Raw genomic sequence first — 436985 nt, forward strand, 5'->3', positions numbered from 1 at the left:
TTCCATGCTACATTGACAACTGCATTAGTGCTGCTTTCTGCACCCATGCTGAGCTTGCCAATTTCTTCAACTTTGCTTCCAACTTCCATACTGCCCTTAAATTTACTTGGTCCATTTCTGACACCTCTCTCCCTTTTCTGAATCTATTTCCATCTCAGTAGACAGACTAACTGCTGATATCTTTTAACAAACCTACTGAGTCTCACAGTTACCTTGACTATACCTCTTCCTAACCTGTCACTCGTAAAAAATGCTATTCCCTTCTGTCAGTTCCTCCAACTCTGCCATATTTGTTCTCAGGAGAGGGTTTCCATTCTAGAACATCTGAAATATCCTCCTTTTCCAAAGAACAGGATTTCCCTTCCACCACCAATGATACTGCCCTCACCTTCTTCTTTTCCATTTCCTTCACTCCTGTCCCCACCCCATCTTCCCACTGCCTTAACAGGGATAGGGTTCCTTTTGTCCTTACTTACCACCCCACGAACCTCCATATCCAGCACATCATTCTCTGTAACTTCCACCATCTCCAGAGAGATCCTATAACAAAATGCACCTTTCCCTCCCCCACCCTACTCTCCGTTTTCCATTGAGATTATGCAAACCCTTGTCCATCTGTCCCTCCCCACTGATCTCACCCCTGGTACTTATCTCTACAAATAGAACACCTGCCCCTAAACCTCCTTCCTCACCACCAGAGCCCCAGTCTTTTCAGGTGAGGCAGTATTTCACCTGTGAGTCCGTCAGTGTCATCTACCGTATCCAAGGCTCCTGGTGCAGCTTCCTCTACATCGGTAAGACCCAACATAGATTGGATGATCACTTCATTGTGTACCTTCACAGCAAAGGGCAGGATTTCCTGATGGTCACCCATTTCAATTCAACTTCCTGTTCTCAATCCGACACATCTCGCCGTGGTTCTCTACTGCCACGAGACCATATTTAGGATGAAGAAGTAACACCTCACATTCTTGTCTGGGTAGCCTTCAGTCTGATAGCACCAACATCAATTTCTGTAACTTCCAGTAACTTCTCCCCCCTTCTCTTTTTCAATTCCTCATTTAGGTTCCCCTCTCACCCATTCTTCTACTCGCCTGCCAATCTCCTCTCTCTGGTGCCCCTCCTCATTCCAAGGTCCTCTGTCCTCTCCTATTAGATTCCTCCTCCTCCTTCATTCCTTTACCTCTTCCACCATCACTTCCCAGCTTCTTACTTATTCCACCTCACCTTGTCTCACCTACCATATGCTTATATTCCTCCCCCCCCCCCGCCATTTTCTTATTCTGCCTTCTGCCCCTTTCCTTTTCTAGTCCTGGTGAAGGATCTCAGCCCCAAGTGGTTACTGCTTATTCCCCTCCATAGATGATTTGTATGATAATATAGTAAACTGGCAAGTTTGCGATCAGACCAGGATTGTTAGTGGAAGGCAGTAAAAGCTTACAGCAGGATCTGAACCAGTTGGAAAAATGGGCTGAAAATGGCAAATGGAATTTAACGTAGCCACGTGTGAGGTTTTACATTTTGGGAGAACGAACCAGGGAAGGACATATTCAGTGATCAGCAGGGCATTGAGGAGAAAGGTAGAACAGAAGGGTTTGGGAATACAGATCAATAATTCCTTGAAATTGGCATCCAACCAGGTCAATAGGGTTGAAAAAGCACTTTTGGCACATTGACCTTCATAAATCAAAGATTTCTTACTTTTCAGGTTCTGATTAAATTTTTTTTTGTTTCTTCACCAGTTCTGCATAATCTGTTCAGCATCCCTGGGGCTGTCTTTTCCATTTCAGATTTCCAGTATTTGCATTTTCCTGTTTTTCAATTCCATTTCCCTTCCTCTTTATTTGCTGTAGTTACATATTATCTGTGTTTCTTGAATGAGAACACCCTGAATACTAACATTTAATAATCTTATACCACTTAAATGGCAGTTTTTTTTATTCCATATATTTTCCCACCTTGAACCCCTACTGTAATCTTTTCTCTCACAACCTGCTAAAAATCCTTTACAGACCTTTTGTATTCTCTTGACAACTTAATCTCCCACTTACTTTCATGCCTTCTACACATAGCATAACTAACTGTAATGATCTTCCCAGTAAATTGACTGAGACTAGCATTCTTATTTAAAACTGGATATTAAAGAGAAAGTGAGATCTGGAAAAATTCAAGAGGTTAGTCAGCATCTGTAAAGGTTAGTCAGTAAAAGAAAACAAATAACACTTCAGGTAAGATTGTTTTATCTCTCAGTTAGAATTGTGAAGAGCTTCACTTTCTGTGCTTCCTAACATGCTGAGTTCTATTTTCATTTCAGAGTAACATCTGCAGATTTCCAGTGTTAAATCATCTCTTAAATGTATTTTCTACTTTTACTTTCTTTCGTTTGGAACAATTATTACATTCAGCTTTTGTGGTTGGGTTGTTAATTTCTCAAAAATACATTCAAGTGGCCAAAAATTGATCTACTTAACCAAAAAAATTTTTCTCCAAATTTTAATATATAAATAGCAAAAAAGGTTCCTCACTTAAAGACCCAAATGAAAAGAACAAATCCACAGTTTTGTCCATAAAACAAGAACAATGCTTTTATAAAAATACCAGTAGCAAAGCAAAGTGATCATACCAGTCAGCCTACAACTGGTAATGTCAACTAGGTAAATTCATTCACTTAAAAAAAATGTTTATTCTAACAGATTAGATCACAAAGAAATATTAAAACTCATTTGTCTTGTTAAAAAAGATGGCACATTTATTGCTACATAAATGTTATATATACATATTGTGGTTTCTATTTTTGCTGACAGAAATCTTTTACTTCTTGCTGTTGTGTAGAAAGGTTCATCAACAATACCTTAAATTTGACACGGGTACAAATCTGCATCAACCAACAATGGAAACTGGAGAACAAGATGTGAAGCAACTTATCTCAGACATTTAGCTTGTACAATACTCCATAGGTACTACACAGTTTAGCTAGAACCTACTATGTTCTTAGGATGCTATTTTATTTTCTGATATTAACGGACAGGTTATGGTAAATAACCCTACACTTCTGCTACCTAATATAGTAAAATAAAGTAAGAAACTTTTTTTTACTGAAAACTTTTGATTTCAAAAATCTAGAAAGAGTAATATTTAGAATTCAAGAAATTTTCTTACAAGATTATTGTATAAAAGACTAGCTACAGTGAAAAATAAGCCAAATGTTTCTTTTTTTTTCCTTTATGAAGCAAAGCTTCTGGGCATAATGCATCTATTATAGCCAACGGGAAAGAAAGCTTAGAACCAGGCTTGGAAGAAAAGGCCAGAACGTGGCACATGATCACTTTAGCATGTTTTAAGCAACTGTTAGCTCATAAACAACGAACTGAACAAGGCCACAAATACAGAAAAGTAGGTGTTAATTGATTTTGAATTAGTCAACATGAATCAATTCAAATAGCAAAATCATACAAAATTTGCCAGAAGAAAATCATTCTCGGCAAATCCTTTGAAAGCAAGTGTTTGGCATTCCTATTAGCCCACCGTGGCAACTTATACAAATTTTGCCCTTTGGTTGCCTTAGTGTCTGGAACCAAGGAATGCATTTGTTCATTCTGTTGAACCATTTGCCAACATTCAGATAACAGTGAGTAACCTTGTCAGATAGTTTCTCTTCTATATTCCTTTTGAATGGAAGACAGTTTACATGGAAGCTAAGAAATTTGAATCCACACAAAAAAATGGAGACCAACCAAGAGGAAACACAAATAAATTTTAAGTGGTTTAAAACAACTCAAATGAGTTTGTCATGATGGTTTCAAAGGTCAGGGCAGTTGCATTTCTGGCTGCATCAGTCTCTGGATCTCTGTCCACTGACTAGCCATGCAGATAAGGAGATATCAAAAACAAAGTATGGTCTCAGAAAGCTGGTGACCGTTGCTCTTTTTCCCTCCAGATTTTTCATTAAGCTGACAGTACTACTTTGTTCATTGTCAATACTACTGGCCCTGCTGAACCAAGTATTTTATCAGCTCTCATTGCTGTTAGAGCCTGAAACCTTTGTTTTGCATCGGTGTTTAATTACAACAAACACTTTCACATATACTAACTGTAGTATTAAATGCTTGAAAAACAAAGCAATTCTAAAATTAGAACTTTTCTAATTTACACTTCACGTTACAAGCTTTACTATGAAGCCTAGAAGCTTAAAAGTTTGTATAATTACAAATTAAACGGATAAGAATGGGTATTTATTTGAAAGTATGAAGGAAGCTAACCTTAAGCTTAAGCGATGCTATGATCAGACCTGCCCTTTTTTTTTAATAAAAACACATTCTGCTATTATAGCAAACTGATCATGACACAGGCATTGAACATAATTTAGGAAAAAAATTGTGACCATAACTGTTCAAATAACCAGAGAACAAAAAAAAACACACTAACAAGGAATTTTCTGATACATGTTATATGCTATTTGTGTGGCCAAGGAATGGAGAAGACAATGAAGACTTCCCTCTTTTTTTTAAGACACTAATAGGTTCTGGGAATGCTGGGGGTTAGAGGTCATTCCTGCTTTGTTCTCTGTATGTGAACAGCTTTAACAGATACTAGCATCAGCCCAGCTGAAAATGAAAAAAAAAAATCAGATTTTAACATTTCCCTTTCAAAGTAGACCTTATAGTTCAGTAGCAATAAATAATTTTTGTTTTAAATGTATTTCATCAACCAACAAGTTTAGGCACAAGGCAACTTCCATAAAAATTGGGATAATTGCAATAGTCTCTGATTGTGTGGAAACAATACTGCTTGCAACAGATTGATATGTAGATTCAGATTCAGGTCAAATAACTTTTCAGTGGGCTGAACGTGATGCCATTTTGATCAAGAGATTCTTTCTGGGTCTCTGCTTCAAGTGCATTAAGATTTCCAACTGTGGCTTTATGAAAGAAAGTTGGTTGGCTGGGTCCTTGCATGGAAAGATAACTAATTTGTTATTTTACAAAACTGATCCAGACTTTTGACCTGCAAGGAAAAAAAATAGAAGGATTTAGACCCATGAAAAATGACATTGCTTATGACATAAACACTGAGTTAAGCCACTGAAGTATGCTCAATTTACATCACACACTTTAAAGAGGTATCTTAGAATTGTTGAAAGTAAGCAATGCACAAAACTTTGTAACTATCCTTCATATTAAAACTGTTCAAAGATGTTCAATGCTTTTTCCAGTTGATATAGCTAAAATTTTGACTGGAGTTGCACATATATTTTCATTCACTAGTTCCTTCAGAATTTGTTCATTAAAAGTAAACACATATAGCTTAGTTAAATGCATATACATTTCCACACAAAAACATTACAAAGTTCATAAACTAAAGTGCCAATGTTCTACATTCTACTGTAAATTCAATATTCTTCAGTTATTTCCATTTAATTTACCCCAATTTTCTGCAAGAATACTTTTATAGCCACGATATTTTCCCATCATAACACAGGGAATTGCACTCCCCCAACTCCATCTTTCTCTAACTGATTCAAACAACTGTAGCACTGCCACAGATTGTTCACCAAACAGCTCAATGCAAATCATTTACACTTCAACAATGGCCGTATGTTGATAACTAAACTTCATTGGGTTTCACATGGCACGTGGCTTCATAATTTCCACATGTTCAGAGAACACCAAAGGTGTTACATACAGTGCCTTAAAAAAGGTATTCAGGGCCCCCAACTATTTTTACATTTTACTGACAAGAGAAAATCTGCAGATGTTGGAAATCTAAGCAACATCCACAAAACTCAGCAGGCCAGGCAGAATCTATGGGAAAAAGTACAGTTGACACTTTGGGCTGAAACCCTTCAGCAGGACTGGAAAAAAAAGCTGAGGGGTAGATTTAAAAGGTGGGGGGGGGAGGGGAGAGAGAAACACCAGGTGATAGATGAAACCTGGAGGGAGAGGGATGAAGTAAAGAGCTGGGAAGTTGATTGGTTGGGAGACAGAAGCCATGGAGTGGCTTCAAATGAAAAAAATTGATGTCCTTGAGTAGCCCAGAGTCCTCAAATTAACCTGATCAAACATCTCTGGCAAGACCTCAAGATTGCTGTCCACTGCTGCTCCCCAGCTAACCTGGCGCAGCTTGTGCAATTTTGCAAGCAGAAATGGGCAAATCTTGCTCCACCATGTTGTGCAAAGCAGACTTATAGAGACTTATCCAAAAAGATTACTGGCTTAATAGGTGGTTCAATTACGCAGTGAGCGAAGGGGGGGGGGGAATACTTCTGAACTGCTGCTATTTCAGTTTTTGAATTTTTAGTTTTTCATGCTTTACAATTTTCCCTGTTTTTTTTGGGGCTCTTTAGGCACCGATTAGTCTTGTGAGATCATGGATTTGCGCCTTGGAAGGTTTCCAGGGCGTAGGCCTGGGCAAGGTTGTATGGAAGACTAGCAGTTGCCCATGCTGCAAGGCTCTCCTCTCCATGCCACCGATGTTGTCCAAGGGAAGGCACTAGGGCCGATACAGCTTGGCACCGGTGTCGTCGCAGAGCAATGTGTGGTTAAGTGCCTTGCTCAAGGACACAACAGGCTGCCTCAGCTGAGGCTCAAACTAGCAACCTTCAGATCACTAGACCGACACTTTAACCACCTGGCCATGGGCCAAAAAAGGAGCATGTTATTCATAAATAAAAATTCTCAGTTGTATTGATCAAAATCCCTGGTTGCAATACTCCTTTATGTAAACAAAGGGTTGAGGGCTGAATACTTTTACAAAGCACTGTATGTAAGTTGTTTTCAGGTAAACTGAATCTCATTTTTAAAAATTACAAAAGCTTGTAAGACTAGGGTCTAAAAGAGATCTGAATATTTCTGGAGATATACTTATCGAATCTTTCAGAGGATTGCAGATACATTAACAAATAACCACTGTTACAGTTATAGGAGGTTGAAATTTAATTATTTAGTGAATGGATACTCTCAGAGCTAAGTAATGGTCACATTTGCTAAGTTCAGCATTGTAACTGCACAACTTGCTAAGCGAGCATTTACATATTTCTGTACCTCACTACTACTATAAGAATTAATGAATGCAAAGGCTACAATGATGAAAGTTGCAGTCCTTGGCTACTCCTAAATTTGTTCAGCGTACCGCATGCTATAATTTACCATAAAATTAAAAGCTCTGCCACTGTACCTTTAGTAATGCAACAAATGTTTTCATTAATGTCTGCAAACATTTTAAGCCATAAACACTGGATTGCACTGTAGTTATAATATTTTATACCATATTCCAAATGTCTTATTCACTTGACATAAGCTTCAGAACACAATGAGAGCTTCAGTAGTTTCAATACTTTTCCTTATTATGCAATTAACCAGTTGCGTAACTTTGTTATTAATAAAAAGTTATTACAAAATAGCATAAAAATTGTTTCAGTGGTTATATGAGCAACACACACAAAATGCTTGAGGAGCTCAGCAGACCAGGCAGCATCTATGGAAAATAAAAAGTACAGTTGATGTTTTGGGCTGAAACGTTGATTGTGCTTTTTTCCCCCATAGATGCTGTCTGGTCTGCTGAGTTCCTCCAGCATTTTGTGTGTGTTGCTTGGATTTCCAGCGTCTGCAGATTTTCTCTTGTTTGCGTTCAGTGGTCATACGTTAGCTTGAAAGATTTGTTGGGAGGGATACCTGGCAGTTTACATATGACCCATAGGGTTGGTAGTGTCGCTGAGTCCAGAGTGAACTGCAGGATGTGCTGCTGGTGCCTCTGCCGATGCGGCAGATGCTTTCTCCTCTTCTCTCCTTTTAAGGCAGGCTGCTTTTGGGTTCAAGTTTCTCTCTGGAGGTATAAAAGAATAAACACATTCTGACTAAATAAATATCAAATAATAAATGCAAGTAATTCCGTTGTTTTACAACAATGATGAATAAAAATCGAAGTGCACAGCGTGCAACAAATACTGAACATCTGATGCACTGTATCTGTCAAATGACTCATTTTGCTGGCAAATATTCTTAAATCTGGGTAAAAAGCCAGTAGGTTCTGACCAAAGAAAATGTGGGCCTCCTTTCCCAGATCCCCTAGTTAGTTTCTGTAAAATGAATTGGAAATGTGGAACAGAGTAAGTCACTGAGCCTCTCAAGCCACCTCCAGCATTCAGAGATACCTTGGCTGATCTTTCACCACGTGCTCACCTTTTATTAGATACTGAAAAACAGTACATTACATACACTTCTTTGAAGTTTAGTCACTGTGGTAATGTAAGAAATGTAACAGTAATAGATTATGATCATATAATCTACTTTAGTGGCATTTTATTTTGCCTAGAAAAAATATTTTTAAGGTATGACCTTGTTTGAAATAAAATCCAAGAGAGTAATTTTTTACATCCATCTGTGAGGGCAAGTGGGATTTTGTTTGGATGTCTCAGCCGGAAGGCAGCTTCTTTAATAAGTGTATCAACCCCTTGTCCCTGCATGAATTATCTGCACAGGATTCGTCAAATCACTGATTGTGACTTGAACTGTCAAGTCCTCTATCTAAAAAGGTTAAGGAGTGTGAAATTTAAAGAAAAGGTTAATAATATTAAGGATCCAGGATAAAAAGATGCTGCAAAAGGAAATTAACAGTGGTGGGGACAAATAGGTCAGGAATAAACCTCATGGCCCCAGAGAAGCTGAAGCAGAATTTAGTTCAGAACACTGATAGTACATCATTCTTGGGCACTGACTGAGTTTGACAAATTTGATATCTCAAATGGATGTTAGAACAAGAAAAATATATTTGCATTTCTAACAGAAGTATCAATAATGGATATAAATACTTATTTATTGGAGAAGATATTACTGCATGAACAACATGTAGAGAATTGGTGGATGCTGGAGTTGTGGAATAATTGGGAGAAGATGCATTAATTTAAATATCAATGCAATTATAAACATAAGGAATTCTGATCAGTATTGTTGCTATTCCTCCAGATTCTAGATGAGCCCAATGTATGGGCAAGTTCCTTACCCAGAAAACAGTCTGTGTCACTATTTCCTGTAATACAAAGCTATATCATTACATTAAAGAAACACGAGCTGAAAAACACTAGATTTTACATTTATTTATAAATGTAAAACTTGTAAGAGCGGATTTTATCTTGGGCAGTTACTTGTGAATTCTGTAAGGGTGACTTTTTGTTACCCAATCAGCAATAATGTTTGTGGGGGCGGGGGGGGGGGGTGCAAGAAGGGTGCCACTATCATTCAGGATATAGATTGGCAGGAATCATGTATCCCCTATCTGCTTCCTCAAATGCATCTTCTAAATATTAGGAAGGCTGACAATCTGCCCTAACCTGTTTCAAACATGCAAACATCCAAAGGTTAAGTTCAAGTTTGATTATCATTCAACCATACACAAAGATAGCAAATGAAACAGCATTCCTCCAGATTTAAGGTGCAAAATACATTACCAACAGCACATAGCACATATATGGTTATGATTTTGGAAAAAACAATACAGACTCAAATAAAAAATAATATAGGCCAAGTCCCTGAGTGGCATGACTGTAGATTTATGACAGGTTGTCCTGGTCTAGCTTGTTCTTCCACCAAACGCACTCTGGAGGGCAGCACTGAGTGAACACAGGAAAGCAACACCAATGGGAGGGGCCAACCTCCAACCCAGTATGGATTCCAGCATGCCCCACAGAGGCTCTCCCACACCACCTCAGTGTCTCCCTCTGGTTGGCTGCCACAGGCAACCCATGGTGTGGGCCTAGTCCTCGCCTCAACTGAGATCAACGCAGCTCCCCCGTCGTCAGTCTCGCCAATGTACCAAGTGAACCAGGCTTGCAGTATACTACATTACCGATGTCCAACAAGGTCTTGCATTCCCAATAAAAATGTCCAAGACAATCACTAGCTCCATTTGTTGGATTGCGCATCGTCTCAGAACAATGGTACATAAGAAGTTCAGGCAACACCACAACAACGGTATCCAATAAGTCCAGCTCCATCACTATTGAGCAACTTGCTGATGGGATAGTCCTGCAGTACTTGACGTTCTTAGTTTCCAGCAGTGATTTGCTATCGTACAAAAGATGTACATGACGAACAAATTAACAAGTTTGATTGGACCCGGAATGGCCACTGTCTCCAAGCGCGCCGCCATCTACCTATAAATAAATAGGTAGAAGGTCACTGCTGGAAGGTAATTGGGTGTGGAAATCTGTACAAGGGAATTCAAACTCCACTTATTTTGGGAATAATTTAGTTGTCCATGACTGCAGACAGAGGAGCTGTTGGGCAACTCTGAACATTCAACTTTAAACAACGAGCTCTCAGATTTTGCTGATAGTTAGTGTCCATTATTAGTGAAAGTTAGTAGTCAAACTAAGGCCTACTGACCTCGAACTTGCTGCTCCAAGTTAAGGATGACGGTAACTGCCTGATGAAGAATAAGTAGTTTGGTTTGGGGTTTTTCACTTTTCAAGTGAAGTTGACACATTCGTCCAAGCTCTTTAAATGCTTCATTGATGTCTCTCACACGAAGGCGTTCTCTGGCATTGTTTGCCATTCTCCTATCACGCTCTCTTTCTGCTTTTTGCTCAGGATTAAGGTCCTCATCTTCATGATGACTGTAAGCAAACAATGAAGTTGTAGTAAATGCCAATTATACAAGACATTCAAATGAAACCAGAATCAACACCCACTGCTGTTATAAGGTAATTAAGCATATTATAGACTCACCTTGACCTCCCTCTAGATTGCATCTTGAGATCTTTTTTACATCCTTCATCATCTGACCTCTTGTCCTCAGATGAGAAGGAATCATTTGTGTTCTCATCTTTATCTTCTGTTTTGACTTCTGCAGGACCCAAGACAGTAGACTGACTTTGTAAACTTGATAGTCCTGCAGAAAAATGCATATACCCTGAGGTAAAAATACTTTCTAATAATAAATTACAAGTTATTTGGGGTGTTATGTAGTTCATAGGTAGTAAAACAACAGCATTTTGAATTATGTTTCCATAAAAAGTACCTCTGTAGTTATCCTGTGCCTGGTTATTTATTTCTGCACTTGAAGGGGGGACTGTATTGGGGAGGATCGGATGGTTGCTATGAAGACTGACAGATTCATCCCGATGAGAACCGACCTACAAAAGATGACAGGTTTTTCTACTTTTGCTTGATTAAACTATCATCCAGTTAAAGCTTAAAAATATCAACAAGAGGATCAACACTCTGCTGCTTTGATACAAAATAGTTTAATAAATGTATATAGATATCTACAATTGCTGAACTATTTTATTTTAGCCAATTTCATATAATTATTTGGGAACACTGAAGGACAGTTGAGATTGTGCATAAGTATATTTCTGTGGCTTCTCTAGTTCATATTAAACATGCCTGTAATCACATAAAAAGACAATATGAACATGTTATACAAATGTTTTCTTCAACTTAATTTTCTTTATTTTTTTTCTCCACGCTAAACTCCAACCTCCACACTATTCCCTTCAGTCTAGCCTACAGACTCGAAACATGTTCAATATGTGCAATAGAGACGGGAAAGTCTGAACAGTGTGAAAAAGACTCTACTCTGGCCAAAACAAATAAAATTGAACATTCAAGTACAAATATCGTCTAAAAGTGGCATTTCATATTGGGTTCAAAATTAGAAGCTCTGTGCACTTAGACTACAGGTGTCATGGCCTACTAATCATGGCTTAAATGAATGTGCTTAATCTTTTCACACTGCAATAGTTGTCCTGCATAAAGCAACACATGAATACTTTCCTGAAATGCATTACAACAGGAATCATATTTCACACAAAAGAGAGTATACACTCTCCTTTAAGAAGATGAAGATAATTCAACTGTTTTCAACTCAAGGCTAATAACTTTACACTCATGAAAGAGATGATGGATGCAAGGAGGATAAAAACTGGGTGTGATATCTCTCAGAATGGCAGACAAGGTTCACGGAGCTGAATAGATGAGATTAGCTCAATTTGTCCCATGTACATTGAAACATCAAAATGTACAGTGAAATCAAATCAAATCAAATCAAATCAGTGAGGATTGTACCGGGCAGCCTGTAAGTGTTGCCATGCTTCTGGCGACAACGCAGCATACTTACAACTCAATAACCCTAAATGTATGCTTTTGAAACGTGTGAGGAAACTGTTGCACCTGGAGGAAGCCTACACAGTCATGGGGAGATGGTATAAACTTCTTACAGGCAGCTGCAGGAACTGTACCCCATTGGACAATTGCTGGTGCTGTAAAGTGAAGTGCGAACTGCTATGTTACTATGCCACCTGCACTGTTTTAAATCTAATCCTATTCTTATATAGGATGTACCTATACACCATAAAGAATGCAGGGGATTTATGCCAGAACCAATGCCAATTGGGTAGCTACCATCAGGGCAGTAGAAGAAAGTGAAACAAATCATTGTTTATATAATTATATCAAGGATGCATTGGGACCAACTTTTTTAAACCAACATTTATATGCTTAATTAACATTTCACAGACAACAAAAGCAAAAGCTAGTAAAAGTCATCCTTGAGGGAGAAAAAAAATGAATAACCAATCATTCAGTAGTTGATGTGCTGGAGTGAAGTGTAAGCTAAAGTGTTTCACACTCTTAACAACAGTCTGCAAGACCAAGAGCTATAATCAGACTGATAATGTTCCACATTAAAAAATTTAGATGATTTCTTTAAGCAGGTTTAATAAAGTATGAATTGCACAACAAACCATGTTGCATTCCTTGTGGGAAATTATTTAAGACCAACCATGCAGGAAATTATTTAAGATCAACCAGATGAAGATTGTGCGCTCAAGAGTACAGTTGTAAAATAGGCTTCTGATGAATTAATTATACACAAATGCAATGGAACCAGGTATGTATAGAAAATTGAACAAAGTATTTGGGGAAAACCAAATAAAACTGAGAAGAGTTCCATTCCAGAAAAGTTAAAACTTTTGTCTAATAACGCTCTAGAATCCAGGGATCCAGAAGGGATTCTTGCACATCACTGATAGAATCATAAAATCTCTTGATCTAATTTTAAAACATCAGACAAATTGCTTGCAGAGTGCAGGAATAATATTTTTTATAATGTTGATTCTATCCAAATAGCAAAAAGAAAATAAATAGCATTCACAACTATTTAGGAGTTGTTGATGGTCTAACAAACATAAATGATGGATAAATTACAAGTTAAAACAAAAAAATCATGATTGGAGTCCAATGAAAATGGATAATTAAGCAATATAAATCCGTTAATGTCAAGCACCACAATGTATATTTTACCTTAGACAAACCATCCAATCAAGTATTTCTCTTTTAATTGAAAACATAACCATGAGACAGGGCCTAGATGACTGAGAGACAATCTTTCAAACTGTCATATACAACGTGTCTCAGTCTCAGAGAAATTCATTCTCTCCAGAACAACAAACAAAAAGTGCTGGAGGAGCTCAGCAGGTCGGGCAGCATCTATGAAGAGGGATAAACAGTTGACATTTCGGGATAAGACACTTCATCAGGATTGGAAAGGAAAGGGGAAGAAGCCATGGTAAGAAGTTGGGGGGGAGGGGAGGAGTACAATCTGGTAAGTAATAAGTGAAGCCAGATAAGGAAGAAGTTAATTGAGTGGGGGAGGGGAGATAAAGCAAGAAGCTGGGAGGTGATAAGTGGAAAAGGGCTGACTATCTAATAGGAGAAGATAGTAGACCATGGGAGAAAGGGAACAAGGAGAGGCACCAGAGGGAGACAATGGGCTGATGAGACAAGAGGGGAGCCAGAGGACAGCTTCTTCGAGCTCATCTGTGGAACAATTTAATTTCTTCCCTTTAATGCCTCACTTTTCCTTTTCAAGGTGGATGGGGTTCTGTTGGAGTCCATGATCTACAGAACCACCAGATCCTGGAGCTTACCAACTGGCCGTTTTTTGATATCCCCAGGATGCAGCCTGGAAGATACACCCCTTCAGGGTAAGGCCCTGCAGACGAACCAATTCCATGCCAGTGTCGCTGACTGAGGCATTGCAGGAGAAACAGAACATTGTGAACAGCGGATCGGTTGTCAGAGGTCTCTGTACTTCGGCGATTGCTTTCTCTCTCTCTCTCACACAACGGTGGGGAAGAGTTTGCTGCCGATTCTCAAGTCACAGAACTCGGAATAAAAGTAATGCAGCAGACTGCAACATTGTAATCAGTGAGAAGTTTTGTTTTGTTGGGTCTCCACTGTTCCTGTGGAAAAGGGGCGACACATCTATGTCCCTTGCTAGGGAGAGAGAGCCTGTGGCATGTCAAATTGTTGGGTGAACAATTGTACCACAGATCATGGTCTCTCTTTGGGGGCTTTGTTATTGCTTGCTTAGCGGGTGGTGGACGTTGATGCTTCCTGCTGAAATAAGTGGGGGAGGGTTAATGCTTTGTTGCTACTTGTGCATGGGAGGTGGAGAGGGGTCTTTGGGGTTCCAACATTTTACTGTCATTCATCCTTTGGGGTTCTCTTCGGTTTTTGTGGATGTCTGCGAAGAGTAAGAATTCCAGGTTGTATACTATATACATTCTCTGATATTAAAGGGAATGAACCATTGAATGGAAATGGAAAAAGAGAAAAGAGAAAAGAGAGAAGAGGGGAGAAATTACTGGAAGTTAGTGATGTCAATGTTCATGCTGTCAGGTTGGAGGCAACACAGACGGAATATGAGGAGTCGCTCCTCCAACTTGAGAGTGGCCTCATCGTGGCAGTACACAATGAGGAGGCCCATAGACCAACATGTCGGAATGTTAATGGAAAGCAGAATTAGAATGGGTGGCCACTGGGAAAGTCTGCTTTTTGTGGTGGCATGAGCAAAGGTGCTCTATGAGGGGTCCCTCAATCTACACTGGGTCTCAATGATGTAGAGGAGGCTGCACAGGGACCACCAGATTCAGTAGACAACCCTGACAGACTTACAGGAAGTTGAAAAGAGAACAGTCACTTCAAAGGTATGAAAGAGGAGGGGAAGGTGAACCTGGCATGGAATTTTGTTGAAGGTAGTGGAAATTGTTAAGGATGTCACAGAATGTCAAAGCTAATGGGTTGAAAGCAAGGACCAGGGAACCCCTATTTTCTGTGTAGGAAGAGAGACAGCAGAAAGAAAGACATGGCAGAGGCACAGTGTGGAAAATATAATTACTGGAGAAATTACAACAGTAACAGAGGAACAGTAGAATGAATGGAGTTTTTATTACAAATTCTTCGAGTTGGATAGTTCTATCTCAGATAGGAGGAAAACACTAAATGTTTTGTTGCATAACAGATCTGTCTATAGAAATTTAAAGTCACAAATCAGAACTCCACAACATAAAAAAGGTATTTGGATTATTAGGTATTTTAAATAGAATTATGCACATTAGAAAGCATTTTTAATACAAAATATCTCTTTACAAACACTTGGATTTTGAACATCCCTCAGTCCTTGTCAATGCAATCACCCAGGGTGAAAAGAAATTTAATGCTTTTGATTACTATCGTCATACTATGTAGAATACACTGTTCCCTCCAACCCCATCAAGTCTCCAGTAATAAAGCACATTCCACTACTTTTAGAATATGCAATCTATTCCCTAAATCCTTAAAGTTAAAAATGTACCAATGTAAACAAAGATTTTAATTTCCAAATGTATGGGCAATATTGGAGGGATTATCATGCTTTGAATCTGTGGATTGGGCCATATTCAAAGATTAATCTTCGGATCCGAATGAATATGTCACAGTTGTCACGACTTCATCAAGACCAGTGTGGATGAGTGTGTGCCTTTGAGATCATATTGGATATACCCAAACCAAAAGCCTTCGATGAACCATGAGACTCACAGTCTACTGAGGGCTAAATTTATGGCGTTCAATACCAGTGATCAAAAACTCTACAAGAACCTTAGGTACAACCTACAAAAGGCAATCTTAAACGTGAAATGAAATTCTGTGTGAAGTTGGAGATGGAATTGGATACATGTCAACAATGGCTATTCTGCTTCACTACCAGATGAGTTCTACACTTTTTATGCATGCTTTGAAAGGATGAATAAAACTACATCTATGCGAATCCCTGCAGCATCTGGTGACCCTGTGATCTCTATCTCAAAGGTTGATGGCAGAACATCTTTAAAGAGGGTGAACCCTCAAAGGTATCAGACTCCAATGGTGTATCTCATAGGGAGTGAAAGTCTATGTTAACCAACTGGCAGGAGAGTTCAAGGCAATCTTCAAACTCTCACTGCTGCAATCAAAAGTTCCCATCTGCTTCAGAAGGACATCAATTATACCGGCAACAACAGCCTTGCACTCAATGTCAGTAGACCAAGGAATTGGTTGTGGACTTCAAGAAGGGGAAGTCAAGGGGGCACATACTAGTCCTCACTGAGGGGTCAGCAGTAGAAAGCTTGAACAGTTTCAAGTTCCTAGGTGTCAATGTCTCTGAAGACTTAACTTGGGCCTAACATATTGATGCAATAATGAAGAAGTCACCCTGTGATGACATTTCATTAGGAATTTGATGAGATTTGTTTTGTCATTAAAGGCTAGAAAATTTCTGCAGATGTACTGTGGAGACCATTCTAACTAGTTGTATCACACCGTAAGCAGGAGCCATTGCACATGATTGGAAAAATCTGTGAACTCAACCAGCTCCATTAAAGGCACTAGCATCGAGGAGATCTTTAAAAGGCAATGCCTCGAAAAGTCCGCATCCCTTATTAAGGACTCCCTCCATCCAAGACATTGTCTCGTTTTATTACTACCATCAGAGAGGAGGTACAAGAGCTTAAGGACACACATTCAACATTTTAGGAACATTTTCTTCCCCACTGCTATCAAATTTCTGAACAGATATTGAAGCCATCAACATTACCTCACTATTTTTGCTCTTTTTGCCCTATTTATTTAATGTATATATATATTTCTTATTGTAATTTATTGTAAATTGTGTTGCACTACTGCACCGCAAAACAAAAAAAAATTACATTTGTCATTGATAAACCTAATTCTGATTCATTAAAAAGGGCATAATATTTTGGAAAAATTAGGAAAGCAAAATATCAATAGCGATAGAATTTTTTTAAACAATACACCATACAGTGTGCTCTGTGCAATTCATTATTGATTATTGAAGGGTTACTGAACTTGGAATAGTAAAATGAACTTCCTCTCCTTAAAGATCCGCTTGCTCCTGCTGGATGCAGGAAACATATTGTACTTTCACAAATTGGTGTGCTGTCTCAAAACAACAAATTTCACAACATATTAGTCAGTGATAATAAAACCAATTCTAATTTTTATATACAAATTCAGGAGATGTCATTAGATGGTTGAGTTAGAAATATTCTGCCAACTTACACTTATATTACACTTGCTGTGACCTACATTACATTTCAAAAGTGATGACACTTTAAAAAGGATGCCAATGTCCTTAAACAGTAATTTGGGATGGAGGTACAAATATATGTCTTTCTCCCTTCCCAGCTTCCCAGTGTCACTCAAAAGCTAGAAGCCCCTGATAGATTCCAAACATCTTTTCTGTAGGTAAAATCAGATATATTGAAATTACAGAGATTCAGTTATTTTTGCATATTACACTGGTCAAAAAATATTTACTTCCTGTAAACCTTTGGGTGTACAGGTGTCCCCCGCTTTTCGAACGTTCGCTTTACGAAACCTCACTGTTACGAAAGACCTACATTAGTTACCTGTTTTTGCTTTCAGAAGGTGTTTTCACTGTTACGAGAAAAAGCAGCGTGCGGAGAAAATCAGCGCGCGATAAAAGGCAGCGCGCACCCTGAGCAGCCGCTCTCCCCCGGATTTGGAATGGCATTGCTTAAACACGTGCCTGTGAGCAGCCGTTTGCAAGATGAGTTCTAAGGTATTGGAAGAGCTCGTAAGGGTGTTACACTTAGCGTAAAACTAGACATAATTAAGCATTTCGATCGTGGTGAACGAAGTAAGGACCAAGTGAGTTTGGCTTGTGGAAGCTGACCAACATGTTGTTGAAGAGGTTTTGGCATCCGATGACCAAGAACTGATAGATGAAGAGCTGATGCAATTGGAAGAGGCAAGGATAACAATTGAAACTGAATACAGTAGCAAATGGACCGAAAGTGAAGTCGTCCAGGAACTGAACGTGAAGCAACTGCGTGAGATTTTCACTGCAGCGATAAAGTACAACTTAAATTTTGAAAGGGTACATAGGTTTAGGGAATATTTGCAGGATGGTTTGAGCCCTTACAAAGAACTGTATGATAGAAAAATGTGCGAGGCTCAGCAGTCAAGCAAGCCTTCCGCATCAGCCACAGCAGACGACGAACCTCGACCTTTGACATCGAGGCAGGCAGTCATAGGAGAAGATGAGCTGCCTGCTCTAATGGAAACAGACAATGAGATGACACCCCACTGCCCCACCACCCAGCGATTCACGGAGAATGCAGCGGTAGCCGGGAGGCACACAGCACATCTTAAAGAAGAAAGCCGAAGTAAACATGCTAATTAATTAGGTGCTGCCCGACACGTAATTAATTAGCATGTTTATTTCAGCTTTACTTAAAGATGTGCTGTGTGCCTCCCGGCTACCGCTGTACCCCTGCATGCTTCGCGGTTTGGTATCTATCGGCGGCCTGGAGGGTGGGGGCCACTGCACCACCCAACCTGCAACAACTCAGTCTAACATACCATCATCATTGTGCTCGGCGCTGAACCAATTCCGGTAAGTGATACTACACTGTACATACATTATTTCTACTTTATATAGGCTGTGTATTTTTACGTGTTATTTGGTATGATTTGGCAGCTTTATAGCTTAAAGGTTACTGGAGAGCACTTGCGCCGCGTTTTTGCCAACAGCGCTTGCGTGAGATTTTCTGCCGACGGCGCTTGCGCGAGATTTTCACTACGGAGAACAGTGCAGTAATGATTGTGGAAAAGTAGTTATACTTTATATAGGCTGTGTATTTATCATATCATTCCTGTTTTTACTATATGTTACTGTTATTTTAGGTTTTATGTGTTATTTGGCATGATTTGGTAGGTTATTTTTGGGTCTGCGAACGCTCACAAATTTTTCCCATATAAATAAACGGTAATTGCTTCTTCGCTTTACGACATTTTGGCTTACGAACCGTTTCATAGGAACGCTCTACCTTTGGATGGCAGGGGAAACCTGTATCTTAATTCACAATTCAGGTCAATTAAAATGTTGCCCACGATGTAAACTGAAATATTTTCTATCTTATCCAGGCTTGCCTGGGCATGCTTAGGCAGGGCGGATGCTGCATGGCAGGACAGGTTACAGAAAGGCTATAAATTCCTGTGAAGGATTTTGATATTTGAGACAGATGTTTCCCAGACTAACTGATGCCAAGATTAAGGAGAGCATATTTGCTGATCCACAAATCAAACAGGTCATCAATAACAGGCAATTTGAAGAACTTATCGTGGGACCAGAGAAAATCACATGGAAGGCATTCAATGATGTTGAAAATTTTCTTGACAACTACAGAGCATCGAACTCCGTGCAATTGGTTCACAACATGCTTCAAGCATACAAAACCATGATGTGCACCATATCATTAACAACTCATTTTCTGCGTTCTCATTTAGATTTCTTCCCTGCAAATCTGGTGCTATAAGTGACGAGCATGGTGGAAGGTTTCACCAGGACATTGCGGTCATGGCGAAATGGTATCAGGGCAACTAGAATCCATCAATCCCTATTGATTATCATTGAACACTTAAGCGAGAAGCTTCAGACACTGAGTACAGACGAAAGTCATCAAGACATTTTTAGCTCAGTTGAATTAATGCAAAGCGTCAGCACCATTATGCATTTAAACCCATTATATTCAATAAAAGTCAATTTCTTGTTTCTCCAAACTTCTACATGATACAAGTAATCTGAAATTATATTTGCGTTCATCTTCTAGCGGTCTATCATAAGCAAACGAAAAAAATTCTGAGGAAGCAACATTTTTGAAAAAAATTGTTGTCTAATGTTATCAACCGATTCTACTTTTGACTGAGGAAGCCTATTGTGACAATGTATTTTTCAAGATATATTCAGGTTTTATACATAAATGATACTTATAAGTAAAAATGACATCAGGCTCTCAGTGTCAGAACAAGATGAGCACTGTTACCTACAATTTTCAATCAATATATGAGGTTAATTCACCATCCATAATCCAATAAAAAGGCAATTATGTTCTAATCCTAGATAGCAGCTCAGAAAATTGGCAACACAGTGGACTTATTAAGGCATGTAAGCAGCACAGATTCAATTTGCTCAATCCCAATGAATCACATAATCCTTATTTCTGTATGAATTCTCTTTCCAACCCACAAATGTAAACGTGAGGTAACCTGGTCTCATAGGGACTTCAAACTCAATTAGTGGTTATTGTTAATGGTAGCAGGAGGCTCTAGGTTGAAGATTTATTAAATTAATTTCCTTTTTTTTGACCTATACTTTCCTTTAATATGAAAATTTGATTAAGATTTAATTTTGCGCATAATTGCTTATTTTGCCATGGCTTGAGAACTTCCCTTCATGGTGTACTTTAAGGTTAAATTAATTTAAAGGTCATCTTTATGCTTCAACATAACAGAATCATGGTTATATTGTTGATTTCTATATGGCTGAAACTTTAAAAATCTTGTTTACATAAGCAAGTCTTAATAGTTTTCTTTGCAGAAGAGAGCCAAATATTAACTTCCTGTCCAACATTTAAAATTATCCTCCTTGAAGTCATTCTTCGATGACTCATCTTTCTTCTTTTTATAACACAGTCTGCTCACTGATACTTTCGACTATTCTGGGTGATAATTACGCCTTGAAAGTAACACACACAAAATGCTGGAGGAACTCAGCAAGTCAGAAGACTTGTGCCAATACCTCTCTTTTGGAATGGAAAGGAAGGGGAAAACCTATCAACTTTCACAGCTACCTTGACAATATCTCTTCCCACCCTGTCTCATGTAAAAATGCTCATTGCTTTACTCCATTCTTTTGTCTCCACTGCATTTGTTCCCAGGATGTGGCTTTCCTATCCAGGACATTAGAGATGTTTTCCTTCTTCAAAGAAAGGGGTTTCCCTTCCTCCATCATTGATGCCGCCCTCACCTACATCTCCTCTATTTCTTGGGCATCCACACTCACCCCATCTTCCCTCAACCATTGTAAGGATAGTGTTGCTCTTGTCCTAACTAACCACTCCACGGGCCTCTGCATCCAACATATCATTCTCCGCAGCTTCCATACCTTCAACAGGATCCTGTTGCCAAACACATCTCTACCTTCCATCCACTCTCTGCTTTCTGCAGGAATCATGCCCTCCATGATTCCCTTGTACATTCATCTCTCCCCACTAATCTCCCTTCTGGCACTTTTCTCTGCAAACAGCAGAAATGCTAACCCTGCCATTCACTTCCTCCCTTAACTCCATTCAGGCCCCCTAACAGTTCTTCCAGTGTTTCATCTATTGTATCTGGTGGTCCCAATGCAGCCTTCTCACAATGCTAAGACTCGATGTTATTTGGGGGACCACTTTGTCAAGCAGCTCCACTCCATTTTCCAAAAGTGAAATTTCCCGGGGGCCAAACATTTTGATTCCTATCTTTGTTCCTGTTTCGACATGTCAGTCCACGGCCTCCTCTTTTGCCAGGACGAGCCTACTCTCAGGGTGGAGGAGCAACATCTCATATTCTATCTGTGACCTCCAACCTGATTTCTCCTTCCAGTAATTGTTTCCTTTTCCTCTTCTCTTCACCTGCCTATCAGTTCTCCCTGGTGTCCCTCCTCTTCCCAGGCCCACTCTTCTCTCCTATCGGATTTGTTTCTCCCCAGCTCTTTACCTTTCCCATCTATCTGGCTTTACCTATCACTTTTTAATCTGTCCTTCTCCCCCCTCCTTCCAACTTTTAATTTAGCATCCTCCCCTTTCCTTTCCAGTCCCAATGAAGGGTCTTGGCCCGAAACATCAACTGTTTATTCATCTCCATAGATGCTGCCTGACTTGCTGAGTTCCTCCAGCATCTTATGTTTTGCCTTGGGTTTCCAGCATCTCGTGACCATGGAAGTAATTATGGCTAAAATATCATCACTAAATCAATTCCTCAGTACAAGTTGTATCCTGTGATATAATTACACCCTTTTCTGTATTTGAATTGTGAGTTGATCACAAATGAAAGCAGGAAAGAGTAGTCTAGACAATGTAAACACATCTTGAATCAGTATACAAATGAAAAGCATTGTATTTCTAAACAATTGTTCTATTTTTTGCATATTTTAACTTCTAAGCTGCCCATCAGGGTAAAATGAGAGGAGCCAATGACTGCTTTTGCCCCTCAGCATCTCCAGCTGAACTGATGTGAAAAATGACACCTTCACACAAAATCTTTATCTTCAATTTCTATTAACTGATCAATTTGCAATCAACACTACAAGAATATTTTCATCAACATGGAATGTACAAGATCTGAAATAAATAAATGAAGTATTATAAATATTAATACATTTAAATGGATTTTAGAATGAAAAGTAAGGTATAAAAACTAATTTCCCTTCACATTTCCACACCGACATGCTTGGCCTCCAGCTTCTCCACCAATGTGTGTCCCAACACAAACTAGGATAATACCTCATACTTTCCTCCTCCAATGAATAGTAGCAACATTGAATTTTCCAACTTCAGTTACCCCTTCAGCTCGTGTTCTTTGCCTCTCCCCTCTCTCCAATCTACTTCTGGTCTTCCCATCTTTGTTTCCTTCCCCTTCACCCAGTTTTGTCACCTCTACCCTTTAAAGTGCATGAAACTATAGAACTTAACTTTGTCACAAACAACATTGAGTTACATCAAGATGGAGATACTAGAGACTGCAAATGCTGGAATTTGGAGCAACACACATGATACTAGGGGTGCAGGTGAGGAACCAAATGCACAGGGAAATGGGTCGAGACCCTTCATCTGTATTTTGGTCCAGATGAAGGGTCTCAAGTGCAAACATTAACTGTCTATTTCAATTAAGGTGTTATACTTAAATGCATGCAGCATAAGGAATAAGATGGATGATCTTGTCGTACAGCTACAGATTGGCAGGTATGATACTGTGGCCATCACTGAGACGTGGCTAATGGATGCATGTCTCTGGGAGCTGAACGTCCAAGGATACACGGTGTATCGAAAGGATAGGAAGGTAGGCAGAGGGGGAGGCGTGGCTTTATTGGTAAGAAATGATATTAAATCATTAGAAAGAGGTGATATAGGATCGGAAGGTGCAGAATCTTTATAGGTTGAGCTAAGAGTTTGCAAGGGTAAAAGGACCCCGATGGCAGTTATTTATAGGCCTCCAAACAGCTGCAGGGATGTGGACTACAAATTACAACAGGAAATAGAAAAGGCTTGTCAGAAGGGCAGTGTTATGATAACCGTGGGGGATTTTAACATGCGAGTGGATTGGGAAAATCAGGTCGGCACTGGATCTCAAGAGAGAGAATTTGTAGAATGTTTGCAAGATGGCTTTTTAGAACAGCTTGTTGTTGAGCCCACTAGAGGATCGGCTGTACTGGATTGGGTATTGTGTAATGAACCGGAAGTGATTAGAGAGATTGAGGTGAAGGAACCCTTAGGAGACAGTGATCATAACATGATTGAGTTCACTGTGACACTTGAAAAAGTGAAGCCGAAATCTGATGTGTCGGTATTTCAGTGGAGTAAAGGAAATTACAGTGGCATGAGAGAGGAACTGGCCAAAGTTGACTGGAAAGGGACACTGGCGGGAAAGACAGCAAAGCAGCAGTGGCTGGAGTTTATGCGAGAAGTGAGGAAGGTGCAAGACAAGCATATTCCAGAAAAGAAGAAATTTTCGAATGGAAAAGGGATGCAACCGTGGTTGACAAGAGAAGTCATAGCCAAAGTTAAAGCAAAGGAGAGGGCATACAAGGAAGCAAAAATTAGTGGGAAGACAGAGGATTGGGAAGTTTTTAAAACCTTACAAAAGGAAACTAAGAAGGTCATTACGAGGGAAAAGATTAACTATGAAAGGAAGCTAGCAAATACTATCAAAGAGGATACTAAAAGCTTTTTCAAGTATATAAAGAGTAAGAGACAGGTGAGAGTAGATATAGGACCGATAGAAAATGATGCTGGAGAAATTGCAATGGGAGATAAGGAGATGGCACAGGAACTGAACGAGTACTTTGCATCAGTCTTCACTGAGGAAGACATCGGCAGTATACCAGACACTCAAGGGTGGCAGGGAAGAGAAGTGTGCGCAGTCACAATTACGACAGAGAAAGTACTCAGGAAGCTGAATAGTCTAACGGTAGATAAATCTCCCGGACCAGATGGAATGCACCCGCGTGTTCTGAAGGAAGTAGCTGTGGAGATTGCGGAGGCATTAGCGATGATCTTTCAAAAGTCGATAGATTCTGGCATGGTTCCGGAGGACTGGAAGATTGCAAATGTCACTCTACTATTTAAAAAGGGGGCAAGGAAGCAAAAAGGAAATTATAGACCTGTTAGCTTGACATCGGTGGTTGGGAAATTGTTGGAGTCGATCGTCAAGGATGAGGTTACAGAGTACCTGGAGGCATATGACAAGATAGGCAGAACTCAGCATGGATTCCTTAAAGGAAAATCCTGCTTGACAAACCTATTACAATTTTTGAAGAAATTACCAGTAGGCTAGGCAAGGGAGATGCAGTGGATGGCGTACATTTGGATTTTCAGAAGGCCTTTGACAAGGTGCCACACATGAGGCTACTTAACAAGATAAGAGCCCATGGAAATACAGGAAAGTTACATACTTGGATAGAGTGTTGGCTGATTGGCAGGAAACAGAGAGTGGGAATAAAGGGATCCTAATCTGGTTGGCTGCCAGTTACCTGTGGTGTTCCACATGGGTCCGTGTTGGGGCCGCTTCTTTTTACATTGTACATCAACGATTTGGATTATGGAATAGATTGCTTTGTGGCTAAGTTTGCTGACGATACGAAGATAGGTGGAGGGGCCGGTAGTGCTGAGGAAACGAAGAGTCTGCAGAGAGACTTGGATAGATTGGAAGAATGGGCAAAGAAGTGGCAAATGAAATACAATGTTGGAAAGTGTAAGGTTATGCACTTTAAGAAATAAACGGGTAGACTATTATTTAAATAAGGAAAGAATTCAAAGTTCCGAGATGCAACAGGACTTGGGAGTCCTCGTACAGGATACCCTTAAGGTTAACCTCCAGGTTGAGTCGGTGGTGAAGGCGGCGAATGCAATGTTGGCATTCATTTCTAGAGGAATGGAGTATAGGAGCAGAGATGTGATGCTGAGGCTCTATAAGGCGCTGGTGAGACCTCACTTAGAGCACTGTGGGCAGTTTTGGTCTCCTTATTTAAGAAAGGATGTGCTGATGCTGGAGAGGGTACAGAGAAGATTCACTAGAATGATTCCAGGAATGAGAGGGTTAACATATGAGGAATGTTTGTCCGCTCTTGGACTGCATTCCTTGGAGTTTAGAAGAATGAGGGGAGGCCTCATGGAAGCATTTTGAATGTTGAAAGGCATGGACAGAGTGGATGTGGCAAAGTTGTTTCCCATGATGGGAGAGTCTAATACGAGAGGGCATGACTTAAGGATTGAAGGGCGCCCATTCAGAACAGAAATGCGAAGCAATTTTTTTAGTCAGAGGGTGGTGAAGCTATGGAATTTGTTACCACAGGCAGCAGTGGAGGCCAAGTCATTGGGTGTATTTAAGGCAGAGATTGATAGGTATCTGAGTAGCCAGGGCATCAAAGGTTATGCTGAGAAGAGGGGAAGTGGGGCTAAATGGGAGAATGGATCAGCTCATGATAAAATGGTGGAGCAGACTCAATGGGCCGAATGGCCGACTTCTGCTCCTTTGTCTTATGGTCTTTTCCTCTGCAATGTTGCCAGACCCGAGTCCCACCAGCATCTTGTTTGTAGCTAGAGTTACATCAAATTTGGTGGGGCGGTGGAAGAAGCCTATTGCCAATATCAAACATTTTAACTTTTCAAGTGCAACCATCTTGTAAATCACCTTGTTAGTCTTGTTAGTCCTGACGAAGGGTCTCGGCCTGAAACGTCGACTGCACCTCTTCCTACAGATGCTGCCTGGCCTGCTGCGTTCACCAGCAACTTTGATGTGTGTTGTAAATCACCAATTTTTTTTTTAACAGAATATACACAGCAAAATCAAAACTTTATTTAAATAGTCTACCTCAGTCACCCAATATAACTTTTCAATATTTTTTAATGACAATGACAGGGTAGCATTTCTGAGAGGCTGAATCTAATACTAGAAGAATGTATGCACAAATGGGCAAACATGTAGTCTCAGCTGTAGGCCAAAAGAGGAAACATTTGGAAAAAATAAAAAATAAAAGTAAATGCATACGTACTATACATATACAGTATTTATTTTCAGGGGACCTTTATAATTTACTGCAAATTGTTCAGCGAGCCTCATAAATAAATTACATTTTCTGCTATGTAGAACTCTCAGTTTATCAGATAGGGAAATTTCTGTTCATGATATTTAAGGTTTTAATTGACCAGGGAAGTCAGTAATAATGCATCATAAAAGAGATGTTTGCAGTCTAATTGAAACCTCTCTTCCAGGAATGTACTAAACATGATGAACTGGAATAAAAAGATTCCTGTGCTGCCTAATTAGAGCTAAATCATCTTGAAGCTTCAACAAAGTGTGTGGTTTTATGGATCTTAAAAGTAGCAGAGAGAGGTAGAGAGATTTACATAGGATTTCTAGAGCTGAAGGCTTTGATAGCTGAAGAGATAATTGCCTCAAAGCTGATAACTGCTTCAAAAGGCTAGGTTTGAAAATGGATAAATATACCAGGCAGCACAGACAGAATGGAGCAAGTGTCCACTGAGCCTGAAACAAGTCTGAGCATTTTTAAAATATATATTTACTTATATATGCACTAATGTGGGTTAGAACATGGGGAACTAGAACCTTCACCAAGAAGTGATAAAGGCAAAGATGATCTCAGGCAAGGGCAAGACAGACACTATTATGGAGATAGATTACATAACACCAAAGATATCTGGTAGTTTACTTCCTGAATTCCAATATAAAATCATGGCTAGTCTGAATCAAGCAAGGAATTTACTTCTTAGGAAGTCTGGAGATGATGGCATTGGTCTTTTGTGAGATTGATGGTAATTTCTGTTCAACCTGTAAGATAGCAGATGTCATACAAGCATTCTGACAACTTACACTTTATTTGGTACATCTGCTCGTTAATGCAAATATTTAATCAGCCAATTATGTGGCATAAAAGCATACAGACACAGTTAAGAGGTTCAGTTGTTGTTCAGAATGGGGAAGAAATGTGATCTAAGTGACTCTGGAATGATAGTTGGTGTCAGATGAGGTGGGTTGAGTATTTCATAAACTGCTGGTTTCCTGGGATTTTCATGCACAACAGTCTCTATAGTTTACAGTAAATAGTTTGAAAAACAAAACACCTCCAGTTTTGTGGGTGAAACCACTTTGTTGATGAGAAGGGTCACAGGGAAATGGCTAGACAGGCTCAAGCTAACAGGAAGCTGACAGTCACTCAACCACGTGTTATAAGTGGTGTGCAGAACAGCATCTCTGAACGCAGAGTATGTTGAACCTTGAAATGAATGGGCTACAGCAGCAGAAGACCATGAACATACACCCAATCGCTACTTTATTAGGTACAGGAAGTGTACAGGGTATGTAGAGTTTATGGTCATCAGCAACTGACAAAACAAAAGAAAAATAACCCACACACAAAATACTGGTAAAACGCAGCTGGCCAGGCAGCATCTATAGGAAGAAGTACAGTTGATGTTTCCGGCCAAGTCCCTTCGTCAGGACGAATGCTGCCTGGCCTGCTGCGTTCCACCAGCATTTTGTGTGTGTTGCTTGAATTTCCAGCATCTGCAGATTTCCTCATGTTTGCAAAAAATAATCCATGCAACTATAAACAAATTATACTCAAAGAATTAAGAAAACACAAAGACCAACTATTTTGTATCCATTTCAATGAGCAAAAGTTAATTTCCAGCCACTCTTCACCACCACAGTTTCAACACAAGATGGCGCTTCAGTGTAATTCTCATTAAGTCACGGTTATACATTACCTGGCATACAGTAGGTTAAAACTCTTGTTATCTATTTAGAAACCTCAATGGTTTCACATTTTGGCTCACAGGTAATACTTCCCACACTACCCTGAAACTCCCAATCCCGATGCAGGGCCTTGATCTGAAAAAGCTTACTATCCCCTTTGCTTCCCACCAATTTGCTTTGCTCTAGGTTGCAGTTTCTGTGTCCCCTGAAACTCACCAGGTCCAAGATTTCCACACTTCCTTTAACTTTACAGGGTACATCATCAGACATCCCAACCTGCAAAAACCCATTTCAGGGAGGTAGCACCATCAATTTGCGGGAGACTTCCGGGAGAGGTGGGATGTCTGCAATAGAGTAGCTCCTTAGCAGCTGGCCAGCTAGTTTAAATAACGTTAGCTCTGCGAATGAACAAATGACACCTGCTCTCGCTCTCTCTTGCACGCTCTCTCACGCTTGGTCTCAAAAAAATCAATTTCCGGGACATTGTATATAATTTGCGGGCATCAGGGAGCCACTATTAATTTGTGGGAGACTCCCAGAACTTCCGGGAGAGGTGGGATGTCTGCATCACAATACTGTGTAAAATACAAAAATTAATAGGAGTAACATCCAATAGGCAGGAAAATCCAACAACCCACAGAGTCCCACAGGTGGCAGTTTATCAAAGTTTTATTCTGATGCAATTACTTCCTTTCATTTGAAATGCATCTTTAAATGTTCAAATTACGTAAAATGTAGTTGCTTCTCAGTGTTTGTAAAAAAAAGAAATATCCTTAAACTACAAAAAGTTCCCCATCTCATCAGGGTGGAGGAGCTGTGAACTATAAGGCACAGGTTTAAGATGTGAGGGGAGAACTTTAAAGGGGGATCTGAGGGGCAAGTTCTTTTTCACTGGGTGGTGGTGGTGGTTAACACAAACAAACTGCCAAGAGGTAACGTTGGAGACAGATACAATTACAATTGTTAAAAGGCATATGGACATACACTTGAACAGGAAAGGAGTAGAGGGATACTGGTCTAATGCAAAAATAATTTGCATAGATAATCATTATGGCTAACACAAGAACTTTTCATTTGTTGGTTGGATGGCTTTATGCTAAAAAGCACAGAAATTCTTCAACTATAACAAGTTATACAACACCAAATATTAGTGAGCCCTTCTGTACCCATTTCACTGATTTGACAAAATCAGGAAACAAGGACTAGTAACTATATAAATAATACTTTCAAAATAGTGCATGACAATCAATAAGCATGAAAGTCCAACAAAACATTGCTAATTAAAAATGAAGCAAACCCTTTACTATGTTAATAGGGAATCATGTTTAACAAATCTATTCAATATCTTGACAATGTAACCAGAAAATATAAGGAAGAACCAGTGGATGTGGTTATATCAAGACTTTTGAAGAGATCTTACAAAAAAGTTAAATGCATAAAATCAAAGCACATGATGCAGTAGTATACTGACATACGTGCATGCAACGAGAGCTGTATAACTCATTTCCTTCTACCTTAGGCCACGAACTTATCAATCACCCCTGCTGTGGACCACTTCTACAAAGAAGGGATCCGTATGCTCCACAACTGATGGACTAAGTGTGTAAGTGTAGGAAAACTAAATGTGCTAGGTTTTCTAAAATTGACTCCTTCTACCCTAGGCCACGAACTTATCAATCACCCCTCATAGACTGATACTTCATTGTCAAGCATGGAATATCAGGAATAAACAGGTCTTTTATTGAGTGGCAGGCAGTAAAAATGGGGTGCCGCAGAGATCAGTGTTTAAGCCCCAGAGAGTTATAAGACAGATCAATTATTTGGATGATAGAAGGAAATATAACATTTTTATAAATGCAGATAACAGAAAACTAAGAGAAGGTTGCAAAAATTTTCCAATGTGATTTAGTCCAGTTGGAAAATGCATGGTTCTAAACAGAAAAATATTATTTGAATGATTATAGATTTGGGAAAGGGAAGGTGCAATGAAGATGTCCTTGAACACCAGCTGCTGGAAGCAAGCATTCAGATTAAAGTACAGGAGCAAGGATACATTGCTTGCAGCTGTACAAGGCTTTGGTGGGACAACATCTCAAGTGTGTGCAGTTTTGATCTTATATGAGGAAAGGGTTTGTGCAATGGAAGGAGTTCAAAGGTCTGCGAGACTAATTCCTGGGAGTGATGTATGAGAAGCAATTGAATCAATGAGACCTATATTTACTTGAGTTTAGAAGAACGAGGAGGATCTATGGAAAACCATAACGTTTTAAAAAGGAGTAGTCAGCCTAGATGCAGGGAGGATGATCTAGATAACTATACAGAATTAGAGGTCACAGTCTCTGGATAACAGACTTCTATTCAGAATTGAGATCAGAAGAAATTTCTTTAGAGAGCTGTTGAATTTTCTACCACAGAAGGCCATGGAGGTCCAGTCATCGTACATATTTAAGGCAGAGGTAGGGATGGAAGTTTAGAATCGCCCATAATCATACTGAACAGAGTAGCTGGCCTCTTATCTTGTGTTTCTATTTTCAAATCAGCTGCAGTATTAGAGAATTTTTGAAATAATCACACTTCTACAAAGTAGGAAATCACAAAAATTAGACAAAAGGGAAGATTCCATAATCATGACAACTAAAACAAATATGAGCATACCTACAACAGATTTGAATTAATATTTACTATAATGAATTCAGGTAGTTGGAATTGCATATAGTCAATGTTTTCCAGGATCAGTTGCTCTGGAGGAAGACAGATGTTCAATTTTATTTGAACCATCTTATTTTGCAACTTGCAAGGGTTCTTATTAGAACGTTGTTCGAACTACAGGTTCAGTACCCCGTATCCGAAATGCTTGGGGCCAGAAACGTTTTGGATTTTTTCCAGATTTTGTAATATATAAGGAGATAGCTTGAGATTGCCATCGCTTCCGACTCTGAATTTCTTTGCTGCCAGTAGCAGATTTTGTCTTACACTTGTTAAAATAAAACATATTCCCATACCATCAATATAATGAAAACATAATGAGCGCAGGGTAACAGAACGATCCAGGTATTCCCTAACCGGAAATCTTGGATGAATTATGAGGTCACGTCCCTTTTAAAGGCTAGAGCTGTGGCTTTTAGGTCCGGGGATACCAGTCGCTACACGGAATCCAGGCGTGAACTCCGGAAAGCCATTAAGGGCGCCAAGAGGCAATATCGAGCCAAGTTGGAAGCCCAGGCTAACTAGAGGGGTCTAAATGAGATCACCAGGCGCAAAGAAAAGGCTGGGAATATCAATAACTGTGGCGCTTCTCTTCCTGACGAACTTAATGTATTCTACACAAGATTTGAACAGAAGAGGAGCGTCCTGCTCCCTCCAGATGAATCGGACCTGGTGGCATCGAGGTTCATCGTCACTGAGGAGGACATTAGAAGGGCCTTCCTGAAGATGAATCCAAGGAAGGTGATGGGCCCACAGGCAGGAATGACCTCCTATGACGCTCTGTGTTGCATCTCGGTGGAATGAGTCTCTGGCTGAATGTACTCCTGTGCCCAACCAGTACATTATGTGGTGGATGGGAGACATTGTCCAAGATGGCATGCAACTTGGACAGCATCCTCTTTTCAGACACCACCGTCAGAGAGTCCAGTTCCATCCCCACAACATCACTGACCTTACGGATGAGTTTATTGATTCTGTTGGTGTCTGCCACCCTCAGCTTGCTGCCCCAGCACACAACAGCAAACGTGATCGCATTGGCCACCACAGACTCGTAGAACACCCTCAGCATTGTCCGGCAGATGTTAAAGGACTTCAGTCTCCTCAGGAAATAGAGACGGCTCTGACCCTTCTTGTAGACAGCCTCAGTGTTCTTTGACCAGTCCAGTTTATTGTCAATTCGTATCCCCAGGTATTTGTAATCCTCCACCATGTCCACACTGACCTCCTGGATGGAAACAGGGGTCACCGGTACCTTAGCTCTCCTCAGGTCTACCACCAGCTCCTTAGTCTTTTTCACATTAAGCTGCAGACAATTCTGCTCACACCATGTGACAAAGTTTCCTACCGTAGCCCTGTACTCAGCCTCATCTCCCTTGCTGATGTATCCAACTATGGCAAAGTCATCAGAAAACTTCTGAAGATGACAAGACTCTGTGCAGTAGTTGAAGTCTGAGTGTAAATGGTGAAGAGAAAGGGAGATAATTAATCTACGAAGGGAAATGGATAGCTCAGTGAATGCTTAAGATTGGTCATGAAGGAACAGACTATAATATAAGCAATTGAGTTCCATTCACAAGTAGTATTCACTATTTTGAGGAAGCATTTTGCAATTCTGTACTTGGAGTCTGTACACTGCAAGGTTACACACTTCCACAATGTCAGGAATTCTGAGAACATTGATTTCCTGAACTTCTGGTAATGCACCCCTCCCCCCCCCTTCCTCATCCCCTTTTCTCTCTCCTACCTCATCTCTTTGCTTGTCCATCACCTCCCTCAGGTGCTCCTCCCACTTTTTCTTTCTTCCATTGCTTTCTGTCCTCTCGTCAGATTCCCCCTTCTCCAGCCCTGTATCTCTTTACCAATCAGCTTCCCAGCTCTTTACTTCACTCCTCACCCCTCCCAGTTTCACCTATCATCTTGCATTTCTTCCTTCCCTCCCTCTAACTCTGACTCATCTTTTTTTCTCCTGTCCTGCTGAAGGGTCTCGGCCTGAAACATTGACTGTACACTTTTCTACAGATGTTACCTGGCCTGCTGAGTTCCTCCAGCATTTTGTGTGTGTTGCTGAGACTTCAGTTGCCCTACTTGTTACAAGACTAATCATATCTTGCTATTCTTCAATGCTTTATAAATTAAATTCTCACAATTCATTATTCAGTAGTAATCTTAACTGAATGTATTGTTAAATCTGAGCTAATTCACTAACCTGTTACTTAACCTGAACTTAACCTGTTCTTTAACAAATTTGACATTGTGACCCCTGCCCAACTCCACATGAACCAACTGTTATCAGCCCCCAACCAACACATATTCTACTCTCCCCTCCTACCCCTCCTCACAGTCCCCCACCTTGCTCTCATGACTATACCCCTCCCCCACACAAAACCACCACGGTGGGCTTCATGACTGAACAGGTGAGAAGACAGCTGAAACATCTCAACCCAAGCAAGGCTGCAGGACCGGATGGTGTCAGTACCAGGGTGCTCAAAACCTGTGCCCCTCAGCTATGTGGAGTACTTTGCCATGTATTCAACCTGAGCCTGAGGCTCCGGAGGGTTCCTGTACTGTGGAAGATGTCCTGCCTCATCCCTGTGCCAAAGACGCCGCGCCCCAGCGGCCTCAATGACTACAGACCGGTGGCATTGACCTCCCACATCATGAAGACCCTGGAGAGACTTGTTCTGGAGCTGCTCCGGCCTATGGTCAGGCCACGCTTAGATCCCCTCCAGTTCGCCTACCAGCCCCGACTAGGAGTTGAGGATGCCATCGTCTACCTGCTGAACCATGTCTACGCCCACCTGGACAAGCAGCAAGCACTGTGAGGGTCATGTTTTTTGACTTCTTCAGTGCGTTCAACACCATCCACCCTGCTCTGCTGGGGGAGAAGCTGACAGCGATGCAGGTGGATGCTTCCCTGGTATCATGGATTCTTGATTACCTCACTGGCAGACCACAGTACGTGTGCTTGCAACACTGTGTGTCCGACAGAGTGATCAGCAGCACTGGGGCTCCACAGGGGACTGTCTTGTCTCCCCTTCTCTTCACCATTTACACCTCGGACTTCAACTACTGCACAGAGTCTTGTCATCTTCAGAAGTTTTCGGATGACTCTGCCATAGTTGGATGCATCAGCAAATGAGACGAGGCTGAGTACTGGGCTACGGTAGGAAACATGGTGTGAGCAGAATTATCTGCAGCTTAATGTGAAAAAGACTAAGGAGCTGGTGGTAGACCTGAGGAGAGCTAAAGCACCGGTGACCCCTGTTTCCATCCAGGGGGTCAGTGTGGACATGATGGAGGATTACAAATACCTGGGGATACGAATTGACAATAAACTGGACTGGTCAAAGAACACTGAGGCTGTCTACAAGAAGGGTCAGAGCCGACTCTATTTCCTGAGGAGACTGAGGTCCTTTAACATCTGCCAGATGATGCTGAGGAAGTTCTACGAGTCTGTGGTGGCCAGTGCTATCATGTTTGTTGTTGAGTGCTGGGGTAGCAAGCTGAGGGTGGCAGACACCAACAGGATCAACAAACTCATCCGTAAGGCCAGTGATGTTGTGGGGATGGAACTGGACTCTCTCACGGTGGTGTCTGAAAAGAGGATGCTGTCCAAGTTGCATGCCATCTTTGTCAATGTTTCCTATCCACTACATAATGTACTGGGTGGGCACAGGAGTACATTCAGCCAGAGACTCATTCCACCGAGATACAGCACAGAGCGTCATAGAAAGTCATTCCTGCCTGTGGCCATCAAACTTTACAATTCCTCCCTTGGAGGGTCAGACACCCTGAGCCAATAGGTTGGTCCTGGACTTATTTCATAATTTACTGGCATGATTTACATATTATTATTTAACTATTATGGTTCTATTACTACTTATGGTGCAACTGTAACAAAAACCAATTTCCCCCGGGATCAATAAAGTATGACTATGACTACTATGACTAATCACTTTCTGTTTTAATGCCAGAGGCTGCAGAAGGCTGTAGGCTCAGCCAGCTCCATCACAGGCACAACCCTCTCTATTACTGAGCACATCTTCAAGAGGCGGTACAGCAAGAAGGCGGTGTTCATCTCTAAAGACCCTCGCCATCAGAGACGTGCCCTCTTCTCACTGCTATAATCAGGGAGATGGTATCGGGGCCTGTAGACTCAACACTCAATGATTCAGAAACAGCTTCTTCCCTCTGTCAGATTTCTGAACAGTCCAGGAACCCATGAACACTAACTCATCCTTATTTTATTGTACAATTTACTTTGTAATTTATACTAATTTTATGTCTATACACTGTACTGCTACCATAAAACAACGAAGTTCATGTCATACAAGATTAGAATCAGGTTTATCATCTCCAGCATGTGTCATATAAACCATATAACAATTACAGGACGGAAACAGGCCATCTCGGCCCTTCTAGTCCGTGCCGAACTCTTACTCTAACCTAGTCCCACCGACCTGCACTCAGCCCATAACATACATGGAATTTGTTAACTTAGTGGCAGCAGTACAATGTAATACATGATAAAATAGAAAGAAGAGAAAAATAAGTATGATCAATTAAAGTATATATGTATATTGAACATATTAAAAATAGTACAAAAGTAGAAATAATGTATTATAAAAGTGAGATATATTCATAAGGAATCATATGGTAGAGGGTAAGAGGCTGTTCCTGAATCACTGAGTGATGGTAATAGTAAACGTGATTCTGAAAATGCACCTGCTAGAGGTTAGTACTTGGTAATCAGCAGAGGACCCAAGACCATAACCAGGAATGTAGAATAGAACTATAAACAAAACATTTTGCATCTTTGAAATAGGTATGTTTCTCTTTTGCACACATTTTTCCTTTTAAAGCAAACTTTCAAAATACTTCAAATATTTCTTTGGAACTTTTGTGTCTAGACATTCTAAAAGTTTGGGAAACAATCAAGTACCACTGAAAACCTATTTCCCCACACCTGGCTCTGATAGACTCTCAAAGAACACTTCACAATGTGCTTGCTCAGAAAGAAGATTCTTCAGAGACAAGACAATGGGTCACGAAATTTGTGCTTGTTGCAGATCTCAAATAGAGCTCTCCACAACACAGGATCTCTGTGGCAGGTACAACCCTCTTCATCAGACATCAATTCAATGTGAACCCAGATGCCCAGAAGGCATAATAAATTAAGTACATATATAAGTGAATTGACATTCAAAATAAATAGCAAACAGTTAAGGCTTTCACTTAACAATAAATTCATGTGGGAACTCAATCACCAAAGCAGTGGGAAAAGAAGCCAGGATAGCATATTCTCCAAAGACATCATTAAGTATACTGTCCTCAAGCTGGGTGAATTTATAGACTGTTGAGTAAAAACATAGTTTTGATCAATTTTCAAAAAATCTTCACACATGTAATGGAACATAAACATACAATTAAAGTGGATAAATTAAACATGAAAAAATAACATTTTAGAAGGCTATAAACAGCTGTATGTTGGTGAGGTTGCATCTGGAATATTGTGTGAAAAAAGCTAAAGAAGTGCAGAAAGGATTCACAAGGATGTTGCCAAGACTGGAGGGCTTGCATTATGAAGAGAGACTGGATCAACTGATTTCCCTAGTGTTGAGGTATGACCCTACAGAGATCTATAGTATCAAGAGGGGCACAGATCGATTATCACAGTCTTAGGGTAGGGGAGCCTAAGACTAGAAGGCATAGGCTTAAAGATGGAGGAGGAGAAGGTGGTAAGATTCAAAGGGGATCCAAGAGGCAAGCTGTTTTTACACAGAGGATGGTGGGTATATGAAACAAGCCGCCAGAGGAAGTGGGAAAGGTGGGTACAATTACAATGTTTTTTTAAAAATATAATTTTTATTGAGTTTTCAAAAATACATGAAAAGATAGTATCTATCCTCCCCCCTCCCCTTAACCCTCCCCCCCCATATAAAGTCCTACCTAAAAAGAAAAGAAGAAAAAAGAGAGCCGCCTGCGTATTGGAAAGTTTCCACATGCTCCATGGAATTCAAAATAAAATTGGTATACTTATTCGTTACTTTCCCCAAGGGACCAAGATCTTTATCGAAGCACTTAAATATGCCATCCTATCTTTTGTAAATAAGGGCGCCAAATATTCAAAAATGTTACATATTTATCTCTTAAATTATAAGTAATTTATTTTTTGTGGTGTAATATATAATTGGTGTAAAAAGTTATATTATACTAATCTAAGTCAAACATCTATTGTGTTTGTCATATTGTCAAGGCACAGTCTTGACCAATTTGTTTCATCAATATTAATATTCAGATCTGTTTCCCATTCTTCTTTTGACTTAAAAATTGCTACTCCCCGCTACAACAACACTACCCACCCAATCTCTCTTTAATTTCTGATGTTCTGTTTCTGTTAAATGCGTTTCCTGTAAAAAGGCTGAATCTATCTTCATTTTCTTAATATGTGTTAAGATTCTTTTTCTTTTCACTAGTCCATCAAGCCCATTAACATTAAAACTCAAAAAATTCAATAAATTAGTCATTATTTTTACCAAAGTTACTCCAATCTAAAACATTACTTAACTTCTGAACTCTCATAGTTCCTTGGGGAATCTCTTTGAACTTCACCATGTTGCTATGCGTTCCCCCCCTCCCAATCATCCAGGCAAAAAGAAAAAAAAAAGAGATAGATGAGATATAAAAAAAAGAAAAAACAAAATACCCCCCCACTAATGTTGTGAATGAAAGGATACACAGCACTACCCCCCTCCATTTTGCGGGTCGTGGCTAGAGCCACGCTTGCACACATGATTAGCGTAGCAATTGATCAGTGCTTCTTCCAGCTCCACCGCAACAAAAAAAAATTATATATATAAAAAAATTAATGTTACTATTTCCAACCAGTATTCCTCAAATTTTAACCTTACTTCCCCTCCCTCATATAATTAGTAATATATTTATATATTCATCCGCCTTCAAAAATCCAACAAGTCCATTCTTTGACCCAGTCTTCTTCTTCAATCCATCTCGCTCCCCTGGTTTTGTTCTTGTACCTGGTGAATAATCAGAGAGTCTTGCACAAACTGCTCCACTTTCCGGTAATCATCAAAAAATCTTTTTTCTCCACCAGTCAAAAAAATCTTCAAGGTTGCAAGGTAACGCAATATAAAATGATAACCGTGATCCCATAGGATTTTTTTCACTGGATTAAATTTCTTCCTTCTCTTCAAAAGTTCATAACTTATGTCAGGATAGAAAAAAATTTTGTTCCCTTGAATCATCAATGGCCCTTTTCTATTCTTGGCAGCTTGGGCAGCTGCCTGTAGAATCCTTTCCTTGTCCTGAAATCTTAAGAATTTTATTAAAATTGTTCGTGGATATTGGTCATCTTGAGGTTTTGGTCTTAGAGCTCTATGTGCCTGCTCAATTTCAATTAATCGGCCCTCCTCTTTCATTTGCAAAACTTCCGGGATCCATCTTTGAAAAAATTTTATTGGATTTCCTCCCTCCATACCTTCTTTAAGACCAACAATTTTAATATTATTACGTCTACTAAAATTTTCCAACATGTCCACTTTCTCCAAGAGTCGATTTCTTTCCGTGTTCCAGACAAGCAAATCATTTTCTGTTTTTTCCACTCTATCATTAATATGCTCCATTTTTCTTTCCATCTCCTGAAGCTTCTTATCCATTTTATCCTGTCTTTTCATAGCTTTACTATAGCACATCTTCACGTCTCTAAGCTCTGCTCTTACTTTTCTTACTTCAGCCGTTAATTGCAATAAAGCCTCTCTTATGTCTCCATCATCTCCTTTAGTTCCAATCCCTTCCAGTTCTTCCTCCTCTTCTTCATCTGTATTCTCCGCGGTATCCGATTCTGACTCTGAGTCACTTTCAGTTGCAGTGGCTGTCGGTTCTTGTAGTTTGAGTTGTATCGATTTGCGCATGCGTTCTTCTTTGCGCATGCGCATTTCCGGCACCTTCTTCCGAGAGACCGCTACCGCCGCCATTGCTCCCTGTTCTCCGGCAGAGATAGAACGCATCTCCTCCAAAAGAGATCTAACCTGAGTCCGAGGCTCCATCACTGCAGTAGGCCCTTTTTTCTTCCCATCTCGCGGCGGCTTCGCAACAACAGACTTCTTCTGTTGCGGTTTAGGAGGCATATCGTAAAGTAGTCTTGCAAAGTTATAAATAGTTCTCGGAAAGTATTTATTAACTTTGTTTTGTTTAAACGGTACTTTGCTAATATTTTACGGGAGAGCTGGATTTACACATCTCAATCCCACGCTATCACGTGATGCCCCCCCCAATTACAATGTTTAAAAGACATCTGAAGAGGTGTGTACAGGAAATGTTTAGAACAGGGCTTCCCAATTTTTTATGCCATGGACTCCTACCATTATCCGTGGGGTCCGTGAACCTCAGGTGGGGATCTCCTGGTTTAGAGGGATATGGGCAAATCCAGATGAAGGGATTAACTGACGAAGGCACAGACAAGCTGTACTAATAGTCCTGTTTCCCTGCTGTAAACTTCTGCATTTGGTAATACTCACAAGGAAATTACAATATGTACAGGTAAATACTAGTTTTTAGACCCAGTTTTGCTTAGCAGTAATTATGTGAAAACATAACATTAAACTGAAGGTGAGCAACTACTTAACATCATTGTATTTCTGATAATATTCTGTCTCTGAAATGTAAATCTAGTGTTACTCCTTACAAAGAAGCTAAGATTAGGAAACTTAGGAAATTAAGGGTTTGAGCAAGAAAAGGAAATGTATGCCAGGAAAATTGTTATTAACTGAGTTATTTGAGGTTTATAATGGATATAAAGAAATCTTATAAAAACAGGAGGGCAAAAAGGGGACATGAAATGACCCAAGGAAACAGAAATAAAGAGAACTGCAAAATTTTCATAAATATCTTGCAAGGGAAATCTTGCTAGGAAAAGAGTACGTCCCTTTAGGGACCAAAATGAAAGTCTTTGTATGGAGCCAGCGATTTCTGTGGTATCCTTAATATATGTCATGTCTGTATTCATCAGGGAGGAGGATGGGGCAGATGGAGAGGAAGGGGAAGTGTACACTGACAGTTCAGAACATGTGCCTGGTGAAAAAGGTACTAGAGATGTTCAAGCATATAAAGATAAGACAAATCCCTAGGACCTGATGAAATCTCATAATGTTATAGGGAGGAAATTGCTGGGGCTCCAGCAGGTATTTTTGCATCTGTTTTTAGCCACAAATGAGGAATCAGAAGACTGGATGAGAGCTAATGTCGTTTCTGTATTCAGGAAAGGTGGTAGGTATAAGCCAAAAAACTATAAGCTTGTGAGTCTTACACCAATAGTAGGAAAACGAGTGGAAAAGAATTCTAAGGGATAGGAGTTATAATCATTTGAGGTTATTAAGAAAATTGATAAAGGCAAGGTAGCTGGTATACACAGGCTTCAGCACGGCTTTCAACAAGGTGCTGGACAGTAGGATGGCCTAGAATATTAGGGGACAAAAGATCTGAGGCGTCGGCAAATAGGGTCCAAAACTGGCCTGCTGATAGGACTCGGGTTGCAGCAGAAGAGAGTTATTCTGCCTGACTACAAGACCATAACTGTAGGGATTAATGCACGGAATACTGTTACTCGTATATATAACTTGGGTGAAAATGTCTGTGGTCTGATTAACAAGTCTGTGACAATATGAGGATTGGAGGAGTTAGAGAAAGTGAAGATAATTGCCCAAAGATAGAGGGACAGATCAGTTGTAAATTTGGGTGCAACAGTGGCAGATGGAACATAATCCAGACAAGTTTTGGGTCATCTAATACTGGCCAGATATGTACAGTAAAAAGCAGGGACAGTAGATGCATCAATGTACATAGGGACCCAAGAGTCAAGTTCATAGCTCCCTGAAAATAATGATACAGGTGGATATGGTAGTGAAGAAAGCAATTAGCTTGATCTTTTCATAGACAAGAGTTTTGAGTATAAGAGTTGAGATAACATGTTGCAGCTGAACAAAACAATAGTCAAGTCAAACTTAGAATATTGTGCAATTCTGACCATACACCAGAGAAAGATGTAGTAGTGCTAGAGTGCGTGCAGAAAACATTCGCCAGAATGTTATCAGGAACAGGGGCTTTAGTTACAAGGAGAGACCAGATAGCCTCTCGAAAGTGTCTGAAACTGAAGGTGACATTATAGAAATTTATGAAATTTTAAGGGGCATAGGTAGGAGAGATAATTAGTCTTTTTCCAAGGGAAGGGGAGATAAAACTAGAGGGACTGGATTTAAAGATGGTCTGAGGGGAAGGTTTATTCCTCAGAGGGTGATGAGTATATGGAACAAGCTGCCAGAGGACATGATAGAGGCTGGTATAATCAGTTTTTAAAAGGTTTCTGGACAGGTACATGGATACAAAAGGAATTAAGGGATAAGAGGCAAATGCAGGGAAATAGGCTTGGCATAAACAGGCACATCAGTTGACTTGGAGGAATAGTGCTGAAGGGCCTGTTTCTGTGCTCTGCAAACCTGTGACATTTCACTTCACATTTTCCTTCAGTTATGATGGGTTACTTAAAACGACATGAGCCATTTAATCTGACTATGAGATTCAGAGTATAAATTGACCATTAAATGTTATTATTTTAGATTCACATTGCTTCAAATGCCTTTCTGCAAATTTTTAATACTGATCTAAACATCCCAAATTGAGGGGAAGGAAGGGACAGGAAATTGGTGGCTAAAAATGAAGTAAATGAGTTTTTATATACTTTTCAAGCATAAACAAATAAATGATCGATAAACACTGGGAAAAATTTATATTATTCCCCATTTCTTAATTGTATGCATTTATACACATAAATATCCCAAATGTCCTTACATCATTTTTTTCATAATTTATATTTGTACTGAGAAAATAAAACTGAAGGTTTAGGTACAACTAAACATTACTACAACCAAGTTACTGCTGCATTAATGTTAAATACTGCCTGAAAATCTAAGTTTGCTTTTGGGGCATTTCATATTATGTATCTTCCAAAAAAAAACCTTCATACAAAACCTTGCCAACTCTTCATAAATGGAGATATATTTGGAATCAATCTGTCCTGACACCAGAAAACAAAACAAGGAAAAATATATCTCGGCTTGAAGTTTGCCAATTGAGGTTTTTTTTGGCCTTTGAAGTTTTAGACCAAAATTTAGAAATACAAAATAGAAAGTTGACATTCAGCCAGATATGTGTTTCTCAAGGATCTCAAGCTCTTTGATGTTGACTGCTTTAGAATAAATTGTTGCCAAATGTAGGAATGAGACTGGAAACAGTTCTGATGAAATCAACTTTTTATAGCAATGAATCCAACTGCGTTGTAAAAGGGTGAGACTTCATAACTTGGTGAAAAGGGTGAAAAATAACTAATGGAACATATTTTCAACATTTTTCTTCCATGAGGTTCAACTGCTGTGAACTTCCAATAGTTCCCCAAAAGAATCTGCACCCAGGATATCAGCTGTGGAAGAGATTAGAAAAACACAGCCAACAGACTGCAAATGGCTGACCACTCATTCTGAAAGTGAGTCACAGATATAGGTGGGGCAAGGACTTGTACAGCTGGGGTGGGGAAAACTTAGTAGAAATAGGAGGAGGAGAGGAGTCTGCTGATATAAAGGCCTCCTTTCTCCAAAACAATGTAATGAAAAGGTCCTACTAAGGTTTCCAGCAGCAAAGTTCACTGGCAAGAGAGACAGGTAATGGAAAAGGGCTAGGAAGCAAATGGGTCAGAGTTTGCCATATGGTATCACCAATTTTATCCCCTTTTGATGAAATTAATTTTGTTGAATAATTGTCAATACTTGTTTTAAGAGACAACAAAGGAATCTGATGACTGAAATTTATCAATAGTTCCCACATTTTGAAGACAAGATGGTTTTGATTAATTGATTCTATTCAGGGACAAATTTATGAATTGTTTGCTTCAGAAGATTATTTCCACTACAGCTGTGTTCAAATTTCTTTTCAATAAAAAGCTCAATTGCATAACCACAAATTAAACATTACATTCCATTAGCTCTCATCTATGCTCATGTCCTCTTGGCTACTGCAAACTTTCAAAGTGATTTCCTCCGCTTCTGCAAGGCAGATCATTTTGCCCGCCTTATCCATTTGATCCATAACATTTTGAAGAAAACCAATGTGCCAGTTGTTATACATCTGGAAAAATTATGAGCATGAACTGAAAATTCTCTATGGGAGTCTGTTTTCCCCCATATACTAAATTTCACAAGGCAGTTATTTCTCCAACAAAAACAAATTGCAGGTGTAGTTTGTCACCAGCATGCCATTCACTAGGACTAGATACTTCACAAGGCATTATCTTTTTCCACACAAACCAATCAAAGAACACAATTTTCTGCTAGAATTTCTGGTTTAACCAAAAGCACAGTTGCAAATAAATATTTGAAGTTGTATCAGCACTTCAACTACATTACAGGATTGATAAAGGTACCTATATGAGAAGGACTGCTGTAGTTCAAGGTGATACATCAACATATTCCTGAGGACAAATAGGAGTGAGCAATAAGCTGTCAACAATGCTCATATTGTTAAAAAGTGGGCAAGTACATTTCTGAAAGCTCTGCAGATACAAATTGTGTTACTTCATTTTCCACATCTTAGACCATAAGATAGGAGCAGCCTTAGCCCATTCAGCCCTTCAAATCTGCTCCACCATTCCATCAATGGCTGATTTATTGTCCTACTCAACCCCTTTCTCCTACCGTAACTTTTGGCACCTTGACTAATCAAGAACCTATCAACCATTGCTTTAAACATACCCAATGACTCGCCCTCCACAGCCATCTGAGGCAATGAATTCCACAAATTTACCACCCTCTGGCCAAAGAAATTCTTCCTCATCTCTGTTCTAAATGGACATCCCACTATTCTGAGGCAGTGTCACCTGTCCAGCTCTTCACTCCATCCCTCCCCCTCCTGTCTTCTCCTATCATTTTGGATCTGCCCTTCCCCCTCCCACTCCCACTTTCCAATCTCTTACTAGCTCTTCCTTCAGTTAGTCTTGACGAAGGGTCTCAGCCTGAAACATTGACTGTATCTCTTCCTAGAGATGCTGCCTGGCCTGCTGCGTTCACCAGCAACTTTGATATGTGTTGCTTGAATTTCCAGCATCTGCAGAATTCCTGTTGTTTGCACCATACTCCAAACATGTTCTGATCAATGCTTCATAAAGCCTCAGTCTTGCTTTTATATTCTTGTCCTCTCAATCAGAGTAGGTCTTAATTATGCATTATGCTGTTGGGCAGAGTATGAGCTATCACAACTGTACTAATAATATCTGCAACATGAAACATCTTTATCCAGCAAATTATTTAAACAGCAAATGGCAAAACAAATGAAACGAGGTAATTTTTCACATTGTTCTCACAGATATTTGCTGGTGATTAACCATAAGCTGTTTTCTCACTAAATCTGGCAAATCAGTGATCTTTCAGAAAATATCAAGCAGGTGGCTGCTCAAGAACATAAACCACTAATAAATAACATTGATTCTCTGCAATGATTTCACCACACAGAATTAATCTTGTTTAATTAAAAACTCAAAAGTTTTATGATTCTTTGATTCATATGTGAATTTCTTTTAGTAAAAAGTAGAAAAAGATAAAATTAATTTGGAATGACAGCTTTAAGTTACCTATATCCTCAGTCAAAAAGCCTGCAGTCCTGTTGGGCACTGCTGGCACTGACCTCTGAATGGAAGCTTGAAACTTCCAAGCAAGTGTGCAGAAAGGCACATTTCATTAACTTCTACATAGTTGACTATTAACCTGCAATGCTGGATGTGGAGTCCAACAGTAAAGCATAGGCCTTCACTTTCTCAGGCTAGACTTGGAGCAGGCTCAGTAGCTCCATTTATTCAATGAGAAAGCTCTGGGGGATTTTAAATGCATTTGTTTTGCTCTGCATTTGTAATTTTTAAGTTTAAAAATAATTTATACATTTCATAGCCAGTTTAGCACGAAGACATAGTCCAACCATTTTTGGTTTAGGTTTGTGTGACAAAAATAAAACAATGGCTCTAGGAGTAATTTCTTTGAGGATTACTAATTGTATTTTTCTGCCACAAATAAATTTAACTTGTGCTAATACAAAATTACCATTGATGCTTGTCGACTAGATGTTACCAGTGCAGATGCTCCAAAGTTTGAATTCAGTCCTCCAATTGGCCCATTTTGTGATGGTCCCAGTAAACTATGCATGTCACCATGGCCACCAGACATACTAGTTGAAGGCCCAACAGCGTGGTTTCTGAGAACGTGGATGGCATCATCTAATCTGTCTAGACGATCCTCCATCCGAGTTTGCTGTCAAGAAACAAGATATTAAATGAAGACATCTGCTAAGGCATCAACTCTGATAAGGTAAACTCAGAGCTGGTGGTTTAATAGGTATGTCATGAATAAAGAATGAAAGAAATAACAACAAAACAAATGGTTTCAACAGCAGCCACAGGCATTTGGAATATGTTTCAAATTATAAATAGGATATCTGGGGAAAGGAAAATTTCAAAAAAGTGCACATTAAAGGCAATTTTGAAAAAGCAATTTGATCAGTTGTAATTTTCTCAACACAAGAAAGAAATATTGAGATGGTATTTCTGTTCCTTGACATGCTTCTTTCTTGGATATGTATCTTCAAATAAATCAAAATGGTTAAAACAGAAAGTATGGATCTAAGCCAGAAGAAAAATATTGTTCGGCATATTGTTGTAATTCATGCAGATGGTCTACAGGTCTAGAACAGTAAACCAGGAAATGCACCACTGAAAGAGAAGTAGTACCTCACAGACATCCTTTAAGAAAGACATTGCATCTTGCAAATGCTCATGAAGTTGCTGTTCAACCCGGTTTTTCTGGTAAAGCCAAGACATAACAGAAAGCAAAATGCATTAATACTAATACCACAAAAGCAAAGCAAACCCAATAACTCAAGTGAATTAATGCTGAAGTTACAATATGATTGGAAAAGAGGAGAAATTTAATGGGTAATATTGATCTCTCCTGATGTTCAAAATACAAAGGAAACTTTCATCCCCTATTTTTGTGCAACACACACAAAATGCTGGAGAATTCAACATTCGACATCTATGGTGGGAAACGAACAGTCAGCATTTCGGACCAAGACCAAGATCTGGACTGGAAAGAGGGAAGGGGTCAGAATAGAAGGGGTGGGAAAGAGGGAAGTGTATGATCTGGCAAGTAATAGGTGAATCCTGGTGAGAGGGAGCAGATAAGAAGGAAGGTGGGAAGGGTGGCGGGTGCAAAGAGAAGTAAATGGTGTGACAAACCAGGAGGTGATTGATGGAAGAGATAAAGGACTGAAGAAGAAAGAATCTGATGGGACAGGAGGGCAGATCACTGGAAAAAGAGGTGGTGGTGGGGAAAAAAAAGAGGGAAGGAGATGCAAGTGATGCACAGGTCTCAAGAGTGAGGCAGAGAAAAGAGAAGTGGTAAGGAGCCAGAGGGATAAAGGAAAATGGGGGGGTGGGGAGAGAAGGTAGGTAGACTGAGAGGAGCAGTCATCAGCAGTTAGGTATCATTGTTGATCTCATCAGGTCTGAGACTACCGAGAAAGATTACCAAGTGTTCTCCTCCAACTTGTCCAACAAGCAGTCGAGAACTGTGGATATACATGTCAGTCTGGGAATGGAAAGGTAATTAAAATGGCTGGCCAACAGAAGATTCTAGATGTTACAGTGCTCAACGAAATGATCCCCTGGTCTCACCGATGTAGAAGAGGCTGCACAGGATACAAAACTCGACCCTGCATGTTTGCCCTCACTCAATCCAACCTCCCTTCCCCTGAAATAAGTGGGATAGGTTCCCTTTGTCCCCACCAGCTGGTGCACCTCACACTCCCCCTGTCCTTTTATTCTAGCCTCTGCCTTTTTTCTTTTCTGTTCAGATAAAGGGTATCACCTGAAAAATCGATTGTTCATTTTCCTTCATAGATGCTGCCTGACATATTGAGTTCCTCCAGTACTTTGTGGGTCAGATTTCCAGAATTTGTAGTCTCTCGAGGCCCCTATTTCAATATTGCAAATCCCAATGCAGAAACGAAGAGCAGCTTCAAATTTGGTTTTCACTAATAATTACTTTGAATTTTATTTGCTCATTGCTTGAATAAAATCTCTCACAACCAAAGAGTAATATCCTAATATTCTAGTTAGCTTGCAATAGTCTTGTAATAAAATGGTGTTGTTTAACATGGGGATAGCAATTGATAACAATTAACTAAATAAAGTTAAAAACTGAAGATTTCAGTGCTCACCATGCTTCCCCAAAATCCCCATTAAGCAATAGAGAATACTCAAGAACCACATTCCTGTTAAAATTAGGTCATGGTGTTACAATGAAAATTCTTTCCTGCCATGTTCCTAAAATATTCTTCTTCTGAATTATGACAGAAAGAAAGTGAACCTCTTAAGATGGATCTAAACTTCAAGGCACACTGTACTCAAAAATTATCATAATTGTATTAATAACTCAGAAGACTTTCCAGTGATTCAGATGATAGTGAGGAAAAATGTTAGGCTTAGACCTTCATGCTGAAAGTTAGTTAACACTGGAATAAATAGGTTGTGGTCACTTACAGTGCCTATAAAAAGCATTCACCCTCCCCCACCCCCCCGGAGGATTTCATATTTTATTGTTTTACAACATTGAATCACAGTGCATTTAATTTAGCTTTTTTTAAAAACTCTGATCAACAGAAAAAGACTCTTTCATATCAAAGTGAAAACAAATTTCCACAAATGGGCCAAAATTTACAATTATTAACATAAAATAATTGACTGCATAATTACTCACATCCTTCAAGTCAGTATTTAGTTAAAGCATCTTTGGCAGCAATTACAGCCTTGAGTCTGTGTGGATAGGTCTCTTTCAGCTTTGCACATCTGGGTACTGCAATTTTTTCCCATTCTTCTTTATAAAACTGCTCAAGCTCTGTCAGATTACAGGGGGATTGTGAGTGAACAGCCTTTTCAAGTCCAGCCACAAATTCTCAACTGGACTGAGATCTGGACTTTGACTTGGCCACTCCAGGATATTAACTTTGTTGCAGTTGTTAAGACATTCCTGTGTAGCTTTGGCTTTATGCTTGAGGTCACAGTCTTGCTGAAAAACATTTCTTCTCCCAAGTTACAGTTCTCTTGCAGACTGCATCAAGTTTTCCTTCCGGATTTCCCTGTATTTTGCTGCATTCTTTTTACCCTACAGCTTCACAAGCCTTCCAGGGCCTGATGCAGTGAAGCAACCCCAGAGTGATGCAGCCACCACCATGCTTCATGGTAGGGATGGTGTGTTTATGATGATGTGCGGTGTTTGGCTTATGCCAAACGTAGCATTTAGTCTTGTCTTGTCCGTACTGCATCAACCGCCGCTGCTGGGTTATAAGCGTGCAGGAGTAACGTGTGGTTAAGTGCCTTGCTCAAGGATACAAGGTGTAATTTTACCACAATCAATTGAAACACCTTGACTACTAACAGGTAATTGCCACTTAACTAATTATGTGACTTCTAAAACCAATTGGCTGCACTAGTGATGATTTGGTGTGTCATGTTAAAGGGAGTGAATACTTATACAATCAATTATTTTATATTTGTAATTAATTTAGAACACTTTGTAGAGATCTACTTTCACTTTGAGACGAAAGAGACTTTTTCAGTTGATCAGTGTCAAAAAAGCCAAATTAAATCCACTGTGATTCAATGTTGTAAAATAATAAAACATGAAAACTTCCAAGGAGGGGGTGAATTACTTTTTACAGGCAATGTAGGTGTTTCTGTCAAAGAAAAATGCAGTTTCTGGAGGCATCTAGTGTATCTAAAATTAGGTCTAAAAGGAATCAACCAAAGTAGTTAGTGTCTGACTTTTATAAACTAAACTTAATTTAAGCTCCTTCTTGCATATAGAAGGCTCAAAGCACAAAAGACATTCACTCTGCTCATCTCTGTGAAATGTCTAAATATCTCATTCCCTTGCTCCTTCTCTCAAGTGCTGCAAGTTTTACGAGTATATTAATTTCTCTTATGCAAGTACATACTGAATATTTCCACTACCCATTTAATCTATGAATTCTATCAGTAATTTACTGTGTCAATTAATTCATCTTATCTCTCCCATTCTTCCTTGTCAATTGATATAAATTTGTGACCCTTTCTAATCAATCTGTCTGCCAGTGAAAATTGTTTCCTGGCTCCATGTATGCTAACAAAATCTTTTATAGTGAATATACCTAACTTTCTCTATAACTATATCAAGTTCCCTAACTTCTGCACAAGTGAAGCTCTTCATTCCTGAAATCTTTGCAATAAATCTCCTTTCCACCTGCTCAAGATATTTGACTTCCATCTTGCAGTGGGGTGCCAAGATCTGAACAGTATCGTGGCTGAGGTTCTTTGTAAAGGCTTGGCATGACTTTTTTTCTTTTAACTCTTTTCTTCTGCATCTAAAGCCCATATTCCAATATACCCGAAGAACAACTTTATCAAAATGTTCTGTGGCATATGAACACAATTAGGGACATGTTCTGGTTTTAAACATTCTACTTTACCTCACCCAACCTCCCCTTAGAGGGTGGGAACTGGTGGGAAGCTAAACAATGACACCAAGGTACATTATCATAAGAGGGAAAAAAAGTTTATAAAACACTATAATGAAGTTTGTGTCAATTTTGTTATTGTAGGTTGTTATAGCATTTAAAAAGAACAATTTTAAGTAACTATTAAGAATTTTACTTTGTCTGTTTTCCAATTTGTACAGAAACTTCGCAGCCACTCAACGACTATTCTTAATATAACAATGTGGTCTTCACAGGCTGAACCAGCAGATAATTGTCCTTAACATTATGCTGAACTACCTTCTTACCCTGTTGCAGTCCTTGAGGTGTGGGTATACCGACAATGCTATAAAAGAGGGAGATACACGATTTTGAGCCAAGAATGGTGAAGGAACAGCGATATATTTCCAAGTCAGGCTGGTGTGAAGTTTGGGGTGAACCAGGAGGCGATGGGTTTGGTAGGTACTGCCTACGGAATCTTGGCAAGTTGCTGCAGTGCATCCCGTAGATGATACAAAATTACTGCAACTGTATATTAGAGGTGGAGTGAGTGGATGGTAGTTATGGAGTGCCGATCAAATGGATTTCCAGATCCTGTATAGTGGTGTCAAGCTTCTTGATTACAATTGATCACCAGGTCACATTTTCCAGAAGTTCTTAAAAGAAAACCTGAACATTTCTGTTATGCATATGCTTATTTGTGAACAAAGTGCATTTTCTTAGTGAGTTTGCTGAAAGTGTGCTTCAAATTGGTTCGTCAGAAGATACTTTACAAACTGCACGTTTATTTGTATAGTTTCCTTCAGTTACAAGCTGGTCACATGACATTTCAGCAGACCTTTATCCTCTATACGGGCAACATTTCTTCCACTGACTAGCAACAATTTAAAACATATTTCTTCCATTCCTTTAAACATGACAATCTTGCATAGTGTTTCACTTGCTCCTGTGGGTGTTTCTCTCCATTTTAATATATAGCTCCTCTATGCTCATGGGATGCATTGTAGCCATGCAATTTAGAAAAAATGTTGGATAACCATGCAGAGTTGGCATAGAACCCCCTCTAACCAGGTATCTCAGTATAGCAGCTATCAGTGTTCATTAATTAAATGATAAAGGATCAAAGAATTGCTCAATTTCATAATTTTCCTTTTAACATAAATTTCCGTAAACCCTCTACATAATCCTGAATTATTCAGCTATTGAAGGTAATGAGCTTTAAGCTGGGTTTCCTATTACGAGATCACATGGATAACATTTCAAAAACCTGAAGCAATTTATGAATGTAGTTTACTTCACTTCATACTGTCACTATAGACAGATGGTAATGGGCAAATGAGAATATCACCAGTTGTCATTGCCTGTACTACAACTTTTGCCATATCTAATTATAATTGTCAACAAGGTTTTAATATTGCATCATTTACTGTCTTCCTCCTCTGCCTCAGCTGATACACAGCATCACCGTTGACACATGAAAACATCAAGGAATTATGCATATTGCCTTAACTTTTTCCACCATACTAAATAGTATTCAAACTTTTCTAACTGATGTTCTCTGGACAAAAGAAAATCTAAAAACATATCACTTTCTTTGATAGACTAGATCATCTGATGTTGTGCAAAGCTGAATTATTTTAAATTTTTATTTTGTTTCTGCATTGGAGTCAGAGCACTCTACGATACCTACTCTTATAGGTAAATATCAAGCTGTGAAACTGTCACTTGGGTGAAAAGAAGTAGATATTCATTTACAAATATGAATTAATAAATAGAAATAGCACAATATATGATTTTAAATATTTGTTAAAGAATTATTACTGTGCATTATCCCTAGAGCTAATCCAAAAACTTTTTAATAGGGCTTCTTCTAAAAAAAATTCTGCAACAGTGATCCCTAAGGTTTCCTTCATGTCTCAAAAGGAAAAGCATCAAAGCTGATAGGTCATATAAACTTAACTTCTGGCTGTGTCAGATATGCAAGAGGGCAAAATAATATACTGAAATTTCAACCCAAGAAAAATATCCTTAATTATTCAGATATTGAAAGTAATTAGCTTTAGCTGATACGAGGAATTCTGCAGATGCTGGAAATTCAAGCAACACACATCAAAGTTGCTAGTGAACGCAGTAGGCCAGGCAGCATCTCTAGGAAGAGGTACAGTCGACGTTTCGGGCCGAGACCCTTCGTCAGGACTAACTGAAGGAAGAGCTAGTAAGAGATTTGAAAGTGGGAGGGAGAGGGGGAGATCCAAAATGATAGGAGAAGTCAGGAGGGGGAGGGATGGAGCCAAGAACTGGACATCTCCCCCATTTCACGCACATCTGCTCTCACTCCATCCTCCCGCCACCTCACTAGGAATAGGGTTCCCCTAGTTCTCACCTACCACCCCAACAGCCTCCGGATCCAACATATTATTTTCCGTAACTTCCGCCACCTCCAACGGGATCCCACCACTAAGCACATCTTTCCCTCCCCCCCTCTGCTTTCCGCAGGGATCACTCCCTACGCGACTCCCTTGTCCATTCGTCCCCCCCATCCCTCCCCACTGATCTCCCTCCTGGCACTTATCCTTGTAAGCGGAACAAGTGCTACACGTGCCCTTACACTTCCTCCCTTACCACCATTCAGGGCCCCAGACAGTCCTTCCAGGTGAGGCGACACTTCACCTGTGAGTCGGCTGGGGTGATATACTGCATCCGGTGCTCGCGATGCGGCCTTCTATATATTGGCGAGACCCAACGCAGACTGGGAGACCGCTTTGCTAAACACCTACGCTCTGTCCGCCAGAGAAAGCAGGATCTCCCAGTGGCCACACATTTTAATTCCACATCCCATTCCCACTCTGATATGTCTATCCACGGCCTCCTCTACTGTAAAGATGAAGCCACACTCAGGTTGGAGGAACAACACCTTATATTCCGTCTGGGTAGCCTCCAACCTGGTGGCATGAACACTGACTTCTCTAACTTCCGCTAATGCCCCACCTCCCCTTCGTACCCCATCTGTTACTTATTTTTATACACACATTCTTTCTCTCACTCTCCTTTTTCTCCCTCTGTCCCTCTGACTATACCTCTTGACCATCCTCTGGGTTTCCCCCCTCCCCCTTTTCCTTCTCCCTGGGCCTCCTGTCCCATGATCCTCTCATATCCCTTTTGCCAATCACCTGTCCAGCTCTTGGCTCCATCCCTCCCCCTCCTGTCTTCTTCTATCATTTTGGATCTCCCCCTCCCCCTCCCACTTTCAAATCTCTTACTAGCTCTTCCTTCAGTTAGTCCTGACGAAGGGTCTCGGCCCGAAACGTCGACTGTACCTCTTCCTAGAGATGCTGCCTGGCCTGCTGCGTTCACCAGCAACTTTGATGTGTGTCGCTTTAGCTGAGTTTCCTATTACAAGACCATTTAGATACAATGTGATAGTCAGGGCAAGAATAGGATGACAATATAGATGAACGAGTGGCTGAGGGGCAGGATTTCAGATTTCCGGGTCATTGGGATCTCTTCTGGGGAAATAGCTAAATGGCTATTCTAAAGGGAGGACAAGACAACCATGCAAATGCAATGTCAGCATTCATTTCAAAAGGACTAGAATATGGAGCAAAGATGTACTGCTGAGTCTTTATAAGGCATTGGTCAGACTGCACTATTGTGAGCAGTTCTGGCCACCTTATTAATGTGGCATTGGGGAGGGTCCAGAGGATGTTCACGAGAATGGTTCTGCGAATAAAAGGGTGAGTGTATGAGGCGCATTTGATGGTTCTGGGGCTGTATTTCTGGAGTTCAGAAGAATGGGGGGGGGGATCTCTTGGAGTACTGTGCTCAATTCTGGTCGCCTCACTTTAGGAAGGACATGGAAACCATAGAAAGGGTGCAGAGGAGATTTACAAGGATGTTGCCTGGATTGGGGAGCATGCCTCTGTCCCAGGATACTGACGGACTTTTATCGCTGTACCGTTGAGAGCACACACACCAAGTGCCTCTCAGTGTGGGTATGGCAATTGTCCCGTATCAGACCGCAAAGCACTCCAGCGTGGTGAACACTGCCCAGCAGCTTATCGGCACCCAATTGCCCACCATTGAGAACATCTACCATAAACGCTGCCTGGGCAGGGCGAAAAGCATTGTCAAGGATGCATCTCACCCTAACCATGGACTTTTTACTCCCCTCCTATCCGGTAGGCGCCACAGGAGCCTCCGCTCCCACGCCAGCAGGCACAGGAAGAGCTTCTTCCCTGAGGCTGTGACCCTGCTGAACCTCACATCACAGCGCTAAGCAGTATTGCACCCATATTGTACTGTGTCAGTATTTTTATATTTGTGTGCTGTAGCACTTAAATTTTATTTGTAGTTAATAACACTATTCTTTGCATTTCTGGAAAGATGCTAACTGCATTTCATTGGCTTTGTAGCTGTACTCGGCACAATGACAATAAAGTTGAATCTAATCTAATGAGAACAGGTTGAGTGAACTTGGCTTTTTCTCCTTGGATGAGGTGACTTGATAGAGGTGTAGAAGATAATGAGAGGCATTGATTGTGTGGATAGTCAGAGGCTCTTCCCCAGGTCTGAAATGGTTAGCATGAGAGGGCATAGTTTTAAGGTTCTTGGAAGTAGGTACAGAGGAGATGTCAGGGGTAAGTTGTTGTTTTTTTTTACGCAGAGGGTGGTGAGTGCGTAGAATGGGCTGCAGCCGGCGGCGGCAGAGGCCGAAACAATAGGGTCTTTTAAGAGACTCCTGGATGGCTACATGGAGCTTAGAAGAATAGAGGGCTATGGGTAAAGCCTAGATAGTTCTAAGGCAGAGACATGTCCGGCACAGCTTTGTGGGCTGTAGAGCCTGTACTGTGCTGTATGTTTTTTATGTTTCTATGGATAACATTTCCAAACACCTGAGGCAATTTATGAATGTAGTTTACTTTATTTCATACTGTCACTATAGGAAGATGGTAATGGGCAAGTGAGAATATCACTAGTTTCACATTTCCTTTCTCTGCTAACAAAATGTTTAAAAAAAACCTCCAAAAGAAATAATAACAAACTTAAATTCATATTTTCTGACCAGAGAAATGCAAAATGTATACATTAGAAATTTGCTTCATTTAAATGTTTAGGTGAGGAGATTTGGCCTGGGATTTGAATTTGGTGAACATGAGGGGAAACAGCAGAGCTGGATGAACATATGGTTACAATCTTAGTAATAGGGTAGAAGTTGAAAGACAAATGCATAGCGCTTGAAGATAATAAAACAAAAAAAAAGCTGCTGGTTATTTAACATAAGGTTTTAGCAAAGCAAAGAGGTGGAGCTTGATGTGGTTCAATGTCTGTGTTTCCAAATTTAGGGAGTTAAGGTGAAAGGGTCGATTTTGCTGGAATAAAGGAAACTAAAATGGTGGAATTATGCAAATCTGATATTATAAGAGGTGTCAAGGAATGGAAGATCAAAGACAATTTGAAGTTTGGAAAAAAAATGCATACTTGTATGTAAAGGATTTGAGGAAGTATATTTTTCAGGAATTGACCTAAGCATAAAATTAATATGCTATGGTGATGACATTTTACAAAATTACATTTTGTTCTGTTTGTTATTTTCAAGGAAATTTATCATTAGAACATAAAAGAATCGGCACACAATTGTGCCCATCTGATTTTCAGAAATTTATCAGGATAAGGAAATCAAAATCTTGTTATGCTTACACAATCAAGTTTAAAAGTCAATCTCGTGATTAACAAAACTGAGCTATCTATCCAGACAACCTGCCAATTATGGCAAAGAAATTAATCCTCCAAACTACCCTGCAATAGCTGATGGAGAGAAATCAAAAAGCGAAAGTATGAAAACAAAATCAAGGACAAATAGCATAAAAGGAAAGAGTGGCAGAACAAAATGGGGGCAAGCAGCCATAGAAAAATGTCAGGGAAAGCACAGCATCAGAGACAGTTGAGAACAAGAGGAAACATGCTTCCATAGGTAGAAAGGGAGTGAACAAGAAAGCAGAAACTGAAGCAAAAATAAAACCTCTGAAGGAACTCAGAGCAGACAGCAATTGTGGATACAAAGGGTTGACTGGCATTTTAAGATGAGACCCTGCATTTCAACCCGAGTTGCTGGCTTTCCTCTGCATGCACAAATGCTGCCAGACTTGTTGAGTCCCTCCAGCAGTTTTTTTGCTCCAGATTCCAGCATCATTAGTCTCTCATATCTCTGAAAAAGACTGGATTTCTTCATTCAACACGCCAAAGCCTTTCCACCTTGTCAACAGACATTACCCAAAACGTCAAAGATAAGAGCCAAAATTGGTTCAAGAACAGCATACCCAGAGCTTGAGTAAATCTATAGTTACCAGTTCCCCGAAGACAAACATGGCTGCGAGTTGTTTGATTCAAATAAGAATGGAGGATGTGATATATTAAGGAGTCACATTTCTTTGGAATATATAGTATAGAGCAAAAGAAAAATGCAGGAAAGAAAAGGAGATCTCAAATGATGGCCAGGAAAAATTACCAAAGCCACTTGCTGCCAGAAAGCTCAAATCTTAACTGATTCATCAGGGCTGCTGGAAGTTTTTAATTCCAACTTAGATTTCATTTTTTTTAAATTTAGGAATGAGACCAAAGGACACAATTCTAATGAATGTTAGGTAACATTAACTTACAATTATATGATTAGATTTCACAATTCCCTTTCCTGTGGGGATTGACAAATAATTAAAAAAACAACTATCTTCTCTAAATTCCCATCAGGCCGTTTAATGGAGTGGAAGCTAAAAGATTACTCAGTAAAATACATTTATCAGTTCCAGAATTTCCAAACTAAATTTACAGTACAATACAGCCAAACATTTTAGAATATCTGGTCTGCCTCACCAGTGAGTGAAGAGAGTTTTCATAACTAGGAGATGATGGAGCTCCGCCTGGTCTTGACCACTGGTTAGCACCTGTGTAAATTAAGATCCAAAGTAAGCCATTTAATTAATCTGCAATTGGTTACAAGCAGTTTTCAGTTTAACAAACAGTAAGAAAGGCCATGTGTGAGCTATGAAAACAAAATCAGCTCATATCAAGGCAGTTTTGAAGAATGAAACTGCAAATCTAAAAAAGTACAAATTTAAATTCAATACACTAAATGTCCATTGTTGGAAGGTACTACCTATGTTTGTAAATAGAATAAATTCACTACTTTATACAAATAAAACTACTAATAGGAACAAGCAGTAGTAAATCAAGACAACTTTTCTGAGAGGCTTCTTCAGTTCTAATCCATGGTGGGTAGTTTTCCGCCTTATAAGGTGAGTTGTTTAAAGATACAGCAATTACATGAGGGTCGTTAAAAGTCATAGAGGTAATGAGAGTGTCATCAGTCCAACCTTTGCACGAATGGAGGTGTGAACTGTTGTGGAGACACTGGGGTAGAGATGTTAGGACTGCATTGCAAGTAGCTGATAAGTGGTGTGTACCCACCCCCTCTGTTCAGAGATGGGTTTTCCACTTTGACAAAGATAGCTTCTTTAACCCAGTGGTCCCCAACCACCAGGCCGCAAAGCATGTGCTACTGGGCCACGAGGAAACAATATGATTTGGCGATATGAGGCAGCTGTACCTTTTCTCATTCCCTGTCACGCCCACTGTTGAACTTGAACGCACGTGAGGTCATTACGTGTGCGTCATCCATGTCAGCGCGGGAAGATGATCAACTCCTCGAGCTTGCAAATGACGGCGGGCTGAAAAGTATGTTTGACATAATATCTCTGCCAGCATTCTGGATCAAAGTCAAGGCTAAATATCCTGAGGTAGCCATGAAAGCACTGAAAACGTTGCTTCCATTTCCAACATATCTCTGCAAAGCAGGGTTTTCTGCAATGAATGCAACGAAAACTAAATTGCAGAATAGACTGGACATAAGGAACCCCTTTGAGTATCACTGTCTCCCATCACCCCTTGATGGGACTGTCTTGTTGCAGGAAAAGAAGCTCAGGGCTCCCACTGATTCAGTGATATTGGGTGTGTTGCAATGATTTTATATGTTCATACGAGGAAAATATGTGCTGTGTGTTTAATATCCAAACGTTACTTAAAATGTTATGATGCTATTGACTTATAAGTAACTTATAATTGACTTACCACTATATTCATGCAAGGAAAATATGTGCTGTGTTTAATATTAAATTTGTTAGATAAACCCTTTTAGAAATGAAATTGAGTGTATTAGCCACTTATAAGTGACTTATAGTTGACTTACCACCTATACTCCGGTCGTGATTAACAGCCCTCCCCCCCCCAGGGGTTGCCAACTGTCCCGTATACACAAAATAATCTGCAAATGCTGTTGTCAAAGGAACATTCACAATGCGCTGGAGGAACTCAGCAGGTCAGTCAGCATCAGTTGAAAAGATTAGTCGACGTTTCAGGCCGAAACCCTTCGTCAGGACTGAAGGAAGAACTTTGGGGAGGGTTTGAAGAATGCTGGTAGTTGATACTGTTCCGTATTAGCCAGGACATCCCGTATATTGGGCTAAATTGGTTTGTCCCATACGGGACTGCCCTTGTCCTGTATTTCCGCCGCTAAGGTAGAGCGTTCCTATGAAACCTTTTGTGCTGAAATAGCGTAAAGCGAAGAAGCAATTACCATTAACTTACATGATAAAAATTTTTGAGCGTTCCCAGACCCAAAAAATAACCTACCAAATCATACCAAATAACACATAAAACCTAAAATAACATTAACATATAGTAAAAGCAGGAATATGATAAATACACAGCCTATATAAAGTAGAAATGATGTATGTACAGTGTAGTTTCACTGAACAGAATCACCAAAAACGATTTGTAGGGAAGAAAATTTGGCACATACACGCATGCACACACAGGTACCTACGCAAGGCTTCATGGTCATGGCAGTCTTTCTCGGGGTAAACATAAGTGTCCTGTATTTGACAGCTACTCCTGTCCATTGGCAACTCTACCCACCCCCCCCCCACCCCCAGTTGGCAGGTCTGCAAGAATATTGTCCATATTAAACCAGTCCGCGGTGCAAAAAAGGTTGGGGACCCCTGCTTTAACTCCTCTTTCAAACCACCTGCCCTCCCTGTCCAAATGTGCACATTGTTATCATCAAAGAATGTCCCTTCTCCTTTAGGTGTAGATACACAGCCGAATCTTGACCTGAGGTGTTAGCCCTCCTATGCTGGGCCATCCGTTTCTGAAGTGGTTCTCTTGTGTCAATGATATACAGATCTGTGCATTCTCATTGCACTGGATAGAATATACAATATTATTCTGTTTATATTTAGGTATAGAATCCTTGGGGTGGATGAGTTTCTGTCTGAGTGTGTTTGTAGGTTTAAAAAACACAGGGTTTCAGTGTTTGTTGAAAATCATTCTGAGTTTCTCTGAAACTCCACCTCTGATTTGGGCAGATATTTACGTGCCGGGTGGCACCTAATCAATTAGCTTGTTTATTTCAGCTTTTTCTTAAAGATGTGCTGGGTGCATTCCGGCTACCGCTGCATTCTTCATGGCCCGGAGGTTGGGGACCACTGAATTATAAGTCACTTATCAGTCAATAGCATCATAACATTTTATGTAACATTTGGATATTAAACACAGCGCACATTTTCCTCGTATGAACATATAAAATCATTGCAACACACCAATATCGCTGAATCAGTGGGAGCCCTGGGCTTGTTTTCCTGCACAAGACGGTAAGACGGTCCTATCGAGGGGTGATGGGAGACAGCGATACTCGAAGAGGATTCCTTATGTCCAGTCTATTCCACAATTTAGTTTTTGTTGCATTCATTGCAGAAAACTCCACTTCGCAGCGATATGATGTTGGAAGTGGAAGCAACGTTTTCAGTGCTTTCGTGGCTTTCTCAGGATATTCAGCCTTGACTTTGATCCAGAATGCCGGCAGAGGTGTTATGTTAAACATACTTTTCAGCCCACCGTCATCTGCAAGCTTGAGGAGTTGATCGGTTTCCCACGCTGACATGGAAGATACACCTGAAACATTCACAAATGGGTCACAGACCCATTCCTTTGCATGTCTTGGGTCACTGATGACCTCGCATGCGTTAAAGTTCAACAGTGGGCGTGACAGGGTATGAGGAAAGGTGCAGCTGACTCATATCATCTCATATCACCAAATCATATCGTTTCCTCGCGGCCCAGTAGCATATGCTTTGCGGCCCGGTACCGGTCCGCGGCCCGGTGGTTGGGGACCACTGTTCTATCCAATGCAATGAGAATGCACAGATCTGTATATCAGCATGATAAAACAACCACTTCACAAATGGATAGTCCAACATAGGAGGGCTAACACCTAGGTCAAGACACGGCAGTATATCTACACCTAAAGGACAAGGGACAGTCCTTTGATGGTAACAATGTGCACATTTGAAAAGGGAGGACAGGTGATTTGAAAGAGGGGTTAAAGAAGCTATCTTTGTTAAAATGGAAAACCCATCCCTGTACAGAGGGGGTGGGTACAACACCACTTATCAGCTACTTACAATGTAGTCCTAACATCTTTACCCCAGTGTCTCCACAACAGTTCACACCTCCATTCATGCAAAGGTAAGTCTAATAACCCTCTCATTACCTCTATGACTCTTAATGACCGTCATGTGATTGCTATTACCTTTAAACAACTTCACAAACCAGAAATCTACCCACCATGGATTAGAACTGAAGAAACCTCTCAGATGGGTGGTGAAACAACTTCTAGACAACACAGCAAGTCCAATTGCCTTGATTTACTACTGCTTGATATGCAATGACCTGGATGACTGAGAACCTTACTAAGAGGAACCTGAAACGCCACCATAACATTTGGAAAATAAAGCACAATGGATGTTGTAAATCTCCAAAATTGAAAACACTGCAACTATCCAGCAAGTCAGAGAGCTTCTGTGAGAAGCAGAGATAACAATTCAGGCTCTTGGGTTTCTTCTCTGTGGATGTTGCCAGTTCTAAAACATTGTTTCAGAATTTTCTGTTTTAATTCTATAAAAATTACTTTAGACCATAAGACATAAGAGAAGAATTATGCCACTCAGCCCAACACGTCTGATTTATTACCCTCTTAACTCCATTCTTCTGTCTTCTCCCCATAACCATTGACATCCTGACTATCAACATTTGCTTTAAATATACTCAATGACTTGGCCTCCACAGCCATCTGTAGTGATGAATTCCACTGATTTGTCATCCTCTGACTAAAGAAACTCCTTCTCATTTCTGTTCTAAATGGTTATCCCTTTATTCTGAGGCTGTGCCCTCTGATCCTAGACTCACCCACTCTAGGAAGTATCTTCTTCACACCCACTCTGTCTAGGCCTTTCAATATTCGATTGGTTTCAATGAGATCACACTCATTCTTCTTAACTCCCGCTAGAACAGGCCCAGAACCATTAAATGATCTTCATATATTAACCTTTTCATTCCTAGAAATATTCTCGTGAACCTCCTCTGGATCCTCTTCAATGCCAGTACATCTTTTCTTAGATAAGCAGTCCAAAACTGCTAACAATACTCCAAGTGCGGTCAGACCAATACCTTATAAAACATTAGCATCACATCCTTGCTCTTATATTCTCGTCTCCTCAAAATGAATGCTAACATGCATTTCCCATCCTTACCACTGAATCAACCTGCAAATTTACATTGAGGGAAACCTGCACAAGGACTCCCAAGTCCCTTTGCATCCATGATTTTGGAAATTTCTCCCTGTTTAGAAAATAGTCTGGTCTGTACTCCTTCTACCAAAGTGCATGACCACATACTTCCCTACACAATATTCCATCCTTGGAAGTTTTTTTGGAAGACGTTTATGTCACTTCTTTGCCTATTCTCCCAATCTGTCCTAGTCCTTCTGCAGGCTCTCTACTTCTTCAATACTACCTGCCCCTCCACCTATCTTAGTATTGTCTGAAAACTTGACCACAAAGTCATCAATTCCATCATCCAAATTGTTGACATTAAAAGAAGCGGTTCTAACACTGATCCCTACTGAACACCACTTGTCACCAGCAGCCAACCAGCATAGGTACAATTTAGTCCCACTCTTTACCTCCTGCAAGTCAGCCAATCTTCTATTCATGACAGTATCTTTCCTGTAATACCACGGGCTCTTAACTTGTTAAGCAGCCTTATGTGCAGCACCTTGTCAAACAAAGGCCTTCTGAAAATCTGGCTGTTATTTCCTCAAAAAATTCCAAAAGATTTGTCAGGCAAGATTTCCATGCTGACTTCAGCCTACTTTTCACACACCTCCAAGTACCCTGAAATCTCATCCTTCATATTAGACTCCAAAATCTTCCCAACACTGAAGTCAGGCTAACTGGCCAATAATTTCGTTTCTTCTGCCTCCAACCCCCAACCCCCCCCCAGAATGGAGTGACATTTGGAACTACTGTCGAATCTAGTGATTCTTGAAAAGTCATTACCAATGCCTCCACAATCTCATCAGCTTTCCAAGCACCTTCTTCTTAGTAATAGTAACAGCATTCACTTCTGCCCCCTGATACTCTTGAATTTCTGGCATACTGTTAGTGCCTTCTGCAGTGAAGACTGATGCAAACTACTTAATCAGTTCATCCGCCATTTCCTTAACCCCCATTTCTACCACTCCAGCATCATTTTCCAGCAGTCAATATCCACTCTTGTCTCTCATTTACTCTCTTATATATCTGAAATAAATGTTTGGTATCCTCTTATAATTTTGGCTAGTTAGCCTTCATATTTATTTTTTCTCTGCTTATGGATTTTTTAGTTGCCTTTTATTGGTTTTTGAACGATTCCCAATCCTCTAACTTCTCATTAATTTTGGCTACATAATATTCCCCGTCTTTTACTTTTATGTTGCACCTGACTTCCCTTGTCAACCATGGTTGCCTTTAGAATACTTTTTCCATCTTTGGGATGTATTATCCTGGGCCTTCCAAAATGCTCCCAGAAACTCCAGCTGTTGCTGTTCCATCATGATCACTGCTAATGTCCACTTCAAACAACTCCGGCCAGTTCCTCCCTCATGCCTCTATAATTCTCTTTACTCCACTGTAATACAGTTACATCTTACTTTAGCTTCTCCCTCTCAAACTACAGGATGAATTCTATCACATTATAATCAGTGTTCCCCAAGGGTATCTTTACCTTAAGATCCCTCAACCAGTGGGCTCACCCACAAGCTGCTCTAGAAAAGCATCTTAGAAACATAGAAAACCTACAGCACCATACAGGCCCTTCAGCCCACAAAGCTGTGCCGAACATGTCCTTACCTTAGAAATTACCTAGGGTTACTATAGCCCTCCATTTTCTGAGCTCCATGTACCTGTCCAGGAGTCTCTTAAAAGACTCTATCGTATCCGCCTCCACCACTGTCGCCGGCAGTCCATTCCACGCACTCACCACTCTCTGCGTAAAAAACTTACCCCTAACATCTCCTCTGTACCTACTTCCAAGCACCTTAAAACCGTGCCCCCTCATGATAGCCATTTCAGCCCTGGGAAAAAGCCTCTGACTATCCACACAATCAATGCCTCTCATCATCTTATACACCTCTATCAGGTCACCTCTCATCCTCCGTCGCTCCAAGGAAAAAAGGCCAAGTTCACTCAACCTATTCTCATAAGGCATGCTCCCAATCCACACAACATCCTTGTAAATCTCCTCTACACCCTTTCTATGGTTTCCACATCCTTCCTGTAGTGAGGCGACCAGAACTGAGCACAATACTTCAAGTGGGGTCTGACCAGGGCCCTATATAGCTGTAACGTTACTTCTTGGCTCCTAAACTCAATCCCACGATGGATGAAAAGCAAATACACCGTATGCTCTCTTAAGCCTGGTTTATACTTCTGCATGAACTGGACGCAGTTACCTACGCAAGTGACTTACGCGTCTTGGGAGCATTTATACTTGTGCGTTGGTGTGTCTGCGCCGCTCTGCAATTCGCGCACGTCACGCATGCGCACTCGCCTGCCGCGCAAGGCTTCATGGTCATGGTAGTCTTTCTCAGGGTAAACAAGACGCTAGCGTCTTTTTTCGTAAAAGCGAAATGTGTCCTCCATAATTTTGGAGGTCTGTAAAGCTTTATGGAAAGCATTGCAGCCAGAGTTCTATCCCTGCCCTTCAGTCGCCCAATGGGAAGCTATTGCAGCGTGGGATGAAATGCAATGCTACCAAGTGGACCAATCACAGCTGTTGTGTTCTGCATTGCCGCGACACGTGGCTACATTTTGGGAGAGGTGCGCGTTGCAGCAACGCAGGCTCTCACGTAGGGTTCCGCGTCGGCTTTGCATAGGGTTTGCGGCGACGCATTGACTCAGAAGTATAAACCGGCTTTAACCACAGAGTCAACCTGCGCAGCAGCTTTGAGTGTCCTATGGACTCGGACCCCAAGATCCCTCTGATCCTCCACACTGCCAAGAGTCTTACCATTAATACTATATTCTGCCATCATATTTGACCAAGCAAAATGAACCACCTCATTTATCCGCATTTAAGTCCAACTGCCACTTCTCAGCCCAGTTTTGCGTCCTATCAATGTCCCACTGTAACCTCTGCCAGCCCTCCACACTATCCACAACACCCCCAACCTTTGTGTCATCAGCAAATTCAGTAAACCATCCCTCCACTTCCTCATCCAGGTCATTTATAAAAATCACGAAGAGTAGGGGTCCCAGAACAGATCCCTGAGGCACACCACTGGTCACCGACCTCCATGCAGAATATGACCTGTCTACAACCACTCTTTGACTTCTGTGGGCTAGCCAGTTCTGGATCCACAAATCAATGTCCCCTTGGATCCCATGCCTCCTTACTTTCTCAAAAAGCCTTGCATGGGGTACCTTGCCAAATGCCTTGCTGAAATCCATATATACATCTACATCTACCGCTCTACCTTCATCAATCAGGCTCGTAAGACACGACCTGCCTTCGACAAAGTCATGCTGACTATTCCTAATCATATTATGCCTCTCCTAATGTTCATAAATCCTGCCTCTCAGGATTTTCTCCATCAATTTACCAACCACTGAAGTAAGCCTCACTGGTCTATAATTTCCTGGGCTATCTCTACACCCTTTCTTGAAAAAGGGAACAACATCCACAACCCTCCAATCCTCCGGAACCTCTCCCGTCCCCATTGATGATACAAGGATCATCGTCAGAGGCTCAGCAATCTCCTCCCTCGCCTCCCACAGTAGCCTGGGGTACATCTCATCCGGTCCCGGCGACTTATCCAACTTGACGCTTTCCAAAAGCTCCAGTACATCCTCTTTCTTAATATCTACATGCTCAAGCTTTTCAGTCCGTTGTAAGTCATCCCTACAATCGCCAAGATCCTTTTCCGTAGTGAATACTGAAGCAAAGTACTCATTAAGTACCTCCGCTATTTCTTCCAGTTCCATACACACTTTTCCACTGTCACCCTTGATTAGTCCTATTCTCTCACATCTTATCCTCTTGCTCTTCACATACTTGTAGAACGCCTTGGGGTTTTCCTTAATCCCATGGCCATCTCACAGCGCCTTCTGGTTCTCCTAATTTCTTTCTTTCTTTTCAAATCTTTTTATTGTGTGTGTGTGTATATGAATGAAAAATAACATGAGTACATCGAAGTAACAACACTTACAATGCCTCAAAAAAAACCATCATCTTAAAGATTGAAAACAAAATTTTGTGATAACAAAAAAAACCTACTAAGCAGGAAAGTGAGAAAAAAAAGAGAACCCATTAGGTGTACAACCCCGGAGCCATGCGTCATACAAAAAGCTTCTAAAAATAAACATCAAACCGCCAGCAAGAAAAGAAAATATACTAAAAGAGTTTACAATTAGATCGTGGAAAAATTATATCAATTAACTCAAATGATAATAACGAGCAAATAAGCCCCATCTTTTCTCAAAATCAAATAAAGGTTCAAAGGTTCGACTTCTAATTTTCTCCAAACTAAGACATAGCATCACTTGAGAGAGCCATTGTGACAAAGTGGGAGCTGATGTGTCCTTCCACTTCAACAAAATGGCCCTCTTAGCTATCAATGTAACAAATGCAATAACATGTTGGTCAGACACAGAAATACCATGAATATTTTGAGGAACTATTCCAAAAAGCACAGTTAATTTATTAGGTTGTAAATTAATTTTAAGTGCTTTAGAAATTGTTGAGAAAACCGACTTCCAGAACTGTTCCAATATAGAACAAGACCAAAACATATGTGTCAGTGTAGCTATCTCAGTTTTACATCTATCACAATGACTATCAACATTAGGAAAAATTTTAGAAAGTCCCTCCTTTGTCAAATGACAACGATGTACAATTTTAAATTGAATCAATGAATGGCTAGGGCAAATTGAAGAAGAGTTAACCAACTTCAATATCCGCATCCAATCCTCCGTCATAAAAGTCAAATTTTATGATTTATAATTTATTATTACAATGGGATAAGCATCCTTTGTCTAAGATTAAATAGGATTGGGAAAAGAAACTTAATTTGACTTTTCTGATGGAGGATTGGATGCGGATATTGAAGTTGGTTAATTTCTTTCTTAAGATCCTTCCTGCCAGCCTTATAATCTTCCAGATCTCTATCATTACCTACTTTTTTGAACCTTTCGTAAGCTCTTTTCTTCTTGATTAGATTTACAGCAGCCTTTGTACACCACGGTTCCGATATCCTACCATTCTTTCCCTGTCTCATTGGAATGTACCTATGCAGAACTCCATGTAAATATCCCCTGAACATTTGCCACATTTCTTCCATACATTTTCTGGAGAACATCTGTTACCAATTTATGCTTCCAAGTTCCTGCCTGATAGCCTCATATTTCCCCTTACTCCAATTAAATGCTTTCCTAACCCTCTCCAATGTTATGGTGAAGGAGATAGAATTGTGACCACTATCGCCAAAATGCTCTGCCACTGAGAGATCTGACACCTGACCGGTTTATTTCCCAATACCAGGTCAAGTAACTTCCACCTACAGAGACTCAGTAGACAATCCCTCCACGTCTTCCTCCTTCCCTGCAGCCGTGACACTATCTTTGGTCAACAGTGCCACGCCCCCACCTCTTTTGTCTCTCTCCCTGTCCTTTCTGAAATAACTAAAGCCTGGCACTCGAAGTAACCATTCCAGCCCCTGAACCATCCAAGTCTCTGTAATGGCCACATCATCATAGCTCCAAGTACTGATCCACACCCTAAGCTCATCTGCTTTGTTCATAATACTTCTTGCATTAAAATAAACACATCTCAAACCGTTAGTCTGAGCGCGTCCCTTCTCTATCACCTGCCTATCCTCCCTCTTGCAGTCTCCAAGCTTTCTCTATTTGTGAGCCAACCACCTCTTCCTCCATCTCTTCAGTTTGGTTCCCAACCCCCAACAATTCTAGTTTAAACTCTCTCCAATAGCCTTAGCAAACCTCCCCACCAGGATATTAGTCCCCCTGGGTTTCAAGTGCAACCCATCTTTTTTTGTACAGGTCACTTATGCCCCAAAAGTGGTCCCAATGATCCAGAAATCTGAATCCCTGCCCCCTGCTCCAATCCGTCAGCCACGCATTTATCCTCCACCTCACTCTATTCCTATGCTCACCGTCACATGGCACAGGCAGTAATCCCAAGACTACCTTTGTGGCCCTGCTTCTCAACTCCCTTCCCAACTCCCTGTCGTCTGCTTTCAGGATCTGCTCCCTTTTCCTGCCTATGTTGTTGGTACCAATGTGTACCACGACCTTCTTCCAACTTTGGGATATTGAGGACGCGATCAGAAACATCCCGGACCCTGGCACCTGGGAGGTAAGCTACCATCCGTGCTTCTTTCCTGCATCCACAGAATCACCTGTATGACCCCCTAGCTATAGAGTCTCCTATCACTGCTGCCATCCTCTTTCTTTCCCTACCCTTCTGAGCCACAGGGCCAGACTCTGTGCCAGAGGCGCAGCCACGGTTGCTTCTCTCAGGTAAGCCATCCACCCCCTACCCCCAACAGTACTCAAGCAGGAGTACTTATTGTCAAGGGGTACAGCCACTGGGGTACTCTCTATTATCTGACTCTTGCCCTTCCCTCTCCTGTTACCCACTTATCTGTCTCCCGAGGCCCCAGTGTGACTGCTATAGCTCCTCTCTATCACCTCCTCACTCTCCCTGACCAGACGAAGGTCATCAAGCTGCATCTCCAGTTCCCTAATGTGGTCCCTAAGGAGCTGCAGCTTGATGCACCTGGCAAAGGTGTGGCCGTCTGGGAGGCTGGGAGTTTCCCGGACTTCCCACATCTGACACCGAGCACAGAACACTGGCCTCTTGTAGGCATTCTACAAATTCCCTCTTGGGATCCAACACCAACCTGATTTTCCTAATATACCTGCATATTGAAATCCCCCTGAACTATTATAACATTGCCCTTATTACATGCTTTTACTATTTCCCATTGAAATCTATATCCAACATCCTAACAACTCCCATCAGAGTCTTTTTAACCTTGCAGTTTCTTAACTCTACCCACAAGGATCTGACATCTTCCAATCCTCTGCCACCTCTTTCTAAGGATATGATTTCATCTTTTACCAACAGTGCCACCCCACTGCCCTCTGCCTACCTTCTGTCCTTTTGATACAAGGGGTATCCTTGGATATTAAGCTCCCAACTTCAGCCACGTGTCAGTAATGCCAACATCATGCATGTCCATCTCTAACTGCGCTAATAGATCATCTACCCTATTCTGTATACTGCCTGCATTTAAATATAACACCTTCAGCACTGTATTCACCACCCTTTTTGATTTTGCCCCACGTTAACACTTCACCTCATCCCACTGACTTTAATTTTTTCCTGTCCATCCTCACACAGTCTCACTACACATTGCATTTTAAATACAAAGTGCTTAAATGGCAAAAACGAGCAAACAACACATAGAATATCAAACATTAACCCAGGAGTATTAAGTCCAGGAGCATTCAGTACTGCTAATCGGCTGTAGCCCACAGAACCAGTCAAGCCGCTCAAAAACAGCAAAAAAAAGAGAAACACGTGCAACATGAACTTCAAAGTCCCGCAAAACGAGTCCACAGCCACAAGCCTCACTGATCAATCTTTGCAACGTGGAACCCAAGACCCCTGCATTTTCGCCGGAAAGCAGCTAGCGAGATGGAGAGGAAGGCTGGTTAAATATAAGCAAATGGGAGTCAAACACCCTCCACTTTTGTCTTCATCAAGTTCAACCTTGCTCAATGCTTCAGAGAGCAGCAATGGAGTCGATCACAGGCTCACTCCTCGTCTCCAGGCCACTAAGCCATACACTTGGTTCCCAACCTCACCAAACTCCCACAGAGACAAAAAAGTGCCAGATCTCTCAAATGGCCCAAAAATGCACCATCAAAATGTAAATTACACGTTCTAATCATACTCGGCATAGTAGCAAAATCATATCTGAAATGTTGTAAAAGTAGTGAAAGAAGTAGTTTTGTGAACTGTTCGTCGATTATTGGCATTGGTCACAATCACTGGCAACATCTTGAACATCAAAGACGCAATAACAGAAAAGTGCTGCAAAAAGGCCAGTAACATCATGAAGGATCCCACCCACCCTGTGTCACACTTGCATCAGGAGGAGGCTACATAGCATTCACATCAGCACTACCAGATTCGAAAAGTTATTTTCCCCAAGCAATAAGGTTGATTTACACTTCCACTTACTAATCCACCCCTCCACACTCCCAAGAACCACTGCTTTATCATTTCCTGTCAGTCACTTTATGTACATACACCCCTGTGTCTAGCATCACTTTGTGGACAAAATATCCAAGTATATAAGCTACATACCATCTTATGTACTTATATCTATTGTGTTTTCTATTATTATTGTGTTGTTTTTTTTTTTCCTGTGCTACATTGGATCCAGAGTAACAATTATTACACCTCCTTTACACTTATGTACTGGAAATGACATTAAATAATTTTGAATCTTATTATGTTCACAAATTGACAAAGATGTAGTTCAGTGGATTAATACTCCTGCTGCTAAATAGGCTCCAAAGGGAAAATAAATATTTATATCCTATTATACTACTTCTGTAGATTCTCTTTTCCTAACCAAATGTAACTGACAAAAAGATTTCAATCTTAGTATCAATAAACACTCAAATGTTCCCAGCAGGATCCTTATTTTCAAATAAAAAAAAACTTTAGAGATAAAGCAACTGCTATTAATGTGACTTATTTGTGGTTCAACATTTATTGGATAGTTTTCACAGTTGAATAGTCCACTGATTTACTTCAGGGTGTGGGCAATGCCAAAATTGTTTGCACATTCATAATTGCCTTGAGAAAGTAAGCTGCCTTTCTGAAAAGCTCTCTTAAAGATATTCACACATTCTTGGGGAATAAGACTATAAGATATAGAAGAAGTAGGCCATTCAGCCCATTGAGTCTGCTCCACCATTCCATCATGGGCTGATCCAATTCTTCCGGTCATTCCCACTCCCCATACCCTTTAGTGCCCTGGCTAATCACGAATCTATCTCTGCCTTAAATGCACCCAATGACTTGGCCTCCACAACTGCTCATGGCAACAAATTCCACAGATTTACCACCTCTTGACTAAACTAATTTCTCTGCATCTCTGTTCTAAATGGACGTCCTTCAATGCTGAAGACGTACCCTCTTGTCCTAGGCTCCCCTACCATGGGAAGTAACTTTGCTACATCTAATCTGTTCAGGCCTTTTAACATTCAAATGTTTCTATGAGATCCGCCCTCACCTTCCTGAACTGAAGGGAATACAGCCCAAGAGCTGCCAGATGTTCCTCATACGGTAACCCTTTCATTCCTGAAATCATTCTCGTGAATCTTCTCTGAACCCTCTCCAATGTCAGTATATCCTTTCTAAAATAAGGAGACCAAAACTGCACACAATACTCCAAATGTGGTCTCACAAGTGCCTTATAGAGCCTCAACGTCACATCCCTGCACTTATATTCTACACCTCTAGAAATGAATGCCAACATTACATTTGCCTTCTTCACCACTGATTCAACTGGGAGGTTAACCTTTAGGATATCCTGCACAAGGACTCCCAAGTCCCTTTATCTCTGCATTTTGAATTCTCTCCCCATCTAAATAATAGTCTGCCTGTTTATTTCTTCCACCAAAGTGCATGACCACACACTTTCCATTCATTCCACAGTCCAAATCATTGACATACATCACAAAAAGCAGCAGTCCCAACACCAATCCCTGTGGAACTCCACTAGTAACTGGCAGCCAGCCAGAATAGGATCCCTTTATTCCCACTCTCTGTTTTCTGACGATCAGCAAATGCTCCACCCATACTAGTAACTTTCCTGTAATTCCATGGGCTCTTATCTTGCTAAGCAGACTCATGGGCAACACCCTGTCAAAGGCATTCTGAAAATCCAAGTACACCACAACTACTGCATCTCCTTTGTCTACCCTGCTTGCAATTTCCTCAAAAAATTGCAGTAGGTTAGTCAGGCAGGATTTTCCTTTCAGGAAACCATGCTGACTTTGGCCTCTCTTGTTATGTGCTTCCAGGTACTCCATAATCTCATCCCTAACAATCGATTCCAACAACTTCCCAACCACTGATGTCAGGCTAACAGGTCAATAGTTTCCCTTCTGCTGTCTCCCACACTTCTTAAATATCAGAGTAACATTTGCAATTTTCCAGTCATCCGGTACAATGCCAGAATCTATCGATTCTTGAAAGATTATCATCAATGCCTCTGCAGTCTCCCCAGCTACTTCCTTCAGAACCCAAGGGTGCATTCCATTAGATCCAGGAGATTTATCCACTCTCAGACCATTAAGCTTCCTGAGTACTTTCTCAGTCGTAACTTTCAGTGCATATGCTTCACTTCCCTGACACTCTTGAATGTCCGGTATACTGCAGATGTCTTTTCCACTGTGAAGGCTGACGCAAAATACGCATTCAATTCCTCTGGCATCTCTGAGTCTCTCGTTACAATATCTCCAGAATCATTTTCTATTGGTTCTGTATCTACTCTCAGCTCTCTTTTACCCTTTATATACCTAAAAAACCTTTTAGTACCTTCCTTGATATTAGTCGCCAGCTTCCTTCCATAATTCATCTTTTCCTTCCTAACAACCTTCTGGGTTTCCTTCTGAAAGTTTCTAAAAGCTTCCCAATCCTGTATCTTCCCACTAGCTTTGGCTTCCTTCTATGCCCTCTCTTTTGCTTTTACTTTGGCTCTGACTTCACTTGTCAGCCACAGTAGTAGTGTCCTTCTTCTATTCGAAGATTTCTTCTTATTTGGAATATATCTGTCTTGCACTTCCCTCATTTTTCACAGAAATTCAGCCATTGCTGCTCTGCTATCCTTCCTGCTAATGTCTCTTTCCAGTCATCCTTGGCTAGTTCCCCTCTCATGCCATTGTAATTTCCTTTATTCCACTGAAATACTGACACATTGGAATTTAGTTTCTCCTTCTCAAATTTCAAAGTGAACATGCCATATTGTGATCACTGTTCCCCAAGGGTTCCTTAACCTTAAAGCTCTATTATCACCTCTGGATCGTTGCACAACACCCAATCCAGCACAGCTGATCCCCTAGTGGGCTCAACAAGAAGCTGTTCTAAAAAGCCATCTGTAAGACATTCTACAAATTCTCTCTCAAGGTCTAGTACTGGCCTGGTTTTCCCAATTCACTTCATGTTAAAATCCAAACAATTATCATGACATGGCCCTTCTGACACACCTTTTCAATCTCCACAATTTCCTTGGCTGCTGTTTGGAGGCCTGTATACAACTGCCATTAGGATCCTTTTGCCCTTGCCATTTATTAACTTAACCCAAAGATACTCTACACTTTCCAATCCTATGTCATCCCTTTCTAATGATTTAATATTATTTTTTTTATACACAGGGCCACACCACCCCCTCTGCCTACTAACCTATCTCTCGGATACACCGTATATCCTTGGACATTCAGCTCCCAATGGCAGCCATCCTTTAGCCAAGTTTCAGAATGGTCACAACATCACACTTGCCAATCAGTAGTTGAATTTCAAGATCGTCCATTTTATTTCTTATGCTGCGTGCATTCAAATATAACACTTTCAGTCCAGTATTTGTTGCTTTCTGTTTTAACTGCACCATGCCTCTATTGCCCTGTAACTCATTCCACTGGCTGTGATTATGTCTCATCTCCTGCCTGTCCTTTCTTTCATCTCTGTTGCATGCTATCTTTAATTTATTTGTTTTCCCCTTCCTCAGCCCTATCACTCCAGTTCCCACCCCGCTACCAAATTAGTTTAAACCCTCCATAACAGCTCTATTACATCTGCCTGCTGGGATATTGGACCCCTTTGGGTTCAGGTGTAACCTGTCCATTTTGTACAAGTCATACCTCCCCCAGAAGAGGCCCCAGTGATCCAGGATTTACACTCACAAAGCAATAATGGACAGCCAGATGAACAAGAGGAACCTGGAGCTCTCAATGTTCCCATTAGCCTCATCTTTCTCAGTGGCAGATTCACAATCATGGAACGTGCTGTCAAAGTGACCCTGGTGAATAAAGGTGCATTTTGCAAATGGTACAAGTCAGGTTTATTGTTGTCATATGCACAAGTGCAATGACGTTTACTTACAAGTTTACTTGCAACAGCATTACAGGCAGCACACACAAAATGCTGGAGGAACTCAGCAGGGCAGGCAGCATCTATGGAAAAGAGTACAGCCAACATTTCAGGCTCAGACCCTTCAGCAGGACTGAAGAAATAAAGCTGAGGAGTAGATTTAAAAGGTGGGTGGAGGGGAGAGAGAAACACAAGGCGATAGGGGGAGGAATGAAGTAAAGAGCTGGAAAGTTTAGTGGTGAAAGAGATACAGGGCTGGAGAAGGGGAGAGTCTGATAGAATAGGACAGAAGGCCATGGAAGAAAGAAAAGGGGGAGGGAGCACCAGAGGGAGGCAATGGGCAGGCAAGGAGATGAGGTGAGAGAGGGAAAAGAGGATGGGGAATGGTGAAGGGGGGGAGGGGGACATTACCATAAGTTCGAGAAATCAATGTCCATGCCATCAGGTTGGAGGCTGGGGCATCATTATGACAGTGGAAGAGGCATGGATAGAGATATTGGAGTGGGAAGTGGAATTAAAATGGATGGCCACTGGGAGATCCCACTTTTTCGGGCAGATGTAGCATAGGTGCTCAGCAAAGCGGTCTCCCAATCTATGTTGGGTCTCACCGATATACAGGAGGCCACACCAGGAGCACTGGATGTAGTATATGACTCCTTCTACCAGTCTCCCTCTTCTCCAGCCCTGTATTTCTTTCACCAATCAACTTCCCAGCTCTTTACTTCATCCATTCCCCTTCAGGTTTCACCTATCACCCTGTGTTTCTCTCTCCCCTCCACCCACCTTTTAAATCTACTCCTCAGCTTTTTTCCTTCAGTCCTGCCGAAGGGGCTTGGCCAAAACATCACCTTTACTCTTTTTCACAGATGCTGCCTGGCTTGCAGAGTTCCTCCAACATTTTGGGTGTTGCTTGGATTTCCAGCTCTTGTTTGTGATAGCATTATAGACACATACAATTCGAGACAACATCCACAAGAGAAAGATAAATTACACAAAGTTATAGAAGCAAATATAAGAGACTTCTTGGGAATCAAAGTTGGTGGTGAAAACATCAATAATTTCAGATATGCAGATGACACTGTGTTAATTGCAAGTACAGAGGAAGAACTACAAAACTTAGTTGATATAATTGTTGAAGAAAGTGCAAAAATGGGTCTATCTATCAATTGCAAGAAGACAGAATGTATGGTGATATCCAAAAAGACGGAGAATCCTATCTGCAGGTTGAGAATAAATGGGGAAGACCTGAAACAAGTACAGAACTTTGCTACTTAGGAAGTTGGGTGACATCAGATGGCAGGTGTGACTTGGACATCAAAAGAAGAATAGGAATGGCAAAAGACACCTTTACAAGAATGAAGAGTATACTGACCAATACTATACTAGGCATGACAATCCACCAATCCACCTCAGAGTACTGAAATGTTACATTTATCCAGTTATGTTATATGGCTTAGAATGTTGGACAATATCTAGTAACATGAGGAAACAAATTGTAGCAGCAGAGATGTGGTTTTTGAGGAGGATGCAAAGAATATCATGGACGAAACGAATATCTAACAAGGATGTCATGAACAGAGCAAACACAAAAATTGAAATAATGTATGAGATCATGAAAAGGCAACGTAACTTTATTGGACATGTGATTAGGAAAGAGGAGTTAGAATGCATAGTAATTATGAGAAAGATTGAAAGGAAGAAAGCAAGAGGAAGACAAAGACAAATGATGATGGAGACAGCAGCCAGAGAACTGGAAAAGAATTGATCCACTTGACCCGAAACAGGAGTGTGTGGGCCATGGCAGTCAAAGCTCGAAGTAGGCATAGCACCTGATGATGATGATGATGATAATGAAAGAAGGAAGAAAAAGAAGTCCATTATAATGCAAAACGGTCAAAGTGTTATTATACTAAGGTAGTACAAGTTAGTCTAAGAACCAAATAGTAGCTGTTCTTAAACCTGGTGTGGGACTTCAGGTTTTTTTTTTAAAACCTCCGCCCATTTCCTGTGCAAAGATGATATGGCCTGGATAATGGGGATCTTTGATGATAGAAGCTGCCTTCTTGATGTACTTTTGATAGTGGGGAGGAATGCACACGTGATGTATTGGACTGAGCCCTCCACTCTGCAGCTTAACTTCCTGCACATTCAAAATGCCATACCACACCATGTGGCCCCAGACAGTGTATTTTCAATGGTACATCTGTACAAGTTTGCTGGAGTTATTTGGTGAAATGCTTAACCTCCTTAACCTTCAAGAGACCCAGATCTTAAAGCCTGGTGGTAAGTACACATTCTGGTCATAGTGCAACAAAGATCAGTGTGGGAGGAGGGGCTACGGGAAGGGGAATGAGTATAGCAGTAGGCAGAACACCAATCCAGTAGGTTATCTTGTTCTCGATGGTGTTGAAACTTGAGTTGTTGGATCTGTGCTACTCCAGGGAAGTGGAAAGTAAAACATATGACTTCTTGTGTTGGACGGGTTTTCAGAAATGACAGGGAGAACTGTTTGCCCAAAATACACAGCTCTGCACTGGTCAGATACCGGGTGGCACTGGTAAGATGACATTTATAATATTGAGAACAATTTTGGGCCCCCATGTCCAAGGAAAGATGTGCTGACTCTGGGCAGGGTTTAGAAGAGTAATTCCAGGTATGAAAGATTTAATATATGAGGATTATTTAATTGCTTTGCTTGTACTCAATGGAAGTTTAAAGTTCAAAGTAAATTTATTATCAAAGTAGATATGTGTCACCATATACAACCCTGAGATTTATTTTCTTGCAGGCAATCACAATAAATACAAGAAACACAATAGAATGAATGAAAGGTCATACTCAACAACAAATGTGCAAAAAAAAAGTGCAAATCCAAGAAAAAGAAAAAATAAATAGATAAGCAAGCAAGCAATAAATATTGAGAACATGAGATGAAGAGTCCTTGAAAGTGAGTCCAGTTCTGTGATGAGGTGAGTGAAATTGAGTGAAGTTATCCTCTCTGGTTCAAGAACCTGACGGTTGAGGGATAATAACTGTTTCTGAACCTGGTGGTGCAGGTTTTGAGGCTCCTGTACCTTTTTCCTAATGACAACAGTGAGATCAGAGCATGGCCTGAATGGTGGGGGTCCCTGATGACGAATGCTGCTTTCCTGTGACAATGCTCTGTGCAGATGCACTCCATGATGGTGAGGGTTTTATGATGGACTAGGCTGTATCCACTACTTTTTGTAGGCTTTTTTGTACAAGGGCATTGTTGTTTCCATACCAGACCATGATGTAACCAGTTAATTTACTCTCCATCACACGTCTATAGAAGTCTGTCAAAATTTTAAAGGACATGTTGAATCTTCCCAAACTTCTAAGAAAGTAGAGGTACTGTCGTACTTCCTTTGTAACAGCACTTACGTTCTGGACTTACAACAGATCCTCTGAAATGATAATACCAAAGAATTTAAAGTTGCTGACTCTCTGTACTTCTGATCCCCCAATGATCATCCCCCAATAATCATGTCCTTAGTCTTCCTGACATCGAGTAAGAGGTTATTGTTGTGGGACCACTCAGCCAGATTTTCAGTCTTCTTTCTATATGCTGATTCACCAATAATACTGCTGTTGTCAGGAAGTTTAACTATGGCATTGAAGCATTGGAGAATTGTGTGCTGAGGGAAATCGTGGAGATGTTGTTGTTGCCAATCCAAACTAACTGTGGTCTGCAAGTGAGGAAATTGAGGATCCAGTTGCACAAGGTGTTTTTTAAGGCCTTGGACTTGAAGCTTATTGAGAGGTTGAAAGGATGAACCAGAATCTTACTGAAACCTATCAAATACTGGAAGGCCTGAATAGAGTGGACATGGAGAGGACGTTTCCATTAGCAGGGAAGTTTAGAATCCAAAGGCAGAGTCTCAAAATAAAGGGACATCTCTTATAAACCAATGCAGAAGGTAACGAATCTGGGTAACTTGTTGTCACAGAGGGAGTTTGAAGCCAAGTTATGGAAGAGCAGATTCAATGAGCTGAATTCTGCTCTGACAGCTTATACTTGCCATTTTGACTGCAGTAGGTAGATGGCATGTCCAATTCAGTTTCTAGTCCAGACCCATTCCCCAGACTGGAATTCTCAGCAACATTAATGCTGTTGAATATTGCATGACAGTGGTTAAATTCTTTCTGTTTAGGTTATTGTTAAGAAGTTTTGAGTATTTCTAATCACTTTTAGAGCCTCTGACAGTAGTTTAGAGCTTGCTGAATACAGCTTTACTTTCCGAGCTGTGAATGGAATGGAATATAGGGAATTCATCAAACACCTTCACTCTTGTCCTTGTATATGCAGAATTAATTAGAATTAGAAATACTTTATTAATCCCGAGGGAAATTTGGTTTCGTTACAGCCGCACCAACCAAGAATAGAGCGTAAATATAGCAATACAAAAACCACAACAATCAAACAACAAAATGCAAACTATGCCAGATGGAAAATAAGTCCAGGACCAGTCTATTGGCTCAGGGTGTCTGACCCTCCCCGGGAGGAGCTGCACGTTCGATGGCCACAGGCAGGAACGACCTCCCATGCCGCCAGTGTTGTATCACGGTGGAATGTGGCCGAAGTCCAACGGTAGAAAGTTCAATATCCGGTCTGCAAACACGTTCTTCGATCGTAATATCCCCGGATTGCACCATCTGTAGTTAACCAGAACAGTAAGCACGAAACTCCTTTACGCTTACCGCTCTCAATGCACTTCCGGTCAGCCGGAATGGTACTACCCACTGAACTCCTCTTCTCCTAAAGAGGAGGTAGATTATTAAAGCAGCTGAATATGGTTAGGCCTAACTTATTGCCCCAAGTTCCTCTGCAGCAATGTCCAGAAGTTTGTTCTCAGAATAACACAAACTCTTCCTGTGTGTCAGAGATGACACCAATTCCTGGAGTGTTTATTTGATTACAATTTCTTCAATTTCACAGGACCACCTGATGACACACAGTCAAATGTGATATTTGCAAATGTCACATTCAACTCTGGAATTCAGTTCTTTTGCCCATGTTTCCACCAAGATCATGTAATCTGGAACTGGCTATTCCTAAAGGAACCCAAACTGAGCATTATGGAGCAGATTCTACAGGTCACAGTGGCAATGTAAATGAAATCTTCCATTACTTTGCTTATGATTAAGAGTTAAATATTAGGAGGGTAAGTGATTCGTTTTGATTTGTCCTACTTTTTCTGTAAGACATACCTCTATATGTCTTTCATATTGCCAATATTGTAACTGTTCTGTAACAGATCAGCTGAAACTGATCAACTCTAAGATCATCAGAGGCCTGGTGTCAGGCAAATAACCTCTTAAGGTCAAAGGACATAGTTATTGACTTCAAGAGAAGTTGCAACACTCAAGCTCCCCTTTACATCGGCGGCACAGTAGTAAACTGATCAACATCTCCACTCACCAACTCCACCGCTACTTTACTATTTCCTGTCAGTCACCTTATGTACAGTCTAGCATCACTTTATAGACATACAATCGATCTATCTATATAAACTATCTTATGTATTTATATTTATTGTGTGTTTTTATTACTGTGTTCTTTATCTTTTGCTTTTTTTGATGCTGCACTGGATCCAGAATACAATTATTTTATTCTCCTTACACTTGTGCACAGAAAACAACATTAAACAATCTTGAATCTTCAAAGAACAGTTCTGGAGTGCACCTGATCCACTAGCTTTTGTTGTATCCAGTCCTTTTGCATTACAAAATAAATTGAGGTGGTTGAAAGTTGTCTTTAATGATAGTGCAAAACTCAGGAGGTGGTTAAATATCAAACAACAGGAATTTTGCAGATGCTGGAAATTCAAGCAACACACATCAAAGTTGCTGGTGAACGCAGCAGGCCAGGCAGCATCTCTAGGAAGAGGTACAGTCGACATTTCAGGCTGAGACCCTTCATCAGGACTAACTGAAGGAAGAGTTAGTAAGAGATTTGAAAGTGGGAGGGGGAGGGGGAGATCCAAAATGATAGGAGAAGTCAGGAGGGGGAGGGATGGAGCCAAGAGCTGGACAGGTGATAGGCAAAGGGGATATGAGAGGATCATGGGACAGGAGGCCCAGGGAGAAAGACAAGCCGGGGGGGAACCCAGAGGATGGGCAAGGGGTATAGTCAGAGGGACAGAGGGAGAAAGAGGGAAAAAAGGAGAGTGAGAGAAAGAATGTGTGTATAAAAATAAATAATGGATGGGGTACGAGGGGGAGGTGGGGCATTAGCAGAAGTTAGAGAAGTCAATGTTCATGCCACCAGGTTGGAGGCTACCCAGACGGAATATAAGGTGTTGTTCCTCCAACCTGAGTGTGGCTTCATCTTTACAGTAGAGGAGGCCGTGGATAGACATGTCAGAATGGAAATGGGATGTGGAATTAAAATGTGTGGCCACTGGGAGATCCTGCTTTCTCTGGTGGACAGAGCGTAGGTGTTCAGCAAAGCGGTCTCCCAGTCTGCGTCAGGTCTCGCCAATATATAGAAGGCCACATCGGGAGCACCGGACGCAGTATATCACCCCAGTCGACTCACAGGTGAAGTGTCGCCTCACCTGGAAGGACTGTCTGGGGCCCTAAATGGTGGTAAGGGAGGAAGTATAAGGGCATGTGTAGCACTTGTTCCGCTTACAAGGATAAGTGCCAGGAGGGAGATCAGTGGGGAGGGATGGGGGGGGGACGAATGGACAAGGTAGTCGCGTAGGGAACCATCCCTGCGGAAAGCAGAGAGAGGGGGGAGGGAAAGATGTGCTCAGTGGTGCGATCCCCTTGGAGGTGGCGGAAGTTACGGAGAATAATATGTTGGACCCGGAGGCTGGTGGGGTGATAGGTGAGGACCAGGGGAATCCTATTCCTAGTGGGGTGGCGGGAGGATGGTGGAGGAAGGGAAGCCCCTTTCTTTAAAAAAGGAGGACATCTCCCTCGTCCTGGAATGAAAAGCCTCATCCTGAGAGCAGATGCGGCAGAGACGGAGGAATTGCGAGAAGGGGATGGCATTTTTGCAAGAGACAGGGTGAGAAGAGGAATAGCCCAGATAACTGTGAGAGTCAGTAGGCTTATAATAGACATCAGTGGATAAGCTGTCTCCAGAGATAGAGACAGAAAGATCTAGAAAGGGGAGGGAGGTGTCGGAAATGGACCAGGTAAACTTGAGGAGAGGGTGAAAGTTGGAGGCAAGGTTAATGAAGTCAACGAGCTCAGCATGCCTGCAGGAAGCAGCGCCAATGCAGTCATCGATGTAGCGAAGGAAAAGTGGGGGACAGATATCAGAATAGGCTTGGAACATAGATTGTTCCACAAAGCCAACAAAAAGGCAGGCATAGCTAGGACCCATACGGGTGCCCATAGCTACACCTTTAGTTTGGAGGAAGTGGGAGGAGCCAAAGGAGAAATTATTAAGAGTAAGGACTAATTCCGCTAGACGGAGCAGAGTGGTGGTAGAGGGGAACTGATTACGTCTGGAATCCAAAAAGAAGCAGAGAGCTTTGAGACCTTCCTGATGGGGGATGGAAGTATATAGGGACTGGACATCCATGGTGAAAATAAAGCGGTGGGGGCCAGGGAACTTAAAATCATTGAAAAGTTTAAGAGCGTGAGAAGTGTCACGAACATAGGTAGGAAGGGATTGAACAAGGGGGGATAAAACCGTGTTGAGGTATGCAGAAACGAGTTCGGTGGGGCAGGAGCAAGCTGAGATAATAGGTCTGCCAGGATTAAGTATGTCTTTGTTGCGGATGCTTCATTCTCATGTTGGTACTTGCATACTGGGTTCTAGCAACATTGAGGCTGGGGATATTCTGGGCACATTCTCCTCCATCTAGTTGTTTCAATGCACCTTGACATTCATATCTGAATGTGGCCGGATGGCACAGTTTTGATCTGATCCTGCAGCTACAGGATTGCATAACTCAACTCACGCATGCTGCTTTTGACATTTACCACACATGTAGTCCCATGTTATTTTTCCCACTTTGTTGTGGCTGATGTGACTCTTGGCATACCCTTTCCACACACTACGCTAACCAAGGGTTAGGTTATTGGGTTGATTGTATGACGGAGCACATCAAAGACTGTGATAGAGTTCTGCTGCAGGCCCACATTGGCTAAGATGTTCCATTTTGAGCCAAAATCTCTGTTGGAGTCAGAGCTCAATCAATACCAAACATTTTTTTTGAAGGAAGTGCATTCATGAAACACATCTTTAATTCAATTACAGATGTAATGAAATTTGCCCTGCCGTTTTTTCCATTTTTACTTGGAAACAATGACATGAATATTTATGCAATTGTTTTGTTCTTTATCCATAACCTGGCCTTTTCTATCATGCTTTCTCCAAATCATTTTGGCTAAGGGACTCACATTCTATTCAAAGTTGGAAGTAAATTTATTATCAAAGTATAGACTACATGCAACCCTGAGATTCATCTCCTTGCAGACAACCGTAAAACAAAGAAACACAACAGAATCCACAAAAAACACACAAGAAACACTGACAATCATTCAATGTGCAAAAGAACAAATCATTTAAGTACTAAAAAAATAAACAAATAATACATAGAACATGAACTGCGAAGTTCTCAAAAGTGCATCCACAACTGTGGAGTCAGCTCAGCACTCAAATCTGGTCCAGGAGTCCAATGGCTGCAGGGCAACAACTACTTCTGAACCTGGGGGCATAAGCCCCAAAACTCCAGCATCTCCCACCTGACTGTAGTAGCAAGAAGAGAGGAAGCTAGGTCAAACCCAGGCAGATGTTACCGGCTCAGGTGGGGAATCTTAGCTGACAGAGAAGTGAGCTGGACACCTTTTCTATTTCACTCTCTGCCTCAATGCTTTAACCTTTTAAATCTGGCTCGGTGCTTAAATTGGCTAAACATCAACTTGTTTTCCACTCTCGGGCTTTGATGCCACAATCTGGCCTGAATTCTGCTCCAGCGATGGCTATACCTACATTGTCAATAGTCCAGTTTGCCAATTCCTTCAGGAGATTGTAAGAACGCTAGATCATTCAGATGGCTCAAAAGTAAATTCCTTAAAGGGAAATTACAGGCTGCAGATTGCAGTGATCATAGTTCAGAAGTAGTATATTTAGTAGAATAGCTAGCAGTTTTTGAGCTGCCTGCAAAACGTCACCATATATCACCAACACCATCTTGAGAACTTTGACAGAGGGGAAAGTGTGAAGGCATTGAAGGCAGTCTATCAATTTATAAGTGAATTAGATCGAGATGGGGCAGTGGCCGAAATACCTTTCATAAGGAATCTTTGAGTAAATGAGGGAAGACACCTCAGTGAGAACTTGTGGTAGTAAGGTTAAGTAAGCAAACCAACAATTAGTGGTTCAAAGAATTCAGAACAAATGAAAAATGTGCAAATCTCAAAGCAGGAGCAAATATGAATGGAGGAAACAGATAAAAGCATGGCTCTAATGTTTATGCTGGCCAATGAAATGTTTAAGGTTACTGGTTGCCTGCCCACGAGGACAGCACTTAACTGGAAATGATATCCTTCACTCAGCTTATAAATGAAGCCCAGCCCCAGCATAACACAGGATTTCCCCGGCCAAAACTGAGAGGCCCTGGTGTGTGTTAAGCTTTCTGTCTAATAAAGAGATTTAATATACAAAACTACCTCTGATACTCATACATTCAAAAGAACTTAAATGAAAATTTAAAAATGCAATTAAAATAATTAAAAATTACAATGCCTTGTAAAACTATTCAGCCCCATCATTTTTACATAAATGAGTATTACAATCAGGGATTTTGATCAATTTAATCGTAAGTCACCTGCTTTTCCCCCCCACAGTAGACCCAAAAAAGGGGGGAAAATTATAAAGCATGAAAAACTAAAAATTCAAAAACTGAAATGTCAGCAGTTTAAAAATATTGCTTCCCCTTTGCTCAGCACTTAGATGAACCACCACTCACAGCTATTACAGCAAGTAGTCTTTTTGGATAAGTCTTTATAAGTTTGCTTTGCACTATGATGGAGCAAAATTTGCCCATTCCTCCTTGCAAAATTGATCAATCTGTGCCACCTTAGTTGGGGAGCAGAAGTGGACAGCAATCTTGAGATCTTGCCAGAGATGTTTGATCAAGTTAAGGTCAGAGCTGACGGGCCACTTAAGAACATCAATTTACTTCTTTGAAGCCACTCCATGGTTGCTCTTGCAGTGTGCTTTGGGTCATTGTCCTGCTGAAAGATGAACTTCCTGTCCACTTTAAGCTTTCGGGCAGAGGCTAGCATGTTTTTATCCAGGATCTCACCATATTTAGCAGCATTCATCTTCCCATCAAACCTGACTAGATTTCCAGTTCATACTGCTGAAAAGCATCCTCATAGCATGATGCTACCTCCGCCATACTTTACAGTAGGGATAGTGTTGCTTAGTTGCTGCACAGTATTAGATTTATGCTACATGTACTGATTAGAGTTGAGGCCAAAATGTTCCACTTTAGTCTAATCCAAATACAAGACCTTCTACCACATCTTTACAGTATCTTCTAAGTGACGCTTTGCAAAGACTTTATGGGCAAGGTTAGGTTTTGTTCTAGCCAAGGCTTCTTCTTTATCACTTCTCCAACACTTGTTTAGCAAATTGTTCACTGGTTTTGGAATTTTTCTTTTGATTTGACATGATGCACAATGTTTTGTAAATTAGCTCAAAAATCCTACCTCAATATATTTTAAATTTAGAAATCGAGACAGAATATAAATTGTTAAAATAGTTGTGGGGGCTGAATACTTTTCACTAAACATTTTAAGACACTGGTAAACTACTGATACTATTGAGTATGTAGTGCCTCAATAATTAAACTCCTAGATTAGAAGTCAGGGGTCTTTTTCAAGTGTTACTACAGAAGCCGTGGAATTTAAATCAAAATCAGTGAGCTAGAATTTAACAAAAATCATTACAAGACAGGTATAAAAATTATCTGTATCACGAATGTCTTTCAGGGAAGAAATCTGTGATCCTTACCCAGTTTGGCATGCACATGACAGCAACCCCATCAATGTGGTTCATTCTAGCAGCACTCTGCCATTCCGCATTATCAAAGCACAAATTCTGACATAAAATTGCTCCAGCCTAGCTGAACTTGTAAAGCCCTCCTCATAAGTATCTGGGGACTAGTGTCTGCATTGGTAGAATTTTAGCACATTCCAGTGAAGCAACATTCTGATGTTGTTGCAATCACAAAATCACACTTTACATACAAGCATTAGACTTCTCCATCACAATCCCTAGGCCTGCCCTGTTTCCAGCAGCATGGGTGACCCACAGTGGGGGCAGCAGGGTGGAGAAGTACTGATCAGACCCTCAGAACTCTATGACAGCAGGTCAAACATGAAGGCTACCACCTCCTGATTGTTATCTACTGTATTTTCGCATCCTCCTTCAGCTGCTCAATCAGTGCTCCCCTACACTGAAGAACTTTTAAGTTCTTGAGGAGCAGTGAATCATGACCAGCATCAGAAATACTCAACACTACAATGTGTAACCTAATTACTCACAATAGCACTCATTCACACTAGTTCAATGAGTGCAGAGAGATGGACTGTATGTAACGTTGGTCAAGCCAAAAAATGCCAACAATGCAGAACCACAACACAGGACATTAATGCGAAACAATCAGCGTGCATGATCTTGTAAACAGATCAAATCAAGACTCTGCAGTCCTGCCAATATTGAGACATAAACTGTTATGGACAGAAAGTGATAGCTTCAAGAACATTCTAATCCTCAAATGACCATGTGACTGCTAAAAAGACGAATGCACTTTTAGCAATGCTGAACAGATGATCCCTCTCAAATTGTGCTCAAGGTCCTCACTATCACAGAAGTCAGCCTATTCAATTCATTTCACATAGTGTCAAAGTGCAGATGAGGAGACTAGATATAGCAAAAGTAATGGGACTAGACAACATCCCAGCAACAATAATGAAGATCTACACTCTAACTAGCTACTCCTCTATTCCACTATAGCTGAACACTAGCATCTACCCTGGAAATTTGCTTAGGTACAACTTGATCACAAAAGATGCATTTAATTCTGGTTAATCTATGGCAGAGTGATCGCTCTCAATCAGTGGCAGACTGGTAGGGATGATAGCAAAAGTACTACTTCACCAAGAACTTACTGATGCCCATTTTAGGCTTTAACAATTTTGCACCAGTTCGCCTCAGTCTTGATAGAAAAAAATAATCCAAAAAGTTGAGTTCAGAGATGTGGTGATGTCAAGCCAGTGTTTGAATTGACATTATGAAGCCTGGGTAAAGCTGAAATCTATGAGTATCAAGGGCAAGTACTCCAATAGCGAGAGTCATACCTTGCCCACAGAAGTTAATTGTGGGTATTGGAGGTCAATGATTATAGCTCCAGGACATCACTGCATGAGCTCCAGATTCAAAAATAATCACCTCAATTATAAAAGATGCATTATGTTCTACTTGTGCTTCTGTATCAAGTCTCTTCTCCCAAAATGAAGTGAATAGGAATGCTGGTTTTGTGTGCTTTTCAGTAGGCACACTTACTAACCTAATCACTGGGATATACATACTTTCTGCTCTACACTCAATGCAATGTCCAGCACAGAATACAAGTGTCCTAAGATCACAATCAGACGAAAAGCTTGGAACGTACTCAAGTTGTCAGATAAAAGTCAGTAATTCTGACTTATACTGATGTTACTAGATAGTTCTGACCTTCCACTCAATTGAATGCAAACTGCCTTTGTAACTGAAATAACCGAGTCCTAATGTAGCAAAGATGTCAGAACTAACACCAAAAGGGTGGCTCATCATAGGTTCTGCATAGTTAACTCCTAGCCTAATGCCTCCAAGATCATGAGTCATCTTTTTATTGTCACCAAGTCTCCATTCCACCTAGTTTGAATGCTGCTAAAGTCATAGTTGAGTTGATTGACATATGCACAAGTATATGTACTGTTTGCACAGGATCAATGAACAAATTACTTGCAGCAGCATCATCAGATAATTGGATAATTTTATTGAACAATAACCAGCGGGCTTGCCTATGTGACAGCAGCATCTCTTATCACAAAATATTGAACAGAAGACTTTAAGGAAGCTATGAAGGATACTTGAATGACTTAACTTTTCTGCTGGCTTCTGGTGGATGAAACTTGCATCTATATTTATTATATAGCCTATAAGCACACGCAGAACTAGTCTGCATTCAGCTTCATTTGGGTTTTCTAAAGTTATAAAAATAGCCAAATCTTACCAGGTAAAGGCGATGGTGATCCAACAGGTGTCGATGGATTTGATGGGAAACTACTACTGGTATGATCAGGAGAATAAATCTGCACAAAAACAAAACAGACAAACTTAAGTGCTGAAATTTTCCTTCATTTCTGTTGCTATTCTGAAACAATGATTGGAATAATTATGTCCATCACCCTTGTTAGCATGACTTCTAAGCAGCTAAAATACTCATGACATACAGACACTTTAATATTCTAAAACCTCTTTTCTAATGGGTCATTACCCAATGCATCAATATTGAGCATTTTAGCCTTTCCAATTCTGTTCTCCTTTTAAGGAATACCTTGCACCAAAATCCTAAATTTAACTGGGCACTTAGCACCAGTTCCTCTGTAGACCTTGAAAAATAAATCAAAGCAAATACATGAAATATATCAACGTTCTGACATAGTAAGAATTTATACACTTAGGTTTATAAACATTGTGCTCAAGGTGGATACGATCAAACATATTGCACAAAGCAAACACTGACTATTATTGGTGAGCATGAAATAGAATATTTCTACCACAGAAGATATACCAAGTTTTCCAAAGATGTGCAACTTGCATGTGGGAGTGATAACAGTAAAGGCATGCTGCAGCCATGCAACCTCTCAAGGTCAAAGACTTGGGGAGGAAGAAACTAAGGTTGCAAAAAATTATTTTCTATAGTTGGAATATATAGCTAAAGAAAATATTACATTATTTAATAGCAATATAATTTATTATTTATGTTACTCAATTATCACATACATTCACTGCTACATGTGTGTAGGTGCAGAGAACTACCCAAGCTAAAATTGTCTTCAAAGTCATACGCATAGGCACTTTGATTAAATATCCCTGCCTACTCTGTCCTTCAGATTTTATTCCAGAAGATGTTTATTTGATCAAAAGTAGGACTACAAAAAAAGAGACAACAGCAAAGAGAAAAAAAAACGCTGTTTAATTTTAAAAGGTATTTACTCATAATTGTACTATAAAAAGCAATTTGATATTTTGCCACACTGCATTTCTACATATGGACTAATAACACACTGCAAACCACAATGCTCAACATTACTCAATGAGGTTTCAGGCAAGGGCCTCAGAAATTGAGGAGAAATATTCTTCAAAGTCATTAGCTCAAAAATCACATTATATATGCTGCATTTTACTTATCTTGGTGAACTTCCTACAATTTTTTTCATTTTAAAATGATGAGCAGCAAAGTATTTTTTGGAAAAATCTATACACTCCACATGAAGCTCAGTATCTTCTACAGCTGCATTTACAAAAGTGTTTTAAGCTGCCTCAAATGACTGCTGCAGAACCCTCACCTAGACTGCCTTGACCAAGTAGTATGGGAGTCCGAGATGAATGGAGATCAGACAATACTGCATGGATATTCTACAAACCTAAAGAATAGATGCTGGATGGAAAGAGCACAGGAAGTCCAGCAACTCAGATTCCGAATGACTGTCAAATCAATATGCAGCTGTTTATCTTGCTGAGAACCAAGAATGGAAAAGAGTTAAGGATAGAGAGGGAGTCAGCATCTATTCAGAGAGCATCCTGAGCAAATTCTCAACCAGAAGTCTTTGACAGAGTGCCCTCAACTCCATCTAACATTAAACTATCCAGTGCAGAGTTCTTAACTTGTCAGTTATATGTGAATGACAAGACTTTCTTGCCAATTGAGAAACGACAAGGCCTCTGGAGCACATACCCTTCCCAAATTCTAAGATTTGGTGGAGAGAAACTAGAGTCATCAATTTCCAAACTCACCTCTGAAGTTGAAGCAAAAGTGACTTCACATGCCTCATGTTTGCTAATCATGACCATCTTCAATAAAAAGGCAACCATGGTAAGTTCAGAGGGATTTCTCTCCTGTCTTCCATAGGGGAAGTCACAAGATCATCTGCAATCATCTCCTCCCAATGACACAAGGGCAGTGTACATGGCCTTTTTTGATTTCACCAGCCTTTGAGGACTGTGCATATTTTCTGCCTCAGAATAATGCCCCCATTTTATGTCAAATCACGATCACTTGCAAGCTACAAGCTTAACCAACCAGACAACACAGGTCTGAACTCAATGGCGCACAAAATGGTGTCAAGCAAGTTGTGACATTGCCCCAATACTTTTCCCAGTATTTCTCACTGTAAAGCTGCCAGCACCTTCAATGTGGTTATTGTTATGGTAATCTACAGGCTTTGAGAAACTTCTAAACCTATCTTGCTTCCATTCCAAAACCAAGGCTACACCACTCTCTGTCATTGAGCTTCAGTATGAAGACAATACTTATTGAAATGTACGTGGGTAGGTTGAGCACAGAGTTGTCAACTCACTCTCTGAGTCTTGCAAAATAAAGCAAAGGTCACCTACAAGCCCACACTGTACAACACCACTCCCTCGTAAACATGGCCCTCTTTCAATCTCAGCAGCCACTTTTCAATAAAGACAGACATTAACAAAGAAAGTCACCTTTACCACTATATCTGAAAAAAAATCTATATGCAACCCAATTGTTCTCCTATATTAAAAGAAGTGGAAACTTCAAAAATAACCTTAAATTAAAGGCACCCTTTAGAAGTTGAAGAAAATAATCTTCATCCAAATCTACCACTTCAGCAAACAAATAAAAATCAGTAACAATTCTGTCACTAAATTCCAAAATGTTGCTGCGCAATGGGAAAGAATAACAATTACATCCATGCAAAGGTTTTACCGTTTACATCTAATGAATCTCTCTCAGACTAATATACAGAATACATTTAGTTTTAACATAATGAAACTAATTTTATGAAATGTACAATTTAATTCGATTATTATTAAATCGGGTTAATGAACAAAGAACATGGTACCTAGTGTATCAGGGCCATTAAACATAATTAGGAGTAAAAGCAGATTATTTGGACCTTTGAGCCTGTTCTCCCATTCAACAAGACCACATGAAAAATCCTACCCCTGCGTCATTTTCTGCCCTGTCCTTATGTCCCCTGATTAACTTCATTTCTAGAGATCTATCAATCGCTGTTATGAAAGCAAACAATGAATTTAATTTAGATAAGTGTGGTATGTTGCATCTGGGTGGGGAGGGGTGAAGGGGGGACCTAGGCAGGACCTTCAAAGTGCATAATTGAGCCCTGGGCAGTATTGTAATACAGAAGGACTTTGGAGTACAAGTAAATGGTTCACTGAAAGTGGAGTCAGAGGTAGTCAGGGTGGCAAAGGAGGCTTTTGGCACGATGGCCTTCATAAGTCAGGGCATTGAGTATAAAAAGTAGGAGTTCATGACGGTTGTCTAGGATGCTGGTGAGGCCACACATTGAGTATTGTGTCCATTACTGGTGGGCGTGCTATAGGAAGGATGATATTAAACTAAAAAGAATGCAATAAAGATTTACAAGGATATTATCAGGGCTTGAGGGGCTGAGTTATAGGGACAGGATGGACAGAAGCTGAGAGGTGATTGTATAGAAATGTATAAAATCATGAAGGGCAATGCACTCATGATTTTTCCCCCAGGACTGGGGAATGAAAGCCTGGAGGGGATAAGTTTAAGGTGAGAATTGAAAAGATTTAATAGGAACTTGAGGTGCAACATTTTAGGAAGTGGTTGAGACCGATACAATAGAAATTTTTAGAAGACAGTTGGATAGATCATTGACTGGAAATATTATTGGCAAACAGGAGTAACTTGGATGGGACATTTTAGTTGGTATCAACCAGTTGGGCCAAAGGGCCTGTGTCCATGTTGTATAGCTATCTATGACTGAATCTCTACAGCCCTCCGGGGTATAGGATTCCAATCCCACCATCCACGCAAAAGTCAAATTTCTCCCCATTTCAATCCTACTCCTTATATGAACATAAACTCTTATAGAATTTTCACAGTTACGGAACAGGAAAGTTTTTTTAAGAATCTAACAATTTTAATTAAGCACTGAATGTTGAAATAAAACAGATGTTCTTGAATGATTCAGTCAACATTGTGGGCAAAACTTGAAAGAAATATTGCTTGGCAAAAAGTTCAGGAAAATACATGAGAAATGGCACATATTTAAAACTTGGGTTTGACTATTATCTACAGAATTTTGACCGCATTCCAAAAATGTCTTACACAAGCCATTTTTAGGTTAAACAAAGAAATTGTGGTTCTTGCTTAATGTTGATTATAAAAATATTCTATGGACAATCAAGGGTTCGTCTTCAATGCAAAGCATTCAGACATAGAAATAGAAAATCCTGGCTACATTCAGGTCACTCCATCCTTGGGAAGATGAACAAAGCTACTGTGATTACCTTATCAATCAGAATTGAGAAAAGTGAGAAACAAAACTTTTGAGAGCGACCAGCAGGGTTGGAGAAAGAGACAGAGAAAACAAAAGGGAAGCTCTGTGATAGGTAAGAGACCAAGGAAGGGTGAATAATTAAGGTGGTTGTGTTGGCTAAAAAGGGTGGTAGAGGCTTGTGAATAATAAACAGTGTGTGAGAGAAGAGCAGGTAGATATCAAGTGCAATCTAAAATTACCAGGAGAAACAAGATTCTATAGTTGCTTGAATCTGGAACAATGAACAATCTGCTGAAAGAGCTCAGTGGGTCAAGCAGCATATTGATGCAGGGTTTTGAAATGACATGGCAACAATTACTTTCATCAAGAGATGTTGCTCAACCTGCTGAGTTCTTCCAGCAGACTGTTGCCTATATTACCAGGAAAGGGAAACTACACAGTGGCCACATGTACTAACAAGTCTGGAATGGCTCATTACCTGAGAAGGTTGAATTCAATGTTGAGACAAGAAGGTTGTGTCATGTCAAGTTGGAAGATGAGGTGCTGCTTCACGAACATGCATTGAACAAGTGGTAAAAGGTCAAGTCCAAAATCCTAGGTTTAAAGGGGATGGTGCCATGCATAGCGGTTAATGTGGATTGACATGCAATCATAGTGTCCTGGAGAGAATGACCTCTCTGGCATGGAAGGGGAATCCAAACCTTGCTCTACTTGAGGAGAGAAGAGGTGGGAGGGGGTAATGGTGAGAACTGGTGGTAGAAATAGTTCAGGTATAGGTGTAAGTCTCATCAACTATGGTTAAAGATGATAGCCTGAGTAAAACACTACCCTCATTTTTTTCTGGAGATCTTTTCTCCACAGCTTTCAAACCTAGTTGCATCAAAAGGCACAACACACTTTGACATCCTTCATAAAAATCCATAAGCATTATTGCAATGGGAGACCCATCTTTTCAGTCTATTCCCACAGAACTTATTTCTTTCTATCTTGACTTTATTCCTGAGTATAGGCTCAAGGATGCCTTCCCGCAACTGGACAGGGCCTTGGTGACACTTCTAGAGTTATTGCGTAGTTTTGATCTCCACTTCTGAGAAAAGGTAGTTTTCAGTTTTCCTGTCCCCAAAAAACGAGCCTCGATATCAGGGGTTCCAACCTGGGGTCCATGGCATTAAAAAAAAAAGTTGGGAAGCGCTGCTCTATGTTAATACTTAAATCCAGCTCTCTATACCATCACACTCCTTGTGTACTTGGCTGGAATTGTTCTTGCACTGAATAACCTCAACTTGAACTCTACCCATTGGTCAAGAAATAGCAACCCTCCGGTCCCAAGCTACATTCTGCACTTTCTCTATAATTTTTAACACTTTACTCAGCATTGTTATTGTTTTCCCTTGTACTACTTCAATGCACTCTTGTGATGAAAAGATCTTTTCCCACAAGTTTTTCACTGTAGCTGGGTATATTTTACAATAATAACCCAATTTACCAATAATCTTCTAAGATACCTGCAATATTCCTTGTTTCAATCCTGATCAGTTCCCCTTCAATCACCTTGTTTTTCATGTAGATTGATCACTGTATCACTGCTGAATCCTGCTCTCATTCGAAATTCAAAAGGTTCACCATTTCTGTCCCCACTTCATCCTGCTCTCACTTTGATGTGGTTTATTCTCTGACATTTCCCCCCATTTCTCAGGTAAGAGGACCACCACACAGTATTATCCAAGACCACAGGCAACACCTTGAATACATTTCTTATACCCCACTTCCTGTAAGGATTCCATTGCATTATTCCAGCTATTAGGCACCTCTCGCATTCTTTCTGTCTGTGGCATTTCCCACATTGGTGCTTTTCCTTTTTCCTTACTTCATCAGGGTTCTCAACTACATCTCCACTGTTTCCTGCAGTTCTGATCTTAACCAGCTCAGAACAAGGATGAGATGTTCTCTCATTCTTCGAAACTTTAAAGATAGCTGTAATAACTATTCATTCTCTTCTCATTCAGCAAACCTACCAGCCCTGGAACCAGTTTAATGAAACATTCACCACAATCTTTTTATGGTTAGAACATCCTCTGTTATTTAAGGAAACCAAAATGCTGTAACTTTATTGTGGTCGCACCAAGGCTCTACACAATTGCAATAAGACATGTTTACTCCAGTAATCAAACTCCCACCTGATGAAGATCATCATATCATTTACCATCCTTTATCTCTAGCTTCACCAGTCCTTCAGTGACTTGTATACAAGAGCAGCCATGTTCCTTACAGCATTAAGGTACACAATCTCACATCAATTAAAAAAATGCTCTCCTCTTCTGCATTAAATTTGGTGAACTCACATTTGTTAACATTTGCACTCAAAACATTCATAGCCACTTAATTCAATATGTCATGACCCTTTAAGGTTGCTTTGCATCTTTGTCCATACACACACCTTCAGCTATGGATGATGGATGAAGTGGAAATGGGCAGACTTAATGACTGCACAGATACATGATCCAAAGTATTGTATATCACACTGTAAAAAATGCACGAAGATTGCACAATCTGATTCTGTTTTGGACAGCGACATAGAAAGGGGGTGAAATAAGAATGTTTAAAGAACGAGGTTTACAACAGGGACCAGAGACTGTAACTTTATTTTTGCTGATATTTACATGCGTAAAGGTAATCACCATAGGCAAGGAACATGTTGTGCTTTTGGATGCTGCTGTTATTGGAGGGACAAGCATATAGAAGGGTAACAGGGATGAGGATACATCCTGAGTAATAATGTGAGAAGACACTGCTGGTGATGTGCACAGCAATTACTTTAAAATAAAATCAATATATCATTGTACATAAACAACAGGAATTCTGCAGATGCTGGAAATTCAAGCAACACACATCAAAGTTGCTGGTGAACGCAGCAGGCCAGGCAGCATCTCTAGGAAGAGGTACAGTCGACGTTTCAGGCCGAGACCCTTCGTCAGGACTAACTGAAGGAAGAGTGAGTAAGGGATTTGAAAGTTGGAGGGGGAGGGGGAGATCCAAAATGATAGGAGAAGACAGGAGGGGGAGGGATGGAGCCAAGAGCTGGACAGGTGATTGGCAAAAGGGGATATGAGAGGATCGTGGGACAGGAGGTCCGGGAAGAAAGACAAGGGGGAGGGGACCCAGAGGATGGGCAAGAGGTATATTCAGAGGGACAGAGGGAGAAAAAGGAGAGTGAGAGAAAGAATGTGTGCATAAAAATAAGTAACAAATGGGGTACGAGGGGGAGGTGGGGCCTAGTGGAAGTTAGAGAAGTCGATGTTCATGCCATCAGGTTGGAGGCTACCCAGACGGAATATAAGGTGTTGTTCCTCCAACCTGAGTGTGGCTTCATCTTTACAGTAGAGGAGGTCGTGGATAGACATGTCAGAATGGGAATGGGATGTGGAATTAAAATGTGTGGCCACTGGGAGATCCTGCTTTCTCTGGCAGACAGAGCGTAGATGTTCAGCAAAGCGGTCTCCCAGTCTGCGTCGGGTCTCGCCAATATATAAAAGGCCACATCGGGAGCACCGGACGCAGTATATCACCCCAGTCGACTCACAGGTGAAGTGTTGCCTCACCTGGAAGGACTGTTTGGGGCCCTGAATGGTGGTAAGGGAGGAAGTGTAAGGGCATGTGTAGCACTTGTTCCGCTTACACGGATAAGTGCCAGGAGGGAGATCAGTGGGGAGGGATGGGGGGGACGAGTGGACAAGGGAGTTGTGTAGGGAGCGATCCCTGCGGAATGCGGGGGGGGGGAGGGAAAGATGTGCTTAGTGGTGGGATCCCGTTGGAGGTGGCGGAAGTTACGGAGAATAATATGTTGGACCCGGAGGCTGGTGGGGTGGTAGGTGAGGACCAGGGGAACCCTATTCCTAGTGGGGTGGTGGGAGGATGGAGTGAGAGCAGATGTACGTGAAATGGGGGAGATACGTTTAAGAGCCGAGTTGATAGTGGAGGAAGGGAAGCCCCTTTCTTTAAAAACTGAAGACATCTCCCTCGTCCTAGAATGAAAAGCCTCATCCTGAGAGCAGATACGGCGGAGACGGAGGAATTGCGAGGAGGGGATGGCGTTTTTGCAAGAGACAGGGTGAGCAGAGGAATAGTCCAGATAGCTGTGAGAGTCAGTAGGCTTATAGTAGACATCAGTGGATAAGCTGTCTCCAGAGACAGAGAGATCTAGAAAGGGGAGAGAGGTGTCGGAAATGGACCAGGTAAACTTGAGGGCAGGGTGAAAGTTGGAGGCAAACTTAATAAAGTCAACGAGTTCTGCATGCATGCAGGAAGCAGCGCCAATGCAGTCATCGATGTAGCGAAGGAAAAGTGGATGACAGATACCAGAATAGGCACGGAACATAGATTGTTCCACAAACCCAACAAAAAGGCAGGCATAGCTAGGACCCATACGGGTGTCCATAGCTACACCTTTAGTTTGGAGGAAGTGGGAGGAGCCAAAGGAGAAATTATTAAGAATAAGGACTAATTCCGCCAGCTCCTGGCACTTATCCGTGTAAGCGGAATAAGTGCTACACATGCCCTTACACTTCCTCCCTTACCACCATTCAGGGCCCCAAACAATCCTTCCAGGTGAGGCAACACTTCACCTGTGAGTCGACTGGGGTGATATACTGCGTCCGGTGCTCCCGATGTGGCCTTCTATATATTGGTGAGACCCGACGCAGACTGGGAGACCGCTTTGCTGAACATCTACGCTCTGTCTGCCAGAGAAAGCAGGATCTCCCAGTGGCCACACATTTTAATTCCACATCCCATTCCCATTCTGACATGTCTATCCACGGCCTCCTCTACTGTAAAGATGAAGCCACACTCAGGTTGGAGGAACAACACCTTATATTCCGTCGGTGTAGCCTCCAACCTGATGGCATGAACATCGACTTCTCTAACTTCCGCTAGGCCCCACCTCCCCCTCGTACCCCATCTGTTACTTATTTTTATGCACACATTCTTTCTCTCACTCTCCTTTTTCTCCCTCTGTCCCTCTGAATATACCTCTTGCCCATCCTCTGGGTCCCCCCCCCCCCCGTCTTTCTTCCTGGACCTCCTGTCCCATGATCCTCTCGTATCCCTTTTTGCCAATCACCTGTCCAGCTCTTGGCTCCATCCCTCCCCCTCCTGTCTTCTCCTATCATTTTGGATCTCCCCCTCCCCCTCCAACTTTCAAATCCCTTACTCACTCTTCCTTCAGTTAGTCCTGACAAAGGGTCTCGGCCTGAAACGTCGACTGCACCTCTTCCTAGAGATGCTGCCTGGCCTGCTGCGTTCACCAGCAACTTTGATGTGTGTTGCTAGAAGTATACCAGTTTTTAGCTTGTTAGTTGTTTTAATTGGCTGCATATGTTATTAACAAATTATAATACAAGATGTGGATTTTTACTAATGCCTGATCTTAAACTGAAATTGCTACATCAATATCCTTATGGAATAAAGCATCATTATATTAATATTTGCTTCTACAGGAAGATTATGGAATATATATGCAATTGCAACACATCCTTGAATATATACAAAAGCATGAATTTAAAATTCTCAGCATTGTCTATTTTACAAGAAACATCTGGCAGTAAGTCATAGGCAGTAACCTGATCTTTGTATTCAAATAGCATTTCTGTGCAACTATCATGATGACTTAAAATGTTGAATATATCATTCCGTCAAATTACTTCTAAATTACTGGAACAGTGTTAGAAAATGAATCATGGCCAAATAGAGCTAAAAAAATTACCCTTGCACTCAAAGTTCAGAAACTTCAGTTTTATTGTTTACACCAAGTTTATTTTTTCTCCATATAATAGGGCCTTATTTCTCATGTGCAAAGTGTACTAAGAAGGGGAATACTAATAAATAAATAAAAGGGTAATTCAGCCTAAGAAAGTTTGTCCCATTGATGCCATATTTGTGTAGTTATAGCTTTATCTTAGCTGCTCCAGTCTCTTATTTTTTTTACACAAATTCAAATCAGTGAGATGTTAATCAACATCAGTTATTATGTTTTTGTAAAGCACCCCCCCCACCATGCTTCTGAGAGTGTGTGCGTTTTCTTTGTTTCTATCTTACAGTATCATTTCGCATCTCTGCACTTCTTCCACTGCTAGATGAAAACAAGTCACATCCAGCAATATAAGGATATCAGTACCAGAATTTGAAGCAACAAGTACACAGAAGTTATCTTTCAAAGGAGGTTAGATAGTGATAATATTATATTATATTCCAAAGCAGTAAAGTCAGACAGCTGAAAGTTTTACCATCAAATGTTCCAGGTACAGTTGCAAGAAAATGTTTGCAAATCCTTTGCAATTACCTGGTTTTCTGCTAAATGTGGTCCTAGTCATAGTCATGGTCATACTTTATCGATCCCGGAGGAAACTGGTTTTCATTACAGTTGCACCATAAGTAATAAATAGTAATAGAACCATAAATAGCTACATAGTAATATGTAAATTATGCCAGCAAATTATGAACTAAGTCCAGGACCAGCCTATTGGCTCAGGGTATCTGACCCTCCAAGGGAGGAGTTGTAAAGTTTGATGGCCACAGGCAGGAATGACTTCCTATGACGCTCTGTGTCGCATCTCGGTGGAATGAGTCTCTGGCTGAATGTACTCCTGTGCCCACCCAGTACATTATGTAGTGGATGGGAGACATTGACCAAGATGGCATGCAACTTGGACAGCATCCTCTTTTCAGACACCACCGTCAGAGAGTCCAGTTCCATCCCCACAACATCACTGGCCTTACGAATGAGTTTGTTGATTCTGTTGGCATCTGCTACCCTCAGCCTGCTGCCCAAGCACACAACAGCAAACATGATAGCGCTGGCCACCACAGACTCGTAGAACATCCTCAGCCTCATCCGGCAGATGTTAAAGGACCTCAGTCTCCTCAGGAAATAGAGACGGCTCTGACCCTTCTTGTAGACAGCCTCAGTGTTCTTTGACCAGTCCAGTTTATTGTCAATTCGTATCCCCAGGTATTTGTAATCCTCCACCATGGTCACACTGACCCCCCTCGATGGAAACGGGGGTCACCGGTACCCTAGCTCTCCTCAGGTCTACCACCAGCTCCTTAGTCTTTTTCACATTAAGCTGCAGATAATTCTGCTCATACCATGTGACAAAGTTTCCTACTGTAGCCCTGTACTCAGCCTCATCTCCCTTGCTGATGCATCCAACTATGGCAGAGTCATCAGAAAACTTCTGAAGATGACAAGACTCTGTGCAGTAGTTGAACTCCGAGGTGTAAATGGTGAAGAGAAAGGGAGACAAGACAGTCCCCTGTGGAGCCCCAGTGCTGCTGATCACTCTGTCGGACACACAGTGTTGCAAGCACACGTACTGTGGTCTGCCAGTCAGGTAATCAAGAATCCATGATACCAGGAAAGCATCCACCTGCATCGCTGTCAGCTTCTCCCTCAGCAGAGCAGGGCGGATGGTATTGAACACACGGGATGTCTGATCATCATCTAAGTCAGAATAATAGGCAAACAAAATCTGCCTAAACTAATAACACACAAAACAATTGTACTTTTCACATCTTTATTAAACACATTGTTTAATCATTCACAGTCCAGGCTGGGGAAAAAATATGTAAGCCCTTGTATTTAATAACTGATAGAACCTCGTTTAGCAGCAATAATCTCCATCGATCATTCCCTGTAGCTGCTGATCAGACTTGCACAACAGTGGGGAGGAATTTTAGACCATTGTTTCACTTCATCAATATTTCTGGAATACCTTACATGAACAGCCCTTTTCAGGTCACGCCACAGCATCCCAATTGAGTCAAGGTCTGGACTCTGACTTCGCCATTCCAAAACACGAATGTTCATCTTTTTAAAGCATGCTGCTGCTGTTGATTTATTTTTGTCTTTTGGATTATTATCTTGTTGCATCATCTAACTTCTATTAAGCTTCAGGTGACAAACTGCTACCTTGACATTCTCCTGTAAAATGTCTTGATACAATTTTGAATTCATTGTTCCCTCAACAATTGCAAACTGTCCTGACCCTGAGGTATCAAAGCAGCCCCAAATCAAGATGCTCCTTCTACCATGCTTCACAGTTGGGATGAGATTTTGGTGTTGTTGTGCAGTGCCTTTTTTCTTCCAAACATAGCGGTGTGTATTTCTGCCAAAAAGTCCAATTTTTGTTTCATCTATCAACAGAACATTGTCCCAGAGGTGTTCTAGAACATCCAGATGGTCTTTTGCAAACTTGAAATGTGCAGCTATGTTTTATTTGGTGAGCAGTGGTTTCCTCCATGGTATCCTTCCATGTACACCATTCTTGTTCAGTATTTTTCTCATAGTGGACACATGAACAGAGACTTTAACAAGTTCTAGAGATTTCTGGGGGTCTTTTGCTGTTACCCTTGGGTTCTTTTTCATCTCCTTCAGCACTGCGTGTTGTGCTCTTGGTGTGATCTTTGTAGGATAGCCACTCCTAATGAGAGTAGCAACAGGACTGAATTTCCTCTGTTTGTAGACAATTTCTCTTTCTGTTGACTGATGAATGATCAGTCTTTAGAAATGCTTTTGAAGTCTTTTCCAGCTTCATGAATCTCATCGATTTTTCTTCTAAGGTATTTTGAACGTTGATCGAAGCATAATGTACATAAACAAGATGAGACGAAAGTTCTTCAGCAAAGCAGGCCCTGTCAGTAACCCAACTTCATGTGTCTTTTGTATACGGCACAGCACCTCTACAACCCACACCGCCAATTTCATCTCATTGATTGGAACATCTGACTCCAAATAGCTTTTGTAGAAGGCATTACTCCAGAGGTTCACATACTTTTTTGAACCTAGACTGTGACTGTTTAAATGGTGCACTTAGTATTGACAAGTAATAGTATACAGTGGTGCTAGAAAATTGGTGAACACTGTAGAATCTTCTCTATTTCTGCATAAATATGATCTAAAATGTGATCAGATCTTCACGCAAGTCCTAAAACTATATAAAGAGAATCTAATTAAATAATACAAAATATTATATTTCTTCATTGATTTATATATTGAGGGAAATTATCCAATATTACATGTATTTATCGGTGAAAGTATTCCCCTTTACATGTATTTGGTGCCTCATGGCCTGGAGAGCTTGCAATCGTTGACAGAACAATGAATTCAAAATTGTATCAAAAAATTTTACAAGAGAATGTCAGAGTAGCAGTCCATCATTTGAAGCTTAATACAAATTGGATAATGCAACAAGATAATGATCCGAAAAATGGTTTAAATAGAGGAAAATTTGTGTTTTGAATGGCCGAGTCAAAGTCCTGACCTTAGTCCTACAGAAATGTTGTGGAAGGACCTGAAGTAAGCAGCTCATGCAAGCAATCCCACCAACATCCCAGAGTGGAAGCAGTTTTGTAAGGAAGAATGGCCTAAAATTCCTCCAATCTGATGTGCATGACTGATGAACAGTTATCAGAAACATTTGGTTGAAGTTATTGTTGTACCGGGGGTGGTGGGGGGGGGGGGGTCAGGGGGAGGTGGGTCACACCAGTCACTGAAAGCAAACGTTCACATTCTTTTTCCAACAAATGCGTGTAATATTGAATCACTTTGGATCAATATATTGGAACCAGGTTAGGTCCTCAAAGATATTAACCACCAGGAATTTGAAATTGCTCACTCTCTCCACCTCTGATCCCTCCACGAGGACTGCTATGTGTTCCTTCATCTCTCCCTTTCTGAAGTCCACAATCAACTTTTAATCTTACTAACACTGAGAGCAAAGTTGTTGCTGCGATACTACTCAATTATCTCACTCCTGTATGCCCTTTCGTCACCATCTGAGATTCTGCCAACAATGGTTATATCATCAGCAAATTATAGACGCATTTGAGCTGTGCCTAACCGCACAGCCATCAGTGTACAGAGAATAGAAAAGTGGGCTAAGCACACATCCCTGAGGTGCACCAGTGTTGATAGTCAGTAAGGTGGAGATATTATTTCCAATCCACATAGATTGTGGTCTTACAGTTAGGAAGTCAAGGATCCGGTTGCAGAGGGAGTTAGAGAGGCTCAAGTTCTGTAAACTTTCAATCAGGACTGTAAGAATGATGATGTTTAACACTGAGTTGTAGTCAATAACCAGCATCCTGACATAAGTAGTTGTGTAGTCCAGATGATCCTGGAGAGCGAATGAGATTGCATCTGCTGTAGACCTATTGTGGTGATGGGCAAATTGGGGAGGGAAGAGTTGATTTTAGCCATGACCAACCTCTCATAGTACATTACCGTAGATGTGAATGCTACTGGACAATAGTTATTAGGCATCTCCTCTTGGGCACTGGGTGCCCTTTTGAAGCAGATAGGAACATCTGACATAGCAATGGAAGACTGAAAGTGTCATTGAACATCCCCGCCAGATGGCTGGAACAAAGCCTTACCAGATACTCCATCGGCATTGGAGGCTGGCATTGGTAACTGCAACTCCAAAACGTTAAAAAATAATTGAAAGGCAGCCTGAAATGCCAGTCTAGCATTGTTCTTTTTATTTAAGCAAGGTGAACACATATCACATGGTAGTGTCATGACATGCACGAATTTTTACATGTATACATGATTTAAATAAAGAATGCTTATTCAAAAATATATTTACAATATCTCAAATATTACTAAGTATTAAATACACAACACCACTTAGCTATAAACTCCAGCTCAATATAGAATGCATATCAACTTATATACATAATATCTGTATATAATACGTCATCGTGGCCATCTCTCCAGGTCGAGGATGATGGTCTTCGTTCCGTTGATCTATTTATGGGCTCTCAAGTGGCTTATGAGTCCAATCTTGGCTTTGAAAGTTCGTCCGCATTCAGGACAGGTAGTTCCAGATGGCAGATCGGGCTTTCGTTGTTGCTGCCTCTCTTTCCATTTTCTTCTCTTTTCTTCTAATTCTGCACATCAGTTGGCTTCGAAAGTTGCTGTTCCTTCTCAGATGATGGTTTGCCAGAGTTTCCTGTCCTTGGCATTGGTTTCCCAATTATACTACAAGTACCTTGGGTCAAGAATGATGAGTTCGGAGAAGGACATAAAGATACGGAAGGCGCTGGCGTGGAGGACTATGAATGACATGAAGGAAATCTGGAAGTCGAACCTGACCAGAGGGTTTAAAAAGAGGATTTTCATAGCAGTCATAGAGTCCATTCTCACATACGGATGCGAGACGAGGACACTCACCAAGACGATGCGAAAGTCTCTAGATGGTTGCTATACACAAGTGCTCCGGATGGCTCTTGACATGAGTTGGCAACAGCATATGACGAATGTCGAGCTCTGTAACAACCTACTGATGCTCACCACTAAAATCAAGGCGAGAAGACTGGAACGAGAGGGGCACTGTCTACGCCACCCCGAGTTACCTGCCAGACTAGACATCATATGGGAGCCCAAGCACGGGAGGATGAACCCTGGGTGCCCTCCCAAGACTATGGTCAACACGCTCCGAGAAGACAGCAGCGCGGCTAATGTGGATGAACTGAACACACTGATGAGGGTGAGTGAGAAGTGGAGAGTCCGTTATTGTGCCCGACGCCGGCCCTTAGGCCTGAGTCAACTTAGTAGTAGTAGTAGTAGTAGTAGTAGTAGTAGTCGTCGTCCCAATTGTTGATGTCAATGTTACATTTCTTCATGTTCGCTTTTAGGACGTCTTTGAATCTCTTCTGTTGCCTGCCTCTTTTATGTTTGCCTTCCTTAAGCTGGGAGTAAAAGATTTGTTTTGGCAGACGTTCGTCTTTCATCTGAACAACATGACCGCTCCATCTTAGTTGGTTCTTGATGATGTAGGCTTCAATGCTTGTTGTTTTTGCTTCATTTAGCATGCTGACGTTGGTTCTTCTATCTTCCCAGCTGATATTTAAGATGTTTCGAGGATAGCATTGATGGAACTTTTCAAGTGCCTTCAGATGTCGACGGTATGTTGTCCAGGTTTCTGATGCATACAGGAGCGTTGGGATCACCACTGCTTTGTACACTAACATTTTGGTGTCTGTTCGGATGTCACAATCATGAAAGACTCTTGTTCAGAGATGGCCAAAAGCTGTTCCAGTGCATTTAAGACCATGTTGGATCTCGTCATTAAGGTTGACATTGGAGGAGAGGTGACTTCCAAGATATGGAAAGTGGTCCATGTTTCCAGGGTTGTTTCGCCAAGTTGAATTAATGGTTCTATCCGTTTTGTCTCAGTTGGTAGACCATCAGAGTCTTCTTGGAATTGATGGTAAGTCCAAGTTTCATGTATGCACGGTTGAAGGCAGTTAGAATCTGTTGTAGGGGGTTATATATAATACAAATACTATACAAACATCCAGACAACAGTAGATTTTAAATTGTGCCATTCAGGCCTAAAGATTTAGTTGCTAAAGAGAATTTCTTACTCTTGTTAGATAACGTCTTTCCTGACAAGAAGGATCACCCAGCTTGGCAGGTGAGACTTGTGGCTGTGGAAAAATCTCAGCTTCTGCAGCCACCATTGTGGTGGCTGAGGAGTTGACTCAGACTGCAGGGGGTGGCTCTGACAGCTCTGGACACCTTTCTTCTCCTTTTCTTGACTTTCTCTTTATAGCTATGTTGTTCTCATTATTTTTCTTTCTCACATTCCTTCTCTTTCACACCTTTTTACTCACTCACATTCCTTCTCTCTTTCACACCTACTTACTCACTCACATTCTCTTCCCTTTTCAACTTCTCATGTCTTTCTTTTTCCCACCTTCCTTTTTCTTCTTTCTAAGATGTGCATCTTGATCTTGGGAAGGTGCATTTAGTTCACTGTAGTAATTTGGATTCTCTTATTAATCCTTCTATTCCTTCCAATACGATCTGATCTCTCCTCTTGGTTTCCTCATCCATAATCTCTTTTGATGAAGCCAATGTTTTCGAATCTGCACTGACCCCTTTCTTTTTGCCCTTCCAATCATTCAGCTGGGCATCGGTCTTTGCATCTACTTTTAAAAGCCACTTCTTCTAAGCAGCATGGTACTTCATCAGTTCAATAGGCATCCCAACCAGAGGCAAAGAGGTTGACACCAACACCTGTTTGTCCTCTGTAGGGCAACAGTTCATGGTGCAAGCATTGAGACAGTTGTGGCATCATCCAGTACCTTTCTCAATTTGCTTGCAGTTGACTCTATTGCAGAGGATGTGGCATGCAAATTGTGGATGGATCTCCAAGTTGTAGTTGTCTCAGCCTACCACAACCCCACAATGGTGGTCCTCCTGTTTTTACTGCGTACATGCCCAATGTGACTTGTTGGTTGTTGTCTTTCACTGCCGCGAATGTTATTCCCATGAGTCATCTTTCTCCAGTATAAGTTCTTAGTTAGATATCTGCAGGCTTCAGTTTAGTATCTCTGAAATGTCGTAACAGCCAAGCCAGTGCCCAATTCAACTTAATTAATTTGCCACTGGTGTAAGCCATTTTGATGGTCTATTGTTAGTTTTCACATAGTAAATCACAAGGCTACCCACTCCTGTGTTACTCTCATCACTAGCATAATTTTCATCAACAGCATACAGATTAGTGCTTTTTAAAACTGCAACTTGACTTCTTATATTTTTCTTTTGCCTGTGCAGTCCATTTACTTTTGTCTACCTGATGTGTTCTTTGTATGCGTCCTACTTTGTTGCATTTTCTGCAAGCTTCGTCTTTAAATCAGCACTGGTCTATTGTATGTGAACCTCTGCCACAATAGTAACACAGTGTGATTGGCCAGGCCAGTTTTTGTTTAGATGTTGCAATTTTGTTCATGCTCACTTTCTTTACTGACTGCAACTCAATTGCATTTCTGTCTGCTGTTTCCATTGATTCCACAATAATTTCAACTGCTCTTTTAAATGCAAGTTATGCTTCAGTTAGAAGCTGTTTTTAAATGGTTTCTTGTAAGATTCTACAAATTAAGCGATCTTTTAGTGCATCAAGCACAACGCTGAACTGGCAATGCTCAAAAAACCTCTTCAATTCAGTCACATATGCTGAAATGGATTTGATTTTCAAGTTGAAACTGAAATGGATTTTGTTTTGATTTTGTTTTTGAAACCTAAAGTGTTCTGCAATCAACAATGGTTTTGGTTTTAAATGTTCCTGCATTACTTTCACGATATCAGCAAATCTCATTTTGGCTGGCTTGGTTAGCGTAGTTAAACACCTAAGCAAACTGTATGCTTTTAAATCAATGCACTCAGCAAAATTGGTACTTGTTTCTCATTGGCTATTTCATTTGCTTTAACATACCATTCAACTGTTGAATATACAATATCCAGTATTCTGTCGCTTAATCAAACACACTAATGTTTCCGATGTAAACAGCCTTCTTTTTTTCATTATTATCACCTGGTGTTCACTGTTTATAAACTCATGAATTCCTGTTTTCTGCCTTTTTTTTTTAAAACTCGATCGCCTTTCCCTTGTGAAGAAAACATGTTGCTCTAAAGGAATAAAAGTGCTGCGCTTTATTTTAGCTTGACCATTTCTCGCTGCACCTTCTTCTATTTCAAACGTCTCACTGTATTTTTTCTTTTTGAAAACCTTGAACATCTTGCTCTCCAACATGTCACTGCACTTCAACAGGTAGGAAATTGTCTTAAGTTTGTTTTCAAAATACCTCGTTACTATTGTTATGTTTTGTAAACTCCAAAACATACAACTAATTTAAAAGAAAATGCAGAATGCAAGTCTAACTTCATCTTCTACTTTAAGCGAGGTGAGCATGTATCACATGGTAGTGTCATGACATATGCAATTCATGTATTTTTAGATATAATCTGTGGTGAATTATTTAAATGAAAAAAAACGTTAATTAAACAATATACAGAGCCTATAAAAAGTATTCACCCCCCTTGGAAGTTTTCATATTTTATTGTTTTACAACATTGAATCACAGTGGCTTTTTCTGACATTGATCAACAGAAAAAGACTTTCATATCAAAGTGCAAACAGGTCTCTACAAAGTGATCTCAATTAATTACAAATATAAAACACAAAATAATTGAGTGCATAAGTATTCACCTCCTTCAAGTCAGTATTTTAGTAGATTCACCTTTGGCAGCAATTACAGATTTGATTCTTTAGGGCAGGCCTTTGGCCTCTTTCAGCTTTGCACATCAGGATACTGTAAATTTTCCCCACTCTCCTTTACAAAACTGCTCCAGCTCTGCTAGATTGCATGGGAATCATGAATGAACAGCCCTTTTCAAGTCCAGCCACAAATTCTCAATTGGATTGAGGTCTGGACTCTGACTTGGCCAATCCAGGACATTAACTTTGTTGTTTTTAAGCCATTTCTGTGTAGCTTTGGCTTTATGCTTGGGGTCATAGTCTTGCTGGAAAACAAATCTCTGAAGTCGCAGTTCTCTTGCAGACCTCAGGTTTTCCTCCAGGATTTCCCTGTATTTTGCTGCATTTATCTTAATCTCAACATTCACAAAACTTCCAGGGCCTGCTGCAGTGGAAGCATCCCCACAGCATGATGCAGCCACTACCATGCTTCATGGGTGAGATGGTGTGTTTTTGATGATGTGCCGTGTTTGGTCTATGCCAAACATAGCAAATAATCTGATGGCCAAAAAGCTCAATTTTGGTTTCATCAGTCCATAGAACGTTCTTCCAGCTGACCAGAGTCTACCACCTGGCTTCTGGCAAACTTGAACCAAGATTTAATGTAAGTTTTTTTTCCCCCCAACAGTGGCTTTCTCTTTGCTACTCTCCCATAAAACTGCAAATGATGAACCGCGCAGGCAACAGTTGTGGTATGCGTAGCCTCTCCCATCTCTGCCACTGAAGCTTATAACTTCTCCAGAGTTGTCATAGGTCTCTTGCTGGCCTCCTTTAATAGTCCCTTCCTTGCACGGTCACTCAACTTTTAGGGACGACCCACTCTAACCAGATTTACAGCTGTGCCATGTTCTTTCCACTTCTTGATGATTGACTTAACTGTAGTCCAAGGGATATTCAGTGACTTGGAGATTTTCTTGTATCCATGTCCTGAAGTGCTTTTCAATAACCTTTTTGTGGAGTTTCTTAGAGAGTTATTTTGTCTTTGTGGTGTAGTTTTTGCCTGGAAACTGACTCACCAGCAGTTGGACCTTCCAGATACAAGTGCATTTTTACTACAATCAATTGAAACACCTTGACTGCACACAGGAGATCTTCACTTAACTAATTAAGTGACTTCTAAAACCAACTGGATGATTTGGTTGGTCATATTAAAGGGGAGTGAATACTTATACAATTAATTATTTTTTCTTTTATATTTGTAATTAATTTAGATCACTTTGTACAGATCTGTTTTCACTTTGACATGAAAAAGTTTTTTTTGTTGATCAGTGTCAAAAAAAAACAAAATAAATCCACTGTTATAAAACATGAAAACTTCCAAGGAGGGCAAATAGTTTTTATAGACACTATTTACAATAATACTGGATATTAAATGCTGTGACGACCAAGATGGAGGTCAAATCGTTCGGATAGAGATGGCGCTCAGTACTTGGTGTTGAAGAGTTGATCAGAGCTCGAAGTTTTCGGACGACTCAGGGTCGGACCGTGGTTGGGTATGGGAGGGAGAGTTTTTCTTCCTTCTTCCGTCTGCGTGAGATGTGGGACATTTGAGAGACTTTGAACTTTTTACTGTGCTCATGGACTTCTTCATCAAGTTATGGTATTGTTGCACTGTTGTAACTATATGTTATAATTATGTGGTTTTGTTAGTTTTTTTCAGTCTTGGTCTGTCCTGTGTTTTGTGATATCACACCAGAGGAAATATTGTATCATTTCTTAATGCATGTATTACTAAATCACAATAAAAGAGGACTGCATGTCTTCATAATCTAAAATAATCTAAAAATACACAACAGTAACCACCCTGTAATGTTTGTGACTACCCACCCAGAAATTTACAAATCTATCTGTGAGTAAACTGTAAAGTTGCATCATGGCAGAAGGCCAACACTGTAAACTGGCTTTCTCTTGATTGTAGGCTATTGATTTTTCACACAGAAAAAGGCCTTTAGTGTGCATTTACTTAGTACCCATTTACACTAACCCTAATCCTATTTTCTTCTACCCAGATTGCTATCCACAGTGCCAGATCATATCACTCCCCTTCACGCTACAGGCAATTTACAGTAGCTAATTAACCTACTAATAATGCACATCACTGGGATGTGGCAGGAAGCCATAGCACCTGGATAAAATCCACACAGTCACAAAGAGAATGAGTTAAAATTCATACGTACAGCACCAGAGGTTGGGATTGTACTCTAGTCACTGGACATGTGAGGCAGCAGTAGAACTACCCTACCAATTTTCTCTCTCTATAATCACTCTAAAGTATTTTTGAAGAATTGTAGAACACAAAATGAATAGGCTCCATTTTTTTTCCATCTGACAACATGACTGAAATACTTAAGCTGCTCATATTGTCCTTTATTTGATGCTTTGGTTTACAGAATTAGTAATAAAATAAGTATTTAAACCAGGGGTTCCTATCCTGGGATTCACGGACCCCTTGGTTAATGGTAAGGGTCCACGGTATAAAAAAAGGTTGGGAACCCCTGATTTAAACAATCCTCTAAATCATTCTAAAATATTATAAACAGGACTAGTTTTTGCAATATAAAATGGAATCAGTTTTGTTTTACTCCTAGACACTGAACAGATTTGACTCAGTTGGTAATTCAAAACAGATGCTTTCTTTTTTTTTCAAAAAATTTGTGTTACAAATTTAATGTTGAAACAATTGTAAGTCAGGAAAAACAGATGGACTGAAACAAGGGATTTATAGTATGCAGAGTGTGGTATGTACTGATAGAGCAGATGGAATACATCAGCATCAGCTACGACAGGAATGATTTATGGAATAACCTGGTTGCTCTTGCCAAGCAACATGGGATGACAGAATTGTGTTACTGTAGCAACCAAAGTCCACCTACTAAGTTCTAACTTTCCGTTCTGCTCTTTCCACTGAATGAATTTTTTTTTAAATTTTCAAGTTATTCATTCAATAATTTGATGCACAGATCACAAAATCACTTTTGGAACACTTTTAGAACAAATTACTTTAACAATTCAGATTCTTTCAAGTGCAGTTGAGTACATACTGTATACATATACATAACAAGGTGAGGGGAAACCCAAACTGGTAAGGCATATTTCCTGCACACTACCCTTTCAACTCTGTTCCAAAAGAATTCAGAATGAAGTCACTACTCAGTGACAACCAATATTCACCAGCAACTAATAGGAGATAGTTTCAACTCTAAACAATTAAACACCAATACAAAGCTGTCATCTCTTGAAAGGGTAAAGAACAACTACTAATGAAAGTCGAGGGTCAAACTTGTGTGGTAGGTAAAGGATATCACAAAGGACTGAAGCAAAGTTACTAGTACCAAGTTGCTCTTAGGAAGATGAAGTTTGAAAAAGCTTTATTTAGGCTGGCAACTCAAACTATGCAAGATTACCTCTGAGAGAAATACGCAGATCTCAATTGTTCATAAAAACGGCAGCATTTATAAATATAGATTTACATTTTGTTTTGCTTTACACTCAAAGCTTAAATTCATGCATCCTTTATTGTTGCAACAGTTCAAACGTTTTATCCATATACATTATATCTGACCTGAAAAATCTTGGGAGTTTAAAATTTTACATCAACATTTTAAATAAAGTAGCAAAAAAAAATCTCACCATGAAATGAGAAAGTTCTTTTTGGTTAACTGTAATACAGCTCAAAATGAAATTAAGACAAATGAAGAGAGCTATTAGTAACTTAGAGGTAGTGATTTGTGATATACAGGTTTGAAAGAGCATTGTGAAATTCAAATCAGAATGTTAATTTACTGTAATAAAAATTTCTACCCTATCTAATGATTAAGTATCATTGCCAAATGGTACGGCCATGAAATGACAAATATCAGAACTTATCAATGATAATAAATCTAATTCTATTCAAAAACTGATGATGAACACTTATGAGACAAGACAGCAACATTTTCTGACATTATTTGTATCAGTTTATAAAATACTTGTTGCCACCTCTACGCTCTACAAGATCACAAACTAGACTCTGAACAATAAGCAACTGGAAGAGGAGGAAATGTTAACTAATCCCCAAAATTCATTCAGCAGTTTTTCCAACATTACTTATGCTAGGCCAGCACAGAAGGCAACACTTAATTTAGAAGCACTGTGGAAAATTCTTTATCATGCAATTGTGAATTGCTATTAAACAGCATCAGAATATCGATTGTTTTAAAAATGCTTAATCTTCAGTATTATCAACTGTTAAACCTTAAAAAAATTATTTTCCACTGGTTTTGCCCAAAAGTGCAAAATGTTCATTTCGTAGTCAACAGGTAAAAAGCGAATGAGAACATGTGTGTAAAGCAGCTGAGGCAATACTGAAACCAAGCCACTAGTCATACCTATCAGAAAAATGCTCCTCTGGTGTTTTTGTAGGGAGCAGGGTCCAAAAGGACCCCGAGATATACTCCAGTCAAAGGAAATAGTTGGAACACGATGGATAAGCTCAATCATCACTAAACCTCACTCTAGATCAAACTGCACATGAGGAAACAATCAGAACTGTTGGCTTCATGAGTCTGCGAACTCAGGGCCCAACAGTGAGGAGACGACACTCAGGAAAGAGATTAAATGATAGCCATTACCCCAGCAAAGAGTCAATGCCTTTAGAACAGGAGTTCCCAACCTTTTTTATGCCATTGACCAATACCATTAAGTAAGAGGTCTGTGTCCTTGCTTAAGGAGGAACAGAAAGTTAGCAGGAAGAGACAGGTTGATCAACTATAGAAAATAAAATCAAGTATCAAAATTTTAAAATCTCCAGCATTTGCCAAATTTTAAACAAGAAACAAAAATTTAAAATTTTAGAAGTTGGCACCATCAAATGCTTACACACCATTATTTTTTGGTCTAAAAATTTGAATTACTATGCACTATAATGAATGGTACCACCAAACTTCATTATTCTACTGTGACAAAGCATTTGCCTAAAGATCTAGTCATTTATTCCCCAAATATAATTTTACCTGTCTCTATTTCCAATGGACCTGTTTTAACTTTTACTCTTCATTTTATGTAATTATAGATGTTCTATGGATATTTGATTCCCTATTTTTGCTTGATTCCATCCTTATAATTTATTGTTCCTCAATCAATTTAGATGCCTGAACCTATACCTCATCTCATTAGTTAAAGTTCAAAGTAAATTTATTATCAAGGTACAAATACAGTAGTGCTAAAAGTTTGTGAACCCTGTAGAATTTTCTCTATTTCTGCATAAATATGACATAAAATTTGATCAGAAATTCACAGAAGTCCTAAAACTAAAGAGAACCCAATTAATAAATAACACAAAAACATAATACTTGTTCAATTATTTGAGAAAAATCATCCAATATTAGATTATGAAGACACGCGGTCCTCTTTTATTGTCATTTAGTAATGCATGCATTAAGAAATGATATAATGTTTCCTCCTGTGTGGTATCACAAAACACAGGACAGGCCAAGACTGAAAAAAATGACAAAACCACATAATTATAACATATAGTTACAACAGTGCAACAATACCATAACTTGATGAAGAAGTCCATGAACACAGCAAAAGTTCAAAGTCTCTCAAATGTCCCACATCTCACACAGAAGAAAGAAAAACTCTCCCTGCCCTGCCTGACCACAATCCGTCTCTGAGTTATCCGAAAATTTCGAGCCTCCAAATTAGCTCTCCAACACCGAGTACTGAACAATTCGACCTCAATCTCGGTCGCCAACAGCAGGCAAGGCCGCTGATTTTGAGGCCTACCCGCCAGAAGATTCCCAACCACGCAGTAACGACAGTAGCGAACGAGCGTTTCAGAAATTTTTCCAGATGTTCCTTTGTGCTTTCACATCCCTCTCCATCAAATCAGAATTGTCCACGGCCCCTATTTAACGGATACGATATCATTTTTCACCGGATGGCTGTGCACGCGCAGCACACTGCTCTCTCTCCTCCCGCCGAAGACATGAATTACATGTATTTTTTGGAAAAAATGTGAAATTCTGGGATAATGCCTTCCCAAACCAAAAGCCGTGGATGAACCAGGAAGTATGTTGTCTGCTGAAGGCCAGATCTGTAGCATTCAAGTCTGGCAATCCAGGTCTGAACCATAAAACTAGGTATGATTGGCGGAGGGCTATTTCAAGGGCGAAGAGACAACTTCGAACGAGGTTGGAAGTGATATCAGAGGCATGACAACTCTGGCAGGGTCTGCAAGACATTACTTCCTACAAAGTGAAACCCAATAGTATGAGTGGTAGCAATGCTTCACTACCAGATGAATTCAACACCTTCTATGCATGCTTTGAAAGGAAGAACACAACTACAGCTGTGAAGATCCCAGCTGCACCTGATGACCCTATGATTTCCAACTCAGAGGCCAATGTTAGACTGTCTTTAAAGAGAGTGAACCCTCACAAGGCAGAAGGGCCCGATGGTATACCTGGTAAGGCTCTGAAAACCTGTGCCAATCAACTAGCGGGAAGTATTCAAGGACATTTTCAACCTCTCACTGCTACAGGTAGAAGTTCTCACTTGCTTCAAAAAGGCAACAATTATACCAGTGCCTAAGAAGAATAATGTGGGTTGCCTTAATGACTATCGCCCGGTAGCAATCGCATTGACAGTGATGAAATGCTTTGAGACACTGGTTATAACTAGACTGAACTCCTGCCTCAGTAAGGACCTGGACCCATTGCAATTTACCTATCGCCACAACAGGTCAATAGCAGACGCAATCCCAATGGCTCTCCACACTGCTTTAGACCACCTAGACAACACAGACACCTACATCAGGATGCTGTTCATCGACTATAGCTCAGCATTTAATACTATCATTCCTACAATCCTGATTGAGAAGTTACAGAACCTGGGCCTCTGTACCTCCCTCTGCAATTGGATCCTTGACTTCCTAACCGGAAGACCACAGTCCGTGTGGATTGGTGATAACATATCCTCTTCACTGATGATCAACACTGGCGCACCTCAGGGGGTGTGTGCTTAGCCCACCGCTCTACTCTGTATACACGACTGTGTGGCTAAGCACTGCTCAAATACCCTCTACAAATTTGCTGACCATACAATCATTGTTGGTAGAACCTCAGGTGGTGACGAGAGGGTGTACAGGAGTGAGATATGCCAACTAGAATGGTGCCACAGCAACAACCAGGCAATCAATGTCAGTAAAACGAAACAGCTGATTGTGGACTTCAGGGTAAGACGAAGGAGCACATACCAATCCACTTAGAGGGATCAGAAGTGGAGAGAGTGAGCAGCTTCAAGTTCCTGGGCGTCAAGATCTCTGAGCATCTAACCTGGTCCCAACATATCGATGCAGTTATAAAGAAGGCAAGACAGCGGTTATACTTTATTAGGAGTTTGAAGACATTTGGCATGTCAGTAGTGTAGCTGTACCATGGAGAGCATTCTGACAGGCTACATGGAGGGACTACTGCACAGGACCAAAAAAAGCTGCAGAAAGTTGTAAATCTAGTCAGCTCCATCTTGGACACTAGCCTACAAAGTACCCAGGACATCATTAGGGAGCAGTGTCTCAGAAAGGCAGCGTCCATTATTAAAGATCTCCAGCACCCAGGGCATGCCCTTTTCTCATTGTTTTAATCAGGTGGGAGATACAGAAGCCTGAAGGCACACACTCAGCGATTCAGGAACAGTTTCTTCCCCTCCGCCATCTGATTCCTAAGTGGACATTGAAGCTTTCGACACTACCTCACTTTTTAAAAAAATATACAGTATTTCTGTTTTTACACATTTTTAAAAATCTATTCAATATATGTAATTGATTTACTTGTTTACTTATTATGTTTTATTTTATTTATTATTATTATTTTCTCTCTCTGCTAGATTATGTATTGCATTGAACTGCTGCTGCTAAGTTAACAAATTTCATGTCACATGCCGGTGATGATAAACCTGATTCTGATTCTACAAAAGCTATTTGGAGTCAGGTGTTCCAATCAATGAAATGAGATTGGAGGTGCAGGTTGTAGAGGTGCCCTGCCTCATATATAAAAAAAAAGCCACACAAAGTCAGGTTACTGACAGAGCCTGTTCTTCTCAAGAAAGATCTGTTTATGTGCACCATGCCTTGATCAAAACAACATTCAGAGGACCTTAGAAGAATTGTAAAGATACATGAAGCTGGAAAAGTCTACGAAAGTATTTCTAAAGACCTGAGTGTTCATCAGTACACAGTAACAAAATTGCCTACAAATGGAGAAAATGCATTACTGTTACTACTCTCCCCAGGAGCGGGCATCCTGCAAAGATCACACCAACAGCACAATGTGCAATGCTGAAGGAAGTGAAAAAGAACCCATGGGTAACAGCAAAAAGCCTGCAGAAGTCTCTAGAACTTGCTAAAGTCTCTGTTCATGTGTCCACTACAAGAAAAACACTGAACAAGAATGGCTGTCATGGAAGGACACCACAGAGAAAACCCACTACTCTCCAAAAAAACATTGCTGCATGTTTCAAGTTTGCAAAAGACCACCTGGATGTTCTAGAATGCTTCTGGGACAATGTTCTGTGAACAGATGAGTCAAAAGCTGAACTTTTTGGCAGAAATGCACACCACTAGTTTGGAAGAAAAACAGGCACTGCACACCAAAACTTCATCCCAACTGTGAAGCATGGCAGAAGAAGCATTGTAGTTTGGGGCTGCTTTGTTGTTTCAGGGCCTGGATGGCTTGCAATTGTTGAGGGAACAATGAACTCAAATTGTATTTAGACACTATACAAGAGAATGTTAGGGTAGCAGTCCATCACCTGAAGCTTAATAGAAGTTGCATAATACAACAAGACAATGATCTGAAAGACAAGAGTAAATCAACAACAGAAAGGTTTAAAAAGAAAACTTGTGTTTTGGAATGACCGAGTCAAAGTCCTGACTATAATCCTATAGAAATGTTGTGGAAGGACCTGAAGCAAGCAGCTCATGCAAGCAAGCCAGCCCATCAACATCCCAGAGTTGAAATAGTTCTGTAAGAAAGAATGGCCTAAAACAGTGGTCCCCAACCACCGGGCCGCAAGGCATGTGCTACCGGGCCGCGAGGAAACAATATGAGTCAACTGCACCTTTCCTCATTCCCTGTCACGCACTGTTCAACTTGAACATAGGGTTGCTAACTGTCCCGTATTTGCCGGGACATCGCGTATATTGGGCTAAATTGGTTTGTCCTATACGAGACTGCCCTTGTCCCGTATTTCCCCCACTAAGGCAAAGCGTTGCTATGAAACCTTTTGTTCCGAAATGGGTGAAGCAAAGAAACAATTACCATTAATTCATATGGGAAAAATTTTTGAGCGTTCCCAGACCCAAAAAAAACCTACCAAGTCATACCAAACAACACATAAAACCGAAAATAACACTAACATATAGTAAAAGCAGGAATGATATGATAAATACACAGCCTATATAAAGTAGAAATAACGTATGCACAGTATAGTTGGGAAGAAGACGGCAGAACTGATTTGTGGGAAAAAAAAAAATCGGCATGTACTCACATGCGCATGTCACGCATGTGCACACAGGTGCCCGCTCAAGACTTCATGGTCATGTTAGTCTTTCCTGGGGTAAAGTGTCCTGGGATTTGATTGCTACTTTTGTCCTTTATTTGGGAGTGAGAAAGTTGGCAACCCTAACTGTAAAAGATATGTTCAGGTGAGTTTAACCCTATTAACCCTACTTGAACACCACCCCCCACCCCACCCCCAGACGGCTGGTCCACAAGAATATTGTCAATACTAAACCGGTCCGTGGTGCAAAAAAGGTTGGGGACCCCTGGCCTAAAATTCCTCCAAGCCAATGTGCAGGACTGATCAACAGTTACTGAAAACAGCTGGTTGAAGTTATTGTTGTGCAAGGAGGTCACACCAGTTACTGAAGGCAAAGGTTCACACACTTTTTCCTACAAGTACATGTAATATTGGATCATTTTTCTCAATAAATAAATGAACAAGTATAATATTTTTGTGCTATTTATTTAATTGGGTTCCCTTTATTTAGTTTTAGGACTTAAGTGAAGATCTGATCATATTTTAGGTTATATTTATGCAGAAATAGAGAACATACTGCAGGGTTCACTAACTTTCTAGCACCACCGTAGGTCACCATGAGATTCGTTTTCTTGCTGCCATACTCAGTAAATCCAAGAACCATAAGAGAATCAATGAAAGACAACACCCAACAGGACACAGAATATGCAAAAAACAACAAACTGTGGAAATACAAAGAGAAAGAAATAATAATAATAAATATTGAGAACATGAAATCAAAGAGTCCTTGAAAGTGAGCCACAAACAAGAGAACTGCAGGTGCTGGAAATCCAAGCAACACACACAAAATGCTGGAGGAATTCAGCAGGACAGGCAGCATCTATGGAAAAAAGTACAATTGACATTCTGGGCTGAGATCCTTTTGGCACTTGAAAGTAAGTCCATGGGCTATGGAAACAGTCCAGTGATGGGGTAAGTGAAGGTCTCCCTTTGGTTCAAGAGCCTGATAGTTGTGAGTTAATAACTGTTCCTGAATCTGGTGGTGGAAGTCCTAAGGCTCTGGGTCTTCTTCCTGATGGCAGCACGAGAAGAGAGCATGACCTGGGTGGTGGGTGTCCCTGATGATCGATCCTGCTTTCCTGTAAGAACACTCTGTATAGACATGCTCAATGGTGGAAAGGCTCTTTTCCTGTGATGGATGAGGCTGTATTTCCATACCAGACTATGATACACCCAGTCAATATACTCACCACCACATATCTATAGAAGTGGGTCAAAGTTTTAGATGCCACACTGAATCTTCACAGACTTTTAAAGTAGTAGAGGCAATGCTATGCTTTCTTCATACACTCTGAGCCCAGGACAGGTCCTCTGAAATGATAACACCAAGGAGTTTAAAGCTGCTGAACCTCTCAATCTTTGATTCCCCCAATGAGACCTGGGTCGTGGACTTCCTCCTATAGTCAATAATCAGCTCCTTGGTCTTGTTAACGTTGAGTGAGAGGTTGTTGTGGCACCACTTAGTCAGATTTTCAATCTCCGTTCTACATGCTGCTTCGTCACCACCTTTGATTTGACTGACAGTGGTGTCATCAGCAAACATATATGGCACTGAAGCTATGCTTAATGACACGTTCATAATTGTAAAGCAAATAGAGCGGGGGCTAAAGACACAGCCTTGTGATTAGCCACAAGTTGAGCACGTTTTGTTCCATTATCCTTCAATGGAATGCAATTTTGTTGAGAATCACGATTTCTTCAAAGTTTCCCATTGTTCATACTTCATAAATTTGATTTTCTAATATTACAGAAACCTGCTTCTCATGACAAGGTTTAAAAACATTTAAATATAAAACTACAATTTAAGTCATTCTTGAACATAATATTTGACATTGCTTCACTTTTAAAATTCTTTCCAAGACCACATCCCTGCACAACTCCACAACTGCCTTACAAGCACTCAAAGGAGCCTTCATATTCGAACAGATTTAATTTTTATTAATTCATTAATGAATTTTATTAATTTGTAGTCGTCAGCTATTGAGCCACAAGTTCCAGAACTTCTATGCTCAAGCCCTCCATCCTTTAAAACATTTTCCTCTCAGATCTCCACAAAACTTTAACTGATTAATAAAATTACTGTGATACACCTTGAGAGATTTTTAAAAACTATGCTGAAGACAGAATAAGTACAAATGATTACTCTTCTAGACATAAAGCTTTAGAGCATGAAAACGGGTCTATTGGCCCAGTTCGTCCGAGCAGACCAGGTTGTCTACTTGGGCAAGGTCCCATTTTCTCATGTTTGACCCACGTCCCTCTAAAAACTTTCTATTCATGCGTCTGTTTAAATATTTTCAAAATGTTGTATTTGTAACTAACTCTACCATGTCCTCTGGCAGCACATTTCATATAACTACCACCATCTATGTAGAAAAAGTTGCCATCCAGATCCCTTTCAGATCTTTCTCCTCTTACCTTAATCCTATGTCCTCTAGCTTTTGATTCCTCTATCCTGGGAAAAAGACAGTGACCATTCACCTTAACTATGCTTTATAAACCTTTATTTCGACATCCCACAGCTTCCTAAGCTCCAAGGGGGAAAATGCCAGCCTATCTAGCATCTACTGAAGCTTCCAGTCCCAGTAATTTAATGAATCCTTTCTGCATTCCTTCTATCTCAAAGACATCCTTGCTATGCCAAGGTGACCAGAACTGCACTCAATATTCCGAATGTGGTCTCTCCAAAGCTTGTACAGCCACAACATGATAATCCAGTTTAATACCCTGACCCACTGAAGACAAATGTGCTGAACACCACCATCTACCTATGTCTCCACTTTCAAGGAACTGTTACCTGCAACTCCAGCTCCCTCTGTTATACATCACTTTAAATCCTACTATTTATTGTGCAAGTCTGCACTGGTCTTACCAAAGTGCAACATCTCACACTAATCTGACTTAAATTCCAATTGCTATTTTCTGGCCCACTTCTTATGTTGGTCCAGATCACCCTTTAAATTAGATAACCTTCTTTACTGTTCACTACACTACCTATTCTCTTTTTGACCACAAAAATACTAATCAAATTAACATTATTGTCATCCAACCAGTAATATAGATGTCAAAACCACAGCAGACGCAGTATCAATCCCTGTAGCAAAACAAGGATCCGCAATCTGAAAAACCCTCCTCTATCAACTTCTGCCTCCTTCCACCAAGCTAGTGCTGTATCTAATTGGCTAGCTCATCCTGGATTCCACGTGATCTAATTTTCCAGACGAGTCTACAATGCAAGACCTTCCCAGCAGCCTGTCTAAAGTCCACATAGTCCATGTCCACTGCCCTGTCTTGACAATCCTCTTGGTCACCTGTTCAAAAAGAGACTCCATTACATTCCTCTTCATCTAAAATGTTATTTCCCATCAAGAGTAGCTTGCCTTCCACCAGTCAAGGTAGAACATTGTGGAACTCCTCAATACTGTTGGTGCAAAGGAGAAGTAGTGCAACACTTAAAAGATAAATTCATGAATGAAATCTCAGCACTGGTAAACATCTGGTGCCTACTTTGTATGGAAAGGCCTTGTGATTTGTCAACAGTCCCTCAAATGAGCTCCATTCAATTCACACTAGTTTAAGGAGAGATACAAGGGAAGGTAATCATTCCAACTTGACTTTCAGCAGAAATCACTGAATCTTGTATAATGGTTTCACTGACACTTTGCTCCTATTTTCTTGCTATAGAACATTAAAAGCTTAACTATGACCATTCAAGAAATTGTATCCAGGAGTCAAATCTTGCATTCAATAGAAATAATATTTCAAAATGAAAATCCAGCTCCATTGAAGTAGTAACATAATAAAAAAAAGATATCATTTGCAACGATTCAGTCAATAATTTATCAGACTATGTAGTAGAAAATTGCCCTATCATATTCTCAATAAGCTATACTCAGACATAATTTTTAATAACTCAATCTCCCATAAAGTTGTTCACAGATGCAGTAAGCACCTAGGGAGTCAAATCGAAAACTAAATACCTTAGTTACCAGTGACACAACAGATATGACACGCATATCCACTACTTCTGAATACTAAAATATCAACAAATTATCCATTCATACTTAATTCCTTTCTGAAATGCCAATCTACCTCCCTTTAGTCTCCGATAACTTTCAAAATGTCACTCTTCATTCTTTATTTTTATATATCTTATTTACAGATGCAGCGAGGAACAGACCCTTCGAGCCACACCACCCAGCAATCCCAAATTTAAACTTAGCCTAATCACGGGACAATTTACAATAACCAATTAACCTACTAACCAGTACATCTTTGGACTGTGGGAGGAAACTGGAGCATCTGGAAAAAATCCATGCATTTCCACAGAGGATACATATAAGACTCCTTACAGATGATGTTGGAATTGAACTCCAAACTCTGACCCCACCCAGAGTTAAAATAGTGTTATGTTAAGCACTACGCTACTGAGGCACAGTAATTCCTTCAGAATTTCAAACCTTAGAACATAATCAAACAGAAAGTCTTCCCAAACAGAAAATTCTGCCTTTAGCATTCCAATAACTAGCTTAATGGATTATTGACAGCTTAATGTTTAAACATGTAGGTACACCAGTTTAAATACCAGAAAGAAAAAAGAGAAAATGTGCAGATCTGGAAATCCAAGCAACAGACAAAATGCTGGAGGAACTCAACAGGACAGGCAGCAGCTATCGAAAAGAGTACAGTCGACGTTTCGGGAAGAGACCTTCTCGGCTCAAAACCTCGACTGTACTCTTTTCCATAGATGTTGCCTGGCCTGCTGAGTTCCTCCAGTATTTTGTGTGTAAATACCTGAAGGAATTTATTATACCTGATTTGAAAAAGTTACTTCTTTGAACAAAACTCATGCTCTGGAAAACACTGCAACTTGTTTATATTGCAATGCAACTTTTTAAAGTGAAATTGCTGATCTAGTGCAAATATGAAATAAAATACAAAACCATAACAACACATAGGCTATTGCTACATTGGAAATGTTAGTTAACCCTTTGAGTACTGAATGCCCCTTGCAGCTTTCAAAATGTGTGCATTTTCCATCATTCTTGCAAATGCGGTTCTCTTTAAAATGATCTAATTTAAATGCAGAAATAATACTGTTCTCAAAGGGTTAAATTAGCTCACATTGGGGTGTCGAGGAATGTTCTTGGAGGTAAGTATTTTGGTTAAAAAATCAAGCACGAGGATTCTTTGGTTGCCTGTGAAATTACACTAGTCAAAGTTTCATTTTAACTAGTTTGGGTAAATGTAAGTGTTTTTTTTAAATATGCTAAAAGGTTTGATTCAGTACTCACAGATGCCAAAGCTTTTCCAAGTGCATCACCTGTCTGTGCACCCCCAGCTGCATTTCCTCTGTTCCCTATACACAATATAATTGGAGCATAAAACACTTTGATTATTCAAAAGATCAACATTTGTTTTTGCACTTGAATGAAAATTTTGTTCCATGTATCTTCATATTTATTGCACAATATGAAATTTATTTCTTAATATTAAGGAACAAAATTGCACTTTTGCAGTTGCAAATAAAGCAACATATTTTTTTTTAATCAATCAGCTGCTTACTAATTTCCACTTGGGCAGGGAAGTCAACATTTTCTTATAACATACCCAAAAGGTTTTCTGATCCATTGACTGGTGGTGTGTGTGAGGCTGCAACATAATGGGAGCTGGTACTTCCTCGATGGAAGCTAGACATTGGGGGAAGACTGGGGTTGATGTCTGTAGGTGATACTGAATGTGGAGGATAGTTCTATAAAAATAAAAACACCAAATAACAACCCTGGATAAGAACAATCACGTAATTACAGTAGAATCTGCTTAATAGCCATCCTATTTCAGACAGAAGACTCCTGATAAGCCACACCAAATCTGAAAGAAACTGCTTATTTTACAACACAAGAATATGTTCATAAAACAACTTTTTTAAAAAAACTAAAATATACCTGATGAGATACATTACTGAACCATGTTAAAGATACACATTCGAAGTAAAATTAAAACTGCACTAATCCCTCAGGTAATCAGTGAGTCTTGACTAATAAGCAACAAATCTATAACATAACAAAGATAGATAAGAATAGATACTTGAACTTTGCAACTGTTAGTACAAACATCTCAAAATGATCAAACCAAAAAGCATTTAAAGAAACTATGATCAACTTAAGGACCTCCTCACAATACAACGTGTTAACCAAATGAAGGGAACGCCTAGGATTGAAGAGAAAGGCAAGCAACAAATATTTTGAAGCAATCAAAAATTGTCCAATGCTATTAAATGATATCATGCTACAGTATATGAATTTATCCCCTAATATCTTTCTATGTATGGCACAATCAGGATTACCATAGTGGTACTCTTTTAGTGAAAACACCCAACACAATTAATACCAGATCAGGTTTCCTCATACCTTCTGCCCATGCCTCCACCAAATGTACCCAACTAATTATTTTGATAAACTGTGAAGAACTGGACTTTAAATATTATTTAAATATAGAAGAGTATTCTTACAATATCTGTTCAATACAACATTAAAAGGATGATACAATATGCACTTCAAAAGTTTATACTAGTTGTTTAAAATACACGTGAATATTTAATATATCTTAAAAGGCAACTCAAAAAGTATGAAGTATTTTCTTGAATTAGAAACTTCTAAGTGAACTAAAATAGTGACACCTAAATACTATTAATATTTTCACTACTGAATCAAAAATGGCCTTCATTGTTATCAGATTTTGACTGCGAATGATAATATTATTAAACATACTACCCTTATTGTTTCATCCCTGAGAGCTCCAGATACAGTTTGGCTTCATTAGGTAAGAAATATGAGGGTACAGAGAAACAAAAGAGAAGTAGGTGCAACTTAAATGAAAATACCCAAGAATTACAAATACCAGTATGGAGCTAACATGTTCATGAGTCAGAAAAAAATATTATCAGTGCAAACTTCACGATTCTATATCTTTATACACTAATCTTGTGAAATTCAGTTTCTTATGAATATAAATGCAACCTTTCTGTTTATAAAGGCTTATTTTGATAAGTCTATAAACCATGTTTCAGAGACACAACTATGTTTGAATTAGCCATTCCACCGTTAATTTGTCCCAAATAACTAAAGACAATTTGATAATACATTTTAATGAAGCTGATGCACTTTAAAAGTTGTATGCATCTCTGACAAATTAAGGTTATAACCCAAGTCAAAACAAAACCTTCGCCATTCTGAAACTTAGAATGAGGGCAAATTTCTGTAGCTATTTTCCTATAATTTAGATTTTGAACCATTTCTTTTATTGTTAACAATCAAACTCTTTTCAAATGAAAAACATTAAAAGAATATTAATATCAATCCAGAATTATAGGCGATTGCTTTGCTTTTCTGGAATTTTCAAATACTGCTTTAATTCACAAATAGCCTAAGGAAACCCATAATTATACATTTCTAGATAGCAATATTTTATTCTGATATCTGGTTGTTGAAATTAACATAATTCATACAACTTCCAGCCAAGTTCACTCAATAGAATTAAAAAACTAGCTTTCCTCAATTAACCTACAACTCCTCCCAGTATCCTGATCCAATGCATATTAAAAATTCTTGATCTCAGTGAAATCCCTTTCCTAACTTCTCATTCCCCTTATTCCAAAACATGACATATTGAGTTGACATCCCTGCTCTGAAATCACTCGCTACAGGATGAAGTTTCTCCATTTAACCACTCAAGTTCTTCAATCATCTTGGGTACCTTAAAGAGATTATCCTTAAAATCCTCTGTATTTAAAATAAAATGTAGGCCTTGAGTCTGCGACCTGTCATTTTTTGTTTTTGTATCTGCCTTCAGCTTCTCCCCTTAATTCTAAGTTATTCAATCCGCCAAGCATAAAAGCAGATAGTAGAATTCTGTGTTTACTTTTATTCAAGAGCTATTTAATTACTGAAATATTAAAATGGTTATAAAGACCTGCTTACATGTCTATACAAAGATCACTATATTTCATAAATAACAATTTTCAGCAGATATTCAAAACAAACCATCATTTGACATTCTCTAAACAACTTAACAAGTTTTATTAATTGACAAGTTGAAATTATCCTTACCAAGCGATCATGTGTATGGAGACTGTTGTAACTACTAGATTGAGAGACATGCGAAGAACTTCCCAACATCCCTCCATAACTTGGCTGGTGCATCCCATTTGAAGAATTCCAAAGATCAGAAGAATTGTGATTTCCTTCTGATGTGAAAAAAGAATTACTTATTAAAAAGAGAAAATAAAAAATACAGAATTTTCTTAACAGAAATTGTTACGCAAATTCAAGACCTTCAATGACAATGGGATTATAAGCAGGATGGCCATAATTCTCAGCTGATTAAATAAAATTCATTCCAGATAAATGCCAACAATAAAAATAGGCAAGTCATATGGAATGACAATGACATAATAAATGGAAATTATACAGATTCAGACAGGATTTACCCACACACATATCCCAAATTAAGGGTGCTGAATAGCTCTCTACTCAATGCACCTTTTCTCTCCAAGTTCAACAATTGTAAAGGTATAACTTACCTTGCATAAAGAATGTACTGGCAAACATACTGCTGGGTGGTTTAGGTGATGGGTAACTGGGAGACTCCCTGTTGAAATCATCTGAGCTAGGAGAAGGTGCATAAACCTGGAGGCAGAAATATCAAATTAATACAAAACTGATTTTGAACTTGGAGCAGTTTTGATATTCCAAATGTGTATCAATGATCAGAACAAAAGCCATAAAATAAAATATATTGGGATGTAGTCAGCAGTTCTAAACTCAGCTACCGAAACTGCAAGCTTTGACTTCCATGCAAGTATTGCTGAATACAGAAATCTAAGATTGATGAATGACAGGCAGCACATTTATCACCAAGCTCCATGTGGAGTTTAACAAATAGACCTCAGAATAACAGCAGGGAAATTATTTGCCTGATCATACACCAAACATACCTGGTATATGAATGGTAATGACTGATTTCAGTGATGATTCCTGGTTTTGGAGGTAAAGAGGAAAGAACAAATTTTTTTCACTATTTTACTTTAGTATTTTCAGTTGTTTGTATCTGATCTTTATTTAAAGCAAATTAATTAATTTTATTATGGTTTTTATTGATAGAGACCTTGAGACCATGAAAGTCCTTGAGAGCTTTGACATAATGCAAAGCCTTTTCTCCAGCTTTGCCTTCTGTCAAACTGTCTGAATAGCTCCAGAGGCAAGGCTACTTGGCTGCAGCTAGATAGGGACAAAAGCAAGAAACTCTGGGTAGTAGGTCAAACCCAGCAAAATCCAAAGACAAAAAATATATATATTTGGAAAGAACAGAACATCAATTATTGTTTTTAAAATCACTTCAGAAATAAATTTATTTATTGTGAAAAGCCTAGTTCTATTAACATATGAAAAGATGAGCGTGTTGTATGTTCGCATACAAATACTTCTGTGCTTTCACTTCAAAGTAATACACGCCTTAAAGATGTTCCTAAGTTTTAAAACCAAGCTATTTTTTAAAAAAAAGCTGTTGCTTAAAGAAAAATTGCATTAATCATTTAAATGATTAAGAGAATGGGAGATAAACAAACCTTTTCTTTAAAATAACTGAACAATTTCAACTGCCTAATAATCAAATACAACATTGGAGAAAATGAAAACTTACACTTCCTATCAAATGAATACTTTTGAGCTACAGAATCCAAATGCTTGGTGCTAACCAGAAAATAAACCATGCAATACTACACCTTAACCTGGATCAAAAAGAGATCTTTTTGTCTTGTAACACCTCTACTACATTAGCTTGAAATACTTTGTGTATTACATCAACGTAGCATAAACAAACAACATATGTCCAGCCTATTAGTAAATCTATCAATGTCAACAGTAAACCAAAGGGGGAAAAGACAACCACTGCTTTGATTAAAGGGAGGAAACACTGGAAAAGTTAATGTCTTAACTGCTGTAGACGTATGTTTTTCATCAGAGGTCACCTCCCAAGTTCTGACCACTTTTAAAGATCAACAAAAAGGAAAATGAGACTTTAATCTGGTTCCACGGTACCTTTACTAAATTATATTTCAAATTTTCTTTCTTTGATGCTACATTTACCAAACAAAATCTTAATATAAATAACTCACACTGAACAAGTTTTATACACATTAAGTATTCTTGGCATTAAATAAGAATACTAGTTTGTGAGGATCATCTGTTCTTTTTCACTATATTTTGCCTGTTGGAAACATACATACCTTTTTGCTCTTACTAACAGAAATAACTTGAGTTATGAAATGGTGCTTATGCCAGCCTCGATTCCAGGATCAAAAGCCTTGTGCACCAAACCTCATTGATGTGGTCTCAATAATTTCATTAACTCCAGATGGAGAGTCAATAATCAGCCAATGCCACAGAAGGACTGAGTTTCTCCAAGTTATAATCAGAACAGATCTCAAATTAAAAACAGCTCAAGTTATCCAATCTCCTCCAGCTCATTGCCAATTAAGCTTTTAACCAGCTAAAAGTTTCATCTCATATCACTAAACAGAGAGTAAGAAGCTATACAAAAAAGTTTGTAGAAAATGTTGCATAATTATACTCACAGATAAACACCATTCTATTAGCTCTAGAGTTTAACTAGTATGTACTTAATCCATACAGATCAGGAGAACCCCAGGATTAATGCCTAGCCAGCAATGTAAAGATGATGTCATCTGGGGTGGAAACAGAATCACTAAAATTAAATAAGGGAGGACAATAAAAGTAGTTGGAGAGAACCCACTTTCCTCGTAGAATTAAACATGCTAGCCAGGTTTATCCGCAATGATTTCTTAAATCCAATGTTCATTGGCATTCCATGCCAAGATATTGTATATTAATGGAAAATGCCGCAGGGCAACTTGTGCCTTGGAAAAAACACTCCCCAATAAAATTTAATAATTTTGAGAAAAACTGGCCAAGAAAACCATTTTATTAAGCAAGCTCAGCTCATAAGTGATTGATCAGCAACAAAATTATTCAGACATTCATTATGAAACAGAACTGCAATTTCCAAAACCTTTTCATGGAGTTGATCTTTAATTCATGCACTTACCAACTAGAACAAATCAAGCAGATGAGCACGTCATTCTTTGAATGCATTGTACATAATTTTCAACAGTATACAATGGCATGCAAAAGTTTGGGCACCCCGGTCAAAATTTCTGTTACTGTGAATAGCTAAGCGAGTAAAAGATGAACTGATTTCCAAAGGGAATAAAGTTAAAGATGACACATTTCTTTAATATTTTAAGCAAAAAAAACTTTTTTATTGCCATCTTTTACAGTTTCAAAATAACAAACAAGGAGAAGAGCCAGAAGCAAAAGTTTGGGCACTCTGCATGGCAGTACTTAGTAACACTCCCTTTGGCAAGTATCACAGCTTGTAAATGCTTTCTGTAGACAGCTAAGAGTCTTTCAGTTCTTGTTTGGGGGATTTTCATTCATTCTTCCTTGCAAAAGGCTTCTAGTTCTGTGAGATTCTTGGGCCGTCTTGCATGCACTGCTCTTTTGAGGTCTACCCACAGATTCTCGATGATGTTTAGGTCAGGGGACTATGAGGGCCATGGTAAAACCTTCAGCTTGCGCTTCTTGAGGTAGTCCATTGTGGATTTTGAGGTGTGTTTAGGATCATTATCCTGTTGTAGAAGCCATCTTCTTTTCATCTTCAGCTTTTTTACAGATGGTGTGATGTTTGCTTCCAGAATTTGCTGGTATTTAATTGAATTCATTCTTTCCTCTACCAGTAAATGTTCCCTGTGCCACTGGCTGCAACACAAGCCCAAAGCATGATCGATCCACCCCCGTGCTTAACAGTTGGAGAGGGGTTCTTTTCATGAAATTCTGCACCCTTTTTTCTCCAAACACACCTTTGCTCATTGAGGCCAAAAAGTTCTATTCAAAAAGTTCAAAGGAACATCTAAACAAGCCTGCTGCATTTTGGAAACAAGTCCTGTGGATTGATAAAGTTAAAATAGAACTTTTTGGCCGCAATGAGCAAAGGTATATTTGGAGAAAAAAGGGTGCAGCCATTTTCCATTTTTGTTATTTTGAAACTATAAAAGATAGCAATAAAAAAGTTTTTTTGCTTAAAATATTAAAGAAATGTGTCATCCCTAACTTCATGCCTTTTGAAAATCAGTTCATCTTTTACTCACTTAGCTATTCACAGTAACAGAAATTTTGACCAGGGGTGCCCAAACTTCTGCGTGCCACTGCAGATCAGATCAGTATCACACCTGATCTGTTTCCTTGTTCCTTTGATGTGCTGATAGAAATGAACATAACTTTCATGCTGAAACATCAATAAAGTATTTGGTGGACAATACGCCTTTCTGACTGAGAGTGAAGCTTAAGTGAACTTCTGTACAATTCAGAGTTGAAGGAAAAAACCAATGAAACCGATCTTAACGGACACACATACCCAAGTAATGATTTCTTTAGTAAAAGAGATTAACTCAAAGCAGAAATGCATTTACTTATGACAAATAACACTTAAAATCTTGGGATAATTCTAAACTAAACCAGCAAAACAAAACCTACTTTTAAGGAACGACTAAGTTGCAACATATATTCATATAAGTTGTGCTTCAAATACAATTTATAGCCACAAATAGCCCTTAAATAATTAAAGCTCCTTAACCCAAGCTTCTAGAAAAGTGATCAGATCTCTTTTTTAAGTCTCATACATTGACCTCACCTCTCAGCAACATACACTGCCAATAAAAAGTATTCTTCCTGCCCCCCCCAGAGGTTTTCAGGTTTTATTGTTTTACAACATTGAACCACAGTGGATTTAATTTGGCTTTAATTTAAACTGATCAACTGAAAAAGACTCTTTTGTGTCAAAGTGAAAACAGATCTTTACAAAGTGATCTAAATTAATTACAAACATAAAGCACAATAACTGATTGCTTAAGTATTTACCTCCTTCCAATACGACACACCAAAGCATCGCTGGTGCAGCCAATTGGTTTTACAAGTCACATAATTAGTTGAGTGAAGATCACCTGTGTGTAGTCAGGATATTTCAATTGATTGTAGTAAAAATACATTTGTATTTGGAAGGTCCAACTGCTAGTGAGTCAGTATCCTAGCAAAAACTACACTGTGAAGACAAAAGAACACTCCAAGCAACTCTGTGAAAAGGTTATTGAAAAGCACAAGTCAGGAGATGGAGACAAGAAAATCTCCAAGTCACTGAATATCCCTTGGACTACAGTTAAGTCAATCATCAAGGAATGGAAAGAATATGGCACAGCTGTAAATCTGCCTAGAGCAGGCTGTCCTCAAAAACTGAGTGACCGTGCAAGAACGGAACTAGTGAAGGAAGCCACCAAGAGACCTATGACATCAATGGAGTTACAAGCTTCAGTGGCTGAGATAGGAAGAGACTGCGCGTACAACAAATGTTGCAGGGTGCTCTCGTGAAATCTCGGCTAGTTTGCCTGAAGCCATGTAGGAGACTCTGAAGTCAGCTAGAAGTAGGTTCTATGGTCTGATGAAACCAAAATTGAGCTTTTTGGCCATCAGACTAAATGCTATGTTTGGCGTAAGCCATACACCGCACACCATCAAAAACGCACTATCCCTACCATGAAACACGGTGGTTGCTGCATCATGCTGTGAGGATGCTTCACTGCAACAGGCCCTGGAAGGCTTGTGAAGGTAGAGGGTAAAATGAATGCAGCAAAATACAGAGAAATCCTGGAGAAAAACCTGATGCAGTCTGCAAGACAACTGCAACTTGGGAGAAGATTTGTTTTCCAGCACGAAAGTGAACCCAAGCATAAAGCTAAAGCTACACAAGAATGGTTTTTAAAAAAAAAACAACAAAGTTAATATCCTGTAGTAGCCAAGTCAAAGCCCAGACCTCAATCCAATTGAGAATTTGTGGCTGAACTTGAAAAGAGCTGTTCACTCATGATCACCATGCAATCTGACAGAGCTTGAGCAGTTTTGTAAAGAAGAATGGGGAAAAATTGCAGAGTCCAGATGGTGCAAAGCTGATAGAGACCTATCCACATGGACTCAAGGCTGTAATTGCTGCTGAAGATACATCTACTAATTACTGACTTGAAGAGGGTGAATACTTATGCAATCAATTATTGTTTTATTTTTGTAATTAACTGTGATCACTTTGTAGAGATCTGTTTTCACTTTGACACAAAAAGTCTCTTTTTCTGATCAGTATCAAAAAAGGCCAAACTTAATCCACCGTGATTCAATGTTGTAAAACAATAAAACATGAAAACTTCCAAGGGGAGTGAATACTTTTTATAGAGACTGTACACTGAAGTCCTAATCCACAAGCAAAATAGCTTACACTTTATCAAACCTCTAAATACCAGTGTCAAAATCACCCAGGCCCCTTATAAGACGTTTTTACTCAATGTGCAGATACTAAAATCACTCCCTTACGAATTTTAAAACAAAAGTGAGTTGGGAGAAGAGAAAGGATCAATCCATTTCATTGATTACAATGTCACACAATGCAGAACAAGTTACTATATGGATTATACATCTCTACAATGTAACAAAAACAGAAATATTTTGGCAAGGCATTCTAACCCCCTACTCAAGTATGAGAAAGGATAATATGCTTACTGCAGCAAATGTTCAGATGTTTAGCTAAAAATAGAATAACCAACAGAGAGGAGGGGGAAAAAAACAGGTTCTTCCCATTTTATGCACCCCTGACTTACTGATGCGCAGAACAGCACAGATGATTGAGAAGCCTCCAGTCTAACAGCATGTTGCAAAATTATTTACCTGAACACTCAACATTCTGCTTTAACTTCAAACCAGCCATCTAAAATATTTTGATCAGCAATTCTGTTTGGATTTTCTCCCTTTATCATTGAGCCTTTACAATAAATATAAAAACAAAGAGCTCCATGTGTATTTGTGTATTTTAATTGCCAAAAATGGCTTAACTACAGCTAAGCAAATGCTCATAAAATTGCATAATTTCTCAGTCAAGCAAAAGTACAATTTGCATGTTATTACTGCTAACAATCTGAAGTAGAAAGGAAATGTGAAAAGATAGCCCAGATGGTCCAAGTTGACCAAGATGCACATCCAAACTAGTTCTGTTTGCCAGCATTTAGCCCATAAACTTCTGAACTGTCCAAATTTCTGGAACAATGATGCACATCTGTGCAGATTGGTAATAATATCTCCTCCTTGCTGACAATCAACATTAGTGCACCTCAGGGATATGTGCTTAGCCCACTGCTCTGCTCTCTCTATACCCATGACTGTGTGGCTAGGCACAGCTCAAATGCCATCTGTAAAGTTGCTGAATCTCAGATGCAGATGAGAGGCTGTACAGGAGCAAGGTATAGAAGCTAGTTGAGTGGGGTTGCAGCAACAACTTTGCACTCAATGTCAATAGACCAATGAGCTGATTGTAGACTTCAGAAAGGGTAAGACAGGGGAACACAAACCAATCCTGATAGAGGAATCAAAAATGGAGAGAGTGAGCAATTTCAAGTTCCTGGGTGAAAAGATCTATGAAGATCTAACCTGGACCCAACGTATCAATGCAGCTATAAAGAAGACAAGACAGTGTCTATACTTCATTTGTGAAGATTTGATTTGTCAGCTAAAACACTCAAAAACTTACAGATGTACACTATAAATGTACTGTAGAGAGCATTCTGACAGCCTGAATCAGTGTCTGGTAATGGAGGGGCTACTGTATAGGATCCTAAGAAGCTACAGAAAGTTATAAAATTAGTCAGCTCCATCTTGGGTACTAACTACCCTCCACAGTATCCAAGACATCTTCAAGGAGCGGTGCCTCAGAAAGGCAGCATCCATTATTAAGGACCCCATCACCCAGGACATGCCCTCTTCCCATTGTTAACATCAGGTAGGAAGTACAAAAGCCTGGAGGTACAGAAGCCTGAAGGCACACAAACAGTGATTCAGAAACAGCTTTTTCCCCTCTGCTATCCAATTCCTAAATAGACATTGAACCCATGAACATTACCTCACTTTTATTATTTCTGTTTTTGCACTCTTTTTAATTTAACTATTTAATATACATGCACATGTGTGCGCACACATGACATATATGCACACACACATCCATATCTCTCTCTCTCTCTCTCTATATATATATAGACACACACACACACACACACACACACACACACACACACACACACACACACACACACACACACAGATATATTTTATTCCATTCTGTATTACCACATATTGCATTGGACGGCTGCCGCTAAGTCAACAAATTTCACAACATATGCCGGTGATATTAAACCTGATTCTGATATATAATCTACATGCCAGAACTGGCTCATGACATGTTTGTCTGGCCTATTTCAGTGCGCAAAAAAACTTCAAAACAATGGTTTTTTGCCATATGCAACCTTTCCTGGATGGAAATGGTTAAAAGCACCATCGTCACAGGCGAATGTTCTCAAACCAGTCCCAATCAGCAAGAAGCACTGACATCTGATTAAGCTATGCCCCAAGGCAGAACCGTTAGTTAGAAATTGCGTGTTGCTGATTTAACTGACGTTCAAAGCATCAAAAATCTAAAAGGTAATCACAATCTGGAAACATAAATTATTAAATTATTTTAAGTTTTAAGTTTTAAAAATAATGTGCACTGAAGAACAATTAAATATATTTATTAACTCTGGTAATCCAGGGAATGTAAATGACCTGAAACTTAGCTTCCCAAGAACTGTTGAGGCTATTGGATTCCTCATCAACTTTACCATTCAATATCATGGCTGATCTGTACTCCAAGTATCTCTTTGCTTCGGTTCTAAATCCCTCTATTCTCTTTCTATGCATTTTACACAATGAAATTAATTTAATTCATTCATTCTTTGGGTGTGGGTATTGCTAAAAAAAAGTCAGCACTGAGTAAGGCAAGGATTGCCAGGATTCAGACTTAGCAACAATGGAATGGCAATGTAGCTCCAAGTTGATGTGTGTAGCTGGGATGAGAACCAGATTCCAATTCATATGCTATGCAGGACTCATGATAAAAGTTGCAGGTTTGGAAGATACTCTCACAATCACCTGGATGAGTAACTGCAGCAAATTTTGGTGGAGAAAAAATAATCCATAGAGTGGTAAATGTCTTGCCAAATCAAGGTGGCTATATTTTCCTGGATGATGGTAAGCATTGAGTGTTCTGGAACTGCACTCAGCTGGGAAAGTGCAGATCATTCCTTATGCTCCCAACTTCATCTTGTGAAGTGTAAAAGTCTTAAGGTATCAAGGGGCCAGTGATTCAATTTTAGATACCTGGCCTCTGACCTACCTCGTAGCAACATGTGTAGATATTTATGCTTCTAGTCAATAAGTGATTCCTCCAGCCCCACCACCATGCTGTTCATGGTGAGGGATTCAGGCACTGGTAGTGCCAGTGAATATAAATAATGGATCATTTGACACTTTGTTATTTCTGTGCACTTTTGTGACTTCAATTCACAACTGAGTATCTTTTAGGTCTTGCTGCGTGCAGGTATTGATTGCTCCCTTTTATGAGGAGTTCTGATTAAAATGAGCTCAGGCAAAACTGTGGGTTCTCAATGAGCACAACGAACAAACAAATAGATCTTGTTGTCCATTTAAAATACCAATCAGTTTTGCATTTCAAATAGGTGGCTGGGGAAAACATCAAAAACACTTCCACTGATAGTTCTCATGCTTCAAAGATTCTGTGCTTGCTTTAAGCATTGCATTTTAAGCATTAAAAGTTACATTCAACTAATTCTTGGCAAAGTACTCAATGTGCAGTATTAAATGCAGGGATCAAGTTCTTTTAGCTTTCCATCCAATCTATACTTCCATATCTCATTAATTTTCTCATCTCTACCAAGCAATTCTTACAAGTTCTTAAGACTAACAATGCAATACTAATTGTGCAAGGTATGGAAAACTATTTCAGTACAGACTTAAGCCAACTGAATACAAATTTCCCAATCTGAACAAAATGTCGCCTCTCTCATGTTCATATGAAATCAAATCCAGCTTCAAGACAACTTTAAATCACTGGTCAATGGAGAACAAACAAGAGAAAAGTTAATGTAAAATACGAGAGGTGATTAATAAGTTTGTGGCCTAAGGTAGGAGTCAATTTTAGAAAACCTAGCACATTTATTTTTCAACATAGTCCCCCACTCCCTCATTTACACACTTAGTCCAGCAGTTGTGGGACATATGGATCTTGGACCTTCAGAAAGTGCCCACAGCAGGGGTGATTGATAAGTTCGTGGCCCAAAGTAGAAGGAGATGAGTTATTAACTTCAAATTTTCTGCATAATCACTCAAAGAGTTAAACTGCATGTACATGTAACGAGAGCTGTATAACTCATCTCCTTCTACCTTAGGTTACAAACTATCAATCACCCCTGCTGTGGGCACTTTCTGGAGGTCTAAGATCCGTATGCTCCATGACCACTGGACTAGGTGTGTAAATGTAGGAAGGGACTATGTTGAAAAATGAATGTGCTGGGTTTTCTGAAATTGAATCCGTCTACCTTAGGCCACGAACTTATCAATCACCCCTCGCACTAACTGCATTTCCTTCAATTGGTATAACCAGTACAGCTTAACAAGTTTTTAAATATCACAAACAAACATGGAACTGTTTGAGTAAATTGGTTTATATTGTCACGTGTACTGAGGTACAATTAAAAAGCTTTTCTTCATTCAGATCAAATCATTACACAGTGAATTGAGGGATGTTGTCCCCCTGATGGTTCTAGTCCAGGGGCTTTGGGGAAACAACGTAAAAACAAATCCACCCTCCGTGTGGTGCATTGTTTGTGATGGGTAAAGGACAAGGCAGACACAGGCGATCCAAGTTGCAATATATTTACAATATTTACAGATATTTATAGAAATGATCCAGGGCAACCAAATCAAAGGGAGTAATCCAAAAGCCGAAATCCACAATAAGAAGACCCACGTCAGAACACAAAGACTACAACCTTGTTTATATGGAAACTAGCATGATTCTTTAACGGTCAATTCTCCCCAATAGCTCTCTCTCCCTCTTTCTTGATGCCGGCTTTTTTCAACTTGCCCTCTCCAAATCCCGGGTGGAGCAGTCTTGACAAGGGGGTGGATCCAGCAGCACTCTAAATGGAGATTGACAGCAGCTCTGCTGACCTGAAACAAGGGGAGCTGGATGGAGAGAAAGAACAGAAAACAAAAACACAGGTGCACACATATGTAACAAAGGAAGACGAGGCAGACTACCAGAATGAAGAATCAAGTGCAACAGTTACAGGGGCAGTGCAGATAGACTGTACAGAGCATTCTGACAGGCTGCATCAGTGTCTGGTATGGGGGAGGGGGTGCAGACTACTGCACAGGATCGAAAGAAGCTACAGAAAGTTGTAAAATTAGTCACCTCCCTCTTGGGTACCATCCTCAGCAGTATCCAAGACATCTTCAAGGAGCGGTGCCTCAGAAAGGCAGCATCCATTATTAAGGGCCCCATCACCCGGACATGCCCTCTTCCCATTATTAACATCAGGTAGGAATCAGAATCAGATTTATTATCATCGGCATGTGATGTGAAATTGGTTAACTTATCAGCAGTTCAATGCAATACATAATCTAGCAGAGAGAAAAATAATAAGTAAAATAAAACAATAATAAATAAACATGTGAAACAATTACATATATTTAAAAGATTTTTTTTAATGTGCAAAAACAGAAATACTGTATACAGGTGTCCCCTGCTTTTCGAACGTTTGTTTACGAAACCTCACTGTTACGAAAGACCTACATTAGTACCCTGTTTTTGCTTTCAGAAGGTGTTTTCACTGTTATGAAAAAAAAGCAGTGCACAGGGAAAATCAGCGCGCGATAAAAGGCAGCGCGCGCCCCGAGTAGCCGCTCTCCCCCGGATTCGGAACGGCATTGCTTAAACACGTGCCTGTGAGCAGCCGTTTGCAAGATGAGTTCTAAGGTATTGGAAAAGCCTAAAAGAGCTCATAAGGGTGTTACACAGCGTAAAACTAGACATAATTAAGCGTTTCGATCGTGGTGAACAAAGCAAGGACAAAGTGAGTTTGGCTTGTGGAAGCTGACGAAGATGATGTTGAAGAGGTTTTGGCATCCCATGACCAAGAACCGACAGATGAAGAGCTGATGCAATTGGAAGAAGAAAGGATAACAATTGAAACCGAATGCATTAGCGAACTGAACGTGAAGCAACTGTGTGAGATTTTCACTGCAATGATAAAGTACGACTTTAATTTTGAAAGGGTACGTAGGTTTAGGGGATATTTTCAGGATGGTTTGAGTCCTTACAAAGAACTGTATAATAGAAAAATGCGCGAGGCTCAGCAATCAAGCAAGCCTTCCACATCAGCCACAGCAGATGACGAACCTCGACTTTCGACATCGAGGCTGGCAGTCATAGAAGGAGATGAGCTGCCTGCTCTAATGGAAACAGACGACGAAATGACACCCCAGTGTCCCATCACCCCGCGATTCGCGGAGAATGCAGCGGTAGCCGGGAGGCACACAGCACATCTTTAAGAAAAAAGCCAAAATAAACATGCTAATTAATTAGGTGCCGCCCGACACGTAATTGTTGGCCCAGATCAGAGACGATGCAATCAGAAGTTGGCACTGAATAAATGGTAATTGCTTCTTCGCTTCACAACATTTCGGCTTACGAACCGTTTCATAGGAACGTTCTACCTTCAGATGGCGGGGGAAACCTGTATTAAAAAAGTGAGGTAATGTCCAAAACTTCAGTGTCCATTTAGGAATCAGATGGCAGAGGGGAAGAAGCTGTTCCTGAATCACTGAGTGTGTGCCTTCAGGCTTCTATACCTCCTACCTGATGGTAACAGTGAGAAAAGGGCATGCCCTGGGTGCTGGAGGTTCTTAATTTAATGGATGCTGCCTTTCTGAGACACCGCTCCCTAAAGGTGCCCTGGGTACTTTGTAGACTAGTGCCCAAGATGGAACTGACTAGATTAACAACCTTCTGCCACTTCTTTTGGTCCTGCACAGTCACCCCTCCATACCAGACAGTGATGCAGCCAGTCAGAATGCTCTCCTCGGAACAACCATAGAAGTTTTTGAGTGTAATTGCTAACATGCTAAATCTCTTCAAACTCCTAATAAAGTATAGCTGCTGTCTTGCCTGCTGTCTTGCCTTCTTTATAACTACATCAATATGTTGGGACCAGGTAAGATCCTCAGAGATCTTGACACCCAGGAACTTGAAGCTGCTCACTCTCTCCACTTCTGATCCCTCAAAGAGGATTGGGATATGCTCCTTCGTCTTACCCTTCCTGAAGTCCACAATCAGCTCTTTCGTCTTACTGACGTTGAGTGCCAGATTGTTGCTGCGGCACCACTCCACTAGTTGGCATATCCCACTCCTGTACGCCCTCTCATCACCACTTGAGATTCTACCAACAATGGCTGTATCGTCAGCAAATTTATAGATGGTATTTGAGCTATGCCTAGTCACACAGTCATGTGTATATACAGAGTAGAGCAGTGGGCTAAGCACGCACCCCTGAAGTGCGCCAGTGTTGATAGGCACATATTTAGCAATTCAGGAACACCTTCTTCCCCTCTGTCATACAATTCCTAAATGGACATTGAATGCTACCTCATATTTTACAATATATATTATTTGTTTTGCACTATTTTTAATTTATTCAAAAAAATATATATACTCACTGTCATTTATTTATTAAATCTTTCTATAATATCAAGTATTGCATTGAACTGCTTCTAAGTTAACAAATTTCCTGACACATGCTGGCGATGATAAACCCGATTCTGATTAGAAATAATTCGATGATCAGATAACTGCTTCCTACTTTACTACCACCTTTCATATTTTTCCAGATGTTCTTATCACATAGACAGCCAGCTTGCCCATCAAATGTATGCTGACTCAGAAAGCAATCCCATTTCCACATTAATTTTTCTTGTACCTATTCTTTCCACATTCCCATCAATTCTATCATTCATCTATATACGAGGGGTAACTTACAGTGACCAATTAACAGCAGTCCACAGATATATAGCATGTGGTAGGAAATTGGATCACTAGAAGAAAATTAATTTGATTATAGAGAGAACATTCAAACTTCATAACAGCCATATCAGAAGCCAGGATTGAATCCAAGCTGAGGCTGTGAGGCAGCAGATCCCCTGGGTTTACCCAAATCAATAAGAAAGCAAGATTATGGACCAATATTTAAAAATTTTCCAACCATTTAACTTTTCTAACCTAAAATTGATATTCAAGAATATAATTATGTGTAATTTCGCAGCAAGTTTAAGCATTTAAATCATATTGACTTGAACTAACCATCTAGGAGGAAAAAGGTTTTCTCAGAATAACAGAAAAATACGTCGTAAAATGAGATTTTTGTTGCATTTAGATGGGATAATTATAGTTTAGGAGAGATAAATAAATATTTTAATTAGACTTTCTGCAAATCTGTACCTCCATATGGCAACCCCAATATGCTAAACGCACACCACTAAATCATAGTTCTTTGTATCTGTGCTAGGTGATCCATCATCTAGTACTGCTATGACCCCAGTCTTTACTGCCTGGTAGCAATTTTACTCAAATACAAAGTCAATTATCTCCTACTTTGTAAATGTCATGGTGGTGGGTCATTATCATTTACTTAAAACCTGAACAAAATGCATAACAGAGCCTGAAATGGCATTCAGATGACCCAACTTCAAACCCTGCACCTGTGTTGACTATCATGTAAACAAACTGAGTGATTTTCACGCTGTTTTTACTCAAGTTAAAACAAGATGTTGCAACTTCAAACACTTTGTAGGAAAACGACATCATATGTGCATCCTTTTAAACAGCATTTATAGGGATATCCTTTGCTCTCATTTGTAGGGATATCCTTTGACTTCATTGTCCCAGCTGAAGGAAGCTAGCGCAAGCAAGTGATAATCCTATGAAAAGCTTCTATCTATAGGGAGATATTCAAAATTGCACCAAAACAATTGTTAATGAGTCAGGATCAATCACTATCAAATCAACCACAATCTAATCCTTCTAATCAAACTATAGTCTCTGTTGTTTCTCTTAACAAGAACAACAGTAAGTTGCCATAATAAAAGAAACCAGACTGCACCAGCATTAAACATTTGACATCAAAACAAGAACCCTATCTGCTACATAGAAATAGATTAATTTATAGCACATCAATTTACTACTGTTTCTCCAATGTATAATGATAGCATTACAGAACACACAGAATTATTTATTTTCTAAAACTGAAAATGCAAGTAGTACAAGTAGGCGAAAGCTCTGTCATTTTAAATGAATAACTACTAATTACTAAACTTTAAATTGCAAACTCAATCCCTGCAGGATTACCCTAGTTTCCGAAAGTTATTTCCCATGCTTATTGGTGCCACATTTTATAAAAACAAAGCATGTTACAGCTTTTTAGTTCAATGTCCTGTAATTAATTATTTGGAATTCACATAGGACTTTCAGTGCACTATCGTCTGCAAATGATTCTGGCATAATTTATAATCTATTTACTCATTGTGCAAGCTCATAAAGATCACCTTTGACCTACAACAGACACATGCTATCAATTTTCTTTGGATACCCCTCAACAATATTCGATCTCACTTTCTCTTATAAGCTGGAAATACTTAGAAGATCAAAGCCATGCTTTACTGCTTCAAGAGCAAAGCGCACATTTTAATGGAACAATAACACAAAACACAAAATTATATTAACTTTCCAAGTCTGCTTACAAACCCCAAGAATACACATCACATAAGAACAACTGTAATAAAACATGACTCCACAACTTCCCACAATCACAAAATCTAAGTCACGCTAGACAGCTTTGCACTGGTTTATTAAATCTATTTTAGTTCTCCACATATTTTGTAAAGAATGTTTTCAATTTATGGCAAAAGTAGGCAGAGTTGTGTTTAAGAACTAAATTCACAATTAGATTTTAAACCAAGTTCAGCAGCAGAGATCCAAAAATTGTTTGTGATAACTTGTTTTCTCATCCACCTGATCCACAGCAACAAAACCCTGATTGGTCACCTCCTACTCATTCTGGAGCATGATGCATTGTGTAAGGTGTAAAGCTGTGTGCAAAGTCACGAATTTCAAAGAGAATATCAGTGACGTGACTGAAAATTAGATTTAACTCCCTGTAGGGTCAAGAATGCTCTTTGATTAGAAGCAGATGGAACAATATGAAAGCCAGCTCCTGGACCTCAGTTTTAAACAGGAAATTCAGAGCCAACCAACTGGCTGTTTCTAATTGTTCCCAGAGATTCATATTGTGTTTCTAAATGAACAAATCTCTTGTGTTAAGAAGTCCTTAAGCTTTCATTTATATTCAATATACATGCACAATTAAAATGACAATCGCAAGTTTTAAGAACATTCACGTTCAAATGTTCTGTGATCAAAATGGATTGTAGAAAGGATGAGTTTTGCAGGTACACTTTAATACAATTTTCATAACACATTGAAATCTCAGTATATAAAGTCACATTGAACTCTGTTTGAAATAACTGTCCACTTTAAGAAACTAAAACACAAACATCAACTTTCTACATTAGAATAAGATATTGCTCATGGATCTGTGCTGCTACTTATTAATCAATCAATTACATTATCCAATTACAACATATTGCATAAAGGAAAGTCACACTTACCGACTTCCTATTGTAGTAATACATAAGTGAATTACTACCCATACCAGGCACTGTATAAGCACAATACATGTTGCTGGCTACAATCTGGTGTGGAGAAATCAGCAACTGTGCACTTCACAGTGCAACACATTCAGCTACACAATTTCAGCCAGGCTAATTCCTTAATCTTTCCACACATGGATCTACTCAGAAAGAACTTATGCAAAGTAGGCTGAACCATTCAATGCAACAGCCAGGGGTGGAAAGTAGAGCTGTATTGGCTACATTCCATGTTTAGTACTTCAACCGGACACAGCGTACAGACACAGAGGAACATTAAAATACTGCTAGGGAGGAACAGGAAAGGCAAGCAATGTCTAGAAACTGTAACATAACTATACTTTGTAATCTTTATTTTAGACATTAACTTTAATTAATGCAATAGCAACTATTTTTAATAAATCAAAATTTAATGTTTCAGTAAATTAGTAGCCTTTTATGCACCACTGGTAACAATATTATCTGCCTCTACCAAACATGTAAATTAACATGAACAAAATCTTTCACATGGGAGAAAAGACTGACCACTGCAAATCCATAATTCACAATAACAGGAATCTACTCAAATAAAGCTAAACTCCCTATCCTCATTATAACATGGGCTCCAACAGCCAAGCATTTGGTACTTGATAATGAAATTTATGTTATAATGTAAGTCTGGTTACTTTATATTAAGAGATAAAGATGCATCACAACATTTTAATAACAAGCCAATGCTTTAAAAATCTAAAGGTGGAAAACAAATGACGTAATTTTCCTTGCAACTACTTTTTTGCTTTTGTATTGCTGTATAAAGAAAATGACATGGGAGATGCCTCCAAAAAATAAGAGAAAAATGCACCCGACAAGAAAAAAAACTAATTCATTAACACAAACAAACATGCAGAGTCTGCATTCTGGTTAGAGAAACTCAGCAGCAGCTGCAAAAGAACAATATACGTCAGGCTAATAAAATGCAAGACTAAATGACGTGCAACTTCCTCCTGAGACCATGAGGGCCTATTTTGGTCCTGTGAGGCCAGTGGAAAAGCTTTGATTTACAATTAACAATTCCATTCAGTGAAGCTCCTTATGAACATTTTGTCTTTTCTGATAGAATGATATGTTAAAAAGAGCTTTCAATCTCCCAGAATCTCTCGAGATTAGTATTTCATTAGATAAAACCTTTCTCTAAAATCTTTATTCTGAATTTTAAAGTTAAAAATGACATTTTAATAGATTATTAAGATCTATTAATATGTAGGGTTTGAACTACATTATGAAAATAAAAACCCTCTAAAGAACTAAAGACGGTGATATTACTTCTCAGAATATTCTGGTATGTCTATTATTTTATGCAGAAGCTTCTTAATTAAACAAAAACTCTTTACTCAACAATAGCAAGACAATCGATTTAACTATTTACAAACAACAGAAAATCTGCAGATGCTGGAAATCCAAGCAACACACACAAAATGCTAGAGAAATTCAGCAGGCCAAGCAGCATCTATGGAAAAGATTACAGTCGATGTTTAGGGCCGACACCTTTCAGCAGAACTGAAGAAAAACAGGGTTTCCCACCACCTTTTAAATCTACTCATTTTCTTTCCCTCCAGCCTGCTGAAGGGTCTCGGCTCAAAACGCTGACTGTACCCTTTTCCACAGATGCTGCCTGGCCGATTTAACTATTTATCTGATTAGCATCATGCAATGTTAATCCGAGATTCTATCTGGCAAATAAACCAGCTGAACACATCAATGCTTTTAAAACATGATTACCACTAGATATGGGACTAATAGGAATGATTACTTGGAGCCACACAAAAAGTAACCTGGAAGGTCATGACATTATACTAGCTAAGTATACACATCAGTCATGAGCAAAACCATTCTTTTTTTTTTGTTTTACAAATTTTGACTTATATGGGGAAATTGCAAACTGCTACATGACAGCTAACTTCTAAAAAGCTGACCATCCAGCCCACAGTATCCATCTCATCCACTTCAGTGGAACCTCTCAATTAACTACATGAAACTGCCCAAGCTGGCTAGAAAGATGTGATTAATCTGGGATGGATTCAAAAGTGAAAAGATGTACTTGAAGTGACAAAATTCATTTCCTTTTACAAAACTATGTATTCGAATAGAGAAATATTTTTTCAGATATTTGGGTTTTGAAGAGTAAAACATATTTTACGGATTTAATCAAACATTCTAAACTCCTTTTAAATATGGCGATTACTGAAGCAAATTGATGGTATTTCTAAGCTACGTCATTTTTAAGCACAAAAATACATGCATGACCTTTGCGGGAGAACAGCATTCTTTTGTATGTCTTTAATCAAAATGCCCTTAAGACAAAATATTCATATTTACTATTCAGTGCACTTTCAAATGCAAGTCAGAGATAATTTAAAAAGATCTTAACTGCAAATAGCAGAAATGTTATTCATGAAGAATCGTGGGACACACAAGGAAAACTACATATATGCCCCAATAAACATTAGTAATTAGTAAGTGGCAGCAGTGATAAAACCATTTATTATGCACTTACATTTCAGAAATATACATCTAATAATTTTGAAAATGATAGGAAAATAACCTGAATTATGATTTTTCTCCTATTCAATGTCAAATTAAAATTTAGCATCATATATACTTTCAATTTCCACCAACTATTCTTGACTTTGATCTTTGTTTTCAGCAGAACAACAGGAATCATTCTTAAAATATGCCAGAAGTTCATTCTTAGAAGTCCTTCCTCAAGTTTACTTAACTTTAAAATTCTCAATTTAACTCAATTTAATAATAATTCTTTGACTTTGGATAACTCACTATGCAAACTGGCTTCCTCTCCTTGCCATCTTTTTTCTCTTTTCACTTTTTTTTACAGGTTTCCCCCACTATCCGAAGATAGAGCATTCCTATGAAACCGTTCGCAAGCCAAAATGGCGTAAAGCGAAGAAGCAATTACAATTAATTTATATGGGAAAAATTTTTGAGTGTTCCCCAACCCAAAGAAAACCTACCAAATCATACCAAATAGCACATAAAACATAAAATAACACTAACATATAGTAAAAGCAGGAATGATATGAAGTAGCCTATATAAAGTAGAAATTATGTATGTACAGTGTAGTTTCACTTAACAGAATCGGGAAGATGTAGCCAAAACCGATTTGTAGAAAAAAAATTCGGCACGTACACGCATGCGCACACACCTGCCCGTGCAAGGTTTCACGGTCATGGTAGTCTTTCTCGGGGTAAAAACAAGTTTAAAGCGGGCGTCTTTTTTCGTAAAAGGGAAAATCCTCTGTTAGCGAAAACAGGTACTAATGTAGGTCTTTTGTAAAAGTGAAGTGGCGTAAAGCGAACGTTCGTAAAGCAGGGGACACCTGTATATATAGTCTGACCTGTTGGGCATGTCTCAACTGACCAGACTGAACAACAGCATATAAACTATGAATCATTACTCAAAAAATTTAATCTGATCATAACTGCCCTAACTGACACATTGTTTCAATTCTTAGAGATACCCCCTTTGTTCCACTCATCACACCCTCTCCCAAGTTTTCTACTAACTTGTTTTTCTCTTTCCAAGTTAGGATGAAGGGTAGTGGACATGAAATATTAACTGTATCCTTTTCCACAGACATTGCCATGTTTTTTTTTCAGATTTCCAGTCTCTTTATATTTTCATTATTAGTGGGTTTGCTCTTTATTTCTACACTCTAAAACTTTTTGAAGCAAGCACCAGTGCTTCTTAACAAAAAGAAAAAATGCTGGGGTACTCAAATCAGGAAGTATCTGTGGAAGGGGAAAAAAGTTTGCATTTCGGGTCTAGAACTGAAGTTACAAATATTTATATAGCATTCCAGATAGATTTAGTTGGTTACTAGAAGAAATGTAACCATAAAATATCCTTGAAGCTAACATACAAATTTTCAAATTACCAATGTACATTCAGCAAGAGACATGGGATTTCTGGATAGACCATCTTCTGTTTAACTCCAGCATTTTCCTTGAAGTCAACCACTATAAAGCCAATGACTGGCAGATAAATATCAAAATCCAGTTGATGGGATTACTATTTAATCACATTATGACGAAGGCAGAATTTAGGGATTTAACACAAAAAGGCAAGAGAATTCCTGCACCAGTAATTTGTTTATTCAGCCTAACATTTAAAACCAGAACAAAATGAAATATGAATCATAAATAATCTCAGTTATTGTAAATTAAATCCACTGTGCAGAACTATCATTACACCATTCTAGTATGAATAAATCTGTTTAAAAATACAATTTTATTAAAACTAAAGTGAGCAAAATATTTTTGAACATCATGGTCCAGCTACATATCTACTGCCACCTAGTGCTCCTATATTATAAAGCATTGCAAATTGTTAGAGATTTGGCAACTGTCCTGCTTAAAAGCCAGTCTTAAAAACTGAGCATCCTCTGAGGCCTGACTTACAAAGTATTTCCAATGTTTTCTGAGTTAGTAAAACAAAATTATAATGGTTTATCCATGTTATTTAGAGATTGAAATCTGCAATCTTACTCAGACAATAACATACAGTAAAATAGCCAGCCCAAGGATTAACTAAACCTCAATCAAGCCAGTATATTTAATACAACCAAAAAAAAATTAATTTATCATTGGAGGTTCCAATTAGATAGCCAAATAAAATAACATAATCCTTCACTGAGAAGGACATAGGACCCACTATTCAATAGACAATGGTGCAGAAGCAGGCCATTCGGCCCGTCGAGCCAGCACCACCATTCACTGTGATCATGGTTGATCATCCACAATCAGTACCCCATTCCTGCCTTCTCCCCATATCCCTTGACTCCAGTATCTTTAAGAGTTCTATCTAACTCTTCCTTGAAAGCATCCAGAGAATTGGCCTCCCCTGCCTTCTGAGGCAGAGCATTCCACAGATCCACAACTCTCTGAGTGAAAAAGTTTTTCCTCAATTCCGTTCTAAATGGCTTACCCCTTATTCTTAAACTGTGGCCTCTGGTTCTGGGCTCCCCCAACATTGGGAACATGTTTCCTGCCTCTAGCGTGTCCAATCCCTTAATAATCTTATATGTTTCAATCAGATCCCCTCTCATCCTTCTAAATTCCAATGTATACAAGCCCAGTTGCTCCAATCTTTCAACATATGACAGTCCCGCCATCCCGGGAATTAACCTCGTGAACCTACGCTGCACTCCCTCAATAGCAAGAATGTCCTTCCTCAAATTTGGAGACCAAAACTGCACACAATACTCCAGGTGTGGTCTCACTAGGGCCCTGTACAACTGCAGAAGGACCTCTTTGCTCCTATATTCAACTCCCCTTGTTATGAAGGCCAACATGCCATTAGCTTTCTTCACTGCCTGCTGTACCTGTGTGCTTACTTTCAGTGACTGATGAACAAGGACACTTAGACCTCGTTGTACTTCCCCTTTTTCTAACTTGACACCATTCAGATCTGCCTTCCTGTTCTTGCCACCAAAGTGGGTAGCCTCACATTTACCCACATTAAACTGCATCTGCCATGCATCCGCCCACTCATCCAAGCTGTCCAAGTCACCCTGCATTCTCATAACATTCTCCTCACATTTCACACTGTCACTCAGCTTTGTATCATCTGCAAATTTGTTAATGTTACTTTTAATCCCTTCATCTAAATCATTAATGTATATTGTAAATAGCTGCAGTCCCAGCACCAAGCCTTGCGGTACCCCACCAGTCACTGCCTGCCATTCTGAAAGGGACCCGTTAATCCCTACTTTTTGTTTCCTATCTACCAAACCAATTTTCTATCCATGTCAGTACCCTACCACCAATACCATGTGCTCCAATTTTGCCCACTAATCTCCTATGTGGCACCTTATCAAAGGCTTTCTGAAAGTCCAGGTACACTGCATCCACTGGCTCTCCCTTGTCCATTTTCAGTTACAGCCTCAAAAAATTCCAGAAGATTATTCAAGCATGATCTCCCCTTCATAAATCCATGCTGACTTGGACCGATCCTGTTACTGCTATCCAAATGTGCCACTATTTCATCTTTTATAATTGACTCCAGCATCATCCCCACCACTGATGTCAGGCTAACTGGTCTATAATTCCCTGTTTTCTCTCTCCCTCCTTTCTTAAAAAATTTCCCAACCACACTGCTATTAAAAGCCAAAAATCTTTGCACAAACCCAAAAGAGGACTAAAGTAATCCAATTAAATCTTAGTGTTTACACTTTAACATTCAATTCAAGCAGCTCCAAATCATCTCCGGTAATATTTTAAATAGTCATTATCTGCAGAAGAGTCCAGCAGACATCACCACACGAAAACAGATTACAACAATTGGTAGTATAAAGACAGCAATTTCAAGTGTTGTGCATCAACACATACACTGATTAAATCAGAGCTCTGAACTATGATGCATGTAAGAATCAATAGTACACAGCTGTGCAATTCTAAGTAGGTAGTAAGCTAGTACAAACTTCTGATTTCCAGCAAATGGCACTTTCAATAAAAGATTGTGACATATTTTAATGTAATCTTAAGTAAACAAGTAAACCACCCAGGCTACAGGAGCCTCAGGATCCACACCACCAGATTCAGGAACAGTTATTTCCACCCAGCCATCAGACTCTTGAAGCAGAAGGGATAACTTCACTCGTCCCACTACAAAGCTGTTCCCACAACCTACAGACCTATTTTCCAAGACTCTTCATCTAATTTATTGCTTATTTATTGATTTATTATTTCTTCTTTTGTATTTGCACCGTTTGCTGTCTTTTGTACATTGGCTGTTTGTCCATCTTGTTGGGTGTGGGCTTCCATTGATTTTATTCTGTTCCTTGGATTTACTATCCATGCACACAAGAAAATGAATCTCATGTACTTTGATAATAATTTTATTTATTTATTTATTGAGATATAGCGCGGAATAGGCCCTTTCACCCCTTCAAGGCGCATCGCTCAGCAATCCCCTGATTTAATCATAGCCTAATCACGGAACAATTTACAATAACCATTTAACCTACAGAATGGTACATATTTGGACAATGGGAGGAAACTGGAGCACCTAGAGGACGTACAAACTCCTTACAGGCAGCGGCAGGAGATGAACCTGGATCATTGGTAAAGCCCTGCGCTAACCACTACATAATCCTAAATTTACTTTCAGCTTTGAATGTTGAAAAGATAAACAGTTTGAATCTAAATAATAAATGACATAACTTTCAACCTTCAATGACAGATTTGCTGCCCTACACACCCCTGTATCATTGGAAATTACAAAATCTGAAAACTAACCACGAAGTGTAAGCGTTATTTACCCAGATTTCAACAAGGGAGAATAGCCTTGAAGTCTGTCATTGATTACTACGTTTTTATCCATTATCACTGAAACAGATCAATCACTCTCATGTACTTGAGGCACAACATTATTTCAAATTACAACACAAGCCCTCCGTAAGATTCAATAGAGCAGAATTGTTGAGTTATCTGTAGAAATCAATTTGTGCTGGAAATCAAGCCAACTCTGTTGACTCCAAACAAATTTTCTTCATACACTATCTTGACTAAAACAGAAATGTCAACTTCTGAAAATACTACATCTGTCAGGCACCAACTTTTAAATATAACTTCAGTGCGCAGTAACAAATGCCATAAAAAATTACAGCTCAAACTCCAGGGAATTTTTGTTACTGACTTGAGAGAACCTTAAGATAACAAAATAAAGTTGCACAAGGTTTTGCATTTTCATTCAACTAGTATACTCAGTTTCATCAACAAATCCAGAATTATGTTCACATTTCCCTTTAAGAGCTTTGCAGTCCATTATAACACCGAACTATAATAAATAAAATGTAAATTACTATCAATTTTTAGGTAATGTGAATTTTCCTTGCCTGGGGAATAATGATTGGAAGCTCTGCATTTGTTCTGTTTATCAAGTAGCTATTCAGCCTCTAGTGGGCCAAGTGCTTATGCAAGCATGCCACTTAAGAGACTCTGCAGCTGTACTCACGACTTCCAGGTAGGCTGCAGGTTTTATGAACAGCTGCCCCACAGCTACACTAACTACTGTAGCCCCATCTGGAATGAAGGACAAAGACATTTCCAGGTTCAAAATGTGTGCTTTTGCAAGAAACCTTGCAAAAAATGTCAAGGCAGAATGAAAATATCTTCATCTTATCCATTTATTACAAGCCATGCAACTAGTCCATTCACTATATACCAAGTTATGACTCAACCAAGTGCACCTGCGTCCATGTGTTAAGTGAAGTGTTGACAGATAAAAACTGTATCACCATTTGCACAACAAAGAGATGAATCCTGCTAGACAGCATCATTTTCTCTCAGTGTTAGCAATAACTAAGCTTTCCTTGGCACTAGCAGGTTTTTACTTCACAGGATTATAAACAGTCATTTACAATTTTGTTGTTTAAAAGAATAAAGCACATCTAATGCTACAGAACACCCTGAAAACATTAGATTATCAGAGGTATTAATGATTTTTACCAAAACCTACCAACCTTTATTCATCAAAGCATTTTATTCTCAAAGGATAAATTTCAGTGCAATGAGGGTTCAACAAACGCGTTGCTTGAAAGCCTTTCTGATGTAAGCCTGAAGTTAGGAAAGGCTTAATGAAGCTTTAAAATCCACCAGGGCTTCACAATGAACATCTGACTTGGTGATTTATGCATATTAATAACCCCAGCCTACTGAGGCAATCTGAGTTGTACATGTCCTTGGAATCTTAATGTCTTCAGCTCCACTGGGATTATTACAAATGTAAATTTTTAAGATTCAAAGCTATTAATCTCTGTCTGTCTCCTGTTCAGCAACATAATGACTAATTAAACATCAAAAGACCTGTACAGACAATCTTCTTTGACAGCTTCAGTCCTGGTTTCTCTCCCACGAGGGATTCAAATGGCTGGGACATGGGGGTTAGATTGTACAAATAAGCCACATATCATCATTACTAAATCTGGCAACTAGACACTTGCCATCAATAAGCATTGCAAGTTATTTCAGGTACTATCTTTTGTTGCCATGATCACAGCATAACATTGACAAAAACGTTTAATTTAAAGTACAACCACAATAGCTCACAGGTGCATCACCAAAAAACTATACTCACAGATGAAGGCAAACCAGGAGGCACCTTTCTTACTTTCTTTGTTTGAGAAGGATCTGTGCAGAAAGAAACATGAAATAATGAAAATATGATAAATCCAGTTTCATGACAATCATGCCATTCTATTCATATATAGCATTCATCACAGCTTCAGTACAAAATGTTATAGCCAATAACTTATTTTTCACAACTTCATCAATAAAAGAACCTTGGATCTTGAAGATGAGTACAAGACACAGCAATTGATAGCAAGCAAAATTTTTTGTTTAAGTATTTAGCAGCTTATAACTGAGCTAACACAAGTTAGTTGCTTTGCCTCAAGGTAGAAGAAAGCACATTCATGCCCATTCTGTAATCAGGGGAGGTCTCATGGCATCTAAGGTTTTTCACCCAGCAGGCAAATTGAGAGAGGATATGAGGGAGGGGGGTTGGGGGAGGCAGGAGGGGGCGGGGGAGACGAGAGAGATGGGTAGTGGGGGAAGGAGTGAGAGGGAGGGACGCGGAGGAGCTAGAGAGGGTGGTGGGGCGCACGAGGGGTGCAGGGAAGGTCGCAGGAGAGGGGGAGGGGTGCGGGAGAGGGGGGATTGCAGGAGAGTTGGGGGGGGGATCGCAGGGGAATGGAAGAAAGGATTTACAAGATAAGTCAACGTGGACAACATAATGTACTATTAGATCCAATCACTGTCTGAGACTCGGGTTCAATCGTGTTCTTAGGTGCTATCTTTGTGAAGTTTGTGTCTTTTCTCTGTGTCCACTTCAGTTTTCTCTCACATCCCAAATCAGAGGATTGGTGGGTTAACTAGACACCTTAAACTGCCCCAGTGTGTTTTTGAGTAGTAGAACAAGGTGGAAGTTGTTGTTATTGTGGGGTAACTAAACAATGGGATTAGTTTATGAAAACTGCACTTTTGTTGAGTTTTTGGCACCAATAATATAAGAATTAGCAATACCTTTAAAGCAAAAGGTAAAGTGACCTGAAGTCTGGAAAAAGTCCCTGGGAATTGGGTGATGAAAATCAAACATGGTAGTTGATTTGATTGAGTGATTTTGCAAAAAAAAATACACCAAAAGGGATCATCCACCCAAAGTATGTACGAAGGAACTTGAATGACAAGAGGAGGTGTACACCATTTCCTGCCCAAAGATCGCTCGTTAATGTCTATTCCCACTAACATTTTACAGCTCATTTTTCTGAGCTCACTTTCAGCTGTCCCTTTGTCCTTCTTTTAAGCTGCATTGGAGTTTCACTGAGATGTTCCCTATTGCCTTCAAGAGTCCCCATTCCATCCCCCAATGCAAATCATGGAAGATAGGTTTGTGGGTGGGGTGAAGAAGAGAGTTGGAAATCATTGAAATAGATAATTGTAATGAGACTGAAAAGAAGAATTAGGTACCTTAATGGCAGGTAAATAGAAGAGGCCAGGGAGGTCCATCCTTTTCTAAATATATCCAATAACAAAGCCAGATACACATTTCCATTTGCTAAATGCTTGACAATAACCTTTCACACAACTTGAATGTCAATATCTGATCCTAACAAGACAGCTAGATTCCTTAACTCCAATCCAAATGTTAATTGATGATCCTTAACCCAAAAGTGACACTGTGGCCCAGTGGTTCATAATGGGTCTCAACTGTTACCTTTCACCCATCATTCAAAGGAACTGCCTGTGATTCCACCAAATTAGAGTCATTTTTGCCCCAAAGAATGAATTCTGAATTGGATGACCACAAACCAGCTCATGAATGAAAGGGAGGGAGGCAGGAAAAAATCAGAATTGAAGAAGAAAAAAAAAATCACATGATTAAAACAGAAATGGTGAGAGAAGCATGCAACTACTAGAACGGGTGAAGCTGCCATTTAGTAGCCTCAGCAGGAGAAAATCTATGAAAGATTGAATTCTATAATCCACAGAGAGAAAAATTGTTATTCTATATACCCTCTTTCACTCTGGTTCTGACCTAGTTTAAGTTTCATTTTCTAAGATACTGAATGGGCTCACAGACTGACTGTAAACACAAACCAAGAGGAGGTGTGTCATGAAGAGGTCTTCTGCGTGGATTTGTAGCAGTGAAAGGGTAGTACACTGTTCCAGGTTTTCCTGAAGATGGCAAAGATGCAGGGCTGCCTATTCCAACATCTGATCGAAGAATACTGGACTGCAAAACAATGCAACAACAGTCACTTATTTCCACTCTGCTGCAATGTTCAATATTGTCCATTACATCACAAAACTCAAAGCAACAACATTTGATTTTCAATCTGATTTACCTCAATTTTCTTGCAATAAACTGAAAAAAATTTAATTGTCTTGAGATGCATAAATCTTAGCATTAACTTCAGTTATACAAAAAATTGCAGATTCATTTGTAAAGAACAAAAATGATTTATTGATAATATTGTTTTTTTTTACATTTTCACCTGTCAGTTACCACATGATCATAAAAATTTAGCAGGTATCAAACAGTTTTCCCAATTTAAAGAAGTGATGCAACAGTTAATCAAGATCAATTGTGTGGCACCAAATAAGAGGAAGCTTGTTATACTTCCAAAAGGACTAGCTGTAAATTGTATTTGAACAAGAAAATGAATTAGATCTTTCATGAGATAATACATATTTTGAGGTCTAAAGTTATACACTACATCAGAAATCTGTACTCAACATTGGAAATCTACTTTTCAAAAGGTGATGGAAATTCTTATCACTTGTAATTAGAAAATCACCTGGATAATTATAATAGATTTTACTTTTGTTTCAAAAATTCATTTTGCACAGATGTAGCCTATCAGTAACCTTGCTTTAAACTATACACAACAGGGAAACTGCTTTTCAGTGTTGTACTGATTTAGAAAGTAAACATTATCTGGCTATTATTTGTTAATAATCTCAATTATTACAATTATACAAAAACAAGATCCATCGAAGAAATATCATTACGTTTAGAAAAATGTGCTTCATGGTACTTTTATTCATCTACACTACTATTCATAATAAATTCTCACTTAAAAGTAGTATAAGTTACAACATTTCACTTTTTAAATTGTTTCCTATTTTCTGCATGCTGATTACAGTTAAAAATCAATAGTTAAATCCATGGCTTTGTGAAATCAATAAATATTGATCATATCTCCTTTGGGAGCTTTAAGCATTCAGCAAGATAATCTGCTTGATGAAAAATGCAGTAGTATTTCAGTGTTGCAGGCCCAAGCCATCTGCCCTAAACCTGTGAAACGGAGGCTACAATATGTATTTCAATAAAGAAGTCAGACCTCTTCATATCCTTCAACATTCAAATATTCAATGATTTGAATATTAAATGATTTTCATCTATTCCTTTTAGGTAATTTACAAAATTAAAATTTATTTTTTAGTGTGTGATTCTTAAAAACATCTGAACATACACTTAAAACAAGCATCTCTAAAAAGAGTATAAAATATAATCAAACTACAGCAGATTTGGTGATGGTTAGCTTTTTAAAATATTCATTTAGTTCCAAGTAATAAGGCCATACAAGGAAAGCAGTTTCATAAAAGCTCTTTTAAAATCTTAGAAATGAGATCAACAGCAACAGAGACTCTGATTATGACACTCTCCTGATACTCTACTGGACAAGATTCTATTAATCCTTTCGACTACCTTGCAAAGCTTCAAGTATTGGCTGATGTGCAAGCTATTAATTGCTTTATTGAGGCTTGAAAGAAAGAAAAATTGATAAATATCTGATTCTACATTATTGGCAACAAAAATACTTAAAATCTTTACTGAATGACAAAAACATCTGCAAAATCACAATGCTTCAAGGCAATCTCTTCAAATTTTAATTATCATCTTTGACGCTAAAAGGCCTTGCAGACTTGAGGAGATAATGACAGTCATCCATCAACTGCATCTTGCCACAGTAATCAGGCTAATCTAGCTTAGTGGAGAAACAGATAGCAAGCAACTCAGAGTACAAAATAACAGAATGCTGCAATACAATAAACAGATGTAAAGTTTAGTGATGTTTAAGTCTAACATTGTTTTCATCTACTGATGTAAATCAAGAACAATGAACCTGATCAAGTACAATGAATTGGCTTCCCATCCAGCCTCCATCACTGCATTCATCTTCAGTTTCTGTGTCTGCACACTGCCAGCACAAGTAGCCTTCAACTCTGCCACTGCACTCACCAACATTCTTCGGGATTCAATGGCATTGCCAACATTCATCAGACATGTGAAGTTTCATAATTTCACTATTTTGATAAATTTAACTATTTTATTTGGAAAAAACGCAAATGCATTAAATTTAAATTTTATAAGTACACAAAGCAGTTGCAAACTGTGAAAATGTCTTTGACAAGAGCAAACAGACAAAAACGATAAATGTCCTGCTGAGATGGGGCACTAGATTTCACCACTTAAAACTTGGTGGCCACAATATTCAGCTCACTCCTGCCTTTGGGATATGGAATAGGAGCATCACACTGTAGCTGCAAGAGGCTGAAAGATGAGAAAGACACCAAGTTTGCTCCACTGGATGGCCTACTGAACATGACTCCAGCTATTGCTAAAACGAAAAGAAAACCAAGCATGGAATCTGGATAGCACATTATGTAAACCATTTGTAAAGTCAGAGGTATAGAGCACAGAAATATGGTCCATCATCTCACTGAGTCCATGCTGATATTTTAAGCCCATCTACATCAGTCCCATTTGTCTATATTAGATTCCTATCCTTCTACGCGTCGCCCATTTGTGCACCTATCCAGATATTTCTTAAATGTAGCAATTGCACCTGATTTCACCACCACCTCTGCCAGCAAGTTCCAAATATTAACCATCCTCTGCATAAAAACTTTCTCCTTAAATTCCATTTACAATACCTTTCTCTAACCTAAACCTATGCCATCATGTTTTGATACTTCTACCTTGCAGAAAAAGATTCCGGCTATCTACCTTATCAACTTCCCTTTTTTCTGTGAGGGAAGGTAAGCTCAACTTGTACCACCTCTGCTCAGAACTGAAGTCCTCCAAATATGGCAACACCCTGGTGACTTTCTTCTGCATTCTCTCCCTCAAAGACATCTTTGCATTAGTATGGCAACCATAACTGTGCACAATACTGCAAGTGCAGTCGAACCAGTGGTTTCTAAAGTTCCTTACAATGTAACTGCAGGTATTTCAGATACCCTTTTCCCTTCACATTATTGTTAACTATATTAAAATCTGAGACTAATTAATTTATTTAGCAATACAGCGTGGAATAAACTCTTCCAACACTTCAAGCATCCCCACAATGCCAATTAACCCTGACCTAATCATGGGATAATTTACAATGACCAATTAACCTACTCAGTGTATCTTTGGGTTGTGGGAGGTAACTGGAGGACCCAGAGAAAACCCACACATTCCATAGGGAGGACTTACAAAGACTCCTTACAGAAAGGTGCCGGAATTGAACTCTAAACTCCGCAACACCCTGAGCTGTAATAGCGTTGTGCTAACTGCTAGGCTACAATGGCACCCTAGTAAACAAGCTAGCACTAACTGACATCTGTGGCAGAAAAAATGAAACTTTTATTACCCTTTACATATACTTTAGAAGAGCTTCCTAACTTCATTCTTTAAAGGCTTGGTTCTAATTTTTTTAATTATTCCCCAAGTCCTGGATCTTCAAACAGTGGAACATCTTTCATTCATCCCTTAATGTCTTGAGGGTTTTGACCAAAATTTATTATTACTAGAGTGTTCTAATTTCTGATCTAAGTCAAGATTTTGTATAACTACAACATAATTACAACCCACCTGCATTTTAATCTCGATCTCAATGGCAGCATGAAAAGACAAAGGTTGATGACTTCACATATGCCTACATTTAAATTAACCAGCCACTTAATCTTTTAATATCTTAGTAATTTCATTGTCCCAACCACACTGTTTACAGTATCAGTTCTCTATTTAGAACTTCGCTCATTTGGATTCTAGACCATCAAAGTCATTAACAGAACAAACTGAGGCACAACCTCGATCCATGCAGTTTACCCTGTATAGTACATTTTGTCAATATATCCTGATCATAATAAACTCCTTAAAAGATCAATAGTTTGCTTTGAATTCCATGAGTTTCAGCTTTAGTTAGCAGTCTCCTATAAGGGGTTTTACCAATTGCCCTCAACATCTACCAAGGCAACAAGTTTTTGTGCTTTTTCTCAACTAAGTGAATTTTTTAAACAATTCCTAAAGGTTTTTTTTCCAGCGGAGTGACTCATGGCAAAATTAATCACACTGTTCCTAGTTATTGATTCCAACAACAGATGTTAGGCCATTTACCAGATAACTAACAGGTTTTATCTCTTCAGCTGTAAATTTCCAGTGTAAAGAAAGGAAACTTGCTAAGAAAGGTTTGGAGTACACTTAAAGCTTCAACAATGTCAAATCTTTCTTTTGAAGAGCACAGTTAATATTAATTACCTTGACATATCTAGCATGCCATCCTTTTTGATTAATATAAACACACAAAATAATTTTCCAATTTTTCTGCCATTTATTTTCAACTTTGGCCTAAATTGAAATTACCATTATCAATTTTTAAGTGAGTCACACAGTTCCTACTATTCTTTTTCTAGATCCAATTATAAAAATGATGTTGACTTTGCCATCTCTTTATTTCTATTCATCCTTCCGTTTGCCACCTCTTGTACTTTGTTTCACTGAGTTACCAGGATCTATGCTTGTGTGTGCACTTTTCCTTTAGTTTCACATTGCTCACAGTGCAAAGATTAAGTTAAAATCTGTGCCATTACCAAATTGAAAATGTAAATCTTTATTCTTCCTAAATTTGGTTTAGAATATAGGCATCACTGGGTAGGTCATCACTAATTATCCTTCAGGTAGTAGAAAAGTCAGCTTCTTGAATCACTCCAGTTCATATGGCAAATATATTCTCATAGTTTTGTTGGGCAGCTCCAGTAAGAGAACAACATCGATGTTGATGATCATTGCCTGCATTTGTGTGGCACCAATGTTAAATGTATTTGTCAGTCTGTGCCTGAATTTTGTACGTCTAGCTTTGTGGAAGTGTGGATTGCTTCATCAACTAGGGTTCTAAATGGAACTGAATATGAGAAAATCCCAACCTTATAAGAGAAAGGGCATTAATAATGCAGCTCTAGAGAGTTATGCCTAATTCACATCCCTGTAGAATCACTACAATCATGTTCCAAGGCTAGAACAATCAGACTCCAACAAGCAGAATCACGTCTTTTAGGCCAAAATACAATCAATAAAGAAAGCTGGAATGTGGATCTGAGTAATCCCAGAAAAACTCAATCATCAGTGAGCTGGATAAATGCACCATTGTAACTTTAAAATACTATCAATACATCTTCAATGACTTTGATTATGATGACTGAATAGATTTAAAGGGCAATAATTAGCTGGATTGCATTAACCTGCTCTGTATGGATCAAAATATATTTAGCAAGTCTCCACACTGTTGCCAAGTCTATAACTTTACGATAACAGCTTGATGAAAGCAGAACTTGTTGAAGAGCACAAACCTTCAGCATTACAGCAGGAACATCATCGGGTCCCACTGCCTTTGCTCTTGTGTTAAAAAGTGAACTCTACAGAAAAGGAGTCTATGGCCCAAATTAGATGGTATAATTGCTCCCAGTAAAACAAAAGCTGGTAAAATTCAAAACCATTTATTTATATTTTTATATTTCATATTTTGAGATACAGCATGGTCCCTTCTAGCTAAATGACACCCGTTGTCCAGATACAGCCAAGGAACCAATTAACCCACACCTCATTAGAATGTGGACAGACTCCAGAGCACCTGGAGGAAACCCATGCAGCCAGGGGGAGAATGTACAAAATCCTTATAGACAACGTTGGAAACGAAGTCCAAACTCTGGTTCCCCAAGATGTAATAGTGTTGGGCAAACTGCTATGCTACTGTGGCACCCTACCAGCTAATTTGATTTCACAGGGGATGGTTTTACCCTAGGTCATTACAAGTAAAGCCCTGCCCACCACTGAGCACATCCACAAGGAGCACTGTTACAGGAAACACAGAACATAGAATAGTACAGCACAGTACAGGCCCTTTGGCCCACAATGTTGTGCTGACCCTCAAACCCTGCCTCCCATATAAGCCCCCACCTTAAATTCCTCCATATACCTGTCTAGTAGTCTCTTAAACTTCACTAATGTATCTGCCTCCACCACTGACTCAGGCAGTGCATTCCACACACCAACCATTCTCTGGGTAAAAAACCTTCCTCTAATATCCCCCTTGAACTTCCCACCCCTTACTTTAAAGCCATGTCCTCTTGTATTGAGCAGTGGTGCCCTGGGGAAGAGGCGCTGGCTATCCACTCTATCTATTCCTCTTATTATCTTGTACACCTCTATCATGTCTCCTCTCATCCTCCTTCTCTCCAAAGAGTAAAGCTCCAGTTCCCTTAATCTCTGATCATAATCCATACTCTCTAAACCAGGCAGCATTCTGGTAAATTTCCTCTGTACCCTTTCCAATCCTTCCACATCCTTCTTATAGTGAGGCGACCAGAACTGGACACAGTACTCCAAGTGTGGCCTAACCAGAGTTTTATAGAGTTGCATCATTACATCGCGACTCTTAAACTCTATCCCCCGACTTATGAAAGCTAACACCCCATAAGCTTTCTTAACTACCCTATCCACCTGTGAGGCAACTTTCAGGGATCTGTGGACATGTACCCCCAGATCCCTCTGCTCCTCCACACTACCAAGTATCCTGCCATTTACTTTGTACTCTGCCTTGGAGTTTGTCCTTCCAAAGTGCACCACCTCACACTTCTCTGGGTTGAACTCCATCTGCCATTTCTCAGCCCACTTCTGCATCCTAACAATGTCCCTCTGCAATCTTTGACAATCCTCTACACTATCTACAACACCACCAACCTTTGTGCCGTCTGCAAACTTGCCAACCCACCCTTCTACCCCCACATCCAGGTCGTTAATAAAAATCATGAAAAGTAGAGGTCCCAGAACAGATACTTGTGGGACACCACTAGTCACAATCCTCCAGCCTGAATGTACTCCCTCCACCACGACCCTCTGCCTTCTGCAGGCAAGCCAATTCCGAATCCACCTGGCCAAACTTCCCTGGATCCCATGCCTTCTGACTTTCTGAATAAGCCTACCATGTGGAACCTTGTCAAATGCTTTACTAAAATCCATATAGATCACATCCACTGCACTACCCTCACCGATACATCTGGTCACCACCTCAAAGAACTCTATCAGGCTTGTTAGACACAATCTGCCCTTCACAAAGCCATGCTGACTGTCCCTGATCAGACCATGATTCTCTAAATGCCTATAGACCCTATCTCTAAGAATCTTTTCCAACAGCTTTCCCACCACAGACGTACGGCTCACTGGTCTATAATTACATAAACTATCCCTACTACCTTTTTTGAACAAGGGGACAACATTCGCCTCCCTCCAATCCTCTGGTACCATTCCCGTGGACAACGAGGACATAAAGATCCTAGTCAGAGGCTCAGTAATCTCTTCCCTTGACTTATGGAGCAGCCTGGGGGATATTCCCTCAGGCCCCAGGGACTTATCCGTCCTAATGTATTTTAACAACTCCAACACCTCCTCTCCCTTAATATCAACATGCTCCAGAACATCAACCTCACTCATATTGTCCTCACCATCATCAAGTTCCCTCTCATTGGTGAATACCGAAGGGAAGTATTCATTGAGGACCTCACTCACTTCCACAGCCTCCATGCACATCTTCCCACCTTTATCTCTAATCGGTCCTACCTTCACTCCTGTCATCCTTTTTTTTCTTCACAATAATTGAAGAATGTCTTGGGGTTGTCCTTTACCCTACTCGCCAAGGCCTTCTCATGCCCCCTTCTTGCTCTTCTCAGCCCCTTCTTAAGCTCCTTTCTTGCTTCCCTATATTCCTCAATAGACCCATCTGATCCTTGCTTCCTAAACCTCATGTATGCTGCCTTCTTCCACCTGACTAGATTTTCCACCTCACTTGTCACCCATGGTTCCTTCACCCTACCATTCTTTATCTTCCTCACCGGGACAAATTTATCCCTAACTTCCTGCAAGAGATCTCTAAACATCGACCACATGTCCATAGTACATTTCCCTGCAAAAACATCATCCCAATTCACACCCACAAGTTCTAGCTTTATAGCCTCATAATTTGCCCTTCCCCAATTAAAAATTTTCCTGTCCTCTCTGATTCTGTCCTTTTCCATGATAATACTAAAGGCCAGGGAGCAGTGGTCACTGTTCCCCAGATGCTCACCCACTGAGAGATCTGTGACCTGACCCGGTTCATTACCTAGTACTAGATCTAGTATGGCATTCCCCCTAGTCGGCCTGTCCACATACTGTGTCAGGAATCCGTCCTGGACACACCTAACAAACTCTGCCCCATCTGAACCCTTGGAACTAGCCAGGTGCCAATCAATATTAGGGAAGTTAAAGTCACCCATGATAACAACACAGTTATTTTTGCACCTTTCCAAAATCTGCCTCCCAATCTGCTCTTCTGCATCTCTGCTGCTACCAGGGGGCCTATAGAATACCCCCAGTAGAGTAACTGCTCCCTTCCTGTTCCTGACTTCCACCGATACTGACTCAAAAGAGGATCCTGCTACATTACCCACCCTTTCTGTAGCTGCAGTAGTATCCCTGACCAGTAATACCACCTCTCCTCCCCTTTTTCCACCCTCTCTATCCTTTTTAAAGCACTGAAATCCAAGAATATTTAGAATCCATTCCTGCCCTGGCGCCAGCCAAGTCTCTGTAATGGCCACGGCATCATAATTCCATGTATGTATCCAAGCTCTCAGTTCGTCACCTTTGTTCCTGATGCTTCTTGCATTGAGGTACACGCACTTCAGCCCTTCTACCTTACTGTCTTTACACCATTTATTCTGCTTCTCTTTCCTCAAAGCCTCTCTGTATGTTAGATCTAGCTTTACTCCATGCACTTCTTTCACTGCTCTATAGCTCTGGGTCCCATCCCCCTTGCAAATTAGTTTAAACCCTCCCGAACCATGCTAGCAAACCTACCTGCAAGGGTATTGCTCCCCCTCGCGTTCAGGTGCAACCCATCCAATCTGTGCAGGTCCCACCTTCCCCAGAAGAGATCCCAATGATCCAAAAATCTAAAACCCTGCCCCCTGCACCAACTCCTCAGCCACTCATTCAACTGTCATCTTCTCCAATTCTTACTATCACTGTCACCTAGCACTAACAGCAATCCTGAGAACGCCACCCTTGAGGTCCTGTTCTTCAGCCTTCTGCCTAGTTCCCGAAACTCACACTTCAGGACCTCATCCCTCTTCCTGCCTATGTCTTTGGTCCCTACATGTATCACAACTGCTGGTTGTTTTTCCTCTCGTACCAGGATGTCATGCACCCGGTCAGAGACATCCCGGACCCTGGCACCCAGGAGGCAACAAACCATGCGGGTGTCCTTCTCACGTCCACAAAATCTCCTGTCTGCTCCCCTGACTATAGAGTCTCCAATGACTACAGTTCTCCTCTTCTCCGTCCCACCCTTCTGCACCACAGGGTCAGACTCAGTGCCGAAGGCCCTGCCACCGTGGTTCACACGTGGTCGGTTGTCCCCGCCAATAGTATCCAGGATGGTAAACTTATTATTCAGGGGAATAGCTACAAGGGTGCTCTGCACTACCTGTCTGTTCACCTTCGCTTTCCCCCCTCTGACTGTCACCCAACGACCTGCTTCTGACAGCCTAGGTGTGACTACCTCCCTGTAGCTCTCATCTATGACTGCCTCATTCTCCCTTATGAGTCAAAGGTCATCCAGCTGCTGCTCCAGATTCCTTACACGGTCTTCCAGATCGCCCAGCCGTATGCATTTCTGGCAGATGTGACTCTGCGGGAGAGGGGAGTTCCCCAAGACTGCCACATCTCACATGAGAGGCACATCACCGTCTAAGGAGACATTGTAAAGACTAACTGCGAGCAAGCTTGTCCTCCGCCTCTTCTCGTCGAAGCCTCTCAAGTCAAAGCCTCAAAGCTCTACTCCTTCACTGGCCCACTCACTCACTGGCCGCTTTCCATTCAGCATTCATCATGAGGAACCCCCACCACTTATAGGCCATGCTCTCTTCTCAATGCTGCCATCAGGAAGGTGGTACAGGAGCCTCAGGACCCACACTACCAGGTTCAGGAACAGTTATTACCCGTCAACCATCAGGCTCTTGAACCAAAAGTGATAATTTCACTCAACTTCAGTCGCCCCATCACTGAACTGCTCCCACAACTTAAGGAATCACTTTCAAGTACTCTTCACCTCATGTTCTTGATTTTTACTGGTTACTTATTGATAATTATTTGTTCCTTTTTGTATTTGCACAGCTTGTTGTCTTTTACACATTGGTTGCTTGCCCATCCTGTTGTGTGTGATCTTTCATTGATTCTATTGTGTTTCCTGGATTTACTGAGCATGGTCGCAAGAACATAAATCTCAGGTTGTTTATGGTTACATACATACAGTTTGCTAATACATTTACTTTGAACTGTGTTGAATTATCCTCAGAAACTATGGTTCAATTGCAAGGTTTGCTATTCTAGTTTATGGAAATAATCAGAAAAAGACATGAGGTATCAGTCTGTAGCAGAGAAAATCTACCTGCCACTCAACATTAATGCCATTGGTCCATAAGACTGATTAACAGTACCATCCTGATCTGAGAAGCTGATAGAAACAAACACTTGACTTAAGTTTCAAAATCAGTGTATAAAAGCTACTCACCCTTCTGCATAATGAAACACAATATACGTATGCTTGGCAGCCCTAGCCATTACTTTCCCTCCTCCCTGATCACCATCTGTGTTTCTCATGAGCCCCTACCTTACTAGCCCACAGCAGTCCAGACACCATTGGTACAACGAATGAAGACATAGCTTCCTGTGGCATATAGATGCTCCTCCCCTGAAAACAATAAAACACCATTCCCAGCTATGCCAGCTGAAAAAAATGCAGTGATTTTTTTTAAATGACAAGTTTTCAGACACAGGCAGCTCTCGGCTGATAGCAGACCTGTCTTTACACATATTCTCCCACAAATTTTCTAATAATTTTACAAGATAGGAACGTAGGTAACAGGTGTGCAAAAACTTCCAAGTTTATAGCACAAGGATAGCAGCTGGTTAATTCTTAAGAAGTGTTACATGAAACTTTCCCACAGTACTGTAATCAAAATTACATCATTGCCTTTGGAAATTGACATGACAATCTTTTCTATTGACACATCATATAAATGAAAGAACAATGGTGCCTCAGGAATCTGTGGAAATTCGGCACGTCATTAAAAAACTTGACAAATTTCTATGGATGTATGGTGGAAAGTGTATTGACTGTCTGCTTTATGGCCTGGTATGGGAACACCAATGCTTTTGAGTGGAAAATCCTACAAAACATAGTGGATTCAGCCCAATACATCACGGGAAAAATCCTCCCAAACATTGAGCAGATCTGCATGAAACATTGTCATAGAAAAGCAGCATCCATTATCAAAGATCCTCACCATCCAGACGATGCTTTTTCTCACGGCTGCAATCAGGTAGAAGGTACAAGTGCCTCAGGACTCACACCCCACCAGGTTCAAGAACAGGTACTACCCCTCAACCATCAGGCTCTTGAACAAAAGGGAATAACTATACCCGTTCTATTTCTGGTATTCCCACAACTGGTGGTCTCACTTTAAGGACTTTTTATCTTGTTATTTTATGTTCTCATTATTTGTTGCTATTTATTTGTATCTGCATTTGCAGTTTGTTGTTCATTCATTCTGTTTACAGTTACTGTTCTATAGATTTGCTAAAGTATTCTTGCAGGAAAAAGAATGCCAGGGCTGTATGTGGTGACCTGTATGTACTCTGATAATAAATTTTACTTTGAACATTGAACTTTTTAAGATACTTTATCAAACAATGCAACATGCATTGATACTTTAAGGCCATTGAAAATAGCCATTGAATGTGGGACATTTTTGCTGCAACATTGTGACTGCACAGAGGAAAACAATAAATAAAATTCATGTTAATTGGCTCATTGAAATTGTTCATGTCTAACTTACAGCAAAATTGGTTTAATAATAACAACGAGTTTTTCTCATACAATGTACTTCAAAGTGCTTTACAATGTAATAATCTGCAAATATAAAAATAAATGACAAAATGATGTTAGTTGAATGCAAGGTTAACTAAGTTTTGAGCTAGCGCTCAAATGAATCAGCATCCCTTATAGTTTTAAGGTATTGAGCTCCATACTTTAGGAACATAGTTTTAAAAAAAGCTGACTTGCCAATTTTCTTTTGAGGGAGATTGTGGATTTTGAGATTTTGAGGAAGTTTAAGAGACCAGCTGAAGAAGACCTGAGAGCTTGAGTGGGATTACAAGAACAAAAGTGATTCTGTGATGTACACAAGTCCCAGCCAACTGAGAGCTTTAAAAAAAAAGTAAGAGCGCTTTAAACCCAGTTCTAAAAGATACAGGCAGCCAATGCAGAGGAGTAAGGATGGGACTGATAAGCTCCTTCATCCTGACTCTAGGTAAAAGTCTAGCAACGGCATCTGAATGAATTCCAGTTTGTCAGTAGATTGCTCTGGAAGGCCAGTAAAAACTGCATTGCAGTAATTTAGTTTATTCTATAACAGCAGCAATCTCTTTTTTAAGGTCAACAAGACCAAGGAGCTGATTATTGACTTCAGGGGGAGGAAACCAGAGGTTCATGAGCCAGGTTTCATCATAGGATCAAAGAAGGAGAGGGCGAGCAACTTCAATTCCTTAGTGTTATCATTTCAGAGGACCTATCTTGGGCCCAGCACACAAGTGCAATGATGAAGAAAGCATGGCAGTGCATCTATTTCCTTAGACGTCTGAGAAGATTTGGCATGACATCTAAAAATCTGACAAACTTTTATAGATGTGTGGTATACTGACTGGATCCATCCCAGCTCGGTATGGAAACACCAATGCCCTTGAGCAGAAAATCTTACAAAAAGTAGGGGATACAGCCCAGTCCATCAAAGGTAAAGACATCCCACCGTTAAGTACATCTACACCAAGCATTGTTGCAGAAAAACAGCACCCATTATCAGGGACCCCCACCACCTAGTCACGTCCTCTTCTTGCTGTTGCCATCAGGAAGGTGGCACAGAAGCCTCAGGATTCACAGGAAGGTGGTTATCCGCACAGTCACCATGTAAACAAGACTGCAAAATCAGGCAAAAGGTGATCCTTTTAAAACTCTTTTCCTTTGATTTCTAGGATGGGGTCACAATTTTAAAAAATACAAGATTTAAAAAATTTCAAGGTAGGAAGATTAGAAATATTAAAGTTTACTCTTGTGACTTTTAAAATAGACTATGATTTTTAATTTGCAACTTGTTTAACCTTTGAATGGTTAGCTGCTATAGCTGCAGTTAACGATATATATAGTTGTATCCTGTACAAGTTTCCTTGTGTCCAACTGGGTAACTATAAATGACCAGATAATTATAAATGTTAGTTTACTATTCAGAAAATATCTTGAGATTTTTAAATTCCTTACTGAAAATTTACTGTGGTTTGTTCATTGTAAAAATCCAGGAACAATTCTGTGTGAGCAAATTATTTTATTTCTGCAGTAAGTGACTTTGCAAATTATTTCCCAACTGGTGAATCATTTCTGAACTGTAAGCATTTACATGGGTAAACTAAACTACAAACATGTTAAAAGTTTGTGAATAAAAAAGAAAGCTCAACTTTAAAACCTGGTTGGACACAAGGAAAATGGAGGGAGTGTACTATGTTTAAGAAAAGAGTAAATATCCATAAATCACGCTAAAATTTATTGTGGCACAGGTTGAGTAAAGGAGTAGATGATGCTAAAATCTTAGTTCAAGAGGAATTCTGTTGCTGTTTATTTATTTTGAAATACAGTGCAGGTCAAGCCCTTCCAGCCCATTCAATCCTAGCCTAATCACAGGACAATTTATAACAACCAATTTATAATGACTAACTGAAACATCTTTGGACTATGGGAGGGAACTGGATCAACCAGAGGAAACCCATGCATTCACGGGGAGTATGTAGAAACTCCTTACAGAGGAAGCCAGAAATGAACTACAAATTCCTATGCCCAGAGCTGTAATAGTGTCACTTTAACCACTATGCTACCATTGTCCAACTAGTTTTAGGAAAGTAATATGAACAAGTGGAAAAGGATGTAGTGACTAATCTTCCATTGTCTTCTTGGGCAAAGAATATCAAAGATTTGCAAACCTTCAAGTGAAGAAATTTCCTTTACTCTCAGTTCTGCCCTGGACATCTCAAGCAGAGAAAAAATAATCTTTGCATTTCCCATCAAGCCCCTGAAAAATTTTGTATGTTTCAATGAGTTCACCATTTCATTCTTATACACTGCAGTGTACAAGCCAACTTATGTAATCTCACTGCACAACAAACCCAACACAAGAGCCAATTTAGTGAGCTTGAATTGCACTCTCTGTATTGCAAACATATCCTTTCTTAAGTACAGAAATCAGACCCTGGATCTCAACAGGTCCCTGTACAATTCTAATAACAGACCTTTATGTTTGTACTCAAATCCTCTTTTGCAATAAAGGTCAACATACCATTTGCTTTCAAAATTGATTGTCATATACATTTTTATTTCGAAAGATTCATGTGAAAGAATACCCAGAACAATCTGAAATCCAGTAGCTTTAAAACTATTTTTTAAAAATCCACTCTTTACAGCTTTTTCTTCCAAGTCTTGGGTGGCACACCACTGGGTTCAGCAGTAGCTGTTGCCTGCAGCCATCAGGCTTTTGGTCAGGCTTTACTCGCCTCAGTTCTGAACGTACTTCGCAGCTGTGGAAGCACTTTTGGGGACTCTGCAGTTCATGTTACTTGTGTTTATGTTTACTTTTTTTTTACTATTTGTAAAATTTGATCAAGCATTTCAGTGCTGAATTAACTCCGCGGTTGTTGCCTGCAACCACGGGCATAGCGCTGAACTGATTCTGTGGCTGTGGCCTGCAGCCATTGTGCTCCTGGACCAGCTTCACTCACCTCAGCGGCTCTGTGGCTGTCGACTCACTTTTGGGGACACTGTGGTTAATGTTATTTGTTTACTTTTTGTTTGGATGATTTGTTCTCACCCCCACCCCACACACATTGGGTGTTTGATGGTCTTGTGTGATGGTCTTTTCTTTAAAGGGGTTCTACTATGTTTCTTTTTTTTTGTGGCTGCCTTCAAGAAGATGTCTCACGGTTGTACACTATATACATACCTTGATAGTAAGTATACTTTGACCTTTGAAGTAGATAACCTTGCAATTTCCCACTACTTCCATCTGCCATGACCTCACCCATTCACAGTGACTGCTACATCCACATTATGCCTCTCTATACTCTCCTCATAAAACACAATGCTCCAACTTCATGTCATCGGCAAACGAGGAAAATTATACTTGGTAGCCACATCTAAATTATCATAGTAATTATAACAGCTGGGGTTCCCTATCGGCAATACCAGCAACACCTCCCTAATCACGAACTCCCAACTCACATTGATCTATTTATGACCGTTTACTATTCCTTAACCAAACAGTATATTAACCCAAATTTCATGTTAATTTTGGTGAAGATCTCACATTGTCTTACAAAAATATCCAACATAAAATATCTACTAGCTCCCTAGCAGTCATTCTGCTGGGAAACTAACTTCAAAAACAATCAAACATAGTCGCCCTTCAATGAAGTTGTGTTGACTTTGCTCAATCCCATTATTATTTTCCACATATCCTGTTACCATTTCTTTAATAATAACATTCCAGAATTGTTCTCATTACTAATGGCAATTTGCCTGGTTTATACTTGTTTTTGCTCTCTCCCTCCTTTATTAAGTATCAGAATTATATTTGGTACCGATGCATTTTAGAATCTATCATCAATGCATCCACCCACTATCTCTGCAAAAACATTGTAATGCAGGTCATCAGGCCACGGGAGCAGGGGAGGGGGGAGGTGAAAAAAAAATCAGGAAACCTTGAAAGGGGAACAAAATTAACAAATGGCACATGCTCTGACCATCATCCTCCAACCCTCCCTGCCACAGCTGCTGATCTGATGGACCACAAGACGCCACATATATTACTGTTATTTCAAAAATGCATCAATTAATATATAATTTATAACCAGTGGCGAGCAAACCATTGAAAGAAAATTCTGAATTTTACTGTAAAGAGTGAAACTGATTTATTTCAATCTGAAACCAGCTTCTTGGATTGAAAGTACACAATGGCAACTGTATACGGGAAACTATTTTTTAAAGATTAAGAAACAATGACCAACATCTGAGAAAATACACAGTTAAAAAATAAAGTTGCTTTAAATGCAGAATTTTTTTAAAAAATCAGGACAAGCTGTCCAGCATGGCCCAATTAGTGCTAAATCAACAAGACTTATTGCATCAAAATAGCAATGGCCCTGATTTAAGAGGAAAATATTAGTATTCAGAAATAGAGGCTTTACGACAATGATAAGAGGAAGCTGAATACAGGTACACTCACAAAAATATAAAATAGCAAAAATATCTCCATATTTAAAAAAGGAGAAGATTAACTAATGGGAAACCTGTACATAGTGAAAGGGAAGATATTTCACAGGTAATTAAATAAGCATTTTTGTTTCTGTCTTCACAGAGGACAAAAAAAAGACTCCTTGAAAATAGCAGAGGACAGTAGTGAGTTCAGGTAGGTGATGAAACAGAACTAAAGGTGGAAGATTAACATGATTGAAAGGCAATAAGACCCCATCTTTCAAAATTCAACAGCTTTGAAGACTGCAAATGTAACATCATTATTTTAAAAATGAGAGACAGCTGTGGATAAGAATTCTGGAATTCTTATTACAGAAGGGGTGATAGGGCACTTAGAAGATAATAATATAACAGGGCGATGTCAGGACGGACTTCTGACAAGAAAATTATGCTTCACAAATCACTTGTATTGTGCTGCGGTTATAACTAGCAGAACAGACAAAGAGAAAACACTAGAAGTGACATAAGCCTTCATTCAGAATGGTGCCACACAGGGGAATATAAAACATAATACTGGTGAGGATTGAGCACTGGCCAATGAAAAAAAAACTAAATTAAAAAATGTCACTTTCAAGGTGGGAGTCTGAGCAATAGGTTGCTATAGGAATTGATGCTGGGCACTAACAATCTACATCAAAGATTTGTGTGAAGAGATGAAATTTAACATTTCTAAGTTTGATAGCCATATAAAGCTGTCTGGCTGTAAGAACAGCAAGGTCAGGAGAAATAACAGTTCAAATAAACAAGAGAGAACACGGAGATGGAACGTAATGTATAAAAATGCCAGCTGTGATAGAAAAAGTAGTTATTCGTTAAATGATGAAGGAGAAGAACCTATGGGTCTTTATACATTAATTCACAAAAGTTATCATGTTGGTACAGCAAACTATTAGAAAGGAAAGCAGTATGCTGACATAAGCTCAGCAACATTTCTCTAATTATATAGGACCCTGATGAAACCACACCTGACATGCTGTGCAGATCTGCCCTTCACACATAAGGAAGGATACTTCTGTCAGAGAGGGGGAAAAGGAAATTCATCAGATTGAATCCTGGGATTGAGGGGTGCCATCGAACCTTTGAAGCAGATTGAGTCACAGTCTTAACCTAAGGGGCCAGCCATCACAGACATAATTAAAGAAATGTCTGCAACCAAATGGCAAGGAATCTTTAGAATTCTTTATTTAAGAGAACTGAGAATATGCAAGAAAGATCAATATGACTATGGAAGTTTTGAGAATCAGAGATATGCAATTAGGACAGGAAGATAGCACTAAAGCATCAACTAAAGCATCAAGTTTTCTTACTTTTTTAACTTACATTATTTTTTGTATTTTTTTTTCCACAGTAACACGTTGAAGCTGCACCCTCTCTAACATGCTGGTGGGGAGAGTTTTATTTGGGTTTTTAGCGCTGGAAATAGTTACATTCGGACACGTCTCATCAGCAGGGCAGCAGTATGGTCGCATTGTTTATTCCAGGCACCAGCTGATTGCGCTCAGCCAGCCAGTTTAGCGAACAGAGCGGCAGACACCCTGGCTGAAATCTGGAGGAAAGCACACAGAGGATGCAAAGGGGGATCACAAAGGCGAGGAAAGAGGACCAGGTCGAGACAACAGAGACTTATGGAGAAGAGGAGTTCGGTGGGTAATAAAATGGATGAGTTGACGGCGCTAGCCAGGAGTCAGAGAACATTTCAGGAGTGCAGTGTTATGTGTTTTACTGAAACGGGGCTGTATGAGGAAACATCCAACCAAAACTTTTCCATGGAGGGCTTCCAGACCGTTCGGGCTGACCGGAAGTGCACTGAGAGCGGTAAGCGTAAAGGAGTTGGGGGCTTGCTGTTCTGGTTAACAATGGATGGTGCAATCCTGGTCATATTATGATCGAGGAACGTGTTTGTAGACCGTATATTGAACTTTTTGCTGTTGGACTCCAGCCATATTCCACCAAGATACAACACTGGGTATCATGGGAGGTTGTTCCTGCCTGTGGCCATCGAACTTTGAAGCTCCTCCCGTGGAGGGTCAGACACCCTGAGCCAATAGGCTGGCTGGACTTATTTCCATCTGGCATAGTTTGCATATTGTTGTTTGATTGTTTGTGGTTTTTGTATTGCTATATTTATGCTCTATTCTTGGTTGGTGCAGCTGTAACGAAACCCAATTTCCCTCGGGATCAATAAAGTACATCTATCTATCAACCATAATCTTGAACAATCGAGCAGGCATACAAGGCTATGCACTTATAATTCTTATATTCTTCTATGATTACAAGAAAAGTTGATAAGGGAATTGTACTTATGATGGTCAAAGTGGTTTCCAGTAAAGTGTATGACAGAACCCTACACAGAAGACTGATGGGGAAATGAAAGTACTGTTGATTAAAAGTTGGTCAGGACATTCTAGGCTGTAAGATGATTCCAATGATGACATATGACCTAAAATAGAAAATGAAAATCTACCTGTAGAAGGGAGTGCTCATACATTTCGGTTGGGCATAAAACACTTGGCCATACACCATAAATGGCTGATATTAGCAAATGCAGAGTAACCATGGGATCAGAGGCAATGCAATCTGCACTGATCTGGGCCAACAATTACGTGCCGGGCAGCACCTAATTAATTAGCTTGTTTATTTCAGCTTTTTTCTTAAAGATGTACTGTGTGCCTCCCAGCTACCGCTGCATGCTTCGCAGATTGGTATCGGTCGCTGCCCGGAGGGTGGGGGCCACTGCACCACCTGAACCTCCGACGACTCAGCCCAACACACCATCATCAGTGTGCTCCGCACTTTCCCAATTCCGGTAAGTGATACTACACTGTACATACATTATTTCTACTTTATATCGGCTCTGTATTTTTACATGTTATTTGGTATGATTTGGCAGCTTCATAGCTTAAAGGTTACTGGAGAGCGCTTGCGCCGTGTTTTTGCCGACGATGCTTGCGTGAGATCTTTGCTACGGAGAACAGTGCAGGCAATGATTGTGGAAAAGTATTTCTACTTTATATAAGCTGTGTATTTATCATATCATTCCTGCTTTTACTATATGTTACTGTTATTTTAGGTTTTATGTGTTATTTGGCATGATTTAGTAGGTTATTTTTGGGTCTGTGAACACTCACAAATTTTTCCCATATAAATAAGCGGTAATTGCTTCTTCACTTTACGACATTCCGGCTTACGAACCGTTTGATAGCAACGCTCTACCTTCGGATGGCGGGGGAAACCTGTATGAGCAAAGTAACAGATACAAAGAGACAGATAGTCTGAAAACGTGTGCATATTAATGCTGCAAGTACTATGGGTAGAGGCGATGAACTTAATAGCATGGGTCGGTACGTGGAACTATGATGTTGTAGCCATGCAGAGACTATTCTACTACAGACTCTACCCCCAGGAGCCAACAGGGCATTGAGGAATAAATATACGGCAGATTAAAGAAAAGGTGCAGAAATAATGGGGTTTAAACTGGGACCTTTTTAGTGCAAGAGGTTTAGATGGAGCAGAGTTTGCTAAGTGCATCCAGGAAGGTACTTTTATTATGTAAATTACATAGATAGTTCAACAGAAGAGGGGCTGTACTGCCGTGGTGTTGGGTAGTGAGCCTGGCCAGGTGACTGGCCTTTCAATGGGGAGCAGTTAGGGAACAGCGCTTACAGCTCCTTGAACTTAAAGGTAGTGATAGATAAGGGTAAGTATGCACCTGATGAGAGAATATCAAATTACAGGCCAAATTACAAGCATTCAGCAGAAACTAGGGAGAGTTAACTGGGCAAGTCCACATCCAACTAGTGGAGAGTGTTCAAAGACTAATTGTACAGAGTATATGACAGATATGTTCCAGTCAGAAGGAAGGACAAGCATGACAAGGTAAGAGAACCTTGAATGTCAAGGGAGGCGATTAATTTAGTCAAGACGAAAAAGAAAAAGTACATAAAGCTTAGGAAGCTAGAATCAAACAGAGACCTTGAGGATTATAAAGCAGTCAGAAAAGAACTCAAGAAGGGAATTAGGAAATCCAAGAGGAGCCATGAGAAGTCCTTGGCAAGTAGGATTAAAGAAAATCCAGGGCATTCTGCACATCTATAAAGAGCAAGAGAATAACTAGAGAGAGGATAGGAACATTCAAGGATAAAAGGGGGAATATTTGCTTGCATACAGAGACTGAGGGCAAGGTCCTCAATGAGCATTCTGCATCAGTACTTACTAAGGTGAAGGGCATGGAGAATAGAGAGATCGATGCCATTTTATAGTAAAGGAGGAGATAGTGTTCAGTTTCTTAAAGATCATTAAGGTAGTTAAGCCCCCAGAAGCCTGATGAGATATACCTCAGGCTATAGAGAAAGGCAAGAGATTGCTGGGGTCTTGTGTCCTCTCTAGCTACAAGTGAGGTCCTGAAGGGCTGGTGATTAGCTAATGTTTTATTGTTCAAGAAGTGAACCAGAAACAATCCCTTAAACTATGCACCAGTGAGTCTCCAGCAATGGTAGGAAGTTATTGGAGAGAATTCTTAGGGAAAGAATTTATGAGTATTTGGAAAACCATCACCTAACTAGGGACAGCCAGCATGGTTTTGTGTAGGGTAAGTCATTTCTTACCAACTTGATTGGGTTTTTTGACAAGATAACAAGAGTGATTGACAAAGGATGTCTACATGGACTTTAATACAGCATTTGACGAGGACTTTCCTGCGAGGCTCATCCAGAAGGTTAAGATGCATGGGATCAATGGTAAATTGTCCATTTGGATTCAGAATTGACCAACCTAATAGAAGACAGAAGGCAACGGTCTACGGGACATTCCAGCTGGAGGTCTGTGATTAGTGGCGTCCGCAGGGATCCGTACTGGGATCTCTGCTGTTTGTGATGTATATAAATGACTTGTATGAAAATGTAGATAAGTGGGTTAGTATGTCTACATACGATACAAAGATTGGTGGTGCTGTGTAGCGTTTAGATGACTGCCAAACGATACAGCGAGATATAGGCCAGTTGCACATATGGGTGGAGAAAGGCAGATGGAGTTTAACCCGACCGAATGTGAAGTGCTGCACCATTGTAGGTCAAATCTAGAAAGACAGTACACTATTAAGGGCAAGACTCTTAAGAAGGCATATGGCATGCTTGCCTTTAATAGTAGAGGCATTAAAGTCAAAAGTGAAGAAGTTATATTGCAGATTTATAAAACTCTAGGCCGCCTCTGGAGTATAGCACTCAGACCTATTCACAGGATTATAGGAAGGATGTTGTGAATTTGCAGAAGGCACAATAATGATCTAGCAGGATGCTGCCTTGATTAGGGGGCATGTGCTATAACTAGAGGTTGGACAAACCTGGATTGTTTCTTCTGGAGCGGCAGAAGCTGAGGGGATATCTGATGGAGGTTTATAAGACTATGAGAGGCACAGTTAGAGTAAACAATATCTTTTTGCTCGGGTTGAAAGGTCTAATACGAAAGGGCAAGCATTTCATTTCAGGTGACTGGACTGGGGGTCATTTCAAAGGAGATGTGAAAGACAAGTTGTTTTGTTTAAACAAAGAGTGATGAGTATCTGGAATGCACTGCCTGGGGTGGTTGTAGAAGCAGATACATTAGTGACTTTTAAGAGACGTTTAGATAGGTACATGAACGTGAAGAAAATACAAGGATAAAGATATTGTGTAGACAAAGGGGATTAGTTAAATTGGGCATTTGATTACTAATTTATTTAGTTCAGCACAACATTGTATGAAAGAACTGTTCCTGTGCTGTACAGTTCTGTGTTCTATGTTCTAAGATAAGACGGATTTAAAAAAGTCGTTGAACAGTTTATGGCATTCTTGCCTTTTTCAGCTAAGGCACAGAATACAAGAACAAGGACATCATACCAGAAAAACAGAAGACACTTGTAAGGCTACAGCTAGACTGCCAGGTACAGTTTTGGCCGTCACAATACCCAAAGAGGATTCTAAAAAGATATACAAATATGACATAAGTTCAGAAGGATTAGAGGGATTCAGGAAAACAATATTTCACTTAAAAAAAACACTATTTGAAAGCACAGAAACAATAATCACATTTTAAACATTAGCTCCTGAAGAGCTGTAACCCTCAAAACTACTGACTTCCTTTTCCATGTTTACATCTCCAATATTTAACAATCTTAACCACAACATCAGCATCATTTGGACTCTTCTCTTTTTAGTACTGATGGCTACAGAAAATTCACTTACAACCTGCCTACATCATGTGCCTCCGAACATAACTTCCAAAAACCTTTATGCCACCACACACTCAACATCCTCCGAATTATCAGCCATTCCCTATTGATGCAACATGTCAAAGGTTTCAGTTCAGTTCTCTGCATTAAATTCTGTACTTTTTGTCCATAATAAACACTACTCTTTCTTTTATTAAGCTGGTGTACTTAACATCTGAGAGTTTTATTTTGATTTTGCCTATCATGATATTTTCATACCTTCTCCTTCACAATTTCTGTTTTAATTTCATGTATTTATAACTGTGAGGCTAAGTACAGCTCCAAGTACAGCTAAGTTATTGGCTTATTGGCTGAACCAAAGGTGACGACAAATCGGCATTTAGGAGGGAGATTGGTGAATAGTGCCACAACAACTTCAGCAAAACCAAAGAGCTGAAAATAAATAAGAGGACAAAACTATGAGTCCATGGCAACCACACCTGTGAGAAGTGCATCCAGCTGCAGCTTCTAACACTCCGCGTTAAAGGAGTTGGAACTAGAATTGGATGAACTCTGAATCATTCAGGAGGCTGAGGGGGGGGTGATAGGTAGGACATATAGAGAGGAAGTTACACCCAAAGTGCAGGATGCAGGAAACTGGGTGACAGTCAGGAAGGGAAAGGGGTTAAACGGCCAGCGTAGAGTACCCCTGTGGCCATCCCCCTCAACAATAAGTATACCACTTTGGATACCATTGGGAGTCGGGGGGGGGCGGGGGGGGGGTGGAATAAGATAGCAAAGGAAAGTCACAGCAACCAGGTCTGCAGCACTGAGCTTGGCTCTGTGACTCAGAAAGGAAGGGACAAGATGGTGATAGGGGATTCATTAGTTAGAAAAGAAAGGAGGTTTGTGGACAAGAACAAGATTCCCAGACTGTATTTTGCCTCTCAGGTGCCAGGTTTTTAGCATTCTTAAGTAGAGATCATGGACCATGTAGGTACCAATAACATAGGTCGGAAGAGTGATGAGGATCTGCAAATTGACTTCAGGGAGGTAGGTGTAAAAGCTAAAGGGCAGAACCTCCGGGGTTGTGATATCAGGATTGCTAACTAGCCCATTTGCGAGGCCAGATATAGGAAGATTATATAGTTTAACACGTGGCTAAGAAATTCATGTTGGATGGAGGGCATAAGATTTTTGAATCATGGGGCCTTCCATAGAAGGTGGGACCTGTACAGAAGATACGGTTTGCACCTGAACTGGACTAACATCTTAACAGAAAAGCTTGCTAGTGCTGCGTGGGGTGGGGTTTAAACGAGAGTTGCAAAGGATGGGAACCAGAGTGCCAGAATAGATGGTGGAAAGGGTATGGAGACAGATGTTAAGACCTCGAAGTCTAGAATCAAAAGATTGAGCACGGTACGACTGATGTCTTTAGTTATGTATATTTCAATGCAAGAAGTATTGCAGGAAAGGAGGAAAGGAAGATGAGCTCAGGGCATGGAGGGATTACTAATCAGAGAAAATGTCACAGCAGTGCTCAGTCAGGATAGGCCAGACAACTCGTGAGGTGTTATGGGTGGAACTGAGGAATAAGAAAGGCATGATCACATTAATAAGGCTATATTAAAGACCATCCAGTGGGACTTAGAGGAACAAATTTGTAGAGAGATTGCAGACTGTTGCAAGAAACATAAGGTTGTTATGGTAGGCGATTTTAACTTTCCACATATTGACTGGAACTCCTGTACTGGAGACAGACTAGACAGGATAGAGTTTGGCAAATGTGTTCAAGAAAGTTTCCTTAATCAGTACATTGAAGTCCCAATGAGAGAGTGTACGATACTTGACCTACAATTCGGGAATGATAAAAGAAAGGTGACAGAAGTTTGTGTATGGGAACACTTTGCATCTAGTGATCATAATGCCATTAGTTTCAAAGCAGATATGGGAAAAGATAGGTCTGGTCCACAGGTTGAGATTCTAAATTGGAGAAAGCTCAATTTTGATGGTATCAGAACGGATCTGGCAAGTGTGGATTGGGCAGGCTGTTTTCTGGCAAAAGTGTACCTGGTAAGTGGGAAGCCTTCAAAAGCGAAATGTCGAGAGCTTGTACGTGCCTGTCAGAATAAAAGGTAAAGGTTTAGGAAACCTTTGTTTTTAAGAGATATTAGGGCCCAGGTTAAGAATAAAAAAGAGGTGCACAGCAAGTAGGAACAAATGAGGTGCTTATGGAGCATAAGAAATGCAAAAAAACACTAAAAAAAAAAATCAGGAAGGCTAAAAGTAGCCAGAGTTGTCCTAGCAGACAAGATGAAGGAGAATTGTAAGGGATTCTACAAATATGTTAAGAGCAAAAAGGATTACAAGAGACAAAATTGAAAGATCAGAATGGTAATCTATGCGTGGAGCCAAAAGAGATGGGGGAGATCTTAAATTAATTCTTTGCGTCTGTATTTACTCAGGAGACAGGCACAGAGTCTATAGAAGTGAGGCAAAGCAGCATTGACTTCACAGACCCTATACAGGTGACAGAGGTGGCGTTTGTGTCTTAGAGTGGATAAGTTCCCAGAGCCCGTTAGGGTGTTCCTTCAGATCCTGTGGGAGACAAGTGTAGAAATTGCAGGGGCCCTAGCAGAGATATTTAAATCGTTAGCGACAGGTGAAGTACCAGAGGATTGAAAGCCAGCTAATGTTGTTCCCCTGTTTAAGAAAGGCTCTAAAAATAAACCAGCAAATAATAGGCCTGACATCAGTAGTGGGAAAGTTGTTAAGGGACCGGATATACAAGTATTTGGATAGACCTGGACCGTTTAAGGATAATCAGCATGGCTTCTTGTGTGGCAAGTCGTGTCTAACCATTATAGAGTTTTTCATGGAAGTTACCAAGAAAGTTGATGAAGGCAAGGCAGTGGATGTTGTCTACATGGACTTTAGCAAGGCATCTGACTAGGTCCCACATGAGAGGTTGGTCAAGAAGGTTCAGTCACTCAGCGTTCAAGATGAAGTAGAAAAATGAATTAGATATTGGCTCTGTGGGTGAAGCCAAAGACTGTTAGTAGATGGTTGCCTCCTTGACTAGAGGCCTGTGACTAGTGGAGTGTCAGGTCCATTGTTGTCATCAATATATATGATAGTGGTTAACTGAATCGGCAAATTTGCAGATGACACCAAGATCGGGAGTGTAGTGGACAGCGAGGAAGACTATTAGAGCTGGCAGCGGGATCTGGGAAAATGGCAGATGGAATTTAATGCAGACAAGTATAAGGTGTTGCACTTCAGTTGGCCCAACCAGGGTAGGTCTTACACAGTGAACAGTAAGGCACTCAGGAGCGCTGTAGGTCCATAAATTCATTGAAAGTGGCAGCACAGACAGATATGTTCATAAAGAAAGCTTTTGGTACACTGAGCTTCATAAATCAAAGAAATGAGTACAGGAGATGGGATGTTATGTTGAAGTTGTATAAGACGTTGCTGAGGTCTAACCTGGAATATTGTGTGCAGTTTTTGTCACCTACATACAGGAAAGGTGTAAATAAGATTGAAAGAAAGTGCAGAGAAAATTTACATAGATGTTGCTGTGACTGAGTTATAAGGAAAGACTGAATAGGTTAGGACTTTACTCCTTGGAACGCAGAAGACAGAGGGGAGATTTGAAGAAGATACACAAAATCATGAAGGGATAAATAGAGTAAATGCAAGCAAAGTTTTCCCATTGAGGTTGAGTAGAATTACAACTACAGATCATGGGTTAAGGGTGAAAGATGAAAAGTTTAAGGAGAACATGAGGGGAAACTTCTTCACTCAGAGGGTCACGAGTGTGTGCAACTAGCTGCCAACGCAAATGGTGCATGCGTGATGTGAGATCAATTTCAAAGTTTAAGAGAAGTTTGGATAGGTACATGGATGGTAGTGTTATGGAGAGCTCTGGTCCCAGTGAAGGTCAATGGAAGCAGGCAGTTTAAATGGTTTGGCAAGACTAGATGGGCCAAAGGGCCTGCTTCTATGCTGTGCTTTTCTCTGACTCCATGAGTCAGTCTTCATTACAGATTCAAAGGTGGAAAGAGTCGGTAACCTTAAGTTCCTGGGTGTTATCATTTCAGAGGATCTGTCCTGGAACCAGCACACAGTGCCATTTCAAAGGCGGCATGGCAACACCTCTAATTTGCATAGATTTGACGTGTCATCTAAAACTCTGACAAACTTTTATAGATGCACTATGGAGACTATCCTAACTGGTTGCATCATGGTCTGATATTGAAACACCAATGCCCAAAAACAGAAAACCCTATAAAAAGTGGTGGATACAGCCCAGTCTGTCACAGGAAGAGTCCTCCCCACTGTAGAGTACATTTACAAGTTCTGCCATGAGAAAGTAGAATCCATCATCAAGGACTCCATCAATTCATGCCATGCTCTCTTCTCCTTGCTGCCATAGGGAAAGAGACACAGGAGTCTTTAGTCCCACACCACCAGCTTCGGGAACAGTTATTTTCCTTCAACTAACAGGCTTCTGAACCAGCATGGATAACTTCACTCAGCTCAACACAAAACTAATTCCACAACCTATGGACTCACTTTCAAGGATTCTACAATTCATGTTCTCTGTATTATTCATTTATTTATTCTGTGTTTGCAGTTTGTTTTCTTATAAACATTAGTTATTTGGCAATCTTTGTAGTTTTTCATTGATTCTATTGTATTTCTTTGTTCTACTGCAAATGCCTGCAAGAAAATGAATCTCAAGGTAGTAAATTTATGAAAATAAATTTACTTTGAACCTTGCACTTTCACTTTGATACTCTTCTAGTATTAGTGTATTAAACTCTCCATGTCTGATTTATGCTTTCCTTTTTTTGCCCTATCCAAACACGTTGTCATCTGGGGCTCTTTATTTGTGAGTGCCGCTCTTTTTCTTTGTGGAGCATATTTACTTAGAACGCCGTGAATCTCCTTTTTAAATATGCCATTACTCTGAGACCAAGTTACCTTCTAGTAGCTGTTTCCAGTCCACTTTTGTGACATCACTTCTCAGTCTAGTAAAACTGGCCTTGCCCTAATTCATTGTTCTCCTGGCAATAAAAGATATACATGGCAACATGGAGTCCACAAATTAATACAAATGACATTCCTCTCCTTGACAAAATGAAGGAATTCTAAAAGTGCAAGTGTTCCACTATGATACTCCAAACAGGGCAGATATAGATTTTATTTATATTATCGTTTATATTTATGCATTTGCAAGATTTTATTAGCCAGATAATTATAGAAATAGCCAAGTAAAGAAAGTCACTACAATTTAAATCAGAGTATAGAAGCTGTAAGTTACAGTTCTGAATATACAACTCTAACAATCAGAAACTTTGATATGTATTATCAGAAATGATTAAATACATACTTTCAAAAACTTCGAGACAAATTTTCTAAATAAAAATAATGCTGACAGTGAAGTTGAAGATTGATAAATCACCAAATTCCTATATGATGGCTCTCATGGGTATAGGAAGGACAGAAATGATAAAATATACAAAAATAAAATCAAAACATAATTTCACATGCAGTTGTGATATTTAACTAAATAAGGACAAAACATTAACAGGGCATTCTTCAGAATTACATGCAGAGTGCTTCCAAAAAGTATTGTCAATACACTTTAGGAAATAATGAAGAGCATAAACTTACTTGACATACTGGTAGGCCTGGATCTCGACTGTAAGGCGGAAGGGATCCTCTCTCTGAAACTTTTCCTAGAAACAAATAGAAGTCAATTAGTATACAAGATCATCTTGTGCTGCAAATTAGAGGAGAGACACAAACATCTTTTAGATGCTCAGAATGGCACATCACTGATTAATAACGCTAAACTAAATGATGGCACTCAAAGAGATTGGGCAACTTCATACCACTGAGAAATTTAGCATACAAGTACTGTTAGCAATAAGGTAACTGAAATAGTGGCCCACCTGACAAGGGGATAGAGTATTAGAAAAAGGAAGTTTTGCTGCAATTCCTTACATCTTTGACAAGATCGTACTAGGAGTATACACAATTTTTTATCAGCTTTGGGGTAAGATATACGTATCTTAGAAATAACAAAATTAAGATTCACCGAATTTATTCTTGAGTTGAAAGAGTTGACTTCTGAAGAAACAAGTAAATGGATCTATACTGTTGTATTTTAGAAGAACAAGAGGTGGTATGTAAAGCTTGTACACTGGATGAAATCCACATAGGATATTTAGCTGGGATCAAGGCATTAAAAACGCATGTAGCCTTACAAAACCAAATATTTAATGATCGTTCCTACAAAAATAACACTGAGGAATAACTAGAATGGTAACAAACTTTTTTTAGATTTTGGGGAGAAAAGTCTGGAAGAGAGGCACGTCATAAAAAAGGTACAGCCTATTTTTATTTCTTTATTTGAAGATTTGAACTTATCACAAAAGATTAAGGACTATTAGAACATGAATGCTTAATAGAAGTGGTTTCTACAAATGTGAAGTGCACTATAAGGTTGCAAAGTACATACCAACAAACCTATAAATTCAAAGGTGCAGTTCCTCAAAGTTAAATCAGCTTTTACAGACTATGCAAACACACATACACACAGGTACATAAGGTACAGAGTTTTAAAAAGTTTAAATTTGTGAACTTTTAGCTGTTTAAAATCTATAAACCCTTATTGCTAAGTAATTTACCAGATACTTTTGCCATGTTCTCCATTATAAACATTCCACTGCCTGAGTCACTTTTCCATATATGGACCAGTTTTCAATATTTTGAACATCTGTTGCTGTAAAAAGGTACCCAGTGATTTAAAAAAAATAGCCACAATGGTTTGAACCTAGAATAGAGATAGAATTTGTTCGTAGCAGGAGCTAAAGAAACTAAAGCAATGGGTAAAGATGGCAATGTACAGTATTTAAGGTCTTGGAACAGGAAGCTGGAAGGTTCTAACTGCAAAAACCAGAGGCGGGGTAAAGGTCGAAGAATTTTTCTTTCCTCCAGAAATAATGCTATTTTTTTATATATGGAAGGGTGAATCATAGAAATTTCCATTCCAGGAGTTGCCATTCAACCCAGGGCCAGCCAAAAGAAATCTTAGCTCAGCTGTTCAAAATATAGAGACTGCTAAAGGATAGAAAAAGGAAAGACGGAAGGAATGATTATAAACATGGGCTGGTAACATACTTCTTTGCTTTTCTATTTCATAGAAACATAGCTGAAAAAATATCACCAATATTTCATACCTTTCTCCCCTCTCATTTTCTCATTATGAATGCAAGAAACAGTTATGACACAATAGATAGATAGACATACTTTATTGATCCCGAGGGAAATTGGGGATATATATATATATATATATATATATATATATATAAAATTTCCTGCAAAATCTGAAATAAGTTTCAAAAATTCTCTAGCAAAGCAATCTGGCTTAAGAGCTGCAAAGCACAAAAACAAACTAAATCAACAGATTACATAAGTTGAAACAGTCCCAATAACTAAAATCAAAAACTTTTCTGTAAGCTTTGTACAAAGTGACACATATCTTTTAAGAACACTACCTTAGCCAGTCAATATGCAAGAAACCCAAGTATAAGCAAATAGTTCCAATTCAAAATTGAAAAGCAAAGGAATATAGAATTCAAGTTAATGTTACGAAAAACCAAATTCATAATACTATTGCTCTGAAACAACAATTTTTCTAGATCAACTGTTTCTAGATCTGAATTATTTATATTCCCCTAATAGAATCAATTAAAACAATGTTTGTTCCAGATACAGTGATGGACTATTCAAATAAAATGGTCACTATAAATTACTACCCAGTCCAAGTAAATGACAAAAGAACCAAACAGCATTTGACAGGCATGAGAGAATAAGTCACATGGTTACACAGGACAATGGAACAGGAACAGAATCTGCTGGAGCAGGCATGCAATTGAAGAACTGAATGGCTTTTTCCAGGCCATATTATGCTTTTGTACTTTAATATCATCACTGTATTTTGATACATTTTCCCATACTTACCTACTTTTTAATTCTATTCCTCTAGAAATAAACATTAGCATCTGCTTTGCTTTTTCAAATGTAATATCCTTATCAGATTGTGGGCATAACTATTACTAACTGGTGTAACTATGTATTGGGAGCCCCTCATCCCTCCAAAACTGCCATCTTTCCAAGTATGAATGACCTTTCTATTCTAACAAAATGTACTACCCTATATTTATCAGTATTCACTTTCATTTGCTAATCACTTGTCCTTTTGCCCAAATTTATTTTTGCCTTCTTTTATTCTCACCCTAATTATTACCAACATATTTTGAACATTTTAGATTAGATTAAGATTCAACATTTGAGTCCAAATTGTTGATCCTTGCATTGTTGATCCACTCTCTTTTCCTATCAGATTCCTCCTTCTCCAGCCCTTTACCATTCCCACCTACCTGGCTTCACCTATCACTTTCTATCTTGTCCTCCTTCCACTCGCCCCACCATTTTTATTCTTGCACGTTCCCCTTTCCTTTTCTGATTAAGGGTCTTAGCCCAAAAGATCAGCTGTTTATTCATTTCCATAGATGCTGCCTGACTTGCTGAGTTCCTCTAGTAGTGTGTGTGTGTGTGTGTGTGTGTGTGTGTGTGTGTGTGTGTGTGTGTGTGTGTGTGTGTGTGTGTGTGTGTGTTGTTCTGGATTTCTAGCATCAGCAGAATTACTTATGCTTATGATGCTTGAAGCAATCTGCTAAATTTCCTTCTTCCAATGTCCATAGATATTCCTCACTCCTACTCTATCTGAGTTACCCAGCAACCATTCTGTTATCTGTGACTTGACTCAATATTCTATAACTTTAATCACATGAAAATTAGAATACCTTACTGAAGGCTTTGTGAAAATCAAGAAAAAACACCTCATATTCCCTGTCTAGGTAGCGTCCAACCTGATGGCATGAACATCAATTTCTCCAACTTTCAGTTATTTTCCCCTCCCCCTTCTTCAATACCCTACTCTGGCCTTACCTCTTCACCTCATCTGCCTATCACCTCCCCTTTGTGCCCTTCTTCTTTCCTTTTCTCCCATGGTCTACTCTCCTTTCCTATTAGATTCTTCCTTCCCTAGTCCTTTACCTTTTCCACCTATAACCTCCCAATTTCTTACTTCATCCCCCCTCCTCCACTATCTTCTGGCTTGTCCTCCTTCCCCTCCCACATTCTGGCATCTTCATCCTTGCTTTCAGTCTCAATACAGGGTCTTGACCTGGAACATCGATTGTTTATTCATTTCCCTAGATGCTGCCTGACCTGCTGAGTTCCTCCAAAATTTTGTATTGCTCTAGAAAAATATTTACTGCTTTCCCAGCATCTTTAATCTCACCTCCTCATAAAAGTCAACAGTGTTTTTCATTCGAATCTATGCTAACAATTTCTTATATTTTGTTTGCAAATAGACTTCTTTACTTTAATAAGAATTCTGGCATTTGTCCTACCACTAATGTAACACTAATTAGTTAATAATTCACTGGACCTACCACAACTTAAATACAAAAATCTGCTACTCTTCTGGGACCATTCCTTTCTTCTAACAATTTTTAAAATCTGCACAATAATGCTTCTATCTCTTTGATAGATTCTTTTAAAATGTGTGGATGCAATCCATCTGGACTGTGAGAGATCTATCCTCCGAATTTGATTAGCTTATTTAATATACTCCCCTTGTCTATTTTAAATGCTCAGAGAAGCATTTCAGGAAGTCTCATGAGTCCTTAGTCTGCTTGTCTTTAAGTAGAATAGATTTTTCCTGCACTTCCTGCTGAGTCTATTATGTATCTCAGGAGTTCTAAAACCTTATTCACTTTAACTACCTCTGCCTCCAGTACACAATTAACAAATGGGGCAAATGAAATCTCCTTAGCTTTAGAAAAAAAAAGAAGCACTTCCTTAATTTTTCTGCAATTTCTTCATCTGCCTCTTTCCTACAATTGGGAAATCCACATACTAAGCTTGATTGTGAGAATGACCCTTCATCATCTTTTATTGCTATCCACATGATTTTACTTTTACGTTCCTCATTATTCCTTATAAATGCAGTCTTGCCTCCCAGAAACCACAACCCATTGATATAGATTTATCGTCAATAAGACTAGAATTATTTAATCAAAGTCTTGATTATATTTCACAACTTTTCAAATAGGTTATAATTTTCTATGTCTTAAACCTTAGTATTGTTCGTTTTCTGTACTAACGTTTAAAACATAGGAAATCACCTTACAGTATTTGGCTCCTCCCAGTGCATGACTGGCTCCAGCTTCCCTACTCTGCTTAAGCACTGATGGGAATGACTGAAAGTCACATCGATGGGTTTGCTAGATGATGACCAATTCCAAACCAACTCTGTAACAAAGTAGAAAATGGTCAGTCTCTTGAACTCCAAAGTAACTCAAAAAAATTGTTCAGAAAAGTATTGTACATGCAACTTTAGTTGCCTTAACTTCAAATAAACATAGCAGCTTAGCGTCCAGGCCAGATCACCCCTAGGAAACTAGATTACAGCTTGTTGCAAAAATTCCCATCCTGACTGGAAGCTTGAATGCCATGTCTGGCACAGCCTGCCAAGTTTTGCCAGATCATACTTAATGTATATAGCACATGTAAATTTCTGTGATGACATAAAAGCCATCTTCCTGGTGGTTCCCAAAGCAAGAAATACAAGTAATGCATTATTAATAACACTTTTTCTGTTATTAAAAAAATATGGTAAATGATCATCGCAAACACTGAAGAGGCAAGAAAAGGCGAGGCTAACTCGAGGGTCAAGGAATGCGGGTGTGACATAAAGGAGCAAGGTCAAGGCATGTACAAGGAGGATTGGTCAAAGCAAGGTCAAGACACAGGTGAGGCAGAATCGGACACACAAAGCAGAGGAATTACAAAGCCTGTCCACCTAAACCAAGAGTGAGATCTGATCGATCTAAGCACTGGGCCAATTTGTAAAGGTCGGTTTCAGGCCAGAATGTGGTGGCAGGGACCATTCCCAGAGCACATCGAAGTAACAGGGCCCACATCTTAGAGCGAGGAATGACCCGATATTTCGGTGATTGAAATGCCAGGTCGGACAGATCGAAAAAGGCAGGGTATCGAGACCAAAGGCAAAGGTTGGGCCAGTTCTGCTGCTGCTCTGCAATGTTGTCCACTCTTGGCACTGAGACTGAGGCTGTGGGCCTGCTCCAGCTGCTCCTGGTTTCATGTCTACGACTCTTTTTTGTTCTGAATGCCATTGCTTGCTTTTATTGTTTATACATTTATGTTATTTTTCTCTCTCTGCGCATTGGGTGATTGTTGGTCTTTTTTTTTTAATGGGTTCTTTTCGGTTTCTTGTTTTGTGGCTACCTATAAGGAGATTAATCTCAAAGTTGTATAATATATACATACTTTGATAATAAATGTACTGTGAACTTTTCTAGGAACTTTTGTCATCAGTATATACCATAAAGCACATGTTCAAAACCACCCAACCTCAATGCCAGTACATATATAGCAGGAAGCTGTGCCAAACAATTTCTCATTTGCCTGCCTTGGTCCATCCACAAAGATGTTACAGCCAAGAAACTTCACCAGCACCTTCATAACTTTAGGAGGATGAAGAAATTTGGCACGTCCCTGTTGACTTGTCAATTTTTATTGATGCACTACAAAAAGCATCCTATCTGGACACATCACAGCTTGGTATGGTAACTGCTCTGCAATATACAAGAAAATGAAAAGGGTTATAGACACAGCTCAGCAGCCTCTCCATGAAGTATAGTGCCCTATACTTCTTGCTTCCTCAGTAAACCAGCTAGCATAATCAAAGACTCCAACCATCCTGGATATTCTCTCTTCTCCAATCTCCCATCAGGCAGAAGATACAAAAGCCTTGAAGTATGTAACACTAGGCTCAAGGGCTACTGTTATTTGACAACTGATTGGTTCCATACTAAGGAAATTAGACCCTTGACCTCACAAACTACCTTATATTCTTGCGCCTTATTATCTACCTGCACTGCACTTTCTCTGTAGCTGTTGGACTTTATTCTGTACAATGTTATTGCAGCTTTTAAAAACTGCCATCAAAAGCAAACCACATAAGTGATAGGCAATGATTATGAGGGATTCCAGTTGAGATTTGGCAGTGGGGCAGCTGTGGATAACCAAGTACTGTGCTAATGCAACAAATATCAGGAGTAACACATACAAGATGTTGGAACTCAGCAGGTCAGACAGCATCTATAGAATGAAAATGCACAGAGACCCTACATTAGAACTGGAAAGGAAGGGAGAAGAAGTCAGAATAAGTTGTGGAGAGTACAAACTAGAAGGCAATAAGTGAAGCCAGGTGAGTGGGGGAGGGGGATGAATTAAAAAGCTGGGAGTTGATAAGTGGGAAATGGCTGAAGAAGGAATCTAGGAGAGTAGAGTAGACCAAGGGAGAAACAGAAGGAAGAAGGGCACAAGGGGGAGGTGATAGGCAGGTCTGGAGAAGAGAAGTGGTAAAAGGAAAGCCAGATTGGGGAATGGAAGAAGAGGGAAAGGGGAGGGCAAAATATTACTGGAAGTTAGAGAAATCGATGTTCATGCCATCAGTTTAGAGGCTACCCAGACAGAAAATGAGGTGTTGCTCCTCCAACCTGAGAGTGACCACATCATGGCAGCATCAGAGGCTATGTACAGACATGTTGGAATAGGAATGGGGATTGGGATTAAAATGGTTGGCCACCGGGAAATCCTGTTTATTTTGTGGATAGAGTAAAGATGCTCATCACAGCAATCCCCCAGTCTACATTGGGTCTCACCAAAGTAGAGGAGGCCCACATCAGGAGCACTAGATACAATAAACCAGGGGTCCCCAACCCTTTTTGTACCGCGGACCAGTTTAATATTGACATTATTCTTGCAGACAGGCCGACTTGGGTGGGGGGAGGGTGTTCAAGTAGGGTTGCCAACTTTCTCACTCCCAAATAAAGGACAAAAGTAGCAGTCAAATATGGGACACTTGTGTTTACCCTGAAAAAGACTACCATGACCATGAAGCCTTGCGCGGGCACCTGTGTGCACATGTGTGACATGCGCGGGCACCTGTGTGCGCATGTGTGACATGCGCATACATGACGTGCTCATGTGTGTACGTGCCGATTTTTTTTTCTACAAATCGGTTTTGGCTTAATCTTCCCGATTCTGTTAAGTGAAACTACACTGTACATACATTATTTCTACTTTATATAGGCTGTGTATTTATCGTATCATTCCTGCTTTTACTATATGCTAGTGTTATTTTAGGTTTTATGTGTTATTTGGTATGATTTGGTAGGTTATTTCAAGTTCAACAGCGTGTGACAGGGAATGAGGAAAGGTGAAGCTGACTCATATTGTTTCATATCGCCAAATCATATCATTTCCTCGTGGCCTGGTAAGCACATGCTTTGCGGCCAGGTGGTTGGGGACTGCAATAAACAACCCCAACAGATTCGCAGGTGAAGTATTGCTTCACCTGAAAGGACTGTTTGGGGTCCTGATTAAAGGCATGTGAGGAGGTGAATGAGCAGGTGTAGCACTTCATCTGCTTGCAGGGATAAGTGCCAGGAGGGAGATTAGTGGGACAAATGGACAAGGGAATTACAGAGGGTGTGAACCCTAGGGAAAACAGAGAGTTGGGGTGAGGTAAAGGTGTGTTTGGTAGTGGGATCCCATCAAAGATGGCAGAAACTGTGGAGAATATTGAGACTGATAAATTAAAAGAAATTAGTATAGTTTGAAAACTGAATTGAATTGACTTTATTGAATTCAAAATTCAGCAGAGTACACTTAAAGGCGGCAAGAAAAGCGTCAAATGTCAAAAGGGCAGAGTTTAGGCAAAAGCAAGCAGTAAGGGACAGAGTTTAAAAGTAATAGGGAACCAATATCTTGAATTAGCTTCATTATTATGACACATGTTATTCTATGGCAACAATACAGTTCAACCAAAGTTAGAAATCAAAAGAAGGGTGTTGAAAGAACTGAGTACCATCAGCAAACTGGTGGAACTTGCTGGTGTTTTCAAATAACACAGCCAAGGGTCACATCAGTGAGAAATAGCAAGGGGTTAAGGTCATATCCATAAGATAACGTAAATAGATTCCAGATGCTTGCTCACAGAAAGAAAACAAATCAGGAGGGTAAGCCAAACTATTAAATGAATTCCTTTCAATGAGGCCTGGAATAGGTCACTTCCTTTCCCTTTAACTAAACAGAGTGCAATGTAATTCATTGAAACCAAAAGCATTGGTTTAAAATACAGGTTGAAGGAGGTTATTTTAGTTGCACAACCACAATGAAGAATCTGCTATTCAAAGCAATGCAGATCAGAACAAAAATTACTTTACCAAAACTTCAGTTAGTTTAAGCAAAGAACCAAATTTTAATGTTCCCCATTTTTGGTTCAAAAGCTAAAACAGATAAGTATTTTCAAATTTCTCATATGGAACAAGATTTACTATCAAGGTAGGCATTAACTATTTGTGTTGTGTCAAGTTGAACTGATATAGCACCTTTTGATTAGTTGTCAACAGGCAAGTCACAAATGGGAAATTAATCTTAAAAAAGCATAGTCTTTATGAAAAGGTATAACCATTCTTCCTTGAAAATTGGAAGACTATATGCAACTATATGACTGCAAGTGAAATTTGTGATGCAGTTTAAGAGTTTGTAAAATGCAAAGTAAATTTGGATGCTTATCGGATGTCAGTATAATTTTGGAAGAATGCAAAACATTTTATCTATTGCGCTGTCTCACAGCATATTTCCTCCCAAAGGATACTCATTAATTTGGAACCCAGAAATTACTCCAAAATACCGCCACAACCCTTGGATAAGGTCATTTCCCTTCAACAACTGAAAAATCATTATGTTTTTTAGCAAATTCTTGAGTGATATTGTGTTCTATTTCTGCATGTATTGAGTACATATACCAGATGGAGATTCTAAACTTTTAAGTCAAATTTCTTCAAATGGCACTTACATTCAGCATTTACAGTATGACTGGCTTCGTGGAACGTGTTTCTTGAAATGGCAATGCTTCTTGATTTTCATATTTAGGAAAACTCTGTTCCTAACCTTTGCACTGTTTGAATAGTCTTTTTAAACCAGAGATATACGACATTAAAAGAACTCTATCCTCCAACCAAGGAACTGAGATTTTTAAAATTTAACTTGAACACAGCACTCAAAAGTTTAAAAGTTCAAGTACTATCAAAGTACTTATATATTACCATATAGTACTTGAGGTTCATTTTCTTGCATACATTTACAGGGAAAAGTACAACAGAGTTCACAAAAAAAAAACACAAAAACACTTTTTCAAACAACCAATGTGCAAAAGACAAACTCTGCCAATGTAATGGATATTGACTGTCCAGGGCCCAGGGGGCTTTTTTGTCAATCTCAGCTTTCTAACACAGCAGCTGACACTTCTAGGAAATCAAAGAGTTGCTTTTATGTTAAACTTCTAACCAACATTCCTTGCTCGGTTTCTTATTGTAAACAAGAACCAGTCTTCAGCTCTAAATGTAAATTGCAAGCAATAATCAGTCTGAAGCTAAGGCCATGTCCACACTAGAGCAGATAATTTTGAAAACGCTGGTTTCGTATAAAAATGACAGGCATCCACAATAGGTGTTTTTGAAAATACCTTTGTCCACATTAAAACGGATATTTGGGCAAATCTCCTCCTACTGGGCATGCGCAGGACACACAGAAAACCAGTGAAGAGGAAACGGTACACCTGGTGCGTGTTTGTCCAGTTACAGACTAGAAAAACTTCAAAGGAAATTGCCAAACGAAAGGCTTAGTGCGCATTTGTCCAGAAACATTTCCTACAGCCATAGTCTCTTCACCGATGAAAGGGACAACAGCTACAACAAAATGCAATATGGCTTGTTACTGGGCAAAAGTGAAACTTGCTGTTACCTCATTTGTTTGCCTTTACTTTTGCCATGCCTTTGTGTATTATCTCGCTGTATTTAACATGTGCAATAAAACGAGTTACTTGGCAAAAGTGACAATTGCATATATTGAACAGTTGCACAAGCAGTACATTAATAAAGCACCTTGTTAAATGTATACAACATGTCTGCATCAGTGTTATCTTGTATTTCCAAACAATGTTACATTAAGGCTGTTACACATCTATTGTCAGATATTGTTGTGGTGTTGGAGGTTGTGTTCAAGAAAATAATGAAATGCCGCACTGCCGCCACCATTTATTCCAGCACATCATGACAACAGTTTTTAAAATAGCCGGTTACCTCATACACACTACGCTGGATATTAGGCGTTTTCAGATTTATTCACTCTGGAGAGCATTTCTGAACAGCTCCATTTTCGGGGGAGGAAAACGCCGTTTCATTGTGGACGGAGGATCAAAACGAAGAGAAAAAGCTTCTGTTACGGATTTATCCGGTCTAGTTTGGACGTAGCCTAAAAGGACAGCTTTGCAAACAAACTGCACAATGTATACAGCATGGGGCTCACCGCTTAAGAGATGATGTGCAAGACAATGGGGTGATGTTAATTGGGCCTGTATCAAACCAAACAACACTAAGTTATTTAGGTCAAGGAAACTTGTAGACCAGACCAAGACTATTACTTAGCACATCAAAGAGTGGATCTTATCAATAGTTGGAAGATTCATATACTCAGAGAGTCAGCACTCACAGCATTAGTTTTGCTACCAATTCCCATGGGTATCTTGACAATACAGTTGGCCCTCCTTATCCGCGAGGGATTGGTTCCGGGACCCCTAACGGATACCAAAAAACACGGATGCTAAAGCCCCTTATTCAACCTGTCTAAATGTGGTGGACCTTAGGACCCAGCGGAACCCCGGACCTTATTTAACTTGTCTCAGTACAGTGGCCATTCGGACCCGGTGGCAGAGCTCTGAATTCGCAGTGTTTCTGTTCACAAAAATAATCACAACCACGATTTTAAATAAAGTGGAAATAATAAAGCAATCGGAAAGAGGTGAAACACGATCAGTCATTGGAAAAGTGTTAGGCTACAGTTGGTCAACGATTGGAACAATTTTAAAGGATAAAGTGAGAAAGGCCCTGCCCTAATGAAAGCTACAATTATTACTAAGCAACGCAGTAGTTTAATTATTGGGTTTTGGGGTTTTGAGTTTTTGATCCTCCACATCAACCCGGCACGGATGGAGAGCACGCTCAGGAGCGGTCTGTCGTTGGATCGAACTCAGGAATTTCCGTTCCCGAGCCCGGCGCTGAAACATACATTTCTTAAGTGTTTTATATGCATAGAAAGGTAAAATATATACTATATACTAAGACAAATATTTGATTAACTGATGCTAAATAATACCGGATATACCTGTTCCAACTTAGTTAGTAAGAGAACTTCCTTTTTTTAATCCCGATGCACGATAACCTATGCACATCCTCCCGTATATATTAAATCATCTCTAGATAATTTATAATACTTAATACAATGTAAATGCCTTGTAAAATAGTTGTTATACTACATTGTTTAGGGAATAATGACAAGAAAAAAAGTCTGTATGTGTTCGAACAACAAATGCTGGAAGAGCACTTCCGGGTTTTCTCAAATCGCGGTTGGGTGAATTCGCGCATACGGAACTTGTGGATAAGGAGGGCTGACTGTACCTCTCCCCACCCTATCTCTTGTAATGTCTTTTTTCTCAGTCCCTTTGTCTCCACCACATCTGTTCCCAAGATGCAGCCTTTCCAGGATATCAGAGATGTCCTCCTCCTCCAAAGAACAGGGTTTCCTTCTTCCACCATTGATGCTACCCTCACCTGCATCTTCTTCATTTCCCAAACATCTGCACTCACACCATCTTCCCGCTGCCTTAACAGTGATAAGAGTTCCTCTTGTCCTCACCGACCACCCCAGTCTTTTAGATTAGATTAGATTAGGAGGACACACAGTCCTCTTTTATTGTCATTTAGTAATGCATGCATTAAGAAATGATACAATATTCCTCCGGTGTGATATCACAAAACACAGGACAGACCAAGACTGAAAAAACTAACAAAATCACATAATTATAACATATAGTTACAACAGTGCAACAATACCATAACTTGATGAAGAACAGTCCATGGCACAGTAAAAGAGTTCAAAGTTTCTCGAAAGTCCCACATCTCACACAGACAGGAGAAGGAAGAAAACTCTTCCTGCCATGCCCGACCACAGTCCGACTCTGAATCGTCCGAAAACTTCGAGCCTCCGATCAGCCCTCCGACACCGAGTACCAAGCACCATCTCTATCCGAATGATTCAACCTCAATCTCTGTCGCCAGCAGCAGGCAAAGCCGGGGATTTTGAGGCCTTCCCTCCGGAAGATTCTCGACCGTGCAGTAACAGCAGCAGCAGACCGGCGTTTCAGAAATTTCTCCAGATGTTCCTCTGTGCTTTCACATCTGTCTCCATCAAATCAGACTTGTCCAACACATTTGATTCCAACACATTATTCTTTGCAGCTTCTGCCATCTCCAAAGGGATCCTACCAGCAAACCTATCTTTACTCTCGACCCCCACCCCCCGCCAACCTCTGTTTTCTGGAGGACCACTCCCTCAGCATTTCTCTTGTCCATTTGTCCCTACCCACTAATCTCCTCCCAGCATTTACCCCTGCAACTGGCCAAAGTGCTAAACCTGCCCATTCACCACCTCCATTCAGGGCCCCAAATAGTCCTTCCAGGTGAGACAACACTTCACCTGTGAATCTACTGGGGCCATCTATTGTATCAATGCCCCCAATGCAGCTGCCTCTACATTGGTGAGACTTGACATAAATTGGGGGACTGCTTTGAAAAGCACCTCCACTTCATCCACCAAAAACAGAACTTCACAGTGGTAAAACATTTTAATTCCTCTTCCCATTCCAGTCCCAAGGACTCCTCTTGTGCCACAATGAGGCCACCCTCAGGTGGAGGAGCAATACCTGAAATTCTTTCTGGGTAGCCTCCAACCTGAAAGCATGAATATCGATTTCTCTCTCTAGTAAAGAAAATTTTCCCTCCACCCTCTTCTCCTACTCACCACTCAGGCCTCTTGCCTCAGCATGGTTTCCTCAAGGGAAAATCTTGCCTGACAGATCTGTTGGAATTCTTTTGAAGAAATAACAAGCAGGATAAACGAAGGAGAATCCGTTGATGTGGTGTACTTGGATTTTCAGAAGGCCTTTGACAAGATGCCACATGAGATTGCCTAACAAGCTATGAGACCATGGTATTACAGGAAAGATTCTAGCATGGATAAAGCAGTGGCTGATTGACAGGAAGCAAAGAGCCCACATGGGGTCTGTGTTGAACCCATTCTTTTTACATTATATGTAAATGATTTGGATGATGGAATTGATGGTGTTGTTGCAAGTTTGCAGATGTTACAAAGATAGGTGGAGGGGCAGGTAGTTTTGAGGAAGTAAGAGGCTACAGAAGGGCTTAGATTTGAGGTGCAAAGGGACTTGGAAGCGCTTGTGCACGATTCCCTAAAGGTTAATTTCCAGGTTAAGTCTCTGGTCAGGAAGGCAAATGCAATGTTTGCATTCATTTCAAGAGAACGAGCATTTAAAAGCAGGGATGTAATGTTGAAACTTTAATAAAGCACTGGTGAGGCCTCACATGAAGTATTGTGAACAGGTTTGGGCCCCTTCTCTTGGACAGGATGTGCTGAAACTTAAGCAGGTTCAAAGGAGGTTCACAAAAATGATTCCATGATTGAATGGCTTGCCATACAAAGAGCATTTGATGGCTCTGGGCCTGTATTCACCAGGATTCAGAAGAATGAGGGGGTGACCTCATTGAAACTTATGAAATGGTGAAAGGCCTTGCTACGGTGGATGTGGACAGGATGTTTCCCATGGTGGGACACACTAAGACCAGAGGACACAACCTCAGAATAGAGGGGTGTTCTTTTAGAACAGAGATGAAGAGGAATTTCTTTAGCCAGAGAGTGGTGAATCTGTGGAATTCCTTGCCATAGGCAGCTGAGGAGCCAAGTCTTTATGTATATTGAAGGCAGAGGTTGATAGATTCTTGATCGGTCGCGCAGAAGGGATATGGTGAGAAGGCAGGAAGTTGGGGTTGAGAGGAAAATTGGAGAGAAAAGTGAAATGGCGGAGTAGACTCAATGTGTCAAATGACCTAATTCTACTCCTATATCCTATGGTCTTGCCTCTTCGCACCATCCTATCACTTCCCATTGGGTCCACCCCTCCCCCCTCCTTCTTCTATGGTTCGCTATCCTCTTCTATGAGATTCCTTCCTCTAGAGCCCTTTACCTTTCCTACCCACCTGGCTTCACCCATCACCGTCTAGCTATCCTCCTTCCCCTTCCCCAACCTTTTTATTCTGGTGTCCAATTCTACCTGTTTTGGAAATCCTTTGAGAAATTATAATTTGGAAATTTTTTAAAAGATATAAATCCTCCGTGAATTTTAAATGTGTTTAAAAATTGTTATCTATATTTAAACATGTATCACTAAAAATAAATGAACTTGGTTTAAACTACATTGCTAGCTGGAAGATTTCCTCCTTGGTGGGGGGGGCGGGCCCTCAAATATTGAGTATTGGCAGCTAAATTTACCATAGAGGCAGTGAGGCTACAGTATAACCTCCTCCATTAAGTGAGGGTACCTGTAGCTATCTGAATCAGATAGGACTAAGATCTTTGTTTGAGTTGAGAGCCCAATACCATTATACAAATAACAAAATAATACTGAGAACATGAATTGTAAGGATCTCTTGAAGGTGCATGTGCATGCCGTAGAATCAGTTCAGAATAATAGTGATTGAAATTATCCATGCCAGTTCAGGAGTCTGATGGTTATAGGCAAAAACTTCCTAAACCTGGTGGTGTGAGACTTAAGACTTCTGTAACTCCTGCCGGATTATAGAGGCAAGAAGAGGCCATGACCTGGATTGGAAGCGGGGGGGGGGGGGGGGGTTAGAGATTGTCTGAGGAGATACAAGAAAGGGTGAGGGTGAGCAGAAGTTTGATTGAAGAAGTTATGGTTTAAGGAAGGTCTTAAGAGGAGGTAACAGCAATGCAGATGCAGAGACGGTCAACAACACAAAGCCAGCACTCAGACAAGTTGCAAGAGTTAAGAGATTTTGAAGGGACATGGAGGTCAATTGGGATAAAAACACGGAGAGATTTGATTACAAAAACTGGAATTTGAAAACATTTAATCTGGGAGCTAGTCCAAGTGACTAAGGAAAAAGGCCAAAGGGTACTAGCATCCAAAATTCTAATTTAGGAAGAAAACCTAAAGTATAAAGTATAACTACAGCCATAAAGAATAACTTCAAAAAATAGAAAATAATACACCCATATAATGTATTGCTAGTTCAAATGAAAATTCTTTTTTTGTGAATTCGTTATACAAGTCTGCTCAGTAAGTACAATACTCCAGTGGGAAGGATGCAGTGTTCAAGTACTGCTTTCAGAAAATCCTTCATCTGTTAAAATGTAAAAGTCCCTGCTGCACGACACAGGTTGGCATACAACCGATGTTACTACCAGAAGCAGCAAACTAAAGCTCCAATCCTGCCACTATTGTGCAAAATCTTTAGGTTACATCTAATTATTTAAGAAATCAGGTGAAATGAAAACTACTGCAATTTGAACAGGTTACACAACAAATCAAAATACATTTGAACTGTGGCAAGTGCATCATTCCTGTACAATTACAATTGGACCGTGAAGTATTCTTGTCTAATGAGCAGATAAAACCACAACTCTGCAAACTCTACAACCCAAAGGTAGCCAAAATGCTATAATAACATTGTCAACTAACTGATAAATATATTACCTGACAAATAGTTTTGTTGCAGAGTGGAAGCACATAATGCCATAAATGCTGCATTAACAGTTTATCGTAGCACAAGGCAAAAAGGCAGAGAAAAAACACCCAAAAAACCAAACAGATTAGTTTAATTCACATAGTGGTTCACAGAAATTTGCAAATAGGTCTAAAATCCATTTTAAAATAATTTAAGGCCCAACCCAAATATCTCAGAGTAATGAACAAAGCCCAGTCTATCATGAAAACCAGCTTCACTTCCAAGTGCCTTGGGAAAGGAACCAACATAACCAAGGACCCATCCCACCTGCCATTCTCTCTTCTCCCCCTTCCATCAGGTAAAAAGTACAAAAGCTCAAGAGCAGGGACAAACAGGCTTAAGGACAACTTCAATCCCACTGTTATCAGACTCTTGTGAACAGACCCTTCATAAATTAGGGATGAATTTTTAAAGTTGAGAAACAACATCTGTTGTGGCCTTACACTTTATTTATCTATCTGCACTGCACACTGTGAAACTGACTTGGATTCAGTGCTTGTTTGAACCCTATATATCAGAATTTGGGTTCTATACAACTTAATAGCTTTTATTCGAGACAACATTAATATGCCATAATTGGTTCTAGGTGTTCTGAAGAATAAAAGAGAAGAGAGAGTGAGCAAGGCATCTTGCTCCGAATTTCATCCAGCATCAAGTCCACCTTGGCAACACCCCTACGGCAGTCAAGTATCCTACTGGGTTACAAAAACAGCCAAAATAGCCAAATGTCCAGAGCTTAGCATTTAATAAAGAGCACAAACAGGTTGATTAGCCAAGCAGTCTATGCTTATGGATCCACTGCAGTGTTTTGATTACCACTATCCCTGGCCTGACAATCAATTCAATCTTTTATTGTTGTCTTAATGCTTCCTGATCTTCCCCTGAAAGTAAGTCACCTCCATATTCTAACAAATTTGAATAAAGTTTCAACTGAATTCTCAAACTGATTTATTATTATCGTAGAAAAGTGACAGATAAAAAACTGAATTGAATTGAATTGACTTTATTACTTGCATCCTTCATATACATGAGGAGTAAAACTCTTTACATTACATCTCCATCTAAATGTGCAATGTGCAATTTATAGTAATTTATAATAAATATTTTTTTCCTCCAAAAATACTTTATCCAGAGTTATTTAAATATAAGGAAAAAAACATTCGTTGACTATGAGTCCTTATTCAATAAAATTATTTACAATAAAATTATGCGTTGACTCTCTGTTCATATACAAATGAAAGATGTTTACAATAAACCATTCATTTACTCTCAACCCTTGGTCAAGAGTTAAGACTTATTAACAATAAAATTATCAACAATACAGGCAGGCGTTGGCTCTAACTTTTTCCAAATTAACAATTCCACCCACTCCTGGGGCACCATGTTGATTACCTGTCCACACCGCTGATGAGGATTAGTCTCCTCCCCACCCAACCCCTCACACTCCCATGGGTGATGAACCTTAAGCTGTGGTCCTTCCCCAACGGGCCTTCGCGGTGGCCACACCAAGCTTGAGTGCATCCCTCAGCACGTACTCCTGCAGGCGAGAGTGAGCCAGTCGGCAGCATTCAGTCACAGACATCTCCATGTGCTGGCAGACCAAAGCGTGTCTTTCACCGAATTGATGATCTGCCAGCAGCATCGGATGTTTGTCTCCGTGTGCGTCCCTGGGAACAGCCCGTAGATCACGGAGTCCTCATAGAAATACAGTTGCATCAGCGTGAATTAAGCATTCTGATGGTCTGATGGAAGAAGCCATCCCAGAGCTGTTGGTCCTGGCTTTTATACTGTGGTACCAGTTCCCGGATGGCAGCAGCTGGAACAGTTTGTGGTTGGGATAACTCAGGTCCCCACTGATCCCTCGGGCCCTTTTTACACATCTGTCTTTGGAAAAGTCCTGAATAGTGGGAAGTTCACATCTACAGATGCACTGGGCTGTCCGCACCTCTCTGCAGAGTCCTGCGATTGAAGGTAGTATAGTTTCCATACCAGGCAGTGATGCAGCCAGTCAGGATGCTCTCAACTGTGCTCCTATATAAAGTTCTTAGGATTTGTGGGCCCGTACCAAACTTCTTCAACCATCTGAGGTGAAAGAGGCGCTGTTGTGCTTTCTTCACCACACAGCCAGTATGTACAGACCACACGAGATCCTCGGTGATGTTTATGCTAAGGAACTTGAAGCTGTTCACCATCTCAAACTCAGATCCACTGATGTCAACCTGTCTCCATTACTAGTTGTAGTCCACAACTAGTTCCTTTGTTTTTGCGACATTGAGGGAGAGGTTGTTTTCTTGACACCACTGTCACGGTGATGACTTCTTCTCTGTAGGCTGCCTCATTATTATTTGAGATTAGGCCAATCAGTGTAGTGTCAGCAGCAAACTTAATTAGCAGATTGGAGTTATGTGTGGTGACACAGTCATGGGTATACAGAGAGTAAAGGAGGGGGCTTAGTACACAGCCCTGAGGAGCTCCTGTGTTGAGGGTCAGAGGTGACAGAGCCCACTCTTACCACCTCCTGGCAATCTGACAGGAAGTCCAGGATCCAGCTACATAAGGCAAGGTGAAGGCGAAGGTCTCTGAGCTTCTTGTCGAGTCTGGAGGGAATTATGGTATTGAATGCTGAACATTAGACCAAGAACATCATTCTTACTTAAGCACAACTATTCTCCAGGTGTGTAAGGACAGTGTGTAGAGCTGTAGCTATTGCATCATCTGTCGATCAGTTGTGTCAGTAGGCAAACTGTAAGGGGTCAGTGTGGGTGGTAGCATGCTGCAGATATAGTCCTTGATCAGCCTTGCAAAGCATTTGCTTATTATTGAGGTGACTGCAATAAGATGCCAGTCATTCAGACATGTTACCTTGGTCTTTGTAGGTACCAGAACAATGGTGGATGTTTTGAAGCAGGAGGGCACTCTACACTGGGAGAGGAAGAGATTAAAAATGTCTGTAAACACACCTGCCAGTTGTGCTGCGCTCATCCTGAGTACTTCCCCTAGGATGCCGTCCAGTCCCATAGCCTTGCAACTGTCCACTCGTTGGAAACACCTGCATACTTCGGCCTCAGAGATGACCAAGCTGCAGGTCACATCAGCTGCAGGTCTCCTCAGGGGCTCAGTGTTGGCAACATCAAATCTAGTGTAAGAATTATTTTAAAACCGTAAACACGAGGAATTCTGCAGATGCTGGAAATTCAAGCAACACACATCAGAGTTGCTGGTGAACGCAGCAAGTGGGTAGCAAAGAAAGTGGGAGGGGGAGGGGGAGATCCAAAATGATAGAAGAAGACAGGAGGGGAAGGGATGGAGCCAAGAGCTGGACAGTTGATTGGCAAAAGGGATATGAGCGGATCCCCTTTCAAATCTCTTACTAGCTCTTCTTTCAGTTAGTACTGACGAAGGGTCTCGGCCTGAAACGTTGACTGTACCTCTTCCTAGAGATGCTACCTGGCCTGCTGCGTCCTCTAGCAACTTTGATGTGTGTTTGTTGTAAAAATGATTTAGCTCGTCTGGGAGAGAGGCAGCGATGTTGGAAACTCCACTGTGTTTAGCTTTGAAGTCTGCAATGGCGTGCAGACTTTGCCATAAGCTGCGTGTGTTGTAGGTGGAAAGTTGTGTTTGAATCTTGTCCCTGTATTGTTGTTTTGCTGCCTTGATGACTTTGCGCAGATCATAGCTGTATTTCTTGAGCTCCTGCTGATTACCAGCAGCAAAAGCCCTGTGTCCTGCAGTAAGTGCTGCTCGCACAGAACTGTTGATCCAGGGTTTCTGGTTTCGATAGACCCCGGCTAATTCCTGGGGGACCAATATCCTTGATGCACTTCCAGATGAAACTCATGACCCCATCCGTGCACTCAGAGACATGCTCATCATGGAAGACATTCCAGTCGACATCATCAAAGCAGTCCTGTAGCATGGAGGCCGACTAGTCAGACCAACAGTGGACAATTTTAACTATGGCCACCTCCTATTTCAGCTTCTGCCTGTACTTTGGCAGCAGCAAGATAGAGGACTAATCCGATTTTCCAAATGGGGGACGATGGAGAGCTTTATAAGTGTTGCGGAAGGGAGAGTAGCAGTGGTCGAGTATGCTATCTCCCGTGTACTCACCTGGATGTGATGACAAAACTTCGGAGAGACTTTAGTCAGCGGCGCTCTATTAACGTTGCTGGCCACAATGTAGGCAGCCTCCGGGTGTGCAGTCTCCAAGGTGCTGATAGTCTCTTACAGTTTCTTGAGAGCCAGGTCAGTATCAGCCTGCAGCAGAATATACACAGCTATGATGATAACAGCCGTGAACTCCCTAGGCAGCCAGAAAGGTCTACAACCAGGTACTCCAGATCTAGGAAACAGAAGGTTTTGAGGGCACGCACATTCCGGGGGACACACCAGGCATTATCGACAATGAGGATACCACACCTCCTTTACTCTTCCCAGAGAGGTTTTTTGGCCTGTGCGCCTGGAACAGGGAGAACCCAGAGGGCTCGATGACATGATTCCGGTATCTCATCGTCAGCTAGGTCTCCACAAATCTCCTCTGATAGGAGATTTGGGCTTTCAGTTCACACAGTTTATTGTCCAGGGACTGAACATTAGCCAGCAGTATGCTAGGGAGCATCTGCCAATTAGCATGCTGTTTCAACCTCACCAGGACACCAGCCCTTCTCCCTTGCCTCCAACGCCTCTTCTGAGATAGCAGCAATGTAGTGGGTGAGCCTCCCATTGATTGCACAAGCAGTGGTTCCCAGTGTAGAAAAGGCGGCACATCGTGGATAAATGCCATTTTCCCGATGTTCAGAGGTGTCAGTCTATCATATCGAATGTGACTATCAGCTACTTGAAGAAATGCAAAGGAAATCACAGAAATTAAAAGTATACTGTAAAGCTGGAATGGAACTTGCAACACGGCCGCTGTACACAGCGCCATCTTGGAAGATTATTTTCCAAGATGGCATCTTGGAAAATTACTCTGGTATAAGTAACTGGAAGTCAAAAATCGGACACTACTTGAGTGGCAAATTGGAAAAAGGTTGCATAAGTTGCATAAAAGAGACATGCAATATATCTGATCTACAATTTTCCTATTATTCCTGAAAATATTCCAAGCCTACTTCTATCTATAGTGAAGCACATTTTGCCAAAAGTCACAGCTGTTGGACGAGTCAGCCCTCTATTCCATGCCAAATTACTTATTCAGCCATGAACAATAAGAAAGCAGAACAGGGGAAAATAACAAGTATAATGTACAGCATTAACAATAAAGTAAAAGATCCCCACTGAGATCAGTGACAAAACAAGTTTTTGACAACAATCACTACTTCAACCTAACCTTCAGCTGATCACCTGTAAACCACCCCTCCAAATGATTCTGGATAACAATGACAATCAAAGCTCACTATGCATGCAATTATCTTGATTTTAATTTTAAATTGCTAATATTACCTTATATTAGCATTCTTAGTAAACTCTGCAAAAAACAGGACCAGGCAATATGCAAAATTAGAATGTATGTGATTGTTTTGTAAATTACATAATGCTCATTTTTCCTGAAATTCCAAATGTTCTAGTGTCACTAGCAGCTTGATTGCATAGATAAGGATGCAGACAATTACAAAAAAAATCTTTGTGCAACATCTCAGGCACACTGTGCACAGAACATTATATACATGAAATAATAGGTTGACGCTTTGAGCACAAAACCAAATACAGTGGTTTCTACTTCCGGTTAACTGGGCCATTGGTTAACCACAGCAGCTGTTTGTTTGGGACAACAGTTAAAGAACAAAAACTAAATTGAGAAGATAGCCAGGATTTCCTTCATTTATTTGGGACATTGCCCCAATTAAGTGGCATAGAGGTCTGTTGTCAAATAATTTCTAACTAGCGTCAGTTGCATGCACTTCCATGGCCATTAGACACTACACTGTGCTTCAAGCAGTTTTTAAAATAGCGTCTATTACATGTTTTTAAGCATTCAGACTTGGAGATGCCCAAAACAGTCAGGAGTGAAAATGAAACAATTTCACTACTTCAGCAAGTTAGGAACTGAGGAATTTGAAGGTATCAACAATCATCTTGAATGTTACAATGAAAGTGAAGAGTTGGAGGATGCAATCATCGAAAGCATTACATGAAGACAGTCCATTATTTGCTTTAGGTGTCTGCACTGATTTCATTCATTTGCAGTAAATCAAAAGAACAAGGTAAGTTCATACCTCCGTCAATAACTACTTAGGTAACTAATACACAGTTTTATAGTACTGTAGAGGTATTGGCAATGTTCTAATTTGTTCTGTATTCATTTAAATACATAAGTTGTTACCCAGTTAAATGGTGATTTGTTTTTTTTTATTACTATTTTAACTATTTCCATGAAACTTTGGCAAATTGGGGCAGCCACCTAATTGGGCTACAACGCACTGGTCGCAATGTGCTCCATTTAACCAGAATCCACTGTATTTACATAAGACAACATAAGAATGTACATAAAAAAGTATATTCTCAAGGATCACCAGTAAAAACATATCATTCTAAGATCCTATGAGAATCGAGGAATACTAAATGGATTACTAATTTAAACAGCCAACAAAGACACTGAGCTGAACAGCCTCCTGCTACATTTTACCTTGCTGATACAAAAAAGAATGAGAAGTCCTGTTAAAATTCAAGGATTGAGTACTGTTTCTCCAGGTGATGCCCAGGATGCGATGAAGGCACCTTAAATGGAAGGTGTTGAGTCTTCCCCTCTTGCTTATCATTTATTGTTCAGGTCTCGCTGCTGTACAGCAATGTGCTACTGACACACAAGCATTGTACATTGCCATCTTTCTTTTTTTGACTCAGAGTCTGGAGTTCACCCAGATTTGTGTGGTGAGGCAGGAAAGAGTTGGTGCACCCTTCCTGATGCGCTTGTTGACTTCTGCATCCAAGGAGAAGCTGTGAATGATGATGGGCCTCTGGTATGTGAACTGATGAACAACATCTAGTTTGTAGTCATTAATGGTAATGATGGGTGCTGCCTGTACATCTTGTCCCAAGACATTTGTCTTTTTCAAGCTGATCAGACAGACCAAATTCCTTACAGGCCTAGAAGTGATCCATTAAGCTCTGGAGATGTTGCTAAACTGTGAGTTAGATGGCTGCATCATCAGCAAACAGTATGTCTCTGATCATAGCCTTGTGCACTTTGGTTTTGGCTCTTAAGCAGGTGAGATTAAAAGGCCTGCCATCTGATCTGTTGTGGATCTGACCTCTGTTGCAGTGCCAAATGCGTGCCTCAAGATTATTCTAGAGGACACACAGCCTTGCTTAAGGTCACTGCTTATGGTGAAAGGGCTCTGAAGAACTGTTGTACTGTAGAGTCCTCTCCATATTGTTGTGGAAAGATCTGATCATGCTCCGTAGTCTTGGCAGCCAGCCTATCTTTCAGAGGATCTGAAGGAGCCCATCTCTGCTGACCAAGTCAAATGCCTTGGTGAGATCAATAAATGCAATATAGAGGGACTTCGTTTGTTCTCTGCTCTTCTCCTGGAATTGGCAGAGAGAGAAAATCATGTCCATAGTTGACCTTCTTTTACAGAAGCCACTCTGTGAATCTGTGTAGACACATTCAGCCCAACTTCTGTGAATGGACCAATAAGACTCAGACTAAGACTTTGCCAACAACATTGAAGAGGGGGATATCCCTGTTACAGTCACTTCTCTTACCTTCATTTTTGTAGACGGTAAAAATCTTGGGTCTCTCATATCCGGTGGTGCAGTTCCTTCCTGCTAGCACTAACAAAGGATTTCATGCAGTGGGTGTAGTAGGGCAGTCATGTCGTGCTTGATCAGGTCTGGGCAAATCCTATCATTGCCTGGTGCATTTCCTGAGACCAAGCTGCCAATGGCCTTGCTGAGCTGTTCTAGGGTTGGCTTTGCATTCAATTCTTCCGTTGTTGGCATGCACTCATGCGCATCCAGGGCTGAGGTTGTGTTAGTGTTCACTCTGGAGTGGAGGTCAAAGTAATGTTCTATCCATCTCTCCATCTGTTTGCCCATCTGTGATTTCTTCCCTATTAAGGGAATTGAGGGGAACAATTTTGCTCTGAGAGGAGGGGAGGGCCTTCTTAATGCCATCATACATACCCCTGATAACGCCTGTCAGTGCGGCAGTCTGGTTGTCTTCACTGAGCTGCATCCAGTACTTGCTGGTACAGCACCTGGCAGTTTGCTGAACTTTACTTCTACCAGCCCTAAGGATCTGTAGCTTCTGAGAGTTGACAAATGCTCATACTCAACTGGAGCAGCTTGTTTGGCTTCAATGACAAGGGTCATCTTATTGGATTTGGCTTCAAACCAGTCATTTGTTTTCAATGTCCTCTTCCCAAAAGCAGCTTAGGCTATGCTGTATATGGTACTCCACAGAAGCTCTCATTTCTCTGTGACAGAGTCTGCAAGTTACTAGGTTCTCAGTTTTATCGAAGGACTTAGCAAACTGCTCCAGCAGGCCTGGGTAAGACATGTCGCTGACATCAATGTGAGGGTTTCCTTCTTGTTTAGCACAATGGAATTTCATTAACTGCATTTTGATCTTGCAACACACCAGCGAGTAGTTTATGTTGCAGTCTGTACCATGGTAGGAATGTGTGAAAAGCACACTGAGGAAAGAGCACCTGACCAGGATCAACTCCAGCTGGTGCAAGGGTGTCTCCAGTAAACCTTGTGTTGAAACTTGGTCTGGAAGTACAAGTTGGTGATACATAGATCATGATAGGTACAAAACTCCAGCAATCGCTGTCTATTCTCATTCACCTTGCCCATGCCAAAGTGACGCAAGCAGGAGGGCCACGAGTTGTGATCTGCACCCACTCTCACAGTGACATCACCCAGAACAAGATGGTCCTTGCTGGAAGTATTCCTGACGGTGGCTGCAAGATTCTCATAAAACTCATCCTTTGTCACAGATGTCAAGCACAACGTGGGAACATACACACTGACAAGTGTAACTGGACTTTCAGTGGGGTTGAGGCAAAGAGTAATAAGTCACCCAGATCCAACATTTACCTATTAAATGCTCCCAAAGACATGTACCTCAAATAGCCTCTGTCCAGTGATTAGGTTAGAGTTAATCGGGTTTGTCGGACGTGGCTGGGATGGTGCAGTTCGCAGGAACAGAAAGGCCTACTCCAGCCATATCACTAAATAAATAAAATCCCTTACACTTTACCATAACACACAATTAAGGTAACCTTTAATGAATATCCAACTGAAAAATTGCGTCACGTGAAACAGATGGCACTGGTTTTCTTGCCAAATATCATCTAATACCATCAGAAATTCAATGAGTACCACTGGCATTTAGTTTGTGTAACGTGAGGCAGTACTCTTCTGCTCTCAAAATTGCTATAACCATTCTGCTTGTTCAAGAGCCAACTTTGGATTATTATTTCATTTAAACATGTGAAGCAACTGACTTTAAAAGACAAATCACTTGAAACATTTCAATGGCATTGGTATTATCTCAAACAGCATGTCACAACTGAGTCATATTGCTCATGGATAAGACAAAACTAGCCTGACAATGTTTCCCGCTATTCAGCAACTGTCAAAAAATGCCATTTGTTAAAGAAAATAAACCATGTTCAGCTGGCAGGTTAGTATTGACCAAACGAAACAAAAGAAATGACCAAGGATCAATAAGAACAAAATGGTAAAAGTCTCCATAAATAAATAAATTTTAGTTTCTGAGAGTACAAGCACAACATTTACTTCAGGTTTTGAGTTCAATTACACAACTGATTTGTACAAAACTCTGCTTACACAAATTGCACCATTGCCTACACTATCTTACTGGGGAAAAAACACATTTACCTCTGCCCAGCATTCAGTATTTTACACAAGTAGTACTTCAATTCCAAATTCATTCTCACCCTGAACCTACTCCTCCTCCATCTTGCCTGCATTCTATTCTGTTGACCACGTCATCCACTTCCAACATTTCTCCTGTGTAACACAGCTGGGCAAACACACATCTTCATTTTTCCATCTTTTTATGGTCAAGGTATCTGCTCTTACTCCCTCTTAACTGGAGTTCCCAACTATTGGAGCCCCCATTTCTCATGCCTGCTGTCCTCATCGTCATAGGAAATCATTCCTGCCTGTGGCCATCAAACTTTACTCCCTTGGAGGGTCAGACACTCTGAGCCAATAGGCTGGTTCTGGACTTATTTCCTGGCATAATTTACATATTACTATTTAATTATTTATGGTGCAACTGTAACGAAAACCAATTTCCCTCGGGATCAATAAAGTATGACTATGACTATCCAAAAGCACAGAAAATTCCACATGCAGATAAAGTTCAGCCCAACTTGCGCCTTGCAATTAAAAGTCTCAAATTTGAATAGTTATAAAAAAGTACGGCACACAAACAAGGTACTTTGGTCCATCTAGTCCATGCCAAAACCACTTAATCTACCTTCTCCCATTGACCTGCACTGGGACCATAGCTCTCCATACCCCTACCATCCACGTACCTATCCAAGCTTTTCTTAAACATTGAAATCAAGCTCACATGCACCACTTGTGCTGGCAGCTCGTTCCACACTCTCGTGACCCTCTACATAAAGAAGTTTCCCCTCATGTTCCCCTTAAACATTTCACCTTTCTCCCTTAACCCATGACTTCAATGAGTAGAAAAAGCTTGCTTGCATTTACCCAATTAATAACCCTCACAAGTTTGTATAACTCTACCAAACTTCCTCTTAGTCTTCCATGTTCCAAGGAATAAAGTCCTAACCTATTCAATCTTTCCTTATACCTTAGGTTCTCCAGACCTGGCAACATCCTTGTAAATATTCTCTGCACCTTTTCAATCTTTCTTACATCCTTCCTGTAGGTAGGTGACCAAAACGGCACACAATACTCCAAATTAAGCCTCAGCAATGTCTTATACAACTTCGACATAACATCCCATCTCCTGACTCAATACATGGATCTAGAAAGGACAATATGCCAAAAGCTTTCTTTATGACCCTGTCTACCTGTGCCACCACTTTCAACTTCTGGGCCTGTACTCCCTGATCCCTTGGTTTTACCGTTCACTGTGTGACCTACCCTGGTTGGTCCTACCGAAGTGCAACACCTCACATTTGTCTGCATTAAATACCGTCTGCCATTTTTCCACCCATTTTCCCAGCTGGTCCAGATCCCGCTGCAAGTTCTGATAACCTTCCTTGCTATCCACGATGCTCCTGATCTTGGTATCATCTGTAAATTTGCTGATCCAGTAAACCACTATCATCCAGATCACTGACATAGATGACGAACAGCAACAGACCCAGCATCGATCCCTGCAGCACTCCACCAGTCACAGGCCTCCAGTCAGAGAGGCAACCATCTACTGCCACTCTCTGGCTTCTCCCACAGAGCCAATGTAACACCCTGGGAAAGGTTTCACTGCTAACGTTTTGGTCTTTCTGTTGAAGCAAAGTTTAGGTCACCGTAGAGATAACAGGTGCTTTCGAATGTAAGCAGTGTTTTTTTTTTGTTCACCGGCAGATGAAGAGAGAAAACACTGGAGAGAACCGGTCATAGGATACAACCCAGCAGGGGACAGTGATTCAGTGGACCCAGGCATCGGAATCAACTGAGGATTGGTGAATATGAATTTTGGGTAGGATTGAGCTCCAACTTGAGCTCCAACTTGTGCACCAACTTGTGCACATTTGATTGTTTAATTATGATGGACCCTTTTTGTTTTTCTTTGTTTTCCTTACTAGCCCTTTAGTTAAGATTCATAAATATAATTCCTTTAATCGTATGCAGTGTGCTGTCAGTTGTTTTTTGGCAATGAGTTGCCACAGGGTAACAGTTTACACCCAGGGGTTTGGGGTGGGAGAGCCATTTCAATCTTAGGTGTTCCACGGGACTGGAGTGTGTATTCCCTAGATTTACGCAGCCAAGGAAACCAGCAGGGTTTCCAATTTACTACGTCATCTTGAATGCTGAGTGACTGAACCTTCTTGACCAGCCTCCCATGCGGGACCTTGACAAATGCTGTACTAAAGTCTGGGTAGACAACATCCACTGCCTTTGCCTTCACCCAGTTTCCTGATAACTTTCTCAAAAAAACTCTCTAAGGTTGATTAGACATGACCTACTACACATGAAGCCATGCTGACTATCCTTAATCAGTCCATGTTTATCCAAATACTTATATATCTGGTCCCTTAGAATATCTTCCAATAACTTTGTCACAACTGATGGCAGAATCACCAGCCTATCATTTCCTGGTTTATGTTTAGAACCTTTCTTAAGCAGCTATATACTACTTTATGAGTAGAAATTTCATCCAACTAAGTATCAGGAAGACCAGCTCTAGGTCTTGTCACTAATCATGGTCATCTGTCTACACTGTAGGAGCTTGACTCTCGCGTTTCAGTTGTAGAGGAATGTCCATGTCATCACCATGCTCCCAATCACAACCTCCATAAGATTTTTTTTTTAAAAAGCTCAAATCTTTTACCAAAGCATTCTTCCACGACTTGATCTGCACACATTTCAATATTTTCCTAAATGATGTCCCAACTTTTGGAAAAAATTCCACCTTAGCCAACATTATGCATATATCAACTTATAATATGCTGTTCAAGTACCACAGTTTACAACCCTGCATCAATTTCTAAATATTTTTAGTTCCCTCCTCTCCCTACATCTCTAAATCCATCTTTGTGGACATCAATACATCTTGTGAAAGATAATCAGCCCGATTACATAACAGTTCCCCTCTCTAAGGATGATAAATATTTCTAGTGTCTGCACCATCTCGTCTATTCAGATGTCAGTAACCATCTGCTGGACACCAAGCTTTGGAATTCTCTCCTCTAACCTTTCCAACCATCCAGCTTTCTGGTTAGAATCACGTAATACAAAGTATAACAGGAATCAGTGTTGGGCCCTCATATTTTACAAGGTATAATAAACATTTTGATGACAATGGAATGGTTGCTAAACCTGTTGATAATACAGAAGATATATAGAAAAGTAATTTGTCAAGCTTCAAGGAGACTGCAATAAACAGAGGTTCAGTAGGTAAAGATCTAGCAAATGGAAGCAGAAAATATTAGCGTGTCCATTTTGACAGAAAAATAAAGGAAGCAAACAGTGTGTGATTGCAGAGCTATTGAGATAGAGAATGATCTTTAAATTTATGTATAGTTTTAGTCCTCTCACGTACAACATTGGCCTCATTGCCTAAAAAAAGATAAAACAACATTGAAAGTGGTATAAAGGGGATTCAGCAGGCAAATCCCTGGAATAAGAGGATTGTCCTATCAACAGTCTGAAATTATGTAGCTATAATACTAGGGCCAACAGATTCAAAAGAGTTACTTACCCCAAACAGTAAAGCTGATCAACACCTCCACTAACTTATCCAGCAGCACACGCCAACCACTACTACTCTATTATTTCCTGTCAGTCACCTTATGTACAGACACTCCTGTGCCTAGCGTCACTTTACCAACATAAAATCAATGTAAATAAGATATATTACGTATTTATATTTATTGTGTTTAATTATTATTATTGCATTCTTTATCTTTTGTGGGTTTTTTGTGCCGCAACAGCTCCAGAGTAGCAATTATTTTGTTCTCCTTTAGACTTGTGTACAGGAATTGACATTAAACAATCTTTAATCTTGAATTTTGAATCTAACACCTGGAAATATAGGTCATTGTATGACATAAGGATACAAAGCATGAAAGGGATGGAGTTTGGTAGAATGAGATGGCAATCATTTGAAATATCTAATATCATGACAGATCTTCATAGGATAAAAATACAAGATATTTTCTTTTGTAGGAGAACCTTGAAATCATTGCAATGTTTAAAAAGGGCTGCACATTAAAGAAAGATTAAAATGTCTTGTCTCAGAGGACTACAAGTTTTGGGATCCATCTCAAATGGCAGCAGAACTAGATACTTTGAATATTTTTAGGGTAGAGGTAGGTAGGTACTTGATATAAGGGAGTGAAGGGTTACCTACCATAGGCAGATGGGAATATAGAGTTGAGATTAAGATCAAAACAGTCATGACCTTGTTAAATGATAGAGTAAGCTTACTCCTGCTCTTAATTCATATACTGACTCTATTACCCAGCTTATTGTCTGCCTTTAATCTGGTTATATTGTTAATATCTTAGAAGTGTTATATTAAATGCAAGTGTAGTTACTATGTCTAAAACTTCTACTGAACCTCTTATGCTCATCTTTCTAAAATATGCCAAATATACGTATAGTTTGTCATTAGAAAATGCTAACAAAAAATCTCATTTATGAAACAGAAGCTGACACTCAAGATGAAGTCAGAAAACTAAGGTAGCAAATCTTTATCACAACCTAGATCCAAGTGGTCTTAACAAAGGATGAATTGTAATAGATTATCATGCAAAAGCAAGTTATCCATAAGGTTAAATGCCTCAGTAGATGATCATTTTGAGATTAACAATTATGTAATTACATTAAATATTTTTAAACTACAAAGTCATTCTGCACTTTACAAACATTAAATTTTATTGATCCAACTTAATCACATGAAATCAGAGGTCCAAAATGCAGCAGACAAGTATGTTTTAAAAAGCAGATGAAGTTTTCACCTTACACTGTGAACAAACTTAACACACTACATTAAGTTAGAGGGGGGAAAAGGAAATCCAGTTCTAAAAATCTACATACATTACCCAGTATCCAACCATAATGAATTATAGTGAAGCTAGAGGCAAAATTGTATCCACACATGACGATCCATTATCTGTGTCAAGTTAATGTTCCATGTTGTGCCATATGGCATGGGTATATATTCAACAAAGAAAATTCCTCAAACTTGTAACAATCAGCACTCGCAATTTCCAAAAAAGAAACGAACAGCTTTGTTTTATATGTTTTCTTAATATTTGTGGCAATAGGAGGAAATAGGATAGGAAACTGTGAGCGTAATGCAAGAGGGAAATGGGTAAAATGCAGATATAGTGAACTTTTGATGAACAAATTTCTGAGCAAACCAGACTCAGCTATAACAGGTCAATGCAAAACAATGCCAGAATTGTTTGCAGCAAAATATTGGAGATGCAACTTGTAAAATGTAGTAATATTTAACAGGCAACTACACTGGCTAAAATAATAGCTATGCAAAGAACATCATTTTCCAGTGAGTGGGTTCATGTATTTAAAAGTTGCATGCAACACATTACGCATATTAAATATACCCCAAGAGGTTTATACAATTATCTGGTGGGGGTCCGGAGATTCACAAGCAACCCTTAAGTAGCAGAAGTGAATTTCTAAGCATTCATAACAAACTATGTCTACCATGTATACAATTTTAATTAATAACATAAGATCAATTTACATGCAAACCAATTGCATAATCCCGATTAACCATCTAAACAGAAATAAGATGGCTGATGAATTGCAATTTTCTAATTAAAATATTAATATCAATATCTCAGTAATTCAAAAAAATTATATCCATTATGTGCGGGTCAAAGATAGAATTAAGAACTCCCAGAAGCCTATTGTACCCGACAGTAGACCTCACATCAAGCACATCTAGAGCCTACAACTCGAGCAGAACTGCATTTCAGCCCCCGCAGTGACAATAAAATGCTGAGAAAACACACTATCGAATCCTGAACTCAGCATCAATTTCTGTTAATTACAGCCTTGTCAGCAACGTGATTATTCAAACTGCTCATGCAAATGTTAATGAGTCCTTATTTGCATATTTATTTTTTCCCTTTGTTGAAATGTCATTGATTATTACATTCTACGATGATGAATGCTACTGCTGATGCACTCTGATATGTAATTAGTCATTAGGTGGAATGAATAGATCAATTATGAGAAAGGTCTGGGATTAAGCAATATCAAACAAGAAATACAGATAGAAAGCTCAGTTTTTTTAAATGATAGGAAATCCTTAAGGGAGGAGGAAAAGTCAGAAGAATGTTTCATGTATCTTCTCTCCATAAAAGTGCTTATTTCAAGGAAGTACTTTTTAAATAAAATTGTACTATAGCACATAAGCATTTAAAATACAACTTCAATGATCATAAGATTTTAGATGTAGATTTAGATAAGCATTTAAAATTCAACTTCAATGATCTCTTAGATCACAAGATTTTAGATGCAAATTTAGATTTTTTTTTCCTCATCTTCATTCCAAGATGGCAAACTTACTTTTCCATACTGACAATGAAAAATAATGCAAGCTTAGGTGCTTTCAATCCTTCATTTGAGGGAAAGAATCATTTAGCCTTTAGATCCCACTCACTGTTACTAACCTCCAGCCAACACAAGCTATTCACTGACAACGTAAAAAGATTACTGCAGACCAGATGGGAACATTCCACATGACCAAACCAATCAATCACCTCCATGGGGCGCAGGTGCAACACAGCCGTGCAGCAACACACCATTTCACAGTCTATCGGGCACAAACACATGGTCACCAATCAATGGCACCCTGAGGACCTCAGAAAGGGGGAGGGCTTCTCGAGTCTTACTGGTCCATGCCTGATGACTTCATAATCACACATCATTTCACTCACTGGAGGATACAAAACATCAAACTAATAACCTTCTACTGGAAATGGTCATGTTGTGTATATTAATAAATGCACTGATGATAGTCGGGAACTCTCTTCTTCTGTATAACATATCCACAACACAAACTTAAAACAGTTTATACACACTTTACTTCAGGAAGGATATTGTAGTCTTATTTAGACCAAATAAAACCTTGACAAAACAAACCTGTATCTAAAACAAGCTGTCAATGGAATAAGACATATGCAAACAAAACTTCAAACTTCAACTGTATTAATGCACACAAGCTACTTTATTGCAGAGAAACAATAAAAAAATACTGAACACAGCAAACAGGGAATAAAAATAGAATGAACCTATTGTGAATTTAGCTACTGATGGAAATTATTGAAAATATGGATTTGGTTATGCTTTTGTGTAGAGATTTCCATTTGCGACAGACTCCAGGACATTTGTTTACATTATGGTCCTGTTATTATTGACCAGGTTTTGCCAGCACCTGCACACAGAAGTATTCGCATCCTCAGCTCAAATCCCTGTTAAGTTTTAGGATTTTGAAGCTTAGCCAATATTGCCAAGCTTACTCCCCAGAAAGAACAGGAATGTGTTTGTATTGCTTTCCACTTGCACTGGGGAGTCCGCTCGTAAAGAAACTATGAACACATTCACATGCAGTGATGAATAGGAAGTTCATAGTTACAAAGAAAAGCACATCGAACTGTAAACAATTTGTGTTTTCGGTTGATTCTGGTTTCTAAAGTGTTGATGCTGTTTCTAAATGTTTCAGAATATTTGAACCAATCTAAGTGCACTTTTTTTTAGAAATCATTACAAAGTTGTGAGAGAAAGCAGTTCAGACATTGTGCCAACTATAAGGGAATCTTACTCAGCTAACCTCAGATTCAGACTTATTTATCACATGTACATTGAAACATACAGTACAATTGTCACGTTGGAAACGGACCCAAATGCAAGTCACAGATACTGAAGTACTAGGAACAGGACGAGGATGCGGGACCTGGGCTAGGACATGGACAAGAAACAGGGAAACCAGACAAGGAACTATGAACTAGGAGCTTGGCTTGGGCTCCGAGCCAGAAACTGGACAAGGACCCAGAACCTGGGTCTTGCCTCGGGCTCGGGCCCCAGAACCAGGCAAGGACATGACATGACTGCAGGACTGGAGGCTGGGGTCTTGAGGCTTGAGGCTTGGAGAGAGGTTTGGGGACGGTCTTGGGTCTTGAGTCTGCAGGCTGGGGTCTTGGGTCTTGGAATGTGGAGGCTGATAACTCGGAGGCTGGAGCTCGGGGACAGACTGGGAACTGTACTTCAACATGGAGCCAGGACTTATCCTTAGAAAAGCCGGGGCTCATCTTTAACACGACTCCAACATGAGACAGGACAGTACATAGACACAGAGCCAGGACTAATGCTTAGACAAGCCAGGACTCAACTTCATCTCCACACCAAGGTGGGACAGGACCATCCGTCAGGTAACGGCAGAACAGCCGGACTTACCAAACAGAGGCAAAAACAAGACAGGTCCCTCTGCAGGGCAACGGCAGAACGGCCTGACTTACCCCACGGAGGCGAGGACAAGACAAGGCAGATCTCCCGCAGGGCAATGGCAGAACGGCCTGACTTACCCCACGGAGGCGAGGACAAGAAGAGACAAACACCAAAGAACGACAGACAGTTCCATCTCTGTACTGGCGATTGAACAAGACAGTGGTGCAGGCGAGGTATCCAGGCAGAGAGTCAGGCGAGGAGGGAAAAGACAGCGGGGGGAACAGGACAGGCCAGCAGGGAATCCCTGGTTTGCAAAGGTATTTATGTCTCAGCCCCAAAGCCAGAATCATGTGCCCACAACAGAAACTGGGGAAAACCAGAAACCTTGGAATAAGGAACCATGGACTGGACCGTGAACCGGAATACGGACTCCACGGACCGGACCATGACAAAAATGTGGTGTTTGTATTAACAGCCAATGCACTCAAGGGTATGCTGGGGGCAGCCCGAAAGTGTCACCACATCTCAAGCACCAATACAGTATGCCCACAATATTCAGAACAACTATGAGCAACAGTTACAGCAACAAAATAAGACAACTACAACAAAACAAATCCTTTTTCACTCTTCCAGCCAATCACACACAACAGACATGCCTCCAAATCCAAGACAGGCTGCCTCCACGCCTCCGGCCCTTGGCCTCAAATTCTTGGACATCAGGACTCTGACCTCCAGACATACTGACCCATGGGGCTTTGACCCTTGGGCCTTCAGGACTCACCAGTCCCAGGTTAAACCCTCGTGCCTTGGCCCCAGAACTTGCCAATTCATAGGTTTGACCCTAGGGCCATGGCACCAGGACTCGCTAAAAAAGGGTTTGATTCTTGGGTCTCGGCCTCAAGACTCACCAACCACGAGCTTGACCTTCAGGCCTCAACTTCCAGACATGCATGGATCTCTGACCCTGATAACTGGGGGGGGGGGCCTTCACCAGTCCCCATGAGTCCTGCCCAAATAGACCTTCAACCCTGACTGACTCAAAATTCCCCATATTGTTTCTGAAACCATGCCTAGGAACCTAAAGAACAATGAAGTGTGAGACACAACATCAATAGACATCTTACCTTACAGAAGTAGTGCATACCTACGCAGTTCACTGTTCAACTACTTTTTAAGATGAGGGGTTCTGCTTCATCAACTTTAAGCCACCCTCAATCAAATTTTTGTTTTCTAGCCTCACATCTCCCTTCTAACCCTTCAATTACTTTAAACCTATACACCGGCTCAATGAAAAAGATGCTTCTTGTTTCACACTAACAAGGCCCGTCCATTTAAAATAGTACAACTGTCTTCCCCTCATCTTCTTCTGTTTCAAAAAAAGAATCATTTCAGCCTCTCCAGTCTTTTCGCAAAGCTTCAATCTTCCAGTCCCGGCATTCAGTACCCTCTAAACTGTAATGTGGAGACCAGAGGTGCAGTACTTAAAGTCTAACTATAGTCTAATTGGTTTGCATACAATTCTACTATTACTTCTCTATTCTTACATTTTACAATAAACACTTTACTGACTTGTCATGCTACGTTTAAGTGGAATTACACTCCAAGGTCCCTTTATTCCTCCACACCAGCGGTCCCCAACCACTGGGCCGCAAGGAAACGATATGAGTCAGCTGCACCTTTCCTCATTCCCTGTCATGCACTATTGAACTTGAACATAAGCTTGCCAACTGTCCCGTATTTGCCGGGACATCCCGTATATCGGGCTAAATTGGTTTGTCCCATACGTGGCCACCCTTGTCCCATATTTCCCCTGCTAAGCTAGAGCGTTCTTATGAAACCTTTTGTGCCGGAATGGCGTAAAACGAAGAAGCAATTACCATTAATTTATATGGGAAAAATTTTTGAGCGTTCCCAGGCCCAAAAAATAACCTACCAATAACACATAAAACCTAAAATAACTCTAACAGTAAATAACTCTATAGTAAAAGCAGGAATGATATGATAAATACACAGCCTACATAAAGTAGAAATAATGCATGTACAGTGTAGTCGGGAAGATTAAGCCAAAAGCAATTTGTGGGGGGGGGGGGGGGGAATCAGCATGTACGTGCATGCACAAGTCACATATGCGCACATCACGCATGCGCACACAGGTGCCCATACAAGGCTTCATGGTCATGGTAGTCTTTCTCCGAGTAAACACAAGTGTCCCGTCAACACATACAAAAAATGCTGGTGAACGCAGCGGGCCAGGCAGCATCTATAGGAAGAGGTACAGTCGACGTTTCAGGCCGGGACCCTTCGTCAGGATTTGACTGCTACTTTTGTCCCTTATTTGGGAGTGAGGAAGTTGGCAACCCTAACTATAAAAGACATGCTGAGGTGAGTTTAACCCTACTTGAACAACCACCCCCCCCCCACCCGAACCAGTTGGCCGGTCCACAAGAATATTGTCAATATTAAACCGGTCCGTGGTGCAAAAAATGTTGGGAACCCCTGCTCCACACTACTCAATGGCTTCTCATTTATGTATTCACTTACCTTATTTCACATCCCCAAGTGCAATATTTCACACTTTTCTGGATTAAGTTCCTTTTGCCACTTTTCTATCTCAGTGACTACACCATCCAAAATCTCTACAAGTGGGATATGAAAAGTTGTAGACAATGGGTCTCTCACGGAAATCTAATGTTTTGGGTCTCAAAAATTTCAAATAAAAGATGTTCAAAAAATTTGCACACTGCAGAGAAAATGTTGAACTTTGCACCACTGATGAACTGAAGATGGCTTGAAACATGATTTTCAGAATCAGTAGGTTTATATGAAAAATGGAACTTATGGCATTCCCAACCTCATCAAAAGATTTAAAAAGTACATTTCCTAAACAGTAATCTTCTAATATCAAGTTGACTTAAGTATCAAGCGCACCACTGGGAGTTTCAAATACCATGGTGCTACAAACCAGAACGTTGCCACGTGCTAGAAGCAAATCCTCCCTTCAGCTCTGGCTTTGCCTAGATCTATTCAAAGTTAGCATAAACACAAGTCTTACATCTTGTATTGAGCCTGTTACTGCACAAGTACATCTCCAGAGCAACTGTTCCATGTAAATCTCAACATCCCAACTTTGCTTAATTCACTGACAAGCTGCTGTTTCTGCTGGAGGAGGAAACTCAGTAACAATGCCATGCCAAAATTTTGACTTGAAAATTTTCGATTTACAACAAAAACACTTCAAAAAAAAGTTAAGATAGCTGAGGATCCAATAATCCCTTTAATAATATGCTCATTGTTGCTGTACAAATGCAAATACACTGGAGTGTGAAGTGATGCATTTTGGAAAGTCAAAGCAGCACCGGGCTTCAGGGAGTGCTATGGAACAGAAAGACCTGGGAGTACAAGTGCAGAATTCATTGAAAGTTGCATCACAGACAGGGTGGTTGAAAAGGGCATTTAGCACACTGGCCTTCATCAGTCAGGGCACTAAGTAAAGGAGCTGAGACATTACATTGCAGTTGTACAAGTCACTGGTGAGACTGCACTTGTAGTATAGTGTAAGGTTTGATCACTGTCATAGGAAGAATGTGTTAAAATTTGAAAGAGTGCAGGAAAGATTTACGAGAATGTTGTCATGACTGAGTGAAAAGGCTAGGCTAATTGGCCAGGCTAGTTCCTTCTACAGGAATGTAGGAGAATGAGGGGTGACTTTCTACAAGTGTTTAAAATTATAAGAGCCATAGGTAAGGTGGATGGGGCAACAGTCGTTTCCCCAGGTTAGGTTAGTCCAAAACTAGGGAGCACAAGTTTAGGGAGTGAAGGGAAAGATTTAAAAGGGACCTGAGGGGCAATTTCTTCCCCCACAGAGGGTAGTGAGTCATATGGAACAACCTACTAGAGGAATGAGACAGGTACAAAGATTCATTTAAAAAAAACACCTGGACAGGTACATGAAGAGTGAGGCTTTGGGGAATATGTGCTTAATGCAGGAAACTGGGACTAGCTGGGTGAGCACTATGGTTAGCCGAAGAGCCTATATCTCAAGTACAAGTTTATTGTCACTTGAGTGCACATATATACAACCAAACGAAACAACAATCCTCCAGACCAGGGTCTACCCACACAACATATCACACACAGCACATAAATCAAAATATTATACAGTAAGTTAACAGAATATAATTCCAAAATGCATGCGTAGTAAAGTACAGCATAGGTAAACAGTACAGTAAACGGCTCACTGTTTAATGATGAGATCTCGGCTGTGGCAGGATATGCATTACCCAGTCTGGTAGTCCTAGTTCTGAGGCTTCCGTATCTCCTTCCTGTCAGTAGTGTGTCAAAGAGATCATGGGATGGACAGTACAGATCTTCGACAATGCTTTAGGCTGTTCATCTACAACACTCCTGGTTAAGTGTCATAAGTAGGAGGCAGGGAGACCCCAATGACCCACTCAGCAGTTTTCACTGTCCTCTGTAGAGTCTTGTGTTCTGATGCCTTGCAGCTCCCGTACCACAGTATTACAGACAGATAGGGCAGTCTTGATGGTGCTCCTGTACAAAGTTGTTAGAATGGGGACTGGGAGTCTTGCACACCTCAATCTCCACAGAAAGTGTAGACTCTGCTGTGCATCCTTGACTAGTGAGCCGCAGTTGTAGGTCCAGGTTAGATCATCTGTTATCTGTGCTGTATTGTTCTGAGACTCTGAATTAAAGAGTGTGTTAAAATGTATATTGCACAAGCAAAGGACCAATACACTTTGTTATCATTTAACAGGCTCCAACCATTACTTTTAGAATCAAAACAAAATATCCATGCTGATTCAGGAGAATCCCTGTCCTAAAGTTGTTTGAAGTGGTGAGAAAGGCACTCAAAAACTTTTCTCAGACTGAAGAGGAAACTAAGCACAAGCAGCAAAGGAATTTAGAGTAATCAAAACAAATCAGTCACCTTAGCCTTATCAATCTCCATTGCCCCAAAGGCAGAATCTACAAATCCCGCATAGGACTCTTCGCTTATTTCAAAACTCATGAATCTGCAGTCAGGTCATCATCACTGACAGCTACCTCAAGTGCCTATGATGGTGATGGGTACATACACACAACAATGAAATTGTTTGTTCAAAATTTGCAAAATGTGAATTCTTCATTACATCTACTAATGCTCATTTTAAGCACTATTCATGATATTGTGGCGACCCACTTTCTAGCACACATGAACCGGCTCACAACAGCGTGCGCAGGCAGAGGGCCAGCCCCAAAAAGGGCGCCAGGCCATCTTCACCAGCGGGGGAAAACCCTGCGTGCGGAAAGGGTCTGGGAATATGCATTCCCCACAGTAGTCCCGCCCAGGGAGGGCAGGAACGGGAAGGCTTTAAAGCAGGCCACGAAGTTTGAATAAATCTCTTTCATCGCAACTCCAACTCACCAACTCCGTGTGGTTATTCTAGCGCTGTGTGTAGCACACCGCTACATTTGGTGACCCCAACGGCCCAAACGATATTTGGGCCAGAGGTGACCGACGCCGCATCTGTTCACGCAGTTTCGTTACAACTGCCAAGCGTTTGGCCACTGAGATCCCGCCTGTGGTTGGAACAGGCAGAAGCACAATTCCACATTCGGCAGATAACCTCGGAGTCCACTCGTTACTACTACGTGCTGAGCTCCCTTGACCAAGAGACTGCTGCACAAGTTGAGGAGTTTATACAGTCGCCCCCGGAGAACAGCAAATACACAGCATTCAAAGCCCTGCTCATAAGGACTTTTGGACTATCACGGTGCGAACGAGCACGCCGCTTAATGCACCTGGATGGTTTGGGAGACAGGCCGCCATTGGCATTAATGAACGAAATGCTGGCCCTGGCTGAAGGACACAAACCCTGCCTCATGTTTGAGCAGGCGTTCCTAGAGCAACTGCCCGAGGACATACGCCTGCTGCTGTCCGACACAGATTTCAGCGACCCCCGGGAGGTGGCAGCCTGAGCAGATGTGTTGTGGAATACCAAGAAGGAGAGAGGGGCGTCCGTCGCACAGATCACCAAGCCGCGTGCCCAACGACAGACCAGACCAGGCCCGGCAGCAGAGCCCAACGAACAATGGTGCTTCTACCACCAGCGGTGGGGCACAGAGGCCCACCGCTGTAGACCACCCTGCAAATTCCCGGGAAACGCCAAGGCCCAGCCACCACCGATCACTACGGCGGCTGGCCATCAGGACAGCCTCCTGTATGTCTGGGACAAGCAGTCGGGACGCCGATTTTTGGTCGACACCAGAGCACCGCAACAGAGAACCCGGACCCACCCTGAGGGCCGCAAATGGCAACACAATACAAACCTACGGCAGCCGCACGGTGCGGCTACAGTTCAGCTCCAGCCGGTTCATGTGGGACTTCACACTGGCCGCCGTGGCCCAACCACTCCTGGGGGCGGATTTTCTGCGAGCCCACAGTCTGCTGGTCGACCTGCAAGGGAAGCGACTAGTCCACGCCAAGACTTTTCAAACGTTCTCCCTGGGTGAAGCGAAGTTGCCAGCCCCACACCTGGACTCCATCACGCTGTCCAGCGATGAATTCACCAGGGTCCTGGTGGATTTCCCAACAGTACTGACACCGCAGTTCACGGCAGCCATGCCCAGACACAGAGTACAGCACCACATCCCGACCCAGGGACCACCCCTCCACGCCCATGCTCGAAGGCTTCCCCCAGAAAAGCTCCGACTGGCGAAGGAGGAGTTCAAGAAGATGGAGGAATTGGAGATCATACGACGGTCCGACAGCCCATGGGCCTTCCCCCTGCACATGGTGCCCAGGGCAATGGGGGGCTGAAGACCATGCGGTGACTACCGCAGACTGAACGAGGCTACAACGCCAGACCGCTACCCTGTGCCGCACATTCAAGACTTTGCAGCAAACTTAAACGGCGCAAGGGTTTTTTCCAAGGTGGACTTCGTCCGGGGATACCATCAAATCCCGGTACATCCGGACGACATCCCCAAAACAGCACTCATCACCCCGTTCGGACTTTTCGAATTCCTCCAAATGCCGTTCAGTCTAAAGAATGCCGCACAGACTTTCCAGCAGTTAATAGACACGGTGGGACGCAACCTGCACTTTGCATCCATCTATTTGGACGACATCCTCATAGCCAGCACTAGTCGGCAGGAGTATCTGTCCCACCTCCGCCAGCTCTACTCCCGCCTGAGCGAATTCGGCCTTACAATCAACTCAGCCAAATGCCAGTTCGGACTCGACACCATCGACTTCCTGGGCGACAGGATTACTAAAGACGGGGCAACCCCACTGCCGGCCAAGGTAGACGCAGTCCGCAACTTCCCCCGACCAAACACAATCAAAGGCCTGCAGGAATTTATGGGTATGGTGAATTTTTACCACCGTTTCCTCCCCTCAGCAGTCCGAACCATGCGCCCCCTGTTCACTCTAATGTCGGGTAAGGGCAAGGACATTACCTGGGACGAAGAGGCCGCAGCCGCTTTCGTTAAAACCAAAGAAGCCTTAGCAAACGCCGCGATGCTAGTGCACCCCAGAAAGGACTTTCCTACTGCCCTCACTGTGGACGCATCCAACACAGCAGTCGGTGGAGTGCTGGAACAACTCATCAAGGGCCGCTGGCAACCCCTGGCATTCTTCAGCAAACACCTACGACCACCTGAACTCAAGTACAGTGCTTTCGACCGGGAGCTATTGGCACTATACCTGGCAATCCGGCATTTCAGGTACTTCTTAGAAGGTAGGCCCTTCACCATGTTCACAGACCACAAACCGCTTACCTTTGCATTCATGAAGGTGTCCGACCCCTGGTCATCCCGCCAGCAGCGACATCTGTCCTACATCTCCGAGTACACGACAGACATCCGGCATGTCTCTGGAAAGGACAACGTCGTGGCGGACGCACTATCCAGACCTACCATACAGGCCCTGTCCCAGGGGGTGGACTATGCAGTGCTGGCAGAGGCACAGCAGACAGACACTGAGATCCCCAGTTACAGGACTGCAGTCTCCGGTTTGCAGCTCCAAGACCTCCCCGTAGGTCCAGGTGAGAGGACCCTACCATGTGACATAGCTACCGGCCAACCCCGCCCTGTCGTCCCAGCAGCCTGGCGCCGGCGGGTTTTCGAATCCATTCACAACTTAGCGTACCCCTCCGTCAGGACAACCGCCTGGCTGGTCTCCAACAGATTTGTGTGGCATGGGCTTCGTAAACAGGTCAGTGAATGGGCCAAAACGTGCATGCAGTGCCAAATGGCCAAGGTGCAGCAGCACACCAAAGCTCCGCCACAGCAGTTCGAACCCACCCGCCGGAGGTTCGACCACATTCATGTGGATATCGTGGGACCCCTGCCAGTGTCACGAGGAGCACGGTACCTCCTAACTATGATAGACCACTTCACCAGATGGCCAGAAGCAGTCCCCGCTCACCACCTCCGAGTCCTGCGCCCGAGCACTGATCGCAACCTGAGTAGCCCGCTTCGGGGTACCGGCCCACATTACCTCCGACAGAGGAGCCCAGTTCACCTCCAGCCTATGGCCAGCCTTTTAGGATCGCAGCTACACCACACAACTGCCTACCACCCACAGTCAAAGGGACTAGTGGAGCGTTTCCACCGGCACCTGAAGTCGACTCTCATGGCCCGCCTGGAGGGGCCTAACTGGGTGGACGAACTTCCCTGGGTCCTGCTCAGAATCCGCACGACGCCCAAAGAGGATCTGCACACCTCGTCGGCCGAGTTGGTGTACAGCGCACCCCTGGTCGTCCCAGGAGAGTTCATACCAGCCACAAGGGGGCAAGAGGAAGAACCCACAGCAGTCCTGGACAGACTACGTGAGAGGCTCGGTAACCTGGCCCCCATACCCACTTCACAGCACGGACAGAGCCCGACCTGCGTACCCAAAGACCTGCAGAGCTGTAAGTTTTTTTTTGTACGACGGGGCGGACACCGGGCACAGCTACAGTGGCCCTACGAGGGACCGTTTAAGGTTATCAGGAACAACGGGTCCACGTTCATGCTGGACATTGGGGGGAGAGAGGAGGTTTTCACGGTGGACCAACTCAAACCGGCCCATGTGGACTTGGCACAGCCGGTCCAGGCTCAGGCACCGCGGCACAGGGGCAGACCTCCCAAACAGAGGCCGATCCAGACTGTGGACATTGGGGGAGGTATCGCTGGTTCTGGGGGGGGTTATGTGGCGACCCACTTTCTAGCACACACGAACCGGCTCACAACAGCGTGCACAGGCAGAGGGCCGGCCCCAAAAAGGGCGCCAGGCCATCTTCACCAGCAGGGGGAAAACCCCGCGCGCGGAAAGGGTCTGGGAATATGCATTCCCCACAGTAGTTACGGGAAGGCTTTAAAGCAGGCCGCGAATTTTGAATAAATCTCCTTCATCGCAACTCCAACTCACCGACTCCGTGTGGTTATTCTAGCGCTGTGTGTAGCACACCGCTACAATATCATTACTGGGCTATGAAACCCTGCAAGCCTTGACTGCCATTGAATTAGAATACAATCTGAATTCTTTTATATCCATTTCTGTAAATGCTATGCAATAATACAACAACAGATAATTACTTTAAAAAACACAGAACCTTTTATGTGAACTCATGCTAGAAGTAAGACCCAGCTGAGGAAACATGGGAATAATTTTTGTATTTACCAGAAATTTGATTTCCAAGCATCATACAAAACTCTTTTAAAAATTCATACTAATCTCACATTAAATAAATAAAAATACAAAGTGTGGTTTTAAATTACACCTTTAAACATATCTGAATATTACACATTTTTTTCAAAATTAATTTCAAGCATGCACTCAATTATTTTTAACTGCAAATGCCAACATTAAAAATGAGAGAAAAAGCTCTGCTCACTGCAATCCTCAATGGTTGATCACTTATCCTGAGCCAAACCCTAGCTCTAGACTTTGAATGCCAAATGCGTTCTTTTTCCAAAGATCTCCATGTCAGGATACAATCTTCTGTGTACTACATCCAAACTACATCCTTCCTTAAATATGCAAAATTGGTGTGGTTACATTCACGATTTTCAGAGCAATACCCTAATATTACTTCACTGGATTGCACCCCATGTCTTTCTCTGTTTAAGGATTTAATTGCCTTTCTGAAATGCTAAGGGATGCAGCTTCAAAAAGTACAGTGGATTCTGGCTTATTGGGACACACTGGGACCAGTGCATTTTGGCCCAATTCAGCAGCTGTCCCAATTAGCCAAAGGTTCATGGAAGTAGTTTAGAAAATATAAGAAAACAAATTACCATTTAATTGAGTAATAAAGATCACTTCTCAACTCTTTGGCTGAGATTTTTAAAAACTTTTTAATTGAGTAATAAATTATGTATTTAAATGAAATATAGAATAAATCTGAAGACTACCAATACTACTACAGGTATATGGAGGAATTTAAGGTAAGGGTTATATGGGAGGCAGGGTTTAAGGGTCGGCACAACATTGTGGGCCAAAGGGCCTGTACTGTGCTGTACTGTTCTATGTACTACAGTACTCTCAAACTGTGTATTAGTTCCAAATGGTTATTGACGGAGGAATTCATCCAGTGCATGCTCCCCTCTTCTTTTGATTGACTGTAAATGAATAAAATCAGCACAGACACCTAATGCAGATAGGTGTCCTGGCGTCTTGGCAAGGGTCTGAATTTTTTTTTAGACAAAATGAAAAACAGAATATCAAAAATCACTGCCTTTTTAAAATCGGCGTCCATCGGCCCAAATGGATAACATAACACAAGCACAAGCAAGTGACGCTATTTAAAATCTGTTCACTCTAAGCATGGTGTAGTGTCTAAAGGCCACAAGTATATGCGACTGACGTTAATTAGAAACTGTTCAGCAACAGTTTCCTGTCCCAGTTACATGGCAGAGTGCCCCAAATAGACAAAGGGAATCTTGGCTATTTCCTCCATTAGTTTTTGTTCTTTAAGATTTGTCTCAAATAAGCAGCTGCCTCGATTAAGCAATGGCCCAACTAACTGGTATCCACTGTATATGTGACAAACAATGCACATTCTATTTTGCATGCTGGTAAGTGCAAGTTGGGGTGCTGTTCCATATGACTGTTCAAAGCATAAACCTGATGTTAAAGTACAGTATGATAAAGTAGTGGTAATGCATGGTTCAAATTTAAAGTTACAAACTTAAAGGGGAGATTGACAGTGAGACTGTTACCTGGCACTTGTTATCCTAAAATTCACCAGGTAAAAGTTGGAAGAAGTGATACAACTAATTGAAGCAACACAGGAACAAAATTCTGGTAATAACCAAAATCTGGACTGATTAAACCTTATCACGGTTAACACTTGACAAAGTTATTGAGCAAAAGAGGGCATGGTTCTTCATGGAAACCAAGTCTGCCATTTGATGATTAAAGTATTAACAGGATGGTTACCGGTGTTCTTAGCAACTTCACACAAAGAAAACAATGTTCAGGGATTTGGGGCAGGAGAATGAACTAAAACAGGGAAAATGCATGCACTAGAACTTGAGCTGTACCTAAAGCTGAACTGTGTCCTAGGACAGTTCATATGTGATTTGCTTGCTAAATAATGCTTTATCATTAAATTCAAGCATTAATGTTCATTGTAGTGTTAATTGCTAACATTAAGTGCAATTGACTGATTTGCTCCAAATATACTTACATAAAAATTTCATGAAGTATTGCCTGAAAATATGTATGCTAAGGATAACGAACCACATTTTCAATTACAAGATTTAGCAAAATCTCCCGCATTTACAACAATTTTCTTTTTTATCTGTTTATATTTGACCATAGATAGTTGATGTTTAGCCATTGCTGAAGCAAAATTAGAGCTGAATCAAAGTAGCAGGGTCAGGGCCTGAGAGCGAGAAATGTCTGGCTGATTTAAGCACAGGGACAGATTGAAAAGATTGGGTACATTCTGAATCCAGGTGGTGCGGCCTGGACCCAAAGTTCAGCCATTTCTGGAGCTGACTTGGGGCCGAATCGAAGAGCAGGGCCTGGTCCAAGAGTGAGGAATGAACCGATGTTTGGTCAATTTAACCGCTGGGTCAAATTGAAAAGGTCAGCACATCAGGGTCAGAGGCGAGGGACAGACTGGTGTTTAGCTTGCTGCTCCACAAGGTTTACTCGTCTCTGCGCTGAACTGATGCTATGGCCAATGTTCCCTCTAATCTTGAGCTGAGTAACTTTTTGCTCTTAACAACATGTGGTCAGTTTTACAGAAAGAGGTATTCATTTGAACAGCTAGTGAAACACTGTGAGTAAGAACTTTGGTCTCCTCTGGGTTTAATTGTTTTCCCTCTCGTTCTTCTGCACTCTCACAAAACATACATAGCAGGCCTGTAGTGGGTAATGAAGGATTTTCTCACTGGAGCTTTTGCACACCATCCATATGTGATTTGTTTGCTAAATGACACTTTAAAAAGTCAAGTTTCCAAATATCACTCCACTTCTTCCCACTTGCAACTTCTCCAGCAACTTTTGCATCACAACAATACACACAAGTAACACCAGTTTCGGTACTGTACATAAATAGTTCTTGTAGTTGCACATTCCTGACCTCATGAGTTTTCAGTGTCGCTATTTCTACTGTTTCATTAAGCCATTCACTTTAAATGAACTAGCAATTCTTATGCGCTTCATGCCTTTTGCTTCTTTGAATTAATAATTTCTTCAATAAAAACAGTATAAGTAAGCCAGTTCTAAAGTCTGCAGACAAATCATCACAAACTCTACGTTGTCAACATGGCCACATCAGAAACCGAGAAAGAAAATGCGATAGTGTACAATCATGAAATATACTTAATATGCCAATGAGATAGAGGGTGACAACACTCTGTGTGCAGTTTAAATTCCTTTGTGCACTAGTAGGAAAAGGTATGTACGTGTGCACATCTTAAGAGGAAATATTGGCTGCAGCTTTCATGAACTTTAGTTCTGAGTGTTATTTGTTTAATTTTGTTTGTATGATTTGTTCTTTTTTTCATACGCTGGGTGTTTGATGGTCTTTTTTTTTTGTAATGGGCTGTATTGGGTTCTGTGGCCACCTATATAAAGACAAATCTCAAGGTTGTATACAGTACACTTATTGTAATAAATGCACTTTGAATTTTGAAACTTGCAATGATTTAACTACAAAGATTTGAAAGTCTGTACAATTAATCTGCTACTATATAAAGTAGGTCAGCCTTTAAGCACAGGAAAACTACACTACCTCAGAATAGAAGCACACATAAGTATATATTCTGACAGACTCAATCTCAAAGATTTGCTGAACAATGTGTAGTTTTGCAACTGACATAAGCCTTCACTCCAATTCAACCTTCTCAGAACATTTAAGGAATCATTTTCTCACTCTAGATTCTTTTCTGCAAGGCACAATTTGCTGCAGAAATAAAAACATAGGATTTTCTAAAGTACTTTACAGTAAAAGAAGATTTAAAGTGCAGTCTTTGTTCAAATGAAATAAATGCAGCAGCAAGATTTCACCTGCAGCTTTAAGTTGTCCTCGGGTCATATTGGCCAAACTTCTCCACTTCAGTACAGTTCTACATTACATTTTTCATCATTTCAGGAGAGGAAGGAGACATGACATCAGTTCAAGATTTGATCAAGTATCAACCCTTCTAAAAGCAGCACCCTCTCCCACTGAAGTGCAGCATAAAAAAACCAGCAAACTTATTAATGTCCACAGTGCTCCAAATATTACAATGAGATTTGCTACAGTTCATTTCTTGTCCTGCAATATTTAATGATAGGAATGCAAACCTAAAATTTTGGAAATAATCAAGTCAGGCATCATTGGTAAAAAGAGAAATAGGTCCAATATCTTTCATCAAAATTGCAAGTTCTCTTTATACAGATGGTGTGTGACCTGCTGGGTACGTCCGTCATCTTCTGTTTTTATTTCCGACTTCCAGATGCTCCAATTTTTTTTAACTTTTGTTTACTTCAGGATAGGATTTCTTTACAGTTAAAAAGAGCTGAAAAAATATTTCCACAAAGCTGCATCAGTACAGAATGACCAGGTGCATGTATTATTGCAACTACACCAAATAAACAAGGTAATGATGATTAATTCGAAAGAGGTCTATATTCTCTGCAGATAAATAATCTCCAATGGAGATAATCCAATGGAGCAAGCTTCCATTAAACACAGTTCAATATTTTCCATTGGTGTTTAATAATATTCTTGAAATTCATTACTTATTTTACTGGACCAGTTCAATATCTGGGGAATATCTTATCTAGATCTTCTGGGGTGAGGTTGATGTGGGAGTGGAACAACCCAACAGCCAATGGCCTTTTCATATAAAACTTTAACAAAAAATGTTGAATACACTACTCGCTGCATGTGGTGGTGGTAGAATTGGTTGAAACAGGGCCGCAACGTGAACGCTTCTACCTTGGCCCCCGATAAAAGAACAGTAGCCAGCAAGAAAGAACAACTCCATCAAACATCAGATGAGAGGCACCCTCTACATGGTCACACACCTACACCCAGCCGCCTGAAGTCAAGGAAGAGCTTCATGAACAGTGTTGTTCCATTATAATCAGCCCCATCTGAAGCCCGCATCGCCTTGTGGAAAGACCAGTTCGCCAGTCTCAAACAACCCCCAACGATGGAAATTCCACCGGATGAAAGCCTTCCCCCAGGAGCTAATTGCAACTGGGCAACCTAGAAGTGCCTTAACAGACTTAGGACTGGTGTAGGTCATTCAAAGGTGTCACTAAGCAAATGGAGATATACAACCAGCCCGACAACTTGTGAATGTGGAACTGAGCCACAATCTATGCAACATCTCCTGCAATGCCCATCACTAGAGGAACCCTGTACTGCTGCAGATCTTGCTGAATTCAACAACAAGGCGCAAAAATGTGTCCAGTTCTGGCTGGGCCATGTATAGACTGTCCGTGGACACGATAAGAAGATGACTTTTAACAATAAGCATCTCAGGGATCTATGGTGACAAGTTAAGATTTATTTACTATTAAAACAAACTTCCTTCCAAAAAGCCTTTTTTTATCTTCACAACTATACATAGTGTGTCACTTCACCCAGGGCTGCTTGTTGGCTATTTTCTGTATTCTTACAACCACATTGTACACCATTGTGCCCACTTACTGTTCTTATTTAATTACAAATTTCAGAAGGATCCAGGTACTCTAATGCACGAATCACAGGAAGTTCAAAGGCAGACCCAATAAGCAGTTACGGTGGCACATGACATTTTTGTCTTTATTATCAAGAGTATTAGAGTTTTTTAAAAAAATAGGAATGGTGGTATTACAATTGCATAGGGTGTTGGTGAGACCTCACCTGGAATACCGTGTAAAGTTTTGGTCCCTTTACCGAAACATAGTAATATTAGAACCAGTACAAAGGAGATTCACCTGGTTAATTCCAGAGATAAAAAGGGTTGTCTACCAATAGATATTAAATAGTTTGGGCCTATATTCCTTGGAGTTTACAAGTTTATAAGTACGATAGGTGACCTTATTCCAACATATAAGATTCTAAGGGAGCTTGACAAGATAGATGTTGGGATGTTTTTAAACAAGTAGGGGAGTCTTGAGCAAGGAGACATAACTATGAGGGCTGGTCATTTAAAAAAAGGAGGGACATAGAAATTTCTTCTCTCAGAGGGTGGTGAACAGAGCATGATAGAAGCTGTATCATTATAAGTATTTGAAGGGCAGGTGGATAAATATTTGATAGATCAGGGAATAGATGGGTATGCAGAAATGACACAGAAGAGGAGCTGAAGCCAGCATAGGTCAGCCACGGTCATTTCAAGTGGCAGGGCAGGTTTAAATGGACTGATGCTTCTATTTTCATGTGTTCTTGTGAATTCTCAATGGATTCAGCAGGCAGCTTCCTTATCAAACTACACACTACCTAGAAATCGGCATATGATGATGTGACTAGACCTCATGAGTGCCAATTATGATAGTTCTCAGTTTACAAGTGAACAGCATAAAAATTACATTTATTTAGCTTCTCTTTCACAATGAGCTTCTCAACACCAGGTAATAAAATTAATAACTTTCAATTAAATCGATTTATAAAAGCAATTATAATGGTTATTTTACATACTGCATGATCCCACAAACAAATGATTGAGCAATTATTTTCTTGAAGGAAGCCAGCAGCAGTGCCTGCATGGAAGTTTTGTCCATGGCTGTATGCGTGGATCCTATGGGATGTCCACTCAACGCAAGCTGCTCTCTGCAGATCAGCTCATTACTTGTATTATTATCATTCCATTTACCAAGTGACACTTAACCTGAAAAGGATTTACCTCAATAACTTTCAATGAGAATAGAACCACACTTTGCACTGAACTGAGCACTAGCCTTAATTACACAAACAACTGCACATTGTTTTAATTATGTCAATGAAATTGCAACATTGAAAACATTAAAGTTGAAATAATGAAACATTTAAAACATCAGAAGTTAACTAGAGGCACAAAAACATTTGAGAAATCAAAATGTTAAATGAAAGCAAAATAAGTTAACCACCTACTCCTCTGACTAGTAATTTCCAGGCCAAGGATGAATCGCAAATGAATTCACTGGTGTCTTAAGTCTTCCTTCAGATCCTGAGGCAAATACCCATGTGGAGCACAACGGTAGAACATAGTAACAGCTGCATTGTCATCTGTCACTCAGCAAGTGCAGGACTTCCATTCAAAACATGGCTCTTTATCCAACCCACTACATCATCACCAAAATGGCATTCTGGAATTCATCCATGGGAAAAAGCTATCGGCACACGTGAATGAAAAGCGCTGGATTTTTAACATGAATTTTCTTTCAGGAATCAAAATAGCCCATAAGCCACGGAACCTTGATTTACAAAATTAATAGTGCATAGCACTCATTTACAACAAAGTGCTTTTCTTTATACATTCATTTTAGAAGCTGCAACTGCTTCATCTAAGTCCGAATAAAAGTGGTGCACAGAAACTCAACCATCTCAAAATTTTTATATGTCTTAACTTATCAAAAACACAGGTTCCTTATACATTTTCAGTCTCTACGGGTACGAGCATTGCCATCAACAATTGTTTTTATTGGCCTATCTGGTTACTGGTTTTACAACACGTTCTTTCCCCGTTCTGTGAAAATTGATGTCGGAGAAAATTATGGCACTAGCAAAAAAAGGTTGGCAGTCTTGAAATTTACTGGGTCTTGCAACTTCACGAGATGAATTAAACCAGACACAAGGGACAAAGAGATTGTCAGATCTTTTGCACACAATAATACCAAAGACTTTATTCAAACCAAAAATATGCTCATAGTTTTCATGCAAGACTTTAATTTTCCATATTGTTTTGACTTTGATGCAAAGTTGAGAAGACTAGGCAGAGATGTGATGAATAATAAATTACTCCAAGCTAAGTAAGAATCATCCAATGTCCATAATTTTATAGATGGAATGATCTGAATGATCTACTACTTCAAACTTCGAGAATTAAATTCCCGGTTTCCATGTTGCAAGTTTCAGTTTGAACGGTTCTAAATGTAGTAAATTGGGTCACAAGTTTTACACAAGAAGTTTAAAACTGCTAACTACAAGAGGGTCAAGAATACAAACTGCAGCTGACATTCATTCCAGCTCAAGATGCTTGTAGAGCTATGATTAATATTCAGGAGAATATCTGAGAATAGGGGAGAAATATATAGAGCGAATTATGTACAGTAGAGTATCAGATATACTGGTAATTTGAAAATTTTGAATTCAAGTTTGTCTAGATTATGAGATACTGTTCTTCAAGCTTACATTTAACTTCATAGAAAAAGGTTACAGAGTGATGAGATGAAGAATCAAATTAGAAACACAAGCCCATGTCACATTTATAAATTTAACTGAAGTGTCCCATACCCACTTTGGTTCTGATCTTCCTAACACAGACCACACAGATACTTCCTGAAAGGAGCAGTAAAACAAAATTTCCATTTTTATCACTTTACATTGACCTTACAAAGCACACACTCTTCTGGGCAACAATATTTCAGATTTATTGTAATATGCACAAGGGTTCGATAAAATTCCTTGATTGGTTTCTATTTCAATATATTTTGATAATTGTGTATTCCTTTAACACTGATCTGATTTTCTAATTGTAAAAAATTTAGACTACACTAGGTAGCATAATGTACTTCCTTTAGAAATCCTTAAGCTCAAATTGAAATGGTAATTAAAGAAATTAGTAATGAAACATTAAAATGCTGTGTTCAAGTTGAAAAAGAATTTACATTACCAAATTAGCATTTTTTAAAATAACTGGAGCCACACTGGAGCTGAGAAATATGAAAAGGAAAGCAATAAATAAAACTCAAATAAATGCATTTCCAAGGACATTAAATTGCAAATTCAAACAAACATCTCCTGCTAATAGAACTTTATGGATAAAATATAACAAGGCATCATTCCATCCATGATGCACCTGTATGTGTTCACTGCACTCTTGTAAAAAACCTGTCATTGATTGCTCCAGGACAAAAAAAAAATGACATACCAACTCTATCCTGCTGAATACCCTGACAAGCATATTCCCCCAAAATTTCACTGTTCTCCCTCTCATTGCTCACTTACATTTTGCTTTATCTCTAAGTCATCCCATCATTTGCCAACTTTTCACTTCAGTTCCTAGAAACTCACAAAATTGCTATAGAGTACTTGTCACTTGTCTTCTGCGTGTACTACATAAATTAACCATCACAAAATGAAAATAATACAATTTCTAGAATTTCTACAGTTTAAAGCCTTAAATGTTATTTTTTTCACTAGAAGATGCTTAATATTGTTAAATTTAGCAAGCAATTTTAAAATATGTAACATTGGAATACTAGTGTAAATAGCATTGAAGTATCAACTCTTTACCTACTGAAATCTCTTTGCTACAACCAGAAGGTCACAGCTGCTTCAAAAGGGCAACAATTACATCAGTGCCCAAGCAGAGCAGGGTGAGCTTCCTTAATGACTATCGTCCGTGGCACTTACATCTACGGTCCATCACCTGAAGCATAATAGAAGTTGGATGATGCAACAAGACAATGATCTGAAACACAAGATTAATGTTTTACAATGCCCTAGTCAAAGTCCAGACCTTAATACATGAACAGGGATGTTCATGCAAGGTATCCCAGAAATATTGATGAACTGAACCAGTTTTGTATGGAGGAATGGTCTAAAATTCCTCCCTGGATCAGCAGCTACAATGTATTGAAAGGACAGGCAGGTAGGCAGTGGGGTGGCGTGACTGTTGGTTGAAAAAAAATTAAATCAAACACTTAAAAAGCGATGACATAGGAGCAGAAGAGCAGAAGATGTATAATTCTTGTGGGTAGAATTAAGAAACTGCAAGGGTAAAAAGAGCCAGATGGGAGTGATATATAGGCCTCCGAATAGTGGCCAGGATGTGAGATACAAATTATTATGGAAAACAGAAAAGGCATGTCAAAAGAGCAATGCTATGATAGTCATGGGGGATTTCAATATGCAGATAGTTTGGGAAAATCAAGTCCATGCTGGAATCGAAGAGAGAGAAAATTTGTAGAATGCCTATGAGATGGCTTTTTAGAGCAGCTTGTGGTTGAGCCCATGAGGGTAAAGGCTATTCTGGATTGGGTGCTGTATAATGAACCAGATTTAATTAGGGAGCTTAAGGTAAAGGAACCCCTTAGGAGCCGGTGATCAGAATATGATAGAATTCATCTTGCAAATTGAGCAAATTGAAGCTAAAGTCAGCCACAAGAGTATTACAGAGGAATAAAGGGAATTACAGAGGCATGAGAGAGAGGAAGTTGCCAAAGTTGATTGGAAGGGGACATTAGCAGGATGACAGCAGAATATCAATGTCTGTTTCTGCCATCATTCCTGCTATTGTGTGGAAGCAATTCAGAAGGTGCAGGATAGATACATCCCAAAGAAGAAATAGTATTTTAAAGGCAGGGATGACACAACCATGGCTAACAAGATAAATAAAATGCAGCATTAAAGCAAAAGAGGGGTCATATAATACAGCAAAAACTAGTGGGAAAAAAGGATTGAGAAGCTTTAAAAACCAACAGAAGGCAACTAAAAAATTCATAAGGAGGGAAAAGATGAAATATGAAGATAAGCTAGCCAATAATAAGAGATATCAGAAGTTTTATTGGATTAGATATTTAAAAAAAAGAGGTGAGATTAGATATCGGACCACTGGAAAATGACTCTGTAAAGATAGTAATGGAGGACTAGGAAATGGTAGATGAAGTGAATTAGTATTTTGCATCAGTCTTCACTGTGGAAGATACTAGCCATATGCTCAAAGGGCAGATATGAATGCAGCTGCTATTACTAAGAAAAAGGCATTTGGAACCTGAAATGTCTGAAGGTAGATGGACTATACCAGCACTAGATTCTGGCATGCTTCCGAAGGACTGGAAAATTGCAAATGTCACTCCACTCTTCAAGAATGGAAGGAGGCAAAAGAAAGGACTGACCTCAGTGATTGGGATGATATCAGAATCAATTGTTCAGGATGAGGTCTCAGGGTACTTGATGGCACGTGATAAAATAGACCAAAGTCAGCATTGTTTGGTTAAGGAAAAACCTTGCCTAACAAATATGCTCTAATTCTTTGAAGAAATAACAAGCTGGATAGACTAAGGAGAATCGGTGGATGTTATGTACTTGGATTTCCAGAAAGTTTTGACAAGGCGCCACACATAAGTTTGTTTAACAAGACAAGAACCCAATGTATTAAAGGAAAGATACTAGCATCAATAGAAGATTAGCTGATTGGCAAAGAATGGAAATAAAGGGAGATTTTTCTGATAGCCTGCTGGTGACTAGTAGTGTACCACAGAGGTACGTGTTGGGACCGCCACTTTTTTTATGTTATACATCAATGATGGATGATGGATTTGATGGCTTGATGGCCAAGTTTGCGGATCATACAAAGATAGGTGAAGGGGCAGGTAGTGTTGAGGAAGCAGGGAGGCTGCAGAAGGACTTAGGCAAATTAGGAGAATGGGGAAAGAAGTGGCAGATGGAATATAGTGTCGGGAAGTGTATAGTCATGCACTTTGGTAGAAAGAATAAAACCAGAGCTGCAAAGGCCTTGTCAGTCCTTGTACAGGATTCCCTAAAGGTTAGGTTGCAGTTTGAGTCAGTGGTGAGGAAGACAAATGCTATGTTAGCATTCATTTCAAGAAGACTAGAATATAAAAACAAGAATGTGATGCTGAGGCTTTATAAGGCACTGATGAGGCCTCCCTTGGTGTATTGTGAGCAGTTTTGGGCCCTTTACCTAAGAACGACTGAAGAGGGTTCAGAGAGGGCTCGACAATAATTCTGGAAATTATAAGGTTATCATATGAGGAGCATTTGATGGTTCTGGACCTGTAATTGCTGGAATTTAAAAGAACGGGGAGTCCTCCAAAACCTATCCAGCATTGAAAGGCCTAGAAAGAGTGGATGTGGAGAAGATGTCTCCTATAGTGGGGAGAGCCTAGCACAAGATGGCACATCCTCAGAATAGAGAGAAGTCCATTTAGAACAGAGATGGGGAGGAATTTCCCTTGCCACAAGGTAGTGAATCTGTGGAATTTCTTGCCACAAAAGGCTGTGGAGTCTAGGTCATCGGGTGTATTTAAGGTGGAGGTTGATAAATTTCTGAATAGTCATGAAAGGTTACAGGGAAAGGCAGGAGAATAGGGTTGAGAGAGAAAATGGATCAGTCATGATGAAGTGGCACAGCAGGCTTGATGGGCCAGATAACCTAATTCTGCTATGTGTTAATTCTTAGATTTTGACAAAAATGAAATAAAGGTTTCAAAAAGAATCAAAGGGATCACAGGAATTCGTAGATCAGACAACACTTGAAGCAAGAAGAACCAAGTTAATTTTTAATAATTTTTAAAAAGCATTTGGACAGGGAAGGCAGATAGGGATATGGGCCTAATGCAGGCATACAGAATTAATGCAAATGAACATCCAAGGCAACATAGATGAATAGGCCAAATGGGCCTTCTTCTGCGCTGTGCAATTCTACGAATCCATTCCAGGCCTAGTACCTCACATCTTAAGTACTATGATTGCATGGGAGGGGACTGAGGGGGAAGGGCTCAGTAATTAATGAGTGGGAAAAGAGCAGACACGTGTGTCAGAGAGAAATAGATAAATGTATGCAGGAAAGAATGAAGACAAAAGGCAAACAAGAGAAGACAAAGCCTGGGAAGCATGTGTGACCTATACTACCTGACTGGTCCTGCACCTAACTGAACAACGACAATCAGTGCTCCTGTCACAGCTGTTAACTGGGAGGAAAAGCAAACTCTCTAGGGACTTCCAAACCGACCAGCCACCTGCTGCAATGATTATATGCAGGACATGAACTTGATGCTGAACTTTGATAAGCCTCAAGGCCCAATTAGAACACTAGACAGAAAATATAGACTATTTTTCTTCTTATACGAGCAACCAAATAAATCTGTGACAGATTTCATTTCAAATACACAAAAAAACACTGGACAATAAAAGCCCACCACACTTTGTTATCAATAAATGACTGGATAATTCAATTTCCAGGAAAACCATTATGCTTCATCAAAAGAAAATGAAAAACAGATGAATATAATTTCTCACTGTGAGCAAGATTCGTTTGTGCTATGCTTCAAAACACTGCTAAATTTTATCCAATTTACAGCATTATACCAGATGAATACCACAGAATCAGCATGGATTTGGCAAGGTTCAAGACAATATTACTTTAATACTATATTTATTTATTTATTTTACAGAGTTTGACAAAAGTGAAACATAAGTGTCTCATCCGTTCAATAAAACTGCCCAACACCCGAAAGACTAAAAAAGTATCAACTTCATTTCATGATTAATTCACACATTGCTACACTATATTTGCATCATGTACAGCTAGGTTATTTCTGCATCTTACTCGATGCCACAGCTGAGAACTTTCAAAAAGCATTTACTGAAACTTGAGTATTTCATTATTTTGGAAAGCAGTTTCATTAACAATTAAATAGCAGAATGGCTACCCAGTGCTCACATTTACAATCCCACGTTGGTTAGAACAGGGGTCCCCAACCTTTTTCGCACTGCAGACCGGTTTCATATTGACAATATTCTTGTGGACCGGCCGACCGGGGGCAATGACCATGAAGCCTTGCGTGGGCACCAGTGCGCATGCGTGATCTGCACATGCGTGTACGTGCCGATTTTTTTCTACAAATAGTTTTTGGCGATTCTGTTCGGGGGGTGGGTGTTAATCACGAACGCAGTATAGGTGATAAGTGGCTAATATACCCAATTTCGTTTCTAAAAGGGTTTATCTAACAAATTTAATATTAAACACATAGCACATATTTTCCTCGTATGAGTATAGTGATAAGTCAATTATCAGGGGAGCTTGAAGTAAGTGTTGAAGGAACTTCCAGCAGAAGTGGTAGAGGCAAGTTCGGTATTATCATTTAAAAGAAAAATTGGATAGGTATATAGACAGGAAAGGAATGGAGGGTTATGGGCTGAGTACAGGTCGGTGGGACTAGGTGAGAGTAGTGTTTGACACGGACTAGAAGGGCAGAGATCGCCTATTTCCGTGCTGTAATTGTTATATGGTTATATAAGTAAGTCAATAGAATCATAACATCTTAAGTAACGTCTGGATATTAAACACACAGCACATATTTTCCCCATATGAACATACAAAAATCATGGCAACACACCAATATCGCTGAATCAGTGGGCGCCCTGGGCTTGTTTTCCTGCAACAAGACGGTCCTATCGAGGGGTGATGGGAGACAGCGATACTCGAACGGGGTTTCTTATGTCCAGTCTATTCCGCAATTTAGTTTTCGTTGCATTCATTGCAGAGATATGTTGGAAATGGAAGCAACGTTTTCAGTGCTTTCGTGGCTATCTCAGGATATTTAGCCTTGACTTTGATCCAGAATGCCAGCAGAGATGTTATTTCAAATATACTTTTCAGCCCACCAACATTTGCAAGCTCGAGGAGTTGCTCTCCTTCCCACGCTGACATAGATGACGCGGGCGTAATGACCTCGCGTGCGTTCAAGTTCAACAGTGGGCGTTACAGGGAATGAGGAAAGGTGCAGCTGACTCATATTGCCAAATCATATCGTTTCTTTGCGGCCCGGCACCAGTCCGCGGCCCAGTGGTTGGGGACCGCTGGGTTAGAAGAATGGTTGATACAATGTTCTTGAATGCCATTTTTCACTTTGTTCACTGTGCCAGCCTACAGCAAAGTACAAAAGATTTAGAAAATATACAAAAATTGAAATTGCCCCATTTATAAAAGATACATGTTGATTTGAGAATGGGGACAGTTTGAAAACAAGTTGTTTTCTAAACAAGAGACATTCTGCAGATGCTGGAAATCCAAAGCAACACACACATTGCTACACTGGAGAAACTCAGCAGGTCAGGCAGCATCTATGGAAGTGAATAAACAGTCAATGTTTGGGGCTGAGACCCTTCTTCTGGACAGTTATTTTCTGGTCTGGTTGAGTCAATTCAAAAGTTAAGTTAACCATAATTTTACAACTATTACTAAATAATAAATGAATAACACAGAAAGATAGACAAGTTATTTACAATATATCTTTCAAAATTACACTAACCTATGAACTGAAGCAGCATTTAGTTTAAGAACTGATGGTGTAATGAAAGTAACAACAGAATGATGTTGATTTTACATTAACAGACAAGACTACGGTTTCTCAGACTTGTTTGGATATCAAGATCCAGCTGATTTTCTATTCTCAATATTGCTCACTTTCCTGCCCAAGTCCTTTAAGTAGCAAATATTGTCAAATATTCTCAACTATCATCCAAACCCATCTTATATTCACAGCTCACTGAGTGAAGATATTATTCATTATCCTCATCCTGAGGAGTCACCTTCTTGGTCTGCTTTCTAGTCCTAGAAACTTCAGCTACAGGAAACAGCCTCTTACCACCAACATCCCTGTTGTGGTGGCGGGAGGATGGGGTGAGGGCCGAAGGAAAATGGTGGAGATGCGGGTGAGGGCATCATTGATGACGGCAGAAGGGAAACCACGAAATGCCATTCCCTATTCCCAGTTCTTCCCTCTCCGCCGCATCAGGAAATGGTGGAGATGCAGGTGAGGGCATCATTGATGAACGGCAGAAGGGAAACCACAAAATGCCATTCCCTATTCCCAGTTTCTCCCTCTCCGCTGCATCTGCTCCCAGGATGAGGCTTTCCGTTCCAGGACATCTCAAATGTCCTCCTTCTGTAAGGATCGTCGTTTCCCTTCTGCCGTTATCAATGATGCCCTTACCCGTATCTCCTCCATTTCCCACACTTCGGCCCTCACCCCATCCTCCCACCACCACAAAAGGGACAGAGTTCCCCTTGTCCTCACCTACCACCTGTTACATACCCCGTAACTGGGTTGCCAAACCAGCAGAAATGGAAAACTCGTTGGAGTCTGGATTACTAGGAACTAATAAAGTTTTATTAAAGAAACAAATAATAGTGCTCTAATCGTAAGGATATAAATGTAACAGGTTAGCAATGATAATACACACCTATACACAGAACTAGGGTAATAGAAATCAACCAAGCTCTATCGCAGTCTAGGGGTAAAATGATCAGTCTTACAGTGACGCAGAGTTCATTTCAGCTTAGTGCAGTTCGCAGTAATCGTTGTCGTACCGTTGGAGAGAGAGAGGATGCAATTTGGTTCAGGCAGACCTTTGATGTCTTCACAGTTGGTTTCGGGCAGACCCTTTTTGATGTCTTCTAACCCGCTGTGGTCACCAACTGTGACCCTTCCATTCCGGATACGATTGTTCTTCCGCGGTGAACCCGGCACCCAGGCAAGGGCGGACACAGACACTAGGTTCCCACCGATCGTACCTTTACACCCTGTGAGCCTATGGTCGGTTCCTGTCAACCGGACCTCCAAACTCCCACCACTTGTGGAGGCACACCGCTCTTTCCAGGGTCTCATTGCCTCGTGGTCTCGTGGTGTCACGTGCCTTAGCGAACCTGCTCTTTTTATCCCCCTGCTGGGGTATCACCTGTCCATCAAACTTCAAACAGTTCAGGTTCAAAGCAACCCAACTGTCAATATTCTGAATTGTGTTTCTTTTCCGTTAATCCCTCTCTCCTCTCTTATTAGCATTTTGAATGTTTCTCCATTGTCTCTCTTATCTCTTGCATTAGCATTAATCGTCCAATAGCTTGGTTTGGCGTCACACCCCTACCCTTCAAAGGATTTTTACCGGGGTAAAAATCATGGGCATGAATGCACATTGTTAGATACAAACTAATATACAGGGTCATCAGCTATTCGGCTAATACAGAGAACCTTAAGTTTCAACACCTTGACAGACAGTCAGCAATCACATTGCCCGTTCCTTTTATATGTTTTATTTTAATATCAAATTCCTGTAAGACCAGGCTCCAACTTAGTAACCTTTTGTTTTTATCCTTCATAGTGGCCAAAAACACTAATCAGTGTAAATTATCAGTGGTTTCCGTGCCGGACAAATGTAAACCTCAAAATGCTGTAATGCTAGTTGCCAATAATTCCTTCTCCACAGTGGAATAATTTCTCTAATGGACATTAAATTTCTTAGAAAAATAAGCCACTGGGTGGTCAATCTCCTCTTTGTCTATCTGCAACAAGCTGCTTCGTCGCTTGCATCTGTTGCTAGGGAGAAGAGTTTTGAGAAGTCAGGCGCATTCAGCACAGGATGGTGACACAGAATCGCTTTCAGACTCTCGAAGGTCTGTTGACAAAGGTCGTCCCACACAAACTTCACATTCTTTGGCAAGAGCTTAGTAAGAGGGAGGGTAATATCCACAAAGTTTTTGCAAAACTTCCCGTAGTACCCCACCATCCCCAAGAACCTTCTCAGGGCTCTCTTGTCTGTCGGGATGAGGACTTCAGAGATAACCTGCACCTTAGCCTGCATCGGTGCCAGCTGCCCCTGTCCTACCACAAATCCCAGGTAAGTGACCTTCGCGTGGCCGAGTTCACTTTTTGCGAGGTTCACTGTCAGGCTGGCTTCAGACAGCCATTTAAACAGTTCCTCTACCGCCACAATGTGCTCCTCCCATGTGTCACTCCAGACCACTAAATTGTCAATAGTGTTCTTTAGCCCTTTTGTCACTGAATTAATCATCCGATAGGGGTGTTGCTTACTAGGCTGACCTGATGTGACAACAACATCATGTACCATCCCTTTGCATCGCCTCGGGACATCCGGACACACGTCTGCCTGCCGGTTAATTAGCTTTATCAGCAGTTCGCTCTGTTCGGGGGTTAAGTGAGAGGCCTTATCAGCAAAATTGGCCAAAACAAGAGTTCTCCAATCTGGTCGGCATCATACTTATCTTTTCAAGATGGGTTTTCCCCTTATCAGGTGGCACCCTAGCCTCATTGATTTTCGTGATAACACCGATTAGGTCTGCTTTCTTATCGTGGTAAGCTGTTAACATATTAATAGGCTCTAACTGTGTCAGCTCACATCTACAATACTCAATAATATCCTTCCTCATGCTCAGCCAGTAAAACTCTTTCATAATTCTATCGACTGTCTTCCTCACCCCAAAATGTCCACTGAGGGGTATTTTGTGGGCCAGGTTAAAAATCTCGTCCTTATAAATTTTCGGCACTACCACCTGGTGCACCACCCCCCATTCCTGATCTGCGGGCACGGTACTTGGTCTCCATTTCCTCATTAGTACTCCCTCCTTCACATAATAGCCCACTGGCTCCCTTTTTAATTCTGCTTTGGAGAGAGCTGTCCCCATCAAAACCATCAGCTCCTAGTCTCGTTCCTGTACCTGTATAAATTCCTTCCTTGCTAATGATAAATCTACCTCAACTCCCTCACTTCCTTCCGCTCCACTATGCTCCTTCTTCTCACTTTCTAACCCCTCCTGGTACAAGGCTGGTAAAAACATCTCAGCTAAATCTACATTCGCTTCGGCAGCCTTTCTGGACATGCGCCGAGTCACTGCGCAAACATTACCGAGTAAGACCTCCACGTCTTCCATCGGTAGTTCGGGCCTCACCCCTATCGTGACCGGTCCGGAGACCAAGTCGCTTTTTAGGTGTATCTGGTGCAAAGGTACTGCTTCAGTCCCTTTCCCAATGCCTTTTATCACACTAACCTCCCAAGTCTCGGTCTCTGAACTAAAGTCTAACACACTACTTAAGATCGATGACTGACAAGCCCCAGTGTCTCTCCAGATCCGTACAGGTACTGGGTTTGACACCTCCTTCACTGACACCAATCCGGCCGAAATAAACTTCTCGCGCCCTTCCTGAACTCTATCAGACCTCTTCTCCCCTAGTGGTTTGTTTGTCTGCTTAATACAGCCAGTCGGAGTCGTTGTTTTTCCTTTCCCCGTCTCCTTCTTTGGGGCAAAGCACCCAGACACTAAGTGACCGGCTTTCCCACAATTATAGCATACGACCCCAGGAGACTTCCTACCAGACTGCTTCCTGTCTTCCTTATCCTCCTCACTAGTCCCCAGCTTACTTTCTGGCTTTTCCAGCGGACTCTCTCCGCCCTCTCGACTACTCTCCTGGAAGTTTTTACTTGGGGTAAATTTTGCTTTGCGTGCTAACACGTACTCATCCGCTAACTTAGCAGTTGCAGCTAAGGCTTCTGCCTCTTTCTCATCTAGATAGGGCCTCATACCTTCAGGGACACAACCTCTAAATTGCTCAATCAGTATTAGCTGTAGCAGTCTGTCATAATCCCCATTGACCCCTTTCGAGGTGCACCAACGCTCACAATACATCTGCATCTCACGGGCAAATTCTAAATACCTGCGGCTCCACTGCTTCCTCACATTCTGGAACCTCTGCCGGTATGCCTCCGAGACCAACTCATAAATCCTGAGTATCGCCTCTTTCACCACATCATACCTCTGGGCATCTTCTGCGGACAATGCCGAGTAAGCTTGCTGAGCTTTCCCTTTAAGTACGCTCTGAAGCAAAACAGCCCACTTATCCCTCGGCCAGTCCTGACTTGCAGCAACTTTTTCAAAATGTAGAAAGTACCGATCAACATCGGCCTCCTCAAATGGGGGAACCAGCCTAATCTCCTGAGTCTCCCTGAACCCTCCACCTTGGTTCGGCATGGGGCCCTGTGCTAGCGTCATCCTTAACTTCTCCAGCTTAAATTCCCTGTCCTTCTGCTTCTCTCTCTCTTCTCGTTCTAACTGCCTGTCTCTCTCTTCTTGTTCCAGCTGCTTTACCCGGAACTCGTGCTCCAGTCTCAATTTTTCCATCTGCAGCTGCACTGCTTCTCCACCAGGTTTGCTCATAGATACCACCTCCAGCTCCCCTTGGGGAAACACACCTTTAGATACATAATGCTCAACGATAGCGCTATGCATCTCCGCTCTCCTCATTGTCGGCTTCCCCTTTAAAAGATTCAACCGTTTGGCAACAGGCGCCAATTCTGATTTCCTGGTATCTTCCAATGCCTCCGAGGTTGGGGCCTTTAGAAATTCCTCAATTTCCATTTGTGCTGTTTACTCTTTCTTTCTTTCGGGAATTTTAACCCAATCAATTTACCCAGTCTCAAATTTGGCATTCAAAATCCCGGACGAGATCCCCATTTATGTTACGTACCCCGTAACTGGGTTGCCAAACCAGCAGAAATGGAACAGTCGTTGGAGTCTGGATTACTAGGAACTAATAAAGTTTTATTAAAGCAAAAATAATAGTACTCTAATCGTAAGGATGTAAATGTAACAGGTTAGCAATGATAATACACACCTATACACAGAACGAGGGTAATAGGAATCAACCAAGCTCTATCGCAGTCTAGGGGTAAAATGATCAGTCTTACAGTGACGCAGAGTTCATTTCAGCTTAGTGCAGTTCGCAGTAATCGCTGGTGTACCGTGGAGGGGAGAGGGGGGAGGGGGGAGGGGGGAGGGGGGAGGGGGGAGGGGGGAGGGGGGAGGGGGAGGGGGAGGGGGGAGGGGGGAGGGGGAGAGGGAAGAGGGGAGAGGGGGAATGCAACTTGGTTCAGGCAGACTTTTGATGTCTTCGCGGTTGGTTTCGGGCAGACCCTTTTTGATGCCTTCTAACCCACTGTGGTCACCAACTGTGACCCTTCCATTCCGGATACGATCGTTCTTCCGTGGTGAACCCGGCACCCAGGCAAGGGCGGACACACACAATAGGTTCCCACCGATCGTACCTTTACACCCTGTGAGCCTATGGTCGGTTCCTGCCAACCGGACCTCCAAACTCCCACCACTTGTGGAGGCACACCACTCTTTCCAGGGTCTCGTTGCCTCGTGGTCTCGTGGTGTCATGTGCCTTAGCGAACCTGCTCTTTTTATCCCCCTGCTGGGGTATCACCTGTCCATCAAACTTCAAACAGTTCAGGTTCAAAGCAACCCAACTGTCAATATTCTGAATGGTGTTTCTTTTCCGTTAATCCCTCTTTCCTCTCTTATTAGCATTTTGAATGTTTCTCCATCGTCTCTCTTATCTCTCTCATTAGCATCAATCGTCTGATACCTTGGTTTGGTGTCACACACCCCACCAGCCTCCAGATCCAGCATATTATCCTCCGCAACTTCCGCCACCTTCAACAGGACCCCACCACTAAGCACATCCTTCCCTCTTTGCTTTCCACAGGGATCGTTCCCTCCACAACTCCCTGGTCCCTCCCCACGGATCTCCCATCCAGCACTTAACCCTGCAAGCATAAATGCTACACATCCTCTCTCACCACCATTAAGGGCCCCAAACAGTCCCTCCAGGTGAGGCAACACTTCACTTGTGAGTCTGTTGGGGTCATCTATTGCATACGGTGCGGCCTCTTCTACAGCGGTGAAACCCGACGCAGACTGGGGGACTGCTTCGTCGAGCACCTCCACTCCGTCCGCCATAACGGACAGGATCACCCAGTGGCCACCCACTTCAACTCTGCTTCCCATTCCCTTTCAGATATGTCCATACACGGCCTCTTCTACTGCCATGATGAGGCTAAACTCAGGTTGGAGGAGCAACACCTCATATACCGTCTAGGTAGTCTCCAGCCCCTTGGTATGTACATAGAATTCTCCAACTTCTGGTAATTCCCTCCCCCTTCCTTCCCCTATCCCTATTTCACTCTGCCCCCTCCCCCAGTTGCCTATCACCTCCCTCATGGTTCCAGCTCCTTCTACTACTCATTGGGTTTTCCCCTATTCCATCTTCACCTTTCCTGCGTATCACTTCCCTGCTTCCACTCCCCCATCCCTTTATCTTTCCCCTTACTGGTTTTTCACCTGGAACCTACCAGCCTTCTCCTTCCCACCTTCCCCCCACCTTCTTTATAGGGCCTCTGCCCCTTCTCTCTTCAGTCCTGACAAAGGGTTCCAGCCAAAACGTTGACTGATCGTTTCCACAGATGCTGCCCAACCTGCGGAGTTCCTCCAGGGTGTTGTGAATGTTTCTTGAAGATATGTTGGGTGCGTCCCAGCTACCACTGCACCACTGCATGCTTTGCGGCCCGGTATCGTTCCGCGGCCCAGAGTTTGCAGACCACTGAATTAGAGGATCATCTGATTTGAATAAACAAGTCCTCTCAGTCTAAAATTAGTCTAAAAAAATCTACTCTGCAACAAAATACACCCTTACTTTAAAATGGAGTTTTTTTAAAAAAACACTACAGTGTACTAAATAGTCAAATTCCCAATGAAGGGAAAACAAGCCATTACTTTTCAAACTACAGAACAGCTTTCCATGTCAGGTGTTTAAAGATATCCATTGGCTTCTGAATTTAAAATAAATTTTCTACTCAATCTCACTATTGTCCACAGTATATTCCTTTATTTTAATTTATTTTATGAAATGTGGCACCTCAAATTGTACACTTTACACTGAATTTACTATAATATTACCTGGATTTCAGCACCTAAGTTACAGAGAAAGGTTGAACAAGTTGGGTCTTTATTCTTTGGAGCGTAGAAGGCTGAGGGGGGGACTTAATAGAGGTAGTTAAAATTATGAGGGGGATAGATAGAGTTAACATGGATAGGCTTTCTCCATTGAGAGTAGGGGAGATTCAAACAAGAGGACATGAGCTGAGAGTTAGGGGGCAAAAGTTTAGGGATAACATGAGATGGAACTTCTTTATTCAGAGAGTGGTAGCTGTGTGGAACGAGCTTTCAGCAGAAGTGGTAGAGGCAGGTTCGATATTGTCATTGAAAGTAAAATTGGATAGTTATGTGGACAGGAAAAGAATGGAGGGTTATGGGCTGAGTGCAGGTTGGTGGGACTAGATGGGAGTTAAACTTCTGCGTCAAATCGACGCCACAGGTACGGCGTCGCCGCGAATCCTACGCAGCGCCTACGCGGATCCCTATGCCGTAGCCTGACGAGCACCTCTTCCAAAATGTAACTACGCGTCGCAGCAACGCAGACTGCAACAGCTGTAATTGGTCTGCTTGGTAGCATCGCATTTCCTGCTATGCTGCAATAGCTTGCCACTGGGCGACTGAAGGGCAGGGAAGGAACTCTGGCTGCAATGCTTTCTATAAAGCTTTACAGACCTCCGAAATTATGGAGGACACATCTTACTTTTACCAAAAAAGACGCTCGCTTTAACCTTGTTTACCCCAAGAAAGACTACCATGACCATGGAGTCTTGCACTGGCAGGTGTGTGCACATGCGCGACGTGCCCGAATTGCAGAGCGACGCGGACACACTAACGCACAAGTATAAACGCTCACAATGGCGTTGGCCACTTGCGTAGGTTACAGAGTCCATTTGGCGCAAGTATAAATCAGCCTTTAGCGTTCGGCAAGGACTAGAAGAGCCGAGATGGCCTGTTTCTGTGCTGTAATTGTTATATGGTTATATAGAATGTATTCATACTGTTGTTGAGTTAACTATTCACACCTAGCAACAATAAAGAACGAATGAATGATACTTGAGACATGCAGGTGTGGAACTGAGAGGGGATCGTGGCACTGATGCATTTTCTTACCTTTATTTTATCTCGGGAGAAGCTCCAGACTTAGGAAATGTCAGAAAAACATTGAGTTTATACAACATATTTTGTAGATCACACTGTATGCAAGAAGTGAAGGACTGACTTCTGCACAAAAATGTTGTCATGCTTCATGGTATTATTAAACGTACACTCATACAACCACGTGCAAATATTCCATCACACTCATGACTTGCACTTTCTACCTTTAGAAAGGCTATGAAAATTCAAGAGACACACATCAAAGTTGCTGGTGAACGCAGCAGGCCATTCAGCATCTCTAGGAGGAGGTACGGTCGACGTTTCAGGCCGAGACCCTTCGTCAGGACTAAATGAAGGAAGAGTTAGTAAGAGATTTGGAAGTGGGAGGGGGAGATCCAAAATGATAGGAGAAGACAGGAGGGGGAGGGATGGAGCCAAGAGCTGGACAGATGATTGGCAAAAGGGATATGAGAGGATCATGGGACAGGAGGCCCAGGGAGAAGGAAAAGGGGGAGGGGGGAAACCCAGAGGATGGGCAAGGGGTATAGTCAGAGGGAGAAAAAGGAGAGAGAAAGAAAAAAAATGTGTATAAAAATAAGTAACAGATGGGGTACGAGGGGGAGGTGGGGCATTAGCGGAAGTTAGAGAAGTCAATGTTCATGCCATCAGGTTAGAGGAATATAAGGTGTTGTTCCTCCAACCTGAGTGTGGCTTCATCTTAAGATGGCCATCTATCCACGGCCTCCTCTACTGTAATGTCTATCCACGGCCTCCTCCACTGTAATGTCTATCTACGGCCTCCTCTACTGTAAAGCAGGATCTCCCAGTGGCCACACAGTTCAATTCCACATCCCATTCTGACATGTCTATCCACGGCCTCCTCTACTGTAAAGGGGCTTCCCTTCCTCCACTATCAACTCTGCTCTCAAACGCATCTCCCCCATTTCATGCCACGCACATCTGCTCTTACTCCATCCTCCCGCCACCCCACTAGGAATAGGGTTCCCCTGGTCCTCACCTACCACCCCACCAGCCTCCAGGTCCAACATATTATTCTCTGTAACTTCCACCACCTCCAACGGGATCCCACCACTAAGCACATCTTTCCCTCCCCGCCCCCCCCCCCCCGCTTTCCGCAGGGATCACTCCCTATGCGACTCCCTTGTTCATTCGTCCCCCCCCATCCCTCCCCACTGATCTCCCTCCTGGCACTTATCCTTGTAAGCGGAACAAGTGCTACACATGCCCTTACACTTCCTCCCTTACCACCATTCAGGGCCCCAGACGGTCCTTCCAGGTGAGGCGACACTTCACCTGTGAGTCGGCTGGGGTGATAGACTGCGGCCGGTGCTCCCGATGTGGCCTTCTATATATTGGCGAGACCTGACACAGACTGGGAGATCGTTTTGCTGAACACCTACGCTCTGTCTGCCAGAGAAAGCAGGATCGCCCAGTGGCCACACATTTTAATTCCACATCCCATTCCCATTCTGACATGTCTATCCACGGCCTCCTCTACTGTAAAGATGCAGCCACACTCAGGTTGGAGGAACAACACCTTATATTCCCTCTGGGCAGCCTCCAACCTGATGGCATGAACACTGACTTCTCTAACTTCTAACTAATGCCCCACCTCCCCCTCGTACCCCATCTATTATTTATTTTTATACACACATTCTTTCTCTCCTTTTTCTCCCTCTGTCCCCCTTGCCCATCCTCTGGGTTCCCCCCCGCCTCCTTTTCCTTCTCCCTGGGCCTCCTGTCCCATGATCCTCTCATATCCCTTTTGCCAATCACCTGTCCAGCTCTTGGCTCCATCCCTCCCCCTCCTGTCTTCTATCATTTTGGATCTCCCCCTCCCCCTCAAATCTCTTACTAGCTCTTCCTTCAGTTAGTCCTGACGAAGGGTCTCGGCCCAAAACATTGACTGTACCTCCTCCTAGAGATGCTGCCTGGCCTGCTGCATTCACCAGCAACTTTGATGTGTGTTGCTTGAATTTCCAGCATCTGCAGAATTCCTCGTTTGCGTTTGAAAATTCAAGGGAGTCATTTGCCATAGGATACACAGTCTTCAATCTGGTCCAGTAATCAAAGTATGCATAAAACTGGTCAAATCTCTATTCAGTGGTTATAGCAGAGGATATTGATGGGGTGTACTAGGCCACATTAATGCTGTTGAAAATCAAGGGTAGCAAATTAGAACCTCGAAGCCAATCAGCTCATTTGGGTAACAATTTTCACCTGCCACTTTCATAATTCTTGTTCTTTGGAAGAGATCCCATGAAGACTTTTACAGCAGACTTCCGCAATTTGCTTTGCATTACTGACCTATTAAAGTAATGAATTTAAAATGTATGTATTCAAAATTCAAATTAAATTATCAAAGTACATATATGTAACCATATACTACCCCAAGAAATTTCATGAGGGCAGTCACAGTAAATAAAAGAAACACAACAGAATCAATGAAAGACTGCCCCAACACGACAGACAACGTACAAAAGACAACAAACCATGCAAATACAAAAAGAAAAAGAAAATAGTAATTTTCTGAAGAAATTCTGCCAGAGCTCAATAATAAAAATGTAACAAAGGCAATAAACACTTTCGCTATACCATATAAAAGTATTCTTTTGGCATAATGTCTTGGTCTGAAATCAATCTGGAAAATTTACAAAGAAAAATAAGAACTGAAATGACAAATTTTAGAAAACACTATGTACAGTTGGCCCTCCTTATCCGCGAGGGATTGGATCCGGGGCCCCTCGCAGAGACCAAAAAACGCGGATGCTCAAGTCCCTTATTCAACCTGTCTCAATGCAGTGGACCTTAGGACCCAGCTGAACCCCGGACCTTATTTAACCTCTCTCAGTGCGGTGGGCATTAGGACCCGGTGGCGGAGCTCTGAATCCGCAGTGTTTCTGTTCACGAAAATAATCATGATTGCGATTTAAAATAAAGTGGAAATGATAAAGCAATCAGAAAGAGGTGAAACACCATCAGGTCACTGGAAAAGCATTAGGCTACAGTCGGTTAACGATCGGAACTATTTTAAAGGATAAAATGAGAAAGGCCCTGCTCGATTAAAGCAACAATTATTACGTAGCAACACAGTGGTTTAATTACTGTGTTTTGGGGTTTTGGGTTTTTGATCCTACACATCAGCCCGGCAGGGATGGACAGCGCGTTCGGGAGCGGTCTGTCACTGGATCCAACTCGGGAATGATCTGTCACTGGATCGAACTCAGGAACTTCCGCTCCTGAGCCCAGCACTGAAACATACGTTTCTTAAGTATTTTATATGCATAGAAAGGTAAAATATATACTATATACTAAGACAAACGTTTGACTAACTGACGCTAAATAATATCGGATGTACCTGTTCTGACTTACTTAGTAAGAGAACTTCCGGTTTTTTTTCCGATCTCAATCCACGATAACCTACGCACATCCTTCTGTATACTTTAAATATCTCTAGATTACTTATAATACCTAATACAATGTAAATGCTATGTAAAATAGTTGTAATACTGCGTTGTTTAGGGAATAATGACAAGAAAAAAGTCTGTACATGTTCGAACAAGAAGTGCTGGAAGAGCACTTCTGGGTTTTCTCGATTCACGGTCAGTTGAATTCGCGGAACTCGCAGATAAGGAGGGCCGACTGTACACTCAAACACACTTACATTATCACACAACCTAGGACAGGAGGAGGAAGAGGAATAACAGACAAAAAATTTACAATAGAGTCAGATAAAATTCCAAAGGATATATTTTCATTAACAAAAACAGGATTCAGCACTCCACACGGGCATATGCAATTTTGATAAGTACACATCACTAAACTTAATTGGAAGCCAGAAAAATTAATAATTTATCACTATAGGAGAAAAGTTAACCATTGAAGAGCATGACCCTCCATGGAATACGTTCCCATGATCTCAGCAGACTCTATGTCAATAAAGAAGCAAACATCTAGCTCAGAGATGGAGATTTCTTCCCAGAAACAATGGAGTTCCTTATGGCAGTGCAGGGCAAGGTGGTAACAAAAATATATAAAAATACATAATAAAAACAACCAATTTAAGACAATAAAAACAAAAAATGCCAAGAGAAACCAGAAACAATCCAACCCGTTACAGGATCCTGCATTAGTTTAATTCAATCTGATTACTTACACAGGCATAATCAAGTGTCAAACATCACTCATCAAAATCTTGCTTTAAAATACATACTCGTAAAAGACACCATGCCTCACTATAAATATAAGCCTGACTCAGTTGTAGAGTCATAGTTCTACAAATATTATGATCCAATCCATAATAACCATGCATATATCCTTTACAGGACAAACAAGAACAACTTATTTTATAGACATAGCCATTTCAAACACACATAACATACACAGAAATCAATAAGTGAAAAACACCAGAAATATGCTGAATTCGAAGGGGAAATTGAAAGATTATGGAAGATGAAAAGGTCCCAATAAATAATATCGACAACTGGTAATATCCCAAAGTCACTACACAACAGTATTAAACAATTAGCCTACACAACAAAATATATTTATGTACATCTCCAAAAAGCCACAATACTAAACACCACTAGAATAGTCTGAAAATTCCCAGCAATTGAGAAATTAGTATGCTTGACTATGCCCACACAGGTTTTACAAGCTTGAGCTAAGAATAAAAAATATAATATTAATAATTATTATATTACTACAGTATTTAGGAAAAAAACTTCACACAATAGACATTAAACTGGACCTTTGAACCTTGGAACAATACCATACTGTGCAGAATTAACAGCAGTGCAGCACAATGGCTCCAAAAGAGAGGGCATTCATTAATAGAAACTCAAAGCTAAGTAATGAAATGAGAACACAGAAATGGCAGAAGAAACCAAGAATCACTTAAACAAAATTGAAACCTTAAAATCAAAAAACAGCCCACCTAATGGAGTATAAAATGGATAACCTGAGCAAGAAAGTTAATAGAAAAGCTAAGGTCCACACAAGATAAAACTGACCTAACAAAAGCATTATAGAATTTATAGATACACTAAAATAAAAGCTTGGCCAGACTAAATAGATACATAGAAATGCGCCAGACAAAGAAAACAGAATTATCAGTTTAGAAACAATGAAAAAGATTTATAGAGGACACTGAAACTAAATTCGACTCACCAAAATATTACCAACCCCAGCAAACAGAAATAATGAACTTTTTGTCTAATATCTGGTCATACAGGGCAACACACAATCAAGAAGCAAGTTGGATTACGGAGGAAATAGATTGCACTCACAAATGAAGACATGCAAACACCTGAAGTTACAATGGATATTCTAAAACCAGTTATAAAAAGTATCCACAACTGGTAAAACACTGGTATTAAAATATTATTGCTATAAAAAAATTACTTGCCTTTATCCGTACCTATTAATACACAATTTTCTTAAAAATCCTGAAAAGTGCCCGAATTTTTGACAGAAGGTAAAACATATCCCTTACTCAGGGACAAAATCACAAATGACCCATCAAAATATCATCCTAATACTTGTTTACAAGCCATAAAATTTTAACATCATGCACCTTGCAAATAATCACCACTCACTACAATAACCATAATATACTTACAAAAGAGCAGAAAGGATGCATTAAGGGTATGAAATGATATCAAGAACAACAGATAATAGATGCTGTAATTCTAAATCAAGCCCAGCAGAAAAGCAGAAATCTTTCATTTTGAAAGCATCTGATTGCCATATTATACTCACCCCATTTCTTAACAACCAAAAAACAACCATTTCAAAATATAGCAAAGCATTTTCCAGGGTGACTCTCAACGCCCACTGATTTTGTCTACTTTAAACCCGCTCTCTAATTTACTGAATCAGACAAAAATAGGGCATCAATTCAGAAACAACCAAACAAATTATGCCTTGACACACCACCTATACAAGGACAAATTGAAATTATAAATTCCTTGATCAGTAAAGCTAAAGCAATTAATTCAAATAGTAGAACTATTCTCTAAAGATATGAATATCAGCTTTGGACTAGATAAATGCAGAACATTAAACATAAAGAAAGGTGCAATAGAGCTAGAATAAAAAAAACGAGCAGCAGAATAACAATACAAATGATGGATGAATATGAAACATAAGTATCTGGGATATCAACAAGCAAAGAAAATAGATCACAGTGCGATAAAGGGAATACTGACAGAGTTTACCTCAAGGTTTTTAAGAAAATCTGCTAAACAGAGTTCAATAGTAAAAATATAAAGGCAATTAACACTCTTGCTATACTCATATTAACACATTCTTCTGGCATAATATCTTGGTCCAAAAACATTCTGAAAAATTTACAAAGAAAATTAAGAAGTGAAGACAAATTTTAGAAAACACTATGTACACCCAAACACACTTAGATTAACACTACCTAGGATAGGAGGAGGAAGAGGAATAAAAGAGCAACAAATTCAAGACGATAAATGCAGAAAATGCCACGAAAAACCAGAAACAAAGCAACACATTACAACATCCTGAATTAAGTTAACTCAGTCTGATTACTTACACAGGCACAAACAAGTGACAAACACCATTCACCAAAATCTTACTTCAAAATACAAATTCATAAAAGACACCATACCTTACTATAAATACAAGCCTGATCTAGTTTTGGGAGTCAAGAGTCCAACAAATTATATTACAACCAATCCATTATTACAGATAGAACAATCCATAATAACCATGTGGATACACAGTCGGCCCTCTGTACCTGCAGGACCCTGCGGATACCAAAATTTGCAGATGCTCAAGTCCCTTATATAAAAGCCTAAGAGAGCTCGTAAGGGTGTTACGAAAAGCAAAAATAGCATTCAGTGTTTGTTTTGCAGCGAGCCGTTATAGAGGCAGCACACACCCCGAGCATGCTTTATCTCGATTTATTTTGTGCATCCTTTACCAAGGTGTGTCCTAAGGTATCAGAAAAGCCTAAGAGAGCTCATAAGGGTATAACACTTAGCGTAAAACTGGACATAATTAAGCGTTTCAATCGTGGTGAACGAAATAAAGACATTGTGCGTGTATTGAACTTGCCTGCATCCACCATTCCTACTATTTACACGCAGAGAGAAAGAATCTTGAAAGCTGCCGAGTAATCTGCTAGTAGCGTATCATTCCTGCTTTTACTATATGTTAGTGTTATTATAGGTTTTGTGTGTTATTTGGTATGATTTCGTAGGTTATTTTTTGGGTCTGGGAACTCTCAAAAATTTTTCCCATATAAATTAATGGTATTTGCTTCTTCGCTTTACACCATTTCGGCTTACAAAAGGTTTCATAGGAACACTTTATTTTCGGATAGCGGGGGATACTTGTATAGTATTTTCGATCTGCGGTTGGTTAATTGCTTTTTAGGAGCCATTTTTTCACAGAAACAAAGGGTGCACACAAGTAGCGACTGAACAAGACACGAGGCGAGCAATGCTCAAACAACGAGTGCTGGAGACAGAACTTCCGGGTTTTCCCGATCCGCAGTTGGTTGAATCCGCAGATGTGAAACCCGCGGATACAGAGGGCCCACTGTACTATTACAGGATAAACAAGCAGGAACAACTTACTTAAAAGATTATAGGCAATCCAAACACATATAACATACATCAATCAGTAAGTGCAAAACAACAGAAATATGTTGAATTACAAGAGGAAACTGAAAGACTATGGAACATGAACAAGATATACATTGTCCCAATAGTAATATCCAGATTAGTATCATACCAAAGCCATTACACAAGAGCATTAACCAGTTAGGCCTACACAGCAATATTTATGTAAACCACCAAAAAGCCACAATACTAAATACCACTAGAATTGTGTCTGAAAGTTCCTTGCAATTGAGAAGTTAGCGTGCTTGGATATGCCTGACCTCAGGTTTTACCAGCTTGAGCTGAGAATAAAAGATTGATAGATATAGGTAGACAGATAGATGATTGATAGATAAGTAGATAAGCAATAAATATCAAGAACATGAGAAGAAAAATCCTTGAAAGTGAGTCACTGAACTTGAGGGAACAGTTCAGCGACGGGGGCAAGTGAAGTTATTCCCTTTGGTTCAAGGCTGATGGGGTAATAACTATGAAAGATGGTGGAAGTCCCAAGTGATAAATGCTGCTTTCCTGCAACAGCGCAATGCGTAGATGCATTCAATTGTGGTGATGGATTTGCCCTTAATGGAATGGACCATATCCACTACTTTTTGTAGGATTTTCCATTCAAAGCATTGTTGTTTCTATACCAGGCTATGATTCAACCAGTCCATATACACTCCACCACATATCTATAGAAGTTTGAGATGACATGCCAAATCTTCCCAAACTTCTAAGGAAGTAGAGGCACTGCTGTGCTTTCTTCATAATGGTACTTGTGTGCTGGACCCAGAACAGATCCTCTGAAGTGATAACACTGAGGAGTTGCTGACCCTCTCCACCTCTGATCACTCAATAAAAACTGGCTCATGGACCTCTGGTTTCCTCCTCCTGAGGTCAATGCTAACCGTGAGTGCAAGGCTGTTGTTGTTGTGGCACCACTAAGCCCAATTTTTTAATATCCCTTGTATATACTGATTCATTACCACCTTCTAATAGGCCAATGACAGTGGTGTTATCGGCCAACTTAAATATGGCATCGGAGGTGTGCTTAGCCTCACAATCACAAGTATAAAGCGAGTAGAGCAGGGGCTTAAGCACACAGCCTTGTGGGGCACTACTGATGATGGAGTTTGTGTAGATGAAAAAGCAGCTTGCAGATTAGAATGCAAGATGTAAAATATCTGAATTTTAACAGATTGAGAATGAAATCTTAGCAGACCATCAGTATCCTTTTCAACTCAACTGAATGTAGTGTCCCCCATTTTGCTGAGCTCTCCTGAAATGCTGAATATTGCAAGCAATTTAAAATATCATGCAAATGGCTTCAACGATAAGAATTCAGATTAAAGATTGATTTACCTTCATTCCTTAAAATCAGAAATGAATGTTCACCATCCAATTCACAGCCACAAAGGGCAGCACAATGATGTGGCTAGTACAGCTGCTGCCTCACAGCATCAGAGACCTGGGCTCAATCCTGATCATGAGTATTATTGATAATGAGTTTTTACATTCCCTCCCACATCCCAAAGAGGTACTGTATGGTATGTCAACTGGCCTCTGACATTTGACCCTATGTGTATGTGAGGGGTAGAATCTGGATAGAGCTAATGAGAATGTGGGGAGAATTAAAATGGGATTATCATAAGATTATTATAAATGAGTGCTTGATTTTTGATACAGACTTGGAGGTTAAGGGTCTGCTTAGGTACCATACCAATTGAAGACTGCAGAGACTTTTGCATATACAAAATAATCTGCAGGACCGGATGGTGTCAGTACCAGGGTGCTCAAAGCCTGTGCCCCTCAGCTATGTGGAGTACTTCGCCATATCTTCAACCTGAGCTTGAGGCTCCGGAGGGTTCCTGTGCTGTGGAAGACGTCCTACTTCATCCCTGTGCCGGAGATGCCGCGCTCCAGCAGCCTCAATGACTACAGACCGGTGGCATTGACCTCCCACATCATGAAGACCCTGGAGAGACTTGTTCTGGAGCTGCTCCGGCCTATGGTCAGGCCACACTTAGATCCCCTCTAGTTCACCTACCAGCCCCAATTAGGAGTTGAGGATGCCATCGTCGACCTGCTGAACCGTGTTTATGCCCACCTGGACAAGCCAGCGAGCACGGTGAGGCTCATTTTTTTTTTGACTTCTCCAGTGCGTTCAACACCATTCGCCCTGCTCTGCTGGGGGGAGAAGCTGACAGCGATGCAGGTGGATGCTTCCCTGGTATAATGGATTCTTGATTACCTGACTAGCAGACTACAGTACGTGTGTTTGCAACCCTGTGTGTCCGACAGAGTGATCAGCAGCACTAGGGCTCCACAGGGGACTGTCTTGTCTCCCTTTCTCTTCACCATTTACACCTTGGATTTCAACTACTGCGCAGAGTCTTGTCATCTTCAGAAGTTTTCTGATGACTCTGCCATAGTTGGATGCATCAGCAAGGGAGATAAGGCTGAGTACAAGGCTACGGCAGGAAACCCTGTCACATGGTGTGAGCAGAATTATCTGCAGCTTAATTTGAAAAAAACTAAGGAACTGGTGGTAGACCTGAGGAGAGCTAAGGCACCGGTGACCCCTGTTTCCATCCAGGGGGTCAGTGTGGACATGGCGGAGGATTACAAATACCTGGGGATACGAATTGACAATAAACTGGACTGGTCAAAGAACACTGAGGCTGTTTACAAGAAGGGTCAGAGCCATCTCTATTTCCTGAGGAGACTGAGGTCCTTTAACATCTGCCGGACGATGCTGAGGATGTTCTACGAGTCTGCGGTGGCCAGAGTGATCATGTTTGCTGTTGTGTGCTGGGGCAGCAGGCTGAGGGTAGCAGACACCAACAGAATTAACAAACTCATTCGTAAGGCCAGTGATGTTGTGGGGATGGAACTGGACTCTCTGACGGTGGTGTCTGAAAAGAGGATGCTGTCCAAGTTGCATGCCATCTTGGACAATGTCTCCCATCCACTACATAATGTACTGGTTGGGCACAGGAGTACATTCAGCCAGAGACTCATTTCACCGAGATGCAACACAAGAACGTTATAGGAAGACATTCCTGCCTGTGGCCATTAAACTTTACAACTCTTCCCTTGGAAGGTCAGACACCCTGAGCCAACAGGCTAGTCCTGGACTTATTTCCTGGCATAATTTACATATTACTATTTAACTATTTATGGTTTTATTACTATTTAATTATTTATGGTGCAACTATAACAAAAACCAATTTCCCCCGGGATCAATAAAGTATGACTATATTCTATGGTAGCAAGCCAGCTAAGGTTGCACTGTTAACATTTACTGTATAATTTGAATTTTAGATACTCGGATCTTGGGTACAATCAGTGAAACTACTGAAATGTTTTGTGGGATGGTTACCTAGTATGTTTCTAACACTTCTATATTGGAACATAGAACAGTACAACACGGTAAGGGAGCAGAGTGTTCCAGGCACCTCTAACATCTCATCCAAACTTTCCTCTATTCACTGCCACTTTGGAAAAAAGGTACTGGCTGTCCGCTCTATATCTCTCATAATACCTCTCTATCAAATCATCTCACGGCCTCCTTCACTTCAGAGAAAAGTCCCAGCTCAGTCAACCTTTCTTCATAAGACATGTTCTCTAATCCATACAGCATACTGGTATGGGGGAGCACTGTAGTGTAGTGGTTATCACAATGCTTTACACTACCAGCAACACTGGCTCAGTTCCCACCGCTGCTTGTAATGAATTTGTAAATTCTCTCCTTGACTGTGTGGGTTTACTCCAGGTGCTCCAGTTTCCTCCCATAATCCGGTTGGTAGGTTAATTGGTCATTGTAAATTGTCCTGTGATTAGATGAGGATTAAAAATCAGAGGGTTGCTGGCAGCACAGCTCAAAGGGCCAGAAGGGCCTATTCCAGTAGGTCTGTAGATAGATAGGTAGATCTGAAGGTCTGTAGGTCAGTAGGTAAGTAAATAAGTAAATTAATCAATCTCTTCATCTTCTCTAAAACTTCCACATTCTTGCTATAATGAAGTGACCAGAACTGAACTTTTTTTTGGAGTTTAAACTACAGCGATCAAAAAAAATGGGGGCATAAAAAGATGCAACTTCACACAGGTCCATGATTGAAGGTTTAAAAAAGCAGTGTTTCGCAGAAGTTTTCATTCGCAGAATGGGATTCTCTAGCAAGGGTGAATAAAAATACAGTACCTATATTCAGCCCCTTGGAAGTTTTCATGTTTTATTGTTTTACAACATTGAATCACAATGGATTTATTTTGGCTTTTTTTTTTAAAAACACTTATCAACAGTGTAAAAATGAAAACAAATTGGTCTAAATTTATTACAATTATTAAACACAAAATAATTGATTGCATAATTATTCACCTCCTTCAAATAAGTATTTAGTTAAAGCATCTTTGGCAGCAAGTCTGTGCAGATAGGTCTCTATCAGCTTTGCACATCAGGACACTGAAATTTTTCCCCATTCTTCTTTACAAATCTGCTCAAGCTCTGTCAGATTGCATGGGGATCATGAGTGAACAGCCCTTTACAAGTCCAGCCACAAATTCTCAATTGGATTGAGATCTGGACTCTGACTTGGCCACTCCAGGATATTAACTTTGTTATTTTTAAGTCATTCCTGTGTAGCTTTGGCTTTATGCTTGGAGTCATTGTCTTGCAGCAAAGCAAATCTTCTCTTGTCACAGTTTTCTCTAGGATTTCCCTGTATTTCCCCCTGAATTTTTTCTCCCCTCTTTGCCACTCTCCCATAAAGGTGCGACTGGTGAAGCAGCCAGGTAACAGTTCTATGTGCAGTCTCTCCCATCTCAGACTCTGAAACTTGTAACTCCTCCACTGATGTCATAGGTCTCTTGATGGCCTCCTCCTCGCACAGTCACTCAGTTTTTGAGGACAGCCTACTCTAGGCAGATTTACAGTTGTGCCATATGTTTTCCATTTCTTGGTGACTGACTTACTATACTCCAAGGGATATTCGGTGACTTGGAAATTTTCTTGTATCCACCTCCTGATTTGTGTTTTTCAATAACCTTTTCACAGAGTTGTTTGGAATGTTCTTTTGTCTTCATGGTGTAGTTTTTGCCTGGAAACTGACTCACCAGCAGTTGGGCCTTCCAGACACAGGTGTATTTTCACTGCAATCAATTGAAACACCTTGACTACACACAGGTGATCTCCATTTGACTTATTATGTGACTTCTAAAACCAATTAGCTGCACCAGTGATGATTTAGTGTGTCATATTAAAGGAGGTAAATACCTATACAATCAATTATTTTGTGTTTTATGTTTGTAATTAATTTAGGTCTGCTTTCACTTTGACACAAGGGTCTTTTTCTACTGATCACTGTCAAAAAAAAGCCAAATTAAATCCACTGTGATTCAATGTTGTAAAACAATAAAGCAGGAAAACTTCCAAAGGAGGTGACTACCTTTTATAGGCACTGTAAGGCAGGAACAAGTATAGCAGCCATTGTGCGAGGGGATCAGTATTAAGGCTGATTTATATTTGTGCATCAAATGTACGTTGTATGGTGTAGCTGCATACCCTATGCTGAACTCTACACCGAACCCTACGCCGTAGTTTAACGTGCACCTCTCCCAAAATGTAACTATGCATCGCAGACTGCAACAACTGTGATTGGTCCACTTGGTAGCATTGCATTTCCTTCTACGCTGCAATACCTTGCCATTGGGCAACTGAAGGACAAGGAAGGGACTCTGGCTGCAATACTTTCCATAAAGCTTTACAGAACTCCGAAATTATGGAGGACCCTGTGCTTGATGCCAGTTTGTAGCTAGCTGCTACAGCCTACTGACTTCCACCTAAAGCTAAAACTCGAATGGTGATTGTCAGTCTCTGAGTATACTGTGCGTACACTGATGCGAAATTAATGGTTGGAGACGATGAACCAAATCGTCAAATCTACCTGCCGACATCCGAAAATATTTGAAATGCATTTCCTCATCCAGGTCTCTCAGTGGCCAGACAAGCACAGAAAATTCACCCTCCTTCAGTTTCAGTTGCCGTTGTTTGAAGTTTGAGTTTCTCCGTGTTGAGTTTCTTTTTTTTTTTTGGTGTGTGCCTGCGTGCATGCGAGTCTGTGCGTGTGTGTGCGCGTCCATGATGTCTTTTTCATGGCTTTTCTTTTTAACAAGGCGCGGAGCGAGAGAGGAGACTATGTGGCACGCCACTCCTCACACAGACATTTTTGCAGTATTTTTACAAGGTCGAGTTGTGATCTCGACACTCAACACGGCACAGATGGAAAGTGTACTCGGGGGTGGACCCAACTAGTTTCGAACCCAGGAACCTCCGCTCCTGGGTCCAGCGCCGATGTCATTGCACCACCAGCTAGCCCCTCATGTTGAGTTTCAACACGAAGAAACTCACAGTGGCAAAGAAACCCCACTGCCAACTAGCGTTTTGGCAGTGAATTGCAGAGCGATGCAGACACACCAATGCACAAGTATAAATGCTCACAACAGCTTAGCCCACTGTGTAGGCTATGGCATAAGCTAGTACGCACAAGTATAAATCAGCCTTTAGAGTGGGGAGGCTTCATCGGGTTTGGGCAAGCCGATTTATGTGGCAGGTTGTTTCTTAATCTTCTTTATTCTTCATTCCTCATCTGTTGAGGCAGTTAGTGCAGTGAAAATAGCTCCAAGGGTTTGTATTGTGTTGGCTGTGTGAGATATGGGAATTCTGAGAGACCTTTAGCCTCCCAGATAACCACATCTGCACCAGGTGCACTGAGCTGCAACTCCTCAGAGAACATGTTAAGGAACTAGAGCTGCAGCTCGATGACCTTCAGCATGCACAGAAGACTGAGGAAGTGACAGATAGGAGCTAGAGGAAGGAAGTGACCTTAGATGGCAGAAGTCAGGTAACTGAGTGATTGTTAGAAGAAAAGGAAATGGGCAGCCAGTACAAGAGTACCTCTGTGGCAGTCACCCTCAATAATAAGATACCATTTTGGAGGGGGATGACCTAACGGGAGGAGCCACAGCAACTGGGTCTCTAGCACTGTGTTTGGTGCTGTGGCTCAGAAAAGATGAGGGGGTGAAGAGGACTGTAGTAGTGATAGACTCCACAGTTAGAGGAATACAGCCAAGACTCTGTGGATGCGATAGAGACACCCAGATGGTATGCTGCCTCCCAGGTGCAAGGGTCAGGAATGACTCGGATTAGGTCCACAGCATTCGAGTGGGGGAGAGTGAGCAGCCAGAATTCTGAGTACATATTGGCATCAATGAGATAGATAAGAAAGGAGAGAAGGTCCTGAAGAAAAATTTCAGGGAGCTAGGGAGCTAGATGAAAAGCAGGACCTCCAGGGTAGTAATCTCTGGATTGCTGCTTGTGACATGCACTATTGAGAGAAAGAATAGGAGTATTTGGCAGACAAATGTGTGGTACAGGGGACAGGGTTTCAGATTTCTGGATCATTAGGATCTCTCCTGGGGAAGGTATGACCTATACAAAAGGGGTGGGTTACACCTGAACTCAAGGGGGACAGATATCCTTACAGGCAGGTTTGCTAGAGCTGTTTGGGAGGGTTTAAGCTAATTTGGCAGGGGGATGAAAACTGAGCTCAGGATTGGGCAGTTGGTTTATAAACAGAAGCAGTGAGTAGTGAGACTGCCATGAAAGACAGGTTGACACTAAAGCAAAACTGCAGTCAAAGGAATGAGCTGCAATGTAAAAGAGGGACAAAAAAAAACTGTGGATTTCAATATGCAAGTAGATTGGGAAAATCAGGTTGGTCCTAGATCTCAACAGGGGGAATTTGTAGTTTCTGACACCATGTTATATTTGTTCTCAAAAAAGGCAAACTTGGCGTGGGTTTACTTTAGAACATTTTATTACTGAACTGTTGCTCAACACTGTGCACATGCCACCAGCTCACCACTGTAGCTTCCAGTTCTGGATGAACCACTGGGAACGGAAGTTCTTTATTATACACACATAAAAACAATCTTCCCCCTGGAAAGACAAACAATACTTTGTCCTCAAACCTGCAAGGAACAATAATCTTTTCTAACAAAGACATCTACATTTCGTAGCCAGTCTCGGCCCACTTTTACTGGAACGTTTCCTCCATTGTAGCCTGTCACTTTTATTTTCACTGGGTAAATCTTGCTCTATACTGAGAATCTTTTACTCCTCTATGGATAACAGATTCACCTAGGCTCCGGTGTCAAGCGTGAATCGAAATACTATCTCATTCACAGTCACTAGAATGACCCATTCTATTTTAACAGCACCAGCAGTCTGTAGAGACTCCACTAAGACTTCCTCTATTTCCTCATCAACCACATGCACCTTTCTCTTAGTAGTTCCAGCTCTGCAGGACTTTGCAAGATGATTCCTTGTCGCACAATAATTGCAGGTCTTTCCATAAGCAGCACATATTTTTAGAACGTGACTACCTCCACATTTGCTATTTCATACTTCCTCTTTGTTTTGTTGATGCTTTGGAAAATGCCTCTCACCTTGCTGGCCAGCTTCGCTCCATGACTTGCTGCTAGCACCCTTCATACTCACAGTCATGTATGGTATTCATTAACTCTCCGTGTTCAGGCTGCATGCCATCTTCTGACACCATGTTTGTTCTTAATAAAGACAACCTTGGCATGGGTTTACATCATAACATTTTATTATTGAACTGCTGCTCGACCATGTATGTGCCACAGCTCACCATCGTAGTTTCTGGTTCTGGGTGAACTGCTTCCATTGCCCACACAGAACTGAAGTTCTTTATGATGCACACATAATAACACACCTACAAGATAACTTTTTGGAGGAGATTGTGGTTGATCTCACTAGGGGATCAGCTATTCTGAAAAGGGTGTTGTGCAATGAAATGGAATTGATTAGAGAGCTAAAGGTAAAGGAACCCTTAGGGACCAGTGATCCTAATATGACAGAGTTCACCCTGCAATTTTAGAGAGTGAAGCTAACGCAGATGTATCAGTGTTACATTGGAGAAGAAGAAATTACAGAGGCATGAGAGAGGAGCTGGCCAAAGTTGATTGGAAGGGGACTCTAGCAAGGATGACAGCCGAGCAGCAATGGCTGGAGTTTCTAGGAGCAATTCAAAAGGCACAGTATAGATACATCCCAAAGTAGTAGTATTCTGAAGGCAGGAAGACATAACCATGGCTAACAAGGGAAGTCAAAGCCAACATAAAAGTCAAGAGAGCATATATAATAGAGTAAAGATGGAATACAGTGGAATACAGTGTCAGGAAATGTATGGTCATGGTAGAATAGCGTAGACTATTTTCTAAATGGAAAAAAAGTGCAAATCGACTTTGGAGTCCTCTTCAAAAATCTGAGGAGCAAAGGGACTTGGGAGTCTCCTTGCACAATTCCGTAAAGGTTCATTTGTAGGTTGAGCTGGTGACAAGGAAGGCAAGCACAACGTTAGCATTCACTGAGAGGACCAGAATATAAAAGCAAGGATGTAATATTGAGGTTTATAAGGCACTGGTGACACCTCACTTGGAGTACTATGAGCAGGTTTAGGTCCCTCATCTGAGAAAGCATGTGCTCTCATTGGAGAGAGTTCAATAGGGGTTCACGAAAATGATTCTGGGATTGAAAGGTTTATCATATGAGGAACATTTGATGGCCCTGGGCCTGTACTCACTGGATTCCAGAAGGATGGGGCAGGGGGGGATCTCATTGAAACCTATTAAATGTTGAAAGGCCTCAATAAAAGTGGATGTGGAGAGGATGTTTTCTATGGTGGGGAACTCTGGGACCAGGGGACAGAGGTTACTGGGTACATTTAAGACAAAGGTGGACTGATTCCTGATTAGCCAAGGCATGAAGGGTTATGGACAGAAGGCTGGAGATTGGGGCTGAGAGGGAAATGAATCAGTTATGATGAAATGGCCCAATTCTGCTTCTATATCTAATGGCGTGTTCCAATACTCCAACTGGGGGACAACCAGAGATTTATAGAGCTGCAACATTACCCTGTGGCTCTTGAAATCAATCCCCCAGTGAATTAAGGCTAACACACCATATAACTTCTTCACAGTCTCAAGAACATGGCTATTTTAAGGGATCTGTCGATCTGAACCCCAAGATCCGTCTGTTCCTCCACGCTGCTGAGAATTTTGTCACTAACCATGTACTCTGGCTTCAAGTTCAATCTTCCAAAGTGCATCACTTCATACTTTTCCCAAACTGAACTCCATCAGCCACTTTGCCACCCAACACTGCATCCCCTTTACATCCTGTTCAAACCTATGACAAACTTCAACAATATTCACAACCCACCAAACTGTATCATCTACAAAGTAACTAACCCACCCTTCTACTTCCTCATCCAAATCATTTATAAAAATCAGAAAGAGTAGGAGACCCTGGCCAAGCATCACAAGTCACAGAGCTCCAGGCAGAATATGCTTCATCTACTACTACCCTTTGCCTTCTGTGGGCAACCTAATTATGAATTCATGCAGCTAAGTTTCCATGGATCCCTTGCCTCTGGGTGTTACAGACTGCAAAGACTGAACATGGAGAAGCGGATGGAATTTCTAAGAAATATAGGATGGTAGCATGAGAGGACATGAGGTCCTGGACACTTTTTTGTAAACAAATTATCTGAAGAATCATGATGGCTTTATGTTAAGTAGTAGGAAGTCACCAATGGAACTGGTATGAAATAACTGATGTAGTACATAAATTTTAATCAAATGAATTCCTGCATCTTGAACAGAAGTAGAAGGGGTACTTCAGTGTCATTTAGTCATATAAAAATTGCACAATCACCGTACAATTCCACTTAAATGCAAATTCTAACTTTTGCAGTAGGAAAATGGAAAATGTAATTGGCGCACTATGTAATGGGTGGGCACTCTCGTCAGTATAGACTGGTTGTGCCAAAGAGCCTTCATCTGTGCTATATGACTTTGTCTGAATGAAACAGGAAACAGTTTTTTGTCCAGTTTCAATAGCATTGAGAAGTCAGTACAAAATATATCCCTTATGAAAATTGCCAAAACTTTTTTTAGGGATAAAAGTGCGCAGGTTGCAAGGATAAATTGGGGGGGGGGGGGTCGTAATAGTCAATAAATTGTCCTAATACAAATTCTGGAATCCTGTAAAAAGTATTGATTGAGGAACAAATGAATAAAGTCAACCACTTAGTTTCTTTAAAATCTTTTTACCTCATCTACATTCTTGCCTGTCCCCCATTTCCAAACTTCCATTTTTGGTCGTGACCACACACACAACCCACCCTTTCATTCCAAGTCCATGTTACCTATTAGGCCATTAGAGCAGAGCCGTTTTTTGTTGAAAAGTCAGATTGATTATCTGAGACACCTGAGAGCCACACATGCAATCACAAGATACCAAGTAGATGTCATTTGACATTACTGCAAGAGACGATCAAGCAAAATGTTAGGTTACCAACTTCCTGTTTCCCAACAGGTATACTGGTAAAACAAACTCTACGAAGAGATATTTGGGGAAGCGATTGATAGATATCATTATTTGAAACCTGAGGACAACAGAACTATTTCAGTGGTGCTTGCAATACTAAGGGAGACTAACCAAAAAAAGCATTGATGAGAAATAGTAACCAAAACTGCTACCAGCTTCACAGTGCAGGCTACTTTTCACAGAAGATAGTTAGCAGGCATTTCAAGGCACTCCAAACTAAATAGATTTGGGTTTGACAGATCAGCTCTTTCTTGTTTTCAGAGGAACTTTTTTTTCAGATCATGGTAGAAGTCAAATCAGCAAACTAAGCGACATTTTAAAAGATTTCAATTTCTGAAATATGTACATACAACTTGCAAAATAGATCCCACCCTTTAGATGCAGTATTTTCCCCCAAATATGAACAATCAATTCCTTTCCACGTCTGCCTTCTCCACTTCTCAACCACCAATTCTCCACTCCTTAGTTTTCAGAATCATCTTTACAAAAGACAAACAAAAATCCAAACAGTGTCTGAAAGCAAGATAAATCGGGCAAAAAATAGTTGACAATGATTTTTAAGCATAAAAGAGATTAAATTACAAAGATACAACTTGTACAAAGTACCTACGGTCTTCCTTAATGGTAAAGTAATTGATTTCAGTTGCCTTGAATTAGCAGGTGATCTCAACCTGCGTTAATACTGCATCACAGGGCTGTCCTCATGGGATTAAGAGCAGCACAAATACTTTCTCAGCATTCACATGATTTAACAAAGGAACCAATTCAGCAAGAGTTGAAAATCAACAGCTATAAGCAATAGATACCTCGGGATTTGGATTAGTGATTTATGCAATGCTACATTTACAGCATATATCTTATATAGACGCTTATGCCTGGAATATCAAGAAATGCAAAACTACAGCAATGATCATCAGTTTTGTTTTAAATAAATGGTTGAACATAAAAATCAGTTTAAAAAAAAGGGAGATCTGACCATAGTAGGTTACAAAGCATAGCCAAAGTTGTCTAACAAAATACAGCTTTCGCTATTACCTTTATACCTTACAGAAGGAGCACACCTCGTTAGTGCACTATTAGCTAAAAAGCATTTACTAGTCACAATCTGAGGTGACAGATTGCAATCAGTAATTGCTGATTAAGCTCCAATAAGGGAACATACAAGGTAACCAGTTTTGATGCTCTTTCCTCAGTTCACTGATTTGTTTTCCTTACCTCAAGTTGTCAACTACTGATCTCAATATTGTTACATTTTTTTTTAAAAAAACAGACCCAGTCTCAAGGGAATGGATGCCAGCAAAACAATATGCAGATACAATGAAACACAAAGTTTGCCCTTAAAAATATAGCAGGGTATGTTAATTCACAAATATTCAATTCTAGAATTGAAATTAACAAAAATTTGAGGTGTAAACAATTTCAATTACTGATAAATAACTTTTTCAATTTGCTAACTCATTGAACACAAATTCCCAAGACACTCACTGCTGTTTCAACATCAATCACATCAGCACCACTATACTACAATAAGTATACTGCCACCAGCAGGGGGCAGAATGCCCAAATAATCTTGGGTTTACCCCCCCCATGCCTCTCTTCACTGAAGCTTCAAAGTTGGCCAACTTCGATTCCCACTGTACACAAAGGAGCCACTTAGGGATGCACAGAGGCAGTCAACATTAATTGAATTCACTATTAATGACTGGCAAAAAACTGATACCTAGACTGTTTTAGGCAAATTAACCTTTAAGAAATAAATTGTTTAAACTTAGCAATTGTGTAACTAGGGGGATAATTTTTGCATAAAGATCTGCTACTTGCATTCTGTAACAGAATATTTTAGTTCAGTGACTGAGTAGATCCGAGCATGAACTTTACACAATATATACAGATTTTTAGGGATACATTTTCAGTGCCTATCATCTTCTTTACCCAAGTACCACCTGTTTATCAAGGGTCAGTAGGAAGCCCCAAAACAAGCTGGCACAAATATGATGCCTGAACCATCTGCTAGGTGGTGTGCAAGTATGACTTGGCAAATACTCAATCATTCTCCCCTTTGTGGTAAAATACCTCTCCTGCACTGGCAGCTACTTTAATTTAAACTTATTTTAAACCTGTTCTTCTGCCAGAGCAACATTTTTCCCCAGATGTACCTTTACAAATGGATTTTCACATTTCCCTAACTCTTACCCCAGTCAAAATCCATTCAAAATGTTATTAGCCACACCTAATGGCATTATCAATCAACCCTTGTGGCTCATTAATCAATTACTATCTAGAAGGACCCATGTCTTAAATTTAGTGTCATTAAATCCTGGTCTGACAGCTAAAATGTAAATTCCTACAGTTGGCAGGCAGTCCTAAAGCTCATAGCAACAAAAGTGATAATTCTTCTACCTTCAAGTGCAACTCAAATACTCATCTTTCAGGTATCAAGCTTCAATTTGATTGAATACCTCATGTTTGTTGCAAGGGCCTCCCTTTCTCCCTCTTCTGAAATGTTGCTTCAGTATCAAAGCACACTCCACATGTCATCCTCTCACTTTGCAGATTAATGCACAATACTCAAACTATTAAATATAGACCATAAGACAAAGGAGCGGAAGTCAGCCATTCAGCCCATCGAGTCTGCTCCACCATTTTATCATGAGCTGATTCATTCTCCCATTTAGTCCCAACTCCCCCCCCACCCCCCATCTTCTCACCATAACCTTTGATGCCTTGGCCACTCAATCTCTGCCTTAAATACACCCAATGACTTGGCCTCCACTGCCACCCGTGGCAACAAATTCCATAGATTCACCACCCTCTGGCTAAAAAAATTTCTTCATATCTGTTCTGAATGGGCGCCCTCCAATCCTTACATATGATGCATGCTTCAGTAACAAAAAACTTACTGTGCTGTTTTGCAAAATACTATCTAGTTGTGAAGTTCAAGTCTAAAATCATATGCTAGTTAAAAGTGGAACACTATGGTGTTCTCAAATTTAACATTTCAGCTCATTACAGCCATGATGGCATTCCCCAGATCATCTATGCTCAGGAGCCACATTTGCATCATATCAGAATGAGTTCCAGATAATGCAAGTTAAATCAAAGAGAAACCTTTGCACAGAAATTGGACAAAAATAATTTAGCAAATAGATATCTTCACATTACCACAGATTCTAAAGCACACTTCTTTGGTTTGGAGTGGAAAGAAGAAATTACTTGAAAAAGGCAAGACAAATTATAGCAAATTAATACGAATAGCAAATTCTGATGGTTCAATTTCTCAGAAGTGCACTGAAGTTCAATCTGTCTCAATTGTAAATTATTCTGTGTTTCAGCATTGCTCCTCACTCTAAGCTATAGGAATTCAAATTAGGATCCATGACAAGACGTTCTATAGACTTTAGTAACTAAAGGTCAAACACATCCCACTTGCATTGAAAGCAGCATGTCACTTTCATTTGACAGTGCAGGTAAGAAATCCTGCACAAATAGTTCCTTTGTAACTAAATACTTGGGATACTAACACCATGGAAACTAGCTCAAACCGAAATAACTTAAGACAGCTTTTCATATTTCAGACTAGATACAACTTCCTCCAAATCCACATAAACCAGTGACCTTGCATCTGTTATAATTTCTACATAAAATTCATTACCCTTAAATACAAAGCTCTGTGGATATGTTATCCTAGACTAGATTCCATCATTCAAAGATACTGGAGAGCACTTCAACAAAAGAATTTTCCTTTTTTTCTCCTCTTACATTCCAACTCCCCCCAAAAGATGAGTTATTGGGGAAGGACAATAATAAATATTAAGTAATTGAATCTTGAAGAATATTTTGTACAATGAGTGATTTGGTCAAGTTACTGTAAATCTACTCACGTCTTGTTAAAACTGAACACAGTCCAAAGGAATTTGATGTGAGGATGCCCTGGGATTAGTTTCACATTTTATGGTATTTTTCTGCCAAGGTTATCAGATGGAAGTGGCACATTTGCTCTCAATGGAATTGAAAGTAGGAATGCTAGCGGTTATACTTCATTAGAAGTTTGAGGAGATCTGTTATGTCATCAAATAATCTAGCAAAATTTTACAAATGTACCATGAAAACCACTTTGACTTGTTGTAACACTGGCTGGTCTGAAGGTTCCAGTGCACAGGATCAAAAAAAAAAGCTGCAGAGGGTTGTACTCAGCCAGCTCCATCAGGGCCACAAGTCTCCCCTGCCATCGAGGATATCTTCAAAAGGGTGTGCCTCAAGAAAGTGTCATGCATCGTTAAGGAGCCTCACCATCCAAGACATGTCTCTTCTCATTACTACCATATGACAGGAGGTACAGGAGCTGCTTCTTCCCCTCTACCACCAGATTTCTGAATGGTCCATGAACACTACCTCATTAAAGTACAATTTTATATACATTTCTCATTGTAACTTGGCATTTTTTATGTATTTCAGTGTACTGCTGCCTCAAGACAACATTTCACAACATATGCCAGTAATAATAAACCTGATTGATTCTGATGAGATCCAAGATTCTTCAGATTTCACTGCAATAAAACTTGAGTAGTAAAATTCAATCAAGTTTTAAAATAAATGAATTTTAGACTCTAACTCGCAAGTATATTAGATCAGGACTGCATTAATCCTCTTCCTAGCAGAACAACAAACCTATATAGAAACAGTCCCACTTAAATTTTCAACTTTAATTACATGGGGTTGTTGTACTGAACTTCCAAAAATATTAAAATAATTTTTAATGGATCTTTAATTTTATCTTTACAAATTAACTGATTTTATATATAAAACATGATTTTCACGTTCCCTGACCAGAGACAACTGACAGAAGAGGGAACGCACTTGATAGGGTAGCGAAAAAATTCATGAGTTTGAAAAAAAAGATTGGAAAATGCTTGAAGAAGAACTGGCAGCACTATAGAAAAGGAGTGAGGAAGTAGGACTTGCCTAACTTTATCAAAGTACTGGTACAGGAAATATGTTAAGCTTTATTTAATGTTAATTTTTTTTCAAAATATTCAGTAGGGGGCAGCACGACAGCATAGCGGTACAATCTCTTAATAGCACCAGCAATCACCGATAGGGGTTCAATTCCCACTGCTACCAATACAGTTTGTATGTTCTTCCCATTAACAAGTAGTTTTCCTCCAAGTGCTCCAGTATGCTCCCACATTCCAAAGACGTACAAGGTTAGGATTATTAAGTTGTCGTTGTGCTGTGTGGTGTTGGTATCTGCAAATTGTCCTCAGCACAGTCCTCACTGATTTGACACAATTGATTCTTTTCACTGCATGCTCAATGTACATGACAAAAAATAGCCATTCTTTACCCTTGTTCTTTTTAATTGAAGTATGATTACAAGATAGAACTCTCAGCAAGAGTACATAGGTTTTAAGAATTTTTTTAAAGAATGTTTCAAATACATTGAGCACATGTCGCATCACCAACCCTTCAGATGCACTGCACCTTGACTTCATATGAACATAACTAGAAGGCATTAACCACTTGGCTCTTGGTCAAAACTATTTAATAATGTCATGGCTAATAATGTACTCAGTAGCACTTCCCTACACTAAACTCTCAATTCCACTGACATCTAAAAATTTATCAACTGGTCATGAACATAGTGAGTGGCCCTCCAAAGTTCTTCTGGATAATGAATTCCAAAGAGCCAATTGTTTTAGATGAAGAAATTTTTTCCATCTTTTTTTAATTCATTCAAGGGATGTGCGCTTCGCAGGCTGAGCCAGCACTTAAATGCCCATCCCCAATTGTCCTTGAGAAGGTAGTGGTGAACTGCCGCCTTGAAATGCTGCAGTCTGAAGTGTGTGCATATCCATAATACTGTAAAAGGAGGGAGAGTTCCAAAATTCTGATTCAGCAGTGAAGAAACCATGATAGCGACTTACAAATCAAGAACGTGTTTCACTTGTAAAACGTTTTCCACATGTAGGACTTAGAAGATGTCATCTCAAGTCTTGGGGAGCTGCTGCAGCACATCCCATTGATAGTACAAACTGCTCCAACTACAGCAGTAGAATAAGTGAATGGTTGTGGGTGGGTTACCTATTGAACAGGCTACTATGTCCTGAATGATGTTGAGCTCCTTGAATTTTGTTGAAGTTCCATTCACCCAGACAAGTGGAAATGCTTTGGGAAGCAGGTAGCAAGTTATTTGCCACTGTCTTCCTAGCCTCTGATCTACTCTTGCAGCCACACTATTAATGGTTACTCAATTCAGCTTCTGGTCAGAGGCATCCTCAGGACATTGATAGGGCTGGATCAGAAATAGTAATGGAGAAGAGGCTGGATTTTTTTCTTCTTGTTGGTTGTTGTCCTTGCCTGGCACTTGTAAGACATGAATATTATAAGCCCAAGTCTGGATATTGTCCAGATCTTGTTGCATTTGGACATTTCATCATCTGAGTCATTGAAAAAAGTGCTGAATATTGTGTAAGCAACAATCATACCTACTTCTGGCCCAACAACTAAAGGAAGGTTATTTATGAAGCAGCTGAAGATGGTTAAGGGTAGAACATCAGAGATGTGTTCAGAGATGTCCTGTGGTTAAGATGGACAACACTAGAAACATGAATAAAAATGTACAGATAGAAGATCATTTACCTCCTTTCTCTATCCCTGTTGGCCCGAACTCAGCTGTTGAACTAATCACAATTTCCAACTGTAATAGTCTGGAGTACTGCGCAGACACAGGAGAAGCCTTCCTGCACACATCTGGCGAAGAGCTATAAAAACCCTGCCTCTATAAAAGAGAGGTACTGTCTAGCAGAGTTGTCATCAGAGTGGTCCGAGTCAGAGTGGTAAGGTTTTGGCTCAAAGGGGCTTCGTCAAGAACAGGCAGAGGCAAGGTAAGTAGTTAAGATGATTCCTTTCCTTTTTAATTTAACTCTTCAGAGAATTGGGGAGATGTCTACAGAGCCAGTGTTCCATTCTAGGTCCCAGATGTAGAATTTCCGGAAGACTACTAGCCTCAATTGCCACACCTCTACCATGTGCATCGAGTTGCAGCTCTTTAGACAGTGTTAAAGGAACTAGAGCTGCAGCTCGATGCTCTTTGGCTTGTTAAGGAAAGTGAAGAAGTAATTGATAGGAGCTACAGGGAGGTAGTCATTCCAAGGCTACAGGAGACACATAAATGGGTGACCGTCAGATAGTGGACAGTACCATTGTGGGCCGTCCACCTTAACAATAAGTACTCTATATCGAGTACTTTGCCGGGGGCGGGGGGGGTAGGCAAGCATTATCTACTTGGGGGAAGTAATAGCAGCTGTGCCTGGCACTGAATCTGGCCCTGTGACTCAGAAGGGTAGGACAATATGAATGAGGTTGATGTTCTGGAGCATGCTGATAGTAAAGGAGAGGAGGTGTTGGGAGTTGTTAAACTACATTAGGACGGATAAGTCCCCAGGGCCTGACGGAATATTCCCCAGGCTGCTCCATAAGTCGAGGAAAGAGATTGCTGAGCCTCTGACTAGGATCTTTATGTCCTCGTTGTCCACGGGAATGGTACCGGAGGATTGGAGGGAGGCGAATGTTGTCCTCTTGTTCAAAAAAGGTAGTAGGAATAGTCCAGGTGATTATAGGCCAGTGAGCTTTACGTCTGTGGTGGAAAGCTGTTGGAAAGGATTCTTAGAGATGGGATCTATGGGCATTTAGAGAATCATGGTCTGATCAGGGACAGTCAGCATAGCTTTGTGAAGGGCAGATTGTGTCTAGCAAGCCTGATAGAGTTCTTTGAGGTGGTGACCAGGCATATAGGTGAGGGTAGTGCAGTGGATGTGATCTATATGGATTTTAGTAAGGCATTTGACAAGGTTCCACATGGTAGGCTTATTCAGAAAGTCAGAAGGCATGGGATCCAGGGAAGTTTGGCCAGGTGGATTCGGAATTGGCTTGCCTGCAGAAGGCAGAGGGTCGTGGTGGAGGGAGTACATTCGGATTGGAGGATTGTGACTAGTGGTGTCCCACAAGGATCAGTTCTGGGACCTCTACTTTTCATGATTTTTATTAACGACCTGGATATGGAGGTAGAAGGGTGGGTTGGCAAGCACGCAGACGACACAAAGGTTGGTGGCACTGTGGATAGTGTCAAAGGATATGTTGGCATTGGAAAGAGTCCAGTGAAGCTCACAAGGATGATTCCATGAATGAAGCGGTTAACATAAGAGAAGTGTTTGGCAGCTTTGGGCCTGTACTCACTGGAATTTAGAAGAAAGCAGGATATCTCATTGAATGCCAACATATCCTTTTCTGAGATATTGGGCCCAGAACTGTTGACAATACTTCAAGTGCAGCCTGACCAGTGTCTTATAAAGCCCCAGCATTATCTCCTTGCTTTTATATTCTATTCCTCTTGAAATAAATGCCAACATTTGTATTTGCCACCTTTACCACAGACTCAACCTGTAAATTAACCTTCTGGGAGTCTTGCACGAGAACGCCCAAGTCTTGCTGAAACTCTGATGTTTGAAACTTCTCCCCCTTTAGGTAATAGTCTGCACCGTTGTTCCTTTTATAGAAATGTATGATAATACATTTCTAAAGACTGTATTCCATCTGCCACTTCTTTACCCTTTCTTCCAATTTGTCAAAGTCCTGCTGCAATCGTATTGTTTCCTCAGCGCTACCTACCCCTCTTTGTATGATCTGCAAACTTTGCCACAAAGCCATCAGTTCTATTATCCAAATCATTGGGAAACAATGTGAAAAGCAGCAGCCCCAATGCTGACCCCTGATTAGTCACTGGAAGCCAACCAGAAAAGACCTCCTTTATTCCCATTCACTGCTTCCTGTCTGTCAGCCATTCATTCCTCTGTCCATGCCAATATGTTTCCTGTAATGCCATAGGATTTTATCTTGTTAAGCAGCCTGATGTGTGGCACCTTATCAAATGCCTTGTGAAAATTCATGCCTCTGTAATTCTCTCTCATGCCTCTGTAACTCCCTGTAATCCACTGCAATATTGATACACGTGGCTTGTGCTTCTGTCTCATTGTAGTATGAATTCAATTATATTATGATCATTGTCTCCCAAGGGTTCCTTTACATTAAGCTCCCTAATAAGATCTGGGTTATTACACAACATGCAATCAAAGATGGCCTTTCCTTGAGTAGGCTCAGCACAAGCTGCTCTAAAAAGCCATCTCGTAGGCACTCAACAAATTCCCTCTCCTGCAATCCAACACCACCAGTCCCCCATTACAATTGTGGCATTACTCTTATTACATGCCTTTTCCAGCTCCCTTTGCAATCTCAAACACACATCTTGGCTACCAATGAAGTAAGACTCACTGGTCTATAATTTCCTGGGCTATCTCTATTCCCATTCTTGAATCCGCAACCCTCCAATCCTCTGGAACCTCCCCCATCCCCATTGATAATGCAAAGATCATTGCCAGAGGCTCCACAATCTCCTCGATCACCTCCCACAGTAGCCTGGGGTACATTCCGTCCGGTCCCAGTGACTTATCCAACTTGATACTTTCCAAAAGCTCCAGCACATCCTCTGTCTTAATATCTACATGCTCAAACTTTTCAATCTGCTATAAGTCATCCCTATAATCGCCAAGATCCTTTTCCATAGTGAATACTGAAGCAAAGTATTCATTAAGTACCTCTGCTACCTCCTCCAGTTCCATACACACTTTTCCACTGTCACACTTGATTGGTCCTATTCTCTCATGTCTTCTCTTGCTCTTCACATACTTGTAGAATGCCTTGGGGTTTTCCTTAATCCTGCTCGCCAAGACACTCTCATGGCCCTTTCTGGTTCTCCTAATTTCATTCTTAAACTCCTTCCTGCTAGCCTTATCTATATTCTACTAAAACTCTCATGCTCTGTCTGTTTGTGACCTCCAATTAGTGCAAACGGTGCATTACAGCAGCACTTTTGTTTGGCTGAGTCGAATTAAAATGCGCTAACTTACTGAATGCAGGCAAAGTTCAGGGTTATATATTCATATAAAATTGCTCATTCACCAAAAATCAACAGACTGGCTTTCACCCGAGACCCAATCGGCCATCGTGGAAATCGGGACGCGACAGCCCGACGCATGCACACGGCCAGCCTCAGCAGCGACACCTACCAGAGCAAAAGGGCAGAGCAGCTCTATTTCAAGGGGTCACATTCTGCTGATCACCATCAGCATGTACAGAATTGGGACAGATCTAACTGCCACCCATCAATAAGAGATAATTAAATCTTATTGTAATGAGGTACTTCGAGACACCCATAAAACCCTTTGCTGCAGTCAAAGGACAGCAGTGACTATATCACGTCCAATTAGGAGAGCACCAACCACATCATCAAGAATAATCAGCATCCTTTGGTGTTACTATTTCGTATCTGCTAACCAGCATTAGGGTAAAAAAAATGGTCAGCCTAATTATGCCGCGTGAAAAGGGAAGGGGGACATTATGGTCAAGAGATAATGCCAAACGTCGACGGGAAGCGACAAGGAGAGGGAAAGAACAAGAATCGGATGAGGCCAGGGCCGCAAGACTCCAGGATCAAACAGTCAGGACAAAAAAAGATGAGCAAAGAAGAGACAGAGGAGAAGAGGCATGCACATCTCAAGGATCAGAGACAAACAACAAACAGCAGAAGGGCTGAAGAGACAGTGGGGTGAAAGGGCTGCACGTCTCCAGAATGATAATGAGAGCCACAAGGGTGCAGATAAGCCAAAAGTGTACCTCGTTAAATGAGGAGCAGCTAGATTTGCTTTGCTACGTGTCATTCTTCTTTAATAAACTGAGGTTTTCTACTTCAATTTCCAAAGCAAAGCGATACCAATAGCATTCAGGAAAATTTAATATTCATTCTGCTCGTATCAGACTGCACTACCCTTCTCTCAAAGGGTGTACCAACGGGTCACCCCGTTGTCTAGTAAACTTCTAGATCTCTTTCATTACCTAGTTTTTTTCCAAGTCTCTGTAATGGCCACAGCAGAGCTCCAAGTACTTATCCAAGCTCTAAGCTCATCCATTTTGTTAATGATGCTTCTTGCATTAAAATAGACACATCTCAAAAGTGTAACGGGTTGAGTGGAATCCAGGATCAGTCATGATGGAACTGCAGAGCAGACTCAATGGGCTAAATGGCCTAATTCTATTTCTATGTCTATGGTCTAATGGACAATGAATCAGTAATCACTTAATCTGGAGCAGAACTGCAAATAGTGAACAGCAGCATCTGACTGGTTGCATACATGCAACTCACACCTACTGCTGCTATTTATTCTGTGAGCAATGCATGTTTACAATGAGGGAGATCAGAAAGAAAGAAGGAATTTATTCAAGTGATTGGTCTAAATTGGGATGTTCTCCGGAATACAACTTCCGTTCACAGCCTCGATTTTACACTGACATATTTTCCAGCACATCCATAATGAAAAGGAACAGACTTTTACAACAATAGATAACCCAGTGGATCCATCATTACAACATTTGGCTTTTACTCAGACACAATTTGAGTATGTGTCACAAATGAGCATTTAACTTGTATAACCTTACAAAGACTTTAGAAAGTAAGAGTTGTAGTCACTAGATTATTATCCCAGTTTCAGGGAGAGGTTGATACAATGAATAGGATGATTTATTCCATTGCTAATTAATTTCATTCAGCCAAAGATCAAATGTGTAAATTTAATAGAAAGCTTAGTATACTGGTGACTGGTGGGAAAGGGGAGCCATTTGGAGGGTTAGGGAAGTGGGAAGAGAGGGGAGCTGTATGGAACACTGCAGAACTGAATGAAAATTTTAATCAAAGAGACCTGGACAATTTTGATTTGGCAATGTAGTAAAGACTTACTAAAATACAAAAAAAAATCACAGAAACAACAAAATCTAAGCTTTACTATAAATACAGAATAAAATGAATATAATATAGGCCAGTTTAAAGACCAATAAAAAATTTGACTAACATACAAAGGTACAGTTACATCAAGGCTGTTCAGTACACAATGCTGTGCCAACATTTTAACCTAATCCAAAATCAATTTAACCTTTTCTTCCTGTGAAATCTTCCATTTTTCTTTCATCCATAAGAGTCGATTAAAGGTCCCTAATATATTTATTTATTGAGATGCAGCACAGAATAGACCCTTCAAGCCATGCCACCCAGTAATCCCCCAATTTACAATAATCAATTAACCTACCTGTCTTTGGACTGTGGGAGGAAACCAAAGCACCCGGAGGAAACCCAGTAACGGGGAGAACATACAAACTCCTTACAGGCGGAGGCAAAAATTGAACCCAGGCCGTCTATACTGTAAAGAGTGGTGCCAACAACACTAAAGTGCCACCGATCATCACCCCAGGGTGATATCTGCCCCATCACCACCCCAGCATTCCTAAATTGCTCAACCTTTCTTTATGAAGTATGTACTCTAATCTAGGCACTGTTTGGGTAAATCTACCCTGCATCTTCTCCAAAGCTTCCACATCCTTCCGATATCAGGGGACCTGAAATGAACACAATATTGGTCTCAACAGTTTTATGGAGCTGCAACATTACCTCACAACGCTTGAACTCAATACCCCGACTAATGAAGGACAACATATCATGCACTTTCTTGAACACACTATCAACTTGTACGGTAACTTTGAGGGATCACAAGATCCCTCTGGATCTCCATACTAAGGATCCTGCCATTCACCTTGTACTCTGCCTTCAAGTTTGACCTCCAAAGTTTATCAGTTCACACTTTGCCAGATTGAAACCATGTCATCTTCAGCCTAGTTTCACATACTGCCAATGTCCCGCTGTAATATATGACACCTTCTACACGATCCACAACACCACCAACCTTCAGGTCATCTGTAATCTGAATAACTCCCCTTTCCATTTTATTATCCAAGTCATAAAATTCAAAGGACACAGACTCCAGAACAGAACTGCGGAACACCATAGTCATGGACATCCAGGCAGAATATGCTCCATCTACTATTACCCTCTGCCTTCTGTGGGCAATTTAATTCCAAATCCATAGAGCTAAGTTTCACTGGATCCCATGCCTCCTGACTTTCTGAATAAGCCTACCAGCGGCAACCTAGCTGAACACCTTGCTAAAATTCATATATGACATCCACTGCTCTACCTTCAATTTATTTTGACACTTTCTCGAAAAACTCCATCAGGCACCTGTCCCTCACAAAGCCATGCTAATCAGACTATGCTTCTCCAATTCCTCATAAATCCTGTCTCTAAGAATCCTTTCCAGTAGCTTGTCCACTACTGATGCAACACTCACTGGTCTACAATTCGCAGGATTATCCCTACTACCTTTATTGAATAGAGGAATAACATTTGTCATCCTCCAGTCTTCTGTACTACTCCTGTAGCCAGCCAGGACGCAAAGATTATGGCCAACGGAACAGCAACCTAATCCTTCATTTCTTGTAGTAACCTAGGGTACATCCTGTCCGGCCCTAGGGACTTCTCTATCTTAGCATTTTCAAAAGTTCCAAAACATCTTCATTCTTAACATCAACATATTCCAGCACATGAGCCTGTTTAACACTGCCCTCACATCAGTCAAGGTACTTCTTATTGGTGAACAGTGAAGCTAAATATTTTTCAAGGATCTCCCCTACCTCCTCCAACTAAAAGCACATTTGCTCTTTTATCCCTGTTTGGTCGTATCCTCACTCAACTCGTCCTCTTGTTCTTCATGCATGTATACAATAACTTGAGGTTTTCCTTAATCTTACTTACCATGGCCTTCAGTTCCCTTTTAGCTCTACATTCTTAAGAGCTTTCTGACTAATTCTAAAGAGCTTTGCCTGAATTTTGCTTCCTAATCCATAAGTATCCTTCCTTCTTCCTCTTGTCTAGGATCATAAGGCATAGGAGCACAATTAGGCCAAATGGTCCCTCAAGTTTGTTCCACCAGTTTATCAAGGTGATTTATTATTCCTCTCAACTCCATTCTCCAGCATTCTCTCCATAACCTTTTTATGCCCTGACTAATTAAGAACTTCCACTTTAAATATACTCAATGATTTGGTATCAACAGCTGACCCCGGTAATGAATTCCACAGATTCACCACCCTCAGACTAAAGAAATTCCTCATCTTTGTTCGAAATGGATGTCTCTCTATTCTGAGGCTCTGCCTTCTGGTCATAAACTCGCCCACAAAAGGAAATGTCCTCTCCACATCCACTCTATCTAGGCCTTTCAATATTTGACAGGTTTCAATGAGATACTCCGCTTTTTCTAAACTCCACTGAATACAGGCCCAGAGACATTAAACACTTCTCATATGGTAACACTTCCACTTCCAGAATCATTCTTGTGAACCTCTTCTGGAACTTCTCCAATGTCAGCACATCTTTTCTTAGATAAGGGGCCCAGAACTGCTCACAGTACTCCAAGTGCAGTATGAAAAATGCCTTATAAAGCCTCAGCATCACATTCTTGCACTTGCATTCTAATCCTCTCGAAATGAATGCTAATATTGCATTTGCCTTCCTTACCACCAATTCAACCTGCAAGTTAACCTTTAGGGGACTGCCTGCACTTCAGATGTTTGAATTTTCTCCCCATTTAGAAACTAGACGACGCCTTTGTTCCTTCTACCACAGTCTATGAACTACTATTTCCCTACACCATCTGCTACTTCTTTCCCCACACCATCTGATACTTCTTCTAACAAGTTCTTCCACAGACTACCTGCTTCTTCAACACTACCTGCCCTCCTATCTTCATATCATCTGCAAATCTGGCCACAAAACCATCAATGCTGTCATCCAAATCATTTACATACAACATGACAGGAATTGGTCCCAATACTAACCCCAGTGCAACACTACTAATCATTGGCAGTCAACCAGAAAAAGCCCCTTTATTCTAACTCTTTCCCTTCTGCCAGCCAATCTATCCATGCCAGTGTCTTTCCATTCATACCACGGGCTCTAATCTTGTTCAGCAGCATCATGTACAGTAGCTTGTCGAAGGCCTGATGAACATCCAAGTAAACAACAACGACTCTTCTTTGTCTATCCTACCTGTTACTTCCTCAACAAATTTCAACAGATTTGTCAAGCAAGATTTCATCAAGGAAACCAAGCTGATTTTGGCCTATTTAATCATGTGCCTCCAAGTACTCTGAAACCTCATCCTTAACAATGGACTCCAACATCTTCCCAACCACTGAAGTCAGGCTAACTGGCCTATAATTTCCTCTCTGTCTCCCTCCTTTCTTAACAGAGAGGAATGACATTTGCAATTTTCCAGTACTCCACAACCGCTCCAGAAATATCTTGAAATATCATTACGAATGCCTCCACAAATCTCCTTAGTAGTAGCAACTACACTCACTTCTGCCACCTGACATGCTCAAATTTCTGGCACACTGGTGGTGTCCTGCATAGTGAAGACTGATACAAAATACTTACTAATTTTATCTGTCATTTCTTTGTCCCCCCCCCCCCCCCCACCATTACTAAATCTCCAGGGTCATTTTCTAGTAGTCAATATCCACTCTCACCTCTCTTGTTCTTTTTATATCTGTAAAAAAAAAATTCTGAAATCCTCTTTTCTATTATTGGCTAGCTTACCTTCACATTTCAGCTTTTCTCGCCTTTTTTTTTTTTGAGTTGCCTGTCAGTTTTTAAAGTATACCAAACCTCTAACTTCCCACTAATTTTTGCTCAATTATGTATTGCCTCACTTTTCCTTTTATACTGTTTTTGACTTCCTTTGCCAGACACAGCTGCTTCATTGTTCCCTTAGAACACGTCTTCATCTTTGGGACGTATCTATCTTTTGCGTTCCAAATTGCTCCCAGAAACTCCAACCATTGCTGTTCTACCATCATTCCTGCTTGTGTCCCCTTCCAATCAACTTTGGCCAGCTTCTCTTTCATACCTCTGTAATTCCCTTTACTCCACTGTATACTGATAAATCTGACTTTATCTTCTCCCCCTCAAATTGCAGGATGAATTCTATCATATTATGATCACTACCTCCCAGGAGTTCCTTTACCTTAAGCTCCCTAATCAAATCTGGTTCATTACACAACATCCAATCCACAATTACCTTTCCCCTAGTCAGCTCAACCACAAAAAGCCATCTTGAAGGCATTCTACAAATATCCTCTTGGGATCCAGCACCAACATAATTTTCCCCAATCTACCTGCATACTGTCGTAACCTTGCCCTTACATTACATGCCTTTGCTATCTCCCATTGTAACTTATATTCCACATCCTGGCTACTGTTTGGAGACCTGTATACAATTCCCATCAGTGTTTTTTAACCCTTGCAGTTTCTTTACTCTACCCGCATGGATTTTACATCTTCTAATGACACCTCTAACGATTTCATTTCATTTTTTTAGAAAATGAAAAGAGCCACCCCACCCCCTTTGAGTACCTGCCTGTCCTTTTGATACGTGCATCTTTGGGTGTTAAGTTTCCAACTACGATCTTCTTTCAGTTACAACTCAGTTATGCCCATAACATCATACCTGCCAGTCTCTAACTGCGCTACATGATTTTTGTCCATATACTGCATACATTCATAACACTTTCAGTCCTGTATTGATCAACCTTTTCAATTTTGCCCCATGATACATTTCAATTCATTTCACTGACATCAATTTTGCCCTATCATCAATTTGTCCTTCCTCAGTCTCACTACACGCTGCATCTACTTGTATACCAAATGTTCTATCCCCAGCCCTATCACTCCAGTTCTCATCCACTTGCTAAACTAGTTTAAATCCTCTCCACCTTCTTTAGCAAACAAGGATATTGGTGCCCCTCAGGTTCAGGTGTAACCTGTCCTTTCCCCAATAATCTAGAAAACAAATCCTGACCCCTGCACCAAATGACTCCTACCCTGCAAGATGTCACTTACTCACCACTTCTCTCATCAACCATGGTTCCTTCATCCTACCATCCCTTTCCCTGCCTCAGTGGGACAAACTTATACAGAACACCATGCAAGTGCTTCATAAAAAACCTCCACATTTCCATTGTACATTTTCCTTAGAGCATCTGTTCCCAATTTACTCCCAAATTCCTGCCTAATTAGCACACCCCCACTTAAATATTTTCTCATACCATCTGCTCCCATCCATGTCCAAGGATATTTAAGAGAATCTTTTGCCCAGAACTTAGGAAAATAATGTGATTATTTTTTTTTTTTAAATCGTGTGTTTCTTGGTCCCAATAGTAAACCCAACATTGTGCAGTTACAATGATCACTTGACTAATATCAGTTCAGACAAGGGATGACAAATGGCTATTCAAGAACAGAGGTTTATGAGATTACAAGAGTCTGCTTTCTAAGAAATGCTACTTACCCATCAGGCTGGAGTTCACGAATGGTGTTGGTGACAATCCTTCATGGGATCCTAATCTACTATCATTCAAATGTTCACTGTAATGAGGACTGTCGGCAAATGCCTAGAGAAAAAGAACAGTATTTATGTAGGCATACTAATTCCAACATAATTGAAAAACAAAACCAACAAATGTTATGCATAAAATGATATTCAGTTATTTTGTATCACTGCTTTCTCTTTTTTTTTAAAAATGAAATCTTGTGTATTGTCTCTAGGAATGTTCTGCCAATATAGCTGAAGAGTATTACAATATTTTTGCAAATTAAACTAAGATACGCACAAAATCTTTGTTGAATATTTTCTTGCAACAGAGTACCTGCCTGAATACAATTAAGCCATGTTAAGCTATATCTTTCAATCAGCCACAGTAAAACTTTGCAAAGATACCACAAAGGTAGCTTACACGAGGAAATCTGCAGATGCTGGAATTTCAAGCAACACACACAACAGTCGCTGGTGAACGCAGCAGATCAGGCAGCATCTCCAGGAAGAGGTACAGTCAACATTTCGGGCCAAGACCCTTCGTCACGGATGAGAACTGGGATCAGAGGGATCGGGGGGAGGGGGAGGGAGGCTAGTGGTGTCAGTGGAGAGTGGAAGGTTGGGGTGAGAGGAAGATGGAGCCTCTGAGGGCCCAGCAGTAGCTGATGGAATGTGAGGGAGACGGGGTTGCAGAGTAGTGGTGGGGGAAGGGGAGACGGGAATCACAATAGCAGCACATGAAGACCCGGCCTGGAGTTCAAGGTTGGAGTCGCAGTTGGTGGTTGCGCAATCGCTTTGAAGGTGTCCGTGGTCGTTGCTGGAGTCCGGGTTTTGAATATCCCCTGGGGTGTTGGAGCCAGCAAGATCAATGGCAGGAGCCGCAATCTGAAGTTCATGCCTGCTAGCGTTGGGGCCAGCAGGCTCTGGCGTCTGCAGATGTAAGATCTTGCGATCCTTGCCTAACATGCCAAAGGCAAAAAAAACGGCGATTGCAGGCATGGATCCAACGGAGAATGAAATAACAAGCAGGTCCATTACAGACGGCGAAGGTGTCCCGGAAGTGTGGAAGGGTCTGGGATAGGGACGCCAACTATGTTCCCTCTAAGCTGTGCTCGTGTGTGCACGCACACATATTTTCAACCAGCACACAAAGGAAATTAATGTGCGCACAGAAGGCTAGTTATCTAAAATAACGTAGTAATGAATAATTATACTTATTGAAAATAATCTTTTAGCTAAATGTTTCTGGTAGCTAATTAGTCGGTTTTTCAAATACCACAATGCACGTCACCGATTGATTCACTTCATTTTGCATGAGGCAAAATTAACAAGATAAGAAAGCAGTATATGGGAGACAATGTTTCGTGGAGTGACAAAGTTAAAGTTTTGCTAAGCCAACAACGTGAAGAAAACGTCACAGTAGATACAAGTTCGCTGTTGACTTTTATAAATAGTCTTTGTGTTCATTTAGAAGAAAAGTTTCCTGAAGATGAGGTACAAGAATGGTCAGCTTTTGATTTCTCCGCAATTGCAGGTTGTGACTTCACATTTGGCGGTGAACAAGTTAATGCCTTATGTCTAAAAGATCATAATTTTCTAGCTGAAAATACTGTAATAGTTAGACAGTTTAATGATTTCAAATTTTCCATGCAAGAAAAAATTAAATCCAAACTGATTTCAAACTTTGCTCAAATGGTGGCATTTGTACTTCAAAATGAACAGTTTTGCAACTTTGTCCAGTTGATGGACATTGGGGGAAACTTTCTTGCGTCTAGTGCGGACTGTGAGCGAGGTTTTAGCCTAATGAATCAATTCAAAAACAAGCTGAGAAACCGTTTAGGTGAATGTCATTTGGATATGTTAATGAGAATCGAAAGCTATCAATTGGATGGAAGTGCTATTAGTCTAGATAGAGTTTACAAAGAATGGGTAAATGCCAAAGACAGAAGAGAGAAAAAAAATAACTGAGTGACTCAAATATGTATGTTATTTTGTTATTTTGTGCAGTTTTATGTCAAATATTTTGTAAACCTACATAAACTGTGCCACGTGTGCATTCAGTGTGCGCATACTTTTGTCACAGGAAAAAATACTGCACAACATAAGATTTTTGCGCACACTGACTACTAAAAATTAGAGAGAACATTGGATGCCAAGTACCTCCTCATGGCGGAGAGGGTCACCTTCAGAGCTTGACGGGAGAAGCGACGAGCCAATAAAATGTGAGTACCTGGGATCCTCAGAAGGTCCAAATTGAGAGGCTCGAAAACAAATCCTAAAGCCAACTGGAGTAAGTTGGCAGCGGAGACACACTCCAAGAAAGCATATATGGCTGTGATAGCGAGTCTGAGTCAAAATGTGGTTGAAAAGTTGAAGAGCCGAAGAAATTACAGATGGGGAGCAGTGAGAGATGGTTTCACTGAACTCCCGAAGAGAAGATTTAAACTCCTTCAGTGTAGGCATCACCAGAAGAGGCTTCGCAGTAGTGGATTTAAAAATGCAAACACGAGGAAATCTGCAGATACTGGAATTTCAAGCAACATGCATAAAAGTTGGGTGAACGCAGCAGGCCAGGCAGCATCTCTAGGAAGCGGTACAGTCGACGTTTCGGGCCGAGACTCTTCGTCAGTACTCTTCGTAGACCTCTTCCTAGAGATGCTGCCTGGCCTGCTGTGTTCACCAGCAACTTTTACAAAGGTAGCTTACTTTGAATCAGAATTTGTAACTAACTCAAATTTCTAACATCTTTAATCAGAATGAAAGATGAGAACATAAAATAGCTTTAACGTAGTGTCAAAGCCACCTCATCAAGTAGACAGGATAAATCAAACGGGATTTCCAGCTCATTCCCCACCACTGCGAAAGCAAACACATCAAATCAACAGATCAATTGCTTGAAAGATTTTGATGTAACATGGTGGAAGGTTTTGGCATACCAAAAGTGAGGAGAACCTGAGAAATAAAAAGACTTGGAATTTTGCCACATGCTGACTCACAGCCATGAAGACAATGGATCTACAGAATTGTGCAAAAGTCTTATAACCATATAACAATTACAGCATGGAAACAGGCCATCTCAGCCCTTCTTGTCCGTGCTGAACTCTTACTCTCACCTAGTCCCACCGACCTGCACTCAGCCCATAACCCTCCATTCCTTTCCTGTCCATATAGCTATCCAATTTTACTTTAAATGACAATATCGAACTTGCCTCTACCACTTCTGCTGGAAGCTCGTTCCACACAGCTACTCTGAGTAAAGAAGTTCCGTCTCATATTATCCTTAAACTTTTGTCTTAGGTACATATACTGTATATAGTTCGGGTGCCTAAGACTTTTGCACAGTACTGCAGGTTCATACTAGACTATACTACAGAAAACATTGATTTTAAACTACAATCCAGCCAGGCTGTCAGTAAGAAATTGCTGATGATGAACAGTAGCCTTACCATTGGAGAGTGGAAAAGGAAACATATGCTCTAGCAGCTGGATAGTAATGACTACTGGAATAAACTTCGAGTTGGTCACACTGTTACTTTGCTCAAAAAATTGAAAGGAGACAAGTTGGAATTCTACATGTGTCAAGGTTGCTTTTATAATCAGTCATGCCTAGTTTATAGACAAGAGGAAAACAAAGTTCTCATCTGGACAAATTTACTGTTTACATATAACATTAAAATTAGTAGAAATGGGGATTCATTTCATGAATATTTCAGTATCTGTAGGCCCTGCAACTTAAATGAATGCAAAGAATGGAAATGCAGGTAGTTTCCACAATACTAATGAAAACTAACAAAAGCTTTCAAATTTAAAATGGTTTTAAAAACTTCAGCAACTTTTTTTTTAATTAACATACACAAAACTTGCTTTGGTCCTTACCTGCTATCCTTGAATCCCTAATGCACCTTGTAATCAGTCAGGTCATGGATACAGAACTCACAGGTGGAAGTTACAAGCTTGCTCAGTAGCTTGTCTCACCAGAAATTCTGCTGCTGGAATCCCTAGAGCTTTTACACTAGGAAATTTAATTTCTAAACCCATGGTTCCTCTGATTTAAAGAGGGGGGGGCCTTTGTAGTGCTTCAGGAAAGTTAGGCATAGTAAGATATGCTTTAGTAGGACACGGAACGACCGCTCTCCGTTGAACATCGACAACTCCTCCATAGAGATCGTTAAGAGCACCAAATTTCTTGGTGTTCACCTGGGGGAGAATCTCACCTGGTCCCTCAACACCAGCTCCATAGCCAAGAAAACCCAGCAGCATCTCTACTTTTTGAGAAGGCTGACCCACCCAGCCAACAGACTTTTCATCCCTCTTCCCTCCAGGAGACGGTTCAGGAGCTTGAAGACTCATACAGCCAGATTTGGGAACAGCTTCTTTCCAACTGTGATAAGACTGCTGAACGGATCCTGACCCAGATCTGGGCCGTACCCTCCAAATATCCGGACCTGCCTCTCGGTTTTTTTTGCACTACCTTACTTCCCATTTTTCTATTTTCTATTTATGATTTATAATTTAAATTTTTAATATTTACTAATTTTAACTATTTTTAATATTTGTAATCCAGGGAGTGTGAAGCGCAGAATCAAATATCACTGTGATGATTGTACGTTCTAGTACCAATTGTTTGGCGACAATAAAGTATAAAAAGTCCATCTCCCACCCCCCCATCCTCACCACATTCTACAGAGGTTGTATTGAGAGCATCCTGAGCAGCTGCAGCACTGCCTGGTTCGGAAATTGCACCATCACGGATCGTAAGACCCTGCGGCGGATAGTGAGGTCAGCTGAGAAGATCATCAGGGTCTCTCTTCCCCCCATTACAGACATGGGAACAGCTTCTTTCCAACTGTGATAAGACTGCTGAACGGATCCTGACCCGGATCTGGGCTATACCCTCCAAATATCCGGACCTGCCTCTCGGTTTTTTTGCACTACCTTACTTTCCATTTTTCTATTTTCAATTTATGATTTATAATTTAAATTTTTAACATTTACTAATTTTTACTATTTTAATATTTAATATTTGTAATCCAGGGAGCAGGAAGCGCAGAATCAAATATCGCTGTGATGATTGTATGTTCTAGTATCAATTGTTTGGTGACAATAAAGTATAAAGTATTTACACCACATGCTGCATCCGTAAAGCAAACAGCATTACGAAGGACCCCAAGCACCCCTCATACAAACTCTTCATCCTCCTGCCATCTGGCAAAAGGCAGCGAAGCACTCTGGCTCTCATGACCAGACTAAGTAACAGTTCCTTCCCACAAGCTATCAGACTCCTCAATACCCAGAGCCTGGACTGACACCAACCTATTGCCCTCTACTGTGCCTATTGTCTTGCTTATTAATTATTGTAATACCTGCACTGTTTTGTGCACTTTATGCAGTTCTGGGTAGGTCTGTAGTCTAGTGTAGTTTTTGTGTTGTTTTACGTAGTTCAGTGTAGCTTTTGTATTGTTTCATGTCACCATGGTCCTGAAAAACATTGTCTCATTTTTACCATGTACTGTACCAGCAGTTCTGGTCGAAATGACAATAAAAAGTGACTTGACTTGAATTAGTATTGTACCCCGTTATTAGATTTTCAAGACATCATTAACTTTTACTTTCAGTAAAAATCTCAAAGTTACATTGACTGTTCTATTTATTATAAATTACTATGATTGCATATTTTGACAGACGTAAAGATTTTTACTCCTCGTATGTGAAGGACACAAGAAATAAAGTCAATTCAATTCAAAGCTGTTGAGCCTTTCAAAGCTGAGTAAATTGAGGGCAAGATTTTGTGAATTATTGAGGAAATTCTAGTTAAGGCTTTCTTCATTTAAGGTATTACCACAACTCACCACCAGCATCCAAGGACTTCCTTCTTGGGCCATCTGCACTCAAACCAGGTACATATGGGCACGTGGTGAACACAAGTGGCTACTTTGGAATACAGGCATGCGTTGCTTAACGCCCACAATATGTTCTGTGAAATCGGACGTTATGTGATTTGGACGTTGTGCAAACACCATATTATATACTTAGCAAACCTTTATGGAGTGCTGTAGTGTACCTGTATTGACTAAATCCTGTTATTAGCAATTTCTCCATATTTGATATAGGTCCCTCTCGCATTTTTGTGAGCCTTGTAGTTTTCAGTGAAGCCAATCCTTTAACAGCTTCGAGAATGTTTTCTTTGTTTTTCAGGATCGTCATGATTTTCGAGTGTGACATGCCTAAATCCCGAGCAATAGCAGGTTTTCCACCTTCATATTGTTTAATAACCTTTTGTTTCACTTCCAAATCAATACTTTTCCTTTGCCTCTTGCTACTGCTATCACTAGGAGTGGTTTTGCTGCGTTTGGAAGCCATGATGCACTTTACGGTAATGTTTTCGAAAGAAAATTAACCGGAGATAACTCCACTACACTCGAGACATGGGATACATGAGATTGGTTACATACACTAAGTCATGTTCTCCGATCGGGACTACGGACATATATGCGATCAGACGTTGTCCAAATGGACATTAAGCAGCGCACACTTGTTTATACCAGCACCAGCAAGATCTGATCAGGTGAGGTACCATTCCGTCATAAAAGAAAAATGGAGTGGACTCAGGTTAATTGGGCCATCAGTTAATCGGGACAGCTGCTTTTTGGGACACGATGCTGTTTAATCACTATGCAAGATCAGTTCATTCCAAAGAGGAAGAAAGACCCTAAGGGGAGTAAGGGGAGGCCGTGGCTGACAAGAGAAGTAATGGACAGTATAAAAATAAAAGAGAGGTATAAAATAGCAAAGCCGAGTGGGAAGCCGGAGGATTGGGGAACTTTTAAAGAGCAACAGAAGGTAACTAAAAAGGCAATACGTGGAGAGAAAATGAGGTACGAAGGTAAACTAGCCAAGAATATAAAGGAGGACAGTAAAAGCTTCTTTAGGTATGTGAAAAGGAAAAAAAATTGTTAGGACCAAAATTGGGCCCTTAAAGACAGAAGCAGGTGAATTCATTATGGGGAACAAGGAAATGGCAGACAAGTTGAACAGGTACTTTGAATCTGTCTTCACTAGGGAAGACACAAACAATCTCCCAGATGTAATAGTGGCCAAAGGACCTAGGGTAATGGATGAATTGAAGGAAATTTATATTAGGCGAGAAATGGTGTTGGATAGGCTGTTGGGTCTGAAGGCTGATAAGTCCCCGGGACCTGTTGGTCTGCATCCCAGGGTACTTAAGGAGGTGACTTTAGAAATCGTGGACGCATGGTAATCATTTTCCAATGTTCTATAGATTCAGGATCAGTTCCTGTGGATTGGAGGGTGGCTAATGTTGTCCCTCTCTTCAAGAAGGGAGGGAAAGAGAAAACAGGGAATTATAGACCGGTTAGCCTGACGTCGGTGGTGGGAAAGATGCTGGAGTCAATTATAAAAGATGAAATTACGACACATCTGGATAGTAGTAACAGGATTGGTCCGAGTCAGCATGGATTTACGAAAGGGAAATCGTGCTTGACTAATCTTCTGGAATTTTTTGAGAATGTAACTATGAAAATGTACAAGGGAGAGCCAGTGGATGCAGTGTACCTGGACTTTCAGAAAGCCTTTGATAAAGTCCCACATAAGAGATTAGTAAGGAAAATTAGGGCACATCGTATTGGGGGCAGAGTACTGACATGGATTGAAAATTGGCTGGCTGACAGAAAACAAAGAGTAGCAATTAACGGGTCCCTTTCGGAATGGCAGGCGGTGACCAGTGGGGTACCGCAGGGTTCAGTGCTGGGACCGCAGCTGTTTACAATATATATTAATGATTTAGATGAGGGAATTAAAAGTAACATTAGCAAGTTTGCCGATGACACAAAGCTGGGTGGCAGTGTGAAATGTGAGGAGGATGTTATGAGAACGCAGGGTGACTTGGACAGGCTGGGTGAGTGGGCAGATGCAGTTTAATGTGGATAAATGTGAGGTTATCCACTTTGGTGGTAAGAACGGGAAGGCAGATTATTATCTAAATGGAGTCAAGTTAGGAAAAGGGGAAGCACAATAAGATCTAGGTGTTCTTGTACATCAGTCACTGAAAGCAAGCATGCAAGTACAGCAGGCAGTGAAGAAAGCTAATGGCATGCTGGCCTTCATAACAAGGGGAATTGAGAATAAGAGCAAAGAGGTCCTTCTGCAGCTGTACAGGGCCCTGGTGAGACCACACCTGGAGTACTGTGTGAAGTTTTGGTCTCCAAATTTGAGGAAGGACATTCTTTCTATTGAAGGAGTACAGCGTAGGTTCACAAGGTTAATTCCCGGGATGGCGGGACTATCATATGTCAAAAGATTGGAGCGACTGGGCTTGTATACTCTGGAATTTAGAAGGCTGAGAGGGGATCTTATTGAAACATATAAGATTATTAAGGGATTGGACACGCTGGAGGCAGAAAGCATGTTCCCACTGATGGGTGAGTCCAGAAGCAGAGGCCACAGTTTAAGTATTAGGGGTAGGCCATTTAGAACAGAGTTGAGGAAAAACTTTTTCACCCAGAGAGTGGTAGATATATGGAATGCTCTGCCCCAGAATGCTGTGGAGGCCAAGTCTCTGGATGCTTTCAAAAAAGAGATGGATAAAGCTCTTAAAGATAGCGGAATCAAAGGTTATAGGGATAAGGCAGGAACTGGATACTGATTGTGGATGATCAGCCACGATCACAGTGAATGGCGGTGCTGGCTTGAAGGGTCAAATGGCCTACTCCTGCACCTATTGTCAATTGTCTATTGGCTAATTGGGGCAGGATACACTTATCAAATATTTTCTAGCGTCAGTCACCTGTATGTCGTGTGACATTAGACACCTCCAACATGAATTAGTCATAGTCATACTTTATTGATCCCGGGGGAAATTGGTTTTCGTCAGTTATACCATAAATAATTAAATAGTAATATGTAAATTATGCCAGGAAATAAGTCCAGGACCAGTCTATTGGTTCAGGGTGTCTGACCCTCCAAGGGAGGAGTTGTAAAGTTTGATGGCCACAGGCAGGAGTGACTTCCTATGACACTCTGTGTTGCATCTCAGTGGAATGAGTCTCTGGCTGAATGTACTCCTGTGCCCAACCAGTACATTATGTAGTGGATGGGAGACATTGTCCAAGATGGCATGCAACTTGGACAGCATCCTCTTTTCAGACACCACCGTCAGAGAGTCCAGTTCCATCCCCACAACATCACTGGCCTTACGAATGAGTTTGTTGATTCTGTTGGTGTCTGCTACCCTCAGCCTGCTGCCCAAGCACACAACAGCAAACATGATCGCACTGGCCACCACAGACTCGCAGAACATCCTCAGCATCGTCCAGCAGATGTTAGAGGACCTCAGTCTCCTCAGGAAATAGAGACGGCTCTGACCCTTCTTGTAGACAGCCTCAGTGTTCTTTGACCAGTCCAGTTTATTGTCAATTCGTATCCCCAGGTATTTGTAATCCTCCACCATGTCCATACTGACCCCCTGGATGGAAACAGGGGTCACCGGTGCTTTAGCTCTCCTCAGGTCTACCACCAGCTCCTTAGTCTTTTTCACATTAAGCTGCAGATAATTCTGCTCACACCATGTGACACAGTTTCCTACCGTAGCCCTGTACTCAGCCTCATCTCCCTTGCTGATGCATCCAACTATGGCAGAGTCATCAGAAAACTTCTGAAGATGACAAGTCTCTGCGCAGTAGTTGAAGTCCGAGGTGTAAATGCTGAAGAGAAAGGAAGACAAGACAGTCCCCTGTGGAGCCCCACTGCTGCTGATCACTCTGTCGGACACACAGTGTTGCAAGCACACGTACTGTGGTCTGCCAGTCAGGTAATCAAGAGTCCATGACACCAGAAAAGCATCCACCTGCATCGCTGTCAGCTTCTCCCCCAGCAGAGCAGGGCGGATGGTGTTGAACGCACTGGAGAAGTCAAAAAACATGACTCTGACAGTGCTCGCTGGCTTGTCCAGGTGGGCATAGACACGGTTCAACAGGTAGACGATGGCATCCTCAACTCCTAGTCGGGGCTGGTAGGCGAACTGGAGAGGATCTAAGTGTGGCTTAACCATAGGCCAGAGCAGCTCCAGAACAAGTCTCTCCAGGGTCTTCATGATGTGGGAGGTCAATGCCACTGGTCTGTAGTCATTGAGGCCGCTGGGGCACGGCGTCTTCGGCACAGGGATGAGGCAGGACGTCTTCCACAGCACAGGAACCCTCCAGAGCCTCAAGTTCAGGTTGAAGACATGGCGAAGTACTCCACATAGCTGAGGGCTACTCTGATGGGGATTCTCAGTGGGCAGACAGCGCTTGTACAGAGGAGCAGACAAAGATAATAACCTTACAGCAGAGCAGAGAAAATAGCGCAGGACTGAAGATGGAGAGAAAAGCAGGGAAGACATGGGAGAGTGCAAGAAATAGAGCTAGCTGGGGAGGGCAGTTAAGATTTTGGATATAACAGCAACCATTCAATATTTGCAAGTTTAGTGTTGCTGATGGTAATGTTTTATTTGCTCCTTTCAAAAGATTATTTTCCCTCTAATTCACTAAGATGTGATGAGTGCAAGAAAAACTATTAAAGCTCACATGGTGACAGATTCTTAATTGGTCAGGGCACAAAGGGACACGGGGAGAAGGCAGGAGATAAGGGCTGAGAAAAATTGGATCAGCCATGATGAAATGGCAGAGACAGTTCACCTTCTGGACATTACACCATGCTTAGAGCAAAGAATTTTTGAAATAGCATGATTTGCGTGTTTGCGTGAAAAAAAGCAGTGATTTTTGTCACTAATAGCTGGCAAGAAATAAGCAGCAAGACAAATTGGAACTGTTTTGCTCACTATGGTTTCAATCATGCAGGCTCGGAGATATCAGAAACAGCCGGGAGTGAAAAAGAAACAATTTCACTACCTTAAGTTAGGAACCATGAAGAATATGAAGGTATCGACAATCATCTTGAATATTACAATAAACATGAAGATTTGGAGAATGCCATCGTCAAAAACACTGCTTGAAGACAGTTCACTACCTGCACTAGGTGACCAGCTGTTTGTGCTGGTTTTGTTCATTTACAGTCAATCAAAAGAGCGCATCAGCCTTCACTGATGAACTCCTCCATTGATATCTATTGGGAACTAATACAGTTTTGTAGTACTCTAGTAGTTTTGGCAGTGTTCTAATTTATTCTGTATTTGATTTAAATACATAATTTATTTCTCAGTTTGTCTTTTTTTAAATACCTTTTTAACTATTTCCATGAAACTTCAGCTCATTGAGGCAGACACTTAATTCCGCCAAAATGCACTGGCCCCAGTATGTCCCAATTAACCAGAAGCCACTGTATTTGATATGTTAGGAAAATACTGACTATTATTTCACACTAAATGTCACATGATCAAGGGTATGAAAATGTTACTAAATACATTTTACAATTTATGGGATAGCCTTGATAACCGCCCAAAATAAACCTAGACTTGATATAACCAGTGTTGGCAGAATGGAGGACAGTAATTTTCATCATGTGCTGGCTTATCTGTTCAGAAATAAATTCTGAAAATGAAAGGAGTCATTTTATTGAGTGAGAAGGGAGACAGTGTTTTGCCAATCTTATCAAAACAAATTCAAGGCAAATCATTTTTTTAAATTCTGCCCAACCAATTCTAGATATGGACTAAAATCCACCAATTTATAGACAACATACAAATCAAAGGAGGTGGTAGCAAGAAGTCAAGTGTCATCAATTTAAAATCACCATTATTTTTGATATTATTTCTAATGGGCAGAGTGCAGATGAAAAAGAAACTAATGTATTTGCAAACACGAGGAATTCTGCAGATGCTAGAAATACAAGCAACACACATCAAAGTTGCTGGTGAACGCAGAAGGCCAGGCAGCATCTCTAGGAAGAGGTAGTCGACGTTTTGGGCCGAGACCCTTCGTCAGGACTAACTGAAAGAAGAGCTAGTAAGAGATTTAAAAGGGGGAGAGGGAGATCGAAAGTGATAGGAGAAGACAGGAGGGGGAGGGATGGAGCCAAGAGCTGGACAGTTGATTGGCAAAAGGGATATGAGAGGATCATGGGACAGGAGGCCCAGGGAGAAAGAAAAGGGGAAGGGGGGAACAAAACCCAGAGGATGGGGGGGAGGGGGAGGGGAAAGGGGGAATATAAATAAATAACAGATGGGGTACGAGGGGGAGGTGGGGCATTAGCAGAAGTTAGAGAAATCAATGTTCATGCCATCAGGTTGGAGGCTACCCAGACGGAATATAAGGTGTTGTTCCTCCAACCTGAGTGCGGCTTCACCTTGATAGTAGAGGAGGCCATGGATAGACATATCAGAATGAGAATGGGACATGGAATTAAAATGTGTGGCCACTGGGAGATTCTGCTTTTTCTGGCGGACAGAACATAGGTGTTCAGCGAAACGATCTCCCAGTCTACGTCAGGTCTCGTCAATATATAGAAGGCCACACTGATTGATATTATCTCTTCGAATTATGACATTGCAGATACAAACAGAGATATGGGAGAAGTTTAACCCAGATGAATGTGAGGTGTTGCACCTCAGTAGGGCAAATGCTAGGAAACAGTTCACTGTTACTGACAAGATCCTTAACAGTGTTGTTGGGCTGAGACATGTTAGGATCCAAGTTCATAGCTCCTTGAAAGTGGTTAAGAAGGCTTACGAATGCTTGTTTTTAGTAGTCATGGTATTTGAGTTCAAAAGTCAGGAGGTTATGCTGCAGTTTTATAAAGCTCTGTTAGGCCACACCTGGAGAACTGCATACAGTTCTGGTCACCCATTATAGGAAGGATGTTGAGGCTTTGGAGAGGGTGCAGAGGTTTACCAGGATGTTGCCTGGTTTAGAGGGCATGTGCTATCACAAGAGGCTGGATAAACTTGGGATTGTTGGCTCTGGAATGTCAGAGGCTGAGGGGAAATCGAATAGAGCTTTACAAGATTATGAGAGGAAAAGATAGAGTGGACAGGGTACACCTGTTTCCCAGGGTTGAAATGTCTAAAACCAGAGGGCATGTATTGAATGTGACAGGGAGTAGGTTCAAGAGGGATGTGAGGGGCAAGCTTTTTTCTTTACTCAGAGTCATGGATGCCTGGAATGCACTGTGTGGTATGGTGGTAGAGGCAAATACACTGGAGGCTTTTAAGAAATGTTTGGATAGGGACATGGATATAAGGAAGTTGGAGGGATACAGACATGGCGTAGATAGGAGGGATTCATGTTTGGGAGTTTTTGACTTGAATGACCTGTTCTTGTGCTGTACTGTTCTATGTTCTACATTTGCTTTAAAAAAAAAAGGAGCCACCTTCATGGGAAGGTTAACAGTACAGCTTCAGGAGAGGACAGATGCCTTCTGCAATACAATTCTCTCCAGATCTGTTTTACTGATTCCAACTTCAGATGATAATAGAATGAACACAAAGAGAAACCACAACAAAATAATTCCACTTCCCATTCCAATATGCCAGTCCATGGCCTCCTCTACTGTCACAATGAGGCCACACTCAGGTTGGAGGAGCAACAGCTTGTATTCTGTCTGGGTAGCCTCCAAACTGCTAGCACAAATACCAATTTCTCAAATTTCTGTTAATTCCTCCCCCAGCATTTTCCATTTCCTCTCTCACCCCATCTCCTTACCTGCTATCACTTTCCTCTGGTGCTCCTTCCCCTTTTCTTTTTTCCATGACCTTTCATCCTCCCCTTCAGCCTGCATCTCTTTCACTAACTTCCCAGTTCTTTACTTCCTCCATCACCTTATGTTTCTTCATCCCCTCCCCCACCTTCTTACTTTGACTCAACTTTTTCTCTCCAGTCCCAATGAGTGGTCTCAGCCCAAAATGTGTCACCTGTACTCTTTCCATAGGTGCTGCCTAGCCTGCTGAGTTCCTCCAGCATTTTGCGTGTGTTGCTTTGGATCTCCAGCATCTGCATATTTTCTCGTTTGAAAATAAAATGTGCGCATGGTAGAATTTACAGAATACAGTACAAGAACCACAGGCTGGCACATAGGGCTTCTTTTGGCTAACAAAAAAGGTTCAGGACAACTTCTCCAGCCTAAAACCCAAAATCTTCTGGGACTATTAGATCAGCAGTCACTGAGCATTCATCATTCCCAAACTGGAGGCTAACTTTCAAGGCAGCAAGGGTAGGGCAAAAACAGGCTACATGATCTATGCTATGTGTTATCAGATCAACCAAAGTGCTAGTGACTGCTGGGTAAAATGACTGTTAAATCACTGCTTATGGATGCATGTCACAGCTTCTTCAGCTGCACTGCCTTAAAGTTATCTTCTTAGAATCATAACTCCCAGGTGACTTTTTGCTTCAGTTTAACTACTTCAGAATCAATGATACACGTGATAGACAAAATATTCTGTGACATGCACAGTTCAGTCAGGCTACAGCTGTGTCCTCTGGTACCTCACTAATGCTCCCATGGCCTGAAACTAATAGCCGACAACCAAGATTAACATCATATGGCTGTTTCTATATCAAAATGAAAATAAGACCAAAAGCAAGAGCAAAAAGAATTGATTTCCTGCAAGGCAATTCATCAATTGCTTCATAGTTTATAAATGACTAAATGCTCATCATGAGGCTCGAGATTTAAAACCTCAGTATATTTTGGTTACATGTTTGCCTTTACTAGTTGAGGAATTGCATTCAAAAGTTGAGAAGCTACAGTGTTATAAAACTCTAGTCAGGCCGCATCTAGAGTATTGCATTCAATTATGTTCGCTCCCACCCCCATTACAAGGAAGATGTGGAGGTTTTGAAGAGGATGCATTAAAGGTTTACCATGCTACTAGCTGAGTAAGGAGAGGTTGGACAGACTTGAGTTGTTTTCTCTGGAGCAGTGGAGGCCAAGGGGAGATCTGACAGAGGTTTATAGGATTAAGAGAGGCGTAGGCAGAGTACACAGCCAGTATCTTTTTCCCAGGGTTAAAGTGTCTAATGCCAGAGCACATGCATACATTTAAGGAGGAGGGGTGGGGGAGGGGCGTTAAATTCAAATAAGATATGTTGGTCAAGTTAATAAAAACAGTGGTGGAAAGCACTGCCGGGGTGGTAAAGGAGACAAATACAATAGAAGTATGATACAATACAATACAGCAAATACAAAAGAGGCTCTTAGGTTGTACAGATACAGTATGGACATTAAGTAGAAGGGATCAGTTTAGTTTGGCATTTGATTACTAACTTAATTAGTTCAGAAAAACATTGTGAGTCAAGTGGCTCGTTCCTGTGTTGTAGTATTCTAGGGTTCTATTATCTAACATGTGCCTCTTCAGCCTAAAGATTTTTAATAGAAAAGTCAAAATAAGAATATAATGTCATTTATATAAATGCTCTCATTACATCCAATGTCGTTTGCTCCAAAGATCATGCATGCCTAGCTTTTGGTAATTCTATTTTTAAATCTGTCCAAACATCTTTGGTAACTTGACAAACCTGAAGCATCTTTAAGAAGGGACAGGTCACATTGAAAGCTGACAATCACACAGAAAAAGTTATTTGCCTACATTTAGTAATAAAAAGGGAAGTGTACAGACAAACTTGGTTTTAACATGCAAAATGTAATGCTCCATGCTAGCTTTTAAAACTTCAGAAATAATTCCCACCCCCCCAAAAAAACAGGAATAGGAAACAAGAATATTGCTATATGGGCCTTAAAAATAAATTTATTAACAAAAACACAGACATGAAGAATATACATTTGGAGAAAAAAAATTGCCAAAACAGGCTTTTTTTCTCCCCAACAGTATTAAATAGTTGTCAACTCAAACAAAATATAATAACAAAAACAGAAAGGGATGTAGCCACAGTGATTAACCTCCAAAATTTCAGCACGAATAAACAATCACAAACCTCTGGAAATAGAACAAAGATTTTCAATTCAGAGTCCATAAATTTCTCTTCATTTTAGTACTAAACAACCAATCCCTTACTCTGAAATTGTCTCACTGTCATGACTCTGCAGTGCTAGGAAACAGAACCCATGTCAGTCTTGTTAAGAATCTTGTTTTAATACCATGAGATCATTTCTCATCATTCCAAACTCCAGCAAGAATAGACCACATTTTCCTCTCATGAAAATCTAGATTCAATAAGGCAACAATTCTGCCCTTCCAAATTTACAATTTGTGTGGATAAGAAATTATATGAACTGACAAACATCAGGTTCCCTCTCCAACTTTACATCCCTCCTCATTTGGTTTTCCATTCTTGCCTATCTGAGCTAGAGTTACAACAGTGAGAACCAATGAGGAAAAAGGCTCAAAAGCAAGAAAGCATAGTTCTCTCCCACATGATGCACATATTTGCATTATCTAGATCATGAGACTCCATGCTGATCTCCTTCCCCAATCTTAAATTGCACATGCTTGTATGGGTTACAGTAAATAGTTAAAGACTAGACTTTTAGGAACAACCTCAATCATGACAAGTATTCTGAGAAATACAAAGGGTAAGGGATTTGTTTTCACATTCCTTAAAAAGTGAACTTAGCAATAACAAGTACAGATAAATTTTTAAGCTTAACAAGTTCGATCAATTGATTTTTAACATCACCGGAATTCAATAGATATACCAGAAAATGGAAGTTATTTAAATACAACTCTATAAAATTACATACAGTAAAAGTAATTGATTTGATTCCAACACTGGATTGCATGTTATAAGAAAAAATGTTCAAATTGAAGCCAACTTACCCTTGAAGATTCATATGGTGGACTTGGCTGGTCAGATGATCCCCAGGAACTTGTACCTGTTCGCTCTTCCATTACTATCAAAAGAAAATAATGTTAGTTAGAAATGTGCTCAAATGTATTAGTATTCCTTCAGGGTTTACTGAATTATTTTCTTCAAAATTTTATTTTAGATTTAATTGCAATAGAAGTCCTCAATTGTTTTCTAAATACTGATAAACAGATAGTATCCTGCCAAATTTCTCCTTTGGAGATTCTTAGAATGAAAGATTGTACTCCAATAATTTTGAACTTCATTCCAGTTTTTAATAAATGTGCTTCCAGCACAAAGAAGTCGCACAATTTTCCATTTTGAACCAGCACCAACCAACTTTAAGAAACTTCAAAAGCAAAGTGTGTTCCCTCAACTCTTCTCTAATGACATACTTCAACTCCAAACTCAAAATTATCACTTCACTAGGATTTTTCATCCCCAAATCTCCAAATAGATCGTCTATATACACCTAAGTTGATACAGAAGATTCATCAGCTTGGATCAGATACAAATCAAGATCTCAGAATTGAAACAGTCCTCTGAAGAATTACACCATCCACTGCACTGACACAAGTTACAAAATTTCACTACAAAATCCCTTTACTATTAAATGTTAAAGAGCAAAATTTTATTCTGCAGTGAACAAACGGAAGCCCCACATTAAAAAAAGCTGCTTTTGTAAGTTTAACATTTTTTTTTGTGTGCAAGGTTGTTTCAGCTTTCCACAACTTGACAAATCGTGCCTTCCACATCAATCAGGCTTTCCACATGGAAAACTTAAGAGTATATCACTATATAACATTTCTATCCATCACTATTTTCCTTCCCTCAGCTTGTAATTTTAATATGTAACAAAGTAGCAAAATATTCAAAAGCACCTTGAAAGTGTATTATCAAACAACCCTGAGACATTGGTTAAATGTAAATGATCATGTGGGCAGAGGCCAGAACTGCAGTCCAAGAGTGGATATTATAAAAATGGGACAGAACTCTAGAGAAATTTGAAAGCAAAAATATGATTTTTGGAAGTGTGGCTTTGCTCAACTAGGACTTGGCACCAGCCAACTTTACTTTGTACACAAAGTTAGCCAGTGCCATGACAGTTTTACAAAGGAAGCATGAGGGAGGCAATTGGTCAAGTCCAGGAGGGAATAAGGTCAAAATGAGAGCTTCAATCACGTAAGCAGATCAAGTCAGGTGATGTTACTAATCAAGAAGTGGGCTACTTTAACGACATTGCAGATGTGCACGTCTTAATGAAATGTGACAAGTCTAGTTCAGTTACAGACAGGTTTCAGAAGAGGTACAGTGGCTTGAAAAATACTGATGTTTATGATGGGATCTGAAGACTGACTGGGGACTTTCAATGCTTAATTGGAGGTCATATTATGTATCAAATGATTGACAAGCAGTGGATGTTTTGTCAACATATATATGGAAATGACACTTTTTAAGATTTTGCCAAGACCAAATTTACCTAACAGTGGTGCTTCAAGGATAGATACTGGAGAAACAGCAGGAATAATGATGCAGGAATGGTAGAAGCAGCAACTACAGATAACACATTCTTAACTATTTAGCAGTAGTTAGAATGTCATCAAGTGCTCTGATTCAACTAGGCAATAGTGGAATGGGTCCAGCAGGGGAGGACACTTTCAAGCACAAAAACTAAAGACAGATTGAGTACAAAGAAATACCTGTCAAATTTGGGAAGTATTGGTGAATTTTCAATCATGTGACAGGGCAAATTGTTGAATACAAGAGGACTGATGATAGATTTGACTCTTCTTGATTCGCTTCACAGTAGGTGAATCAAGAAGAGTCAGATCTCGAAACATCCTGATGTCGTCTCAGCCAGAAGTGCAGTCAATGCTTGTCATGCGGAACTTAGAAGGAGCAAAACAGAAGAGCTAAGAGACAAGTTCAAGACAGCAAAGAAGAATCTCTTTGCCACTTACGACCGACTGAAGGAAGAGGAACTAGCTGAGAGGATTAGAGAGGTAGAAGCTGCTAATGAAGACATGTAGCATGGAGAAGCATGGCGCATAGTCAATGAGATCAGTAGACAGAAGAAGTCCCCATTAGGTCAAATAAGTGGTAAAACAGCAGAGGACCATGTCCTGACATGGTTTACCCACTTTAAGAACCTGCTGGGAAGCCCTCCAATGATCACGGAAGAAGAAGAGGATATACCCATGGTACTAACGCAAGTCGACATCGATGATGGCCCATTCACCATTGAGGAACTGAAGGAGGCCAAATATGCACTCAAACAGGGCAGGAGCGCTGGACCAGACGGGATACCACTAGATGTCCTGAAGAACTGCGACCTAGACAACATCTTGCAGGACATATGTAATATGACACTGATGAAAGGCAACAAACCAGAACAGTGGTCACTCTCAAACATTATCCCAGTCTCCAAGTCTGGATCCCTCACAAAGACAGATAACTACTGCGGTACCTGCTAAGATGCAGGTCAAGCTAAGTTATACAATCGGATGATCTTGAACAGGATTCGCACCGCCATTGACCCTAAGCTAAGATTCAATCAGAATGGTTTTCGGCAAAAGCGCACAACAGTAATGCAAATACTTGCTCTCCGTAGGATCATCGAGGAAGTCAAGAAGAACAAACTACCAGCCACGCTTGCTTACATCGATTTTCGCAAAGCTTTTGACTCCATACACCGAGGTAAAATGCTGAAGATCCTGAAAGCTTACGGAGTGCCAGACCATCTACTGAGAGCAAGAGAGTCCAGCTATACCAAAACCATGGCGAAAGTTGTATCACCAGACGGAGAAATAGCAGTGTTTGAGCTCCTAGCTGATGCACTGCAAGGAGACACTCTGGCACCCTACATCTTTATAATCGTCCTTGATTACGCTCTGCATCAAGCTACCAAAGATCATGGCAAGCTTGGTTTTACCATAAAACCAGGGTGAACCAAAAGGGTCAGACCAGTTACGCTCACAGATCTCGATTTTGCAGATGACATAGTCCTGCTCTCTGACCAGATGGAGGAAGCACAGCAGCTACTGACGAAAGGGGAAATAGAATGCAATAAAGTTCGACTTCACCTAAACGCTAAAAAGACAGAGTACATGGCGTTTAACTGTGATGAAGGTACTCTCAAGACCATAGAGAATGATACCATTAAGAAAGTCTTTGACTACAAGTACCTCGGGTCAAAAATGATGAGTTCGGAGAAGGACATAAAGATACGGAAGGCACAGGCGTGGAGGGCTATGAACGACATGAAGGAAATCTGGGTCGAACCTGACTAGAGGACTTAAAAAGAGGATTTTCATAGCAGTCATAGAGTCCACTCTCACATACGGATGCAAGACGTGGACACTCACCAAGACGATGTCAAAGTCTCCAGATGGTTGCTATACACAAATGCTCCAGATGGCTCTTGATGGGAGTTGGCAACAGCACACGACAAATGTTGAGCTCCTTAACAAGCTACGGATGCTCTCCACTAAAATCGAGGCGAGAAGACTGCAACTAGCGGGGCACTGTCTACACCACCCCAAGCTATCTGCCAGCCTAATCATCATATGGGAGCCCAAGCACGGGAGGATGAACCCTGGGCACCCTCGCAAGACTATGGTCAACACGCTCCGAGAAGACAGCGGCGTGGCTCATGTAGATGAACTGAACACACTGATGAGGGAGAGGGAGAAGTGGAGAGTCCATCATCGAGCCCGACGCCAACCCCCTAGGCTTTAGTCGAAGTAGTAGTAGTAGTAGTAGTAGTAGTAGTAGTAGATGATAGATTTGAAAAGGTTGAGAGGAGAGGAAACTAAGAATGTCAGCTAACATAAGGAAGCTACATTGGCAGAAGTTCAATGAAAATAGGTCGGCAGAGGCACATCTTATTAAAAAGATGCTCTCAGGACAGATTTAGGAAAGAAACTACAATAATTATGAGTGACTATAAAAAATAATCCTGCATTATTTTGCAAATACAGAAATTACATGCAGCACTTCCATACCAGCCTTTTGCAAATCATGCACTAGGATACTGCCCCCCACCCCCAAGTTCTATACATCTCAAGAGCTCTCATCTATCACTTAGATTATATATTTTGCCTTACTCACAGACAATTTCACATTTTCCCCACATTGTATTTCATTTGCCAGATCTTTGCCCTTTTTTTAAACTCTGTGGTCTTGTATGTGCTCTTCACAACTCTCTGCATGTTGTGGAAAACCTTCAGATACTGCAGATCAGTTAACTTTTCCAGTGATAAAGGCAAACAAAATTCATTTTGCACAAACAACAACCTGCATTCAGAATGGGATTTATTTCTTTGAATCACATTACGAAAAGAAGTTTTATCCTACTATAACATTTGGCCATCTATTTGCAGCACCTCCCCAAATGTCAACTTCAAACATTTTTCACCTCTTCTTCCATTATTTGCAACTATGTATTTCCATGTATTAAATATACACAGAGCACAAACGTGAACATACTGTTGGTCTATGATAATCAGGTAATTTACAGTACATCTATATTTCACTCATCTTTTTCCTGAAGAAATCTTCAAATTCCAACTTTTAACTATTGTATGTCTTTCACAGCATGTCCAATCAATTAATAATTCAGTTTAAGATGAAAAGCCACACATGAACATTTATTTTCCAAGCAATGTCAAAACAAAAGGTGCAGGCTTGCCATCTGTCTAAACTGATCTAATGATAGGTTTTAACCAGTAAAACTAGATTTCTGATATAGCAATAACAGGTGTGTTTATGCTTCTCCAGCGCTGCCCAAGTTCCTAACTTTGTTTCAACTGTAATGATATAGTACAGATTCTTTCTTAAACCAAATAACATGATGCATTTTTCAAAATCAAATTCTAACTCACATGAAGATGTAATGCTGAAATAGTTTTGAGTTTCAGCAAATTACGAATTGTATCTTCACTCAGACTGGTTTATTTCTTCAACCTCTTCAATTATTATAGCATTTCTATCTTTGACATGTGAACAATCCATTTCCTAAAATTTAATCCTGTAGTCCAAGGCAAATGTCTTCCAATAAAAATACAATTCTGCTTTACAAAAAAATCCTGTCTTTCAAGAAATACCCTTTAATGTTCAAATTTGCCTTGCACAAAAATTTCTCTTATTTTTTTCTTTTATTTCCATTCTCAATCATGATACATTCTCTGCCAAAGAAATTTGCAGGGACAAATATGCTTTCTCAAATTCCAAAAGGCAAGTCAATCAAGAACATGAGATTCTGCAGAAGCTGGAAATTCAGAGTAACATCCACAAAATGCTGGAGGAATTCTGGTCAGGCATCATCTGATGAGAGGAATAAACAATCAATATTTCAAACTGCGACCTTTAATCACGATTGGAGAGGAAGGGGGGTAAAGCTAGAATAAGGTGGTGGTGGTGGTTGGGGGGGGGGGGAGGGCGGGGAGAGAAGGATTACAAGCTGGAAAGTGGAAGGTAAAGCCAGGTGAGAGGGAAGGAAATAGTGAGAAGCTGCGAGGTGATAGGTAGAAAAGGAAAGAGCTAGAGAAAAAAATAATTTAATAAGAGTGGACCATGGAAGTAAGGGAAGAGGAAGGGGCCCCAGAAGGAGGCGATAGGCAGGTAAGACGCGAATGGGTACAGGGGATCCAAAATGGGAAATGGAAAAAGAGGGGGGGGAATAAATTACCAGTTTATATTAATCAGTGCTCAAGCCATCAGGTTGAAGGTGACCCAGATGGAGAGGTGTTATTCTTCCAAACTGAGAGTGGCCCTGTTGTGGCAGTAGAGGAGGCCATGAATTGACATGCTAAATGGGAATGGGTGTCGGAATTATGCTCGACAAGAATACGTTTGGTCAGAAGTTGATCTACAATGCAGATTCAATTTCCCTTTGCCAAATATATCATTGCAAAGTCAATTTGACCCTTATACATGGCTTCTTTTACTTTAAATATAACTACTCATCAGTTAACAGTTGGTTTAGCCAAAGTTAAACAAACAAAAATTTTATTGATCAGCATCTAAATGACATCTGAAGGGAGGAATTTCTAAACTGGTAAGTGCAAACATGCAGTAGACTCTCCACTTCAAAATTTGAACCAAAAGATTTAACAAAGAGGCACACAAATAAGCACCATTAGAGTGATAATGTTCATGGAAGAGGAAGTGGGAAGAGAAAATACTATTAGCTCTTACTGGATGGTCCATTGCGCATTTTGTCACAGAAAATACATCTCAGCCTTGTCCAACACAGAAGTAATGCCTCCATAGCAGCTGTTATGAGGATCACAATACCAGACACTACTGAAAAAGAAACTTGTCTGATTGCTTTCAGAGACAGGCTCACAAATCTTTGAACTTCTTTATTTAGCTAGACATCACAAGACACTGAATGAGCAATACCCTTTAATGTTCAAATTTGCCTTGAACAACAATTTCTCTAACTTCTGGTAATTTTCCTCCTCTCCATCTCCTTAATTGCTTATCACCTCCACCTGTTGCTCCTCCTCCTACCCTTTCTCTCATGGTTCACTCTCTTCTCCTATCAGATTCCTTCTTTAGACCTTTACCTCTTCCACCCATCACATCCCAGCTTCTCACTTCATCCAACCTCCCCCATCTATCCGGCTTCACCCATCACCTTCTAACTTTTACCCCTTCCTCTCTCCCCACCTTATTTTGGCTTCTTCCCTCTTACTTTCCAGTCATGATGAAGAGCCTGGACAAAAAACATTCACTGTATTCTTTTCCATAGATGCTAACTGAGCTGTTGAGTTACTCCAGAATTTTGTATGTTTTGCTCTGGATTTCCAACATCTGTGGAATCTCATGCATGCTAACTTCACACAAGGGGGTGGAAAGGTATTTGGTATAAACCTCCAGAGAAAGTGGTTGAGGCAGGTATAATAACAACTTTTCGAAGACATTTGGGACAGGTACATGGATAGGAAAATTTAGAGGAATAGAGGCCAAAATGGGACTAGCTTACATGACCATCTTGGTCAGCATCAAGTTGGGTTGAAGGGCTAACTTCCATGCCACATTACCCTTCAACCATATAATTCAGCATATAGAAAGAAACATGATTAGCCTTAATAACAGATTTATTATACCCACTATTTAAAAGTCAACTTCTGAGATTTCAACACTTAGGAAGTAGCAAGTTACTTGGCATAGCAAATCCCCAGAAACAAAATATTACAATCAATTAATGAGTTCATTTCTTTTCTTTGCAAGGGACCAGTGTTGTTTAGTGAAACACAGATCTAGATTTACTTTAAATGGTGATTCAGGAACTTAAGTACAGAAACCAAAACCTCAAACTCATTGGACCTACTGAAGACAAATATGATAAGTGCAAATTCAGAATACAACTTGAGCTTAGAGTTTGTCTTATTGAGACTTGTTTGCCCCCAACATTCTTGACCAAAGAATTTAAAGAAACAAATACATAAATAAGCAGTTGAGTTATAAGAAAATTGTAGTAGTGAATAAATAAGGAGTAAAAGAATAAGGAAGCAGATGCATAAATAAATCAAGAGTGAAATCCAGTTACTTTTGGCTGATAATTTTTTATGGTTTCTGTTATGATTCAACTATTTTATATGACTTGACAATAAATCACTCACTCAGATGTCAAAATCCATCAAAACAAAAACTGTAATTAGCATTGCCTCAAAAATATTTGCTAAAAGTTTGCCTTCAAAATAAAATGGACCAATATAAATCTTTAGATATATTCAAAGGCTGTGCCGAAAAAGCTAACATTTTGGTTGACAAGCTTAGACATTAAGTAATCAATATTAAAAATCAAGTTAATTTCCAACAAAATTACTGCTACAATACAGGTCCACAATCCCTTATCCGAAATCCTTGGGGCCAGTTGCATTTCGGAATTCAGAATTTTTTGGATTTCAGACCTCCCCCCCCCCCCCATACCAAAAAATACGTATGCTCAAGTCCCTTATTTAACCTGTCTCAGTGCGGTGGACTTTAGGACCTGGTGGCGCACCAAACCTACGCACATCCTCTCGTATACTTTAAATCATCTCTAGATTACTTATAATACCTAATACAATGTAAATGCTATGTAAATAGTTGTTATACTGTATTGTTTAGGGAATAATGACAAGAAAAAATTTTTATTTCCAACAAAAACATTCAATAAAACATAAAAATATATAGCTTCAAACGAACCGAATCAAACACATGGTAAATGACTTACAGGTTTACCCCGCCATCCAAAGGTAGAGCATTCCTATGAAATGGCTCATAAGCCGGAATGTCGTAAAGCGAAGAAGCAGTTACTATTTACTTATATGGGAAAATTTTGTGAGCGTTCGCAGACCCAAAAATAACCTACCAAGTAATGCCAAATAACACATAAAACCTAAAATAACAGTAACATATAGTAAAAGCAGGAATGACATGATAAATACACAACCAATATAAAGTAGAAATACTTTTCTACAATCATTGCCGCACTGTCCACCGTAGCAAAAATCTCACGCAAGCGCTCTTGGCAGAAATACTCTCTCCAGTAACCTTTAAGCTATGAAGCTGCCAAATCATGCCAATATAGGTTTCCCCCGCTATCCGAAGGTAAAGCGTTCCTATGAAACAGTTCATAAGCCGAAATGTCATAAAGTGAATAAGCAATTACCATTTATTAATATGGGGAAAATCTGAGCGTTCCCAGACTCAAAAAAACCTACAAAATCATGCCAAATAACACATAAAGCCTAACAGTAACATATAGTAAAAGCAAGAAGGGTATGATAAATACACAGCCTATATAGAGCAGAAATACTTTTCTGCAACACTGTCTAGCGCAGCGAAAATCTCGCGGAAGCGCTTTCGGCACAAACACTCTCTCCAGTAACTTTTAAGCTATGAAGCTGCCAAATCATACCAAATAACACATAAAAATACACAGCCTATGTAAAGTAGAAATAATGTATGTACAGTGTAGTATCACTTACCGCAATCGGGAAGACTCCAATAAATTGCAGTTTCGTCACAGTTAAACACTTGCTTATACGAGTAACCACGTGGCGCAATCGGCAATCGCCTCTGATCTGGGCTGACATTTACATGCTGGGCAGCACCTAATTAATTAGCTTATTTCGGCTTTTTTCTTAAAGATGTGCTGGGTGCGTCTCGACTACTGCTGCACCACTGCATCCTTCGCAGCCTGGTATCAGTCGGCAGCCTGGAGGTTGGGAACCACTGCTTAAACTACGAAGCTGCCCTCACCTCAGAAACCGATCAAACCACCCATGACTACCTTTAAATTCCACTTTTGCAACACTTTCATCATCATCGGCCAGTGCTTTCTGTTTCAGCTTATTAAAATAAGACTGACTGATTTCTCCTTAAGTATAAGAAACACCACACTTTGTACACCCATTAATCCACTCAAGCAATAGACTTTCCATTTTATCCATTATTGGATGCCGACTAAGAGAGACCACTTTGCTACAAGCAGAACCAACAGTAACATCAGCAGCTTTCAAAATTCTTTCTCTCTGCGTATAAATAGTGCGAATGGTGGACACAGGCAAGTTCAACGCGTGGACAATGTCCTTACTTCGTTTACCATGATCGAAACGCTTAATTATGTCTAGTTTTACGCTAACACCCTTACGAGCTCTTTTAGGCTTTTCCGTTACCTTAGAACTCATCCTGCTAACAGATGCACAAAATAAAATCCAGATAAAACACGTGTTTAAGCAATGCCAGCTAGAATGCAGTTCCAGGGGAGGAGCCTGGCTGTTCAGGCACGCGCTGTCTTTTCTCGTACCAGTGAAAACACCTTCTGTTAGCGAAAACGGGTAACTAATGTAGGTCTTTCGTAACAGAGAGGTGTCGTAAAGCGAACGTTCAGAAAACAGGGGCCACCTATAACACATAAAAATACACAGCCTATAGAAGGTAGAAATAATGCATTACAATGTAGTATCACTTACCGGAATCGGGAAGACAGTGCCGAGCACACTGATGATGGTGTGTTAGGCTGAGTCGTCGGAGGTTGGGGTGGTGGGACACTGGGGTGTCTCTCATCGTCGTCTGTTTCCATCAGGGCAGGCAGGTCATCTTCTTCTATATCTGCCTGCCTCGATGTCAAAGGTCGAGATTCATCGTCTGCTGTGGCTGATGTGGAAGGCTTGAAAAACGACAGTATGCTTGACTGCTTAGCCTCGCGCATTTTTCTATCATACAGTTCTTTGCAAGCACAAAAACCATCCTGCAAATATGCCTTAATCCTACGTACCCTTTCAAAATTAAAGTCGTACTTTTCGGCAATCATTGCAGCAAAAATCTCACGCAGTTGCTTAATGTTCAGTTCCTGGATGACTTCACTTTCGTTCCGTTCGCTACTGCATTTGATTTTGATTGTTATCCTTTCCTCTTTCAATTGCATCAGCTCTTCATCTATCAGTTCTTGGTCATGGGATGCCAAAACCTCTTCAACATCATCTTCGTCAACTTCCACAAGCCAAACTCACTTTGTCCTTACTTTGTTCACCACGATCGAAACGCTTAATTATGTCTAGTTTTACGCTAAGTGTAACACCTTTACGAGCTCTTTTAGGCTTTTCCAATACCTTAGAACTCATCTTGCTAACGGCTGCTCACAGGCACGTGTTTAAGCAATGCTGGCTAGAATGCAGTTCCGGGTGAGGAGCTTGGCTGCTCGGGGCGCGCGTTGCCTTTTTTTTGTAACAGTGAAAACACCTTCTGTTAGCAAAAACAGGTAACTAATGTAGGTCTTTCATATAGAGCAAGGTTTTGTAAAGCGAACGTACAAAGGGGGGGGGGGGAGACACACCTGTATTGGAATAAATGTAGAAAGTCAATGTCACTATAAAACTTCATTAACTTGTCTGTTTATTTAAATCATATGCAGTGGTAGTTCCGACACTATTTTCTTCAGTAAGACGTCGCACAGACACACCAATATCAAGCTTCTGCAATAACTCCACTTTTTGCGTTATTGATAATGATAGATGCTTCCTTCTCTTTTTCTCATAGTTACCTATAGGGGTATCTGCAGTTCTTTTTGACATTTTCACAGTGAAATTAAACACAAAGTCAACAGTGAACGCAAAATATCAGTGAACAGCAAATGCACGTGTAACCAGTACGAGCGCTGAGCCACAACTGATGTCTGGCAGACTCTGCTAGTGCTGCCACGTCACACCTGAGTGACGTCAGCTGTTGGCGATAAAAACTTCGGTTTTCGGAGCTTTTTGGATTTCAGAATTTCAGATAAAGGAATGTGCACCTGTAATACTCACATTTGCACTTCAAAACTAATGTCACAAACCATAAAGGTAAAACAAAATTTTAAAATGCTGGAAGTGCTCAGGTCAGGAAGCATCTGCAAAAAATCAAACTAAAATGTTGAAAATTATATGTCCACAAATGCTGTTTAATCTGCCGAGTGTTTCCAGTGTTTTGTTTTCATGTCACTAATTAGGATGCATATAATTACCCCAGATTCCTACAAATAAGGTCTTTACCATCTGAAGAAACCCTACCACCTCCAACCCCAAACTGTGAGGTTTACAAGACCTGCTTGAACATTCGCCCAAATCCCCTTAAGGCCAGAAGCCTGGTCGTCAGAGCTATATAGCAATACAGCAAACAAAAGTGCCCTTCTCTCCAAAATACCCATCTAATCTAGTCTCAATAGCCATGTTTACCCCATGTACCTGCATCCACCTCTTCCTGACAGCTCATTTGATATGCGCATGCAACTTGCTCCATGCACCTACCACTCTGTTAAAAAAAAACTACTTGACATGCTTCACCTCCCTTTGCTGATCAAGATGGTGTCAGTGACCAACAGCAACATTCTGCAGACACCTGACAAAAACACTTCTCCTCCTTTAAAATATGCTTTTACTACTAAACTGCATGCAACTGAAGCCTGTATTTTACAGTTTGATGATGTGTGTGTAGGCTGACTGAGTGATCTGGCACTTTTACTGTCCCCGGGGGAATGCAGTTCATTCACAATGAGAATGGAGGGTATAGTCCAATGGCAGACCATGAACCCATGATAGAGCAAGATTGAAATTTATGAGGATGAGAGTGGATCGTGAGGAGGTGGTTAATGCCATCTGCCTCGTCTGACTGCTCTCCCTCTTGCTCGCTGCTGCCAGAGGAAGGTGTAGGAGTCTCAGGCCTTTGACAAGGTTTGATGGCACAACTGATGGCTGCAAAATCATTTTTAGAGAATTCTGTGGTTCATGCAACATGTGTTTCTGGTTGCTCTTTTTTTAAGAATTGTCACTTTACACAATTTTGATCAGAGCGCTTCAGTGCAGACTAGCACAGCGGCCAGCAGTCAACAAACAACACAGCACCAAACTGAACATTCCTAGACCATCTCAAGGACTCTGCCGTTTGATGTTTAATATTCTGTGTGTTATTCATTCATTTTCACAGTTTACTGCAATTTGTTCTGTGTGTGTTGGCTGCTTGATGTTTTCTTTAAACAACTTCACAGGTCACATGATGTCATGCTATTGACCAGGGGCTTCCCTGAATAACTCCTACAAAAACTACTTTACAACTTGCTTATAAGGCTCTCATATAACCTCAATGAAAGCAATGGTTAAAAGGAAAAATCATGGAAATCCTACTGGCGCTATTGCTGCCGGCCCAGCACTCCCGGAAGCATCTGGAGTTGAGGGACGCGGGACCAATGTTGATGAGGCCTGCTCGTCGGATGGTTCCTCTGAGCCTGCGGAAGGTCCGAGGACGGCAGCGGCGCGGCGGTGGGTCAGGTGGTGGACTCGCGGTCGCAATTCTTGACTTGGCTGATGCAGTCCAGACTTTAACCGGTAGGATGGACAAAATCCAGAGTCATTTAGACCTTATCATGCACGAATCTAAGGAAATGAAGCAGACCTTGGAATCTTTAAATTTGCGAGCTCAGGATTTAGAAAATAAATACGAAGGATGTTGTGAATAGATTACAAAGCCTGGAAAAAGAAAAAGATTCCTGGAGGACTGAGAAAGTAAAAATAATGGATGAACAGGACTCCCTTTCCCTAGCAAAAGAAATAATATCAGAATAGTGGGTTTAAAAGAGGGATTGGAAGGAAGAGACGCAGTAACTTTCTTTCAAGAATGGATCCCCAAAGTTCTGGGGAAAAAAGATTTTGACAAAGAATTAATTATAGAAAGAGCCCACAGGACTTTAATCCCCCTATCACCTCCAGAGCAAAGGCCGCGCTCTATATTTATATGCTTTTTGAAGTATCAAGATAAACAGAAAGTATTACAAGCTGCTGCAATAGAGGCCAGAGAGATAAATGGGGGAAGACATTCTTCTTTCCATATATTAGTGTGGCCTTGTTAAGAAAAAGGAAAGACTTTGACTTAAGGAGGTTATTAAAGAATAAAGGTCTTCAATATTCTTTATTATATCCAGCAAAGCTGAGAATTATTGTCCGATGGAGGGAGGAAAATATTATTTTTTTTTTACTAACCTCCATGAGGCAATAAACTTTATTCAAAGAATATCTGAGACATCGTGATTCAGAATATTCTTCTGAAACAAGAGGCCTAGAAAGCTGTATCTTGGACAAAATATGAAGAAAATTATTTGATTTTCTTTATTATTATAGATTAATTATAACATTATAATCTTGAATCAAATCTATATGATTATGGATGAAGACTATTATGATTTAAAATATTGATTATGGATGGTCTTTTTGAATTATACTACTTAGGAACTATATAGTCCATCTAATTTTGTTATAACTAGTATGAATAGTTTTGATTATATAGATATTATCTTTTGATATGTTTAACTTTTGGTATGCTGTAAATGTATTAAGTTACAGTATTTAGGGTTATATTTAGTAAGTTTCTTTGAATTCTATTCTTTATTCAGCTGTATTGCTATATTAATGATATTTACTTTCAATATTATAGATTATGTTAGATATTTAGTAATAACGAGTGTGGAATATAATTTATTTTTACAGATATTTAATTATGGAGTTATTGGGGGAGTGGATAATTTTTTTGTCTCCTTTTTAAAAAAAAGATTAATTATGTTATATATTAAAGAATGTCCATCTTTAGTGCGATGTTTATCAGACCCCACAGTAAGAGGGGTTAAGGTGCCGTGGACTTGGAACACCAGTTGGGAGGGTTTTTCTCCCTTTTTTCTTTTTTTTTAATATTTTCTTTCCTTTCCTTTTTGGTTCCCTTTCTATTTTCTATACTCTATTGAGAATGGCACCAAATACAGGTGTCCCCCGCTTTTCGAACGTTTACTTTACAAAACCTCACTGTTACAAAGGACCTACATTAGTTACCTATTTTCACTAACAGGTGTTTTCACTGTTACGAGAAAAGGCAGCGCACGCCCCGAGCAGCCGCTCTCCCCCGGATTCAGAACGGCATTCTCGCCGGCGTTGCTTAAACACGTGCCTGTGAGCAGCCGTTTGCAAGATGAGTTCTAAGGTATCGGAAAAGCCTAAAAGAGCTCGTAAGGGTGTTACACTTGGCGTAAAACTAGACATAATTAAGCATTTTGATCGTGGTGAACGAAGTAAGGACAAAGTGAGTTTAGCTTATGGAAGTTGACGAAGATGATGTTGAAAAGGTTTTGGCATCCCATGACCAAGAACTGATAGATGAAGAGCTGATGCAATTGGAAGAGGAAAGGATAACAATCCACACCGAATGCAGTAGCGAACTGAATGTGAAGCAACTGCGTGAGATTTTCGCTGCAATGATAAAGTATGACTTTAATTTTAAAGGGTACATCGGGGGCATATTTGCAAGACGGTTTGAGTGCTTACAAAGAACTGTATGATAGAAAAATGCGCGGGGCTAGCAGTCAAGCAAGCCTTCCACATCAGCCACAGCAGACAACGAACCTTGACCTTCGACATCAAGGCAGGCAGTCATAGGAGAAGATGACCTGCCTACCCTCAAGGAAACAGATGACACCCCAGTGTCCCACCACCCCAACCCCCAGACAGATACCGATTTGCGGAGAATGCAGCAGTAGCCGGGAGGCATACAGCACATCTTTAAGAAAAAAGCCGAAATAAACAAACTAATTAATTAGGTGCCACCCGGCACGTAATTAATTAGCATGTTTATTTCGGCTTTTTTCTTAAAGATGTGCTGGGTGCGTTCCGGCTACCGCTGGACCGCTGCATGCTTCGCGGATCGGTATCGGTTCACTGCCCGGAGGTTAGGGGCCACTGCACCACCCCAACCTGCGACGACTCAGCCTAACACACCATCATCAGTCTGCTCGGCACTGTCTTCCCGTAAGTGATATTACACTGTACATACATTATTTCTACTTTATATCAGCTGTGTATTTTTACGTGTTATTTGGTATGATTTGGCAGCTTCATAGCTTAAAGGTTACAGGTGAGAGTGTTTTTGCCAAGAGCGCTTGCGCCATGTTTTTGCCAACAGTGCTTGTGTGAGATTTTCGCTACAGAGAACAGTGCAATGATTGTGGAAAAGTATTTCTACTTTATATAGGCTGTGTAGTTATCATATCATTTCTGCTTTTACTATATGTTACTGTTATTTTAGGTTTTATGTTATTTGGCATGATTTGGTAGGTTATTTTTGGGTCTGCCAACACTCACAAACTTTTTCCCATATAAATAAATGGTAACTGCTTGTTCACTTTACAACGTTCCGGCTTATGAACCGTTTCATAGGAACTCTCTACCTTCGGATGGCGGGGGAAACCTGTATCTCAGAGTCACTCAAAGTGGGATTAATTTATACTTTTTTTTGTGGGGAGGATTTATCAACGAATAAAAACTGAAAAATTTAATTGCTCTATTCATAGTTAAGTCTTAATGTTAATGGGATAAATGGACTGATAAAAAGGAAAAAGGTCCTGGCATATCTTAAAAAAATCATATTGATATTGCCTTTCTTCAAGAAACTCATCTTACAGTGACAGAACATAACAAATTAAAGAGAGGATGGGTTGGTCAAGTAATAGCATCCTCCTTTAATTCTAAAGCCAGAGGAGTGGCAGTATTGATAGGGAAGAATTTGCCAGTGAAGGTGGAGGGTACTACCATAGATCCGGCCGGGAGATTTGTTATGGTCCATTGTCAAACATATTCAGAATCCTGGACACTTTTGAATTTATACACCCCCAATTATGACGACGAGAAATTTATCCAAAATATTTTTTGAAAGTTGCTCAAGGATATGAAAATATCTTAATTGGAGGGGATTTCAATTTTTGTCTGGATCCAATTTTAGATAGATCAGTTAAAAAAGTCATGAAGGTCAGGGCAGCAAAAACCACCCTAGCCTTCATTAAGGACTTGAATATAATAGATGCTTGGAGATACAATATGATTCCTACTCTAGAATTGACTTATTTCTAATATCAGCTAAATTAGAAAGTAGGATTATTCAAACAGAACATGCCGCTAGACTACTATCAGACCATTCACCTTTAATTTTATCAATTGAAATGCCTGTTAAACAAAAAACATTACATAGATGACGTTTTAATCCTTCGCTGTTGAAAAGACCAGAGTTCTGCAGTTTTATTACAGCTCGAATAGAATTGTTCTGTGAGACGAACTCACCCTCTACTGCCAACAATTTCTTATTATGGGTCACATTAAAAGCATACTTAGAGGACAGATAATTGGATACGTTAAGGGTAGAAAATAAATATGTAACAAAATTAAATGAATTGGAGAAAGAAATAATTAAAAAAAGATTGTCAGAATTTAACAGGAAAATTATAAAAAAACTAATAAATAAAAAATTAGAGTATAACACAAAACAAACCTACAGAATAGAAAAAAATGATACAAAAATCAAAACAACAATATTATGAATTAGGAGAGAGAACCCATAAAGTACTATCTTGGCAATTGACGGTGGAAGAAACCTCCAGAACAATAAATGTGATTCAGACAGGGGAAGGTAAGATTTCATAAAAGCCAAGAGAAATAAATGATACTTTTAAGCAGTTCAATTCAGAACTATATAAATCAGAATCAGTGGGTGACTCACTGAAAATTGATGATTTCTTGTCTAATTTACAACTTCCTAAATTGAGTCAACAAGATCAGGAAGAATTGAATGCCCCTTTTTCTAGGGATGAAATTGAAAGAGCCCTAGGCTTATTACAGGCTAATAAATCACCAGGAGATGATGGTTTTCCCCCTGAATTTTACAGAGAATTTAAGGATCAACTAATGCCCCTTTTTATGAGGTTGTGACTCAGGCTGAGGAGAACCATACTCTACCGGAATCCTTTTCAACAGCAATTATTACGTTAATTCTTAAGAAGGATAAGGATCCGCTAAAACCAGCAGCTTATAGGCCTATCTCACTTTTAAATGCAGACTATAAAATTATAGCAAAGGCACTGGCCGATAGACTAGCTCGATAACTGCCAAAATTGATTAACTCCGATCAAACAGGATTTATTAAAAATAGACAATTGTCTGATAATATTGGCAGACTGTTGAGTATATTGCATTTAGCTAAGACGAAGGTGGACCCGACTGTAGCAGTGGCTTTAGATGCTGAAAATGCCTTTGATAGACTTGAATGGGATTTTTTTATTTGAAACAATGGGAAAATTTGGTCTAGGCCAAATATTCATAAATAGGATAAGAGCACTTTACCATCAGTCTAAGGCCAAAATAATTACGAATGGACAGATTTTACCAGTTTTCTCTCTACATAGATCTAGTAGACAAGGTTGCCCACTATCTCCAGCTCTATTTGTTCGGGCAATAGAGCCATTGGCTGAGGCTGTTAGACGGGATCCAGACATAAAGGGGTTGAAAGTGGTCCAGGAAGAATATAAAATTAATTTATTTGCTGATGACATTTTAGTATACTTGGCTGACCTGGCCGGCTCTTTGGTAAGACTTAGCGTCTTGCTGGACAATTATGGTATAGTCTCGGGATATAAAATAAATTGGAATAAAAGCGAAATTTTACCTTTAGGTAGAGGAGACTATGCCTAATATCAATATGGCACTCAGTTTAGATGGGTTACATTCAACACGAAATATCTGGGGATTAAGTTTAATCATAATTTGGATGATCTTTATAAAAAGTTATCTCCCCTTGCTGCAGAATATCGAGGAGGACCTACGTAGGTGGATAAACCTTCCCACCACACTGATGGGCAGGGTAAACTGTATAAAAATGAAGATAATGCCAAGACTTAAGTATTTTTTTCCAATCTTTACCTATCCCATTATCCAATGATTTTTTAAAAGATTCTCAATGGACATATTTGTTTATTTTTATGGTCGGGTAAAATATCTAGAATCTCCATGGAAAAATTGACCTGGGACTATAAATTGGGAGGGTTAAAATTACCAGATTTTACAAAATATTTAGCTGCACAAGCACATTTTATTGCTTCTTTTTTTTTTGATGGGACAACTATTCCTTCTTGGGTTACAATTGGCTTACATATGGTAGGAGAAGAGATGGCAGAAGAATTTATATATAAATGAGACTCCACATTAATTAAAAAGAAAAGAAACTCTACTGAGACATGTAATTTATATCGGGGGAAAAAATTAAACAATTTATGAGTCTAAAATAAAAGGAATATCCTCAAAGACGCCCTATCTCAGAACAGATTAATACCCATGACTCTGGGTAATAAATTTCTAGTCACCTGGTATTAACACTGTATCAGGCCCATTGAAGATTGTTATAACCAGAAGCAATTTATGTCTTTTGAGGGACTTAAAAATAAATATAATTTATCTAATAACACATTCTTCTGCTATCTCCAATTATGATCTTTTTTGAGGGAATGTTTGGGTCCATCACTGGCCCTACCAAGGTGTTCAGACATAGAGATTCTAATTCAAAAGGGGAATACAACTAAATTTCTTTATTCCAGGACCAATGCCCAAAGCTTGGTATATACAGATCGAGGGGGAGACGGGAGTCGGATTTGGGCATTGTAATTGACCAACAATGTTGGTCACATCTATGCTTGGATAGTGTTACCACTCTTATCAACTCTAGATACAGAATGATACATTTTAATTTTTTTATATATCAGTTGCATTTCACACCTGAAAAAATACATTAAAATAAACCAGAAATTTCTGACAAGTGTTTCCGGTGTGGCATAGATGCTGGTAGCTTTCTACACCTCGCTATGCATGAAACTGAGATCTTTTTGGATAGATCTGGGGGAGGTACTGGGACTGGGAAAGATTTCCCTCTTGACCCAGAATTGTTTCTTCTGGGGAACCTAGCAGTTTTGAAAGTTAACCTCCCCGGGAATAAATCCAAATTTATTAAAATTGCGTTGTCAGTGGCCAGGAAATGCATAGCGGTAACATGGAAATCTGATTCCCTTGTACATACTGATCATTGGAATAAAGAAATGCAAAGTTGTATACCCCTTGAGAAGATTACTTATACCCTTAGGAATGGATAGACTATGTTCATTGAGATTTGGCAACCATATTTGGATTACTTAAATGCCCAGGTTGTTTAATTTATTTTAATTTTTTAAAATTAATATATCCCTTATTATAAGCTAGTTTCTTTAATTTGTATTTTAAACTGACTCTGAGAACTGGATGCCTACACTCCTTTTTCTTCTTTTTTCTCTTTTTTTTTCTTCTTTCCTTTGTCTTTTATGATTTTTTTTTCTCCCTCCTTTTTTCTAAATGAGGGGCGATGGTGTTGGGATAGGTGTTTTTTTTTCTTCTCGGAATTATTAATGTATTTGAATTAATTTTTTTTCAATATGTATTAATTGTTGTATTGAGTCCTTATATTTCTTTTTTTTTTTAAATTAAATATTTTTTTTTAAACTTCCATGGTGTTTCTTTGATTTGCGGCTGCCTGCAGGAGAACAAACCTCAGGGTTGTATACTGCACAAGTACTTCAATAATAAATGCACTTTGAATCTATATTTTTCTCCTAAGTCCTTAAAGTTATGTTCCCTTGTATTAGCCATTTCCACCCTAGGAAAATGTGACCATCCACTGGCTGTACCTGTGTACACCTCTATCAAGTCACCTCTCATAATCCTCCTCTCCAAAGAGAACCTAGTACTTGAAACATTCTTAGAAAAGACATTCAACTAACATCTCTAAAAGGCACTGATAGCTGGCAAGAAATAAGCAGTAAGACAATTCAGAGCCGATTTGCTTATTGCAGTTTGAAGCATTCAGGCTGAGAGATACCAGAAACCGAAGTAAGTGAAACTGACACTATTTCATGACTTCGACAAGCTATTCAGCTTAAATGTAACAAAGAAATTGAAGATTTGGAGGATGCATTTGTCTAAAACATTGTATTAAGGCAGTCCATTATCTGCACTACTGTCTGCACTGATTTTGTTCATTTACAGTCATCATTAACTATTAGGAACTGATGTACAGTTTAATAATACTGTAGATGTATTGCAGGTGTTCTAATTTGTTCCATAGTTCTTTTAATACAAATTATTACTCAGTCAAATAGTAGTGCGTCTTTTTTCCATCTTTTTAATCATTTCCATGAAAGTTTGGCTTAAGACAGCTGCTTAATTGGGCCAAAATATACTGATCCCAACATGTCCCAATTAACTTGAATCGTGCGCAAGAAACGCGTACACGCATTTTCTCCACACCACCACCACCCCACGTAAAGATAGATGGTTGTCTTTGTTATCAAGAGTCACGACATTCTCCTGATGTATCGTCTTTCACGTGGGTTGCTTTTGAAGTAGCATTCCATTAATTCCACGTTGCCCAGTCTCGACCATTTGTGGTTTATTCCGGTAGCCAAATTATCACCAGATGGTCCCAGGTCCCAACCATTGGCACGGACCTTGTTAATCCGAGCGACATCCAAGCAGGTATGACTCTTCTTATTCTTGTCACTCATCCTGTGGTTTTAGTGGGCCCAGTGTCAGACTCAGCTCCCGATGGCTGGAAATTGCAGGACTGAGGATGGCTCATGACTGCACAAGAACAGGCACTAACCACCAGAGCAATAGCAGGGGTCTATCATACCAGACAAGATCCAAAATGCAGACTGTGCAAGGAATTCACTGAAACCATCTAGCACATAGTAGCAGGGTGCAAATGAAGGCAGGGACAGCATACACTGAATAGCACAACCAAGTTGCAAGAGTTGTGTACAGGAACATTTGTGCTGAGAATGGATCAGACACTCCCAAGTCCAAAAGGGAAACACCAGAGAAGGTAGTGGAGAATGACAGAGCTAAGATCTTCTGGACTTCCGAATGTAGACTTAAGCAGGTACTGGCCAGCCCACCAGATATAGTAATATTGGACTAAGAACAGAAGAAAGCAATAGTAATAGGCATGGCAATCCCAAATGATGGTAACATCAGGAAGAAAGAGTGAGAATCTGGAGAAATTCCAGTGCTTAAAAGAGCAGATGGAAAGGATATGGAAGGTTAAAACCAGAATAATCCTGGTGATGCTAGGAGCACACAGGTGGGCGGGGGTGGGAACACACACACAAAAATTCTCTCTTTCCAGCTTTGAATCCCAAAAGGTGCAATCCATGATGGCTCTTTTACCTACTCCATATGGTTAAAAGCAATGAAGAAAACTGGATTAGATAATAACTTTGGGTCAACAAACCAGTTGGAAACTGCTTTTAAAGCTAGAAAGCTCAAGCACACAAAACAACATTTTCACTGCCTGTATTTGATAACGAGCTTTCATTGGTTTTGCATTTGACTAAAAAACTAGCCATTTATTCAAGCAATCAACTGTTGGCTGTAGAAATGAGTCTGTTACCCTGGGGACTGGGATTACAGGAAACATTAAAAGCTCAATAGTTTGAAACTTTAAAGCAAAAAAAAACCCAAGAATTGCATTTCACCGTATGTTTCAATGTACAGGTGACAAATAAACAAATTTTGAACTGCCTAGAAATGACTAATAGCAATACAAATACAGGAAGTTGTCAAGAATTGGGCTAGCTTGCTCATGACGGACTCGTAGGATCAAGCTGTTTGAATCACCCCACCCCACCAGTCTCCGGGTCCAACATATTATTCTCCGTAACTTCCGCCACCTCCAATGGGATCCCACCACTAAGCACATCTTTCCCTCCCCCCCCCCTCTGCATTCTACAGGGATCGCTCCCTACGCAACTCCCTTGTCCATTCGTTCCCCCCCATCCCTCCCCACTGATCTCCCTCCTGGCACTTGTAAGCGGAACAAGTGCTACACATGCCCTTACACTTCCTCCCTTACTACCATTTAGGGCCCCAAACAGTCCTTCCAGGTGAGGCAACACTTCACCTGTGAGTCGACTGGGGTGATATACTGCGTCCGGTGCTCCCGATGTGGCCTTTTATATATTGGCGAGACCCGATGCAGACCGAGAGACCGCTTTGCTGAACACCTACGCTCTGTCCGCCAGAGAAAGCAGTATCTCCCAGTGGTCACACATTTTAATTCCACATCCCATCCCCATTCTGACATGTCTATCCACGGCCTCCTCTACTGTAAAGATGAAGCCACACTCAGGTTGGAGGAACAACACCTTATATTCCGTCTGGGTAGCCTCCAACCTGATGGCATGAACATCGACTTCTCTAACTTCCGCTAATGCCCCACCTCCCCCTCGTACCCCATCTGTTACTTATTTTTATACACACATTCTTTCTCTCACTCCCCTTTTTCTCCCTCTGAATCTACCCCTTGCCCATCCTCTGGGTCCCCCCCCCCTTGTCTTTCTTCCCGGACCTCCTGTCCCATGATCCTCTCGTATCCCTTTTGCCTATCACCTGTCCAGCTCTTGACTCCATCCCTCCCCCTCCTGTCTTCTCCTATCATTTTGGATCTCCCCCTCCAACTTTCAAATCCCTTACTTACTCTTCCTTCAGTTAGTCCTGACGAAGGGTCTCGGCCTGAAACATCGACTGTACCTCTTCCTAGAGATGCTGCCTGACCTGCCGTGTTCACCAGCAACTTTTATGTGTTGCTTGAATTCCAGCATCTGCAGAATTCCTGTTGTTTGAATCTACATGATTTGGCTGCACTGCATGGGCATGTTCCTCATTTTCTTTTTCAGTCCCGAATAAAATTCCTCAGAATGGAGCAAACTTATGAATCAGAAGTTTTAACGACAGTGCCATCTTTTGCAATTGATTTTTTTTCCTCCACAATTTACTTGTGTAGCCCCCCTGGCCACCCTCAGGGTCATTCGGCTCGCTGTCGTCTAGGGAAACAGCCTCGGCCCCGCCAAACTGGGTAATTCATTTGTGTGGATGCTGTGTGAGGTACCCCCCCCCCAAATAACAGACAATACACCAGATGCAATTAAATGATTTACAGTTTATAGATATTACTAGAACTATATAATTAGAAGAGAATAAAATATAAAAGGAAAATAAAAGGCGCCACACTTATCAAAGTTCAATCTCTTCGTGCACAAAAACCGTTGGAGCTCAAGGACCTTCTTCTTCACCCTGCGACCCCCTCGGACCACCTCGACCGGCCGCCTGGGACCAACAACGGTGGTCGACCAGACGCTCCACACGAGTCCGTCTCCGTCTCCTCGCCGAACGTCCCGCTCGGGGTCCGACCCCGTTAGCGGACTCACAGCACCTCGTCCATCCTCTGTCTCGCTCTCCCGCCTTCTGCCCCCAAACCCCCTCGCAAACAGTATCTTCAAATACACCAAAACCATAACAACTATCCCAATTGGTTAATAGCACCCTCTTATCACCCTCTAAACCACAATAAGCTGCTAGCGCAAACTTTCTCAGCGTTAAAGCACAAAATCGCATTCCCCAGATTAACATAACAAAAACGCCATTTTAATTAGCCTCCGCAGTAACATAAAAGTCGAAACCCCCTTACACTCTCCCCCCACCAAATAAAGTCATGTCCTCATGACTTCTAAATAACTCGCCACCCAGTCCTACAGACACACAACACACACATACACAAATACACACAGTGACAGTGCTCCCCAAACAGTAGACCTTACTCCCGTCCCACAGGCACTAAATAGGCCAACCTATCTGGGAGCTTCTTAACCCTCTGAGACCTCCGTACCCTCTCACCTAAACCCAAAAGGCTCAGACACTACTAGGGATACCTCGGGCCTGCTTGCCAACTCCTCTCTCACTCAGGCCACCACTACAGCTCGGAGCCCCCTGTCCCGTGTCCGGGGCCCCGCCTCTCCTCCTTCCTGATCCTGCCGTAACTCGGACTGCCCACAGCTAGCTCTCCCCACTACACCTGACTCAGTGGGAGAAGGGCCAAATGTCTCTTCCTCAATCACGGGGAAGTTAGCGAAAGGCAGCATGTTCCACATATGCAGCACATCATCCTTCGAATCCGTATCCTTCCTCATTCCCTCGATCGATAGCTGCTGGTTAAGTTTCTCCAAACTGAAACATTTAGCCGGGTCTACCCCTTCAGCCTCCTGCAGTCGAGTCGTCAGCTTCTTCGGGGACTCCTTCAACTCTCGCCACAGTCTCAGCAGTTCTGACTCAGGGTTCCTGGCCATCTCAATCTGGGACGCAGTTACCCCACCAGCTTCTTCCTCCCTGACCTGAAAAGCAGCAGTTAAAGGATGTTCAGCCTCCGGTTGTTTCTTCCTGAGGGCGTCTTCCAGGTCAACTTTCAGTTTTTCCACTTCATTTAAACTCGCGATAGTCATCTTCAGGTTCCTTTCAAGCGTCCGCCTCCCTTTTCCGAGATCTGTCCTCCATTTCTTTACCTCCTCAGGAGTGTAGTCAAACTCCCCTCCCTGGGCTCTCGGTTTTCTGTTGACCTTAGTCAGAACACTTCCTTGATCTTCCCCAACTTGTAAATCTTCCAATCTGTTCTGAATGGACATCTTGAGTTTCTGCTGATCCCTTCGATGGTGGGTCATTGTTTCTTCTCGCTGGATTAATTCGTCAGTATATGACCGCAGTGCGGTGCAAATCCCCTCTCTTCCCTGTGTCTCATTCAGATTGACGTTTCCATCCCCCGGTCCACCACCGTCTGTCCGAACACCAGGAAGTTCAACTGGTATGTCGGGTCATTTTCCTCACATTGCACCAAACTCCTCCGGCCAAAAACTCCTCCACATTTGACACTTCGCTTCGGTCGCCCGGGCTCAGCCACTCGCCTCGCCTCATAGTCCCCCCAGGCGAATCCAAGCTCTAGGCGGTTATCCACATACGTCAAAACTCCACACACCTTCACTTCCCCCATGGTCTTCCTCATGCCCCGCGGGAAGGATGCAGGGGCTCCGGATATGCCCTTGGGCATCTTTTCGGATCGGAAGAATCCTAGGGAACTAGTAAAGGCCGTCTTCGGCTCAACAGCCGCACTCCTCAGGATCTGGCAACATCCACCCCTCAGACGCAGCACGTTAAACCACGTCGCATCATCCACACACACGCTGCCTTCATCTTCCACGCCGCCAGGGTCCAGTTGCCGCGACCTCTCTCTCACTGAGGTGTCTTCAGCGGTCAACTCCCCTCCCTCGTGGTGGTTCGGAGCATCTACTAAGAGGGTCTCACCCTCAGCTACTTTCCCCAAGCCGTACCACCGCTGGGCCTCGTTTAAATTCGGTACCGGCTCAAGGCTGCTACACACGTCCTCAGAAGCAACTCGACACGCTGGGTGCCCAGACAATGCCCCCATGAACTCCAGGGTCATTAACCAATCATCGTCTTCTGGATAACTACTGCCACTAGTACCCAAAGTCTCCGGTGCCCTTGCAGTTGTCAAGGGTAAATGCTTCAGACACCGGTTGTAAAACGAACTGTCCAACAACTTGACCTGTGCCCCAGGGTGAAGGATGGCTTTAGAATCGCTTCCCTCTATCCATAACGTCACCCTGGGGCGTGGTCCCTCTAAGCCTTCAGGAATAGGGTCTTTTCCTTGTGGAAGTTCAGTGGTACATTGCTAGGAACGTGCTTCCCCAGAGACCGCAGGCCGTTCCCCCACTGGGCCTCCACTAAGTTTCCAGACACCTCTCTGATCAGCTGAACAACTGAGCCCCTGAAATGATCCCCCTGGCACTACAAGCAATTTAGCCGCCCTCCTCGCCAGAGAAGGCACACTGAAAACTTTTCCCCCCTCTTTCAAATAACTGACAGCTGTCACTACGGTGTAAGTGAACCTGACAGCTCTAACACCGTCACCAGCCCGCCTACTCAAACTTTCAACCAATCCCTGTCGCTCTCCCTCAACCAAGCACTGCCACTCATCTGACAACAGAGATCCGCTCCGCCCACGTCTCACATGCCTCCACCCCTCTTGGGGTGGACACTATCCCAAATGCCAGGCGGACCCTGTCAGAGCTAGAACATTTATTCGCAGACTCTACCTCCAAATCATACCACTCTTTCCTCTCTCTCCCAACTGCATGGACAGCCCCGAGTGCCACCTCTAACTCGTCAATGCTAGTCTGAACTCGAACAAAGACCGCACCCACAACGCATACAGCAATCAATAGCAAATAACCCACAGAGACACACATTACAGATTTAAACAGGGCACCCACACAGCATACCAACAGACTCAAGCATCCCGGACAAAGCCCCCACAATGTAGCCCCCCTGGCCACCCTCAGGGTCGCTCGGCTCGCTGTCGTCTAGGGAAATAGCCTCGGCCCCGCCAAACTGGGTAATTCGTTTGTGTGGATGCTGTGTGAGGTACCCCCCCCCAAATAACAGACAATACACCAGATGCAATTAAATGATTTACAGTTTATAGATATTACTAGAACTATATAATTAAAAGAGAATAAAATATAAAAGGAAAATAAAAGGCGCCACACTTATCAAAGTTCAATCTCTTCGTGCACAAAAACCGTTGGAGCTCAAGGACCTTCTTCTTCACCCTGCGACCCCCTCGAACCACCTCGACCGGCCGCCTGGAACCAACAACGGTGGTCGACCAGACGTTCCACACGAGTCCGTCTCCTCGCCAAACGTCCCGCTCGGGGTCCGACCCCATTAGCGGACTCACAGCACCTCGTCCATCCTCTGTCTCGCTCTCCCGCCTTCTGCCCCCAAACCCCCTCGCAAACAGTATCTTCAAATACACCAAAACCATAACAACTATCCCAATTGGTTAATAGCACCCTCTTATCACCCTCTAAACCACAATAAGCTGCTAGCGCAAACTTTCTCAGCGTTAAAGCACAACAAAATCGCATTCCCCAGATTAACATAACAAAAACGCCATTTTAATTAGCCTCCGCAGTAACATAAAAGTCGAAACCCCCTTACACTTGCTACACAAAAGGATTACTATGGCACCAGAAATTAGGAGCTTCACTATAGATTTATTTTCCGTGGCAGATCTGCACTGTAAGCACCATTAGCTGCTAGTGCAATGGGAAGTAGTTTTCGAAAAGGATTATGATCATAGTGGCAACACCACACAATTGATAAAGAATTAGCCAAAACAAGCCAGCACGATTTCAGCTGCTTAAATCTAGAGCACATCTCAGATGTAAGGAAATGCAGAGGCTTAATGCAACTGCACACAAGAAAACTACCACCTGCAGATACCCATCCAAGTGGGTCACATTCTTCCCACCTCATTACTCAATGTCCTCTGACACAAAAATTGGATGCTTACAAATCATAAGAAACCCCCAATCTCACAACATAATCTGCAGATTATTTTCTACTCAATTTATTAAATAATACTACTGCAAGATCACATTACACTACACTATAAAATTTCCAGAAAACCATGGCTGCCCAAATAATTCTAAACACATACACATCTCCCCCAGTCAAGAATATATTAAATAACTTGAAATCAAGAGCTCTCTTGGAGACATTTCAAATTGTTTCAGAGAAGTGCCTTGTTGATTGACTACATCCCTTTAACAAGAATATTGCCCTAGTTCTCACTCGCACCCCCCAAATTAGGGAAAATATCCTTTCAGAATCTATTCTGTCAAACCCCTTCAGAAAAAAAATAGGAGCAAAGCCATTTAGTTTCCCAAGATGCTCCACTGTTCTACAAGTTGTGTCTAATCTTCCGCCTCAATTATTTTCCTGTTCTATCTCAATTCCCAAAATTCTTTATATATCCAAAAAAATGTTTCAAATGCAATTAGTAACAGCTTTCTGTCCTCTGATACAAAAAAAAATCAAAAGCTTCACCACCAATGAAGATTTTTTAAACAAGTCCAAACCAAAGGGCAGAAACATTTTCCCTGCACACATCCCATCAAACCATCTAATATTTTGTACATTCCAAATGAGGACACCTCTTGCTATTCCAAACTTCAGAGATAAAGTCTAATCTACTCATTCTTTCCTCATATAACCAACTCTTAATTAACCCTGTCTCATTGCACAATGTTGGCATTGAGATGGCCTTATCTGAACTGCTCCATTAACATACCGTGAGGCACCACAGTAGCAGCACTGTGGTTAGCGCAACACCATTACAGCTCCAGGCATTAGAGTTCGGAGTTTAATTCCAGTGTCTTCTGTAATAAAGTGTGTACGTTTGTTCTATGTGAAGATAGGGTTTTTTTGGGTGCTCTGGTTTCCTCCCACAGTCCAAAGAGGTACCAGTTAGTAGGTTAATTTATATTTATAAATTGTGCTGAGATTAGGCTAGGGTTAAATCAATGGGATGCTGGGTTGCACTGCTCAGTGGGCTGGAAGTGCCAGCATCTCTAAATTAAAAGCACCTAATATACCAAGGAATTTGACCCAAACTTCACCTGTAATTTGACATCTAATCCAAGACACGACTGAAGTGTTCCATGATCACATATCCTCATGGCATTATAATGACCAACTTCCATGCTTTTTGTTTGGGCACTGTGGTGACTAATCAGACCAGTGTGGAAATCCACAGATGAGGCAGGCCATCAACAGTTTGCTCTTCCTATACAGACTAAAGTGTGCATCTGAGGCAAGATCTTGGTTTGTCAATAAGATCTCAAAAGCTACTTCACCTTTGAGTGCGGATTATCACTGTTTCTCAGCAGTCTGAGGATATGTTACATTTCAAGGAAACTTTTAACTATACCCTTAAATCCTCTTCTATCTGACTAGCTACCAGAGATCAGAATAGGGAGTCTGTTTCAGTTCAGGTCAAGATAGCACCGATCTGCAATGTCCTATATCTTGGATCAGACTTAGCTGCTTTGCTTTTAGGTCTGTGACCAAGTTTCTGGGACAGCATAGGGAGGGGTCAGGTTAGGGTTTAGGGAAAGGGATGAAGATGAGTTGGAGGTCAAGGTCAGTAAGTAAAGATCTGGGACAGAAGCCTGCATTTGGAGTCTGCAGATGAAGATCAGCAATGGCAGAAGTCAAGTCAGCAGGCACTAAAGAGACCAGTGATCCCCAGGTCAGCCATACTATACAGGCAGGTGTCACAAGGGTCAGTGACCAACAACTCCCCCCCCCCCACCAAGTCATCAGGTTTGGAAGTCAAGGTCCAAAGGTCAAATTCAGAATGGAGAAGAGAATTCAAGTTGCAAGAAACAGAGATATAGAAGGCCTTGGTAATTGGAATGAAGTCGCATGACCAAGTGGTCACTTAAGTCTTGCTTGGTCTCACATCAAGAGCACCAAATGCATCAGTGATTAAGCACAGCAGCCATGTTGCCACACGTGACAAGTCAAAATCAGCTAAGTGACAAAATTCCTGCTGAAATACTAAAACTCAGTTATGAATCCAGAATCTTGTGTCCATCAAGAAAGGATATACCTAGGAATATCAAGGATGCCAGAACTATGACAGTATTTTAAAGAGAGAAAATCCACAATTACCATGTTACTACCATTTCATAAACTTCTAACTTCCCAATTTAGATATTAAAGTTTCAAGTTACATAACTGGATAAATTCCTGGCCTCCTGGCACCAAAGCACAGAAGGTGAACTTTTCACCACAGACTAGAATAGTTCAGTAAGATGACTCAGCAGTACAATCCTAAAGACAGGTATAGATGTGCAATAAATACTGGCTATGCAAAATCCTATGAATGAATTAAACAGAAGTTCTGCATTAGCAACACAAATCTTCATCCTAAATCACACCTGTGTGTTCAGTGGCTTAATTTTTTTTGCAACTGGCAGCTTGAGTTAACTGGGTAAACACAGCATCATAGCCTTACAATTGTCCTTAAAGCAAATTATTTGTAGGCTTTATTAATAAACAATGCTGATCACATTTTCATGCAATACATGAGGCAATACATTTCAAAGTGATTTGATGACTCATTTTCTTTGCATTACTTTCTTCGTGCTTTTGGCAAAATGCAGAGATCTTCAACTAATCATCACTTTCATATTATCAGTGAAAAAGACCAAGTCCTCACTTCATTCTCAGAATTTCACAATACAGTTATACAGTGAATCATAAAACATCACAATAGCCTGTAAGCATTAGCTCATCCTACAAAAACAATGCACTGATTTACATGCTATACTACAGGTCCAGAAGAAAATGGCAGATTTCATCAATAATGCACAGTACCCATTTTGAGCACAGTCCAGCACAAAACTACCAGGGCCAGATTCCACTTAAAAAGATGTTACCCAAATGTACATTGTTCTTGATATTTACGTAGCACAAACATTTCACTATGTTAAAAACTGTCAAAGAAATAACCATCACTCAACACCACCATTGTGCTTTTTGATCACTTTCTATGCAACCTCATTATGTGAAACTCCTTCACAGGCTTTGCCCAGAATTTCAATTTTTATTGTAAAAATTACTTAAGGAAGTGATTTAAATCTGGTAGCATTTCAGAAGATTACACCAAGTAGTTGTAAACATAACTTTGCTAGATCAAATAACGACAGCACAAAAAGATCGTTACTTACCTTTTCACCCGTTTATTTCTTCGAGCTCAGCCGGCGAGTGAACTTGGACCCGACATCAGGAAGAGACCCTTCCTCATCTCCCCAGCGGTTCTACAAGTTCACTGCCCAATGTCAGAATTGTCAGAACTTATAAGGCAAAAGAAAATCAGTTTGATAACCATTCTGGTCAAGTCAATGGACTATTGATGCAAAAGTACAATCAATTTGTTAGACACTCCAGCCACCTTAATTAAAGAAGAGAATGTCCCACCTGGTTTGCTGGAGTCACAACTTAATTACAAAGATAAGAACATCCGTCAAATTTATGCTTTAATTAAGAAAGTAATGTTCTGTCTAATTTCCATCAGGTACTGCTTTTTGTCAAAATCAAAAAGTGTGAAAAGCCCAGAGACATCTGATGTGGATCTGGGCGAACTTTAATCATCCTGCTCCAAAGAAGGTAGCTGTGAGACATTATTCAAACACTGCAGTCACAGACATAGTCAGTACTTAATTCAGTGTTTACAGGGATCCGAGAATCCCCCATTCCCTTAAACTTTATCAAGTGAATAATCAAAATATAGTACGATCAAAAAATTTCTACACATGCAAAGATTAGCAAGTATACTGCAGCATGCATTTGAAGCAAAGAGTGGCAATGCAAAAGGGAGCATAAATAAATAAAATGGAAAAGGGAATAAAGATACAGAGATACAGTTGCAAGAAAAAAGCTTGTGAACCCTTTGTAATTTCCTGGGCTTTCTGCATTAATTACTCATAAAAATGTGGTCCGATCTTCACCTCACAATAATAGACAAACACAATCTGCCTAAACTAATAACACACAAACAATAGTACTTTTCATGTATTTATTGAACACATTGTTTAATCATTCACAGTCCAGGCTGGAAAAAGTATGTGAACCCTTGTATTTAATAACTGGGAAGAACCTCCCTTAAGCAGTAATAACCTCCACCAAATGTTCCCTGCAGCTGATTAAACTTGCACAATGGTGAAGAGGAATTTTAGACTATTCCTCCATACAAAACTGTTTCAGTTCATCAATATTTCTCAGATACCTTGCATGAACAGCCCTCTTCAGGTCATGCCATGGCATCTCAAATGGCTTAAGGTCTGGATTGACTTGGCCATTCCAAAACACAAATTTTCTTCGTTTTAAACCATCTGTTGTTGATTCAGCCTTGTATTACAGATCACTGTCCAACTTTTATTAAGATTCAGGTGACAGACCATTACCCTGACATTTGCCTGTAAAATGTTCTGATACAATTTTGAGTTCATCGTTCCCTCAATGATTGCAAGCTATCCAGGCTCTGAGGCAGCAAAGCAGCCATAAACCATGATGAGATGAGGTTTTGGTGTTGGTATGCAGTGTCCTTTTTCCTCCAAGCATAGCAATGTGCATTTCTACCAAAAAGTACAACTTCTGTGTCATCTGTCCGCAGAACATTGCCCAAGCAGCATTGTAGAGCATCCAGGTGGTCTTAACTTGAGACGTGTAGCAATTCCTTTTTGAAAAAGAGCAGTGCTTCCTTCCATGAACACCACTCTTGTTCAGTGTTTTTCTTATAGTGGACAGTTGAACAGAGACTTTATGCAAGTTTGAGAGATTTCTACAGGTCTTTTGCTGTTACCCTTGGGTTCTTTTTCACCTCCTTCAGTATTGCACATTGTGTTCTTCGTATGATCTTTGCAGGACACCCGCTCCTTGACAGAGTAGCAACAGTAGTGAATTTCCTCCATCTGTAGACAATTTCTCTTACTGTGGACTGATGAACACTGAGGTCATTAGAAATGCATCCCTACACCTCTTCTAAGGTCCTCTGAAAGTTGTTTTGATTGAAGCATGGTGCACATAAACAGATTTTTGTTGAGAAGAGTACACTCTGTCAATAATCTGACTCTGTGTTTCATTTTTATAGGGAATATACAGGTGCCCCCCGCTTTTTGAACATTCGCTTTACGAAACCTCACTGTTATGAAACATATACATTAGTACCCTGCTTTCGCTTTCAGAAGGTGTTTTCACTGTTACGAAAAAAATTCAGCGCGGGATAAAAGGCAGCGCGCACCCGGAGCAGCCACTCTCCCCCGGATTCAGAACTGCATTTTCGCCGGCATTGCTTAAACACGTGCCTCTGAGCAGCCGTTTGCAAGATGAGTTCTATGGTGTCAGAAAAGCCTAAAAGAGCTCGTAAGGGTGTTACACTTAGCGTAAAACTAGACATAATTAAGCGTTTTGATCGTGGTGAACGAAGTAAGGACTAAGTGAGTTTGGCTTGGGGAAGCTGACGAAGATGATGTTGAAGAGGTTTTGGCATCCCATGACCAAGAACTGATAGATGAAGAGCTGATGCAATTGGAAGAGGAAAGCATAACAATCGAAACCGAATGAGTAATGATAAAGTACGACTTTAATTTTGAAAGGGTGGTTTCAGTCCTTACAAAGAACTGTATGATAGAAAAATGCGCGAGGCTCAGCAGTCAAGCAAGCCTTCCACATCAGCCACAGCAGACAACGAACCTCGACCTTCGACATCGAGGTGGGCAGTCATAGGATAATATGAGCTGCCTGCTCTAATGGGAACAACGAGATGACACCCCAGTGTCCCACCAGCCCAACACCCAGGCCACGGACAGATACTGCACCAATTCGTGGAGAATGCAGCAGTAGCCGGGAGGCGCACAGCACATCTTTAAGAAAAAAGCTGAAACAAACATGCTAATTAATTAGGTGCCGCCCCACATGTAAATGTCGGCCCAGATCAAAGGCAATGCAATCAGCACTGACCTGGGCCGACAATTACGTGCCGGGCAGCACCTAATTAATTAGCATGTTTTTTTTCGGCTTTTTTCTTAAAGATGTGCTGTGCACCTCCCGCTGGACCCCTGCGTGCCTCGCGGCAATGTATCACTCGGCGGCATGGAGGGTGGGGGCCACTGAACCACCCAAACTCCGACTCAGCCATCATCCCTGTGCTCTGCACTGTCCCGATTCCGGTAAGTGATACTACACTGTACATACATTATTTCTACTTTATACAGGCTGTGTATTTTGTGTGTTATTTGGTATGATTTGGCAGCTTCATAGCTTAAAGGTTACTGGAGAGCACTTGCGCCATATTTTTGCCAACAGCGCGTGTGAGATTTTCGCTTCGGCCAACAGTGCAGTAATGATTGTGGAAAAGTATTTCTACTTTATATTGGCTGTGTATTTATCATATTCCTGCTTTTACTATATCTTACTGTTATTTTAGGTTTTGTGTGTTATTTGGCATGATTTGGTAGGTTATTTTTGGGTCTGCGAACGCTCACAAAATTTTCCCATATAAATAAATGGTAATTGCTTCTTGGCTTTACGACATTTCGGCTTACGAACCGTTTCATAGGAACGCTCTACCTTTGGATGGCGGGGGGAACCTGTATGACATATTCCTTCAATCTCATCTCATTGATTGGAACACTTGACTCCAAATAACTTTTGTAGAAGTATTGACGAGAAGTCCAATTGTTTATGTGTTATTAGTTTAGGCAGATTGTGTTTGTCTGTTATTGTGGCTTAGATGAAGATCAGACCACATTTTATGAGTAACTAATGCAGAGAAACAGTCAATTGTAAAGGGTTCACAAACTTTTTCTTGCAACTGTAGATATGGAGGAGGAAGACTTGGAGGTTCAAGCAGAGTACGAACTTGGATATGTATTGATTAGGCCAAATGGTCTGCTTCTGTCCTCCAAAACATTTAAGTCTTAAAACTCAATAGTTAGATTTAGAAGGCTGTAGTGACACCAAAACACTGCTAGATACAAGTTCAATCTACAGAATACTCACTTCAAAGCAGAAGCTAACAGAAGCAACAATGGACCAGATTGCTCAAAGTCATGTCAGCAAGAGCTTCCAAACCAACCAACAGTTACAGGTCGTCCTCACATTACAGCAGGGTTCCATTGCTGTTAACTGCTGTAAGCCAAGTTACCTATGTGACAGCAAATACCTGCATCGTACAGATGATTAATATGTCCTGCCAATTTCCTAAACCCTTGTAGGTATGTATAGGATATATTTAAGTCAGGCATTTATAAACTGAGGAGATCCGAAGAGGCTTATCTTTACAGAGGGACAGGAAATCATCTTGAACACCTGTCTAAGCCCACCTGCAAGTGTTCATCCATCCAGTAAGATGGATGCTGTAATGTTAAACTCTGCAATGAACTCAGCATGCCAGCAGAATATTCTGCCCCTTTTGTCTTTTGTGCTGACATACCTGCTCTGCAAAAAAGCAAGAGGCTTTTAGAGAGTGGAAGTCTCGAGGATCACCAGAGCAACAATCTGTTTCCATCACTGAGCCGCATGGCAGAATTATTGCCAGCTATCAATAAACCAGAAGTATAAGACAGATCAATGGCACATTAAACCCACTAGCCAGATTCTTTGATGTTGACTACCAGCATAGAAGGTCCATAAGCATACAACACAGTTCAAAACCTCTTAATGTTAGTACCTGACTCATTGGTTCAAGCATCTCCAAAGCAAAGTGACTGGGAATGATTAATTAAGATTGTGGATGAGTGGGCAACCTAAATAGCAGGGTGGCCAAGAAAAGAGTTAAGAGGGAAAGCTGAATTATCTATAGCAAGACAGATATACTCAAGCTGAGGCAATGAAAGTTCACTGATGTTAGATAATCATTTTTTCTTCCACTCATGATACATAACAAATCAACTTTATCATTTTCATTTCACAAGTTTTTAAAATTTAAAAATAAGCCAAATAAGCCATAGTAATGACAAAGTGAAAAGACACAGCAAGCTTAAAACAGACCAACACAAATAATGAATTCCAGTTAACATTCCAGGACAAATTGGGTCCAGTACATTTTGGCCCAATTAGCTGAAGTTTCATGGTATAAAAAAGACAAACTGAGTAACAAATTATGTATTTAAATGAAATACAGAACAAATTAGGGTACTACTAATGCTACTGCAGTATTATAAACCGGTGTGTTTAGTTCCTAATAGTTATCAATGGAGGGAGTGTACACTGATGACTGCAAATCTTTGATTGACTGCAAATGAACAAAGTCAATGTAGATACCTAGTGCAAATTATGGACCGCCTTCATACAATGGTATCAATGACTGCGTCCTCCAAATCTTGATTTTCATTGTAACATTCAAGATATTGCTGAAACTTCAAATTCTTCTAAGTTCCTAATTTGTAGTGAAATTGTTTCATTTTCACTCCCAGTCATTTGTCCTCTCCAAGCCTGAACATTTGAAACAGCAGTGAGCAAAACAGTTCTGAATTGCCCTACTGCTTACTTCTCAGCTATCAGTGACAAAAATCACTGCTTTTTTTTAAAGAAGAACAAACACGAACAGCTGATGCTATTTAAAAACTGTTCACTCTAAGCACAGAGTAATGTCTAATGGTCAGAAAAGTGCACACTGCGATACTTGTTAGAGCTTGTTCAGCAACAGTCTTCTGCCCCAATTAAGCTGCATTGTGTCCCAAATAAACAAAGGGAATCCTGGCAATTGTGTTCAATAAGTTTTTGTTCTTTAAGGATTGTCCCAGATAAGCAGCTGCCCCATTAACCAAAATCCACTGTATTTACCTTTCTGATGAATAAAAATTCAGTATGTGGTGTAAAAATTAACTAGCAGGCAAATAAAATTTTTATTGTAATATATTCTAATTTTTCAGGATTTTATAGTTGAAAACATGCCAATAAAATAAGCAACACAAGCTGAAAAGGAAGAACAGCTTAAAAAATTGAATGCTATTAGTATGTTATCCAATGTGCTACATTAAGCTTTTAAAACTGCTTGACCCATTTATTAGAATACTTTCTTGTTACTAAAAAGGAATAAGTAGAAACAAAATAAGCTGAAAACAAAGCTACTTTCTATTTGATTGATTTCAGACCAACTGAACAAAAATTTTCATTTTGCCATTAAAGCATCTGACATTTAACTGAAGAAATATGTGACAGTTAATTGATAAGACCTTGTAATAAAACATACTTCCCTGAGGCAATGAATAAACACCAACCAGATAAGTTCAGAGACTTAAGAGTCAAGTTCAGCAACTACAAAAGGAACTCCCTAATGTCTACCACAGGAATAAGCAGGGTCAGAATCTCCTGAGGTTCATTCCAGTGGCCAAAAATACTGCTCCCCAATTCAGTTTAGATTCTGCCCATCTGAAGGTTCAATATTCATGCCAGAGCTTCAAAAAAAAAATATCACCAGGCAGCTGCAATTATGAGAAGATCTTTATCAACCTGAATAAAACCTTATCTTAGACTCTAAACCCGGCTGAACCAAAACACCATTCTCAAATTCACCTCCATGTCATGTGTACATCATGATAATAACGTGCACAGCAGACTTGTGTTTGTACACATTGGGAAGCAATGCTCCAAGCTTCACTAAAACAGAAGCTGGGTCTTGCACTCAGCATCAATAAAATTAAAAGCGTCATTCAAAGTACAAGATCGCTCTGATAAAATGTTCACCGAATCCCTAGAAAATAAGGGCAAATCTCCAAATGTCTGAAGCCACCCCTCGGTTTATGGCTCTGCAAAGCTTATTCAGCTCTGCACCGAACTGAGACTGTGATCTGCTGCAGTGATGCTTGGCTTCGTGTCAGTGGATTCACTCAATTTTGAATATTATTTGCATACTTTTATTGTTTGCAAAAAAAACTTTCTCTGCACATTGCGTGTTTGATAGTCTTTTCTTAATGAGTTCTTTTGGGTTTCTTTGTTTTGTGGCTGTCTGTAAGGAGAATATTAAGGTTGTATAATATTATACATACTTTAATAATGAATGTAATTTGAACTTTGAGCAGTAAAAATAAACTAAGAAACTGACCATTTAATTCAGTGTATTAGTGCAGTCTTCAGTCTTGCAAAGAAAGGTGTTTTGAGGGTCAAAACCTTAAACCTGACTCAAATTTCATGATCTCCTGGGCTGCAGCAATCCCTGCTGTCCATTATGCTTTTGAGAACAAGCATCTACAACAGGCTATTTGTGCCAGTGGAAAAATGCCAACAAAGCTGCCTCAGTAAAATCCAAATCCACTAGGAAGGATAAATCAACACCAGCATTCTCTTCCTAGACTGAACTGGTACCCTAATTGTACTCATTCAGTTCCATTTGCTTGACTGCAAACTCCAGAAAACAGAGATACTACTCTGAGGTCTATTTCTGATTACTAGAAAAAGAGACAGGAGATTCAATCACATCTACGAAGGCCTCATTGAAAAAGTGCAACATGTCCCTGACACTTTGGAGTCCATGACTGCTCAAACAACAACTATAGGATGACATCAGGCATCAGGAGTATACTTGAACTTGTCATAACTGACCTAGTTCTTTCAAACCTCAACACAAATTTGAAGCTGTAAATTTTGCACATCTTCCAAAACCAATGGATCATAATCTACCTGAACGTTAGACTTAATAGAAGAGTGCAATTCTTTGTGTGGAACTGAATATTTGAACATTTGTATGGGATACTTTCACTACATTAAATTTAGCCAGCAAACTGAGTTAGTTACTTTGCCTTATTTTCCTTTGTATATTTTGATCCTATTCAGTTTGCTTCCCTGGTAAATGTGATTAGAGGCAAGAGGGATTACAGCAATTAAGTGATTTACATAAGGTACATTAGAAATTGAAGTCGGGGCTACAAGCCGCTAACTTAGAGATGGATTTTTTTCAAAATTCTTCTCAATTAATTCAAAAATTTTCAAATCAACCTTGTCCACATGAGCAAGATGAATATTTTTGTGCAACTGCTCTGATTAGTTTAAATGGTAGTGTTACATGATGCAGTACACAATTGCAATACTAACTCCATATAAAGAATAATTCATTCTCCAAGTCAGTTTGTGCGTAACAGAAGGCAAGATCCCTCAGTGACTTCCCATTTCAATTTGACTTCCCATTCCCATACTGACATGTCTGGCCATGAACACCTCTACTGCCACAATGAGGCCCAACTCAGGTCGAAGCAGTAGCACCTCATTCAAACTGATAGCCTCCAACCTAACGACATGAACATCAATTTCTCTAGCTTCCAGTAATTATTCATCCTGACCCCCTTCTTCCATTCCCCATTCTGACTACCCTTTCACTCTTTTCCTCACATCCTCCCTCTTGCTCCCCTCCTCATTCCCATTATTCCATAGTCCACTGTCCTCTCCTACTAGCCCTTTACCTTATCCACTTATCACCTCCAGATTCTTACTTCATTCCCCCTCCCCCAAACCACTTACCCCCTCACTGGTCTCACCTATCACCTGACAGCTTGTACTTCTCCCCCTTCCCCACCTTCTAATTCTGACTTCTGTCCCCTTCCTTTCCCGACACAATGAAGGGTTTCGATTCAAAATAAAAACTGTTTATTCCTCTCCATGGATGCTGCCTGACTTGCTGAGTTCCTCTAGCATTGTGAGTGTAACCCAACGTCAGATATCCTTGGACTCAAGGCTTACCCCAAGAAACCTTTAGTGAATACTACCTGACAATTCAGCACTGCAATGCTGTGCCTTATTGCTATAAATGCTATCCTCTCATACAGACATGGATGAGAGTGGGAGGGAGGGGAGAAGGGGGAGAGAAAGAGTGCAAAAGATCCAACAAGCACTTGCTCCCAGAGATGTGGCAGTCAATTCTGCCTCAAACAGGAGAGTCAAATATACACTGTACCTTTAAAAACACCTTGTGAAACATTGTCCTAAGCAAACTGGCTCCCATAGTCCTCTGCATTATGTTAGTATTTCATTGACTCGAGTACTATGCAAGCATACTAGCATCAGTACAACTCTTTCACACTTTCAACCTGTACAAAGCATGAATAGTGTGTAAAAAAAATGTCACCCTTAATTACTGTGAAACAAAATTTAATATCAGATAACAAGCTGGGTCTAAATGTAAGCCTAAGACTCCTAGTACATTAGTGGAATGTCAGAGATTTCTCATTCTCTTGGTTCAGAAGCGTTCTGACAACCTAGTCAGGAGAGTAATGAAATACAGTAATTGCCTGGATTAGACACAACAGCAAAACTTCAATGCCTTTCCAGGATAAAGAAATCCACTTAATCAGCATCGCTTTCATCATCATACATATTCACTTCCTCCACCAATGACACACTCACCTACTGCATGCCTCAAACAATTCACCAAGGGTTCAAGGTCTTTCATGGCTTCTACTACTTGAAAGGACAAGGTTAGCAGATGCACACCATTCTAATTTGAACATATAATCACAATCTTTTCACTGATGTGTCAAAAGCCGAAACATCCTAACACTGTTCAAGGAGGCAGCTCATCACCACTTTAACACCCAATCCAAATTACAAGTTGTCAGTGATGGCAACACCTGGCCAACGATGCCAAAATTTAGCAACAAGCAAAATCCTATATTCACCCAACTCATTGATACTTCTTCAAATAGGTCATGGGAAATAAGTCAGCAGCTGTAAATTAGTTCAAATTTTCCTGCTCTTCATCACCAAGAGGGACAGAGCAGCTCAAACATTATCACCTGAAATCAAATTAAATTGAAGATCAAATTTCTGTCCATTTCTTTCCATTTTCTGGTCACATTTATCCACCTAATTAAGAAAATACTCTAGACTAATGGCTTATTGCAATTAACTGATGTGAAAATAAAATTATACAGAAATTTATAGCCAGAAACTATTCTAAACAACCTGCCTTTGACAGTACACTGCACGAGCTTTCTGCACAACTTACTTCAACTAACCTTTCATTCTTCTTTTTGTGTTCATTCAGCAGTTGTATGAAACTCGTCTACTCTATTTACTTCAGGTAGTGAAGCACTGCTGCCATTCATGCTATTGGGTTTCATTTTGTAGGCAGTAATGTGCTACAAACCCTGCCAGAGTTGACATGCATCCAACTTTGCTCAGAATTGTCTCTTCACTCTTGAAATAGTCCTCCACAAGTCATACCTGGCTTTCTGGCACAGACCTGGGTCACCAGTCTTAAATGCCACAGATCTAGCCCTCAGCAGACGACAAACCTCCTGGCCCATCCACTTCTTTTTGGTTTGGGAATGTACAGTAAGTTTTCGTAGGCACACATTCATCCAGGCAGGTTTTAATGAAGTCTGTAACAACCACGTTCTGATTCCCCTCTGCCATCTGATTCCTAAATGGACATTGAACCTACGAACACCTCACTTTTATTATTGCACTATTTAACATACATATACTTACTGTGTGATTTACTTTTTTTTCTATATTATGTTTTGCATTGTACTGCTACCGCTAAGTTAAAAAATTTCATGACATATGCCGGTGATAGTAAACCTGACTCTGATTTCACTAATCCCACAGGGTTACACTGAACAAAAACAAAACAACAATATGAAGATACTAGTTAGATATCTTGAACAAATTATAACATTACAAACTATTACCACATTATTAATTTGCCTGGCAAAGCTCTCATGAACATTATGAAAACCTCAGTGCTCCGAAATCAGCTGCATCACTGCCAATTTTAATTAAGGGTGTACTTTCAATTCATATACAAAGGAAAGCATGCATATTGCATAAAGGTACATGTATAATACAACAAAACAAATTTAAACTGGCAGCAAGTTGCCTCCAAGGTCAAATTAGAGGGAAGCAAAAATCTGTAAAAAAAACAAGGAAATTAATTCTCAGACATATATACTGAATGTGACTGAGCACAATTAGCAGACTGGTATATTGGTGATATTTAAGACTGGAGACACTCAAGAATCGAGAAGCCAATGAAATGTGCAAGTGTCCATCTTCTACAATAGGCTTTAGCTTTAAGTCTTCACGGACATTTTTTTTTAAATGTAATTATAGCATCAATCCTACAGTATGCTGATTCCATAGTGATAGTAAAACTGAAGGAGTTATCTCTATTTTAGTGTACTGGATTCCAGTTAATTGGAACACATTGAGCCAGTACATTTTGGCCCAATTAAGTGGCTGTCCCAATTAGCTGGAGTTTAATGTAGAGTTAAAAGGCAGAACAAAGACAAACTACCATTTAACGGAGTAACAAATTATGCATTTAAATGAAATACAGAAATTAGAACTTTGCCAACAGTACAATAGTATAAAACTGTATTAGTTCCTAATATGTCAGAATTCATCACAGCTGTACTCTGACTATAAATGACGGACGAGGGGCCACAGTTTGAGGATAGAGGGGAAGCCTTTTAGGACCGAGATTAGGAAAAACTTCTTCACACAGAGAGTGGTGAATCTGTGGAATTCTCTGCCACAGGAAACAGTTGAGGCCAGTTCACTGGCTATATTTAAGAGGGAGTTAGATATGGCCCTTGTGGCTACGGGGGTCAGGGGGTATGGAGGGAAGGCTGGGGCGGGGTTCTGAGTTGGATGATCAGCCATGATCATAATAAATGGTGGTGCAGGCTCGAAGGGCCGAATGGCCTACTCCTGCACCTATTTTGTATGTTATGTTAAATGAACAAAATCAGCCCAGACACCTAGTGCAGATAATGGACTACTTTTCAGTGCCGTCCTGCATAAAGTCAAAATAAAAAGCAAAATTATCAAAAATTACTGCTTTTTGAATCAGTGTCTGTCAACGCAAATGGATACATAAAAGCACACGCAAGCGACACTATATAAAAAAAAACGTTTGTACCGAATGGCCGTTTCTGGCATCTTGAAGCCTGAATGCTTAAGATCAGTGAGCAAAACAGCTCTGGATTGGCTTACAGCTCATTTCTCACCAACCATCAGTGACAAAAATCACTGCTTTTTGAACACAAACGCATGCAACTGGCACTAGTTCGAAACTGTTCAACAACAGTCTTCTTTCCCAATTAAACTGCAGTGTTCCAAATAAACAAAGGGAATCATGGCTATTTTCTCAATTGGTTTTTGTTAAGAGTTGCCCCAAGTAAATGGCTTTCCTGATTAATCAATGGCCCAATTAACCAGAATCCACTAAACATTCAAAAGAAATGGGTTACGTCCTGAAAGCTACATAGTCATATTTAAAAATTCACTGGGATATTTGTTCTCTCCCAATTCATATGAATAATGAATATGCAATGGTATTTTAGAAAGCTCAGGTAAATAAAGGCCCCAATATGCCAATAACACTTACAGACAAGTCAGAAAATTAGATATATTCTGTAACAAGATTTTTTAAATATTGGCACGCCTTCTAAATAAGGCTCTGTCTCACCAGTTTGATCACACTGTCTCAGCAAATTGAAATTATTAGAAGTCTAGTTTAAATTGCCAAAGAGTTTTGTTTTTATGATTCTTCAGCTGAATAGGCAGGTCCTGCATTGTTAGTTATTAATGGTGGTGGTGTGGCGACCAACTTTCTAGCACACACGAACCGGCTCACAACAGCACACGCAGGCAGAGGGCCGGTCCCAAAAAGGGCGCCAGGCCATCTTCACCAGCAGGGGGAAAATCCCGAGTGCGGAAAGGGTCTGGGAATATGCATTCCCCACAGTAGTCCCGCCCAGGGAGGGCGGGAACGGGAAGGCTTTAAAGCAGGCCACGAAGTTTGAATAAATCTCTTTCATCGCAACTCCAACTCACCGACTCCGTGTGGTTATTCTAGCGCTGTGTGTAGCACGCCGCTACAGAGGTTCTGTGTAGAATTCAATCGCTGTTGTACCATTGCAGTAATTGGTGATAGGGTGATTGCTCCAAATCAACAATTGAAAGGAACAAATCAACAGATTCAGAAAAGATAGGAGTTTTAAACAGAAATAACTGCTTTTTAAGGTGTTTTGGAGGGGGGGGGTAAGGTAATTTGATGCTGGACAATTCTGTACATCTCTATTCCATTAAAGCAACCACTAAAATACCTAAAAATGGTGTGCATTTGCATGCTCACTAACATGCCAACAACATGCAAACATTAAAAAATTATTGAGATTGTAACACCAATGGCCTCCTTGACCCAAAAAGTCATTGCAAGACCATGGAGTAAGCCCCTATAATGAAAGATGGCCCAAAGCATTTTCCTCCCCTATGGAAGGTGGGGAAGCAGCAGTGAGAAAGGAAATATTGAATTTAATCACTCAGCTGACCATTAACTTTTTATATTAAGACAACTCCTTACATTTTGTCTGAGACTCAAAAGCTTGTGAAACATTTAAAGTATCAACTTTTTACTGTCACCTTAGAAGGGGTTCATGACCTGGGGCCCCAGACCTCTTGGTTAATGGTAGGAGTCCATAGCTTAAGGGTTAGGAACCCTAGTCCAGTGGTCCCCAACCACCGGGCCGCGGACCAGTACCAGGCCGCAAAGCATGTGCTATCAGGCCACGAGGAAACTATATGATTTGGCGATATGAAACTATATGATTTGGCGATATGAAACTATATGAGTCAGCTGTACCTTTCCTCATTCCCTGTCATGCACTGTTGAACTTGAATGCACGCGAGGTCATCACCCACACGTCATCCATGTCAGCGTAAGAAGAAAATCAACTTGAGCTTGCAAATGACGGTGGGTTGAAAAGTATGTTTGACATAACATCTCTGCCGGCATTCTGGATCAAAGTCGAGGCTGAACATCCTGAGACAGCCATGAAAGCAGCGAAAATATTGCTTCCATTTCCAACATCACATCTCTGCGAAGCAGGGTTTTCTGCAATGAATGCAACAAAAACTAAATTGCGGAATAGACTGGACATAAGGAACACCCTTCGAATATCGCTGTCTCCCATCACCCCTCGATGGGACCGTCTTATTGCAGGAAAACAAGCCCAAGGCTCCCACTGATTCAGCGATATTGGTGTGTTGCAATGACTTTATATGTTCATATGAGGAAAATGTGTGCTGTGTGTTTAATATCCAAATGTTACTTAAAATGTTATGATGCTATAGACTTAAGTGACTTATAATTTACTTCTCCAATATTCATGCGAGGAAAATATGCACTGTGTGTATAATATTAAATTTGTTAGATAAATCTTTTTAGAAACAAAATTGAGTGTATTAGCCACTTATAGTTGACTTATCACCTATATTCCAGTCGTGATTAACACCTCCCCCAACCCCCCGTCCGCTGGTCCGCAAGAATATTGTCAATATTAAACCGGTCCATGGTGCAAAAAAAGTTGGGGACCCCTGCCCTATTCTTAGGATAAAGGCATGTACAATTTCATGCTATCTTGTGTGGGGGAAACGAAAGGATCTGAAGCCTCCATCGGTCAGAGTTGACCACGTTACATCCCAGTTGCACAGATTCACAAGCCAGGGCAGTAAAATATGGACAGTAAGCTGTTGCCCATGTAGCAAGCTCCCTCCTCCATGCATCTGATGGACCCAAAGGAATGGCACAGACCAATACAGTTTGGCACCGGCAGTGTCATAGGAGTTGCCAATCAGCATTGAACTTCATGTAGGATACCATAGGGGCTCCAGGGTCTGGATCCTTCCCCCACCCCCCCCCACCTTGAGGTTTACTCCCAAAGCTTTCCTCATGAGTGGGTACAGCAGCAAGGCAGCAGAGGTTTGATTTCAGAGTTTTCCTTCTCCTAGGCGAACAGACAACCACAGCTGATGAGCCTCATCTGCCCAAAGTGACTGGATTTAAGGCATCGGTAGCCCACCTTTGCCCCTTCTTCTGTCTGTAGAAACTGTTCCACCAAGCTTAGTAGCTAAGCCACATGTGAAAGTCAGGAGCTGGACTTGGTTGTTAGGGGCTATTTGAGTCACACACCATTGGGAGCACTTAATAGGTAGTGAGAGCTTATCACCACTACCACTCCCAGCAAAAAGAACCTTAAGTGACGAAAGGATACACCACACTAATCACGAAGAGTGAATCTTAAGAATTGCTAGAGAAAGTCATCACATAATCTGAAAAATTTAAAACTCAGTTAACAAGCATAACAGGTATTGTCATATTAAGGAATATAATGCTGAATTCCAGAAAGCATGGTACCTGTTTACACTTTAAACTTAACATTTAGAGCTGCTGCCTGAGAATTAAGAAATTCAATTTATCATGTTAAAATAATAAAATGTAAAACATTGTTAATTGATGAATAGTCATGACCAAAAACCTCAAACTAATTGTGTTTAAGTGGTAGTTTTCCTGAGAACACAGATTTAGCTGCCTCCTCCAAAAAGTCAGCTTATTTACTCAAAACTCAGAATGCAACAAAAAAAAAATGTATTCAAACACTGCACAAAACCATTTAGTGTCAATTGGCAATTCTAACTCTACAGACTTGGTTTCCTTTATTACTAAAACCACTAAAGTAGCATCTTTCCTTGTTACAAGGTCTAAATGGATTACACAAGCCAAATTTAGAACCAAGTAAATCATATACTGCTGCAGGAAATACTTACCCCTCACTAATCAAGTGATGAACAAAGATCTCGTAAATCAAGGATGTGGGAAAATGTGAAATTGTTCATTTTAGTAGGAAACTAAAGCAGTAACAATTTTATCTAAATGCAAGAGATTGCCGAGGATCTGATTGTTCTAGTGCATGATATGCAAGTGTTAGTATGAAGGCCAAAATAATTTAAAAGCCAGAATATTATTATTTATTACTTCTGGAAATGAATACACAAATAGAGGACATGCTTCCATTTTTCTAGAGTGCTTTGTTGGTATAATTTTATTGGTATAATTTGAAGAATGTAAATTACTCATCAGCACTTCAGAGAAAGCTTACAAGAGCAAAGGAATGACCAAAAGGGTCACAAGAGGGTGGATTGAGAGAAAGCATTGCCTTTTGGCTGAATCTTTGTCAACTCTGTAGGGGCAGCAGTCTGAATCTTTTTAAGGCAGAGATACTTACACGTGCAAAAGATTACCTTGGAAAGACAAAAAATGCACATGTTCAACCATTCCAACTGTGAACATCATAAGGGAAAAGCAGACTTTAGGGATTGAATGGTCTAGTCAATTTATGCATTTAAAGTTCTCATTACTTCAAAGGAAGGGTGTGAACTGTGTCAACTACCATGGGATACAACTTCAGAATCAGGTTTATTATCACTGCCAAGTGACGTGAAATTTGTTAGCTTAGCAGCAGCAGTTCAATACAATACATAATCTAGCAAAAGTAATAATAATAATCAATTACAACTTGAAATGTTACAAGCAGTTTTTACTTGTGCATTCATTTAAGCCGCCCTTAATTGGCCCTCCCTCACATCCATTAAACTAATTTAACTAATATTTAAGGAAATATTGGGAAAACATTTGCAAGAAGGAATAGACACTGCTTTTAATCTCTGGCTTACTAAGTTTTTTTTAAGTTGATTGCCTGTTTCAAACATGAAATTAATCCTTTATATGCAATCAGACAAAATGTTCATACAATCCTTTATATGCAATCAGACAAAATGTTCATACAATGGAGCAAAAGGTTCACCAGCTTCCTGAGGCATCACTTCTTTGCAATAGGTTACAATTGCTATGGAAACATGTTTCTCAGTAAGAATGATTGAAATGATCTAAGACACGAATGATGTCCAAATTCTGAAACATCTCTGCAGCAACAGATACAGTGAAATAAAAAAGCAGGAAGTTTAAATTATGGGTAGAACATGCTACTTGTTAAAATGGACAGTTTCTCCAAAAAAAATACAATCGCTAATTAAATAGCACACTTTAAGTGACACCAAAGCCAAATGATTAATTTGGTGTGGTTACCAAGCAAAACAACATTTTCAGCAAGAAAAATTCCATTGAAAGCAACTTTTAAAAGTGTCAAGGTCCAAATTCTTGAACCCTCTATTTCAGTCAGGAAATAAGGTACAGCATACTTTCCTTTTATTTCTTTCATGTTACAATTTCTTAAAAAATTAAGATCTTATCCAATCAGTCCCTTAAGTTCACTTATATTAATTTTGAACTGGTATAAACAGACAGATCAGTTGTTTCCTTGAGATGCTCGGTGTTAAGTACAATCACAGTGAACATTCATGAAACACAAGAGATTCTGCAGATGCTGGATATTACACACACACACACAAAAAAGTTCACTTGCTAGAGCAAAGGCCAAGGATGGTAAGAATAGGGATCCCTAGGTGACGGGGGGGGGGGGGGGGGGAGAAAAAAAAAAAGAGGCAGTCTAGGTCAGGTACACACATCTGGGATCAAGTAAATCCCTGGAGAGGTATGCAGGATTCAGGAGTGCACTCAAGGAGGAAATCAGAAAGCAAATGATGGTACAAGATAGCTGTAACAGAGAAGATCATAGAAAATCCACAGAAATTTTTAAAAAGGGAGAAGTAACTACAGGTTTCCCCCACCATCCGAAGGTAGAGCGTTCCTATGAAACGGTTCGTAAGCCGAAATATCGTAAAGCGAAGAAGCAATTGCCATTTATTTATATGGGAAAATTTTGTGAGCGTTCGCAGACCCAAAAATAACCCACCAAATCATGCCAAACAACACATAAAACCTAAAGTAACAGTAACATATAGTAAAAGCAGGAATGATATGATAAATACACAGCCTATATAAAGTAGAAATACTTCTCTCCAACGATCCCCTGCACAGATCTCCGTAGCGAAGATCTCACACAAGCGCTCTCGGCAGAAAATCTCACGCAAGCGCTGTTGGCATAAACGCGCTCTCCAGTAACCTTTAAACTATGAAGCTGTCAAATCTACCAAATAACACGTAAAAATACACAGCCTATATAAAGTAGAAATAGGTATGTACAGTGTAGCATCACTTACCGAAATTGGGAAAACAGCGCCGACCACACTGATGATGGTGTGTTAGACTGAGTCGTCGCAGGCTAGGTGGTGCAGTGGCTCCCACCCTCCGGGCTGCTGACCTGATACATTGCTGTGAAGAATGCAGCAGTAGCCGGGAGGCACACAGCACATCGTTAAGAAAAAAGCCGAAATAAACATGCTAATTAATTAGGTGCCGCCGACACGTAATTGTCGGCCCAGATCAGAGGCGAGGCAATCGGAAATCGGCACTGATCTGGGCTGACAATTACGTGTCAGCAGCACCTAATTAATCAGCATGTTTATTTCGGCTTTTTTCTTAACGATGTGATGTGTGCCTCCCGGCTACCGCTGCATTGTTCGCGAATTGGTACAGAATCTGTCCGCGGCCCGGGTGTTGGGGTGGTGGGACACGGGGGTGTCATCTCATCGTCGATCAAGGCAGGCAGCTCATCTTCTCCTATGACTGCTTGCCTCGATGTCGAAGGTCGAGGTTCATCGTCTGCTGTGGCTGATGTGGAAGGCTTGCTTGACTGCTGAGCCTTGCGCACTTTTCTATCATACAGTTGTTTGTAAGCACTCAAACCATCCTGCAAATATCCCCTAAACCTACGTACCCTTTCAAGATTAAAGTCGTACTTTATCATTGCAGCGAAAATCTCACGCAGTTGCTTCACTTTCTGCATTCGGTTTCGATTGTTATCCTTTCCTCTTCCAATTGCATCAGCTCTTTATCTATCAGTTCTTGGTCACGGGATGCCAAAACCCCTTCAACATCATCTTCATCAACTTCCACAAGCCAAACTCACTTTGTCCTTGTTTCGTTCACCATGATTGAAACGCTTAATTATGTCTAGTTTTACGCTAAGTGTAACACCCTTACTCTTTCAGGCTTTTCCGACACCTTCGAACTCACCTTGCTAACGGCTGCTCAATGCAACGTGTTTCAGCAATGCCGTTCCGAATCTGGGGCAGAACGGCTGCTCGGGGCGCGCGCTGCCTTTTATCACGCGCTAATTTTTTGCAATCTGATTTTTTATCACGCGCTGCCTTTCTTCGTAACAGTGAAAACACCTTCTGAAAGCAAAAACAGGGTACTAATGTAAGTCTTTCGTAACAATGAGGTTTCGTAAAGCGAAAAACGTTCGAAAAGCGGGGGACACCTGTATAGAGAATAGACTCCCTCAAAATCCAAAGTGGACATTGGTGTTTGGAGTCATGGGAGATGGGCAAGGTTCTCAACGAACATTTCTTTTCTATTTTTACTCTGGAGAAAGCCATGAAGACTTTGGAACCAGGGAAAATTAAATGGGGCTATATTTGAAATAGTCTGCACTATAGTACAGAAGATGCTGGGGAAGATAGACAAATCTTCAGGGCCTTAACAGGTATAAACAAGAATACTGTAGGAGGCTAGAGAAGAAATTGTAAAAGCCCTGGCTAAGATATTTATATCATTGTTAGCCATGGGTGAGGAGCTGGTAGACAGGAAGAAGAGTTGCAAAGAAAAACCTGGAAACTATAAATCAGGAACCTAAAATCTCTGGCAGATAAGTTACTAGAGGGGATTCTGAGGGTTAAGATATTCATGCATCTGTAAAGACAGAAGTTGAATACGGTGTAGTCAGGTTCTACATGCCAGGCTGCTCTGATAGATTAGCTCACATGGAATCCAGGGAGAGCGGGCGAACTGGATGCGCAATTGTATTGATGATAGGAAGTAGGTGGTAGTGGAAGATAGTTTCTCCAGCTGTAGACCCATGACTAGTGGTGTGCCTCACACATCAGTGCTAAGCCCATTGTTGCTTATCCTCTATAAATCAACAAATTGGATGAGAATATGGTTAACACAGAACAGTACAGTTTGCAGATGACACTGAAGTGGCATAGTGAACAATGCAGAAGGTTATCAAAAATTTCAGTGGATGTTGATTAGATAAGTAGGCCAAGGAATATCAAATGGAGTTTACGTCAAGCTAAGTGAAAAATGCTATTTGTGTGAAGTCAAATCAAGGTAAGGCTTTCACAATAAATGATAGGAAGCTGAGAGTTCCGGTACACGCTTCCCTGAAAGTATACTCACAAGCAGACTGGGTCACGTAGAATAACTTTGGCATTCTGAAGTTCATAAATCAAGGCAATGAGTTTAGAAGCTGTGAAGTCATGGTGCAGTTATACAAGATACTGGTGTGACCACACCTGTTCAATATGTTCCGTTTCAGTTACTCTAACCACACCGTTTCGTAACAAAGATGTTACGAAACGGAAAGCACGCAGTATACAGAATAAGGTAGATGACCTTGTAATACAACTAGAAGTTGACAGGCAAACACGAGGAAATCTGCAGATGCTGGAATTTCAAGCAACACACATAAAAGTTGCTGGTGAACGCAGCAGGCCAGGCAGCATCTCTAGGAAGAGATACAGTCGACGTTTCGGGCCAAGACACTTTGTCAGGACTAACAACCGAAACGTCGACTGTACCTCTTCCTAGAGATGCTGCCTGGCCTGCTGCATTCACCAGCAACTTTTATGTGTGTTGCTAAAAGTTGACAGGCATGATGTGGGCATTTCAAACAGGAAAGATTATAATTTGGATCTTAACATCCAAGGATACACACTATATCAAAAGGATAGGCAGGTAGGCAGAGGGGATGGAGTAGCTGTTGGTTAAAAAAAAATCAAATCCTTAAAAGAGGTGATCTAGGATTGGAAGATGCAGCTTCTTAACTCTACCCACGAGGATTCTACAAGAGTAAAAAGACCCTGATGGGATGTAGGGCATAGAAATGGCATGAAAAAGGACAATGTTATGATGGTCATGAAGGATTTCAATATGCAGGTGGATTAGGAAAAAAAATCAGGTTGGTGCTGGGTCTCAGGAGAAGGAATTTTTAGAATGCCTACATGATGGCTTTTTAGAATAGCTTGTGGTTGAGGCCACTGGGGAAAGAATTCTGGATTGAATATTGTGTAATGAACCAGATTTGATTACGGAGCTTAAGATAAACAAACCAAAGTCAGTGATCATAATATGATGGAATTCACTCTGCAATTTGAGAGGGAGAAGATAAAGTCATATGTATCAGTATTACAGTGGTGTAAAGGGAACTACAGAGGCAAGAAAGAAGTTAACCAATATTAACTGTAAGTAGACACTAGCAGGGATGATAGCGGAATAGCAATGGCTGGAATTTCTGGCAGCAATTTGAAATGTGCAGGATCGATACATTCCATAGTAGTATTCTAAAGAGAGATGCAGCAACAATGGCTGACGAGGGAAGTCAAAGACAGCATAAAAGTGAAAGAGAGGCTATACAATATAGCAAAAATTAATGGGGAGCTTGAGGATTTGGAAGCTTTCAAAAACCGACAGAACTAAAAAAAGCAATAAGGAGAGAAAAGATGAAATATGAAGGTAAACTAGCCAATAATATAAAAGAGGATACCGAAAGCTTTTTTTCCGGATATACAGAGTACAAGAGAGGCAACAGAGTATATTGGACCGCAGGAAAATGATGTTAGAGAAGTGGTAATGGGGGAGGGGGGGAATGCAGATGAACACAATAAGTATTTTGTGTCAGCCTTCACTGAGGAAAACACCAGCAGGATGCCAAAAATCTGAGAATGTCAGGGGACAAAAGTTTGAGTATAGTTGCTTTTAATAAGCAGCAGGTGATTGGGAAGCTGAAAGGTCTAAAGGTAGATAAATCATCTGTACCAGATGGACTTAATCCCAAGGTTCTGTAAGAGATAGCATTGTTTACTTGGATGCTCACAAGCCCTTTGACAAGCGATTATGGAAGTATTAATGGTCTTTCAAGAATCACCAGATTCTGGAATGGTTCCAGAAATTATGAAAGTTGCGAATGTCTCTCAACTTTTTTAGGGAGGGAGGTAAAAGACAAGAAAGTATAGGCCCGTTAGCCTGAATCCAGTGGTTGGTAAGATGTTGGAATCCATTTTAACAGTGAGGTTTCAGGGTACTTGGAGCCACTGAAAAACAGACTGAAGTCAGCATGGCTTCCTTCAGGGGAAACCTTGCCTGACAAATCTGTTGGAACTTCTGAAGTAACAGGCAAGATAAACAAAGGAGAGTCAGTGGATGTTGTTTACTTGGATGTTTAGAAGACCTTTAACAAGGTGTCGCACATGATGTTGTTTAATAAGAACCTATGGCATGATAGGACCAACACTAGCATGGATAGAAGATTGGTTGACTGGCAGGAGGGAAAGAGCGAACATAAAGGGGGCCTTCTCTGGTTGGCTGCTGGTGACTAATGGTTCCACAGGGGACGGCGTTGGGATCACTTCTTTCCATGTTATATGTCAATAATCTGGATGATGGAATCAGTGGTTTTGTGGTCAAATTTGCGACTGATACTAAGACAAGTGGAGGGGCAGATTGTGTTGAGGACGCAGGGTGTCTGCAGAAGGACGTAGATTGGGAGAATGGTCACAGAAGTGGCAGCTAGAATATAGTGTATAGTATGGTCATGCACTTTGGTAGAAAGAATAAAGAAGTAGACCATTTTCTAAACGGGGAGAAAATTCAGAAATCAGAGTTGCAAAGGGACTTGTGAGTCCTTGTCTTGGATTTCCGAAAGATTAACTCACAGGTTTGAGTCAGTGGCAAGGTAGGCAAATGCAATGTTAGCATCCATGTCAAGAGAATTAAAATACATAACAAGGATGTAATGCTGAGGCTTTATAAGGCATTCGTCAGGTAGCACTTGGAGTATTGTGAGCAGTATTGGACCCCTTATGTAAGAATAGACATGCCGGAGAAGGTCCAGAGAGGTTCACAAGAATGAAAGAGTGAATGTATGAGGATCATTTGATGGCTCTGGGTCTGTCCTCACTTGAGTTTAGAAGAATGAGGTGGGACCTCATTGTAACCTATTGTATATTGAAAGGCCTAGATAGATGAACACTGAGAAGATGTTTCTCATAGTGGGGTGGGGGCAGGGGGTGTCTGGGACAAAGGCATAGTCTCAGAATACACGGATGTCCCTTTAGCCAGAGAAAGTTTAATCTGTGAAATCCACTGCCACAGACAGCTGTGGAAGCCAAGTCATTGAGTATATTTAAAGCAGAAGTAAATAGGTTCTTGATTAATAAGGACATCAAAGGTTATGGCGAGACAGCAGGAGAATGGAGCTGAGAGGGATAATAAATCAGCCATGATGAATTGGCAGAGCAGATTCAACGGGCTGTGTGGCCTAATTCTGCTCCTATGTCTTTTGGTCTTACGATCAATAATCAAATTGAATTGTGGTAAAGTTCAGCTAAAAACTAAGAATTATTTCTAATGAACAGTAGAGTGCAATCACTCATTGTAACTGCCTAGTACGGATGCTCTCCAATCATGCGCCCAACCCTTACACGTGAAGTTTTTAGGAGACAGGTGGGTGGACAAGCTACTGCAGGCACCTTCTGTCAGGTGGAAAAGAGGCAGTTCTATGCACTTTCTATCCCAACCCTACCAAAGCCACAATAATTAGGGCCCCAGTCAAGCATAACCAAGCAGAGCTGGGAGCACTGAGAAAGATTCAATCACTGAATTAGTGAGGCTAGCTGTACCTCGTTTTTTCACATCTGCTCATTCCCCTTTCATGGCAGTTTTTCTGACTCTTCTCCTCTCCCCCCCACCAAAAAAAATCACCCCACGTCCACACATTTTTGTTCATTTCCGAACAGTTCAATTTACAAACAGCTCTCAGGAACAGAACCCTGTCATAACCCTGGGAATGCTGACATGAATCTGCAACCTGATTTCTCTTCATTTTTAAATGAACTAGCGCTATCCTATTGACAGCGATCATTTCACAGGACGTTTGTCAAGATTATAATTTTTTTATGACGTACATTGGACTCATGCAAGCACAGGCACATTCTGACACTGCCTAATGTGCCTTATGATTGAAAACATTAACTGATTTTAACACCAGCTAAGACAAAAAAAATTACCTGATCGAATCTGAACTTCCATAAGGAATACCAGTGGAGATCTGCTAACATCTAGAATGCACTTAGTCGTGCATGAATGTACCAAGCACCTAATTCAGAGTATTCATTACAAGCAGCTCAGTCTCCAGTTCCCTCCTCAAGCAATAATCAAATGATTACAAGCGATTCCAGCTTTGCCGAACAAATCTATCCACAAAAATGTATGTCCACAACCTGTTTTCAAAAAGACTGTTAAACAGGCTGTCCATTAGAACAGAGATAAGGAGGAATTTCTTCAGCCACATGGTGGTGAATCTGTTGCAATTCATTGCCACAGATGGCCATAAAGGCCAAGTCATTGGGTATACTTAAAGCAGAGGTTGACAGGTTCCAGATTAGTAATCACATCAAAAGGTTACAGGGAGAAGACAGCAGAATGGAGTTGAGATAGAAACTAAATCAGCCATGATCAACTAGCAGAACAGACTTGATGGGCTTAATAGCTTAATTCTGCTCCCATGTCTCATGGATTAAAACCCTTACAGAACACATTTCACTGTGGATTCATTCATCACAGTGTTTTTTTAAAATGCCATAATTAATGGCACTTTTAGATTTCCAAGGTAGATACCTGGATTACAAAATGGAGGTTTTAGAGTCAAACCTTTAGAGAAATCTCAATGAAGAATCAATGCTTATCAACACTTATTAAACTACTTATAACATCAGGATTTATTAATAACTTTTTCAACCACATGTAACTGTAGGTCATTTAAACTCTAATAAAAATGACCAGCCCACTATAGTCACAATACTGGTACATACAAAATAATGAAGATTTTTAAAAGAAACATCCTTTCAACACAAACAAGAAAAAATCTGCAGATGCTGGAAATCCAAAAAAACAGACAAAATGCTAGAGGAACTTAGCAGGCCAGACAGCATCTATGGAAATGAATAATCAAACAACGTTTCTGGCCGACACTCTTCAGCAGGACTCGTACTTCCTCTGCAGTTTTGGGGATTTCTTTTCTCTACTGCTCCAAGTTTCATGGCAACATCTACTCGAACAGAGAACCAAGACAATTCTGTACTGGCTCTTTGAAATAACAATTTAAATGAATCCATTCTCACTTTCATCTCTACATTTCTCCTGTTAAATATTTATTCTTTATTGAACAACTGGTTTTGAACTTACATCCCCCAGTTCATCAGGTGGTGCATTCCAAATCGCAGCCTCTCATTTGTCTCAAAGTGCTTCCCTAGCAATTACTTTGCCAATTAATTCCATATCTGTATTATCTGATCATTCACCAACTCTAACACTAGCAGTGTTTGATTTGTATCAATTGCTTTCTGCAGCAAGCTCCTCTCAGCCTTCCTGAACAAGAACATCAGCTTCTCATCACTGGAACTGATGTTTTAATTCTTTATTAAAGTTTCAGTGAATACTTCAAACTTCAACCAATTTAAGAATGGAAATCTAATTGCAGTCATCAACATTAACAGATTGATTTTCCTTTGCACTAAATTTACAAAACATCCTTCACAGGGCCATAAAACCATAAGACATAGGAGCAGAATTAGTGGCCCATCAAGTCTGCTCCACCATTCCATCATGGCTGATTATTATTCCTCAGTCCCATTCTCCTGCCTTCTCCTTGTAATCTTTGACACCTTTACGAATCAAGAACCTATAAACCTCTGCTTTAAGTGTACTTGACAATTTAGCCTCCGCGGCTATCTGTGGCAATGAATTTCATAGATTCGATACCCTCTGGCTAAAGGCGGCCATGGAAGAAAGAAAAGTTGGGGGGGCGGGGGGGGTGGAGAGAAGAAGCACCAGAGGGAGGCAATGGGTCAATGGGTGGGCAAAGAGATAAGGTGAGAGTGGGAAAAGAGGATAGGGAACGCTGAAGGGGGTTTGGGGGGCTAGCATTACCAGAAGTTCGAGAAATTGATGTTCATGCCTTCAGGTTGGAGGCTACCCAGACAGAATACAAGGCACTGTTCCTCCAACCGCAGTGGGGCCTCATCACGACAGTGGAGGAGGTCAAGGATAGACATATCGGAATGGTAATAGGAAGAGAAATTAAAATAGGTGGCAACTGGGAGATCTCGCTTTTTCTGGCGGGTGGAGCGTAGGTGCTCGGTAAAGCGGTCTTCCAATCTACGGCAGGTCTCACCAATTACACGAGGCCACACCAGGAGCACCAGACACAGTACATGACCCTAACAGACTCACAGGTGAAGTGTTACCTCACGTGAAAGGACTGCTTGGGGCCCTGAATGGTAGTGAGGGAGGTAGTGTAGGGTCAGGAGTAGTAATTGTTTACTTACAAGGACAAGTGTCAGGCTCAGTGGGAAGGGACAAATGGACAAGTCACATGGGGAGCGATTCCTGCAGAAAGCAGAAAGTGGGGGAGGGAAAGATGCGCTTGGTGGTGGAATCCCTTTGGAGATGGCTGAAGTTGCGGAGAATTATGTGCTGGACGCAGAAGCTGGTGAGATGGTAGGCGAGGACAAGAGGAACCCTATCCCTGGTAAGGTGGCGGGAAGATGGGGACAGCTTATCTACTGATGTCTATTACAAACCAATGGACTCTCACAGCAACCTGGACTATACCTCTTCCCACCTTGTTACTCATAAAAACGCTATCCCCTTCTCTCAATTCCTCCGACTCATCTGCTCTCAGGATGAGGCTTTTCATTCCAGAACAAAGACGTCTTCCTCCTTCAAAGGGGCTTCCCTTCCTCCACCAATTATGTCCTCAACCACATCTCTTCCATTTCACACACATCTGCTCTCACCACATCCTCCCTCCATCCTACCAAAGACAGGGTTCTTATCCCTGCCAGCCTCCACATCCAGGACATTATTCTCCACAACTTCTGCCATCTCCAACAGGATCACACAACCAAGCACATCTTTCCTTTCCCCCCACTTTCTACTTTCCACAGGGATTTCTCCCTACGCAACTCCCTTGTCCATTCATCTCTCCCCACTGATCTCCCTCCTGGCACTTATCCTTTCAAGCTGAACAGGTGCTATACCTGCTCCTACACCACCTCCCTCACTACTATTCAGGGTCCCAAACAGTCCTTCCAGGTGAGGTGACATTTCACCTGTGAGTCTGCTGGGGTTATAGACTGTGTCCAGTGCTCCTGGTATGGCCTCCTGTATAATCTGTGAGACCTGATGTAGAGTGGGAGACCGCTTTGCCTAGCACCTACATTCCAGCCGTCAGACGGGGATCTCCTGGTGGCCACCCACTTTAATTCCACTTCCCATTCCAATATGTCTATACATGGCCTCCTCCACTGTCCTGATTAGGCCACACTTAGTCTGGAGGAACAACATCTGGGTAGCCTCCAACCTGATGACATGAACATCAATATCTTGAACTTCTGGTAATGCCCACCCCACCCCCACCATCCCCCATCCCCTTTTCCTTCTCTCACCTTATCTCTTTGCCCACCCATCGCCTCCCAAAAGTGCTCTTCCTTCCGTTTCTTTCGTCCATGGCCTTCTGTCCTCTATCAGACTCCCCACTTCTCCAACGCTGTATGTCTTTCACTAATCAACTTCCAGCTCTTTACTTCATCCCTCCTCCTTCAGGTTTCACCTATCACCTTATTTCTCTCCCCCCACCCCTCCAGTCCTGCCACAAGGGTCTCAGCCCAAAACATTGACTGTACTCTTTCCCATAGACGCTGCCTGGCCTGCTGAGTTCCTCCAGCGTTGTGTAGTTATTTTACATTCTCAAATGTTATTAAAAATAATGGCATAAGCGCACCAGTAAATGAACAAACTGCAAACATTCACAAACCAAATGGCTCTGAACAAGTACCTTTCTTTGAAATCTTTCTATTCTGTTAGAATTAACTCTTTCAGACCCTCCACCATATGATGGTTTGCAAGTGCACAATACATCCTTGTTTATAACAATGCACAAAGATTAACATAACACTTGTTAAATATGATTTTGTTGATACAAATCAGTTCATACCATGAGCTGAGTCCAGAGAAAATATTTATAATCCATAAAAACATGGATTTATAATTATTTCTGGACCAGATTATGCATCTGTTAACGTAGTATAACCCTCAATGAATGACTCCCATATTTTAGAGCAAATCACTGAACCTCAAAGATTTTCACCTGTATTATACTATAGTGTGTTCAAAGGGGCTTTATACTTGGTTTTAAATCAACATTTTTGTTAAGTAGGCAATTGAAGATGTGAAAAAGCTAATGGATCTCCAATGAAGTTACTACCCAGTTCATGTGTTCTAATTACGTTGACTAAGAGTTATGATTTGGATCCTCCTTGTAAGATTCAACAGGAATTCAACATGCCATCTACAAAGAGCATCTCTAATATTGCTACTCTACCAATACTATTCCTATCTTTAATATCTCTTTTTTTCCCTTTTCAAGGTTCTTTTGAAGACCCTGACCTGGAGTTACATGCTGACTTCGGCTCTTTGCGGGAATGGGACCTGCTCTCAAGGCCTCGTGACTGGCCATTTTTCAATATGCCAAGGACACGGCATAGAAGACTGACGTGCCTTCAGGGTGCCAGATTCTCGTGGCTCTGGAGGCGAGCAGGTTCAATATCATTGCTGCCACACAAAACTGGTGTGTTGCGGGAGACGGAAAATCGTAAGCAGCAAGCTGGCTGTGTGCCCAGGGACCCAAGTTCTTTGGGCACAGAGCTCAGAAAAAGCAATGCATCAGACTTTTAACACCATAAATCAGTGAGTTGTTTTTGTTATGTCTCCTCTCTCACTGTGAAACAGGGACACCTCTTTTTCCCTTATTAGGGGGAAGATAGAGCCTGTGGCACGTCGAATTACCAGGTGAATGAGTAGTCTTTGGGGTACTGCAAGTCTGTGTCTTTATTGATGCTTTGCTGCATGCTTGAGTGCTCAGTGGGGGGGCACTGATGCTTCTTGACTGATGATGGTGGTGCGGGGGGGGTCATTGCCTTGCTGCTGCTTATGCGTGGGGGGGCGCTTTGGGGTTCTAACATTTAACTGTCATTCATTCTTTGGGGCACTTCTCTGTTTTTGTGGATGTTTGCGAAGAAAAAGAATTTCAGTATGTATATTGTATACATTTCTTTGACGTTAAACTGAACCTACTGAATATTTCCCTTTTGATCGGAACTCAAAAAAGATGTTGGAAAAATGAGAAAAAAAACAATATATGCTCAAATCACCATGCAGGTCAGATGGCATCTTTGAAATGAGAAACAGGGTTTAACATTTCAGATATTGCCCAACCTGCAATTTGTTTCCAATGTTTTCACGTCACACTAGATCTGATTGCTCAAACCTCCAGAATGAGACCAACGTACAACATTCTATTTCACTGGGATCTACCAAGAAGCACATAACTGACAATGTCACTGGAATGAAGGCTTAAAGACCAGGTGTTAAGGAAATGGTATCTTAGTTAGATAATGACTGGTCAACAAAACTAAGTCAGAATGTGCAAATTTGACTGCGCAGTTCTAATGGTTGTAGATAAACATTTCTGTTAGTCTTCAGTGAAACATGTCAACATGCCCTGATTTTCCATTTACAATGTTAAGTTATTAGGAACAATACATGAAACGCCTATAACCTATACAACACTCAAGATGGCATCATTTGTATCAATTTTAAAAGTGAATTTATCAAAAAAATGCATAAACCTGAAATTTTTTGATACCAAAATAGAAAAACTAAAGAAAACACCCGAAAGTTTCAGAGAATCCATAGATTTTGATGCTGAAAATACTGTGTTTAGCGTGGCACCATATCATCTTAGTCATTTAATTTGTAATAGTGGAATTGGTCATAAGACCATAGACAAAGGAGCAGAATTGGGCCATTGGGCCTATCCAGTATGCTCCGCCATTTCATCATACCCGATTCATTTACTCCATTCTCCTGCCTTCTCCCACAACTCCTCACAGTTGACTAATCAAGAACCGATCAACCTCTGCCTTAAATACACTCAATAACCTGGCTTCCACAACTGCCTGTGGCAACAAATTCCACAGATTCACCACCCTCTGACTAAGGAAATTCCTCCTCATCTCTGTTGAGAATGAATGTCCCTCTATTCTGAAGCTGTGCCCTGTGGGCCTCGCCACATCCACTCTATCTAACAATAAACACGACATTGAACAAAAGTTCTGGAAAGGATGCTTGTGTGAAGAATATTTGAAGTTTTTATAGGGAGCAAAATTTGGATAGCATATATAACTCAAGCATGAATTCATACATTTAAATGCCTAAAATGTAATAATATTGCTGTTTTATATTCACATATGCAAACTTATCAACCTGCTGCAGATTTATTGAAAGTCACTATTTTCTCCTTGATCTATAATATTTAAATGAAATGTTACCACTGATACAAATTGATATTTTTCTTAACAGGAGAAAACATGCAAATTATTTCCTTCAAAAGTAAATTACAGATAAGAATTCCCTTCACTGTTCATCAACACTAGTACAAGTATTTAAATAGTGCCATGAGGTAATGCCTTTTAAACCATGAGGTATAACATTTCAAACTTGGAATAGTTTTGACAAAGAGTCACATCGTATTCTCAGCCAGAAACAAAAGATATATAACAAGTCAACAAGTTTAAATTCTTCCTATTCTACGAACATGTAACTATAAAAATAAGCAACATTAAATCATGAGCAGAAAATTGTCAAATATTAAACTCAAACAAGAGCAGATTCCAGACAAATTTGTCTAAAACTGTTCTCCCATATTATACTAAGTATGATTGAAGCAACTTTATTTATTGACTTTATCACAAAGTTCTAACATTTCTCCCACATACCCAAGTCAAAAAAGATAACCAAGCATCAAAACAAGCTCAATTTAAATATTGTTTTTGATAATGCAATAGAGTTTAACTGTGAGATACAGGTCTACTATCTAGCCTTCAAAATCACTCAATACAACACTATTAAATGCAATAACCCTTACTGTATTTAACAAAGGAATTTCATCTCAATCATACATCTAGAAACTAAATCCAATACTAAATAAAACACAATTTTCACTTTCAACACATACTTCCTAATTTATTAATAGCAGACCACATCATTTACAATCTCTGCATTAATCCTTAAATTCCAAATTAAGATTCAAGATCAACCCCCAAGAAGGGTGACAATTTTCTAGTCATCTCCACTGTCTGCAAAATACAAAGCTAGATGCTTCCAGCACCAGCATTCAGACATTTCAGTATTAACAAACCTCCGAAACAGTTCAATATGTCTACAACCGACAAGCAGAAAAATGATTTGCCTGTGAATTAATCCATTTCAAAATATTAATTGCAGATGGTACTTTAGTCTTACCCGAACCACCAAACTGACTGCTCGCAAGTGTAGTTGGTCCATTTTTTCCACTATTAACAGGAGGAGAGAACATCTAAAAAAAACAAAATTAATGATTAATCTGTGCAGTTACCATGATATTCAACACATCCAAACACATTCAAGAGCCATACAGATGGCAACAAAGTTATGAAAATATGTACTAAAATGGTTATAAACAAGAACCATGGTGTAAAACATTTCAATTTTTAATTAAACCAATTCAATATGTAGTAAAGAATGTTTTTGCTAATCATCAAGACTGCAAATCCTAAAACTGATGAAAAGGGATAATTTCTAGTAAAAGCTTAATATATACATATTTTTTTTAAACGTGCTTGCTTGCCACTACCACTATCACAGCAGTGATCAGGGGAAAGCTGGAGCTAGTCAACTCAGCTAAAATAATTCAAAGCTAACCTGAAAATTAAGCTTATGCGAAACGTCACACAAAAATTGCATCACTTTCCTAATAAATCCATTCCGTTAAAACTACTGGCCTTAAGTCTAGACATAACATAAAACTTGAAGAGTTCGATTCTGACTAAACTGGATGCAGGGAACGCGATTTTCACATTGTTTGAGTGATAAGTAAATGGTGTTAAAAAAATAAAATCTGGAAACATCATACCGCACTAAAATCGAGCAGATCGCTCAATTCCTTGTCCGTTCCTATAGCGGCCATCCGTTGCTGTGGATTCATCTTGAATTATTCGCACTAAACCTATGAACAAAACAGATATTCACATTACTCAAAACAATGAATTACTTTAAGAAAACCGTCAGCAAATGCGTTCAATAAGGTGCTGGAGCTAGGCTAGGAGGTCGGAAAGAAAAGAACGACTTAAAATCCAAGATTGCAACTCCCTACAAATAAAAGACTCCGGGGAACTTGCTGTGCAAGTAAAACTCTGCATCAGACTCCAAAAATATCCTACCGCATATCCTTCCTAACCACAAAAGTACAAGTTACTTTACCAGAAATGACAAGTTAACATTCCACCTGACAAAGACTATTTAACCTCGACTGGGAAAACACAATGCAAATGTTTTTAAGAGGATAAACCACCAGAATTAAGTTTTGTGCATAGAACAGCTTCCAGCAGCTGGCGGGGTTGGAGGTGGTGGGTGAGGAGATCAACTCCTCTGCCCCTGGTAGTTAGCGAGTAGGCCGGGGTCCAGCCAGCCCTCCAGGCGGGGGCAGGAGGCACTAGAGCGAGCTCTAGGGTCAAGGTGCCGCCCGGCGCCCCGCCCAGCTGCCCATTCACCCCGCTCCTGGCCCCAAGCTGCAGGCCCAGGCACAGGCCCCGACCCAGCCCCCTTCCCTCTGACCAGCAAGTCGCCTCGCTCCTGGGCTCCAGCCGTCCAACTCCGACGGCCAGGCCCTCAGGCTACCCAGGGGCCCCCCTCCTCACCTCTTTCGCCCCTCCACCACACATCCAACGGCCGCCAGCGGTCCCGCCTGAGGGTGAGGGCTGTAACTCCCCCACCCCGCGCTCCTGCCACCGAGCCGGGCCGACCCGCACTGGCTCGGCCTGTGCTGGGTTATATGTGTGTGTGTGACGCGGCTGGCTGCGCCTCGCCGTCTCTCTCTCTCACCCACCGCAGCCCGCCGATCCTTCAGGCGGACATTTTTTTGGGGGGAGAAGAGGGCTGAGCCGCGTCACCACGCCGAAATAAGACGCTGTATCCCTCCGACCTACTCCTTGTGCAAAGAGGGGGGAACCCACACACACACTCTCCCTCTCTCTCTCTCTCTCTCTGGCGTCCCCCCACCCAACCCTGTGAGATTTGATAGGCACTGAACATGCAGTGTGCAGTCTAATGTTTAACCTTGGGTTTGGCCATTGTATCTCAGTGGATATGGAGATTACAAAAAAAAAATGAATGACAATGAGTGAAAAGGATCCTTTGTTTGTGCGGCAGGCAGCGGCAGCGGTGAGACGGTCTCTGTTTTCCTCTGTCTTTGATTGACAGAAGATTACTTGATGGGGTCGAATTACACGCATGGCCAAGCAGATGTTATCGCCCCTCAGTATACTGGGGCCAATATATACACACATATATTCATCCTGCAGGCAATGTTTACTGAAAATGTAAGGCTTCAAAATAACTGACATAAGTAGGGGAGAAAACCCTATCACCAAATAGATGGCAGTCGTAATAACGTTACTTAAAAACTAAGCAACTGTTTTAAGGTGATAAAGCTATGCTATACGCAGCGTTTTAAAACTTATAGCAATTTTAGAAAAGTTTCTTTCTTAATTATGTGTGCACTGTCACAGATAGAACGGTTGCTTGCTGGATGAAACTATTTCATTGTCAGAAAGGCTTACGAGGATCAGAATTTCGCCTCTGAAAGTAAGCAAAATGTATTTTTTTTAGATTTAATTCATATAAGTGGAAAGAAATTCGCTTTCTTATTATCAAAAATATACCATTCATTGAATTATTCATACTTAATTGCATTTAATATTTCTGTAATTTTTGTTTGACTTAGAGCACGACAGAATATCTATTACTTTCAGTTTAGTGAGTCTCAAACGTGATGGCGATTTGAACGTGATATTTTTAAGAGTGTATGACTCCTAAAAATGATTTAGTTAAAACAATAACAGCGTAAATGTACGTAGTCAAGAAGAGATTGAATGAATATAGACGTCAAATGTAGAACCTAGTGCCAATATTTTCAGTGCGATTTTTTTGTTAGAAGCCTCGAGTTTTTCCGCGATTTTTTCACCCTAGGTTTTATTCGTTTGCTTCCAGTTTATTTTTAATTGTCTGTTTGTTTTTCACCGGACGCAGTAATTCCCACGCGAGTGAAAGGTAGCGGAAGAGGAGGCGAACAATCGAAATGAAGTTCGAAAGATTTATTGAGGATCGTTCCATCCAATGTGAAAAGCAACATGTGACATTTGTGGAAACAGGCAGCTAAACCGGACCATTCAGTTCACCCAATGAATATTATAATTTTATATAAACTGGACAAACACCACCCAGTTGTCAGCACGTTGCTCTCTTTTTAGTAGTTCCGATACACTATATTTGTATTGAAATGCTGCTGGCAAACAAAAAAATAACGGAAGTTGGGGCACCATCCACCCTTTCCCAAGATCCCCTTTTCTTTAATCCCAGAAAACAGGCTCGGCATGTTAGCGGAGTGGATGCTGCCGACCTAAACCCCACGTCGGACCGGCGGCAGCGCCGCATTCCCCCGGTTAAACTCTGCTGGAAGCTGGTCACAGCAGCCAATTTCAGCGGAGTATTCCCGCTGCTTGCTCCTCATCTGTTGAAATCACAGCCTCCGACTGCCTACTAATAGGGAATCATTTCACGTTAACAAGCAATGACAAATTATAGAAAAACAACAGTGCAATTTTAAAATATGCAATTCCCATTCACGTTAATTTTATCCGTGTCCAGCTCTTCATCGGTTAAGTTTATCCAATTAATTAAACATTCCGCCGTTTCATCCACTGAGATGCTTAAACGCAACTATTTTCGGGTGACAGATACGATCATTTCAACAGGACGAGTTCTCGAGCAGAGCGAAATGCACGACACAATATGCTGTGGCTTCAGTTTACAGACTAAAGCACGGAGCTGGCAAATATTTCAGTGGCAGCGCCTAACACTCATTGCCAATTATGTTGCAAAACATAGCTCTTAATCTGAAATAATCTGTTCTCAATGTAAACGGACGTCACCCCAATTCTCATTCAACAATTTTTTAAAAAGTCTGATAATTTGCTTCATTGGCCGTGAAGCCTTTGAGACGTCCCGAGGTTATGAAAACCGATGACTCAAACGGAAAGGTGTCTGCTCTGTTTGAAAAAAACAGTTTTATGGTAAAAAAATAGCATTTGTGTAGATAAATATCATAAGCAATCTAAAGTTTTGATTAGCTTCTAACTAGTTTAAACTATCATCTATTTAAAAGTGCTTAAATATAATAGTCTAGAATATCCCGCTTCTTGCAAGTAAATGATCTAGGTATTGTAAACAAGCGAGCTGAAGGTACATTAACAAATTGTTCGTATTTTATCTGTATTAACGCCCGATTTCAGCTCCGATCGGAATAAACTTTAAAATACGGGAAAATCATAAACTTCTCCATTATACATTTTGCTTTGTGGCGATAAAGAATGGTCCAAGTGCAAAACGTGTCTGTTATAATCATATGATAAAGAATTCACTAGACCAGTCTTTTCGTCCGGGTGCTATGTTTCTGTAATCATTGTAACATCATTATCAAACCGAGCAGGCCGAAGTGGACAACAGAAACTGTACTTTCAAGTTACAAAAGTAATACCGAGGTTGCTTAATGCAACATGCACAATTTTCTGTATTTCCTCTCCCACAGATTGTTCTAGTCATTAAAAAACAGCATAAGCTCGCTTTAAGTTTAAATTGCTGCTAACCAGCTTTTATTATCCCAAGTTTATCAAAAATGTTTTCTTCTAAAGGGACTCACACAAACTCACAACTGAAATTATTTCTATGTTTGTAACAAAGCATAACTTCCATTGATTTTTAGCGTCAAATTTATATATTTGTTCTAAAATAAAGACTATTAACGCATTTCCACGTAAAATAATTGTGATTAAGTGTCATGCCTTGGTAGAATTAATTTCATCTCGGTATTGCATTGCTTTGGAAGCAATTTTCTGCTTATATTTCAGCTTTCGGGGGTTTAAGCTGCCACAAAAACAGTCACTCTCACTCCCCACATCTGAATTTGATACCAGCAGCACTGACAACCCCATGAAGCAATTCAGAGGACTGTTAGACTGAAAGCTAATTTACATTTACCAGAGCATCTTTTTGTAGGCTCTGTTCGTCTATTTAATGTAATAGAATTCCACGTTAACATTGTGCTCGTTTGCACGATTGTTTAACACCAGATAGGCCATATACCAGGAGAATACCGTTACACCCAGATTTAATTAGTGGATTGAAATTTTTCCACGCTGATGTGTTTTTAAAACCGTAAGATCACGAGGTAAACAGAAATTATCATTTTCCATTTGCTCTTGAAATTAATACTGATCAGTAGATTGTTGCCTTTTTCGTGCTGCACTACATCAAGATGGTTTAATCAAAAATATTTTGCTGCCGTTACTTTAGAAAATATAACCCGACTATGTCCATAGAGTTAAAATATTGAATTATGTACGGCAGCCTAGAAATACACTAGTATGTAACTCGGGCGCTCCGGGCTGCTAAAAGTTGATGTCTGACATCCGCTGTGTTTACGTCTCAAAAACAAAGCCGCCACGAACAGGAACAATGCGAATAAAAAGGAAGACACGTACCTTTGTATTCAGGCTAATAGGAGCAGCATGGATTTGGAAAGTTGAGCTGGTAAATGATCTCTGCCACCAGCATCTATTGTCAGCCGAACAAAGGTGCTCCCGGTTAGTAGAGGGCGGTGAGATAGGAATGATCTGGAGGGATTCCGTGCAAAATTTCACACTGGGAAAAAAAAACTGATAAAGTGAAATTGTGATTTTGGATAATTAAATATATCTCTAATAAAAACAGAAGTCTATTTGAAAGTCATACGCTTCAGATGTTTCTCTTATAACTAAACAGCTCAAATAATCAGTCAGTGTTTATCCCTACGGACAGAATGTGAGGGTTATTGTAGATTGCTGGAATGATTTTGTTCCATATAATTTTATTGCAAAGTACGAAAACTGTCGTTCGTTTTATTACCTCACAAGGTATCTGCAGATGGGAGCATTTGTCCGGGATAACTCTCTCAGAAATTCAATAAAATGCTGTTCACATCTGTGGAAGACGGGTTAATATTGTACTGCAGAATCGTTATCAGGTTTACTTCTGTTCAATTGCCACGAATTTGAAGTGATGCAATTAGCGTCACCTGTTGGTAGTGAGGAAAGTGGAATGTGTTAAACCAGCCCAGTCTTGCATCGGCTGGCTTTCCTCCCGGGTGCTGAATTCTTCAACAATCTTCCAGAGTGTCTCAACTTCCTTTGCGTTCCATTGACCCTTTTCGGTCTCTTAATTTTTAAAAAAATATTATTTAAATACATTTCTACCCGAATTTAAAACAGCATTTAACGACTTCCATAGAGCTTCAAGGTGTTTTTTCGTTTTTGGACAACACCAAGAACAATCGATGATGGGCTTCTCAAAGGGATTTGAACCAATGATATTGGACCACAGCGGGAGCAGTTCTGGGATCTTTCTGATCACCGAACAACATTCACACCCCGAAACGATCCTATTCTGCTCACTAGTGGAATGATTTATTTGGGGGGGGGGTATTTAAAAGGAAGAAAACCGAAGAATAGTCTTTCAATTTTAATTCGTGATTTTGAGGCGTTGCACAGTCCAAAAATAGGGAATGTTTACAGTCATTCTCCCACCTGATTACACTCTTGCTACTGAGCGACGAGGTTGTGCGTTTAAATCAAAGTCAGAGACCTACACACAGATCTCAGTCGGCTCTTCAGCTGCGCTCTGCTTCCGCTGGAGTTGTTTCCTAAATGAGTTGAGAAAGATGGTGGCCTATTTGCTTTTTCAGCTGAGCGCAGACTTCCTATGTCACCGTCTCACGGGGGCTGTTGCTACATAAATTCCGAACAATATTTATCACGAGCAACATTTTTTAAATATTCCTCTCCGCCGACATTGTCGGTCATTATTGCGGAAGCTTGTTGACCGTCCATATTTTTGCTTATAATATTGGCTGTACTTTAAGTGTTTCATGAGGGTTAAAGTATTTTGAGGTGTTCGATGCTTAAAAATGGCCTATAAGCATGAGTTTACACATCGGTATCTGACCTGAACGCAGGAATCACAAGGAGCCCTCAGTCTTGAACTATCTCCCACCTTGTTTGCCCATCTAATTAGTCAACACTGATTTTCAGTCACATACAATCATGCAACTTTATGGCCCAGATGGAATTCACTCAGCCAAAAAAAAACTGAGGTGTTTGGAGTACTCCTACTTTTCAATTTTGTCCATCACCTTGTCGGTCGCAGCTCTATGGGTACTGATACAACAAATCATCAAAAAGATGTTACTATTATTTAGTATACATCAACATTGCTCTTCTCAGGATGTTCTATATACATTTTTAAACAATACAGATATTTTCACAGATTAATGGGTATCTCAAAATGTCCTCATCACAGAGGAATATCACTTACTTAACCAAAAAAAGGAAACTCATGGATATTACAAGATTTTTGCTTCCAGCCACATGACCTGGAGTCAGAAAAATACTTACTCCAAGAATGAATACATCAAAGGGGACCGTAACCATGAAGGCAGATGGATTAGTGCACCAATTACAAACACACCCAGAAAGTAGAAAGCAAGATATTTGTCTATACTATCTTTTAAGGGTCTTTTAAGAGACTCTTGGATAGTGACATGGAGCTGAGAAAAATAGAGGGCTATGGCTAACCCTAGGTAATTTCTAAAGTACATTTTCGGCACAGCATTGTGGGCAGGAGGGCCTGTATTGTGCTATAGGTTTTCCATGTTTCTATATCTTACCACCAAGAAAAATCTTTATCATCACAAGGTTCATTATACCAGTAAACACCTTCAAAGCAGATTGGCGCATTGGGAAAGAATACATAAGGAATCTGTGATGGGAAATTCAGGATGGAGTATCACGTGAGCCGGAATTTCTAGAACATAAATCCCTTTCAGATAAAAGAAAGATTCACTTGTGTTTTCTATACAAGATTGTATATATAATGCCAATCATATTGTTGGCACGGAGTGAGTCAAATGCTCCGTAAGTGGCTGTTTGAAAATTACTTTGGTTAGTCTTCCTTTGTCAAATGAATTACAAAGTACAACTTTTCTTCCTTTAGCACAAAGTGCAAGTTTTGAATGAATTAATATGTAAAGTCTGTTCATTGTACTGAAGGGAGCATCCATATTCTATAATGTTTGCAAAGGGTTTCTTTAGATTTCAGTACGGGCCTCCACTCTGTTTGTCTCATAGATATTCAGAAGCTCTTGATTTGCCTAGTTGGAAAAGTACATGATTTGTATGCTGCAAACAAAGGTGCTTCTGAAGCCGAAGCAAGACTGCAAATGCACCTATATATTTATAACCTTAAAGATTTCTTAAGTAGCCTTCAAAACATTAAAGGCCCTATCATTATGTTACTGTCTAAAGAAACACAACCTATTTTTCTTTATTTTGATGAGCTGTTGCAACATATAATTAAGAACACACACGATACCATGTTATAGCTCAGCTTCTGAGTGGGGAAAAATGTAAACTCACCATTTTAAACATCCATGTTCTAAACTTCTATTGTATTATTTAGTGGTGAGTGTTATACAATGGCTTTAAGCCTTTTATTGACAACAGTTTAGTAAGTATTTAAGAGAAATGTCAGGATAAGTACTTTGAACATTGATACGTATTTGACAGTATATTTAAATTGTATTTTAATGAAGATTTTGCTATAGTTTCCTGAAAGAGTATTTGCATTTTTAACTGTTCAATAAATATTATTAAAATAATAAAGGTAGGTACTCATGTGGAAAGAGACGTAAGCCAGAAGTAGCAGATAACTGGAAAAGATATCTTTCTTCTCTGCATTGAAAAGTGTTCATATATTTGACATAACAAACAAGGCAAATCATTCTGTGTCTCTTGCATAAATACTCATGGTTTAAAAATACTTTGTTCAGATATGAGCATTGATATGAATATCTAAATTTATCATCCATGCCTTCAAAAAGTAGAAATAAGACTTATTGATGAACCACTGTAGTTGTCCTTCAATCCTTTTTAGGTAGGGATTCTGAAAAGAATTAAAGGAAGGGAATTTATATTTAACTCAGGAATTTCAGTGACTTAGATGTGCTACTGGAGATGGTGGTATTTTCTTTCTGACTATTGGAGTTTCCATCAGAAAGCAGTGACATGCCGCCACAGTCTACTCCTGTAAATATTATACAGCATTTTGCTCTCGATGAACTTTTAAGCTCAAAGATGAAGTGGCCCCACACTTTTCTGTATGCTTACTGAGTGTTGTTACAAAAATTCCTTAGAACACAAAACAACTCATGTTAATTCTATAAATAAAATAGAAGAAGAAACATGAATTTATTCTTCACAACCTGAGATGCACCAACCACTTCACAAAGGTTAAAGTCTTCTACCACGAGACTTATAAGTTTATACTGTAAAGTGGCCTTAGCAAGTAAAGGAAGAAGGGCTTCTTTTAGTGCAACACCATGCACATCCCTTTCAAGACACTTCCAACATACTTCATGGCCAATCAAATACTTTGTGTTCATCACCATTGTAATTGTAATATTGGAGCAAGAATTATGAAGTTAAGAAGCCAAGCCAGAGGGAAGTGGTGTCAACAATGAGGAATTAGATGATGAAATACAACTTACCAGAAGACTGATCGTTCCAATCCAGACCAGATACCATGGACATTATTCTAAGCAATTATACATTAATTCTCAACACAATTACGCACAGACACTACACAGTGGAGAAAATTAATGCAGCCAGATTTGGCATATTCTTTCCCCTTGGGTGTTTTATGTTTTCTACTGTGTGAGGCTAAATCAGACCATTTTCTACATCATTTTTCTTATGCAAATATTTAGTGTATAGGTTGACTGCAGGATTTCACTGACAGCTTGGTAATCTTCGATCTCCTTATGGTTTACAAAATGATGACCTAACAAAAGTTCAACCACATGCAACCTTGTGGTGCTTGGCTGGTTCTGCTCCCTTTCACAATTGACACACCAATCATGCTTGAGCATCAATGTACTGGATACGCGTCACTGTAAGAGACAGCTGATTCGTTTTTACCAGGGATGTTTCATGGCTACTTGTTACTCTATTAATATGTTCTCTGATCTGTCTGACGGCACAACTTTAGGCTGTGATCTGAACCCAGTGCCTCTGTAGGATAATGTGAGCATTCATAAGAGATGCCCTCACTGATCGCTAGCTATGAAAGTTCTATCCCAGATGCCTAAGGATATGCCTTGGATCCTACTGTGGACTGCAGTGTAGATGACTATTTAGCAAGGAATAATTTTCTGATCCAGCTATTTCTTGCAGAGCATTTAGTGCATTCTGCATATAGGTAATAAGTAGATGATATTTTCTATTTGTAAATAGACCCTTGGTCTGCATAACAGCATCTAGGCTGAAGTGCCACTATCAGATTCAGCAAGAGGCAAACTAGCAAGTACAAGCTTGACCCTGTTTATTGTTTGAAGGGTAAGAACAACTCAAAATTGTATCAAAAAAAGCATGTTATTGACCAAAAAAATGTAGTGAAGATAGAGATTGCTTGCTTTACATTAGGTATCGATTGATGGCTGTATGGTGTGTTCAATGTGGAACAAGGTAGCTTCAAGGCAACAGTGTATGACTTTAATTTTGCAATGTTTTGTGGATTGTAAACTAGACATGCACAAAAAAACATTTTCTCTCTTGGAAGTTCCAACATGTTTTTCACATGAAACGGATGAAGGAAAACACAGGAACAGGCCCTTTGGCCTTTGGCCCACAATGTCCATACTGACCATGATCCAATTTAAACTGCACATCTGTCAATATGCCAATTTCAATTGCACTTGTGGTTTACATCCCTCAATTCTCTGCTTGTTCATTTATCCACCTAAACGCTGTCTTAATTGCTACCATATCTTTTTCCAACAACCTCCTCCCCACCCTTTGGCAGTGTGCACATTTTAGACAATTACCACTCATGTAATTGTAAATTTGCATTAAACATTCCTTCTTACCCTCAAAGTTATGCTCTTGAATATCTGAACATTTCCACCCCAGGAAAATGGCCCTGACTAGATTCCCTTTCCATGACTCTTAGAATTTTGTATATTTCTTTCAGGCTCTTCAACCTCTAACGCCCCAAAGAAAAATAACACAAGTTTGTCCAATCCCTCCATATTGCTAATACTCTCTAATCCACCTCCAAAGCCTCCCACATCCTTGCTGCAATATTTTGTGGATTGTAAACTAGCCATGCAAAAAAAAAGCGCTTTCTCTCTTGCAATGCAGTGACCAGAACTGCACACAGTATTCCAAATATGGCCTAACTAAAGTTTAATCCAGCTGCAACATAACTCCCCACTTTTAACTTCAACACTTTGACCAATGAAGGTAAGCATACCATATGCCTTCTTTACTACCCGATCTACTTGTGTTGCCACATTAGGGGAACTATGGATTTGTTCTCCAAGATCCCTCTGTGCATCAGTGCTGCTAGGGCTCTGCACTTAATATAAACTTACCTCTTATCTTTGACCTCAAACTTATCTTGATTAAACTCCATCTGTCATATTTCCATCTGGTCTATATCCCACTGAATCCTTTGCCAACCTTGCTCAGAATTCTGCTAATGTTTGTATTTCAGCTCACCTACAATCTATCTAACAAAAAACAAAGCTCCCAGCACTGATGCTTGCATAATATCATAGGTCACAGACCTCCAGTCAGATTAATATCCCCAAAACATTGACAGTACTCTTTTCCATAGATGCTGCCTGGCCTGTTGAGCTCCTCCAGAGTTTTTGGTGTGTTGCTTGGATTTCCCTCTACTGTTACTTCCTTCTATGTCTTCTATGGCCAAGCTCGTTTTGAATCCAGCCTACCACGTCTCTATGTACCTTAATCCCCTGTATCTTCCTGCCACAAGGGGCACCTGCAAAATGTCGCAGTTTCATCAAATGAGTAAAAAAAATCCTTCTTTTTATTGGTTTTTAATTATAGAAATACTTTTTGAGGTCAATATGTTTTAAAACTGCTTTATTTCTGTGGACTGTATTTCTGGTTGTAATATACAGTATAAAGTATTAGATTAAAAGTCAACTTAAATTCCTTTGATGTGTGAAGTGCATTAAACTTGTGTCATCTTCTGCAATTAAGAGTTTAAAAGCAGAATGTAAAATATGTTATTGTAAAAAAAAGGCAGTAGTAAGGGTCAGTCAGTCAATGGAAGCTCACCATAAGGATTCCCATCTTCTCAGATTTGGAACCAACTGTGTTCTGAACTTCTTTCTATTATCTGAAAACTTACTCTTTGCAATTAATATCATTTTGAGTACGGAAGTTTTTCCTGATAGTTCACTTTCTCTAATTAAATTCACACCTGTTCCTTCTTCAATGCTGAATAAATTAAAGTAGGATCCTTGGCTTAGAAATTGCATTTAATATTTTAAATATTAACTATAACTACCTTTTCCTAAACCATGAAATGTCAGCATTTTTAACACATCCTGTTGGCCCCTTCTCCTTTGAATTTGAATGTTTTCCTGCTGTTTTCTGGAACCCCCAATGAATTTACATCCTTGTTTTCAAAGTAACTTGAAGTGAAGAATTGCCATTTACTCCATACATTGTAAAGCCTTAACACTGCCTTTATATATCACTAATTCCTTTGCCTTCTCATTTTTACTCACTTGCACTTTCCTGTGTTAAACTTTACTAATGACAAATCTAGTGGAATTCTTGAATCCTAATCCAAATCTCCCTATTTCAACTGTTTGTAAATTTATGCCTCAAGTTTCAATTAATTTGAAGTTCTGTTAGTTGGAAGGTGCCAAGACCGATCTAAACACTTAGTGCTAAGCACTAAGCATTTCTTTTTTTGCTTCTTTCCCCATTATAGTGTGACCAAAATTGTTAGAATCTATGATTTGATTTTGGATTTCAGGTGTTTTAGAAATTTTACAAATAGCCTAGGATATGACTGAAACCTCCAGGTATCCACTCAAGAAATTGTTATTACACCTTACATTTTCCAAAAGGCCTAGTTAACTCTAAGTATTAACATTCTGGTTTATATACAGGTGACATGGTTGTGTGGATGGGTGGCATGGCTTTACAGCGACTGGGGTTCAATTCCTATGGCTATCTGTAAGGAGTTTGTACGTTCTTACTGTGATTGTATGGGTTTCCTCCCACATTCCAAAGTTCATAGTACATTTATTATCAAATATGTATACTGTATACAAACTCGAGATTCTTCTCCTTACAGTCAGCCACAAAACAAAGAAACCCGATAGAATCCATTTAAAAAATGTCAACACTCAATGTGCAGAAAAGAGAACAAGCTGAGCAAACAATATAAGTAAGCAAATAGCATTCAGAACTGAAGCTCATGAAAGTGAGTCCACAGACACAAAGCCAGCAGCTAGCTGAGCTCGTAGCCCCTAATTTGCAGGCCTCAGCCTCAGCTAAGTTCAGTGCAGAGATGAGTAAATATCATGGAGCAGTGAGCCGAACCAGCCCACTCCTCGCCTCCAGCCTGGATGCCCTGAACTTTTCAATCTGGCCCGGCACTTAAATTGTCCAAACCTCGGGTCGTTCCTTCCTCACAGACCTGAGCCCTGCTGTTTTGATATGCTCACGGGCCTGAGCCCCGCTGTTTCGATATGCTCACGGGCCTGGGCCCCGCTGTTTCGATATGCTCACGGGCCTGGGCCCCGCTGTTTCGATATGCTCACGGGCCTGGGCCCCGCTGTTTCGATATGCTCACGGGCCTGGGCCCCGCTGTTTCGATATGCTCACGGGCCTGGACCCCGCTGTTTCGATATGCTCACGGGCCTGGACCCTGCTGCCTCGATTCTGTCTGGCACTTAAATCGATCACACCTCGGGTCTTTCTTCGCTCTTGAGTCCCAGTTCAGGCCCGGGCCTGGGTCACACCACAACAACTCTGCATCACCTTCACTTGTCTTGCCTCGGTGCTGCCAAATGAAATTGCCTCTAAGAACACTCTAGCAATGGCCCACATTGGCCCATTCCCTGCTCTTGGGCCTGGCCCCATCACCTCAGTTCTGCTCATACAAACCATGCCGCAACTGTCCTGCTCCTTCAAGACTCCATTTCACACTGCAAAAATGCCAGGTTGTACAGGTGATTCAAAAGCTCAGGTCTGAAAGGGAAGTTATAGGCTATTGACTGCAGTGATTGTTTACCAGAAAAAAATGTGATCAATAAAGTGGTTAGTAGTTTTCTTTGTTTTGTTTGCTACCAGCAAGTAGCTGCTGTGCTTCACCAGCACCATCGAAAACCAGAAAGACATACAGATAAGAGTTAGTAAGTTGAGGGCATGCTGTGTTGGTGCCAGAAGCATGGTGACTCTTGCAGACTGCCCACAGTACATCCTTGGACTGTGTTGGTGGCTGACCCAAATGACACAATTCACTGTATGTTTCAATATACATGTGACAAATAAAGTTTTAGACAGAATTTTATTACAAATTTGTCAAGTTATATGATTGCAAATCTATCAAGCCAAGGTTAAAGATATCTTAAAAACGCAAACAACAGGAATTCTGCAGATGCTGGAAATTCAAGCAACACACATCAAAGTTGCTGGTGAACGCAGCAGGCCAGGCAGCATCTCTAGGAAGAGGTACAGTCGACGTTTCAGGCCAAGACCTGACGAAAGGTCTTGGCCTGAAACGTTGACTGTACCTCTTCCTAGAGATGCTGCCTGGCCTGCCGCGTTCACCAGCAACTTTGATGTGTGTTGCTTGAAGGTTAAAGATATTGTATATTCCACAGAATGGTTAACATTACCTGCAATTAACAGTAGACTAATGCATGGGAACAACACTGCAGTTCCTTTATAATGATGGACACTGCATTATCCAAAGAATCGGCCGATGAAACTCAGCTCAATTCTGTTCTACACAATATCTAGTAACTAAACGGCACTTAGACAGTTACATGGACAGGAAAGGTTTAGGGATTTAGACAGATACATGGATAGGAAAGGTTGGGGGATTTAGACAGTTACGTGGATAGGAAAGGTTTGGGGATTTAGACAGTTATGTGGATAGGAAAGGTTTAGGGATATGGACCAGACATGGCCAAAGCGTACTAGCTTAGGTGGGAATCTTGGTCGGCAAGTTGGGCAGGAGTCTGGTTATGTAGGTCTGGATATTTGCAAAATCAGTACAGGTATCACTCTCAATATTCCAAAGCAGAATCCTGGCTGATTTGTACCATTTTCCAGTCAGAGTTTCCTCCAAACTCCTGGCCCAAATGGGATAACGAGATCTTTGAAAGACCATTCACTGCTCAGATCACCATAGATTAGATGAATAAAGTTTGAATGACATATTCAGAACAACATAAGTATCTGCAGAGTTTCTCGAGTTTATAAAAAGATTCTTTATTGGATTTTTCAGTTATTTCCCAAAGTGATTCATGTTCTTTGCTCTGACTGCTCTCTCTGGCTCTCTGAACTATATACTTAAGTTTCAGTCTGCCTACACTGTGCCAGCCTTAGAGGAGGGGGTAACTGTCCATCTTCTTTGTGGCAATCAGTTTATGCAGCCTTAAATATTATGCAACCCAAGGATTCGTTCCCGTCATAAATTAATTAAGCGATTCAGTGCAGAATAGGCCCTTCTGGCCCAGTGAAGCTCACCACCTAGCCACCCACCTGTTTAACCCCAGCCGAATCACTGGACAATGTACAATGACCAATTAACCTACTAACCAGTGCATCTTTGGAATGTGAGAGAAAGCTGGAGCACCTGGAGGAAACCCACGCATTCACGGAGACGACATACAAACTCCTTACAGATGGCATCAAAATCGAACTCCAAACTCTGATGCCCCAAGCTGTAATAACGTTGTACTAACCGCTACACTACTGTGGCACCCCAATTTTAACCAACAACCTGTTGTCAATTCTTTGTTCGAAGCAGTTTGCATAATTTGCCCCACCCATCTAATTTTTGTTTGTAACATTCAGATAATTTTTCAGGCTTCTCTTAAGGGTGCACACTTTGCAAGGGCCTCAGTTTTGCAAGTGCCCCTTACAACTTAACCTCCGTCTGAGCCTCTTACAGGTAAGAAATTTGTGCCCAAAATTAATGACAGAAATCTTTTCAAAAGTCAATCAGCCTGCGGAGGAGAGAAGTAAGTTTGCTATTGTGAAGATCATTCACAGAGGCTTTCCAATAATGAACAAATGTTTTGGTGGAAGGGAAATGTCCTGTACCCATAGGGTAGAAAAAGAGGCAATGGAATGAAATAATGGTCATTGTCAATAGCAGGAGTGTTGCACCTTAAGTGAATATTGTTATAAAGGTAAATTAATCCTCTACTCAACTACAATGCCCACACAATTCACATGTCACCAATCTAGTACTAATGATATAACCAGATTATTTGTAGGTTTTACACCATCCTGCACACCTAGCATTGTTAGAAGTTTTGCAGCCAGAATTCAGAACAGACAAAAAAATCTGAGTTTTTCAACATTGACATCACATTTATCCCCACCCCATCCTCCTGCCACCCCATCAGTGATAGGGTTCCTCTTGTCCTCACCAACCACCCACTAGCCTCTGCGTCCAGCACATAATTCTCTGTAACTTCTGCCGTCTCCAATGGAATCCCACCACCAAACACATTACACTGATCTCCATTCTGGCTTTTATCCTTACAAGCAGAACAAGTGCTACACCTGCCTCTGCACCTCCTCCCTCACTACCATTCAAGGCTCCAAACAGTCTTTGCAGGTCTGTTGGGGTCATCTACTGTATCCAGTGCTCCCAGCGTGGTCTCCTGTATATCACTGAGATTGGGAGACTCTTCACTGAGCACCTACATTCCGTTTGCCAGAAAAAGCAGAATCTCCCAGTGCCCTCCCATTTTAATTCCACTTCCCATTCCCATTCCAACACGTCATTCCATGGCCTCCTCTACTGCTGCGATGAGGCCAGATTGGAGGACCAGCACCTTGTATTCCGTTTGGGTAGCCTCCAACCTGATGGCATGAACATCGATTTCTTGAACTTCTGGTATGGTAATGGCCCTCCCTCTCTCTCTCCCTCACCATTCCCCATTCTCATTTCCCTCTCTCACCTTACCTACCCATCACCCCCCTCTGGTGCTTCTCCATGGACTTCTGTCCTCTCCTATCAGATTCCCCCTTCTCTAGCCCATTATCTCTATCACCAATCGACTTCTTAGCTCTTTACTTCACCCCTCCTCCAGGTTTCACCTACTACCCTGTATTTCTTCCTCCCCTCCCCCTACCTTCTTACTCTGACTTCTCAGTTTTTTTTCTGCAGTTCTGATGAAGGGTCTCGGCCCGAAACATCAACTGTTTACTCTTTTTCATAGCTGCTGCCTGGCCTGCTGAGTTCCTCCAGCATTGTGTGTTGCTTGGGTTTCCAGCATCTGTAGATTTTCTCTTGATTTCAATCATATTGCACAATCTTCATTGGCTCATTCTCCTTCCCTGCAGCACAAGGTAGAAATGATTGTAAGGAATTGGAAAGCACAGAGTGAGCGCCCTTGGGGAAACAACGTTAGCTGACAGAAGAAAGGCAGCACTGAGCCTCTGGTGGACTGAGCCATTGATGTTCAGGTCATCAGCACATCTAATCTTCCTCCTTTCATGCACATCTAACATCCTCCTCTCCCCGCACTACACCCAATCCTCGCTCCTTTATTTTTGTTAGTGGCCAGCAACTGGAATCTATGCCATCAGCAGACAAGTCATGGTCATATAGAGACAGAGCACAGAAACAGGCTCCTCAGACCACCAACCTCATTTCCACTGATCCTATGTTTCCCTACAGCCTGTCAACTCCTCCCAGATTCTACTATTCTGCAGCACACTCAATGTCCAATTAGCCTCATGAGCCATGTTTTTGTGATGTGGAAGGAAAGCGGAGCAGGTGGAGGAAATCCCACACGATCACATACAGAATGTGCAAGCTCAACATAGACAGCACCCGAAGTCGGGATTGAACACGGGTCTCTGATGTTGTGAGGAGTAGGTCTACTAGCTCAACTTTTTCTATATGCCATGGCCCCCTACCATTAACCGAGGGGTCCATGGATGCCCATTGGGAACCCCTCACGTGCTCCACTTTTATGTTGTTGCACTTGTTTTAGAGGAGGTGATCAGCATGTGTTGAGACATCAGCTCAAGTGTTCACTGACCTGGTGAGTAAGGATAGCAGAGGTAACAATACAAGGAGGGTGGAGTTGCACTCCAGTTCTGTTATAGAGTACTTAGCTATTGACTTCAATGGTCAGCCTACAGGAGAAAGTCCATAGATATGTTTTTTGGAATGCTTGGTTGTCTGGCACCACCTGTAGGATTCAAAGCCCTTCATGGATGGAATGGGAGGCCTCCTCCTTCAGTACATCCATGAGACTTGGTGTGCAATTCCACAGACATGACTGTGCTGCACTGTGGAAGATCTGACCAGTGATAACCCCAGATAACACAAGCATTAGGAGCAGGAGGAGGTTATTGCTGTTCTGTGGTGGTCTGATTTTAACATTAACTCTGCATTTCTTGTCAGTAGGCCATTCTGTTTCTTTCTCCACTTGTGCTGCCTGACTTGCTAAGTGTTTCAAGCATGTTCTGTTTTTATCTCATTAAACCATCTCTGAAACATTTCCAACTCATTTACGACCTTTCACTGAATAAAGAGTCTAATATTATTAACACCGCAGCCTGGGGAACGCAGCAGCTAACTATCTGTTTACCAACAGATTCCAACAGCAATAATTGTATTTTTGGAAAAGGATGATATGATGGTCAATCAAGATATGTCTATTGATGAATGCCACATTGTAGCTGAAGTCCTGGTACAGTATTAATATTTTGATTTTGTAGAATTGTGGCAGAATGTGAATGTTCTCTCTGTGTTCCCCACTCCCATTTTCTGTTACATTTGCCTCCCTCAGATTTATTTTCTTTCTCCCACTCTCCAGCTCCCTGACTGATTTGTAGCAACAAGGGATGATCCTCGGAATGACTAGTTTGCAAAACTGACAGAACTGCAGCACAAATACTGCCCAGCCGGCATTCAGGTTTCCTCCAGACAGGTAGCTTGTAGCTGCTTAATGTACAGACTATGTCGTTCTTTGAGCAGGTTGGTTCATTAAGCAAATGTATGTGGTCTCAGATGGAGATATGAATCGCATCATCATTGGGTGACGCTGGTTCCCTGGAGCGGGCCTTGAACTTGCTGCAATGAGGTAAACACATACAAAACAAGACTGTCACAGGCTGAAGGGGTTGAGCCTGCTGCAAGAATGTTCTGCACATAATTCTCTCTGTAGTCATTTGCCTGAGGTGCACGCAAGGCAACGTGCAGAGTGTCACTGACACCCTCATTAGGTCTTGAGGTTGCTCCATCTGTTTATCACCGGCAAGGGCAAGAGGGAATGAAATAAAGCTACCAGTCTTTGTACGGAGAGCCTCGACAACAGATTCTTGAACTGACCTGCACAACCCTAATCCTACCTCAGGAACAGAACATTACAGACCACCTTTTGCACCACCATGAACTTGACTCTGATTATGTCTTTTCTGCATAGTGTTTTCTGTCCTCTTCACTAGTCTGGTATAATTTACATATAAGGCGTATATGCGTGTTGTGTGTGTTGTCTGTATCTAACCACCTGTGATGCTGCTGCAAGCTAATTTTTCATTGTACTATTCGTTGCCGTCATGGCTATCCCTCGAGGTCGAGGATGATGGTCTTCGTTCTGAAGAAGTGACCCACAGAGTGAAGACACCTGTACGTGTATTTGTTTAACATGTACTTGATGTTGCACTCCAAGTGTCACGCAATCGGCAACAATGAATTATTAATCAAGGCAAATTTTATAAACAAACATAAACATTTATTAAATTCTGCTCAACAATAGCAAAAAGTATTCAAACGACTAACTTAACTGGAAGTTAACTGCTATATGGCAATTCTGGAACAGTTCTTAAAAGGGTAAATGCGAAAACAGTTCTTAAAGTAGTAAATTCAAAAGTCCAAGTGATTTACACAGTCAATAAGGAGAGACTTCTCTGGAAACGGATTTCTTCAAAGACGTGACGTTACTGCTGATTCTCCAAAGGATTCACGATGAAGGAAATAAAATGGCTTAAAGGAACTGACCTTTTGCTGGCGAGGGGACACTGCTCAAACTTCCCTGCTCTTGCAGGGTTTATCTCAGACACAGGTCACCACTTCTGAATGAATGCTCGATAAGGTCGATCCTCTATAAAACCACTGAACGACTCCAACTTTATTCCAATCCTTCAGGTTCCCGTCCTTTAATAAGGTCTTTACTGTAAAGGTAAATCAAAGATTCACCAACAAAGCTGGCAGCGATTGGTGAAACTGCGGGCAAAACTATTTTACCTTGCAATAGAAAGTAGAAGTCCTCTTTAACACGAAACTGCGTCATGAGACAAATTTTTTTTCAAAAAATACTTTATTCAAAAGTATTACAAAATAAAGTTATTTACACATAAGAAAAAAAACATTCGTTGACTCTGAGTCCTTATTCAATAAAGTTATTTACAATAAAATTATGTGTTGCCTCTCTGTTCATTTACAAATGAAAGATGTTTACAATAAACCGTTCATTTACTCTCAACCCTTGGTCAAGAGTTAAGACTTAGTAACAATAAAATTATCAACAATAAAGGCAGGCGTTGGCTCTGATGCTTTTCCCAAAATACGCAGCATAACAGAATAACTAATGAAGCAAACAACAACTCAACTGAAAACTAACTGCGTCACACCAGGGGTCTCCTTTATACCTGTTGAGAACAGGTCATCATGTGACCTCACACTGGCAGGAAAATTACATCATGTGACCTCCACAAGACTATTACATCCTGCTCATAAGCCCACGGGGTATGTAACACAAGAAGCACACGATACTTCACAAATCAACAAACTGATTCCAATGGCATGGAAACCACGACGATTGGAGCTGATGGATTTGTTGCAGCCTTCATCCGCCTTCACAGCCGTTGAGTTTGAAGTAATTTCTTCTGCCTGTTCCACCATTGAGGTCCTCGTTGGATTGTTCTTTGTCAGGGACCTCACCCTCGACCTTACCGCCATGGGTGACCCTACCAGGAGCATAGCTCCAGATGGCATCGCTCTTGGGATCTCAGGACCACACAAGCTTCTCCACCACGACAAGGTGACAATCCATGGAGAAGTGTTCTATTACCTTAGCGTAGTTGTGCATGACAGTAAACTTGACTTGGATGGTTTGTTTACTTTTTATCTTTCATTGTTAGAGGAGAAATATAGCATGTGTCATGTATGTAATGTGGCCTGTACACAATAATTATTCCTTTAATGCTGTCATCCCTCCCTGAGCTGCTTCGATGACAATTTGAGATTCTAAACCTCATGACTGTTCTTCCCAATCAGGTCCTAATGGTTGTGTTTCTCCCAGGCTTGCTGTCAACCTCTAATGCTCTCACTCTGTTTGGTTAATCGTTGGCCCAACTTCAACTAATAAGCTCCCTTGGTAGCCTCCCTGATATGTTGTTTGTCCTTGTGACACACAGTCGGACACTCTGTTCTGCCATCACCTCAAGTGAGCTGGGGTGGGGTCTGCCTATTGAGTCACTGCCTTCTACCATATCTGATATCAACCTGTTGTGGTCATCATGCTCACCACCTCCAACTTCTTGTGGTGCCAACTGTTTGGTTCTGGTGCCTTTCTATCGCTGGGGATGAAATTCTAGTTTCTCAAACATGCGGAGGACAGTTTGTCTCCCTGCAGGGTGGGTATCACCAAAGCCTCACAATCTGAAGAATGGTCTGGCTGTCGTTTACTGTAGCTTACTTCAGATGTTTTTCAGCCACCTTCACAGTCTCCTCTGACTTCCTGTTACTCTCTGCAAGTGAGGTATTTGTGCCTGGTGATCAAACCTTTTGATGGCCTTTTGTGAACCTTGTGATGTTGTCTGCTGTGAACTATGGCTCATTATATCTGATCAGCACCTCGGGCATGTCAACAGATAAGTGCTTCCTATAAAATGTACTGCCAGTAATTTGAAACATAATCATTGTCGCCACACAAATTTTTTCCATCCAACTGAAACAGATCTAACGCACCTTTTGCCCAGAATGTGAATAGGTCTTGATGAGAATGACGTTTTTCCTCTTATTAGCTGTTTTTGAGAGAATTTGCCTTTCTGAATTTGGACCCTGATGACTCCACTCATCTCAGAAATGGGGTATTTTTCTGCCTCAGTGAAGGAAGGTGTTCCATCCCATTCTAAGTAGTGAACGTCGTATCATGCTCTTGTTTGTACCTTGGAAACCATTACTCTTTCACCTCTGAAGATCAGATCACTTTGAATGTCCAGTTCATCTCTGATGTAGAAGTATGGCCTGTGAACAGGCTTAATCTGTGCCATCCTTTCATCCTTTCTGAATCACAGATCTCAGATGCCATAATGTATCATCGTGAGTGGCATTGTTCACAATTTCCTATATAAGTAGCTGAGAAAATTGATCATCTCAAGCCTTTGAAACTCATGTTTTGAGATGGGCTTAGCCAAACATTGGCCAAATATATGACCTTGGCTAAACACTATTGGATATTTATCTTGTGTGCCTGCATAACAAGTATCTCCACAATCTCTTTGAAGATGTGAAGATGCTTAACAGTAAAGAGCTTGTGTGATCAGTGAACGTTAAGCATATCTACTGTTCTTCAGTGCATGAAAAGTAACATCAAGATAGCACCTGTGATTGTCAGCAATGTTCTGTGGGTTTCAGACAAGATAAAATATACTTTTAAATATACTTCTTTTGAATTACTCTCACTGCCATCTGCAGCATGTAATCTCCCTCTAATCAATGTATTTTTAAACCACCTACATGATCTACAGATCGCATGATTGCCTGAAGGATTTGGTGGACCAGGAAGGTACAGTACCTTTAAACAGACAAAGGTTTATCACCATGGCCAGAAATGAGGCAGTGGGGGGGGGGGGGGGGGAATGACAAGCCAGGCTGAAATGCAGAGGGATGAGGTCTCCCCTATCCAGCAGTTTGTTGGCAAAAGTGCAGCCGCTGGAGAACAAAATTTAAGACCTAAGGGGAAGATTGCCATATCAGAGACAAATGAGAGCCTGTTGTATTCTACGTCTCACCAAGACAAGGCTTTCTCTGGGCATGTCAGATACAGCAATCAGACCCAAAGGCTTCTTGATTTATAGAATAGAGCAAACTGCTGATTGAGAAAAGGGAAAAGAATTTCATGACCAACTCTCGGAGATGCTTAGATGTGGCGGTTTTGTTGAACTCCTGCTCCCCCTTTCTTGAACACCTGACAGTCAAATGCTGTCCATTCTATTGACCTAGGGAGCTCTCATCAGTGATCTTCACTGCAGTTTACATACCACCAGCTGCCAATTATAATCAAATGCTTATGATACTGCATGATGCGGTCACCAAAGGAAAAACAGTCCACCCTGAGGCATCTCAAATCACAATCAGAGACTTCAACCAGGCTTGGTTGAAGAAAACCCAGCCTAATTACCACCAGCAAATAACCTGGAGCACCAGAGGTCCCAACATGCTAGACCACTGTTATTCTAAGACAAGGAATGCCATGCCCAGACTGCTTTTTGGTAAATCTGATCACTTGATTGTCCTTCTCCTACCTGTGTACAGGCAGAAGCTAAAGAGCAAAGCTCCAGAAATAAGGGTATCTAAGAGGTTGTCATGGGAGGCAGAGGAGCGGATATGAGATTGCTTCAAGTCAGTGGACTGGACTGTGTTCAGAAACTCATCTGGGGATCTCAATGAATATACCACAGTTGTAGCAGACTTTACTAAAACGGCTGTAGATGAGTGTGTCATTCAGAGCCTTCCCTACTCAGAAGCCCTAGAGCAACCATGAGATCTTAAATCTGCAAGTTACAGGAGGTCCAGGTTTGATCTCCAGAAAGCCATCTCAAGGGTGAAGTGGACCAAACTTGAATTGACAAAGGATATTCAACAGTTGAGCAGGGCTTGAATACTAGCATCTCTTATAAAGTTAAACCAAGTGATAGTGGAACAGCTGGGCTTCGCTTCCAGATGAGCTCAATGTCCTCCATGCTTGCTTTGACAGTCCAGATACGAAGGAACCATCACGAGCTCCCACATCCCCCGATGACCCTATGATTTTGGTTTCTGAAGCCGACATGTGAGCAACCTTCGGGGGGGTGAATGCACAAAAAGCATCGACCCAGACGGGGAACCTGGCCAAGTACTATAGACCTGTGCTGATCATCTGGATGGTGTGTTCACTGAGATCTTTAACCTCTCACTTCAACAGTGTGTGATACCCACCTGCTTCAAGCTTCCTGGTGCCCAGGAAGAGAGCGCTGACCTACTTCAATGACTTTCACCTAACAGCACTTACAACCACAGAGATGAAGTACCTTGAGAGGTTGGTGATGAAACATATCAACTCCTGCCTGAGAATTGATTTAAATCTGCTGCAATTTGCCTACCAAAGCAACAAGAACACAGCAGATGCCATCTCATTGACTCTTCACTCAAACCTGGAACATGTGGACAGCAAAAATGTATACATCAGGATGCTCTTTATTGACTGCAGCTCAGCATTCAATAACATCAGCCCATCCAAACTATCAATAAACTCCAAAACCTTGACATCTATACATCTCCTTGTGTAATTGGATCTTCGATTTCCTCACTTGCAGACCCCAGTCATCTTGGATTGGCAGCATCTCCTCCATGATCTCCATCAGCACAGCTGCACGACAAGGCTGTGTGCTTGGCCCCCGGTCTGCTCGCTTTACACCCATGACTGTGTGGCTAAGCACAGCTCCATTGCCATATTCCAATTTGCTGATGACACCACTGTCGTAGGCTGAATCAAAGCTGGTGACGAATCAGCATATAGGAGGGAGATTGCAAATCTGGCTGAGTGGTGCCATAACAACAACCTCTTTCTCGCTGTCAGCAAGATGAAGGAGCTGAGTACAGGAGAAAGAAACTATGATCCAGTCCTCATCAGAAGATCAGAGGTGAAGAGGGTCAGCAACTTTAAGTTCCTCAGTGTTGTAAATGGTGAGATATATGTAATTTGATAATAAATTTACTTTTAACTTTAAATTTTGAACTTTAAACTGGGTCCTAGTGCGAGGTATGATCAGCTGTTCAATTTAAACACTGGCTCAGATCGGAGGTGAGAGCTGATTTTACTCGCCCTCAGAGATGCTCACTTCTCTCACCAGGGCACTGAAGCTTCTCACTGTTCCGTTGTTTGAGTCGAATTAAACACCGGCCCAGATAGACTGAAAAGACAGGGTGTCAGGATCCGAGACAAGAGACAATTTCCCTCACTCTCCTTGATGGTCACTCCTCCCTCCATGGGGCTGAGGCTGTGAAGACTACCCCAGCTGCTGTGCTCTGTGATAAACTGATAAAGGCTTTGGACCTACTCCAGACTGTTCTGGGGTTTGGATCTGAAGACTCAATTTGGTTCAGCATCTTGCTGTTTGCTTCAAGTGTTTGCATGATTTGTGTTTTTCTTTCTCTTGCGCATTGGGTGTTGGCGCTTATTTAATTTTGTTCTTTAATTTGATTCTTTCAGGTTTCTTGATTTGTGGCTACCTGTAAGCAATAAATCTCAAAGTTGTATAACTTATTCATTCTTTGATAATAAATGTACTTTGAATCATCACTTGTATCTTCTCTCCAGTTCAAGAATCACAATGAGGAGCTCCCTCTCAATGTGTATCCAATGTACCATTACATCTGTTAGAGGCTCTGCTTCTGTTTGTCATCGTCTGACCCTCTGCATGAGTGTTGAGCTGCTATTGTAAGGCTCAATCCCTCCTTAACTTTAAAGTGTAGTGGCACAGTCACAGCACTGCCACACATAGGAACTTATTCAAATCGTTGTCAAACTCCAGTAATTGTGCACTCGTGACATTTTTCAGGCTCTGTGTCTCTCACAGCCTTGCCCAATCTTCCTTTGGAAGCAGATTTCCTCTATCATGAAGTTCAGTTTTGTATTTGTAGAACTTTAGTTGCTTCTCCTTGTACCTACTCAATGGGTTCTTACTTTTTAACCAAGTTCTCATTCCAAAACTTTCTCAGATCCTATGCAAAAGACTAGTTTTGTCTTCTATTGCCTTTACCACCGCAAGTTCTTGCAGTATAGTAGCCAGTCTTCTGACAGTTGTGGAAACAGGTTAAATGTTAATTGTCTTCATCACTCTGTATCCAGCACATTTTTACTCCAATCAGATTTGGTGAAACATCTATCATCAGCACTGGATGGCGGTGGCTCCTCTTCAGAACCCCATTAGCATCTCTTGGGTATGGGCAAATTCTCAACTGGCCACTTGATTTCTCAACACACACCAGAATTCTAGGGGTGACCTTAAGGCAGAATTGGACTGAATGTGGTATCAAGAAGCTTTGGCAAAATTATGGTCATCAAGGGGAAAACAATGGTTAGCTTGCGCATAGGAACAGATCCATGGTTGTTAGAGGTTAATAATCTCAGACCAGGGCATCACTGCAGGAGTTTCTCAGAGTCAAACTATCTTTAGCTGCTTCATCAATGACCTTCTGATGTAACATCAAGTGGGGATTTTCACTGACAAAGTCTACTTGCAACTTCTCAGCAAGTGAAGTAGTCCATGCCAGGGGGCAGCAAGAAAAAGATAACATTCAGATATGGGCTTATTTGTGGTAAGTGAAATTCAGGCCACACAAGTGCCAGATGATGGTGACGATGGTGATGTTATCATTCAATGGTATTAGCATTGTTGGGTCCATAGCCTGGCACTCTGGTGAATTCTGACACTCACCATTGACTAGAAACACATCCGGACCAACAACATTACTATATTGGCCATAGGAGTAGGTCAGATGCTGGTGTCATTTGACGAGTTTCATCTCCTGACATTCCAGCAACTGTACAGGGCAGAAGTGTGACAGAAAACATTTCACTGACCTGAGTGAGTACAATTCCAACAGTTTTCACATAGGTCAACACAATTCAGAGCAAACCAACCAGTTGACTGGGGCATCTTATAAACCATTCTAAATATTTATTCTCTCTATCAGAGTACACTGACTGCAGTTACTTCCCAAGGAGACTCCAACAGCACCTCCCACAATTCCTACCAGCAAGAAGAACAAGGGCTTTAGATACATAGGAATACCAACACTTACATGTTCTCTAAGATGCATACCATTCTGACTTCTTAAAATATACCACAGTTTCTTCCTTTTCAAAGCTCCTAGACTTCATAATTTCATCAATTGTACCTCATGCACTATGTCTAAGTATCTCCATGACACACACTGTAGGATACTGAGAACATCTGTATGATACTTAAACTCAACTCAACAAGATACTTAATTCACAAAAAAGAAAAAGGTGGCTGTAGTTTTGTAATAGAAACAAAAAATGCCGGAAATATTCCACAGGTGAAACAGTATCTACAAAGAGAATAATCGAGCTAGTATCAAGTCAATAACCTCTCATCCTCTATATATGTGGTCATGAAACAACCTACTGTTGAAAAGCAACTTTGCAACTGGTTTCTTTCCAACATCCTGCTCCTGAAACTTTCTGCCCCTAGATGTAATTACAAGATGAGCAACCCTATGCAATATGTTTGAAAGGAATGTCACCATTAAGCAAATAAAAATTGTCTCTTCATGTTGATTCCAAAAAGTATTCATTCTTCACCAATAGTACTTATGATGAGAAATGCCCTTCCAAAGTTACCATTTTACAAATGACAGGGCAGATGAAGGGCACTGATGATTTTCTCCCAGCAGCATCACAATGCTCCATTTTGGAATTAAATTATGTAATTACCTGCACATCTTGATGCAAAGTTCATCAACTGTGCAAGCTTGTTTCATGAAAAGAACACCCTGGTCAAGTTTCCAGCATGGGTGACTTGTTCCAGAAACCTTTGTAATTGTGTTCCACTCTGAAAAATCAATTTTCAGAAGTGTCACTTTGAAAAAGAAACATGAAAAGAATTTCCAATCAAAGTGTTATGTTTTGTAACTCCAAAACATAAAAAACTAATTGAAATAAAAACAAGGGGACACCAGGACAACTTGTACGCTTTGTTTTACTTTTAAGCGAGATGCGTGTATGTATAACCAAGTGGTGTGATGATGTATGCCATTTACATGCTTTTACAGATAACCCAAAATGCATTGTGTAAACAACAAAGAAAGTTTAATCGAACAATATACAGTGCCTATAAAAGGTATTCACTCCCCTTAGAAGTTTTCATGTTTTATTGTTTTACAACATTAAATCACAATGGATTTATTTTGGCTTTTTTTTGATACTGATCAACAAAAAAAAACTCATTCATGTCTAAGTGAAAACAGATCTCTACAAAATGATCTAAATTAATTACAAATATAAAACACAAAATAATTGATTACATAAGTGTTCACCCCCCCTTTAATATGACACACCAAATCATCACTGGTGCAGCCAATTGGTTTTAGAGGTCACATAATTAGTTAAATGGAGATCTGTTTTTGGAGACCTGTGTGTAGTCAAAGTGTTTCAATTGATTGTAGTAAAAATACACCTGTATCTGGAAGGTCCAACTGCTGGTGAGTCAGTGTCCTGGTAAAAACTACAACACGAAGACAAAAGAATACTCCAAGCAACTCCACGAAAAGCTTATTGAAAAACACAAGTCAGGAGATGGATACAAAAAAATTTCCAAGTCACTGAATATCCCTTGGAGTACAGTTAGTCAATCATCAAGAAATGGAAAGAATATGGTTCGGCTGTAAATCTGCCTACAGCAGGCCATCCTCAAAAACTGAGTGACTGTGCAAGAAGGAGACTAGTGAGGGAGGCAACTCTGATAACTCTGGAGGAGTTACAAACTTCAGTGGTTGAAAAGGAAGAGACTACACCTACAACAACTGTTGCCCGGGTGCTTCACCAGTCACAGCTTTATGGGAGAGTGGCAAAGAGAAAGCCACTATTCAAAAACACTCACATGAAGTCTCAGCTAGAGTTTGCCAGAAGGCACGTGGGAGACTCTGAAGTCAGCTGGAAGAAGGTTCTATGGTGTGGTGAAGCCAAAATTGAGCTTTTTGGCCATCAGACTAAATGCTATATTTGGTGTAAGCCAAACACTGCACATCATCATAAACACACCATCCCTACCGTGAAGCATGGTGGTGGCTGCATCACTCTGTGGGGATGCTTCACTGCAACAGGCCCTGGAAGGCTCGCGAAGGTGGAGGGTAAAATGAATGCAGCAAAGTACAGAGAAATTCTGGAGGAAAACCTGATGCGGTCCGTAAGAGAACTGTGACTTGGGAGAATTGTTTTCCAGCAAGACAATGATCCCAAACATAAATCCAGACTTACACTGGAATGGCTTAAAATCAACAAAGTTAATGTTGTGGAATGGCCAAGTCAGAGTTCAGACCTCAATCCAATTGAGAATTTGTGGCTGGACCTGAAAAGGGCTGTTCATTCACAATACCCCTGTGATCTGACAAAGCATGAGCAGTTTTGTAAGAAGAATGGGGAAAAATTGCAGTGTCCAGAAGAGCAAAGCTGATAGAGACCTATCCACACAGACTGAAGGCTGTAATTGCTGCCAAATGTGCATCTACTAAAAACTGACTTGAAGGGGGTGAGTAATTATGCAATCAATTATATTGTTTTATATTAATAATAAATTTATATTACTTGGTAGAGATTTGTTTTCACTTTGACACAAAAGAGTCTTTCTCTGTTGATCAGTGTCAAAAAAGCCAAATTAAATCCACTGTGCTTCAATGTTGTAGAACAATAAAACATGAAAACTTCCAAGTGGGGGAGTGAATACTTTTTATTGGCACTGTATTTACAATATTACTGAAATGTTAAGCACACAACACAAAGTGGACAATTCATGAGCTGAAGCCAAGTTAGTGTTAATTACTCTTCAGCTCTTCAGAGTAGGAAGGCATTGACAACAAATATTTGCTCCGATAGACCGATTTTACTTGCCAACAATTTATGCTCCAGATATTGTTCTCCTGCTGGGCTTTCAAGTTCTTTTGGCAGGGAATTAGCCAATCTATTCCAAAAATCAGCAGTGTGGTATTCTCCTCTTGTACTGTTATGTAAATCTACCCGCCCTAAACTTTAATTGCCTTGTCAAAAAACAGTTACTACGGAGAAATTACTCATCCTATTTCTGCAGAAATTGTTGGATTTATCCCTTGTACATTAACCTACCAGTGCATCTGCAGACTGGCATTTTAGGGATCCAGAGAAGAGATTTCTAAATAGAGAGAAATTACAAGTGAGTGAAGTACAGAGGGATCTAGGTGTTCCAGTGCATGAATCACAAATACTCGCAGGCGGGTGCAGCAAGCAGTTAAGAGGAAAGATGGTATGCTGCCCTTTATTGTGAAGGAGTTGGAATTTAGAAATAGGGAGGTTTTTGTCACAGCTGAGGCTACAGATGGAGTACTGCACATGGGTTTGGTCCCCTTATCTTCAAAAGGAACATGGGAACAAAGCTTCAGAATTCGGTGTGGGTCATTTAAAGCCAAGGTATTTAGAAATTCCTTCTTGCGGAGAGTAACAAATTCTGAGAATTCTCTACCTAACGCTATAATGGGAGCATTGTCACAGTTCTAACACTGCAGCAGTTCCAGACAGTTCTTCAGAGTGCCTTCATCTTGAGGACTAATAGAAAAGTTCCTGTTGTTGTAGCAAACCTAACCATTATATGCTTGTCATTTATTCTTAACGTTATGCAACAAATAGTTATTTATTCTCAATACTTCAGTCATCTCAAAACCACAATTCTCATCTACCTTTTTAAAAATTGAGCCTATTGTTCTTTGCTTAAAATCAATTCTGGTAAGCTACGCAGAAACGTTACAGCATCACCCTTTGCAGGGGAACTATTTCTGCCTGGTGTAGTTTTGTTTTCAGAATCTCACAATCCCCAATGGTCCATCAATGTATTTGTGTCTCTGAGTTCAGACCAAAATCACAATTCAACCCCATTGTCTGAACTGGGTCCCCTAGTGGTGGGTCTGAATCAGTCTGAGTTTTATTCAGCTTTGTGAACTGCAAGCCTTCCATCTTCTGCAGGGGGCTTTGGCAACCTCCTTGTTTTCACTTAATGGATTTTATTGCTTTGAAATAGCTTTAAAATCATTGTTACTCCTCCTGTTTAGTTGTTTCAATTTCAATGTGTCACCATTCGCTCAGTTCTATGATTTATTTATAAACAGGCTCTGGTCATCAGGTTTATGAGCATGTGTCCTATTCCAATTTAAGCAAAAGCACACTTTTTCACATTAAAATCCAATATGCTTGACTTTGTTCTTCTCTTTTGTTTATACCCATTGCTTTCCCATTATTCGTCTTCCCTCTGCCAGTCATATAGCAGCATCATTTACAGTCATTAGCGATTCCGTTTGAATATCGTATAGTCCTGCGCTCTGCTATACATGATGTGTAAACAGAGTACGCCCAGAACAAACCGTTTACAGATGAGGCCTTGTCCATTTATCAACACTTTCTACTTCTAATTTGTTCTGAATTCTTTACACCATTATCTACCTCAAAAGCCTCAAGTATGGATCTTGCCTGTTATTGTTGTTTGACAGCATAGTGGTAGTCTCTTCACCTCTATAACAATATTTGCATAATACTCAGATTAGAGTCTGCAAACACCTGGGATCATTATGTTCTGTGCTGCTGCTGGAGTTCAAGAGGTCACCGCATAAATTAGTTGAGCTCAGAACTGGATTGAGCCAGTTCTCAAGATACTGCATTAAAACCGTGTGTTCTGTGAAGCAGAAATAAGGAATCCACTGGGTAGAAACAGTGACAACATCACAACATGCCTCTCACACGCCACAGTACTGCCTGCCTAACGTTTTACTATAATGTGTGAAAGCGTCTTCAGGCAGCACTTTCAAACAGCAGAGGACACTCACTCAACAAACGTTCTCTGGGGAGCAATTGATGCCTGGGAGCACTGTACCAGAAAGTAGTGCAGCCAATTGACTGGAATTAGAGTGATACTTTGACAGTTTATAATTGTCAACTTCTTGACTGTTGTTCTGGCCTTGAACTGATTACTTTACATTCATGTACATTTGGTATAACAGGCTTTACCTGGTTCATCTTCCTTGCACTTAACTCAGTCTAAACATGGTTATAGTCAAATGTTAGACATGAGTTGATCTGATAAGAAGTGCACACTTAGCCTCAGTTGTACATTCTGCAGCATCAATGCAATTTATCAGGCTGAGACCTTTAATGGCAAGTGCAGCATTTCTCATGAGTATCGTGAGGGTTAAGGGTGGCAAATTCCTCTAACACAGTGCAGCAAGTGTGAGCTATAACATTTTCAGACGTGTTTGACGGCAGGAAGACAAACTCAGCACACTGCTGATAATTTACATTTTATTAATACATCTGTAGTTGTGAACTTCACATGATTCAGGACATTTACAAGGATAGGTGTGTAAAAAGGGCCCATAGCATCATTGGGGACCCAAGTCACCCCAACCACAATCTATTCCAACTGCTACCATCTGGGAAACGGTGCCACAGCATAAAAGCCAGGACCAACAGGCTCCGGGACAGCTTCTTCCACCAGACCATCAGACTGATGAGCTCACGCTGATTTGAGTGTACTCTATATTACACTGACTGTTCTATTTATTATAAATTATTAAAAATGACTTTGATTGCACATGGCACACTTGGCTGGAGACGTAACATAAAGATTTTTACTCCTCATGTGTGTGAAAGATATAAGAAATAATGTCAATTCAATTCAGATTATATCCCAAAAGATCTGAATGACTTCCCAGATGGTGTGTGCCCAATTTAGTGTTTTCAGAGAGGTATACATGTTGGACTGTCCATTTGGTGCCATTTGACTATCCACTCCTAGTACAGAATGTGGCTTTAATTTAAAAGGCTGTAATCATAATCCATGTCTGTGGTGGACATAAGGATCCAGTACAAATCTGCCCAAGCTGATCATACGGAGGAATCATTCTGTGGTCAAGGAGACAGGACTTTTGACCCTCAGCAGTCTGAATTATAATCAAGGCATGCTTCTTGAGGATTTAGTAGATTCCATCACAAGTAGATGCTATTGATTGTACATTCCAATTTCCCCTTGAATTGACTGGACCTTTCCAGAAGGTAGTTGAGACGCAACCATTTTGCTGAGTATGAAGTAGGTCAGGCCTTGAGAGCAGTCTTCCTTCCCTGAAGGGCTCAGTGAACCAGCTGGGTGTTTACAACAACCCAGTGCTTCCAATGCTGCCATTACTGTTCGTAACATTTCATATGTAATTACTCTAATTTAAATTCTCCAGCTGTTATGGTGAGATTTGAACTTGTGTTTCTGAATCGATAGCCGAGGCCTTTGGATCCTGTCCAGTAACCTGTCCATTAGACACTTCTATCCTGAATAGCTGCACAGATGTGAGAGGCGCTGTGATATCCCACTGAAATAATTAGTCCCCAGGAACAGAAATCTTTTTAATCAATTTACTGTGGAAGAATATAATTTCAAAAAATGAAGCTTGACTTTACGAAAATAATCATACTTAAAATAACTACATATGAAAGCATTTTATATGATGGTCAAAGATACCATTCAAAATGACAGGAGAAACTGTATAACATTGTGCATAAATATTGATGAGAGCATCCATGCTGATTGTAGGCTGTCCCCAGATTATGAAAGCCTGACCTACAGGCACATGTACCTACAAACAAACACCTATTTTATGTATATATACATATATCCTCTCAGTAATTGTTCTTTCCTATCAGGCCTATGTGGTTTCCATGCTTTTCATTACAACTGAGTGATATTTTGGTAGTTTCTGACTTATGGATGTCTGTAAGAGCAGAACCCCATACATCACCAGGGACAACTTGTAGTATTGAAATACAGTGATTGGGGGATCCAGCAAGTGATACAGTTTCTACGGCAGCAATTGAAAGAAGCAATATTTTGTCAAATGTTAACCTTTTTTCTTTCAGTAATCTAATTTAAAGCATATTTGAATCTATCAATAACCAAAAGGAGAACAGATAATACTCGGTTCTGCTTTGTTTTCTTTGTAAGGGATGTATGATATTAACTTATTGGGAAATTAAAAAGTGAAAACTAAAACCAGGCTTAAAGTGATCAGGAAACAATACTGTATAATGGTTGCATTTCTGCAGAGCCAGGTGAGGCGGGGATAGTTTCTAAAGTAATCGGCACCTACGACTCACCTGTGTTATACCATCTGGGACTCAGACCCAGTGTGGATCAGGGCTCAAGCTGCTGGAGACTGATTGATTACAAGTTATAAAGCAATCACTTTGCTGAGTGAGTCACCCATCCCAGGGCCATGCTATTATATAGTTTGTTTGTCAATTCCAAAAATACATTTTTTATTTTATATGTTTAAAAAAAACTTAGGGCTTACTTACTTGTGTTGGGCACGTGGCTGAGTGGTTAAGGTGTTTGTTTAGTGATCTGAAGGTCGCTAGTTCAAGCCTCAGCTGTGGCTGCGTGTTTGTGTCCTTGAACAAGGCACTTAACCACACATTGCCCTGGTGTCTGTGCAAGGAGTGGTGCCCCATACAGACTTCCAATCTGCGCCTTGTAAGGCATGAAAATGCCCAATGCAGGCCTGTCATGGTCTAGGTCGACATTCCCCTCCCTCCCCTTACTTATGTGGGTAGATAGGGGAAGCAGGGTATTTTCACAACATTTAAGAAGCATCAAAAGAGGGACTTGAATCTCATAATGGACTATGGATGGTGCTGGTAAATGGGACTAGCATGGATGGGTTGGCAGGGACAGGATGGCCCAAAGGGCCTGTTTCCATTCTAGGTGACTCAATTAAGCCTGAAATTAACATGACTATCATTAAAGCAAATATATCATTTTCAATAGCTCCTAGTTCTGCTACCAATATCTTCAGATATGAATTCTGAGATAAGAAGAACAGCAGCAATTCTGTGTTCAGCAGAGCCCACTCCCTGCTTACTTTCTCTGAAAGAAAGGGAGCTGCTTCAGTTCTTTATCAATTGATTCATTCTCCAAATACCAAAGGTTCTCAGTGGCTACATCCTAGCCTTTGAATCTCAATAATTTTGTTCATCCAGATCATTTGATGGGGATACAGGTTAGAGTTTATAGAAAGCTTCAGTTACCACAACAAGACCCCCAGTTAAAAATTAAACATTAAACTAACCAGCCCATGCATATACTAGAGTAAATTATTTGTACCTACAGTATAATGAGCATTTTACATACGTGAACGTTGAGGTTGTCAAAATTTTCAATACTGCATTTCATTGATCAGGTAAAGAACCAAATTCTTCAGCAAAGACGGAATGAGCTTATCTATAATCACCACTAGAAAACAATGCTGTGATATTCCTTGAAGGTTTGGTTTGCTGATGATAAAAGGCAACATTGCATCACTATGACCCAGTACAGATTGGGACACAGTGAAGATTGGAATTTCAGAGAACTGAGTCCAAAAACATGAGAAGTTGAGCACACTAGTTCCTCTTCTAGAGTAGAAGAGGGTCAGCAGATCACAGGGCCCAAATGAGGAGAGGGACAGCAGATCACAGGGCCCAAATGAGGACAGGGACAGCAGATCACAGGGCCCACATCAGGAGAGGGTCAGCAGATCACAGGACCCACATCAGGAGAGGGTCAGCAGATCACAGGGCCCAATTGAGGAGAGGGTCAGCAGATCACAGGGCCCACATCAGGAGAGGGACAGCAGATCACAGGGCCCACATCAGGAGAGGGACAGCAGATCATTGGACCCACATCAGGAGAGGGTCAGCAGATCACTGGACACACATCAGGAGAGGGTCAGCAGATCACTGGACCCACATCAGGAGTGGGTCAGCAGATCACAGGACACACATCAGGAGTGGGTCAGCAGATCAGTGGACCCACATCAGGAGAGGGTCAGCAGATCACTGGACACACATCAGCAGGGGGTCAGCAGATCACTGGACCCACATCAGGAGAGGGTCAGCAAATCACTGGACCCACATCAGGAGAGGGTCAGCAGGTCACTGGGCCAAATGAGGAGAGGGGCAGCAGATCACAGGGCCCACATCAGGAGAGGGACAGTAGATCACTGAACCCACATCAGGAGAGGGTCAGCAGATCACAGGGCCCAAATCAGGAGAGGGTCAGCAGATCACTGGACACACAACAGGATAGGGACAGTAGATCACTGGACCCACATCAGGAGAGGGTCAGCAGATCACTGGACCCACATCAGGAGAGGGTCAGCAGATCACTGGACCCACATTAGGAGAGGGTCAGCAGATCACAGGACACACAACAAGAGAGGGTCAGCAGATCACTGGACCCACATCAGGAGAGGGACAGCAGATCACTGGACCCACATCAGGAGAGGGACAGCAGATCACTGGACCCACATCAGGAGAGGGTCAGCAGATCACTGGACCCACATCAGGAGAGGGTCAGCAGATCACAGGACACACAACAAGAGAGGGTCAGCAGATCACTGGACCTACATCAGGAGAGGGTCAGCAGATCACTGGACCCACATCAGGAGGGGGTCAGCAGATCACAGGACACACATCAGGAGGGGGACAGCAGATCACAGGACACACATCAGGAGAGGGTCAGCAGATCACTGGACCCACATCAGGAGAGGGTCAGCAGATCACAGGACACACATCAGGAGGGGGACAGCAGATCACTGGACCCACATCAGGTGAGGGTCAGCAGATCACTGGACACACATCAGGAGGGGGTCAGCAGATCACTGGACCCACATCAGGAGAGGGTCAGCAGGTCACTGGACCCACATCAGGAGAGGGTCAGCAGATCACTGGACCCACATCAGGAGAGGGTCAGCAGATCACTGGGCCAAATGAGGAGAGGGGCAGCAGATCACAGGACACACAACAAGAGAGGGTCAGCAGATCACTAGACCCACATCAGGAGAGGGTCAGCAGATCACAGGGCCCAAATCAGGAGAGGGACAGCAGATCACTGGACCCACATCAGGAGAGGGACAGCAGATCACTGGACCCACATCAGGAGAGGGACAGCAGATCACAGGGGCTCACTAATGCTTCTCCTTTTTGTGGCATTTCCGTATGGAAATGCAGACTATGCAACACCTGCTCTTTGACCTTCCACTTGCCAATGCACCAAGTCTTAAATACTTTTTACATGTGAAACCATAACTTGTTTCTCTTTCCTTTTTTTTTTACTATTTTTGCTGCTCCCCTGCATTGGAGGGACCTGATGTGGGTGGGTGACAAGTTTACACACACCTCCAGTTACTACACAAGTGTAACTCCAGGATTCCCATCATCTGTCAATTAAATTCGCAGTCCTCAGCCTCCTACCCGTTCCAATGGAAGTCAGCATCAGCCCCAAGGGCAGCACCTCTTTCACGTTGGACTCAGCACCAAATCCCTCACTTCCAGATAATCAGCACTTCTTGTATTTTTGTTTCAGATCTCCAGGGATCAGTTCACATTTCTCTGGTAGCATGAGAAAGAATGTAATTCTGGTTGCCATGTATTTGGAACAAAGTTATTAAGCTAGAGAGGGTGCAGGAAAGCTTCACAACGATGTTGCCAGCAGTGGTGGGCTTGAGTTATAAGGAGAGATTGGATAGGCCGGACTGTTTCCCCTGGAGTGAAGAAGGCTGAGAGGTGAATTACAGAGATATATAAAATCACGAGGAGTAGTGATAGACCATAGAATGGTACATAGAATAGTGATAAGGTGGATGGTCACAGTATTTTTCCCAGGGTGGGGAAAGTCTAAAAATAGAGGCATAGTTTTAAGGTGAGAGGAAAAAATTTTAAAAGGGGCCTGAGGGGCAAGTTTTCAGACAGTGGCTGGTGAGTGTAGTGAATGAGCTGCCAACGGAAGTTGTAGAGGCAGATACAATCAGACATTTAGACAGCAACATGGACATGAAAAGTTTAGAGGGATATAGGCCAAATACAGGCAAACACAACTAGCTCAGGAAGGCACCATGGCTGGTGTGGACAAGTTGGGGCTGAAGGGCTTGTTTCCATGCTGTATGACGTGTTGTAACATTTTCATTGTTTTTTTCTCTCTGCCGATGCTGTCTAACCTGCCAAGTACTTTCAGCACTTTCTCTCTTTTATTTCTGGATTTCTAGTATCTGCAGAACTTTTGTGATTGAGTGATATAATGGCAGGTTGAGCTGGAAATTGAATCCACGTACGTGGAAATAACAAAGGAGCAGACCTTCATCTGCCTCCAGATTGATGATTGCCTTTCTTCCAGTGTGGTCCAGGCCACCATCCACCACTGGGAGGTCAGCTCCCAGCTCAGTGGTGAACCTGGGGCCACGCAGCCCAGCACAGGGCCTGTCTCCCAGAACAAGTGGCTGGCCGTACTGACAAATGGGCTTTGACAGCTACTGGAGCCGCCAGCTCACCAGCTGTCAAAACGGCTGTTTACTCTGAATATCTTTGATGCTCACAAACATTCTAAATCGGGGTATTTTAAAAATAAAAATGATACCAAAAGTTAGAAAGATTAAAAACAAGCACACTCAATTATTCAAATAGAAAGCTTTACTTGCTGTTGACCTGGCACTTAATTTTCCCATTTATTGTTCAAAGTAAATTTATTATCGAAGCACAGGTACGTCTCTGTATACAACCCTCAGACTCATTTCCTTATGGGCATTCATCATAAGTACAAGAAACACAAAAGTATCAGTGAAAGACTGCACCCAACAGGACGGATAAACACCAAAATGCAAAAGGCAACAAACTATGTAAAAACAAAAAGAGAGAAAAAAAGAAATAATATAAATAAATACATACATACGTACATAAGCAATAAATATCAAGAACATGAGATGAAGAGTGCTTGAATGTGAGTCCACAGGTTGCGGGAACAGTTCAATCACGGGGTGAGTGAAGTTGAGTTAAGATATTCCCTGTGGTTCAAAGGGTAATAACTGTTCCTGAACCTGGCAATGTAAGTGCTGAGGCTCCTGTACCTTCTTCCTGATGGCAGCTGCAAGAAGAGAGTATGGTCTGGTTGGCAGGGGTCCTTGATAATGGATGCTGCTTTCCTGCGACAGTGTTCCATGCAAATGTGCTCAAAGGTAGAGAAGGCTTTACCTGCATCCCCTACTTTTTGTAGGCTTTTCCATTCAAATGCATTGTTGTTCCTATACCAGGCCATGATATAACTAGACAATATACTCTCCACCAAACAGTTTGCCAAAGTTTTAGATGACATACTGAATCTTCACAAACCTTTAAGAAAGTAGAGGCACTGATGGCACTTATGTACTGGACCCAGGACGGATCCTCTGGAATGATAACACCGGGAGATTTTTAAGTTGCTGACCTTTTCCACCTCTGACCCCCGATGAGGACTGGCTCATGGACCTCTGGTTTCCTCCTCCTGAAGTCAATGATCAGGTCCTTGGTCTTGCTGATGTCGTGTGAGGGGTTGTTGTTATGGCACCACTCAGTCAGATTTTCAATCTCCCTCTTATATGCTGATTTGTCACCACCTTTGATTCAACCAATGTCAGTGGTTTCGTTAGCAAACTTAAGTATGGCATTGGAGCTGTGCTTAGCCTCATAGTCATAATCGTAAAGAGAACTAAGCATGTAGCCTTGTGGTGCACCTGTGGAGGAGGTGTTGTTGCCAATCTGAACTGACTGGGGTCTGGAAGTGAGGAAATCGAAGATCCAGTTGCACAAGTAATATTGAGGCCAAGGTCTTGAAGCTTATTGATTAATTTTGAGGGAATGATAGTATTGAATGCTGAGCTGTAGTCAATGAAGAGCATCCTGATGTACGCATTCACCTTGTGTTTCTCTCTTCCCCGTCCCCCACCTTTTATCTCTACTCCTCATCTTTTTTTCTCCAGTCCTGTTGAAGGATCTCGGTCTGAAACATTGACTGTACTATTTTCTATAGATGCTGCCTGGTCTGCTGGGTCCCTCCAGCATTTTGTGTTTGTTGCTTGGATTTCCAGCATCTGCAGATTTTCTCTTGCCTTCCTCAGTCAGGAGTTGAAATGTTCCATCACCAAACTCTCAAAGCTGTTCATCACAGTATAAGTGCTACTGGACGATAGAGATTGAGACGGGTTACCATGTTCTTCCTGGGCACCGGTACAATTGAAGCCTACTTGAAGCAGGTGGGTACCTCAGACCGCTGAAGTGAGAAGTTAAAGATATCAGTGAACACGCCAGTCAGTTGATCAGCACAGATCTTTAGTACTCAGCCAGGTATCCCAACTGGGCTGGGTGCTTTCCGTGGGTTCACTTTCCTGAAGGATGCTCTCACATCAGCCACAGAGACTGAGATCACAGGGATGTCAAGGGTTGTGGGAGTTCGTGAAGGTGCCTCCATGTTTGGACAGTCAAAGCTAGCATAAAAGACATTGAGCTCATCTGGAATCAAAGCCTTGTCACCTATGTTGCTTAGTTTCTCTTTGTAGGAGCTGGCAACACTCAAGCCCTGACACAGCTGTCGAGCATCCTTTAGTGATTCAAGTATTCTCCATAATTGCCACTTTGCATGTGAGGTAGCTTTCTGAAGATCATACCCAGACCTCTTGTATTTTACTTGGTCAACAGGTTTGAATGCCTTCAGTAGACTGAGGATCTCATGGTTCATCCATGGCTTCCGGTTGGGGAAGAACCTGAATGACACTCATCTACAACTGTTTCTATAAAGCTCGTGATCACTGTGGTGTATTCGTTCAGATCCTCTGATGAGTCCTTGAATACGGCCCAGTCCACTGACTTGAAGCAACCCCGTAGCTGCTCCTCTGCCTCCTGTTCTTTGTTGTCCTTCTTTGTTGTCCTTACTGTTGTCCTTACCTTCTTTGTTGTCCTTACTGTTGGAGACATGTTCTTTAGCCTCTGCCTGTATGCAGGTGGGAGAAGGACAGCCAAATGATCAGATTCCCCAAAATGCAGTCTAGGCATGGAATGTAAACATTCCTAATCCTAGCAAAGTAGTGGTCGAGTGTGCTGAGTGCTGCAGCTGATGTAAGACAATAAGATACAGGAGCAGAATTAGGCCATTTGGCCCATCGAGTCTGCTTCACCATTTCATCATGGCTGATCGAACTTTCTTCTCAGCCCCAGTCTCCTGCCTTCTCCCTGTCTCCCTTCGTGCCCTGACCAATCAAAACATATCAACCTCTGCCTTAAGAGTGCCCAGTAACTTGGCCCCAACAGCTGCCTTTGGCAACAAATTCCACACATTCACCACTCTCTGGCTAAAGAAACTCCTCCTCATCTCCGTTCTAAAAGGATACCCATCTACTCTGGTTTTAGACTCCTCAACCAGATGAAACATCCTCTTCCCATCCACTCTCTCGAGGCCTTTCAACATTCGATAGGTTTCATGAGGTCACCGCTCATTCTTCTGAATTCCAGTGAGTAGAGGCCCAGAGCTATCAGACACTCTTCATATGATAAGCCTTTCGATCCCTGAATCATTTTGTGAACCTCCTTTGAACCCTCTCCAATGTCAGCACATCCTGTCTTAGATAAGGGGCCCAAAACTGCTCACAATACTCCAAGTGAGGACTCACCAGTGCTTTATAAAACCTCAACATTACATCCTTGCTTCTGTATTCTTATCATCATGTTAATGATAATTGGGCAGAGATTTCTTCAAACAAGCCTGACTGAAGCCCCAAACAATGAATTGAAGGTGATGGGACAGGCTGTTTCTTGTTTGCTGAGGGTGACACTCAGTACCTCAAGTGTCTGCTTAACGTCAATCTTTGGCAGAATGTAAATTGTGGTCGGGATCACGGAGGAAAACTCTCCTGGTAAGTAGAATGGTTAGCACTTAATCATTAGTTGTCCCAGGTCAGGGAACAAGAGTGTGAGAAGAATGCTGCATCTGAGCACCTCAAAGAGTTTATCATGAAACACAGACCCTACCTTTTTATTTCTCTGTCCTGTCCATCTGATGTGACAAGAAGCCCTCGGGTCTCCATTGAAGCTGGTGTGTCCAGAGTAAGTCATATCTTCGTGAAGCACAGAGCACAGCAATTCCTCATTTCCCTCCAATACAGCAATCTTGCCCTTCAGTCCTCAATCTTGATCTCCAGTGACTGTACATTTGCTAACAAGATGCTGGGTAGAGGAACTTCCAGTCGGTCCCAATGAGCTATGGAGCTAGCTCAGGTACCAATGTCTGTCTGGCCTGGGAAGTTGGCAGGAGTTGGCACTGTCCCATTGGACTCCTTCAAATTTAAAAGCAGAAACTGCTGGAAACACACAGAGGGTCAGGCAGCATCTGTGGCAAGAGAAATAGAGTTATTGTTTCAGGTTGAAGACCAGCTGTGAAAACAGGCACAGCACAGATATTGTAATGGTGGATTCCAGGGGACATTCACCTGCACAGTACAGGTGTCTTATGACTTAGCTCTTCCAAGTGGAAATTATGCTGCAGCCCCGACTTGGGAAAAGACCAGAGATGGGCCAATCCTAGCAAAGGCTCGTGCAGGAACTGGTGGACAATCAGTTTTGTTGTGTTTTTGGTGATATCACGAAGGGACACTTAAACCCAATCCAGGAGAGGAACCGGGAAATTCTGAAGAATAAATATATCTTATTAGTAGTGACATCTGTTTGCCTTTGACAATATTCAATTCACAAATATTATGACAAGTAGATGTGACCAATATCTAAGTTAGTTACAAACTCCAGGTTTGGCCACTCATGGCACTTCACTGAAGTTTCAGCTGAATGAAACGGCACCAGAGAGCTGTAAGACCACCCACGGAAACATCATCCTCTTAATCATACATGCAGAAGATGCTGCAGAGTCACAGGCATGGTGAACTGCCAGAAAATGGAAAAAAAAAACACCTTTAGAAAACTTTCATAAATTAACTGGCTTTTTAGTCAGTATTCTCACTTTTTCTTTTGAAGCTATTGACTTTTGCAGAATTTTCACTTTTGTAATCTAGCCTCAGGTAGAATGCCCATGTGAACATTCTTCCTGTTTCTGTTTGGCTGGTTGTTACCAGGGAGCTGGCGCAGTCATCAAGTGCTCACACTGGGTGTGGGGGGGGGTCCCCCTTCTTGCCCAAACACTGACAATCTGAGGTGCCTTTTGTCCCTCTCATTAAACACAAGGCACTGGGCTAGTTCCTATTTCTGGATCTACTGGCTCTGCACGGATTGAAATTGTAACAAGCTTAATTACTTGTTACCTTTAGCACTAATACCTGGATTTGTTTTGAAACTTTATGCTGTTAAGGCAATTCATAATACTATTCTGTATGATGAAAGATCAGCTCTGAAAAACCAAAGGTATTGTCTCTAGAAGTAAATCCTGCTTTCTTCCAGTCTTTCTCAATAACTAATTTGTGTAACAATGCACTTACAGATTAGCAAGGTGTTCAGTTCATCATAATTTATCTTACCAGCGTGACTTTATATTCACTCTTTTCTGCATGTAACTGTTTCTTAATTGATCCTACTATTGCCCAGAAGCCTGATCACCTTGTGAGCTGAACATTCTCTTATCATTTTTAAAATTATCTTTGTACCCCTTGCTTTGCTCCGATGACTTACCTATTCCAGTCAAGTTTTCTCATTTTTAAGCGAAGGCATTGTCTTCGAGAGCATCTATTGCAGTAGTGTGTATGGTTAGAAATGCATCCACCACTGCCATACAACTGGATGGCTGTGTAAAACTGTTAATGGCATCAGCATGAGTTGTGGAGTTTTGTTTTGTATGAATAATAACAGAGCCGACAGATGCAAGTCTGGTCTGATCTTGACATGAAACAGTGTTTGATTAATTGTGCTGGTGTGCCATAGATTCCTTCCCCCTAATGTGTATTCTAACATCTCCTGGTCAGTAGCTAACTCCCCACTTATCTAGTTACACCTGTGGGATCTTGCTTCAAATTCATCTCAAATCTGTATATAATTGTATTTGCAAGCTGCTTTAACTTAGGTTTTCCTATTTTTCTAAGAGTCACACAGTTCCTAAATCAAAACTTCTAATTTGGCACAATTTAATATTGAAATAACAACTTTACTCACTAAGACTGCTTCGATGCAGGAAATAAAAACTGAATCTCAGGCTGGAGCAGAGGCATAACTTCCAAATAGAATAGAAAAGGGTTCACTGGATATTGAATTTAAACTCAGATTAATGCTATAAAATGGAATAGTTCCAATGGCCATCAGCATCCCCTCCAGGTTGACAGATACAGAATGTGCAAATTAAAATTCTACATGTAATAAACAAAATCCAAGGTTGGTGTCAGGCTAAGTTCCAAAGATAGGGGTTAACAGTCCTTGAAATGTTTTCTGGCTCCTACTCATCTGAATTACTTTTTAAATTTGAGAAGTGACAAAGAAAATGTGTACACAATTTACTGAATAAAATGTGGAGTTGTCGGGGCACCGTCATGACAAGCTTTTCGGTATGCTCATCGTACGGCGTGTCTTGGGCATCTGAAACCTGGCAGAGCCCACCCCTCTCCAGGTTACTCAATAAAGATTAGAACTAAATGATGAATCAATAAAAAATGCAAGTTAAATGTTAAGTTTCATGATAAATTCATTGTTAATGCATATAATTTACAAATTATAGCTTAGAATTTTAATTAATATCATTTAACACCATTTTGCACTGGGGCAGTCAAACACAATGACCAGATTTGTTTAAAAAATTCTTCATAAGTTAGCCATCAAATATAGCTTGATAACCCACTTAAAGCAACAGAAATGGAAAACTCAATTTTCCCAATGATATGAGCACATCACCACTAAAAAACTTCCATTCTTGAGAATTAGGCAGGAGGTACAGGGGTCTGAAGATCCACCGGTTTTCCCCACTGCCCCACCAGGTTCTTGAGCAACTTTAAAAACCCTAACACTATCTCAGACCATGTATTTTTTTCTCTTGCTCTCAATTTAGTGCTAAGGTCCTTGTGATTTTTCTTTTGTTTATTTTGCACATATGTAAGTAGTGTATGTTAATTTTTTATAATTTATGTTTGCCCTCATACTGCAAAAAGCTGAATATCCACAGCATTTATATCCATGACAACCATGAACGTGAAAATTTAATGAATTTGGATGGTGGTTAAAGTTGTACTGCTTGATTTAAAGAAAAGGTATGAGCTCCTGTTACCACCGAAAGGATACTGACTAAATGGAGTCATAGAATCCTGCAGTATGCAAGCAGCCCAACGAAAATCGTTCATCCACATATATGAATTTCCCAAACTCACCCTCTGGATTCTCCCACTCCCATGCATTCTTTGGAATGTAGGAGGAATGTAGCAGTCAGGGGAAACCCATGTGGTCAAAGAGAGAATGTGCAAATGTCAAAATGACAACACCTGAGATTATAAATACATTTAGTTTGTGGGAGCTGTAAAGCAACTGCGCCACTCAGTACTTGAAGAGGAAAAATGATTACAGATCCATGCAGTGTAGGACAAAACTGAATGGTCCCTCTTATGCTATATCGTTTTATAAAAACAAAATTCTGGCATCCACAATCTAATGATCTATTGGTAGTTCCGAAGCTCTCAGAATTCAGTAATTCAGTCAATAATCTTCCTTTCCAAGGTTTCTCCACTTCAAGAAAACAACTTAAGCCCATTGGGTCAAGGAGTTGTTGGTCAAGTGCAACTATAAGCCAATAATTGTTTTGTTCGGGGGTCTGTTTCAGCATTCTGCCAGGTCAAATATTCTACAATCTTAAGGTGTGCACCAGGGAAAGTCACACAGGTTCTGTCAGAGAAAATATGGTAAGTCTGAGGCTTGGTCCAGATCCATAAGATTGCAGGGGAAAGAGCCAAAGGTAGTTTGGTGGAATTGGAATCAAGGACCGAGTTGATAGGATATTGGGAAAGGTGTCAGCTGTCGAGAAACAACAGTGTAAGCTGGCCTGTCAAGTCAGTGGCTGCAATTGCTGGTCATCCTGTCAAGATCAGTATTTGCCGTGGGGGAGAGTGTTGTTAGTTACCCGTCAGGTCTTATTTACTGTGGGATATTGGATAAGATTGTGTCTTGATGGACAAGAGGTGGTTCTTCTGTGCTGCAGGATATGGGGGAATCTAGGGAGTGCTCGATTAAAAAATAAATTTAACAGGGCCATACTGAAAGAAGCGAAGGATTGGTCTGGGAACTCTGAAGGAAGGCTCCTGCTAATTAATTGCATTGTGCATCTGCTTGTCCATTACGTAGGCTACACACAGAAGTCACATTCAACAGGTATTGCTCTTGGTTGAAACAACCATGCATGAGTAAGTCTCTCAGTGTTAGCATGTCAAATGCGCAGAGACATAAGTAAAGTAGAAACAAAGTGAGTCCCCTGGCCATTTGGAACAGAGGCACAGCAGTGTGAGCTGCTGTTGCATTGCTTCAGTAATGACCTGGGTTCAATTCTGAACTTGTGGTATTGGCACGTTCTCCATACGACCTCTGCGTGCTCTGGTTTCTTTCCAGGTCCTGATAGATTAATTGGCCCTCCTCCAAATAATGGGAGAATTAAAGGGCATGATAAAGTATGTGAGAAATAAGTGGGGGAATGGGGGATTGTTCTGTGAGCTAGCATTGAGTAGATGGGCCAAATGCCCTTCTCATGTATGAAAATATTAAAAATCACTGTTTTCACATCTACACAGTGCCCCAATGTTCTATTATTTTTGAACCATATAGCAGACAAATATGGGTCACATCTCGTTTCTAAGCCTTTGTTCCTTGATGCATCCAGGTTAGGTTTTACAAGAGAACCGTGCCACTGTTGATTTCAATGGTGATTCTCAATGAGTGAAGCATAGGCAAAGGGAAGGGAAGAATTGTTTAAATTTAATTTAATGTTTTAATTAATTTTATTTGTATGTATTTTATTTATCAAAAATAACATATTTCAATTATTAAGTTCTATTTTAGTCATTTTAAAATATTTCTGAATGTCAGAAACATTCAAAAATTATTAAAGTGCACTTTTGAGAACAGACACCCTACTTTGCCTTTAGTCATGGTTCATGGTGTGGTTGGGTCCCAGCAGTACTTTGCTCAATCGCCAGCTGGACATTATTGCCCAGTTCTAGGGCTCAAAAGTCAGTGCATTGGCCCGCTGTATCTGGCCCAGGCCTGTGTCTGTGAGTCCAGTTGAGGGGTCTTGACCCAAAACTTTGATCTGTGTCCCTGCGCAGATGATTCTTGACCTGTTGATTTCCTCTTATGGTTTGTCTTATGCTGCGGGTGTAGGCAAGTCTTTTGTCAGTAAGCACATGTTTAAAGTCATGTGTAGGAATTTGTGCATCTCATAAGCTGATCAGTAGTAACACCGACACTGTATTTGGCCAATTAGAACTGCCATAGAATGAACCACTTAGATTTGTGTTTATGCATTTTGCTTTCTGCCTTTGGTAAAAAAACTATTTTTAAACAAGTGTTCAGCCTCACTTAGATAGCCTATATAAATGTTGCTCATAAAAATACAAACTTAACTGGTCTCTAAGGCCAGTGGTGAAAGAGACAAATGGCTATAGCTTGAATCCACATAAGAAATAAATAGCTGTAATACACTGGGGAATGCTTAAATGGTGTTTGATGTGTTTTTGTAGTGTATTTTGGATTTTATTTCAGGTATAATGGAAATCAAAGCAGCAAATAAAGAATTTAACCCAGAAAGCTAAAACTAATACATAAATTATGGGTGCTTTACACTCTGTACTCAGCCTGTGTCCTAAAGGATAATGTGGGAGTGGGATTACTGGGTGTTCAACCAGCAGTGAAGCATTGGATGAAAATCCTTTAACCCATTGAATTTCCTCTTTCTACAAGTTCTATTGGAACTCAACACCATTTAAACAGGATTTCATTTTCAGATCTGATATGAAGAACAGGATCATATTCCATGGCACCATTACAGATTGTCAGTCCGGATTATATGCACAATCCAGCCCGGAGTTTTTGTTCCAGAGTAGTTTAACACTAGCAAGCTGGCACATTAGCAACGGAACTAAGATGAACAATACTAATTCAGCAAAGTTTTTGTGCTACCAACTGTGCCAATCTGGCCAATTTGGATTCAATTGCTCAATTTTTTTGTCCAGTGGAAAGATACTGAACAACATTCTAACCTCGTTTACTGGAATATCATGATGAAGGGTGATGAGAAATCCTGTTCAACCAGGATTTTCCATTGGTGTCTATTTCTTTGCTTATTAATCATTTATGTCTTTCATCACTAAAACCTATTCATTCTGTTTTCCTCCTATCCTGTTTATTGTAATGATGCCTAATATTATTGGAAGCAATAGCTAGGCTGCTCTTACCATTCTGCAAGCTTCTTCAATCCATTTGTCATGAAATATCAACCTATGGGAAGTGTTGAGGATTCAGGAAGGCAGAGATCTTGTCCATGTACCATGGCCTAAATGCACCCCTATCATCACTTGGTGGGGGTATCCAGAACAGTAGGGCACAGCCTCAAAATTAAGGGGTGACCTTTTAGAACAGAGGTAAGGAGGAATTTTTTTAGCCAGGGCTTAGTGAATCTGAGGAATGCTCTGCCACAGACTGCAGTGAAGCCCACGCTCGTGGGTATAGTTAAAGCGGAATTTGATAGTTTCCTGATTGGTCAGGGCATCAAAGCAAGAAGGCAGGTGTGTGGGGTTGGGTGGGATCTGGGATCAGCCATGGTAGAAAGGCGGAGCAGACTCGATGGGCTGAATAGCCTCATTCTGCTCCTATGTCTTATGGTCTTGCACTCACACAACTCCTTCTGGGCCCTCGCACTTGGCCACTAGGTTCATCACTCCAAATGAGTGCCATGTGCTGTGAGGTACAGCTCTGGAAGGTCCTTAATCTCAGTTGAACTTTCTGAATATCAGTCAAACTCTGTAGTGCTTCACTAAAGTCCCAAACAAACAACGCAGAAACTCCCTGCCTCTGATCTCCTCTAATGCCCACGTGAAATTCTCTCTAAACTGCTTCATCACAAACTAATGAATATGTAGATATTTGATACACAAATTAACTCTCTGGTGTGCAACTGTGGTCACACACTAAGAACCATGCAGCATAAAGCAACCAAATGTCAGACACGTGAGGGAGATGCTCTCTGCTTCTCCTCTGCCTTAGTCATCCAAATTAAAATGGTAGTTGCATTTCTGTCTCTACATTAGCCAAATGAAAGATAATTCATATCTTAAAATGTTAACTTAATTTTTCTTAGATATCAAATCATTTATTTTTGTTCCTTTTTTCATGTATCTATACATTTCTTGAAGTTAAAAAAAGATTTGGTGAATTTGTTCTTCCAACATTTTCGTATACCATTAACGGAGGGGTCAGTGGGCTCTAGGTTCGGAGCCGCTGTTCTAACACAATACTGCACATTAATAGTAATGGCCACTTTGTCTCTCTGATTTTTCACCAGCTTGTAACACGCATTCAGCTGAGAGAGAACTGCTAAATTCAAACATCAGTCTTTCAGATCATACTGTCCTGTCATATAAGACACGCAAGGCTCCACTTCTTTGAAGATGGGCATAGGACATGAAGAAAACAGATTTATTTCTCTGCCAAGACCTGAAATAAACAATTTGCTCAGTTATCTCTTAGCTATTTGTGAGAACTTGCTACAAACAATTCAATATTCCTTCTGGTTGTTTTTTTTTGCCCTTTGGTAAAAGCAATAAAGGTGTAGACTATGCAAACACGAGGAATTCTGCAGATGCTGGAAATTCAAGCAACACACATCAAAGTTGCTGGTGAACACAGCAGGCCAGGCAGCATCTATAGGAAGAGGTACAGTCAACGTTTCGGGCCGAGACCCTTCATCAGGACCTCTTCCTATAGATGCTGCCTGGCCTGCTGCGTTCACCAGCAACTTTGAAGATGTAGACTATGTTCTAAAAGGGCAGCAAATTTAAAAGTCAGAGGTACAAAGGAACTTGGGACTCCTCTTGCAGGATTCCCTAAAGGTTAATTTACAGATTGAGTCAGTAGTAAGGAAAGCAAATGCAATGTTAGCATTACATCCTTGCTTTTATATTCTAATCCTTTACTTCAAGACAATTAAAAGCAAGGATGCAATGCTGAGGCATTGTTTGACCACATTTAGAGCACTGTGAGCAGATTTGAGCCCCTTATCTACAAAGGAGGTATTGGTGTTGGAGAGGGGCCAGAGGAGGTTCTGGGAATGAAAGGGTTAATGTATGAGACCGTGTGAAGCTCTGGGCCTGTACTCACTGGAGTAAGAATGAGGGGGTATCTCATCGAAACATATCAAATATTGGAAGGCCTAGATAGAGTAGATGTGAAGAGAATGTTTCCCATAGTGGGGAGAGTCTATGACATAGTCTCAGAGTACAGGCATGTCCCTTTAGAACCGAGATGAGGAGGAATTTCTTTAGCCCAAGGGTGGAGACTCTGTGGAATTCATTGCCACAGATGTCTATAGACGGCAAGTCATTGGGTGTATTTAAATCAGAGGTTGACAGGTTCTTGATTAGTCAGGGCATGAAGGGTTACGGGGAGAAAAGAGGAGAATGGAGTTGAGGGGGGATAATAAATCAGCCATGATTAAATTATGAAGCAGGCTCAATAGCCCAATGGCCTAATTCCACTCATACGTCTTATAGTTAAACCCACAGTGCTGTTAGGGAGAGAATTCCAGGATTCCAGCCAGTAAAGAAAAGACAACATATAGGTATTTACAAGTCAAGGTGGTCTGTGGCTTGGAAAACAAATTCCAGGCAGTGGACATCCTATTGAAGAGTCTTGGCCCGAAACGACAAGTGAACTCTTTTCTATAGATGCTGCCTGGCATGCTGAGTTCCTCCAGCAGTGTGTGTATCCAGGCAGTGGTGTTGTCCATGCTTTTGCTGTCCTTGTCCTTCCAACCTAGTTGGTGCAGATTATGGGTTTGGAAGGTGCAACCCGAGGAGAATCAGGTTTAATATCACCGCCATCTGTCATGAAATTTGTTGTCGTGTAGCAGCAGTACATAACACAGGTTGAGTGCCCCTTATTCGAAATGCAGGGGGCCTTAGGCGTTTCAGATATTTTATGGATCTTGGAATATAGAATGAAATAGCTTGAGATCACCATCATTGCCGACTCTAATTTATGAGCTACCAGTATCAGCCTCTGTCTTACACTTGTTCATCACACACGTGCTTAACAGTAAAAATTGTTACACACCATTAATATAATGAACATATAATGAGTGCAGGGTAACAAAAGCAGCACAACAACGTCAGGAGAATACCCGAATTAGATGTCGAACAACAACTAATAACAGCAGGCTCTCAATCTCCACCAACTAATAACAGCAGGCTCTCAATCTCCACCTATGATGCTGTGTTTAGATTAAGGGGTTACAGTACACTGTATCTGTATCTTTTTCAGGTTTTAGGTAAGGTATAAACACAATTGGCATTGTAGTCTTGTTCTGGTGTTAGATTTTCATCAGCAACGATCTTGGCAAACTCATCAATGAATTTCTCTTGTGTTGCATGATCAGCAGACACTTTAAAAATTTAATGTTGTGCCTTTTCTTAAATTTCTGCCACCAGTCTACTGAATATTCACAATTACCTTCAATTGTCAGTCCATAGTGATAGATCTTAGCTTGTTTCATGATCAGCATACCATTAAGTGGCATACATTCATTCCAAAGCTGTCAATCTACTCTTTCAATACACGATTCAGATCTTCATATTTTGCTTTATGCAGTGTGCTTCTGTTTTTCATTAACTTCCATTCATTAGCTCTGTGAGGTCACTTCTCAGAACTGTCTGTGGTACGCTGAAATCTGCACATTGTCCGGGATCCTTCCCAGTGCCTTGTGGAATTTTCCACTTGCGATGTTTATCAGTGCTGAAAAACCATTCAGATGTCGGAGGCTTTCAGATTTTGGGTTTTCAGATAAGGGGTATTCAATCAGCAATAAAAAAGCATGCATTATAATAATATATATAAATATATTTAAAATGTCAGTGCCTATGGGTGAGGTACCGGAGGATTGGAGAGTGGCTCATTTTGTTTCGTTGTTTAAAAAAGGATCGAAAAGTAATCCGGGAAATTATAGGGCGGTAAGTTTGATGTCGGTAGTGGGTAAGTTATTGGAGGGACTACTAAGAGACAGAATTTACAAGCATTTGGATAGACAGAGACTTATTAGGGAGAGTCAACATGGCTTTGTGCGTGGTAGGTCATGTTTGACCAATCTACTGGAGTTTTTCGAGGAGGTTACCAGGAAAGTGGATGGAGGGAAGGCAGTGGATATTGTCTACATGGACTTCAGTAAGGCCTTTGACAAGGTCCCTCATGGGAGGTTAGTTAGGAAAATTCAGTCGCTAGGTATACGTGGAGAGGTGGTAAATTGGATTAGACATTGGCTCAATGGAAGAAGCCAAAGAGTGGTGGTAGAGAATTGCTTCTCAGAGTGAGGCCTGTAATGTGCCACAGGGGTCAGTGCTGGGTCCATTGTTATTTGTCATCTATATCAATGATCTGGATGATAATGTGGTAAATTGGATCAGCAAATTTGCTGATGATACAAAGATTGGAGGTGTAGTGGACAGTGAGGAAGGTTTTCAGAGCCTGCAGATGGACTTGGACCAGCTGGAAAAATGGGCTGAAAAATGGCAGATGGAGTTTAATACAGACAAGTGTGAGGTATTGCACTTTGGAAGAACAAACCAAGGTAGAACATACAGGGTCAATGGTAAGGCACTGAGGAGTGCAGTAGAACAGAGGGATCTGGGAATACAGATACAAAATTCCCTAAAAGTGGCATCACAGTATAAGAGCTGGAATGTTATGATGAGGTTGTATAAGGCATTGGTGAGGCCGAATCTGGAGTATCGTGTTCAGTTTTGGTCACCAAATTACAGGAAGGATATTGATAAGGTTGAAGGAGTGCAGAGAAGGTTTACAAGGATGTTGCCGGGTCTTGAGAAACTCAGTTACAGAGAAAGGTTGAATAGGTTAGGACTTTATTCCCTGGAGCGTAGAAGAATGAGGGGAGATTAGATCAAGGTATATAAAATTATGATGGGTATAGATAGAGTGAACGCAAGCAGGCTTTTTCCACTGAGGCAAGGGGAGAAAAAAAAACAGAGGACGTGGGTTAAGGGTGAGGGGGGAAAAGTTTAAAGGGAACATTGGGGGAGCTTCTTCACACAGAGAGTGGTGGGAGTGTGGAATGAGCTGCCAGACAAGGTGGTAAATGCGGGTTCTTTTTTAACATTTAAGAATAAATTGGACAGCTACATGGATGGGAGGTGTATGGAGGGATATGGTCCGTGTGCAGGTCAGTGGGACTAGGCAGAAAATGGTTCGGCACAGCCAAGAAGGGCCAAAAGGCCTGTTTCTGTGCTGTAGTTTTTCTATGGTTTCTAATAAGAAATGTATTTTAAAAACATATTAAATAATAACACAAGGTAGTTAACTTAAATAGGTAGTGCAAAGAGAAAGCAAAAAAGAATAAAATAGTGAAGTAGTGTACATGGGTTCATTGCCCCTTCAGAAATCTGATGCCAGATAGGAAGAGGCTGTTTCTCAGATGTTGAGTATGTGTCTTCAGGCTCCTGTACCTCCTTGTAATGGCAATAATGAGAAGAGTCTTGTTGAATTGCTGCAGTGCCTACTGAAGATGATACGAAGTACTGCTACTGTGTGTCAGTGGTGGAGTGAGTCAGGTATTCAGTGACAGTAATACCATTGAATGTTATGGGGTGATGGTTGGATTTTCTGTCCTTGGAAATTGTTATTGTCCGGCACTTGTGTGACGTGAATATTACTTGTCACTTATCAGTCCAGACATTCGTTTTACCCAGGCCTTGTTGCATTTGGATGTGGACTGCTTACCTGAGGAATTGCAAATGTTGCTGAATATTGTGCAGCCATCAGTGAACGCCCCTCATGGTTGATGGAAGGTAATTGATGAAGCAGCTGAAGATGGTTGAGCCTAGGTCATTACCCAAAGGAACTCCTGCAGCGCGGTCCCAAGGCTTGAGTTGATTGACTTCTAACCACCACAATCATTTTCCTTTGTGCTAGATATGATGCCAACCAGCAGAGGATTCCACACCGCCCCCTCCCCAATTCTTATTGACTCCAATTTAGCTTGGGATCCTTGATGCTATGCTTAGTGCACCTTCAAATATATTTAGTTTGCTTTAAAAATGTTTTGGATGTCTTGAAATGGGTGGGAATATACAAACGTAAACTTTCTCCTGTTTCTCTCATGTCTGTCTAGTTACGGACGGTTTTAATTCAGCACTGTCGCTTTACTAATCCATTCTGACAATAATCACATCTCTGGGTATGAAATGCCTTTCAACTGCTTCATAAACCAAAGGAATGGATAATTGGATAGAGTGTCTTAGACTCACTACCCCTTCCATGTTACGTGCTTACTGGTTAAATATAATAACATGCTTCTGTAACATTTGATTGTGCTGTCAGACTGCTGATTCTGAGCTCTTGGTGATAAGCAAGGTCTTCCCATCAGAACCTTTTAGGCATTGCTGGTATTGATGCCATTGCATACAGCCCCCAAGGCAACTGCAATGGGGATGAGACAATCATTCATCTTCTTCTGGAAAGTCTATTTACCAAGAAGGTAACAGAGTCATACAGTACAGAAGATGGCCCTTCATTCCATAATGTCCATGGTAATGATTGAGCAGGATGTACCAACAAAGTGATACAGAAACTCGGATTGTGAAATCTAGAAAGAGATACTGTGGTCTTTAAAGTGTCAGCTTCATACTTTAGTTAAACATTAATCACAAAGCTTTAATAAGTTCTACCATAATATAATCACTTGGTTCTGCTATCAGTAACATTTTTACGCTTCAGCACCTACTGATTTGTACAAAATTGCTTGCGCCAGCAAAAGTTAATTTTCAAAGCTTTTTGTGTACTTGCCACAAGGGATGTAAAGTTTGGTACATTCTCTCAGGTAGAATATCTTCTTCTGTTAAAAAGGATAAAAATCATCCTAAATCACCAATTATTAAAATAAATTAGGTTCCACGGGTTTCAAAAGGTAAAGGTGTACAAAAGTAATATAACATAACTGATACAAAGTTAAAACATTATCTCTGATGCTCATTCTCAAGATATAGGATTCACAAACCTTTGTGTACGATCTTACAGATATTGAAGGTGCTAGTTTCTTAGCTTTTTCCACAAGTAATTCTCTTGGGTCTACAATATTAGATTTGGGCTTTCTGCTCAATCTTCCATGGCTACTGCTGTTGCGTGAATGATGTCAGCAGAGAAAAGTACTGGTAGATATGAACCAGCCCCTTTATTTGACAAAACAAGATACAGCAGGCATCATATGGAGACGTTTTCGGTGGACCGGTCTTACTGGCCTAACGTGGGGCTCGATGTTTTAGGAACTCAACATCAAAGGATAATTCCAAATTTACAATGCTTTCTGTGAAAACACACACAAACTTCACACCTCTTGATTCGTACCCACACCACAGACATCTAAATGAATTTTAATCAGCATTGTCTGGTCTGTGATTCACAGCCTTTAATTCATTTAAATTAAATCTACAATTTACATTCAGATTTGAAGATTGGTGGCTGAGAAGTTATTTGCAAAATGTCAATGTACTAAACCCAAAAATCGCTCTAACAGCTACTTCAAATCTACTTTAAATTTATTTATTTATCTTATGAGATACAGGCCCATCCAGCCCAATGACTGGCCACCCCTCTATTTAACACTAGCCTAATCACAAGGACAATTTACAATGACTAATTAACTCATTAAATGGTACATCTTTGGACTGTGGGAGGAAACCCACACAGTCATGGGGAGGATGTACAAACTCCTTAGAGACAGCAGCAGAGATGAACTCTGAGTTCTGTAATAGCATCCAACTACTGTGACCATCATCTCACTTTAAATCTGTGCTGGAAAAAAAGACTATCTATCCTAAATATGCTCCTCGTACTTTATAAATCTCAATAAGTTCACCACTCAGCCGCCTACATTCAATGAAAATAAAGTTCAATGTGCAAAGTAAATTTATTATCAAAGTACAGTCTATGTATGTCACCATATACAACCCTGGGATTCATTTACTTGCGGGCATATTCAAGAAATCCAATAACCATAATAGAATCAATGGAAGACTGCAGTCTTAAATAAACCCAATCCGTCCAATCTCTCCTTATAGGACAGTCCTCCATTCCAGGCAACAATGAGTGAACCTCTTCTGCACTCACTCTATTGCTACTACATGCTTCCTGTAGTGTGGCAGCCGGAATTGTGCACGATACACAAAATGCAGTCATATCAATGTACAACAGAGCTGCAACTTGTCATTCCAACTCAGTGCCTCAGCCTATGAAATCGAGCATACCACATGCCTCCTTCATAACCTTCTTCGTCTGTATGGCATCATTTTCAAAGAGCTATAGGCTTGAACCAGTAGCACTCACACCAGCAATACTAAAGTGCTTTAGATGACTGGCTCTGGCTAGAAATGACCCCTGCCTGAGCAAGAGCCTAAAGCTGCTGCAATTTGCCCAGGCACAACCTTCCCCACCATTGAGGACATCTTCAGGAGGCAGTGTTTCAAGAAGGTGGCATTCATCATTAAGTATCCTCACCATTCAGAACCTGCTACCATCAGGGAGGATGCCTTGTCATGTGACCAGCATCAATGAATATAGAATTGAGTCAGGTTTTATAAACAAACATAAACATTTATTAAACTCTGCTCAACAACAGCAAAAAGTATTCAAACGACTAACTTAACCGGAAGTTAACTACTATACGGCAACTCTGGAACAGTTCTTAAAGTGGTAAATTCAAACACAGTCTTAAAGCGGTAAATCCGAAAGTCCAAGTGATTTACACAGTCAATAAGGAGAGACTTCTCTGGAAATGGATTTCTTCGAAGACGTGATGTTATTTGTCCAAAGGATTCACGATGAAGGAAGTAAAATGGCTTAAAGGAACTGACCTTTTCCTGGTGAATGAACACAGCAAAAACCCTTCCTGATCTCACAGGGGTTATCTCAGATGCAGGTCACTATTTCTGAACGAAGATACAATAAGGTCAATCCTTTATGAAACCGCTGAACAACACCAACTTTACTCAATCCTTCAGGGTCCTGTACTTTAGTAAGGTCTTCACTCTCCAATACTAGACTGTAAAGGTAAATCAAAAACACACCAAACAAAACTGGCAGCGATTAGCGAAAGTGCCGGCACAACGATTTTACCTTACAATAGAAAGTAAAACTCCACTTTAAAACAAAACTGCGTCATAAGACAAATACGCAGCATGACGGACTAACAAAACTAACAGAGGTTTCCCTTTATATACCTGTTGAGAACATGTCATCACGTGACCTTACACTGAAGGGAAAATCACGGTCACCCCACCATCACAAGACCATTACATCATGGTCATAAGACAGTCACAAGATACTCACGAGGTATGTAACACCTTCCTCCAAAAAGGGAAAATTTTGGTCTTTTATGAGCAAAATTTTAACAACTATTTACACAAAAAAAATACAAATGTATAAAATCTACAACATACACAATATACACAGTATTATCATACAACACCTTGCAAACTAATACACGGTAGGAGTGTTACAAATGTTAAAATACCACTCCATAAAAAAAATTTACATTGTACATTCAACATCTAGATAGACAGTCAGCAATCACATCATCTTTATCTTTAATGAGTTATCAAAATATTATACTCCTGTAACATCAAACTCCAATTCAGTAACCTATTTTTGTTTATCATCTTACTCAAAAACACTAATGGATTATGATTGGTGTAAACTATGGGTGGTTTCTGAGTCGTACCAACATACACATCAAAATGTTGTAAAGCCAAAACAAGAGATAATAATTCCTTTTCTATGGTTGAATAATTTCTTTGATGCAAATTAAATTTCTTAGAAAAGTAAGCTACTGGACAATCAACTTCATCACCCTCATCCCTTTGAAGTAACACTGCTCCTGCAGCCTCATCACTGGCATCTACAGCTAACAAAAATGGTTTTTCAAAGTCAGGTGACCTGAGCACAGGTTGATGACATAGTATAGTTTTCAATTTATCGAATGCCTCCTGACAAGGCTCTGTCCAAACAAACTTTGCACTTTTCTTCAAGAGATTAGTTAATGGAAGGGCAATGTCAGCAAAATTCTTACAAAATTTATGGTAATATCCTACCATTCCCAAGAATCTTTTGCGAGTCTTTTTACCAGTTGGAATGGGTACCTCTAAAATTGCCTGAACTTTTGCCTGAAGAGGAGCTAACTTACCTCAATTACATCATGGTCATAAGACAGTCACAAGATACCCACGAGGTATGCAACAGCCTGAAGACTCACCCTCAATGATTCAGGAACACCTTCTACTCCTCCTTCATCAGATGAACCCATGAAAACTATCTCAGTATTTCTTTGTTTGCACTATCTACTTATAGGGCAGCCATGGTAGCCTAGTGGTTAGCTCAATATTTTACAGCATTGGTGATCACCAGTCGGGGTTCAATTCTCGCCATTGTCTGTAAGAAGCTTGCATGTTCTTCCCATGAATGCGTGGGTTTTCCCCGGGTGCTCTGGTTTCCTCCCACCTCCCAAAGACATATGGTTGGGGTTAGCAGGTTGTGGGCATGCTATGTTGGCAACAGAAGCATGCCCCCTCCCCCCCACAATCCTTCGACTGTGGTGGTCATTGACGGAGATGACGCTTTTCACTGTACATCAAAACATACATGTGACAAGCAAAGCTAATCTTTATTTTGTAATTTCTGATAATTTTATGTCTTTGTACTGTAATGGTGCCACTGAGCAATAAATTTCATGTCTTACAAGACAGCGAAAATAACCTGATTCTGATTCTCTATGGTATGGCCAGGGGAAACATTGATAAAGTTGGGACACAAACATATAATCTGTAAGAGTGAAGAGTGACTCGGGATGCCTACTTTCATCAGCCGTGGCAAAGAATATGAAAGCTGAAACATCACGTTACAATTCCATAAAACAGTAAGGCCAAACACAGTATTATTTGCATTTCTGGTTGTCACATGATAGGAAGGATGTGATTCCAAAGGAGAAGCTGCATTGGAGAAAAATTATAATTTATAATTTTAATAACACATTTTATAATAAAATTTATAATGTTTGATAAAACACTATTCTCTTCAGGATTAAAAAATCCAACAGAAAAATTAATAAGTTAGGAACAGCAACAGGTTAAAAGCATCCTTGCAATGTTGCACATAAATGCTGTGTACTGCAGGTGTTAAATTCAAATCTAAAATAATTCCATTTCTTTGTATCAACTGACTACATTCACTGCTGACCTACCTGTTCTGATAATCATTCCAACTTCACAGGGATGTTACTCAGAAGGACCCAGAGGTGCATCTGTTAAACTCTAAATGCATGAGAGCTGGGTCAGAGTCATCCTTCAGTGTGCAACCTCCCATCCAACACACCTCTCAGGCAGGTAACATGCATTCCAACTCAAATGTAACCATGACTTAAAGCTGCTGTGATAAGTCAATTTGTTACATTTTTCTAATGGTTTTAACTGTTCTCTAATAGAAATACTTTTTGAAACTAATTTTCTCATATTTCTTCACCCAATAAACCCTCTGTTGTCTATTCCTTATCTGTGCTCAGACTCACGGATACACATGGCTCAGGATATCCAGTGATTCTGTTGTTAGCTCTGCTGAGTTTAAACTATGAGCTCTTTCACCAATAGGATTAGGTAGCGTAGCGGTTAGCAAAACACTATTACAGCTCTTGCAACGGGAATTCAATTCCTGCCAAACTATCTGTAAGGTGGAGTACAAGTTAGAAGGTGATAGCTAACGCCAAGGAGGTTCTTCCTTCTTCCTTTCCAGTCCTGATGAAGGATCTCAGCCCCGAACACTGACTGTTTATTCCTTTCCATAGATGCTGCCTGACCTGCTGAGTTCCTTCAGTATTTTGTATCTGGATTTCCAGCACATGCAGAATCTCTTGTGTTTATAATTGGTCACATGGATGTACGTGGGCAGCACGGGCTCACTGGGCTGGAAGGGCCTGTATCACTGAATTAAAACACAGCCATTAATGGCAGCAAAAGAACTGAACTGCTGCTAACCAACAGGCTTCTACTGCGATCCCTTTTATTCTTTTCTCAACACCTTTGTTTTTATCCTGCATTTAAATAGATGCAGGGCATTTGTCTGCTTTTAGTTGTAGTAATTCAGTTACTGCGTTTGCAACAAATATCTGAGTGAGAACATTAAGTTATCACTTCATTTTTTCACTATGTCTCCTCTACAGAAGAGGTAGAATGATGTCAGAGGTTAATTCTCAAGCTATTGAATGACAACCAGCACCAGAAACACCGACACATTCTTCCATTCAAAATCACTTAAGTACCATTTTCCTAACTCAAGCACCTCAGAAGTTATGTGCGTATACACCTTGTGTTGGCTTTGGTTTACTGCCAATCCATTTTTTTTTCCATGTGCAATCTCTTTATTTTCTATGATTAATTCTCCAGACTTAATTTTTAGATAACAAATCCTTATTTTTAAAAAACTTTTTGTGTTACACATCCATGGGGACTCTTACTATCGGCTTTTAAAATTTCTTTTTTTTATAATTTTCTTTTTTTTTCATAATTTATTTTTTATTGAGTTCATCATCAAACAAAACTTTCCATAAGATGTATTTCAGATAGTGTACATATATAACATATAGTCATATTTGTCACAAATCTCCACATAATATTCATCTGAGGTATATACTTATAGAAAGGAGAGGAAAGAAAGAACAATCAAAAGAAGAAAACTATGTACAAAGCAGGGAGTGATCTTTTTTTTAAACAACATATTCATTGACTTGTGATAATAAAATCAGGCCTATGAGGTGTTATGTAGTTAAACCATTTTTCCCAGTATGAATCAAATTGTTCCAACTTATGATTAACAGATGCTGTTATCTTCTCCATTTTGTAAATGTCCATTGTAATTTCCATCCATACGTTTAAAGTTGGGCTCTCCTGTGATAACCATTTCCTGGTAAGGGTCTTTTTACCAGCCACCAGCAGTATATTCATTAAATATTTATCTCTTTTCAACCATTCTTGAGGTATATACCCAAAATATAAGGGTATTTCACATTTAAAGATGTCTTGCAGGGCATTGTGTCCAATAGTCTTTGATAACGGGGCATTCCCAGAAAATATCATAATAGTTTGCATTTTGATTTCCACAATTTGTCCAGCAAGCAGGGAGGTTACTATCATAATGGGATTTCTGAGAGGGTGTAATAAAATACCTTATCAAGCTTTTCCACCCAAACTCCCTCCATTCCTGTGAACTGGTACACTTCCATTGATACCTCCATATTATTGTCCATTCTTCCTCAGATATTATTCGTCGTCGTTGTCGTGGCTATCCTCTCGAGGTCAAGGATGATGGTCTTCGTTCTGTTGATCTACTTATGGGCTCTCAAGTGGCTTATGAGTCCAATCTTGGCTTTGAAAGTTCTTCCGCATTCAGGACAGGTAGTTCCAGATGGCAGATCGGGCTTTCGTTGTTGCTGCCTCTCTTCCTATTTTCTTCTCTTTTCTTCTAATTCTGTATATCTGTTGGCTTCGAAAGTTGCTGTTCCTTCTCGGATGATGGCTTGCCAGAGTTTCCTGTCCTTGGCATTGGAATTGTTGATGGCGATGTTACATTTCTTCATGTTGGCTTTTAAGACGTCTTTGAATCTCTTCTGTTGTCCGCCTCTTTTACGTTTGCCTTCTTTAAGCTGGGAGTAGAAGATTTGTTTCGGCAGACGTTTGTCTTTCATCCGAACAACATGACTGCTCCATCTTAGTTGGTTCCTGATGACGTAGGTTTCAATGCTTGTTGTTTTTGCTTCATTTAGATTTTATTATCCCTCCTTCCTTCTCCCATTGTTTTAATGTATGAAGTTGAATGCGTTTTAAGATATGACAAACCCTTATACATGCTTGAAATTATTCTATTACTGTTGTCTGAATTATATGCTTTTCTAAATAACTGTATCAAACATGTACTTGCCTTGGTTACATTTTTAATGGTCCTATTAACATACTGTGGCATCTGTAAATACTGGTGAAAGTCTTGTTTTTCTAATAAGTGTTCCTCTTTGAGCATTTCAAAACTGAAGCGTTCCTTCTTCCATTATTCCTTTAGCTGTCCAGTCCTTAAATCTAGCATCCATTTTGTTCGGCATAAAATCCGAGTCATATGCACACCATTTAAGAATTGCAATGTCTCTCTCTAGTTTATATTCTTTTATAATAGTTTTCCATATCTTAAGAGTCCATTTCACCCATGGATTATCAATAGTATTTATGTAACTTTGTAGGTTGCTATCAGGCAAAATTGCCTGTATGGGGATGGAAAGTATCCTCTCCTCAATGTTTTTCCATTGAGCGTCGCAGCGTCACCAGCATATCACAGCTCAACTGTGCTACAAAATAGTAATCTCTAAGAGAAGGTAGGCCCCATCCCCCCCCCCTTTTCCTTGGCAAAATTGCAAAGTTTTGAGATGAATTCTAGGCCTTTTACCTTGCCATTTATATCTTGATAGCATCTTGTTCCATTCATTGAATTGATTTTGGTTAATCTCTATTGCTAGGGTCTGAAACAGATATAGTAGTCTGGGCAGTATATTCATTTTAATAGATTCAATCATAGAACTGAGACCAAGAAAAGGAATTGGGTTCCATCTTGTTATATCTTCCTTTATTTTTTATATATAGGCTGATAATTGCATTCTGATAATTTTGCCAAATCTTTTGATATAATGATGCCCAAATATTTGACAGACTCTGTTTGCCATGCCCAAGGATATCTACTTTCAATTTTTCTTGGTGGGCTATAGTTATATGAAAGTAGTTGGGTTTTATCTATGTTGATCTTGTATCCTGATAATGGGCCATATTGTTCAAAGGATTGCATCAATTTAGGTAAAGTAGTCGTAGTAGTAGTCATACTTTATTGATCCCGGGGGAAATTGGTTTTCGTTACAGTTGCACCATAAATAATAAATAGTAATAAAACCTTAAATAGTTAAATAGTAATATGTAAATTATGTCAGGAAATAAGTCCAGGACCAGCCTATTGGCTCAAGGTGTCTGAGCCTCCAAGGGAGGAGTTGTAAAGTTTGATGGCCACAGTCAGGAATGACTTCCTATGACGCTCTGTGCTGCATCTCAGTGGAATGAGTCTCTGGCTGAATGTACTCCCATGCCCACCCAGTACATTATGTAGTGGATGGGAGACATTGTCCAAGATGGCATGCAACTTGGACAGCATCCTCTTTTCAGACACCACCGTCAGAGAGTCCAGTTCCATCCCCACAACATCACTGGCCTTACGAATGAGTTTGTTGATTCTGTTGGTGTCTGTTACCCTCAGCCTGCTGCCCCAGCACACAACAGCAAACATGATAGCAATGGCCACCACAGACTCGTAGAACATCCTCAGCATCGTCCGGCAGATGTTAAAGGTCTCAGTCTCCTCAGGAAATAGAGATGGCTCTGACCCTCCTTGTAAACAGCCTCAGTGTTCTTTGACCAGTCCAGTTTATTGTCAATTCGTATCCCCAGGTATTTGTAATCCTCCACCATGTCCATACTGACCCCCTGGATCCCCAGGGGTCACCGGTGCCTTAGCTCTCCTCAGGTCTACCACCAGCTCCTTAGTCTTTTTCACATTAAACTGCAGATAATTCTGCTCACACCATGTGACAAAGTTCCTACCGTAGCCTTGTACTCAGCCTCATCTCCCTTGCCGATGCATCCAACTATGGCAGAGTCATCTGAAAACTTCTGAAGATGACAAGACCCTGTGCAGTAGTTGAAGTCCGAGGTGTGAATGGTGAAGAGAAAGGGAGACAAGACAGTCCCCTGTGGAGCCCTAGTGCTGCTGATCACTCTGTCGGACACACAGGGTTGCAAACACACGTACTGTGGTCTGCCAGTCAGGTAATCAAGAATCCATGATACCAGGGAAGCTTCCACCTGCATCGCTGTCAGCTTCTCCCCCAGCAGAGCAGGGCAGATGGCGTTGAACACACTGAAGAAGTCAAAAAACATGACCCTCACAGTGCTCGCTGGCTTGTCCAGGTAGGCGTAGACACGGTTCAGCAGGTAGACGATGGCATCCTCAACTCCTAGTCGGGGCTGGTAGGCGAACTGGAGGGGATCTAAATGTGGCCTGACCATAGGCCGAAGCAGCTCCAGAATAAGTCTCTCCAGGGTCTTCATGATGTGGAAGGTCAATGCCACCGGTCTGTAGTCATTGAGGCCGCTGGGGCGCGGCGTCTTTGGTACAGGGACGAGGCAGGATGTCTTCCACAGCACAGGAACCCTCCAGAGCCTCAGGATCATGTTGAATACATGGCGAGTACTCCACATAGCTGAGGGGCACAGGCTTTGAGCACCTTGGTACTGACACCATCCAGTCCTGCAGCCTTGCTTGGATTGAGACGTTTCAGCCGTCTTCTCACCTGTTCAGCTGTGAAGCCCACCATGGTAGTTTTGTGTGGGGAAGGGGTATAGCCATGACAGCAGGGTGGGAGACTGTGAGGGGTAGGAGGGGAGAGTGGAATATGTGTTGGTTGGGGGCCGACAACAGATGGCTCATGTGGGGGATGGGCAGGGGCCACAATGTCAAATCTGTTAAAGAACAGGTTAAGTTCATTGGCCCTGTCCACACTGCCTTCAGCTCCTCTGTTGCTAGTTTGCCGGAACCCAGTGATGGTCCTCATCCCCCTCCAGACCTCTCTTATGTTGTTCTGCTGGAGTTTCCACTCAAGCTTCCTCCTGTACCTGTCTTTAGCCTCCCTGATCCTGGCTTTCAGGTCCCTCTGTATTGCCCTCAGCTCCTCCCTATTTCCATCTCTAAACACCCTCTTTTTAGCGTTCAGGATGTCCTTAATGTCCTTTGTCACCCATGGCTTGTTATTTGAACAACAAAGGACAGTTCTTGTCAGAACATTGCAGTCCACACAGAAGTTGATGTAATCAGTGATGCACTCTGTGAGCCCATTAATATCCTCTCCATGTGGCTCACAGAGTGCCTGCCAGTCTGTCACCTCGAAACAACCCTGGAGTGCCTCAAAAGCCTCCTCCGACCATTTTCTCACTGTCCTCGAGGTTGCAGGTTTACTCTTCCCCAGAGGCACATAGCAGGGTTTTAGATGCACCAGGTTGTGATCTGACCTTCCCAGTGGGGGGAGGGGAGAGGAGCTGTATGCATCCTTAACGTTAGCGTACATCAAATCCAGAGTCCTCTCCCCTCTGGTTGTACAGCTCACATACTGCATGAAGTTGGGCAGTGTTCTAGCCATGGTAACCTGGTTGAAGTCACCCGAGATGGTAATGAGGGCACTCGGGTGCTGGGTTTGTAATCTGGAAGTGCAACATCAAGCACACGTTAAACAAATACATGCACAGGTGTCTTCACTCTGTGGGCCACTTCTTTAGAACGAAGACCATCATCCTTGACCCTGAGGGATAGCCACGATGACAACAAACTCTAAAGAATTCAGGAAGGTGTCAATCTGGCTATGCTTCCCCCTGGAGCTTTGGAATACAGAGTTTTGTAAAACATTTGGTTTACTGCCAATCCTATGAAATCATACTCCAAAGTTTGTTTAAATTCCAAGTTTCCTGATGTTTACAACTGTTGTTGGTAGGTTGGGAACATCTTGGGTTCATAGGATTGTTAACGGGGGAGGGTGAGCAACCAGAAATTGTGGTACGTATCTGTACGAACAAGATGGGTAGGAAAAGGAATGCTGACCTGAAAAGAGAATGTCAGGAGCTGGGTAGAAAGCCAAATAGTAGAACCACAAGGACAGTAATCTCTGGATTGCTGCCTGTACCACATGCCAGTGAATAGGATGATGTGGCAGATGAATGTGTGGTGAGGAATTGGTGCATGGGCCAGGGTTTCAGATTTCCAGATCTTTGCGATTACTTCTAAAGGTATGACCTGTACAAAAAGGATAGGTTACACTGAACTTGAAGGGGACCAATATCCTTGCTGGTAGGGTTGCTAGAGCTGTTGGGGAGGGTTTAAACTAACTTAGCAGAGGGATGGGAGCCAGAGTGATAGGGCTGAGAAAGGGGCAGTTGGTATACAAGTAGATGTAGTTTGTAGTGAAACTGTCAGGAAGGACAGGCAGTTGATGTTGCAAAATTGCAGTCAGTAGGATGGGTTGAATTGTGTCTTTAAACTAAATAATAGGAGGTTCAACAGTTTGGGAAAATGAGGATGAAGTAAATGGGAAGGAGAGTGCAGGAGAAGTTCTGAAAGTCTCCAAAATAAATAATAAGACAAAAAGTTTAGAAAGGGATGAGGATTTAACTTCTAGTAACATGCAGACAAAATTGCAAAGGATGACAAATACAAGGTGTTATATTTGAATGCACACAGTATTGCCAAAGTTGATTGAAAGGGAACACTAGCAGGGATGATGGCAGAACAGCAATGGCTGAAGTTTCTGGGAGCAATTCAGAAGGCACAGAATAGATTTATTCCAAAGAAGTATACTAGAGAGAGGATGATAGAACAATGACTTACAAGAGAAGTCAATGACAACATAAAAGCAAAAGGGAGCACCTTCTCTGACGCCGGCATGTCCTCGTGCATATAAGGTCCCCAAAACTGTTTCAGACTCCAAATGTGGTCTGACCAATGCCTTAAAAACCCTTATCATTTCATGTCATCATATCCTTACTCTGAAATAAATGCTATCATTGCATTTGCCTTCCTTACCACTGACTCAACCTGCAATAACCTTTTGGAAATCATGTTTTGGGTACCTTATCTACGAAAGGACATGCTGGCATTAGAGCAGGTTCAGAGGGGGTTAATGAGAATGATCCCAGGAATGAAAGGGTCAACATATGAGGGTCATTTGATGGGCCTGTACTTGCTGGAAGTTAGAATGAGAGTGAATCTCATTGGAAAGGCCAAAATATGTGGATGTGGTAAGAACATTTCCAATTGCCCAGGACCAGAAGGAACAGTCTCAGAATGTAAGGACATCCATTTAAAACAGAATTCATTGCCACAGAAGGCAGTGGAAGCCAAGTCATTGTATATATTTAAAGTGGAAGTTGATAGGTTCTTGATTAGTAAGAGCATCAAAGCTTACAGAGAGAAGGCAGGAGAATGGAATGAAAGGGATATTAAATCAGGCATAATGGAATTGTGGAGCAGACTCGATGGACTGAATGGCTGAATTCTGCTCCTTTGTCGTATGGTCTTCCACTGCTCTCCTTGTATGTGAAGTAGTAAGCCAACCTTCACTCAACTGAACACAGGAATCAGGATATAGCGTCCAAGATCGGGGTGCTCTATTTGGGCAGCATGCACACACACAATTGAGAACAAACTAGCAGAATCCCATAAGTACTTAATGCATCAAACTTATGATGATTAAGTCACATATTCATAAGAAATTAGGAATATTTGAAGCTAGATTTACATATAAAGTATCCCAAACTTATATACAAAATGTGTAAACTAAGTTTGAAAGTATACAAGAAGGTTAATATCATGTGAGCATTGCTTAAATTACTAAAGCTGGTCAAATAATATACCAATATCCAGGATTAAACTTTTTACATAATATTAATACCAAATATTGCTCAGATTAGGGTTTGCTTTATGTACTAAAACAACACTTACAGATGATGATTTTGATGGTGCAATTGTTGATTGTGTAAAAGTGCTTCAATCTGACTGAAAAGCTCTGCCAAAACAAAATGGTTTCCCTCCTCACATGATCTAATGGAATTTCAATTTTGAAGCCGGCAGCCCTATCAGCATTAAAGTCAGCTATCAAAACAAAAGTCGGCATTGCTATCAAAATAAACACTGGCAGGGCTATATTTCAAAATAAAAGCTTGAACTGGTCTTATGGTTAATCTCAGATGGCAATGAGAGGGCTCAAACAAGATAGAATGACTGGTTGAAAGTTGCTACAACAACCTTGCACTCAATGCCAGCAAAACCAAGGAATTGTTTATGGATATTAGGAAGGGGAAGTTGGGAGAACATACATCAGTCCTCATTGAGGAGTCAGTGGTGGAAAGGGTTAGCATCTTCAAGTTCCTGGGTTTCTACATCTCAGAGGATTGATTCAGGGCCAAAATTATTAATGCCATCACAAAGAAGGCACAGCGGCAGCTTAGCTTTGTTAGGAGTTTAAGGAGATATGTCACCAAAGACTCTAACAGAATGCTATGGATATACAATGGAGAGGGTTCTGAGCAGTTTCATTACTGCTGATATGGATCTTCCAATGCACAGGACTGCAAGAGGCTACAGTAAGTTTTATAGTCAGCTGCAGCACAGGCACACCCCTCCCCATCATGAAGAATATCTTCAAGAGGTGGTGCCTCAAGATGGAGGCATCCATCATTAAGGACCCTCACCATTTGGAACATGTACTCTTCTCATAACTACAATCAGGTAGGAGGTACAAGAGCCTGGAAGTTCAAAGTTCAAAGTTAATTTATTATCAAAGTACATATACGTCACCATGTACAATCGAGATTCATTTTCTTACGGGCATATCAATAGATCTATAATAGAATAATAATCACAATAGAATCAATGAAAGACTTGGGCAATCAATCAGGGTGCAAAAGCTAACTAGCTGTGCAAATGAAAACAGGAAAGAAATAATAACAATAAATAAATAAGTGATTAATATCAAGAACATGAGATGAAGAGCCCTTGAAAGTGAATCCATAGGTTGTGGGGACATTTCAATGAAGTTCTCTGCTTTGACTCAAGAGCCTGATGGCTGAGAGGTGATAACTGTTTCTGAACCTGGCGGTGTGAGTCCTAAGGCTCCTGTAGACCCACACTCAATGATTTAAGAACAGCTTTATTCCCTCCGGCATCAGATTTCTGAATAGCCCATAAACACAAATCATCATTCTTTTTTCTTTGCTTTATTTATTTTGTAACTTGTACATTGTTAAGGCTTTGTTCTGTACCGCTGCTGCAAAACAACAAACCTGACATCATATAGGTAGAGTTAAGAAACTGCAAATGTAAAAGGACCCTGATGGGAGTAATATACAAGCCAACAAACAGTAACCAGGATGTGGGGTACGAACTACAATGGGAGACAGAAAATGCATATAAAATGGACAATTTTATGATGGTCATGGGAGAGTTCAATATGCAGGTAGACTGGGAACATAAGGTTGTTGCTGGATCCCAAGAGAGGAATTTTTAGAATGCCTATGAGTTGGTTTTTTAGAGCAGCTTATGGTTGAGTCCAAAGTTCAACGTCAACTTAATATTGAAGTACGTATATGTAACCATATACTACCTTGTGATTCTTTCTTTGTAGACATGTTGACTTTGAAAATAATATTACTTTGAGCCTTTGAACTTTGAACAAATCAAATGTTGTGGTTCATTGCACAACACCCAATCCAGAATTGCCTTTTCCTTAGTAGGTTCAATCACAAGCTGATGTAAAAAGCTTAAGACAATGGAAACCTTAGATAGGGAGTTTAAGGTAAAGGAACCCTTTGGAGGCAGTGATCATAATATAGAATTCACTCTACTGTTTGAAAGGGAGATCCTCTGAACTGTAGGGTGAATTGCAGGGAGAAGCTAAAATCAGATGTATTATAGTGGGGTAAAGGAAACTAAAGAGGCATAAGACAGAAACTGGCCAACGTAGGTTGGAAGGGGACGCTATCAGGGATGACAGGACAACAGCTGTGGTTGGAGTTTGTGCGAGCAGTTTGGAAGGTGTGATTCATCACAAAGTGTTCTAAAGGGAAGATGAGACAACTGTGGCTGAAAAGGGAAGTCAAAGACAGCATAAAAGCAAAAGAGAGGATGTACAATATAGCAAAAAGTAGTGGGAAGCTAGATGATTGGGAAGTTTTTAAAAACAAACAGAAGGCAATTCAAAAGACAATATTGAGAGAAGAGATGAAATGAAGGTAAGCTAGCCAATAAAGTCAAAGAGCGTACCAAAATAGTTTTTCAGATATATGAAGAGTAAAAGAGTGGCTGTCGGACCACTGAAAGATGATGCTGGAGAAGTACTAATGGAAAATAAAGAAATAATGGGCAAACTGAATAAGTAATTTTGCATCAGTCTTCATTGTGGAAGACACCAGCAGTGTGGCATAAATTCAAGAGTGTCAGCAGCCAGAAGTAAGTGAAGTTGTTTTGAAGTTGCTTACAGAGAATGTGTTTTGGAAGCTGAAATGTCACCTTGACCAGATGAACTACACCCCAGGGTTCTGAAAAAGGTAGTTGAAAAGTTTGGAGAGGCATTAGTAGTGATCTTTCAAGAATCACCAGAGTGGGAGTGGATCCAGAAATCAGGATGCTAAGGGACTTGGGAGTCTAGGATTCCCTAAAGATTGCAGGTTGAGTCAGTAGTAAGGAAAGCAAATGCAATGTTAGCATTCACTTCAAGAGAACAAGAATATAAAAGTAAGGATGCAATGATGAGGCTTTATACGGCACTGGTTAGACCACATGAAGCACTGTGAGCAGTTTTATGCCTCTTATTTGAGAAAGGATGTGCTGCCATTAGAGAGGGTCCAGAGGAGGTTCACAAGAATGATCCCAGGATTGAAAGGGTTATTGTATGAGGAGTGTTTATTGGCACTGGGTCTGTACCTGCTGGAGTTCAGAAGAATGCGGGGGGGGGGGGGGGCGGAATCTTATTGAAACCTATGATAGGTTGGACAAGAAGAGTATGTTTCCAATAGCATTGTAGTCTCAGACCAGAGGCACAGCCTCAAAATATAAGAATGTCCCTTTAGAACAGAGATGAGGAGGAATTTCTTCAGCTAAAAGGTGGTGAATCTGCAGATGGCAATATAGGTCAAGTCATTGGTATACTTAAGGCAAAGGTAGATAGGTTCTTGATTGTTAAGGATGTCAATGGTTACGGGGAGAAAACATGAGAGTGGGGTTAAGAGGAATAATAAAAAAGGCATGATTTAACTGGATCAGCAAATTTGCAGGTAACACTAAGGTTGGGGGTATAGTGGACAATGAGAAAGATAATCAGAGCTTTCAACAGGATCTATACCAGCTGGAAAAATTGGCAGATGGAATTTAATGCAGACAAGTGCAAGGCGTTGCACTCGAGTAGGGCCAACCAGGGTAGGAATGCAGTAGAACAAAGGAATCTGGGAATACAGGGCCACAATTCATTGAAAGTGGCAGCACAGATAGATAAGCTTGTAAAGAAAGCTTTTGTTACATTGGCCTTCGTAGATCAACATACTGAGTACAGACGGTATGTTATTTTGAAGTTGTCTAAGATGTTGGCAAGGCCTAATTTGGAGTATTGTGTGCAGTTTTGGTTACCTATCTACAGGAAGTACGTAAATAAAGTTGAAAGAGTAAAGACAAAATTTACAAGGATGTTGCCGGGACAGGAGTATGAGAGTTATAAGGAAAGATTGAATAGGCTAGAACTTTATTCCTTGGAAAGTAGAAGATTTAGGGCAGATTTGATAGAGGAATATAAAACTATTAGGAGTATAGATAGGGTAAATGCAAGCAGGCTTTTTTCACCGAGGTTCAGTGGGACTACAACTAGAAGTCATGGGTTAGTGGCGAACGGTGTAAAGTTTAAGGGGAACAAGAGGGGAAACTTCTTCACTTAGAGGGTCGTGAGAGGGTGGAATGAGCCGCCAGTGAAAGTGGTTCATGCGAGCTTGATTTCACCGTTTAAGAGAAGTTTGGATAGGTACATGGAGGGGAGGGGTAGGGAGGGCTATGGTCCAGGTACAGATCGATGGGAGTAGGCAGTTTAAATGGTTCGGTGCAAACTGGATGGGCCGATGGGCCTGTTTCTGTTCTGTACTTTTCTGTGACTCTATGATTAAATGGCAGAGTAGACTTGCTGGGCCGAATGATATAATTCTGTTCCTATATGTCAGTGATAATAAATTAGATTCTGAACGTAACTGCAGTACCACTGAATTGATTAAAATGCTGTACAATTCTACCTTTCTCAGTTACTCCATAATTGTCATTTTACCTTTCCTTTTGCACTACTCCTTTCCACCATTCACCTCAGGGATGTGTGCTTAACCCACTGCTTTACTCTCTCTAACCTATGACTGTGTGGCTAGGCGCTGCTCAAATGCCACCTATAAATTTGCTGACAACTATTGTTGGCAGAGTCTCAGATGGTGATGAAGGGACGTACAGAAGTAAAATATATCAGCTAGTTGAGTGATGTTGCAGAAACAACCTTGCACCCAACGTCAGTAAGATCAAAGAACTGTTTGTGGCAAGATGAAGCAACACACACCAGTGGTCATGGAGGGATCAGAAGTGGAAAGGGTGAGCAATTTCAAGTTCCTGGGTGTCAGTATCTCTGAGGACCTATCTTGAACCCAACATATCAATGCAACTACAAAGAAATTTGAGGAAATATGAAATGTCACCAAAGGCAAGCACAAATATCCACAGATGTACCATGGAGAGCATTCTAACTGACTGCCTCACTGTTTGATATGGGGTGGTGGGGGGGTGGTGGTCTATTGCACAGGATCAAAATTCAGTCAGTTCAATCATGGGCACCTGCCTCTGTGGATCCAGGACACCTTCAAGAGGCGATGCCTCAAAAAGGTGGCATCCATTATTAAGGATCCCCATCACCTAGGTTATGCCTTGTTCTCATTATTACCATCAGGAAGGAGGTATAGAAGTCTGAAGGCACACACTCAATGATTCAGGAACTGCTTCTTCCCTTCTGCCAACCAATTCCTGAACGGACATTGAACCTTACTGTAATTCATGCTTTTTTTCTATTATGTATTGCATTGTACTGCTGCCACAAAGACAATAAATTTCACAATATATGCTGTTATGAAACCTGATTCTGTTGTTTCAAGCTTTTTAAAATTACTGTATTTATTCTTACCATGTATACTGTTAACTTCATGCAAGGAAGGGATTTCATTGCACTGGTGTACATAATGCTCAGAACCCTGACCATATCAACAGAAAGTGTTCTATGTTTTGAATGAAATGTAGAAGCATTTTTCTTCCATTATTACTGGCAATCAGGCTCTTGGTGACCCAAGTATTTTGGTAATTCCACTTCTATTTGCCAATACACATCATGGAGACTAAAACAACCTGATATAGTACAGATATTCTCCCGATGCTGCTGTGCTGTTTTTGTTACCCTGCACTCATTATATTAATGGTTGGTAATAATTTTTTACTGTTAAGTACATACGTGCAATGGACAAGTGTAAGACAAAGACTGTATCTGTAGCTTTATCTTTAAAATTTTCATTAGTGATGATCTTGGAAATTATGGCCAGTATATACTCAAAAATCCAAAATCTGAAACACTTCCAGCACCAAGCATTTTGAATAAGGGGTACTCAACCTGTATAATTCAGTGATTTAAAAAAAAATTGTATGTTTTCTTTGTAAATGTGTTTTTTCCCTATGCCTATAGGATCATATTCCAGTAGCAATTCCAGGATCTTCTGCCTCTGAGCTTGTTAAGCAAAATTTGTTTAACTAGTACAAGTTCCTCTCACTTTCAAAACATTTAAAATTCAGCTGTGAAGTTTTGAACAGAACAATCAAAGATGAACGTGCAAAACATTCACAACTGCTGTTTTAGCATCTCTCAATCTGCAAGATTAGATCCAGGTAAGTGCACAAATTGTAGCAAGCAACACACATCAAAGTTGCTGGTGAACGCAGCAGGCCAGGCAGCATCTCTAGGAAGAGGTACAGTCGACGTTCCAGGCCGAGACCCTTCTTTCAGTTAGTCCTGACAAAGGGTCTCGGCCTGGAACGTCGACTGTACCTCTTCCTAGAGATGCTGCCTGGCCTGCTGCGTTCACCAGCAACTTTGATGTGTGTTGCTTGAATTTCCAGCATCTGCAGAATTCCTGTTACTTGCACAATTGTAGCATCTTGTTTTATCTGATGAAGCACCAAATTACAAAATCATTTACCTAATGTACCTGCTTAATGCTTTCACATCAATTGCTTTGCTGAGTAAAATTAAGGGCCCTAAATTCTTGTATATCAAATGATGGAAGATTCAACTGTCAGAAAGTATTTTATTTTCTAGTCATAATAATGCCATTAAGTATCTAATGCAGGTGAATTAATCTGCAATTGAATATTGTAAAGAAAATGAAAGTACTGAGAATACCTGACAGCCCAGATATATTTTTATTCATAAGTACATTCAAAAGTGGTGATTGAAACTAAATAGTAGGTAGTGCAAGCTTCATGTTATAAGGTCCTACAGCTAAAAATTGATAAACAGTGCAGTTCAAGAATGCCATAGTTTGCTAGAGCATTTATAATTGACAACAAATGTTAATCTTGCAGTGAAGTCAATATTTTATAAATGAAAAACAAAGTTACTGTCTTTTTAACGCATGGAAAGTTATTATGTTTTTGACTATTGTGTGAAAGCACCAACTTCAATTTATTTTCCTGACAAAGAAAGTAATGGTTCACACAATCTAATTTGTCAAGATTGATTTTGGATGTTAATGGATAGAAAGATGTATAAAATATTATTAGATAATGCCATATCTTAAAAACAATATTGAATTAGTAATGAGATTAGTTTATATTTCCAACTGTTCACATTTTGAGTATCATGGGGAAACTATCATCTCTTTCAGAAAACAGTAGTAACTTTAAATTG

At 40.7% G+C, this 436985-nt stretch overlaps 1 protein-coding gene and 1 long non-coding RNA gene across 7 annotated transcripts; one reads left to right on the forward strand and one right to left on the reverse strand.

Annotated features, from left to right (window-relative positions):
- Positions 1 to 2518: 2518 nt before the first annotated feature.
- On the reverse strand, positions 2519 to 363981 carry tcf12 (transcription factor 12). Of its 6 annotated transcripts, XM_072278444.1 has the most exons (20): positions 363735 to 363981; positions 362951 to 363043; positions 362302 to 362374; positions 300375 to 300448; positions 283625 to 283727; positions 179800 to 179864; positions 151318 to 151453; positions 149297 to 149349; positions 123927 to 124032; positions 123454 to 123590; positions 120956 to 121097; positions 120640 to 120704; positions 86369 to 86447; positions 56346 to 56416; positions 45014 to 45220; positions 11014 to 11128; positions 10722 to 10884; positions 10380 to 10609; positions 7671 to 7821; positions 2520 to 5004 (listed from the first exon to the last, which is right to left on the reverse strand). In XM_072278444.1, the coding sequence occupies exons 2-19, from the start codon at positions 363020 to 363022 to the stop codon at positions 7679 to 7681; spliced, it is 2034 nt and encodes a 677-aa protein (XP_072134545.1). In that variant the 5' UTR covers positions 363023 to 363043; positions 363735 to 363981; the 3' UTR covers positions 2520 to 5004; positions 7671 to 7678. The 6 variants fall into 6 exon arrangements, with proteins under 6 accessions (XP_072134550.1, XP_072134551.1, XP_072134545.1 ...); XM_072278449.1 differs by lacking the exon at positions 45014 to 45220 and having other exon boundaries at positions 2519 to 5004; XM_072278445.1 differs by lacking the exons at positions 2520 to 5004; positions 7671 to 7821 and adding an exon at positions 7831 to 10147.
- Positions 363982 to 364445: 464 nt separating this feature from the next.
- LOC140209486 (uncharacterized) lies at positions 364446 to 366500 on the forward strand. The gene is made up of 3 exons (XR_011888996.1): positions 364446 to 364517; positions 364605 to 364680; positions 365125 to 366500. It is a non-coding gene; the product is annotated as an uncharacterized lncRNA (long non-coding RNA).
- Positions 366501 to 436985: the final 70485 nt, after the last annotated feature.

Source organism: Mobula birostris, chromosome 14 (genome assembly GCF_030028105.1).
Source record: "Mobula birostris isolate sMobBir1 chromosome 14, sMobBir1.hap1, whole genome shotgun sequence".
Classification (NCBI taxonomy): Eukaryota; Metazoa; Chordata; class Chondrichthyes; order Myliobatiformes; family Myliobatidae; genus Mobula; species Mobula birostris.

Excerpts from the sequence above, each read along its gene's own strand:
- tcf12 (XM_072278444.1), bottom strand. The coding sequence starts at position 363,022 with ATGAATCCACAGCAACGGATGGCCGCTATAGGAACGGACAAGGAATTG. Across the intron at positions 283,728-300,374 it reads CACCATATGAATCTTCAAGG|GCATTTGCCGACAGTCCTCA; the intron begins GTAAGTTGGCTT and ends CTTTTTCTCTAG. Across the intron at positions 7,822-10,379 it reads CTTGGAGCAGCAAGTTCGAG|AGAGAAACTTGAACCCAAAA; the intron begins GTCAGTAGGCCT and ends TTATACCTCCAG.